The sequence below is a fragment of the Scyliorhinus canicula genome, chromosome 9, assembly GCF_902713615.1.
Source record: "Scyliorhinus canicula chromosome 9, sScyCan1.1, whole genome shotgun sequence".
NCBI lineage: Eukaryota > Metazoa > Chordata > Chondrichthyes > Carcharhiniformes > Scyliorhinidae > Scyliorhinus > Scyliorhinus canicula.
The window spans coordinates 182433128-182941916 of record NC_052154.1 but is presented as its reverse complement, the minus strand read 5'-3'; the positions used below and the strand labels follow the sequence as shown (position 1 = coordinate 182941916).

Here is a 508789-nt window from a genome sequence, read left to right as displayed (position 1 = left end):
CACCAACCCAAACACTGACATCACCAACAACACCAACCCAAACACCAACAACACCAACATGACCAACAACAATCCAACACCAACATCACCAACAACAACCCTAACATTGATTTCACCATCAACAACCACCTTCACAGCTCCAGGGTCCCAGGTTCGATTCCCGGCTGGGTCACTGTCTGTGTGGAGTCTGCACGTCCTCCCCGTGTGTGCGTGGGTTTCCTCCGGGTGCTCCGGTTTCCTCCCACAGTCCAAAGATGTGCAGGTTAGGTGGATTGGCCATGCTAAATTGCCCGTAGTGTAAGGTTAATGGGGGGATTGTTGGGTTACGGGTATACGGGTTACGTGGGTTTAAGTAGGGTGATCATTGCTCGGCACAACATCGAGGGCCGAAGGGCCTGTTCTGTGCTGTACTGTTCTATCTTCTATCTATATCACCAACGACAACACGAACGCCAACATTACTAACATCAAAATCACCAACAACAATCCAAACACCAACATCACCAACAACAACCCAAACACCAACATCACCAACACCAACCCAACATCACCAACACCAACCAAAACACCAACAACGACCCAACATAACCAACACCAACCCAAACACCAACATTACCAATAACATCCCAACATCACCAACAACAACCCTGACACCGACATCACCAACAACAACCCAAACACCAACATCACCAACCCAAACACCAACATCACCAACCCAAACACCAACATCACCAACCCAAACACCAACATCACCAACAACAACCCAAACACCAACATCACCAACAACAACCCAAACACCAACATCACCAACAACAACCCAAACACCAACACCAACCCAAACACCAACATCACCAACAACAATCCAAACACCAACACCAATCCAAACACCAACAACACCAACCCAAACACCAACAACACCAACCCAGACACCGACATCACCAACAACAACCCAAACACCAACAACCCAAACACCAATATCACCAACAACCCTAACACCAACAACAACCCAAACACCAACATTACCAACAACACCAACCCAAACACCAACAACAACCCAAACACCAACATCACCAACAACCCAAACACCAACACCAACCCAAACACCAACACCAACCCAAACACCAACACCAATCCAAACACTAACAACACCAACCCTAACACCAACAACAACCCAGCACCAACCCAGACACCGACATCATCAACAACAACCCAAACACCAACATCACCAACAACAACCCAAACACCAACACCAATCCAAACACTAACAACACCAACCCTAACACCAACAACAACCCAGCACCAACCCAGACACCGACATCACCAACAACAACCCAAACACCAACATCACCAACAACAACCCAACATCACCAACCCAAACACCAACATCACCAACAACAACCAACATCACCAACCCAAACACCAACATCACCAACCCAACCACACCAACATCACCAACCCAAACACCAACATCACCAACAACAACCCAAACACCAATCCAAACACCAACCCTAACACCAACCCTAACAACAACCCAACACCAACCCAAACACTGACATCACCAACAACACCAACCCAAACACCAACAACACCAACATGACCAACAACAATCCAACACCAACATCACCAACAACAACCCTAACATTGATTTCACCATCAACAACCACCTTCACAGCTCCAGGGTCCCAGGTTCGATTCCCGGCTGGGTCACTGTCTGTGTGGAGTCTGCACGTCCTCCCCGTGTGTGCGTGGGTTTCCTCCGGGTGCTCCGGTTTCCTCCCACAGTCCAAAGATGTGCAGGTTAGGTGGATTGGCCATGCTAAATTGCCCGTAGTGTAAGGTTAATGGGGGGATTGTTGGGTTACGGGTATACGGGTTACGTGGGTTTAAGTAGGGTGATCATTGCTCGGCACAACATCGAGGGCCGAAGGGCCTGTTCTGTGCTGTACTGTTCTATCTTCTATCTATATCACCAACGACAACACGAACGCCAACATTACTAACATCAAAATCACCAACAACAATCCAAACACCAACATCACCAACAACAACCCAAACACCAACATCACCAACACCAACCCAACATCACCAACACCAACCAAAACACCAACAACGACCCAACATAACCAACACCAACCCAAACACCAACATTACCAATAACATCCCAACATCACCAACAACAACCCTGACACCGACATCACCAACAACAACCCAAACACCAACATCACCAACCCAACACCAACATCACCAACCCAAACACCAACATCACCAACCCAAACACCAACATCACCAACAACAACCCAAACACCAACATCACCAACAACAACCCAAACACCAACATCACCAACAACAACCCAAACACCAACACCAACCCAAACACCAACATCACCAACAACAATCCAAACACCAACACCAATCCAAACACCAACAACACCAACCCAAACACCAACAACACCAACCCAGACACCGACATCACCAACAACAACCCAAACACCAACAACCCAAACACCAATATCACCAACAACCCTAACACCAACAACAACCCAAACACCAACATTACCAACAACACCAACCCAAACACCAACAACAACCCAAACACCAACATCACCAACAACCCAAACACCAACACCAACCCAAACACCAACACCAACAACAACCCAACACCAACCCAGACACCGACATCACCAACAACAACCCCATCACCAACAACAACCCAAACACCAACACCAATCCAAACACTAACAACACCAACCCTAACACCAACAACAACCCAGCACCAACCCAGACACCGACATCATCAACAACAACCCAAACACCAACATCACCAACAACAACCCAAACACCAACACCAATCCAAACACTAACAACACCAACCCTAACACCAACAACAACCCAGCACCAACCCAGACACCGACATCACCAACAACAACCCAAACACCAACATCACCAACAACAACCCTAACATTGATATCACCATCTACAACCCTACCAACATCACCAACGACAACACGAACGCCAACATTACTAACACCAAAATCACCAACAACAACCCAAACACCAACATCACCAACAACAACCCAAACACCAACACCACCAACACCAACCCAAACACCAACATCACCAACACCAACCAAAACACCAACAACAACCCAACATCGCCAACACCAACCCAAACACCAACATGACCAATAACACCCCAACATCACCAACAACAACCCTGACACCGACATCACCAACAACAACCCAAACACCAACATCACCAACAACAACCCAAACACCAACATCACCAACTCCAACCCAAACACCAACATCACCAATAACAACCCTAACACCCCAACATCACCAACAACAACCCTGACACTGACATCACCAACAACCCAAACACCAACATCACCAACAACAACCCAAACACCAACATCACCAATAACACCAACCCAAACACCAACAACAACCCAAACACCAACATCACCAACACCAACCCAAACACCAACATCACCAACAACAACCCAAACACCAACATCACCAATAACAACCCAAACACCAACATCACCAACACCAACCCAAACACCAACATCACCAATAACAACCCAAACACCAACAATAGCAACAACAACTCTAAATTTATTTAAAAAAAAGAAAAGATTGTATCCGCCTCCACCACTGCCTCTGGCAGCTCATGCTAGATGCTCACCACCCTCTCTGTTAAAAAATTTCCCTTTGGTCTCTTTTGTATCTCTCCCCTCTCACCTTAAACCTATACCCTCTAGTTCTAGACTCCTTTACCTTCGGGAAAATATGTTGTCTATCTATCTTATCTATGCTCCTCATTATTTTATAGACCTCAATAAGATCACCCCTAAGCCTCCTACGCTGCAGGGAAAAAAGTCCCGACCTATCCAGCTTCTCCTTATGGCTCAGACCATCAAGTCCTGTAGCATCCTCGTAAATCTCTTCTGCACTCTTTCTAGTTTAGCAATATCCTTCCTATAATACGGTGGCCAGAACTGAACACAGTATTCCTGTACGATCTTACCAATGTCTTGTACAACTCCAACAAGACGTCCCAACTCCTGTATTCAATATTCTGACCAATAAAACCTAGCATGCTGAATGCCTTCTTCACCACCCTGTCCACCTGCCACTCCACCTTCAAGGAGCTATGAACCTGTATCCCTAGATCTCTTTGTTCTGTAACTCTCCACAACTCCCTACCATTAACTGAGTAGCTCCTGCACTTATTTAAGCTACCAAAATGCATCACCTCACATTCATCCAAATTAAACTCCATCTGCCATTCATCGGCCCACTGGCCCAATTGGTCAAGATCCTGTTGCAATCTTATATAACCTTCTTCACTATCCATTGTGCCGCCAATCTTAAATATAACAAGTAACAGTGTACCCAGCACAAGTGCACATCTAAATACTCCTTAAATGTTATGAGGGTCTCTGCCTCCACCACCCTTTCGGACAGTGAGTCCCAGACTCCCAACACCCTCTGGGCGAAAATATTTTTCCTCACATCCCCTCTAAACCTCCTGCCCCTTACCTTAAATCTATGCCCCATGGTCATTCACCCTCTACCAAGGGGAAACGTTTCTGGGGGAAAGATTTTTTCATCCAGAGGATGGTGTTTATCTAGAATTCACTGCCTAAGTTGATGAGCGAGGCTGAAATGTTCAACTTATTTAAAAGGTACCTGGATCTGCATCTGAAGTGCTGCAACATGCAAGACGATGGACCAGGTGCTGGAAATGGGATTGAGATGAGTGATGACAGTGATTTGATAAGATAAGTGACCATTAAATAATGTGATTGCCAGGTTCTTACTTCTAACAAATGGCAAGCTGTCAAGAAAAGAACAGCATTATGAAAGTGGAAATGTCTTCAGATGCATCAGAGTAGATCATCTATTGAACAGCATGATATCCTGCATTGTACAACATTGAGAGACGAGCCTATTTTGAAATCCAGATCTCATTGTGTGAAAGGTTCCCATTACTTTCATTTTTCTTGATGTTCAACTCAGCCATCTGTTTGGCTGTTTCACTTTGACAGATTTCTGAGCTTTCATGGATTCATTAACGGATTCAACAGGCTTTGTTTACACAGTTGTTCAGGGGAAATGTGAGTTGGTTTATTTGGTCAGATTCATCAGATTCTAAGAGGATAATCATTCTTAAGTGGTATTTCAGGTTAGGTGTGTTTATTTTCACATATTTCTGAGCTTTCAAAGACTTCCAAATGATACAGGGCTCATGAGTTCTGTTTATAGTAGATACTGGGTGAGTGCATTGAGGTGGAGTAAAGGAGGTGAGTAAGGGTTTGGCCAGGGTGAGGGTTGGGGAGACCTCCTAACGCCCTGGGTTTTGACCAGAGCTTTCTGCGAATGGACGCTGACCTATTAACCTCACTGCCACAGCATCAGCTTGCCTCCATCTCCGGAGGCAGCAGGCCCAGCTACAGGCTGTTCCTGCATACGTAAGATGGAAAACCCCACACTCCCAGGATGATGGCAGGATCCTGACTGTGGAGCCCCCCTCCCCGACTCTAGGTATTGGCTCCATAACAGAAATCCAGCTAAGATTCTATGATGACTTTCACAAATGAGATAAACATGGGCCGGTATTCACCCCTACCCGGCGGGGCGGGGGGTCCCGGCGTGATGGGGTGGCGTGAACCACTCCGGCGTCGGGCCGCCCCAAAGGTGCGGAAATCTCCACACCTTTAGGGGCCAAGCCCTCGCATTGAGGGGCTAGGCCCACGCCGGAGTGGTTGGCGCTCCGCCGGCTGGCGTGGACGGCCTTTGGCGCCACTGACGTCATCCCCGCGCATGCTCAGGGGAGGGGGTCACTTCCGCCTCCGCCATGGTGAAGACCATGGCGAAGGCGGAAGGAAAAGATTGCCCCCACGGCACAGGCCCGCCCGCTGATCAGTGGGCCCTGATCGCGGGCCAGGCCACCGTGGGGGCACCCCCTGGGGCCAGATCGCCCCGCCCGCGCCGCCTGCGCCCGCCGGTCAGGTAGGTGGTTTGATTCCCGCCGGCGGGAGAGGCTTGACAGCGGCGGGACTTCGGCCCATCGCGGGCCGGAGAATTGCCGGGGGGGGGGCCTGCCGACCGGCGCGATTCCCGCCCCCGCCGAATTTTGTGGTGGCGGAGAATTCGGGACACGGTGGGGGCGGGATTGACGCTGGCCCACGGCAATTCTCCGACCCGGCCCGGGGGGGGGGGGGGGGGGGGGGGGGTGGTGGTCGGAGAATCCCGCCCATGGTATCCAAAAATATCTTGTGCAGTATTTATTTTAACAACATTGGTAGATGACTCTTGTGTGAGTGTGGTACTGTTATAATTTAAAATGAAATAGGGTTGAATGCTGTAATGCAGTGGCAGTAACATTGAACATCAAAATGCCAGTAATGACAGAAGTTTGAAGTCTCAGAAGGTTTTCCATATGAATGTCAAGTGCTACGCAGTGGGAGGAATTGTAGAGTCTCCATTGCCATTATTTTATGCATCGAAAAGTGATGGCTCACAGCAACATTCGTTCAAGCCCACAAGCGGGTTGAAGCGGATAAAATCCTTGAATGCAGTAGAGTTCCCGCTGTGAATTGAGCGCAGCAGACCTCCCCTGGTAAGATACTGTGAAGTTTCCACAGCTGCAGTTGTGCGAAAATACTAAAATGAACAAGGGACAACACAACAAGAACTTTGATAAGCTACAAGGAAGTTGCCATAACAGCCAAGGTCTGCCGGTCTGGATGTTTGGATGGAGTAACTGAATATTATAATTCATAGAATCCCTACAGTGCAGAAGGAGGCCATTCGGCCCATCGAGTCTGCACTGATCCCTCTGACAGAGTACCCTACCTAGGCCCAATCTCCCACCCTATCCCTGCAACCCCAACTAACATACACATCTTTGGACACTAAGGGGCAATTTACCATGGCCAATCCACCTAGCCTGCACCTAATCTTTGGACTGTGGGAGGAAACCGGAGCGCCCGTAGAAAATCCACGCAGACATAGGGGAGAATGTGCAAACTCCACACAGACAGTGACCCAAGGCCAGGATTGAACCCCAGTCCTTAGTTTTCTGAGGCAGCAGTGCTAACCACTGTGCCGCCGTGCCGCCCTTTTTCTCTCTGACCTCTTACGAATGGAGTTGCCTCGAAGTCCCTGCCCACCCGGCCTGCCAGTCAATAGGAAGCGCTGACAGCACCAAGGCGACGGCAGGCAGTGGCGGGCGGCCGATGCTCAGGTCTCTGGCTGGCTCACACTGCCTTCGCCCCACTGTTCTGCTCCTCACCCTCATTGAAGCTGCTAATCAGACAAGGGTTTCGAGGTTTTATCTGGCTAAATTCACCTGACATAAAATAAATAATTAGAACCATTGGCTGCAATGTCATATCAGAACAGAGTGTCTTTAAGAAAGAGATAAATAAGTTCTTGATTAAGAAGAAGATCAAGGGTTACAGGGTGAAGGCAGGAGAATGGGGATGAGAAGCATAGCAACCATGATCGAATGGTGCAACAGACCTGATGTGCTGAATGGCCTAATTCTGCTCCTTTATCTTTTGGTCTTATTGTCTTAAATTAATACTTGTGAATGGTAAATGCAAATTACTTGTAAGATAACCAACGGCATAATTACTGTTGCAATGTATCGCTCAGGGAATGCGTACAAATAAACTGTAAAAGAAAGAATCATTTCTGCATCTGGTCTCTTGCATTGAGGAACCAACCGATGTTGCTGGATAGCTGGTAGTTCCCCTTAACACAGATCAACTTCCCACTCTCTGAGTAAGTTATATATTGCCCAAGGAGGCTGGGATGCCAAGGAAAAGTAAAAATAAACAGAAAGTTATGAATAACAAATGGACATTTGCATTTCAAGAAGGCATACAGCATGCTTGCCTTCATCGGACGGGGTATTGAGTCCAAGAGTCGGCAGGTCATGTTACAGTTGTATAGGACTTTGGTTAGGCCACATTTGGAATACTGCGTGCAGTTCTGGTCGCCACATTACCAGAAGGATGTGGATGCTTTAGAGAGGGTGCAGAGGAGGTTCACCAGGATGTTGCCTGGTATGGAGGGTGCTAGCTATGAAGAAAGGTTGAGTAGATTAGGATTGTTTTCGTTGGAAAGTTGCAGGTTGAGGGGGGACCTGATCGAGGTCTACAAAATTATGAGAGGTATGGACAGGGTGGATAGCAACAAGCTTTTTCCAAGAGTGGGGGTGTCAATTACAAGGGGTCACGATTTCAAGGTGAGAGGGGGAAAGTTTAAGGGAGGTGTGCATGGAAATTCTTTTACGCAGAGGGTGGTGGATACCTGGAACGCTTTGCCAGCGGAGGTGGTAGAGGCGGGCACGATAGCATCATTTAAGATGCACCTGGACAGATATATGAACGGGCGGGAACAGAGAGAAGTAGATCCTTGGAAAACAGGCAACAAGTTTAGATAAAGGATCTGGATTGGCGCAAGCTGGGAGGGCCGAAGGGCCTGTTCCTGTGCTGTAATATTCTTTGTTCTTTGTTCCAATGTTCCTTATACTGCAGTGACATTTCTGAATGCCAAAGGATAGTTGTCATTCTGGTACTCATGAGAGTGGGCGTCACTGAGAATACAGTGGAGATTCCCGGCTAGAAATTGGGCTGTGGCTTGCTGCATAGTTTGTTGTAACACATTGCATAATTTTCTTGCAGAAGACTGTGCAGCACTAATGTGTTGTTATTGTTTCTCTTCCTGCATCTGATTCTTGAGCAATGTTTTTCCTGGAAATGGTCACTAGTATGTTGCCATGGCTTATAGTCTAAGGAGAGCCAAATGACATCATAGATGAAGCATAGCTGACCAGGAGTCTCTCCTGTTCTTACCGATAGACGTTCGTGTGTGAAGGATTTACAGGTTTCCCCACTCAACCTGTTTGACTGCTTTATGAACTATCATATGAACCAGCAAATATGGCCACCAAGTCCTGGGGTGGGACATGAACGTGGAGCTTCTGGCTCAGAGATAGGAATGCTACCCACTGTGCACTATTGAGTTATTCCTAATTTCAGCAAACACTGGCTCAGGCACATAAGAATCCAAAGTCAGTATCTCAACACGAATGTCGAAGTATCATTTGCAGCTGACAAGTGCGAGGCAATGACCATCTTCAGCAAATGTCATGTGAGTGTCCCTTTAAGAAAGGTTTTGTTTGACCACATGACTTATAGCTGGGCTTCACTGATGTCATTTGTGGGTGGAGCTGGGCTGTGGCTGTCAGGTAAGAGGGGGTTTGATGTTTTGGTTTCCTTTTCAGTTTGTTGGATTGGACTGCAGAAGAGCAGCAGTGTTTCCCTGTTTTTATTTTAAAGCTGTTCCAGTGAACTGAAAGCACATTGGGTGTGACAAACTGCCGTGGTAACTTTCAAGATAGAGTTGCTTTCTGGAAGGAGTTTTGAATCTGCTGGTTGGAGGCTGATCTCAGGGAACGGACCAGTCCCATTCAAGTGAGATTACAGTGTGCTGGGCCACGCCCTTGAAAGGGGTTTTGGTTTATTGGAGTTTGTATTGAATTGGAACAGCTACTAAGGGTGATTCATTCAGAGTTATATACAGAGATTACTGTAGCTATTTTGTTTTCTTCAGTTTGTAATTGATACCAAATTCTTGTTTTATATATGTTAACTACATTCTTATAATAAACTTTGTTTCGATAAAAGCGCCGAGGAAGTCTGGTGAATCACACCTGAAGGGAAGGCTCTTGTGCTCATCCTAGCCAAATTCAATATGAAAGTTATAGGTCAGGTGAGCTTCATGATACACTTTGGAGTTTCTAAGCCCTGGCCCATGACACAAACGAGAATATAACCATTGCCCTTTGACATTCAATGGCCTTACCACTGCTGAATCTCCCACTATCCTATCCTGGGGGTTACCATTGATCATGTCCTGGGGGTTACCATTGATCACAAACTGAACTGGATGAGCTATTTAAACATTTTGGCTACAAGAGCAGGTCAGATGCTAGGAGTCCTATGGCGAGTAACTCACATCCAGACTCCCCAAAACCTGTCCACCATCTACAAAGCACAGACCAGGAGAAGGATGGAATACTCTCCACTTGCCTGGATGAGTGTAGCTCCAACACCACTCAAGAAGCCAACACCATCCAGGACAAAGTGACCTGCTTGATTGGTGCCACATCCACCAACATTCACTCCCTCCATCACTGATGCACAGTAGCAGCCTCGTGTGCCATCTACACGATGCCCTGCAGGAACTCACCAAGACTCCTTAGACAGCAGGTCCATGACCGCTACCATCTAGAAGGACAACGGCAGCAGGCACATGGGAAGACGACCATCCGGAGGACCTCCTCCAAGTCACTCACCATTCTGACTAGGGAATGTGTCACTGTTCCTTCACTGTCACTGGATTAAAATCCTGGAATTCCCTTTCCAAAAGCACCTACACCACATGTGTGTACCTAACCCACATGGACTGAAGCAGTTCAAGAAGGTAGGTCACCACCACCTTCTCCAGGGCAATTCGGGATGGCTGATTAATGTCCACCTGACCAGTGATGCCCACATCTCATTTGCAGGGCTTTCCCACACAGGCCCACAGCAAAAACAGAGGGGCAAAATTAAATAGACCCCAAAAACAGGTGCAGGAAATTGTAATACACTATTTTCTCACGCCCATTCATTGCAATGCAGGCTCCAGGGCAACATTGTGCTGCCTGCTGGTTTGATTTATTTCAGCTTCCAGCCAGCACAAATCACCCTGTTCAATGACAAGATGGATCAGCAGGTAACCAGTATTGTGAGTGGCTAGTACCACTTAGAGCTAGCCAGCACTACATAAAGCTATCCAAACCTTTTAAAAGAGGGGTGCATTATGGCATTAAGAGTAGGTGCTGGCAGCCGTGTAGTAAATGAATCTGACTAGGGAAATACTGTATTGAAGAATGGCGCAATATGGGAGGGAACAGGCTCCACGCATTTTGGATGCAGCTCTGGAGGTGTTGATGGAAGAGGTAGAAAGGAGGAGAAATGTTCTTTTTAAAAAATAAATTTTAAGAGTACCCAATTATTTTCTTTTCCAATTAAGGGGCAATTTAGCGTGGCCAATGCACCTAACCTGCACATCTTTGGGTTGTGGGGGCGAAACGCACGCGGAAATGGGGAGAATGTGCAAACTCCACACGGACGGTGACCCAGTGCCGGTATAGAACCTCGGTGCCGTAGGCAGCAGTGCTAACGACTGTGCCACTGTGCCACCCCAGGAGGAGAGATATTGGGGGCGATTCTCCAAGCCCCGCGCCAGGCCGGAGAATCGCCACAACCGCGCCACGATGCCCCGGCGCTGGCGTGTGATTCTCCGAAGTGCGGAGAATCGACACCATTTGTGCCGGTGCGGTGCTGGCTGTGGGCCGCTGGAATCGGTGGGGCCGCCGATTCTCCAGTCCAGATGGGCCGAGCGGATACGACAGAGTCCCGCCGGCGCCGTTTACCCCTGGTCGCTGCCGGCAGGACCTCTGCGCGAACGGTCGGGTTGCGGCCTGTGGAGGCGGGGGAGGGGGGCTCCGTCCGTGGGGGTCCTCCAATGGGGTCTGGCCCGCGATCAGGGCTCACCGATCGGCGGGCCGGCCTCCCCCCCCCCCTCCCCCGGCCTACTTTCCTGCGCGGCCGGCCTCTGAACAACGACGCCATGTTGAGTTGGGGCCGGCAGGCATAAGAAGTCCCCCAGGCATGCGCAGGTTAGCACGGCTCAACAGCACATGCGTGGGTTGGCGCAGCGCCCATTTGGTGCCGGGAAGGGAGGCTGGAGCGGCATGAACCGCTCCAGCGCCGTGCTGGCCCCCTTTGGGGGCCAGAATCGGTCGTCCCCTTGCCTGTTTCGGGCTGTCGTGAAATGCGCCGTCGTTCACGACGGCGCAACCACTTGGGCCCCACTTGGGAGAATCGCCCCCATTCTGTGTCCACAATGGCCAAGAGATCCTCCAGTCACATACACAGAAGGAAGTGGGAGCAGATAGACCATGGAGGTCAACACCAGGAGTGAAGCCCCAAGGAGCTGGATGTAGAGAGGCAAGATGTTCAGTGATGTCACAGGTGTGGTTAAGGTCAGTGAATGCATCATCGAATGCCTTGTCCTACCAACTGTATAATTAGCCTCAGAGATTGCTCAATTCTCCACATCCGTAATACTCACCTACCAAGAATCTCTATTAATTATACCGAATATACTAACCTAACGTTGTCATGCTCCACCTCGGGCATGTAGCACTGCTTGCAAACCTTGCACACGTTGCCAGCTATTTAAACATAACAACATCAGCTGAACAGATTGCATAATATTTACTGATGGTTTGATCTCTCCTTGTACCGTGAGCAGTAATGTAAACAACACCTTATGAAGGATAAGTTGGCCTCAAAGAGAACGCAGCAAAGCTCTATGTTAACCAGAGTTGGAACTTAGTAGGTTAAGAGGTGATTTGATAAAATTTTCAAGCTTTTAATGAGGAACGTATAGGGTTGACAAAGAGAAATTCTTTCTTCTGGTTCAGGAGTCTAGGATTAGGAGGCAGAGCCTAAAATTTAGAGCCAGACCTTTCCGAAGTAAAATTAGGAAAGACTTCTCACACCAAGGAGGCACTAGTTTGAAATTCTCTTTCATAAATGGCAAATGAAGCTAGTTCAAATGTTTTTAGTCAACCCTGGGATGTGGGTGTCACCGGCTAGTCCAGCATTTATTGCCCATCCCTAATTGCCATTGGGAATGGGCCGTTGTCAACGGGATTTCCCGTTGACTGTACCCCTCGTCGCTGAGAAACCTGTGCACCTGAGATTCAAAGAGATTGCCTCTCATTCTTCTAAACGCCAGAGAATATCAGCCCAATTTGCACAACCTGACATCATAGGACAACCCAGTCATCCCAGGGACCGACATAGTGAAACGTTCACTGTGCCATCACCGTTCCTAAATGTGGAGACGAAAACTGCAAATGGTATTCCGGATGCAATTTCACCAAACCCTGTACAATTGTAGCCCTGCTTTTTTGTTCTTCTACTCGAATCTCCTTGCAATAAAGCCCAACATGTCATTTGCCTTCCTAACTGCTTGCTGCACCTGCATGCTAGCTTTCTGCTTTCTGTGTCCCAGCACATCCAAGTGTCTTCGAACATCAACACTTACCAGTTTCTCACCTTTTAAACGTTGACGACACAGATGCAAAATCCCACGACAGTCAGAAAATGAGAATCTAGTTGGCAGCATCTCGTTTTGTGATTTTCCACGACTCTCGCCAGTGACGTAATAAGGTTCCCACCCAAGAATGTTTGCAGCCTCATTTCCATACATTTAAATATAATTAGCGGGTTTTATTGGCATATTGTTCCCCCACATTAGAGGTTACGCTGGCGAAGTTCAACAGGAAGATTTCAAAGACCGGGACCAGACGGTAGGAACCCGGCAGCACACAGGTCAGTAGAGCCACTGGGGCGGGGGGGGGGGGGGGGGGGGGGGGGGGACACACAACATGCCCTGGCATTACCCTGGCAATGCCTCTTCCACAGTATCTGGCAACCTGGTACCCTGGCTCTGCCCTGGCACCCTAGCACTGCCCCCAGTGGGGCCCTGGCACTGTCTTCTAGCACCCTGTTACTGCCCCATGGCATCATGGCACTACCCCCTGGCACTGCTCCAGACACTGCCCCCTGGCATCCTGGCACTGCCCACTGGCATTGCCTCATGCACAGTCCCTGGCACCCCGCACTTGAGATTAACAGCATTGCCGGATTTCTCTGGCCCCACACCGCCAACATGCCAGCCTGAGCAGATTTGCACCAATTGTTGGGTTATCCGGCGAGAAATGCCGGCTGTGCCTCCTGCGAGCTGAACGCAAGTTTTCCCGCCCCAGCCAAAAATGAGAAATGCCAGCCCTCTGTTTTTTTAATCTCACGACCAAAGTGAATAAGATCACATTCTCCAACATTACACTCCACCTGCCATCTTGCTGCCTACTCACCAAATCTGCCTACGTCTATTTGCAGCTTCTCTCTGTCCTCCCCACAGCTTACATTTCCACCTAGCTTGGTATCATCAGCAAACTTAAATACATTACTCTCTGTCTCTTCATCTAAGTCATCCACATAAATTGTAAATAGCTGAAGTCCCAACACTGAAAGATATGGCACTCCATTCCCCACTGCCTGCCAAATTCTAAAAGAATTGTCCAAGGCTGGAATTGAACCCGGGACCCTGGAGCTGTGAGGCAGCAGTGCTAACCATTGTGCTACCTTGCCGCCCCACAGGGACACACCCATTTATTCTTTCTTCACAGCGCCAGGGTCTCAGGTTCGATTCCCACTTGTGTCACTGTGCGGAGTCTGCACGTTCTCCCCGTGCCTGCGTGGGTTTCCTGCGGGTGCTCCAGTTTCCTCCCACAATTCCCGGAAGACGTGCTTGTTAGGTAATTTGGACATTCTGACTTCTCCCTCTGTGTACCCGAACAGGCACCGGAATGTGGCGACTAAGGGCTTTTCACAGTAACGTCATTGCAGTGTTAATGTAAGCCTACTTGTAACACTAATAAAGATGATTATTATTATTTGAACTTTGTGCCCTTGAAAAGAGCTGTTCTTAACACCATTGCCTCTGGTAGAAAATCTTCACTCAGAACACGAAAATCTATAAGCAATGAAATCTATGTGTATGAATAAGAACATTGGTTAAAATTTATAAGTGGCTCCTGAGGCTCCATTATATGCATTGTGCACCTCACAAAGACACACAAGGTTGCTCAGTACACTCTTCTAAAGTTGGGGCTGAGAAACAGACTTAGAAACTGGATCCAACTGTGTAACAATAAACCATTGCGAAAACAAAAGAGGCACAACTGCGAACTTATTTTGTTATGATGTCGTTTTTCTAAAATGAAAATCACGTTTGCAAAAAAAATAATCTATTGAAGTTTAACGTGCAAAAATGTGGAACACTTACTTGCTGTTCTCATCAATTGAAAACACAGCATCTCTGGCATTTATACAGTCGCATAATGATCTATTATATAATTATTGGAATTTGCCAGTGTGAAAATGCTGAGACTTTGATCTAGCCCACACGAGCAATGCTTTGGGAGACAATAGACTTTCTGCATGAGGTGTACTAACCCCTGAACAATCCAAAAGCTCTGATCAAATAAATCCCCTGCATTATAGAAGGCCTGGCTCAGCTAAAAAATACTGCAAAGATTTGGGCGATATTTTAATTGCATTAGGCTTTACTATTGACGGTAACCAATAGCTTAAAGTTAAATAAACAAACATAAGGATAAAAATGTGCACATTTAAATGGGAAATGAATGACATCCGGCATACAGCTAGTCCAATTATCCAACCTGTGCCTCACCTGAAAACTACCCATGACCTAAGATCAATCTCCATCCTGCTTTCTCCACCTAAAAATAAACAGTTGTGGGACCAAAACTGAATCAATTAATAATACTCTTTATTAGTGTCACAAGTAGGCTTACATTAACACTGCAATGAAGTTACTGTGAAAAGCCCCTAGTCGCCACATTCCGGCGCCTGTTCGGGTTCACAGAGGGAGAATTTAGAATGTCCAATTCACCTAACAAGCACGTCGTTCGGGACTTGTGGGAGGAAACCGGAGCACCCGGAGGAAAACCATGCAGGCACGGGGAGAACGTGCAGACTCCACACAGACAGTGACCCAAGCTATGAAGCAACATTGCTCACCACCGTACTACTGTACCGCCCCAATTTGATGGAAAGGGAAATCAGGTAGTCTATTTAATAGGCAGTCGATCCGTCACCACCAGTTTTCTGCCCAATGGCCAAGGGCCAAATCCATCCCATTAGTTTGCCATTGGTTTTCTGACATCTCGAATTATGTGTTAGAATTTGAATTTGTGGTCAGCACGGTGGCCTAGTGGTTAGCACAACCGCCTCACAGCGCTGAGGTCCCAGGTGCGATCCCGGCTCTGGGTCACTGTCCGTGTGGAGTTTGCACATTCTCCCCGTGTCTGCGTGGGTTTCGCCCCCACAACCCAAAAACAAAATGTGCAGAGTAGGTGGATTGGCCATGCTAAATTGCCCCTTAATTGGAAAAAATAATTGGGTAATCTAAATTTATAAAAAAAAAGAATTTGAATTTGTTGCAATGTAGGAAGAGGCAAGTTTTTGTTTCTTCATTTACAGAATGTGGGCTCACTGGTTCGGTTAACTTTCACTGCCCATTTCTAATTACCCTTCGGAAGGTGGTGGTGTGCTGCCTTCTCAGAGCACTGCAGTCCACGTGGTGTAGGTAAACCCACAGTGCTGTTAGGGAGGGAGTTCCAGGGTTCTGACCCAGCAACAGTGAAGGAATGGCGATAAATTTCCAAGTCAGGATGGTGAATGAACTTGGAGGGGATCTTCCAGATGGTTGTCTTCCCATGTATCTACAGCCGCTGTCCTTCTGGAAGGTAGTGGTCATGGAGTTTGAAGGCGCTGTCTAACGGGTCATCATGGTTCCTTCAGCGCATTTTGTAGATGGTACACACTGCTGCTCCTGTGTGTTGGTGGTGGAGGGAGTGAATCTTTGTGGATGGGGTGCTTATCAAGTGGGCTGTTTTGTTCCAGATGTTGTCAAGCCTCTTTTGTGTGTTGTTGGAGATGCACTCATTCAGGCAAGGGGAGAATATTCCATCACACTCTTGACTTAAGTCTCGTGGATCATAGACAGCCTTTGGGGAGTCAGGGGGCTGGATTCTCAATCCCGCCGTGCCAGATTCTAGATTTCTGGTTCAGCACGCTGGCGGGATGCTCTGTTTTGCCGGCTGGTCAATGGGGTTTTCCCATTGTGGGGCAGCCCGACGCCATCAGGAAACCCCCGGCCTGTCGGCAAAACGCAGCATCCCACCGGCGGAGAATCCAGCCCGTGAGGTGAGTTACTCGCCACAGGATTCCTAGACTCTGACCTGCTTTTGTAGCCATGGTATTTATATGGCTAATCCAATTCAGTTACTGGTTGATGGTTGCAACCAGGATGTTGACACTGGGGTATTCGGTGATGGTAATGCCATTGAATGTCAAGCAGCCTCATTAATAAATGCCCAACATAAATCAAGAACATATTTAAGGCACCATTTCAATTTATATCTGGGTTGCTTCCATGAGTTCTTCAACATTGTCACAAAGGATGGATGCTGCTAATTAGGGGACGGCCATTTTCTGTGGTATTTTAAAGTAATCTTCACCTGCTTTCAGCTAAAAAGCCGCAAAGGTTTGGAGAGATATTTTGTTTGCTCTATATGGCATTCAGATTCTGACTATTTCTAAGCACTTATGGGGCACAATTCAGCAGCCTCGTCACTGCCTGACTTGGCGTTAGGGCATGGCCATTAAATCTCGCAAGAGGCCTCTCATGAGATTCGCGACACTCAAAACGACGCGAACGGACCTTGCCCTCATTGGGCGTGATCCAGATCTGCATAGTTGAGTGAGTTGTGCGGCTCACTTAAATTTCCGTTTACTGGATTCACCCGGCGCCTGGGACTCAACGGCCGGCCATGCTTGGGTGACCTCGCCAGGGGGTCATTTAGTATTGGTTCACACAAACATGGACCAGTCGTAATGGCATCTGGTTGGGGGGGGGGGTCTCCCAATTGGAGACCCCTGGGTGGTCAGCGACAGAGCAGGGTGGCATTCTGGCTCTCCCTCTGGCACCCATTCACCTTGGCACTGCCAGCCTGGCACCATAATAGTGCCATCCTGGCACTGCCAGGGTGTTTGGTTGGTACTGCCAGGCTGGCAAAGGCACTGCCGGGGTATTGGCTGGCAGTGCCAGATTGGCATCTCTATAGATCGGCTCCAGGGAGAGCTTACGAGGTGAGGGAGGCCCTGGGGGCCTCACCAAGATTGGCTGGGGTGAGGGGGGGTGATGACCATCAATTCAGTTGAGACAGTTTGTACCAAAGAACAGTGGCTTCAATCAACTAGTTTTTTTTTTCCACAATAGACGGTGCTCTGAAACCTGATCGTCTTGAACTCGACCCACAGGCAGCTGAAGCTACGGCTATCTTCGAACATTGGCTCAGTTGCTTTGAGGCCTACCTCGATTCCTCAGCCGCCGTGGTCTCCACGTTACTCTATTCAGTCGAGACAATTTGTACCAACTAGATGTGTGCCAACCTGTAGCTTCATCCGCACTGAGAGCCTGTCTCAGATCGGCCGGTTATATACCTCCTCAGAGGGGCGGAGCCACAGAGGGAGCCAACAGCAGCATCAACACAACAATTCAACAACAACAGTAACAGCAACAACAGTAAGTATATACAATAGTGGATGTCGATGACAATAGTAATAATAGAACAACAGTCAGTATATACAATAGCCATACGTGGCTCACCACAGGGGGGAAAGGTCAGAAAATGGGGGGGGGGGGGCTGAAAAGTGGGGGGGGGGGGGGGAAGAGTTCGGACCTGCCTTCCAAAATGGCACCCCGATCTGCGAAGAGCCTCTAAGTGTGACCTCGGTTGAGAGAACCTCCCCGCAACAAAAAAATGGCAAAGTGCTATTGAATGGCTGGATGTACATGGCGCTGCAGATACCGAGAAACACCCCACCAGGACTCAGTGTGAAGTCTTCTGAATCAGGCCCACAGTATTTAAACATTGCTCTGAACTCTTATAGGGCTTCTGTTACCTCAATTTTATTTTTAATGGGAATCCTTATGGTATTTGATAAGAAGGAAGATCAGAAACAGGAGGAAGTAGAAACCAGGGATAGCATAGCCTGAACCATGATTGCTGAAGCTTTAGCCTGAGAAAAGAATGTATAGGCCTAAGCTAACTATAATATCCTTCGGAGCAGCACATGAGGAGGTTGTCATTGCCTGTTGCAGTCAAGGTCACTATAAATCTTTAGCGCCTTACAAAGTGCCACAAAGATTATCAGTAATATCAATCAATCTACAATGGTTCCAGTAAGCAGGTGGTTTGATGCCATTACTTTCATGTATTCATTCACAGGATGTGGGTGTCATTGACAAGGCCATTCCTGCTTTTCTATGATGTGATGGTGGAGAATCGGGTCATTGCTGAGCCAAGGTTGTGTGCGGAGTGAAGGTATTCCCGCCGTACTGTTCGGTGTGCGTTTTTTTTGTGTTGGGTTTGTGAGTGGGTGGGGCATTTGGAAGGTTTGGGTAGAGTGATGGGTGTTGGTTTTGTTTCTGGGTGGGGAATGTGGCTCTGGCAGGGCCACCTTACCAGCAAGCATAGGTTGGGTGGGGTGGGGTGGGGGGAGGCTCCACGGTCATTGGGTCCTGTATGGGCAGGTTTCAATGGGCCTGGGAGATGTGAATGGTGGGGGGATGAGGGTGATGCTGGGTGAGATGTTTTTGAGAGAAAGTGGTTGGTGGGATGCTGGAAAGGGGAGGAGGGGGAAGGGTTTTGATGGTGACTACGGTTAGGGCTGGGTTCCGTCTGCTGGGCATGCCTGGAGTAGTGGGTATGGTGGATAGGTGAAGCGGGGGGGGGGGGGGGGGGGGGGGGGAGTGAGAAACCCCTGATCAGGGTGATGACGTGGAACATGCGAGGGCTTGGGGGCCGGTGAAGAGAGCAAGAGTTTTCTTGCACTAGAAGAGTTTGAAAGCCGATGTGGGGTTGTTGCAGGAGACCCATCTGAGGGTGAAGGACCAGATGAGGCTGAGGAAGGGCTGGGTGAGCCAGGTGTTTCACTCACTCGGGCTTTGCCAGCAGAGCCTCGGGGGGAGGGGGGGGGGGGGGGGGGGGAGGGGGATTCTGGTGGGCAAGAGGCTGGGGTTCCAGATGGAGAAGTAGGTGAAAGATCAGAGGGGTAAGGTATATGATAGTAATGGATGCGTTAGAGGGGAGGTTGGTGGTGCTGGTTAGCGTTTCTGCCCAAATTGCTGTATACCCACGAGTTGGTACTGGGGGACGACTGAAACACAGTGTTGGCGCTGAAGTTGCACCAGCCCCAGCCACATTCACTGACCCCATTGTGAGAGGCGAAAGTGTTGGCTGGGTTTATCAGAGGGATAGGAGGGGTGGACCCCTGGAGGTTCTTGCATCTGCGGGACAGGAAATACACTTTTTTTCCCCCTGCGCACAAGCTGTACTCGAGGACCCACTTTTTTGAAATGGGAAAGGTGCTGTTAGCTGAGGTGAGGAAGGCAGAATATTCGGCGATTGTGATCTCGGACCCTGCTCCACTTTGGATGGATGTGGTCCTGGAGAAGGGGGTCAGTCCAGAGGCCGGCGTGGAGTTTGGATGTGGGACTGTTGGCGGACCCAGATTTTTGTACTAAAATTGGGAAGCTAATCGAAGATTATGTCGGGTTTAATCATAATGGGGTTGTTTCACTGTCTGTGGTATGGGAAAATTGAAGGCGGTAGTGAGGGGTGAGGTTATTTTGTTTAAGGCGTAGGAGGATAGTGAGGTGAGGGAGAAACGGCAAAGGTTGATAGAGTTCGGCAGCTGAGAAGGGTGAGGGGGTTTGTTTATAAGCGTGGGGAGAAGGCCAGATGCATGTTGGCGGGTCAGTTCCACAGGCAAGCAGCGGAAAGGGAGATAGTTCAGGTCAGAGACGGAATGGGTGGGCTGGTGGTAACAGGTGAACAAGGTTTTTGACATTTTTATAGGGTCCTGTATAAGTCAGAGTCGCCGGAAGATGCCTCGGACTTGAGGGAGTTTTTGAGTCGGTTGGAGTGTCCTGAGGTAGGAGAGAGGGTGGGATTGGAGGAGCAAGTGATGGTGGTGGAAGAAGTGCAGGTAGCGATCAAGAAGATTCAGACGGGTAAGGCACCGGGGCCAGATGGTTTTCCCGTGGAATTTTATACAATGTTTACGGATGAGTTGGCGCCGCTGTTGGTAGAAATGGTTAGCGGGGCTTTGCCAGAAACAATGAGTCAGGCATCCACTTTGTTGTTGCTTAAAAAGGGTAAGGATCCTATGGCGTGTGGGGCATATCTCCGTTGAATGTGGATGCCAAGTACTGGCAAAGGTGTTGGCGTTGAGGTTGGAAGAGTGCCTCCGAAGGTGATTGGGGAGGATCAGACAGGCTTCATTAAGGGTAGGGAGTTCTCGTTGAATGTGTGGCATCCGTTGAATGTGGTGCTTTCTCCAGCAGAAGGGAGTTGGAGGTGGTGGCGGCGTTTGGATGCGGAGAAGGCGTTGAATCGGGTGGAGTGGAGCTATCTGTTTTCAATGTTGGAGATGTTTGGGATTGGGTCTAGGTTTGTGGCATGGGTGAAATTGTTGTTTAAGGATCTGATGGCACGTGTGTGAACGAGTTATATGAATTCAGGGTACTTTCCACTGCATCTGTTTGTGCTGCCGATAGATCCCTTGGCCATTGTGCTGAGGTGCTCGGATTTATCGCCGGGGATAGTGGGGGCAGGTGGTGGTGGAGCACAGGGTGTCTCAGTAGGCGGATTATCTGCTGTTATATATTTCAGACCAGATCTGTTTGGTGGGGGACATAATGGGTCTGCTTAAGAGATTTGGGGTATTTTCAGGATATAAGTTGAACTTGGGGAAAAGGGAGTATTTTGTGGTGTCTTCTCTAGGGGTGGGGGTTGGAGTGGAGGGGTTGGCGTTTCAGGTGTCGACAACCCATTTCAGGTATATGGGGATGCAGGTGGCCCAGGATTGGGCGCTTCTTTGTAAGCTGAACTTTAGGAGTTGGTTGGGAGGGTGAAAGAGGATTTGAGGTGGGACAGTCTTCCCCTGTTGCTGGCAGGTCGGGTGCAGGCAGTTAAGATGAACATTTTGTCCCGGCTTTTATTCTTATTTCAGTTGGCATAGAAACAATGTTCAATGTTTCCAATATGTCACCCAGAGAACCCGAGTGATTTGGCTTTAAGCTGGTCATCGGAGTCAGAGATGGTGACGTGACATCATACTGCTGTACTTTTTGCTGAAGTCGTTTTTTTAAGGGGGGGTTGACAGGTTGGTTTTGTCATTTGTTTGGGCAGGGAAGATAAGGAAGAAGGCACCAGAAGATTCCACCACTGGCCAACCGTGGGCTGCCTCCTGACGTCGAGAAACATGCCAAGGGAAGGCCAGAGAATCGTGCCCTCTGTTTCCTAATAGCCAAACTTCTATCCATGCTAATATATCGCCTGCCAATACCATGAGCTCTTATCTTGTGCTGTGACGCTTTACATGGCATCTCATTGAAGGGCTTTTGGATATTCAAATACATTACATCTACTGGTCGACCCTCCTGTTTACATCCTCAATTTCCCTTTCACAAAACCATGTTGGCTCTGTCTGATTGTATTATGATTGGCTAAATATCCTTCAATGACTTCCTTAATAGTTTTTCCCAATGTCTAGATGTTAATTATATAATAAGCTTTATTATTGTTACAAGTAGGCTTACATTAACTCTGCAATGAAGTCATTGTGTAAAGCCCCTCGTCGCCACATTCCGGCGCCTGTTTGGGTACACAGAGGGAGAATTCAGAATGTCCAATTCACCTAAGAAACACGTCTTTCGGGACTTGATGGAGGAAACCGGAGCAGCCGGAGGAAACCCACAGAGACACGGGGAGAATTTGCTTATAGTTTCCTGCTTTACATCACCCTCCTTCCTGGAATAGAGGTGTTGCATATGCGGTTTCAAAACTGCTGGAACCTCTCCAAAATACAGCGAATATTGGAAGATTGCAGCCAAATGCATACATTGACTGCGATTCTTCAGCCCCCTCCCACCCCGTGGCGGGTGTTCCTGCACTGGATGGGACAAGCCACTGGCTACCGGTGGGTTCTCCTGGAGCTCACCAAAGTTTTTATTTAAAAATAATTTTTATTGAGATTTTTAAAAAAATACCAAAAATAGAAAATAACAACAAGAAAACAGTATTAACAACAAAAAAAGAGAAAAAACACAATAACCCCCGAAACCACCCCCCCCCCCCCCCCCCCCCCAGCAACTACAAAAGAATGGGTAAGCACCCGGCATATTCAATAAACACACGTACACATTTCTCCCCTCCCCCGAAACCAACCCCCCCCCCCCCCCACCCCGGGTTGCTGCTGCTGCCGGCCTCTTTTCCTACCGTTCTGCCAGGAAGTCAAGGAAAGGCTGCCACCGCCTAAAGAACCCCTGTACTGATTCCCTCAAGGCAAATTTCACCCTCCCCAATTTGATGAACCCCGCCATATCATTGATCCAGGCCTCCACGCTTGGGGGCCTCGCATCCTTCCATTGAAGCAAAATCCTCAGCCGGGCTACTAGGGACGCAAAGGCCAGAACACCGGCCTCTTTCGCCTCCTGCACTCCCGGCTCCACTGCAACCCCAAAAATTGCGAGTCCGCAGCCTGGCTTGACCCTGGATCCTACCACCCTCGACACAGTCCTTGCTACCCCCTTCCAAAATTCCCCCAGCGGTGGGCATGCCCAGAACATATGGGCATGGTTTGCTGGGCTCCCCGAGCACCTGACACACCTGTCTTCGCCCCCGAAAAACCTACTCATCCTCGTCCCGGTCATGTGGGCCCTATGTAGCACCTTGAACTGTCTGAGGCTAAGCCTCGCACAGGAAGAGGAGGAATTCACTCTCTCCAGGGCATCCGCCCACATCCCCTCCTCAATCTCCTCACCCAGCTCCTCTTCCCATTTACCCTTCAGCTCCTCCACCGAGGCCTCATCCACCTCCTGTATGATGTGGTACACGTCCGAAATCCTCCCTCCTCCAACCCACACCCCCGAGAGCGCCCTGTCCCGTACCCCACGTGGGGGCAACAGAGAGAACCCCTCCACCTGCCGCCTGGCAAATGCCCTAACCTGCATGTACCTAAACATGTTCCCCGGGGGGAGCCCAAACGTCCCCTCTAACTCACCAGGCTCGCAAACTCCCATCCACAAACAGGTCCCTCAACCTCCTAATACCTACCCTGTGCCAGCCAAGAAACCCGCCATCGATGCTCCCTGATACAAACCAGTGTATCGCGGACTCCATCGAGCCCTCCACGCTCTCTCCATTGCCCCCAGATTTTGAGGGTAGCCGCCACCACCGGGCTCGTGGTATACCTCGTTGGAGGGAGCAGCAACTGCACCGTTACCAGCGCCTCCAGGCTCGTGTCCACACAGGACGCCATCTCCATCCTCTTCCATGCTGCCCCTGCCCCGTCCATTACCCACTTTCGCACCATCGCTGCGTTGGCAGCCCAATAGTACCCACAGAGGTTGGGCAACGCCAGCCCCACCCTATCCCTGCCCCGCTCCAAAAACACCCTTCTCACCCTCGGAGTCCCATGCGCCCATACAAATCCTGTAATACTCCTGTTGACCCTCCTAAAAAAAGCCTTCGGGATAAGGATGGGGAGGCACTGGAACAGGAACAAAAACCTCGGGAGCACCGTCATCTTAACGGACTGCACCCTGCCCGCCAGCAACAGCGGCAACATGTCCCATCTTTTGAACTCCTCCTTCATTTGCTCCACCAGCCTAGTGAGGTTAAGTTTGTGTAGGGCCCCCCAGCTCCTAGCCACCTGGACTCCCAGGTACCTAAAGCTCCTCCCTGCCCTTTTCAGTGGGAGCCTACCAATCCCCTCCTCTTGATCCCCCGGGTGCACGACGAACAGCTCACTCTTACCCAGGTTGAACTTGTACCCTGAAAAGCCCCCAAATTCCCTAAGAATCTTCATCACCTCCGGCATTCCCCCCACTGGGTCCGCCACATATAGCAACAAGTCATCTGCGAAGAGTGACACTCGGTGCTCCTCCCCACCCCGCACCAGACCCCTCCAATTCCTCGACTCCCTCAACGCCATGGCCAGGGGCTCAATTGCCAACGCAAAGAGCAAGGGGGACAGGGGACACCCCTGTCTCGTCCCCCGCTACAACCAAAAAGACTCCGATCTCCTCCTATTCGTGGCTACGCTCAGCATCGGGGCCTCATATAACAGCCTCACCCAACTGACAAACCCCTCCCCGAACCCAAACCTTTCCAGCACCTCCCACAAGTACCCCCACTCAACCCTATCAAAGGTCACCTCCGCGTCTAATGCTACCACTATCTCCGCCTCCCCTTCTACCGCCGGCATCATTATAACATTCAGAAGCCTACGTATATTGGTGTTCAGCTGCCTTCCCTTCACAAACCCCGTCTGGGGAGCTCACCAAAGTTGATGGGCTTTTAACATGGTTCACCCGCCTCGCTGCGGTGGGGGTTCGACTTTGGCGCGACTGGAAGACTCTGCTGTAAAAACCCAACCATTGTCTCTGCAGCCACGTCTCTCAAGAACATAGGATGCAGCCCATCAAGTCTAGGGAACCTGTCAGCTTTTAGTCCTCCGAGTTTTCTGAGTACTTTATCCCTACTGATTGTAAAACAGTAATTTTAAGCTCCATGCGCCCTTTGATCTCTCGATTTTCTACTATTCTTTGGATGCCTTTTGTGTCTTCCAATGTGAACACATATATGCTTGATCAAAGTCTCTGCCATTTTCTTGTTTCTCTTAACTCCCCAGTTTCACCCTCTAAGGGACCAACATTCACAATAGCAGCTCTCTGCCTTTCTATATTCTTGTGGAAGCTTTTAATACACAGTGCTCCAGGTGGGGTCTGACCAAGGCTGTGTACAGGGGGAGTGTCACATCCTCCCCTTTATATTCCAGTAACCCGGGATAAAGGCTGACATCCCATTAGCCTTTATGTTTGGGTTGTTGGCTGACGGAATGCTGGAGTGGCTGAAGCAGAGAAAACTGCTTAAATTAGAGGAGCACAGTATCATAGGGAGAGAGAACAGTGAAAAGTTGGCATAGAAACAATGTTCAATGTTTCCAGAACGTCACCCAGAGAACCTGAGTGATCTGGCTTTAAGCGGAGCCAGAGATGGTGACGTGACATCATGCCACAGGGTTACATGCTTCCAATTTTAGAAAATGTTGTGCGATGAAGTATGATTGTGGACTTGTTATTAAACGCAGCATCCATAGTAACACACAGCAGCTAGGAATACATCCAGAACAAGAGGATTCTGGAGTAACTCAACAGGTCTGACCCAAAGGGGATATCTAAAATGGCCTAAATTAGACTCAGAGCAATGTAAGCGGGCAATTTGCCTTTTTCATTTCTTTCTATGAATAAGCAATTGTGTTCTGAAAGTTATTGTTTTTTGCGTAGCAAGAAAGAATTAACAATAATTGCTGGTGCAACATGAAGTATAATGCCAGAAGTGTTGATAATTGGAAAAAAAAAGGTTTCCCCTTGTGGGCAACTAAGTATATGAATACTCTCTCTTTGGGTTGGGCATAAATCTTGGAGATAGTTTGAATATCACTGGAGCTCTTGAGGCTGATGGTGTAGGGAGCTACTTGGTGATAAAATTACTGATTAATTCTGTAAGACTTATCCTGCGATAGAAAAAAATGTTGCATCAAACACATTTTCCTTGGGCGTGGACCGAACCAAATTGGAACACCCCACCAAACTTGTGCAGGACACCCCTGGGCCGGAAGCCCGCTCAGGGAAAAATGCCTGCCTGGCACCCTGGCAGTGCCTATGCCACCTGGACAGTGCCAGGATGGCACCAAGGTGGCACTGCCAAGGTGCCGGTCTGGTAGTGCCACAGTGCCCGGGTGGCAGCAGCAGTGCCAGGGCTCCACCCTGCCCAGAGGGCAAACACTTGGGGGCCTCCGATCCATTGGGAGACCCCCACAAGTGCCTTTCCATCTAGTGCCCGCTTGTGGAGACCAGTGCTGAATGGCACATGCCCAAGGTCTCTGAGGTGAAGAGGTTAGATCCCAACAACTCGGGTAGATTCGGGGAGTGCATATTAGTGACAATAGCTGTCTCACTCTAAAATGCAGATTTGCAAAATTCAGATCCTGCCCACAATGGGCAGGATTTAGATCGTGGTGTCTCGCGAGATTCCATTAGGTATCGCGAGGTGTGGTAAGCCGGGTAGATTCCAGAAGAGGGATCTCCCGGCATCTACCGGCCGCGCTGCCTTTCAAGGACAACATGGTCGTAGATCGTGCCCTTTTTAAAGTATCTGTTGATATAGGTATCAAGAGTTCGGATTGAGTGTTAATGGCCGGGGGGAGGGGGGGGGGGGGGGGGGGGGGGGGGGGGGGGGGGGGGGGGGGGGGGGGCGCAAAACACAGCAACCTCCAAGAACTGAGTTCAAATCAATAGAATTAAAGTTTCTCTATTGAACCTTAAATGAAAATATTTGGGGACAGTGTCACCACAGTTCCTTGTGGGCAATAATCCGCAGTACAAAACTGTCTACATGCAGAATCACAATAGACAATCTAATTTAGGAAGTCATGATTTGGATAGTTTAAGAAATCAAAATAACGGGGCACATATCGGAGGTTTGATTTGAAGCACATTGTCAGAGACAAAATTAGCTTTATGCTGCATCTTATTGATCATGGAATGTTTTACGTGGCCATGGGAGGCAAACAAATAGAAATTTTCCAAGATGGCCATTCTTCCATTCCTCCTCCAGGTACCAGGCCCGAAGAGGACGTTGGCAACCATGGACTCTTATTAGAGGGTTCATAACTATCCTTGGCAAAATACCGCAGTAGTTTCTGTTGGTTCTGCAGTATGGTTGACCAGGAAACCCTTGCACATTCCATGGCCATCAAGTCCAGAAGTGGGACTTGAACCTAGTGCCTCCGGCTCAGAGGTAAGAACGTGGCCACGGCACCACAAGACATTCCACTCTACCATTCAGAAGTTCAGCAAATTACCCAATAATATAAGCACTTGGTGTTCATGGCTACTCATTTATGAAGGCACAGGAAGTAATTGAGGCCGAAACATTGTATGTTTCCCAGAAGCAGTTAGATACAGCACTTAGGGACAAGGGGATCGAAGGATATGGGGGGAAAGCGGGATTCGGCTATTGAGTTAGATGATCAGCCATGATCATAGTCAATGGCGGAGCAAACTCGACGGGCCGAATAGCCTCCACCTGCTACTATTTTCTATTTCAATGTTTCTATGCTTTATTTCATTTTAATTGATTTGCTGCCCCCCCCCCCCCCCCCCCCCCCCCCCCACACCCAACAAGACAACAGTGTAATTGAGTTAGATAGCATTTCCATTTGACCCATGGGTCTATGCTGGTGCTTATGCTCCATATGAACTTCCACCTCACTCCATCTCACCCGTTCGACATATAGAAACAAGATTAACAGAGGTGTTAAAATTAGGATGGGTTATAAAGATTGGTGTATTTAGTTTTTTTTGTAAAGTGTATCTTCGCACCCACAGTTTTTTTTAACCATTGGGGCATAGGGGGGAATTGCTGGAAGGATTATCAACCCCGGTGATTCACCCCTTTCATGGCCAACAAGTCCTGGTGTTGGTGTCAGACCCAAAGTTTCTGGTCCAGAGATAGGGACCTGACCCCTGTGCCCACAAGGTCTCCTTGGTGTATTTAGTAAAAGTTAGGAAAAACTGGAATAAAGACAGGCAGATTTAAAGGAATACTAAATAAATAATTATGTGGAGTTCACAGTTTCAAACATTACACAAATAAGGCAAAGTTTAAAAAACATTCAATTTTAATAATCAATTCATTTTATGTACACACAGATATATAGTTCACACTAAACAATTGTTCTGTAAACACTTCCTATCTGAGCAAAGTTAGCAGTTTCAAGACTGTCTTAAACATTACAGGTTTTAATTTGGGATAATTACAAAGACCCACATTAGTTATGCAGCCTCTCATCAGTAATATATTATAACACAATTGGACGACAAGTGCATAACTCATCTCCAAAATGTAATATGTACGTTTCAGTCTACTTATTCTGCTTTCCCTTCTATTGGATGTAAAATAATATTCAAAACCATTTAAAATCCTTTATGTTTTTATAGTATTTTCTAAATTGATAACGTAGAATACAAGATATTCCTGTGAGTGCAACGGAAGTACCTAGCTTTCTCCACAAAGAAAATAATGCTGTGCTTAGTTAAAACTCTAGGTAATATGTATCATAAAGCCAGTTGTTATCTTTTAAAATCAAATATCTATACTTAATAATCAGTTAATTACCTAGGATTGTGCGATTTATTATCCTAAACTGACCAAATTACCAACTATTGCCACAGTTAGTTCACTACCTGAGTATTTTAACCCATTGAGTACAGAAATTACCTAGTACAGTCTCCCCCTGATAATTTGAAGTCATTTATGCGTTAAATAATTGATGAAAATGACTCAAATTAAGCAATGTAAGTAACACAGCAAATTTGGACCTGATTGCCAAAAAAAACCAGAAGCAGATAATTCGTATTAAGTAACTCTGGATTAAGAGTAAACTTCACACCACACAACAAAACCTTTGTGTTGCTACTGAACAATCTTGAGTCCACAAAGTTCGAAAGTTGAATACTACTAAAGAGGAAGGTGATATACAGCAGAAACAATAATCAAATAAATCTTAAAATATTTTTCATAAACAGTAAAAAAAACCCTCCCATATTGAAATACTATAAAATAATAATAGTGCTCAAAGGGTTAAAAGGCCTGGTGCATTATTTCCTCACAAGGTTAATTGTGTTCATTATACTGGTATTCTGGTCACTGATAATGATAAAAAGGAATATGATAAGCTTTTGAGTCGCTCTTTACTTAACCATGAATAAAATCTAAACCATTTTCAGGTGCATCACAATTTATGTTTTTTTTTACAATTCTGGAGCTTTATCACATATTTACATATTTAAAATCTGTTGTCATAATTACCATAGAAAGTAGCTTTGTTTGATTAATAATCCAGTTATTATATTTAAAAAATGCAAGTTTAAATGTGCAGACAATAACAAACAGTGGCCCTAAGTTGTGGTCTGGTTAAAATAGCACCGTGTCAGACTTTGAGGTTTAAGCAGCAGGCACTCACAAGGTTAAACATTAGTCATTTGGTCAAAAGAAATACATTTCTAAGCAAATAATCCAAACTGTGTGATTTGCAACAAAACACCCTCAAGTCTTGGCTCTATTTCCAGCATTGGCCACTTGTTGGCAAAAAAACTGATCCAATATAATTAGGAAGGAAAGAGAACGAGCAGGAATTATGTCAACAGCAAAGTGTTCCATTACCTGGTGGAAATGGTAAATCTGGCAGTAACTCAATTTCTCATTCAACTTAGTTACTCCAATTGACCATGTACAATGTCCCTTCCTTTTTTGATACTAAGCAACACTGTAAAAGCAGCAATCAAAACAAGAATGCAAACAGCATACAAATGAAGCAGTTGACCTTTCAACGTTTGTTACAAAGACAATGTAACAATGTTAGTGGAATAGAGATGAAAATGTTGTGGAATAGTAATTAATTGTCGGATGTGGTGCTCTTAAAAGTGCCAAGGGAATTAGAGGGGGAAAAATGAATAGCTGAAATGCTGAGGTATAGACGAAATTTGAAGTAAATGGAAACTCTCTCCATTTCAGTTTCTTTATGAAGCCGAGATTCTTCACTGATAAATAAGTCATTATTATCCAAATGCTCAGAAAATAATTACATGGTCATGAAGCTATAATCTATTGATTGGAAAAAAGCACTTTACTTAGGGAGACTGATTTCATGTTGTACGTGTGCAGTTGGATTGGGAATGCCACTCAATTGTCCTTGCTGGAAGTTTAAGGAAGGAAAGATTTTTCTCCTCTTTTATTCAAAGTAACAATAATTTGTAACATGGGTCAAGACACAGCAGACAATTAGACAGCAGCAAAATGCTCAGTGGAAGTTAGATGGTTCCAACGTCCCATTGTCTATTTCACTGCTGTTAACTGAGTTAAGGCCCGTGAAATTTTACCTCCTAACTTTCTGCAAAGTTGTACAAGTGATCACCTGAAGGTGCCCCGGGGCAATCTCACTTTGCAGCGACTAACAGCATTCTACCCTACACTTAAAAGAGGCAAAGATTACAAGGAACTCTGCCAGTGAAAAATATGCCACCGCTATTTTCACAAAACAAATGTAGAACATGTCTCCTACCTTGCAGAATACAGCTTTGATTTAGTGGACTGTTACACTCTGATGTCTCGGCTGACACACATGATGTTGTACATTTAGGGGATTCCAAGTTGGTCGCTAAACCATTTAATAAAGATTATGATTATTATTTTGAATTACTGACTTCTGTGCAAGTCAATGGATATTCTGGATAAATATAAAGTCACCCTTGTGACGCATATCATTGAAGGGACCTTGTGTAAAGAGCACACTTGACATAGGCAATTCTTCACTGGGTGAGGTTGGGTGGGGGGAATTAGTCACTAATGATAACTCCTTTGAGATTGATTCTTAAATTAAATAACTTTTTTGGGGAATACTCTGTACTTGTACTCCGCTTAGCAATTCCTCCCCCTTCAAAGTCTAAATTCAGTTGCTGAGCATCAAGACTAAATGTAGTAGAAAAGGTAGTAAAATCTCACCTGTGATTAGAACTGAACATGCCTAATTCAGTTGTTTTTGTTTGATACTTCAACTTTTAAAAGGTGATTTGTTTTTCATCCCCCCCACCCCATACCCCCACCCCTTGGTATACTGACCCGAGTTCTTGCCACTCAAGCTCAATGTAAATTCAAATTAGCGACCTCTCACATCAGTCATTTATAATAATGTGGCCTGCTCCCCATTGGTAACTTCACTCCCACTCACCACAAATTGCTGTACGTTGCCACGTCGTAACATAAGATAACACTATCGTACGTCGTCAGGTCTGATACGAAGTGTTGAATTCCGGCCCACAATTGCAACCAAGACATTTGTTTGTATGTTAGATGGTCTTTACTATGATTATAAGTTATTTAATGTAATTAGCTTGCTCAGGCCTAATACCTGGTCTCTTCATCTATAATGTGCATAGTGGTTACAAGCAGGGCTAAGTCTTGTTAATAATCAATGATGGCAGCAACTCAAAGTACAAAATTAGAATCTCAATCATAAATCAGTGCTGAGACAGATAATTAGAGGGCGAATGCAGCTTGCTCTGTAGAATTGTTTGCCAATTTCTTTTAACCCCCATCCCAAGCAACAGGAAAATACAGTGAATCAGGTCACATTTACCACTTCCACTGTGTCTGAATGTCAAAGTGGGGATGAACGGGTGAATTAAAATGTGTCCTTTCAATATTCTCCCTTCTGTACAGAAGTCTTACCTGAGACTACAAGGGGTTTCAGACGGTTCCTTAAGAGAACAAGGTACGAGAGGACTGCGGAGAGCGTGTAAAGTCTTTTCCAGAAAGATTACTTTGCTTCATGTACAGAATTACATCCATCTAAACAGCAGAATCCTTTACAGTAGAAAAGTAAGGCAAAACATGCTGCAGATAACCATCTGTACATTCATGCTTCAACCAAACATATACTTAATGTAAATCTATCTGAGAACAAAAATTGTTAAAATTGTGTATCAGACATTTTGAAAACACTTAAGAGAGTATGATCCCTTGGCTTCTATCCAGTCTTGTTATGCACTGTGTTTTCCAGAGTAACTGGTGACAGCCTGTAGTACCACTCAATTCCCAGTCGAGTTGCGATTGTGTTGATTCTTTTTTTCAAAATAGGAATCTGAACACCCCCCCCCCCCCCCCCCCCCCCCCCCCCCCCTCCCCACACTGTCTGGAGCGTGCCCAGTCACTGTCCGAGGTTGCCGTGGGAACATATTTTAAATAGAACACAGGAGAAAGAAGAAAAGAAGGAAGCTATTTCCGATCAAACCTCACTCTCGGTTGAAGGTTTGCGACTGTGTTTCCAGCCGGTGTCAGGCAAGGGGAGGCCACTTCTCTCCTGCACGCGCGCGTTCACATTGCTGCACTCCGACAGTGGCTCATCCTGCAGCAGCTGTTCTGTCTCTGTGTCACCAAGTGAGTCTGTGCTGCCCTGGATGGACAGGGTCCCTGCCTTCATGCAAGCGTGATCTCGAAGGATTCCTCCTCGCGTGACCTTAATCTGTTTCAAGTCGTCCCAGTACATGTCATCATTCGACAGCAAGCAGATGCCTTCGACAATCTTTATCTTTCCTTTGGTGTAACTATTATCTGTAGCTGTCTGTGAAAAGGAAAGGCAATCAGTTTGAATCGATAGCTGATAGCCTTCTATCCAAAGAATGCATCACAAGCTGGCCACAGCACATTTTAATTCCATGTAAAGCCCCCCCCCCACACACATTTCTACTTACCTTTCACACGTGTATATTATAGTTTCCATTCTAACAAAATAGTCTTTGTGGGGTTCCCCTGGGAGATATACATATTTCACCTCACGTGGCCCAAGCTTCCAGTCGCTTGATATTTTAATTCCCCGTCTCTCTGACCATTCGTAATAATAATAATCGCTTATTGTCACAAGTAGGCTTCAATGAAGTTACTGTGTAAATCCCCTAGTCGCCACATTCCGGCGCCTGTTCGGGGAGGCCGGTACGGGAATTGAACCGTGTTGCTGGCCTGCTTTAAAAGCCAGCGATTTAGCCCAGTGTGCTAAACCAGCCCCTATTCTACCCTCAGCCTCCTACAAGGTTCCATCAAAGCTCCAAATATGCTTGAGGAAGAGCACCATACTTTTAGATTAGGCACTTTACAACCTATCAGACACAACACTGATTTCCAAAACTTTGGATAGGCACTGCCGTTCCCATGTTTCCAGGCAGCTGGTGCTGGTAATGGTTCCGCTGTGGCCATTTGCAGGTCCTCTAGATCCATTGCCGCTCCCTTTTGCCTGACACCATTATCCCCTTCATCATTTAATTAATGCTTTCCCTTTTGTCCTTTGCTCCCCCCTCTCTTCCCTCTTCTCCTGCTCATAAACTGTTTACATCTAAGTTGACTTTGTTTCCAGAGATTTTGCCTGACCTGCTGAGTATTTCTTGCACTTACTAATTTATTTCCCAGCATCTGGAGAATTTTGTTATTGTTGTGGTGCATGTATGTATGTAAATATTTTTGAAACATGATGTCCTGACTTGTTTGTAATTGCTTCCATCTATATTTTGTAACCGCCACCCACCAACTGCATCAGCTGACCTACAACCTTGGATATCAGCTGTGAACCACCATCAAAAATAGAAATCGGGGAAAGTCACCACATCACTGAACTGTGGCAAATCAGCTGGGCCAAGCGACAGGCTAGCAGAAGCACTCAATGCGGATAGTAACACTTCAGTGGATATGTCCTATGGACTCCTGAGGAAAGTATGGGAGAAGGAGAGGGTACCATCAGATTGGAAGGAAGGTTATGTGGTGAAGCGATAATGTTGCTCTCTGTGTCGGGGAAAGTACTGTACCACATCATAGTGGACAGAATTAAAGATATTTTCATTCTTCCCTTAAGAAGACAGCTTAATGGGCAGCACGGTGGCGCAGTGGGTTAGCACTGCTGCCTCACGGCGCCGAGGTCCCAGGTTCGATCCCGGCTCTGGGTCACTGTCCGTGTAGAGTTTGCACATTCTCCCCGTGTCTGCGTGGGTTTCACCCCCACAGCCCAAAGATGTGCAGAGTAGGTGGATTGGACACACTAAATTGCCCTTTAAAAAAAAAAGAAGACAGCTTAAGGGATAACCAGGCAGGATTTTGCCAGGGAATATCTTGTGTGGATCAGTTAGCAGCCCTATGGATTGTAATCGAACAATCATTAGAATGGAACTCTTGATCGACTTCAATTTTATAGGCTACAAGAGGCGTTTGACAGCATTGACCAAATCACTCTGTGGAAGTTGATGAAAATAATTTCCCTGGTGAAGAATACCTGTGATGGAATGAGCTGTCGAGTCTTAAATAAAGGAAGCCTCTCTAGTAAATTCAACACACAAATAGATGTTGGACAAGGCAATTTGACGTCACCATTCCTAGTTTTGCTTACGATTGACTGAATTTTGAGGCAAACAATGGCATACAATAGACCCTCATTGACCAGTTTAGTCTTTGCCGATGACACAACCACAGACAGATGCAAGATCAAGCCCATCACCTGACGCAAATGTTGGATAAAGTTGCCTTTAACATCAATGCAGAGAAAACAAAGATATTGCGAATGAACACGAGGAATAACAACTCCTTTAAGATAAGGAACATCGATCTGGATGAAGCTGGGAGGGAATCTCCGTCCCGCCAGCCTTGTTCTCCGGCTTGGCACGCCACCGCCAGCAATGGGATCCTCCGTTCCAGCAGCGAACCAATGGGATTTCCCATTGTGGCCATCCCACGCCATCGGGAAACTTGCAAGCGTGGGTGCACTGCCGGTGAAGCGGAGGATCCCGTCGATGGTGAATCCCGCTGAACATCTTTTATCTATCTGGGTAGTGTTGTAAGTGCTACCGGTGGGACAGACAAGGATGTAAAGGTCAGAGTTGGGAAGGCTAGAACGGCGTTTGCCACTCTCTCCGACATCTAGAAATCAAATGAGATGTCTAAGGCTACAAAGCTAAAAATTTTCAACTCCAACATAAAGTCTGTTCTCCTAATGGCTCTGAAACCTGGAGGACCATCAAAACAATGTTGACAACAATCCAATCCTTTATCAACAGATGCCTGATAAGGATCCTTAGGAAACACTGGACAAATATCATCAATAATGGCCAGGATTCTGCAATCCTAGTTTGTCCTGCCGCCGATACCAGTGACAATGGAGAATGTGATGCTCAGGTAAAACTCCATTCACTTTTTCTTTATAAACCCAATTCATTTTTTCCAATTAAGGGACAATTTAGCGTGGCCAATCCACCTACCCTGCACATCTTTGGGTTGTGGGGGCGAAACTCACGCAAACACAGGAAGAATGTGCAACAGTGACCCACAGCCAGGATTGAACCTGGGACCTCGGCGCCGTGAGGCAGCAGGGCTAACCCACTGCGCCACCGTGCTGCCCTAAAATCCTATTCGCTGCAGCCGGATCTTAGAATCCCAGCTGCGGACAAGGTCAGAGAATTATGGCCAATATTCGGCTGTGGGAGGAGACAGTACAAGACAAAATGGTCCTCCAAATCAAAAGGCGAAAATGGAATTGGATAGGCTGTACTTTGAGGAGGCTGGGAAGAACATTACATGGCAAGCTCTCACATAGAACCCCCAAGGAAAGAGAAAGCAAGGCAGGCCAAGAAACACATGAAGGTGGGATACTGGAGACAAGAGCTGAGGGCTATATGTGGCAACAACTGGAGAGTTTTGCCCAAGGCAGGATTTGATGGAGAGACTTTGTCAGCGAAAAGGCCAAGAAGATATTTTGCAAAACATTATTTGTGTACAGCGACACTAAATTTCTAAAATATAAAAATGGGTGTGTTTGCTGCCAATGCCGTGCATGGACCATTAAATGCTGATTGGCCCAGATAAACACCGGCCATCTTTGTAGGGGGAACTTGTGCATCAGAGTGTATACACAGTCGCCATATTTATAAGGGGCAATGTGTGACATGAACCCAGCTTAATCTGCAAGAACTATGTACCATGCATCAAAATAAAGTGGCTGTCAGTCCTTTGCAAAATTGTTTTTGGTTCTACAACATCAAGAAGCACAAACCCTGCACATTTCTGTGCACACCTAGCCTTTATGAAAATCCCCCCCCCCCCCCCCCCCCCCCCCCCCCCCCCCCCCCCCCCCAGTGTTCTATAACAGGCTTTGGATCCAGGTGAACATTTAAATAAAGTTCCCACCTAAAACAGTGGGGAGAGCGAGACAGCTATTCAAGGCCCATATTAAGATGACCACTTAGATGGCAGCATGGTAGCATTGTGGATAGCACAATCGCTTCACAGCTCCAGGGTCCCAGGTTCGATTCCGGCTTGGGTCACTGTCTGTGCGGAGTCTGCACATCCTCCCCCGTGTGTGCGTGGGTTTCCTCCGGGTGCTCCGTTTTCCTCCCACAGTCCAAAGGTGTGCAGGTTAGGTGGATTGGCCATGATAAATTGCCCTTAGTGTCCAAAATTGCCCCTAGTGTTGGGTGGGGTTGCTGGGTCATGGGGATAGGGTGGAGGTGTTAACCTTGGGTAGGGTGCTCTTTCCAGGAGCCGATGCAGACTCGATGGGCCGAATGGCCTCCTTCTGCACTGTAAATTCTATGTAACTGAGGGTCCCTCGCAGGGTTTCATTTCCCTCATAAGTTTCCTAACTTTAAGTTTCCTATGGATGTTGCTCGGGAACAGACTCCTGCTGCCAAGAAGGCAGATGTGACCCTTTAGGTTCTTCCAACACCACTGGACAGAGCGGTTCTGAAACAGAGTGGCTTAATTGGGAATTTGGAGACAAGGGGGGAAAGGACCAAGAATATAAAATCAATATGTATCACAGAATCATACATTGCAGAAGAGGCCCTTCGGCCCATCAAGTCAGCACCGACACATGAAAGACACCTGACCCGCCTACCCAATCCCATTTGCCAGCATATGGCCCATAGCCTTGAGTGTTATGACATTCCAAGTGCACATCCAGGTTACTGTTTAAAGGATGTGAGGCAACCCCCCTCAGTGCATTCCAGACCGGCAGGGTGGCACCATGGCACCACTCGGACACTGCCAGACTGGGTAGCAGCCAAGGGTAAGATCTTTGGAGGGACTTGCAGTAATAGTTGACTATGTCAAAAGATGCAGAGAAGACGAGAACAACAAGGAGAGATCACGCATCATTATCACAGTCATCGAGTATGTTTTTTATACCTAAGTTTTTAAAAAAATTGTTTTTATTAAAGCTTTTTTCAACCAAAATTTTTACATGGCAAATAATTTTTTTTTTAACAAAACAAGGTAGCTGCTATCATTATACAAAACGAAAATACACATTATTTTAAACAACAGTTCCCCCCACCTCTCAAACCCCAGCAAGGACCCTCTCAAGGCAAACTTTATCCGCTCTAGGCTGAGAAACCCAGCCATGTCACCAACCCAGGTCTCCACGCTCAGGGGTTTCGAGTCCCTCCACATTAACAAGATCTCTCTCCGGGCTACCAGGGAGGCAAAGGCCAACACTACTCTTTCGCTTCCTGCACTCCCGGATCCTCCGACACCCCAAAGATCGCTATTGTTGGACTCGGCTTCACCCGTGTGTCCAAAATCCTTGACATAGCCCTCGCAAAGCCCTGCCAGAATTCTTTAAGCACCGGGCATGCCCAAAACATATGGACATGGTTCATTGGACTCCCTGCATATCTCGTGCACCTGTCCTCCACCCCAAAAAACTTGCTCATTCTCGCCGTCGGCATGTGAGCCCGGTGCACCACCTTAAACTGAATTAAACTGAGCTTGGCACATGATGCGGACGAATTCACCCTGCCCAGGGCATCAGCCACAGGCCCTCCTCGAGCATCTCGCCTAGCTCCTCCTCTCACACTCTCAGGCCGAACGTCTCCTCCAGGGCCTGCACGCTGGGGAAAGTCCCATCTATAAACAGGTCCCCCACCCTTCTAATGCCTGCCCTATACCAGCCTTGAAACCAGCCGTCTATCCTGCCCGGAGCAAATCTATGGTTGTTCCTTATCGGGGTCCAAACTGAGGCCCTCTCCTCCTTCCTGTGCCTTCTCCACTGACCCCATACTATAATCAAATGTATTATAATCAAATGTTTCCTGTTTAGTAAATGTTTTTTTTCTTGTTGCTAAAACTAGTTAGTGGTCCTGTGACTCTGTTGCTCCACATTTTATAAACAAAGAGTAAAAGTTGCGGTCTTTTGAGCTAGGGTTCCATTCTGGGAATCTTCCTATCCAGGGAAAACATCAACTGGGATAGTAACAATGTCCAAAGATCTCTAAAGGAGGCAGGATAGGTGGATAAGGTGGCTGAAGAAGGCATATGGGACATTTGTTAGCTGAAGCATAGACTATAAGAGCAGGAGGTTATGATGGAACTATATAAAACATTAGGCCACAGCTCGAGTATTGTGCGCAGTTCTGGTCATCACACCACAGGAAGGATGTGATTGCACTAAAAAGGCTGCAGAGGAGATTCACCAGGATATTGACTGGGCTGGAATGTTTCAGCTATGAAGAGAGGCTGGATGGGCTGGGGTTGTTTTCTTTAGAGCAGAGACGGCTGAGGGGGGACATGACTGAGGTGTACAACATTATGTGGGACATGATGTGAAGATGCCGGCGTTGGACTGGGGTGGGCACAGTAAAAAGTCTTACAGGCTAAAGTCCAACAGGTTTGTTTGGAATCACTAGCTTTCGGAGCACAGCTCCATCATCAAGCGAGTTATGTGGTACGTGGATAGGGTAGATAGGAAGGAACTTTCCCCCTTAGTAGAGGGGTCAATAAATGGGGGCTGGGGGCATAATTTTAAGGTAATGGGCACGAGACTTAATGGGGATTTGAGGGAAACCTTTTTCACTCAGAGGGTGGTGGGAATCTGGAACTGACTGGCCGAAAGGGTGGTAGAGGCGGGAACTCTCACAACATTTAGGAAGGATTTAGATGAGTGCTTGAAATGCCACCGGATAAAAGGCCACAGATCAAGTGCTGGAAAATGGGATTAAAATAGATAGGTGCTTAATGGCTGACACAGACACGATGGGCTGGAGGGCCTATTGCTGTGCTGTAAAGCTCGATGACCCTATAATAATTCCTTTTGCAAGTTTCTGTTCAGGAATATTCCCTTAACGGAAACGCAAAAATCAAATCCTAGACATGAGGAAAAATAAACACGGAGCCCAGTGCAAACCCGACCTGGTTAATTACAGATTGAAAATCTCGCATACTTAAATGTAGCCTTGGTAACTTAAAATTTTATGGCTACGTATTACTAATTATAGGAGAACGGTTCAAAAATATGGGTTACAGAAGCATGAAAAAGAACTGATATGAAAACCTTTGCACCTCCAATATTAGTAATCTATTCAACAAACCTCCAGTTACTGAACCAATGTCTGTCCTGTCAGATGCTTTTGTCACAGTTTCACCTCAGGCATGAGGCTATGAAAAGAATACTATTATTTGGGATACGCCAGCAGCTGTCAATAAATGAGCCTTTTTTATATCTTCTCAAACATTGGTCCACGTTGATGTATGTGTCGTAAAACCCGAAGACAGTCTGGATGTTTCCATTCCATTTTAATCTTAGGCCTGATCCTCTTGTTTTCTGCTCCACCGTGCTGTTTATATCCCAAGACAAGGATAACTGTTACCAATTACCACTTTCAGTAGCCACACTGACTGGCTCCTCTATGTCTCTTTTAATTTGCTTCTCAAACCTCTGGGGAGGCAGTAGCATCGTGCTATTGTCACTGGACCAGTAATCTCAGGGTAATGTTCAAGGCTCAAATCCCACCACGGCAGAATTCGATTTGAAAAAATCTGCAATTCAAAGTCTAACGATACATGGGAACAGCTACTGGACTCCTCAACGACTCCCCCTCGGACTGATCTGTTCCCTGCAAGAACACTATTCACGACGCCCTATGCTGCTCCCGCTCATGTATTTGCTTTGTTTGGCCCCTTGTTCCGCACTGTAACCAATCACTGTTTGTCGATGTACCATTTGTCAATGTTCTCTGTCGGTTATCCTTTTTTTGTCTACGGCTCAACCTGACCCGATTGGTGGAGCAATTGGAAGGGGGCTTTAAAAGTTGGGACATGCTCCCGCTGTCACTGGCAGGGAGGGTGCAGACCGTGAAAATGACTGTCCTCCTCAGATTTTTGTTTGTCTTTCAGTGCCCCCCGTCATCATCCCTAAGGCCTTTTAAAGTGGGTGAATAGGATCATTACGGGCTTTGTGTGGGCGATTAAGACCCCCATGAGTAAGGAGATCGTTGTTGGAGCGCAGTCGGGGGGGGGGGGGGGGGGGGGGGGGAGGTGGCGTTGCCGGACTTTCGTGACTACTACTGGGCGGCCAATATAGCTATGATTAGGAAGCGGGCGATGGTGGGGGGGGGGGGGGGGGGGGGGGGTCGGTCGGGTCGTGGGAACAGCTGGAGGCGGCGTCATGTAAAGGTACTAGTCTGGGAGCTTTGATAACGGCTCCTTTGCCGTTCTCGCCAACCCGTTACTCCACAAGTCCGGTGGTGGTGGTGACACTGCAGATCTGGGGACAGTGGAGGAGGTACAAGAAGGTGGGGGGAGCGTCAGTCTGTCACCCAATAATCACCAACCGCAGGTTTGTCCCGGGTAGGATGGATGGTGGGTTCCAGAGCTGGCAGAGGGCAGGCGTCAGAAGGATGGGAGATCTGTTCCCAGACGGAAGTTGATAGCGCTAGAGGACAAATTTAATCTGCCGCCAGGAAACGCCTTTAAATATCTGCAAGTACGAGCCTTCCTGAAAAAACAGGTAATGGCCTTTCCGACGCTGCCGCCACTGAAGATACAGGACTGGGTGGTCTCCGGCACCTGGGTGGGGGAGGGGAAGGTATCGGATATCAACCAGGAACTACAGGAGGCGGAGGAAACACTGGTGGTTGAGCTCAAGGGCAAGTGGGAGGAGGAGCTAGGTGAGGAGTTGGAAGCGGATCTGTTGGCAGAGGTCCTGGGCAGGGTTAATTCCTCCTCATCATGTACCAGGCTCAGTTTCATTCAATTTAAGGTGGTCCACCGGGCACACATGACGGCAGCGAGAATGAGGAAGTTTTTTGGGGTAGAAGACAGTTGTATGAGGTGCAAGGGCTGCCCTGCAAACCATATCCACATGTTTTGGGCATGCCCAGAGCTTAGAGACTTCTGGCAAGCATTCGCGAGGGCAATGTCCAAGGTGCTTAACACACGGGTGGTGCCATTTCCAGAGATAGCGATCTTTGGAGTGTCAGAGCACCCGGGAGTTCAGGGGGCGAAAGAGGCTGACGTCTTGGCCTTTGCCTCCCTAGTATTTTATTAATGCGGAGGGACTCGAAGCCCCCGAGTGTAGAGACTTGGGTTACCGACATGGCTGGGTTTCTCAGCCTCGAGAAAATAAAGTTTGCCTTAAGGGGGTCTACGCTAGGGTTCTCTCGGAAGTGGCAGCCGTTCGTTGACTTTCTCGGGGAAAATGAAAATGTCAGCAGCACCCTCAAATGTAGAGGGTGGGGGAGGAGAGTGAGTGCTTCATTGGGATGGTGTGGGAAGACTGGGACCCGTGGGATAATGTCTATTTAATTGTTATTGTATATTCTCTTTTTACACTATGTTAATATTCACTTTAGTTTGTTTTTTTATTATTGTTACTACTATTTTATTGTGAAATATTCTGCAAAACCTTAATAAAAATACAAAAAAACTTTTTTTTTGTCTACTATGTACGTACTGCGTACGTTCCCTTGGCTTCAGAAAAATACTTTGCACTGTACTTCCTTAAATGTGACAATAAATCAAATCAAATCAAATCGAAACCATTGTTGTTAAAAACCCATCTAGCTCACTCACTACAGCTCTTTTGGGGAGGGAATCTGCCATCCTTACCCGGTCTGGCCTACATGTGACTTCAGACCTACATCAAGCCACTCAGTTTAAGGGCAATTAGGAATGGGCAATCAATGCTCCAGCAATGCCCACGTCCCATTGATTAAAAAATGTTTGTATTTTGTTTCCCCAATTCTGTCATTTACTTCCTAACTCTGTCTACCTCAATTTATAATTCTGCCACAGCAGATAACATAACTGGAACTTTGTTTTATTAAAACCTAATTATGTGCTTTGAAAGTTTGCAGACACCTTCCTGTTTGATGCTGATAAAAAGCAATGCAAACTGTATTAACAGCCATGTGAAAATGTTCGTTCAAACTCCCTCTTAAATAAATCGATTTGAATTGAAGCAGAATATCAAAGTTTCTCTGGGTCTCTGTGCTGGCCAGCGACTTCACTAACTGGACATGTTTAAATCTTTGGGAACTCCCTGTTCCTATAATGGGGGGACTGTCCACAGTCCTGAATGTAGCAGATAGAACGATGGCGTTGCAGCACAGTGGTTAGCACTGCTTCCACAGCGCCGGAGACCCGGCTTCAGTTCCGACCTCAGGTTACTGTCTCTGTGGTGTTTGCACCTTTCCTTTGTGTCTGTGTGGGTTTCCTCTGGGTGCTCCGGTTTCCCCTCCACAGTCCAAAGATGTGCAGGTTAGGTGGGGTTATGGGGGATAGGGCGTGGGAGTGGGCCTAGGTAGGGTGTTCTTTCAGAGGGTCAGTGCTGACTCGATGGGCCAAATAGCCTCCTTATCCGAGTGACCTGTAAAGGCAGTTCTCTTGTAATTCCACGATAGATGTGTGAGGATAGGTGTGTGTATATGTTATCCCTGTATAGCTGTGTGCGTGATTCCTGGCTAGGTGTGTGCGTCATTCCTGGCTAGGTGTGTCCATATCTCTGAACGTTATCTGAATGGTAATGGCCGGTGATGTAAGTCAGCCGCACCCCTCAAGTCTTTCACCTTTTGTTCTTTCCCTCCAAAAAGGCACGGAAATAGGCACAATATTTGCAATAATCATAGTAGCAATCAAAAATATACCTCCTTTTTTTTCTTTAAAAGAAAATAAAATTAGAGTACATAATTCTTTTTCCCCTCCCAATAAATGGCCAATCCAATCCACCTACCCTGCACATCTTTAGGTGGTGGGGGTGAGAGCCAGGCAGACACGGGGAGAATGTGCAAACTCCTCACGGACAGTGACCCGGGGCCGGGACCAAACCCTTGTCCTCGGCGCCGTGAGGCAGCACTGCGCCACCGTGTCACCTTATATTTTTCCCTTTAACGAGCCACTTGTTGGGTCGCATGTCCCTGACCTTTGCCGTTCCCTTCCACTTTTCCCTATTTGTACTTTTCCTTCTTTCCGCTATCACTGGGTGTGTGTTTCTCCAATTTCTCATGTTAATAATAACCAATTTTAACATGAGGTCAGGTAGACCGTTCGCTAATATTAGGCTGCAGAGGCAGTTACCTTTTAGCTAGTTGCCCATATCTATCCCTTCACTTGCATTCTGCACATTCTGCTACTCCTACCCAATCTCTGCTTATCTTCCCCTCCTCCGCACAAGTCTATTCATTGAGAACAATAAGCAGTGCATCCCCGCACACACATTACACAACTCTCCGTCTTTTATTTCAGCTGGAATCTAGAGTTGGCACCATTTTCCAGGTTTATTTGACATTCTCAAAAGTAATCCTTTTTCTATTGAGGGCAAGGCCAATTTCTTCAAACTACTCCCCTCAGGGCTTTATGAGGCCTTCTAAGTTAAGCTTCGGAGCATTCAATCGGTATCGTAAAACAGGTACAGCGAAATACACACCCAGTCTAACTTGTTAAGATTAAGTTAGCTATTCAAATCCAAATGTAATTTGCAGTAGAACAAGGCCAGCTAGTGAGCACTTTGATCAAATACTGGCACAGATTTTCATATTTATTGGCAGGAAGGAGCAGAGGTGGGAAACTTTGGCACAATCCCTCGTTCTTACTTCAATTACTCTCGGCTGAAGAACAATCAGGCAGTAAGGTTAATTACATTAAGTTGTTCGCAACAGATTGTCCATTCTAGAACTTAATAATACTTAAGGCTGAGGGGATAAAGATGAAAATACACCTGCTATTTTATTGACAAAACAATGTGACAATACCAAGGAAGTTAACTAATTACTTCTGCTGGTGAATAAAGAAGATATACTAATGTCACCTGTTTACTGTGTACACATATATATTGTTTTCTATATATATTACTGGATGTGTAACAAAATTATGATTCTGTTCTGCAAATAATTTGAACGAGCTTAGGAGAAAATAAACGATAATAGTATAAAACTGCATGCAGAATTTGCCAGGGTTTCATGCCGCAACAAGCAGTTATCCTGTTGTTAAAAAGAGCAAAGAGCAGATTTAAAAGGCCACGAGTTTCAAATTGTTTTGTTACGGAAGCATTCGCATTTTGCAAACTGTAAAAAGGTTGAGCTAATAAAAAATGGATTGGCTATATTCTGGGCCCTCTGAAACTTCCAAAATGTTGTCGACATTATCGAGTGTTTTCCAGGTTGCAGTGTGTCGTGGGCAAAACAGAGAAAACGTGTGCATTCTTATGTGAAGAAACATCATAGCTTTACAAACCTTAGCTTGTAACATTTAATAGCTGTTTGCTAACATTTGAGGACAGAACTAATGCCGGGGAGCAAGCAGGCCATACAAAATATGCACACATTTAGAATTCTCCACTCGATTGCACAGCACCAAGTTTGCCTTCTCCTTTGTTAATATTTCATTAGATCTGTTAAATAGGTCGATTTAAAAAAAAAGACTGTTATTGTCACAGAAAATGTAGCCACCCTTTCCAGATTTGCAAAATACCACAATGCGTTGCGCCAGCCCATGTTAAGTGGATGGACGTTGCTGGGTTATGGGTCTCACACACGCATGCTGACGTGTACCTGAGGTGATGTTTGAAGTAGAAGTCAGAAAATGAAAGGTGAAAGGCTATCAGATGGACCAGAAAGCTGCAGTGGAGTAAAAAGATTTTCAAAATACAACACATCAGTGATTCTGAATCTTCTCTTTAGTAATTGTTAAGTAGTTTTGTGCTTCTGTTATACAATCCCGTACCAGCCTCCCCGAACAGGCGCCGGAATGTGGCGACTAGGGGCTTTTCGCAGTAACTTCATTTGAAGCCTACTTCTGACAACCAATTTTAATTTCATTCATTTCATTCAATATGTTGTTATTTTATATTTACATATATATATATGATATATGTTTCTATATATATATCTATATAAATAAATAAAACAGGACAATTTTTTAGGTACGCTGTTGTAGGATTAGCAAGCCTGTCCCTACCAATATCATAGCGGAATCCCCAAGTCATATCATCTTTACCAAATGGGGGATTTTAACACAAGGCTGTGCATGGGCCATGTGATATGGCAATCCTGCCTCTGACATCATGGCCTTCGAAATGAAACCGGACAGAGACTACTTGAGCTTTGCTGCTACCACAATCTTTGTGTAACTGACGCCTTCTTTCAGAACGCACCTGCCACAGGGTGTCCTGGAGACAGCCCAGTTCAGAATGTTGACACCAACTGGATCTGATCATCAGCAGAAATGACTCTCCAAACAACATTCTCAACACACACAGTTGCCACAGTGCTGACTGGGTGTCATGGGAGTGCCCCTTTAAGAAATGTTTTTGTCTTATCACGTGGCTTCAGTGATGTCATGGTGTGGGTGGAGCTGGGCTGTGGCTCTGTGAGCTTTTACTTTCGCTTTGGCTTTGGACTGGATGAACTGCGCAGGTTGAAAGAAGTGTTTTTCTATCTTAATTTTAAAAGCTGTTTTCAGACTACTTGATAACTTAAAAGAGACAATTGCTTTCTGGAAGGAATTCAAAGCTGCTGTTTGGAAAGGGGAACAGAGTATCAATAACAAGTCTTAAACCAGTAAGAATGCCGTGTGCTGGGCCACACCTTTGAAAAGGGGTTTCTGGTTTAACTTGGATTTTGTTATTGAATTGGAACAGTTAAGAGGAAATTCATTAAGGGGTATACATAGATTACTGTAGCTGTGTGGGTTATTTATGTTTGTAGTTGATAATAATTCTTACTGTGTGTGTTTATACAAATGTTAATTAAATTCTTAGAATAAAGCTTGTTTTTTTAAAAATTAAAAGCGCCTAAGAACTCTGTAGAATAACACCTGAAAAGCAGGCTCTTGTGCTCATTGTTACCAAAATCAATAAACAGTTAGAGGTCAGATGAACTCCATAATACACTTTGGAGTTTTCTAAACCCTGGCCCATAACACTGGGATCACTCCCTGGTGTACACCACACACACAGTTACCACAGTGCTGACTGTGACACACATCACTCCCTGTGTACACCAACACACACAGTTACCACAGTGCTGACTGTGACACACATCACTCCCTGTGTACACCAACACACACAGCTACCACAGTGCTGACTGTGACACACATCACTCCATGGTGTACACCAATACACACAGTTACCACAGTGCTGACTGTGACACACATCACTCCCTGTTATACCCCAACACACACAGTTACCACAGTGCTGACTGTGACACACATCACTCCCTGTGTACACCAACACACACAGTTACCACAGTGCTGACTGTGACACACATCACTCCCTGTGTACACCAACACACACAGTTACCACAGTGCTGACTGTGACACACATCACTCCCTGTGTACACCAACACACACAGTTACCACAGTGCTGACTGGCATACACATCACTCCCTGTGTACACCAACACACACAGTTACCACAGTGCTGACTGTGACACACATCACTCCCTGTGTACACCAACACACACAGTTACCACAGTGCTGACTGGGATACACATCACTCCCTGTTATACCCCAACACACACAGTTACCACAGTGCTGACTGGGATACACATCACCCTGTGTACACCAACACACACTGTTACCACAGTGCTGACTGTGACACACATCACTCCATGGTGTACACCAACACACACAGTTACCACAGTGCTGACTGTGACACACATCACACCCTGTGTACACCAACACACAGTTACCACAGTGCTGACTGTGACACACATCACTCCCTGTTATATACCCCAACACACACTGTTATCACAGTGCTGACTGTGACACACATCACTCCCTGTGTACACCAACACACACAGTTACCACAGCGCTGACTGTGACACACATCACTCCCTGTTATACCCCAACACACACAGTTACCACAGTGCTGACTGTGACACACATCACTCCCTGTGTACACCAACACACACAGTTATCACAGTGCTGACTGTGATACACATCACTCCCTGTGTACACCAACACACACAGTTACCACAGTGCTGACTGTGACACACATCACTCCCTGTTATATACCCCAACACACACAGTTACCACAGTGCTGACTGTGACACACATCACTCCCTGTTATACCCCAACACACACAGCTACCACAGTGCTGACTGTGACACACATCACTCCCTGTGTACACCAATACACACAGTTACCACAGTGCTGACTGGCATACACATCACTCCCTGTTATACCCCAACACACACAGTTACCACAGTGCTGACTGTGACACACATCACTCCCTGTTATATACCCCAACACACACTGTTACCACAGTGCTGACTGGCATACACATCACTCCCTGATGTTTACCATGTGCAACCCTTGACGTTTTTTCATTTAAATTCAAATGTTGCCCTCGTATCAATGGCAGCTATACTGTCACCAAGATAAATAAAACAACTGTTCTGAGGCCCGATTGACACACGATTGCCCGATTGAGCGTGCTCTCCAGCATTCCCACATAGAGTGCAGAAGCGAAACAGAACATACTTCAAGGCATCAACTACAAGGCCGCACACTAAGGTATGGGAAGCAGGTGCAGTAAAATATTGTCTGTTTTGAGGCTAACATCACTGTGGTGGAACCTGTCACTGAAGGAAAGTGATCCACTCTCATTAATTACAAGAGAGATGTGAGCTAGAAAACGCTGAATGGGTTAAGAATCACTCAAAATAAGGTCCAACAGACCTCGAGGAAACACGTCAAAGAGTGGCTACAACTCTGCCGGAATATTCCGATCTCCTTTCACACAACACAAAATTCTCTCTCTCTCTGCTGGAGGGAGGGGACAGTATCCCCAGATTTGTGTAATGCAAAGATTGTGATTCTGTACAAATACATGGATGACTGGAGGGACTGGAGCAACTATCAAGGCATCTTCATGCTAAAGACTGTGGGAAAAGTATTTGCCCCTGATGCCCTTGTCAGACTGCAGATCCTGGTGTTATGAGCCAGGGTTCAGAGAACCCCAAAGCGTGTCATGGAGTTCACCTGCCCCACAACTTTTAATAGATTCTGGTTATCATAGAATTTACGGTGCAGAAGGAGGCCATTCGGCCCATCCAGTCTGCACTGGCTCTTGGAAAGAGCACACTACCCAAGGTCAGCACCTCCACCCTATCCCCATAACCCAGTAACCCCACCCAACACTAATGGCAATTTTGGACACTAAGGGCAATTTATCATGGCCAATCCACCTAACCTGCACATCTTTCGACTGTGGGAGGAAACCGGAGCACCCGGAGGAAACCAACGCACACACGGGGAGGATGTGCAGACTCCACACAGACAGTGACCCAAGCCGGAATCGAACCTGGGACCCTGGAGCTGTGAAGCAATTGTGCTAACCACAATGCTACCGTGCTGCGTTATGCATTCTAAACTGGTCTCAAACAACCCCCCCTTTCAGGCATATTGCAATTAATCCAAGGTAAAACCCTATTCCATCTGTTCAAACTGTAATTTTTTTTTAAATTTAGAGTACCCAATTCATTTTTTCCAATTAAGGGGCAATTTAGTGTGGCCAATCCAGCGACCCTGCACATCTTTGAGTTGTAGGGGTGAGACACATGCAGAAACGGGGAGAATGTGCAAACTCCATAAGGTCAGTGACCTGGGGCCGGGGTCAAACCCGGGTCCTCGGCGCCGTGAGGCTGCAGTGCTAACCACTGTGCCACCCTGACGAATGCCATTCTATTCTAGTCCCCACAAGCGGGGACCAGACGGAGTGACACTTGTGGGATCTCCCAGGCCTCGAAGTGCTTGCCCCCTGGCCAGGCTGGCACTGCCGAGGTGCCCAGGTGGTACTAGCTGGTGGGCTGGGAACTGATAGGGTGCCAGGCTGATGATGCCAAGCTGGCATTTTTCACGTGGCGGTGATTGGACTGGGGATGCCCCACGTGGGTGTTAGGAGGTGCGGGAGGGCCTGGGAACCCGCTCATGGTGAATTGGGGCTTGGGAGGTGGTCGGGGGTCGCGGCGGGGGCTCGTGATGCCAGATCGCTCGCTACACTGAGGAGCTCCGGCGGGCAGACCTCTGCAGTGCACAAAATGGGGCGATGCGTGGCCTTGGCCTCGCGTTCCCTGCTGTGGTTCCCTATCTAACCGGGGGTGCGGTAAATAGTGGGGTGTTTCACAGCGCTGTGAGTGCCGGGAAACAAGGAGCTGAACGCGCTCGCTGTGAGACTTTGTTCCCAGTCAGTTAAATCGTGCCCGATTTGTTTCTTCTCTCCTTTGACTCTGCGTCAGTCATTGACTTCTTTGGACTTTCCTTCTCACCACATTCTACCAATGTCCAGTTTGCTTGGGTATATTTTCATCTAATGATGGATGTTACCAAATAGTCCATTTTGATAAGGGGTCATGTTGACAAATTGCTCACAGAGACAGCAGAGGGACAGTTACTTATTTCTTTGTTGTCCCAATCTTTACTATCACATTCTTTCTGCTTATTCTGTACATCCTGTTCTGCCTCTGCCTATAATATTGCCCCCTCACAATGGGCGATGCATTCACACATGCTCACTCTGTGAGCCCAAAGTTGCCAGCGGATCAACTTACTCAAGAGCGAGGCTGGGAACTACCCCAACTGTGAGGAGGGATCACATGCTCGCTAACCATCAGCAAACATGATAACAGTTAGCATTTCGGGAGGTCACACAAGGCCGCTTGCCCCTTGAAGTATCATTCCAATCCAAATACTGGGCGTGATCTACCGGCTGCGTTGTGCCGGAATGGGGGTGCGACGTGGCCAGTGAATGCCGGAAGAGCCTCCCCCCCCCACCCCTTCCGAGTTTCCCGACGGCCGTTGCACCTTGTGAGATCTAATCAGATCTCGCGTGAGGACGCTGGTTCAAAACCGGTTCCTGACTTCTACCAGCCTCCCCACGGAAAGTCCAGCAATGTGTCATTTAGTACTGGTCCACGCAAATGTGGATCAGGTGGAACGCAAGGAGGGGGTCTTCCGGGAAATTGGAGTCCCCTCGGTGGTCAGGGACAGGGCAGGGTAGTTCCCTGGCTCTCCCTGTGGTACCCGGACACCTTGGCACTGCCACACTGGCACATTGGCACTGCCAGAATGGCACTGCCAAGATGCCTGGTTGGCACTGCCAAGGTGCCAGAATGGCACTGCCAAGGTGCCAGAATAGCACTGTCAAGGTGTCAGAATGGTAATGTCAACGTGCCTGGCTGGCAATGCCAAGGTGCCTGGTTGGCACTGCCAGGCTGGCACACTGCCAGGGCAACAGTGCCAGGGTGCCAGAGCCAAGGGACAGGGCCTGAGCGGGCCATGCCCACAAAAGGAGGGATGAGGGAGGGGATGTGGATTGAGGGGTGGGGGTGGGAGATGAAGGGCAGTATGAAGACGCCTGCAGAAGGTTGGGGTTTGAAAGGTGGGCATCCAGGAAAGGGCGGGCCCGAAACGGGGCGTCGGAAGGTCTGAAAAGTGGGAGGGGGGGGGGGGGGGTGTGAAGCCCTCCGCAACCCCATCGTGCGGTCTCCTCACTTCGGGGGGGGTGTGGGGTAATGGCCATCTGTGCGGGGTGACATTGCCCATGGGTGGGAGGAACCCTCAAGCTCGCTTAGAGATCGGGGCATCCTTTCAAGAAAGTAGGAGGAGCTGACCTGGCCAGTGAATCCAGCTCACCAGTGATGAAAATAATTGCAAATGTGGACTGGGACAGAGAGAAACTCCCCAGGGCCCAAAAAAGTGACTAATTGTGGTTAGAGCTGGGGAGAAAACTCCCATCCAAACCCGCAAGAAATGGCACCTTAGAAACGTTAACGATAGATCGCGCCCAACGTTCCAAATGGAAGAAATTCTAATCACGGCACAATTGGACTAGAATTCCAATGAGGTCAGAAAAGACAGTGAGATGTGCGCGGATGAACTGTGAAGGCTGGAGTCAAAAACGAAGCAGTTTTGCGCTGGGATGGAGAGTAAACTTTGACCCCGGGATCTTTGAGCCTGATTGTCAAATATGCGGCTGTTTTCCCCTTTTTTCTTTTACATTTAAAAAATGATCATTTATGAAATATTAAAGTGCTAATAATTAATCAGTGCTCTCCGCCATTTGTGTAAAAATTCATAATCTTCCAGCCAAGCACAATCTGGACCCAGCTAAAAATAAGCTACTAGTTTTGAGGCGTCCGTATTTGCATTTTATCCCCCAGCCTTTTATGCAAATTGTTTTCCTTCCAACTCGATAGAAGGAACGTTGGATACGCCTGTTACATAAGTCAAAAACCAGTCTAATTATTTGAGTCCATAAGTCATTGATTTATGATCTGGAGTGTTATCGAGGTGTCGGCTTTCTGGAGGCTGCACTGTGCGGTTTAGAAACTGTTGCTAGGATGCTGCCGAGTTTGCTAAATTGGCACGGATGAGAGAATCACAAGAACACTAATCTGCATTGCAAATCAGGCAGAGTTATACACCCAGACAGGAATATGTGTGTGAGAGGGAACAAATGTTGCCGTGCTAGAGTTTAAAATACATCAACTGTATTTGCTGTAGTTGACATAATGCTCTCATAATTGGTAATTATAGCTGGAATTCTCTGGCTGTTTGCTGTTGATGCGATTCTCTGGTCAAGCCAGCAGCGCACCCCCATTTCCTGGTTTCCCGGCATGGCGGGGCTGATTTAATGGGAATTCCCGGGCGGGATTATCCCCTACCCTGGCGTGAATCACTCCGGCGTCGGGCCGCCCCAAAGGTGCGGACTCCTCCGCACCTTCAGGGGCTAGGCCCTCCCGGAGTGGTTTGTGACATGCCAACCGGTGCTGAAGGGGCTCCACCGTCCGGCGTGTGTTGGCACCTGCGCGGGGCGCAAGCGAATGCTGGCGTCATCCCCGCGCATTCGCAGAGGGATTCGCTTCCGCACTGGGAATGGCGGACCGTACAGCCTCTGGTGTGGAAGGACGGAGTGCCCCCTAGGCACAGGCCCGTCTGCGGATCGGTGGGCCCCGATCGCGGGCCAGGACACCATGAAGGCACCTCCCGGGGTCAGATCCCCCCGCGCCCCCCATGAACCCTGGAGACCGCCCACGCCGCCAGGTCCCGCCGGAAAGGGACCTACTCCAATTTACGCCGGCGGGACTGGTAAAAAACGGGCGGGACTTCGGCCCAAGGCGGGCCGGAGAATTCGGGCAGCCCCGGGGCCCATTGATTCGCGCTGGTCCCCACCATTCTCCGAGACAGGCGGCGCGACTCATGCCAGGCTGATTTTTGGGGAGCGGGTGAATTTGGAGGACGGAGGGACAGGATTCACGCCGACCCCCGGTGATTCACCCACCTGGCAGGGGGTCGGAGAATCCCGCCCCCCATTGTACGCGGCTGGGAGGCCGAAGAATCCCACCCTACATGTTCCATACAACTCAATGATAGTTCCCTCCAACTTCAACACGTCACCAAAGCCGACCCTAAAAGTGACGTGGGGGAGGTTATTTCCGATAGTTGGCAGCAAACAACACGTTCCTGCTCATCTCAGCAGCCCTCCAGCTACTTAATACTTACTGTCACCTAAATCACTACATTGAGGACTTGTGGCGCAGTGGATAGCACGCCACAGCTCTGGGTCATAAGTTCAGGGTCCGAATCCCACCCCAGGACATGATGGTCAATGAAGGTGCGTTCGCAATGTGGCCAATCAGGTTGAGTATCAACGTGCAAAATCCTTCCAACGCACGCTAACGGCAAGCGGTAAGAGTGGGAGAGATTCCTGGTTGCCATGTGTTGGGAGGAATTGGAGCCTCCACCATCAATATCATAGCTCCCCACTACAACACGTATATAAAAGTGCCTGTTGCCACAGCAACTCAGAATCATGACTTCCTGATTCACTTTCCCTTTTTCCTCTTCCCAGCTGCCGTGCCCTGAACAACACACTGGCCATTGACTTTCAATATATATCCGTTAAAAGTTTGATCATGAAATGGCAATTCTCCCCCCCCCCCCTCTTGTTGTGTAGTTTACCTCTTTCTTATATCGAAGCTGATTGTATATAGCTGGTTTCTGAACAGTTTCAATTTTCACTTCCTGTGTCGATGTGCGATACGATGGATTGCTGTAGGTTAGGTTGCTCACAACAGGGTCATTAAACTTTGACTTTTTATGCCTGCAAATGAAAAAAGGAAAGTTATTTGCACAGTGCATCAAAATATTCCATCTTTACATCTAAAAGTAGCCATCTCCAAGACGAAACTCGGAGAAGGTGAAGGGCTTTCATGGCCACTGGGGGCTGGTGAGTAATTTTTCTCCGCCAACCAGCAGGTTGGTACCATTCTCCTGAAGGCTGAATTGGGGCAGAGTGGCTACCCACAAGCGGCGGACATCCCACTGAGGTGATATGAAGGCAGATTAAAGCCAATTATTGGATGCCGACTGGAATTTTCCAATCAGGCTGTTGAGCCACCATGTTGCCAGGAGGCCGGTGGTTGCCTGGGGAGTGTCATCCCAGTCACAGATGTGTGGTCCAGCATTCTGGGCAGTCCACCTCTCTTACCATATCCCCTGCAACCCCCCCCCCCCCCCCCCCCCAAACTCCCCTCATCGCAGCCAATCTGGTTACAGTTGAGGCCAGAGTGATTTTCCCTCCACAATGTTGGCCCACCAGTTTGGCCATTTTCCAACACAAAAGGTTTAAAAGTTGCTGAGAGTGGGGGGGAGGGGCTCAAGATGGAGGTTGCAGCTCATTCCATATCAACCCCCCCCCCTCCCCCCCCCCCCAGTGAAAGAGTTGGATGAACCATCACACTTTGCAAAAGGAAGAGCTGCTTGAGGTTATGTTAGTGGCTGCAAACATTTGGCAATTTGAGGGTTAATAGCCTGGGTTAGTGTGTTTAACTGCAGTAATCATGTTTTTAAAAGAATCTTGTTTTGCATGACCAGAAAGCTTTTAGGAGCCAGAGGTGAAACTGACCAGAGTAAAAAGCCTGTGCGAATACACTGACTCGGGAGAGTCCCTGGGGAGCTGTGTTTTCAGACCGGGGGGGGGTTAATTTGTTTTCAGCGTGGGGAGATGATGTCATTGGTGGGTGGGACTAAGGCATTCAGGCATTTTGTGAAAGTTTTGGATGCGAGTTCTGATCTGGCTAACACTGAGTTCACAAGTGAAACATTTTACTCTCACAATAGGAGAGTTAGAACAGATTAATCACATTGAAAGCAGTGCAGACTTGTCAGAGGACAAGTGGGAAGCTGAAACAAACCAGTTGAAACAGCTTTTTGAAGATATCCGGCCAGAGTCTGGACGGGATCTAACAGGCACCAAATCTGTTCTGGAAAACAAGTATTACTCTGTGTCATTGGGATGCAATATGGATTGAGAGCCATGGGGGGGGGGGGGGGGGGGGGGGGGGGGGGGGGGGGGGGAGGGAGGGAGGGGGGGGGGGGAGGCAAAGCCCAAGAATCAACGCCCTCAATCAAATCGTGATTGTGCCAGGTTTTAATACGGGTTTGCACCTCACGTCACCTCTCCCAAATGCAGACCACCCATGTGCAGAGTGCGTCAATGCACTGTTCTGACAATGGAGGGGCTGTGGGTGTTTCAGATGAAATCATGCTTCTTCAGTATGTGGACTACACTATCACCATGAGGTCTACTGTGGTTCAAGAAGGTTTGCCAGTTGCCCGTTTCAGAATGAGTAGTAATGCCAGTATGGACATCATCAGCTGAGTACTTACAAGGGATTGAAATTGGTTATCGCTCCGGCCTACACCAGATAATATATTTACCTACTGAACCGCAGTCAGTGAGAAGTGGGAAGCATGGAGCTCATTCTTTGCTGGACCTATGGTCCACACGCTGTCTGCAGAATTTGGGGAATTCTAGGATCTTTCAAAGGATAAGCCAGAAATACCTGTAAATAATGACTGCAGCTATGAGAATCAGGATCGCCAGTATTGACAGGATGGCTCCAATGATGTAACTGATGTGTAATCCTTCACCTGCAAGTTAGAATTCAGGCAGAATGAAATGAAAGACAGTTCTTAACCCTCATTGAAATGTGCTTCTTGCTTTGCTGCAGAATAATACATGAAAATCAAATCAGAAGGTTGAAAATATTGTCCAATTGTGTTTTAAAGATGAAACAAATTCACGGCAGGTAACAGAGAACGAGCTCTGAATCAAAACAAACTTGCTCCTTCCTGATTAACATCGATTCACAGATACGAACGACAACACTTTGCATAGTATTAATGTATACAGAAATTCAGCTGGGCAATCCACGGGACAGGCCCGACATCAGTACAATGTAAACCCCAGACACCGGTCAATAGTTAATGCAACCCGCCAGCCAAAACTCTGTAAAGCATCACAACACATGTTTGTTACTCTGCACGTTCTCAGGAGGGCGGATGCTGGGGTCAGGTAAGTCAGGAGGGAGCGGGCAGCCTAGGGCGGCGGAGGTGCGGGGGGTGTTGGTTTTGGAGACCAGGTGGGAAGGAACAACGGGGGCTAAATCTTTTGTGGGTGTGGGTGTGTGTGTCTGGGGGTGGGGGGAGGGGAGGGGGTATGTGCCCTTGAAGCGCACAAGGGCATCCCCCCCCAAAGAATGTGTTCCTTCCTGTTTTCTTGAGCACTTGTGTTTAAAGATGGCCTGCCCACGCCAACTTTTGCTGTGGCCTGGGCAGCTTATTAGCCGCGCCGACTGACCTGGTAACTGTGTTATGGGGGGCAGTTTGGGGTGGGCGTGAAGCCGATGGGCTTTCCAACCCTTGTATTTCACCTGCCCCCCCCCCCCCCCCCCCCCCCCCCTCCCCCCCACCCCGCCCCCTCTCCCCGCCGTCCACTGCTGAAAACATGCTCGTGGTGGGGCTGGACAATCCAGCCCAAGAAAGCAGTTTCTGTATCGGAATGATGCAAAGTGAGTGTTACTGCAGACGGGCCATTGTTTGTCATCGATGGCAGAACTTCGTAGAATTTACAGTGCAGAAGGAGGCCATTCGGCCCATCGAGTCTGCACCGACCCTTGGAAACACCCCACACCTCCACCCTATCCCCGTAACCCAATAACCCCACCTAACCTTTTTGGGCACTAAGGGGCAATTTATCATGGCCAATCCATCTCACCCGCACATCTTTGGACTGTGGGAGGAAACCGGAGCACCCGGAGGAAACCCCATGCAGACACGGGAAGAACTGAAAGACTCCGCACAGACAGTGACCCAGCGGGGAATCGAACCTGGGACCCTGGCGCTGTGAAGCAACTGTGCTAACCACTGTGCCCCAGAGCTGCCCGAAGCAACTTCAGCTGTTGTAATGACAGCTTTTTAAACTTTAAAGTGAAAAGTTTACAGTGCGGCAGGGCGAGCTGCTGGACTGCCTTTCACGTTGATTGGCAGAGAGTTGCTGGAGTAATTGGCTGCCGAACATTTAGAATTTTCTCAGGCTCTGTCCACAGCTCGAGGCCGGCTCTCAGTGTGTTTGTACGAAGCTCCGCCATTCTCGGCAGAAAGCCAAACAGGCTCCTCGGAACTGGGGCAGTCCAGTCACACAGATATGAGAGGACTGCTGGCGGGACAGGAGGGTGGATTTATGTGGCCAAAGATTGTTGTTACAAGTGAGATCCATCAAATCAGCTCACAGATTGAAACTGAAATCAATCAACTGACACCATTATTACTCCCGGGGAAATTCCTTTTCATTCTCCGGGTGGTAGAGTGCTCCATCTAGTGGCCGGGTTGAGATTAGAATTTGCAAGGGCCTGAGAACATTGCTTTTTATTAAAGCTCCTTCAACCTTGGGTACGCAACGTTTGGACAGGCCACCAGCCAGTTTTAGTGGCATTCTCCTCGCCCAATTGGGAGATGGGAGGAGAGGGAAGGCAGAGAGATCGAGTGCTGCTTTAGGTTATTTTGAAACCCATTGACAATTTGTCAAACGGTAACAAAAGCAGGCTGAGGGACGAATGTGACCTGCTGCCAATGAAATACAGAAATTATGAAGGGAATGCCTGGGACTAAAACCCGCGCCACCTTTCCTTGATTTCTTCTAAATTCGAGATTGTGGATTTTAAATGGTGATAGTCTAAAGTAAAACTCATGTAACAGCTTAAAAATCCACTCCTGATGTACATCCAAGCCATTGGGCTAATCTAAATATGCACAGCCCATTTCAGGTCGGATTCTCCTGGGTCTGCGTGTGTTTCCTCCAGGTGCTCCGGTTTCCTCCCACAGTCCAAAGATGTGCAGGTTAGGTGGATTGGCCGTGATCAATTGCCACTTAGTGTCAAAAGGTTAGGTGGGGCTATGGGGATAGGCAGGGCTGTGGGCCTGGATAGGGTGCTCTTTCAGAGGGCCGGTGCAGACTCGATGGGTCAAGTGGCCCCTTCTGCACTGTCGAGATTCTATGAATCTATGCATCGCCCCACCAAACTTGTCTAAAAAGACAATGAGCCATTTTCTGGATGAATGCCAGCCAGGATGTTTCCCCTGGCTGGTGAGTATGGATCCAGGGGACATTTGTCAGAATAAGGGGAAGGTCATTTAGGACTGAGTTGAGAAAGAATTCTTCACTCAGAAGGTGGTGTATCTTTGGAAACCTCACAGCGCCAGAGCCGTGTGGAGACCCAGTCATTGAGTATATTCAAGTCAGAAATCAATACATTTCTGGAGCCTAATGACATCAAGCGATTTGGAAACTGTGCGGGCAAGTGGTGTTGAGGTAGCTGATCTGCCACAATCTCATTGAATAGCGGAGCAGGCTTGATGGGCTGAATGGCCTACTCCTGCTCCTCTATGGCTCAGTGTCAAATTTTAATGCTTGTGTGAGGGGCCTTGGGGCATTTTTTGAAGTCAAGGTGTTCTGTAAATGAAATGAAATGAAATGAAATGAAAATCGCTTATTGTCACGAGTAGGCTTCAATGAAGTTACTGTGAAAAGCCCCTAGTCGCCACATTCCGGCGCCTGTCCGGGGAGGCTGGTACGGGAATCGAACCGTGCTGCTGGCCTGCTTGGTCTGCTTTAAAAGCCAGCGATTTAGCCTTGTGAGCTAAACCAGCCCTGTTGTTCCTTCCTCTTGTTGTGTAAAAATCCTGGAACTTCCTTCACCACCTGGACTACAGCAGTTCAATAAATTAACATAAAATACGTGGGAAGTAACCACTGTATAGCACAGTTAATGAGTTTGAGCCTCATTTCAATGTGCAGGGAACATACCGTTTATCGCAGGCAACACCTGGTTTACATTCTGGCTGCAGAGACCTTGGCTTGCATCTTCCTGAGAACATCTGGAGATAAGACAATGTATTTACACGAAAATGAGAAGTTTATATTCATCAACATAAATGATGGCTGATCAATAATTATGAATGGCGCCAAAGAAAGTTCCAGATGAACGTTGTTGATTGAAATGCTTAAATGGGTGATCAATGGTTCATCTATGGTTGTTACACATGCTTTTCAAATATTAAAGTAACATTTTAATAAACTGGCAACGATGGGACACGTACCTTGCGTTGCCCATGTGCTGCCGTGCTAAAATAGTAACAGGCGGGAATTTCTCTCTGGTGAATGTTTCCCCTTCCACTCCTTATTAAAGGTGTTGGACTTTTTCTTGAGAGATTACACAGCTAGCGAACAGTCCACGTGTCTCACTCAAGTTTGAGCCTGGGCTGCAAGAATCAGCAAGCCATCGGACAATTACAGGTCTTACCACTGACGTAAGTGCGTAAGAAAGGACCAGGCCATTCAGCCCCTCCAGCCTGTTCCGCACCATTCATTCAATAAGTTCATGACTGACCTAATTGTGGCCTGAACTCTACTTCCTGTGTCCCACAACCTTTCACTCCCCGACAATCAAAAAATCTGTCTAACTCAGGCTTGAATCGTCTCAATTCCGAGCCTCCACTGCTTGCTGTGAATGCCTCTAATGAAAATGAAAAAATGACAATCGCTTATTGTCACAAGTAGGCTTCAATGAAGTTACTGTGAAAAGCCCCTAGTCGCCACATTCCGGCGCCTGTTCGGGGAGGCTGGTACGGGAATTGAACCGTGCTGCTGGCCTGCCTTGGTCTGCTTTCAAAGCCAGCGATTTAGCTGTGTGCTAACTCAGAAGAAGACATTTCTCCGCATCTCCGTCTTAAATGGGAGACCCCTTTTTAAAAAAAATACGGTGGCCCCGAGTTGTAGATTCCCTGGAGAGGAAACATCTATCCTGTCCAGTCCCCTCAGAACTTTCTGTTCAGTAAGACCACCTCTTGTTCTTCCAAACTCCAATGAGTAAAGGCCCAACCTTTCCTCATAAGGCAGCCCCTTCATCCCAGGAGTCACCTTCGTGAACCTTCTCTGAACTTCCAATAGGAGTATATCCCTCCACGGTAGCACAGTGGTTATCACTGTTGCTTCACAGCGCCAGGGTCCCAGGTTCGATTCCCGGCCTGGGTCACTGTGCGGAGTTTGCACGTTCTCCCCGTGTCTGCGTGGGTTTCCTCCAGGTGCTCCGGTTTCCTCCCACAAGTCCTGAAAGACGTGCTTGTTAGGTGAATTGGACATTCTGAATTCCCCCTCCGTGTACCCGAACAGGCGCCGGAATGTGGCGACTAGGGGCTCTTCACAGTAACTTCATCGCAGCGTTAATGTAAGCCTCCTTGTGACAATAATGAAGATTATTGTCATTATGAAATAAGGTGATCCAACTTGCACACAGCACCCCAGGTGCTGGCTTGCCAACCCTGCATAGTTGGAGCAACATTTCCCTATATTTGCTCTCAATGGCTGCTGGGCAAATATACATAAATGATAATATACATATTCATTGCGTCGTGCACACTCCATTGTGCTGCCAAACACAACTCATATCCAATGGCAAATAAGTTATGATTTGTGTTGACAGCAGGACCAACATTAGCTGGGGTAGTGATACAAAGTACACAGACTGCAATAAGATTTGTAATATCTCTTGTCCATCAGAGGCACATCTCGGCCTCCGGCATCATGAAAACCAACATTGTGCCTGTTTTCAACAGATTGCAGAGTCGCTGTAATAATTCCACCGACAAAAATCACAGTGCTAGAGCTGAAGTGAATTTTCACCGTGTTACATTAAAGTGAATATCTGGAGCTCAATCACAGACGCAAGCCCAACGTGACACCTGATTCTTATTTCCAAATGGCATTTGTTGGAATTTATTTCAAGAGGTCGCAATATCGTATGAAGCGAGTCCGCACGGTGTTCCACAGGCTCAAAAAAAGTTTAGGAATCGAGACAATCGTATTCCCAGAATCCTTTGCAGAGTACGTGCTTGCCCGCTAAGGGGGCGGGGGAAGCTTAATCACTTCTGTACATAAAGCCAGCCCATCGGGGACTGGCCGAGCGCTCACCGTTGTGGGCATCACCGGGAGCCTCGTACCAAAAACTCTTGGAAATGAACCTTTCGTCTTCTGCTCAACTTGGTGCGGACTCCCCTTGTATGTACAAAACTAGCGACCAGGGTCATTTCACAATCTGCGCACTTACTTCTCAATGGTGTTCTCCACAGAATCCGTGGGCTTTGCAGGGAACGAATCAAAGTTCTTGCGCGATCCAACTGTGTCACCTTTCTCATCGGAGCTGGTGGTTTCTGGAAACGGAGGCATATATCCGGGAACTGCAAAGAACCGTGTTTATTGATTAGTCCTAATGTTGAAATACTGTTCCACCACCTTTAACTCTAGGCGCATTTACAAAGTCTGCAAATGATGCTATGTCAGAATGATCAGCACCTTTCACTCCTACGTAACTAACTCTTGGTCAGGGCCAATCTATTTGTGGGAGGTGCTATGTAAAAGAGGAGATTTTGCCAAAGGATGGAGAAAAATATTGGGGGAAAAAGCACTCCATCCCAGCGCACACACACCCACTTGAAACTTACCCAAGGAGAATGGGAAGAAGAATATTAATGGGCACGGGAGTGAATAGGAGAGTGGGAAAGGATTATGTAAAGCATACTAGCAAACTGGAGTCAATGGGAATCAGGGAAAAACTCTCCAAAGGTTGGAGTCATACCGAACACAAATAAAGATGGTTGTGGTTGTTGGAGGTCACTCAGCTTAGTCCCAGGACATTGCTGCAGGAGTCCCTCAGGGTAGTGTCCTATGCCCAAAAATCTTCAGCTGCTTCATCTTAAGGCCAGAAATGGGGATGGTCGTTGATGATTGTACATCTGCGGCTTGGTTAGCACAGTGGGCTAAGCAGCTGGCTTGTAATGCAGAACAAGGCCAGCAGCGCGGGATAGAATTCCCGTACCGGCCTCCCCGAACAGGCGACGAGGGGGCTTTTCACAGTAACTTCATTGAAGTCTACTTGTGACAATAAGCGATTATTATTATTAATGGCCAGCACCATTCGCGACTACTCAGACACTGAAGTAGTCCATGCTCAAATGCAGGAAGACCCTGGACAATATCCAGGCTTTGGCTGAAACGTGGCAAGGACCATTCATGCCTCAAAAGTGTCATCATCTCCAACAAGAGAGACTCTAATCATCTCCCCTTCCCTTGACATTCAATGGCATTAACATCGCTGAAAGTCCCACTCTGAACATCCTGGGAGTTACCATTGAGCAGAAACTGAACTGGAGTAGCAAAATAAATACTGTGGCTCCTACAGCAGGTCAGAGGGTGGGAATTCTGAGGCGGGAAGCTCACCTCCTGACTCCTGAAAGCCTCTTTCTTCTCCATCTACAAGTTGCAAGTCAGGAGTGTGATGGAATTATCTCCATTTGTTTGCAAAGTTCAGCTCCAACGACGCTCAAGAAGTGCGGGACCCAACTAGTCACCATCTTCCACTCCGAAATCCCTCCCATTTGTTCCCACTCTCCACACCAACCAGGCTGTTTGATTGGCCCCCTATTTACCACCTTAAAAGTTCGCTCCCTCACCACTGACGAACTGTGGCATCGGTGCGGATCATCTGCAACACCTTCAACAGCATCTTCCAAAGCTCTACCATCGAGTAGAACAACAGCAGCAGACACACATGGGAACATCACCACCTGCAAGTTTCCCTCTAAGCCTTACACCGTCCTGACTGAGAATTACATCGCCGTTCCTTCACTGTCGCTGGGTCAAAATCCTGGCACTCCCTCCCTAACAGCACAGTGGGTGTACCTGCACCACATGGCCTGCAATGGTTCAAGAAGGCAGAATACTACCATATTCTCATGGGCAATTAGGGATGGGCAGTTAAAATGCAGGCTTTGCCAGCGAAACCCATGTCCTGTGAAAGAAGAGTTGATGGGACGAATGATCTGTTACTATGCTCCCCCGTGCTCTGAATCCATGAGCAATAAACGGACAAATTAACTATCAAAGAGGCAGCGTTTTCCTCCACTGCATTAGCATGCAGGAACTGGTGAGGTGTCAGAAGCAGGTGCGGTACGGCGATAAGGTGTGGGAGCAGAAGTAGGCCATTCGGCCCATCGAGCCTGCTCTGCCATTCAATAAAAGCATGGCTGATCTGACGCGATGGCCCTCAACTCCACATTCCCGCCTTATCCCCATAACCCTCACTGATTAAAAATCTGTTTATCTCAGCCTTGAACATACTTAACGACCCAGCCTCACAGATTCACTGCCCTCTGAGAGATGAAATTCCTTCTCATGTCCGCATTAAATGGGTGACCCTTTACTCTGAGATTATTCCCTCTGGTCCTAGACTCTCCCTCAAGAGGAAACATCCTGAAATGAAATGAAATGAAAATCGCTTATTGTCACAAGTGGGCTTCAAATGAAGTTACTGTGAAAAGCCCCTAGTCGCCACATTCCGGCGCCTGTTCGGGGAGGCCGGTACGGGAATTGAACCCGCGCTGCTGGCCTGCCTTGGTCTGTGTTAAAAGCCAGCTATTTAGCTCTGTGCTAAACCAGCCCCTAGCATCCTCTCAGCCTCTCCCCTGTCAAGCCCCCTGAGAATCCTGTATGTTTCAATAAGGTAGCCTCTCATTCTTCGAGCTTGCTCCGCCATTCATCATGATCATGGCTGATCATTAAGTTCTATACCCTGATCCCGCCTTCCCCCCATATCCCTTGATCCTTTAGCCCCAAGAGCCATATCTCTTTCCTTCTTGAAACTGCACAAAGTTTTGGCCTCAACTACTTCCTGTGGTACTGAGTGCTGCAGATTCTCACTCTGTGGGTGAAGAAAGTTCTCCTCACCTCAGTCCTAAATGGTTTACCCCTTATCCTCAAACTATGACCCCTAGTTCTGGACTCCTCCAACATTGGGAATATTCTTTCTGAAGAGAGGAAGGATTTGACAGAACACCCTCATTATAGACGGGTAGGAAAATTAATTGAAAATGAAAATTGCTTATTGTCACGCGTAGGCTTCAATGAAGTTACTGTGAAAAGCCCCTAGTCGCCACATTCCGGCGCATGTTCGGGGAAGCTGGTACGGGAATTGAACCGTGCTGCTGGCCTGCCTTGGTCTGCTTTAAAAGCCAGCGATTTAGCCCAGTGTGCTAAACCACGCATGGAAATTCTGGACTGGAAATTTTAGTCCTGAAACGGGACCAAACAGAGTCAGGTTTGATGCCAAAACAGAAATCCCGCCTCAATTTCCATCTCCAGCCATTTTCATTGGCACAGAAGAGTGGGCAGGTTGGGAACCAAACATGCATCATTTTAGAAGTGGCCATTTCAGGAAGAGTGTGACAGGTGAATAGAAATGGTGTTGCATCCTTTATAGTTCAACATGAAATACTTTAACCTGAGCTATGTGGGTGTTTACTAAAGTGAGTGATGACAGTGCAGGGATTGGAAAAGGGTTGGCGATTATGGATTTATGGGGAAGGTGCAGTGAAGGGAGATTGGGGAAGGAAATGAGGAGGTGGGGGAGAAAGGATGGGGGTGTGATAAGAGGTTGAGGAGAGTAAAGAGGTGTAGAGGGTGAAGTTGGGGAATAAGGAGTTGTGGGTGTACGGGCTCAAACCCAGGTTTAACCTTAGTTGGAGCAGCCACTGTTGGTGATGAAGAACTGAGCTGATGTTTGGCATTGGAAAGTGGCCCCTTAACTTGACTTTGGCAATGGCCCACCCCCATCTCTGCTTCCAGGAGATCCCACCCTCCAGGAAGTTAAAATCCAGCCCGCAGGCGCTGCCGGTACAGAGGCAGGATCACTATGTTGGGATTAATCCCAACGTCCACTCTCCAACCGGAAAATTCCAGCCCATGTTTCCAAATAGGAAAATGGATGAACAATTTGTAAATTAAATATTTTGGTTACACGGCCATCAGATGATCAAGAAAAGACACGTGTCTGGCCAACTATGGGAGCCAAGTACAAACAAAGCCAGAGGGAAAATATTAAAAGAAACATTTATCCCATTCCAACTGCTAACAAGAGAAAGGCAGCAATACATGGTCAAGACTGAAGTCTTTATGACTATTAACTGATGCAGTACATGAATGCGAAATTGTGCAATAGCTGAGCAGAATTGGAAAGAATCAGAGTGTTTGTGTAACAAGTAAGAAGTCTTACAACACCAGGTTAAAGTCCAACAGGTTTGTTTCAAACACGAGCTTTCGGAGCACGGCTCCTTCTTCAGGTGAATGGAAAGGCTTGTTCCAGAAATGTTTATATAGACACAGTCAGAGATGCCCCGGAATGCGAGCACCTGCAGGCAATCAAATCATCAAAGATGCAGAGAGAGAGGTAACTCCAGGTTAAAGAGGTGTGAATTGTCCCAAGCCAGTTCAGTCGGTAGGCCTCTGCAAGTCCAGGCTTGTTGGTGGGGGCCGAATGTAATGCGACATGAATCCCAGATCCCGGTTGAGTCCGCATTCATGCGTGCGGAACTTAGCTATAAGTTTTTGCTCAGCAATTTTGCGTTGTCGCGTCTCCTGAAGGCCTCCTTGTAGAATGCTGACCCGGAGATCAGAGGCTGAATGTCCTTGACTGCTGAAGTGTTCCCCAACTGGAAGGGAACAGTCCTGCCTGTTGATAGTCGCACGATGCCCGTTTATTCGTTGTCGCAGTGTCTGCATGGTCTCGCCAATGTACCACGCTTCGGGACATCCTTTCCTGCAGCGTATGAGGTAGACTACATTGGTCGAGTCGCACGAGTATGCGCCGCGTACCTGGTGGGTGGTGTTTCCACGTGTAATGGTGGTGTCCATGTCGATGATCTGGCATGTCTTGCAGAGATTACCCTGGCAGGGTTTTGTGGTGTTGTGGTTGCTGTTCTGAAGGCTGGGTAATTTGCTGCAAACAATGGTTTGTTTGAGGTTGCGCGGTTGTTTGAAGGCCAGTAGTGGGGGTGTGGGGATGACCTTGGCAAGATGTCCATCCTCGCTGATGATGTGTTGGAGGCTGCGAAGAAGATGTCGTAGTTTCTCCGCCCCAGGAAAGTACTGGACGACGAAGGGTACTCTGTCAGTGGTGTCCCGTGTTTGTCTTCTGAGGAGGTCGGTGCGGTTTTTTGCTGTGGCGCGGTGGAACTGTCGATCAATGAGTCGAGCGCCATATCCCGTTCGTACGAGGGCATCTTTCAGCATCTGTAGGTGTCTGTTGCGCTCCTCCTTGTCTGAGCAGATCCTGTGTATACGGAGGGCTTGTCCATAGGGGATGGCTTCTTTAATGTGTTTCGGGTGAAAGCTGGAGAAGTGGAGCATCGTGAGATTATCTGTGGGCTTGCGGTAAAGCGAGGTGCTGAGGTGACCGTCCTTGATGGAGACGAGTGTGTCCAAGAATGGAACTGAATTTGGAGAATAGTCCATGGTGAGTTTGATGGTGGGATGGAACTTATTGATGTCATCGTGTAGTCGTTTCAGTGATGTCTCGCCGTGGGTCCAAAGGAAAAAAATGTCATCTATGTATCTGGTGTATAGCATCGGTTGAAAGTCCTGTGTGGTGAGGAAGTCCTGTTCAAACTTGTGCATGAAGATGTTGGCATATTGAGGTGCAAATTTGGTCCCCATGGCTGTTCCGTGCGTCTGGATGAAGAATTTGTTGTCGAAGGTGAAGACGTTGTGGTCTAGAATGAAACGGATGAGTTGCAGAATTGCGTCTGGAGATTGGCAGTTGTCGGTGTTGAGGACTGAGGCTGTTGCAGCAATGCCGTCGTCATGGGGGATGCTGGTGTAGAGTGCCGAGACATCCATTGTGACGAGGAATGTTCCTGGTTCAACTGGTCCATGGGTGCTGAGTTTCTGTAGGAAGTCCGTCGTGTCGCGACAGAAGCTGGGTGTACCTTGTACGATGGGTTTCAAGATGCCCTCGATGTGGCCAGAGGTTTTGTGTAACAAAACATGATAACATTTAAAAATAATAATGCCTGAATTGGCACAAGATTGAGATACTTATTTTGTTTCAAACTCAGTCCTTTAAATAAATATATTAAAAAGAGTTCCAGGATGCATCTTTCTTGTGCCTTAAAAGTTCCACATTTGATTCTGGAAACCTTTTTTCACAGATGTCTACTCCTGCCAAGTGTTTGCTGCCTTTAAGCTGTTAAAATACGGACAAACCGTTTGGGAGTTACGTTCGCGGTTTGCGGCCTTAAGGTTATTACTCACCTACTGAGCATAGTCTCCCATCAGGCTCGTCAGGACACGCGCACACAAAGTCTGCTGCCCTGGCAAAGCAAAGATGTGTGCATCCTCCATTATTGACACCGCATGAGTTGGTACCTGAAACAGATTCAATCATTGACAGTAATGTTTGCATTACAGGTTTGCACAGTCGGGTGCTGACTGCAACATCTTCCAGGGGATGGAATGGAAGATGCACCAACAGCCAGAAAATTAATGATCGCTGTTCTACTAGACTTGCCGGTAGAATTTCTATACCTTAGAGAGGAAAAACCCTGTAGTTATAGAATGTAGTCGTGATGAACATGAAAGGAATTTCATACAAGTGTTAATTTTTGCAATGTATTGTTTTTTAATGTATATTAAACCATCAGTTTCACGCTAACAAAGCGACCGAAGTGTGTTACCCAATAATAACATTCTTCAAACCAAGACTTCCACTTCAGATCTGGCTTTTGCGCAAAAACCTGGTAACGTCAACACTGCTAGACGTTTCCCTGATGAATAAATGGGCCCTAAATGACTGCCAAAATAATGGTGCGGCTAATGGTGATTGTTATTTATGTGCAATCCATCCGGCAATATCAGAAAGGGGCAGGTGTATGGTTCAAGCATGAATATCCAAAGCTTGCTGCCCAATGGGACAAAGTCACCCCATTGAAATGCAGTGAGCGGACTGAAGTTCCCCTATTGGCCAGGTGGATGTGAACTAAACCCACCACAGAAATGTCGATCTTTTCCATTTTCAATCTGGGCACCTTTTTAGCAAGGCGACAATTCATTAAGGCCAGTCAACCTCTCGAGCACTGAAACCGATCGAATTCAAGTCCGGAGTCTTGAATCCTTCAGGTTTTAAATGTTGTTTGAGATTTAGAAGAAAAATGCAATCTTAATTTTATTTCTCCTGTTTTTTTTCCCCCCACTCTCTCCTTTTGCCCAATCTTTCTTTCCCTCGCATTATTTCTCTTTCTGTACCTCGTATGATGTGGAGTTCACTAACTCTAATCGGCACTTTCTTCTCAACCTTTCTGTTGTGAACTTCCCAGTCGTTCAGCCTGGGATGCACAGTGGCTGTCCTGTGCTCTCAGGTCCCAGATACCCATTATTAATGGCCCGTCACAGCAAATTGCTACCCAATACCGCCCGTTCTTTCCCTGTCTATACCTGTTTGTCTTTGTGGGGAGACCACAATGATGTCCATCAGTCCCTCTACATTAGCGAGGATGGTTTCCTTGTTCCGACCCGTGTACTTGTCCACACGCTGCACTGACTTGGTCTGCCAGTCTGTCCAGTAAATCCAGCGGTCATGCTAATTGTGAAAATAACAATTTTAGTCTTCAAAGGGAGAATTGCACGTAACACAAGGGTCATACAATTTAAGTTTATATTGGGAAATAAGCATCATCAACAAAAAGCCCTCTTATAATTCAGCACTTCCAGGATTTCATACCTAAGGCAGAGCTGATCCAGTCTCAATTCTACTGGCACCAACTCGGCCTACACACCACACCCCCGACACTGGCACTCAATCTGTATTGTAAATATTCACACAAAGGGCTGGATTCTTCCGCCCTGCCCGCCGCGGGAACGCCACGGGCGAGACACTGACGATGGAAAAATCCATTGACCTCGGGCGGGATTCTCTCGTCGCCGGGCGAACCAGCCCAAAGTCTTTGTGAAATCGTCAAGTTATAATTTGCAACGGAAATATTTTTATCCTCTCTAATTTATCCACTGAAGCATTTTCTCTACTCTGACCAGAACACTCCCAGATCCACCCATGACATCGACTGAAATGTTGACCTGGATTTGAGTTAAACTGCAGCTTAAGAGAACGGGAAGGACGGCCGCACAGTGGCTAGCACTGTTGCTTCACAGCTTCAGGGTCCCAGGTTCAATTCCTGGCTTGGGTCACTGTCTGTGCGGAGTCTGCACCTTCTCCCCGTGTCTGGGCAACAGATGCATGAGGAGGAAGTACTTCTCGCAGAGGGTAGTGAATTTGTGGAACTCGCTGCCCCGTAGTGCGGTGGAATCTAAGCCATTAAATGGTTTCAAGGAGGAGATAGATATATTTCTAATACAAAACCAGGTTAAAGGGGCATGGGGATTAGGTGGGGAGGTGGATTTGAGACCAGGAAGAGATCAGCCATGATCTGATTGAATGGTGAAGCAGGCTCAAAAGGCTGAATTGCCTACTTCTGCTCCTAATTCCTATGTTTCTATCGACACCTCCATGATTCCCCCCCGAGCCGTACACCATCTTGGCTTGGAACTATATCGCTGTTGCTTCACTATTGGGGGATAAAAATCCTGGAACTCCCTCCGCAGCAACCCTGAGCATGTACCTCACCAGATGCACTGCAGCGGCTCGAAGGCAGCTCACCACCACCTACTCAAGGTCTCTCAAGGGCAAATGGACATAGGCTGTAGATTCTGGCCTTGCCCGCAACATTGACCTTCCATGAAAGAAGTCAAATAATAGTCAGTTCCTTCATCCAAGTTGTTAATGTAGATCGTGTATCATTGAGGCCACAGCACTAATCCTTGTTGCACTTCACTAATCGCAGTTTGCCAACCTAAATTGACCCATTTATCTCAACTCTGTTCCCTTTTAGTTAGTCAATCCTTTATCCATGCAAACACATCATCCCCAATACCATGGGCTCTTATTTTGTGCAGTGACATTTTTCTTGGCACCTTATCAAACGCCTTTTGGAAAACAAAATATACCACATTTACTGGTTTCCCTTTATCCACCTTGCTAGTTACATCCTCAAAGAACGCTAATAAATTTGTCATACACGATTTTCCTTTCACAAAACCATGTTGACTTTCTGACTGTATTCTGATTTTCTAAACCTCCTACTACTATTTCCTTAATAACGCTGTCATGTTCCAGGATGTTATGAACATAAAACTATACTTTTAAAATTTGGACGCAAGTCGTCTATTAAAATGGCCACTGCAAATCATGTGATCCGTGGCATTTTGAGCTCCAGACATTCCTGAGTCTTTAGCAAATACCGAGGCCAGAATTGTATGGCCCTGCCATCGGTGGACGCAGGGGCCATTTAAATTACTGTTTACTTCAGCGGGACCTTAATATTCCACTGTAAAATCCAGGCCATAATTAAGTGTGGACATTCACATCCAGATGGGGAATTTACACATTTCTTTGTTTGAGGATGGATTGTTAACAAAGTGTCAAACAACCACACAGGGCGTGCAACACCTTGCTTTGGGCATAGGATTTTTGAATTTGTAGAAGTCACATGATGAACAAAGCCATGTTTTCCATCTGCTTTAAAAACAGCAAAATCTGCTGGCAGAGAGTTCCACCATATTCCACAAGAGAAGCAAATGAACCAACTGAAAGTCAATTTCACAGGCAAGGTAATATGGGAGAAGGCCTCTCGCCAACCTATTCCGATTAAAGTTCACCCGAGAACCAGCATCCTGGGAATTCAACTACAGGAAGCTTCGCAAATTACTGAAAATCCTCTGCATACAAGACTTACACTTCAACAAAACTATTAACTCATCTAAGAAACTACATGCCTGCCATGAAAGAGAGACTGAAACAATTATACTTTGCAATTATATTGCCTTTTCTTCATTGGTATCTGATCATTGTGTGAACGATCATGTGGATGAGGCGGGTGAGTGAGACGTCACTTTTTTTAAACCATCAGAGAAAGCATGGGATATTAAATAGCTTTCTTTATTTTGAAATTCACAACAATGGTTGCTGCTGGAATAATGTAAATTGGGACAATCAGTCTGAGGGCAAGGTGTAATGAACTCCAATTGGCTTTATTGGTTGGCCAATTGGAGTATGAGCTCCCTCAATGATAGCTCATTGAGGGGGCCCATATAATCACCTGTGTAGGCTTTGTGAGCCAGTCTTAAGTTGACTGGACTGCTAGCAGCACTGCTTGTAGCTCCTCCTGTAATATCGTTATTGTAAATAAATATTGGTGTGGTGACGGAACTCCTGCCTCCCGTGGATTACTACAGTGGCGACGAAGTAAACTACAAATTTTGCGGAGACCAGCTGCCGCACTCGGAGGGTAAGCCTTGCCATTTTAAAAATGCCGTTTTCTGGGAGGTTAGAGGCATTCGACCAGGCTATTGAGGACTGGTCCCAATATGTGGAGACAATGTGTTACTTCTTCCGGGCAAATGATATACTGACGGATGAAAGGAGACGGCTTATCCTGCTGTCGGCGTGCGGACCCTCCGCTTTCGCCATTATACGTAGTCTGACTTATCCCGATGCGCCGGACACGAAAACTTTCCAAGAAGTAACGGAATTGGTGAAAGAGCACTACAACCCAAAACCACTCCTCATTTTGCGTAGGTACAGATTCGACACAGCGAAGCGGGAAGACAGGGAGTCAGTCACAAATTTCTTGACCCGCCTGAGAAGGCTGGCGGAAAAATGTGAGTTCGGCCCGATGCTAAATGAAATGCTTCGGGACCGGTTAGTGTGTGGTATAAACGACCTCCCAATACAGAAACGCCTGTTGGCGGAAACGGAGCTAGACTGCAGGCAGGCGTTACAGCTCGCATTGTCCCTAGAAAAGGCAGCAAGTGGGGCGCAGGAACTACAGGGCACGCCAATGGAGGTAGATACCTGTGAGAGGGACTACCGCAACGGGTCCTGCTACCAGATAGCCGCTCTCAGGAAAAACCTGAGGAATAGAGGGAAAAAGGAAAACCCCAGAACTGCCCCCAAGTCTGCCAGGACTAACTGGAGACAGAGGGAAGTACCGGCTGAGGCTCCCCCAACAGAGAAGGACCGTTTCTGGCACCAGACAGAGTGGGGTAACAACGACAGAAACCCTAGAAGGAGGTGGCAAAAGAGGAATAGCAGGTGGGGACGCAGGGAAGTACACAACCTTGACGCCCCATCCTCCTCCGAAGGGGAACAATTATATAATATTACAACGAAGAAAGCAGAACCCATTAGGATTACCCCACAGGTGAACGGGCGGCCGACAATAATGGAAATAGACACGGGTGCGGCCGTATCAGTAATGGGAGTGGCAGCATTTAGAAAAATCAAAGATGGACTCCAGCCACTAACCCTAACAAAAACTTAAAACCTACACGGGGGAACCCCTGGAAGTTCTAGGCACGACTCATGTACCTGTGGAATATGAGAAACAATAGCTCAGATTACCGTTGACGATAGTAGAGGGCTCCAGACCGAGCTTAATTGGACGGAACTGGCTGAAAGACCTAAAATTAGATTGGATGAAAATTTTCCAGAGTTGAAGCGGGCAGTTGAGTGGAATACTCCAAAAATACCCGGAGGTCTTCCAGGAAGGTTTGGGGGAAATCATAGGCGCCAAAGCAACTTTGCACGTAGACCCAGAAGCCCTTCCGAAATTTTGTAAGACCAGGCCGGTACCTTTTGCATTAAGAAAGAAAGTAGATGATGAAATAGAAAGGTTACGGCGCGACGGCATTATCAAACCAGTACAATTCTCGGAATGAGCAGCGCCGGTGGTACCAATTTTGAAGCCAGACGGCTCGATACGTCTCTGTGGAGATTTCAAACAGACAGTAAACAAATACGCACTGCTGGACAAATACCCAATCCCGAAAATAGACAACCTATATGCCAAATTGGCAGGTGGGCTTTTTTTCACGAAACTAGACATGAGCCACGCCTACCTGCAGTTCAAACTGGACAAGGGCTCCCAGAAGTTCGCTACGATCAACACCCTGAAGGGCCTTTTTCGTTATACTAGGCTACCTTTTGGAGTGTCATCAGCCTGTGCTATATTCCAGCGTACGATGGAAAATATTCTGCAGGGACTAACCGCAGGTGGCGATTTATTTGGACGATGTCTTAATCACGGGTAGGACAAACAGGGAACACTTAAGGAACCTGGAGGAAGTGCTCAGGTGTTTCTCAAAGGCAGGCGTACGGCTAAAAAGGGAAAAATGTGTTTTTCTGGCCCCACAAGTGACGTACCTGGGATATAAAGTAGACGAGTCAGGCTTACATCCATTAGAAGACAGATTAAGGGCAATAAAAGAAGCCCCAGCTCCTACCACGGTCCAGGAGTTACGATTATTTCTAGGGTTGGTAACCTATTATGGAAAATTTATTGAAAATAGGGCGTCCATCCTAGAACCCCTCCACCAGCTACTAAAAAAGGGGCAAGAATGGAAATGGTCCACCCGCCAAAACCGAGCATTTAGGGACATTAAGGAACAGCTGTCATCCGAAAATGTCCTAGAGCATTATGACCCAAGGAAGGAGTTGGTGGTCACTTGTGATGCATCCCCCTACGGGGTAGGAGCCGTCTTAGCCCATAGAGGAAGGAATGGGGAAGAATGGCCAATAGCCTATGCTTCGAGGACCTTGGCGATGGCTGAGAGGAAGTACGCCCAAATCGAGAAGGAAGGACTGGCGGTGATATTAGCAGTAAAAAAATTTCACCAGTATCTGTACGGTCGGAAATTCACCATAGTGACGGACCATAAGCCGTTATTAGGGTTATTAAAAGAAGACAAGTCAATACCCCCGATTGCATCAGCTAGAATCCAATGCTGGGCGTTGCTACTGGCGGCATATAGATACGTTCTGGAGCACAGACCGGGAACGCGAGTAGCACATGCAGATGCTTTGAGCAGACTTCCCCTCCCGGACACTCCGCCGCAAATACCAAAAGTAGAGGAGACAGTAATGACTCTAAATTTTGTGGACACCCTACCAGTACTCGCACAACATATTCGGTTGTGGACGCAAAAAGACCTAGTTTTAGCCAAGATGAAGCATTTACTGCTAACAGGGGAACTGGAAAGACCAGTGGAGCCCAAGATGCACCCATATTGGAGCAGAAGGGACCAAATAACCGTATCCTAGACGGTATCCTATTATGTGGAGCCCGGGTAATCGTCCCAGCTCAGGGCCGTCAGACAATCTTAACTGAGTTACATCACGGACACCCAGGGGTGTCTAAAATGAACATGCTAGCTCAAAGCTACGTTTGGTGGCCAGTTTTGGACACAGACATAGCAGCCTTGGTACGTCGGTGCCAGGAGTGCCAACAGGGGCAAAGAGTGCCACCAGCGGCGCCATTGCACCCGTGGGAATGGCCAGGCAGACCGTGGACCCGCCTGCATATTGACCATGCCGGCCCTTTCATGGGCTCAATATTTTTGGTGATAGTGGACCCCCACTCCAAATGGTTGGACGTCCACTGGGTAAACACGGCAAGCACAGCATCGACAATTGAAAAGCTCACGGCCTCGTTTGCAACACATGGACTTCCGGAGGTATTGGTGTCGGACAACGGAATGGCATTCACAAGTGGGGAATTTGGAAAATTCTTGAAGGAAAACGGAATACGTCACATCAAAACGGCCCCTTACCATCCAGTGACCAACGGCCTGGCAGAGAGAGCAGTCCAGACACTTAAAGTGGGACTCAAGAAGCAGCCGGTAGCGTCAATAGACACAAAGCTCTCCCGCTGGCTGTTTGATTACAGGACCACACCGCATTCCACAACGGGCATACCGCCAGCTGAACTCTTAATGGGAAGGTGGCTGCGAACGAGGCTGAGTCTCCTTTTCCCAAATTTAACGGGGAAAGTGGAGAAACAACAGGAGGCCCAACGCAGGGGGCATGATAATAGTCGGCAGCAGAGACATTTCCAGGTGGGGGCACCGGTTTGGGTCAGGAATTATGGGAATGGACCAACGTGGGTCAAAGGCACGGTACAGTCCCAAACAGGGCCCATATCCTATGAGGTTTCAATAGGAGGTAAGGTGCTGAAGAAACACCTAGACCAAATGAGGGCAGCGGAACCACACCTGGAGGCAGGCGAAGAGGACCGCCTCAAGCTGGGATAGCCCAGATGGAAAGGATACCCACACCCCAGCCCCGAGCAATTTCTCCAGACCCCGTCATCCAGTCATCAGAGTCGGAGATGGACACAGTCGACGAGGCCGCCGCGACACCTCTCCCCGAGGAGGAGGAAGAACAACTTCCAAGGAGGTCGTCAAGGAAAAGACGGGCACCTATAAGGTACACCCGCCCACTTCGGAGAACGACCCAGCGGACGACACAGAGGTGACAGACCCAGACATGAGGAGCAGGAAGAAGCTCAGAGGAATGCCAGCTGTCAGGAATTCCTCGGACCTTGGGGGGGAGGGGGGGGGGGGGTGTAATGAACTCCAATTGGCTTTATTGGTTTACCAATTGGAGTGTGAGCTCCCTCAATGATAGCTCATTGAGGGGGCCCATATAATCACCTGTGTAGGCTTTGTGAGCCAGTCTTAAGTTGACTGGACTGCTAGCAGCACTGTTTGTAGCTGCTCCTGTAATATCGTTATTGTAAATAAATATTGGTGTGGTGACGGAACTCCTGTCTCCCGTGGATTACTACACAAGGAAATACACACACCTCACATACAAAGCACACTGATCAGGGACAGTAAGGAAAGACTATCCGTGACACTGGGTTCTAGCATTTTCCCAATGACAGATGTCTGATTACTTGGCCTTTAATGATGGGATCCAGATGACATCAGGAAAAATTAAAGCGAAGTTTAAGTGTATTACAAATATAATCTATCATTGACTGGGTAATAGTTATTGTATTGAGCTATTCCCTGTTTCTCCATGGGGTGGCACTGTTTCACCCAAAGTCACATTAAAGTTACAGAGCCCACTCTGCGACAATTGAAATTAAATGAAATGAAATGAAAATGAAATGAATGAAGAATAACTCCCCGGTAGTTTTGTTTGCTACAGAGATAGTGCATACGCTCTGTCAAAATCTGTTACAATAAACACAGCTAAAATGACAACGACCTTTTGCGGAAAGCACATGACAAAGAAAGCGATATTTTCTTAATCTAAAAAGAAGTTACAGAAGTAGAATTTTCACAGGTTTTCTTGATCACGTTCTATAAGAGATGGGAACAGTGTGCCCAGCTGTTTGCGAGGGCTTCTTCTGAGTTATGTTGGGAGATCAGGAGATACCCATGTGAATTTTGCTCCCATACCATTTACTTTGATTAACCATGACCCTATGGCGGACTAGTGGTAGTATCACTGGACTAGTAATCAGACTCTGACTCTAGGAGTCATATTGGACTCAAAATGTTAACTCCGTTCTCTCTTGGCAGCAGGGTGGCGCAGTGGGTTAGCCCTGCAGCCTCACGGCGCCGAGGTCCCAGGTTCGATCCCGGCTCTGGGCCACTGTCCGTGTGGAGTTTGCACATTCTCCCCGTGTTTGCGTGGGTTTCGCCCCCACAACCCAAAAATGTGCAGAGTAGGTGGATTGAACATGCTAAATTGCCTCTTAATTAGGAAAAAAAAATGAATTGGGTACTCTAAATTTACAAAAAAAAACTCTGTTCTCTCTCTCCATTGATGCTGCCAGACCTGCTGAGTTTTTCCAACCTTCCCAGTTTTTATTTTCGTAAACCAGCGGCCCGGGCTAATTCTCCAGCGACACGGGTTCAAATCCCACCATGGCGGCCGGAATATGAAGCGCTCTAACTCATGGTGACCACGGCAACTATCACCATTATTGCGAAAACCCATCTGGGGTTCACTAATGCCCTTTAGGGAAGGAAATCGGCCGTCCTTACCTGGCCTGGCCGACAGGTGACTCCAGACCCGCAGCCACGTGGCTGATTTAACTGAACCCTCCGAAATGTGCAACAGCCCATTTAGCGAATATGCACTGCTGGCAGAAATCCGGGATTTGGAGGAAAGTTCCTAGATCCCCATTCATTCACGATAAATCATTAGGTGCACCCATGTTCAAGTACTACTTACTTCCAGAAAAGTCAACCAATGCGAGCAATGAGAATAATAAGCTATCAATAACTGTCCAAGTCAGTTTTACTTTGTTTTATATCACTGGTGAGGGGAAAGAAACTACATTTTTAAAAGTTATATTATTCATAGGACATGGGCGCCACTGACTGGACCAGCATTTATTGCCCATCCCTAATTGCCCTTGAGGAGGTGGTGGTGAGTTGCCTTCTTGAACCGCTGCAGCCCCGGTGCTGTGGGGACACCCACTGTGCTGTTAGGGAGAGAGTTCCAGCATTTCAACCTTGAAGAAAAATGCATCTGAGCTACTGTACTGCCTCAATTTCAAGTATCTGAACAACCATCAGTTAAGACTCAGTTCCTCACCGTTTCAATTTATTCTGAGGATGCTTTCTCACATCTTTATTTCTTGTCTGCACACCCTGGATCTATGTCTAATTGTTACATGGCTCTATGGTGTAGCTGGAACTGACAAAACAGTTTTGAGAATATGTCAGCACCACATTGCATTGGCTCAATTAGAAAAGGCGCCAGATTCCGTGCTTTCCAGTACAGATGCGTGGGGGCAGGGGGGTGGGGGGGCTGGAAGGGCAACCTGGAAAGAGAGAGGTTGGGGTGGGAGAAGGTGAAACCAAAGAGGAGGCCCTCTATGGGGCAAGGGGGCCTTGAAGGAGGTCCCTCCCCCACCCACCACCAGCCGTGCAGGGAAGCCTGGCAGGCTGGGCACTTGACCCCCTCCTCCAGGCCTTTAGATGCGCGTTAATTGTTCACTTAAAGGGCCTCAATTTGCCACTGGTGGTCAAGATGCCCTTCGCCACCCCTGCTGTGGCTTTCATTGAGGTGAGCCCACAGGCACATGGGTGGGCAACGGGCCAGACCATCACTGGATTTAACAAGTACCCTTCCTTCGAATTCATTGGAGGACAAGCCTTAAATCTGCTGTCCATACTGTTCTTTAATGTTGCTGCATTGCGTGTTTGTAATTTCCATCACTTTTGACATTGTATCGAATCGCTGAATATACAGATATTGACCGATTGTCAACAGGACACTCCTTACCTGAGTTAAGGCAAAGGGATGTGTAACTTGGCTGACCAGAACTTGACGTAGTTTCCCATTCAGATCACAACTTTCTATTCTGTCCAAGTGGGCATCCACCCAGTAGATCCTGTCAGGAAAGAGTATTGTTGATTAAAATTAAATTTCAGTTTGGTTGTTATGGTATATCATAGGAGTGTGGAGAAAATTTTATACTTTAATATTTCTGGGGACTACTGTGATATTCTGTAAAGTGGAAGTGGGATCTTGGGGCCTGTGTGTGAGTGTGTGTCAGTTTATGACTAACTTACTTAAGCTGCAGACTGAGTGTCAATGGGATTGAGACCATCAAAGTGGTTAGGTGTGAAAGCCAGGCTTTTGAAATGAATAGAGCCAAGTAACATGTTCTACAAGTGAACGCATGTGTAGAAATTTGCATTAGGAGCTAATTGAGGATTTTGATTTTTAGCTGTTGAATTTCAAAGGCAAGTAAGAAGCTGTTTGCAAATCATAAATAAATAGGGCAAGTTATAAAATTTTACCCACAAGTGGTGTCCAAGGAGAACATAAAAGATTTTTATATCCTGGAAAAGATAAATTTCAAAGGAGGATAAGGATAATGGGAAAAGACGAAAGAGAAAAATCAATTCAGGATCGATTGGGAGATGCATTGAGGCAGTGGCCATGTAAGATCTCACAAACAGACTATCTGTTCTGGGACAGAACTGTGAAGAAGTGAAGTGAGCAGCCTTCAGCCACCCCAGAGATTTTACTGGAGAGAGGGGAGACAGGGAGAGACAGACAGACAAAGAGAGACATGGAGAGACACAAAGAGAGAGAGAGAAGGTAGAAGAGAGAGAGGGAGAGAGAGAGTGAGAGAGAGAGAGAGAGAGACAGAGAGAGAGAGAGAGAGGAAGAGAGAGAGAAAGATACAGAGACAGAGATAGAGAGAGAGAGAGACAGAGAGAGACAAAGAGAAACAGAAAGAGAGAGACAGACAGAGGCAAAGAGAGAAGCCTTGTGAACTAATGCACCACGGCAACAGGGGGTTGTGCCGTGTGATAATATGGCTGGAATCATATAGCTTAAATATCTGTAAGGACTGTTGCCAAAAGGGATGTTTATTTATGAGTCTAACTAAGTAAAAATCTTTTGGGGAAATGTGTAAGACTAATATTTAAAAAAAATTTTTAAAAATAAATTTAGAGTACCCAATTCATTTTTTCCTATTAAGGGGCAATTTAGCATGGCCAATCCACCTAGCCTGCACATCTTTGGGTTGTGGGGGTGAAACGCACGCAAACACAGGGAGAATGTGTCAACTCCAGACAGACAGTGACCCAGAGCCAGGATCGAACCTGGGACCTCGGTGCCGTGAGACAGCAGGGCTAACCCACTGCGCCACCGTGCTGCCCTGTGTAAGACTAATATTAACCGTGTAAATCTAATATTTTGTGCTTAAGTTTTCTTTTGTTAAGACATATTTTAATTTTAATATTTAAAATCTCCAAACGTGTTGCTGAAATACGTGACATGGACTTCAGGAGATATAGGCCGGGATTCTCCAATAATGGGGCTATGTCCCCACGCCCGGCAAAAAATGGGCGCGAATCGCTCCAGAATTTTTCCTCAAAAGTCCGGGGTGATTCTCCGTTTTCCAGGTGGCTAGCAGCCCAGCGTGCGCCCCGCAGCTTTGGCAGCAGCAAGTACGTCCGCGCATGCACGCCGCGGCCCACTTTGGCGCGGGCGCTGCCAACATGGCGGAGCCACACAGCGGACCCGCGTGGAGTAAGGTAGGTCCCCCCCAGATCGCGATGTCCCGCCAATCAGCGGCCCCCAATTGTGGGCCTGACCACCGCTGAGGCCCCCCAGAGTCAGATTCCCCCCACCAGGACCCCCATCGCGGCCAAGGATCCGAGCTCCCGCCGGGTGGTAGCAGATGTAAACCACGCCGGCGGAGGTTCGGCCGGTCCTCATCAACCACGCACGCACAACAGGAGGGTCTGTGGAGAATCGCTGAAGCACCCTCGCGCTGGATTTCCGGTGTGAATGGCTATTCTCCGTCCCCACGCCGGGCGTGATTCCGGTGCGGAGGGTCGGAGAATCCCGCCCATAGTTATTTTATGGGAAAATGCAAATCCCAAACAGTTGTGATCCCCTGTCAACTTTCCCTATTTGGGATTTTGGCTTGCACGATTCCGGGGGGGGGGGGGAATAAGAGAGAGCACTCTACTTAGGCCCACTTCTCCTATCCATCTAACATGATAATAATAATAACCTTTATTAGTGTCACAAGTAGGATTACATTAACACTGCAATGAAGTTACTTTGAAAACCCCCTAGTCGCCACATTTCGGCACCTGTTCGGGTACATAGAGGGAGACTTCAGAATGTCCAAATTATCTAACAGCGCATCTTTTGGGACTTGTGGGAGGAAACCGGAGCACTCGGAGGAAACCCACGCAGACCCGGGGAGAACGCGCAGATTCTGCATAGAGAGTGACCCAAGCCGGGAATCGAACCTGGGACCTTGGAGTTGCGAAGCAACACTGCTAACCACTGTGCGACCATGCCGCCCATATCCTTACATCTTGCCTATCTTTATAGACTAAGGGGCAATTTAGCATGGCCAATCCACTTAACCGACACATCTTTGGACTGTGGGAGCAAACCAGATCACCCGGAGGAAACCCACACACACATGGAGAGAACATGCAGACTCCACACAATCACCCAAGGTCGTAATCAAACCTGGGTCCCTGGCGCTGTGAGGCAGCAGTGCTACCCACTGCGCCACCCCCCAGAAAGTGCGAGAGCGAGACAGACTGTTCATAATCCCCAATTTAACATTGGTGGAAAGCTATCGCCCGACTGTAACACACTGACATCGTAGTTGTGTAATTTCAGTAAGAACCTCAGCACGATTAGGAATTATTTTCTCTGCCCGACAAAACCACGTTCAAAGGCAATCAGAGTATTACTTTTGTGCAACACTGAATGGCTCTGATTAACCTGAGGATGTTACTGGCCAGGAGTCAGGATAGAATATAAAGTTTTCCATCTCATCTCTGTTGCTTAATTAAATTTCTAGTCGCTCGTGCCCCTGATTAACTCATGGCCATTTTTCATATCTTTGTTTTTTTCTCAGCTCACCTTCTTGTATCGTAATCCAAGGTCAGCCCGTTTGGCCAACCCAAATCAGTATTAATAAGAACCTTCCGATCTGTGCCGTCCAACTGTGCTCGCTCAATTTTGGCAAGGTTTCCCCAGTCTGTCCAGAAGAGATACCTAGCAGAATATAAGGATATTTAAATGGCTTGCTTTGCAGGAAAATGCAATTTCATAGCTAAAGTTTAATAGAAACAACTGTGTTAACACGTGAGACATCACTTTCTCATTTGATCATGCTCCAGGTCATGGCCCATGATCTACAATGTGGTGATATACATAGAGAATGTCGAGAGGTGGGAGTGTGTTCATCTTATTCAGTGGGCAGCACGGTTGCACAAGTGGATAGCACTGTGGCTTCACAGCGCCAGGGTCCCAGGTTCGATTCCCCGCTGCGTCACTGTCTGTACAGAGTCTGCATGTTCTCCCCGTGTCTGCGTGGGTTTCCTCCGGGTGTTCTGGTTTCCTCCCACAGTCCAAAGATGTGCAGGTTAGGTGGATTGGCCATGCTAAATTGCCCTTAGTGACCAAAAAGGTTCGGAGGGGTTATTGGGATAGGGTGGAAGTGAGGGCTTAAGTGGGTTGGTGCAGACTCGATGGGCCAAATGGCCTCCTTCTGCACTGTATGTTCTATGTATTATTCTGTTAACCTGGATCATGGAGTGAAGGTTGATTTTTCATCTTTGTTCTTATTGCGACTATAAGAAACCTAATACAGAGGCCTGTAGAGGAAGCTGACCACTAAGCGGCTGAAGGAAAATCAACACTTGCATCTCAAACTTTAAGTGGGTTGTAGAACGATACGATAAAGTCACACCCAGCATTGATAAACATTGGACTTGTTCCCTATTTCTAATGACATTGGCGGTTTTTCATTGGGTGTGGCCGTCGCTGGCAGGGTCACCATTTGTTGCCCATCCCGAATTGCCCTTGAAACTGATTGGCCATTTCAGAGGGGGAATTGAGAGTCAATCACGTTTTGTTTTGGGTCTGGAGTCACATGTCGGCCAAACCAGGTAAGGACGGCAGATTTCCTTCCTTAAAGGACATTAGTGACCCAGATGGGTTTTTACGACAATTGATATTTTGGTCACCGTTACTGAGACAAGCTTGATACGCCAGGTTTATTAATTTAATTGAAATGCCACAAGATGCCATGGTGAGATTTGAACTTACGGCCCCAGAGCCTGGGCCTGTGGATTGCCAGTCCAATCATATGACCATTATGATGGTGGGCAGCAGGGTAACATAATGTGGTTAGCACAATTGCTTCACAGCTCCGGGGTCCAGGGTTCGATTCCCGGCATGAGTAACTGTGTGGAGTCTGCATGTTCTCCCCGTGTCTGCGTGGGTTTCCTTCCGGGTGCTCCAGTTTCCTCCCACAGTCCAAAGATGTGCAGGTTAGGTGGATTGGCCATGCTAAATTGCCCTTAGTGTCCAAAACTGCCCTTAGTCTTGTGTTGGGTTACTGGGTTATGGGGACAGGGCGGAGGAGTGGGCTTGGGTAGGGTGCTCTTTCCAAGAGCCAATGCAGACTCGATGGGCCGAATGGCCTCCTTCTGCACTGTAAATTCTATGTAAATTCTATGATTAAGTCACCACCTCGCCCTAAGAATTATTCCATTTCAGTAAGTAGGTGGATGTTGCTTTGATGCAGTTATATGGAATATAACAAAGCTACACAAAATATCAACCTCCCACTGAACAGGACCCTGGTCCTCCAAAGAAGCTTTGCTTACCCTTTTCTAGGAAATACAGCAATTGCCCTAGGTTCATCAAGGCTGTTGTTGATTAGCACCTTCCGGCAGTTTCCATCAAGCCAGGACACTTCAATAGTATTCCTGCCAGTGTCTGTCCAGTAGAGATTTCTTGCGACCCAGTCAATGGCCAAACCATCAGTTGTTTTTAAACCTTGGCCAATGACTGTCAGCATACCACTGCCATTGAGGTTGGCACTTCTGATGGGACAAAAAGCACAGTTAACTTCACCGCATAGTTTACAAAGGATAGAAGCTGTGGGGAAACAAAGGGATTCAGGTGTCCCATCTCAGTTTAGATTCTGTGAGGAAAAGGCAGTTGGGAGAATCTTACCTTGAGGAATAACTTGAATACTAAGGAGAACTATAGTGAATTCCATAGGGCTGTGGCATGCTTTAGGGCACACCCCCCATTCCAAACCTGTCGCCCAAAATCTTATCTTATAGATTTGCTTTCCCCTTGGCTTATCAAAGAATTTTAAACTTAACAGGTTTACAGCAGCGAGTGCCGCAAAAAGCGGTTTGGCTCATTAATCGGTCATTGAGCTACCCTCGACTGTAGGCCCAGGGGGTAAACTCCACTGCTCAAATCTTGTCTAGTATAAGTCAGAAGGTCAGGCAAGATAGGAGTACCTGGATTTCAAGGTTAAAAAGCCTTGAACGGAGTGGCAATCCAACTCAATTGCTATTTCACCAGAAGTTACAGCCCAATATCTATCATTAAGGTAATTTTCTACTTGGCTTTGATTTTTCCCAGGGTCCCTTGAAACGGAGAACTCTGTGCTGCCATACAGTACCACTGTGACTGGCACCTATGGGTGAATACCTCATCAAACTGACCATGTCCCATGAAAAAGCTTCAGCATCCACCTCACTATAAGGGAGTGGGACACCACTACATCTGGGCTCGCCCGACATCCACAAAGGAGGCCATTCTGCCCATTGCATCAGTGTCAGTTAAACTGGGGCCCCAGCTATTTAAAATCAATGTTAATGACTCGAACAAAGAGATATTCACTTTGTTTGTAAGAACAGAAAGCAGAATATTTTTTAAAAGGCATGAAAACTGTAAATGTTGATGTTTCAGATACTTGATTGTATTTGCAAGGAACTCAAGAGTTAGCAAGCAGGTAGCGCAAGCAATTGGGAAGGTAAATGGTGTGTGTTGGCCATTACTGCTACAGCTGTACACGGCTTTGGTGAAACCACAGTTGGAACACTATGCAATTTTCGTTGCCATATTTAAGGAAGGATACACTTGCATTGCAGGCAGTACCATTAAGGTTCACTAGACTGGTCGCTGGGTTATCCTGTGATCAGGCTGAGTAACTTGGGCCTATCTTCTTTGAAGTTTAGAAGAATGAGAGGTGATCGCAATGAAACATCCAAGATTGTGAATGGACTTGGCAGTGTAGCCAGCCACGAGACAGTGTAGACACAAGAGTGGTACAGTGGCACAGTGGTTAGCAATGCTGCCTCACAGCACCAGGAACCCAAGTTCAATTTGAGCCTCTGGTAACTGTCTGTGTGGAGTCTGCACATTCTCCCCATGTCTGCATGGGTTTCCTCAGGGATCTTTGGTTGCCTCCCACAGAACAAAAATGTGGATTGGCCATGCTAAATTGCCCATTAGTGTCTAAAGATTAGGCGGGGTTGTGGGTATAGGGCGGGGGATTGGGCCAAGGTAGGGTGCTCTTTCAGAGGGTAGGTGCAGATTTGATGGGCTGAATGGCCTCCTTTTGCACTGTAGAGGTTCTATGATTCGATTCAGCTGGCTGGAGAATCAAGAACACAGGGCATGGTCTCGGTATAAGGGGCCAGGTCAGTAGCGGGCAGATCTTAGTTCAATTTAGTTCTCTGGAAGCTGGAGGCCGAAAAGCAGCTTCTGCAGAAAGCTGTCAAGAGATTTAGCATTAATCTGACAGGATCTCTCTCTTCAAACAGTCTCTCAAAAGATCTCTATCCAAAGATGGTCAAGTAATACTGTGTTTGTTAACTCTATTTAAAAGTGGTTTTTGACCTGTGATGGGTTTTGCTTGATTGGATATAAAGAAGGTATCAGTTAGAAATTAAAGTTCTTTCTTTTATTGTTAAGCATTATGGGGGCGATTCTCCGAGCCCTGCGCCGGGCCGGAGAATCGCTTCAACCGCGCAATGACGCCGGCGCGCGATTCTCCGAGCTGCGGAGAATCGGCGCCATTTGCGCCGGCGTGGATGGCGTGGCGCCGGCCGCTGGAACTCCACCCGGATGGGCCAAGCGGCCTCGCGGATACGACAGAGTCCCGCCGGCACCATTCACCCCTGGTCGCTGCCAGTGGGAACTCTGCGCGAAAAGTTGGGGGGGGGGGGGGGCGGCCTGTGGGGGTGGGGCTTTGTCTCCGGGGGGGCCTCCGATGGGGTCTAGCCCGTAGTCAGGGCCCACCGATCGGCGGGCCGGCCTCTCCTCCCCCGGGCCTACTTTCCTCTGCGGCCGGCCCCTGAACACCGACGCCATGTTGAGTCGGGGCCGGCGCGCAGAAGAAGTCCCCTGCGCATGCGCAGGTTGGCGCGGCCCAACTGGTACATGCGTGGGTTAGCGCGGCACCCATTTGGCACCGGGAAGGGAGGCTGGAGCGGCGTGAACTGCTCCAGCGCTGTGCTGACCCCCTGTGGGGGGTCAGAATCGGTCGTCCCCATGCCCGTTTTGTGTCGTCGTGAAACGCGACGGCGTTCACAACGGCGCGAACACTTGGGCTCCATTTGGGAGAATCGCCCTCTATGTATCTGGTAATTGTGAGCTATATGGTGCCAAGACAGTTTAATACTGTGTTAATAATAATAAAGGTTGTTTTAATATACCATCCCCCTACTTTGCGTGGAATCACTCCTGGAGGGAAGTATACTCTCCTCACAGTTTTACAAATGAAATAAAAAGATTGGGGTTTGTATCCGGTACCCGAGCAAATTTTGGGGTCTGGGCCGGTGTGCCTGACACCAAAAAAACTCTCCTCACTGCTTCCAATGGAAATCTCCCAGCGTACCTCATCTCTCGCCTTAACTAAATGTCAACAGGAGTCACCAGATAGTGGGCGGAACTTTTTTCCCCTTCTTTTTTTTTCTTCTTTTTTAAAATAAATTTAGATTACCCAATTATTTTTTCCAATTAAGGGGCAATTTAGCGTGGCCAATCCACCTACACTGCACATTTTTGGGTTGTGGGGGCGAAACCCACGCAGACACGGGGAGAATGTGCAAACTCCACACAGACAGTGACCCAGAGCCGGGATCGAACCTGGGACCTCAGCGCCGTGAGGCGGTTGTGCTAACCACTAGGCCACCGTGCTGCCCTTTTTCCCCTTCTTTAATCAGAGACACCGTAGTCAATTATTTCCTTCAACTAATAAAACCGAGACAAGGAAGGTCAGTTTGGCTCAAGGATTAGCCCCTTAAAGAACATCAGGTATCAAATATTAAAAATCAGCGGAATGACATTGTGCAGTTTTATTTATAACTCGGAAAGCTTTAGTGTTTGCTTATTGCATTTTTTTTGCCTTTCTGAGGGACTGTCCCAGATAAGAGTGAAAAAATATTAACTAAATTTTTATTTAGTTGTTTATATCCCAAAACACCAAATCCTGGTGAATTTAACAAGATGGCCGCACTCTGATTGGTCACTAAGAAAACTGCCCAATAGGTGTACGTGTAACAGAATCAGGGCTCAACATCCAGCTGTTTCCCGTTGAGGGAACAACTTCTCACCTTCATTGGGTACATTTCTCAGCAGAACGGACAGGTCAGTGTGTGAGAAATGGAGTCAGAGAAGGCGAAGGAGGGAAGGGTGGAACAGATGAACCGCGTGAAGGTAAGGGAAGGGTAGAAATTGGAAGAAAAGTCGACGGAACTTTCCAATTGAGGGTCAGAGCCAGTAACAGCATCAATGCAGTCACTGGTTGGTTTCGTAGGGTTATAAAGACATTGAATTGTGACTCACTGGCAATGCTACGTTCGTACCTGATCACATCCAGGTAGACATCTGTGTAATAAACCTTCATCTCCACACTGTCATAATCCAGAGAAATGACATTATGTAACTCAGGAACTGGAACATACACATCTGTGTAATCGGCTGTGTCCAAAGAGATGCGACGGATGCTGCTCCGGCTGGAGAACAGGAGGTAAGTCTCCGGAGCATTGTCACAGGTTCTCCCATCGCTCTTCATCTGGATTCCTGTCGGACAGGCGCAGGTGATGCCACTGGGGCGTGGAAGGCAGAGGTGGCTGCAGCCCCCATTCCTGACACTACACTTGTTAAAACCTGTACAGGAGCAAATCAAAACTTCTTTCAGTAAAGTGCAAAAGCACTAATGTGAAATCTGTTAAACTGGATTCTGAGAATGATCAATGAACTCTAAGACAGGAAGCAGAGGACCGAGAATTCAACCGATTTCTATATAGTTTCTCTAGTTAAATCACAGAATCTCTACAGTGCACAAGGAGGCCATTCGGCCCATTGAGTCTGCGCCGACCCTCCGAAAAGCCCAATCCTCCGCCCTACCCATGTAACCCCACTTAATCTTTGGAGAAATTTAGCATGGCCAATCCACCTAACCTGCACATCGTTGGACTGTGGGAGGAAACTGGAGCACCCGGAGGAAACCCACGCAAACACAGGGAGAACGTGCAGACTCCGCACAGAGTCAGCCAAGGCTGGAATCGAACTTGCATCCTTCATGCTGTGAGGCAGCAGTGCTAACCACTGTGCCACCAAGACCAAAGTCATTCAATTTGAATTATTGCACAAAACAAATTGAATAGCTTATTGAAACTTTTTTTGGGAAAATATTTTTATTGAGTTTTCATATTTTGTCTCCAACAATTTACAAAATGTTGCTAAACCTACACATATATTCACCACAGAGGAACATGCCATCAATAACTGTGACTGTGAGCACCCTCTAACAGGCACACTTTGCTTACATATTAGGGCAGCATGGTAGCACAGTGGTTAAGCACTGTGGTTTCACAGCACCAGGGGCCCAGGTTCGATTCCCGGCTTGGGTCACTGTCTGTGCGGAGTCTGCACGTTCTCCCTGTGTCTGCGTGGGTGTCCTCTGGGTGCTCTGGTTTCCTCCCAGAGTCCAAAGACATGCAGTTAGGTGGATTGGCCATGATTAATTGCCCTTAGTGACCAAAAAGATTAGGAGGGGCTATTGGGTTACGGGGATAGGGCGGAAGTGAGGGTTTAAGTGGGTCGGTGCAGACTCGATGGGCCGAATGGCCTCCTTCTGCACTGTATGTTCTATGTTCTATAATGAAATGAAATGAAAATGAAATGAAAATCGCTTATTGTCACAAATAGGCTTCAAATGAAGTTATTGTGAAAAGCCCCTAGTCGCCACATTCCGGTGTCTGTTTGGGGAGGATGGTACGGGAATTAAACCCACGCTGCTGGCCCGCCTTGGTCTGCTTTCAAAGCCAGCGATTTAGCCCTGTGCTAAACCCTATTTGACATTCTCCAACATGGCCAAGACACCCTTTAAAAAATATTCCAATTAAGGGGCAATTTAGCGCGGCCAATCCACCTACTCTTCACATCTTTGGGTTGTGGGGGTGATACCTACGCAGACATGGGGAGAATGTGCAAACTCCACACAGACAGTGACCCGGGGCCAGGATCCATCCAGGTCCACCCAAGACATGTATTTACAGACCCTTATGTAGAGTTTGGTTTGGGCCTTGGCTTGCCCACGAGCCAGTCATCTGCTGCTTTTGTCCTTCCTATCTGCCCCTCACGTTCCACTTGTGTGTTTTTGCCGCTCCCTCTTTTCCTCCCCACCCCCGGCCCTCCCCCCACCCTTTCTTTCTCCTCTCTGTTGCGTGGCTAGTCCCGTGTCTCCCCCCATCCGCCCGCCTCCCTATTGTAACTTTTTAATCCAATGGTTTGATTTCAATTTCTGAAGAATTCCAATTAATTTCAGTGAAAAATGATTGAATTGTCAACATATTTGCCACTTCCCATATAAAATGTGATAACACCGTGCACTAGGGAGTTTTTAAGAGTGTGCACATTGATTCGGCAGCGGCTAGAACGATTCCACTGTGTGGCTGATGGCACCCAGCGAGAGTCAACTGCCTGCAGCCGAGCTGGAAGTAGGTACTTATAGTGGAGAGGACGGGGGAAAGCAATCTGGTGTGGGGCCACAGAGGGTCTGATAATTGGTTGGTAGATAGTTTTGGGCCCAGGAAGAACACACATCCAATTCTCAGCCCAAAAAACAAAATCAGTAGTCCAGCGATTTTCTTGTTTTTTTTGGAGTAATGTGCAGCAGTTCCTTTAAGGACCGGCCAGTCGATGTCCAATCCCATTGAGCAGAGCAGATGAGAAGGACGTAATTTAAATATCTCAACAAGATCCCACCATGTTAATGAGGAACCACCTCGGGCTGTAAGGTGGCAATCGGGCCACCATTTTCAAATTGTCCATTGCCCATTACTGTGAACACGGTGGGAAAAAGACCAAAATCACCACTAGGGTTGGTTAGACCAGTGACAACTGGCATTTTCCACCCTTCCAGCTTTCTGATCAATTCCACACTGACTTGGTGATGCCGCATTTTCGTATTTACATGCAGGCATACAAATTGTCCAGAAAAAACAGCAGATCTGTGGATTGGGAGCAGTTTAGAATTCAGAAAAGGAGGAGAAAGGGATTGATTAAGAAGTGGAAAATAGAGTACCAGAGTAAGCTTCCGGGGCACTTAAAAACTGACCATAAAAACTTCAATGGGTATGTGAAAAAGATTGGTGAAGTTAAATGTAGGCCCCTTACAGTCAGAAACAGGAGAATTTATAATGAGGAATAAAGAAATGGTTGACCATCTAAATACATACTTTGGTTCTGTCTTCGCAAAGGAGGACACAAATAATGCACCAGAAATGTTGGGGAGCACAAGGTTTAGTGAGAGTGAGGAACTGAAGGAAATCAGTAATAGCAGGGAAATGGCGTTGGGGAAAGTGATGGAATTGAAGGCTGATAAATCGCCAGGGCCTGCAGTACTTCAGAAAGTGGCCCTAGAAATAGTGGATGCAGTGGTGGTCATCTTCCAGGATTCTATAGACTCCAGACCAGTTCCAACAGATTGGAGGGTAGCTAATGTAACCCCACTACTTAAAAAGGGAGGTAGAGAGAAAACAGGAAATTATAGACTAGTCAGCCTAACAGCGGTAGTGGGGGAAAATGCTAGATTCCATCCAAGAATTAATAGCAGAGCACTTGGAAAACAGTGACAGCATCGGACAGTCAGCATGGATTGATGAAGGGGAAATCATGCTTGACAAATCTACTGGAATTGTTTGAGGATGTAACCAGTACAGTTGACAAGGGGAAGCCTGTGGATGTGGTTTATTTAGACTTTCAGACGGCTTTCGACAAGGTCCCATATAAGAGATCAGCGTGTAAAAACAAGGCGCAAGGAACTGGGGTAATGTATTGAGATGGATAGAAAACTGGCTGGTATACAGGGAATAAAGAGTAGGAATAAATGGGTCTTTTTCCAAGTTATAGACAGTGACTAGTGGAGTACACAGAGATTGGTGCTGGGACTCCAGCTATTTACAATGATGAACTAAATGAAATATCTCCAAATTTGCAGATGACACAAAACTGGGTAGGAGAGTGAGCTGTGAGGAGGATGCAGAGATGCTTCAGTGTGATCTGGACAAACTGAGTGAGTGGGAAAATGAACAGCAGACGCAGTAAATGTGGATAAATGGGAGGCTATGCACTTGGGTAGCAAAAACAGGAAGATAGATCAAAGGGCCGAATGGTCCACTCCTGCTCCTATATTCTGGGCGGAATTCTCCGCTCCCCACATGGCGTGGGAGAATCGCGGGAGGGCCTCCTGACATTTTTTACACCCCACTGGCGCCCCCAGCGATTCCCCCCCCCGGCTCGGAAAAATCGCCGCTCGCTGTTTTTCACGGCAACCGGCGATTCACCGAGCCCGATGGGCCGACTCTTCACGCCCATTTCACCACGGCAGCAACCATACTTGGTCGCTGCATTCATGAAACGGGCGTCAGATGCCCGTTTGGGGCATCTAGAGGCCCGATTGGCACGGGAGCACCACGACTGTGCTCGGGAGGGGACAGGCCCGCGATCGGTGCCCAATGATCGTCGGGTCAGCGTCCAAAACAGACGCACTCTTTCCCCTCCGCCGCCCGGCAGAGGCGAAAGACGGCCACCACTCAAGCGCGGTTCGCGCCGTCTGCGCGATGCTGTAAGGAAAACAACCTCACCCTCGCCAATCTCTCTACAAGGCTGAAGTGCTCCAGCCCAGGCACCGTCCTGGTGAATCTCCTCTGCACCCTCTCTCGTGCAAACACATCCTTCCTATAGTGTGGCGACCAGAACGTGCACACAGTACTCTGAGCTGTGGCCTTAGCAGCGTTTTGTGCAACTCCACCATAACCTCCCTGCTCTTAGATTCTATGCCTCAAAGGGGCTTTCCACAGCAACTTCATTGCAGTGTTAATGTCATAGATTATCATAGAATTTACAGTGCAAAAGGAGGCCATTCGGCCCATCGAGTCTGCACCGGCTCTTGGAAAGAGCACTCTACCCAAGGTCAACACCTCCACCCTATCCCCATAACCCAGTAACCCCACCCAACACAAATTGCAATTTTGGACTCAAAGGGCAATTTATCATGGCCAATCCACCTAACCTGCACACCTTTGGACTGTGGGAGGGAACCGGAGCACCCGGAGGAAACCCACGCACACATGGGGAGGACGTGCAGACTCCGCACAGACAGTGACCAAAGCCGGAATCGAACCTGGGACCCTGGAGCTGTGAAGCAATTGTGCTATCCACAATGCTACCGTGCTGCCCTACTGTCAGCCTACTTGTGAAAATAAAGGTTAATATTATATATGATATCTCAAGGCAAGTATCCCACTACCTTCTCTACCTGCCCTGCTACCTTCAGGAATCTATGGACATACACCTCAAGGTCCCTCTGATCCTCTGTACTTGCTGGCGCCTGACCGTTCATTGTGTATTCCTTGCCTTGCTAGTCTACCCAAATTGCATCACCTCACACTTTTCAGGGTTAAAATCCACTTGCCACTCTTTTGCTCACCTGACCAGCCCATCAATATGAGAGACTCTGATCCTCCACATGTTGAACAGAGACTAACTAGCAAGCAACCCACGACAACGTTGAATATGACATACCCACAGGTCGAACTCTGTCAATGGCTTGAATGTCCATCAGCCCTGGCAGGTTGCCTCGCACGGTGATTATGTCACCACCTGTGTTCTTGTCAGCTCGCTGGATGCTTCGAGTTTGCCAGTCTGTCCAGTAAATGTGAGGGTCGAGCAGCGTCAGGCCGTAAGGGTGCTGGACTGGTGTGACTAGGGTACGGCGGTCAGCGCCATTCAGGTCGGCAGCTTCAATACGCTGCGCACAAAATAGATAAATACCATGAACTGCACCAACTTTCTTCTCAGGGACAGTTCTTCAAACAAGCCAAACAAAGGATAACAAAGCAAAGTACAGGAAATAACAGCACTGACTTCCATTCACAGCTGTGCTCCAGGTTGAATACAGATTATAACGAGGGCAATTAGGAACGGGCAATAAAAGTGACCCAGCCAATGGTGCCCACATCCCATGAACAAGTACATTGAGAAAAACACAATGGCTGGGATTTTCCCTTCCCGAATAGGTCAGGCGGGTTCAGCGATGGGAGAGGGAAATCTTGTGAGAGCAACTAAATCGCCCCTCACGTCAACGTGAACGATTGACGCGATTGTGGCCGCGCCCCATCAGTGACAGGGCCCGTTTCCTGACGTTGAATATCGGTGACATCACTTAAATTAATTAGCATTTCATTATCAAGACGTCTCTGCCTGAATCATTCCACCACCCCCTTCGGAAAAAGCGTCCACTTCAGCGTGAGGGGGGGCCGGCGTGAAACTGGACTACCCTCATGAGGTGTGCACCTGGTGAGCAGTGCATCGCTTAGGGGGAGACAGCCATGCCCGGGCACAGCCTGGGGGGGGGGGGGGGGGGGGGGGGGGTGGGGTGGGGGGTGCGGGCACAGCCAGAGGGAGGGTGCAGGGGCAGGGAGTTCCAGAGTAAACTCCTCAACACTGAGATGGTCTTTCAAAAGGGTGCCCCGATCCTCAAGGGACTAAGTTCCCTCTCGGGCGAGTGAATCAGAGGCCACTCTGTCAGTGACACCTCATGGGACCCACCCCTTGATTTTATTTGTTTCTAAGCGTGGGACGATACGGCGGAGAAAGTGGCCGTCAATGCCAACTTTCCCACCCGCTATCAGCCTTTACCGATTTCCAAGAAAATTCAACCCAATGTTCTTGCAGGGCTTTGGGAGTGATATCATACTGGAGGACAAGAGAACATCCATTTAAACACGCTTGGGGAAATACTGAAAGTAGCACTTTGCTGTCACATATACACACACACAAACATATCTACATTACACATATAAAATATATAACTATTTACTGTATTGATACTGGCACTGAAAGACTCTCTGTACCTCCGTGTGTGCATCAGCCCACAGGAGCCGGGAACCCACTTTGTCAATGGCCAGCCCATTGGGCCAGCCAAGGTTACTATTGATAAGAACCACTCTGTCTGACCCATCCATTGCAGCCCGTTCCAGTTTGGCGTGTTCCCCCCAGTCTGTCCAGTACATGTACCTAGCAATACACAATAGAAATATATCAACACTCTGCATCATAACTATGAAATATTAGATAACAGCCTCTTCTTTCTGAAGGGACAAATTTTGAATGGCTGGCTAGCAGCAAGGTTATTGCCTATCGGAGAATGGGGAGATTTATGTTCTTAAAATAAACGCGTTAACAACTGTGTTAAAATAGCAACAATTTACTGCAATTAGTCAATGTGTTAAAATGGCAGAGGGAAACATGAAAGATTTGGATTTATATCGTATTTTTCACATCCTGAGGATGTATCAAAGTATTTCACAGCCAATTACTTTGGTTTTTGAGCTGGAGGTACTGCTGCTGTCCTTAATTCAGTGGTGACACTCTTGGCTCTGAATTGAAGGGTATGGGTTCAAATCTTAGACCAGATCTGAAGAGCACAATCTAGGCCAGGGGTTCCCGAATTGGGGTCCGTGAGGGGTGTCCAGGGGCTCCGTGAAGCTGGCGGTTGTCATGTGACTGGTAAATGCCGGTTTCAAAGTGCCAAAAGACTCAAGAGAATTCAAATGGGTGAATCAGGGCTCGACCTCTTGCAGCAATATTCAGTGCTCCGAGAACACTCTCCCTGATTGGCCCATTCGATTTATTCCATCTCACTTTTTGCTGGAATAACCTGAGGTAAGGCAGGATCTGGCAGGAGACGAATTAGCCAGAAGCTGGGTGACGGTGGCGAGGGGAGGTTGGACATGGCCTATAGGTGGCAGCAGGGCCTCTGGTCTGATTCAGGCCTTGGGGAAGGAGCAGCTGCGGTTTCAGGAGGGGGTGCAGTTCGGGATTTGGGAAATAAGCGGGTGGAGTTCTGGCCCCAGGAAAGGAATGGGTGGGGTTCGGGTATTGAGCGGGTGGGATTCAGGCCTCGGGGTAGGAGTGGGTGGGGTTTTGGCCTTGGGAAAGGAGCGGGTGCGGTTCAGGAAAGGAGTGAGGGGGTAGGCTTCGGGCCTCAGGAAAGGAAGGGGGAAGAGGGAGATTTGGGCCTCGGCGGGAGGTGTGTAAGTGTGTTTGTGAGGATTGTGAGGGTGAGTGCGTGTATCTGAGGATGTGCGGACGAGTGTGTTTGTGTGTGTGTGAGGGTGAGTGTGTTTGTGTGTGTCAGGGAGAGTGTGTGTGAGATGTGAGTTTGCGTGTTTGGAGTGAGAGAGGTGCATGTTTCCTTATTAGAATTAGCTGTCCAGCGTCCCAGCATCATTCCTCCGCTTAAAAAATAAATATTTTTAAACAGGGAACTTTACAAATATTATAATTTAAAAAAAAATTTAGAGTACCCAATTATATTTTTCCAATTAAGGGGCTATTTAGTGCGACCAATCCACCTACCCTGCATATCTTTGGGTTGTGGGGGCGAAACCCACGCAGACACGGGGAGAATGTGCAAACTCCACACGGACAGTGACCCGGGGTCAGGGTCAACCCTGGGTCCTCAGCGCCATGAGGCAGCAGTGCTAACCTCTGCGCCACCCTGCCGCCCTAATTATTACCATGATACAGCGCGAAAATACTTGTTTATATTTGATTTCAGTGTTCGCTCCGACTATGAAGTAAAATAAAGGAGCATTGACATTATGAGAATGCTTGAGGCTCTCCAATTCTCTTGGGAGATCACTAGGGATTCCATGGCTCAAAAGGTCTGGGAAACCCTGATCACGGGTGATGCCTTAAGTGCAATGCCATGGCAGTGCCACATTGTCAGAGGTGCCATTTCCCAGGTGTGCTGGCAAGGAGAGGTCTGTGCGCCATTTAAGCTGATAGGTTGTGAAAAGTGCTATTAAATGGCATTAAATCATTTCTGTTTTAAATGGGCGACCCCTTTACTCTGAGATTATGCCCTCTGGTCCTAGACCCTCCCACAAGAGGCAAAATCCTCTCGGCATCTACCCTATCAAGCCCCTGGAGAATCCTATATGTCTCAATAAGGTCGCCTTACTGTGATTTATTTCTGTAGGCAAATGTGGCAACTAATCTACACACTGCGGCAGCTCACAATAGTAAATGAGATAACTGAACTGTTGCCAGTGTTGGTGGTAGTTTGAATATTTGCCAGATCCTTGAAAGAATTCTGGGCTGTCAATTCTATGCAGAGTTGTTCAATTTAACTTCCTCCTCCTCTTCAAATAGTGCCAAGGTGTTGTTGAAATCCACCCGAAAGAATAGACAGGGACTCAGTTTAAAATCTCATCAGATAGATGGCATCTCTGACAACAAAGCACCTCCTCATTATAGCACTGAAGTGTCTTCCAGACCGTGTCCTCTAGAACCGGAGAACAGCTTGAACCTTCTGCCCCAGAGGCAACGCTGCTACTGGCTCAGGCAAGTTGACACCTCAGACAGGCATCACTAACAATCGAAACACATTCGCGGGATTTTAAATATTTAGGGCAGATTTCTTCACATTATTCAGCTCGCAGTATGTCACTCAATACAGGAAGGCACAGAGCAATAAAACAAATCCACTTAATAATGGAGTTAATCTTTGATACCTTTTCTCAACAAAATTATTTTTTATAGATTTAGGTTGTATGAATAAGTAAGATTACAATAACCAAATAAATAATTTACCACTCATTTGAACAGTATACCAACAGGTTATTAGGACCTGCCTACGCACCCTTTCTCATGATGAAGAGCAATCGCTCGAGGGCTGTCCAAATTCTGCCAGATTAGAACTTTCCTCATTGTTCCGTCCAAATTAGCAACTTCAATCCTGTTCGTCCCCGTGTCAGTCCAGTATATTTTGCGTCCGGTTGCATCCACTGCCAACCCATCAGTGGTCATTAACCCTGAGGAAACACCATCTGTAAAATGTACCGTTCCAACAGTAGCTTATTTTGGAATAATTATCGCATTTCCAGCAGCAGATTTATTCTGAGCAAACATTTCTCATTCCGTCAAGAAAACCAAGCTATTATATCTTGTTACAATAGCTTGCTTGCCACAGAGAGGAGAATCAATCTGGTGCCATATCATTGTGCTAGTCCAAGCAGCTTGTGCAAACCCAAACGAAGCTCAGGAGCACAAATAATGGCTGATTTGTGAACAGAATAAACTTGCTATGGCCTGCTACTAGTAGAGAAGCTAGATACCTAATAAATATTGCTCACTACAAAATGCAGCCCCACGGACATTGGGCGCCATTTAACGGTGTTCTCTGCTGCCAGCGGGTATGCTGCCAAGACCTTTGCATCACCTCTTTTTGTTGAATTCAAATGCTACCCTCTGCCATGGTGGGAATCAAACAGAGCATTACCCTGGGTCTCTGGATTACTAGTCCAGCGACGATACCGCTACGCCATGACCTCCCCGTGTCACCTCTTTCTGGGAAGGCCCACTGAATGAACAATCAGTCTGAAACTTGACAGGCCGGCAGAGGGTTCTTCCCCAGGATCCAGGAAAGTCCCGCCAGCCAATCAGAGGCTGACATCTGTTGTTGCTCAGCAGCGCCACTGGGAAGGTTGTGGCCATTATTGATACTACACCTCTCTGAGGCCTTGGATTGTCAATGGGCTCAAGTCACAGGAATTGGTGGGGGTATTCTGCAACAATGGTAAGCGTGACTCAACAGAGGTCCCCACCCATCCCATTCCCAATATCAGATCCCTCGATCCTGCGGGCAATGGATACCCCCCCCCCCCCCCCCCCCCCCCCCCACCACCGGCCCGCCCAATGAGAGCCCACAAACATTCCAATATGGTTTGCTTGCTGGGGATAACTGCAATGACGAGTCCCATGTCTGAATCGGCAGGGGCCAGAAAGGCGATACACAGACCTTCCCGTCACGGACATAAACAGGGCAGGGCCCTCCACTCGTCAGTCCACTTAATGCTCCCTAGCCACCACAGCCATCAGAGCAGTTTTATTTTCCTTGAAGGTTCTATTGAATCTTACAGCACAAAGGTATGAGATGCGCGGACTGGCTCTGACCCCTCTCCCTCACCTGTTGTTACGATGTCTTCCTGTTGCGATCCATTCAGGTTGGCTCTGCTGATTTTATTCAGTGTGCTGTCTGACCAATACACTTTCCCTAAAACAGAAAGACAATTCTTCAGTTCCGCCGGTGAGAGGGTCAATTTGTGAAGAGTTCCACGACCTGCTTGTTTGTTTATGTGTGTGCGCTTTATTCGCAGAAAGACAAAAAGTGCTGAGACTGGCAAAACCATAAAAATAAGACAGTCAGCAAAAAACAATTTTGTTCAAGTGGGAATGAAATCACAGGTCACAGCTAACTCATTCTGATGTATTTAGCAACATAAGCTTTTGTTTTGAAACAGTTTGATAATGTGACTTGTCGCATTACAAACCTGAGATTTCTAATAACAGAGCTGTTCTCGACAGATTGATTCAAGTTGCGCTGAATGACTGCCAAATGTGAAGGTGCCGAGGCATTTTAGTTAAATCTAATATAATAATAGGTTTTGTCTGACTGGACTGTTTGGATTGGGCGCCATATGCGGCTGCCTATGGTTTGTTGTGCTGCTGGCTGAGTGGCCTGGGGGGGGGGGGGGCGCGAGGGTCGGTACAGAGCTGAAAAGATTGGGGTAAATCTTTCGGTCCTGCCCATTGCAAGAATCATCGCCGGGGGGGTGGGGAGCGGACAGGCAATTCGATGGACCATTTAAAGGTTTGTCGACCTTGGACGGGAATTTCCGGTCCAGGGATGGTCTCAACCGGAAAATCCCATCCAGTGAAACAGAAGGGAATCCAAAAAACAAAGTTACCCTGGCCGGAGAAATTGTTTCCACGAGGGAGCGGATAGGATTGGTGGGAGGGATGGAAGGGACGGGATGGCTGAACCGGTTAAGTGTGGAAAAAAAAGGGTGGGGATAATTATTTGATGCAACTTATTATTCAAAAACTACTCTTTGGGGCTGGTTTAGCTCACTGGGCTAAATCGCTGGCTTTTAAAGCAAACCAAGCAGGCCAGCAGCACGGTTCAATTCCCGTACCAGCCTCCCCGGACAGGCGCCGGAATGTGGCGACTAGGGGCTTTTCACAGTAACTTCATTGAAGCCTACTTGTGACAATAAGCAATTTTCATTTCATTTCATTTCATTGAACTAAGAATGAAGATTCGATAGATTTGAATGAAAAGGTGTTCGAAAAGCAAATTTAACAAATACTCTATACTCTTCATTCTGTGGACAAGACGACAACAACATACCTTACAGAGTTTCCACACAGTCTAACGCCAATGTGCAAACCACCACACAAACTCAAGCTTGCCAAAAAAAATAGCTATAAAGTTGTAACAAAACATGAACCCCAAACAAGGACTTTTTCATAGAACAAGATTGGCAAGTTTGGAAGCTCTCTAATTCGATGATAGATACCGAAATTATAAGAGGCCCCAAATTTCAAGGAAATAGATTGTTTGGTCCTTGAATATTATTGAGCCCATCAGCTGTAAATCTGCCTTTTCAACTTGGGAGAAAACACTTACCAATTAGATTTTCATTATCTTTTCACAATCTGAGCCCGTGAGCCATTTAGCACTCCTTTATGTCCCTTGGGGAAGGACATCTGTCGTCCTTACCTGGTCTGGCCTACATGTGACTCCAGTGCACAGAAATGTTGTCGACTCTTAAATGCCCTCAGGAATGGGCAATAAATGTCAGCCCAGCCAGCGACGCCCACATCCCATGAACGAATAAAATAAAAGTCACAAGGCTAGACTATTGATAAAGTTTATATTTATAGGGGTAATTATGCCAGTGGGAATTGTCATGGGTGGGACGGTAAATGTGACGGACCATTGAAAGGTCCCAAGACCTCAGGCGGGAACTTCCAATCTCGGGGTGGGTGCAACCAGAAACCCCCACCCCACAGTCCTAGGCCTGGTTTTGTGCGTGGACAGCATTGTGCAGCTTTAATCAGGGTGAGAAGCTCTGATTTTCTTCCAAGACTTTGGTGAAAAATATAACTGGAATCCTGTACGTAAACAATTCCAGAGGTTTTGTGTGTCTCTGCCAGCATTCATTCGCATTTTCAAGTATTAGATCGATAGAGTTTTGGATACTAATGGAATCAAGGGATATGGAGATCGTGTGAGAAGGTGTTGCTGTGATAGGTGACCAGGCACAAACTTATTGATTGGTAAAGCATCCCACAGCGTCCGAGGGGACTAATTCTACCCCCACATTAGTAAATCTCAACAATCAAACAAAATACAATTCTAGCTTAGATTCAGCAATGGGAAAGCGATGAATAAATAAATGATTCAATGATGTTCAGTCATTTATTTCTCCAAAAAAAAAATGTCAGCACAAAGCTTTGGAACAAATTAAAATTCACCTTCTTTGGGATCAACGCCAATTGCAATTGTATTTTTCATTGATCCATTGACAGGCACCACCACATCAGCAAAGTAAGGAATATCGAGTGACACCATTCGGATATCTGTTCTCCGTGCAAATATGAGGAAACTGGTCATTCCTGAAATATGGGAGAAAACGGATTTAAAATGAAAGAATCACGCAGTTAGATTAAATGAAATTCTTAAACTGCTAAATGATGTTTCCAGTCACTAAACTTCACTGAAAACACAATGCTAACCTTTCAGGAGCAGGCTATTTCCTAGCTTTCTGAAGTGTTTATTCTAGACACGTGACAGTTCCCAATGTCAGAGCAAATTCCAAAGCTTGGTTGTAAAGCAGGCACGGAAACTCGAATGCTTTAGTAGTGTGTTTATTGCTATCGTGTGCAGTCTTGGTCTCCGAGTTTGAGGAAGGATATTCTTGCTCGTGAGGGTGTCCAGCGAAGGTTCACCAGCCTAATTCCCGGGATGGCAGGGCTGACATATGGAGAAAGGCTGGATCGACTGGGCTTGCACTCACAGGAGTTTAGAAGAATGAGGGGGGATCTCATAGAAACATATAAACTCCTAATGGGACTGGACAGGCTAGATGCTGGAAGAACGTTCCTGATGTTGGGGTTCTCCAGGACTAGGGATAAGCCATTCAGGGCTGAGGTGAGGAAGAATGTCTTCTCTCAGAGAGTTGTGAACTTGTTGAATTCTCTACCACCTAAAACTGTTGGGGCCAGTTTGTTGGGTATATTCAAGAGGGAGCTGTGCGTGGCCCTTGCGGCTAAAGGGATCAAGGGGCACGGAGAGAAAGCAGGAGTGGGATACTGAATTTGCGTGAGTAGCCATGATCATATTGAATGGTGGTGCAGGCTCAAAGGGCCGAATGGCCTACTCCTGCATCCATTTTCTACATTTCTATCTCATTTCCCACTTTAACACAACCTCTCCCCAGTGCTGCCACAGATTATATCCACACCTGAGTATAATTAACGAATCAATGCCCAATACCTGTTCACTTTATAACCTTAAGCGGCACAGTGTTTAACACCCATCAACAGAACCTATTAGATACTAACACCAAAGGGCCCATGTGCTGTGACAAAAGCAAACAAGGAAAGCCATGTTCACACCGAGCAACTCAAGTCAATCTGATGGTCAACGATAACGACGTAATTCAGCTACAAATACCCACTGAAGTTCAAATACAGTTCAGCTTACGACTCAGAAGAATTTTTCAAATGGAAATTTTGAATGTCAGCACGTCACTGCGCGGAGACACCCAGCGAGGAGGAAGTTTCCGCACAATCATTATCCACCTTTTCCAGAAAATTATTCGGTTCACCCTCGTAACGCCCTGGGTCGGTAACAGGTTTTGTCAATTCAAATGGCTTCATGCCGCCAACCGAAAGGGGAGTTCGGGCTTACCAGGTGTGCAGGTTTTTCCGTCTGAAAGGAGGTTGATGCCAGTGGGGCACGCACAGCTGTACGCCTTGGGCAATGGGGCAAGGAGGCACAGGTGACTGCAGCCACCATTGTTTATTTTACACACGGTTGCCACTGTAAGTAAATAAATCAGGCATAAATCTTTCAGAATGTAATACTGTCAGGATAAAAGGTTTCTTCAATCCAGTCAAATAAATAGCAGGTTACTTCAAAGCTTGTCTCGCCCAGGGGCTGATCATTCTTTCGTTACCTGGTGTTCTGTGCCGATGGAACATGTGGATGTCCATGAGGTTTTCCAGGTTCTCTCGCAGCATCAGTCGGCCCAGGCCATCGTTTTTATCTGCACTCTGAATGCTCTTTGACTGCCAGTCTGTCCAATAAATCTTATCTTCATGTAGAGTCAATCCGAAAGGGTGAGGCAACTGATTGCCAATCAGCACCTGGAAGAGAATTGGAAGGGGGGGCGGGGGCCGGGACACAAGACAGTTTAGACCATGTTGAATCGTTGTTGATTTAAGCACATGGATTTGCAATGTAACCTCAAAAGTACAAAGCTTGAGACAACGCAAATATATTTGCCCTCATACAAATTTCAAAAAAACGATCCATCTGTTGGAGCTGGATAAGACATGATTATTCTTTGCCTTTAAGAACCTATTATGTTTTGTCCTGAATGAGTAACTAAATTCAATTAATATTCTGCATGACTATTTTTTTAATTATTCGTTCACGGGATGTGGGTGTCGCTGGCTGGGCCAGCATTTATTGCCCATCCCGGAGGGCAGTTAAGAGACAGCCACATTGCTGTGGATGTGGAGTCACATGTAGGCCAGGCCAGGTAAGGACGGCAGATTTCCTTCCCCAAAGGACGTTAGTGAACCAGATGGGCTTTTACAACAATCGACAATGGCTTTCATGGTCATTATTAGACTTTGAATTCCAGGTTTTTATTGAATTCAAACTTATATTTAAACTCCAGTAACTTAATCAAAGGGATTCATATTTTTGTGAAGAAAAATAAGTAGCTGTAAGTGTTCACTGAATTTTGCTGATCAAAAATTATATTTTTTCTCCCCCTGCTATGGTTTTAATAATCTTTATTGCCACAAGTAGGCTTACATTAACACTGCAGCGAAGTTACTGTGAAAGCCCATGGTGGGATTCGGACTCATTGCCCGGGATTCTCCGACCCTGCGGCGAGAATCGCGCCACGCTGTCCCGACGCCTGCCCGCCGACTCGGGTGCCCGCGGAATCGCCGCCCTGCCAGTCGGGGCCGTTGAAGGCCCCCCCCCCCCGCCGCGGGCTGAGTCCTGCCGGCTTGGGTTACGTATGGACCCACCCAGCGGGACCTCGGAGTTCTGGTTGCAGGGGCTGTCCTGGCTGGGGGGTGGGGTGGGGGGATCTGACCCCGGGGGGCTTCCATGATGGTCTTGCCTACGATCGGGGCCTACCAATCGGTGGGTGGGCTACTTCCGTGGGGGGCCTATATTCCTCCACCCCGGTCCCCTGTAGGTCACATTGCCCGGAGACAGGAACCCAAGCGCATGTGCGAACTCGCGGCGGTCGTGGCGCGCATGCGCGGACTCACGCCGGCTGTGGTGCGCCGACTTTCGGATGCTGGAGCTGCGGACACCGCTCCGGCGTCGTACTAGCCCCCTGGGAAGGAGTGAATACCTGCCACTCGAGGCCTGTTGATGGCGGAGTGGCTCGCGCCGCTTTTCACACCAGCGTCAGAACTTGGCCGCGGGATTGGAGCATCCCGGCCATTAAATATTTATTACATTTAACCTATTACATATAAGCACCGGCTACAGATGGACTAAAACAAAATTTAATGTTTCAACGTCGAGCAAATTTAACGTAGCAATGAAGATAATTAGAATCAATATTGTCTATATCCTTTTTTCTTCCATTTTCAGAATGAAACAATTGATGATTCTGTTCTCATACCGTCCTATCAGTCCCATTGAGATTGGAATACTCAATTGTCTTCATTCCTGCATCAGCCCAATACAATCTCTCGGTCTCATAGTCCACGGCTAAACCATTGGGCCAAGTGAGATTGGAGGAGATGATGACAATCCGCTCAGAGGCATCCAGCCCTGCACGTTCTATTTTTGGATTGGCTCCCCAGTCTGTCCAGTACATGTACCTGCAAAGAAAGAAAGAATGAAAAAGACCAAGAGCTAACTGGAATTCTGGGATCATAAGCATTGAAATCCCGTCCCACACAGCTGGCCGCAATTCAATGGCCTCGTCCCGCCCGACTTGGTGTCGGGACAGGACTGTTAAACTTTGTGAGAGGCCTCTCGTGAGACTTGCGATGCTCGAAACGTCTAGCAAGATTCAACGGAACCTCGTGAGCTGCCGCGATCTGGATCTCACTCTCGCTAGGCGAGAGCCAGATATGCAAATGGCTCATTTAACTATGCATTCGGCAGATTCTCATGTGGCTTGGGATTCACCCGACACACCAGAGAGACCTCGCCAAGGCACTGTGTAGTACTGGGCAAACACAAACGTGGACCAGCTGTAACAGCACCTGGAGGGGCAGGGGGTGTCACAGGTCATTGAATCATAGAACGTGCAGTCTAAAGATGTGCTGGTTAGGTGGATTGGCCATGCTAAATTGCCCGTAGTGTCCTAATAAAAGTAAGGTTATGGGGGGGGGGGGGGGGGGGGGGGGGTTGTTGGGTTACGGGTATAGGGTGGATACGTGGGTTTGAGTAGGGTGATCATGGCTCGGCACAACATTGAGGGCCGAAGGGCCTGTTCTGTGCTGTACTGTTCTATGTTCTATCTATGAATACCCCCGGGTGGTTGGGCATTGGACGAGATGGCACCCTGGTACTCCCCCAAGCACCTTGGTACTGCCAGGTTGGCACTGCCAAGGTCTGGGCCTCAGGGGGGCCATGTCCATGAAAAGGGGGGGGGGTATGAAGAGTGTTGGGGTGAAGGGGGCTATGAAGGGGCCTCATAAAGGTTGTGGGGGGGGGGGTTAAGGGGAGATCCTGAAAAGGAGGGAAGAGGGGCCTGGAAAGGAGGAGGCCCCCACTGACCCCATAGCGTGGTATCCTCTCTTGGGCGGAGTGGGCGGGGGGTAATGCCCATGTCTGCGGAGTGCCCTTCGGTGGGGGTGTGGGGGACGCTCAAGCGCACTTGGAGATCGGGGCACCCTTTCAAAATGGTGGCCCGATCACTGAGGAGCTGGTCTTGCCGGCGGGTTCAACTCCCCACCTCTGAAAACATTTCTACTGTGGGCTAGACCAGGGGGAAACTCCCCAAGGCCCAGGAAAGTGACCGTGGGCGTGGTATACTGCCCAAATTGCACCCGAAAGGCAATGCTGCGGGGCCGGTAGATGCCGGGTGATCCCTCTTCCAGGATCCACCCGGCTCACGAGAGTGGAGCTTCTCAGTGCAGGAAATGGGACTAAGTGTGGCCTCGTTGGGAAACACCCAATGGCGCTAAACGTGCTCGTTACGGGGCTCTGTTACCATCCGGTTAGAACGCGCTCTAACAGTGTGAGTGAACACTGATGTGGATCTCACCTAAAAGCCCGGCAGGAAACACTCTCCAAACCCGCCCAAAATGATACATAAAAATCGTTTGCTTGAATTGCACCCATCAGCTTCAATGTTTGCACCTAATTTCGGAGACATTTCCTGTTGAGACCAGTAAAATGGCACTACTTAAATCTAATCACCAAATTAGTTTGGGGTCAGATAACTCTGATTAACAGGAAACAACCCAAAGATTAAAAAAATTGCCTTCATTTGAATGAATCATCACATAAATGGAATATGAAATTATCATTTTACCAATAAATAAGTGAAATTCTTCTGGACGTGTAATGAATGCTGTGAAATAACAATAGCTGAATTATTAAACTACGTAGCAATGACAACTGAACAAACCCTCCAAGTGGATCCACTACAATGTCCCTGGGCCTGTCCAGGTTCTCCCAGATAAGGACTGTGCGCATGCTGCCATCTAAATTCGAGGCCTCGATTCGGTCAGTACCTAAATCAAGGAGATGAAGGATTAAAATTCAATGTTTACTTTGTCAAACACGATGGGTTGGATTCTCCGCCCTGCTGCGCCATATTTCTGCTTCGACCCGCCAGCGGGTTTCTCCGTTACTCCAGCCGGTCAATGGGGTTTCCCGTTGTGGGGCAGCCCCATGCCGTCGGGAAACCCCCCCGGGTGCCGGCATAACAGAGAATACCCCCCCCCCCCCCACCCTGTATTTAATGAATATGTTGGATAGTGACAAAAGACTCCTGAAACAACTGCGCCACTCTGAACTGCCACAGCAGGAGACTCCCAGGAGGAAACGCGGGAATGGGTTAGCAATGTCCTCGAAGCATCCCCCCAGACTCATGGGAGATCCTGGCTTGTGACCGACCAAAATGGAGAAGGTTCACTCTGGAACCTTCCGGAGACTTCATTGGGGACATGCAGAGGTGAGGTCAAGACATCGGAGGGAGAACAGAATAGTCCCAACAACCCACCTACCCAACCCTTCACATCGGGTTGGTTAGACATCTCAGAACCCATCGAGCTGGAGTGGAAGCATGTCACCCACGAGCCCAAGAGACTGCCTCAGGGAGAGGACTAGGATTCATTGTGCCATGTGACGGAGTTACACGGAATACATGGCACAGGCACAGGGCATCCATCCAATTCACTCTGTTACAGAGACAAATAAAATCTCCGACTGAAAACTAAACCCTGCTGCAGCAGAGAATCCTCATCACCGAGGCTCGAGGTTCTCTGGGTTTAAAACTGCAGGATCTAATTCAGCAAAAGCTCGGCCAGAACCATTCCTTGGGGATAGGTGCCCGAGGAGCCCATCCACTCCTGCGCCAGGAGATTGGGCGAAATTCTGCGGCCCCCGTTGTGGCAATGGCAGGGCCGGAAACGTCCACCTGACTTCATCGGGATCGGGAGATTCCATCAGTGGGAGGGGCTGTAAAAGTTTACCCATAATTCCACCAGCACGTCTCTCGCTGATCGTAAACACTATAAAAGCTTCGAAAATGAAATTATCATTGATTGCTTTCTCTTATGGTGACTTTAAATTCAGCGTCGCTGTATTTGATAGGCAGTAACAGATATGCTGAATATCACTTAATTTGGCTGGGTTACCTGCATCTGTCCAGTATAGTTTGTTTGTCAACCAGTCAACAGCTAGTCCTGCAGGACTTTCCAGACTTGTGTCTACCACTGCCTGAAAAATAAGGATTGATTAGAAACATTATCAGATGCAGAATGATAAAATATTCCTTCATAAAGCGTCTAAGATTTTAAAAATGCATTTAAAATAAATCCTCCAGTTGACAAATCAATGGAACATGACCTCTGATATATTACACAGTCTTTATAACTTCCCTACTATTAAATTGATCACATAAAAATATTCTGTCTATAAAACTCATTTTACTGAAACACATATATGGTCCCCACAATACCAGTGAACTGTACAGAACTCATGGTGTCGAAGACAATATATCAACTGGGTCTTGTCCAGAATCTTAATCTGTCTGTACAACATCTGAAATTAAATGGTACGTTTTCTCCCCATCATCCAAGTTTTTACCAGCCTCAATTAATTTTCTGTATTTGTTTTCCTCGTACTAGAAGTATCAACACTTAATTGGGATAAAACTTCATGGGAAGAACGTGCTTGGCATAATATTGAATTATTGATTGCAAATTGTCTTTGTTCGTGAAAATAATCTCCTGGGACTCTTTCATTTCCTTTGTGTTATCGCACTGCACGCATACCAGATTTCGGCCTGCTAATCCATTCAGATACGTGTACATACCTCCTGTTTTGTTCCATCCCATTTAGCCCTGTTGATGGTATCCGTAGTGACGTCTGTCCAATAAATGTACTCCCCTTTGGCGTCCCAGTCAAGGGCAACAGCACTGCGCACATCGGCCAGTGGAATGACATCGTCAGACTTGTCTTCGGTGTCAAAGCTGATGCGACGGATGTCCGTCCTTCGAGCAAAAAGCAGGAACTTGTCAAGACCTGATAAGGCCGAAAGGTCTCTTGTCACTTCTAAGTTCAAAAAAATCATGTACAACTTCTTCTAAATGTAACATTTTGCAAACAGTAATGCGGTAAACATTGAATATACGACTTCCATTTCCCACTGGCTGCCAGAATCCAGCAACGCTGGTTGGGTCGGAGGTTACAATAATCCACTTAATGCATAAATGCTGCCGGGTGCTGTGGAACCTTTCGTATTGTCCTGAGTTTATTCCGCACTTTGCAGTTTTATTCGACATGCCAGGAGTGACTGCATTACAGTGAAGCACATTTTAGATGGTTTTGTGGCGCAGTGGGTCGCGTGCCTGCCTCTGAGCCAGCAGCTCCGGGTTTGAGCCCCACCCCAGGTCAAACACCGACGGCAGGCGGTAAGCGTAGGAGGGATTCTTGGCCAGCCACATGATGGGGAGAGCATTGGAGGCCGTCACTGTCTTGGCTCCAGACTACAACGTGCATGTGACGGGACTCGGCGAGTGAACTATAACAGACCGCCACCACATCTTAAAACCCACTAGGTAAAAACGTGCACTGGACTGGACTGCCCACTTAGCTAATCTGTTCTTATTTGATCTTTATTTTTCAGACTGTTAAATAAATCATAACCTTATCTCATAAAGATAGACCAATTACGGTTTAAAAAAATGAGTGATTAAGAGTCTCAAGTGCAAAAACCAGCTGGTATTACAATCAACAATCCCCTCACTGGCTTTTTATACATATAGAAGTTACAGTGCAGAAGGAGGCCATTCGGCCCATCGAGTCTGCACCGGCTCTTGGAAAGAGCACCCTACCCCCTACCCAAGGTCAACACCTCCACCCTATCCCCATAACCCAGTAACCCCACCCAACACTAAGGGCAATTTTGGACACTAAGGGCAATTTATCATGGCCAATCCACCTAACCTGCACATCTTTGGACTGTGGGAGGAAACCGGAGCACCCGGAGGAAACCCACGCACACACGGGGAGGATGTGCAGACTCCGCACAGACAGTGACCCAAGCCGGAATCGAACCTGGGACCCTGGAGCTGTGAAGCGATTGTGCTATCCACAATGCTACCGTGCTGCCTCCGCATGTTCCTATTTAAAATTTTAATTCTACAGGTGCCAATAAAAGTCGATAATATTGTTGAATATAAAAGCAACACATCACATGCGGTAGAGGGGCGACAGGATAAGGTGGTGTCGTAAACGGGTGTGGGGGAGGGGGAAATATCAGAGATTTATAAGGAGCTGATGGAGTGGGAGGGAGCCTCGATAGGGGAGGTGAAGCGAAAGTGGGAGGAAGATTTGGGTGGGGAGTTGGGAGGCTGGGTTATGGGAGGACGTCCTGAGGTGAGTCAGTGTGTCCTTGTTGTGTGCCAGGTTTAGCCGGACAATTTAAGGTGGTCCACAGGGCGCATATGACTGTGGCCCGGATGGGCAGGGTGGAGGGTAGGTGTGGGCGCTATGCGGGTGGGCCTGCGAATCATGTCCATATGTTTTGGGCATGTCCGAGGCTAAGGAGATTTTGGCAGGGGTTTGCTGAAGGCAAGGGTGGTTCCGAATCCCGTGGTGGCGATTTTTGGTCTGTCAGAAGACCCGGGAGTCCAGGGGGCGAGAGAGGCTGTTGTCTTGGCCTCTGCCTTCCTGGTAGCCCGGAGACGGATTTTATTGTCATGGAGGGACCCGGAGCCTGCGAAGTCAGGGGGGTGTGGGTCAGTGGCATGCTGGGGATTCTCCAGCTCGAGAAGATTAAGTTCGCTCTGAGAGGATCAATGCTCGGGTTTGCCCGGAGGTGTTAGTTTTTATCGACTCCTTTGGGAAAAATCAAGCTGTCAGCAGTGGGTGGGAGGGGGTGGGGTTAAAAAGGGGAGGCATGGGGGGGTTGGGAAAGGTTAGTGGGAAATTGGGATGGGGAGTTGTTTATGTAAGCCATGTTGGCTGGGTTTTGTTGTTGGTTGGGTATGTGTTGTTCACCTTGCTCTTTTAATATTTTGTTGTTTAAATTGTTAAAATTATAAAGGCCTTAATAAAGATGGGCAATAAAAGGCCATCTTGAAATTCTGCTACATTAAGCTCAATATTCAGGAAGATAGTGCCACAATTGCAGCACATACCTCAAGCTGGTATGAATCATAGAATCCCTACAGTGCAGAAGGAGTCTGCACCAACCCTCTGAAAGAGCAGCCTACCTAGGCCCACTTTCCTGCAACCCTACCTAACTTTTGGGCACTAAGGGCAATTTATCATGGCCAATCCACCTAACCTGCACATCTTTGGACTGTGGGAGGAAAGCGGAGAACCCGGAGGAAACCCATCCAGACACGGGGAGAGTGTGCAAACTCCACACAGCCAGTCACCCAGGGTCAGAATTGAACTCGGGTCCCTGGCTCTGATAGTCAGCAGTTCTAACTACTGTACCACCCATGAATGATCTACAAGTTCCGAGATCTGGCTGCTAAGCATCTACCAAACAAAGCCAATCACCTATCTGCCTCATCTGGCTTTTAATGCAATATTGGGTGGCCATATGGCTGTGTCTAGGATCAAGCATTTTTTCCATCAGTGCACCCACAAAAACCAAGAACTAGATGTTATCCCTACATTCATCTTTCCTTCACCCATTCATCTTCCAATCCTTAACAGCTGATTGTCTGCTTTGATCAAAATTCGAGTTGTACATTCAGCAACCTGACCCAGTGGTGTAGTCACTGGACTAGCATTCCAGAGACCCAGGGCAATTCCCTGGAGACCCAGGTTCAAATCCCACCTCGGCAGGAGGTGAAATCTGAACTGAAGAAAAATCTAGTGATGACCATGAAGCCATTGTCAATTATCACAAAAACCCATCTGGTTCACTAATGTTCTTTAGGGAAGGAAATCTGCTGCCCTTACCTGGTCTGGCCTACATGTGTTCCAAATTGGTTGAATTGTAAATGCCTCAAAGGCAATTAGGTATGGGCAATAAATGCCTGCCCAGCCTGCGTTGCCTGCACCCCATGAGAGAATTTTTAAAAACCTGATAACTGTGTCCAAAATAAGTTGGTACTCAATTTCATTTTATGTTATAGTCTATGTTGTCTTGTTCTATTGGCTTTAGAAAACTCGAGGAAGTCCATTTATATCAACATTCTCCTATTTTAAACACCACTTATAAAATCCCACACTAATACTAATACACACAGTTCTAATGAAAGCCCCAGATCGTTGCACCTTTCTTTGTACTTTTGTTTCCACTTATTTATTATTATAGGAAGGATTGGAAAGGGTGCAAAGGAGATTTACCAGGATGTTGCCTGGTTTGCAGGATAGGTCTTATGAGGAAAGGTTGAGGGAGCTAGGGCTTTTCTCTTTGGAGCGGAGGAGGATGAGAAGCGACTTAATAGAGGTTTATAAGATGATGAGGGGGATAGACAGAGTGGACGTTCGGAGACTATTTCCTCGGGTGGATGTAGCTGGTACAAGGGGGCATAACTATAAGATTCAGGGTGGGAGATATAGGAGGGATGTCCGAGGTAGGTTCTTTACTCAGAGAGTGGTTAGGGTGTGGAATAGACTGCCTGCTGTGATAGTGGAGTCGGACACTTTAGGAACTTTCAAGCGGTTATTGGATAGGCACATGGAGCACACCAGAATGACAGGGAGTGGGTTAGCTTGATCTTGGTTTCGGACAATGCTCGGCACAACATCGAGGGCCGAAGGGCCTGTTCTGTGCTGTACTGTTCTATGTTATATACAGTATCCTAGTGAACCTGTGCTACAGCCTCTGTTGCCTCAACATCTTTCATACATTGCGGAACCCAAAACTGCTTAAAGTGCTTGATGTTTTTACATAGACTGAACCTTTCACATCCCTTGTCATAGTGAGTAATTCATAGCTCTCTCACACAGATTGAAAGTTGAATAGGTGCCTCAAAATCTATTGGATCACTCTACGGGGGTTAACTACAGCAAACAATCCTGCCAATTTTTACTTACTTCCAGCGCAGCTGTAGGCATCTACTTTTTTGAAGCCAGTCGGACAGGCACACGTGTAGTTGGTGCCACTGGGCAAGCAAAGGTGGCTACATCCTCCGTTGTTGGTGCCACAGTGATTTCTCCCTGCTCAAATAGCAGAAAGAACAATACACAATATAAATATCATCAACATACACGAGTGTTTCCAAAATGATTTCTTCTGTTTCTGCAGTTCCCTGTTCAAGGGCAATGTCATTGCCTCCACCATAGGTAAGGCAAGGAGGCAGGACCCGAACCCACCCCACCTCAGCCGGAATGAGGATCGGACCCCATGCTGTTGGTATCAACCTGATTCCATCGACTGTTCTGCCGTTGAACCAACCGGCAACATTCGCAACAGGTCTGAGTAGCTGTGGTAACGCACACATATCGAAGTAAGTTAGTAAAGTCACGATAGTCCCAGATGACCATAGGTTGCTTGCCCCTTTGAGGGGGGAGAGCTGACTGGTGGTGATTTAACCTGAGGGTCACCACACCTCAGGCAAGGGGCAGGGTTGAGAAGGCGGGGCCTTCATGAATAACCTCAGCAGGCGCGGGAACTGAACCCGCGCTGCTGACCTCGCTCTGCATCCCAAACCAGCTGTCCAGCCAACTGAGCTAAACTGACCCGCTACTACACCGACGTAGTAATCTGGAGTTATGGATAGTGATGGGAGAAGCTACGATTTCTTTCCATCACACAGCTGACCAGCAATTGCGCCTACTCTTACCGCCTGTATTGGAAGGATTTGTAAGTTGATACTCAACCTGTTTGACAATGTTATGAACACTGCTCCCTTGGCCATCAAGTCCTGGACTTGAACCCAGAGCTTCTGGTTTAGAGGCAGGGAACTACTACCCACTGTGCCACAGGACCGCCAAAATAATCTAACGTCAATAGTAAGGAGGAGCAATGGTATCCATAGTAATAGTATCCATAGTAATAGTGTCCATAGTAATAGTATCCATAGTAATAGTGTCCATAGTAATAGTATCCATAGTAATAGTGTCCATAGTAATAGTATCCATAGTAATAGTGTCCATAGTGATAGTATCCATAGTAATAGTGTCCATAGTAATAGTGTCCATAGTAATGGTATCCATAGTAATAGTATCCATAGTCACTTGTTGCTTTCAATCAGCAACAATCAGGCTGATTCCTGATAACTCAAGGTTGTAATCATTTTTTATATTAAAAATAATTAATTATCTCGCACCTGAAGTGTTGGCTAGTGTAGACTTGAGAGATGAACAGACACTTCCAACACTGATGAAGGTTCAACTCAATTTTATTAACTAACTTCTAACTAACTAACACACGATGACTGTGGGTCTAAATGATGCTAACTTAAACTAGAGACCTAAGCCTTGTCCGAACCAGTTGATTCTCTCAGCACGTGGTGTGAGTCTGTGCCGGGCTGGATGAGTTCTTGTTACACTCAGAGGCAGCACCCAGAATGAGCTGGAACCGTGGTGCCCTCTGCCTTTATAGTGTGTGTATTCTAACTGGTGATTGGCTGCGGTGTTTGTACATGTTGATTGGTCCCTGTGTGTGTCCATCATGGTGCAGTGTGTGTCTGGTATAATATACTGGTGTATATTATGACAGCACCCCCAATACATACAATATATAAAAGGAAATCAGTGCTGAGAAAGTTAAGTTATCTGATAATTAAAATTAATCAACCTTGAAATAAGTGGACTTGGAGCCAGTATATTCTTTAGCCCATGGTACCATATACACCGATGAAATAAACCATTATTCCAGGGAAGAAGCTGCAGGCAATTACAGCATAAATAATTTATGGTAGTTTGCAATGCTACACTAGAATTTCCTGGGATGGTTTAAATGGGACATCCCATTGACAACCGGCGGGAGGATAGGATCCTGCCTCCAGCGAACGGCACGCCGGCGAGAAGCACGTGGCTGGGGAAGCGGAGAATCCCACTCGTTAACCCTGTTGCCTCTCCCGACAGACGCTGCGCGACCTGCTGAGTTTATCCAGAATCTGTTCTTGTTTCCGATTTGAGCATCCGCAGTATTTCGCTTATTTTGGAGAAAAATGAGGATTGGCATCGTCAATTATATCCTGGTCTTCATTCCTGGGCTACGCCATTTGGAAAAACAAAACTAAAAATAAATGTACTAATCAGAAACGACCCCTGCGACCTGTAGATACATAAGTACCTTTTCTTAAGGAAATTAAACCGAGGGGTATGATTTTTTTCGAAAAAAGGAAGGGAATGGAATTATCTCCGAGATTTTTCTCAATCCAATGTATCCAATGCTTCTGTTTGTCTTTAAATTGCAGAAGTAAGGGTTAAAGTTTTTGTCCAAGTTTATGCTTCATGTTCTCCTTACCTGCTGGTTGCCTCTGTGGATGGAGTGTGTGGATGTCCATTGGGAAATGGAGCTTATTGCGGATAATCTCCTGGTTTTTCCCAGTAAACTTGTTGGCGCTATTGATGCTTTTGGTGTGCCAGTCGGTCCAGTATAGGCTGTCTTCAAACACTGTGATAGCAAAAGGATGGGGGAGGCCTGAAACAACACAGTTAACATGATAAATTGTTGACCGGAGCCTTGCAGTGGTCAAATGCCACACGTCATCCAATGGATATGTAACATCTGAAACAGCAGCCGCGCACCGGATGTTTATCAAGCCGGGACGACTCGGGAGCTGTATAGCAATGGCGAATGGGGCCAGATTCTGGCATAGCCACCACCCCCTCTCCCCTTACAGTTTCAGATAAGAATAAGGATACAGGTGGCCCACCTGTGGCAGCACTCCCACACTTGCCATCTCCGTTGTGAGACTGGGAAGTTCTAATCCCCGCCCTGCCATTGCCATAAAAGTCGGTAATCGCCCGTCAGTAAGGGTGATTCACAGACTGTCCGAGGAGTCGTGAGCCATGATGGAACCTCAGTCCCCACTGGAAAACTGCCGCAAGCTTCCCGCCGCTTGGCCCAGCGAGGCTATTCAACATTAATTGGTCCACTTAACCAGGCCTCACGGGCTTCTCGCCGCAAATGAAGGCTCGCCAGCTGATTCGCCGGCACTGTGCTCGCCAGCCCCTCGCTAACAAGGTCGAGCAGCACTTTCTCAGCCAAACCCCAGCCAGCTCGCAACAACGGTGCCCAGAACACTGGGAGATTCCAGAATAGCCTCTCCTGCTGTTCATTGGGAATAGCGGGATCAGCGCTCAGCACAATGCGGCCAGAAAGCTGCGCCCACGCTTTACCTTAAAGTCAATATGGTTTTTCAGTTTCAATTGACACCATTGTTTACATTTCCAAGACTTGGTCATTACACTGGGTCCATTATAAATGCTTGGCAGAATGTCAAATGCAAAGGATCACTTATTGCAGCAGGGGGTTGTGTTCACATTTTGTGTGACTTTTTAAAGAGATTATTAACAGATTATCTGTCTTTGATGTGGTTGAAGAAGTAGATGTTCGTTTTTACAACAGGCAGATGGGCTACTCGAGGGGGTGTTTTGTTGAATGTGTTTCATGAAGGAGAGATTATTTCAGTATGAAATGTGTTTGGGTGAGAGATCTATTGGATTGCGAGAAAGTTAACGTTTTTCATCTCAATTTCAAAGACATGGGGCAGGATTGGTTTTCCTTCCCCACCAGACCCGTTTCCTGGTGCGGTGAGCCCCCGCGGCAGCGGAACCCTCCGCCCCAGCAGCTGGACAGTGGGGTTTCCCATTGTGGGCACCCCCACGCCATCGGGAAATCTGCGGATGTGAGTGCGTTTCCAGCGAAGCGGAGGATCCCGCTAACTGAGAATCCCGCCCATAGTTCCTGAGCTCTGACCAAGTAGATACTGGGGAGTGGCTACGGAGGTATGAGCATATGAGGGAGTATGGAAGGGACATTAGGGGTATGAGGGGAGGATGGGAATATGAGGAGGCATGTTGTTATGTGGGGGCATATGAGGAGTGGTTGTGGACTCCGGGTCAGTTCTCGATGGGGTTTAGAATGATGAGGGGGGGGGGGATCTCATTGAGAGGCCTAGATAGAGTGGACGTGGAGAAGATGTTTCCACTGGTAGGAAAGAGTAGAACCTGAGGGCACAGCCTCGGCCTGAAGATGAGGAGGAATTCTTCAACTAGTGGGTAGTGAATCTGTGAAACTCAGTTCCACAGAAGGCTAAGGAGCCCAAGGAGTGTCTTTAATACAGAGATTAATAAGGGGATCAGGGGCACAGAGAAAAGGCAGGAGAATGGGGATCAGAAACATATCAGCCATGATCGAATGGAGGAGCAGACTCAGTGGGTCAAATGGCCTAATTGTGCCCATATATTTTATGGTCTTGTGGCATGGGAATATGAGAGGGCATGATTGGGGGGGGGGGGGGGGGGGGGGGGGGGCATGTAGGGGCAGGGGAACTTTGAGGGAAGAGGCAAGTGGGGTGTGTGACAGGATGAGAGTTTGAGGGCTTGACCGTCAACTTTAAAACTGGGCCAATGTCCCAATAAATAGAGGCAGGTGTTTTAGTCTGCCGGGCTGGTCATCTCCCCGCCCAGAGGCAGCGGGACCAACTCCATCCTGCTCCCGTCTATCGACACAGAAATGTGGCGGGTGTGGTCTTTGTAAAGGAGACGGGTGAGCTGGATCCTGGAGTTTGCTGACTCAACCTTCCCGTCTCCTCAACAAAACCTGTTATTAATCACCAAGTTCAATGGCTTTTGCCAACTGCTCAAAGGGAGGAGGAACTTAAAAGCGCTACAAATGTAAAAATGTCATTACACAGCCGAAGAGACAGGATCAGATAACATGCGCTGAAGACCACATTGAAGCATGTTTTCCCGAGTGGCGGCTACCTAATCATGTTCCGTTACTTTGAGTACCCTCATTGTTTTCCCCTTTAGTCACTGAGACATCCTCTGCTATCACAAATATAAACTTCAAACATATGAACACACTGGCAAGTCTAGGTTTCTATTTGCACATTCCCACCATTAACTAATTTCTTTCTTCCTCCCTCTGAATTTGTATACATCCTGACCATCCGTGTTGCACATCAGTCCCTGACTGGTATCCAATGTACAATGGCAGCAGAATGAGTCATTTAATTAAAAGTTGACCTATTCAAACCCAGCAAGGTGAACGGTGGGGTGAAGCCGGTTTATTTAGGGTCACGATAAGCCTGCCAATGGCAGTAAACACGCCCACAGGGTAAAGTCCCATTGGGACAACCAACGTGTCAGTCCCTCTCCGGGTCGGCCTTGGTACTAGATTGTTATGAGACCCAGCTGGGTGGGCCTCTGCCCATTAGAGGGCAAGCTCATATTCCACGAGTGCCATGGGGAGATCAATCACGATATCCCTGGGGGCCTCGTAGGGGTCATTACAGGACCCAAACCTAGATTTTGTCTGACTAGCAATAAAGAGCAGCAGTAATGGAAAACAGCATTTGGCCATTGTCAACTTGAAAGACTAAAGCTCACCAGACCTGTTCAATAACTGTAGCATAGGGACCTGCACGATGGTGGCTCAGATGGTCATTTTTTATTTGATTTTATTTATTATTTTGGCACTGTTAAAAGTCACAGGCCTTGAATGGTTAATGGTAAAAGTCCGATGCACTCCTGGCCAGCCTATCACATTTTGTCATTTGCATAGAATTTACGGTGCAGAAGGAGGCCATTCGGCCCATCGAGTCTGCACCGGCCCTTGGAAAGAGCATCCAACTCAAGCCCACGCCTCCAGCCTATCCCCCTAACCCCAGTAACCCAACCTAACCTTTTGCATGCTAAGGGGCAATTTAGCATGGCCAATCCAACTGTAGCACGACTTGCCAGTTTTTATACTTGATGCCCTGTCCAATGAAGGCAAGCACTCCGTATGCTTTCTTGCCTACTTTGTCCACTCAAATGTTGAATCTGATGCTGGAAGGACGCAAATGGAATTACAGGCACAATATCGTGTACACAACTCAAAAGACTACCCCTTATGCGGCTGCCTTCATTTCTCATGTTTGTTTGAAGGTCAACCAAAACAGAGCTGAAACACTAGCCAAGTACCCAGAGTGCTTCACTGTGCTTGCCGAAGTAATCAATCTTACCTCTAACCCCTTTACCTGACAGATTGTAGGTTTGGATGAGAGCTACGCTTTCATATGGACACATTGAGAAAATATAGCTGCCAGCATTTATTTGGGAAATGTATTCTTTGTTGGAAGGCTGTATTTGGACGGCTATTGTCTCCGCAGCTTTTCCATGCTGGTTTTTTGAGCAGTGGCATTCATTATTTTTTTTTTTTTTAAATGGATGGCAGATAACGACTGATGCAGGTGTGTGCCGGCTCAAACAAAAGAGGCAAGATAAATGAGTGCAGTCATGGTCCTTTACCTCACTGACCATTTTGCACGTTTCCACATCAAACATGATCTGGAAACGATCCAAGTAAGCATTACAAAGAGCGGCGCACAAATACAGCAAGTTACTGTTAACCCGTTAACACAAAAAGCCGGAGAATCTGCGTGAAATTTTTAAGAATGAAGTGGTGTAAAACGATCCGTTTATCTGTGCTTAGCTGGAGGTCACGCTGGGGTTTGATTTCCACTGCTTTACATTTTAAAGTTCCTCACATAATGGCTCAAATGCTCTAAAAGATAAAAAAAATCTCCATTCGCCGAGAGCGACAGACAGAGAGCGTCTCGATTAACCTGCCTGTTATTCTCCAGGTCAAAAGCAATTTGAAGATGGGCTTTTAGGCTGATAGAACTTTGGCTTCGTGTTTCCATCTTATGAAATTTCAGCGTACATGTTCCTGAGATAGTTAGTTTGAACTCTTATAGAATGCTGGGTCTATCACTATTGTTCACAAAGAAAATTGAATGCGTCCCATTAAACTCCCAGGATGGTTACATACGTACCTCCGCTGAAATTGTTTGGAAACATTGCACAATCAATGAAATAATTTTGTTCACAAGCCTCAAATTTCTTATTCTCTTTCTGTAGCAGCCTGCCATACAAGGAAAGGGCAAAGGGCAAAGTCGCCATAGTCTCAGGCTGCTTTCCCCTTTGAGGGGGGGAGAGCTGAGTGGTGGTGATTTAACCTGAGGTGATTTAACCACGCCTCAGGCGAGGGGCAAGGTTGAGAAGGCGGGACCTTCGTGAATAACCTCAGCCGTTACGGGAATTGAACGCCGCGCTGCTGGCCTCGCTCTGCATCACGAACCAACGGAACAAAACCAGCCCCCACGGGCAGACAAGGTCGTGACCAAATGTCAGGAGTTCCACCAATGTGCAAAAATGCTACAGACTTCCAAAGTTACATCCGGAAGATCCAGAACGTAGCTTTGCAAATTCATTTGAATTGAGCAGGAATAGGCCCAGATTTTCACCCCTCTGTCCGTGTCGGAACAGAGCGGAGCGGGATTTCAAAATGACGGGCAGGACCCCATTAAGGGGTTCCCACCCATTCCAGTTGTGTGAGATTTTTACGGTGTCGGAATAAGGGGTGGGTAACAAACCTTCGCACAGCAATCCTGCCCTTGTCCACTCAATCGAGGGTCTCAACATTTTAGAGCCCCCACTATTTCCAAGGAGTCAGGCCTATTTCAGTAGGAGACTTGCTTCAGGGCAGCTCGGTGGAGTCGGGAACCATTGAGAAAGCTTGTCGTGGACTCGGGAACAACTGTGGCCAAACTGTGGACTGCTTCAGTGGTCGAACAGTTGGCTGGCGTGTGATTCATAGAAGTCAGCCCTCTGTTGAGCCAGATGGCCCCCTGTTCAGCCTGCTTCACCAGCATCAATGTATTCACTCTGGAGCCTTTCCTTGTATTGCTATGAGATGGAATACCATTTCTGAATGCTTGTCTGAGATCCAAACACCACCAATAGATTCCACTTCATGTCGGTTGTTTACACAGTTGTTAATGGAACTGTGCGCTTTGCTTAATTAACAGTTTTGTGAGCTGTTGAGAGGATTGTGTTCCTTCGAAGTGGTTTTTGAATGGATGTTTGTTTATTTTGACAGTTTCATGAGCACTTCAAAGGCTTCTTAGTGTTATCAGAGGGCTCAGATTTCTGTCCAAAGTGGACAGTAGTTGGGTGGGTAGGGAGGACCCATTGGGGGCGTGAATGGGGCATGGAGGATTCATGAGAGATATGGGGGTCCAGGAAAGGATCCAAAATCCCCCAATAAGGGGGCACAGAGAGGGTTAGAGTGGCTAATATTCACTTAAATAACTGGGCCGAGATCCCAGTGAACAGAGATGCCTTCGAAGCTGCCCACCTCCATTCCTGGCTTAGGCTTGCTTCCACAGGTCAGCAGCCCTGACTCCAGCCTGCTCCCACTGCTGTACGATTAAAGCACCATGGGCAGATACTGCTGGGCAGGAGGCAGGGCCACGAGGTCAGGAAATGGCCCCGACTCACAATTCTTTCTGTGAGGATGTAATTTAGGGGTATGGTTTGCTTCAGAGCTCACGAGGGCCTCCTCAACTAAAATATTGAATGAACAAGATCTTACTGGAACAAATTAATCTTAAAAAAAAAACGCAGCACAGCAGAATGTTCAAAATGACTAAAACCACAGAATATGGGTCTCATTTGTCTTTTCAATCATTTGGATTTAATAATCAGCTCTTTTATTTCAGTGCAGTGGTGAAATGCTGATGGATAGAATAATCTGCAGATATTGGAAAATGAGTATTAGTCGGTTGTCAGCGATTGAATAAAAATGATAATACATCGGGGCATATCATTCAGGGTCACTCGATAGATCATAGTTAATGAAAGGTGACCTACTTAAGCACAGCTGGTAATATAACATTTTAACTGCCCTGCACAATACAGGCTGGATTATTAACCCTTAATGGGAATGAAAATGGAGCAGACGAGCATGAAATTTCACACTGTTGACTGAGTGAAGTGAAAGTCGCCACAGTCCCAGAGGACCATAGGCTGCTCCCCACTTTGGGAGAGAACTACCTGGTGGTGATTTACCCTGAGGGCCACCACAGCTCAGGTGGCAGGAAGGTTGAGAAGGCGGGGCCCTTCATGGGGAACCTCAGCCGGCACAGGAATTAAACCCACGCTGTTGGCATCTCGCCGCAGTCTAACCAACCGACCAGTTTGTCAACACCGTCCACCCACTGGGACATTATCCTGGTGGCATGATAAGGGTTGGCAGAGCTCCCTACACACGGGTGGGACAGGTCGTCAAGCAATGATCTTTATAGGCCGTTGAAATCTTATTGTCAGAGGGCGGAAACCGTTGGCTTATCAAAACCCCCCCCCCCCCCCCCCCCCACCATCCCTCCACCAATCAACAAACCCTTTGATTCCGTTGTCCCTAATGTAGTTATCCAGCTTCCCCTTCAATGCATTATTGCCACTCACCTAGACCACCACTCTGACAGTGAGTTCCACACTCTCTCTGATTTTGCATTCACAATGGCATCGGAGCGAGGCGCCTCTCTGCAAGCTCTCCCCAACAGATCCACTTTTAACTTAACTTATTCTCGTTCTAATCTTTTAAAAATTAATTCTAAAGCTAACATTATTACTAACCTCTCTCTTTTACGTTGTATATCGTGTGTTGCCCTATTATGTATTTTCTTTAATTCCCTTTTCTTCCATGTACTGAATGATCTGTTGAGCTGCTCGCAGAAAAATACTTTTCACTGTACCTCGGTACACGTGACAATAAACAAATCCAAATAGAATCATTGAATTTACAGTGAGGAAGGAGGCTATTCAGCCCATCGAGTCTACACCGGCCCCTGAAAGAGCACCCTACCTAAGCCCACACCTCCTCCCTATCCTTGTAACCCAACAACCCCACCTAACGTTTGGACACTACAGGCAATTTAGCGTGACCAATCCATCCAACCCGCGCATCGCTGAATAAAAATGCTGCATATATTTTAGTATCTGTTGTATATCGGAAAAACATTATTGGCACAGACTAATCATTATTTATACCGCTGAGGCATGTGCCTTGAATCATCAGCATGCAAACTCTGAATGCGTTTGTACAAAATCCCTGTCCTGCTATGTTGGTCTGGTCTGATCCCAGTATTCGTGACCAACAGGCTAATAATCTAAGACGGTTGATTGAGCCATTAGGGAATGGAAGCTGCAGTCCTTAGATCCGACAGTTGACTTCCATCTCTGCTTGAGAATGGTCCAGAAAGCCACTTCTTTTTCTATTAAACTGCTTGATAACCCATCAGTACTTTCTCAGGGTAATCTGAGATGATCATCAAGTGGTGGCCTTGCCAATGGCATCCAGGCATCAAGAATGAAAAAGAAAGTGAGACAAAAATGCATCTCCTTCAAATGGTTGCTCCTTGCCACAAAGCCGAGAAACTTCATATGCTAATAGTCCCACAAGAGCTCACTTTCAAGACAAGATCGACATATCTGTCAGTTATTGCCTCTCACCTGACGTTTTGTTTCTAATTTTTGACACCAGCATCTTGAAATTTGTTTGGTCCAAATTGAATGACAGGACTGAATCTTTACTTGACTGGTTTGTTCTGAATGGGTGGGTGACAAGGTCACTGGGGAACCCGGCAGCGTTGTTTTTGGGGGGGGGGGGGCAAACACTGGTGGAGCCCACTCAGGTCAAGTAGACTGACAGGAATGGGGGTGATCGAGAATCCATCAGGTAGGCAGCCTGGATTCAGGAGAAAGGTCTATAGGCACTCACCTCCCGGACCCAAGCAAGCCCACGCCTGGATGTAGCTGACGGTTTCCCCAAAGTTTGGAAAACTTGGGCGACAAGATTTAAATTCAAAATGCTGAATGATAAATTATCGGATTTTGGTTACCCGTCTGCCTCCTTGGGAGTGGGCTGACCGCTCGCTCAACTCCCTACCGCAAGAGATGGGCATGTTAAGGGCAGCACGGTGGCGCAGTGGGTTAGCCCTGCTGCCTCACGGCGCCGAGGTCCCAGGTTCGATCCCGGCTCTGGGTCGCTGTCCGTCTGGAGTTTGCACATTCTCCCCGTGTTTGCGTGGGTTTCGCCCCCACAACCCAAAAGATGTGCAGGGTAGGTGGATTGGCCACGCTAAAATTGCCCCTTAATTGGAAAAAAAAATGAACTGGATACTCTAAATTTAGAAAAAAAAAGAGAGATGGGCATGTTGGAGGCCGGCTTGGGTCAGTAATCGTATTGTTAAGATTTCAAACTCCCATCCGACCCAAGACTCCCCATTTCTGGGTTAAAATCCTCCAGAAGGGAAGTAAATGAGCCTCCTTAAAGATCACTGCAGAATAATGTACAATGTTGTACTTCAAAGTACAACATTTAAAGAAAAATACAAAGGAAAATGATTCCGAAGACTCACTGCTTTTCTGGCTGCCAGTGGATAAAGTACATTAAATACATAAACCTCACCACTCCCCAGTCCGCCTCCAGATCATCACATCGGCAATCTGTTCAGGTACCCAGTTACTCTGCCACTAATACCTCAATACCACAGAACAAAAATAAGTACATAAACATCTTACTGCCAATAGCACAAGTAAAGATGTCAGTATTTTCCGTTCTTCGAACAGACCAATACAATTACATCACCCTCCTTTAATTATAATTTGTCTGTTGGACGAGCTAAATTAAACTGCAGATTTCCTTAAAAGGTATCTTGTGGTAACCTTCCTTAAAGTAGCCTTCATGTCATACAGAATATGTGTCAGATTATTAGGACAACATCTCTTTGAATCATATGATCACTTCAATGCTGATAAGACGTAGGACTATAAATCTTTTGACCCGTTAGAGATAAGTTGCAAAATTGTAATATTTCATAGACATCTGACATTTGTGTTATGTAATTTAAATATATATGAAAGTTACAGTGCATAAATCCTACCACATAAGCCTTGGCTGTAATGGGAATCCTTGCAATAAAACACTTATCACTCTCTTCAATGAACGTGCAATCGGCTTAGTTTCAACGGCATTGCCGATAATCACTGTGACTATAATCTCAATTAGGCTTCCATGTATTCCATTATATTCCATGTAGGTGTCACTGGGAAGGGCACCATCCCTAATTGCCCTCGAGAGGATGGTGGTACTGAACTACCCATTTCAACTTTTCTGTAGCGGTTTGATACTAATGAGTGGCTTGCTCGGAAATTTCAGATGGTAGGTCAGAGTTAACCACATTGCTGTGGGTCTGGAGTCACATGTCGGCCAGACTGGGTAAGGATGGCACATCTCCTTCCCTAAAGGGAGTGAACCTTGAAGTGAACCAGTTGACAATCAATGATAATTTCACGGGTACTTCACTAAAACGGGCTCTCAATTCCAGATTTATTAACTAATTGAATTTCAATTCCACCAGCTGCCGTGGTGGGATTTGAACCCTTACCTGCTGAGCATTATCCTGAAACTCTGGATTACCAGCCCGGTGACATTACCATTCTGCCACTGCCTCCCCATGGGTGAAGAGCACGACAGGGCACAAGCGATCAAAATTATCCCCCAATGTGGTGTGATTTCTACAATCCGCCAATGTGGTGTGATTTCTACAATCCGAATCAGCAAAAATAGGCACCTCAAAAAACAGAGTAATTTTGAAATTGGGGAGGCATGTTGGTTAGCACTGCTGCCTCACAACCGCAAGAACCCGGGTTCGATTCTGACCTCAGGTAACAGTCTCTGTGGAGTTTGCATATTCTCCCTGTGTCTGCGTGGGTTCCCTCCGGGTGCTCCGGTTTCCTCCCACAATCCAAGGATGTGCAGGTTAGGCGGATTGGCCATGCTAAATTGCCCATTAGTGTCCAAAGGTTAGGTGGGGTTATGGGGATAGGGCGAGAAATTGGGCCTAGTTAGGGTGCTCTTTTAGAGGGTCTGTGCAGGCTCGATGGGCCAAAAGGCCTCCTTCTGCACTGTAGGGATTCTATTCCATTAATTATTTGATCTTAAAAATGTTCATCAGATGAGAACAATTCAATGGCAGGTATTTTCTGATGGTACATCAACACCGCCTTCTCAAGGGTGCAAAGTGCAAGTCAACATATGCTGGTCTTGCCACATTCAAGAAACACATTTTTAAAAATTCATGTTGACGCCGGCCACGATTTCCTATTCATGGTAGATTTGGTGGCCCTTTTGGCAGGACTGGAAGAGTTTGATGTTGCTGTTGAGGAGGCTGGGTAAAGGTAAGCTTCAATGAAATGTAAGAGTTGAAGCAGATCTCACCACTACCTGGAATATTTTCCCACGTACCTATGTGCACATTATGGGCGCGATATAGTTTCGTCAAGCCCGACTCGGGACGCGAAGACCATCTCTCGCGAGAAATATGACGCTCATTATGCCTCGCGAGTTCTTTTTTAAAATAAATTTAGAGTACCCAATTCATTTTTTCCAATTAAGGGGCAATTTAGCGTGGCCAATCCACCTACCCTGCACATCTTTGGGTTGTGGGGGTGAAACCCATGCAAACACGGGGAGAATGTGCAAACTCCACACGGACAGTGACCCAGAGCCGGGATCGAACCTGGGACCTCGGTGTCATGAGGCAGCGGGGCTAACCCACTGCACTATGTGCGAAACCTCGCCAAAAAAAGCATGTGACAGACCTTTGACCTATGCAATGTTCAACTGTACTCTTCACTAAGTCTGTTTGTCATTGTATTTGAAAACTGTGCTGATTTTTCGTGTCAATGTGTATTTTCACAGTTCTGGAACTATAAGTTTGATATGGTGGGACAACAGAAATTCTGCATCACAGCAGGACATTGCAAAATGTACACCAATATGTCCCTTAGAGTTTAATATTTAAATAGTGCACAATGGCAGTTTAATAAAATATTTTCCTGCATCTTTATACATAAAAGGAATACATAATGCAATATATGCTTGTACATAGCAACCGCCAACATCTGCCAAATCAACGTAGCTTTATGCTTCGCAATAGATCATCATTCCAATAGCAAAATGGTAACGTGCATACCTTGGCTGATCACTGCTTTTCTGTTCTGACCATCAAGGTCCGCTCGTTCGATCACATGATGCTTGGCATCTACCCAGTACATCCTTTGGCCTGCATAGTCAATGGTGAGCCCATTGGGCCAGAAGAGATGGGTATCTGCAATTATTTTGCGGTTAGACCCATCCATGGCTGCGTATTCTATCCGAGGAGTGTTACCCCAGTCCGTCCAATAGATGGTTCTGTGAAATGCATCAGATAGACCGACTCAGTACATTGGGTCATGTGAGGACAAATGAAAGCAATTTTCACTCAGGAAACAGAATTACCATGATTTTCTGATAATTAAAGCTACACAGGCAAAATAAAACAGAGCAGAAAAAAAACATTCAACCGCAACAAGATTAAAGTTTATAACGACATCCTAAAATTACCACTTGATATTCAATTGCTGAAATCATCATTTGAGAGCAAACCACAGACGGTTATTCTGTACTGTAATGAATTTACATCATCAAACATCAAATCACACAAAGCGACGGGCAAAAACATTTCCAACCGTTCCTGACGGCGGGATCTTTTGGACCCGCTGTGGAGTCCCCGGCAGCGGAGGTTGCAAACAATGGGAAACCCGATGACAGTGGCAGCTCGTGAAGCTCTCGCCACTGGCCCGTGGTGGCCGCCTACTCCATCGCTAAACACACTGGTCGTGATTCAGCGACCCTGTTGCACCCGACAGGGCCAGGTGGCACGCTGGCACTCCCCTGGCAACCTGGCACTGCCAGGATGCTAGGGGCACTGCCAGGGTGCCAGGTTGGCACTGCAAGGGGTCCGTCCCGGGGAGGGCCTTGCCAGGTAGAGGGAGATGAGGGGAATTCCCAAGATTGGGTGAGGGGGGAGGTGATCAAAAGAGTGCAGGGGGTCAGAAAGGGCGGGTGGAAAGATTGGGGCAGCCTTCCAAAATGGCACCACGATGTGCGAGGAGCATTGCTCACCAGCTTGAAATCCCTCGAGGTGAGGTCTCAGCAGGCAGAAACTCCTTGAGGCCAAAATAAAAGGCAAAGAACGGTTGGATAGCGGGGTGTTGTTTGGCACTGTAGCTGCTGAGAAACGCCCTGCTACGTGTCATTCAGCACACATTAACCGTGCCCACTTCTAAATGTCTTCAGCACAGCATTGTTATCAAGTCTTTTTTTTTTTAAATTTAGATTACCCAATTACATTTTTCCAATTAAGGGGCAATTCAGCATGGCCAATCCACCTAACCTGCACATCTTTGGGTTGTGCGGGCGAAACCCACGCAAACACGGGGAGAATGGGCAAACTCCACACGGACAGTGACCCAGAGCCGGGACCGAAACTGGGACCTCGGCGCCGTGAGGCAGCAGGGCTAACCCTCTGCGCCACCCTGCTGCCCATTGTTATCAAGTCTAATTGAAAACGAAAATGTTCTCACTTTAGTTACAACATGCTGCCACAGCACACTGCAACAGTGCAACATTTTGGAAGTGAGTTATTGAAGTTTGAAGCTATAACATGGAAGTCATAAAGCCAAATAGAATAATAAACAACTTGCTAAATGCAGTGTGGAACTCTGCTCGGGGAATTTAATTAAATACATAAGAAAACATTACAGTTTGAGTTTTTTGAAAAACATGTCTTAAAAAGGTTTGCGTTCCCCAAGTTAAAAAAAAAACAATGGGAATGATTAATGGATCCTCCTTTGGAGAATTAATTCCGTAGCATTACCATAAAATATAATGTGTACCTGCAAATACCAAAAGGATATTCTCGCAACACACTCCAGAACATTATAGCATTCTTTGCGATCACACACGTCGCAATTCATCCAAAAGGGTCCGGCCGCAATTGATTTTCCACAAAAAGGGAAGCAAGTCTGGAGCATTCCCAATTAATCAAAGTGACAGGGTCACGATTGCAGAATGAGGGGTCAGCCGTTTCAAACTGAAACGTGGAGCAATGTCTTCATTCAGGGTTTTAGATCTTTGGAATTCTTTATCCCAGAGAGCAGCGGCTGCTCGGTCATTGATCCCAGGCGAAGGTCGACAGATTTTCGGGTACGCAGGGCAGGAAAGGATTTGGGAATTATGCGAGTAGGCATGGCCGAGCCAAAATCTGAACCATGGCCTGAATGAATGCTGGAGCAGGGCAGAAGGCCTAATTGGCTCCTATTCCCTGTGTCCTTATTCAATTAAGTCTTGATGGAAACAAATTAAAAATCCTATAGTGTAGCCACATGCATATTTTGGCAGCAAAAATAATTCCTGTGCTTTAGACAACTGAAGATCGCTTTCAATCACCCGTGTTGTTTAAGTGGTCCTGTTTCGCTGACAGTAACATTTGTGCAGTTGGGTCTGAACTTGGGACTTATAAATACTTATAAATGTAACCTATTGTCCTCGCTCTGAAATTACACTGAGGGGGATATTAGCTTACAAATCTCAACTCGTTCATCTGAAATTGCTCTCTGTCATTCTAACAGATGCGTTAACACATTTGTTTTAAATAATAATGAACAAAGATAGCAGAGAGATACTTCAGAGAGACAGCGTGATGATATTCATGCATTAGTAGCTCGTAACAACTTGATCGGTATTTTGTCCGAAATGGAAGGTTGCAGAGAGCGGAGAAATGTATTTGTGACAACCTTCGCCCGGCTCACGAAGACGCGACATCCTTGAAGATAGGTGAACGGATAGATCCGAACGTGTGGTGCACTTAATCAACAACTGGACTGGGATAAATGCGAACCCGGGCAACAGAATGATGACCACAATTGGGACAGGCTGAACACAAAACCAATCCCAGAGAAGGAAACCACAATGTCAGGACTGCAGGAGCTGTTTAAAAATAGAAAGCCCACATTATAGAGTCAGTAAAAGAGACAGCTGAAACAGCAACAGCGGGAGGGTAAAAAAAAAAATCAAAAAAACCTGCCAAGTTTGGAGAACAAATTAAAAGTAATAAGAGACCAGTTAAGAATCCATTCCAAGCCAAGTGCATTCATTCCACTACGATAAGCAATGTCCCATCACTCAGATGCATTTGTGGATTTGCCTGGGGCTCTGAGACACCACAACTAATATAACATCAAAGAATGAGGTTAATTTACTGTGTATGAAGCGACGTCTTTAGGCAGCCCCCAGTGACAGGGTGTACCATGTCAGAATGGCCTCTGGGAATGCGGAATGCTAAAACCGAAATTCTGAATCATCAAAAACAAATGCTACAAATGATAATTGATGTTGAGGTTAGAATCTGTTGCTAAATGCAGTGATTGAAAAACAAATGTAATTTTACTTGATACGCATGTGAGTCGAAACAGGCGGTATCGGTTGTTAATGCTGCAGGTGATTGAAATAGAAACCGGAGCAATGTCTATGGCCTTGCCTTACCCCTCCATTGGATGTAGTGCAATGGCTCGGGGCTTCTCCAGGTTTTGCCAGAGGAGTACTTTCCTCTGTGTTCCATCAAGATTTGAGACCTCAATTCGCGACGTCCCAGAGTCCGTCCAGTACAACTTGTCGTGGATCCAATCGATGGCCAGCCCACCTGACAGAGATGAAATTTTTTGGGAGACATTACGCAAGCTGATGTCAGCATCTCCCCGATTTTGGCTGCTCAAGAATCGCAAAGCAGCACCTAAAAAGTCTTTATAGAGATATAGAGATAGAGCAGCAGCATTTCCCTGACTCACATCGGAGTGACTCACACTGCCAGAAGAAAATAATTGACAGAATATAAAACCTTCCTTCCGCTGTGCAGTTTCAACCATTTTATAATTAGCTCGCTGTCATTTCCTTACCAGACTCCACTGAAAATAAACATTTTAATCCCCCAAAATACTGCGTAGATATGGATCAGAAACAAATACAGTTCAAAATTGTCTACAATTGTGTTTGCTGGGCGAGTCAGAAATACCAACAAACTGAACATAAAGCTTAAAGTCTGCAGGCATATTTAGAATTTAGAAAATAACCGATTTTAAACAAGGAACACCCATCTTCCTGGACCCGATTGGCCGAAGGTTTCAACCGATTTTGATCAAGTTCCAACCACAGCAAATCATGTCCTGGACTCCGGGGGGAACTAAATCCATGGCCATTTTTAAAAGCTCATGGTATTAATAGACAATACATGTTTCCGAACACGCAAAAGCAAACTGAAGGGCAAGAATCAGATGTGTCGGTATTGGATGTGTATCTGGAGAAAATTCAGCTTTCTGTGGAGCACACGGGAGAGTATTGATTACATTGCAAATGTTGTGTCAATGGTTGGTGTTTGCAGTTCGGCTGATTTTGCAGCCTCCGCATGTATCTGTTTAGAGAGGGGAGCAATGCAGAGGTTCATCATGTTAATATCACGTTAGTTACGTTTTTAAGGTTTGCTAATGTCAATTACATTGTTGTGATTAAGAGAAACCGGTGATGGGTATTAATTGTCTTTGAGCACATATAAATAGGAGACAGCTGGGACACTGGGTTGAGTGGCAGGAGAGCTGTGAAACTGAACAAGTCAATAAGCCCTCTCAATAAACATCATCACATGGAGATAATATTATGCGTTGCTTGCAAATGGGCATTTTGAATCTGTGCAAAATTTGAACAGTGATGGTCAGGCGTCCAAAGGTGATAGCTCATTTTATGATACATTGCTTAATGTCACCCAAGCAACGATCGTTTCAAATGCTCATGTGATTCAAACCGATCTATACCTGGACTCTCGAGACCTGTGGACACCACTTCCTCCACGTTACTCCCATTCAGATTCGCTTTCATAATGCGGTCTAAGGTCACATCCGACCAGAAAACCAGCTCCTTGCTGTGGTGGAAGTCCAGGGCGATAGCATTCTCCAGATTGTTGAGTAGGAGCGTGTATTCCGATCGGCGGGGCAGGACCTGGCGAATATCAATGCGATTTGCAAAGAGCAGCACTGGTTCTGGTCCTTAAGATAATAAAAATGTCATTTATAGACAAAGCTAACGGGTGTATTTCAGTCAACAAACTTTCAAGTGTCCCTGAGATTAATAACGAACACACCATCAACAAATTTGGCTTCAATGTCACTGGGGGGGGGGCAGGAGGAATTTTCCGGAAGATCTTGCCAGTGGGATCTTCTGGTTCCGCCGATGACGAACCCCCGCTACAGATTTCCCAACGCCGGGGGGTGGATTCAATAGCAAATCCCATTGGCAGGAGCAGGAGATCCCACCATGGGCCAATGGCAAGCTGTCTTTCACTGTCAAGAAACATGTCGCAGGGGCACGTGAAAAATCCCCCCCCCCCCTAACTATTTCAATGTTGTGACATTTCACAGACATGAAGATGGACACAGCAGTTTGAATCAATCCATCTTTGCACCCAGGTAAATGGGGGTAATTATAACTGCGGGGAAACATGCATAGAAAATAGAAGCAGGAGGAGGCCATTCAGCCCTTCGAGCCTGGCTCCTCCATTCATTATGATCATGGCTGAGCATCAGGTTCAATACCCTGATCCCGCCATCCCCTCATATCCCTCAATCCCTTTAGCCCCAAGCGCTATATCCAATTCCTTCTTGAAATTACACAATGTTTTGGCCACTTTCTGTGGCAGCGAATGCCACAGGTTCACCAATCTCTGGGTGGAGAGGTTTTTCATCACCTCAGTCCTAAAAGGTTTACCCTTTATTCTCAAACTTTGACCCCTCGCACTGGACTCCCCCACCATCGGGAACATTCTTTTTGAATCTACCCTGTCTAACCCTGTTAGAATTTTATAAGTTTCTATGAGATCCGCTCTCACTCTTCTCAACTCTAATGAATATAATCCTAACCGACTGAGTCCCTCCTCACATGGCAGTCCCACCATCCCAGGAATCAGCCCGATAAACCTTTGCCGCACTCCATCCATAGCAAGATCATCCTTCCTCAGATAAGGCCACCAAAACTGCACTGAATGGTGATGGTGACATTGTGGTAATGTCACTGGACTCGTAATGATCTGGATACATGGTTTCAAATGGGCGGCACGGTAGCACAGTGGTTAGCACGGTCGCGTCACAGCTCCAGGGTCCCAGGTTCGATTCCTGGCTTGGGTCACTGTGTCTGCGGAATCTGCACGTTCTTCCCGTGTCTGCGTGGGTTTCTTCCGGGCGCTCCGGTTTCCTCCCACAAGTTCCGAAAGATGTGCTTGTTGGGTGAATTGGACATTCTGAATTCTCCCTCAGTGTACCCGAACAGGGGCCGGAATGTGGCGACTAGGGGCTTTTCACAGTAGCTTCATTGCAGTGTTAATGCAAGCCTACTTGTGACAATAATAGAGATTATTATTACTAAATCCCTCCAAGGCAGCTGGAGAAATTGAAATTCAATTGACAGACTAAAATCAAAATGTGGAATTGGAAACTGGTAACTCAGCAATGGTGACCGTGCAGCTATCATTAAATCCATCTGGTTGACTAGTACCCCTGTCGGGACGGAAATCTGCCGTCCTTACCCGGTCTGGCCTAAATGTGACTCTAGACCCACAGCAAAATGTGGTTGACTCTTAACTGTCCCTCTGAAGTGGCCTCACAGGGCACTCAGTTCGAGGGCAATTAGAGATGGGCAACAAGTGCTGGCCTTGCCAGTGAAGGCCACATCCCATGAAATATTTTACAACTTACACCGTATGTAACAACTTTGCCGGAGCAGACTCTTCCAAAGAAAACGGGTGAGGTGCACGAATGCAGAAGCCGAACGAGAACTCGGAGAATCGGGACTATAAAAGATTTGTTTCCCCACGGTTATACGTTGCAACATTTGAAGCAATTCCACAAGAGGTAATTTGGAAAGAACGCTCACCAAGGGCTTTGCAGCCTCGTTTATCAGATCGTAGTTCATAGCCCTGGACACACCAGCACTGGAATCCTCCCTCTACGTTGGTACAGCCTTGACTGCAGTATCCATCCTCAGCACACTCATCTACATCTGTAAATTCAGCACGGTGGTTACCACAACGCTGGCATTGTACCTCTGTGACACTCGCACATTAAAATAATACTTTTGATGTCGAAAGGCGCTTAAAAATAAGGGATCTCCCATTTAAAATGGACATGAGGAGAATTGTTTTCTCCCAGGGTGTTAGAAATCTTTGGAACTCTCTTGCCCAGAGAGCGGTGGAGGCAGGGTCATCGAATATCTTTAAGGCCGAGGTAGATAGATTCTTGATTAACAAGGGAGACAAAGGTTATCGGAGGTAGATAGAATGTGGAGTTGGGGCCACAATCAGATCAGTCATGATCTTAGTGAATAGCAGAGCAGGCTCGATGGGCCAAATGGCCTACTCCTGCTCCTAATTCCTACATCGATATGAATGCTTCCCTCCCACTTCCACCTTCTGGTTAGAAAACATCTCAAAACCACTTGGGAGAGAGTCTCCAGCGAGCTGCACTGATAAGCTGAGATTACAACTTACGCACACGGTTTATATGGCCTCACACAAGATTACCAAGGCAGAGATTGGTTGGTGGGACAAAAACAGATGCACTGGTTCCTGCAGAGCACCTTTTCATTTTCCAAGCAAACAGGATATCGGTATTATGAGCGGGATGGAAAGATAAAATGCCTGAAACGATTTAAAACTGGTCCAGACATCTGTAATGTCAAAACGTTCTCGGAAAGTGTTAATACTTAATAGTTAGGAACAGGGTTTGTCATATCGAAACAATTAGCAGCTTGTTGATGTCAGAAAAACACAACTCTGGTTGAAATACTGTTCAAATGAACTCACCGGGGCTCAGAGCAGATGACCTTCCAGTAAGGTCCATTTCATCAGCCTCCATATTGGCATTGATAAGCTGAATGGAATACTGCACAGTACAGTAATATTTGGTATGTCTCAATACTGGACAACAAAAAATGTTCAGGTTGAGGAATGTTAGCAAGACATTCAACCCGTTTGCCATTTCAGCTATTGAATAAGAACTCTATACTCAGTAATGACATGCTACATCTGGAGCTCAACTCCCGCTACTCTGTCCAAAAATGTACTTTGCCACAATCCCAAAAGAGCATCCAACTGCACCATCTGTAATAAATAGTATTCAAGCCACCCTTTTAACTGTGGGTGAAGCCGACAGTGCCAAATTCGGGCAGTCTTATGCCGGGGGCCAAACCAATTGGCACTGGGTTGACATTGCACAATTTTGTTTTGTGTCGGGCTATTACATGCTGCAGGCAAAGCAATATGTTGAAGCCAGCCAGATTTTATTGCATCACTGAGCTAGTCCCACTGGAAAAGAACAGAAGTATTGGTGTCTCCAGAACAAACTATCTGGGAAACTAACAAATAGCTCACCACACCTTTGTTAAAGCTGAGGAAACGTCATGCAGGGGTACAGGGAATAGGCAGGGGAACGGCGCTAAGCCACGATGCTCATTTGGAGAGCCAATGTAGACATGATGGGCCAAATGGCCTCCTTCTACACCGTAACGATTCAGTTGAACTGCTTGGAAGTGTGGTGGAGGCAGGTTAAAACGGGGAATTCATGAAGGCATTGGATGATTACATGAAAGAGGCTGACAACTGAAAAAGTGCCCCGAGTGTGTGATTTATGACAGGCAGTTACACTGATAGCAAAGTGGGACATGAGGAGACTGTAACTCAAGTTGTGGATATACCAATCATTTGACCACTTTCAATGCCGTAGAAAAATCGACAAGTGCAAAAAGTGGTGAATGTAGAAATGACTGGTTGTACAGATCTGCAGGATCCGAATAGTGAACACTTATCAAGCCCAGCAAAGAGTAAAAATAAACGTCTTTTCTTCAACGGAATGCTGAACTGGTCGTCACCTTGTGGAGCAACATCACTTTTCAGGGCACATCAATTAACTTCCCATTAATCAAAGACTGCTAACTGAACTTTAACCGGAGGAAATGAATCTTACAGGGAGGTGTTGGATGAAAAGTTTACCGGAAAGCAGCCGTGATTAAGTGCCCCCTGTGTCAGGATGGCTAGCCTTTGTGTTGCCTTTTAGGTTGTCGATACAAATTCATTCTAGTTAACGATGGACAATTTGGTATTCCCGCTCACTCTTCCTGTTCCACAGAGACCTTGTGGCCCAGGGACCTCCGCAGAACCTGATGCTCTCTTAGGTAGAAAAGTTACAATTTTCTGGGTCGTACCTTGGCACAATTTTCCATTCTGCATTAATCGATAGCCTGTGTGGCAGGTACACTGCACAATGCCTCGAACCTGCTGACACTTGTGGGCACATCCTCCATTGCTCACATTGCAGTTCTCCTCTTCCGATCGTTCACCTGATTTTCAAATCACATAGTGAGTTCCTACGTATCTTAACCGCAGTGGATAGTCCAAGTCCAAGTTTGCAGACGACACTAAGATGAGCGGTAAAGCAAAAAGTGCAGGGGATACCGGAAGTCTGCAGAGGGATTTGGATAGTTTAAGTGAATGGGCTAAGGTCTGGCAGATGTTGTCAAATGTGAGGTTATCCATTTTGATAGGAATAACAGCAAAAGGGATTATTATTTAAATGATAAAATAATAATAATAATAATAATCGCTCATTGTCGCAAGTAGGCTTCAATGAGGTTACTGTGAAAAGCCCCTAGTCGCAACAGTCCGGCGTCTGTTCGGGGAGGCTGGTATGGGAATTGAACCCGCAGGAATTGAACCCGTGCTGCTGGAATTGCTCTGTAGTACAAGCCAGCTATTTAACCCATGTGCTAAACCAGCCCAATTAAAATGTGCTGCTGTGCAGAGGGACCTGGATGTCCGAGTGCATGAGTCTCAAAAAGTTGGTTTACAGATGCAACAGGTGATTAAGAAGGCAAAAGGAATTTTGTCCTTCATTGCCAGAGGGAAGGAGTTTGAGACTAGGGAGGTTATGCTGCAACTATACAAGGTGTTAGTGAGGCCACACCTGGAGTATTGTGTTCAGTTTTGGTCTCCTTACTTGAGAAAGGACGTACTGGCACTGGAGGGTGTGCAGAGGAGATTCACAAGGTTAATCCCAGAGCTGAAGGGGTTGGATTATGAGGAGAGGTTGAGTAAACTGGGCCTGGACTCGTTGGAATTTAGAAGGATGGGGAGGAATCTTATAGAAACATGTAAAATTATGAAGGGAATAGATAGGATAGATGCGGGCAGATTGTTTCCACTGGTGGGTGAAAGCAGAACTAGGGGGCATAGCCTCAAAATAAGGGGAAGTAGGTTTAGGACTGAGTTTAGGAGGAACTTCTTCACCCAAAGGGCTGACAATCTATGGAATTCCTTGCCCAGTTAAGCAGTTGAGGCTCCTTCATTAAATGTTTTCAAGATAAAGATAGATAGTATTTTGAAGAATAAAGGTATTAAGGGTTATGGTGTTTGGGCCGGAAAGTGGAGCTGAGTCCACAAAAGATCAGCTATGATCTAATTGAATGGCGGAGCAGGCTCGAAAGGCCAGATGGCCTACTCCTGCTCCTAGTTCTTATGTTCAGCCAGGAAACCATTTAGATACACCGTGTGCTGTGATACATTGACCGTGATTCAACAGAGATGATGCCCACCAGGCGGAATGCTGGGAGCGAGCAAACCTCCAGCCACCCTGGGAAACCACAAGTGAATTTGACATTGTTCAACCAATTAATCGCCCTTAATCACCTTGGGATTTGTGTTCCCCCCTCCACCACCCCCATCCCAGTGGCAGAATGTCCCGCCTCCATGAGCTACCAGCCAATCAGAGGGCTAGCAGCTCTTCAGCCCAAGCAGCGCGACTGGAGACCCAGTGAGGGGGAGGTGAGGGGTCAATCTCAATGCCCATGGGCTGCCTGCCAAGCTGTGACGGTGATCTTTATCGCCCGGGTTGCCAATCCTGGCCGGGCGTATTCCGGAAGTGACGTCAGCGGAACTGACGTCAGGGAATGCCGATGGCATGGAGTAAATGGGTTCTAAAGGAACTAGACAGAGGAAAACAGAGCGAGGCCTCGATGAGGCGCACTGCAAAAGCCCACTTCATACAAACCAAAACTTTCTGTGTAAATTCGCACAAATGCGCACATTCGTTCCACTGCATCGGGATAAGTTTCAACTTCTTGCTCCCAGTAGGCTTATGTAATTCCCCTGGCGGCAGCACTCGCTCTTTTTACCTCCTTGAATCACTCATTGGTTCAAAATAGGTGACCCACTGGGATGGGGGTGGTGGAGGGGGGGGACACAAAGCCCAAGGTGATTAAGGGCGATTAATTGGGTGAACAATGTCAAATTCACTTGTGGCTTCCCAGGGTGGCTGGAGGTTTGCTCGCTCCCAGCATTCCGCCTAGTGGGCATCATCTTTGTCGAATCACGGTAAATACTGTTGGCTCCGGTTAACATTTATGCCATCGCGCAGCTAAGTATGTAATTGTTTTACAATGACCGAGCAGCTTATGTGCACAACATTCATTTGTTTGCTTAAAATATCATTAAAAAAGTTCCCAGATTTCAACAGCCATTCTGACCACTCCGGGACAGTTGGCAACTTGTCACCGAAGGGGTTTTTGGGGAGCTGGGAACCCCCCATGGACTACAGAGTGACCAATCAGGAGGGACTGCTCCCAGCCCCCCCCCCCCTCCCCCCCCCCCCCCCCCCCCCCCCCCCCCCCACGCCAAGTGGTTTGGAAGCCGCTGTCAATGGAGACTTGGCATGTTGCCGCAGTATCCATTGTAGGGAACACACTGCTGCTGTGCTTGCATTGCCCTAAGGGCAACGGGAGATGAGCGAATGGGCTCCCCAAAATGTGCTCCCCAGTCTCAGCTTAACTTTCCTGGTCGCAAAGCTCCTGGCAGCTGCTCGTAGCCAAGGAACAGGCCTCTTGGCCCCATCCTCCTGTTCGGAGCTTAGTGTGAGGCCGAATTGAAAAGGGTAGCAACCCATGAAAAAGAAACAGTAACTCAAACACTTAGCTTAACAAAACAGACCTGATCTCGGTTGTTTTTTGTTGATAACTGAATCCCACCATGAACACAGAAGATAAAGGGAATCGATGTGATGGAGGATAAGACACCGGGTGGGACTTTTCGGGCCGTGATCGTCCGGCCTTGCCAGAAGTCAATGGGCTTTTGGCTGGTCTGTTGATCCTCCCGCAGTGGGTCCCACCACAATGGGGCCAGAAAATCCCAACCATCGACTCTATACAAAGAATAATCTCAAAGGTTTCAGAAATACACCATCAGATCAAACTTACGGCAGTTCTGGTGTGGGATTTCATCACTGCCATCTTGACAATCCTTCGCACCGTTACAGACTTTCCGTTGACCAATGCAACGTCCAGTACCACACGTGAACTGATCTGGAGCACAGTGTGGCAGCTCTGCTGAATAAACAAGGAGAGTTAACAGCTTTGGAGCAACTTTTCCGATTTTACACGTGGACTGGGAGGTTTATCCAATGCTGATGTAAATCATCCATGAGAAAACACAGGGCATCATTTTCTACTCTTGAAAATGGTTGAAATGGGGAGATGGCAGCGTAGTGTAACGTCACTGGACTAGTAATCCAGAGGCCCAGGCTAATTTTCTAGGGACACGGGTTCAAATCCCAACACAGCAGCTGGTGAAATTTTAATTCAATGAATAAAATCTGGAATTGAAAGCTCGTCTCAATAATGATGATCATGAAATTATCATCGATTGTTGTAAAAACCCACCTGGTTCACTAAAAACCCTCAGGAAAGGAAATCAGCCGTTCTTACCTGGTCTGGTCTCCATTTGACTCCAGACCTACAGCAATGTGATTGGCTCTTAATTGCCCTCTGAAATGGCCCAGCAACTCACTGGCAATTAGGAATGGGCTACAGACACTGGCCTTGCCAGCGTCGCCCACATCACATTGAAAAGTAAACATGCACATCACTTTGCCAAATCTGTGCTGCCAAAATATGTAACGTCCATTGGATTGGGTGACGTGTGAACGAACACTTATGTTCAACCATGTTATGGTGTACAGTGTGTGATATTGTAGTATTGGGGTGAACAACATTGCGGCACGGTGGCACAGTGATTAGCACTGCTGCCTCACATCACCAGGGACCCAGGTTCAATTCTGGCCTTGGGTGACTGTGTGGAGTTTGTACGTTCTCCCCGTGTCTGCGTGGGTTTCCTCCGGGTGCTCTGGTTTCCTCCCACAGTCCAAAGATGTGCAGGTTAGGTGGATTGGCCATGCTAAATTCCCCCTTAGTGTCCAGGGATGTACAGGTTAGGTTATGGGGTTACGGGTGTAGGGAGGGCTGGTCGGATGAGTGGATCTGGGTAGGGTGCTCGTTCGAAGGGTCGGTGCAGACTCGATGGGCCGAATGGCCGCCTTCGCCAATGTAGGGATTCTACGAACCTGCTTGCAAACAAGCTCAATTGACCCTTAATTATTTAGCTCCTAACCACCACCCCCATATAATGGGGACAGCTCGGGGGTGGGCCAGTCTCCCATTGTATTTTGTGTACCTTCTCCATCAAAAACACCAGGGACCCAGGGGAAGTAGGTGGAAAAATCCAGCCTAACATTTCAAATCGATGACCCTTCACAACTGAGGAAAGCTAGAAATGGAATAGGTCGTTGATGAAGCAAGTGGAGGGAGGAGGAATAAAAGAGAAAGTCTGCGTTCTTTATGTGAGGGTCTAAGACCTCACGCTGTATAATGTTTTAAAATATATATAGATATGCTCATTGCTAGTTTTAAAATTGTACCTTTGAAATGGCTGAACCTCTGTCTGTCTGTGACACACGAACAAAAGAAGCTACTTGCCAGTTTCAGGAAAACTCGCACCTCATTATCTCGGAGGAGCCGCCAATGGGCACATGTAGACTGCACAGCCAAAATTCAAATAAAGCTATACAAAGGCCATCAGCATTTAATAACCTCAGCTGACCAGAGGGAGATGCTAAGACCAAGGTCCCACAACTGTTCTTTCAATTTCCAATGGCAGAGGGCAGCACGGTGGCGCAGTGGGTTAGCATTGCGGCCTCACGGCGCCGAGGTCCCAGGTTCGATCCCGGCTCTGGGTCACTGTCCGTGTGGAGTTTGCACATTCTCCCCGTGTCTGCGTGGGTTTCATCCCCACAACCCAAAGGATGTGCAGGGTAGGTGGATTGGCCACGCTAAATTGCCCGGTTATTTGGAAAAAGAATTAATTGGGTATTCTAAATTTAAAAAACAAATAAAAATTTCCAATGGCTGAGACATCTAACAATCTCCTGGAATTCAGATGATGGATGCAGGCCCTTTATCAAAGATGGCGGAGAGGTTAGAGTCTTATGACAGGGGCTTATGGAGCAAGTAATATTGCCTTGCTGAACTGAAAAGTCAGGCTGCAGTTTACCATCTAACTAACAGCTTTCTAAGGAGAGCTCTACCCTGGTTGAATACCTGGCTCCTATCTATATTTCCCCTGCAGGAAATTAAGTGCCATTGCCGACAAGACCGATTTGATCACTGCGTGCTTATGTGAACTCAACACAACTGGAAATGTAAATTATCCAGCATTGGGTTTCAGCCCAACCCCTAGAACCCATGTGAAAATAATATTCCTTTTCTCTGTGGTCTCTGTACTGTGAACCCTTCTTTTGTCCATACCTCTCATTACTGTCTTGAGGCCACATTGCCACCCTCCTTTTGCCTGTTAAATGTGTGCAATTAAACTAATCTTTTATTAGTTCATCCCACCACTCTGGGGTTGTTAATGGAAAATTGGATCACACAAAATCCGATTTGTTGGGAAACACATGGCGGGGAACAAATCGAAATATCTGTCTGTTTAGGGATGGGTAGAGAGAGGAGAAACTAGTGCTGATTAAATGACCCCCCCCCCCCCCCCCCCCCCCCCCTGCACCCAAACCAATTGCCCAAACCAATTGGGACACTGTAATCAGCCACAGGCTTGGGTCGCTATTACTGCTTCGGGTCGCAAACTCATCAGCAATGCTATCTGATAATCCCTATTGTCACCTGTTTTTTCACAGTCTTCTTCATCACTGTTGTCGGAGCAATCGTCCTCTCCGTCACATCGCCACGACAACCGGATACAGCGGCCTGATTTGCAGCGGAACTGGTCGGTAGTGCATTGCGAGGCACCTACACAAGAATCAAACACAGCGTTTTTATACCTTCCCTCTGATTACCCAGCAATTGAAACTGTGATGTTTCTGGTCACTCATGTCAATCGGTTCCCAGAATATTTGTGATTTTTTTCCTCCCCCTTTTAAAGTGATTTAAGACAAAACTCACTGCAGTTTTTCTCATCTGACTGATCGTCACAGTCAAAATCGCCGTCACATCTCCAGCCGGCATTGATGCAGAGTCCACTGTTGCAGAGAAACTCACCCGACCGACATGGGTGATGGGATGCTGCGGGGTTGGATCACCGAGAAAACTACATTAGTACGTGGGCAAAGGCAATTTAAACCGATAATGGGCTTACGAACAATCCTGTGGCGGAATTTTATTTGAATCCCTTCCAACAACAATAACGTTTTTTTTAAAAAAAGTAATAACTTTATTAAACTTTTTTGGGAGATTAGAAACTGATAATCTGTTAAATCAAAAACAATCAAAAGTCTCTCCTGCCGTCCATTTCCAATTTCAAGTCGAGAAAAATATCGCTGGCGTAGAAAGTAACATTTTTGAAATATCTAGCTGGTACATGCTGCTGCCTTTCTGCTCGTCCGCCATTAGAGGCTCACAGTGAGCTACGTTCAACAGTTGAAATTGTTCTAAGTCACACAAAGTAATGTTCCGGTATTTAAACTCGCTGCACAGGGCACATCTGTTTGAACATATGTACTCTCAGAAGGTTGTGACTAAACAAAGGCTGGTATTAAAAGTTCTTCTCACCCAGGCATATGAACAAAATATATTTATTCACATTTGAAATTGTATGGATTGTGAAAGTGTTCGCACTGAACCTCAGGAGAATAGGACTGAGGAACAGGTGTCGGTCATTCTGCCCTTAGAGCCTGCTCTACCAGTCAATAAGATCTGACCGTCGCCTCAACTTCAATCCCCTGTCTGCCTTCGACTCCCTTGTCTATGAAAAATCTGTCCAACTCAGACTTCAATAAATTCACTGCCCCCTGGCTTTGGCCTCCTACGAGGGCAAACATCCTCCCCTGCATCCACCCTTTCAAATCCCCTCAGGGTCTTGCATGTTTCAATAAAATCACCTCTCATTCTTCTGAACTCCAACGGGTAGTCAGGCCCAACATGTCCAACCTTTCTTCATAAGATAACCCTCATCCCAGGAAATGAGTTGAGTGAACCAAAACTGAACTGTTTCTATCACAATTAAATCCTTTTTCAAAGAAAGGGAACAAAAGGTTACGCAGAATTCAAGAAAAATCTGGAATTAAAAGTCTAGTGACGACCATTAAAACATTGTCGTAAAACCCATCTGGTTCACTAATGTCCTCGAGGGAAGGAAATCTGCCATCCTTACCTGGTCTGGCCTACATGTTACTCCAGAGCCACAGCGATGTGGTTAATTCTTAACTGCATCCTCAAGGGCAATTAGGGATGGACAGTAAATGCTGGCACAGCCTGCGATGCCCACGTCCCATAAACGAAAAATAAAAAAACGTATTTCAGATGTGCTCTCTCAATGGCCCTAGACAGCTTCCCTACTTTTATACTCCATTCCCCTTGTAATAAATGCCAAAGTCCCACGCACCTTCCTAATCACTTGCCGTACCTGCGTAGAAACATTTTGTGATTCATGTACCAGGCAACCAGATCCCTCTGTACCATCATGTTCTGCAATCTCTCTCCATTTATATAGTATACTGCATTTCTATTCTTCCTGACAAAGTGAACAAGTCCACATTTTCCACATTATATTCCATCTGCTCAATTTTTGGACCGTCACTTAACCTGTCTCTATCCCTTTGCAGACTATCCTCCTCCTCTTGGCATCTGACTTTCCTACCTATCCTGGTGCCGTCAACAAATGTAGCTACCGTATTTCATCCTTTCTTCAAATTAATTGATGTAGGTTTTTACAGATAATTATATCAACTTCCGTAGGAATCCTGGGATCGAAAAGGTCCTTGAGAAATAAAGTTGTCAGATTTAGGATCTCTAAGATGATAACCAATAGCAGTTTGGTTCTTCATCAGCATCAAGGTACGCAATGGCGTCTTTTAAAAAAACTTCATTCTAGTCATCTCCACAAAGTATCAACACTCTGGAGACGTACAATTCCATTCTCTTTGTCCTTCCATAATACAAAACTTTACAAACATCCTACTTCAAATTCTATCGCTAGGTGATTCCTGCACTTGTTTCCATGTCAGGACATCTCCAGAAATCTTTTCTTCCACTCCTATCAGGTCACCTCTGTAGCAGAAGGTTTCTTGGCCCAATGGGGGCATCCTCTGCCTCTGAGCCAGATGGTTCAAGTCCCACCCAAGACTTGTTGGCCACAGGAAAGTCCATGACATGGTTCAGGCTGTTAATCCGGCGAACACGTCTGCAGTAGTCCCTGAAGGGCAAAAGGTGAGGATAGTGATCGATCCCAGGATCCATCACTATCCTCATTTACATCCTGTCCTGCTGTGGCATTATTTACAGAGACATGTTCAGAAGTAAATCAGAACATTAATGCTGTCTGGGCAAAATCCAGTTTCACCTCCATTACTGTCTGCAATTCCATGATTCCCTCTGTCCTGTCAGACTGTCTATCTGCAATCTGGACATCTGCAGAATCTATTCTAATTGAACATCGAGAAAACTAAATCTAGTTTACTCTGCTTCATTCAAAGCTACTGTGCCCTTTCCTGTGACTGCATTAATCTATTTGCTAAGGCTGCACAATATGTTTGCAATCTGAGTGAAGTCTTCAGTCCCGAATAAAACCTCTAATCCCCTATCCATCAGTCCCACCACTTTCTCCTGTCTCTACGTTCTTTGTCCTTCCCGATCTTACCCCACTGCCACCAAAATCCTGACGCACACTTTGACCACCACAAGGAAGCAAGCTCAGCAACTCGGTCAGACTCTCGAACAGCACGCCGCACACATTCTACCTGCTCAAATCCCTGTCATTCATCTCATTAAACATCCCTGTTCCCACCAATCTCCACAACTCACTCGCTCTTACCATATCAAATTTAAAATCTTTGTCCTCGCCTGCAAATGCTTCCAAGTCTCCAACTTACCACTCCAATTTGCCCTAGCCCTGTACCCCAGCCCCCTGTGTATCCATTTCCCTGTCTATTCTCCCCAGTGGCGCCAACCTTGTTTATACTTTCTCCATCATTCTTTCCACTTCCTATTTCCTTCTATGCCTTTAAGAGCATCCTCAAAGCCTATCTTAATAACCGCTCATATATCAATTTTCTTGAATTCTTCTGAAAGCACTCAGTCCATTGCTCTTCAGTGTGTGGGTTCTTAATTAGAGGCTCTCAAAGTTGCACTTTTTTTCCTGTTACGGCACTCAAATCATTTAGTCAAAGCACCCATAGCATCTCGTCCGCCTCCATGTTTATTGCTGGATGGCTCTGTTCACCCCTCTATCTATCAAAGAAGATGTCCAAGGCAGAAGGCACAGCATAAAATGGCTAGATGTTTCTGAAAATGGTGAGCCATTTCCTCTGGAAATTCCCAGCACCACAGATAAACATGCAGACTCTTTAGACACTATAATTAAGGTGACCAATTTTGGGAGAAGAAATATAATTTGTCACATATGAATTAGGAACAGTAGACCATTTGGTTCCTCGAGCCTTCTTTGCCATTTGATAAGATCTTTTTCCAAAGCAAAATTCCAATGAAGGGACAATTTAGCGTGGCCAATCCACCTACCCTGCACATCTTTGGGTTGCGGGGGTGAGACCCACGCAGACACGGGGAGAATGTGCAAGCTCCACGCGGACAGTGACCCGGGGCCGGGATTGAACCCGAGTCCTCGACGGCGTGAGCCAGCGGTGCTAACCACTGCGCCACCGTGCCGCCCCATTTGAAAAGATCATGTCTGAACTGATTGTGGCCTCAACTCTACTGTCCTGTATTCCCCCAATAACCTTTGACTCCCTTCGTCAAGAATCTATCTAACTCAGCCTTAAGTATATTCAATGATCCAGCCTGCTCTGATCTCTGGGCCTGAGAATTCCAGACTAATGATCCTCTGAGAGAGACATTTCCTCCTAATCTCTGACTTAAATGGGAGACCCCTTATTCTTAAATTATGTCTCCTAGTTTCAGTGTTTCCCCGAACACCCTCTCAGTGCCCACCCTATCAATTCCCCTCAGAATGTTATTTGTTTCAATAAGATCACCTCTCCTTCTTCAATGGGTACAGGCCCAAACTGTCCACCCTTCCCCGAAAAGATGACCCCTTCATCCCAGGAATGTCAACATCTGAATTATGTTACTTTCCTACTTTGAAAATTACAGAAGGCAGGATGGATATTACCCAAGTAAGAATGGTCTGTGGTGTTTGCCAAAATATTTGAGGGTGGTATAGGTCACTGGGTTGGAGAAGATGGGACTGTTTTCCTTGGAGAGGAGAAGGTTGGGAGGAAATTTGATAGAAGTATTCAGAATCGTAGAATTCCTACATAGAACATTACAGCACAGTACAGGCCCTCGATGTTGCGCCGACCTGTGAAACCCCTCTAAAGCCCATCTACACTATTCCCTTATCATCCATATGTCTATCCAATGACCATTTGAATGCGTTTAGTGTTGGCGAGTCCACTACTGTTGCAGCCAGGGCATTCCACGCCCTTACTACTCTCTGAGTAAAGAACCTACCTCTGACATCTTTCCTATATCTATCTCCCCTCAATTTAAAGCTATGTCCCCTCGTGCTAGATATCTCCACCCGAGGAAAAAGGCTCTCACTGTCCACCCTATCTAATCCTCTGATCATCTTGTATGCTTCAATTAAGTCACCTCTTAACCTTCTTCTCTCTAGCAAAATCAGCCTCAAGTCCCTCAGCCTTCCTTCATAAGATCTTCCCTCCATACCAAGTATCATCCTGGTAAATCTCCTCTGCACCCTTTCCAATGCTTCCACATCCTTCCTATAATGCGGCGACCAGAATTGCACGCAATACTCCAAATACGGCCGTACCAGAGTCCCCATGGCTCCGAAACTCAATCCCTCTACCAATAAAAGCTAACACATCCGTACGCCTTCTTAACAATCCTCTCGACCTGGGTGGCAACTTTCGGGATCAATGTACATGGACACCGAGATCTCTCTGCTCATCCACACTACCAAGAATCTTACCATTCGTCCAGTACTCTGTCTTCCTGTTATTCCTTCCGAAATAAATCACCTCACACTTTTCTGCATTAAACTCCATTTGCCACCTCTCAGCCCAGCTCTGCAGCTTATCTATGTCCCTCTGTAACTTGTAACATCCTTCTGCACTGTTTACTCACCCATCCTTCTACGCCCTCCTCCAGGCCCTCCTCGTGTCATTTATAAAAATGACAAACAGCAGTGGCCCCAAAACAGATCCTTGTGGTACACCACTAGTAACTGGACTCCAGTCTGAACATTTCCCATCAACCACCACCCTTTGTCTTCTTCCAGCTAGCCAATTTCTTATCCAAACTGCTAAATCACCCTAAATCCCCTGCCTCCATATGTTCTGCAATAGCCTATCGTGGGGAACCTTATCAAACGCTACAGTGCAGAAGGAGGCCATGCACCCCATTGACCTTCAGCCAACCCTCTGAAAGTTCACTCTACCTCGGCCCAATCCCCTGCCCTATCCCGCACATCTTTGGACACTAAAGGGCAATTTTAAGATGGCCAATCCACCCAACCTGCACATCTTTGTGGGTAGTGGGAGGAAACCAGAGGTTAACACAGCTGCCTCACAGCACCAGGGACCCAGGTTCGATTCCAGCCTTGGGTGACTGCGTGGAGCTTGCACATTCCCCACGTGTCTGCGTGGGTTTCCTCCGGGTGCTCCGGTTTCCTCCCGCAGTCCAAAGATGCGCAGGCAATGTGGGAGTACCATTGGCGGACAGATCGGGAAACAGGGGATATAGATTCAAAGCAATTTGCAAAAGAAGCAATGGCTTCTTTACGCAGCAAGTGGTTCGGATCTGGATCGCGCTCCTGGAGTGTGTGCTGGAGGCTGGTTCAATTGAGGCATTCAAGAGGGATATGGGTTATTATCTGAAAAGGAAGAACTTGCAGGTTTACGTGGAGAAGGCGTGGGAGTGGCACTCGGTGAATTGCTCAATGGGAGGGCCAGGGCAGACACAATCCTTCAGTGCTATAACCATTCTGTGGTTTATTTTACATGCTGAAATGTGACTCCCTCACTCTGGCAATGTTTGTCCCTGTCACATTCCTCTTTTTGCGAATTTATTACCCCCTGTTTAATTATAGTCCCGAACAATTAAGCCTTTAGGTACGGAAATGCTTCCAGCATCTGAGAAATAAAGATGTTTCCCGTCACCAGCCTTCAAAACAGTCTCCAGCTGGGGAATAAAACTGAACAAAATCTCTCGCTACTTTTATTTATAGCGAGGAATAGAGATCAATGGGGCGAAATGCTGGAGGGGTTCAAATCTCTTGAGAACAAAGATCAAGGCGATATAAACCAAATCGAAATTCTGAGGTAGTGCTCACAACATAATCCGTATCGTCCTCTGATTCTTGATACATAAACAACGTTGCTTACTTTTATATTCTGTAATAAAATAAACGGATATCAGAGTCTTAATGTTTGTGCTCGTATCTTAAGTTTCCACTGCGAAATATTCAGCTACTGCTGCCAAATATCATTCAGGTCTATTACTTGTGGGACGGATGTGAAACATGTGACACAGAGAGGGAACTTTTACTGGGAGCAAAATATGTGCTTTCCTCAGATGACAGGAAGGAACAGTTTTCCTTTTAAAAATAGCACTCTTGCTTCATCAGGGAGTTACTGTGCAGTGTACTAGATGGGCAGATTCATTCAACAGACCATAATAGGGAACGTGGTTGCTGCTCTACGATTATAACTGCAGAACTGTGGGCATCTCGGTCGTGAGCACCTGGGCAACATGGCTGGTGCGCAAGGCCGAAGAGTGAGCTTTGATTCCTTTGTGACGAGACGTGGAAAAGTGCGGCGCCACATTTGCACGGGTTGTTCAAAGGGAAACAACAAAGAAAATACCTTCAAGAATATACCCGAAACTATCTGGCATTTGAATCTGCACCGTAGAATCATAGAACCCCTACAGTTCAGAAGAAAGACATTCAGCCGACTGACCCTCCGAAAGAGCACCCACCCCCACCCTATCTATGCAACCCAACCCAACCTTTTTGGACACTAAGTGGCAATTTAGCATGGCCAATCCATCTAACCTGCACATCTTTGGACTGAGGGAGGAAACTGGAGCACCCGGTGGAAACCCACGCACACACGGGGAGAACGTGCAGACTCCGCACAGTCACCCAAGGTCGGAATCGAACCTGGGACCCTGGCGCTGTGAGGCAGTAGTGCTAACCACTGTCACACCGTGCCGCAGAGTATATGGAGGGCTTTGTACTACCTAAATCCCAGTGCACTCTAAAGGAATGTGTAATATCATGACGGGCGGCAATCGATGAAATTACATCATTGGACAGAAAGAAAATCACAGTGTTCTGAGTGAGCAACATGTTTTGAAAGTGAATTCACACCATTTTAGAGAGAGAGAGAGATGCCATGGTGGCTTGCAAAGGTTGCGAGGTGTGTATACACTGCACAGGAACAAATGAAATGAAAAATGAAAATTGCTTATTGTCACAAGTAGGCTTCAAATGAAGTTGCTGTGAAAAGCCCCTAGTCGTCACTTTCCGGCGCCTGTTCAGGGAGGCTGGTACGGGAATCAAACCGTGCTGCTGGCCTGCCTGGGTCTGCTTTCAAAGCCAGCGATTTAGCCCTGTGCTAAACAGCCCCTACAATACAATGTGGATAAAAGCAAATGACTGCGGATGCTGGAATCCGAAACGGAAAGTACTGGACAATCTCAGCATTCGTGGAGAAACTTGAATCATTAGCTCCCTTCGCTCTCCGTGGATGCTGATAGACTTGCTGAGATTATCCAGTGTTTTCCGTTTTTGAATAAAATGTGGAACTTGTTTTAACAATGGATTTCACGCTGGGGGATTAAACCATCACCTCCGTTTGTGAGCCACATGCAGAAGGCAGTTTTGATTACTTCACAGTTGCCTAAAAATATCTAGGCAGGGGTTTCAAATTACTTGGATCCCTCTTGTTACTGTGACGGACGCAGCTTAGAAAACACGACGGCAGGATTATGTTACTAACCACAGTATCCCACTGAAATAGCTCCAACAAAACTACTCCATTCAAAACTTCAAATTTAAACAGCTACTGAATGTTTCAGTTTGCTGCAACCTACATGGAAGCATTAAGTGACTGCCTTTAGCCAGATATAAATCACGGCAAGTGGAATAAGCCGTCACTTCTCAGATCTCAAACTGAATCATAAAATGCAAACGGTATCATTTGCCATTTCACTCAGCAATTTTACTGACTCATTCTACAGCCGGAAGTGTGTCCCGGACACAGAGGATAACTAATTGAATGTTCCTGTGTATTTATCTGTCCCACACTCATTCATCAGAATTTGTTGATTAATTCCCTGATCTGAATGTCTATTCCTCCAGCATCTCTTCACCAGGAACATGCAAAACAGGAATATGACCCATTGTCTCTTGGTTTAACGGGATAGCTCACTGGTTTAGCTCACTGGGCTAAATCGCTGGCTTTTAAAGCAGACCAAGCAGGCCAGCAGCACGGTTCGATTCCCGTACCAGCCTCACCGAACAGGCGCCGGAATGTGGCGACTAGGGGCTTTTCACAGTAACTTCATTGAAGCCTACTCGTGACAATAAGCGATTTTCATTTCATTTAATATCCTCAAAGCAGAGCGAAGGTGGCACGGTAGCACAGTGGTTGGCACTGTTGCTTCACATCACCAGGGTCCCAGGTTCGATTCCCGGCTTGGGTCACTGTCTGTCTGCACGTTCTCCCCGCGTCTGCGTGGATTTCCTCCGGGTGCTCCGGTTTCATCCCACAAGTCCCAAAAGACGTGCTGGTTGGGCGAATTGGACATTCTGAATTCTCCCTCCGTGTACCCGAACAGGCGCTGGCATGTGGCGACGAGGGGCTTTTCACAGTAACTTCATTGCAGCGTTAATGTCAGCCTACTTGTGACAATAAAGATTATTATTATTACAGCCGAGTTCGGGGGTCATGTTGAGAGATCGATTTCTCCCTGCACTTCCGGCGAGCAGAGCTCCTCAATGCAGGAAATGGGAAGAAGTGAGGCCTGGACTGGGTGTTGCCCGCTCAGGTCCCAGATCACAACAAAGTCCTGATAGATAGCGTGGTGTTTCTCGGTGCTGTGCGTGCTGGGAAATACCCAACTAAGCGCTCGTTGCAAGTCTTTGTCGCAATTTGGTTACATCACGCCCAGAGTTAAACACTCTAACCCCGATTCTCTATTGTGGGAGCACAGCATGGCAGTACAACCACTGTTTGTTATGCTGTAACAACTGAGATAGTCTCTCTGTCTGAAATAATTTGAATTCACTTCCACAACATGCCACTCACACACAGAATCCAATTTTCTTCCTTTTGAATGCTATAATTTACTCTCTCTTTCTCCTCCAAAGTTCTACCCCTGCATTCAGGTCTACCTTCCACTCTCTTTGATCAGAAGGGTAAGACAATGGAAACACAGAACATTTTCCCAATTCCCGGCAAGATGCTCCTCTATTTGCTCTCACTGGCCAACCGGCAGTCCCAGTCCCACAGTGCAGACAGGGGGAGAGTTAAAGGTACACAGGTTATTGAACCAGAGAGGAAGAGTATTTGATGATCAGAACTATCCTGAAGAAATCTGAACCTCGAAGAATTTTGTTGAAGGTTAAGAAGGTCATGAACAATGAGAATGACCCCTCATCTCAGTATTACTGCTTAGTTGTGTTTAGGGACAAAGTTACAACTCGTTTGTGTCCGTCTCTGTAAGAAATTTTAACAGGAGGTTGACATACGGATTAGGAATGTACTCAGGATGGCTCTCGCTAACTGATTATTTAATGTATCGGAATAGCATTTAATGCTATTAAAGTTGGACACCTCTATCTCAACGCCCCATATCCTTTGACACCTTTCGAGTCTAGAAATCTATTTATTTCCTTCTGAAATAAATGGGCAATATAATTATGGGCAACATGGTAGCATTGTGGATAGCACAATGGCTTCACAGCTTCAGGGTCCCAGGTTCGATTCCGGCTTGGGTCACTGTCTGTGCGGAGTCTGCACATCCTCCCCGTGATAAATTGCCCTTAGTGTCCAAAATTGCCCTCAGTGTTGGGTGGGGTTACTGGGTTATTGGGATAGGGGGAGGTGTTGACCTTGGGTAGGGTGCTCTTTCCAAGAGCTGGTGCAGACTTGATGGGCTGAATGGCCTCCTTCTGCACTGTAAATTCTATGAAATATATTCAGTAATTTGACCTTCATAGCCTTCTGTGGCGAAGAATTCCACAGGTTCTTCATCCTCTGAGTGAAGAAAGTGCCCCTCACCTCAGTCCTAAATGGCCTACCCCATATCCTGAGACGGTGTCCCCTTGTTTTAGACACCCCCGCACCCCTAGTTAGAGGAAATAACATCCCTGCATCTGGTCTGTCCAGATCTGTCAGAATTTACATATGTTTCAATGAGATCCCTGCTCGTTCTTCTAAATTCCAATGAATATAAACTCAGTCGACCCACTTTTTCCTCAAACAACAATCCTGCCACCCAGGAATCAGTCTGGTGAACCATCCCGGCACTCACTCAATGCAAATATATCCTTTCTTAGGTAAGGAGACCAAAACTGCACACAACACTTCAGGTGTGGTCTCACCAAGGCCCTGTACAGCTGCAGTAAGACATCTCTGCTCCTGTATTAAAGTCCTCTTGCAGTAAAGGCCAACCATTTACCTTTTTAGCTGCTGCTGTACCTGCATGTTTGCTTTAAGTGACTGGTGCACAAGGACACCCAGGTTGCTGTGTACATCAACATTTCCCAATCTATCACCATTTAAATAATACTCTGCCATTCTGTTTCTCCACCTGATCATAGAATTTACAGTGCAGATGGAGGCCATTCGGCCCATCGGGAATGCGCCAGCTCTTGGAAAGAGCACCCAACCCAAGCCCACACCTCGACCCGATCCCCATAACCCAGTAACCCCACCCAACACTGAGGGCAATTTTGGACACTAAGGACAATTTATCACGGCCAATCCATCTAACCTGCGCATCTTTGGACTGTGGGAGGAAACCGGAGCACCCGGAGGAAACCCACGCACACACGGGGGGAACGTGCAGACTCTGCGCGGACAGTGACCCAAGTCGGTAATCGAACCTGCGACCCTGGAGCTGTGAAGCAATTGTGCCAACCACTATGCTACCGTGCTGAAGTGGATACATTCACAGTAATCTGCATTACACTGCATCTGCCATGTATTTGCCCACTCACTCAACTTGTCCAAATCACCTTGAAGTCTCTTCACATCCTCCTCACCACTCACCTTCCCACCAAGTTTCATGTCATCAGCAAACTTAGAAATATTACTTTTGGTTCCCTCATTCAAATCATTGATGCTTCTTGTGAATATCTTGTTTTAAATTAAATTTAGAGTACGCAATTCATTTTTTCCAATGAAGGGGCAATTTAGCATGGCCAATCCACCTACCCTGTACATCTTTGGGTTGTGGGGGTGAAACCCACGCAAACACGGGGAGAATGTGCAAACTCCACACGGACAGCGACCCAGAGCCGGGATGAAACCTGGGACCTTGGCGCCGTGAGGCAACCGTGCTAACCACTGCGCCACCGTGCTGCCCTCATATTGTGAATATCTGGGGCCCAAGTACTAATCCCTGCAGGACCCCACTAATCACTGCCTTTGAAACTGACCCATTGATACCTACTCCATGTTTCCTGTCTGCTAACCAATTCTCAATCCATGCATCGATATATTACCCCATTCCCATGCGCTTTCATTTTTCACACTAACCTCTTGAGCTGGATTCTCCCGCCCCGCCCGCCACAACAATGCTACGGACGAGCCACGTAGAATGGAGAACTCCATTGACCTCGGGCAGGATTCGCCGGTCGCCGGGTGGAAGTGGCCAGAAAATCCCGCCCCTTATGTGGGACTTTATCAACAGCTTTCTGAAAACCCAAATACACCGCATCCACTGGTTCACCCTGATCTATTCTACTAGTTACATCCTCAAAAAACTCCAGCAGGTTTGTCAAACATGATTTCCTTTACATAAATGAATGTGAACTTTGTCTAATCGCGTAGATATTTCCTGCATGTCCTGTTATTGCATTATTTATAATAGATTCTAGCATTTTCCCTACTACGAATGTTAAGCTTACTGGTCTCCCTTGCTCCTTTTTTCAATAGTGAGGCTATATTTTCCACCCTCCAATCTATCAAAACTGTTCTAGAATCTACAGAATTTTGGAAGGTGACAACCAAAACATCCCCTATTTCCATTGTCGTATCCTTTATTATCGGGGATGTGGATTATCAGGCCCTGGGGCTTTGTCACCTTTCAGTCCCATTAATTCCTCCAATACCATTTTTCTTGTAATATTAAATCCATCTTCTCACTAGACCCTTTGATACCTTAACATTTCTGGGAAGTTATGTGTACTTTCCTCCAGCTGACCAGACAACAAAGCTAACCAGGCAATATAGTTAACCACATAACACAGTTCACCGGTCAACATAATTAACCAGCTAACCAGACAACACAGTTAACCAACTGACCAGACAGCGCAGCCTACCAGACAACAGTTAACAAGCTGATCAGAAAACCTAGCTAACCAGACAACAGTTTACCAGCTGACCAAACAGTTAACCAGCTAACCAGACAACACAACTGACCAGACAACAGTTAACCAGCTGACCAGACAACACAGCTGACCAGACAACACAGTTAACCAGATCACAACACAGTTAACCAGCTAACCAGACAACACAGTTAGCCAGCTAACCAGACAACACAACTGATCAGACAACAGTTAGCCAGCTGACCAGACAATAAAACTGACCAGACAACAAAGCTGACCAGTTAACTAGACAACACAGCAAACCAAACACCAGTTAACGAGCTGACCAGCCAAGTCAGCTGACCAGACAACAAGTAACCAGACAACGTGGCTCAACATCTAACCAGACAACAGTTAACCAGCTGACCAGACAATTTAGTTGACCAGACAATAAAGTTAATCAAACAGTTAACCATCTAACCAGTCAACGGCTAACCAGATAGTATAGTTAACTAGCTGACCAGACTACACAGCAAACCAGACAACACAGATGACTAGACAACACTGTTAACCAGCTGACACAGCAGTACAGTGAACCAGACAGCACAGTTAACTAGACAGCACAGCTGGCCAGAGAGCACAGTTAACCAGACAACACAATGAACCAGACAACATAGTTAACCAGACAGCACAGTTAACCAGGCAACACAGCTGGCCAGAGAGTGCAGTTAACCAGACAACAGTTAACTAGACAGCACAGTAAACCAGACAACATAGTTAACCAGTCAGCACAGTTAACCAGACAGCACAGTTAACTAGACAACACAGCTGGCCAGAAAGCACAGTTAACCAGACAACACAGTTAAGCAGACAACACAGTTAACCAGACAGCACAGTTAACAAGACAGCACAGTTAACCAGACAACACAGTTAACCAGACAACACAGCTGGCCAGACAGCACAGAGGACCAGACAGCACAGTTAACCAGACAACACAGTTAACTAGACAGCACAGTTAACTAGACAGCACAGTTAACCAGACAACACAGTTTACCAGACAGCACAGCTGGCCAGACAGCACAGTTAACTAGACAGCACAGTTAACTAGACAGCACAGCTAACCAGACAGCACAGCTGACCAGACAACACAGTTAACTAGACAGCACAGCTGGCCAGACAGCACAGTTAACTAGACAGCACAATTAACCAGACAGCACAGTTAACCAGACAGCACAGTGAACCAGACAGCAGAGTTAACTAGACAGCACAGCTAACCAGACAGCACAGCTGACCAGACAACACAGTTAACTAGACAGCACAATTAACCAGACAGCACAGTTAACCAGACAGCACAGTGAACCAGACAGCAGAGTTAACTAGACAGCACAGCTAACCAGACAGCAAAGCTGGCCAGACAGAACATTTAACTAGACAGCACAGTTAACCAGAGAGCACAGTTAACTAGACAACAGTTAACTAGACAGCACAGTTAACTAGACAACACAGTTAACCAGGCAGCACAGTAAACCGGACAGCACAGTTAACTAGACAGCACAGTTAACCAGACAGCACAGTTAACCAGACAGCAGAGTTAACCAGATAGCACAGCTGGCCAGACAGCACAGTTAACTAGACAGCATAGTTAACCAGACAGCACAGTTAACCAGACAGCAGAGTTAACCAGATAGCACAGCTGGCCAGACAGTACAGTTAACTAGACAGCACAGTTAACCAGACAGCAGAGTTAACCAGATAGCACAGTTAACCAGACAGCACAGCTGACCAGACAGCACAGTTAACCAGACAGCAGAGTTAACCAAATAGCACAGTTAACCAGACAGCACAGTTAACCAGACAGCACAGTTAACTAGACAACACAGCTGGCCAGAAAGCACAGTTAACCAGACAACACAGTTAACCAGACAGCACAGTTAACCAGACAGCACAGTTAACTAGACAACACAGCTGGCCAGAAAGCACAGTTAACCAGACAACACAGTTAACCAGACAGCACAGTTAACCAGACAGCACAGTTAACCAGACAGCACAGTTAACCAGACAACACAGTTAACCAGACAACACAGCTGGCCAGACAGCACAGAGGACCAGACAGCACAGTTAATCAGACAACACAGTTAACTAGACAGCACAGTTAACTAGACAGCACAGTTAACCAGACAACACAGCTAACCAGACAGCACAGTTAACCAGACAGCACAGCTAACCAGACAACACAGTTTACCAGACAGCACAGCTGGCCAGACAGCAGAGTTAACCAAATAGCACAGTTAACCAGACAGCACAGTTAACTAGACAACACAGCTGGCCAGACAGCACAGCTAACCAGACAGCACAGCTAACCAGACAGCACAATTAACTAGACAACACAGTTAACCAGACAGCACAGAGAACCAGACAGCACAGTTAACTAGACAGCACAGTAAACCAGACAGCACAGTTAACCAGACAGCAGAGTTAACCAGATAGCACAGTTAACCAGACAGCACAATTAACTAGACAACACAGTTAACCAGACAGCACAGTTAACCAGACAGCACAGTTAACCAGACAGCACAGTTAACTAGACAACACAGCTGGCCAGAAAGCACAGTTAACCAGACAACACAGTTAAGCAGACAACACAGTTAACCAGACAGCACAGTTAACAAGACAGCACAGTTAACCAGACAACACAGTTAACCAGACAACACAGCTAACCAGACAGCACAGTTAACCAGACAGCACAGCTGGCCAGACAGCAGAGTTAACCAAATAGCACAGTTAACCAGACAGCACAGTTAACTAGACAACACAGCTGGCCAGACAGCACAGTTAACCAGACAGCAGAGTTAACCAGATAGCACAGTTAACCAGACAGCACAATTAACTAGACAACACAGTTAACCAGACAGCACAGTTAACCAGACAGCAAAGCTGGCCAGACAGCACAGAGAACCAGACAGCACAGTTAACTAGACAGCACAGTAAACCAGACAGCACAGTTAACCAGACAGCACAGTTAACCAGACAGCACAGAGAACCAGACAGCACAGTTAACTAGACAGCACAGTAAACCAGACAGCACAGTTAACCAGACAGCACAGTAAACCAGACAGCACAGTTAACCAGACAGCACAGTTAACTAGACAGCACAGTAAACCAGGCAGCACAGTTAACCAGACAGCACAGCTAACCAGACAGCACAGTAAACCAGACAGCACAATTAACCAGACAGCACAGTTAACCAGGCAGCACAGTTAACCAGACAGCACAGCTAACCAGACAGCACAGTTAACCAGACAGCACAATTAACTAGACAACACAGTTAACCAGACAGCACAGTTAACCAGACAGCACAGCTAACCAGACAGCACAGTTAACCAGACAGCACAATTAACTAGACAACACAGTTAACCAGACAGCACAGTTAACCAGACAGCAAAGCTGGCCAAACAGAACATTTAACTAGACAGCATAGTTAACCAGCCAGCACAGTTAACTAGACAACAGTTAACTAGACATCACAGTTAACTAGACAACACAGTTAACCAGGCAGCACAGTAAACAAGACAGCACAGTTAACTAGACAGCACAGTTAACCAGGCAGCACAGTTAACCAGACAGCACAGTTAACTAGACAGCACAATTAACTAGACAACACAGTTAACCAGACAGCACAGTTAACCAGGCAGCACAGTTAACCAGACAGCAAAGCTGGACAAAAAGAACATTTAACTAGACAGCATAGTTAACCAGCCAGCACAGTTAACTAGACAACAGTTAACTAGACATCACAGTTAACTAGACAACACAGTTAACCAGGCAGCACAGTAAATCAGACAGCACAGTTAACTAGACAGCACAGTTAACAAGACAGCACAGTTAACAAGACAGCACAGTTAACCAACAGCACAGTTAACTAGACAGCACAGTTGACCAGACAGCACAGTTGACCAGACAGCACAGCTGACCAGCCAACACAGTTAACTAGACAGCACAGTAAACCAGACAGCACAGTTAACTAGACAGCACAGCTAACTAGACAGCACAGTTAACCAGACAACACAGTTAACCAGACAGCACAGTTAACTAGACAGCACAGTGAACCAGACAACACAGTTTACCAGACAGCACAGCTGGCCAGACAGCACAGTTAACTAGACAGCACAGCTAACCAGACAGCACAGCTGACCAGACAACACAGTTAACCAGACAACAGTTAACTAGACAGCACAATTAACCAGACAGCACAGTTAACTAGACAGCATAGTTAACCAGACAGCACAGCTGACCAGACAGCACAGTTAACCAGACAGCAGAGTTAACCAGATAGCACAGCTGGCCAGACAGCACAGTTAACTAGACAGCACAATTAACCAGACAACACAGTTAACCAGGCAGCACAGTAAACCAGACAGCACAGTGAACCAGACAGCAGAGTTAACCAGACAGCACAGTTAACCAGAGAGCACAGTTAACCAGACAGCACAGTTAACCAGACAGCACAGCTAACCAGACAGCACAGTTAACTAGACAGCACAGCTGACCAGACAGCACAGTGAACCAGACAATACAGTTAACCAGACAACACAGCTAACCGGACAACACAGCTAACCAGACAGCACAGTTAACCAGACAATACAGTTAACCAGACAACACAGCTAACCGGACAACACAGGTAACCAGACAACAGTTCACCAGCTGACCAGACAACATAGTTAAACAGACAACACAGTTAACCAGACAGCACAGTTAACCAGACAATACAGTTAACCAGACAACACAGCTAACCGGACAACACAGCTAACCAGACAGCACAGTTAACCAGACAATACAGTTAACCAGGCAACACAGCTAACCGGACAACACAGCTAACCAGACAACATAGTTAAACAGACAACATAGTTAAACAGACAACACAGTTAACCAGACAACACAGTAAACCAGCTGACCAGACAACACAGTTAACCGTACAACACAGCTGACCAGACAACGCAGTTAACCAGACAACAGTCAACTAGCGACCAGACAACACAAAGTATTTGGAAGTACTTTAAAAATCACTCAAAATTATTTTCATTGTGACATGAAGTTTTGCGGAGCTTCATTCACAATCCGAAACATTTAAACGTCCATGCCCCGATACGTCACAAAATCCTCATTCTTTTGATGTTGGAATTATAGTTCACAGAACGTTTCATCCAGTCTGTAACCTTGAAACTGTGAGGAAGCAACTTGCAATATTTGAGTAATGAGTTGTTTGTGGACAAAATGCAGGAATGAGAAGTGTTACAAAGGGGATTTAAATGGACAATGATGTGCCAAACACTCAGCATTTGAGCAAGGGAAAATGTAATCTGGCAGCAGAGGGGTTATGAAGCCTGCGGTGTTCATTTCAGGCTGATTTACAGGCACACCAGACAGACAACCATTATCCAGAAATATCTCATAATCTGCACCAGGAAACCATACACCGCAGTGCTTACCAGGTGGGAACAAAGCCAAAATAATACCCCATTCTACACCACACCCACTAAACTCTCTGTGTGCAAACTGGAAATTGCACTGTGTAAACTGTCCTGCAGTTACTGTGTCCGAGGAGTCTCTCACATATCGTCAGGTTCCAGGTCATCGGGTCACCATTGCCCTTCCGACTGATTTTAACCTCCCGGTAATTTGAATTTAGAAATAGTAATAATAGCATAAAAGTCACTAACCACAGTCTGATTCATCAGACCAGTCTCCGCAATCATCATCACCGTCACAGTGGTATATGTCGAGAATACAACGACCATAAGCACATTGAAACTCCTCCACACTGCAGTTGGTAATCGGTACATCAGCAGCTGAACGAAAATAAAAAAAAAAACGATCAAAATCGGTATTAACGAGGCACAAAATATTATCTGGGAAAATTACTGCACCGCTCAATCTGAAAACCCGGTCGTGTTTTTCGTTACATTCTAGAATTTTAAGACCGTTTTTAAAAATTCTTTCATGGGATGTGAGCGTCGCTGATTAGGTCATCAATTTATTGTCGATCCCTAATTGCCCCTAGGAAGGAGGTGGCGAGATGTCATCTTGAGCTATCGCAGTCCCTATAGTGTAGGTACACCCACAGTGCTGTTAGGGAGGGAGTTGCCGGATTTTTCCCCAGCGACAGTGAAGGAACGGCCGATATAATTCCAAGCCAGGGCAGTCCATCCAGTTAGTCTGATTGCCCCATCCCTCATCAACTCAGAGGGGGCTCTACAGGGATCACGCTACATGGAAGCGGAGCTAACTGTAAGGCAAGGTGAAGTCGTCTTAGTCCCAAATGACCATCGGCTGCTTTCTCCTTTGAGGGGGGAGAGCTGACTGGTGGTGATTTAACCTGAGGGTCACCACACCTCAAGCGAGGAGCAGGGTTGAGAAGGCGGGGCCTTCATGAATAACCTCAGCCGGTACGGGAATTGAACCTGTGCTGCTGGCCTCGCTCGGCATCACGAACCAGCTGTCTAGCTAAGTGAGTTAAACCGGCCCCCAAGCTAACTGGATCTCTACTTTGGTTTATATAACTCGTTCTGGCAATGCTCCCCCTGCACTGGCTCCCGAATGGTTAACCAGTCCTAATTTGGGCCTTAAGTTCTTAACGGAGGATTCGTAAATAAGTGAATTTCACAAATTTAAATTCAATTGTACCTCTGCCTAGGTAAGAACTGGTGAGGTAATAACTGAGATGAAGTAATTTCAGCCACACTACCCAGGAACCAGCTCTTCTCCTTGGTGACAAGACATGTCGTAGAATTCAACAATGAACTGGCATAAGTGGATGGTTCTCTTTTGATATTTAACTGCCTCAGCGAGAGCTGGAAACTTGTTTACATTGCACAGTTATCATTTTCCTACGTTAATGCCGATCAGTTCACGAGACAGTCGTTTCTGTGGCAATTTAAGACACCCTACTGACAAACTCCTCAACACTTCAACTCAAAACAGACACCGGGGCCTCAGAGCCGAACAGATTTTCAGGAAACATTCGGACTCATCCATTTGGCTTCTGGGCATTGTGGGGCTGAACGCTCCTCGCTTCCTGTCAAATTGCAAATGCAGGTCTGATGAAATGAATAGTAAATTAAGTTAATGGCGATGTAACACAGCACACGATGTAATCAAACCTCTTAATGCTGGCTGCAGTATCAAACAATCCCTAATGTTCCCCCAATGATAAAAGCTCTTTCGGTTAATGGGACACTCGTTTATTGGTTAATGAAATGCAGATTGAAATGTAGGTGAAGTTTGATCTGTATCTAAATGAACAAACTAACGATGGCAGGTGAATCTCTTCCTTCTTTTATATTTACCATCAGTCAGGCTAAGAAAACTGAGGAAAAAAAACCTGCACCAACAACACAGCTTAATGTCGATGCTGGGACGCCCAGAATTCCACTGCAGGCGCATTTCCTATATCTATACATCCAAAAGCTTAACATGTCCAAAAACAAAAGGCTTTGCTTCTTGAATGGACCCTGACATGAGCCAAGACCGAAGCTCACCCCCCCCCCCCTCCTCGCATCTGTGACCCGAGCCGGCGAAATAAAACGTAAAAAAAAAAGACATAAACTTATGAAGCCAGTGCCGATGAGGCAGATGAAGCTGGAAGAACCATCCCAGAAGGCCAGCCAGCCGAGTGTATCGACACTCTGAATCGATGGCGGGCAGCCTGCGGCACGGGGGGGGGGGGGGCACACACGGCCCATCTGGGTTTCGATTGCGGTGCACTAGACGTTTGTTGACCCCGCGGTGCCCACGCGCGGGGTCGCCACGTTCCTCTGACTTCCACCTGTGCGTTTTTTTTCCGACCGGTATGACTGAAGTGATTCGCGTGTGAAGCGAGGGTGAGGGAAGGGAGGTGCGTGCTGATTCCCGACAACATTGAGTGCGAGAGCCGTGTGCTCCCTCGGCGTCCAAAGTGTAAATATTTATTTTGTTTTCCCCATTTGAAGTTGATGACAGCTCTATTTATATATAAATGGTTCAGCATTTTCTATAACTCGTTCTGAAGTATTCAGTTTGTATTAAATGTGTTTGACCTTATTCAAGGGTAATAATCCTGATTTTAATCTTGCTGCCCACTGAGATGAAGGAGGGCCACTCATTCGGCCCACTTACTAGCCCAGTTTGCCCATCACTGCTCTAAACCCAATTGGTCTATCACACCAGAATACCCCAAAATACTGAATACCAAATCACAATCGGCCCCAATGGCTTCAGATAAAGGATCTCCGATTTGTTGTTTCACTTTCCATCACACTAATATTTTTTAAAAATACACTTTCCAGGATATTCTACCTCTTCTTACTTCTCATATATTCAGAGAATGAATCGTTGAATTACCAGCACGGTAGCACAGTGGATAGCACTGCTGCATCACAGTGCCAGGGACCCGGGTTCAATTCCGACCTCGCGTGACCTGGGAGTTTGCGCGTTCTCCCTGTGTCTGCGTGAGTTTCCTCTGGTTTCCTCCCACAGTCCAGGCGTGTGGATTGGCCATACAAAAAAATCGCCCCTTAGTGTCCAAAATTGTGCAGATTAGGTGGGATTACAGGGATAGGGTGGGGAGTGGGCCTAGGTAGGGTGTTCTTTCAGAGGATCAGTGCAGATTCGATTGGTCGAATGGCCTCCTTCTGCACTGTAGGGATTCTAGGGATTCTATTTATTGATAATTTATTTCTAAATGGGTTCTATTTATGTCACAGAGTATAACCTGGACGTTACCATTGATCACCGACTGGATTGAACTAGCCATATAAATATTGTGGCTCCAACAGCATGTGAGAGACTGGGAACCTGCAGCGAGTAATTCACCTCCTGACTCCCCAAAGCCATCGACAAGGTACAAGTCAGGAGTGTGAAGCAATACACTCCACTTGCCTGGATGAGTGCAGCTCCAACAACACTCAAGAAGCTCAACATCATCCAGGAGAAAGCAGCCCCCTTGCTTGGCACCCCTTCCACAAACATTCACTCCCTTGACCACTGATGCACAGTAGCAGCTGTGTGTAGCATCTACGAGATCACTGCAGGAACTCACCAAGGCTCCTTAGGCAGCTGCTTCCAAACCCATGACGACTACCATCTAGAAGGACAAGAGCAGCAGATACATAGGACCCCCGCCACCTGGAGGTTCTCCTCCAAGTCACTCGCCATCCTGACTTGGAAATATATCGCCGCTCCTTTACGGTCAAAATCCTGGAACTCCCTCCCTAACAGCACTGTACAACACATGGATGCGGCGGTTCAATAGGCGCGTCACCATCTTCTCACAGGCAATTAAGGATGGATAATAAACGCTGACCAAGCCTGTGATGCCCGTAAAAAATGAACTAAAAAATTACCCATCCGGAAGAAATTACTTGTTTCCACATTAACCATCAAAAACCGCTGGTGTTTTTTAATGATTAATGTACTGTGTGATAGAAAGTGACAGTGGTGAGTCCTTTACTTAATATTGAAGTGTAGAATTACGAAAACGGTCTGATTAAATAACCATGTGGAATCTGTCAATTGAAAGTGGCTGACTGTATTTGTATTATAACCTGATCCCAGGAACAAGTTAATTAAGACGCCGTCCAGGATTCTGGCAGGCAGCAGTTATGATTTTATTATTGTGCGTATCTGCTAGACTGTCGATTAATCCAGAGTTAAATGACGTCCCAAGATTGGAGGTAGACTGAAAAAAAATTGTAAATAAGATAAGATAATGGTTCTTCATGTGTATGGTCTTTACTTTCATTTGTTCATCCAGTTTCAAACTGGGGTTATATTTTAAGTGTGGTTTGGGTGGGTAGGAATGTAATATAGTGTCCAACCCACCATCTTCCCGCGTGTCAATTCGACTTGCTACCCAGCTAATCGACCTTGATAATATGTGACCCACGTCATAAAATAACTGGCATAGGCATTCGAGTGGGAGGGGGGCAGCCCCCCCCCCCCAAAAATCTTCAAAGCAAGGGAAGGATTTAGGGGATCTCTACCGCTGATGTTGCACTTTGTGAATGGCGCCGGGGGGGGGGGGGGGGGGGGGGGTGCGCAACCTCCCTAAGATAGAACCCTTCCCTTTCTTCCTATCCACTTGTCGCCTTAAACCCACCTCACTTAGCAGCTCCCCCCCCCCACCCCTCCCCCGGCTCCCCCAAACATGGCCTGCCCAAGACCCCGCAATTACCTGTTTCCAGGGATCCAATGGGCCTCCTCTAGCTTCCTTCTTGCAATCCCGGCAGCAGCCACTGATGTATTTGTGACGCTGCTGGGACTGATGGGAGCTGCTGGCATCTCCCAAGGGTGGAGCTACTACCCCAGTGACGGGCGCAAGTCCCACTCTGCCCCCGTTTAGCCCACCCACAGGGCTTTACGGTTACAGGATGGGCTGGCATCAAGCAGGTCTGCGGGGGAAGGGGGGCACATGAATATTTGCCCCCCCCCCAGTCAATAACCCCTTGAAAACAGTTTTAAAATGTTTCCCACGCAATGTTTCTGCTGCAGACTTCAATGGCACGGTAGTTAACAATGATCGGAGTCTTAAGAAATATGCCGTACTTGTTGATCCTAAGTTTGAATAACTTGTGGGTGTTGGTTTCTATTTAAGCCCACAATTACGCGATTTACTGACAGCAGCTGATGGATGCCAAATATTTCTTGCCACATGTCAAGTGACTCACAAATAACCCACCCCAGCTCCAGGCCCGCATTAAATTAAACACTAATAAAACCTCAACAGATAAAACCTTACCGATGGCATGCGAATGGGCTTACAAACTCTCAAACAGTAGCTTGAATCTTGTTGGGCTACAAAGGAAAGGGAGCGATCTCCATCGCACCGAATCCTCCCGTTTCCAGCACAAGAAACTGATCGATACGGCTCAGAACCAATAATTCGAGTTACATTCTTGTGCTGTTTCTGTCCCTCACCATTACCGATTGCTCCTGTAGGCAGATTTGACAGATGCCCAGAAGTGAGAACCAGTGCAGCGAGAATTCTTTGAAGTTTAAAGAAAATGCTCCCCTATGGACCAGTTTCAATCACTGCCACAATTGACAGCTGCATTGTATCAAAAGGAATGCTTAAAATGCAGCTCTCATGAAAACAGTTATCGACCTGCACAATTCCAAGATGTGGGCTCTTACGCATACCACCTGCATGCTATAAAAGGTCTCGTGTGTTCTCCTTTGATTCGAGGGCTTTGAACTTATTGCTTGTCTGGTGTCAACTATTCCACTGACTTCTGTTTAGCTATTCGTGAAAGCTGTGCACAGATGCTGAACCGGTTTCAGCAATTAATTTTTCTTAAAGGCACCACGTTCCTTTACTCCCTCCTGCCCAAAGCAGTGAACAAAAAGGTATCCAAAGAAAATGCTGCCTATACGCAAGGTCCAGCAGGTCCAGCAAAAGCCAGGTCCAGCAAAAGCCAGGTCCAGCAAAAGCCAGGTCCAGCAAAAGGGCCCAGGGCGGAAACAGCTACATTTTAAACACCCATTTTACTACAGAAAAATCATTCTCATCAGCCCCATCTCACCTACCCACTGCACGGTGACCCCTACAACCCACCTGCTGCCCCCCTTCCACCTCTGTTCCCCATATGGGGCACCCGTCCTGAGGAAGATTGCTGGTAGATTCATTGGATCCATTGAATCCCGATGCAGAAGGAGGCCACTCGCCCCATCGAGTTTGCACTGATCCTCCGAAATAGCATGCTACTTGGGCCCAACCTCTACCCTATCCCCGTACCCTCGTGCATTGATCACGGCCAATCCACCCAACCTAATCTGCACGTCTTTGGACACCGAGGGGCAATTTAGCATGGCCCAATCCACCACACTGCACATCTTTGGACTGTGGGAGGAAACCGGAGCACCCGGAGGAAACCCACGCAAACATGGGGAGAACGTGCAGACTTCGCACAGACACTGACCCAAGGCTAGAATTGAACCCGGGTCCCTGGCACTGTGAGGCCTGTCATCAGGTTAAGGAATGGTAGATCGCCAACAAATACCTTATGACAAGGGGAACAGCACCGTTGCCATCCCATCAGATTTGACATGGTCCTCCACCTCCTCCTGCTTTTCCCCATCCTGTTGCAGGATCCCTGTGAAATCCCGGACATCGTTGATGCAGTTGCTCAGAGTCACCAATTTTCTTTGGTTGCTAAGACACAAAGTCGTATCTCGGGGCAGATACACTTTCAGTCGGTTACCAACCAGAAACTACCCGGGTGAAGTGGTACACACGGGGAAAGGTGTGGAACAATAGCAGATTATACAACAATCAGCCGCAAAGAAAAAAGCAAAAGCAAACACGGGGAGCCTTTTGCATCAGTGCTGATATTTCAATGATTAACAAGAATTAATGATCCCAGCAGCTATATTCGAGCGGTTCCAATTGCAGGAGCCTGTGCCAGGTCAATGAGCAGCTCCTTGCATGTGCTTTAATGTCACAAGAGCAGGCTGTGATAATGAGCTTCTACTCACTCTGCTATGGAAATAGGGCCACAGATTAATGGAACGCACCAATTGATCTTCAATTCTATGCGTGGTTTACACCATGCTTATAGGGCACAATATCGCCCTTTGTCACAGTGACGTGATTGTCCCCCCCTCCATTATCCTCTTCTGTCTTTCCTTTTTCTTCTTGCTGTCTGTCATCTTTTTCTTTCACAATGTTTTTTTCTTCCCCTTCTCTTCCCATGCTCCACCCAGCTGCAGCTGTGAGTGCCACTAACTTGGTGGTTTGTTATTTTTTTAGAGAGAGTAAGAAACAGCGAGAGAATATGTGGGGGGTGGATGGGTGTGCGTGTGGACCGAGGGGATTTCCCAGGTGACAGTCCTCTATTATCGCATCACCCTCTGTAATTCCAATGGAGGGCCTTCGCTACCGTTTTGAATTCCAGCATTGTGCCCACCCCTCCTTGCGCTCCGCGGTATTCCGCTGCTTCCCGTCATTCCACAACCGGACAAAGCAGCAGGAATTGGTGGCCGGAATCTTCCGCCCTCTCCTGCTGCCTGTATGTTCCGGCCCCAACCGGAGTCAATGGAAGTGTGATTGGTTCACTGCTTCCGCCTGTGGCGGGTTTGGCGACGGCCGGACCCGGTAAATCTGGCGGCAGCCAAAAAGGTCACTGTCGCAAATTCAAGTGGCAATTCTCCCGACGGTGGGGTCAGTCCTCCTGCTGGCTGGTGGCGTGAACGCCTTTGGCATTCAGTTGGATCTCATGAATGCTCAATAGAACAGCTGCCTGCCGACGTCTTGTCCGGCTTCCCGATCCTGTGTCACCGCAATGGGAAATTACGTTGGTCTAAAACCCGATTAGTAATGAGTGCCGTGCGAAAGGCAGCCCTCACTTCTCCAGAGACGTTAAGGCTAGTGGAACAAAGCCTTTAGGCCATGGTGCTTCGGTGCTCCTGATGCGCTGTTCACCACTCTGCCGGGGCTTCGCTGGCGCTGTTCACTACTCTGCCGGGGCTTCGCTGGCGCTGTTCACCACTCTGCCGGGGCTTCGCTGGCGCTGTTCACTACTCTGCCGGGGCTTCGCTGGCGCTGTTCACTATTCTGCCGGGGCTTCGCTGGCGCTGTTCACTATTCTGCCGGGGCTTCGCTGGCGCTGTTCACCACTCTGCCGGGGCTTCGCTGGCGCTGTTCACCACTCTGCCGGGGCTTCGCTGGCGCTGTTCACCACTCTGCCGGGGCTTCGCTGGCGCTGTTCACCACTCTGCCGGGGCTTCGCTGGCGCTGTTCACCACTCTGCCGGGGCTTCACTGGCGCTGTTCACTATTCTGCCGGGGCTTCGCTGGCGCTGTTCACCACTCTGCCGGGGCTTCGCTGGCGCTGTTCACCACTCTGCCGGGGCTTCGCTGGCGCTGTTCACCACTCTGCCGGGGCTTCGCTGGCGCTGTTCACCACTCTGCCGGGGCTTCGCTGGCACTGTTCACTATTCTGCCGGGGCTTCGCTGGCGCTGTTCACCACTCTGCCGGGGCTTCGCTGGCGCTGTTCACTATTCTGCCGGGGCTTCGCTGGCGCTGTTCACCACTCTGCCGGGGCTTCGCTGGCGCTGTTCACTATTCTGCCGGGGCTTCACTGGCGCTGTTCACTATTCTGCCGGGGCTTCGCTGGCACTGTTCACCACTCTGCCGGGGCTTCGCTGGCGCTGTTCACCACTCTGCCGGGGCTTCGCTGGCGCTGTTCACTATTCTGCCGGGGCTTCGCTGGCGCTGTTCACCACTCTGCCGGGGCTTCGCTGGCGCTGTTCACCACTCTGCCGGGGCTTCGCTGGCACTGTTCACTATTCTGCCGGGGCTTCGCTGGCGTTGTTCACTATTCTGCCGGGGCTTCGCTGGCGCTGTTCACCACTCTGCCGGGGCTTCGCTGGCGCTGTTCACTATTCTGCCGGGGCTTCGCTGGCGTTGTTCACTATTCTGCCGGGGCTTCGCTGGCACTGTTCACTACTCTGCCGGGGCTTCGCTGGCGCTGTTCACCACTCTGCCGGGGCTTCGCTGGCGCTGTTCACCACTCTGCCGGGGCTTCGCTGGCGCTGTTCACTATTCTGCCGGGGCTTCGCTGGCGCTGTTCACTACTCTGCCGGGGCTTCGCTGGCGCTGTTCACTATTCTGCCGGGGCTTCGCTGGCGCTGTTCACCACTCTGCCGAGGCTTCGCTGGCGCTGTTCACTATTCTGCCGGGGCTTCGCTGGCGCTGTTCACTATTCTGCCGGGGCTTCGCTGGCGCTGTTCACCACTCTGCCGGGGCTTCGCTGGCGCTGTTCACTATTCTGCCGGGGCTTCGCTGGCGCTGTTCACTATTCTGCCGGGGCTTCGCTGGCGCTGTTCACTATTCTGCCGGGGCTTCGCTGGCGCTGTTCACTATTCTGCCGGGGCTTCGCTGGCGCTGTTCACCACTCTGCCGGGGCTTCGCTGGCGCTGTTCACTACTCTGCCGGGGCTTCGCTGGCGCTGTTCACTATTCTGCCGGGGCTTCGCTGGCACTGTTCACCACTCTGCCGGGGCTTCGCTGGCGCTGTTCACCACTCTGCCGGGGCTTCGCTGGCGCTGTTCACTATTCTGCCGGGGCTTCGCTGGCGCTGTTCACCACTCTGCCGGGGCTTCGCTGGCGCTGTTCACCACTCTGCCGGGGCTTCGCTGGCGCTGTTCACCACTCTGCCGGGGCTTCGCTGGCACTGTTCACTATTCTGCCGGGGCTTCGCTGGCGCTGTTCACTACTCTGCCGGGGCTTCGCTGGCACTGTTCACTATTCTGCCGGGGCTTCGCTGGCACTGTTCACTATTCTGCCGGGGCTTCGCTGGCGCTGTTCACCACTCTGCCGGGGCTTCGCTGGCGCTGTTCACCACTCTGCCGGGGCTTCGCTGGCGCTGTTCACCACTCTGCCGGGGCTTCGCTGGCGCTGTTCACCACTCTGCCGGGGCTTCGCTGGCGCTGTTCACCACTCTGCTGGGGCTTCGCTGCCGCTGTTCACCACTCTGCCGGGGCTTCGCTGGCACTGTTCACTACTCTGCCGGGGCTTCGCTGGCGCTGTTCACTACTCTGCCGGGGCTTCGCTGGCGCTGTTCACTATTCTGCCGGGGCTTCGCTGGCGCTGTTCACTACTCTGCCGGGGCTTCGCTGGCGCTGTTCACTATTCTGCCGGGGCTTCGCTGGCGCTGTTCACCACTCTGCCGGGGCTTCGCTGGCACTGTTCACTATTCTGCCGGGGCTTCGCTGGCGCTGTTCACTACTCTGCCGGGGCTTCGCTGGCGCTGTTCACTACTCTGCCGGGGCTTCGCTGGCGCTGTTCACTATTCTGCCGGGGCTTCGCTGGCGCTGTTCACTATTCTGCCGGGGCTTCGCTGGCACTGTTCACTATTCTGCCGGGGCAGACCTTCCTCTAGCGTCGACCGTGTCTTCATGGACGGCACCGTGCTGCTGGATCCGTGGACCCTCCTGTTAACCGAGTCGGATCAGTACAGCGCCTGGGGTTGGAGAGTTCAGGGGTCTGCTGGCCCCTGGTGTCACACAGCTGTGTTTATCTGGACAGCATTGTGCTGCGGGACTCAGGCTGCCACCGGAACACCGGCCTGAAATTCGACCAGGAGCGGTCTGCGAGGTGGGTCGGGTGGGGGGTTGGAGAGGTTTGGCCTAATGGAGACAAGGGGGGGGTCAATGTGGAAGGAGGGCTGTGCGAGATTGGGGGTGGGTGGGGAGGATCCACAATGCCAGGCGAAGGGCAAGGAGGCGGATGAGGAAGATAAACAATGGAAGGCAGAGGGAGGGCCGAAGGGAGGAAGCTACACCCTGACTAGCCCTCATGAAAAGCTCACAAACATGGGGGTCATAGAGATAGTACATTGTTTACTGGAAGGGAACCCATGATATCGCCAGACGTGGTCGTAGAGATCAGAGTGGGACATGGGCGCCTCACAGCTGAATGGCTCGGGGGGGAGTTGAATTGAGGAACAGACTTTTTCCTGCGGCTGATGGCCTTTTCCCTCCGGGTTGCTGGCATCCTGGGTTGCTGGTGAAGACAGGTGGGCTGGCGACAGTGATATGAGTGTGCTGGGCTAGTGTTTAAATATAATGGCAGGATGTACAAAACCGCCAGCTGTGGGCAGGCGGATGAATCAGCTGCTGGCCCACCTAGAGCGTTGGAGGGGAGCTCGTTTGTGGATAATTAATTTGATTCCAGGCACAGAATCTGGCGAGGGATCCCACTGTTCTGGTTGGACAGTAGGCACCGCCGGAGCCACCCGCTTACGCACTTTGTCTCAAAATGGGAGGGTTCCCCCTGGTGGGTGGGGTTTTCTGGCCCCGTCCATCGCTGGGATTGGCTGAACCCGCAGAAATTCAAACGGATTTTGGCTGGGCTGCCACATCTTCTGTTGGAGGAGTTTGATTCGGACACTAAGAGAAAAGCCCATGCTCCTCGAATCACTCTAATTGCCTGGGAGAACAAACGGAAACTCGGGTGATGGGCCCGATCTTCCCAAAAGGAACAAAGTCCCCGAGCGAACACGTTCAGCCGTATGTTTCCCGGCTCTCACAGTGCCGAGAGACACGTGGCTATTCAACGCGTCTCGCTTTGAATAAAGGGCCTAAATGGGGAACGCCCAGCCAAGACAACGCGTAGTCCCGTTTTTTATAATGGGATGTCTGCTCACCTGAACTCCCCGTTGTAGTGAGAAATCGGGACGCCATTGGATCTCCGAGGCCCTCAAAAAATTTCCTGATGCCCCCCCCCCCCCCCCCCCGGCACCCCCACCAGGCAACCCGGCCTAATTGCGGACGTTCAAAAAATGCCAGCTTAGCAGCACCAACCTGGCACCTTGGAAGTGCTCCTGCCAGCTGGAAGTGCCACCTAGGCACTTTGGCAGTGCCAAAATAGCACCCAGGTGCCCCTGCCAGGGTGGAAGGCTGGGAGTGCCAGGGTTACTCTGCCAGGGTACACAGGTGTCACCAACAGGGCCAGGGCACCACCTTGCCCAAAGGGCATGTAGCTGGGGGCCTCCGATCCCTTGGAGACCCCCACGAGTGCCGTTCTGTTTGGTCCCTGTTTGAGGGGACCAGTATCAAACAGCGTTCACCCGAGGTTCCCCAGGCAAAGGGATTGAATCCCTTACTGCCCTGCTCTAATATGCAGATTTGGGGAAAACTGATCCCGCCCATTGTGGGCAGGATTCTCCTTGCAATGTCTAGCGAGATTGCATTGGATCTAGTGAGATGTTGCGGGCCGGGTGGATCCCGGGAGCGGGGTCTCCCGGCCTTCACTGGCAACGCTGCGCCGTGATGAACTGCCTTTCCGGCGCAGCACGGCCAGAAGATCGCGGCAAACGTGCAAACATCTCTGAAGCTTTTTGTTCTTATTTTTGTCACTGGCTGGGCCAGCATGTCAGCCCATCCCTGAGGGCGTTTAAGGGGGTCAACCATATCGCTGAGGTTCTGGAGTCACGCAGAGTCCCTACAGTACATAACAAGGCCATTCAGCCCATCGGGTCTGCACCAACCCTCTGAAAGAACAAACAAACTAGCCCCAATCCCCATGCCCGTCACTCCACCTAACCTTTGGACACTGGGAAACAATTTAGCACGGCCAAGCCACCTAACCTGCACATCTTTGGACTGTGAGAGGAAACCGGAGCACCCGGAGGAAACCCACGCAGACACGGGGAGTAAGTGCAGACTCCACACAGACAGTCACCCGAGGTCGGAATTGAACCCGAGTCCCTGGTGTTGTGAGGCAGCAGTGCTAACCATTAACATGTAGTCAGACCAGGTATTTCCTTCCCTAAAGGACATTGGTGAACCAGGTGGGTTTTACAAATATCGACAATGGTTTCATGGTCAACATTTGACTTTTAATTCCAGATGAATTCAATTTTTACCATCTGTCATGGTGGGATTTGAACCTGGGGCCCCAGGACAATACCCAGGGTCTCTGGATCACTAGTCCAGTGACAATACCACTACACCACAGCCTCCTCTTTGCCTGAACCCACGAAGTGAGAGTGCCACCACCGAGCCAAGGCTAATGTTTACATATGGGCAGCAAACTGTTTGAAAACACAGGTCTGTCTCCTTTTATGATGGGTGCAATGTGATGTTGGACCGTTGGCCAAGCCGGGACATTCATGAATCAGTTGGGTTTTTACAACAATTGAAAGCTCCACAGTTCTCGGCGGCCTTTATTGCCAAACATTGAACAAAATCAGCAAATTATATATGGTTCGGAGGGAGCCAGAACCAAATAATTAGCAGCAAGTGATTATTATCTTCACGCAAAATTGTATGTCGTGTTTAGCCGACATACAAAAAGTCATGACAGACCCGTGCATTGGTGGGCTTTGGGTTAACGTCCCACACCCAAGTCACCGTGAGTCACTGGAGCTGAATAACTGATCAACTACGCACTGTTGCCACCTCTTCCTCCAGTTCCAAACTTGCTGAACCTCATTGTGCCAGCTAACTATGGATGGCAGCATCTGAGTTTTCGCTTCCTAATGGATAAAACTGAGCAGAAAGGACGGCTGTGCCAAACTGAAGTTAAAGAACAGTTTGGCAAGAGGCTGCCAACTGAGCGCCTGTGCTGACACCAGACACTATTGTCAATTTGCCAACGTGAGGTTTGGCTAGATCTTGTCTCAGATTGTATCAGAACCAGCAAGGAACAGATGCAGGTTCTGTTACGGATTATCTTCAATTTGCCCTAAATCTTGTTGATTGAATGATTGAAAAGATGCAGTCTCTCTGCCAACTGAGGAACAGGGGCAGCACAGAGGTTAGCACTGCTGCCTCACAGCGCCAAGGGCCCGGGTTCAATTCTGGCCTTGGGTTACTGTGTGGAGTTTGCATGTTCTCCCCGTGTCTGCGTGGCTTTCCTCCGGGTGCTCCGGTTTCTTCCCACAGTCCAAAGATGTGCAAGTTAGGTGGACTGGCCATGCCAAAATGCCCTTAGTGTCCAAAGGCGTGATTAGATGGGTTCATGGGATCAGGAAGTGGGGAGTGGGGGGGGGGGGGTGTGGGAGCGAGTAGAGGCGCCATCGTGTAACGGCTCCTCTGCCGTTCTCGTCGGCCCGGTACTCCACAAGACCGGTGTTAGTGGTGGCCCTGAAAGTCTGGGGACAGTGAAGGAAGCATACAAGAGTGCAGGGAGCATTGGTCTGGGCTCCAATTTGTGATAATCACCGGTTTGTTCCGGGGAGGCTGGATGAGGGGTTTCAGAGATGGCAGAGAGCCGGGATTGAGAGGATGGGAGATTTATTTATTGATGGGAGCTTTCCCTGCTTGGGGGATTGGAGGAGAATTTCGAATTGCCGGGAGGGAATGGGTTTCCATATCTGCAGGTAAGGGATTATGCGCAAAGGCAGGTTTCGACCCTTCCGCTTCTACCGCCACAGGGGATACAGGACAGGGTAATTTTTAGAACCGGGGTGGGGGAGGGGGAAGGTTTTGGATCTCTACAAAGCGTTTATGGAGTGGGAGGAAGCCCAGATTGATGAGCTGGGGGAGAGGTAGAGAGGCTGGTCTGTGGGAGGATGCTTTGGGCAGAGTCAACACGTCCTCATCATGTGCCAGGCTCAGCCTGATTCAATTCAAGGTAGTTCACCGGACACACATGACGGTGGCCCGGATGAGCAAGTTTTTCGGGATAGAGAACAAATGTGTGAGGTGTGCGGGAGGGCCAGCAAACCATGTCCATATGTTCTGGGCATGCCCGTAGCTTAGGGGATACTGGGCAGGGATTTGCGGATTTACTTAAAACAAGGGTGGCGTCGAGTCCAGAGGTGGCGATCTTTGGCGTGTCGGAAGACCCGGGAGTCCAGGGGGGCGAGAGAGGCTGACGTTTTGGCCTTTGCCTCCTTGGTAGCCTGGAGATGGATATTGTTAGTGTGACAGGACTCGAAGCCCCTGAAATCAGAGGTTTGGGTTAGCGATATGGCCGGGCTTCTCCGACTGGAGAAAATTCAGTTCGCCCTGAGAGAATCAATGTTAGGGTTCGTCCAGAGGTGGCAGCTGTTTATAGACTTCTTTGGGGAAAGCTAAACTGTCAGCAGAGGCAATAAAAGGGAGGGGGGGGAGGGGAGTTATGCTACTTTGTATTCATGGTAGGCGGGATTAGTGAGAAATGTTTTTTGCACTATGTTTATATTTGTACTGTTTATTGTTATAAAATTATAAATGCCTTAATAAAATGTTTTTAAAACAAAAAGAAAAAAAAAGATGGGCTCATGGGGATAGGTGTGGGCCTAGATAGGGTGCTATGTCAGAGGGTTAGAGCAGACTCGATGGGCTGAATGGCCTCCTTCTGCACTGTAGGGATTCTATGTGAAAGGTAGGACTCCCTTACCTCTCTCCAACTGAGTGATCCCTTATTCAACTTCTTTGATAGAACCAGCAGAAACCATGGCCTACACGGATTGTGATGCCTGTTCCCATGGGGGTATGTTGCCCCTTGGCAAAATGCTCCCCTTTATTGTTTCTTCTGTCACGGCTCCATCTGAATGGATGGCTACTGGCTCTGCTCAACAGAGTGAGGTCCCAAACTGCACAGAGATTCCACCCACAAAAAACCTTCAGAACTCACACATAAACAGAGGTGAGTGGACTGTATCAGGTCTCTGCTAGTTCCAGGATCCAACTGGTTCTAATCCGATGAGCAGAACGTCTATCCCTTGCACCGATGGCCCAGAGAGTGGAACAAGGATTGAGGATTCCCAAAGTCGCAGATTTTGATCCTGAGGGTAACTCAGGTCCTGATACATCACCGATACATCTCCAAAGATGGAGAGGGGTCTTCCAAGTGGAGCCTACACTTGCAACGTTGCCTGAAGACGAGTGGGGCTGAAACGGCCAATAGCATGTGATTGGCCAGCCTCATGCTGGAATGGCATAGACAGGAAACCAAATTGCAAAAGGACAGATGGGTACTGTCAAGGGGGTAAGTTTTAGAGAGGGCTTCACCATAGGTAAGATGGAGAGGAGGTGGTTTAGGGAGGAAATCCCAAAGTCCTGCATTAACCTAAGTTATACCACAGGTTGTACTCATTCAGGCTCTTTACCTCCATGTACACATACATTTGTGTCTCTGATGTTCATTTGTTTCTGTGCCTGCAGGTGAATTCTCAGACGTGAGAATTTTATGGGTCAGTTTTAGCTATTTAATGGATTGTTTATTTTAACCACAGTTCGGAATTCAAGATAAGCCTCCGCCCCGACAGAAAAAGAAAGATTGGGATTTGCTTCATGGTCTCAGCATATTCCTGAAGCACTTTAAACCCAATGGCGTAATTTTGAAGCCTCGTCACAGTTGGAATGCACTGTAACCACACCGAGAAGATAAAGTATTACGCCCAGATTTCCATGAAGTCAGGCCGTCAGATGTGTTAACTGCAAAACAGGTTCATTCGGATCCCCAGGATTGAATGCATTGGGCATCTGACAGGTAGTGTAAAATGGCCGCTGACACAGTGGTTAGCACTGTTTCTTCACAGCTCCAGGGTCCCAGGTTCGATTCTCAGCTTGGGTCACTGTCTGTGTAGAGTCTGCACGTTCTCCCCGTGTCTGCGTGGGTTTCCTCCCGGTGCTCCAGTTTCCCCCCACAAGTCCCGAAAGACGTGCTGTTAGGTGAATTGGACATTCTGAATTCTCCCTCAGTGTAACAGTGTAACTCTGGTGCGGCCACACCTGGAGTACTGCGTGCAGTTCTGGTCACCACATTATAGGAAGGATGTGGAAGCTTTGGAAAGGGTTCAGAGGAGATTTACTAGGATGTTGCCTGGTATGGAGGGAAGGTCTTACGAGGAAAGGCTCAGGGAATTGAGGTTGTTTTCGTTAGAGAGGAGAAGGCTGAGAGGTGACTTAATAGAAACATATAAGATAGTCAGAGGGTTAGATAGGGTGGACAGTGAGAGTCTTTTTCCTCGGATGGTGATGACCAACACGAGGGGACATAGCTTTAAATTGAGGGGTGATAGATATTGGACAGATGTCAGAGGCAGTTTCTTTACTCAGAGAGTAGTAGGGGTGTGGAACGCCCTGCCTGCAACAGTAGTAGACTCGCCAACTTTAAGGGCATTTAAGTGGTCACTGGATAGACATAGGGATGAAAATGGAATAGTGTAGGTCAGATAGGCTTCAGATGGTTTCACAGGTCGGCGCAACATGGAGGGCCGAAGGGCCCGTACTGCGCTGTAGTGTTCTATGTTCTATGTACCCGAACAGGCGCCGGAATGTGGCGACTAGGGGCTTTTCACAGTAACTTCATTGCAGTGTTAATGTAAGCCTACTTGTGACAATAAAGATTATAATTATTAATTACCCATTTGTATTTTCTTTCATCCGCTAACTGCTAAAAACTGCACGTTTGGATTTTCAATTAAATCAAGTGAAATTAGTTGAATTGTGGAAGGCCATCTCCAATATTTATGGACCGCAAGGGGTTCGAGAAGACAGCTCACCACCACCTTGTCAATGGCAATTCGGGATGGGCAATAAACGCTGGCCGAGCCGGTGACGTCCACGTTCCATAAAAGGATTAAGAAATACTTTGCTTCATACATTTCCTTCTCCAGGATTGGTTCATGGTTGCAGATTTGGTCGAGATAAATTCGATTTTCGGCTGACTGTTATAAATAGCCAACCTTCAAATCAATCTGACGAGGGTATTGTTCCCGCTTGTTACATGACTGCTGATTGTCTCTGAAACTGTGTCTTTATCTTCTTAGATCAAAGAAGTGCGTGATTTAGATGAAAGCCGTAGACGCAATGGGCTCAGTTTTCTACTTCTTACATGTCCTCATTAGCGTAAATCACTTATAGACAGTTGCGCGCATCTAATAGAGTCTGTGTCTGCTCTGTGCAGAAGTCTGAAACAATGATCATGACTCCTACCCAACTTCTAGGCTTTAGTTTAATCACACATGGGGGGGAAATAATGCTTTTTAAAAATGTCTTTTTGTCTAAATGTGCTTTTATTGAAAAGGGAGCGCCTTTGATATTCTTGGTGTAATGTAAATGTTGCCTTTAATAAGGTGAAACTAAATGAATTAACACAGTGGGCTATATTGCCACTCCTTGCCCACTTACAAATTTCTCCCAGGGTGTGGTTGTCGGAGAGGACAGACCTCAGCATGGGAGGGGGTTCAGACCGAGGCGGGGGAGCCTGGCGGGGGGTGGGGAGGGGGGGAGAGGTCGGACCTTGGGGATGGGGGGGAAGTAGTCAGAGGTCGGAGGCGTTGTGGGTTTGGGTCGAGGGGTTGGGTTGGGCCTCGGGGCTAGGTATGCTGGATTGGGGGGGGGGGGTCAGGTCATGAGGAGGGGTTGAGGTGTCAAACGCAGGTCGCGGGCGAGGGGATTTCATGGGGAATCAGGGGTTGAAGAATACCGTATGGTGATGTCATTAGTCAGGGAGATAGGCGTATCCGCTAGGGGATCAGGATAAGGCGGGGGGAGGTGGCGGAGGGGGGTAGAGTCCAGTGGGAGAGTGGCGATTGATGGTGGGCAGTCAGGAACTTTAAATATTTACCCAGAAGTTAGAAGAGGTTTTTATTCTTCTAACTTTTTCTGAGTAACAATTGGTTTCACCCTGGCAGAACCATCCAAGGATTGTGATTTAAATCACAGCACTGGGCAATTGCCCAGAGGAAGTTGGTACTTCTGGGAAATTGCTGAAAATCCTGAGAGAGATTCCCCAGTGCAGATCCTTTGGGGTAACCTTCCCCTCCCGCACAGTCCGACGCTGGGGAGGTCAGAGGTTATGGCCCAAAATATTACTACTTGCTACCTTGAAGGGAAAACTAAACATGACCTAAAGCAGAAAAGAGAATTACAGTTCAGGTTGAGTCTATCGATGGGGCAGTGTGGCGACACAGTGGTTAGCACTGCTGTCTCACAGCGCCAGGGACCCGGGTCCAATGCCAACCTCGGGTTACTGTCTATGTGGATATAGTGTGGGTTTCCTCTGGGTGCTCCGGTTTCCTCCCACAGTTCAAAGATGTGCGGGTTAGGTGGATTGGCCACACTACATGAAAATGGCTTATTGTCACAAGTAGGCTTCAAATTAAGTTACTGTGAAAAGCCCCTAGTCGCCACTTTCATGCGCCTGTTTGGGGAGGCAGGTACGGGAATTGAACCGTGCTGCTGGCCTGCTTTAAAAACCAGTGATTTAGCCCAGTGTGCTAAACCAGCCCCTTAGCGTCAAAAGGTTCGGTGGGCTTACAGGGATATTGTGGGGTGGGGGATTGAGCCAAGGTAGGGAGGTCTTCCGAAGGGTCGCTGCAGACTTGATGGGCCAAATGGTCCTTCCACTCTGTAGTGATTCTTTTATCATATCTGAACTGCCAGTGCCAGAAATATTACAACGCCCAGTTTTTAAAGGTCCTACCAAATTTCCATCAGATGCAAATTGTGGAAAAGAACCTGATGATGAATGATCTCTTTCTGAGAAACTGCAGTGTGTTCTCTTGCCCTGATTCTTTCAATACTTATACATCGTTGAAGGGAGTCGATGATCAGAGAAATCCCGATTATTTTACGACATGCAGACGAGGATCCTGCGATCTGTCTCATATGTCTCAATTTCAAAACAAGGATATTGACAGCTTGCGCTAAAACTAACTTCATCTTCTCTTGGGAACTAATGCATCACTATGAGTTTTCTTGTCCATCGACTGCTTACTTACTAAAAATGGTTCAGAAAATTTTTCACAATCCCACAAGAAATAGGAAAGAAATAAAGCCCTTTCGAAAAGCATGTTGCTCTTCTGTTGACACCACTTTGGTACATAATTTGGTGGCGTGATATTTTGCCATTTAGTTTAAAGCAGCATTATAGCATCTCCTTCTTTTCAGACAGTCCTTCGGGATCGAGAACGACTTGCTCCCACTCCGGTCCAACGGGTTCTAAGACGGCTGATGGGTTCAATGTGAGATATGCAGCCACATGATGTAGAGAGCACCAAGTAACCGATGCACCAACATAATGGATTTAAAAATAGGTGCCACAGTTCCAGGCAGTTGCTTTTTAAACTCAGATTAATACTTACGACAGCCTTCTTCGTCAGAGCCATCTTTGCAGTCCGTGTCTCCATCGCAATACCAATGCTCTGCAATGCAACTGCCGTCGTTACAGCGAAATTCTTTGTCAGAACATTTTCTCATGTCTGCAACAGAATAGCAAAAGACAGCAAAAATAAAACGCCTCTCCTGGGGAAAGACCAATGCTGACCCAGCAAACTGGACACGAAGAATAGAACATCAGGTCACCTATTTAATTAGCCAAAGGGTCCATCAGGACCTGCTTGTGATTTTTTTTTAATAACAAATATTTTATTAAGGCATTTATGGTTTTATAACAACAAAAGATACAACTACAAATGTAAACATAATTCAGTGCTTAGCACACCCCTCCATCTCTCATTGTTCCCACTTGAGCTAGACAAAATTAACCTAACACCCTCTATCTCCCTTACTCCCTCACCCCCCATATTCTATCTGCTAACAGTATAGTTTTCCCCGAAGAAGTCTATGAACAGCTGCCACCTCTGGACGAACCCTAGCAGGGTAGCATGGTGGTTAGCATAAATGCTTCACAGCTCCAGGGTCCCAGGTTCGATTCCCGGCTGGGTCACTGTCTGTGTGGAGTCTGCACGTCCTCCCCCTGTGTGCGTGGGTTTCCTCCGGGTGCTCCGGTTTCCTCCCACAGTCCAAAGATGTGCGGTTAGGTGGATTGGCCATGCTAAATTGCCCGTAGTGTCCTAATAAAAGTAAGGTTAGGGGGGGTTGTTGGGTTACGGGTATAGGGTGGTTACGTGGGTTTGAGTAGGGTGATCATGGCTCGGCACAACATTGAGGGCCGAAGGGCCTGTTCTGTGCTGTACTGTTCTATGTTCTATTGATCCTCTCAGGGCGAATTTGATTATCTCAAGCCTGAGAAACCCAGCCATGTCGCTAACCCTGATTTCGGGGGCTTCGAGTCCCTCCAGCCAGTAAGATCCGTCTCCGGGCTACCAAGGAGGCAAAGGCCAAAACATCGGCCTCTCGTCCCCTGGACTCCCAGGTCTTCCGACACTACAAAGATCGCCACCTCTGGACTCGGCGCCACCCTTGTTTTTAGTACCGTGGACATGACATCCGCAAATCGCTGCCAGAATCCCCAGAGCTATGGGCATGTCCAAAACACGTGGACATGTTTGCAGGCCCTCCTGCATGCCTCACGCACCTGTCCTCCACCCCAAAAAACCTGCTCATTTGGGCCACCGCCATGTGTGCCCGGTGGGTCTACTCATCCGGGCCACCGCCATGTGTGCCTGGTGGGCCACCTTGAACTGTACCAGGCTGAGCCTGGCACATGATGAGATCGCGTTGACTCTGCTCGGAGCATCCTCCCACAGACCCTCCTCTAACTCCTTTCGCAACTAATCTCATTTACGCTTTAGCTCATCTTTCTGGGTTTCCTAAGTTCCGATACCTTCCCCTCCCCCACTCCCGTTCTAGAGGCTACCCTGTCCTGTATCCCCTGTGGCGGTAGAAACGGAAAGGTCGAAACCTGCCTTTGCGCAAAATCCCTCACCTGCAGGTAACGAATCCCATTCTCTCCCAGCAATTCAAACTCCTCTTCCAGATCCTCCAAACAGGGAAAGCTCCCATCAATAAACAGATCCCTCAGCCTCTCAATCCCTGCTCCCTACCACCTACGAAATCCCCCCCCCCCCCCCCCCCCCCCATCCAGCCTCCCCAGTACAAACCGGTGATTACCACAAATTGGAGCCCACACCGACGCTCCCTCCACTCCCATATGCTTCCTCCACTGCCCCCAAACTCTCAGGGCCTCCACTACCACTGTGCCTGAACAGCAGAGGAGCCGTTACCAATGCCCCCAACCTTGGGCCCTGACATGAGGCTGCGTCCACCCGTTCCCACATCGACCCCTCCCCCACTACCCTAATGATGGCTATGTTTGCCGCCCAGTAATAGCTCCTAAAGTCTGGCAGTGCCAACCCTCCCTGCCCCCCCTCGACTCCGCTCCAGCAGCACTTTCTTAACTCGTGGGGTTTTACCCTGCCCACACAAACCCAGAGATCACCGCATTCACCCGCTGAAAAAAAGGCCTTTGGGATAAAAATAGGGAGGCACTGGAAAACAAACAAAAAATCTCGGGAGAGCCGTCATCTTTACGGTCTGTACCCTCCCTGCCAGTGACAACGGGAACATGTCCCACCTCCGGAAGTCCTCCTGACCTGCTTGTGATTTTTAAAGTGATGCTTTTTGCATAGGAAACTTATCATGGCGCTTCTTCACAAAGGCCAGTTGACCACAAGTAGAGTCGCACTCACCACACTGTTCATCACTGTCGTCCCCACAATCATTGTCCCCATCGCAGTGCCACAGGCTCCGGATACAATAACCATTCTGACAGTGGAACTCATCCTCCTCACACTCGCGAGGCGCTGAAATGCAGAAGCAGAATTAAATAACCTTTGGCTGCGTCTGGTGGTCAGTTTATTTGCAGAATGAACCATTTCACTTGAGGTTATTTCATTCCTTTCACACCTCAATGATATTTCAGCCTCGTTGGCTGCGCTGGGCCATTAAATCCACGTGCACCTCGGTACAAATCCCTCACCTACCTCTCTATAACTTGATGCCTGGTGTTACACTTTCATCACTCTTTTAGTGTCAAAATTGTAATTGTTGTCTCCAATTTTTAAAATTTGTTTACGGGACATGGGCGGGACGGTGCGTGGCTTGGAGTGGAACTTTCAGGTGATGGTGTTCCCATGAATCTGCTGCCCTGGTCTGGCTGGATGTCAGTGGTCATGGATTTGGAAGGTGCTGTTTAAGGGAGAGCTGGGTGAGTTTTTGCAGTGCACCTTAGATAGAAGAATAGAACGATACAGCGCAGTACAGGCCCTTCGGCCCTCGATGTTGCACCGACATGGAAAAAATCTAAAGGCCATCTAACCTACACTATGCCATTATCATCCATATGCTTATCCAATAAATTTTTAAATGCCCTCAATGTTGGCGTGTTCACTACTGTTGCAGGTAGGGCATTCCACGGCCTCACCACTCTTTGCGTAAAAAACCCACCTCTGACCTCTGTCCTATATCTATTACCCCTCAATTTAAGGCTATGTCCCCTCGTGCTAGCCACCTCCATCCGCGGGAGAAGGCTCTCGCTGTCCACCCTATCTAACCCTCTGATCATTTTGTATGCCTCTATTAAGTCACCTCTTAACCTTCTTCTCTCTAACGAAAACAACCTCAAGTCCATCAGCCTTTCCTCATAAGATTTTCCCTCCATACCAGGCAACATCCTGGTAAATCTCCTCTGCACCCGTTCCAAAGCTTCCACGTCCTTCCTATAATGAGGCGACCAGAACTGTACGCAATACTCCAAATGCGGCCGTACTAGAGTTTTGTACAACTGCAACATGACCTCATGGCTCCGGAACTCAATCCCTCTACCAATAAAGGCCAACACACCGTAGGCCTTCTTCACAACCCTATCAACCTGGGTGGCAACTTTCAGGGATCTATGTACATGGACACCGAGATCCCTCTGCTCATCCACACTACCAAGAATTTTACCATTAGCCAAATATTCCGCATTTCTGTTATTCTTTCCAAAGTGAATCACCTCACACTTCTCCACATTAAACTCCATTTGCCACCTCTCAGCCCAGCTCTGCAGCTTATCTATGTCCCTCTGTAACCTGCAACATCCTTCCGCACTGTCTACAACTCCACCGACTTTAGTGTCGTCTGCAAATTTACTCACCCATCCTTCTGCGCCCTCCTCTAGGTCATTTATAAAAATGACAAACAGCAACGGCCCCAGAACAGATCCTTGTGGTACGCCACTCGTAACTGAGTTTAAGGCTCAATTTAAGGCTTGTAGAAGGTTAGCACTGTTGCCACTGTACGATGGTGGAGGAGGGAGTGAATGTTTGTGGAAGGGGGAGCAATCAAGGGGGACACGTTGCCCTGTATGGTGTTGGACTTCTCCAGTGTTGTTGGAGCTGCACTCCTCCAGGCAAGCAGCCAGTATTCCATTACACACCTGTAATTTTGTAGGTGGTGGAAAGGCTTTGGAGAGTCAGGAGATGAGTTGGTGGTTGCAGGACTGCCAGCGTCTGATTGTATATACCTGGCTAGGCCAATTCAGTTTCTGGTACATGGTAACTCCCAAGGTGTTTATCATGGGGGGCTTCAGCAACATAAATGCAACCCAATAGCTTTTAAAATGGGATTTCTTTAAATAAAAGACTATTCTGATCATACATCGGGGAAACTCATCAGGACTGATGCTAGAATGCCAAATTTCAAAGGGAACAACCAATACTGCACAATAAAAAGGTGTCGGTTGGATGGCGTTTTTTTTTTTGTTCCCTTTGAAATTTGGTGTTCTTGTATTTGTCCCATTGAGGGCAAGATGAAAAGCTTCGACAGTATTTCTCTCATTTCGCCAATCCTCAAATTCTGTCCGACCAAGCATCCGTTGAGTTGTCTTTTTCGAGTCTTTTAATTCCTCAGAGAAATGTTTTTACTCGAAGATCTCTACCTCTCTGGAAAAAAAAGGCTGTTCTGGCCTTGATATTCCTTCTCACATCTGTGAGTGATGCTGGAGATGAATTTGGATTGTACGGTCTGAGCATGTGCAGTGTACCTGAATTCCCAGGGTGCATCAAACCACCCGCACTAATGGAATGTTTGCCTGTGGCATCTAACAATTTCCTGCTCAAAAAACGTTTTTCAGAATAATTTGAAGAACAGCTGGAGGGCAAATTTGAAAATCTTTACTGAGGTAAAATTTAAGTGGGCCAATTTTCTTTCAAGCAGAGAGAGGGGCTGTGAATGTGAATGAGAGAATAATTGCAGCTTACTGTTTGCTCGTAGGGTTTTTCTCCCCCTCATGTTCCATAAAGGACTGAGGATGGAAACATTATAATTGTTAACAGCTGACAGGCACTGAGACCACAAAAAATGGGTCATAAAGTATTTTTCCTCATTTAATTTGTTATTCAAACAAAAGGCAATTGCGCTAAATTTCAAAAGCTCCAGTCGGCATCTATATTTTTGGAGCTGACAGATTAAGATGGGGTTGGAATCTCATCACCCCGCCCCCCCCTCTCGCGCTGACCCTCTTGGCCAGAGGGTCAGTTGTATTTAATTGGGTGAGAGGCTGTTGAGTGGGAACCCATCACCTTCCTGACTCCAGCCCAATTAATCCAGAGTGAGGGAAAGGCCCATGGGCAATCTTCTGGCCTCACTGTCCATTTAAGGGACTCATTCTGCTGTCGCTGGTATTAACTGAGCTGTGGACCTGACATGCAGGGTGCGCGACAAGCAAACCCATGTGGTGTTGCCAGCGCTTTCCCGGAAAGAGACAACATGGGGCTGTCGTCAGCCGGGGCCCCCATCACCTCCACAAGATTCCCCACAGAGAGAGAAATGCACAGGGGGGATATGCATTCAGACATCGATAGAACATGCCGCGTTTAATATTACCGCGATCCCTTAGAAAGTCACAAACCTGTGGCTCTACAAGGTACCCTTTCAAACTGTACTGTTGTGCCCATGATTGTCTCCTGCTCTCACTGGTGACAGAGATGAGGAACACACTGGGAACTAAACCGTACATTCACCACCCAGTTGTGCCAAACCTCAGGCCCACCATCCACACTTCCACTTCAGGCTCCTACTCCATAGGGACGTTTTATCAAAGGATTCTCTGTTGACAAACGGCAGAAATCCCATCAAACCCGAGGACTTCCACCCATTTCCTGGTGTTACAAATTATCAGTAGCATCTCCCAGTGCTACAACGGTAGCACAGTGGTTAGCACAGTTGCTTCACAGCTTCAGGGTCCCAGGTTCGATTCCCGGCTTGGGTAACTGTCTGTGCGGAGTCTGCACGTTCTCCCCGTGTCTGCGTGGGTTTCCTCCGGGTGCTCCGGTTTCCTCCCACATTCCAAAGACGTGAAGGTTAGGTGGATTGGCCGTGCTAAATTGTCCTTAGTGTCCAAAAGAAAAGGTTGGGTGGGGTTACTGTGCTACAGGGATAGGGTGGGGGTGTGAGCTTGGGTAGAGTGCTCTTTCCAAGGGCCGGTGCAGACTCGATGGGCCGAATGGCGTCCTTCTGCACTGTAAATTCTATGTCTATAACCGCGGAGACTGCCCCCCAGTATTGCTAAACCCATTTCCATTCCCCAATACACCAGCTATCTACCTCCCAATTGATGCATCTTGCGAAACCTGTAATTTTTCTCAGTCTTTGCAGTTTTGAATTAGAAGTAAGTAGTAGAATTATTTGTATAAACAACTAAAATTCCTTCATTTGCAATTTGTACCAAATGATGGGCAGAGTTGTGAAATCCAATCCCCAAAAGCACCAGCAAAATTCACAGCACGGATTTTAATAAAAAATAGAATTTAGCTCCCTCAGTGACTGTAAATCAGTGATCCCAATGCTAACCCCTTACATAGTCGAATCAACACAATTATTGTAAAACAGCAAATCCTCCGATCCTGCCCATATGTGACAGCATGGGTGGTCTACTAACTTTAAAAAAAATAATTTGCAGGATGTGGCAAGGCCAGCATTTATTGGCCATCTTTAACTTCCCTCGAGAAGGTGGTGGTGTTCCCATGTGACTGCTGCACTTTTCCTTTGTGCCTTTGGGAGGTGCTGTCGAAGAAGCCGAGATGAGTTGCTGCAGTGCAACTGATCGACGGTGCGTCCTGCAGTCCAGTGGTGAATGGAGTGAATATTTTAAGGTGATGGATGGGACATTAACCAAATGGACTGCTTTGCCACGGGTTTAGGTGGTGTTGTCTTGAGTGTTGTTGGAGCCGCAATCATCCAGGCAGGAGGAGAGTATTCCATCGCACCCCTGACATCTGCCTTTTTAGATGGCGAGCAAGGGTTTGGGGAGTCAGGAGGTGAGTTACTCTCCACAGAATTCCCAACCTCTGACCTGCTCTTGTGGCCACAGTATTTACACAGCTGGTCCAGTTCACATTTTTCTCAATGAGAACCCGCAGGATTCTGACAGTGGGGGATTCAGCATTGGTAATGCTGCTGAGTGACTAGAGGAGATGGTTAAATTTGGTCATCTTGGGCATGGCCCTTGTCTGGTACGTATGTGGTATGAATCCTACTTGCCATAAAGTTGCCCAAGCTAATTGTTATCCAGGTCTTGCTGCATATGGGCATTATCTGAGAGGTGTAAATGGAAGTGAATACTGTGCAATCATTCATGAACACTTCTGACTACATTGCAGGGAAGGTCACGCGTGAAGCAGCTGAAGACGGTTGGGCTAGGACACTACTGTGAGCAACGCTGATGGCAATGTCCTGGGACTGAGGTGACTGACCTCTAACAATCACCTCCCTTTGTGGATGGGAACCCCACCATCTGGAAGCTCTCTTCCAAGCCTCACCCCATCCTAACTTGGAAATATATCATCGTTTCTTCACTGTCGCAGGATCATAACCCTGGGGCGGGATTCTTCCTTTTGGGGACCAAGTCCCCACCCCCCGCTGGAAAATGGGCTAGAATCATTCCAGACTTTTTCCTAGAAAGTCCTGGGTGATTCTCCGATCTCCATGGGGCTAGCACAGCCCTGGCGTGTGTCCCGCAGCTCTGGCTGCCGGCGGGGCCTGCTGTCCAGGCTGAGCATGCGCGTGGCTTCCGCAAGCGGGTCTGTGCAACGTGCGCGGCTTCCCACTTAGACGCGGGAAACGCTGACATGGCGGATGGAGACGGTGGGCCGTGCGGAGAAAGGTAGGTCCTCCTCCAATTGTGATGGCTCGCCCATCGGTGGCCCCCGATCGCGGGCCTGCCCACTGCTGAGGCCTCCCCCAGAGACCGGTTCCCCCCCCCCCCCCCCCCCCCACCCCCCGGACCGCCACCATGGATTCGAGTCCGAGCTCCCGCCAGGTGGTATCAGATTAGAACCACGCCGGTGGGACTCGTCGGAGTTCGGCCCATCGAGCGCCGGAGAATCGCTGCTGGGGGCTTTTTCAGCTGCCCCCGACCGGCGCCGCGTGGACCGCGCCGCACGGCTGGCGGGCGATTCTCCGGTCCGTGGAGAATCGTGTCCCGACATTGGAGCGGCGTGGCGGGATTCTTGCGCCGCCCCGCCGATTCTCCGACCCGGCGCGGGCGCGGAGAATCCCGGCACTGGAACGCCCTGCCTAACAGAACGATACCTACACCACATGGACTGCAGTGGTTCAACAAGGCAGCTCACCAGTACCTTCTCAAGGGCAATTAGGGATGGGCAATAAATGCTGGCCTAGCCAGTGAAACCCACACCCCATGAAAGAATCGAAGAAAAGGATGAATCCAACGAGTGGAGAGTTCCCTCTCTGGTTCCCGTTGACTTCAATTTTGCTCGGGCTCCTGGATGGATGGTCAAAAGCTGTCTTGATGTTGAGAACATTCACTCCCGCCTCACCTCTGGATTTCAGCCCCTTTGCCCATGTTTGGATCTTGGTGGTAATGAGCTCTGCAGCTGAGTGACCCTGGTGGAACCCAAATTGAGCATTGGTGAATTACTGCTGGACAGCACTGTCAACAGCACGTTGCTAAAGATGGGGAGGTGATTAGCTTGACTGGATTGGCTGTTTTATTTTTGAACACAGGCCGTACCTGGTCAAGTGTACACTTTTGTTGGGTCGATGCCAATATTGCAGCTGTGTTGGAACAGCTTAGCTAGAAGCATAGTTAAATCCTGCAATATTAACAATCTGGCATCTTTGTGCTCTTGGCAACTTTTGCCATGAACAATTCCCATTGCTGTTTGAACAATAGAAACTGCTGATATGGATTTGTCAAACTGTACGTACACCCTCCTAATCTGTTGCAATGTCAATACCGCAATGTAACTGCGGCATGATAATTTACATTATGAATATGGACAGACCAGGCCTGGAACCTTTAGTAGAAACAAATGAAATGGATAACAGAGCATTTGAATTCGGCAGCAGCCTGCCTTAGGTTTGTAAGTGCCCACGCGATCATTCCTCTGCTTCAAGCCTCATTCACCCTGAAGACTACACTTGGGTCTTGGCTCCCGACATGCAATGTCGTCGGAGATGAGACACTTAAACCATGAAATATCTTAGGTCTGTCCACACCCTGCTGCTAACCTCCTCCATTATATATTCCATGTCCACATGCATAAAGCAGACTGCCAACGTAAACATATCGTGCGTTAATTATAATCCTCTGTCACTGGTGGGTGAGTCAAATTATAGCGTGATAAATTTATGAAGGCAGTTCACAGTATAAATGCGGACATAGAAATTCATTTAAAAAGGTTGGTGGGGGGGGTGGGGATTGAAGTTTATCTGTAAGCCCTGCACTAATTCTTTCTCCGCTTCTAATCCCACGTTATCTTCAGACACACTGGACGGGATTCACCACGTGCAACAGCCAAAGGACATCGACAACCGTATAATAGGAAAAGCAGGAAATTTTATCTTCATTCCTGAGTTGGAATTATCATTAGAAGAACAATTGTTTGTGTTGTCCGACATTTACCTTTGGACTGGGAAACCAGGCTCTCCAGGGGGTATGCTGGGTTATGCTTCTATACAAAGCCCTATTTGGTATTAATTGCACAGGATGAGGTGACTAGGGGCGCGATCATACGGCCTCGTCGTGCCCGGCTCGGTGACGCAAAGAGATTTTTTTCACGACACTCTGGATTTCGACTTCAGAGGATGTCCCTGCCCTGTCCCCAGCCACCTGGAGTCCTAGTGGCCTGGAAGCCCCCCCAGCATGGCCATCACAACTGGTCACCATTTCTGGAGACCAGTACTAAATCGCACCGGCATGAGGCTTGGTCAATCGGGCCAGTGAATACCGGGAGCCGGCAAACTGCTGTCTCAAATAGGCGACGCATATTTCAATGAGCCCAATGGCTCATTTAAATATACTGATCTGGATCATGGCCCAGCGAGGGCTGTGATCTAGATTGTATCGAGCATAGCTGATGTGCATAGAAGTTTACACCATTCTCCAGCAATAAAAGACATGCACAGGGAGATCGACCTGTTCCTTTCGACTGTTTATGCTGTTCCTTCAGTTCTTTTTGCAAAATCGTCATTAATCTACACATATCATTCATCTACTTGCCAGGTTCAGACACCCTTGTCTCGAGTTATTCTCTCTTCAGGTTTTACTTGCCATAGTTTTTAGATTGCTCAAAATCTGTTCTGCTTTTTTGAAGTAAACTATATTTATGATCTGTGGCATCAACCTACCACGCAGGCACACCAGCGCGAGTCAAGCTGGTGTCAAGAGAAACTTGTTTGAGGCGGTTATATCAAGGAGGCGCACACGCTTGGGCATGTGGAAGCAAGTGTTTGGCAAAAGAGACAACGCAAGGCAAAATACCTGGAGAACCTGCGTAAGGAAGGCCCAAAACGGCACAGAGGGACAAAGTCGGAAAAAAGCAAATTACTGCGGATGCTGGAATCTGAAACGAAAGAGAAAATGCTGGAAAATCTCAGCAAGTCTGGCAGCATCTGTAGGGAGAGAAAAGCGCTAACGTTTCGAGTCCGATGATTCTTTGTCAAAGCTAACAGTCAGAGCACGTGGGGAATATTTATACTGTGGAGTGAGAGAATGAAAGGTGAGTCATAGCCACAGAAAACTAGGGAAACGGGGTGCCAATAGCCACAGAAACCAAGGGGAAAGAGTCCTAATGGCAGTCCCCAGAGAGAACAAAAGGTGTGAGAGGTCAAACAGCAGAGAAACTAACATCAGAGGCTAAACTGTGACAGATGGAGATGTGGGGGGAGGGGAAGGGGGAAGCAAAGGGGAGAAGGGGAAAGGAAAGGTGGATAAGTTTGGGGGAGGGGTTAAATATATATTAAGAAAGAAAGAAGTGGTAAGAGACAGTGGAAATGAAATGGGATGAAAACAAATAGGTCGAGGTGAGGTTGAGCTAATCATCTGAAGTTGTTGAATTCGATGTTGAGGCCGGAAGGCTGTAGCGTGCCTAACCGGAAGATGAGTTGTTGTTCCTCCAGTTTGCGTTGAGCTTCACTGGAACATTGCAGCAGGCCAAGGACAGACATGGGGGCAGGGGAGCAGGGTCTTGTGTTAAAATGGCAACAGGAAGGTCAGGGTCCTGAATGCGCACAGACCGAAGATGCTCAGCAAAGCGATCACCCAGTCTGCGTTTGGTCTCTCCGATATAGAGGAGACCACATTGGGAGCAGCGAATGCAGTAGACCAAATTGGAAGAGATGCAAGCGAAATGCTACTTAACCTGGAATGAGTGTTTTGGGCCTGGGATGTTAAGCATGGAAGAGGTAAAGGGGCAGGTGTTACACCTTCTGCAATTGCATGGGAAGGTGCCATGGGTGATGGGAGAGGTACTGGGTATGGTGGAGGAGTTGGCTAGATTATCTCGGAGGGAATGATCTCTGCAGAATGCTGAAAGAGGGAGTGAAGGGTAGACGTGTTTGGTGGTGGCATCACGCTGAAGTTGGTGAAAATGGCGGAGGATACGGAGGCTGGTGGAATGAAATGTGAGGACGAGAGGGACTCTATCCTTGTTCTGGGAGGGAGGGGAGGGGGCGAGGGTAGTGCCACTGGAGATAAACTGCACACTGTCGAGGGCCCTGCCAACAAAAAAAGTCAGAAGGTGGTCGGGCCTCTCTCTGTGGGACAGGCAGTGAGAGCAGTGGAGAATAGATATTAGTGGGGAAAGATTGTTCCCAGTGCAGCCAGCCCTCGTAACAGGGATGGAAGAAAGACAAGACATCCATCCCATTTTGAGTCAAAGTGGCAGATATTTAAAACAAGAATATGCACCACACGAATTGGATGGAGTTCAGTCTGGCTCTGCAGTTGGAACTTTAACAATTGCAGAGAAGCGTTCAATCATCCGCAATCTAATGGTTGCTTGGTCATGAAAACCTATTCCAACAAGGTATTGCCTCCCATGGTTTGCTAGTTGCTAGGTAGCAGGGTTGAGAAGGGAGATAAATAATGGCTGATGACTGCGAGCCGGTGATAGATGCTCCCTACAATCAGAGAGGGGAATGCGTATCCTTGAGGCACTCAGCACTGACAGCCATCAGGGGACTTCCAATTTATGATCACAAAGATACAGACAGCTTTTAAGTGCATTTACACATAAGGATCAATACACTTCTCTGAGAGATGGTCAAATATAACAGGTTTCATTTTCGAATCAAAAATAGTGTGCTGCAGTTCAGAGGGTCTAAACTGTGATTAAGGTTTGCGACTTGTGTGTGCTACAGTAGAGCTGTTTACACGCAAGAGATGAATCAATGAGAAACCCCTCCAAGGAAAAGGGCAAGATTCTCCGCAAATGCGGAGAATCGTAAAGGCTGCCGTGGGACAGGCCGTGACCCACGGCAGCCTTCACGGCCACTTCCGGGGCCGATTCTCCCCCCCCCCGGGCGGGGATAGGAGCACGGCCCCGTGCGTCGCGGTGGCGTGGCCTTGACAACGGTCGTCAAGGCCGCACGTCAAGCATCACGGACAACGCCAACCCGCGCATGCGCAGTTGCCGTCTTTCTCCTCAGCCGCCTGGCAAGACGTGGCGGCTTGATCTTGCCGGGCGGCGGAGGGGAAAGAGTGCATCTGTTTTGGACGCTGGCCCGACGATCGTTGGGCACCGATCGCGGGCCTGTCCCCTCCCGAGCACAGTCGTGGTGCTCCCGTGCCAATCGGGCTTCTAGATGCCCCAAACGGGCATCTGGCGCCCGTTTCACAATGGCAGCGAGCAGGTGTGTTTGCTGCCATGGTGAAATGGCCGTGAAGGCCCGGCCGCTCGGCCTCAGAGAATCGGCGCTCGCCGTAAAAACCGGCAAGCGGCGATTTGTGCCGTGGTTCGGGCGTGGGGGAGAGAATAGCGGGAGGGCGTGAAAAATGTCAGGAGACCCTCCCGCTAGTCTCCCACCCAGCGTGGGGGGGCGGAGAATCGCGCCCAAAAGGTTTCCATAAAAATGGTCTGAACCAAAGGTTAACCAGAATGATCATAAGATCACAAAAACACAAGAAATAGGAGCAGGTGTTGGCCATTCGGCCCCTCGAGCCTGTCTCGGCCGTTCAATAAGATTGTAGATGATCTGATCGTGACCTTAGCTCCACTTTCTGACCTGCTCCCCCCTCCCTCCCCACAAGCGTCGACTCCTTTATCGATCAAAAATCTGTCGAACTCGGCCTTAAACGTATTCAATAGCCCAGCCTCTACGGCTCCCTAGGGAAGAGAATTCCAAAGACGTAACAAACCCTCTGGGAGAAGAAATTCCTCCTAATCTCAGTATTAAATGGGAGACCCATTATTTTTAAACTGTGCCCCCTAAGTTTTAGATTCCCTTAAGGGGGGTGGGGTGGGGGAAACCTCCTCTCAGCATCCGCCCCTGCCAAGCCCCCTCAGAATCTTAAGTGGCTTCAGAATTTGTAATAATTCTGATTCAGTATATATTACGCAGAAAGGACCGTTCTTCATTTCAGCTCTGTTAGGATCCCAGACCAGGCCCCAGCAGTTGCTAGGATACTGGACAGAAACCCCAATATTTAATTTCATTTGTAAGACTGTGAGGAAAGGATACATCGTTCCAGGAGTGATTCCACGCACAGAAAGGGAAATGGTATATTAAAACAAACTTTATCACTAACAAAGCATTAAATTACATGAACATCATACCAGGCATTAGTTTACAATTGCCAGTTAAACAATGGTGAACAATAAAACTAGCTGCTATCCTTTCATCCCCAATCAAGCAACCCCATCTCAGAACAAAACTCACTTTTAAATACAGTTAGCAAACCCAAGAATACTTGCTGTACAGAGGCGTCTTGGGTAAACCGTTTTCAGAGAGAGAGATCCTTCAGGAAACAGCTTGCAGATTCTTGCAGGTGTCATTACTGTTTAACGCCCCAGCATTTGGCAAAACATTCCTGTTCTGTTCACAGGCACATCAAAACTCACTGGTCTTCAGAAGCAGCTGTTCTGTTCACAGACAGATCTAAAATAAACTCAACACCTGACTGTTTCAACCCTGAGCTCCTCACATTAACCACGTCATTTCTATCCCACTAACTGGGTCATGACCATCTGACTCAGGCTAAACAAAAAGGGCGCAATTAAACAGAAATAAAACAGAGTCCTCCGTCAGGCACGTTTAGCTCCACTCGCCAGTGCAGGCAGAGTTCGGGGCGCTATTTTAAAAATGGTGCCCCAATCTCGAGAACCCCCCCCCCCACCAACGCTACGACTTACCTATAAGGGGGTCCTGGAGCCCCCCTGCACACCACTTCACAAGGGCAGGGCACCCAGAGGCCCAATCCCCGGTGCAAGCATACTGCAACCTAGGCACCTTGCCAGCTTGGCAGTGCCAACTGGGCACATCAAACTATAAAGGATATCAACATCAAATACACACCCTTAAAATTGCGTGCAGCCAGCACTCAAGCAGGATTTCCCTCCATGGTGAAGCTAAGTAAAGGGTAGGATTTTCCCCTCCCCCCCATGGCACGATTTGCGGTGGCAGAGGCCGCCTGCCATTTGCTAGCGGCAGGATCATCCTGTCCTGCCGCTTTCAACACGGCTTCCTGGTGTTCACAGCCTCCGCTGCAGGCGGAATCTGCCAGAAAATCCCGCCCCACGTTTCTGTGAGGTTATTTGGCACTGACCTCTGTCTTTGGTGTGCCGTGCTAGAGAAACTTTGAGACGTGCACGTACCCCGCAAGGTAACCATAAAGGTAATCTATTCACAGCATTCAACCAACTAAAAATGACACGACTTGAAATTTGACCCTTTATTCCCAAATCCTTTGGAGATGATTCTGGGCAAAATCGGTTTGCCACCCAAAGTCGAAAACACATTAATATAATCAGGAAATCAAGTGGGAACTATTGCTGAATGCAAAAATAAAAGTTGTGCCAAATCCCATGCATCGGCTCGTTTAGAATCAGTAGTCAATAGAATAGATGTGCCACTTGTCTGTAAGGCCACGCTATTGTTCGAATGCATACCATGTTGCTTACTAATATCAACCTTTATCACAATCATTCTGCATAATGCAGATAAAGGTGTAAGTACTTTGAATTAACACTGAGGGTTATAGTACATTTCTTCTTGAATAATAAAAATCTATCCAGAGAATATTGTGGACCGAGGGAGGTCAGCATTTCAGCACATTTCCCTAATTATACTTCATATTTGAACAGGAAATAGACATAAAGGTTCAATATTTTATACGTGCCTAGGAGACATTCAACATTTAAAAGGCTGTGAAAATACCCGTGAATAAATGGAACTACACTGTAACTATGGAACTCCCCAAGGCGGCCGCTGTGCGTTTTGAGGTAGCATCATCAATACAAAATGTAATCCTGTATCCAAGGCATTGGAAACTGGACCTGTTTTGACTGTTCCTCTCAATTTCTATGATCACGGTCAGATTTCCCTCTGTTCCGTACCCACATGCAGAGCAGAGTGAACAGGGGGTTCGAACCAGTTCGACAGTCCCTGCCTCGATTCTGATCAACATCTTTGTACACAAGAGTTTCAGCGTTCCTTGACATTTAGACGCACCACTCGCAAGTTGCGGACGGTCTTGCCCATAATCACGAAATGGAAAGTTAGACCGAGCCGCGAGCTGATTTTTACAGATCAACCATGCGCAAGTTCCACTGCGGCTTCACTCGTCAGATTGAAAACACAGCAATGGTGGGAGAAAAGGGGGCCGGGGGACATTACACGAGAGATAAAACAAAAAGGTCCAAAAAACTGAATCTGAGTATTTTTATGTTCCAATTGAAAATGGACATCTTCAAATTAAACCAAGAAACCGTGAGTTAAATTGAAAAAATATTGGCATCTCGCCTAAAACGTGAAATTACTGATTATACACATTCACACGTTAATCTAGGTGCAATCCGTACCATAATAGCTAACTGAAATCAGATTGGCCTGTGACCAAAAGCATAAATGTATGAATGAGACTTTGTGTGTGTTTAATAAATCATTGACTAACCTGAAATTCGGGCGGAGAGTTTTCAGGCAGGCTATTGAACTGTCACCAGCTCAAATGACCAGCAGAATGTGGGGAAACGATCGGTCATTGTCATTTCCCCTAAACTGGCCAATTAGAGACTAGATGGCAGGTCTCCAATTGAGGACGGCCATCAGCCGCTTGCAGCTGGATGGCCAATAGGAAGAGGCTTTCCGGAGACTGAAAGCTGCAGGAGAATGCCACGGCACATAAGCGAGATAGAAGGCCACCCAAAATGGAGGCGCACTCTCTTTAACTTTTTCCACATTTACAATGTTTAAAATGGCCTCTGCGGTCGGGTCATCCTTGAGGAGAGGCGGAAACCCTCCACTCGACAACCCTGTGGCTGCTGCTGCCCCCGGGCAGGTAGGGAGGTCCTCTAAGCCTGTTTGAGCACTGGTCCCTCAACCTGCCACCAGGGGGCCATTACACTCACCCCTGTCGCCTCCGGGAACCCAGGGGCTGATTGAAAATCACAGGTCAGCCCCCATCAATAGGCCTGAATTGATTTAATGGGCTTCCTGCTCCATGCGTGTGGGTCAGCCGCCACCATCTCTGGGGTTGGCATGGAGCTGGGGAACTGGTACGCAGGCTGGTGGAGCAATTCTTAGTGCCCCCTGCCTCAGATTCTGGCCCCAGAAGTGACGACAATTCATCCCCTTTGTTTGTTTGGTAAATCATTTACTAACCTGAACGTCTTATCTCTTGCAAACAATTGTTAACGGACATTTCAAATCTGGGTTTTCATGCTGTATTGATTCACATTTTAAATATGTGTTTCCTATTCTTCTTTAATCACTTGCAGCTGTCAAAATGGGCAAACGAGCCAGAGGCGGCTCCATCTTGTGTGGCTGGCCAAAAGGGAGGCTAGGCATATGAAGCTGGGTTTTGACCAGACTTACACTTACAGAAGGAGGGGGTGAATTACTTTTGAAGCCATATGCGCAGTTTTGTTTTTAAGTCCCTTGATTCGCAATTCGTTTTGCCCTTTATTGAACTTTTCTCTCCGCTTCCCTCAGCTTTCCACGCTTGGTCGGGTTGGCAGGCAACATGCCCCCGAGGAACTGCCAATGAGCCCCAGAACCACAAGGACACACACAGGATTTGCACATTGATCTCTGAATTGTGGGCAGCATTTGGACTCCGCCCTGTCCTTTCTGAGATTACCACAAGTTGGGCATTTACCAAACGATGGAGTTAAGAGTGTGAACCGTTGCTTTAAGGCACATTTTGTTGGCATACTAGAGTGCTGGATCAGCACTCACATCAGATGATTTTCAGTGGACTATTTTAGAGAGAACATTGTTTGAAGTAAAGTGCTTCTGTGCAGACTAACTGTAACAATGAGTTGCTACGCTTCTGTTCCAGCTCTAGGGTACACGCCCCATGAGATTTATATGGTGATATTGTTCAGGTGGTTAGTGTTGTATCTTTGGACTAACAATTCAAAAGGAATAGATTGCCGAAGCAGGTGGGTTTAATGCAAGATCAGCAGGGGTTTATTGAATGGGTCTTCGCTGTACAAGGTTTGGCACTGAACTCCCCAAAAACCTGTGATGTAGCTGATGGCGTCGCGCATGTCACGTGACTCGGTTCTTAAAGAAATATGCACACAACTACAGTAACCCACGTATACATAAAATATGAGCCAGTTACATATAAACAGGAGTAGACTATTCGGCTTGCAAGCATTCTGGATATGGGGAGACGGTGACGTAGTGGTGTTGTCGCTGGACTGGTAAACCAGAGACCCAGGTGTCATGTTGGGCACGTTGAGATAACATGGGCTGCAACTGGATGCAGCTACAACTCAAGTAGACTCCAGCCCTTGACGTTAGTTCAACTTCGTTTACTGAACCTGTCACACAGTTAGCACAGTTCTCCGTGCGTTCGACTCTCTGCTAATCTAGATGTGATTTCTCTATCTAGACTGAACCAGACTAGCTCTTCTCCACGTGCTGTATGTGTTACGTGATATGTACACTGGACTCACTATGTAGATGTCCCTAGTAGAAAGAGGCAGCGTGTGAGTGCCTCGTGCCTTTTATAGTGGGAAACCACCTCCCAAGTGTTCTGCCTGCTGATTGGTTATGTCCTGTTCCCCATGCTCATTAGCTGCCTGTCTGTATCTAATTAAGTGCCTGTCTGCATGTCATGACACCAGGGTACTACTCTGGGGACCCGGGTTCAAATCCCGCCACCGCAGATGGTGAAATTTCAGTTCAATAAAAGAAATCTGGAATTAAAAAAGTCTAATGATGACAATGAAACTATTGCCGCTTGTCGTAAAATCCCATCTGGTTCACTAATGTCATTTAGGGAAGGAAATCTGTCACCCTTACCTGGTCTGGCCTACATGTGACTCCAGACCCACAGCAATGTGGTTGATTCTTAACTGCCCCCTCAAGGGCAATTAGGGATGGGCAATGGGTCATGAACGAATTAAAACAAAAATTCTGCTGCCCCATGACTGATCCCCTCCTCATCTCAGTTTCCCTACTGTTTCCCCAAGTCCTTTGATGCCCCTACCTAACAAAAGCCTATCTTGGGCGAGATAATTTCATTTTCACATTTCATGTAAAGATTACATCCATTTATTTGGACCACCCCCCTCGCACCATCAGAAGAAAACGTTTATCTCCGCCCATCTATTCAAATCCCTTAATCGCATTAACTACCTTGATTAGATCACCCCTCAAACTTCGAAAGAATATAACAATATATTTATAACTTAAAATACAGTATCATTCTGGTGAATATGTCTATTCACTTTGATTAGCACAGGTTCGTGGGGGCAGCACGGTGGCGCAGTGGGTTAGCACTGCTGCCTCACAGGGCCGAGGTCCGAAGGTTCGATCCCGGCTCTGGGTCACTGACCGTGTGGAGTTTGCACATTCTCCCCGTGTTCGCGTGGGTTTCGCGCCCACAGCTCAAAGGTGTGCAGGCTAGGTGGATTGGCCATGCTAAATTGCCCCTTAATTGGAAATAATTATTTGGGTACTCTAAATTAATTTTTTTTAAATTAGCACAGGTTTGCAACACAGCACCATCCAAAATTCTGCACACAGCTGGTCATCTTCTCACAGGATGGCTGAGCAATCCCTTGGGTGGGATTCTCGGATAATGGGGCTCTGTCCCCCACGCTGGTGTGAAAACCGACGTCAACAACCCCCGAAAGTGAGGAATTCTCACCTTTCTAGGGGGCTAGGTTGCCGCCGGAGTGGTCCCCCCCCCGCAGCTCTAGCCGGCGGGGAACGGCCCGTGCGTGTCCACGCAAGCGCGGAACGGCTGGCGTATCTCCGCATATGCGTGGTACGGCCGGCGTATTTCCGCGTATGCGTGGTACGGCCGGCGTATTTCCGCGTATGCGTGGTACGGCCGGCGTATTTCCGCGTATGCGTGGTACGGCCGGCGTATTTCCACCCATGCGCGGGGGTTCCCTCCTCCGCGCCGGCACCCGGGCAATACGGCGGAGCCCTACAGGGGCCCGGCGCGGAGTACAGTAGGCCCCCACGGAACCAGCCCGCTCGCCGATCGGTAGGCCCCGTTCGCAGGCCAGGCGACCGTGCCCCCCCCCCCCCGGGGTCGGATCCCCCCCCCCCCCCCCCCCCCCCCCCCCGGGGTCGGATCTCCCCGCCCCCCCCCTCCAGGACGGCCTCCCGCACACTCACCGTCCAGGTCCTGCCGTGAGGGAGGTGAGTAATCCATGGCAGCGGGACTCGGCCAAATTCACCGGCCACTCGGCCCATCGGCGCCCGGAGAATTGCCGGGGGGGGGGGCGCCTACCAAAGGACCCCGACCAGCATGGCGGCGAAAAATAACGCCGGAGAACGGAAAAGCCGGCGCCGGGTCAGAGAATCCCGCCCACTGTTCTCGAGGTTTCGGGGTGGGCCACCAATGTACTTTTGGTCCATTGTAGAAATGAATTGCATGTCCACCCCATCAAAATGACAGATGCTGCTACTTATACCAGGACTGTGCTAATTTATTCGGGTTGGTTGTTAAGCTCCGATGAAAACTATATAAGACCTAAGAAGCAAGTTTTGATTTCTTCGACTCCAAGCTTGTGTTTAGCAATCATTTCTCCAACAACAAAACAGAGCAATCTGTATCCCTTTCATATATTGGTGCAAACTAATAAACAATTAAAACCGCAGTTCAAACATAGGTTCTTGGGAATGTGAACTCTTTCCTAATATTGGTGAATGATAAGTGACCATTCCTTTACTAACGCCACACTTCTCACACCTATCAAACAGCGAATGAATTGGGCCAGGTTCTCCGACCTCCCGCCGGGTCGGAGAATCGCCGCTGCTCCAGGGACGGTGGAGGTGGGGAGGGGAGGAGTCCGAGGTGGCGCAGGGTTCCGGCACCCCACTGCAGGGGGAACCGGAACAGGCCCCAGCACCTCCTCCTCCCTCGGGGAGCCCGGTGGCCCCCGGGGCTCTGCATGGGATGGGGGTGCGAGCAGATCCTGTTGTTGTTTGTGATATACGTAAATGATCTGGGCGAAGGTATAGGTGGTCCGATTAGCAAGTTTGCAGATGATACTAAGATTGGTGGAGTTGCAGATGGTGAGGAGGACTGTCAGAGAATACAGCAAAATATAGATAGATTGGAGAGTTGGGCAGAGAAATGGCAGATGGAGTTCAATCCAGGCAAATGCGAGGTGATGCATTTTGGAAGATCCATTTCAAGAGAGGACTATATGGTCAATGGAAGAGTCTTGGGGAAAATTGATGTACAGAGAGATCTGTGAGTTCAAGTCCATTGTACCCTGAAGGTGGCAACGCAGGTTGATAGAGTGGTCAAGAAGGCATACAGCATGCTTGCCTTCATCGGACGGGGTATTGAGTACAAGAGTCGGCAGGTCATGTTACAGTTGTATAGGACTTTGGTTAGGCCACATTTGGAATACTGCGTGCAGTTCTGGTCGACACATTACCAGAAGGATGTGGATGCTTTAGAGAGGGTGCAGAGGAGGTTCACCAGGATGTTGCCTGGTATGGAGGGTGCTAGCTATGAAGAAAGGTTGAGTCGATTAGGATTGTTTTCGTTGGAAAGACGGAGGTTGAGGGGGGACCTGATTGAAGTCTACAAAATTATGAGAGGTATGGACAGGGTGGATAGCAACAAGCTTTTTCCAAGAGTGGGGGTGTCAATTACAAGGGGTTCACGATTTCAAGGTGAGAGGGGGAAAGTTTAAGGGAGATGTGCGTGGAAAGTTTTTTACCCAGAGGGTGGTATGTGCCTGGAACGCTTTGCCAGCGGAGGTGGTAGAGGCGGGCACGATAGCATCATTTAAGATGCACCTGGACAGATATATGAATGGGCGGGGAACAGAGAGAAGTAGGTCCTTGGAAAATAGGCGACAGGTTTAGATAAAGGATCTGGATCGGCACAGGCTGGGAGGGCCGAAGGGCCTGTTCCTGTGCTGTAATTTTCTTTATTCTTTTCTTTGTTCTTTGATCCTGCGCCCAGGGCACCACCATCACCCGGCGCTGCCAGTCCTGGAGGCCGGCGCTGGTATTGACCAGGGTCTGGGTGTTCGCAGCCATGGAGCTCAGGGAGTTCGCCATCCCTGTCTGGCTCTGTACAACGCCATCCATCACTCGGGCAATGGCGCTGATGCTCTCAGCGATGGCCTGCTGAGACCGGGCCAGGTTGTTCAGCGCCTCTGCGATGTTTAGCTGGCTCTGGCTCATGGCTGCCTGTGAGAGGGCAGCCCTGCCCTGGGCCGCGGAGGCCTCGTGCACAGATAGCCCCAGGCCCTGCAAACTCAGCCCTATGCCCGACACCGTCGCCACCATTGGCTCGACCGCAGGCGCTACCCGTGCGGTGCTGGCCTGTGTGGCACTCATAACCGGCACCATTTCCTGCTCCTGGACACGGATGCACTCCTGCACTTGCGTCTGCAGGTGTTGGAAACCGGCCGTCACACTATCCCTCCCCTGGGTCTCTGACTGCAGCAGGTCTATGGAAGTCCAGGAACCCGGGGCCCACCTGAGCGACAGGTGTTTGCCGGGGCTGGGCTGCCCTCCGACCGTCCGGCCCCTCGGCTGCTCCTACCTCCACCTGCTGTACCGGAGCGGCTGTGTGGTGCGCACCAGTCAGTGTCCCAGAAGCCTCACAACTAAAATGGCCAACCGAGGTTAGAGTATCTGCGGTGGCGGAGGCTGCAGGGGAACAGCTGTGACGCAACCTCGGTGTCTTCATCGGACCTGCGGTCGGGGGTACCCTGGGGTGCCATGTCATATATGTCCATCCCCTCCGTGGTGGTGTCGTGTTGTGTTCTTTCATGTCTGTCTGTGCCCTGTGTGCTAGTGTCCTGTGTCGACGTGTCGTGCCTGTCTGTCCCCTGTGTGCCTGTGTCGACGTGTTGTGCCTGTCTGTCCCCTGTGTCCTGTGTCGATGTGTCGTGCCTGTCTGTCCCCTGTGTGCCTGGGTCGATGTGTCGTGCCTGTCTGTCCCCTGTGTGCCTGGGTCGATGTGTCGTGCCTGTCTGTCCCCTGTGTGCCTGGGTCGATGTGTCGTGCCTGTCTGTCCCCTGTGTGCCTGGGTCGATGTGTCGTGCCTGTCTGTCCCCTGTGTGCCTGTGTCGATGTGTCGTGCCTGTCTGTCCCCTGTGTCCTGTGTCGACGTGTCGTGCCTGTCTGTCCCCTGTGTACTGGTGGCCTGGGTTGTCGTGTTGATACTGGACTGGGCCTGAGGGCTGTTGTTGGAGCTGCCCTCCCCATCGCTGCTGAAGTCCCTGTGGGCTGGTCGTCCAGGCGCTGGCCGGGGGATTGTGTCAGCTTAATGCGCTTGGTTGGTCTGCGTTGACTGGCCATCCAGACGCTGGATGCGGCCGGTGTCTGCCAGGTGCCCCGGGTCAGTCACCGTGTGGCCCTGCAGCACACTGTACACCATCATGGTTAGGCATGTGGAGGGGGGTGTGGGTCACAGTACGGGGTGACGGGGGAGTGCTGAGGGGAGAGTGCTGAGGGGGGAGGGCTGGGGGGAAGAGGGCTGAGGGGAGAGGGCTGTGGGGAGAGGGCTGAGGGGGGAGGGCTGAGGGGGAGGGCTGAGGGGGAGGGCTGGGGGGGAGAGGGCAGGGGGAAGAGGGCTGAGGGGAGAGGGCTGAGGGGGGAGGGCTGAGGGGGAGGGCTGGGGGGGAGAGGGCAGGGGGGAAGAGGGCTGAGGGGAGAGGGCTGAGGGGGAGGGCTGGGGGGGAAGAGGGCTGAGGGGAGAGGGCTGTGGGGAGAGGGCTGGGGGGAGAGGGACGAGGGGGGAGGGCTGGGGGGAGAGGGACGAGGGGGGAGGGCTGAGGGGAGAGGGCTGAGGGGACAGGGCTGAGGGGGAATGGCTGAGGGGGAAGGGCTGAGGGGGAGGGCTGAGGGGAGAGGGCCGAGGGGAGAGGGCTGAGGGGAGAGGGCTGAGGGGGAAGGGCTGAGGGGGAAGGGCTGAGGGGAGAGAGGGCTGAGGGGAGAGGGCCGAGGGGAGAGGGCTGAGGGGGGAGGGCTGAGGGGAGAGGGCTGAGGGGAGATGGCTGAGGGGAGAGGGCTGAGGGGGAAGGGCTGAGGGGAGAGAGGGCTGAGGGGAGAGGGCCGAGGGGAGAGGGCTGAGGGGGGAGGGCTGAGGGGAGAGGGCTGAGGGGAGATGGCTGAGGGGAGAGGGCTGAGGGGAGAGGGCTGAGGGGAGAGGGCTGAGGGGGGAGGGCTGAGGGGGAGAGGGCTGAGGGGAGAGGGCTGAGGGGGAGAGGGCTGAGGGGAGAGGGCTGAGGGGAGATGGCTGTGGGGAGAGGGCTGAGGGGAGTGGGCTGAGGGGGAGAGGGCTGAGGGGGGAGGGCTGACGGAAAGGGCTGAGGGGAGAGGGCTGAGGGGAGAGGGCTGGGGGGAGTGGGCTGAGGGGAGAGGGCTGAGGGGGGAGGGCTGACGGAAGGGCTGAGGGGAGAGGGCTGAGGGGAGAGGGCCTGAGGGGAGAGGGCTGGGGGGAGTGGGCTGAGGGGAGAGGGCTGAGGGGGGAGGGCTGACGGAAAGGGCTGAAGGGAGAGGGCTGAGGGGAGAGGGCTGAGGGGAGAGGGCTGAGGGGGGAGGGCTGAGGGCTGAGGGGAGAGGGCTGAGGGGGGAGGGCTGAGGGCTGAGGGGAGAGGGCTGAGGGGGGGAGGGCTGAGGGCTGAGGGGAGAGGGCTGAGGGCTGAGGGGAGAGGGCTGAGGGGAGAGGGCTGACGGAAAGGGCTGAGGGGATAGGGCTGAGGGGGGAGGGCTGAGGGCTGAGGGGAGAGGGCTGTCGGAAAGGGCTGAGGGGAAAGGGCTGAGGGGGGAGGGCTAAGGGGAGAGGGCTGAGGGGAGAGGGCTGACGGAAAGGGCTGAGGGGATAGGGCTGAGGGGAGAGGGCTGAGGGGAGAGGGCTGAGGGGGGAGGGCTGAGGGGATAGGGCTGAGGGGGGAGGGCTAAGGGGAGAGGGCTGAGGGGAGAGGGCTGAGGGGAGAGGGCTGAGGGGAGAGGGCTGAGGGGGGAGGGCTGAGGGGATAGGGCTGAGGGGAGAGGGCTGAGGGGAGAGGGCTGAGGGGAGAGGGCTGACGGAAAGGGCTGAGGGGATAGGGCTGAGGGGAGAGGGCTGAGGGGATAGGGCTGAGGGGAGAGGGCTGAGGGGAGAGGGCTGAGGGGAGAGGGCTGAGGGGGGAGGGCTGAGGGGAGAGGGCTGAGGGGGGAGGGCTGAGGGCTAAGGGGAGAGGGCTGAGGGGAGAGGGCTGAGGGGGGAGGGCTGAGGGCTAAGGGGAGAGTGCTGAGGGGGGAGGGTTGAGGGGAGAGGGCTGAGGGCTGAGGGGAGAGGGCTGAGGGGAGAGGGCTGAGGGGAGAGTGCTGAGGGGAGAGGGCTGAGGGGAGAGGGCTGAGGGGAGAGGGCTGAGGGGGGAGGGCTGAGGGGAGAGGGCTGAGGGGGGAGGGCTGAGGGGAGAGGGCTGAGGGGAGAGGGCTGAGGGGAGAGGGCTGAGGGGAGAGGGCTGAGGGGGGAGGGCTGAGGGGAGAGGGCTGGGGGGAGATGGCTGAGGGGAAAGGGGCCAACCAGGGGGGGATCTCACTTGGTGGTGCGCCCCCGATCTCGGCATGGGAAACCTCCCGGTCCTCGGGTGAACCAGCTATGTCCAGTGCCCTCTGCTCGTGCACGGTGAGCTGGCGCAAGTCAGGTTCACCCCCTCTGGTTCGGGCACGCTCTCTTTGATTATGGGCGCTCTTCTCCTGGGTGGGTAGGGATAACAGCATTGTTAGGCGGTCCGATGCATGCGGTTGGATCTATGTTGGCATGGGTGCACAGGGCACACGGCCAACGCGGCTTGATTGGGTGGCTGCAGCCATGCGGATCACGGCTGTGGTTGTACCGTCCCCCTGGGGAGAGGATGGGTGGGGGGGGTTGGTGCCATGGGCACATTGCTGGCTACTCACCCTGGCTGCCCTCAGTAGGTCGATGAGTTTTTTGCGACACTACTCGCCAGTCCTGGGTGTCACCGCGGTGGCACTGACGGCCGCGCCCACCTCCCTCCACAACCGCCGGGTCACATTGGGTGGGACCCTCTGGCCGAGTCCAGGGTACAGACTCTTCTCCTCGAGGGCGTCCAGGAGCGTCTCCAGGTTGTGGTCGGTGAACTGGGGCACTGCTCGGCTTGGCGTCATGTTGCTCCATCGGCGGCCTGTGCGCTCGTGTCGCCTTCAGTGCGAGGGTGGCGCTGCGTCGATTGCGTGGCGCCACGTAGAGACGCTGCTCTGAAGCCGCAGACCCGGAACGGGCGCCAACTGCGGAATGAAACATTCCCGTTTTGGCGCCGGCGCCGACACTCTACCGTTGGAGCAGAGAACTGCGCCCGAGGAGTCTAATTAGTACCAACAGAAAATTCCGGAAACCTCACTGCGCACAGCGTGTACCGCAAATCCATGATGACCCAAAAACATTAACCACAGTTAACAACTAATTAGCCATGAGCAAAGTTTCACGACGGAAATTCTTTAAACAGCCAATTCCAATTCCTTTTACACATACTCAGCACATCAAAGGGAACAAGGAAGCAATTTGATTTATTGCTTGTACAATGTGGGGCTACCAAAAATCAAAGCACATTATTTTTCGAGCAAAGGTGCAGGGGAAAGCAACATTGTCTTTTTATTTTATCTTGGCAATACAAAATAAATGCTACAATTTTGAAGTAGGCGCAGCAATAGAGAGACAGAGCGGATGGGCACGAGGGAGTACCAATGAGAAAGCTGTTAAAAAGACATGCACTTTCACAGCGCCAGGGTCCCAGGTTCGATTCCAACTTGGGTCACTGCCTGTGTGGAGTCTGCACGTTCTCCCCGTGTCTGCGTGGCTTTTCTCCGGGCGCTCCGGTTTTCTCCCACAAGTCCCGAAAGACGTGCTTGTTAGGTGAATCAAGGAGCCCCAGCTAAACTGAAGTCAATGGGAATCAGGGAAACTCTCCGCTGGTCGGAGTCATACCCGGCACAAAGGGAGATGGTTGTGCTGGTTGAAGGTCAATTATCTCAGTCCCGGAATATCGCTGAAGGAGTTCCTCAGGGTAGTGTCCTCGGCCCAACCACCTTCAGCTGCTTCATGGACTACCTTTCCTTCATCAAAAGGCCAGAAGTGGGGATGTTCGCAGATGATTGTTCAGCACCGTTCGTAATTCCTCAGATAGTGAAGCAGTCCATGTCCGAATGCAGCAAGACCTGGACAATATCCAGGCTTGGGCTGACAAGTGGCAAGTAACATTCGCGCCACACAAGTGCCAGGCAATGACCATCTCCAACAAAAAATAATCTAACCATCTCTCTTTGACAATCCATGGCATTATCATCGCTGAATCCCTCACTATCAACATTCTGGGGATTACTGTTGACCAGAATCTGAACTAGACTATCCATATAAATACTGTAGCTGCCAGAATTCTGCGCTGATTAGCTCACCACCTGACTCCCTAAAGCCTGTCCACCATCTGAAAAGCACAAGTCAGGAGTGTGATGGAATACTCTCCATTTACCTGAATCAGTCCAGCTCCAAAAGCACTCAAGAAGTGCGACACCATCCAGGAAAGAGCTGGACACTTGCTGACGACCTCATCTGCCACCTTCAACATTCACTGCCCCCACCACCAATACACTGTGACAGCAATGTGTACCTTCTACATGGTGCACTGCAGAAACTCACTGCCTTGGAAACCTGTGACCGCCCAGAAGGACCAGGGGAGCAGATGCATGGAGACAACACAAACTACAAGTTCACCTCAAAGTCGGGCACCATCTTGACTTGGAGATATATCGTCATTCCTTCACTGTCGCTGGGCCCGAATCCTGGAACTCCCTCTCTACCCTCACTTTGGTTTACCTACACCACATGGACTGCAGCGGTTCAAGAAGGCAGCTCTTCACCAGCTTCTCAATGTCAATTAGGGATGGGCAATGAATGCTAGCCTAGCCAGCGATGCCTACAGCCCGTGAAAGAATATTTAAAAAGCCCTGTTCTGCCGTTCAATAAGATTCCTGATCATCCTTCTCCTCAACTCAGCTTCCCTGTTCTATCACATAGTTTTCGACTCTCTTTGTGTCCAAGAGTCTATTGTTATTAGTCCCAATGACTGAGGGGGATGGGCTGAGGGGAGAGGGCTGAGGGGAGAGGGCTGAGGGGAGAGGGTTGAGGGGGAGAGGGCTGAGGGGAGAGGGTTGAGGGGGAGAGGGCTGAGGGGCGAGGGCTGAGGGGAGAGGGACGAGGGGGGGGGCTGAGGGGGGAGAGGGCTGAGGGGAGAGGGCTGAGGGGGAAGGGCTGAGGGGAGAGGGTTGAGGGGGCAGAGGGCTGAAGGGAGAGGGCTGAGGGAGAGGGGAGAGGGCTGAGGGGGGAGGGCTGAGGGGAGAGGGCTGAAGGGGGAGGGCTGAGGGGAGAGGGCTGAGGGGGGAGGGCTGAGGGGAGATAGGGCTGAGGGGGGAGGGCTGAGGGGGGAGGGCTGAGGGGGGAGGGCTGAGGGGAGAGGGCTGAGGGCGAGGGGGGAGGGCTGAGGGGGAAGGGCTGAGGGGGGAGGGCTGTGGGGGGAGGGCTGAGGGGAGAGGGCTGAGGGCCGAGGGGGGAGGGCTGAGGGGGAAGGGCTGAGGGGGGAGGGCTGAGGGAGAGAGGGCTGAGGGGAGAGGGCTGAGGGGAGAGAGGGCTGAGGGGGGAGGGCTGTGGGGAGAGGGCTGAGGGGAGAGGGCTGAGGGGAGAGGGCTGAGGGGAGAGGGCTGAGGGGAGAGGGCTGAGGGGAGAGGGCTGACGGAAAGGGCTGAGGGGAGAGGGCTGAGGGGAGAGGGCTGAGGGGAGAGGGCTGAGGGGGGAGGGCTGAGGGGAGAGGGCTGAGGGGAGAGGGCTGACGGAAAGGGCTGAGGGGAGAGGGCTGAGGGGAGAGGGCTGAGGGGAGAGGGCTGAGGGGAGAGGGCTGAGGGGGGAGGGCTGAGGGCTAAGGGGAGAGGGCTGAGGGGGGAGGGCTGAGGGGGGAGGGCTGAGGGCTAAGGGGAGAGGGCTGAGGGGGGAGGGCTGAGGGCTAAGGGGAGAGTGCTGAGGGGAGAGGGCTGAGGGGAGAGGGCTGAGGGAGAGGGCTGAGGGGAGAGGGCTGAGGGGAGAGGGCTGAGGGGAGAGGGCTGAGGGGAGAGAGGGCTGAGGGGAGAGAGGGCTGAGGGGAGAGGGCTGAGGGGAGAGGGCTGAGGGGAGAGAGGGCTGAGGGGAGAGGGCTGAGGGGAAAGGGCTGAGGGGGGAGGGCTAAGGGGAGAGGGCTGAGGGGAGAGGGCTGAGGGGAGAGTGCTGAGGGGGGAGGGCTGAGGGCTAAGGGGAGAGGGCTGAGGGGAGAGGGCTGAGGGGGGAGGGCTGAGGGGGGAGGGCTGAGGGGAGAGGGCTGAGGGGGGAGGGCTGAGGGGGGAGGGCTGAGGGCTGAGGGGAGAGGGCTGAGGGGAGAGGGCTGAGGGGGGAGGGCTGAGGGGGGAGGGCTGAGGGGAGAGGGCTGAGGGGGAAGGGCTGAGGGTGGAGGGCTGAGGGGGGAGGGCTGAGGGGAGAGGGCTGAGGGGGGAGGGCTGAGGGCTAAGGGGAGAGTGCTGAGGGGAGAGGGCTGAGGGCCGAGGGGGGAGGGCTGAGGGGGAAGGGCTGAGGGGAGAGGGCTGAGGGGGGACGGCTGAGGGGGGAGGGCTGAGGGGAGAGGGCTGAGGGGGGAGGGCTGAGGGGAGAGGGCTGAGGGGGAGGGCTGAGGGGGGAGGGCTGAGGGGAGAGAGGGCTGAGGGGAGAGGGCGAGGGGAGAGGGCTGAGGGGAGAGGGCTGAGGGGGGAGGGCTGAGGGGAGAGGGCTGAGGGGGGAGGGCTGAGGGGAGAGGGCTGAGGGGAGAGGGCTGAGGGGAGAGGGCTGAGGGGAGAGGGCTGAGGGGGAGGGCTGAGGGGAGAGGGCTGGGGGGAGATGGCTGAGGGGAAAGGGGCCAACCAGGGGGGGATCTCACTTGGTGGTGCGCCCCCGATCTCGGCATGGGAAACCTCCCGGTCCTCGGGTGCACCAGCTATGTCCAGTGCCCTCTGCTCGTGCACGGTGAGCTGGCGCAAGTCAGGTTCACCCCCTCTGGTTCGGGCACGCTCTCTTTGATTATGGGCGCTCTTCTCCTGGGTGGGTGGGGATAACAGCATTGTTAGGCGGTCCGATGCATGCGGTTGGATCTATGTTGGCATGGGTGCACAGGGCACACGGCCAACGCGGCTTGATTGGGTGGCTGCAGCCATGCGGATCACGGCTGTGGTTGTACCGTCCCCCTGGGGAGAGGATGGGTGGGGGGGGTTGGTGCCATGGGCACATTGCTGGCTACTCACCCTGGCTGCCCTCAGTAGGTCGATGAGTTTTTTTGCGACACTACTCGCCAGTCCTGGGTGTCACCGCGGTGGCACTGACGGCCGCGCCCACCTCCCTCCACAACCGCCGGGTCACATTGGGTGGGACCCTCTGGCCGAGTCCAGGGTACAGACTCTTCTCCTCGAGGGCGTCCAGGAGCGTCTCCAGGTTGTGGTCGGTGAACTGGGGCACTGCTCGGCTTGGCGTCATGTTGCTCCATCGGCGGCCTGTGCGCTCGTGTCGCCTTCAGTGCGAGGTGGCGCTGCGTCGATTGCGTGGCGCCACGTAGAGACGCTGCTCTGAAGCCGCAGACCCGGAACGGGCGCCAACTGCGGAATGAAACATTCCCGTTTTGGCGCCGGCGCCGACACTCTACCGTTGGAGCAGAGAACTGCGCCCGAGGAGTCTAATTAGTACCAACAGAAAATTCCGGAAACCTCACTGCGCACAGCGTGTACCGCAAATCCATGATGACCCAAAAACATTAACCACAGTTAACAACTAATTAGCCATGAGCAAAGTTTCACGACGGAAATTCTTTAAACAGCCAATTCCAATTCCTTTTACACATACTCAGCACATCAAAGGGAACAAGGAAGCAATTTGATTTATTGCTTGTACAATGTGGGGCTACCAAAAATCAAAGCACATTATTTTTCGAGCAAAGGTGCAGGGGAAAGCAACATTGTCTTTTTATTTTATCTTGGCAATACAAAATAAATGCTACAATTTGAAGTAGGCGCAGCAATAGAGAGACAGAGCGGATGGGCACGAGGGAGTACCAATGAGAAAGCTGTTAAAAAGACATGCACTTTCACAGCGCCAGGGTCCCAGGTTCGATTCCAACTTGGGTCACTGCCTGTGTGGAGTCTGCACGTTCTCCCCGTGTCTGCGTGGCTTTTCTCCGGGCGCTCCGGTTTTCTCCCACAAGTCCCGAAAGACGTGCTTGTTAGGTGAATCAAGGAGCCCCAGCTAAACTGAAGTCAATGGGAATCAGGGAAACTCTCCGCTGTTCGGAGTCATACCCGGCACAAAGGGAGATGGTTGTGCTGGTTGAAGGTCAATTATCTCAGTCCCGGAATATCGCTGAAGGAGTTCCTCAGGGTAGTGTCCTCGGCCCAACCACCTTCAGCTGCTTCATGGACTACCTTTCCTTCATCAAAAGGCCAGAAGTGGGGATGTTCGCAGATGATTGTTCAGCACCGTTTGTAATTCCTCAGGTACTGAAGCAGTCCATGTCCGAATGCAGCAAGACCTGGACAATATCCAGGCTTGGGCTGACAAGTGGCAAGTTACATTCGCGCCACACAAGTGCCAGGCAATGACCATCTCCAACAAAAAATAATCTAACCATCTCTCTTTGACAATCCATGGCATTATCATCGCTGAATCCCTCACTATCAACATTCTGGGGATTACTGTTGACCAGAATCTGAACTAGACTATCCATATAAATACTGTAGCTGCCAGAATTCTGCGCTGATTAGCTCACCACCTGACTCCCTAAAGCCTGTCCACCATCTGAAAAGCACAAGTCAGGAGTGTGATGGAATACTCTCCATTTACCTGAATCAGTCCAGCTCCAAAAGCACTCAAGAAGTGCGACACCATCCAGGAAAGAGCTGGACACTTGCTGACGACCTCATCTGCCACCTTCAACATTCACTGCCCCCACCACCAATACACTGTGACAGCAATGTGTACCTTCTACATGGTGCACTGCAGAAACTCACTGCCTTGGAAACCTGTGACCGCCCAGAAGGACCAGGGGAGCAGATGCATGGAAACAACACAAACTACAAGTTCACCTCAAAGTCGGGCACCATCTTGACTTGGAAATATATCGTCATTCCTTCACTGTCGCTGGGCCCGAATCCTGGAACTCCCTCTCTACCCTCACTTTGGTTTACCTACACCACATGGACTGCAGCGGTTCAAGAAGGCAGCTCTTCACCAGCTTCTCAATGTCAATTAGGGATGGGCAATGAAAGCTGGCCTAGCCAGCTTTGGCCAGCTACAGCCCGTGAAAGAATATTTAAAAAGCCCTGTTCTGCCGTTCAATAAGATTCCTGATCATCCTTCTCCTCAACTCAACTTCCCTGTTCTATCACATAGTTTTCGACTCTCTTTGTGTCCAAGAGTCTATTGTTATCAGTCCCAATGACTGAATATCCACAGCTCTCTGGGTAGAGAAAGTCAAGAATTAAAACCCTCAGTGAAAACATTCCTCCTCATCTAAGTGCTAAAAGGCTTATCCTGAAACTATGGTCCTTTGCTTTACAGGAAACCAGTTCCTCAACATCCACCCTGTCAAGCCCTTCCAGAATCATACATGTATAAATGAGATCACCTTTTATTCATCTAAACACCAGTGATTATAGGCTCATTCTTTACATCTCACAGCTCAAAACACTCATCTTAGGAATCAACCCAATGAACATTCATTGCAGTCCTTCAAATCCTTTCTTACAGAGATCAAACCTTTTTACAATACTCTAGGTTTGGAACAGAAGAGATATGCAAGGCTTCCTCATTCTTACAAACATCAGCCTCCTGTCTTCCCTCTTGTAGTCTCGGTAAACATTGTATTTGCCGTCCTTGCTATAGCCACATGTTATCTTACCCGTGTACAAGGACACACTGATTCCTCTTACTAGTTTCAGATGCTTTGAAGCTTTCTATAAAATATTAGCCCAGTTCGATTTTCGAGCTGGATTTTTCATTGAGTCGATATGACTTGGGAGCCCTTTAAAAAAAAGGCATGCTGGATCCCAATTCTGGGATTGTCAATCCCTTTCTTGGCGTTCCTATATTTGGGAGTGTGTCTTTTCAGGGTGCAGGATGGTTTGAATCACAGGTCCTGTTCCCTGTGCTCTCAATCTGGCCAACTCCATTGCAGGGAAAAGCATTTTTAAAATTCTTTCAGGAGATGTGCATGTTGCTGGCTAGGGCAGTATTTTTATTTTGCCCGTCGATGGTCGCCGCTTTAGAAGGTGGTGGTGAGCCATGTTTGTGAACCGTTGCAGTCCATGGGGTGCAGGAACATCCAGTGTGCTGTTAGGGAGAGAGTTCCAGGATTCTGGCCCAGCGACAGTGAAGGAACGGTGATATAGTTGCAAGTAAGGATGGTGTGTGGGTTGGTGGCGTTCCCATGTGTCTGCTACCCTTTTTCTTCTAGGTGGTAAATGAGATTGGAAGGTGCTGTCAAAGGAGCCATGGTGAGTTGTCACAGTGAACATAAAACATACAGTGCAGAAGGAGGCTATTCGGCCCATCGAGTCCACACTGACCTACTTAAGCGCTCACTTCCACCCTATCCCGTAACCCAATAACCCCTCCTAACCTTTTTGGTCACGAAGGGCAATTTAACACGGCCAAACCACCTAACCTGCACATCTTTGGACACTAAGGGACAATTTAACACTGCCAATCCACCTAACCTGTACATCTTTGGGCACTAAGGGACAATTTAACATGGCCAAACCACCTAACCTGCACATCTTTGGACTGTGGGAGGAAACCGGAGCACCCGGAGGAACCCCACCCAGACAAGGGGAGGAGGTGCAGACTCCGCACAGACAGTCACCCAGCGGGGAATCAAACATGGGTCCCTGGCGCTGAGAAGCCACAGTGCTATCCACTTGTGCTACCATGCTGCCCTTGTAGACTGCTTCTTGTAGACTGTACAGACTGCTGCTATGTGTGTCATTGGTGGAGAAAGTAGATGTTGAAGATGGTGAATGGGGTGCCAGACAAACGGCTGCTTTACCCTGGGCGATGTCAAGCGTCTTGAGTGTTGTTGGAGCTGCACTGATCCAAGCAAGTGAAAAATATTCCATCACACAGATTGTGCCCCGTTGATCAGTTTTTTTCAAACTTTTTTTCCCGGGACCTACATTTGCCAACAGGCCAACCTTCAGGATCCACGCTGGCCGACCTTCGCATCCCATGTTTGCCGAACTTCGCGACACACGCCGGCCCGCCTCCGTAACACACATCATGTTCGCTTACCTTTAATGCGAAAGGGGAGTCTGCTTGGTCCTCATGATCTCACTTGAAACAGGTTCAAAGGAGGAAAGGGCAATGCGCATATCAGGTGCAGACCTCAGCCAGTCCCATTGTGCCATCTTCAGCTTTGTGAGAACAGAAAATCCAACCTCGCACATGTTGGTCGTCGTGAAGGGCAATAGCAACAAAATGCTTGTTTTGCTCAGCACTGGATATACCTAGGAGATGCTACTTTAGAATGCTGACAGCCTCATCCACAGGTTTTTGTTGTGGTGTTACAGGTCAGGTACAGCAGCATATTCTTTTCATTATGAATCAGCTGTAAGTTAATAACTGACTCAACCTCAAAAGGAATTTTCCACCCACCACTTCTCTTTCAAAATCTGAAACTTCTCCTCTCATTGACCTGTACATCTCTGCATATACCACACATGGGCTTTGCATCTTTATTTGTATTGACACAATTGACAAAACCATATTTCAAGAAATAATCTTTGTACTGCTTTGTTCCAGAGTTATGTTTCTTCGTAGGCTGTTCACCAGAGGCCCTAGAGCTCTGTGCAGAGCTAACACTGGCACTGCTCTGTTCTTTCCTGGACTCTCCTGTGCAGCTCTCTCCAGCAGATTCAGTTCAGAGTTCCTAGCCAGTAGGTACACTGCCTACTTGTGTCTCTTACTTGGAATAAAATGATTCATCTTCACAGTCCTCTTGCCTTGCTTGCTCGCTCACAGCTAGAAAATGGAAGAATATCTCCGTGATTTGGTGCCAAAACCACACAGTGGCCATTTGCTCGGCGATCCTTCCCCCCCCCCCCCCTGTGGCTTGACCTGAACTTTGAAAACCCCGTTGTAGATGGCAGACAGGGAGTCAGGAGGTGTGTTATTCTCCACAGAATTCCCAGTCTTTGAGCGGCTCTTCCAGCCACACTATTTATATGGTTGGTCCAGTGCAAGTTCTGCTCAATGGTCACCTCCAGTACCTATGATAGTGGGGGTTCCAGTGATACATGTTCCAGTTCTCTGTAATCTTCATGGAGTTCAGCCAGTGTTGTTCACGGCACCTCCGAGTTGCTAAGAGCCACAGTGTCTATGAGGCCACCTTCTTAACGGCAAGTTCAAAGGTCCTCCTCGTGCCCTCCAGGCCAAGTTATGCTCCCAATAACAAACCATTATGTGCCAAGGCGAGGTATCTCAAATGGCGAGCCACAGGTTACAGCAAGGTGTTTCATGCTGCGGAGGTGAGTGATGTAAAGGATGTTGCTGTCAATCTGCCTACTGCGCAATTGAGACACAATATCCATAAATTTCAGTGCTGGTGCAATGTCAGGTATATAGGTTGTACGTTCCAATGACTGGTTGATCAAATCAAACAACATGTTCCTCTGGTTATTTAAAATATAGTGCAGACTGTATTCAATCAGCTCACAATTGTAAAACTACAATAAAATGTCCACTGTTAAGATGTGATTCTGTAATTGGGCAGAATTTGCTGAACAATCCTGAGAGTGTTAGTAGCTACACTAACAAGTAATTTAAGATAATCAGCCGAGCTCTTAACATGGCCCATTTATGCTTGCTGGAAGGAACATACATTCAAGCGCTGGAAGCTGTTCTCCACAAACAAAAGCAACATGCTCAAGCCTTGATAAAAGCAAATTACTGGAATCTGAAGGAAAAGCAGAAAATACTGGACAATCGCAACAGATCTGACCGCCTCTGTGGAAAGAGGAGGGAGCCAGCATTTCGAGTCTGTGTCAAAGCTGGAGAGAACTCGAAATAGAGTCAAATTATACTGTTGCGGGGTAGGGGGGCGTGGAGCATTCGGGCTGGATAGGGGGCTAGCGATAGGGGGAGAATGACAAAGATGTCAAGCACCTTTTTTGAATTACCCAGAAATTTGGAGAGACAATAGTTCCCCTTTACTGTCGTCATGGCAATGCCTCAGCCAACCTCTTTTTTCACGCGGTACAAATTGCCGTGATTATTTGAAACTTACAATTCTTGTATTTGTCCTGATGAGTGCAATATGAAAAGCTTCAGTAACATGTTTCTCTTTTCAGCAATGATCATGTTCTTGTTCCGGCCTTCCAACACCCGGTCATTTGACCTTGAGGTCATCTGAACCAGCCAGATACAGAGAAGACAAACCATCATGAAGACATCACCAGGTGGCAGGGTCGTTTGTGAAGCAATGAAATAAGCAAGTGAAATGTAACGAAGCACATGTAACAATACATTCAGACCGGCCAGACACAGCCAGAAACACTTACGACAATCCTGCTCATCCGAATCATCCCCACAATCGTTGTCACCATCACAGACCCAGGAACGCCGGATGCACTTGCCATTATCACAATGGAATTCAAGTGGGGAACAGGTTGGCAGCACTGGAAAGGCAGAAGGAAAGGTGGGTGAATTAAGAGCACTGCTGTATTTGCAATTCTTTCTGAAAGGCAGAACTATCTTTTAAAATTGCCCTCCCTTCATCCCAGACTTTGCAGGTGCTTAAACAAAACGACAGGAAGATGTCGCGTAATTTATGCAACAGAGATCAGAGCCAGAAGCTCCAACTCCCAATATCAAGATACACACTGGGTTCAGCAAGGAGATGTTAAACACTCATGTTTCCAATCTGGCCTCTTGGATTGGATGCCAATCATGGAATTCCCTCCCCCACAGGGCCTTTGAGTGCACTGACACCTCCGGGACGGCAGTGGTTCAAGCAAGCAGCTCACCACCACCTTCTGGCGGGCAACTAGGGATGGCCGATAAATGCTGGGCCGACCCAGCGAGGCCCAAATCCTGTAAATTAATTTTTAAAATATATTTTTTTTACCTTCTGGAACTAAAAATATCCGGTGCTCATTCCACTGGAGCTTTTTATTTCAAGAGTGCTTTTTATTCAACATGTTCCTGCTTCCTGAGGGTGTTATATTTCCCCCAGTCAGCGAGAGGGAAGATCATGGTATTATTTGCAATTTGAGCGCAAATGCCTCTCTGGAATGTCATAAACAGCTCACTGTAGCACGCTGTTACCCGTGGCCTTTCCAGATCGCCTTGCGTGATGTAATGGGGTAGAAATTCTCGCTTTGATCGCTATCTGCGATCTGGATGCAAATTGCAATGGTTTTCCCAAACCTAAAATCATGATTCAATATCTGCTCAAAATCATTTCCACAATCACAAACACACTTTCCTGTAATACTTCACAATGGGGGGTGACTTGGTGGGTGGCATTTCACAATGCAATTATATTTTCCTTTTGTTTTCAGTGGAAATATACCATTACATACTTAAGAGCGGTAAACAAGTGGCTTTTATTTGCAGGGCTGGAAATAATAATAATAATAATCGTTATCAGTGTCACAAGTAGGCTTACATTAACGCGGCAGAAGTGTTCTAGTAATCTCATCCGGTGTCGATGAGTAATCCAATATTTAATAACTTTAAATAACTGGGGGTACCATTAATAATTCATTGGGTATACTTTTTATTAAGTTACATTTTAGCAAAGGAAGTAAAACTTTTAAATAATGTCTACTAATGTTTTAGTGCCCAAATAATACCAGTTTAATTTGAAGAGCTTCATCAAAGGATGAAATTAACAGAAATTTATTAATTCAATCTCAGGGCATGGCAGGCTTCCATAATGATTTTTGTTCCATAAATCACTGCAGAAACAGCTTCAATAACACTCAAGAAGCTCAACATCATCCAGGATAACGTTTCCCTTTCGATTTGCAATACATCCCCCACCTTAAAGAGTCTCTCACCACCCCCCCCCCCCCCCCCCCCCCACCACCGATGCACAGTAGCAGCAGTGTGTACCATCTAAAAGCTGTACCACAGCAACACACTAAGGCCCCTTTGACAGCACCTTCCAAACCTGTGACCTCCACCATCTAGAAGGACAAAGGGCAGCAGGTATGGGGAAACACAACCACCTACAAGTTCAGCAAGTCGGACACCATCTCGACTTGGAAATATATTGCCCTTCCTTCACAGTCGCAGGGTCCAAATCCTGGAACTCCCCTCCCTAACAGCAGTATGTTTAGGTGTGCCTAGATCACATGGACTGCAACAGTTCCAGAAGGCAGCTGACCAGCTCCTTCTCAAGGGCAATTAGGGATGAGTAACAAACGCTGGCCGAGACAGCAACTTTCACATTCCATGAAGGAACAACATTTTTTAATTCATGAAAACGCGATCTGCACAAGACTTAACATGTGCTTGGAATTTCTCAATATGTCAGTTTAGCCTATGTTGGGAAACTTCTCCTTTTAAAACAAACATCTATTTTCTCAATTTCATTGATGCAACATGTGGTTTGCGCGCACGGGTGGCAGCAATTCTACGTCAGGGAATAGCCCAGGTGAATTACTTTTAAATCTTTGAAGCATTAAATAACTCAGAAAAATTAAGGCATACCTGTTCGACACAGAATAAACTCTGTACCTCTGTGTGACTACAATTAGTTTTGAACAACAGTTTTACCATTTACTAAAAACACATATATCAAGTATTGCTGAAGTCACCTTGCCATCTACTTTCAGAAGTTATAATGAGTTTTTATTTGTTCCCATAGCTTTAGAACATAGAACAGTACATCACAGAACAGGCCCTTCGGCCCTCGATGTTGTGCCGAGCAATGATCACCCTACTCAAACCCACGTATCCACCCTATACCCGTAACCCAACAACCCCCCCCCTTAACCTTACTTTTTGTAAGGACACTACGGGCAATTTAGCATGGCCAATCCACCTAACCCGCACATCTTTGGACTGTGGGAGGAAACCGGAGCACCCGGAGGAAACCCACGCACACACGGGGAGGACATGCAGACTCCGCACAGACAGTGACCCAGCCGGGAATCGAACCTGGGACCCTGGAGCTGTGAAGCATTTATGCTAACCACCATGCTACCGTGCTGCCTTCCCAAAACATTTGTTTACCATCCCAAAACATAACCTTCCAGCTCCTCAAATTAAATTATTTAAATATTATAGCGTGAAACTTCATGCTCCCAGTTAACAGGCAGTGAACACTTGATCTGGGCACAGGAAGTAGCTCTCAGGGTTAATGAATACCTCATTGAGTTAATTCAACTGTTTCATTCAAGGGAATTGAGTAGCATGATGAGGGAATCCAGGTTTAAATAGAAGACTACACAATTTCCATCGTAACAGGAGTACGGGGCCTGAAGGGATATTACTTAGTTTCCATCTGCGCACTCAATCATGAATAGCCCATAGCAGATAAAGAAGACATTTTTTTTTAAAAAGGCAGCTTCCACCCTGAACTGTGACAGATACAGATCTGAAAATCTTCAAAACTCAATCGGGGCCTGTGGCATTGAACATCAATCGAACTTTATCAGCTTGATGGCTTTGTGGCTTCCACAATGACCTTTTCTCACTGGTTACATTAGCAGCGGGAAGAATGAAACAATCCTTTATTACCAGTGACGTCCAGACGCCAGCTCTCTGTTGAAAGCTCCAGGTGGGGGGGGGGGGGGGGTTTCAAACAGCTACTGGAAGCATTATTTGCATTGGAACTGATAGTGCAAGAAACTAACACACTTGATTCAGATCAGAAAAAGTAACAAATCTCAAAGGTAGTCTGAATATTCGTCCCATTTTAGCACATCACCAACCTCTCTCCTGGGACGTGGCAAAGGCGATGAAGGTGTGCTGTAACCAGTGATAATGCCACACATATTTCTTTACATGGTTTGAAGCAGGATTAGGATATCAACTGATCAGGATGACATTCTCCCCCCCCCCCCTCCCCCACTGAGTTTGGAGCTCTGGAGAGCTGGTCAAACATGGTGGGCGCGATTCTCCGGCCTAACTCGGCAGTGCGCCATCGCCAGCAGCGGGATTCTCCGGTTCCCGCCTCCTGCCATTTTGGATTTCCCATTTTGACCACCCCAGGTGCCGGGAAAACCGCTGGCATAACGACGAATCCCGCCGGTGGAGAATCTCGATGGGTGTCTTTTTGGCGGAATAATGTAGTAAGGACACAACTGCGTTGTATAATAATGACCTGGGAATTCTGAGATCGGATCTCACTTTCATCCCGAACCAACAAATTCCCTCTCCCAACAGTGGCCAATTTATTAATAAGTGTCATAGACTGGAAGTACTGAGGCATTAATAATGGACAAGGCACACACAATCTCTCACACACCAGTCTGACAAATTAGGTACAGTGTCAGCAGATCCATCAAAGTCTAATGTCGTGTACACATTTGTCTGACAAACTGTCACTATATTTTTTTTGATTTTTTCCCCCAATGTCACATTATAATTACACATATGTACGTATGGACACCAGGTGACAACCGAATGTCGATAGTATATATTCAACAGCGTACTTTTGAACCAGGCAATAATATTAACAACTGTGAGTACGTAATTTATTGTCGCAAAATCTTTACACCTTAACAGCACCATTTAAAACTGCTCCCAATGTTTACTGGCACCGTGTCGGTGTTTGCAGGAGGTTTATTTTCCACCTGAAGTGCAAGGTGGTTTTGTGGCATTGTCACTGGATCCGTAATTCTGAGACCAAGGGTGGCACAGTGGCACAATGGTTAGCACTGCTACCTATCAGCGCCTGGGACCCGGGTTCGATTCCAACCTCGGGTGACTGTCCGTGTGGAGTTTGCACTTTCTCCCCGTGTCTGCATGGGTTTCCTCCGGGTGCTCCGGTTTCCTCCCACAACCCAAAAACGTGCAGGTTAGGTGGATCGGCCATGATAAATTGCCCCTCAGGGTGGGGTTGCGGGAATAGGATGGGGGATTGGGCCTGGGTACAGTGGTCTTTCAAAGGGTCGGTGCAGACTCGATGGGCCGAATGGCCTCCTTCGGCACAGTAGGAATTCTCTGGGTTCGAATCCCACCATGGCAAGTGATGGAATGAAAACTCTAATGATGATCATGAAACGATTTTCACAAAAACCCATCTGGTCCACTGATGTCCATTGGGGGCGGAAATCTGCTGTCTTCAGCTGCTCTGGCCTACCTGTAGCCCCAGATCCCCCTGCAGAACCAGATCAATGTGGCTCACTCTGAAATGGTCCAGGAAGCCACACAATTCAATGGCAATTAGAGATGCTAAAGACATATGCGTCCTATAAACAAAATAAAATCAAGTTACACCTTTCACAGGACTCCTCAGACATGTCAAATGTGTTGTAAACATTCCAGTCAGGAGGCGTCGAGCTGCCTTCCTGAATCATTAGACGCCATGTGGTGTAGGTACACCTCAGACATCCTAAAGCATAGAACACAGAACATACAGTGCAGAAGGAAGCCATTCGGCCCATCGAGTCTGCACCCACCCACTTGAGCCCTCACTTTCACCCTATCCCCGTAACCCAATAACCCCTCCTAACCTTTTTGGTCACTAAGGGCAATTTATCATGGCCAATCCACCTAACCTGCACATCTTTGGACTGTGGGAGGTAACCGGAGCATCCGGAGGGAACGCACACAGACAGGGGGAGAACGTGCAGACTCCGCACAGACAGTGACCCAAGCTGGGAATCGAACCTGGGACCCTGGTGCTGTGAAGCAACAGTGCTAACCACCATGCTACCATGCCGCCCTGGCATGTGGGCAGGAGGTGATGTCTCCCTAGCAGTGACTCGTGTGACAGGTTCAGATGACCTGTGACGTCGGCGAGATTAGCCACATCCAAAACCCAGCTTTCATCTTCTAATTCTGGGTGTATTTGAGATTTCTGTGCGAGAAACTGCTGGGATTCTGGGAGAAGAGCCAAGAAGAGGTCCAGTACTTTACCATGGCTTGACCGGCGCACTTCAGCGTGCGTGAGAAGGTCTCCATATTCTGTTTGATCCACAAGTCCCAGGAACCGACGGCGAGGCAGGGAGCGAGCACACGTGACGTCAACAATCTGTACCACTTTCAGTCTGTCTCCTCTATCATGTTTAGCCTATTGTTAATACACAGCAAATCTGTCAGGTACACAAGCTGTCGACAGAGCTACAAATCCACGGTGTATTCCTGTCGTGAGGGGCACCCGTCTGTTGTAACTGATACCATTTTCTCCAAAGGTAACTTATGTTCTTTAAAATAGTTACTAAATGCTTCAAAACATACTGAGCTCTATGCTCGCCCATGTATTCCCAAGAGCTCTAAAGATTCTTCCGTCACTTTCAGATCATTGTCAATACAACAATACATTTGCAGAGCTGAGCAATATCGTTAATATATTTGCACTCATCCGGTGCCACACTGACAGCCTCACTGCCTCACAGCGTCACGGATCCGGTTCCCATCCGGTGCCACACTGACAGCCCCACTGCCTCACAGCGTCACGGATCCGGTTCCCATCCGGTGCCACACTGACAGCCTCGCTGCCTCACAGCGTCACGGATCCGGTTCCCATCCGGTGCCACACTGACAGCCTCACTGTCTCACAGCGTCACGGATCCGGTTCCCATCCGGTGCCACACTGACAGCCTCGCTGCCTCACTGCGTCACGGATCCGGTTCCCATCCGGTGCCACACTGACAGCCTCACTGCCTCACAGCGTCACGGATCCGGTTCCCATCCGGTGCCACACTGACAGCCTCACAGCGTCACGGATCCGGTTCCCATCCGGTGCCACACTGACAGCCTCGCTGCCTCACAGCGTCACGGATCCGGTTCCCATCCGGTGCCACACTGACAGCCTCACTGCCTCACAGCATCACGGATCCGGTTCCCATCCGGTGCCACACTGACAGCCTCGCTGCCTCACAGCGTCACGGATCCGGTTCCCATCCGGTGCCACACTGACAGCCTCACTGCCTCACAGCGTCACGGATCCGGTTCCCATCCGGTGCCACACTGACAGCCTCGCTGCCTCACAGCGTCACGGATCCGGTTCCCATCCGGTGCCACACTGACAGCCTCGCTGCCTCACAGCGTCACGGATCCGGTTCCCATCCCGACCTCGGATGACTGCCTGTGTAGAGTTTGCACATTCTTCCCGTGTCTGCATGGGTTTCTTCCGGGTGCTCCCTCAGTCCAATGACGTGCAGGTTAGGTGGATTGGCCATGCTAAATTGCCCCTTAGTGTCCAAAGGTTAGGTGGGGTTGCGGGGATAGGGTGGGGGACTGGGCCTAGGTGGGATGCTCTTTCGGAGGGTGGGTGCAGACATGATGGCCCGAATGGCCTCCTCATGCACTGGAGGGATTCTACGATTTGTACGTACAGACGTGAACAGTGGCGTCGCTAGAACGGACGCAATTTCTTGCATTCTGCGACAGACAAAGCTCCTGCTCAGTTGCAGATATTTGACACGCTTGACAATTTCCTCTCAGTTTTTAACCCCAGCAAATAAAATATCTGCAGATTTGATTATACATTCTGTCACAAATTTACCATCTGAGAATGACTTTCCATTTTTTGCCAGTAACCAAGCAATGCGCTAGCCAACGTGACCGAGTCGATGCGTCACTGTGTATCAGTGCGTCACTGTGTATCAGTGCGTCACTGTGTATCAGTGCGTCACTGTGTATCAGTGTCACTGTGTATCAGTGTCACTGTGTATCAGTGCGTCACTGTGTATCAGTGCGTCACTGTGTATCAGTGCGTCACTGTGTATCAGTGCGTCACTGTGTATCAGTGTCACTGTGTATCAGTGTCACTGTGTATCAGTGTCACTGTGTATCAGTGCCACTGTGTATCAGTGCGTCACTGTGTATCAGTGCGTCACTGTGTATCAGTGTCACTGTGTATCAGTGCGTCACTGTGTATCAGTGTCACTGTGTATCAGTGCGTCACTGTGTATCAGTGACACTGTGTATCAGTGTGTCACTGTGTATCAGTGTCTCTGTGTATCAGTGCGTCACTGTGTATCAGTGTCACTGTGTATCAGTGTCACTGTGTATCAGTGCGTCACTGTGTATCAGTGCCACTGTGTATCAGTGTGTCACTGTGTATCAGTGGGTCACTGTGTATCAGTGTCACTGTGTATCAGTGCGTCACTGTGTATCAGTGCGTCACTGTGTATCAGTGTCACTGTGTATCAGTGTCACTGTGTATCAGTGCGTCACTGTGTATCAGTGACACTGTGTATCAGTGTGTCACTGTGTATCAGTGCGTCACTGTGTATCAGTGCGTCACTGTGTATCAGTGACACTGTGTATCAGTGTGTCACTGTGTATCAGTGCGTCACTGTGTATCAGTGACACTGTGTATCAGTGTGTCACTGTGTATCAGTGCGTCACTGTGTATCAGTGTCACTGTGTATCAGTGTCACTGTGTATCAGTGCGTCACTGTGTATCAGTGACACTGTGTATCAGTGTGTCACTGTGTATCAGTGCATCACTGGGTATCAGTGCGTCACTGTGTATCAGTGCGTCACTGTGTATCAGTGCGTCACTGTGTATCAGTGTCACTGTGTATCAGTGTCACTGTGTATCAGTGCGTCACTGTGTATCAGTGCGTCACTGTGTATCAGTGTCACTGTGTATCAGTGCGTCACTGTGTATCAGTGTCACTGTGTATCAGTGCGTCGCTGTGTATCAGTGCGTCACTGTGTATCAGTGCGTCACTGTGTATCAGTGTCACTGTGTATCAGTGTCACTGTGTATCAGTGCGTCACTGTGTATCAGTGTCACTGTGTATCAGTGTCACTGTGTATCAGTGCGTCACTGTGTATCAGTGTCACTGTGTATCAGTGTCTCTGTGTATCAGTGCGTCACTGTGTATCAGTGTCTCTGTGTATCAGTGTCACTGTGTATCAGTGCGTCACTGTGTATCAGTGTCACTGGGTATCAGTGTGTCACTGGGTATCAGTGTGTCACTGGGTATCAGTGTGTCACTGTGTATCAGTGCGTCACTGTGTATCAGTGTCACTGTGTATCAGTGTCACTGTGTATCAGTGGGTCACTGTGTATCAGTGTCACTGTGTATCAGTGTGTCACTGTGTATCAGTGCATCACTGGGTATCAGTGCGTCACTGTGTATCAGTGTCACTGTGTATCAGTGTCACTGTGTATCAGTGTCACTGTGTATCAGTGTGTCACTGTGTATCAGTGCCACTGTGTATCAGTGCGTCGCTGTGTATCAGTGCGTCACTGTGTATCAGTGTCACTGTGTATCAGTGTCACTGTGTATCAGTGTCACTGTGTATCAGTGTGTCACTGTGTATCAGTGTCACTGTGTATCAGTGCGTCACTGTGTATCAGTGCGTCGCTGTGTATCAGTGTCACTGTGTATCAGTGCGTCACTGTGTATCAGTGTCACTGTGTATCAGTGCGTCACTGTGTATCAGTGTGTCACTGTGTATCAGTGTCACTGTGTATCAGTGCGTCACTGTGTATCAGTGTGTCACTGTGTATCAGTGTCACTGTGTATCAGTGTCACTGTGTATCAGTGCCTCACTGTGTATCAGTGCGTCACTGGGTATCAGCGCGTCACTGTGTATCGGTGCGTCACTGTGTATCAGTGCATCACTGGGTATCAGTGCATCACTGTGTATCAGTGTCACTGTGTATCAGTGTCACTGTGTATCAGTGCGTCACTGGGTATCAGTGCATCACTGTGTATCAGTGTCACTGTGTATCAGTGTCACTGTGTATCAGTGCATCACTGGGTATCAGTGCATCACTGTGTATCAGTGCGTCACTGTGTATCAGTGTCACTGTGTATCAGTGCATCACTGGGTATCAGTGCGTCACTGTGTATCAGTGCATCACTGGGTATCAGTGTCACTGTGTATCAGTGCATCACTGTGTATCAGTGTCACTGTGTATCAGTGTGTCACTGTGTATCAGTGCATCACTGGGTATCAGTGCGTCACTGTGTATCAGTGCGTCACTGTGTATCAGTGCGTCGCTGTGTATCAGTGTCACTGTGTATCAGTGCGTCACTGTGTATCAGTGTCACTGTGTATCAGTGTGTCACTGTGTATCAGTGTCACTGTGTATCAGTGCGTCACTGTGTATCAGTGTGTCACTGTGTATCAGTGTCACTGTGTATCAGTGTCACTGTGTATCAGTGCGTCACTGTGTATCAGTGTCACTGTGTATCAGTGTCACTGGGTATCAGTGCGTCACTGTGTATCAGTGCGTCACTGTGTATCAGTGCGTCACTGTGTATCAGTGCGTCACTGTGTATCAGTGTCACTGTGTATCAGTGCGTCACTGTGTATCAGTGACACTGTGTATCAGTGTGTCACTGTGTATCAGTGTCACTGTGTATCAGTGCGTCACTGTGTATCAGTGTCACTGTGTATCAGTGTCACTGGGTATCAGTGCGTCACTGTGTATCAGTGCGTCACTGTGTATCAGTGCGTCGCTGTGTATCAGTGTCACTGTGTATCAGTGCGTCACTGTGTATCAGTGTCACTGTGTATCAGTGTGTCACTGTGTATCAGTGTCACTGTGTATCAGTGCGTCACTGTGTATCAGTGTGTCACTGTGTATCAGTGTCACTGTGTATCAGTGTGTCACTGTGTATCAGTGCGTCGCTGTGTATCAGTGCGTCGCTGTGTATCAGTGTCGCTGTGTATCAGTGTCACTGTGTATCAGTGTCACTGTGTATCAGTGTGTCACTGTGTATCAGTGCGTCGCTGTGTATCAGTGTCACTGTGTATCAGTGTCACTGTGTATCAGCGCGTCACTGCAATTAATGCTTGTCTTGAGTATTCTATGATCTGCCTCTGTGTTTTCATGGCTTCCAACAGATTTGGACAGAATCCACCGGAAATCTTGTCCTGTCAGAGGGATGGGATGTTTCATCCTGTCTGTTAACATTGTATCTTTTGGAATTACTATCACCTCGTAAATTAAGCACAATGGACTCCCTTTCTGTTGAGTAACAACAATCCAGCTCCCAACCCTCTTTGACCATTTTGCCGTCATCACCAATCTTTCTCTTTTTTGCTACTTCTTCCTCTGCAGTTTTTCATTTAGTGTTTGATTCTCCTTCCGCACCTCACCACTTCACACAAAATGACCCATTAGGCAGGATCAAAGTGGATGACCATCAAATCAAGAGCAAGAAGTGGAACCTCCCACACGTGCACTGGCACCAAACACGGCGGGGTGTCCCTGTGATTGCGGACCCAGAATGCGCAGGAGACAGCATCGCAATCCTGGCATCAACTGTAGCAGCACATCCCCTCATCAACTTGTAGCACCGTGTCCTGCATCAACTCATAGCAGCATGTCCTCGTGACAACTCATAGCAGCATGTCCTCGTGACAACTCATAGCAGCATGTCCTCGTGTCAACTCATAGCAGCATGTCCTAATGTCAACTCACAGCAGCATGTCCTCGTGTCAACTCATAGCAGCATGTCCTAATGTCAACTCACAGCAGCATGTCCTCGTGACAACTCATAGCAGCATGTCCTCGTGTCAACTCATAGCAGCATGTCCTAATGTCAACTCACAGCAGCATGTCCTCGTGTCAACTCATAGCAGCATGTCCTCGTGTCAACTCATAGCAGCATGTCCTAATGTCAACTCACAGCAGCATGTCCTCGTGTCAACTCATAGCAGCATGTCCTCGTGTCAACTCATAGCAGCATGTCCTCGTGTCAACTCATAGAAGCATGTCCTCGTGACAACTCATAGAAGCATGTCCTCGTGTCAACTCATAGCAGCATGTCCTCGTGTCAACTCATAGCAGCATGTCCTCGTGACAACTCATAGCAGCATGTCCTCGTGTCAACTCATAGCAGCATGTCCTTGTGTCAACTCATAGCAGCATGTCCTCGTGTCAACTCATAGCAGCATGTCCTTGTGTCAACTCATAGCAGCTCGATCCTGGCATCAATTCGTAGCAGCACGTCTTTCTGTCAACTTGTAGCAGCTCCATCCTGGAGGGAGCAGTAACAATGCTTCCTAGTGTCAACTCATAGCTGCCCATCCTGACATTAACTCATTAGGGGGCCTCACGGTAGCATGGTGGTTAGCATCAATGCTTCACAGCTCCAGGGTCCCAGGTTCGATTCCCGGCTGGGTCACTGTCTGTGTGGAGTCTGCACTTCCTCCCCGTGTGTGCGTGGGTTTCCTCCGGGTGCTCCGGTTTCCTCCCACAGTCCAAAGATGTGCGGGTTAGGTGGATTGGCCATGCTAAATTGCCCGTAGTGTAGGGTTAGTTGGGTTACGGGTATACGGGTTACGTGGGTTTAAGTGGGGTGATCATTGCTCGGCACAACATCGAGGGCCGAAGGGCCTGTTCTGTGCTGTACTGTTCTATGTTCTATGTTCTAACTCATAGCTGCCCATCCTGACATTAACTCATAGCTGCCCATCCTGACATTAACTCATAGCTGCCCATCCTGACATTAACTCATAGCTGCCCGTCCTGGCGTCAATTCGTAGCAGTGCAATGCTGGCGGGAACTGTAACAGCACGCTCTGGTGTCAACATGTAGGAGTACGGTCCCGGACCCGGAATGAACCATAACAATGCGACTCCTCTGCACCATGGACAATAGTCAACAGGCTGCACTCAGAGAATAAATGGGCCGCAGGTTGCTCATCACTGCTTTGGGGAGTCAGGAGGTGAGGCACTCGCTGTTCCAGGATTCTCAGTCTCTGACCTGCTCTTGTAGCCAGAGGATTTATATGGCTAGCCCAGTTAGGTTTCTGCTCAATGACGATCCCCAGGATGTTGATTTTACAAAGAGGAAACTGACAAAAGAAACCGCTTTTTCCACAGCCCACCATAAACACGCCAGCAATAAATATAACTTCCAGGCCGACTTCGCTATGGGCAGCTACTTCACAGAGAGCGTCCGACCAACTGGGAGAAATCACACATCTGGCTATACTGATGCTCGGTAATGGGCAAAACTGCAGGAGAAATACAAACATTGTCTGACTATAAATAGCTAGATTGAGGATAGACTCAAAACGCATCAGTTGAGTAACTGTTGCTAATTTGCAAAATAAGTTACATTTTTCTCATGAGGTTTGACGTTAGTCTGTCAAATAGGTCTAAATGTTTATCAATGGCAAAAAACATTGTCAGAATCAATGGAACTACAGCTGTCCAAAAATAAAATTCAAAATAAGCTGAAAATGGAACCGCGCTTCAGATTTCAGTTTCATTCAATTCCCCTGCTCATTTCAGTCAGGTGCTTGGAATTATAAATAACCCAATTGTTGTCTAAACTGGTCTCAAACAACCCCCCCTTTCAGGCATATTGCAATTAATCCAAGGTAAAACCCTATTCCTTTTGTTCAAACTAATTTTTTTTTAAATTTAGAGCACCCAATTCATTTTTTCCAACTAAGGGGCAATTTAGTGTGGCCAATCCACCTAGCCCACACATCTATTGGGTTTGTTATGGGAGAGGTGTTTTCAGAACCCCAAAATGTATCATGGGGTTCAAACAACCTCTCCCTTTAATGGATTGTTGCTTTTGAAGCACACGGCTTGGTCTCCAGGTGTGGTATTACAATTATGGGCACGTGGGTTTTTAAACACAACACAATGTTTATTCCATGAATTCAACTTAACCTTTTTAAATAAACATTGGATCCCTTAACGCCCCTTACTTGAAAGATAACCCAAAAAAAATAACACTAAATAATCTCTCAAAATGTTCCTACAAACCTCCAAAAGACTTAACACCTTTAAACAGAAACACTTCAGGTTAAAGACATTACTATTATGAGTTTAAATCACCCAAATGATTCAGAGATAATCTTTCCTGACAGAGATCACAGCAGATCCAGCTCACTGCAAACACAGACACACCCAAAGCTCCAGGCAGCTCTCAGCAAACTAGCCAGGCACTTTTCAGCTGCTCTCTCAAACTGAACCTGAAAGCAGAAGTGAGATCAACTCAGCTACCCCCACCTTCTGACATCACTTCAGCAATATAAGCTGCTCCATTACTTAAAGGTATCTTGCTTAAACATCCATTTCTTAAATGTTCCCTCACATGACAGGTTGTGGGGGTGAAACCCACGCAAACACGGGGGGAATGTGCAAACTCCACACGGACAGTGACCGAGAGCCGGGATCGAACCTGGGACCTCGGCACTGTGATGCAACAGGGCTAACCCACTACGCCACCGTGCTGCCCAACTGCAAACATTTTTGACATTATTTTATTGCATATGGAGATTATCTAATAGAACTGCTGGAACCTATTCGAATGAACTGAATAAAGGGTCAATATATGCTTTATATCCAAAATTGTGAGACTACAGGTCTCGCTCACACACCAGAAAACAGGGTTAACATTTCAGGTCGATGACCTCTTGCCCCAGAGCCCAGATAAAAGGGCATCGAACCAAAACCTTAACTCGGTTTCTATCACCATAGCTGCTGCCTATCCTGCTGAGGATCGGTCAGATGGAATAGAATGTGGGAAAGTGTCATGTTGGTCCCTTTAGCAGGAAGAATAAAAAAGCAGAGCATTGCTTAAATGGAGAATGACCGCAGAATTTCGAGGTGCAGAGGGATCTGGGTGTTCTTGTGCATGAATCACAAAAATATACAGGTGCGGCAAGTAATCAAGAAGGCTAACGGAATACTACCCTTTAATATGTGAGGAATTGAATATGAAAGTAAGGATGTTATACTTCTGTTATACAGGGCATTGGTGAGACCATGGCCGGGATTCTCCCCTACCCGGCGGCACGGGGGGTCCCGGCGTAGCGGAGTGGCGCCAACCACTCCGGCGTCGGGCCGCCCCAAAGGTGCGGAATTCTCCGCACCTTTAGGGGCTAGGCCCGTGCCGGAGTGGTTTCCGCTCCGCTGATGGCACGAAAACCAGCGCCTTTGGCTGCAATGAAAACGGCCTTTGGCGCTACGCCACCCGGCGTCGGGGCTGGCCGAAAGGCCTTCGCCGGTCCGCGCATGCACCGGTGCGTCAGCGGCCACTGACGTCACCACCGGCACATGCGCGGTGGGGGGGGGTCTCTTCCGCCTCCGCCATGGTGGAGGCCGTGGTGGCGGCGGAAGAAGAAGAGTGGCCCCACAGCACTGGCCCGCCCGCCGATCGTTGGGCCCCGATCGCGGGCCAGGTCACCGTGGGGGCACCCCCTGGGGTCCGATCGCCCCGCGCATGCCCCCCCCCCCCCCACCCTCCTCCCAGGACCCCGGGGGCCCACTCATGCTGCCAATCCCGCCGGCACCAGAGGTGGTTTAAACCACGTCGGCGGGATTGGCCTGTCAGCGACGGGACTTCGGCCCATCGTGGGCCGGAGAATTGCCGCGGGGGGCACGCCGATCGGCGGGGCGTGATTTCCTCTCCCGCCGATCCCCAGGTGGCGGAGAATACCGGTCATGGCGGGGGCGGGATTTACGTCGGCCCCAGATTCCCCGACCCTGCGCGGGGTCGGAGAATTCCGCCCCATATCTTGAATACTACGTGCAGTTTTGGAGTATGTTAGGGAGGGATGTAAATGCAATGGAGGTGGTTCTGTGGAAGTTTACTGCGTTGATACCTGGAATGAGTGGGTTCGAGAACCATAGAATCCTGACAGTGTAGAAGGAGGCCAATCGACCCATCGGGTCGACACTGACCCTCCGAAAGAGCACTCCATCCAGGCCCACCGCCCCGCCGCATCTCCATAACCCCACCTAACCTTTTGGACTCTAAGGGGCATTTTGGAATGACCAACCCACTAACTAGTACACCGTTGGTCTGCGGGAGGACAGTAGGGCACCCGGAGGAAACCCAGGCAGACACGGGGGAGAACTTGCAAACTCCACACAATCACCAAAGGTGGGAACCAAACCTGGGTCCCTGTCCCTGTGAGGCAGCAGTGCTAACCATTGTGCTACCTTGTCATAATACGATAGATTGGACATACTGGGCTTGTTTCCACTGGAGTTTAGAAGAGTAGAGGGTGATTTGATTGAAGTATACAAGATCCTGAATGGTCTTGAGAAGGCGGACTTGGAAAGGATGTTTCCCCTTGTGGGCGAGTCCAGAATTAGTGAGTACTGTTTTAAAACTAGGGTCGTCCGTCTAAGGCAGAGGCGAGAATTGTTTTCCCTCCGATGGTTATTCAGCTTTGGAACTCTCTGCCTCAGGAGACGGTGGTGGGCGGTCGTTGAATATTTATAAGGTGGAGGTCGTTAACAATCATGTGAGGCAAGGGAATCAAACATTATCGGCTGTGGGATGGGAATGTGGAACCCAACACAAACAGATCAGCCCTGATCGTATTGAATGGCAGAGCAGGCTCGAGGGGCCGAATGGCCTACTTCCGCTTCTATTTTCTGCGTTCGTGTGTTCTGGAATTTTCTGTTATTATTTCAGATATCCAGCATCCCGTCTTCTACTAATTGCTCAGCTGTGTGCACTAACAATAATGCGCAGGTAATAGTGATGCTCACACAGTACCAGGTGCGTTAAGACTGTTTGTACTGACTGGTTCAGAAACATGTTGAATCTCACAAGTGCAACGAAGAAGGTCTGAAGGCCAGGCAAATGGGAGGGTCCTCTTTTCTGTTGGTTGTCAGGATCTTAGATAAGGTGAATTTAAGTAATAGGATCTGTCCACATCACAAAACACAGCTACATTCAGCGCAATTTGGCATTACTCTCCACCGTAATATGACTAAGCCCATTGATAGGGATAGAGGCAGTGCAATGACAGCGAAGCATCATAGATGATGCTTTGAATCCCAGGTGGTTCCCCAGCCTGAGATAACTATAGGGCAGAAGCAGCATCTGGATTGAGATGGCCTTGTACACCAAAGGGAAAATCTAGAGCCTGAGTCAATCCTAGGGTACACGCATGGAAGGCAAGGCAGCCGGTTTAGCTCAGTTGGCTGGTCAGCTGGTTCATGGTGCCGAGCGATGGCAACAATGCAGGTTCAATTCCCGAAGGTCCCGCCTTCTCGGCCTTGCCCCTCGCCTGAGGTGTGGTGACCCTCAGGTTAAATCACCACCAGTCAGCTCTCCCCCCCTCAAAGGGGAAAGCAGCCTATGGTCATCTGGGACGATGGCGACTTTCCTCGCATGGAGAACAAGGAATTTGCCTCCACATCATCTCAGTTACAGACACTATGCAAGTATTTAAACCATATACCTTATGCCGTCGGAATGAACGGGCCGCTAGGAGGGGTTCACGCCGCTCCAGCCTCCCATTCCGGCGCAAACTGTGCGCCTCGGGATCCCCGCATGCGCAGTGGCGCCGGCACCAACCCACGCACGCGCGGTGGCCTCCCTCAATGCACCAGCCCCGTCGCAACATGGCGCGGGAGTTCAGGGGCCGGCGTGTAAGAAAATAGGCCCGGGAAGCGAGAGGCCGACCCGCTGATCGGTGGGCCCCAATCGCGGGCCAGACCCCATTGGAGATTCTCCGCTCCGTGGAAAATCACGTGCCGGTGTCGGGGCAGCGCGGCGCGGTTGCGGGGATTCTCCGGCCTGGCGCGGGGCTGGGAGAACCCCACCCCGTGTCTTAGTAATATGACTGAGAGTTTGGAAAAGCTATATCCTTCACAGAGATTATTGTACGATTCAATTCCAGCAATCAGACAAAGGATTGAGGTTTAATCCCAAATCGAGATTTTGCTGTATCATATAATAAGTGAGTACAAAGTTTAATATGTGAAGTCTTTGAATACAAAGACATTCAGTTTTGGAAAGTAAGGATTTGAAGCATGCTTACGACAGACACCTATTTCAGAGTTTAAAAATCCTGGTCAACCTCCAGCAGAGAGAGTTTTTAATCTTCATTCCATACACAGCTGGTGTTAGTTTGATGTAACAGGGTTAATGAGATTTGATAAAGCACGAAAAGAAAACTGTGGCACATCCTCTTAGTGTGTAATGAGATTCTTTAAAACAATATCAGATGAAGGGCTGAAAATCGTGAACATTAGTAACTTATTTCTATTTTATATTATGTATGCTGAAAGAAGTTCCAATGAAAAAAAATTACTTTAGCTCATTGCCTGACGGCCTTTCTAATCAAACTCAATATTCCACCAGTGGGTCGACAAGCCTCAGGTGGGTTGTGACGTGAACAAACAATCTCAATGGGTGGATCTTGTTGTGGCATCGAGGATCTTCGCTTGCCAGCTGGAGAGCCAGGGAGAGACCAACTCTGCCTCTTTCGGGAAGGCCCACCAAACCACGCACTAATCAGGCAGCGGTGAGGCCACCTTTGAGCCTTCCCCAGGATTCAAGACATCAGGGGTGCAAGTCCCGCCTAGCGAGACCAGCAACTGTTGTGCTCATAGAGCCACTGAAGATTATGTGGATGGCATGGTAGCATAGTGGTTAGCACAGTTGCTTCATAGCGCTAGGGATCCGGGTTCCATTTCTGGCTTGGGTCACTGTCTGTGCGGAGTCTGCACGTTCTCCCCGTGTCTGCGTGGGTTTCGTCTGGGTGCTCCGGTTTCCTCCCACAAGTCCAAAGATGTGCAGGTTAGGCGAATTGGCCATGATAAATTGCCCCGTAGTGTCTGAACGTTATGTTGGGGTTGCTGGGCTATGTTATGGGGATAGGGTGGAGGTTTTTGGCTTAGGTAGGGTGTTCTTTCAGGGGCTGGTGTGGACAGCGCCGGCCCTAGGGTTGCTGGCGCCCCGGGCAAGCTGAACCTCAGCGCCCTTGGGGGGGGGGGGGGGGGGGGGGGGGGGGCGGGGGCCGTAGGGGGGGCCGAAACGGGGCCGAGGCGGGAGGCGGGCGGGGCCGGGGCCGAGGCACGCGGGGGCGGGGCCCAGGCGGGGGGGCCCAGGCGCGGGGGGGGGGGGCAGACGGAGGGGAGGACAATGGGGGGGGGGGGGGGGCGGCCGGAGGGGGGCGCCCTGCGGGAGGGCGGCAACCGCGCATGCGCTGGTTGGCACCGGCCCAACTGCGCATGCGCGGGACCCGAGTCTGGCGCCCCCTAGCACATGGCGCCCCGGGCGACTGCCCGAGTTGCCGGTATCTTGGGCCGGCCCTGGGTGTGGACTCGATGGGCCAAATGGCCTCCTTCTGCACTGCGAATTCTGCTGGACGGACAAGCCTCCCAGGATTGCAGTGCACCCCGGCCACAGGTAAGTAATTGGGGTCGCAAAAATGTCCAGTCTCAGTCAGGCACTGAGTGGCTCCCCCCCCCCGACCCCCAACACCCTGGTGACAGGTTCACCTGTTGTGCTGGCTGCTTGGACACAGTCCTGCCTACAGCTGGGTTCACTGTAGCAGCAGTGGGAAGAGGTCCTTAAGTGGAGGCGGAGCAGGAAGGTGGATCCTGGGCATTCCTGCCCAGAATCTAAATTGAACAGAGACTGAAAGACGGCAGTGTTTAGATATACTACCACCACCACCCAGCCCAAATAATTGCTCTGCCTACTCAGAAATCCTTTTCCCGCCAACAGTGGGTCTGCACTCTGTGTAACTTTTTAAGAAATAATATTTTTATTAAAGGTTTACAATTTTATATTTTACCACAAGACACAACAAATCCCCAAAGTCTAGTACAATACACAGGGTAATCATTATTCCACATTTACAAATAGAGAGGAGTGGGATACGCTCCTGCAAATGGTTCAAATTGTCAATGTAGTCGGTGCCTCCTTTCATACAAATAATGAAAGGATACCAGAAGGAATGAGGGATCTCAGGAGAATAGGATAACAGGATCAGGCCATGAACACATGGCACCATAGTGCACAACCTTCTCCACAGGGAAACAAAAGCAGAGCTACACAATGTACGGGATCCCATATGGGGTAAAAATAACAACGAACCGAGACCTAACACAGCATCTCAGGACCTCCCAACAATGAATGGATACTCCAGAAAAAGGGGCATAACAGGATACCATCAGCTCAAGACTTAGGGCGCGATTCTCCGCTCCCCACACCGGGTGGGAAAATCGCGGGAGGGCCGGGCGACTCACGACATGCCGCCCTGGCACCCCCCACAATTCTCCCACCTCCCGCTCGGAAGAATTGGCGCTCGCCGCTTTTCACGGCGACCGGTGATTCTCCGACCCGGATGGGCCGAGTGGCCTGCCGTTCGCGACCGGTTCACGATGGCGGCAACCACACCTGGTCGCTGCCGTCGTGAACATGGCGCCAAAAGCTGGTTTGAAGCTTGTGGGGGGCGGAGAGGGGAGTGAGCGCCACGGCCGTGTTCGGGAGGGGACTGGCCCGCGATCGGTGCCCACCGATCGTCGGGCCGGCATCTCAAAACGACGCATTCTTTTCCCTCCGCCGCCCCGCAAGATCAAGCTGCTACGTCTTGCGGGGCAGCGGAGGGGAAGGCGGCAACCGCGCATGCGGACTGACGTCACTTAGGCGCGCCGGCCGCGTCATTCTTGGTGCGCCACGGCCCAACGGCCGAGAGTTACGGAGGGCCGCTGCTAGCCCCCCTGGGTGGGGGTGAATAAGGTGAGAGGAGCGGCCTCCGGGGCCGTCGTGAACTCGGCTGAGTTCACGACGGCCTTCCCGATTTTTTGCGGGAGCGGAGAATTCCGCCCTTAGCTTGGCAACGCACACTCTCGCACCCAGGAGCCAGTAAGCCAAGGATTCTTACACCGTGTCAAGACTCGCAACACAATAGACCTCACTCCTCTTCAGCCGAATCAAAGGCACCGTTCAGGCCCGGCGAACACCGGAAAATATAAACTATTTTGTACCGAGGAAACCTCAACGTCAAGGTGAAGAAGTATCGTCAAGACACCCATCAATGGGATATCTCGGGGAGAGACACAATTCTCCTCCTGGCAAAGTAAAGGAAAACCTCCAGAATTAAATATAACACATCAGAGTTTGTATCAGCATCTCATCTACCCGGATAAAGAAAGGCCATCCTAAAGAGAGAGATAGCGAGGAACAGGATTAGCCAATAAACACCAGACTTGGTCAAGCGATGTACTTTTGCACAAAGGATACCAGGAACAGAATAGTACATCTTCATACGAAACAGGATACTTCCTTCCCCCAAGCAGCCCAAGCCTCAAGAAGAAGGACCGTCTGGAAGACCCTATATAAGACCAAGAGCTCTTGGAGGAGGGCGACCTACTCCTCCATCCAGCCTTCCCTCCAACCTTAGAAAGACTAACAATGCAGATCCGCACTCAGACCTCACAGCCAACAGGATACTACATCCCCAGGGCAACCAAATCTCAAGAAGGAGAGCAGTCTAGAAGCCCCCAAAAGAGGACGTCGCAGGTGACTCACCTCCGCCCGACCAGGAAAACAGTTATACTGCCCTGACCTACTTAACCAAGCGAAACTAGGACGAAACATTGAACATAGCAAACTACCCTTATCTCTAGGCACCCCAGAGACGTCACCAAGACCCCGCTATCAACGAGGTTCCACCCATTTCCCCTCATCAATGAAACCCTAATAACACGATGATAAACCCCACTGTACATTCCATGAGCCATGTAAACAGGTAATCACTGTCACTACCTGCGCAGGCAAGTAAATGTAGAGAACCAACACAAGAACGACTCGATATCTAAGCATTAACCGACCACATCCGGGCTTGCATCAGAACCTATCTCCCCCACTCCAACAACACCAGAGGCACCATCGACAGAAAAAACAGTCACTTCCAGGATACGTGATCTGTCCATATCTCTGTAGGAGACATGCGATGATTCCTTAATCCCAAAATAACCAAAGTACAAAAGAAAAATGTGACACCCATAGTTCCAACCAGGGTTTTCCTCACCCACAATGAGGACTTATAAGACCATAACAACTATCTCTATACCAAACCACCTACCCACCACCCCACTGTGGTGCTATTTATCTTATCTATAAATAAAGTGAAGGGCACCAAAAATGTGCTCCCTGAGTGTAAAAGTACGGATTACAGCACATTTTTTAAAAATCAGGTAAATACTGCACAAACCTCATTTGTTTCGCAAAACAGGATAACAGGCGTCAAAAGTCTCTGCGCTCATATATCACGCACCCATGTCAAGATAAAAGACACAACATCAGGAGTATAATCACAAGAGAACAAGTTCAGTGTCAATGATGTACTGCAGGGTAATATAACCATCCATAGAACTTGAAAAGGCAAAGCCATGAGAGGACTATTGGACAACATCCAGGATCCATCCAGCGTTTCATCAAAGCCTTTGCTCCTCCACCGTGTCATCGCCTTGGAGCCCCAGTGAAGAGAAACCTAGGCCCCGGTGTGTGGCGAAGACCCGTCGTGTCTGACCGCTGCCAGTCTGTCTCGACGAACCCAGAGGACAAGACAATATAAGGTCAGTGATTGGTGTCTTTAACCCACCATAGGCCTTGAAAACCAGATACAAATCGCTCCATCGAACTCTAAACTACCTCAGATCGAGATTGTGAAAGCAGGGCAGCCAGTTCTCAAAGTCAGCCAGGAAATCGTCCCCAGCTCCCCTCAGGCGACCAAGCACACCGGTAACCCTTCTTAGACCCCCATCTCCCCGAATCAACCAGGATGTTTGACATACCATTCAGCAGGATTCCCAAGGACTGAAGGTGAGTCTTCACTGAGGAAACTGCCCTCTCGACTGGCAGGACCCTCTCTCCGGCTTCATCCATTCCCTTCAGAATATCTCACAGTTTCATCAGTGTGAGCATCAATAATCTGTGCTGGGGAGCCAAGACCATCGTCCACAACGTCGCTCAAAATGGCAGCCATTATCTCAACACCGACGGCACCTCTGAATCGTAGGCCCACTCACCAGCGAAACCGCCGCTGCGGACTGGGCCCCACCCCGGAAGTCTCCGACCGCCACAATCAAACAAGAATTTTCTTGACGGTAGGTTCTTTAGTCAGAGAGTAGTGAGGGCGTGGAATGTCCTGCCTGCAACAGTAGTGGACTCGCCAACATTAAAGGCGTTTAAATGGTCATTGGATAGACATATGGACGATAAGGGAATAGTGTAGATGGGCTTTAGAGTGGTATCACAGGTCGGCGTAACATCGAGGGACGAAGGGCCTGTACTGCGCTGTAATGTTCCATGTTCCATGTTTTTAACTCGGTTCCCCTTCACCAAAATTAAGCCAGGATCTTCCAGGAACCTAGCACAGATCATACACATCAGGGTCAGATAATTGTGGGTTGTGCATCAGGATTAAAAAAAGGATTAAAAGATGAGCAGCACCAGAACTCGTGGAAACACAGCCGTCCCCACGCTTATATCATGTGCCCCCACCCCACCCCCATGAATTGTGTATCTTGTCGTAAGGGTTTATTGGTTTTGCTGGAAGTTATTCAGACAAGAGCTTGGCAGAGCACCAATAGGCGAGCCTATCAGTCTTTACGCTTATTATCAGCAATGTTCTCTGAGCAGGAAGTTATCCCTGTGAGCTGTATGACACACACTTCAAACAACACCGTCAAAACAAATTCACTGCGAATTAACCTCATTTGCTGCTTGTGGGGATCTGCTACTGGGTGCCACGTGTATTTATTTTACACCGATAATTGTAAGTCGATCTTTTGACCAAAAGCCAAAATGGACCAACACTAATATCGACAGAACATCTATATCAGGGTAACGGCTGGAATCTCTGCCTCAATTCCTGATGCTGAAAAGACTCTTTGTAAACTGGAAGGCTGAAGTAGAGATCATGTAATCGTTAAAAGCATTTTGTTTTGACCGGGGTTCTCTGGTCAGGTTAATACTATAACGACAGAGCAATGGATGGCATAATTGGATGAATAGGCTATGTGAAGAACATAATTTACCAGAGTTTCATTAATCTAAGTGTTAATCTGCAGAATCGATTAGAAAAAGCATCGCTGCTTTCAATCAAAAAGCAAAACCACCCCAACTACTGTCTTTGAGTTCCATTGTCCAAACCACATTTACATGCATGCTCATTCCGAAACTGAGATGTGCAGGTTAGGTGGATTGGCAATGCTAAAATTGCCTAAAAGTGTCCAAAAAAAGCCTAGGTTGAGTTACGGGGATAGGGTGGAGATGTGGGATTGAGTAGGGTGCTCTTTTCAAGGGCCGGTGCAGACTCGGCGGGCCGAATGGCCTCCTTCTGCACTGTGAATTCTAAATCCTATAATTCTAAGAACAAATTCCAGGCATAGGAGAGACAGCCAATGAGTCTTTGGAGTTTGGATGATTCATACAGCATCATCAGCGCAGAGGAACTCTCTGATCAGGGTGAGATTCACCACAGAAATGCAAAGAGGGATACCAAGATGGTGGTTTCTAAGGCCTGTCTGTGTCCTCCGCATCTTGTTGGATGGCTGTGTGACAGGGACAACTTACAGCTACCAGGAAAAGAGGCTCAACCATTAGCACGTTCACTGGGATGCATTGTGGGTAATTGGCTCAGGACGATCGGCAGGATGGAAGACTATCGCGCCTGGGAGTCACTCGCTGACGATAGAGGGAATTGGCGACACTCGTACGCCACAATGACCAGTAGCTCCAGTGGCTTGGCAACAGGCATCAATGCCGGAAACAACAACCGTGCATCACCCTCGGCATCTTCCTGTGCGCCGCCTGCGACAGAAGCTGCCTCTCAAGGACTGTCCTCTTCAGCCATCAATAAAAGGTGCTCCAAACGAAGATCGCCCCATGCAAAATGGTTTGTTCACTGCACGTTCATCTCCTCTCGTGGATAAAAGGCGACGATAGTGAGATATAACTGTGAGGGCAACAGAATCTGTGATGGGGGGCCCCATAATTTGAATTCATGTCTTCAGACAATACAACTCCTTCACAGGGGACATAAACTTGCTGCTGCAGTGTCAAAGGTGCACACTTCAACACTAAAACAGAGGAAATGATGAGGAAATGTGCAGTTATGACCCCGGTGTTGGAAATTACACAAGACAGAAGCACTAAAGTTTAACGGCGTTGCCCACACTGAGCCCCCTTCACAATGAAAGAATTACTCATTCATTTTTGGACCTTTTGCAATGCAAAAAGGTCAATATTATTGGCCTGGTGGCGACAATGGACAGCATGGGTAGATCTTTGAACATTTTTGAACAAAATTAATTATTCTGCCGTTCTTCTGCATTTTTACCACATGTCGGCATGATTTTCAGACGGAACTGCAGGGGCTACGAGTCCAGTTTTGAAAAGGTTGTCATTTTTTTAAACCTTAGTTTTGTTACACCTCTTCATGTTGTTATCTCCTACAATCCAGTATCTAAAATCATATCAAATATGAATAATGCCCATTTGTTTGCCTGCAGCACGGCAGCATTGTGGTTAGTATAGTTGCTTCACAGCTCCAGGGTCCCAGGTTCGATTCCGGCTTGGCTCACTGTCTGTGCGGAGTCTGCACATCCTCCCCGTGTGTGCGTGGGTTTCCTCCGGGTGCTCCGGTTTCCTCCCACAGTCCAAAGATGTGCAGGTTAGGTGGATTGGCCATGCTAAATTGCCCTTAGTGTCCAAAATTGCCCTTAGTGTTGGGTGGGGTTACTGGGTTATGGGGATAGGGTGGAGGTGTTGACCTTGGGTAGGGTGCTCTTTCCAGGAGCTGGTGCAGACGCGATGGGCCGAATGGCCTCCTTCTGCACTGTAAATTCTATGATTAACAAATGCAATTGCATCTGTGTCAGATAAACACAAAAAGGGAATGTAATGGTCCACTCAAAATTACAGCATGTTAATTGGGATGGAGCTGGAAGCAGACAGGCGGAACAAAAACCCTTCCCATATTCCCGAAGGGAATGGCCGTGTTCGCTAAATGTGCCAAACTTCTGTTTATTTAATTTACACGTGAGCCTCATTTTCACTTCGAATGTATGCCCACGCAATGTATCCCTGGAACAAGATACGTGTGCATGTGATACACCTAAACGGAAAGGATTAATTTACTGCAAACATGCTCCTGGCACAAATTCTCACCCCTGGGAGCTGACACCAGCAAGTGCAGCGTGCTCTCCATGTTTATCCACCTCTTCATTTTAATGAACAGAAGATTGTGGGAAACATGCATCCAAATCCCCCTTGCTGCAACCTGCTAAAAACAAATTCCCCACTTTTTTGCGAAGCACGTTTCGGAAAGCAGATTTTCTGATCATGATCATCCCATTCCGAAGATGGTGGGCTGCGTGTGTTGCCATTTCCAATCTGTGTTCTCGAGGCAGCAACTGTTATTATTGGTGCTGGTATAACTTTTTTTAATATTACGTACGTTAACAGCTCGTGCCTTCCTGAAATTGCTGAAGGATTTTTTTTCTGAAGCCTTTGTGGAAGAAGAAAAGGTCATCAATAATCTCCCAATTAACAAGATGCTGCACCCACAGATAAATGTCAGGGTAGAAGAACCAGATCTGAATTTCTGACAAGGTGTCAGATTGAATAGACACTCTGGGCTGGATTTCCTCACCCACCGGTTGGAGAACCAGTGGGGAAACCCCATCAGTTCCATTCGGGTATTGTAGTCAATAAGGATTCCCGAAAAGGACCGTCATCTCCGACTCACGCGAGGAAATACAGCAGCAAAGTCACAGTCCAAACCCCAGCCGGGACCATCCCGAGATGCCGGCTCCTTCCTGGGCCAGCTTTTATTTTGGGGAATTAAGGAGCCCCTCAGCAAGGGAGCCCGTGCTCCATGAGCCCCGAGGGGAGAATTAATTGGGTTGTCCTCGGGGGACTTGTGGGGGTTATAACGGGGTGAGGGGGGGGGGGGGGGGGGGGGACCAGATGGAATAAAGTGGCCATCAGGCACTGAAGTGGCCACCGTTGGGCCCCACCCGCGATGAGGTTCCCGCCTACCGAGAGCCACCAGCCAATCAGAGGCCGGAAGCTACTCATCTCCAGGATTGTTGTGAGACCCAGACCAAAACTGAGTGAAGGGATGGGGGGGGGGGGGGGGGGGGGGGGGGAGGAGAGAGAGACGACGGGGGGAGGGGGGGAGAGACAGTGTCGCAGACATGCAGGGGGATTGGAGGAAAGGGTGGAAGTGTGGCTTTCAGCGGCTTCTTCTATTTCTGATGCTGGGTCCCTTGATTGGTCACAATGTGCCTGATAACCAGCTCTCCACCCCTCCCCCCAACCGCCCTCTCCCCCCCCCCCCCCCCCACCACCGACCCCCACCCTTCCCACCGACCCTCTCCTACCGACCCCCTCCGCACCTGGAAGCAACTGGAAAACGTGACAGGATTTATTGGCCTTCCAAAGGCATGGGAAAGCCGTGGACTTCCCGCTAAATTCCTGATCTACCAATGGATTGCAGTGGGCTCACGGATAATGGGTGTCAATTGGCTCATTAATGAACCCAACTGACATTCTGTCAGTGCCACCGGGGAATCCCGGGCTAGTCCTAAGGGGGCAACTCCCACGATTATGTAGGCACAGCCGCCATGTGTCCTGCTGTGACAGGCTGCATTAAACCCCATCCTTGCAGGTGATCTCAGCACTGGCCCATCTGCACCTCCTTAGCTGGAGGGGCGGATAGAGCTTCATCCGTGTGGCACTGCAGCTTGCTGCCTTGTCAAACTGACTGATGCTTTGCCAACTTCACGTTAGCGTGGGCGCAGTTTAATTAACCTGAGGCCTCTGCCAAATGCGTCCTGTCATACCAGTTCCCCTTTGGCAACAACGTCAACTTAGTTACCTGCTGACATGTAACAATTCGTCATCACTACCAAGACTCATACTTGGGGATCCACTTCCTCGTGCATGCCTTGCCAAAATTAATTCAGTGACAAAATACATCCCATAAAAAATACACTCTTTACGGTCCTTATGCCTCCTCCATGGGTTGGTTTTAAACCCCCCCCCAGTCCCAGCTGCTTAATGTCATTAAACCACCTCTGCCATTATTCTTACTGTGGCAGGTGAAGGCGGAGGCAAGGTGGGCAGGACATCTCCTTTTGCCCATTGGTGGCACCTAAAGCATCCCCCCACCCACCCCCGCAAATATCATCCCTCCCTTTAATCATGTAACCAACTACCTCTAAAACGTGGCACAATACACCCTCCAACACCATCCATTATTCAAAATCTGCTGGAAATGATGCTTTACAACACGGTCAAGGCCAAACCCTCCCATGGCCCTGCATTCTTTCTTGGTGGGGAGTTCAGTGGGGACACTGCTCCCCACAGCAGTAGCTTAACCTGGTGTTTGGGTATGCCTTGATGATGCACGAGACTATAACAATACAGTGGGTCAAATTGTTGAAGAGACAAAATGTCTGCCTTGACCCTATCATCTGCAACAACGCTCGATTCCACACCCCACTCTCCCCAGACAGAGGTGGATTGTTTATAGAGGAGACATACCCTGGAAAACATTCGGCTGGCTCAGGGAAGAGCACTGACCAGCAGAAGTGACGTTTGGGTGCTATTCTGATGTTGAATCCACCCGCATATGTTACATGAGTCACAAAAGACCATGGGCCTGGGAGCAGAAGTAGACCATTCAGCCCATCGAGTCTGCTCCATCACTCAATCAGATCATGACTGATCTGATGTGATAATCCTCAACTCCTGTTTCCCGCCCTATCCCCATAACCCTTGAGTCCCTCGCTGATTAACAGTCTGTCTATCTTAGCCTTGAGCATACATTTTTTAAATTTTTAATTAAACATTAACCCGAAGTTCCTCCAATTTTACTTTAAATTGCCCCTTAATTGGAAAGTAATTTTTTACCTGTAATATTTTGAAGATGCGGCAAAGATTCACAAATAATACCATAGGGCTAACTTGCCAACTCCCCGTCTCCGTGGGAGCAGGCATTTGGGTGCACATTCCCAATGATTTTCCGACTGATTGAATTTTGCTCCACAGCTACACCATTAATTTAGGAGATCATTATCCGTGCGGTATTCCCACTTTGCTGAATAGCTGGGAATTGCCTGAACTCTTCAAAACAGGCGAGCTGAGGCTGAGTCACGTGACCAGGCCGGTGCAAAAGGATGAACAAGTAAACCGACAAAGTCGCTTTCAGATCGCTCGCTTTTCTCCCGAAATGAGTCTTTTGTCTTAATTGGCAGGATAATGCACTCCAGTCTTCTGATGAGAAAAAGCTTGGCTTGTTAGATTCAATTTGCTGGCAGGAGCTGAAGCCAAAGAAAATGCCACCACAATATGGAATTCCACAGCACATCATTGCACCTGCTCTCTCTCATGTTTATGGTACTGGCATGGATTCCACATTGATTTCCACCTTGCACACTGCATGGAGACAAATATGCCACCCTTGGCTTCGCACAACTTAATCTGGTATTCATTTGATGTGTATTAATTTATCATATTATCTCACGGTGTCGAAGACCCGGGTTCGATCCCAGCCCCGGGTCAATGTCTGTGTGGAGTCTGCACATTCTCCCCGCTTTTGCTTGGGTCTCACCCCTACAACCCAAAGATGTGCAGGGTAGGTAGATTGACCACGCTGAATTGCCCCTTCATAATAACATTAATAATAATCTTTATTGTCACAAGTAGGCTGACATTAACACTGCAATGACGTTACTGTGAAAAGGCCCTTGTCGCCACACTCCGGCGCCCTTTCGGGTACACTGAGGGAGAATTCAGAGTGTCCAAATTATCTAAGAGCACGTCTTTCAGGACTTGTGGGAGGAAACCGGAGCACCCGGAGGAAACCCACGCGGGAGAACGTGCAGACTCCGCACAGACAGTGACCCAAGCCGGGAATCGAAGATGGGACCCTGGAGCTGTGAAGCAACAGTGCTAACCACTGTGCTACTGTGCTGCAAGAATTGGGGACTCTAAATTTATTTCTTTTAAAGTTATCATATTATCAGAGCTCGGTAGCAAGGTTGATTGATATATTTGCCGGAGTTTTCTTTGTTGAAAGTGGATGAACAGGGGATATCGATGGTCAAAAACAAAGGGGTTTAAAACGCAGCAACCTCAATAGTAATCCTGAGATCATCAAATAACAGACTTTTCTACTTTAACGCATCTGCCACAACATTAACTGTATTGAAAAGACTTTGAGAAAAAAAACCCGGCTCAGAATTTTCAACACCAGTTTCGAAATTTCTATTGATCCAGTTCAGCACTGCACAGGGAGAGCTAATGTATGCCCGTATTGTTACATGGCGATTCATTAAGGCAAAAGTGGTGGTTGAAAAGGACACGAGAAACGTACAACAGTGACATGCTAAAATTTCTACTTCACATTTTAAGGGAGCCGTTGCTTTGCAATGTATGCTGCAAACTGATCATCTAAACTCCCAGCAATGCGGATTCTGAACCAAAGTGAAAAAAAAGTTTATCGCCGTAAACTCTACATTTCTGGGAAATGCTCGATTCTGCAGCTGACAATTTTGCAGGATGTTCCACAGTTATTGCCCACCAGGAGCCTTAGCCTATGAGCTACATCTCCAAGATAACACATCTAGTCTTGTTGATGCCTTGGGTGAGGGCACAGGACTGAATACAACAACTGTTTCTCGTTTCCATCCATTCTGAGCGCCTATTTGAATTGGATGCTTTCAATTGTGCTGTCCATGGTATGTAACAACTCAACAAGGATTACAAAGATCTGTGTCTGGGTTTGCTAGAGCATGCTTTGCTAACAATAATACAGCTTATAAAAGTCTCAAAATAAAGTAATTGACCAGAATCAGATTCTCCCGACTGAGAGTCTTCCCATCCTGCAATTGCACAGGACAGTAACATACTGTTCTCCAAAGGGCACACACTACTTTCAGCTAATGCCTTTCTTCATGGGAGACCCAGTGTGAGTCTTTAGCGGTCTCGTTGCAACAGCAGGCAGCCCCCCTTCCACAAGCACCATTACAAATCACCAAGGATTTCATGAAAAACTGATTAGGCTGGAGAAATCCTGCTAGATCTAATTTAATTTTACATTGAGTCTGCACTAAAAGCAAACACAATAGCACAATGACGAGAATTTCAATGATGCTTGGAACATAGATGTCACAATAACGTCCCCATTTTCTCCCTTTTAGAAAAATATTTTTTATTCTCCTCCTTTTTCACATTTTCTCCCAAATTTACACCCACCAACAACAAACAATAATCAGTAACAAATATGTCAATCCCCACATCAATAACAACGATCCCATCCTCCCACCAAACCCCAAACATTAGCCCGCATGTTCACACAAACAAATGACAAAAAGGAATGAGGGATCACCCATAATCTTCATTAACGCACACAGCCCCCCCTCCCCCCAACCCTCCCACCCACCCGCCCCAACGAATGTTCGATGTTATCCAGTTCTTGAAAGTGCATGATGAATAATGCCCATGAATTGTAGAACCCCTCCATCCTTCCACTCAGTTCAAATTTGACATTTTCAAGTGTCAAGAATTCCAACAGGTCCCCCCGCCATGCCAGGACACAGGGTGGAGAGGTAGCTCTCCATCCCATCAGGATCCGCCTTCGGGCGATCAACGAGGCGAAGGCTACAACATCTGCCTCCGCATCCGTTTCCAACCCCGGCTGGTCCGACACCCTGAATATGGCCTCCCGGGGGCCCGGGTCCAGTTTCACGTGCACCACTTTAGAAATTACCCTAAAAACCTCCTTCCAGTAATCCTCTAGCTTTGGACAGGACCAAAACATATGAACATGATTAGCGGGCCCCCCTCCCACAACATTCACACACATCTTCTACTCCCTCAAAGAATCGGTTCATCCTCGCCCTCGAGACATGCGCTCTGTATACCATCTTCAGCTGTATCAGCCCCAACCTCGCGCACGAGGTGGAGGCATTCACTCTGCGGAGTACCTCACACCAGAACCCTTCCTCCATATCCTCTCCCAGCTCTTCCTCCCACTTTGCTTTGATCCCTTCCAGTGTTGTCTTCTCCTCTTCCAAAATAGCTCCATAAACCGCTGACACTACCCCTTCCTCCAGTCCCCCTGTCGTCAGCACCTCCTCCAGCAGGAAGCTCTGTATCTCCTTTCTGGCAAAATCTCGAACCTGCATGTATCTAAATATTTCCCCCTGCTCCAGCCCATACTTCGCTTCCAGCTCCTTCAATACTGCAAACCGACCCCGAAGAAACAAATCTTTTAGTGTCTTACTCTCCTTCTCCTCCCATTTCCGAAAATTCCCATCCCACCTCCCTGGCTCAAATCTGTGGTTCCCCTGAATTGACATTTCCTTGACCCTGCCTCCATCCCGAAGTGTTGGCGAAACTGTCTCCAAATTCTCAATGAAGCTATTATTACCGGACTCCCTAAGTATTTCCCCGGGGCTATCGGGGTTGCTCGTGCTTTCAATCCCGACCCCCTGCACAAACTCTACTCCATTCTGACCCACTGGGAATCAACCCCTCTGACCCAGCTCCGCACCTTCTCCACATTCGCCGCCCAGTAGTAATACATCAGGTTCGGGAGACCCAAACCCCCTGCCTGCCTTCCCCTCTGTCGCAGCACCTTTCTAACTCTGGCCACCTTCCCTCCCCATCCGGTTTCCTCCCACAGTCCAAAGATGTGCAGGTTAGGTGGATTGGCCATGATAAATTGCCCTAAGTGACCAAAAAGGTTAGGAGGGGTTATTGGGTTACGGGGATAGGGTGGAAGTGAAGGCTTAAGTGGGTCAGTGTGGACTCGATGGGCCAAATGGCCTCCTTCTGCACTGTGTGTTCTATGTTCTATATGAACAAAGTAATCCTTCCCTCAATCTCTCTGAAAAAAGCCTTTGGCAGGAAAATCGGCATGCATTGAAAAATAAACAGAAATAGTGGCAACACGTTCATTTTAACCGCCTGTACCCGACCCGCCAGTGACAGAGGGAGACCATCCAACCTTGCCAGATCAGCTTTCACTCTCCCCACCAAACTAGAAATGTTGTACCTGCGAAGCCTCCCCCACTCCCAGGCAACCTGCACCCCCACAGGTACCTAAAGTGAGTCCCTGCCGTACGGAATGGCAGCCCCCCCCACCCCTGCCCTCACCCCCGGCCGAGACACCACAAAATACTCACTCTTGTCTAGATTCAGTTTGTACCCCGAGAAAGACCCAAACACTCGAAGCAGCTCCAATACTCCCCCTATTGACACACTCGGTTCCGACACGTATAACAGCAAGTCATCGGCATATAAGGACACCCTATGCTCTATCCCCCCCGCACTTTTCCTTTCCATACCCCCAAACTTCTTAATGCGATGGCCACCGGCTCAATCGCGAGTGCAAACAGCAGGGGGGACATAGGACATCCCTGCCTAGTCCTACAGTGGAGAGAAAAGTATCTCGAGCTGATGTTGTTTATGCGGACACTCACCCTCGGCTCCTTATATAGTAGCTTTACCCAGTTCACAAATCTTGGTCCAATCCCAAACCGCTCCAGAACTGCCATCAAGTACCCCCATTCTAACCGGTCAAACGCCTTCCCAGTGTCCAGTGCCACAACCTCTGCCCTCTGTTGGTGCCATAACGATGTTCAATGCCCTTCTAGCGTTTGAAAAGAGCTGCCTCCCTTCTCACGAACCCTGTCTGATCTTCACCTATCACCTTCAGGAGGCACTCCTCCAGCCTACCCACCAGTACCTTCGCCAATACTTTTGCCTCCACATTCAGAAGCGATATGGGCCTATACAACCCACACTCCGTCGGATCCTTATCTTTCTTTCGCAACAGGGAAATCGATGCCTGCCCGAAAGTTTGTGGCAACACTCCCTTCCCTATCGCCTCTTCAAATATCCCCACCATCAGGGGTGCCAGCTTATCCTCGAATTTTTCATAATATTCCACCGGAAACCCATCCGGCCCCGCCACCTTCCCCGACTGCATCCTCCCAATCACATCCTTTATCTCCTGCTCTTTCTAATGTAGCCCTGTCCCACTCCCCTAACCTCGGGTACTCCAACCCATCTAGAAATTCCTGCATCTCCTGGTCTCCCCCAGGTGGCTCTGACCTGTACAACCTCTCATAAAATTCCTCAAAAACATTGTTAATCGGAGCCACCACCAACTTCCCTGCCCTATCCGTCACCTGAACAATTTCCCTTACCACTGCCTCCCTTCCGGAGCTGCCATTTTCTCCTTCTAAATATTCCTTAATAAATAACTTGGAATGGGCTATGATTAATTATGTGCACCAAATTTCTTGTCGCAGGCAACTGTTAGTCACCATTATTTAGGACCTTGCTCACAAACAACATGCTGCAAAGATTTTCAGGAACCTCGGATGTTGCCTCTCTGTTTCTCCGTGTTGCAATCTTATCCCATCCTTACATCGGCAAGTGTGTTGGAATCGAGGCACATTGCACTGTCCGCGACCTCAGGTGTTTTAAAATCATTTTCTGTGTCCGAATCCCTGCAAATACTGACGCAATCCTGGGTTCGCAGACCGCGATTTATTCCCAGGGACTCCCTATTCCAGGTCCAATTGTAAACTCTGTTTAAGTGAATGGGCTTCGAGTTAGTTCAAATGGGCGGCACGGTAGCACAGTGGTGAGCACTGTTGCTTCACAGCGGCAAGGACCTAGGTTCGAGTCCTGCTTGGGTCACTGTCCGTGCGGAGTCTGCACGTTCTCCCCGTGTCTGCGTGGATTTCCTGCGGGTGCTCCGGTTTCCTCCCACAAGTCCGGAAAGGCGTGCTTGTTAGGTGAATTGGACATTCATACTGGGGCTGGTTTAGCACACTGGGCTAAATCGCTGGCTTTTAAAGCAGACCCAGGCAGGCCAGCAGCACGGTTCAATTCCCGTACCAGCCTCCCCGAACAGGCGTGGGATTGTGGCGACTAGGGGCTTTTCACGGTAACTTCATTGAAGCCTACTTGTGACAATAAGCGATTTTCATTTTCATTTCATTCTGAATTTTCCCGCAGTTTACCCGAACAGGCACCGGAATGTGGTGACTAGGGGCTTTTTGCAGTAACTTCATTGCAGTGTTAATGTAAGCCTACTTGTAACAATAACAAAGATTATTATTAGTATTAAATTGGGGCTGCATTATCGTAGCAAATAATCTGACTTGTTGGCGTATAAAATAAAAGGCCGGCGGGGGGAAGAGGATTAAAATGGGGAAGGCGGGCATGGATGGGGGGCGGTGTCAGGGGTCTGGAGGTTTGGGGTTGTTTGTTGGGTTGATGTGATGTTCTTTGGTTGTTCTTTTCACATTTTGTACATTTAGATTTTTGTTGAAAAGCCTTGAGTAAAAATATTATTGGAAAAAAACTAGGTGGAGGAAAGTGAAGATTTCTGCCAATTTGTCCCTGCCACCTGATGTCATCACTCGAAGCAAATTCTTCTTTTCCCCTCTCCCTCATGTACTCCCTTCGGTTTTGCCAGGGGCCTGGGTTCGATTCCCGGCTGGGACACTGTGCAGAGTCTGCACGTTCTCCCCATGTCTGCGTGGGTTTCCCGGTAGCATTGTGAACCTCACCATGAACAAATCTGCCACAGCTTGTCAGGGGGTGAGATGTGGTCTTGCAATAGCTGTTTCAATAACCGTCAAGTTAAATAAAGGCAACCGTGTGATTCATAGAGTGAGAAAACGCGGCCAATGCCAGAAGAACTGCCCAGCACTCAAAGCCAGGGAAAAGACACACTTCATTTTAAAACGTTCATTCAATCAGAGGCAAGTGCCAAAGGACTTACAAAAGTAGCCTTCACTGGGGTCTTAAAACGAACACTGTGCAATAATTGCATACGAATGCTTCGCTCATCTGAAATCTCTTCAGCAGCAGAATTCAACTCTTTTATTTAACTTGTACAGTTTGCGCGTTAACTAAGATACTGGGGGAAAACATGCAAATGTGCAAAGTGTTGACAAAGTGTTACACAGAGGGTAGTGGGTGTCTGGAACTCGCTGCCGGGGGAGGTGGTGGAAGCAGGGACGATAGTAACTTTTAAGGGGATACAGACCCCGAAAGTGTGGAAGATTTTAGTTTGGTTGGGCGGCATGGTCGGCACAGGCTTGGAGGGCCGAAGGGCCTGTTCTTGTGCTGTACTTTTCTTTGTTCTTTGTTGAAATATTAAGATCGCAAAACATGACTTCAAGGGCTGGACCTCTGACTCCGTCCAACGCAGGAATTCCACGGGTGAGACGCTGGTTGCCGGGCGCACGGGGCCGGAGAATCCCGCCCCAAGAGTCCAGGAAAATAACATTTAGTAGATCTACTTTGAAGTTGTCCCTGAATTCTATAAGATGCACACTGGACTTGAAAATCAGGCCCAGTTCAACCATTAGCGGCCAGGGCTCGCAGTAAAACCTAGTTGCACTCGGATTTGGGCTCGGCTTTCCGTTGGAGCCTTGAACAGGAGTAGGCCATTCAGCCCATCAAGCCTGCTCCACGTTCAAGACAGCCATGGCTGATCATGGACTAGACCTCCAGCCCACTCCCCCCCCCCTCTTGATTGCCTGAGGGACCAAAGATCTGTCTAATCCAGCATTTCATGTCTTAAACAATGGATCATCTACAATTACTCTGACGCAGAGAATTCTGAAGATTCACAACGCTTTGAGCAGAGTAATTCTCTCTCGTCTCAGCGCTAAATGATCGGTCCTTTATCCTGAGGTCCCGCCCCTGTTTTTCAGATTCTTTGACCAGTGGAATGGAATCAAGTTCCCAATAGAAGATGAAGGAACCTTACCGTGTAACCTAACAGCAGAAAACCTATTTTCTTCCCAACACTGGGCGGTTCACCATTTAACTCGGAAATCCCTTCCAGTCAGCAGCGGGTCTGCACTCTGATTGTGCATCTTATCGAAAGGGTTTATTAGTTGTGCTAGACGTTATTCGGTCAAGGGTTTGGCAAAGCACCAATAGGCGTGCCTATCAGTCTTTACGCTTATTATCAGTAATGTTCTCTGAGCAGGAAGTTATCCCTGTTTGGCACAGACTTCAAACAACACCGCCAAAACATATTCACTGCTCATTAACCTCATTTGCTGCTTGTGGGAATCTACTACTAGATGCCACGTGTATTTATATTAATCAACCTCAATAACAATATGGCGGGTGGGATCTTCCCAAAAGGGAACAAAGCTCCCCCCCCACCCACCCCCGCCAGCGCTTTTAGCCGCGTGTTTCGTGGCACTCACAGTGCCGAGAACCACACGGCTATTCAACGTGACTCGCTTTCAATAAAGGGCCTGAATGGGGAACGTACAGCCGAGGCCGCATATAGCCCCGTTTGTTTGCAATGGTGTCCCGATCACCGAGGCTCCGAAAAGAATCCCCGACCTCCCCCCCCCCCTCCCGGCAACCCCAGCCCGATCGCACGGGCACAAAAAATGCCAACTTGGCACCTTGGTAGTGACAACGTGGCACATTGGCAACACCCCTGCCAGCTGGTTATGCCACCTGAGTACCTTGGCAGTGAAAGACTGGCACCCAGGTGGCACTGCCAGAGGGCACCAGCAGTGCCAGGGCACCACCCTTCCCAAAGGGCATGCTGTTGGGGGCATCCCATTCCCTTGGGCACCCCGACGAGTGCCGTTCCGTCTGGTCCCCGTTTGTGGGGGCCAGTACCAAACACCGCTCGCCCGAGATCCCCCAGGCAGAGGGATTGAATCCCAGAGCCTCAGGTAGCTCGGGAATCTGCACATTAGAGTGAGGCTAGCTGCCTCGCTCTAATATGCAGATTGGCTAGAAAGTGATCTCGCCCATTGTGGGCGGGATTCCCCTTGCAACATCTCACGAGATTGTGTTGAATCTCACGAGGGGTTGCGAGCCAGGTAGATCGTGGGGAGCGGAGTCTCCCGGCTTTCACCAGCCACGCTGTGGCACGGCGAGCTGCTTTTTCGGTGCAGCGTGGCCGGAGGATTGTGCCCAAGATCTAGATCAGGATAAAGGATGGCATCACTGCCTCAATTCTTGATGCCGAAAAGGCTCTTCATAAACTGGAAGTAGAGATCATGTAATCAATGAATGCATTTTGCTTTGACCAAGGTTTTCTGGTAGGGTTTGTCATAATATACACCAGTATATCATGGTGCAGACACACACACTGATTGACACACAGCAAGACCAATCAACACACACAACACCGCAGCCAATCACCAGTTAGAGCACGCTCACTATAAAGACAGAGGGCATCAGTTTTCCCGCTCATTCGTGATGCAGCCTCTCAGAAGGACAGAGCTCACAGCTTGCAGCACAGATCTTCACCATGTGCTGAGTGCGTAGACTGGTTAGGATAGGCATAGGTCTTTAGTTTAATCTAACATAGTGTCGACCCACAGCGAAAGTATGTTCAACAGTATCTAGTTTAATAAAACAGTGTTGTACTATTTCAAGTGTTGGTAGTCTGTACGTGTTACTGCTGAGATCCGCGGATCCAGAGTACCCAACACATCAGGATTAATACTATAACTAAAACAATGGACCATCTGGTTCTGAACAAATATAAATATTGGAAACTAGCTGCACATCTGCACGTTACACTCTGCCACTTAGAATTTTGGGGGAATTCATTAAAAATAAAATCAACCATCAAACCTTTGTGAGGGCCGCGGGAAATCCAGCACATGTCTGTAGAGTCAAACAGAAAGTAACTCTATTTACAACAATATGTACAAAGTACCAACAGTTCACTACTGGTTCTCTCTCTAGCCGGCATCACACTGTCCAGCCCTATTTATACAGCTGCAGTGCTAATGATTGCTGCCTTCCCCCCCCCCCCCCCCCCCCCCATCCCCCCCATTGGGGGGCTCATATTCCTCAAGGAACATGAGGTGAGCAATTGTCCCCAGCTGATAGGATCTGGGCAGGTTACAACACAACCTGTTCCTCCCTTTCACTCAGGCATAGCCAATGATCTTCAATGACTTTCTACAAATAGCTCCTTTGCGCTCGTGAGCATATTTTGCAAGTTATTCTATTAAGACACCATCACAGGTAAAATTTTGATTCAACCCTCACCTAATGAGGACAGACAGAGGCCTATCTGTACAGTTCAAAGAGGCAGCTGGCCATTAAAACATCATCTGTCTCCACTGAAGTGGGTTTTTCCTAAGTCAGGAGTGTGAAACACGAAATGAGCAGATTAGGCTCGGTCTGAACTTTGTGGATGAATTTGTAGAGCCTGTTTGGATCTGGTCCGGGACATCTTTTGGGAGGTCAGGAGCCCTTTCGAATTGTTAAATGAAGCCATCTATGTGCATTAGAAATGCAGAAACTCATTACTGTCAAACGCACCGGAACTGTCAGCAGGCTTGTCAAAAGTAACTGTCAGAACTGTCAAGAGAAGCTGTTAAAAGTAATTGCCAAAGGGGGCTGTCAAGGCATTTAAAAGACTTGACCTTTAAAGTTTCAAATAAAATGCCTGGAGTGTTGACATTCTTGCTGTGGATACATGGGCACAGGTTGGCATGGAGGGTATAGGAGACAAGGGGGTGGAACTCAACAATATTTATGCTGTGGCACCATTAGTAGAAATATGATTTGATTAGGATTGAAAATACATCAAAGTGCACACCCAAGATGACAGAATGTGAATTTTCACAGATAACGACTATGGAGATGTGTGTTTCTTACATTTTCCGGTTCTCTTTCAGATTTCCAGAATTAGCAGATTTTCAGCCGGCGTTAGCAGTCAGCGGGAACGGCGGCTCGGCGGGAAACCCCGTGAGAATCGGAAAACGTGATTCTCGCCGGCAAGATCGCGTTTCACGACTTTGCACGTCCCTCGCCCTGGGATAGTGCCTGCCCCTTGCCAGTGCCAAGCTATCAGGGGACAATGCCGGGGCGGATACTCCGAGAACCCCATTGGGGTAGACTCATGTTTTGGTTGGGGGGGGGGGGGGGGGGCAGATGTTGAGGGTGGTGCTGGTGAGTGGCACCGGTGCTGAGGGTGGTGCAGGGGGGATGGGGAGGTGGAATGAGAGCTCTTGATGCTTTTTTTTGGGGGGGGGGGGACATCTCCATTTGGGGGGGCGGGCGGGGTTTTCTTTTGTTTCTGTGTTGATAGGGCACCATTTTACACCGGCTCTATCGGGCCCTGCCCCATCAGGGAGCCGGAGTAAACCACGCTCCCTGAAATCTTATTTTCAGAAAGGCTCAAAATCGGGACTAAAACCTGCCTGTGCAGCTTCCGAGCGACACCCCGGGATTCATTCAGAGCCTGAGGCTGAAAAAATATGGGAACATTCCGACCTTCCTCTTTTTTTATTGCACCAATTTGGCATCTGTGACATGTGAATATGTGACCTCTCAATAAAAAGATGCAGATATAAAAATGAGCAAATTACTGTTGAAGGTAGTCGGTAAAAACCGGCTCAAAACCTTGAGGCCATTACTGCACCCTAGAATTGGCACTGTCCAAGATTTTGAGACAAGTGTTTTGGCGTAAAAGCAAACGCCATGTATGGGGTCTGTCTGCCTCTCGATCGACATGAAGGGTAGCAGATGCTTGATCGACCCAACTATGTGTAGATACAGAACACTTGACAGAAAGGTTGACCATAGCAACGGACGACACTTCATCCCAGCTGAAGCAGCTGATTTAAACTATCTTCACTTTTCTCCCACAATGAGATTCCTTTTAAAGCGAGTTTCTCAGTGACATGCACCCAGGTTCTGTAATTCGACAATGGGGACCAAACATATTCTTATTACTAACGGCCATTACTGACGACCGGTGTGAATTGAGACAAAAATGTTTTTGTAATTTTGAAAGCAGGAGACCCCTAACCAGCGAGCTCTAAGGAGATATGGCTATTCATTTTCATTCAGGCACAACCATCAGCCGTTAACATTTTTTAAAAGCAGCTAAAAAGCGTAATGGTCCCCTAGGCAAGACTCTGGAGCAAAAACAAATTTATTGTGAAATGAGAATCAATACTGCACAGCACGACACGAGGATTAGCATTTCACACTGAGAAAATTGCTTCCAACGTTTATTCGATTTGGCATGCCGTGTACGTACGGACCGCTACATTGGGCTGAACGGGTCGTTCAAGCGTAAGATTCTCACCCACTCTAGCAATATACATTTCCCACTTGCACAGTCGAACATGAATCGCAATGCACAACCTGGAGCGTTTGGGGAGTTTTCAGATGCACACTTGGCATTCCATAAAACAAAACAAAAAAATTGTCTCCAAAGTGATGCTGATAAACAGGTTCCGAATCGACCCGTCTCGATACAGTGTCACCGGAGCTCCAGCTGACAGCATCTGGATTAATCAAGCTAACTGGGTGAAACTCCAACTTTACCCTCATCGGCTCGCCCACAAAGTTGAATGCACAGATTTGCATGAACGGTTTATTTCCATGAAGCATTTTGAGACTTATTGCTGTGTATTTCCCTGTATATTCACAGTGTTTTAATTAGTGTCTCATGTACCGAGCTGAGAACTGAGCCAACCTGAGTTTTGTTGGGTAAAACTTTTGAGAAACATCGGGGACAAATTTGAGAGGAGAAACACTTGCACTGATATAGCGCCCTTAACGACCACTGGATATCCCAAAGTGCTTCACAGCCAACGAAATGTCGTCAACTCTTGTTATTTAGGAAATGCAGCAGCTAGTTGGTGCACAGAAAGCTCCCACAAACAGCAATGTGATAACGACCAGACTGTAATCTGTCATGTTAATCGAGGGATAAACACTGGCTACAACATCAGGGGATAACTCGCCTGCTCTTCTTTGACATAGTTCCATGGGATTTGTTTTACATCCACCCGATCAGGCGGATGAGGCCAAGGTTCAATTCCCCATCCACAAAAGTGCACCCCTGACAGTATCGTCCTCCCTTGTGCTGGTGTGTCAGCCTTGATTTGTGTGCTCAAGACCAGGAAGTGAGAATTTAACCCTGAACCTTGGTATTCAGAGGCAAGCTTGCTGATCCCCCCCCCCCCCCCCCCCCCCCCCCCCCCACACCCCCACCACCCCAACCCACAGTGGGAACACTGGAAAGAAGCCCAGTTCACTTCTCTGGGATCCAAAAACTGAACCTCAGGGTCTAGAAATCTATCTAGGCTAATTTTCATGTTCAGACTTGACAATGTGCAGGTAACGTATACCCAAAATAAATCCTCAAATTAGGCTGCAGGAAGGTCCAAAGATAGTTCTCGCATTTGTGTGGGTGGGGCTCAGGGTTTGCGCCAATGACCGTTCCTGGGCTGGCGGCTGTTGTGTTGACTGTGGAGTGGGCCTTGGTTTGCTTGACCCCACCAGAAGGTTGCCTGTTCGGTTCACCACAGTCAGATTTCTGAGGGTAGACCCAAACAGATGTTGGGCTCCTCCTTGACATCTTGCAGTGACCCAACCTGTTGTCGGCAGCCAGCGGTGCCTGGAAAATGGTGATCCCAACCTCAGGTGTCCTTAGGGCCCAGTACGCAACTCCTGTACTTGTTGCCAACTGTTCCAAGTTTTCCTCCAGGCCTTGCCAAAACCCGCTCATCGTTCCAACTTAATCACGAAGCACCTCACTACTTGCGGTGGGAAAAACAAACTGAAGTGCGCGGCGAAGAAATGCAGCAGGGTTGTTTTATGTTGGTTTTGAAGTATTGCCAAATGGGATATCGTGGTTTAAATGCACTTCAGCGCCAATTGGGAAAAATCAGTGTACGTATACTCAAGAGTCCTGCAATAGACTGATAAAAGATACCATCAACGGATCTGAGATCCTTACTTATTGTATTGCAGCAACCCAGGATTTGGAAAATTGGAAACTGAGCACAGTGCCTGAATAACTGATTGATTTTCACAGAAATCTGCTACGTGAGGGCAACTGTGTCATAAATTTAATTCTTACTTCTGAGACGAAAAACAACAAAAATGCGACCAATAAATCACAGTACAAGGTTGCTTTGCCAATCTACCCAGTGCGCAGAACAAAAGAGCCTTTGAATTAGTAAATATCCCAGCCCTAGCATTTCCTTTAAAGGTCAAACAGACAATTAAAAAGAGTCCAAAACTCCAGCAGAGGTTTTGTCAGCCACACCTTACAGGAGAGTCAGGTGTGGCACTGGGTAGGGAAAGGAAGTTGTGAATTCAAAACTGTAAACAAATCCTTTTGCTTCATGTATTATTGATCAATAAAAGTTGCCTCCAAAGAAAGCGTTTAACTATTCTGAATGTTATACCATGGTAATATTCCGAGTATCCTCAAATTTACCCGGCTCTCTATCAGAAAGTCAGGCAGTGAAGGATAGAACTGGAGCCAACATTTACACACTGTGAGGGCCCTTCCTGTTTTTTCTTGTCGATTCCCTCTTTATTCCCTTATTTCCCCCTTCCTTTTGTTTCCAATAATAATAATCTTTATTAATGTCACAAGTAGGCTGTCATTAACACTGCAATGAAGTCACTGTGAAAATCCCCTAGTCGCCACACTCCGGCGCATGTTCGAGTACACGGAGGGAGAATTCAGGATGTCCAATTCACTAACAGCTCGTCTTTCAAGACTTGTGGGAGGAATCCGGAGCACCCGGAGAAAATCCACACAGACACGAGGAGAACATGCACAGACAGTAACCCAAGTCGGGAATCGAAACTGGGGCCCTTGCACTGTGAAGCAACAGTGCTAACCACTGTTATAATTTTGATCCATGGATGATTCATGGACATGAGTCTTTAAGGAAAGTGGCCTGTGCCTTTAATTCAAGCAGAGGCCTGTGCTGGTTTGGACTGACTGGCACCAATGGCAGAATACAGCCAAGTCTCAGCTTGATTGATTTGGCTGAGGGCCAATGAATGGGCCTAAAAGGTGGTGATCTTCCCAGTAACAGGTGGTGATTGGATATTATCCTTCTGGAATGTTTCTCAGAGCCGCGCGGTTCCATTTTTGTTTCACTTTTGATTCTGTCGTCTGGCTGGAGGATTTGAACTAATTCGTTCCCAAAAGACCCAGCTAAACTCTCTTCATGAGGTCACTGTGAGGGCTAGTTCTCTATCCAGTAAGTCTGGGTGCTATTCTCTCGAGACTGCAAAGACTTGAACCAGGGTTTGATGCGAGGCAAAGTGTCTCAAGAAAGAAATAGGCCTGTGAACCTCCAATTTGAAGGCCCAGATTGATAAGAACTATGATAATAATCATTTTATTTTCGCAAGTAGGCTTACATTAACATTGCAATGAAGTTACTGTGAAAAGACCCTAGTCACCACATTCCAGCCCCTGTTCGGGTACACGGAGGGAGAATTCAGAATTCTCAGCTGGTACGGGAATTGAACCCGCGCTGCTGGCCTTGTTCTGCATCACAAACCAGCTGTCTCGCCCACTGAGCTAAAGTGACTCTCCAAAAGTACTGCTGCCTATAAGTACCGTGCTGAATGAATGACTCTGCCAAGAACATCACCAGCGGTAAACCAGAGACTTTGATCGACCAGCATGCCAGGCGGAAAGCCAGCTGCAAAGACCTCATCATCTGAAGCAAGGACTCTTATCTTTTGACCTTAATCCTTATTATTCTTACCCCTTTCCACCCCTCTGTGTTTGTCTGTCATGTGTGTGTGGGCAGAAGGTGGGAGAGTTAAAGGGCTCAGTAGGTTATCCAGCTGCAAATACGGCATATTTCATCTTTATTCCTGTTATAAATAAACAGTAATTGTGTTACAACTTACAAACCTGGTGACTGTAATTATTGGACAGCCAAGGGCCAAAGTGTTCAGTATTTTCTGAAGAAGAATTATTGGTTGATTCACTTGCATTGTGTCTCCTTGGCCTGTGGGTCTGGAACTGACTGTACTCTAGCCCAAGGTGTCGTAACAACACGATCAATAGAATTTATTTACTGGGATACATGGTACAAATTTGCACCTCATAACCCACCTACCACAGACCCCGTGTGTTCTTATTTACAGAAGCAAAACTGAATCCTCAGTTAATGTTGACCATCTGCATATAATTAAACACAATTAACAGTAGGTTAAATTGAAACCATAAGAGAGGCACACAAGCTGTTCAGATTTGAAGTGCAACGAAACAGGAACATTTTAATGTTAACTTCAGATGAATTGAGGTTAGATTTATAATTTAATTTCCAGTTGCCCAAAGCCGTGATTTGCGAGTTGGTGGTCGTTGATGTGAAAGAATCTGCCTTCAGACAAGGAGGTTATGCAAAGGACTAAACATTCAGCGACACGTACCAAAGCAGCAATCTCATTTTTCTAAACAAATAAGCCACGTTAAAGGCCTTCTTGACAACACCAGCTGAAGATCGACAGCACCCAAAAGTGCCACGTTTTTCTGGGACCGACGCCGGCGCACGAATCTCTGAGGTGTGAAAAATCAGCGGCATTTGCGCCGGCGCGTTTGGCGCGGCGCCGGTCATGGGCCGCTGTCCGCGGCCGGGCCGCCAATTCTCCGGCCCGGATGGGCCGAGCGGAAACGGCAGAGTCCCGCCGGCGCTGTTCACCCCTGGTCGCTGCCGGCGGGAACTCTGCGCGAAGGGTCGGGGGGGCGGCCATGTTGCGTCTGGGCCGGAGCGTTCCGTGAGTCTACCGCGCATGCATCAGTTGGCACTTCGCCACTACGCATGCGCGGGTTGGCGTCGCCCCCAGTCCGTGACAGGATGTAAGGCTACAGCAGCGTGAACCGCTCCAGCGCCGTGCTACTGCCCGCGCCCGTTTCCCGTCGTCGTGCAACGCGACGGCGTTCACAACGGCGCGGGCACTTAGTCCCGCGATCGGTGAATCGCGCTCCAGGTTTAAATTGGGAGTGAAGACAGAATCAGGTTCAGCCTCGCTGCCTTCCGTAATTCAAAAACTAGTTGGCAACTGCAATCACATTCATAGTCAATGACCACCAGGGTGAGGTACCCAAGATGCCGAGCGGATTCGGAGATCAGAAATCTCTAAGTTACATTAAAGGATGTCCTCATGGCCACTCGGCCCACATCAATCAGGATCCCCTCCCCCCCACTCCCAGCGGACAAGAGAAATACCCCAAGTCCCCAGCATACCATACAAGCATTGGGGTGACCCACCCCGCTGGTATCAGGGCACTCCCCCACCCTCCATGACTGACACCGCTCCCCGCCCCCCCCCCCCCCCCCCCCCCCCCCCCCCCATCTCTGGAACCATGCCCAACCTCCTCAATGATCTCCAACACCCCCACTTCAATGCATGCACAACCCCTCCCCCAGCAACGACCCCCCCGCCACACACACACACATAAGGGGAACCGCTCCCCCCTCAGAACGGCCCCCTGCACCACCAACCTGACAGTGCCAGGTTGGTACTGTCAGCCATGTCGCTCTTCAACCAGGGGCTGTACTCACCTCCGCGCCCCCAGCATGGTCATCGTGACTGGCTTCCGATTTTGAAAAGCAGTAGTGATTCACGCCAGCGTAACCTCACACCAACTGGGTGGCAGGATAAAGCGAGGACAGACGTCACAGCATCAATGTATATGTAAATATATTTAAAATGATGGAAAGGGTGGGAACCTGATCACGGCAATGGCGGGAGGCAGGAAAGATCTGAAGCTGAGATCTCGCCGACGCAATCCCGTTATGGCCTCCATGTGAGATTTAATGGTCTCAATGGGATTTGCGCCCGCAGCGAACAGCCCCACTAAATCCCGACCAAAGCGTTTAATTGCACTGAACTCACACCAGTGCTGTCGGCCAGCCAGCCTGCATTCTATAACCAAACTGTTGGGAACACCTGTGACCGGCAAGAATGGAACTAGTAACTTTACATTTGACTTGCAACCTACCTCACCTAACCGAAAGATTATTTTCTACTCTGTTCTCTCAATCTTTTCTTTTTGTATTTTAATATTTTACTCAGAATGGTTGACTGTAATATTTACCTCAATCTGGCTCTTGGCCATGACAGAAGTTGCTTTTTAAATAAATAAATTGATAACAGGCACAACAGATCTTTACTTCAGCCCCTTTGTCCAAACTACCCGGGGCCCTGCTTCCAGGACCCTGCGCAAACTCCCCATTCGTGCGATCACGTGCAATTGGCCTGAGCCTGTCACATGGTCATAGAGTCATAGAATTTACAGTGTAGAAGTTGGCCATTCAGTCTATCGAGTCTGCACCAGCCCTTGGAAAGAGGATCCTACTTAAGCCCACACCTCCACCTTATTCCCATAACCCAGCACCCCACCGAACCTTTTTTGGACACTAAGGGCAATGTATCATGGCCAATCCACCTAACCTGCACCTCTTTGGACTGTGGGAGGAAACTGGTGCACCCGGAGGAAACGCACACAGACACGGGGAGAACGTGCAGACTCCGCACAGACAGTGACCCAAACCGGGAATCGAATCTGGGACCCTGGAGCTGTGAAGCAACAGTGCTAACCACTGTGCTGCCCTCTATGAATCCCACCCCCTTAAAGGGGCTATGCTACCACAATATTCCTTTTGTTTTCAGACATATGAATGTATGTCCCTTCTAGCCAGGCAATCAGACCCTGTCTCCTATAGTATAAATTGTTGTGATTGTTTGAAATTTGGCATTCTTGCAGTTTCCCAAGTAGTGCAAGACTAACAGCTTTGGCAGCGTGTCTCTGCTTAAAGCAATAATGAGTGAGTTGATTATCGAAGGTAGCCTATCTTATCTCCCTCCATAGTGATTGTATCTGAGTCAGTCTGCAGTGTGAGGTATCAGATCAGACAGAATGTGTAACTGCTATCTGATCAGCCCCCCCCCCCAGCTTTTAAAATAGCCGTAGTAATAAGCATAAAGCTGGAGAATTCTTACCGACCTCCGCAAGTGTTCAGCTGACCAATGGCTGCAGGGCCTGCAACGCTGTCCTTCTGTCACCAGAAAGGGACACAAGCAATTTTGGGCTCCACATCTTTAAAACATTTCGGTTCTTTGTGGGGTGTTTTTTTTTGGTAATGCAAAAACTTGCAAATATTTCTACTCAACGTTTTTTTTCACAGCGCCTTTGGGGCATTTAAAAACTATCAAACAAGCTCTTTGAGGACGATGGGAACATATCTGTATCAAATCAAAAAAAAACAGAACAAGGTCACTTGCATGACTTCACAGTACGTCCTCCCACTTTTTAGTGTGTCTTTAAAAAAATCTGCACCACTTCTGGGCGTGATCTGCTACCCATTTGTCTGCAAGGTTTCAGAGTGACTGACGCACTGTCAAGTGCGCGAGAGCGGTTCAGGTGAGGCCCATTTTTAGCTCCACCTTGTCCTTTGACGGCCTCCTGTTGTTTTGAAGCTGAGATCAGGAACTTGGTAGAAGATTGCGCTCGCAAACCAGCGAAGGAGTCACCCATTCTTTGTCTCTAAACTTTGATGGGGCAACACGGTAGCACAGTGGTTAGCTTAGTTGCTTCACAACTCCGGGTCCTAGGTTCGATTCCCGGCTTGGGTCACTGTCTGTGTGGAGTCTGCACGTCCTCCCCGTGTGTGTGTGGGTTTCCTCCGGGTGCTCCGGTTTCCTCCCACAGTCCAAAGATGTGCAGGTTAGGTGGATTGGCCATGCTAAATTGCCCTAAGTGTATAAAAAGATTATGTGGGGTTACTGGGTTACGGGATAGGTTGGATTTAAGTAGGGTGCTCTTTCCAAGCGCTGGTGCAGACTCGATGGGCCGAATGGCCTCCTTCGCCATGCAAATTCTGTGACTCAAAAAAAATCACAATCTAAGATGAATAAGACTTCACTGAATTAAAATAAAGATTCCTTTACATATTCAACAACACTGGTTTATGGGGCCCCTCCTCTGCCGATGTTACGGGAAGAGAGGGGAAAAAATGCACCTCCATAAAAAAGACGAAATGAAAAATGAAAATCGCTTATTGTCACGAGTAGGCTTCAATGAAGTTACTCTGAAAAGCCCCTAGTCGCCACATTCCGGCGCCTGTCCGGGGAGGCTGGTACGGGAATTGAACCGTGCTGCTGGCCTGCCTGGTCTGCTTTAAAAGCCAGCGATTTAGCCCAGTGTGCTAAACCAGCCCCTAAGATGCAGTGGCCTTGGACGACAAATTGGTGAAATGCGAGGAAGCAGAAGCCACCTCTTCAGCAAAAATTGCTCAAATTAAAAGTCATCTAATTTTGCCACCTCCTGATGAAAAAGATTGCAGCTGCTATAATCCAAAGGGTTTAAACAGGGGTAGGCAAACGCCTTCTGGGATGATAGTGCACTTCATCAAAGATTAACAGGACACTGCATGATTGGATCAAAACCAATAAATTCTGGCTCATGACCAATGCTAATAGACATCAAATAGATCAGTCAAGCACACTCGGAGCAGGTTAGGTCAGTCGCATTCATCAAAGCAAGGTATTAAATAATCACTTGCCTACCTCTCCATAGTAGTAAAAACTATGCTAGGACAAGCACAAATGCAATATGTCAGAATCTGGGTGAGGCGCATATCTCAAACCAATTGTCAGCATTTCATTTCAAACCAGGTTGCTCATTTGCTCTGATTGCACGGAAGTCTTGACCCAAACTTAATGTTTCAACCTCGAGAAGGCAAAGGAAATTCCAACAGCTGATCTTCCATCTCACAGAATTGCTACGGTGCTGAAGGAGGCCATTTGGCCCATTGTCACTGCGCCGGCTCTCCAAATGAGCCACTCACCTAGTGAGGCTACAGCTGGAGGACTGTGTGCAGGTGAACATAGAACATACAGTGCAGAAGGAGGCCATTCGGCCCATCAAGTCTGCACCGACCCACTTAAGCCCTCACTATCCCCGTAACCCAATAACCCCTCCTAACCTTTTTTAGTCACTAAGGGCAATTTATCATGGCCAATCCTCCTAACCTGCACATCTTCGGACTGTGGGAGGAAACCGGAGCACCTGGAGGAAACCCACGCAGACACGGGGAGAACGTGCAGACTCCGCACAGACAGTGGATTCCCAGCTTGGGTCACTGTGCGGATTCTGCACGTTCTCCCCGTGTCTGCGTTTGTTTCCTCCCACAGTCCAAAGATGTGCAGGTAAGATGAAGGATGTGATTGCACTGGAGAGGGTGCAGAGGCGATTCACCGGGATGTTGCTGCGGATGGAACATTTAAGTTATGAGGAGAGAGGTTGGATGGGCTTGGGTTGTTTTCGCTGGAGCAGAGAAGATTGAGGGGAGACCTGGTCAAGGTGTACAAGTTTATGAGGCAGATTGTTTTGATGCAGAGGGTAGTGGGAGTCTGGAATTCGCTGCCCGAGTTGGTGGTGGGGGCAGAGACCCAAAACTGTTTAAAAAGTACCTGGATCTGCACCTTAAGACACTGGGTTATGAACCAGGTGCAGGAAGGTAGGATTAGAGTGTCCGTGGGCTGGCACAGACAAGATGGGGTGAATGGCACCCTTCTGTGCTGCAACCTTTCTATGATTCTATGATTATGAGGGGCATGGACAGGGTGGATAGGGAGCAGCTGTTCCCCTTAGTTTGGTTACAAGGGGACACAAGTTCAAGGCGACGGGCGGGATTTGAGGAAAAACCATTTTACCCAGAGGGTGGTGACAGTCTGGAATGCACGGCCTGGGAGGGGTGGTAGATGCGGGATACCTCACATCCTTTACAAAATACCTGGGTGAGCACTTTGCAGGTCATAACATTCAAGGCTCTGGGCCAAGTGTTGGCAAATGGGATATGGTAGGCAGGTCAGGTGTTTTTCATGCGTCGATGCAGACACGATGGGCCGAAGGGCCTCTTCTGTGCTGTATTATTCTGTGATTAATGTCATCTTTTGCCTCGTACCTAAAATCTGTGCCTTCTTGTTCTGGATCCTTTCTCGAGTGGGAACAGTTTTCTCCCGATCTACTCTACCCAGGCTCCGTGTAGTTTTGAATACATTCGAACAAATCTCCTCCCAGCCTTCTTTTTTCCAATCTATTCTTCAGAACAAGTTCCTCATCCCTGCAACCCTTCTGGTGAATCTTCCCCGCACCCTCTGTGGGTGGCATGATAGCGCAGTGGTTAGCACTGCTGCATCACAGAACCAGGGTCCCAGGTTCGATTCCCACTTGCGAAGTCTGCACGAATTGGACATTCTGAATTCTCCTTCAGCGTGTCGCGTCTTTTCGTCCAACGTCACTTCGTCCAACGACACTTCGTCCACGTCTTTTGGTCCAACGTCTTTTTGTCCGCCCGTCTTTTGGTCCAACGTCACTTCGTCCAATTATCCAATTACAAATTAACTCCGTATAAAACCATTTAATTGATAAAATGCAAGTACAATACAGCAAGTGAATTTAATTGCTAAAATGCAAGTAATTGATAAAATGCAAGTAAAATGCAAGTTGAAAAATGCAGTTAAAAAGTTAAAAAATCTAAAAATGCAGTTATAAAATCTAAAAGTTTACTAATTACTTAAAATTCCCGAAATTACTTAAAATTGATGTAAATTGTAAATTCCCGAAATTCCCTAAAAGTTAGATTTCCAGAACTGTACCCGAGAGAGAATAATGGGGAGAGGACAAGATGATTTGATATTCTACAATTCCGACAGACACAGATATAAGTGGGAGTCTAATTGGATTTAGACAATGAGTGCAGTTCTGAAAGAAGCAGGTTTAAAACTCCATTTTCGTCGAGTGATTAAAACCTCTGGTTGACAGTGGTTCTGACATTACAGGTCTGAAATGATCAAATATTCCATCAGATACAATGGCTCTCATCACGCTGGAGCATACATGGGTGAATATCCTGCAGCTTATCTTAATAATGTCTGGAGATCAAGCAGCACAAATGCAGAACTCAACTTCAAGAGGCGAAATAGGTGGAGAGGATCCTTGAGCAGTAACATTGAAAAACTAAATTAAACTATTTGTAATTGGATAATTGGACGAAGTGACGTTGGACCAAAAGACGGGCGGACAAAAGACGTTGGACCAAAAGACGTGGACGAAGTGTCGTTGGACGAAATGACGTTGGACGAAAAGACATAGCACCCTCCTTCAGAATACCCAACGGAGTGTGGCGAATAGGGGCTTTTCACAGAAACTTCATTGCAGTGTTAATGTAAGTCTATTTATGACAATAATAAAGATTATTATTAGAAATGCCTTTGACAGCTTTCTCACTCCAATACATGACTTCTCAGTGTAAGAAAGCTTACTTCGTTGCTTGCTTTGGCTGATGGAGCAAGAATTCCGATCAGAATGGGTACAGAAAAATCCAAATAGGTTGTAACTTCACACTGCTGTATCATAGAATTTACAGTGCAGAAGGAGGCCATTCGGCCCATCGAGTCTGCACCGGCTCTTGGAAAGAGCGCCCTACTCACGCCCACACCTCCACCCTATCCCCATAACCCAGTAGCCCCACCTAACACTAAGGGCAATTTTGGACACTAAGGGCAATTTATCATGGCCAAGCCACCTAACCTGCACATCTTTGGACTGTGGGAGGAAACCGGAGCACCCGGAGGAAACCCACGCACACACGGGGAGAAAGTGCAGACTCTGCACAGACAGTGACCCAAGCCGGGAATCGAACCTGGGACCCTGGCGCTGTGAAGCAATTGTGCTATCCACAATGCTACCGTGCTGCCCTAACTGTATAAAACAAAACGGTTCCTGAATCAGAACTTAGGTGTTGTCCATTTGTAGCTGAAGCCAATCAGTTCTGTAATGTTTCAGACAGCCGACGCAAAGAATTTCTTTTTAGAAAATATTTTATTGTTGCATTTATCATTTTAACATTTTTACATTCTAAGCAAGAGCGGTCCAGGAAAACGCAAAAACCCCACATTAACATACCCAACTTCCTCCGCCCTAACTCCCAGCTACCCATACATTAGATTCCCTGTCCTTATTCTTCATTTCCCTGCTGCACCTTTCCCCCCTCCCCCCATTCTTCCCTTCCCCCATTTCCCCCTCCCCCCATCCCATCCCCCCCCCCCCCCCATCCTGCTGACAGTCAGTTTTCCTTAAAGAAGTCGATGAAAGGTTGCCACCTCCGAGCAAGCCGCTGTCATGAACCCCTTGAGGCGAACTTAATCTTCTCTAGCCTAAGACACCCTGCCATGTCACTGACCCACACCCCCAACTTCGGAGGCACCGAGTCCCTCCATCCCAGCAAAATCCGTCTCCGGGCCACCAGGGAGGCAAAAGCCAAAACGTCAACCTCTCTCTCTCTCTCTCTCTCTCTTCCCCCCCCCCCCCCCCCCCCCCCCCCCCCCCCCCGCTGGGCTCCCAGATCTTCCAACACTCCAAATATTGCCACCTCTGGACTCGGAGTCACCCTCCCTTCCAGGACCTCTGACATGACACTAGCGACACAAAGAAGACAGAGAAGAAGCCGGGACCCTGGATTGTAACTCACTGATCCAACAAAGCTGCTCACTCAGAAAACAACAGTGCACAGAATGATTTCAGCTGCACCTGGGGAAATGCAATAGAATGTTTTGGTCTTTGTGTTTCTGCTGTAGGTGTAGTTGTCATGTTTAAGCCAATTATGATGAATATACAGCTAGATTGTCGAGACATGCTCTTCTTGGCTCGCGATCTCAACCCAACGCAGATGGAACAATCTGCCAATCTTCTCACATCTCCACCAGTACACGCTGAACCGGGAAACTCGCCAAAGCTGCCAGGCGGTTTCGGTAACCCGGCGCTGCTCTGAAAAAGCTGGCAACCTCAATCAAGCAAACAACCCAAAATTAATCCTGAATGTGTTACACATCATTAAGTTACGTTCAGTTTTTGTTACGTTGAGGTCCGAGGGAGAGGTCTTCCGGCCGATAAGGTTGGTGGGACCTTCCAGGCCTGCTGACGCCACAACCCCAATGCGGGTTCCCAAGCCACGTGGGGTGGGAAATTGACAACGGTGGGATCAGACGATCCAGCCGCTGGTAGGCCAGAGAATCCCGCCCCAAGATTTATTTGCCAAATGTTTTTAGTGTCAAGTATTTTGAGGGTCACGTTTGACAATTTGGCCCATTTCTTTCACGGAAATTGAAGCTCGCAGACCTGGTGAGTAACATGTGGAAACAAGTAATTATCTGGATTGTGTGCTGGGACGTAAACTGGTCGTAACTTAAGCTGTAGGTATGCCAAATATATCCTTCGCTTGCAGTGCAAGAGAGCCTAAAATGGCAGGAATTTGCATCTATATTGCGCAGTTATGCGAAATGTCACTAGTTGCTCCATAGGAACATAAATGGACACCAAATTGGCCTGAGTCAGAGAACTAGATATCAGCACAGGCGACTAAAGCTTGGCTGTCGATGTACGTTGTAAGGAAGGTCCTTTCGGATGAGAAATAAAGGGGGAGGGACGCTTACGGAAGGAATTCCAGTGCTTAGGACCTTAACAGCTGGAAGCACAGCTGTCACTGCTGGGAGGAGGAAGTGGGGATACACTGGAGGCCATTGTTGAAGAACACGGAGTTCCTGCAGGGTCGTAGGGCTAAATCAGATTACAGCGATAAGGAGGAGTGATGCCATGGAGGGCTTTGGACATGAGGATGAGAATTTTAAAATCAAGGCATTGATCAACGAAGAGCCAATGTACCTCAGCAAACACAAAGGTCGTAGGTGAGCGACAGTTTGCATGGTTTAGGACACAGACAGTAGTATTTACGAGGCACCTAACTTTATGAAGGTTGGTCAGGAAATCTTGGAATAGTTGAGGCCAGAGATATCAAAATCCTGGATGGTGGTTCTACAGCACGTAAACCTGATTGATTCAACAATGCGGAAATGGTGATGCAGCTCCTATCTATTTCCAGGAGGTATGATTGGAAGATATTGCTCCACAAGAAAACTTCAATATTTTTAATTACATAGAACATCCAGTGCAGAAAGAGGCCATTCGACCCATCGAGTCTGCACCGACCCACTTAAGCCCTCACTCCCACCCTATCCCCGTAACCCAATAACCCCTCCTAACGTTTTTGGACACTAAGGGCAATTTAGCACGGCCAATCCACCTAACCTGCATGTCTTTGGACTGTGGGAGGAAACCGGAGCATCCGGAGGAAACCCACGCACACACGGGGAGGACGTGCAGACTCTGCACAGACAGTGACCCAAGCCGGGAATCGAACCTGGGACCCTGGCGCTGTGAAGCCACAGTGATATCCACATGTGGTACCGTGCTGCCACGCTGTTTCCTTGGATTTTTCAGCATTTTGAAGTCAAAATTAATTTATTCCAGGAAGATTAGAAGTATTTCAGACATTAAAATAAGAGTAGTTGATATAAGTCACAATTGGCTCCTGTTTCGTGAAGGTTAGGTACAGGGCGCAATTCTCCGGAAAGAGTTGTAGCGAGTGGGAATTGCCGCTAACAAGGTCGAGCAGCACTTAAGCTTCACTTGCTCAGCCAACCCCAGCCAAGAGACCAGCCCCAAGATTCAGGGGCGCTGACCTGGGGAGGCTCCGAGACCCAGTGGAGGGCAGGAAGGCCCCAGAGAGTCAGCCACAAGGCAGCCTGTGCTGCCTGGGGTGTGTTGGCTGCAGCTGTCAGCTCGGGGAAGGTGACCAGGAGGACTGGCCTCCAGTGCAGGGAGAAGGTCAACGATCTACACCGGGCAGCACGAGTGAGTAGACACTGACTCTGAGTAGAACACCTCAGAGGAGAGCTCCAGGGATGTGGCTGTTATAGACGAGGCACAGCTACCATCCCCGCCCTCCACCAGCTCAGACACATGCCCCACGGTGGGACATGTTAGTGGACAGGCTTCGGGGGCACAATCCGATGAGCACCACACCTGGAGAAACTGTTCCTACTTGTAAAATGATTGCGAACGAGAGTGCATAGATTTCATGTAATTTGCAAAGGAAGCAACTGTGGGGCGCGATTCAACAGACAAATGTCAAAAGTCTGCTTTAGGGCGCGTTTGGCAGGGTTTTTTGTAAAGATTTGTTCATGTGACATGGGCATCGCAGGCTGTGCCACCATTTATTACCCATCTCTAATTGGCCTTGAGAGGGCAGTTAAGAGTCAACCAGAATTGCTGTGGGTCTGGTGTCACATAGAGGCCAGACCAGGTAAGGGCGGCAGCTTTCCTTCCCTAAAGGACACTCGTGAACCAAAATGGGTTTTTTCAACAATGTCATCATTCGACTTTTAATGCCAGATTTTTTTTTAATTCAAATGCCACAATCTGCAGTGGCGGGATTTGAAACTGGGTCCGCAGAGTACTCTGGATGTCTGGATTACTAGTCCAGTGACATTACCACTGCACCACTGCCTCCTCTTCTCGGTAGCCACAACCCCCCCCCGTGACCACTTTCAGACCCCTCTGCTTTATTCACCCTTGTCCCTTTACCCCCAACCTTGCCGAGATCCCTGGAACCCCACCCCTCAAATCCCTTCCAATGGGCCCAGCGGCCCGGGCCCAACCCTTGGCAGTGCCAACCTGTCACCCATGCAACCTGGCACTACCAGCCTGGCACCCTGGTAGTGCCCTTGGCACCATGGCACTGCCAAGGTATCTTGGCAGTGCTATGGTGGCACAGCCAAGGTGGCCAGGTGGCAGTCAAGGTGCCCAGGTGCCAGGGGCATGGTCATGCTGCTTCCCTGCCCTGTCCCTGACCACCTAGGGGTCTCTAGGACATTTGTGTAGACCAGTACTAAACGGCACCCTGGCAAGGCCGCGCAGGCGTGTCCGCTGACTCCTGGGCGCCGGGTGAATGCAGCATCCGGGTTTTTAATTGATCATAATGGTTTATTTAAATATGCAGATCTGGATCCCGCCCAGTGAGGAGCGAAATCCAGATTACGCCGGGTGGAGCGAGTTGGGTGACACGCGATAGGCCCGGCGCCCAACACGGAGCCCAATTTGGGGCTCTCGCGCGATTCTCCTGTTGCTGAATCGCGCCCGCGATGTGAGAAACATCTTGTCCACTCAGTAGGTTGTTCAGGTCTGGAATGCACTAGGAATGCACCTAGAAATGTGGTGGATGCAGGTTCAATCGAGGCATTCCAGGTGGCATTAGATAGCTATTTGAATAGGAACAATGCGCAGGAGTACGGGAAAAGACAGCGGAATGGCACTAAGTCATGATGCTCGCTTGGAGAGGCAGTGCACACATGATGGGCCGAATGGCCTTCTTCTGCAGCATGAATGACAATCCTGTGATTGTGTAAAGGTTGAATGGGATGGCTGATGGAGTGAAAATGTGCCTCATTACTCTTTGAGGAGACACAGGCTCCATTTGTCTCTTGATTTATCTTTGAAGAATATGAAGCTGGAGAATTCTTCCCTCTCAGAGGGAGGCGAATCTTTGGACAGTAGAGGCAGATTCATTGGATATTTTTAAGATAGAGTTTTGACTAATCCGGTTGTTTACGTTTATTGGAAGTAAGCAGGATGGGGAGTTAAAGCTACACTCAGATCAGCCATGACCTTACTGAATGGTAGAGCAGGCACATTCCTGCTCCCAATTTATATGTTCCTATGTAATACTCATCGGAAACAAAATCCAAGACTTTGCTATGTATTCTCAGCTTTGCAGGTTCTTTGAGATGCTTAAAGTTCAGTCTTATTAAAATCAATGAAAGCAATATGTGACTTTCTCAGAGTTTCATAATGGTCTGCAATATTATACAAAAATATAATCCGTTCTATGCATTCCCCCTCAGTGAAAAAGCAGCCTTTCTCAGGCTGATAACTCTGAAGAACTTGATATGGACATTATTTTACAATGCCAAAGAATTGCCGATGTCCAGTTCTCTGGGATTTCCCTTCGGAATGGGTACAAACTCCAAGTATTCTTTGGAACACTCCCCGTCTCAAACAGAATCCTCTTCACCAGGTTCAGCATAGGCAGCTCCAAAACAGTTAAGTAGCTATTGGCTTTCCTAGATCTTCACCATTCACCCGTTGCTTGTGGCACGAATTAAACAGGGACTGAATATATGTTAATAATAATCTTTATTATTGTCACAAGTAGGCTTACATTAACAGTGCAATAAAGTTACTGTGAGAATTGTACTACCATTGTTAATCCGATCCCAATCCAGTTGAAGTGTGAAACTAGACATTAACACTTTTCTTGATAATAATTTAAAAATCGCTTATTGTCACGAGTAGGCTTCAATTAAGTTACTGTGAAAAGCCCCTCGTCGCCACATTCCGTTTACAGAAAGCAGAATTACATGTCTGCTTCCTATCTACTAGCCATTGCGTATCAGCAGTCTCTCTTTATAAGTGCTCTAGGTAAATTAATTAAACTTTAATCTTCACCTGTATATCTTAGCAATAAAATTAACAAACCACCATCTTCATTCCATATTTCACATCACTCTCTTCTGTGTACTTTACAACCTACGATCTCCCCTTGATACACTTGACATAATTTCGTTTTTCGCTGCTGAAAAAATAAATGTGCTGGAAAAACATTTTGTCTTGCACTCACCAGGACACATTAGCAAGAATACCAAATGTCAAAGGGAACAAAAAGGGAACGGGCCCACAGTGTGGTTCTCTTATGCGTGCGAGAAGCTACATATATTCATACATAGGCCCTGTCCTTTAAAAAACATGGGGGAGAACCATTCACTGGTGCCATTCCCTAGTTCATTCCCTGTGGCAATGCAATCAAAGTCAACTTGCCAGATTTGAATTTTAACAAAAGCTTGGCAATTAACTGTTCACTGGTGCATTCTCCATTGTGACACCTCGATCAATCAGAGCTCACTTCCCAACCACCCTTCTCTCGTGCAGTATAAATTGTTGTTCCCTTTGAGATTTAATATTGTTGTAATTCTGTCCCGATGAGTGCAAGATGAAAAGCTTCGACAGTATGTCTCTTTTTTCAGTCATACTCAAGTTCTGTCCTACCAAGCGACTATCTTTTTTCAATAAAAGTTACGTGATTAGTCTCTGCAGTATGACAGCTGGTGATCTTTACAACAGGTGATGCACAGTGAGAAGTGCCTGACTGTGCCAACACGTTACTATGGCAATGAGCCCTTCCTCTGGAACCTCACCAACTTCAGAATGAAGATAGCATCCAGCTTCAAAGTATATTGTTCAACTGATCTTTGCTTTTGAACTTTTACATCCAGGGTGTGATGAATTTAAGTCAAAAGTAACTGGACTCCACCCAGACTGTTCAACAGAGTTTTACTGCCCAGGTTTGTCTAAAATGCTGTGAGCCGGTGGCACCTTTCTCAAATTCATAGAATTTACAGTGCAGAAGGAGGCCATTCGGCCCATCGAGTCTGCACCGGCCCCCCGGAAAGAGCACTCCACTGAAGCCCACACCTCCACCCTATCCCCGTAACCTCACCTAACCTTTTTGGAAACTGAGGGCAATTTAGAATGTCCAATCCACCTAACCGGCACATCTTCGGACTGTGGGAGGAAACCGGAGCACCCGGAAGAAACCCACGCAAACACGGGGAGAACATGCGGACTCCGCACAGACAGTGACCCAAGCCAGGAATCGAACCCAGGTCCCTGGCGCTGTAAAGCAACAGAGCTAACCACTCTGCTACCGTGCCGCCCCGTTTGCAGCAAAATATTACAAAAATCATTTACACAAAAATCTTCAACATGGGAGTTTTCTATGAAATGTCATTTGTACAGAAGGAGCACGGTAGAGAAATGTTGATTTTGCTTTTCCAACCTGTATTCTATATAACAAGAGTGAATTCGAATGGATTAATCCTTTGTCATTTAGTCATTACTCATGTACATGTTTACCCAGAATCGATTTAATTTTCAACGTGAATAGAAAATGCAGATGAAGGCGTTCTGCTGTTATTGGCGTGTTATTAAAAAGAGGGTACAATGAATATCATAGAATTCCTACAGTGCAGAAGGAGGCCGTTCAGCCCATCGAGTCTGCACCGACCCTCTGAAGGAGCACCCTACCGAGACCCATTCCCCCACCCTATCCCCATGACTCCAACTAACCTGCACATCTCTGGATACGAAGCGGCAATTTGCACGGCCAATCCGCCTAACTTGTACATCTTTGGAATGTGGGAGAAAACCAGAGCATCCGGAGGAAACCCGGGCAAAGAGAACATGCAGACTCCACACTGACAGTCACCCAAGGGCAGAATTGAACTTGGGTCCCTGGTGCTGTGAGGCAGCAGTGTTAACCACCAGCAGTGACAAAGGATTGACTGTTACACCTGTAGCTAAATAATTTGTTTCATACTAATGTTCCAACCAGGTTTTGGCAGCAGGGTAACTTGCAAATAATACAAAGGCAAGTATGAAATAAAACAACTATTCCAATGGTCAATTTATAATCTGTATTTCTTGTTTTTGTTTCAAAATTTACTTAAATTTCCCCCCCATCACCTGCAAAGGGAAATATTCTAAATCTTCAGGCTATTAATTTAACTTCCAATCGCTCAGTTGTACAGGGCTCGAATATTGCTGAACAGAGACATGCTACTCAAGTTTTTCACCTTGCACACAGCCGGACAAATGCAAGAAAGCCAAATTTCAAATGGTCACAAAAATGTATTCAACAGGAAGCGTTGACAAATCGATCCTCATTGGCCAAGGTGTTGCAGGTCATTCATAAAAAGGCAGAAAGCTTGAACATATTCCCTTTGTTTGCAGAGAACTGGTCCCTGTGGATAACCGTGGGCAATTTAACTTTGCAGTGCACAAACCAAATCAGCTGAATCCAACGGACGATATATACCATGGATTAAAACAACAGCAGAGCCGCAGAACATGATCAACTGTCTTTACCTTCGTGACTTTTAATAGGTCTTTCAAACCTACACATCTAGCTACACTTTCAATCATAGAGAAACCAGTGGCTATGTCATGTTCATACTGTTACATCAGCTCACTTGTACAGCCAACAGAATTGTACGCTTTGGAGAAATGGCTCTACAGTCCGGGTGCTGGATGAAAGAGCAGGAGTTTGCCGTGCAAACAGAGGGAGTTGGCACATGAAGCTAGTTTCAAGAGATTCAAACGAGGCAATTAGAAGATTTCTTTAACAATAACAGATGACATCATTAGTAGTTCTTAGAATAAAAGACCGCATTAGTAATTTAAGCCAGGGAAAAAGTGGCAAAACACCAACTATAAACAACACTCAAGTGGCCCTGTGTCTCTCAAGTGAGGATTAAATGTTGAACTGGGAATGTTTGACTAACACTTAACTAATTGGAATCTACATTGAGGAAGTAATGATATTAATAATAATAATCTTTATTAGTGTCCCAAGTAGGCTTACATTAACACTGCAATGAAGTTACTGTGAAAATCCCCTAGTCGCCACATTCCGGCGCCTGTCCGGGTACACAGAGGGAGAATTCAGAATGTCCAATTTACCTAACAAGCACGTCTTTTGGGACTTGTGGGATGTATAGGGCAGCACGGTAGCATGGTGGTTAGCATAAATGCTTCACAGCTCCAGGGTCCCAGGTTCTGGGTCACTGTCTGTGCGGAGTCTGCACGTCCTCCCCGTGTGTGCGTGGGTTTCCTCCGGGTGCTCCGGTTTCCTCCCACAGTCCAAAGATGTGCGGGTTAGGTGGATTGGCCATTCTAAATTGCCCGTAGTGTCCTAAAAAGTAAGGTTAAGGGGGGGTTGTTGGGTTACGGGTATAGGGTGGATACGTGGGTTTGAGTAGGGTGATCATTGCTCGGCACAACATCGAGGGCCGAAGGGCCTGTTCTGTGCTGTACTGTTCTATGTTCTATGTTCTAAACCGGAGCACCCGGAGGAAACCCACGCAGGCACGGGGAGAACGTGCAGCCGCCGCACAGACAGTGGCCCAAGAGGAATCGAAGCTGGGACCCTGGGAAGCTGTGAAGCAACAGTGATAGGACACATGTTTGAGTCCATGTAGAACAGATCCTGTTGACTCAATTGTGAAAAATGAACATACAAACTTCTCCCAGAGAAATCAGCATTATGATGAAAGAGAGGTGGCAGAAATATGAAAGAATTGTTTTGCTTCGGTATTTAACGAGGGAGATACAATGGTATACGTGACATTGCATGATGGGATAGATAGTAAGTGGAAAAAGATGTGTTGACTAAACTAAACAAACTCAAAGAGAATAAATTCAGATGGATTGGATCAATTTACCGCGCAAATTTAATGATTCATTTGAAAAGGGGTAATACCAGGGGCGGCACCGTAGCGCAAAGGTTAGCACTGATGCCTCATGCTGCTGAGGACCTGGGTTCAATCCTGGCCCCGGGTCACGGTCCGTGTGGAGTTTGCACATTCTCCCCGTGTCTGTGTGGGTCTCACCCCCGCAACCCAAAAATGTGAAGGATAGATGGATTGGCCACACTAAATTGCCCCTTAATCAAAAAAGAAAAGAAAAGGTATAATATTAGAGGACTGGCTAATGTAATTCCCTTATTTAAGCACGATGACAGAACATGTCCACACGGTGTTATATAACATCAGTGGTGGGAAAAATAATGGAATCCATACTAAAGGAGGGAATAGAAGTACATCTAGAAATGAGGGGCGCGATTCTCCGCACCCCACGCCGGATGGGCGAATCACGCCACGCTGCATTGGCACCTCCCGCCATTCTCCCACCCCCCCAAAAATGGCGTGTCGCGTTTTTCGACAGGCCGGATGGGCCGAGCGGCCTGCCGAACCCGACCGGTTCACGCCGGCACCAACCACACCTGGTCGCTGCCGGCGTGAACAGCGCGCGACCGGTGAGTGTGGGGCCTGTGGGGGGGGGCGGAGGGAGGATCGAGCACCACGGGCGTGCTCAGCAGATGTCTGACCCGCGATCGGTGCCCACCGATCGTCGGGCCGGCGTCTCTAAAAGACGCACTATTTTCCCTGCAAGATCAAGCCGCCATGTCTTGCGGGGCAGCGGAGGGGAAGCATCTGTGCTTCCTTGGTGTTCAACATGGAGATGTACTGATTCATCAGCTGAGGGTTTGACCTGGAGTCCAGATGTTGAGGACTCGCAGGGCAACTCCCTCTCGACTGTATACCAGTGTGCTGGGATGGTGACGGTGGTCTCTGGGACATTATCGGCTTGGTATGATTCCGCGGATATGACTAGTCTGTCAGGCAGCTCTCCCAAATTTGGCACATTTTGGCCTCCAGCTGCTAGTAAGGACTTTGCAGGGTGGGTGGAGCTGGGTTTGCTGTTGTTGTTCCCAGTGTCTAGGTCAGGGGTGGGCAAACTTTTCCGTGCAAGGGCCACATTCAGAAATTCACAATTTTAAAGGGCCGCATACTATATTAAGTAAAATAATTACTTCACCCGGTTATGATTCTGGGTGCCTCATATAGAACAGTACAGCACAGAACAGGCCCTTCGGCCCTCAACGTTGTGCCGAGCAATGATCACCCTACTCAAGTCAACGTATCCACCCTATACCAGTAAGTAACCCAACATCCCCCACATTAACCTTAAAAAAAAATTTTTAAATTACATTTTTTTTTTTTTTAAATGACTTGGTGGGCCGCATAAAGACCTTTGGCAGGCCGCATGCGGCCCGCGGGCCGTAGTTTGCCCACCCCTGGTCTAGGTTGATGCTGAGTATTCTGTCCGGTTTCTTTCCGCTGTATTGACTTTGTAGCGCTTTAGCGAACGAGCTGGGTTTTTTATGTCATGAACCACAAGACTTATTAATTCCAGATGTTTATTGGATTCAATTTTTTCCATCTACCAAGGTGGGATTCGAACCCAGGGTCCCCAGAGTATTCTCCTAGGTCACTGGATCACCAGTCCAGTGACAATACCACTATGCCACTGTCTCCCCTGAGGATATTCTTCGAGTATATCTTTTAACCATTGTTCTGTTTTCATTCTAAGCACCTTTTTCATTCACGGTGATCTAGTAGAGGTGTTTAAAATGGTGAAAGGTTTTGACAGTGTGGATAGAGAGAGAACGTTTTCCCTCGTGGGCCTCGAGGCCACCGATATAAGGTGGTCACCAAGAAATTCAATTGGAAATTCAGGAGAAACCTCTGCAGCCAGTGGGAATGTGGAACTCACTCCCACAGGGACTGGTGGAAGTGCGTTGCACAAATACAGTTCAAGAGAAGTTAAACATGCAAACAAGGCAGAAGGAAAGAGAGGATTGCGATGACAGATTTAGGTGAGGGAAAAATGGGACGCTGGCGTGACGCATAAACACCAACGTGAACGGTTTCTGTGCCTCTCTATGTAAATATATATTGGATGTAAAACTTTTTTGACTTTTGAGGTAGTTTGTGAACATATTTGAAAAGTTGGCGAGTGTTATCTTGTTTCTTCAGCTTTGGAGCAGGAGGTTAGAATCTGCCCGATGCAAGCAAGCATCTACTAGCTGCTGTTGGGTGCGCGAACACAACTTTTTTATGTTGCTCTTGTGGAGAGATAAGCTGTGTCTGGCTGTTGATTTTTTAATGTCGGACTGAGTGCCAAGTTTCTTCAGAAGCTAGCTGACTGTCTGCCAAGTTTTTAGAACTGATGGGCAGATTAGCATTTTTCTTTTTCTGGGGAAACAGACCTAATCTCGTGTTTCCAGAGAGAAAAGCAAAGCTGGGAGAGAGAGAGTGAGAAAGTGAGCAAGACACAGAGAGAGAGAGAGAGAGGGAGGGAGAGAGAGACAGCCAAAATAGCCAGGAAGGGTGAGATGGACTTTTCCCTAAGACGAGTAAAATAGCAAGACTGGGAATCGTAGACAGACTGAGGATGAGGTCATAACTACTTCAAACGCACCCACCATAGGCGGCACGGTGGTTAGCACTGCTGCCTCACAGCACCGGGTACCACGGGTACGATTTCGACTTCGGGTGGCAGTATGTGTGGAGTCTGCACGTTCTCCCCGTGTGTGAGTGGGTTTCCTCCAGATGCTCCGGTTTCTTCCCACAGTCCAAAGATGCGCAGCTTTGGTCGATTGGCCGTGATAAAAATTGCCTCGAGGGTGGAGTGCAGGAGTAGGGTGGGGTTTGGGCCTAGGTAGGGTGGGCTTTCGAAAGGTCGGTGCAGACTCGATGGGCCGATTGACCTCCTTCTGCACTGTAGGGATTCTATAATTCTGTGAACACAGAGTTAAAATCAGGCCTGGAGTATCAGTGTTGCTAATAATAATAATATATTATTATTATAAATCCTGTCTGGAATATCAGAGTGTTGCCTATAGAGAAGCCACAGCATTTTGCTATCATTGTGCTCATCAATTAATGTTTTTGAGCAAAGGAAATCCGCCGTCCTTACCCGGTCTGGCCTACATGTGACTCCAGATCCACAGCAATATGGTTGACTCTTAACTGACCACTGAAATGAGCTTTAGTCAGTTCTCGGGCAATTAGAGATGGGCAATAAAGGCTTGCCCTACTAGTGATGCCATATCCCAAGATAAATCCATTTTAATCTGTATCTTCTGTTTTAGCACAATTGAAACACGGACTATAATAGTATCTCCTCACTCTAAACAAGATTTCCATTGACCGATATTCTAACTGGGTTGTAATGCGATATCGATATTAGATTGTGTCATTGCTAAAATGTTCACTAATGGCCTGAAACCAGAATTAATTTTTGTTACTTTCAGATAAAAATTGAATGTAAAGAGGAGAAGCCACTATCAGTTTGGAGGTTGCTTGAGTGACTCCAACAGAAAAGAGACAGAGGATAGGCCTTGCAACTTGGTAGGGACTGATGTAGATCGTTCGCCTGACTGTTACGGCATAATGACGTTCTCAGGGAATGGGCACAGCTCAGACACCATTTGCCGAGATGGTATTGATGTTAGCAGCACTGCTACTCCACTTGATTTGCATCCCACTCACCAACTTAAACATTCAATCCCTCCCCCATCGATGCACAGCGGCAGAAGTGCGCACCATCTATAAGATGCACTGTAGCCACGGTTCATTCACCGGCACCTTCCAAACCGGTAACCTCTACCAGCTGATAGGACAAGAGCAGCAGATGTGTGGGAATACCACCACCTGGCCACTCACCATCCTGACTTGGAATTACATCATCGTTCCTTCACTGTTGCTGGGGTTGAAGTCCTGGAATTCCCTCCCTAACTGCGCCGTGGGTGCACCTACATATGCTTCAAGAAGGCAGCTCACCACCACTTTGTGAAGGGTAACTAGGGATGGGCAACAAATGCTGGCCCAGCCAGCGACACCCACATCCCAATAAAGAATATGGAAAACCAAAATGCCAGGAGGCTGACAGTCTGGTGATCCGCTTCATTTCATGGGCATTGCCTTCTGGCCATTATCCACCACTTCCCTGTTGCATCATGTGACTGTCGATGTTGCTGGGGCCATGGCTCCTCCTCACTGCTCCAACCCAACTCTGAGTAGGCAGCCCTCATCAGAGACCGAGTCAGGCACTAGGACCTCAGTTGCCGAACTTCTCTTGCACCTTTATGATAGAGGCATTCTCCAAGGCCCTCCCTCTCTGTCACCAATCCTAATCGGACAGCTCGGCAGTTCAGTGGCTGGCAGTGCTTCAGCTGGACAATTCCTCATTTTTGACAAGGTTTTTAAACAGCTGATGCTTTTAGTCAAGGATTTCTTGATGTGCAGTTGCCTCTGGGGCTGACAGCAGCTTGGGATCTGTGCACCTCCAGTAAAATCTCAATACCCAGTCAAATGGCCTCTCAACGGCCTCTTTAAAGAGCTTAACCACCTGACATCATTGTGTGGCTCAATTGTTCTAGGATTGATTATATAAGGCTGTTTACTATTGATAGTCACTGTGCTTGATTGGGTAAGCCTGGGTGCAGACTCAGAGGCAAGTAAACAAAGTTGTAGAAAGAGCTAGAAGTCATACCAGAGCATGCAGCAGGCATTTTAAAACAGTGAATAAAACCTGCTACACACAGAGAAATTAGTGTCACCTCTGCATAGATCGGAGATACAAAATATACAACGGGCGAATGACCATCCTCCCCGGGAAGCCGTTATCGGAACAACCACATGGAGGTGGCAAGCCGACTACAATGAGAATTTGCTGGCTGCCCTCTAACCTGTCTCTGCCACCCTGTCAGGTGCCAGCTCAACATCCTTAACCACCTTTCACTCACACAGGGGGACCTCAAAACGTGATGTCAACTGATGGGCCCTCTGCCGTACCATCCATTTTGCTAACAGCAATACATTGAGGATCAATGTACAACCAATCACAACCAACAGGTCAGCTTATTGCTTCCGCTGTAGAACCCTAACATGCACATGAAGTAATAATAATCATTTATTGTTACGAGTAGGCTTCAATGAAGTTACTGTGAAAAGCCCCTAGTCGCCACATTCCGGCACCTGTTCGGGGAGGCCGGTACGGGAATTGAAACCGTGCTGCTGGCCTTGTTCTGCATCACAAGTTAGCGGTCTGAGCACTTGTACTGATCTAGGGCGGGATTCTCCCAGCCCCGCGCCAGGCCGGAGAATCCCTGCAATCGCGCCACACCACCCCGGCGCCATTATGCGATTCTCCGCGGAGCGGAATATCGGCGCTGGCGCGTTTGGCATGGCGCCGTTCGCAGGCCGATCTACGCAGCCGGGCTGCCGATTCTCCGGCCCAGATAGGCCGAGCGGCCGCTCTAAAAAGGCAGAGACCCACCGCCGCCGTCCACACCTGGTCGCAGGCGGCGGGAACACTGCGCGCAGGGTTGGGGGCTGCCTGTGGGGGGGGGGGGCTCCGACCCTGGGGGGGCCTCCGATGGGGCCTGGCCCGCTCCCCGGGCCTATTTTCGTACGCGCCGGCCCCTGAACTCCCGCGCGTTCAGGGAGACCACCGCGCATGCAAGGCGCTATTGCGCGTTCACGAATCCCGCGGTGCACAGTTTGCGCCGGGATGGGAGGCTGGAGCGGCGTGAACCGCTCCAGCGCTGCTGGCCTCCTGTCAGAATCGGTACTCCCAGTGGCCCGTTCACGCCGTCATGAAACGCGACTGCCGCCGAATGGGAGAATCCCATCCGTAGTCTCCATCAGTTGAAAAGCCGACCACTTGTCTTTTGCCCATGCCATTCACTTCTCATTGATGATGGCGGAACTGCAAGCAAAGTCCTCATGGATGAGCCATGTTAACACTAAGTGAGCATTGAAGAAGTTACATTCCATAATGTGACGGATAACTGGTTGCTGCCTTCATCCGTAACATCACCTCTATGCTGATCCTGAGAGACAAAGCTGCACGCTGGCCATTAAAGTGGCGAAGGGGAGGGAGACAAAGATTTTTTTAAAACAAAGTTTGGACCATTTTTTTTTTAACCAGTGTTGCTTGTAAATGGGCGTAATCAATTGGAAAAACGATAGTAATCGTTTTTGAAACAAATCTGATGTGGACAAAGAGCAATCAGCTTTAGTGTCCCACTTTGGAAGTGGAATACATGATTATTCGAGCAGTTCCTGACAGAGCTCCTGCAAAAGAATTCTGTTGAGAGATTCCCAACAATTATTTTCATGAAGCCGTTCTAAGTTATTGAGGTGACAAGTTGCTCGCTGACTGACTGGCTGACAGGCAAACAGTCTGACAGAGCTACAACACAGAGCCCCCTCCATCCCAGCAGCACAAGGGGATTAAATTGAGAATGCTGCAACATTCAGTCGTCAATGACACACATCCCTCTGCTTTCTGACAAAAGAAAGGAAGTCTATTTGAGATACACTCGTTAACGATTGGCTTCCTTTTGTGCCGTCAGTACATACAGAAAAAGAAGTCAGCTCCAGAAGGAATTGAACAACGATGAGGACAGAACTTCCTTGCTTCTGCCAGCCCCTTTGTTCCACACTTATTAGCTTGCACAAGAGTTGTCCGCACAAAGGGGTTTCAGCTCTTTAAAATTCATTGATAAATCTTTTCCATGCTCCAGCTTGATCTATGTCCATTGTGAAAGGAGGGATAGTAAAAAGGAAGTGACTTCATTGCTAATTAAACACATTGGTACGGTTGTAGTGTAAAGAAAGGGATATTGCATGAAGTACGGACGCCAGATTGTGTTTTTTAAAACTGGTTGCATCGTTTTCTTTATCTCATTTGCTAATTAAGCACAAACTTGGTTTGGCTGCAGCTTGAAGGAGGGCGAAAGGGTAGGATTTGAATTTATGTGCCACCTTTCATGACCCCAGCAAGTCCACGAGTGCTTTGCAGCTAATTAAGACCTTTCAAGGAAGTATAACTCCTCTTATGATGTAAGAAATCCAGCAGCCAATTTGCACAAGCAGGGTTCTATAAATCTCAGGAGTCAGACCAAGTCCCCAGGTGCTTAAGACTCAGGGAAGGGCAGCACGGTGGCGCAATGGGTTAGCCCTGTTGTCTCACGGCGCCGAGATCCCAGGTTCGATCCCGGCTCTGGGTCACTGGCCGTGTGGAGTTTGCACATTCTCCCCCGTGTTTGCGTGGGTTTCGCCCCCACAACCCAAAGATGTCCAAGATAGGTGGATTGGACACGCTAAATTGGCCCTTAATTGGAAAAAAATTAATTGGGTACTCTAAATTTATTATTTAAAAAAAGACTCAGGGATGAGAGCAGCTACCATTAAACCAGAAGTGACAGCATGGAATACTGTGGTGAATGACGGGTTGGATTGGTTGGAATATTGAGATTGAATGACTTGTTGGGTTGGTAGGAATACTGACAATAATCAAGAAGCTCGACACCATCCAGCACAAAACAGCGCCCCATCTACCACCTCAAACATTCACTCCATCCACTATCAATGCACAATGTCAGCAGTGCGAAACATCAACAAGATGCACTACAGCAACTCACCAAGGCTCTTGAGGCAGCATCTTCCAAACCTGTGAGCTCTACCACCTGGAAGGACAATAGCAGCAGATACCCGGGAACACCACAACCACAGTTCTCCTCCAAGTCACTCGCCATCCTGACTTGGAACAATATTGCCGTTCCTTCACTGTCACGGAGCCAAAATCCTATAATTCCTTCCCTAACAGCACTGTTGGTGTACCTACACCACAGGGACCTCAGCGGATCAAGAAGGCAGCTGACCACCACCTTCTGAAGAGCGACGAGGTATGGACAATAAATGCTGGCCTAACCAGTGATGCCCACAGTCCGTAAATGGGTAAACAAAAAGAAATTTAACTCCTTGGCAGCAACCTCTGCCTATGCTTGGTGGCACAAATTCTTGCCCTGGTGCTTAAACCAGAGCAGAATTTCTTTGCCCACATCTACTATGTCACCATAACCAAAGGCGAGATTTACAGACGACCCCGCTGCGTGTTTTGCGGCCGGGATTACGGTCCCCCAACGAGATCAACCAGTCCTGCCGTTGTCAATGGGATTTCCCATTAACAGCATCACACGCCGCCAGGAAATCGGTGCGCTGGCGTGGGTCTGGAATTTCCCGCCGGTGTGAACAGCCGATAAATCCCATCCAAAATATCCGGGCTCTGTAATATCAAACAGCCCTGTCTCAAATATCACAGCCATGTCTCTAATATCACACTCCTAACTTTAATATCGCATATCCTGTCTCTAATATCAAACAGTCCTGTTTCTAATATCATACAGTCCTGTCTCTAATATCAAACACTCCTGTTTCTAATATCACAGCCATGTCTCTAATATCACAGCCCTGTCTCTAATATCACACATTCCTGTCTCTAATATCACACAGCCATGTCTCTAATTTCACAGTCCTGTCTCTAATATCACACAGCCCTGTCTCTAATATCACACAGCCCTGTCTCTAATATCACACAGCCCTGTCTCTAATATCACACAGCCCTGTCTCTAATATCACACAGCCCTGTCTGTAATATCACACAGCCCTGTCTCTAATATCACACAGCCCTGTCTCTAATATCACACAGCCCTGTCTCTAATATCACACAGTCCTGTCTCTAATATCACACAGTCCTGTCTCTAATATCACACAGTCCTGTCTCTAATATCACACAGTCCTGTCTCTAATATCACAGCCATGTCTCTAATTTCACACAGCCCTGTCTCTAATATCACACAGCCCTGTCTCTAATATCACACAGTCCTATCTCTAATATCACAGCCCTGTCTCTAATATCACACAGTCCTGTCTCTAATATCACAGCCATGTCTCTAATATCACAGCCCTGTCTCTAATATCACACAGCCCTGTCTCTAATATCACACAGCCCTGTCTCTAATATCACACAGCCCTGTCTCTAATATCACACAGCCCTGTCTCTAATATCACACAGTCCTGTCTCTAATATCACAGCCATGTCTCTAATTTCACAGTCCTGTCTCTAATATCACAGCCCTGTCTCTAATATCACACAGCCCTGTCTCTAATATCACACAGCCCTGTCTCTAATATCACACAGCCCTGTCTCAAATATCACAGCCCTGTCTCTAATATCACAGCCCTGTCTCTAATATCACACAGTCCTGTCTTTAATATCACACAGTCCTGTCTCTAATATCACACAGTCCTGTCTTTAATATCACACAGTCCTGTCTGTAATATCACACAGTCCTGTTGCTAATATCACACAGCCATGTCTCTAATATCACAGCCCTGTCTCTAATATCACAGCCATGTCTCTAATATCACAGCCCTGTCTCTAATATCACAGCCCTGTCTCTAATACCACACAGTCCTGTCTCTAATATCACACAGCCATGTCTCTAATATCACACAGCCCTGTCTCTAATATCACACAGTCCTGTCTCTAATATCACACAGTCCTGTCTCTAATATCACACAGCCATGTCTCTAATATCACACAGCCCTGTCTCTAATATCACACAGTCCTGTCTCTAATATCACACAGTCCTGTCTCTAATATCACACAGCCATGTCTCTAATATCACACAGTCCTGTCTCTAATATCACACAGCCCTGTCTCTAATATCACACAGTCCTGTCTCTAATATCACACAGCCCTGTCTCTAATATCACACAGCCCTGTCTCTAATATCACAGCCATGTCTCTAATATCACACAACCCTGTCTCTAATATCACACAGTCCTGTCTCTAATATCACAGCCCTGTCTCTAATATCACACAGCCCTGTCTCTAATATCACACAGTCCTGTCTCTAATATCACAGCCCTGTCTCTAATATCACACAGCCCTGTCTCTAATATCACACAGTCCTGTCTCTAATATCACACAGTCCTGTCTCTAATATCACAGCCATGTCTCTAATATCACACAGCCCTGTCTCTAATATCACACAGCGCTGTCTCTAATATCACAGCCATGTCTCTAATATCACAGCCCTGTCTCTAATATCACACAGCCCTGTCTCTAATATCACAGCCATGTCTCTAATATCACACAGCCCTGTCTCTAATATCACACAGTCCTGTCTCTAATATCACACAGTCCTGTCTCTAATATCACAGCCCTGTCTCTAATATCACACAGCCATGTTTCTAATATCACAGCCCTGTCTCTAATATCACACAGTCCTGTCTCTAATATCACACCACCCTGTCTCTAATATCACACAGCCCTGTCTCTAATATTACACAGTCCTGTCTCTAATATCACAGCCCTGTCTCTAATATCACAGCCCTGTCTCTAATATCACACAGCCCTGTCTCTAATATCACACAGCCCTGTCTCTAATATCACACAGCCCTGTCTCTAATATCACACAGCCCTGTCTCTAATATCACACAGCCCTGTCTCTAATATCGCACAGCCCTGTCTCTAATATCACACAGCCCTGTCTCTAATATCACACAGTCCTGTCTCTAATATCACACAGTCCTGCCTCTAATATCACAGCCCTGTCTCTAATATCACACAGCCATGTTTCTAATATCACAGCCCTGTCTCTAATATCACACAGCCCTGTCTCTAATATCACACAGCCCTGTCTCTAATATCACACAGCCCTGTCTCAAATATCACACAGCCCTGTCTCTAATATCACACAGCCCTGTCTCTAATATCACACAGCCCTGTCTCTAATATCACACAGCCCTGTCTCAAATATCACACAGTCCTGTCTCTAATATCACAGCCTGTCTCTAATATCACACAGTCCTGTCTTTAATATCACACAACGCTGTCTCTAATATCACATAGCCCTGTCTCTAATATCACAGCCATGTCTAAAATATCACAGTCCTGTCGCTAATATCACACCCTGTCTGTAATATCACACAGTCCTGTTGCTAATATCACACAGCCATGTCTTTAATATCACACATTCCTGTCTCTAATATCACAGTCCTGTCTCTAATATCACTCAGCCCTGTCTCTAATATCACACAGTCCTGTCTCTAATATCACACAGCCCTGTCTCTAATATCACACAGCCCTGTCTCTAATATCACACAGCCCTGTCTCTAATATCACAGCCCTGTCTCTAATATCACAGCCCTGTCTCTAATATCACAGCCATGTCTCTAATATCACAGCCCTGTCTCTAATATCACAGCCCTGTCTCTAATATCACAGCCCTGTCTATAATATCACACAGCCCTGTCTCTAATATCACACAGTCCTGTCTCTAATATCACACATTCCTGTCTCTAATATCACACAATCCAGTCTCTAATATCACACAGTCCTGTCTCTAATATCACACAGTCCTGTCTCTAATATCACACAGCCATGTCTCTAATATCACACAGCCCTGTCTCTAATATCACACAGTCCTGTCTCTAATATCACACAGTCCTGTCTCTAATATCACACAGCCATGTCTCTAATATCACACAGCCCTGTCTCTAATATCACACAGCCCTGTCTCTAATATCACACAGTCCTGTCTCTAATATCACACAGCCCTGTCTCTAATATCACACAGTCCTGTCTCAAATATCACACAGTCCTGTCTCTAATATCACACAGCCCTGTCTCTAATATCACAGCCATGTCTCTAATATCACACAACCCTGTCTCTAATATCACACAGTCCTGTCTCTAATATCACAGCCCTGTCTCTAATATCACATAGCCCTGTCTCTAATATCACACAGCCATGTCTCTAATATCACACAGTCCTGTCTCTAATATCACACAGTCCTGTCTCTAATATCACACAGCCCTGTCTCTAATATCACACAGTCCTGTCTCTAATATCACAGCCCTGTCTCTAATATCACACAGCCCTGTCTCTAATATCACACAGTCCTGTCTCTAATATCACACAGTCCTGTCTCTAATATCACAGCCATGTCTCTAATATCACACAGCCCTGTCTCTAATATCACACAGCGCTGTCTCTAATATCACAGCCATGTCTCTAATATCACAGCCCTGTCTCTAATATCACACAGTCCTGTCCCTAATATCACACAGCCCTGTCTCTAATATCGCACAATCCTGTCTCTAATATCACACAGCCCTGTCTCTAATATCACACAGCCCCATCTCTAATATCACACAGCCCCGTCTCTAATATCACAGAGCCCAGTCTCTAATATCACACAGCCCTGTCTCTAATATCACGTAGTCCAGGTTAATGTTCTCGGTGCATGGGTTTGAGCTGGTGGAATTTAAATTCAATTAATCAGATATGGAATTAAGAGCCATTCTCAGTAATGGTGACAGTGAGAACTATCATCGATTGTCATAAAAACACATTTTCTTCACTGCCTTTAAGGGAAGGAAATCTGCCGTCCTTACCAGATCTGACTTGCATGTGACTCCAGACCCACAGAAACTGCTCTGTGGGGGGGCCTAGAAAGCCACTCAGTTCGAGGGCAATTAGGGTTGGGCAACAAATGCTAGCCTTATACAGTTAGTTAAATCACCTGCCCTTTAAATTTGAAAAAACAGCCTCCCTATGTCTGACTTGGAAACATTCCGTCCTTGCATTTTTAATCAGTGTCTGTTGACGTAAGCCTAAGTGCTAGCATTATTGCTGCTTGACTGCTTCCACAATCCATCATTGTTAGTTGGGGAGGTGGGAGCTGTAAGTTGACAGTTTGATGGACAGCTCCAAGAGGTTATTAAAGGATTAGATAAATTTGATGGAGATTTATCAATCCAAATGTTTTTTTCATAAAGGATTAAGTACTCAAATGTAATTAACAGGATTTTATGAATTAGATTTTTCTATACAGTAAAGTCTGTAATAGACTCTTAAAAACATTATTTCCTTTCATCTCAGCATAGCTCTTGAGGTCTGTCCATAGTGGATATTGGACAAATTGGTATGAGGGCATAAGGGCAAAGGGTAGTGGATGGGTTGGCATAATGGGGTGGCATGATTTAGCACTAAATTGACATTGGGCAAAGGGGATGAGTGGAGGCTGGGGTTGGCATGAGTTTGGCAGATGGGCTATAAGGGACCATGGGTATGGATTGGCATGAAGGATATAAGGGGCCATTGGGGGTGAGTGAAGTGGCATGAGTTGGCATGGAGGGGTCATGGTTGGGGGGACAGTAGTAAGGTTTGGGAACCAGAGCGCCTAATATTTAACAACACAACTGGGGCAAAGTCCCAGAAAACCAAGGCAGTCGGCCTTGGCACCTGGCAGCGCCCATGACAATCTCCAATCTGTGTCCTGTTCACTACGCACCCCACCACTGGAACAAAGGTCCCGTCAGTCATGGCACCTTTTCCTCCCTGGATGGGTGAGGCGTGCCGTGAAATTTCCCGACTCTGCCCACCCGCCTCGGGCGTGAAGATCCAGGCTACAGCCTTCAGGAGGCGAGAGAGTGCCACCGACCTGCCAAAGCGTGGAAGCTCAACAAAAGCCTGCCTATCTGCGAACACCACCTGTGCGCATAAACCCTGCTTCCGCTTCGTCCCTGGCAAGGCGAGTCAGGGAGACAAGGAGCAGCTCTGAGAAATGTGCTGGCCAAGGTGCACAAGTCTTGCTTTAGCTTCTGAATCAGGGGGAATTTACCATGAGCTACGCCAAGACAACACCTGTCATGTTAGAAACCAAAGTGATTGCCAACATCTTGAATGAAGTTCATTGTTCAAAGCAAACAGGAGTCTAATCCTTGGGTTTGTGACAACGTTTGTCAGGGGAGCTATCCTGTAACTTTTTTTTCGAAGCATCCTCATCAAAGATCTGAGAATATATGTTGCGTTGCGCTGCAGGAATGGAAGAAATAGTCGAGCCAAAAGGTCAAAACACAAACGAAGTGTTCACTGTGGGTTTATTACATGCTTCAAAGTAGAAGGTACATCACTTTTGTGGTTAAGACACTCACCATATCAATTTCAGAGGCTTACATGGATAATTACAGCACAGCTCAATGCCTGAGGTGCTTTGAAAAAGATTGATTTCACCTCTCTGGGGAACGTTTTCAGATCCGTTATGGGCAGTAACACTCGGTACAAAGAAGCAATGGAAATCAAATTGGATCGACATGGCCTGGGTCTGTAACATCTCCACGTGGGTCACCCCCAGACATGTACAGGAACAAAAAACATATTTCTAATATACCTTTCATGATCAAAGGACATCCAAAAGTCCCTTATAGCCAATGAAGCACTTTTGAAGCATAGTCATCGTTGCAACGTTGAGAAGGGTGACCGCCAACCTATGGCCATCATCTTCTTTCACTGTTGCTGGGTCGAATGCCTGGAACACCCTCTCTAACAGCAGTCTGGGTGTACCTACACCCCATGGACTGCAGCGGTTCATGGAAGTAGCTCACCACTACCTTTTCGAGGACAATTAAGGCAATTAAGCCAGCAACGCCCACATCCTATGAATAATTTTTAAAAATGTGCATCACAAACAATAATCCGACCATGACCAGATTTCGTGAAGTTTCTGAGTGAGAGCTATTGTCCAGAACACCAGGAGAATTCCCCTGCACTTCTTTTGATATTGGCATGGAATATTTTGTGTTCACCTGAGGGGACAGGTGGGGCTTTGGTGCAATGAGAGAGGCCAAAGGAGTCATCTCCCAAAGGTGGTTCTCTCCCCCAATATTGCCTTGAAGTGTAAATCCTGATTTTTGTGCTCAGAGATCAGGAGCATGACTTGAACCTAGAATCTTCTTATTTTTCATAGAATCATAGATTGCCTACAGTGCAGAAGGAGGCCATTCAGCCCTTCGAGTCTTCACCGACTCTCTGAAAGAGCACCCTACCTAGGCCCACGCATCTACTCCATCCCTGTAACCCAATAACCCCACCTAACCTTTTGGACACTAAGGGGTAATTTAGCATGGCCAATCCGCCTAAGCTGCACATCTTTGGACTGTAGGAGGAAACCGGAGACCCGGTGGAAACCCACGCAGACACAGGAAGAAAGTGCAAACTACACACAGACAATCACACAAAGCTGCAATTGAACCCGGGACCTTGGAGCTGTGAGGCAGCCACTGTGCTGGCGTGCCCTACTTTGAGCTGGGAGTGCTACCCCTGTTCCCTGTGCATCTTCAGGGTGGTGTCCACCGCCCCCCCCCCCCCCCCCCCCCCCCACCCCCCCAAAACCCTCCCCAACCCCAACCAGTCACACAGCCCTGGAACCCGTACGTTACAGCCCATATTCTGAGAGTTAAACCAGTTTCTTAAAGTTTTCCAATGCTCCAGTTGAGTAAATGTATTGCACAGTGTGGTAATGACACATTCACAAGAGGTGCCTGTGTGCGTTAAATTAGACAATCTCAATGATGCCTCAGTATCCACAGAGTTATGGAGGGTGAAGAAAAACTACATCAAGTTGCTTCATTTTAATTATTGCCGACGAATGCAGTTTCAGAGTTGATGATTTTCTGGCTCCCGTTTCACCTCCTTGTAATGTCATTAATGCATCCAAATGGGTCATAAATATAAAGCTTCTCAGCAATAGGGCTCAAACAACTGGAAGGTATCTGGGCTGTTTGTATATATTTTACAGGGGTCAGCTTAGGCGACTGAACATTTTAAAACCTGTATGCCAGGCGTGGAGAATAATAAAAAATGAAGTATTTCCCTTTAGAAATCAATTTGAAATTTCACTCCCTCAATATTCAGAATCATGGGCCGGGATTCTCCCCTACTCGGCAGGGCGGGAGGTCCCGGCGTAGCGGAGTGGCGCCAACCACTCCGGCGTCAGGCCTCCCCAAAGGTGTGGAATTCTCTGCAGCTTTGGGGGCTAGGCCCGCGCCGGAGTGTTTGCCGGCAGTCCGGTGCCAACGGCCTTTGACGCCCGCCGGCCGGCGTCAGGGCTGGCCGAAAGGCCTTCGCCGGTTCGCGCATGCGCTGGTGCATCAGCTGCCGCTGACGTCACCACTGGCGCATGCGCGGTAGGGGGGTTCTCTTACGCCTCCGCCATGGTGGAGGCCGTGACGGCGGCGGAAGAAAAAGAGTGGCCCCACGGCACTGGCCCGCCGGCCGATCGGTGGGCCCCAATCACGGTAGCATTGTGGATAGCACAATCGCTTCACAGCTCCAGGGTCCCAGGTTCGGTTCCCGGTTTGGGTCACTGTCTGTGCGGAGTCTGCACATCCTCCCCGTGTGTGCGTGGGTTTCCTCCGGGTGCTCTGGTTTCCTCCCACAGTCCAAAGATGTGCAGGTTAGGTGGATTAGCCATGATAAATTGCCCTTAGTGTCCAAAATTACCCTTAGTGTTGGGTGGGGTTTCTGGGTTATGGGGATAGGGTGGAGGTGTTGATCTTGGGCAGGGTGCTCTTTCCAGGAGCCGGTGCAGACTCGATGGGCCAAATGGCCTCCTTCTGCACTGTAAATTCTATGAATAAACAATCACGGGCCTGGCCACTGTGGGGACACCCCCCGGGGTCCGATCGCCCCGTGCCCCCCCCCACCAGGACCCCGCTCACGCCACCAATCCTGCCGCCACCAGAGGTGGTTGAAACCACGGCGGCGGGAGAGGCCTCTCAGCGGCGGGACTTCGGCCCATCACGGGTCGGAGAGTCGCCGCATGGGGCTCGCCGATCGGCGCGATTCCCGCCCCCGCCAATTTCCGGGTGGCGGAGAATTCCGGCCACGGCGGGGGAAGGATTTTTGCCGGTCCCGGGCGATTCTCCGACCCTGCGGGGGGGTCGGATCATTTCGCCCATGGTTTTTGTTTATTATCTTTGTGCAGTTATGGACCTGAACATCTGTCTATATGTAGCATCACACATCAAATGTGTAAGTTCACACTCTATTGTTCTTTTCTAAGCAGGAACTTTGCACTTAGACAATACCAAACAGTCCAAAGACATGTTATCATTGACATGGGGGGCCTGACGTTGGGAGGAAAAGTGTGTCGCTGGCACACACGAATGGGCGAACAGCAGGGCTTCCACTTGAGGTTTATGGGCAGCGACCAATCAAGTGACAGCTGTTAAGAGATGTTGTCCTACACAGTGCAGCAAGCTGACCCCAGAAGGTGCCAATCCACTCAGAGGCTCAACACCACCACCAGCAACGGAAGCCACTACTGAGGCAGGCAGGCCTGAAGCCGACAATAAACAGGACGAAAAATAAGTAAGGGCCCCGTGTGCTGGAGATACCGCTCCCCGGAGATGTTGCTGGGGCTGGGCCACTGCTACCCTAGCCCAGGCCCCCTCCATTTAGCTGGTGGCAATGGGTTTGGAAGGTGCTGACCAAGAGGCCTGGTGAGTTCCTGCAGTGCATCTTGTAGATGGCATACGCTGCTGCTGCTGTGCATCGGGGGTGGAGGCAATAACCTCACCAGACACGTTGAGTAGCATCCTGCAAATCCTTCCAACACCTGTGGTAGGCAGTATTAGCAGGAATGATTACCACCATCATTATTGATAGCTCCAGAGTACAACAGGCTTGTAAAAGGTTCCTGTTGCCACAGCAACTCAGCATACTGTAACCCAGCGACGCAATGGTATTGGCACTGGACTCGTAAACAAGAGACCCAGGGTAATGTTTAGGGGATCTGGGTTTGAATCATAGCAGATGGTGAAACTTGAATCGAAATAAAAATATGGACAACCGGGGAAATCAACCACTGCTGCAAAAAAAAAATGTATCCATCTGGTTCATTAATGTCCTTTAACGGGAAGGAAATCTGCCACCCTTACCTGGTCTGGCCTACATGTGACTCCGGACCCACAACAACGTGGTTGACACTTCAATGCCATTCAGTTCAGGGCATTTAAGGATGGGTAAAAAATGCTGGCCTAGCCAGTGACGTCCACATCCGCTGAATGAATAAAAAACAACTATTGGCATTTGGGCACACGGTAGCACAGTGGTTAGCACTGCTGCTTCACAGCGCCGGGGTCCCAGCTTCGATAAAGATTATTATTATTATTATAAATATCTGAGCCTTTTTTGCCAGCAAAGCAACTAGCCATACAGCTTACAAACTGCCCAACAATGTCCAAATCCACTTACAATAAGAATATAATAATCTTCATTGTCACAAGTAGGCTTACATTACACTGCAATGAAGTTACTGTGAAACGCCCCCAGTCGCCACGTTCGGGCGCCTGTTCGGGTACAAGGAGGGAGAATCCAGAATGTCCAAATTACATAACAGCACGTCTTTCGGGACTTGTGGGAGGAAACCGGAGCACCCGGAGGAAACCCACATCCAAAGATGTGCGGGTTAGGTGGATTGGCCATGCTAAATTGCCCGTAGTGTCCTAATAAAAGTAGGGTTAAGGGGGAGGTTGTTGGGTTACGGGTATAGGGTGGATACGTGGGTTTGAGTAGGGTGATCATGGCTCGGCACAACATTGAGGGCCGAAGGGTCTGTTCTGTGCTGTACTGTTCTATGTTCTATGTAGGCAGAATGTGCAGACTCTGCACAGACAGTGACCCAAGCCGGATAGCGAACCTGGGACCCTGGAGCTGTGAAGCAGCAGTGCTATCAGGGTCTCAGCACTGACTACAGGGGTTCCACAGCCACCCTCTACCAGAGTGATATTTCGAACACAATACGCAGCTCAGAAGTACCGACTGCTGGGCACATGGGACAAAAATACATATAGAAGCCTCTTAAGTCTTGTATTTCGGCCATTTTGGTTCAGTTCACAGTATATATACAGTGGAGCTGTCATTACTATTTGTAACCAGAATAACAGGGGCAACAGTCTGATGATAGATTACTTATCTAGTGACATGCCCTTTGCTGGTTCATAAAGGAAACAAACCTTTTGAGACCATTTGTTTTAATTAAATGCTAGCATCTTCCCACAAAATTCAGACCCTGAATATTTCATAAGCCTCTTGGTGTAACCTGCCCACGACCGTAAAATTACCAACTTTGTCCTAATCCAATTCCTTGAGAAGGCCTCAAATGACAAACTGTCAAGATTTACAGGCACAGCTTAGAATTAGGTCAGCTTATTTATTAAATAATTTAGCACCATGTTCAAAACTACCTTGCATCTAAAGAATGCTTCTGCATTATTCAAAATTTCCGAATGGGCTTTCACTGCAATGTACTGCAGAGCAGCAGGCTGAAGCACAGGAGTGTTCATTAATGCTTCACGTGTAGAATGTATAATATATATGTACACATGATATGGGAAAAGACACACAGCTGTTCCACAGGAATTAAGTTGTTGGTAATTGCATTTTTTACGATGACGAATGAAAGACTGAAAAATGTTGGCATTAATTGAATTAAAAGCTGAGTAACAGACCAAATAAAATGAAGATATTATTTGTCTGTGGCACAGATATTTCTTATTTGTCAGAAGAAGTGCCCCAGCTGGCTTTTTGAGGAAAAGCATCAGAGTAGTACTGAGTAATTGAGTGGAAGCTCAACCTTGGCCCTGGAACCCCTGAGAAGAGAGGGTTTAATATTCTGCTGCTGGGCCTTGGGCCTGAAAATCAGATTGCAATTTGAAATTTGAAAATTCCTGGCCGCTGATGACCAAGCAGAGGCCCAATGCCAATTCTTCACAGGCGTCCAATGACAGAGCAAAATGGTGAGGAAGACTGGAGTGGCCTCGTCCCCTCATTAACCCCCACAGCTGGTTTTAAGACCATAAGACCATAAGACCATAAGACATAGGAGCGGAAGTAAGGCCATTCGGCCCATCGAGTCCACTCCACCATTCAATCATGGTTGATTTCAACTCCATTTACCCGCTCTCTCCCCATAGCCCTTAATTCCTCGAGAAATCAAGAATTTATCAATTTCTGTCTTAAAGACACTCAATGTCCCGGCCTCCACCGCCCTCTGTGGCAATGAATTCCACAGACCTACCACTCTCTGGCTGAAGAAATTTCTCCTCATCTCTGTTCTAAAGTGACTCCCTTTTATTCTAAGGCTGTGCCCCCGCGTCCTAGTCTCCCCTGCTAATGGAAACAACTTCCCTACGTCCATCCTATCCAAGCCATTCATTATCTTGTAAGTTTCTATTAGATCTCCCCTCAACCTCCTAAACTCCAATGAATATAATCCCACGATCCTCAGACGTTCATCGTATGTTAGGCCTACCATTCCTGGGATCATCCGTGTGAATCTCCGCTGGATCCGCTCCAGTGCCAGTATGTCCTTCCTGAGGTGTGGGGCCCAAAATTGCTCACAGTATTCTAAATGGGGCCTAACTAGTGCTTTATAAAGCCTCAGAAGTACATCCCTGCTTTTATATTCCAAGCCTCTTGAGATAAATGACAACATTACATTTGCTTTCTTAATTACGGACTCAACCTGCAAGTTTACCTTTAGAGAATCCTGGACTAGGACTCCCAAGTCCCTTTGCACTTTAGCATTATGAATTTTGTCACCGTTTAGAAAATAGTCCATGCCTCTATTCTTTTTTCCAAAGTGCAAGACCTCGCACTTGCCCACGTTGAATTTCATCAGCCACTTCTTGGACCATTCTCCTAAACTGTCTAGATCTTTCTGCAGCCTCCCCACCTCCTCAATACTACCTGCCCCTCCACCTATCTTTGTATCATCGGCAAACTTGGCCAGAATGCCCCCAGTCCCGTCATCTAGATCGTTAATATATAAAGAGAACAGCTGTGGCCCCAACACTGAACCCTGCGGGACACCACTTGTCACCGGTTGCCATTCCGAAAAAGAACCTTTTATCCCAACTCTCTGCCTTCTGTCTGACAGCCAATCGTCAATCCATGTTAGTACCTTGCCTCGAATACCATGGGCCCTTATTTTACTCAGCAGTCTCCCGTGAGGCACCTTGTCAAAGGCCTTTTGGAAGTCAAGATAGATAACATCCATTGGCTCTCCTTGGTCTAACCTATTTGTTATCTCTTCAAAGAACTCTAACAGGTTTGTCAGGCACGACCTCCTCTTACTAAATCCATGCTGACTTGTCCTAATCCGACCCTGCACTTCCAAGAATTTAGAAATCTTATCCTTAACGATGGATTCTAGAATTTTGCCAACAAGACTGGGCCTGTTCAAAGAGATGAGGCCAAAGGAAGTTTCTGAAGTCCGATGGGGGCCCACGCTCAGACAGATTGGTCCTCCGCCATTCTCCTTGCACCTATGGTGGTTTAATTCCCCAGTGCTGAGCAGAGTCTATTCCCCCTTTATATATTATTTTATATTATAGATTATTTAATTCGTATGGAGCAGAAAATCCGAGGGTTCAATTCTTAAATCAGTGGGGATCTTAACTGGTAGAAATATAATGAACAGAGGAGAAGAGGATGAAAGCTAAATACTGTCCATGCTGGAAATCTGAAATAAGAAAGGAAAATGCTGGAAACATTCAGCAGTCCAGGCAGCATCCATGGAACGAGAAACGGAGTTCGAACTTCAGGCCAATGGCCTTCTTCAGAACTGGAAACGGTTAAGAGATGTAACAGTTTTAATTAAACCAATGGAGATTGGGAGGAGGTGAGCAAACTGTTATGAAATGAAAATTGCTTATTGTCACGAGTAGGCTTCAATGAAGTTACTGTGAAAAGCCCCTAGTCGCCACATTCTGGCGCCTGTCCGGGGAGGCTGGTACGGGAATGGAACCGTGCTGCTGGCCTGCTTGGTCTGCTTTAAAAGCCAACGATTTAGCCCAGTGAGCTAAACCAGCCCCTTATACGCTGGAGGGATGATAAAATAACCTCATTCCAGTTGTGTCCAAGTCAGCAAGAGAATCAATGTCTCCGTTACCCCTTGCCCATCCTGTTCAAACCTATCCAAGTGTTCACATGATAAAGGGTCACCTGGATGAACATAGAATTCCTATCATGCAGAAGTAGGCCATCTAACCCACGAGGTCTGCACCAACCCTCCGAAGGAGCACCCCCGCCTCGGCCCACTCCCCCCGCCCTATCCCCGTAACCCCACCTAGCCAGCACATCTGCAGTCACTAAGGAGCAATTTATCATGGCCAGTCCACCGAACCTGCACATCTTTGGACTGTGGGAGGAAACCGGAGCACCCGGAGGAAACCCACGCACACACGGGGAGAACGTGTACACACCGCGCAGTCACCCAAGGCTGGAATTAAACCTGGATCCCGGGTGCTGTGAGGCAGCAGTGCTAACCACTGTGCCACCATGCTGCTCAGTGGAAGTGGGAAGGGTTTTACTGGCGCATTTCTTGCAAGAGTTTGTTTTTTAAAATATTTATTTGTGGGATCTGGGCATCACTGGCAAAAGGGCAGCACGTTGGTGCAGTGGGTTAGCACTGCGGCCTCACGGCGCCGAGGTCCCTGGTTCAATCCCGGCTCTGGAGACCGTGTGGAGTTTGCACATTCTCCCCGTGTCTGCGTGGGTTTCGCCCCCACAACCCAAAAATGTGCAGGATAGGTGGATTGGCCACCCTAAATTGCCTCTTAATTGGAGAAAATGGATTGGGTACTCGAAAAAATGAAATCAATCACTGGCAAGCCCACCAGGTGTTGCCCAACCGTAATTAGCCTGGAGAGCAATGAAGAGGTAATCACATAGCAATGGATCTGGAGTAGGCCAGACCAGGTAAGGACAGCAGATTTCCCTGCCTAAAGGACATTAATGAACCAGATGGGTTTTTACAACAACCAAAGATAGTTTCTCAGTCACCATTACGGAGATCAATTTATATTCCAGGTTACTTTATTATTTGAAATTAAATTTCCCTAGCTGCGGTAGTGGGAGTTGAACCCCCATCCAGAGAATTAGCCTGGGCCTCTGGATTACTAGCCCAGCAGCATTGACACTACACCACTGTCTCCCCCTTTATGTGCGGGGCACAGGAAATTGAAAAGCCCGCCCAGAAATCTGTTCAAGTACACCATGTTTAACGGTTACCTGTCTTGATTCAGTGATGCAGCATGTTGGTGTAGGAGGTGTAGTTCCAAACTGCTTTCCTAATAAATTCACAATCTGAGATGAGTCATTTGGGGTAACTCTGAGCACAAATCAATGGCCAGAAGGGTGAAGAAGATATACGTGAATTTTCCAAAAAAAACTCTCAAAACAATTCTGCCGAACTCAGTTTGAAGCCGAGTAACTTTGGCCTATTTAGCTTTCTCTCAAGGTGAAAACCTTCTGCTTCTTCAGGTTTTGCTCCTACATCCATGCGTTGTCAGATTCTCAAGTCAAGACATGGCTCTTCAACAGCAAAGGAAGCAAAAGTATCTTCCCCTGATTCAGTAGCCAGAACCAAATGCACATCATTGTTAGAACCTTATATTTCATCCCTGATCATTGTCTGCGTCCTGGAATGGATAACCTTCCTCCTTGGGAATTTGATTGTTTTGAACGCTTTTTGCCCATTCTTCACCTCACACAAAAGTCTGAATTGTCTTGATCATCTTCTCTAATGGAGGACGTGACTACAGCTTTCAGATTCCGAGGCAGTAACCAATGGAAACATTTACTATCCTGCGCTCATGTCAACTCCCATCACCATGAGCAGTCTTCAAGGTTTTCAACTCTTCCCAATTGCCTTCTTAGCTTTGCAGAATTTCTTCTCATGGAGTGAAGTGCCCTCAGCTATCCTAAGTTCTTCTTTGCAATCTGGGGCAATCTTTTCAATATGCTTCCGAGGTTCCTTGTGTCTTTCCAGTGCCGTCTGACACTCTTTCCTGCGGGATTTGCGAAGCTCATTTCTCTTTCTTATTTTATATTGATCATCTTGCCAATCCATTCGAGGTCACCGTTTTTTGAGGCTACTTTTGCTGGTCGTTGTTTAATGCCTGCCTTTTACCCCTTTCAAGGAATTTCAGAATCATCAATGGGTTTGATATAGTTTCTTCCTCATAACTTAATATTCGGCTTTTTTTTTTAAATTGCGCACCTGGGTGTTGGGTCCCCCACAGTGTTGAATCCCAAATCATACAAAACATAATCATGTCACAAGTCATGATAACAAAGAGCTACTTAGCTGTCCATTTTGTGCGCCACTTACCATCTCTGAGTCTACTCCCTTTATGGCATTCTTGGTGTATTGGATATAATGCAATTACAAATTTAAATTCCAAAGCGTTTGATTATTTTTGATGATATACAGCACGCTGTCATCAACATTCACAGGAGAATAGCTATCAAAAGAGTACATTACCAAAATAATAATTGAAGACTGAAAAGGAGAAAGAGAGAGAGAGAAATCAACTGCGGCAATAACTTTCCCAAAACCACGGCAACAAGTTAACTCAACAGCAAGATTTAACCCAAATGAGGTCTGAATGTTACTTACTGCAGCCATCTTCATCACTGTGGTCTCCACAGTCATTGTCCCCGTCACATTGCCACTGGGCAGGTATACAGGTGCACTCTCCAAAGGCACTCACTGTGCATGTGAAATGATTCCTGCCGCATGCGCATTCAGTACTTCCCGATCCTATCACACCTGCACAGACACAAAAAATAATCCTTGTGAATACAATGGAAGGGGGAGGCAGTGGCCGTGTTGGATAGTTGCTCGACTAGTAAATCCAGAGACCCCCGAGCAATGCTCTGGGGTCCCCCAACCCGAATCCCACCGCGGCAGGCGGTGAAGTTTGAATTCAGTAAACGCCTGGGAATTAAAAGTCTCGGCTGGTTCACTAATGTCCTTTCGGGAAGGAAATCTATCATCCTTACCTGGCCTATATGTGACTCCAGATCCACAGCACTGGGGTTGCTGGACAACACATGCTGACCCAGCCTGCGATGCCCTCAACCCATGAACACATTTTGAAAAAGATAAAAGGTCAAATACCAGAATTGCTCAGCGATACATTTATTAGCCGGGTCTTCAGTGTACAGGATTAGAATTACAGCTTGGGTGGAGGATAAATGCCAAAACAGACCAGTTGATTTTAACAGTCTGTTTCCATTTTGTAATCTCTATGAGATTCCAGGTGAGAATCAGATGCCAGTTAAACCTTCTCATTTTCAAAGAACAAGTATCAGAAACCGCCAGTAACAGCAAGCTTCAATAAACAAAACATGTAGGTTTATGCTCACATAATAAACCGCTTTGTAGGAAAGTTCAAAGAGGTGGCGTCCACTAATGCTCATTACAGTCATTTGAATCTCACATTATGGTTTTATTACAGTTTTATTACTTGTACAGAAGAGGTAACAAAAATATGGGTTGGGTTTAAACGAGACGTACTGCCGTCTAACTCTAGTATACCAGTCTGACGCCACCTTAAATTTATTTCAGCGCCTTGAAATAAGTTATAGGCCATTGCTCTGGAAGTTGGACATTTTAACTTTTAGAAATATAATCCACGCGGCTGGAGCTGGGGGTGAGTTTTGCTGCTCTTATTACCTGGCCTGAGTGAGGAAGATTGGGCGAGTCAAGGGCTTTGCAATCGCAGCGAACTTAAGTTCCCACGGAGTGGTAATTCGCCAGCGATTACCAGTCTGAGGAAGCTACGGAGGTTGAGGGGGGACCTGATTGAGGTCTACAAAATTATGGGAGGTATGGACAGGGTGGATAGGAACAAGCTTTTTCCAAGAGTGGGGGTGTCAATTACAAGGGGACACGATTTCAAGGTGAGAGGGGGAAAGTTTAAGGGAGATGTGCCTGGAAAGTATTTGAGGCAGAGGGTGGTGGGTGCCTGGAACGCTTTACCAGCGGAGGTGGTAGAGGCGGGCATGATAGCATCATTTAAGATGCATCTGGACAGATATATGAACGGGCGGGAAACAGAGGGAAGTAGATCCTTGGAAAATAGACGACAGGTTTAGATAAAGGGTCTGGATCGGCGCAGGCTGGGAGGGCTGAAGGGCCTGTTCCTGTGCTGTAATTTTCTTTGTTCTTTGTTACAGGCCAATGTTTTGAGTCCAATGTGACTCTCCTTCGGACTCAAAATGTTAACTTGGTTTCTCTCTCCACAGATGCTGCCAGACTTGCTGAGGTTTCTCAACAGAACCTTCTGTTTTTATGCCCGATAGCGCCCACCCTTGCAAAATATTATGACAGAAAGTTGACATTTCAAGCAATTGCAAATTGAATTGTAGAAAGTAGTCGCAATGATAGCACAGAACCTTCATTGTAAAAGAAGAGGATTCTATACAGTAAATGCGCTCCAGATTTCTTTAAAGCTGTCCATTACTTTGAATCTGCTACCATTTAGAAAGAGTTTTCCACAGGAAATGAAATGGATATGGTCTTTAATCTCAAAAACAATCTTCTACAAATTGTGCTTTCACTGTGGGCAGTTACAGCTTTTAGAAAAAAGACAAAGATTTAACTTTTTTCCGTTCACAAATTCTGTGAGTTTCTGCCACTGCATCTCAGTTCGGTCCAAGTAGTCAACAGTAAAATTGAAAGACAGACACCAAAGGCACAACTTGATATTCTATTGGAGTAAATTTGCCAAACGGTGAAGAAAGATAAACATGGCCTGTTCCTGCTGTCAGCTGCGCTGTGTTTACACAAATTCAACATGTCAGGATGAACTCTTTATAATTCAGTTTACACAGCTCTTACCGATCTCATTGTACTCAGGATAGTAAGAGGTATTTATGAACAAGATGCTGCAATTGGTTAAAATATTGCACCAGCTGATTCTAGGGGCTGGAATATGACATATGGATGAATTCAGAGTCTCAAACCCGGCACCTAGAAACGTTCCGGGTCCCAAACCCACGTCTAAATTGCTTCAATTTGCAAAGTGATCTCTCGGTGCTATTGTCCAGTTGGACGGAGACGAGTACAGTTCCCAATGAGTGGCGACGAGCGCCTGCAGGTACTAGGAGTAGCAACAGCAGGCGGCAGCCATGTTGGGGCCTGTCACTATCTTGCTGGTTGGAGCAGGAAGCTCCTCGGTATTCTGGGAGGTCAAACATGGCAGGAAGGAGCCATGGAGGGCAAATAAAGGTGCAGCACTTGTCCCATTGCTAGCTGGCCCCTTGAATTTGATTATGAAACAAATGCAAACAAACTTAGCCGGGCCCACAGTAAATGCTCCAACTGTGCACTAGTATGTGCAAGACAGTACTGGCTCTCCAGGGTGTGATGTTCTTTGTGGTGCTAATCCGAGGATGTTTGGCATCGTGTTCACAAAGACCACAGCTAGCTTTTATATTAAACAAAGCTAAAGATATATTTACTCTACTTAATTGGATTCAACACTTACTCCTATGTAATAAACAGTTGATAATAAACATACAATCTACACTCATCTACTACTAATCTCTACATTAATACAATAATATGATCTGCTCTCACTCACACTGGACGCGATTCTCCGATATTGAGGCCAAGTGTTCGCGTTTCACGACGGCGTGGAACAGGGCCCGGGCACGACATATTCTGGCCTCCACAGGGGGCCAGCACGGCGCTGGAGCGGTTCACGCCGCTCCAGCCTCTGGCGCCGCGCTAACCCGCGCATGCGCAGTTGGGCCGCGCCATCCTGTGCATGCGCGCGGAACTTCTTACGCGCCAGCCCCGACTCAACATGGGGTCGGTGTTTAGGGGCCAGCCGCACCAGGAAGTGGGTGAGAGGCCGGCCCGCCGATTGGTGGGCCCCGATCACGGGCCAGACCCCAACCCCATCGGAGCCTTCCCCGCCCCCCCCAACCCGGGTGAAAGATCCACCTCCCCCCCACCCCCACAGGCCGCCCCCCGAGCGTTCCCGCAGAGTTTCCACTGGCAGCGACCAGGGGTGAACGGCGCCGGCGAGACTCTGTCCTGTCGGAGCCGGGCCGGAGAATCGGTGGCCCTGCCGATTCCAGCGGCCCGCAGCCAGGGCCGCGCCAAACGCGCCGGCGTAAATGGCGCCGATTCCTCGCACCTCAGAGAATCGTGCACCGGCGTCGGGGAGCGGTTGCAGCGATTCTCCTGCACGGCACGGGTCTCGGACAATCGCGCCCCTATCTTTCCGACAGTCTGTCTTCTAGCCTTCTCCTCAACACTCTCTCCCAGAAGGCTTAGCATCGATGCTTCATATAGTTCTGCATCTAGCTCCGTCTAGTAGTTGATTTGGACATAACATTAACCCTTACAGTTCTGTACATTTATCATAATCAGAGGATTCATAATGTCACACAGGGGGTAAAATGGGCAACAAATACTGCCCTGCCCTTGTCAGTGACACCCACATAACACAAATAAGGGTTTTTTAAAGCCTAGCTGACGTAAATACAAATGAGTTACATCTAGCCTTCTGTGAAGCTGGGTAATCTGGTGGCAACCAATGCCATATAGACGCCTGAAACTTGTCTGATTGTCGCCTCCCTGCTCCCCAAGCCATTTGTGTAGCCAAATGTATCATTAGCCCTTCACCAACAATTGTCATGATTGTAGAAAGCCGAGGAATATAAGAACATATCGGAGCAGGAGCCAGAGTGAGCCATACAGTCCCTCGAGCCTCCTCCACCGTTCAATAAGTTTATGGCCGAACGCATACATCATCTCCAATTTTCTGCCTTATCCCCAAGTGCCTTGATTCACTTGGCGCCCAGTAATCAATCAATCTCGGTCTTCTAACTTAGCAACCAGGTGTCCACGACACTCTGGGGGCAGAGAATCCTAAAGATTCGCAACCTGCGAGTGAAGAGATTGCTCAATCTTAAATGGAGGAACAGCTTCCTGGCGAGTAAGTTAGTGTTTCTCCACACTGACCAGATAAATAAAAATAAATGCTGAGAAAAAAAAATCACAATTAAATGGGCTCTGGAATGGATAAGGAGGGAACACATTGAGAAGAATAGAATCCCCTTTGTTGTCCCAACTGAAACTTACTAGTCAGTCAGTAGAGTCCAGGCTACTCTGTCTATATACTTCAGTGCCACTGCATTCCCCGTATTCTATTCCTGTTTAATTTTCAGTTTTGAGGAAAGATCTATATCTATGATGCTAACTTGTCTCTTCGCTCCACAATTGATGCATCGACTATGCAGAACTCACACCATTTTCTGCTCATGTACCACTGTGAAAAGGATTTTGCTGTGTCTAAAGACATCGGCCTTCCTCCTCTCCATGAGTTCCGGCTTCTCTTAAACCTCAAATATCGCCACCAAAGGGTCCGGGTCCACTCCCTCCTCCACTATCCTGGCTAAGACCGCGAACACTCCCGCCCAGAATCTTCCCAATTTTTCATAACCCCAAAACATGTGCGAGTGATTCGCTGGCCCCCGCCCACACCTCTCACACATCATCTGCTACCCCCTGAAAGAACCCACTCATTCTCACCCGAGTCATATGCATCCTGTGCACCACCTTAAACTGTATCAGGCTCATCCTTGCACAAGAGGAGGTCCCGTTTACCCTTCGCAGTGCCTCGCTCCATACTCCCCAATTGATCTCCCCTCCCAACTCCGCTTCCCATTTCTCCTTGATCTTTTTAAGAAGTCTTACAACACCAGGTAAAAATCCAACAGGTTTGTTTCGAACACTAGCATTCGGAGCACTGCCCCTTCCTCAGGTGAAATAATGCCTACAGTCTTTAGTCTAATTCGTCTGCATGGTACGTTCAGCATGAGGAATCATAGCTTAGGTGAGATTCAGAATTATCAGCATAGATCTGCAGGATTTATTTGAAATCAACATCTCCAAAATATAAAAATCTTTCATGATTTCCGATTACCTCCTCTTTCAGGTGAAATAAAATTTAATAACCTTGTTTATAAAAGTCCCTTACGCTGCTTTGAAATTTAATAGCCAAGTCCTTACCTATTTCCTAATGCAAATTTCTAAACCCAACTTATTTATTTATAAATCCACTTCAGCATGGTCTCTTATTACAAATGCACGCACTTAACACCTTTACCCCTTTTGTCTCTCAACCTTCCCTGACAACTTTCCTCTATTAACCTATCCCCAGCTCAATTAAATCATTTATATACACACACGCTTCTTTGCAGAACACAATATTCCTCAAAAATGTGTATTTTAAAAAACATCTATGCTCGCAATATGCTCCCATGTTTTAAATTCCCCAACCAGCAGAAACTATCTTTCAGCGTTGGCCCTATCAGCCCCCTCCTAAATTTCTATGTTTCAATGAGAAGCGGCACGGTGGCACAAGGGGGCGGTACGTGGCTTAGCACTGCTGCCTCACAGCTCCAAGGACCTAAGTTCAATTCCGCCTTGGGTGACTGTGTGGAGTTTGCACTTTCTCCCCGTGTCTGTGTGTGTTTCCTCCAGGTGCTCTGGTTTCCTCCCACAGTCCAAAGATGTGCAGGTTAGGTGGATTGGCCATGATAAATTGCCCCTTAGTGTCCAAAAGGTTAGGTCGGGTTACTGGGGGTGGGGGCGTGGGCTTAAGTAGGGTGCCATTTCCAAGGGCCAGTGCAGACTCGATGGGCCGAATAGCCTCCTTCTGCACTGTAAATTCTATGAAATCACTACTCATTCTTCTAAGCTCCAGAGAAGATCTGCCCAATTTACTCAGCCTCTCATCATAGGCCAACCCCTCTCATCCCAGGGACCAACTTAATGAACCTTCACTGCACTCCCTCCAATGCAAGTATACCCGTTAAGTGTGGAGACCAAAACTGCCACAGTACTCCAGATGTGATCTCCATCAAAAGCCTGTGCAATCGTAGCAAGACCTCTTCATGCCTGCACCAATACCTCTGTAATAAATGCCAACATGATGTTTGCCTTCCTAATTGCTTATTGTAATTAAGACTACAAGATATTGTACCTTGCTCGCCAATAGGAGAGAGCGCGCTGACACAATCGGCAGTCAGAACATCAAGAAAAACGCTGCTGAAAATCTGCAAAAGCATAATAGACCGGTGGTGTATTTTCAGCTCTTTAAATGTTGTTTCCACGGGTGGAATTTTACGGGATCATCTGCTGCTGACAAATAAAATGGAGTCTTGACCGGCTCCCAGCCCCCCCCCCCCCACACACACACACACATCCCTCTCTGCTTGCAATGCAGCTGTAAAAGTCCGCCCCATATTATCATCCAGTTCATCCATTCTTTAACACATTGCTTTTTGATTAAAGTCAAGTTTGATAAGACCATATTGTTAAAGGCCGCTCTGCAGTTAAAGGTCATTACAGTCGTCACATGAATCCAAAGTAACATTTTCCAATCTACCTGTTTGGCAGGAAATGAACTTGTTAAAACATTTCAGATGGTTTTTACAACCTGAGAGCTCTCAACCACTTACATCAGTGAATTACAGTAATAACCAAGGGTGCATCGTGGCCATTTGTAGCAAGAAAGTGTGGCAGGGTGTGAGCTCGTGGACCCTTTAACTTCTCACATTGTCTTTCCATTTCACTTTGGGGTGACGAAACCAAATGACATATTTCTCTTTGACCACTTTCAGTGTTGCCCATAAACAACTCACTCTTCATTTCCATTAACGACATCCCTTTCTCTTCCCGATTTCCCATCCCGGGAGATGGAATGCTCTAACATATTGTAACTCATCTGCAGAAGGGCAAGCCACATCCAAGACGGCAATAAAAATAACATTCAAACCCAAACATTGCATGGAACTCCAACATTTCAACTCCAAACCCCAACATGGAGCCCACATGGGAACAGTGTTGAAAAGCAAACTTAATTTTGGTTGGAAAAGCTGCAATCCAAATGTAGTTACACTTAAACTTATATCTGTCCTTTTTGTTTATGAATGGAATTTGTATTCTTGACCCTTTTTTGTTTAGTTCAATGCATCTGAAAACTTCAGAAACTGGAATATCAGCAAAAACACCCTTCAGGGAGAACTTCAAAATGACCACAATTTGAAGCTTACAGAGGCTTCAGCAAGACTTCTCAGTGAAGGGCGAACAGAACTTTATAGGTTAAAGTCCGCAGAAGAAATGAACAATGAAGACCGCAATGCGGTGGTTAAATTCTATTAAAAGTCGACAATGCGTGAAGCAGGTTCCTGCAGTTTCCAGCTACACTGGAGCAAAAATGAACACAACGGGATAATTACGGGAGCTAGCTGCAGCGTTAACATTTCAATTGAGTATTACAGGAATAATCATTTGTTACAAAAATAACGCTATTGTACATTTTCTTCGCTGTTCTTTTACTTTTTCAAACCATCATGTTGCATTTAATTTACTGTTGACTTACTTCAGTTTTAGGGTTAGAAGAGATGGCAAAGGCTAATAGAGTTTCAGGCAGTCAACAGTCTACCCGTAACAAAGAACTGGCAGCTACTGAGTAAGCAACTATTCCTCTAAAGAAGTGTTTACAATGATATTAAGGAGCTCCCCCAATGTTTTTTGTGTAATATGAAGCCATTCAATGGGAAGGTCCACTGATTGATCATCCCATCTGTATTAACTTATCAAGCTAACTGGTGCTGTAGCGACTGGGACCTTCCAATTGGCTGAAAAAGAAAACAATTGTCTGAAAAGACAGCAGAAACACTTTAGGGGAGTGTTTTTCAAACTGGGGGGACCCATTTTTACCAACGGGCCAAACTTCAGGATGCACGCCAGCCAACCTTCGCTAACCCACGCCGGTCGACCTTCATGGCCCACGCCGGCCGAGCTTTGCGACCCACGCCGGCCACCCTTCGTGGCCCATGCCGGCTGACCTTCGCGACCCACCATTTTCTCTTACCATGTTTCCTGCTGACAAAATGGAGGAAATGATTTTGGGTCCCTTTGAAATGAATAGACTTCAAATGAAGTTACTATGAAAAGCCCCTAGTCGCCACATTCCGGCGCCTGTTCGGGAAGGCTGGCACAGGAATTGAACCGTGCTGCTGGCCTGCCTTGGTCTTCTTTAAAAGCCAGCGATTTAGCCCTGTGCTAAACCAGCCCCTTTGGCCCTCATACACGCTCCTCCTGTTGGAACCTATTGGATAAAGGGGAAGCCTTCCGGTGTCGGAAAGTATGGAGTCTCCATCTGTCCAAAGTTAAGCTCCACAGCACAATTGTGGCACAGAACTTGCGGAAATAAGCCTCTGTCAGCGAGACTCTGTTTCCCAATCTTAAACGCGGCACCCAGATCCTGACCATTCTTGGAGTAAGTGACTTCCACTTCATCAGCATCAAAGTTCAGAAAGCAACCGATCACATCATTCTCCCCAAACTTTTTGCAGCCGGCTTTTAACAATTCCGACTGCGAGCGGCCTTCAAAAAGGCTGTGACTATATTTTTAAAAAATGCGGCCGCACTGCTCATGCGTGCCCGCTCATCGGTGTGCAGGCGCAAAACTCTGCTCATGCAAACCGATGAGCGGACACGCATGCGCAGTGCAGCAGCATTTTTTTTCATATAGTCACAGCCTTTTTGAAGGCCGCAGTAGCCGGCATTGTTAAAAGCCGGCTGCTGCGGCTGTTGCGCGCAAATTTGCGCAATCGGGAGCGCCACGACAAGACGGTTCCACGACCCTCCCGACATCCGCCCGCGACCCACCTGCGGGTCGCGCCCCCGACTTTGAAAATGCCTGCTTTGGTGGACGACTTCAAAGGATCCCAAGAGGTCAAAGGTCCCCACAAACCCACGGGCGTCCCTGAGTTGTGACTTGATTAAAATGGAGAAGATTCATTTGGGAAGGCAAAGAATATGTACAAATTGACTTCACCAGGAACATGGAGAGGCGAAGTTGAGATGTCGGAGGGAGTGCGCAAACCTCCACCAACCCAACCCGTTGAGCACCACTTGGCCCTGCATGTGGCAGACTCTGGAGATCACACATTGGGCTTATCAGACTTCTCAGAGCCCATCGACCCAGAGTGCAATCACGTCATCCTTGATCCCGAGGGGCTTCCCAAGAAGAAGGCTTGCAGCACACTGTTGGACCAATCCAGGCACTTTCTCCGTTACTTGCACAAGGCACCGCTGTGCACAATGAATGGATCTTGTTTCACTGGTATTTAATTGATGCTCTAGGTAACACTATCAGTACCATCGGCCAGTGACTACACAGGACAGCCTGAATACTTTCTCCTGAAAACTACTCAGGCACTTGCTGGCCTCAAACAAAACAAAATAACCCGGGGAACGGAAGATAGTTTCCATTGTAAAGTTCTGCTGGTTGCAAATATGCTGAGAAATCGACAGAGTGGAACGTGTTTCCTCCTGACACAGGTGCAGGTCTTGATCAAAAGGTATGAACACGTGGTTATAATTAATGGTTGTCTGAACCTTAAGGAGCCCTTCCACTGTACAATTATGGGGGTCTGTTACATTACTGCCACGGGAAGTGATGAAATCATTGACTGTACAGAACAACGCATCATTGAGACTGTTTCAGACTTTTTTTCCTGCCTGACAGATGCTGCCAGTGTCAACCTGATCCCGTGCCAGAGAATTGTGAGCATAATGGCCACTGGCAGAGTAGCCTGCCTGTGGTGGTGAGGAGGCTGCCTGTGGTGAGGAGGCTGCCTGTGGTGAGGAGGCTGCCTGTGGTGAGGAGGCTGCCTGTGGTGAGGAGGCTGCCTGTGGTGGTGTTGGTGAGTAGGCCGCCTGTGGTGGTGGTGGCGAGGAGGCTGCCTGTGGTGAGGAGGCTGCCTGTGGCGAGGAGGCTGCCTGTGGTGAGGAGGCTGCCTGTGGTGGTGGTAGGGAGGAGGCTGCCTGTGGTGAGGAGGCCGCCTGTGGTGGTGGTAGGGAGGAGGCTGCCTGTGGTGGTGGTAGTGAGGAGGCCGTCTGTGGTGGTGATGGTGAGGAGGCTGCCTGTGGTGAGGAGGCCGTCTGTGGTGGTGGTAGGGAGGAGGCTGCCTGTGGTGGTGGTGCAGAGGCTGCCTGTGGTGATGGTGAGTAGGCTGCCTGTGGTGAGGCAGTGGTGAGGAGGCCGTCTGTGGTGGTGGTGCAGAGGCTGCCTGTGGTGATGGTGAGTAGGCTGCCTGTGGTGAGGCAGTGGTGAGGAGGCCGTCTGTGGTGGTGGTAGTGAGGAGGCTGCCTGTGGTGAGGAGGCTGCCTGTGGTGTTGGTAGTGAGGAGGCTGCCTGTGGTGTTGGTAGTGAGGAGGCTGCCTGTGGTGGTGGTAGGGAAGAGGCTGCCTGTGGTGGTGGTAGGGAGGAGGCTGCCTGTGGTGGTGGTAGGGAGGAGGCTGCCTGTGGTGGTGGTAGGGAGGAGGCTGCCTGTGGTGGTGGTGGTGAGGAGGCTGCCTGTGGTGGTGGTGGTGAGGAGGCTGCCTGTGGTGAGGAGGCTGCCTGTGGTAGTGGTAGGGAGGAGGCTGTCTGTGGTGGTGTTGGTGAGTAGGCCGCCTGTGGTGGTGGTGGCGAGGAGGCTGCCTGTGGTGAGTAGGCCGCCTGTGGTGGTGGTAGGGAGGAGGCTGCCTGTGGTGATGGTAGTGAGGAGGCTGCCTGTGGTGGTGGTAGGGAGGAGGCTGCCTGTGGTGGTGGTGGTGAGGAGGCCTCCTGTGGTGAGGCAGTAGTGAGGAGGCTGCCTGTGGTGGTGGTGGTGAGGAGGCCTCCTGTGGTGAGGCAGTAGTGAGGAGGCTGCCTGTGGTGAGGTGATGAGCTATCCTGACTGCACGTGATGTAACTCTGTGATCTGAAAATCACAGCTTCCGCAGGCACTGCTCCTTAGTTGGAAACAGTAGGTGGGATAACCCTCAAGCCGGGTGTAATAACGTCCAGTGCAGTCTTCACGGGTAAGGCAGCTGCTGTTGCTGCTCTTCCAAGAAACAAAGGTTGCCAGAAATTTCCAATGTGAAAAGCATGATGCCTCCTCTCGAGGGGAAGGTGGGATTAAAAATGTGTATATTTTCCTTTGTTCCTGCCGCCTGCATTCACTCAGCAACATAAAAGAAGATACAAAAGAACATCAATTTTTCAAGACTGACATGTCTGAGAGAGTTTGCCAAACCTTCTGCTATCCTAGAAGCTTTTGTTCCATGTCCCAGTCAGGCACAGTGTTGGAATGAAGTAATTCCCTGCATTACCCTTAGCTGCTGCTGATACAGTGTTGGTGATTTATTTGAAGGGAAAGCAGAAGATTATTAATATGCTACTTTCTGAGAACACAGCCAACACAATATTGGATTTCGGTGCCAGTGAGCAGATCTCTGATCTCCAGCGGTCATGGTGATATTGCACAGTGCCCTGGTCAAATCCTACCTGATCTATTGCTGGCAGTTCTGGATACCTCAACATAAAAGACAATACAAATAAAAGCATTGGAGTTGATATCTTGTCTCACAGCAATGGCGATGAGGTAGGCTAGGGACTTTGAGACTCAAGAAGAAATGCCTGGGAGATCTGACAGATGGAGTTATACAAGATAATTAAGAGGATAAAGTAAGTTGATACTTTCAGCAATGCAAGAGCAGAAAGACAAGGGGCAGAAAGTTGTGCCCTTTCCCTATGATGGGTTTGGTTGTGGGGGTGACATTTAATGAGATTGGAGGACTTAATCTGTTTGGGGCCACATGGCCTTCCCGTGTCCATCCCAATTAAGTCCATGGCGCAAAGGCCTGTGGATGGTCATCCTGTCCTCCTCCCAATTGAGGCCCTTCAGTCAGCCATTAATGCTCACTGAAGGACCTCATTCTGCCACCACTGGTATTAACCGAGCAGTAGGTGGAGACTCGCCAAGCAAGGAGCATGACAAGCTACGCCACGCGTTGATTGCCGGCTCCCTGGGATAGGGGAGATCCCTCATTCAAAAGCCTGATCGAGGTAACTAGGGGTGGGCTCCCAGACAGCCACCCTCAAGCCCTTGCCACTGATCCCCTGCACAGCCTTGCCCTGCAAACCCCCTCCCACCATCGCTCACTTCTGACCTTGGATCCAGCGATGATCATCATCCTCGGGTGGGTGTCAAACTGGCAACAGCCACTGCCTTCCCGATGGCACTGTTGCTGCCGGCCTCCGATTGGCAGGCAGCTCTCAGCCGGCAGGATTTACACCCCGGGTCTCCGTGATCCCAGGGAAGCCCTTTTGCTGTCCAGTTACGTGCCTGAGTCGTATTGAATTTGCTGAACCATCCCTAACAGAGACGATGCGGGGCTCCACCCCCGTCAACTCCCTTCAGTGCCACCCAAGGGAGCAGAGGTTCAAGTTTGTGAGGCGGTTCGGAAAATTTAGGGCACGTGTCATAAAACACAGTGAAAAATCACCAGCTGAAGCAGGCTGTCAGCAAGTGTAGTTCAAGCTAGGTCACTGAACTCAATTAAGAAATAAATAAATCTAAGGGCTTGAGATCAACTGGATTTAAAATTCTCCTTTACCTACCTCATCCTGAGAGAAAACGCTTTTCAGCAAAAATTAAAGTGCCCTCGCTTTTCCGCGTTTTTGTATTGTGCCACGGCAAGCTGAATGCTGCACAGTATTTGATGTTCAAAAGGAATCCTGTATTCTGATCAAAAACATCAGAAACAACTTGTGAAATTTGGTTCAAACCAGGTTTGAAAGTTACCCAAGTGTCTCAATAATGTTGAACCAATTAGCATTTCTCGTTGAGGTTTAAATTCTACCTTTTCATTCTTTGACAATTAAAAACCTTAAGAACAGGGTGGCACGTGGCGCAGTGGTTAGCACTGGGACAGCGGCGCTGAGGACGCGGGTTCGATCCCGGCTCCGGGTCACTGTCCGTGTGGAGTTTGCACATTCTACCCGTGTCTGTGTGGGTTTCACCCCCACAACCCAAAGATGTGCAGGTTAGGTGGATTGGCCATGCTAAATTGCCCCTTAATTGGGGAAAAATAATAATTGGGTACTCTAAAAAAAAATTTAAAACCTTAAGAACAAATATATTTGGAAAAGTAGCAGATTTGTAATCTTTTCTTTTTTTATCGCCCCCTTCAACTAAATCGGCAATATTACGTTACTGATTATGGATTAGGCTGAGAATGCTTTCCTGTCACGCTGCATTCTTTACTGGAACCCGTACAAAAGAATCGGAGATAGCAGGAGTTTTGGCAGGTCCTCTTAAACATGTCAAGCTTTTCAAATTTATGGTCAGTTTTTGCCTTTTCGCTTCACGTTTCCTTATGAATACTGCCAGCGACGACAAAAGAAACTATATACTTTCTCATTTCACCTCGCTGCTGAAGGTTCCATTACAAGCCAACAACTCATCATTAACCACACGTATCCCGAGCTCTGGCCCGCTTATTTAACCAGTTTCCATTCAGCGGGCGAGAAAGAGGATTAGAGCTGGCAGCCAGAATCAGAGACCGCTTGTGAATAAGGGTATCTGCCGAGCACCCGTAAAATTGGGGCTGCACTGGTAACATGATCAAATGGATCGCCTTTGAAGAAACGGGTGTCCTTCCAACATTTGGCAATGTGATGAGAGAATAGTTAAGGGGCCCATTGGAAGCCTTGTTGCTACTTAATGACCTTGGGTTCAGTTCAAGGCCAGAAGCTCACAAAGCATTTATGAAATAAACAGAAAAAACTGAAGTCAGCTTGTGAAAAATTCGTCCGCGCCTATGAGATTTAATTTAAATTATTTGAGTGCAAATAGGTACACAAGTTTTTCTGACACAATACGGCCTATTTCTTATCAGGCTCATTTAGACAGCTGCATTTAGGTCCTGAATTAGGATAAGGAAAGTAGTGTAAATAAATCATTGATTTTTAAATTAAACAGTTTTAGGGCTCGATTCAAATAAATGAGCCAAAGTTCCACAGTGAGCATGTTTAGCTGCGTGTTTCCAGGCGCTCACAGCGCCGAGAAACACATGGCTATACAACGCAACCCGCGTTGTATAAAGGGTCCTCAGTGAGGACCGTGCGGCCGAGGCTTTACATAGCCCCGTGTTGTACACTGAGGAGCTCCTCTCGCCAAAACTCCCCAGTGTAGCTAGAGATTGGGACGCCACTTTTAAATAGTGTCCCGATCTCTGAGGCCCTCCAAAGTGACCCCTGAACCCCCCCAAATGCACTATGGGAGGGACCCCAGCTCCCGCCCCCCCCCCCCCCTTCCCCCTCCCCCCCCCAAACACCATGCAAGGTGTGAACACAAATGTGCACAAACACAAACACCCCGGCCTGGACACAAATGTGCAAAAAAATGCCAGCTTGGCACTTTTTCAGTGGCAACCTGGCAAGCTAGGAGTGCCCATGGCAGGTGGCAATGCCACCTGGGCACTGCCAAGAGGGCTTAGGGCTTTTCGGGCGCAGTGTGGCCGTTCGATCACATCCTTAGAGTGACATTAGAAAGAATCGTGCATATTTAGGAAGGTTGGCTACATTGTACAATTGAAGCCAGATTTTTTTAAAGGGTCTAATTAAACGTAGACAGCAGTTATGGACATGTAGATGAATGCACGGCAACAGGTCCAGGAGCTTCGCTGAGGTTGAATTACTGGATTTGGAAAGACCCTATCGCTGTAATCTTGCACCCGCATTCGTCACGAGTGCAAACGGCGATATGGGCATGTCCATCGAGGGTTGGGGCGGCGTTCCTTTATTTCAATACAGAGATTGGGGCACCCTTCAATCTCAGGATTCCCGGCTGCCAGCTTCTTCCGGTGCCACCCATCAGCATGGCAGCACAGGCCACGCCTCCATATTCTTTTCCTGCACAAAGTGGTGGAATCTCTGCAGTGGAAAACCAGATGGGCAGCCTACGAGCTGAATGGAAAACTCCGCCCATCATCCAAAATCATTGTTATAACCTGCACGAGGCCTACGGGCCCGGAGCAATTAGTCCCCCTAGTGAGACTCATTGAGTGCGACCTGTCCCGCTGGTGGGGGCAGGGTAATAGATTTTAATATAAAAGTCCACCAGACTTGGAGACTCTTCCTGGCTGGGATCTGAAGAGTATTGTGCATTTTATTACTTTGCAACAAAACTAGTTTCTCTCTATCCACTCGCCTCGGACTCGAACGTGGTTACCCAAAATCATGATGAGATTTTGGTATCATGGGTGCTGTGGAAAAATGGAATGATCTGAAGTAAGCACTTTCGAGTTGGAAGAGATATGGATTCGATGTGCACTGTGTGAGCTTCTAGAAACACTGAGTCAACGTCCTTTGAATTATGTTTTGAACGGCGGTTTCCCATGCTCATTCCAGCGGATGATCAAAGCTCTACTTCAGAAAATACCGAGACGAAGCATAATCAGAGTTCCTTAACCAATATTTCAAAGGAACATTGTTCCTCATTATCTAAATTGCCAAGACAACAAAAGAAATGAGATGCCTCCTCTGACTGGATTATTCATTCAAAAATGTCGGCATCCAATCTACCCATATTCAGTAAATAATTCCATATGGAAACTTATAGAAGTGAGCTTGTTATTTAAAAACATCCATATCATATTGTCGACCATGTGCAGGCACTTGTCTGAGGGGAATAATGGAGAGTGCTTTTTTGGCAAGGTGCAAGGTAAAATATTACACTAAAGGAATCTTTCGATCACAAGTTGCTGCAAAAATGTCTAATTTCAAGATTCGGATGTCTTGGAGTATAGCTTTTAGGCTGGAGGGTTGAAGTTTGTTTACTGGAGAGAAACAAAAAGGCCGGGTGAGAATCTGTTAAACAAACCTGGTTCAGAGGGTAGGCTACATTTATTTAATGAGGGTCAGAATTGGAAGTCGGAAAACACTAAAGAATGACTGAAGCTCTTTCTGAGTCTTGGTGAAGACAAGGGGGTAACTACAGCGATGCTGGGAGTTAAATCATTCTTACGGACCACAGAATCAAAGAGGTGTTTTGAAGGTAAAATTACTTGGTTTGGATCTCTGTGAAACATCCCAAGTACGCCATGCTGGGAGGTAGCTTTTTGTTTTGGGTTTATCCATATCCCCTCACCCCCTCCCAAGAAACTATTAGCTTAAGAGTAGCTTTGAAACAGGCAGTTTGATGTCTGAAGCTTGGAAACAGGCAGAGAGAATCCGTCAGAAATGGCAAGGGAGTCAGGGACTAGTGGCAGACGTCTATCTGAAATCAGAGGTATTTCTGAGGTGGGGTCACTGAGACAAATTCAGGGAGACGGGGGGTCCACAATCATGAAGGTTTAAGGGGAGTCAAAGGGTCACTTAGCTGCTCATGGAAGGACCCCAAGAAATCCTATACCTCGGAGAATAGCAAAAACACTGAGGAGTATCAAAGAGAATTCCTGAAAGCTGTGGCAAACCTTGGTTTGGTCCCAGGAGAGATGAAGGAACCCTCAATAAGGGTGCTTTTGGGCGGAATTAAAAGTAGAATAGGAAGTGTTGTTTTGAGATTTCCAAGTGTAAAATACAAGTGTTTACAAAATACAGCATAAACTTGGTAGTTAACTCTTTTACAGTCCAGGTTTTTTGTTTAACACATGAAACCTTGTTGCATGCGCTTTTCAGATACTAACTGGAGTTCCCATTTCTTTTTAAAAGCTACAGGTCTCCATCAAGGTCAAAACAAAGTTCAATTGCGTTGAATCTCCGTCGGGTCCTTTCCGCCCATTTAACTCTTCTCCAAAATCCATCAATTTCCACTGGGATATAATTCCAGAGACACCAAACGCCTCAATTTAACGCGCAAAAGTGGTTATTCGTCACGTTAATCCTGAGCAGTATATGGCCTCGATTCTCCGTTGCGTTGTGAGTCCGCCCCGCTAACTCTGCTAGCGAGAATTTGGCTGCGTTGTTTGCTGGCGGCACGATTCTCTACCCCCGCCCCCCCGCCAGCTAATCCCACCATCAATGAATGGCTGGAGAATTTCAGCCTCTGTCAGCAAGCTATTCAACCGTGCAGAGGATCATAGGCCAACAAAAAACATTTAACACACACGTTCGCCAGCAAAAGTCATTGGATAGTGATAAAGAGCAGTAATCCTAACTGATTGTTCCCACTCTAATTTAGGAATAAGGCTAAATGTCTCTTGTTATTTTGCCCATTCGCCTTCCATTCCTTTGCTCAAGATCTATTACAACTTCTAGCTTTTCCCAGTTCTGATGAAAGGTCACAAATCTAAAAGGTTCACTCTGTTTCCCTCTTTGCCTGCCCTGCTGAGTATTTCCAGCGTTTTTCTGCTGTTATTTCGGGTCCCCAGCATTGAGGGCGATCTGCTTTTGAAACATTGTCGCTGGACCCGTGCATCGGGAGAAAACTAACGGGCGGCAGGCCGGAAATCGATTTTGGGGTGGTACAGCTCAGGCTTTATTGACCAAGCCCTTGGGGAACATTCACACTTCAGCAATAAACTGGTGAATGTATTTATCACTTTCTCTAGTACTGCTCCCGCATTGATGCAATTGCCTCAAATGGGGATAGCATTGAAGCTTAAAACAGAACTTTAAAACTAGTGACTGACAGCAAGGCACCAAAATAGTGTCCTTTTCAGTAGATCCTGGGATTTGGGCAACATTGGTAAGATTATATCTATTGCCATCGCCAGGTGCCCTGAGAGCAGTAAGATTCAATCAACTCCCCCCCACCGCCACGAACAAATTGGGTTTTTACATCAATCAATGGTCATTTTTAAAGTCAATTTCAAATTTCAACTCCCGGCTCATAGGTCACTATTTCAGTCGCATAACCATTAGTTTTGTATACTCCAAACGAACTGCAATTGTGGTGTAATTCTGCATTGCACAATTAACTTGTATCAATAGGCAGGTTCCATGGTCCAGAACACGGCCCCCTCCTGACCAAAATGTAAATATGAACAATCTTGATAACGCTGTTGCATTCCCAACAGCAAACCCAACTTTCGGAAATCTGAAACTTTAATCAGTCCCTTGCGTAAATGTCACCCATTCTCATTCATCATCATATTCGCCCTTTCCTCTTCGGATTTGCCTCCCAATTCCATTCCCATCTTTCCCATAATTTTCTACAACAATGTTTGAATCCCTCCAATCAGGTTTCCGCTTTGACACAGTACAACAGCTGCTCTTACCAAAGGGACAAATGGCCTCCTATGTGACTATGACTAAGGTCACCTTTCCCTCCTTATCCTGCCCTCTCATCGTTTCTGATATGGTTGACATGGTTCCTCCTCCTCCAGGTCCCCTCCATTGTCTTCCAGTTGGGTGGGACTGCTCTCACCGGGTTCCATTCTTATCTACCTCACGGTATTCCATTCTACCTCACGGTAGCATGGTGGTTAGCATCAATGCTTCACAGCTCCAGGGTCCCAGGTTCGATTCCCGGCTGGGTCACTGTCTGTGTGGAGTCTGCACATCCTCCCTGTGTGTGCGTGGGTTTCCGCCGGGTGCTCCGGTTTCCTCCCACAGTCCAAAGATGTGCGGGTTAGGTGGATTGGCCATGCTAAATTGCCCGTAGTGTAAGGTTAATGGGGGGATTGTTGGGTTAGGGGTATACGGGTTACGTGGGTTTAAAATAGGGTGATCATTGCTCGGCACAACATCGAGGGCCGAAGGGCCTGTTCTGTGCTGTACTGTTCTATTCTATTCTATTCTATTTCATCATAGCCAGAGGATTGCGTACAATGGCATCTCTTCCTACCCCAGCACCATTACCTTTGGGGTCCCCCAAGGATCTATACTTGGGCTCTCCTATTTCTCATCTACATGCAGCCCCTCGGTGACATTATCCAAAGCCACCGCATTCATTTTCACATACATGCCAATGACACCCAGCTTCACCTCACCACCACCTCTCACGAGTCCTCCACTGTTGCTAAATTATCATCTACCATCCAGTACTGGATGAGCAGAAATTCTCTCCAATTAAATGCCATTGTTTTTGGTCCCCATTCCAAACTCTGTTCTCTAGCCATCGACTCCACCCCTCCCACTGGTAGCAGTCTGAAATTAAGCCAGTTTGTTCACAACTTTGGTGTCACATTTGACCCAGAGACCATTTTCCGATCTGATATCTGTGCCTTTGCTAAGACCGCCTATTTCCACCATTATAACATTGCTCGACTATTCCCATCTCATCTCCAGCTGAAGTCCTCATTCATGTCTTCATTAGCTCTAAACTCAACTGTTCCAAAACACTCCCAGCTGGTCTCTCATATTGTGCTCTCTGTAAACTTGTGGTAATCTAAAATTCTGTTGCCCACGTCTGAACTCACAGTATGTCCAGTTCCCCTTTCACCCCTGTGCTCGTTGACCGACATTTCCAATTCCCCCATGGTGTTGTCCCCCTACCTATCTCCAGAATTTCTACCAGGCTCAAAGCCCTCCCAGTTATCTGCACTCCTCTAATTCTGGCCTCTTTTGCACCCCAATTTTAATTGCTGGTGGCCATGACTTCAGTTTCCCCGGTCCCGAGCTCTGGAATAGCCTCAGTCTGCTTCTCTACCGCACTTTCCTCCCTCAGAACACACCTCAAAAGTGACCTTTTACACCAGTTTTTAGTCATCTGAACTGATACCTCCTAATGTGGCTCGGTGACGTACTCTGTTTTATAGTACTCCTGTGAAGCATCTTGGGACATTTCATTATATTAAAGGTGCGACATAAATCGAAGTTCTAAAATCTTGTGATGCTGATTAAATCTAAACCCAGGGCCACAGGCTCTTGCAGATATATTTCTGAATTCAATATGCTCACTTATATGTCGAACACTGAAGAAAGACCCTCGGCAGTTCCCTTTGTAATGTATAAGGTGGATAATTCTTCAAATAGCAACTCAGCCATGAGTGGTCAAGTGCCCTGAAGTGAGCCAGTTTCATGTTACAGAGATAAACTTTCCAAATGCGGCATGAATTATCATTTGTTACTTTCCCAAACATGCAACAAAGGAAAGCAGTGCTAAATTCCTCCTGTCAATAATTGACTCAGAAATCCTGTTTTGTACCCAGTTGTGACGCCACTGCTAAAATTATTTACCACAATGAATTTCAGCCTCTGTGCCAGATGGCTTCAGTGAGCCAGTCAATCAATGTGCTGGTATACTGCCGGCTCCTGTAGCTGACACATACCTCAGCTTTCTACAAACATCACTTTCCCCAAATCTCTGCAATTGCTCGCATTTAATGAATAATAATCTTGTGTAAATTGAGCTTTTGCCCACTACAATTCTGTTCAAGATTTCAACAGGCAAGATGATGTCAACTGTTCTTGACCAATCTCTGCTATCGGGATCTTCACTAACATAATTCCCCTTGTGTGTTAATGGTGACTATGGGTGATGCCTTTTTTGTCATTTGTTTATGTTACCATGCAGGCCATTGTTTGGCGGGAGGATGGGATCGTTGTTATTGATATGGGGATTGACATTACATCCGTTACTGATTATTGTTTATTGCTGGGAGTAAATTTGGGAGAAAATGTGAAAAAGGAAGAGAATAAAAAAAATTTCAAAAAACATATATAATACCCCTTCAGGAAGCAGAGGTTTTCAAGCCTTCTATGTTCAATGAGCTACAAGGCGAAGATATAATTAATTGTGAGGGGTGGGACGGGAGAAAAACTTCACACCTACTGTCCGAAAAGGCTGACAACACCCTGGGACACAACTGAGACATTATGAGAAATGTACAGAACTGTAAGGGTTAATGTTATGTCCGAATCAACCATTAGAGGGAGCTAGATGCTGAACTATATAAGGCATTGATGCTAAGCCTTCTGGGAGAGAGTTGAGGAGAAGGCTAGAGACTGTAAGAAAGATAGTGTGAGTGAGAGCAGATCATAGTTAGATGAGAGTGGATTGTATGATTATTGTCAATTGTTTATTATAGAGAAGTAAGAGTCGAATTCAATTAAGTGGTGTATATAAATCATTAGCTTTGTTTAATATAAAAGCTGGATTGTGGGGCGGGATTTTCTAAAAATGGGGCTATGTCCCCACGCCGGCATGAAAACCGGTGCCAACGACTCCAGCGACAACGGTCCCCAAAAGGGAGAAATTCTCATGCGTGGAACGGCCGGCGTGATATCACGCATGCGCAGACCAGCCGGCGCATTTCTGCGCATGCACAGAATGGCCGGCTATGGTCGGTGCAGAGTCGGGGAATCCCGGCCGTGGTCTTTGTGAACGGTGGCACAGTGGTTAGCACTGGTGTCTCAGAGCACCAGAGACCCAGGTTCGATTCCGACTTCGGGTGATAACGGTCTGTGTGGAGTTTGCACTTTCTCCCCGTGTCAGCGTGGGTTTCCTCCGGATGCTCCGGTTTCCTCCCACAGTCCAAAAATGTGCAGTTTAGGTGAATTGGCCATGCTAAGTTGCCCCTTAGTGTCTAAAAGGTTCATTGGGGTTATGGGGATAGGGAAGGGCCTGGGTACGGTGCTCTTTCAGAGAGCCAGTAGAGATCTCTTGGGCCGAATGGCCTCCTTCTGCACTGTAGAGATTCTATGATTTTGGTCCAGAAGTAGGGACAAGAAGCACTGTGCCACAATACCTCATCCTGAATACAGAACCATCATCAGGCGGATTTGCCTCATGAGCCATCATAAAACTAGGAACAGCATTATTGCTTCTCATTATTATGTCAGGTTATTGACACTTTTCAAACATTTAAAATGTGGCTTATTTTACATTCCGTCTGTGGTACTTGATCATCGATGTATTCCACAGGTAGCCAGATTTGAAACATTAGAACTGATGAATGAATGCTGGAGTCTGATAATGAGATCAGACAATGTACGGTGATGAGGTAATTTATTCACAGCACACTCAGTAAGTTCCTCAGTGCTTGCTGAAGGCAATAACGAATGAATAAAGAATGCTTCTAGAAAGGATGCTGAGGGGATGTTTCCCGTTGTGAAAGAGACTCGAGCTGGGCGGGGGGGGAGGGGGCCACAGTTTAAAAAAATAAAGGGTCTTCCATTTAAGGCAGACATTAGAAGAAATGATTTCTCTCAGAGGGTCATGAATCTTTGAAACTGTCTTTCCCCGGAGAGTAGTGGAGACTCACAAGGGAGTCAAAGGTTATAGCGGGTAAACGGAATGTGGAGTTGAGGCCACCACCAGATCTGTCATGGCCTTAGTGAATTGTGGGGCAGACCTGAGGGGCTGAATGGCCTTTGCTCCTAATTCATATGTTCTAATGCTTTATTTCTTACCAATGATTCACAGAACACACAATCTGCAACATCGTGTCTCCGCGCTGGTTTAAGTCTTAATATTGTGTGGAGACTTCACCTTAGAGCCGGCATTGAATCATTATTCCTGGCTGTCCATCCTCTGTCCACTAATTACCGTAATCGGTCATCACAGAAAGGCTCCCCAGTTAGCGTCATAAATGTGTGTACAGAACAGGTCAATCAACAGCCGAGCACAGAATTCTCAATTTTCCTTTTTTTCTTAAACAAAATGGTGCAACTACGATTGAAGATTAACTGTTTAAGTGTGCCCTTTGGAAATCCATCAGCAGTCTGGAAATTAACATGATTCCACATGTAGGTTCCATAAAAAATAAAAAACACATTCAAAGTTACATCGGGGTCACTCGGTGGGCCGTCCGTCACAACACAGGCAAGGACCCATTTGCCCAACATTTGTCTCTTATGTTGGCGGAATGTCTGGTGCTTGAAACCTCTCGAGGCCCAGGTCACCTGCCTTTGCTCCCACGTTACGTAATTTCCAGTTTTTTCAAGGGCAATGATTGAACCGTTTAATTGTTGTGCAGACATCTGGATAGGCAACAGAAGCGATCAATGCAGTGCCAAAGGTAAAAGGAAGCCAGATAGTTGTGGTTTTTTTTTAACTCTCCTCTCTTGTCTGCCATCTCCCCCAAAGAAAAATCTCTCTCTCTTTCGAATTCGCCATCTGCTATTCACTGCAAAGATGTAAGTTGATCAAACATTCATGGCCGAAGGTTTCAGGAACCCTGCTGTGCCCCCAGAAAGCCAGCAGGCCAAGCCTAGCTGGTAATTAGGAAACAGCATTGAGCACGTCCCCTACCAACAAGTAGAACTTGTATTTATATAGCGACTTCACCATGGCAAAAGCAACCCAAGTAACCTCACAAGGGTGTTATCAAACAAGACTAGGCACCAAGTAACAAGGAGATATTAGAACAGACTTGAAAAAGAGTCTTAAAGGAGAGAGGTGGAGAGCTCTAGAGAGGGAATTTCCTGAGTGTAGGGCCCAGACAGCCAACATCGGTGGGAGTGATTATAATCAGGGGTGTGGAAGTGATCAGAATTCGAGGCTTTTGGGGCAGCACGGTGGCGCAGTGGTTAGCATTGCTGTCTCACAGCGCTGAGGACCCGGGTTCGATCAGAGTTTGCACACTCCCCCCATGTCTGCCTGGGTCTCACCCCCAGAAGCCAAAAAGATGTGCAGGGCAGATCAATTGGCCACGCTAAATTGCCCCTTAATTGGAAAGAAAGAATTGGGTACTCTAAATTTATAAAAAGTTTTTAAAAAATAAAGAAATCTAGGCTTTTGGGCTTGGAAGATCATAGAATCATAGAATTTACAGTGCAGAAGGAGGCCGTTTGACCCATCGAGTCTGCACCAGCCCTTGGAAAGAACACCCTACCCAAGCCCACACCTCCACCCTATCCCTGTAACCCCACCCCACCTTTTGTTTTGGACACTAAGGGCATTTTAGCATGGCCAATCCACCTAACCTGCACATCTTTGGACTGTGGGAGGAAACCGGAGCACCCGGAGGAAACCTACGCAGACACGGGGAGAACATGCAGACTCTGCACAGACAGTGGCCCAGCCGGGAATCAAACCTGGGACCCTGGAGCTGTGAAGCAACTGTGCTAACCACTATGCAACCTTGCTGCCCCGAAAGCCTAGAATTCTGATCACTTCCACATCCCTGACTCTGAAGGAGGTCAGAGAGATAGGGAGGGATGGGACCATGGAGGGAATTGATAACAAGGGTGAGAATTTTAAAAATGGAGGCATCACTGGACTGGGAGCCAATGCAGAGACACAGCCTGGGAACCTGTTCCAAAGAAGGGTCATAAAGTCTGTCATTCTAATGAAATGGTTAATGGGGAAAAACTCACAATGCCCCTAAATCTCTTTACAGCGATTATAGACTATGATTCTCCATTATTTCACACCAGCCATGTAGTGATATCATGGCTGTGTTGTAAGTCACCGACTAGGAGTCTCATTCGTATATAAGTGAATGTTAGAGTCAGTTGACCTCAGACTGACTGGAGAGCTGGGAGAGAGAGGTTGCTTGTGCACGTTCATACTGTTATTCATTTGTTGTTTTGTATACATTTGACCCACAGTTAAATGTTAATAAATTGTTTATAGCTGCAGCGACAAGTGTTCTTGTAATATAAATCAGGCCATCCGACAAGAACATTATAGGCAGGATACTCAGCTCCCGCAGCAGTGAATGAAGGTATGGCTGAGCACCAAATTCTCCATCCTCGCTGGCAGAGGTAGCGAGGCGGGCTCGCAACGGAGAATCCCGTCCAAAATGTCAGTCCCCTGTATAAAATGAATGTAAAAATAAAAGTCAGAATCTGAAACAAAAACAGAGAATACTGGACAATCTGAGCAGGTCTGACAGCATCTGTGGAGAGAGAAGGGAGCTAACGTTTCAAGTCTGGATGATTCTTTTGTCAAGATTAACGCGGTTAGCGTTATGTATACGCGTTAGATTCAAAACTTAATTATTCCTCATTCTCTCCGTGTTTGCGTGGGGTTCGCCACCAACAACCCAAAAAGATGTGCCGCGTAGGGTGGATTAGCCGCGCTAAATTGCCCCTTAATTGGAAAAATGAATTGGGCACTCTAAATTTCTTAAAAACAAAATTATTCCTCAGAGGTTATCTTAAAAAAGGACTGGAAACATATCACTAATTATATCAACTATTAATGCGCATAAATGATAGCTAAAGGTGGAAATGTCAAGACACACATCCTGGCAGGCGAACATTAATTATGGTTTAAATGAGACAGTTACTGATAAAAAATTAATTTTACAGCACAAGGCACTGTGAAAAACTGTTCATCATTGGGATAATTGTTTTCAAAATAGAACTGAAACTTAAATTTTAAAAAAATACTTTTATCTAAAACTAACAAGATATGCTACTGATAATTATTGTCTCATGTTAATCATTTGAAAACTGATACATTTACATCTAAGACTTAAAGGAATCTCTTATATTCCATGAAGGTTCATTGTATGTTCCTCCAGCTGAAAATTTGTGCTATTGATTCATCTTAAATGTTCTCTTTTGGTGTAATTTCTGCTCAGCATTTAGGAATAATTGAATATTTAAGTAAAAGACTGAGGGTGGTGATGAATTGGAATTGTTAGGGCACAGAGGTGGCCATTCAGCCCATCGTTTCCGGACCAGCTCTCTTGAGTGAGCAAGATCTCTCGTGTTATTCCCCTGTCTCCTTTCCGTAACCCTGCACATCCTTCCTTTTCTTCTAATAATCCAATTCCTCCTCTGATGCCTGGATCAAACCTGCCTCCAGCACACTCTCGGGCACCGTTATCCTAAAAACTAAGCATTTTCCTGATGGTGGTGTAAACATGGGAAGAGAGTTTAGCAACCTATAGAGCTGCCTCGGCCAACATTGGGACAGCAGACATTGGATAGAGACAAGATACGATCAACACCTAGGAGGGGAGGATGATTCAAAAGTAGTTAAAAAAAATACATTGAGTACCCAATTACTTTTTTTCCAATTAAGAGGCAATTTAGCATGGCCAATCCACCTACCGTGCATCTTTTTGGGTTGTGGACGAGAATGTGCAAACTCCACATGGATAGTGACCTAAGGCCGGGATTAAACCCGGGTCCTCAGCACCGTAGGCAGCTGTGCTAACCACTGCGCCATCCAGATTTTTTTCGTCGTAATGCCGTCCTTTTCTTAACCAAAGGTTAGCTTTCTCGTAATAACTATTGGCTCATTAATTTTCTGACCATTCCTGAGTAGGTAGTCCCACAACGCACACACACACACAGGCAAATTCAGATACATGTTGGTTTTTCAGTTTCCATTGATCCAGTCTAAAGATGTGCAGGTTAGGTGGATTGGCCATGCTAAATTGCCCCTTAGTGTCCAAAAGGTTAGGTGGGTTATGGAGACAGGGTGGGGGCGTGGGCCTAGGTAGGGTGCCCTTTCCAAAGGCCAGTGCAGGCTCGATGGGCCAAATGGCCTCCTTCTGCATTGTAGAGATTCTATGACTCATTTTACTCAAAAGCTGCTAAAGTTTTTTAAAGTATTTTTATTATACTTTTTAGCATTTTAACATTTTACAAAGCAAAACAAAAACATTACACCTCCGAATACAATAAATCCTGCACCAAACCCCCCCCCCCCCCCCACACACACACACAACAGCTGACGGTAACTAGCTCTCCGAAATGCAAAATAAACAAACCCCCATCTCTTGTGGAATTCCTCATTTGCCCCATGAGGGCAAATTTCACCTTCCCAAAATGTGAGAACTCCATTAGATCCCGCCCTCCACCCCAACAGAAGACGCCTGCGAGTGATCAAGGAGGCAAAGGCTAAAGCATCTGCCCCTGCTACCTTCTGCAATGCCAGCAGATCCGACAGCCCGAGTATGGCCCCCAGGGGAGCCGGCTCCAAATCCACATGCACAATCACCGACACGGTGCAGAAAAACGACCCCCAAAATTTCTCCAACTTCGGGCAGGACCAGAACGTGTGCCACACGATTAGCGGGGCCCCTCCCACATCGTTCGCAAGTACCCTCGACCCCCTCAAACAGCCGGCTCATCCTTGACTTCGTCAAACGTGCCCTGTGCACCACCTTCAACTGTATCAACCCTAGCCTCGCGCATGAAGTTTGAGACATTCACCCTGCGGGGGTCTTTGCTGCTAAATTAACAAACTCCCTGTACGGTTGTACCAGTTAAAGGGCTTCTTCGATGCTTGTAAAAAATTCTGATCAATAGACAGCTACAATATTTACGGCTAACAACACTATCATCAGAAAGTACACATTTCAAAGCTGCATCCACAATGGCATGCCATCAATTATAATGAAAAATAGGCATTTGGCTCATTTTCAATAAAGATTTCAGTCATTAATTGTTCACATTCTTCTGGAAAGAATTTGGCATGAGAAGATTAATGCCTTTGGTTAGTTGATTGCTCAACTTGACAATACATATGGACTTGAAAGTCAACCGCATCCACATGTAGCGATCAAATATCAGGGACAAAAATCTTTTAAAATTCTTTCATGGGTTGTGGGTACCATTGACATTCCCAATTTCCCTTGAACTGAGTGCCCCGCTGGGCCATTGAGAGCCAACCACATTGCAGTTGGTCTGAAGTACCATGTGGGCCAGACCGGCTAAGGGTGGCAGATTGCCTTCCCTAAAGAACACTGGTGAGCCAGCTGCATTTTTAGTCACAATTTATGATCCATGGTTGGCAGTTCATGGTCATCAATTCAAGAAGGCGGCTCACCACCACCTTCGCACGGGCAATTAGGAATGGGCAATAAATGCTGGCCTCACCAGTGATGCCCATGGCCCAAGAATTAATTATTTTTAAAAACCAAAACTGAGACCAGCTTTATATTGGTAATTAAATTAACGTGACTTCTACAAACCTCCCTGGTGGGATTTGAACCCACGCTCCCAGAACTTTAGCCGAGACCATTGCCACTGACCCGCCAACTGTCAGAGATGTAGCAACATGGATTGCTGTGCGTTTTCGGACATGTTACTCAGGGCATTAAAATATTGTGCACACTCAATAAAAACATGGACGGAGAAACCAGCTCGATTTATTTTCCCCATTCCGAGGTCGGAACCACTGAATAAATTGAACACTTGTACCACCGTTCAGTCCAATGGTGCAAGCAAGGATGAGTGGCTTCCTTGCCCGAGTGTCACTTCGTTTAAACAATTCGGAGAATCTGATTCTAAAAGCATTGACGAAACATCAATGACGTGTAAAGGCGTTAAACACCCGAGTTCACATCACAGTGGACACCGTGGAGCCACGGGTGACATAAGGTGGTGACTCCGATGAGCTCAGGTATTTCTATTCCATTTCTCTACATAACAGAACGGGCAGCACGGTAGCATGGTGGTTAGCATAAATGCTTCACAGCTCCAGGGTCCCAGGTTCGATTCCCAGCTGGGTCACTGTCTGTGCGGAGTCTGCACGCCCTCCCCGTGTGTGCGTGGGATTCCTCCGGGTGCTCCGGTTTCCTCCCACAGTCCAAAGATGTGCGGGTTAGGTGGATTGGCCATGCTAAATTGCCCGTAGTATCCTAAAAGTAAGGTTAAGGGTGTTGGGTTACGGGTATAGGGTGGATAAGTGGGTTTGAGTAGGGTGATCATTGCTCGGCACAACATCGAGGGCCGAAGGGCCTGTTCTGTGCTGTACTGTTCTATCTATGTAGAACTTGCTCAAACTAATGGGCAGCCAGTCTGAACTTGATTTACTGCACCCCATCCTCCTTTTTATTACCCCCCCCCCCACGATGTTTTGCTTTGAAAATATAAGTTATTGCTTTTTTCCCCCTCACGCCTATATGTAAAAGCAGAGAAGACATTGCCATGTGGATCAGACCACATTAGGAACAAGGTGGTCTTTATGTCTGCCCTTTCAAATATTTTATGGTGTCGACTGTGTTCAAACTTGCCAGCGAGACAAAAGGCCGCAAAGCGAGGTCGCGCAGTGTCTATTTCCGCCAATACAGGTGGTACTTTGGTTCCAACATGATGCCCATGGCCAGCTGCACTGAACACCAACTTGGGTAGGAGATTACTAACATGGCAGCAGGCAGCTTGTAGGGGTAATGTGCAGAGCAGACAGGTCGTGACATTGATTAATGCAGGCTTTAGGAAGGATGGGAAGGCTTCAGAGCGGGCGCAGAAAAGATTTACGAGAATGGTTCCAGAGACGAGGGGCTCCAGTCACGTGGATGGATTGGAGGGGCTGGGTTTTCTCCCTTGAGGGGAAAAGGAAAGAAGTTGAAAAAGGTGTTTAAAAGCAAGAGGGATCTGAGCAGAGTAGAGAGAGAGTAAGTTATCCCATTGACCTACAGATGGAGAACGAGAGGGCACCGATTTAAGGTGAATGGTAAAGGAACCGAAAGAGATGAGAAAATAGTTTTACACAGCGAGTGATTAGAACTTGGAGTGTGCTGCCAGTGTGTTGGACGCAGATTTAATCATGGCATTCAAAAGAGAATTGAATAATTATCTGAGTGAACAGCGATAAGAGGCTCGAGGACAGAGCAATAGAGGAGCAGTGGCAGACATTCATGTGGAAATATCTGAATACTCAGAATATGTATATTCCTACGGTAAAGAAACATTCTCGGGGGGGGGGGGGGGGGGGGGGGGGGATCCGCCATCCACGTTTAACTAAAGATGAAAGTGTAAAACTTAAAGAAAAAGCATAAAACTGTGCAAAGTTGCTTGGTAGGTCAGATGATTGGTCAGAATCTAAAGAACAACAGAGAATGACTCAACGGTTAATGAGGAGGAAGAAATTAAGAGTAGGAGAGGTAGCTAACTAGAAATGTAAAACTGGACAGCAAAAGTTTCTACAGGTACTTAAAAAGGGAATGAGTCAGTTAAGTGATTGTTGGTCCTCCAGAGAGTGAGAATGGGCAATTAATGGTGCATAATAAGGAAATGGCAAATGAAATGAACAAATATCTGCTTCTGTCTTCCCTAGAGAGGAGAAAAAACATTCCAGTAATAGCAGTAAGTCAAGAGGTAGAAGGAAGGAACTTGGTGGAATTGAAATTACTCAGGAAGCTTGACTGAGCAAACTGACATAGAGTTGGGATGGAATCCCTATAGAGTAGAGGGACGCCGTTCGGCCCATCGAGTCTGCGCCGACCCTCCAGAAGAACACTCTCCCCAGGCCCAACCCTGCCCACCCTGCCCTATTCCCGTAACCTAACCTGCACGTTCCTGGACATCAAAGGGCAATTTAGCGTGGCCAATCCACCTAACCTGCACATCTTTGGGCTGTGGGAGGGAGGAAACCAGAGCACCCGGAGGAAACCCACGCAGACACGGGAGAAAGCGCAAACTTCACCCGAGGCTGGAATCGAACTGGGGTCCCTGGAGCTGGGATACAACAGTGCTAACCACTGTGCTGCCCTTGTTACGAAAAACAGTTCAAATTCAAATTATTAGATTGACGGAGCTGTGGCTGACACAGTCTTTGGGCCATGATGGACTTCATTCAAGGGTCTTAATAATAATAATCTTTATTGTCACAAGTAGGCTTACATTAACACTGCAATGAAGTTACTGTGAAAAGCCCATAGTTGCCACATTCCAGCGCCTGTTCGGGTACACTGAGGGAGAATTCAGAATATTCAAATTACCCAACATCACGACTTTTGGGACTTGTGGGAGGAAACCGCAGGAAAATTGGAGGATACCCACGCAGACACGGGGAGAAGGTACAGACTCCGCACGTGACCCAAGCCGGGAATCGAACGTGGGACCCTGCAGCTATGAAGCAACAGCGCTAACTACTGTGCTACTGTGCCTGCCCATGAGGTTAAAATAGGTGGCTAGTAAGATTTTAGATGCATTGGTATTAATTTTCCAAAATTTGCTAGATTCTGGAAAGGCTCCATCAGACTGGAAAGTAGCAAATGTAACCTCTCTATTCCAGAAGAGAGGGATACAGAAAATAGGAAACTGCAGACCAAGTTATCTTGATAACTGTTATGGGAACGGTGTTATCATTAATCATTAAGGAGGTTATGGCTGGGCACTTAGAGAAACTCAAGGCAATCATGGTTTTGTGAAAGGGAAATCATGTTTAACCAATTTAATGGAATTCTTTGACTAAGTAAATGTGCTGTGGATAAAGGAGAACCTGTAGATGTAATGTACTTAGATTTCCAGAAGACATTTGATAAGGTGCCGCATTGAAGTTTATTGTGGAGAATAAATGTTCGTGGTGTTGGGGGTAATCTATTAGCATGGATAAAAGATTGGCTATCTGACAGAAAACAGGGAGTATGCATAAATGGGTATTTATCTGATTGGCAGGATGTGACGAATGGGAATCCTGCAGGGATCCGTGTTGGGGCCTCAAATCTTTACAACTTATATTCACATATTAGATGAGGGAAGCACGGCAGATAAATTCACAGATAACATAAAGATAGGTAGGAAAGTATGTTGTGATGTGGACATAAAGGGGATGGATACAGATAGGTTGAGTGAATGGGGGGAAAGATGTAGGGGGCGATTCTCCAAAATGGAGCCCAAGTGTTCACGCCGTCGCGTTTCAGGACGGCGCGAATCGGGCCCGGGTACGACCGATTCTGAGCGGTTCACGCCGCCCAGCCTCCTTTTGCGGCACCAAATGGGCGCCGAGCCAACCCACGCAGGCGCGGGGAACGTCTTTAGCGCGCTGGCCCCAACTCAACATGGGGTCGGTGTTCAGGGGCCGGCCATGCCAGAAAGTAAGCCAGGGGGGGGGGGGGGGGGGGGGGGGGGGAGGGGAGGCCGGCCCGTCAATTGGTGAGCCCCGGTCGTGGGTCAGACCCCATCGGAGGCTCCCCCTCCCCAGGTGGAGGAGCCCCTCCCCACCCTACAGGCCGCCCCCGACCGTTCACGCAGAGTTCCCGCCGGCAGCGAATGGTCTTGACAAGGTGGACTTGGAAAGGGTGTCCCGCTTGTGGGCGAGCCCAGAACCAGTGGGCGAGCCCAGGACCAGTGGGCGAGCCCAGGACCAGTGCGCACTGGTTTAAAATTAGGGGTTGCCCTTTAGGGCAGAGATGAGGAGATTTTTTTCTGTCAGAGGGTTGCGCAACTTTGGAACTCGCTGCCTCATTCAATATTTTAAAGGCCAAGGTCAAAAGGTTATCGGTGTTAGATGGGAATGTAGAACTTGGAAGACAAAAGATCCGCCATGTTCTTATCAAATGATGGAGCAGGCTAGAGGGGCCGAATGGCCTATTTCTGCTCCTATTTTGTACATTAGTAGAATAAGATACACTATGGGGAAGGTTGAGCTCAATTGCTCTTGCAGACAACCAGTACAAAGACGATGGGCCCAATGGCCTCCAACCGCTCCACGGTTCTAAGAATAGATTCTTGGAATAAATTGCCTTCTGCAGTTACAAGATGTTCTCAGAACACAGCATTCTGCCATAAAGCAGTGCCCTCTGGCCAGCCAGTTAAGTTGTTAGGATTTTAATAACTATGTTTATTTGAGCTTCAAGTAACGCACAGGCAAGGCGAGCCACTAGAGCGTATTCATGTTCCTGTGTGCTGGGACAACAGCTGAATGGGCACAGCTTATACTGCACCAGTTTATTTTGGGACGGCAAGATCACACGTTGTTTTATTCTGAACAAGTTGAAGCGCTTGTACCTGTTTGCTGCATGGGCATTGCTAAAGATCCAAATTTAACTCAAAAGTATTCATATAAACACGTACTGTAATTCAGCAGAATGTGTGCCAGATTTGCTCTTTATTCTGCATTTGCCCATTTGAAGCAAACAAAATTCTAGTTGAAAAGGCACTGTGCGATTGTCTGCTTTTTGATAGGCATTCTATACATTCTGGAATTTCTGTAAAAATATTAAACTTTGTGGCGGTCTCGGTGTGTGCCAGCTACAAGATGCACATCGACAACTCACCAAGGCCCGCACAACAGCATCTCCCAAACCCATGACCTCTACCACCAAAAAGGACAAGGGCAGAAACCCAGGAACATGACCACCTGCAAATTCCCCTCCAGGCCACACACCATCCTGACTTGGAATTATGGCTTGAAACTTCCCTGAAGAAGAGCTGTACGGACTTGAAACGTCAGCTGTGTTTCCCTCTCCACAGATCCTGCCGCACCTGCTGAGTATTCTGAGCATTTTCTGTTTATACACCTTCCCCTATGCTCCCTCCAGCAAGCAGCTTCCCCCAGTCCTAAGGAGGTATCCACAAATAAACTCTTGCTATTCATGTAATAAACACTTTGCATGGAAAACAAAACAATAAACCAGGGGGCCTGTGTTGGGCAAGTCCTATTACCTCTTGCTTGGTCAGGTTATTCACGGTTTAATTTTTTTCCCAACCCATAGTTATCCTCTGACTGTCGGTGTTTAAAGTACATTATGGTGGATCTGTCAGTCTCTCCTGCCTTCCAAGTCTGCTTTCCCTCATCTGTGCATTTCTACTTTGCTCTTCCACTTTCCCATTGCCCATTTTGGTTGATTGGCCTGTAATTTAATTTGATGTGCTGCATTGGGCCTTCCCTTTCTTCCGTGGCTTCACAACGTGCGCAGTGGGGGGATGAGAACTGGAACAGGGCATCGGGAGCTAGCACTGTGAGTTAGAGTATAGAAAACAAAACACAAGAGGAAGACAAAAGTCGACAGTCAGATCAATTGGACCCATCAGCAGGGAGTAAAGGACACGAGAGGCCACACTTTTCCCATGGGTTTGAACACCTCTGCCCTCAAGCAAGAGTCAGGCGTCCGTTCCCACTCCGCACAAAGGAAAAACTGCACATTCTCTATCCAGCCACATGGCACCAGGACCGCAGAGAGGGAGAGAGGAAAATCAGGACAAACACAGCTTTGAAGATTTCCCTTTGGGAAGACACTGAAATACTCAGAAATGTGAATTCAGATATAATCAGCCTGATTGCGCCGGGGCAAATGTCTTTTTATTGAGCAGGTTTATCTATGATATGGAACGTCGTGAAACCTGCCATTGAAGGCAACCCATTGTGCTGGACAATCGAACACAAGCGTTGGAGGAGGATGGTGCGGTTAACCCTGTCATAGGCTGCCAAATTCTCAAGAAGGATGTGAATGGATAATACGCCGCAGACAGTCATTGAGGACGTAATTGATGACTTTGATTAGGGCTATTTCAGTGCGCGGGCAAGGGGCTGGGGGAAAATGACTGATGAGAGAGAGTTTATAGATTTTACTGGGGACAAGGGCATCAAAGGTGGAGCAAAGGGTTTGATGGAGCAGGTCAACAGCTGGATTCAAGACGTTGTTTTAGCAATGGACTTTGTGCTTGTGTTCCACCAGAAGAACAACTTCCAATTTGCCCTTGCATGTGGCATTTCCCTCACTGCTAGAATAACTGAGAATCAGCCAGAGAAGGACAGCATCATAAAGGGGAATGTGCGACAAAAAATAAAGTATAAGCACAAGAGAAATGGAAAGGCGTTCGTGGGGTTGACTGCTTTGCAAATAAGAGTATTGAAGATAAGTCCTTTACAAGGTCAGGACTTCAAGAAATTATAGTTTTGATCGTCACTCCAAGCATTTTTTCCCAGACAACTAGGAACTGGCAGGGCTAATGCAGTAAAATCTTTGTTAATCCCACATTCCCAGGGAATGTGTAGTGCCAGTCAATCAAAAACACTGGTTAACGGGACGTCCATTACTATGGACCGTAAGTTACTGCTCTATCTTTGGAGGGAAGCAGCTGGGCAATTAAGCCATCAAGGGGGCACACACCATCCTCCCCTCCCCACCTCAAAACCCAACCCCTGCCCTCCCCTCCATCTCAGGACCCCCCCCCCCCCCTCCCCATCGCCTCTCCAACACAACCAACCCCGCCCATCCCCACATCTCCTTGTCCTTGCTGTGGTCTCGCCATTATGCCCGCCAAAATCGACCTTAAATTCGGGTCTCCCATCTTTTCTTGTTCTCTGGGACTGGCTGCAGTCCCAGCAGTGGCCACCATTGTCTTCTGGCACTGCTGAGACTACAGAGCTGCGGGCTAATCAGATTGTGCGGAGGCTCTCTGGGCGGGACAGTCAGGTTTCGCATTAAAGTGCCTACCAACTGTGAGGTGGGGGGGGGGGGGGGGTCCCTGTGAAATGCATCCACGTCTCGCTGACATTATACCAGATTTTCCATTTCTGTCACGAGCGGTCAGACGGAAGGCAATACATATTCAGATAATCTAATGTGACACAGAATCACCAGAGCTGAAAGCAGATGCTCAGCAGCTGGCACAGGGTTTTCAAACTGATTTGGGTGTTTTTACTGTGTGACTGGAGGCAAAGTCACTTTGTAAAAAATACTTGAATGCATATAGTGGGGGAAGTTTTCAAATTGGTTTCCAAGAGTTGTCTCCGGTGGGAAAAGCGGAGGGCTGGTTGCCTTGCCGGGTTTTCCCGCCATATTTCCAAGCAAATAAAGTTAAGCAATAGATGCCACAGCGTCAGAGTCCATCCCGGCAGGAACCTCCAGTGTGCCCCGATCGAAAAAAGGAATAAACTCCCCCCCCCCCCCCCCCCCCCCCCCCCGGGAAACCCAACCACCTACATACCTCCCCAATGGAAACTCCTCTGGAAGTTCCAGGGGGAAGCGAAAGGGGCAGTGCCATGGAGGCAGTGCCAGGGTACTGCCCGGGCATAAACCTCCCCCCACTGGGGGCTGCACTTAGCTGTGCCCCCCCCCCCCCCCCCCCCCCCGGCTGGAGACCCTTCACCAGGTCCCCATTTGTCGGGACTTGGAAACCATGCCAAGGTGACATCACGCCGGCACGGGCATTTTATGTTGCGGGAGGGGGAGGGTTAATAGAGCACGGAGGCTTTCTAATTACATTCAAATGTATGCTAATAGGGTTCCCTACCAATCATGACGGGCCTAGCGCAATGGGATGGGGGTTGGTTAGCTCCGTTGTCTGGACTGCTGGTTTGTGATGCGGAGTGACGCCAACAGCGCGGGTTCAAATCCCGCACCAGCTGAGGTTATTCATGAAGGTCCCACCTTCTCAACCCTTGCCCCTCGCCTGAGGTGTGGTGACCCTCAGGTTGAATCACCACCAGTCAGCTCTCCCCCCCTCAAAGGGACTCAATAGACAATCCCGCCGGCATAAATGCCATTTGGGGCCTCCCAAAGAGGGAGAGAGGGGGATTCTCCTACCCCTCCGGCTTTCCCGCCCTCCGAAAACAGGGGCGGACACCACCCCCCCCCCCACACACACACACACACACACACACACACACCACCCACCACCACATGGCCTCAGGTGCTCCCACATTCCGTTCTAGCCTGTGAAGCGGTCTCGAATTCTAATGGTTGTTGCAATGTGAGACATTTACATAATTTATAGCTGGCATTTTGTAGCAAATCAGCTGAAGTTGTTAAGAAATTTGCATCTACAGCACCGCGGTGTGAATAGGTTATTTTGGGCTGGTGCAATCAATGGCGATACCACTGAGCTTCAGCTGTCGCTATCCTGACTTTAACAGGAAGGTTTCCGTCGTCTCAAACAGAGAGAGTTGCACATTCGAGTCTGCAGAGAAATTCTGTTCAAAGTCACAGTAAATTGTCCATATTAGAACGGGGAAATCAGAAAAGCCACAAAATCCGATTAGGCCAGTTGGCAGAAAAGGTGTCAGGTAGAGTTGAACATGGAGAAGTCCGAGGTCATTCACAGATGTATCGCTGCAACAAAGCTGATGCCGGGACACGTCAAATGTTTTTTCCAAAAATCCAATCTACACACTGGAACCACACAGGACCACTTGTTCAAAATTTGTCCAAGGAATCTATAAAGACCAGCGCTTTAAAAAAAGCAATTTGGGAAAAGGAGCAAACGCCGCACTACAATAAATCACTCAAAAAAACAGTTGTCACATCATTCATCAAAACTACCAGGCCTCCCATACCGTTCTGCTGGAAAGTTTCAACTTCAAACATGTCGGCTCACTTCTAACCAGGCCCATATTTAGCCCAGTCACAGAATTCTTCAGAGGTGATTAAAAGAATCAATGAATTACAGACCCCAGAAACTAAGGAAAACAGAATTATGGATGAATTCATGTTAGGTACACCTGTAGCGAAATATTAAGATTCCCTGTACTGACACAATCATAGAAATTTACAGGACAGGAAATAGTCAACTCCTCATATATCCAGCCGAACCTCCCTTTCCAGCTCTTGATCCGAGCTTTGTACGTGGTGATAATTCAAGTGAGACCATCAGCTTCGTGACATTTCTGGAAACTGGCCGCTTGTTGTATATTTATCTCCTCACGGATTCCAAACATTTGTCTTCAACAATGCAGACGTCAAAATATGTTTCGGCCTGGATAAAAATGGAAACAACCTGTTGAAGAGTCTCCCGGCCTTTCTCCAGGACCCAGGGCTCCTATTGTGAGGACTCTGTGGCCTCTCCTGTGTCGCGAACGGCCAAGCACAATGGCAAGTGCCTCCTCCGTACATGAGGCTGCAGGGTTCTGATAACATGAGCATTGTTTTCAATTCTCCTTGCCTCAATGCCAAGGAAACAACAGCGACTTCAGAGCTGCTTCTGCATCCCTGGGATCAAATGTTGAACCAAAATAAACAAGAATTGCCCCCCCCCCCCCCCCCCCCACCCCCCGCCAACACCAACATGTTACAAGGCCACAGTCCCAACCCTCACTGAAAACACAGATCCACAGTCCCGACTGTTATGTAGTGTTTGTTCCGTCCAGCTTGCCGTACTTTGCATTGTGGGATTGCAGGGTCCAGGTCCGTATCGGTTTGACTGCAACACTAATAAAGGACAGTTGCAACATTAATCACCTCCTTGTTGTATATGGATTGATCTTGAAAAGGTCCAGGGCCAAAAGCATAACACCCACCCCCATTGAAATGATCAAATTCTCCATTTATTACATTGATATAAGCATCCACTGTTACATTGATTTCTTCCACACGACTATCCTACGAGGGATACAGCTGAGCCTCAACGAACCTTAAAGTCTAATGTTTACCAAGTGAAAAAACCAACTACCTCCCATCGGAGAGGAATGTCAGAATTTTAATTGAACCTAGTCAGACCAACTGTAAAAGTAGACTTTAATTATTTTTAATTATTCACAATCTCAGCACATCCCAGGACTCAAAGGGGAGGAGGCGATGGCGTAGTGTTATTATCACGAGACTAGTAATCCAGAGAATGTTCTGGCAACCAGGGTTCGAATCCCACCACGGCTGATGGTGAAATTTCCATTCAATGAAAATCTGGAATTAAAATGATGACCAGGGTCAGCACGGTGGCACAGTGGTTAGCATTGCTGCCTACGGCACTGAGGACCCGGGTTCGAACCCCGGCCGTGGCCCATGTGGAGTTTGCACATTCTCCCCGTGTCTGCGTGGGTTTCACCCCCACAACCCAAAAGAAGTGCAGGATAGGTGGATTGGCCAAGCTAAATTGCCCCTTAATTGGAAAAAAATAATTGGCTACTCTACATTTAAAAAAAAAAAAATTTTTTTTTAATAAATAAAAAATGATGACCATTAAACCATTATCGATTGCCATAAAAACCCATCTGGTTCACTACTATCCCTTTAGGGAAGGAAATCTGCCATCCTAACCTGGTCTGGTCTCCATGTGACTCCACAGCAAATGGGTTGATTCTTAAATGTCCTCTGAAATGGCCGAGGAAACTATTCAGTTCAGTTCGATGGCGATTCGGTCTGATCAATAAACACTGGCCGAGCCAACGCTGCCCACATTCCGTGAATAATGACAACTTTACAGCCAAAGATGTACGGCAGTATTCTCCTCCCCCCCCCCCCCCCCAGTGGGAGAATCGCTGGGGCGCCGCGCGAATTGCGCCACACCGCCTCGTGCCCCGCACGCGATTCTCCCACCCCTCCGAAGCCAGCACCGCGAGAATTGCGGCAGGCCGCTCAGAGAATCGCCACAAACGGCGAGCAGCGATTCTCCGGCCCGGATGGGCCAAGCGGTCGGCGAAAGAAATGACAGTCCCACCGGCGCCATCCTCACCTGTTCGCTGCCAGCGGGTACTCGTCGCAAAGGCTTGGGGGGCAGCCTGTGGGGGGGGGCTCCTTCACTGGGGGGGCCTCCGAAGGGATCTGGCCCACGATCGGGGCCACTGATTGGTGGGCCGGCCTCTCCCCCTCCCCGGGCCTACTTTCCGCCGCGGCCGGCCCCTGAACATCGACCCCATGTTGAGTCGGGGCCGGCGCGCGTTAGAAGTTCCCCGCGCATGCGCAGGATGGCGCAGCCCAACTGCGCATGCGCAGGATTGAGCTGGCCCAACTGCGCATGCGTGGGTTGGCGTGCTGGCACCCCCGGGTCCTGTTTGCGCCATCGTGAAAGGCGACAGTGTTCATGACAAAGCGAACACTTAGCCTCAATATCGGAGAATCGCCCCCGTACTTTTGAAATGGAGGCAGAGTTGCAATGTAAAAAACAGGGCAGTCAATTTGTACAATGGGTCCTCAAACGACAGTGGTGATATTGACCAGATGACCACTGATATTGGTTGACGGATAACATTGGACAGGACACCAGACAGAGCATTTGTTTTCCTCAGAATATCGTCAGGGGATCTGCTATGTTCACTCGAGAGGGGAGACATAGGTTGGTTTAATGTTTCGTTCACAGGGTAGGTCACAGAAACATTTGACGTAATTTTAGCAAAAGCTGAACAAGCCAAAGAACTACCAAAACATTCTTCTGTGTTTCATTACTTCTCTGGATATAATCGGTCTACTGTTGCTTCTCAACATTATTCTCTATATTTAACATTGGGCGAATTGGAAGTGGGTACAGGCCCTTGCCAAAAGTCCCTTGTTGCCAGTGCAGTGCTCTGCACCACCCCCATGTCGAGCGCAAACGATTCCTAATGAGGTATTGATGATCTGACAGTGGTTCGTGATTTGGACGGGCATGTCACATTTACCTCTGTAAATGTGGCCCACATTTAACATTTCCAATTCTGTTTCTTATAGATCAAGTATCTAAAGCAAATATCAAAAATGTCAATTTATATTATGTGATCCATACACTTTCCAGAGGAAATCAAAGCAAATGCTTACTTCAGGTTGACTGTACATCCAGATCCATCTGGACTGAGGCTACAGAACATCCAACTACTACAATCCAGTTTGATTCTACAAAGGGTTTCCTCCTATTCCACCCCCCGAAAGGCCCAGCAACTACAATGCTTGAGAATCAGTCTTCCAACTAGAAGATGAGTAACAGAGTTTATATCCCAATATTGGGAGTGAGAGTGGAGGCGGATGATAAGTAATGTCGAGCCGCCAGCAAAATGCCAGCATCATTGTTCCCCGAGTCATTTTTCCCAGAGATGGGATCGGGAAGTAAGGGCAGCAGTGGGTCACCGATTAAGGGAAGTTAAAGTCCAATACAGACCACTTGCCAGAGGCTGATGAGACCTTCCTCTACTCTGGGAACAGGTCAGCCACATGGAGACAGACTGAGGGGTCAGCGCGTCCTAGTTGACCTGGTCACAGCAGTGGTCAAGTAGAGGGTTCTTCCCTCCACAATGGAATCTGTGGTCATTTTTAAATTCAAAAGTTCAAAAGGTTGCTGAGGGAGGCCCCCCCCCCCCCCCCCCCCCCCGGTTTGAGGCACCCTCTCCCTCCTCCATCTGCAAATGCAGGCTGCAGTTCCTTCCGAGTGGTGGGCCTCGGATTGCCCCTGCTGGCTTCGAGAGCCTGGATTGGACAGCGAGCACATCCCCACACCACTAATCGACCAATTCAGTAAAAAAAAACAATGGCGGGCGACCGCTCCCGACATAAACCGTAGAAATCCTGCTTGCTATGCCGACTGCCACTAGGGAATTTAACATGAATAGGTACACTCAGCTGTGTTACTTTGAAATGAAAGGAAAACGACCAGTGAAAATACGTCCCCACTTAAATGTTCAACAGTGAGTGCCAGCCATTTAAACCGAGGTGCAGGACTTCTTATGGACTTGGATCATGAGGAACTTCCCTCATTAGGAAAGTTATATGGACGGTACAGAATCCCCTTAATAACAGTAATGATACACTTTACGGGAAAAAAAGGCCAGATTTTACAGGGGGAAAAAAAGCCAAGATGGGAAAGATTCCACGGAGTATCATAAAATCTACGTCTGACTCTGTCCAACAACCTGGCAGGAAACTGAAGAGTCAACCAGCTTGAGCATGAGTTACAAGCAGTGAACTGTGACTCAACCTTGCAACCTTATGGCAGGAAAGCAAGGACTGAAACCCAAACTCAACAAACTGCCATAAAATTCTAATAGGCTTCCTGGCACAAATCACACAGGATAAACTTGCTCTGTCTTTCAAAAAAACTTGTGAGATCATCGGCCTGGAAGCTGCACGAAATACGAAACAGACCCCATTTATTTTGCCCTCACCTTTCGCTGAAGGACATTGCTATTACTTTTGAAAAGATTTGTGACTTTGATAATTGTCGCAAATCAGCAGGAATATCGAAACATTTAAAGGTAGGTTTCATTCATCAGTTCATGGAGCTGGGGATTTGCAAGCGGGCCAAGAGGCTAATGTTTAAATTGGCAAATAGGGAGTTTGAGTTATGGTCCAGTACTGCATTGGCCCACGGGTATCGGTTATCAAACCGATAGTCAATGCACTCACACCACACTGTTTACCGTTCCAGAATTGTACAGCACTGAATGAGGTCAGCCACATTGCAGTGTTTGCAACGAATGTCTTTACTTTGGCTCATATTTTGACTTGACACCAGGGGACCAAATAAGGATCGGATGCTCTGCTGACCGTGTGTTCCACTGGGGTCCCTGTGCACTTATTCCCTGTCCACTTCCAAAGTTTAAACAAAACACAGTGGCCTGGATTCTCCGACAGGCGTTTGCCCCACCAGCGAGAACGGAGAATTTGGCACCAAAACTCGATTCACCGCAGCTGAACTGGAGAATTCGGCTGGCGTGAATAGATGGAGAATTGTTGCGATAAAAGTTTCTGGCCGTGATTCTCCGCCCCAATGCCAGCTCCCCCATTCTCCGGTGCCCATTTTCAGGTGCCCGCGGGATCGGCGCCACGCCGGTCGGGAACCGTTGACTGCGCGCCGCCGCCGCCGCCCCCCCCCCCCCCGGCTATTCTCTGGTGTGGGTCACGTATGGTCCCAGGATCTGGAAGGTGAATGTGCAGCGACCGTCCTGGAAGGCGGGTGGGGGGGATCCGACCCGAGGGGGGGGCCTGGCACGCGATCGGGGCCTTCCGATCGGCGGGCGGGCTGGTTCCGTTGGGGCCTACTTTACTCCGTGCCGGGCCCCTGTAGGGCTTCACCATATTGCCAACGGGCCGGCGCGGAGAAGAAAATATGCCGATGATTCCGTGTATGCACAGAAATACGGCAGCCGTTCTGCGCATGAGCTAACTCGTGCGGGCCGATCCGTGCCAGCTGGAGCTGCGGGGACCACGCCGGCGCCAACCTAGCCCCCGAGAAAGGGGAGAATTCCTCACTTTCACCACAAGTGTGATGTAGAAGAGTCATATAAGACTCGGAACGTTAACTCTGTTTCTCTCGCCACGGATGTTGCCAGAGCTGCTGAGTATTTCCAGCACTTTGGCCGCAATTTTCCAGCCCTTCACCCCCGGCCGCATCCTCCACTCCCACCGACAGGGACAAGAGATTTCAGTGGTTCACCAGCCCTGTGGGAGATTGGCCTTTGTTTTTATTTCAGATTTTCAGCATCTGCTCACCCTTTTAATTTTCATTTTCATGTTTAGCAACTCTTAACGAATGTCGCTGAAAACATTGAGTGCGATCCAATAGCCAAGCTGCGCCGGAAAAGCAGCTCGCCGTAGAGCGACGTGGCCGATAAAAGCCGGGAGACCCCACTCCCGGGATCTATCCGGCTCGCAGCGCCTCACAAGATCCAACGCAGTTTCGCGAGAGGTCACGATGTAAATCCCGCCCACATTTTGGCAAAGCTGCATATTTGAGTCAGACAGCTAGTCTCACACTAATATGCAGATTCCCAAGGTACCTGGGACGTTCGGATTCATCCCCTCCACCTCGGAGATCTCGGGTGAGCGTCATTCAGCAGTGGTCCCCACAAACGGACACTAGATGGAACAGCACTCGTGGGGGATCTTCCAGGGGATTGAAGGCCCCTAATTGTATTCCCTTTGGGCAGGATGGTGCCCTGACACAGCTGGTGCGGGGGCCCAGGAACCTTCCATAGTGCGTTCGAGCTGGGGAGAGGTCGGGGATCACTTTGGAGCCTTGGAGATCAAGATGCCATTTACAAATGGGGTCCCGATCTCTTGCTACACTGGGGAGTCCCCGCGAGCGGAGCTCCCCAGTGTGCAAAATAGGACTATGCGCAGCCTCAGCCGCACGCTCCCCATTGAGGTTCCTTATTCAACACATAGAATTTACAGTGCAGAAGGAAGACATTCGGCCCATCGAGTCTGCACCGGCTCTTGGAAAGACCACCCTACCCCCTACCCAAGGTCAACACCTCCACCCTATCCCCATAACTCAGTAACCCCACCCAACACTAAGGGCAATTTTGGACATTAAGGGCAATTTAGCATGGCCAATCCACCTAACCTGCACATCTTTGGACTGTGCGAGGAAACCGGAGCACCCGGAGGAAACCCACGCACACATGGGGAGGATGTGCAGACTCCGCACAGACAGTGACTCAAGCCGGAATCGAACCTGGGACCCTGGAGTTGTGAAGCGATTGTGCTATCCACGAGTCGCGTTGAAGAGCCATGTGTTTCTCGGCACTGCGTGTTTCTCAGCACTGCGCTTGCTCTGGGACTTTGTTCCCATTTGGTTGAATCGAGCCCCTTATAAAGATGTATGTGCTTAAAATTCCAGTCCCAAAACCAGTGAGCATCAACTGCGGAAATATCAAAGCGAAACACTGCAGATAATCCAAAGTAAAAAGGAGAAACTGTGGGAGATGCTCAGCAAGGCAGGTAGCATCCGTGGAGGGAAATATCCGCGACCTTCATCAGAATGGAATATGATGAGAATATCAAAATTGTTTATGAGTTTACAGGGCAGAAATTGGTCTCTGCTCCAGCCAATCACGAATAGAAACAGGCCCAAAAATGACCAATTTTGCAGGACAATGCCAAGTGTCCCAAGGGTGCCCGACAATGTTAAACATGGCATATTGCTCCGGTCATTTTTTAAGCAATTCCCTTGGAGAAGACGGGCTACTGAGGAAAGCAAACATCCTTAGATTTTCCTGGCATGGCTGCAGGCTAGGAACTGGACCCAACAAAGTTGTCCTGGATCCATGGCGTTCTGTCAGGGGCTGGTTTAGCACAGAGGGCTAAACAGCCAGCTTGTAATGCAGAACAATGCCAGCAGCGCGGGTTCAATTCCCGTACCGGCCTCCCCGAATAGGCGCCGGAATGTGGCGACTAGGGGCTTTTCACAGTAACTTCATTGAAGCCTACTTGTGACAATAAGCAATTATCTTTTTTTTATTCTTGGCAATTACAGGATTCAATTTCATCTCCTACCTGCCACCACCATCCCCCCCATCTCAAACCCTGACTGTTGCGGTTATCTGAATACTGTTGACAATAAGACAAGATGCCCAATGTTCACACATTGAAATGCGTGAGTTTCCCACGGAGGTTTGATGGGCTCCAGCAACACAGCTAAGTTATTGAATTGGGGCCCACATTCTGGCCCAGGTGAATTTCTACCCCAATACCTCAATTCCAAACATAGAAATATGCACTTTGATAAATGGATCACAGAGCGGCCCGATAGCACAGTGGTTAGCACTGTTGCTTCACAGCGCCGGGGCTCCAATTTTGATTCGTGGCTTGGGTCACTGTCTGTGCGGAGTCTGCACGTTCTCCCCGTGTCTGCGTGGGCTTCCTCCGGGCGTTCCGGTTTCCTCCCACAAGTCCCGAAAGATGTGCTGTTAGGTGAATTGGACATTCTGAATTCTCCCTCAGCGTACCCGAACAGGCGCCGGAATGTGGCGACTAGGGGCTTTTCACAGTAACTTCTTTGCAGTGTTAATGTAAGCCTACTTGTGACACGAATAAAGATTATTATTATAAAAAGCCAGGTGGCGAAGTGTGACACTGGAAGAAAGTAATTTTTTTGATAGTTTACTTACAGAATACAGCATTACATTTGCCCGTCTCCTACATACCAACAACCCAATGTCACACTTTAAAGCACCAATTAACTAACAAAAAAAATATACTTTTTAACCACTCCTTAAACTGTCACTAAAAAAAAATCAAAGAAAACTGAAATGACAATGTCATTCTGGAGAACGAGTCCGTCTTTATATATGCTGACGATACTTAATCAATAACCTCCACCTGTTTATCTTCAATTTAACAATATAATTAACATAACATTAACCTGCGTTCTATAATCTATATCCTATAAACTGCATTATTTTTAGTTAATCCCATACCCCTTAAACATCAAATAAATCTTTAAATTGCAGAATTTGTTACCAATAAATTTAAAGCGGACATTTGTACCCATAATAACTACTTAGCAAGTCTTTTTTACCTTTATTAAAGCACCAAAATTGGCAAGGGTCCCGTATTGAACTGTATTAGCATGATAAAAATCATCAGGGCAAATCTGAAGTATAAATTATTCAAAAACCATCATTAAAAATCTAAAACTCTTGGGTCTAAATGAATCATTCCATATGGCAGAATCTCACACATACTGTGAATAACGTGGTGACTGTGGGTTTTAGTAAAACTGCCAACTATTATTCAATTGAAAGGAAAGATTTCACCCATAATTCTTCTTTCAAATCATGGCATGAAGGCATTTGATGAAAGGAAGTTCTGTGCTCCGGTTTAATCACATACTGTGGCCATTGGTGTTATCAGACACTCTTGAGGATGACGCCAGTCTTTTCAATGAAGCGCTGTGTATATGTGTTTAGGAGATTGTGCAAGATTTTTCTTTAAATCTTGCATCTCGTCTGCATCCATCAACACTTCAAAGAAGTAACTGCATATTTAATACAAGTGAAAGGAATCATTAAGTAATCTCCTGCAGGTTTTCCTGCCTTTGATAACCTGATCGCTCTCCCAGGAATGAATCACTCAGTTGACGGCAGAGAAGGCGGAGGCCATTCCGCCCATCATTCTCCTGTTAGCTCGCTGACAGAGCTGCCCAATTTAGTTCCACACCCAGCTTTTCACCAAAAAACCTGGCAAAATAGTTCCCTTCAGATAAATATCCAATTGCCGTTTGAAACTTTCTATGGACTCTGCTTCTACCGTGCTCTCAAAGAGTGCATTCCAAATCTGCACAAGTATCCATGTGCAAAACGCTCTCTTCTTTCACCTCTAGTTTTTTTTTTCTTGCCAATTATTTCAAGTCTAGGGCCTCGGATTATCAATCCTCTTGTCAGGGAAGTAGTTTCTACCCAGCTGCTCTATCAAATCCCCTCATTATTTCCAATCTCTCCGTGAGTTCTCACAATAACCTCCTCTGCCACAAGGAGAACAATCCCAGCTACTCAAAATGTATCAACATAACCAAAGTCCCTTATCTCCGGTAACAGTGGTTAGCACAGTTACTTCACAGCTCCAGGGTCCCACGTTCGATTCCCGGCTTGGGTCACTGTCTGTGCGGAGTCTGCACGTTCTTCCCGTGTGTGCGTGGGTTTCCTCCGGGTGCTCTGGTTTCTTCCCACAGTCCAAAGATGTGCAGGTTAGGTGGATTGGCCATGATAAATTGCCCTTCATGTCCAAAAAAAAAAGGTTAGGTGGGGTTACTGGGATAGGGTGGGAGGTGTGGGCTTAAGTGGGGTGCTCTTTCCAAGGGCCGGTGCAGACCCGATGGACCGAATGGCCTCCTTCTGCACTGTAAATTCCATGATTCTATGACGAACCTCTTCTGAAGTGTGTGGAAGATCTTCGGCGGAATTCTCCAGTTGAGACTAAGTGCCGTGGTAGAGGCGAAAACGTGGAGTGTTCACCACTGTGGAGGCTGGCAGGCCGACCTCATTGATTATGCACCCAGGCGTTTCACACCGTATTCCATGGTGGGACAGGCCTGTCTTGTCCAGGCGCCATATTGGAAAGGCGTCCATTGACACTGACCCACCATTGAAGAAAGACGGTGAACCTCCTGAAGACAAAGATAGATCTCCAGGAGCATTCTGAGGCTAGAAGGTGGACCCCCACGCCCCCCTTCCAGGACAACTAATCTGGACGGTCCACCTGCAGATGTTCCCCTGACCCAGGGTCCAGAGATGTGGGTGCCCTCCATCCTGGATTCCGAAGTCAGCCTCAGGCATTGTTCAAATGAGTCCCGACATCTGCACACCACTTTGTTCCAAACATGTTCCAAGCCGGCGTGTTTTCTAGCCTGCACCATCGTGGCGGGTGAGGCCTTCGTCCGCATCCCATTAACGTAATGCGAATGAAGTTCACGTCCGCCTCCCATGGGTTTTCCGTACCGCCATTTACGGCGGAAGATGGCGCTGTGAACTCGCACCGTTGTGAATCACACCAATGGAGTTTGGAGAATCCCATGATATTATGCCTCAGTTGTGGCACCCAAAATATGCCTGCAATACCCAATCTGAGGCCTGACCATTCTTGGATCCTTTTTATATTTAATGCGCCCCTTTTTTTAACAAAGTCGAGTATCCCATGCACTGTCTGCCCGCCGATCAACTTTCTCTGCCATCTACAAAGATTTATTATGCACTCCCAGGTCTCTGAAAATCATGGCATTTAAATTATATTGCGTCGTGTTGTTTCTCCCAAAGTGTATCATCATTGGGGAAGACGGAGCTTAGTGGGAATTTTACTGGGCTCGGTACCAAAGGCCTAGGCTAACAGGCCCACAGATTCAAATTCCATCACAACTGCTTGTGGAATTTAAATTCAATGCGTAAAATTGGAATTATAAAACGAATCTCAGTAATGGTGATCACAAAACTAGTATTGATTGTCCGAAAGATCCATTTGGTTCGCTAATGTCCTGGAGGGAAGGAAATCCGCCATCCTTACCTGGCCTGGCCTACATGTGACTCCAGATCCACAACAATGCGGTTGATTCTGAACTGTCCTCTGAAATGGCTGAGTAAGCCTCGCAGGTCAAGGGCAATTAGGGGTGGGCAACAAATGTTGGCGTTGCCAACGAGCCCCTCTCCCATGAAAGAGTTTTTAAAAAGTTCCCGAACCAAGGTGCATCTGTCTTCTATCCATTGACCAATGACATTCCCACGGTGCCAGCATCACTTTATTACCTGTGCTTTTATTGTCACAAGAAGAATTTACACGATATTTGATCAAATGCATTTTGGAAAGTCCATTGACAAAAACGTTTGCTCATCAATTTTTTTAAGTACTCAGACAAAGAGTCAACCAGATTCGAAACATTAGCTCCGTTCTCTCTCCACAGATGCTGTCAGACTTGCTGAGATTTTCCAGCATTTTTTGTTTTTGTTTGAAAATGTTATAATACTCGTTCTGACGGTGAATGTGTCACAGCAGGGAGACAAAACCAGCAGCGAGGTGAACAAAAGGCAGCAGATAGCGACGAGCAAAGCAGAAGCCCGGGAAGCACTCAGCAGGTTAAAGTTAAGGCCACATCCATGGAGAGAACAGCTAGTGGTTCTGGGTACACAGCTTGCGTTTGGTCACAGGCTTGATCTCAGCTCTGAGTTCAGCCCATCACTAATCTCAGCTGTGGTACTGATCGATCACTCAATTCTCTTCAGTGAGAATGGACTTCCTGCGTATTGGACATTTTTACCCCTTGCATGCACACATGAACTGTAAGTGAAGACATGATTGAGCTTGACTGTCGCTCAACTTGGTCTTAGATCAGCTGCTGCTGAAACCCTCATCCACGCACCATCCGTACCTTTTGACTCAACGTGGTTCCTGCCTGATCTCCCACATTCCGCACTCCGTAAACCAGAACTCTGCTGCTCATGTCTGAACTCACACCAATTAAGTCCTTATCCCCGAACACTCCTTGCCTCACTGACCGACACGGGTGCCTGGTTAAGGAAGGTTGTGATGTTCAACTTCTCATCTGGTTTCCGATTTCCTCCACAGCCTTGCCCCTCCCCATGTCTGCAATCGTCTTCAGCCCCACCATCCTCTGTGATATCAGCACTCCTTTAATTCTGGCCTCCTGTACATTTCCATTTCTAATTGCTCCAATATTGGTGGGCGTGCTTTCGGGTGTCTACACCCCAAAGCTCTGGAGCGCTCTCCCTGAGCAACTCCATCTTTCTACCCTGCTTTCCACCTCTTAGAATTTACATGTTTGACCAACTTTTGGTTATCTGACCGAATATCTCCTTTGTGGCTTGGTTGGTTTCATATTTTGTTTTATAATGTTCCAGTGAGGCGCCTTGGGCCCCTTCATTAAGTTAAAGACGCCATATAAATATAAGCTATATATTGTTGTGTAGCCTGCCCATAATTATAGTCAGGTCTCACACAGCGAGGCGGTGGGGGGAGTTGTCCCCTCATTCCCAGCACCCCGTCCACTCTGCACATATCCAGTAGAGAATTCAGGAAAAGCCTCTTCGCCCGCAGTGCTCAGAAGCGCAAGTTGCGAGCACAAGGTGTAGCCGAGGCGAATAGCGTTGGCACATTTAAAAGGAGTTTGCAGAAGCGCGTGAGGGAGAATGGAATAGAAGGACACACTGAAACAATTAAGTGAATTTGGGTAGGAGGAGGCTTGTGTGGAGCAGCTGTCTAACTGTGCCGTAAATACTTTGTTACTTTATAAACTTGGACAATGGTCTGACCGGGGGGGGGGGGGGGGGGGGGGGGGGGGGGGGCACCTCTCAGGGGTCCAATGTCCAATACTGTTATTCATGACAACGTATGTATCCAACGTTTCATGTAAAAATCTCAACGAAAGCGCAAATTTGTCGCAGTAACGCAGAAAATAAACACGGTGATCACCGTGATATCTGTAGGTAATTTATATCCAGTTTGAGTTATAAATGTTGTGAGTGGATGCCCCACCGGTGGTGATGGTGATGTTGCAGTAAGGTAGCAACGTCATCGGCCTTGAACTCCAGAAGTCCAAGAATAATACCTGAGCAACATAAGAACATAAGAACTAGGAGCAGGAGTAGGCCATCTGGCCCCTCGAGCCTGCTCCGCCATTCAATGAGATCATGGCTGATCTTTTGTGGACTCAGCTCCACTTTCCGGCCCCGAACACCATAACCCTTAATCCCTTTTTTCTTCAAAAAACTTTCTATCTTTACCTTAAAAACATTTAATGAAGGAGCCTCAACTGCTTCACTGGGCAAGGAATTCCATAGATTCACAACCCTTTGGGTGAAGAAGTTCCTCCTAAACTCAGTCCTAAATCTACTTCCCCTTATTTTGAGGCTATGTCCCCTAGTTCTGCTTTCACCCGCCAGTGGAAACAACCTGCCCGCATCTATCCTATCTATTCCCTTCATAATTTTAAATGTTTCTATAAGATCCCCCCTCATCCTTCTAAATTCCAATGACTACAGTCCCAGTCTACTCAACCTCTCCTCGTAATCCAACCCCTTCAGCTCTGGGATTAACCTAGTGAATCTCCTCTGCACACACTCCAGTGCCAGTACGTCCTTACTCAAGTAAGGAGACCAAAACTGAACACAATACTCCAGGTGTGGCCTCACTAACACCTTATATCACACCATGGCAGCTGATTGAATCAATGAATGAATAAATCTGGAATTATAGAGTTAGTCTCAGTCGTGGTGACGGTGAAACTATCACTGAGTGTCATAACAACCATCTGGTTCAGCAATTCCTCCTTTCAGGAAGGAAATCTGCCGTCCTTACCCAGTCTGGCCTACATGTGACTCCAGATTTACAACAATATGATTGACTCGTAACTGCCCTCTAAAGTGGACTAGCAAGGTACTCAGTTCTAGGGTAATTAAGAGACAAAGACTCAACAATATCCAGCTTACTCCCCCCCTTGGCAAATATAGGCACAAACCTGTATTTCTCTTCCATTTTAGAGGTTTACCTTACCTCATTAGCTATGACTCGTTGTCCAGCTGGCCTCTCACTCATGTCTTTTACCTTCTCTAGTTAGCTCCTAGAATCGCTACAGTGCAGAAGGAGGCCACTTGGTCCTTCGACCCTGCACCGACCCTCCACAAGAGAACCCTACCTAGGCCCACCCCTCCGCCTTATCTGCGTAACGCCACCTAACCTTTGGACACGAAGGGGCAATTTAGCATGGGCCAATCCACCTAATCTTTGGAATGTGTGAGGAAACCGGAGCCCCCAGAGGAAACCCACGCAGGCACGGGAGAAAATGCAAACTCCACACAGACAGTCACCCGAGGCCGGGATCGAACCCGGGTCGTTGGCACTGCGAGGCAGCAGTGCTAACCACTGTGCCACCGTGCCACTGGCCTTGCCAGTGATGTCCACATCACATGACAGAATAAAGGGGAAAAAAGTAACAAGATGGCATGAAATGACACCTGGCCGAGTTTAGCTTGTGGCCTATCCAGGTGACATCACCAGGATCAATTGGCAGAGGGGTAGGTTTTGAGTGGGTCCCCGCGGTGCAGAGCAAGCCAAAAAGCAGGAGGCAAACTGCGCAATTTTAACTCTTCCAACAACCAGCTGGTGGGGTTAAATTCATCGCACGGATTTGTGTAAGGAGAGGAAACAAGGCAACGAGACGGTCACTTTGAGGTCTCATTATGAAAATAATTTACTATAATCGAAACCACGGGAGAAAAAGACTCAACAATATCCAGCTTACTCTCCCCCTTGGCAAATATAGGCGCAGATTTGTATTTATCCTCCATTCTAAAGGATTACCTTACCATATCTCATTAGCTCTGCTTCGTTGTCCAGCTGGCCTCTCACTTTTACCTTCCCCAGTTAGCTCTTTAACTTCCCTTTCAGGTTACATTACACAAATCTTCCCAAGTCCGTTTTGCTATATATCTGCTTTAATCGTTCTGGAGTAGAAGCATTTCTGTAGGAAAATGCGCAAAGAACAAGGCCACACAACTTGCACTCTAATTAAATTTGCTAAGGACACTGCAATCCAAATAAACTGCTATTAAAAAAAAAGTACCCTGCGCTGGCCTCCCGATGAACCGCAGTCAGTGGTCAGAAAAAACCTGGCAATAAAAATTCCAGTCATTGTACTACTTGAAAGTACGGCATTCCCAGATAGATCAAACAGGCAAAACTGTCCCTGGTGGGGGAACAAAGGGAAAGAGTTGAAACAGTCAATGTCAAAATGCGAATCAGGGTGGGTCACACTGGTCTTGTTTATGTTCCCAAACGCAATCGCTCCCTCCCCCCACATCTCTCCAAACACATACACACACATATACGCAAACTGACTGCAAAACCCATACACGGTCAACACGGGACTGTGACTCACCATATTTATCTGCCAATCCTCTGTTACCATCAACACAATTGACCACTTCAATCTCCCCTGGTAGACCATGTCTGTGTCATCATAGTTCCACTCTGGCCAGCCTCAAAACAGGCATAACAACAACAACAGCAACCTACATTTACACGGCGCCTTTAATGGAACGAAACATCGCACTGTCCTTTACAGGAGCATCACAAAACAAAATATGACACTGAGCCAGGTATGGAAATGTTGGATCGGATGACCAAAAGTTTGGTTGAAGCGGTATGTTTTAAGGAGTGTCTTAATGGAGAAAAATGGGGGGGACGGGTGGAGGAGTTAACTTCGCTGCACCCAATGGCTTATTTTCTCCGACTCACATCTTCACTGTATTCAGGAACCCACTGCTGTTCTTTTCCAAAAAAAGAGAATCCAACCAAAAAGAGACAATCTAACCAGTTAGCACTGCTGCCTCACAGAGCCAGGGTCTCGGGTTCAAATCTGGCTTGGGTGACTGTCTGTGTGGAGTTTGCACGCTCTCCCCCAGGGTCTGCGTGGGGATGCTTCGGGTTCTCCAGTTTCCTCCCACCTTGAGCAACACCAATCCACCGAACCTGCACATCTTTGGGCTGTGGGAGGAAACCGGAGCATCCGGAGGGAATGCACACAGACACGGGGGGGAGAACGTGCAGACTCTGTACAGACAGTGACCCAGAGGGGAATCAAACCTGGGACCCTGGAGCTGTGAAGCAACAGTGCTACCCACTGTGCTACCGTGGTTTTCTCCAGTATTGAGATAAGACACTTTGATTCAAGAAGCTCTGGTGATTGAACATTCCAGTTGAGCTGATCTTGCTGTTTACTTGATGTGAGATATTTATTGTAAAGTAGAGAGGTAATGCTTAAGTTAGACGCCGCATTAGTGAGACCACAGGACTGTGTATAGTATTGATCTCCTTATTTCAGGAAGTATGTAAATGCACTGGAAGCAGTTCAGAGGAGGTTCACTAGATTAATACCTGGAATGGGAGCATTGTCTTATCAGGAAAGTTTGCACAGGCTAGGCTTGTATCTGCTGGAGATTAGAAGAGTAAGGAGCGACTTAATTGAAACGTATGAGATCCTGATGGGTTTTGACAGGGTGGATAAAGAGAGGGGATGGGATTCTCCAACCCCGGGCCAGTCAGAGAACTGGTGGGGTGGGGGGGGGAGGGGGGGGGGGGGTGTGCAATTCACGCAACGCCACTCCAATGCCGCTCCGACGTCGATCCAACCGGAGAATCAGCGCCATTGGCACCGGTACGGTTGGCGCGGCACCGATTCACCGATTGGGGGGGAGGAGTTCCACCCTGGGGGGGGGGGGGGGGGGGGGGGGGCCTCCACCGTGGCCTGGCCCACGATTCTGATCTACCGATCGGCGGGCCAGCTTGTCCTGGTGGGGGATTATGTTCCTCCACGCCGGGCCCCTGTAGCTCTCCGGCCATGCTGCGTTGGGGCTGGCCCGGAGAAGGAAACTAGCGCGCATGCGCGGGTTCACGCCGGCTGTAGCGCACATGTGCAGACCCACGCGCCCACTTGGCACCAGTATCGGCAGCTGGAGCTGCGTGGGTCGCTCCAGTGCCGTGCTGGCTCCCTGAGGGGGCTGGATCGCTGCTCCTAGGGGCCTGTTGACGCCATTGTAAAATCCGACGCCATTTACGATGGCGTTAACACTTCGCCCCAGGATCCGAGAAACCTGCCCAGGATGTTTCCTCTTGTGGGAGAATCTAGAACTAGGGGTCACTGTTAAAAAATAAGGGGTCACCCATTTAAGCCATGGATGAGAAGATTGATATTCTCTCAGAGTGTTGAGTGGCTTTGGAATTCTCTTCCTCAAATCGCAGTAGAAGCAGAGTTGTTGAATATTTGTAAGACAGATAGATCAATCATTGGTAAGAAAAAGGTGGGGGGGGGGGGGGAAAGGTTATCAAGGTTTGGTGGGGATGTGGAGTTGAGGGGCGGGATTCTCCGATATCCGGCAGGCAGTACCGGCGCCAAAGAGTGGTGTGAACCACTCCGGTGTCAGGCCGCCCGGAAGGTGCGGAATCCTTCACATCATCAGGGGCTAGGCCGGCTCTGGAGTGATTGGCCCCGCGCAAACCGGCACCGAACGGCCTGCGCCGGCCGGCGCAAGTTGGCGCATACGCAGGAGCGCCAGCGTGTTCCCAGAACCGCTGCCGTGTTTCCTGCGCATGCGCAGGGGGTTTCTTCACGCCGGCAATGGCGGAGCTTTACACAGGCCGGCGCGGAGGGCAAAGGTGCCCCCACGGCACAGGCCCGCCCGCAGATCGGTGGGCCCCGATCGCGGGCCAGGCCACTGTGCCCCCCCCCCCCCGGGGGCCGGATACTCTCGCGCCCCCTTGAGGACTCCGCAGGCCGCCCTCAGAGCCAGGTCCTGCCGGTACGAACCTAGTTTAATCCACACCGGCGGGGCTGGCCGAAAACGGGCGGCCGCTCGGCCCATCGGGGACCAGAGAATTGCCGGGGGGGGGGGGGGGGGGGCAATGGCCAATGGCCCCCCGACTGGCGCAGCACAATTCCATCCCACTGCCAAAAAACCGGCGCCGTAGAATTCGGCATCGGAGTGGCGGTGCGGGATTCACGCCCCCCCCCCCCCCCCCCCCCCCGGGCGATTCTCCAACCCGGCGGGGTATCGGAGAATCCTCCTTTCTCACTACTCAGATGATGCTGTTTGGTGGGCTTTCACCCCTGAGTGGTTTGACTTCTTTCTGGCCACTTGCATTTACTGTCAAACAGGCAGACTCCCCGGCCCCCCCCCCCCCCGCCCGCCTCACCCCCCCCCCCTCACCACCCCCCCCCCCCCCCCCCCCCCCCCCCCGCAACCCCCACTCCCCACCCCAGGAAGAGCCTGATCAATCCTCATTGTTTGTTCTGATCTTACAAAGAGTCATTTGTTATCTTTGAACTTGTCTGTCTGCTCATTCATTCCGGTGAAGCACCGTTTGCAGCGGAGTGTCTGCACAAGGGGATCAGCCAGTTGCAACATTGATGAGTTCCAGGTCACTGAAAAGTCTGCTTTGGTGCCGCTGGCTTGTGATGACGCCGACATGCCACAAGAGATGCCGTATGGGACACTGTAATACAGCGATGGCTTAGTTTGACTGTACTGTGCATTCAGAAAGAGAGACTTATCTGTATGGCCAAAGCTTTGTAACCAGCTGGAAAGAACCCTTCCTCACCTGCCCAGCAGGATACTGGATAATGGCGTGTGAACATTTCTTTCCTTCTTGGTTTTAGTGTAAAACATGAACAATGGTCCCTGCCAACTCAGTCCGCTGCACAATACGTCTCCTTGAGGCTATCCCTGTCTGCTGCGTTACAAGAAACAAAAATTCACAATTTTGTGCAAAGAAATACTGAACATTCTTTTTGTTCACAGAACCTCCATTTTGTAAAAGTAGGAAGGTGAAGCCAAGGACATCTCAATTCATTTGGAATCCCTTACTGAAAGCAATACATTCCCATGCTAAAGCTTTGCAGTTGCCATTCAAAAATTTGATAGCACTTTAATAAGGTACGCATGTCCACAGTGAGTTTGAGTTAAGACATTTATTGCAACAGCAGTATATACACGAGACCCGGTTAAATCTCAGTGGGTGGTCTCTCTTTTCTCGTCGGTTCCACACTGGCTGACGTTTTTTACAGGTACAGACGGATAAGCTACCCCGCCCTGAGCAGGGTCGCCCACAAACTCCGCCAGGAGCACTAGAAAACAATCGTCCCCACACCTTGGGTGGGATTCTCTGAAAATGGGGCTATGTCCCCCACACCGGTGGGAAAACCGGCACCAACGGCTCCGGTGTCAACAGCTCCCCAAGGTGAGGAATTCTCACCTTTCTAGGCGGCTAGGTTGCCGCCAGAGTCGTCCCCGCTGCTCCAGCCGGCGTGATCTCGCGCATGCGTGGACCGGTCGGCGTATTTCCGCGCATGCGCAGACGGCCGGCGTATTTCCGCGCATGCGCGGGGGTTCTTTTCTCTGCGCTGCCCCCCGGGCAATATGGCGGAGGCCTACAGGGGCCCAGCGCGGAGGAAAGAAGTCCCTCCACGGAACCAGCCCGCCTGCAGATCGGTAGACCCCGATCGCGGGCCAGGCCACCGTGGGGGGCCCCCCCCCGGGGTCGGATCCCCCCAGGGCCGCCCCCCCCGCAAACTTACCTGCCATGTCCCCCAGTGTGCGAGGTTAATAATTCCCACCGGCGGGACTGGCCAAAACTGGATGGCCGCTCGGCCCATCGGGCCCGCTGTCATTACCCATCGAGCGGGGAATCCCGCCGCCGCTCGATAAACGGTGCCGGAGAATAGGGCAGCCGGCGTGGGGGGATTCGCGCCTCCCCCCCCCGGGGATTCTTCGACCCGGTGGGGCGTCGGAGAATCCCGGCCCTTATGTCCCCTGCTGGTTAAAACAAGGACACTGATTCATCCCGATACAAAAACAACATGTTTATTTCGCAGCAAAACAAAAGTGAGAATAAGTAACGAGAATCTCTAGACTCACTAAGCAAGAAGGCATCACCAGATCCAAACCATGCAATTGAATTTAACTCAGCGAAAAGCGATTGGCGTTGGATGGCAATCTGCAGCGGCTAACTGCACTATTTAGTTCCCAACATTTTAGTCCAAAGTTGTTAAAACAGGGGCGCGAATCTCCAACCGGGTTGGGTCATAAACCTACTTGTGATCTAACTGCACGGGATTCACTAGCCTCGCTCGATTCTTCGGCCTCCCCGGGGAGGCTGCAGCCGGGCTCCAATCAATGCTGGTCCACACAAATCTGCCTGTGCACTGTAATATTATGGATGGAAAATTACCTTACTGTAAATTTTCATTCGCAATTTGCAGGCAGAAACACTGGCTACACATGTTCTTTAACATGATACAGGTATCATGTTAGCGTGATACCATGCATGCTCTCTTGTGTGTCTTTTTCCTGTGCCCTCTTGGTTTCATCTGCATGCGGCAGGTTAGCAAATCCTGCCAACACCATGGATCTGAATACCATTGTCTTCGGGATTGCTGGGGCAGCCTCTTACTGAGAAAGCAGGCGGCTCCTGCGTATGCTGCAATGGAAGCCGGGTCATCAGCCACCAGATGTAGCATAATTCCTGGGTCGGCAAGTTCTGTCAGGGATCTTGCACCGTGACGTCTAATTGTAGCTGCCCGTACGATGGGACTGTGGTGAATAGAGCAGTGTGAGAGAGGTGGGTGATGGGTAGGGGATGTGAAGATACATTCACTGACCTTGGCCACCCACGTGAGGTCACAGACTTTTTCCAACACTGCAGCCAGGTTCCCCCAGGGCCCGGACCCGGGAAGTAGACATCCCTGTGGATCTGCTCCCATTTCCTTCTCAGGGTTTGCCTTCAGAGCCTCCTGACCCCCAATGGAAACAAGGCGCCTCTGCTCCTTCCAGCCACCATCAAGAAGGTCTCCAGCGTAAACCCTACCAAATGTGAGCCCTCTCCGTGGCGGATCTCTTCAGTTCCTCCCTCCAATGAAGACTCCTAGACGCTGCTGCAGCAATGGCAGTAGCATGGGTGCAACGTTAAGAGGGGAAGGTTGCCTTTAAGAGGGGCATACTGGCTGTGTGCCACACACCTGGAGCCCCCCATTGGGCGTGCAGCCAGTCAGCATCATGTCCTGCATTGGGAGGCACACTACAATTGTATTGATGAAAAGGCGTTACCTACCTCTTCGGAACCAGACATGGGCTAACTGTGCTTTGTGATTGTCGCACCTGAATGTTTCCCCCTTGGTCTTAAAGGTTAATTGATACTCTGCCATCTTTTGCGAAGCAATCACAGGATACCGCATGGGGAGCGATTCACCATCTGATTAAATGTCTCCTTTCACCCAGCTTCCCGTTAACCAGGTGAACCATTCACCTCCAAACCTAATTCACCGTGACAGTAACTGATGCCCGACTGCTTGCTGGTAATAATTAACTTCTGTGCTTGTCCCAAACTATTTCGCCAGCACAAATCCACCATTCACTCACGGGACATTGGCCATGGAGTGAAAACAGACTGCCATGATCAATATTTAAGAACAAAACTATTTACCGCGAGGCTGTTTTTGTTTTATCCGCCAACCATTAATGACCCAATGAGAAAAAAACTTCAACACATCTGAAATGTGAAACTATCCCATATTGCGTGATGGACGTCTGTTTTCAGAAATAAAATAAATGTCACCGTTGGAAGAGTATTTTACTGAGAAAATTTGAATTATTAAAATGATGGATGATGCACTGCACTGCCAAGTTAATGCTCTCAAATTTGCAATATCTTAGGGCACTTGATACCATTCTGCATCGCCATCAATCATTCCTGAAAATGATTATTTATTACTTTTTAACATAATAAAGTTTCCATCGGCTTTACACGTACATGATGCCAATTATATTTAAAAGTTTACATTGCTTTTGTTTCAAGTTGGTTTGTCACAGTCCAAGACAAGTTATATTGGACAATTACAGTGACTCAGTTAAAGCTGTCTATGCCGGAATGTTTTAGTGGATATAATTAGCAAAGTGAAAATCAATTAAAGGAGCTTCACTTCCCTTCCTCATCTTAAAGTGGCATTAAGTTAAAATAATATCATGGGGGTTTAGGAGCAATTTTATTTTTTAGAAATAATTCCGTTGAAAATATACCCTGGGAAGGGGCTGTTTGTTACCACCAGCCTCTGTTCCTGTTATCTCCATACAAGCACTTGTTCTCATTCCTAGTGTCCACCCCATTTCCCCTTTACCCCTACATTTCAATCACTTCACCAAGCTGTTCTTAAATGTTGGCATGGAGCGGAATATAATGCCCTTCCCCCGCAGCAAGAATGGTGATGGTGGAGTCTTTAATCATAGAACCATTGAATAGAACCATTAAATTCCTCCCGTGCAGATGGAGCCTTTCGGTCCATGGGGTCTGCGCCGACCTTCTGAAAGAGCACCCGACCAAGGCTCACTCCCCTGCCCTACTCCCGTAACTCCACCTGATCTGCACATCTTTGGGCACTAAGAGGCACTTTGGCATGGCCGATCCACCTAAACCTCACACAGTCACCCAAAGCTGGAATTGAACTCAGGTTCCCCGATGCTGTGAGGCACCTCAGGAGGGAGGTGGGTGAGCAGTGACCCCACCACCTTCCCGGCCTCCACTCTAATTAACAATGAATTCCTGCAACGGTCTCACCCCACCACCTTTGGTATTAACACCAGCAGTGGACAAGATGGGGAGCACAATAAGTTGCTTACAGGCTCACCGGAGGGGGCATCGTTCAAGGGCATTCAATGCCTGATGGAGGGACCTGGAGTAGGGAGTGGCCCAGTGAGAGCCACCTCCCTGACCTTACTGCCCACTCACCTTGTCCAAGACCTTCAACCATGATGGCCACCCCTGCATCGCTCACCTGTGGCCTGGGCCCCACAGATGATACTGGGCTTTGGGTGGATGTCGTACAGCAGCAACCACCGCCTTCACTGTGGACGGAATTCTGCCCCTGGTGTCCTTGATCCCCGGGGAAGGTTCACTGCTACTCAGTTAAGTGCCTGGGTGGCACTCAATACAGCAGGTCTTCCTGATAGGAGGCGACATGGAGGGCTGCCAGTTAGCACGTGGGGCCATTCTCTCCACCAGCAAATACCATCCATCATCTCATCAAACACTAACACTGGTACATTCCACAGCATCGCAACTCTTTGTGTAAATGCTTTCTCCTGCTTTCTATCCTTTACATCAACAATAATTTACATCTATCACCTTTGACAAAGCAAAATATGCAAAGAAGCTTTAAAGGAGCTTCATCAGTCAATACTGTCATTGAGTCAAAGAAGGAGACAGGATTGGTGACCGACAGCTTGCTCATATTGGTAGGTTTTAAGGGCCATTTATACAAGGAGAGCGCGGTCGAATGGCACAGCGGTGCCAAGGAAGAGAATTCCAGAGATAAAAGAGTAACTGGTTGAAGGTACACCTGTTAATGATGGGCTGAAAGAAACGAGAATTGCACAAGAGGCCAGAACTGCAAGAATGCCGAGCTTTCAGGGTGTTGGCGGCTGGGGGAGGGGAGATTTTAAAATGGCGTCCCGATCTCCCGAACCCCAACACAATCCCTGAACCTCCTCCAAGCCCCAACTCACATATAAGGGGGTCCTCAGCCGTGTCCCCGTGGGCAGGGGTCTACGCACCCGTCCACTCCCGCACAGGGCACCCCCGGGGCCCAATCCCGTCACTCAGAAAATGCCAGCTCGGCACATTGGTACTGCCAAGCTGACTCCCTGGCAGTGCCCCTGCCAGCTTGCAGTGCCACATGGGCATTGCCAGGGCACCAAGCTGGCAGTGCCAGGGTGCCCAGGTGGCACCAGCAGTACCAGGGAATGCACCTAGGGGGCTCCCAATCCCCCCCCCCGCCCGAGTGCTGTTCTGTCTGGTCCCTGTTTGTGGAGACCAGCCCTGAACAGCTCCACAGCGAGGGGGTTTAGATCCTACACCATGCTTAGATCTGGGGGAAGGCATATTACAATGAGACTAGCTGTCTCGCTCTAATATGCAGATTTGATAGAAAGTGATCACGGCCACAATGGGCAGCGTTCACATCGCGAAATCTCGCAAGATCGCTTTAGACTCCGAAGTGGGGTCCCCCAGCATCTACCCTGCGCTGCTTTGCGAGCCGCTAGATCCCACCCGCTGTATATGCTTTCAAATCAACTAAAACTAGTTACTGTCATGCCGTTCGATGACTTGCATTTTCCGAAACTTATTGAAACAGGATCCACCTTTCTTCAAGTTATTTCCGACGTCAAATTGCAAAAGATGTTACGTCTTTAAAGTGTTGATTAGAAAGCAGGGCCCACATCTTCAACCATACTGGCGAAGGAGATAAGCACACGCACAGGCGTTGGCGACTCACTTGGAAAAGAAACCTCAGTCTGAATGGGAAACGGGACAAAACTGGGCAAAGGCAGTTCGAGAACAAAATTATCTCGGTCTTTTGAGTATTTGGAAGGAAAACTCAGGTTGTGTGGTCATTTGTCGAGCACACCAGGGAGCCCACATCGGCCTGAAAGAAAGCCCCAAAGTCTGAAACCCTGTTGTATTTAGTGTGACAGCTGCTTCCTTGGGGGACATTGTGCATTCGGAACACACTGGGCAGCAAACAAACACCAGAGAAAAACTCCACAACACGTTCACGTTCCCACAGTAATTCACCTGTCAAAATAAAAACTTTTGTTCAGCTCCACAGAAAGAAGAGGAAAAAAATAATTTTGACCCCCCCCCCCCCCCTCCCCCGGAATGCTGCAATTCCCTATTGAGGGAGCCGTATTCCCCTGTGTCAACAGCCAAAACAAATTTGTGTTTTAAGCCTACTGTTGTGAACCTCGGTCACTCGAGGTTTTATAAAGTGGAATCTTGCGATATAAGTAGGTCAGGGCAAACAAGCTACATGTCGACAGAGCTACATCGGTTAGAGCTGGAGGTTTCACTCTATTTACCAGCTGCATTATACACAATAGCGGCAGCTAATCTCGTGCACTGCTGCAGCGTCAACTGATACATTGCAGCCAAGGTAATCAATTGAACATTGAGAATAGGGGGGCAGCTACAACCTGTCAGGTATAATAATAATAATCGCTTATTGTCACAAGTAGGCTTCAATGAAGTTACTGAGAAAAGCCCCTCGTTGCCACATTCCGGTGCCTGTTCGGGGAGGCTGGAACGGGAATTGAACTCGTGCTGCTGGTCTTGTTCTGCATTACAAGCCAGCTGTCTTAGCCCACTGTGCTAAACCCACTGAATGCCAGTATCCAGTATCTTCACTCTGTGCCCGGATCAAGGGACCTGACATCAGGATGGCGGGAGTCGCTGAAGGCCAAACCCCACCCCATCGGCCCGCAGCCTCCACACCATGACCCCCATCCTGCCCTCGCCCCCCCTCTGGCCTGCTGTTCCTCAATCATCCTGGGCCTCTGGTGGATGCAATGCCAGCTGCAACAGCCATTCCTGGCGACACTGAGGGCAATCAGGATGGCCGACCTCCGACTGGCTGGCAGCTCTCAAGTGGGTAGGAAATCCACCGGTGGGAGTGGTGGTGGTTGGGGGGGGGGGGGGGGGGGGGGGGGGGGGGGCTGATAGTGGCCACTTAAGTGAAGGAAACTTAATATCGTTGGGTCGTCCCAATGAATACATGGGGGGGTGCGGATAACGTTCCGCGCCTGTTCCTTGACTGGTGGGTGAAACCCCCATTGGCCGATGAAAACCCGCCCCCATGTGTTTACACAAAGATATTGGCCTGAAATTTAACCATCACTGTTCCAACCATCCCTATTGGCTTTGGGTCGCCAGAGAGCGTAAATTGCGATGTTTTGTATACTTCAGTCAGATGTAAAGGTGTAAAGAAAGAAAGCCACAGAGACAGGGTTTGAGGTTTGGCCTGACATGCCCTATACACAGAGTTGACAACCAACCTGGGGCGAGTGTCTGATGGAGTGGACCCAGAACTCCCACCCTACCTGGCCAGCCCTCCTGGTGTGCCGTGTGGTCAGGTTAATGACCGGCCATATAAATAAAAGCCTGGTTGTGGAAACAGCTCAGAGCACATTTTCCTGGATGCAAAGCAGTCGAAGAAACTGTGCCTCGAGTGTCATGAAGTAAAAAGAGGAGAAGCCACTCCCGTAATGGCTGGTCATTGAAAGCTAGTTAAGAATACTTTTCGTCACCCCAATACTTGACATGCTGACATCCGTCTGGTAGACGCATCACCGCAGCTGAGCAAACACAACAGATTTGGGGCTATTAATTCATTTTAGATAAAATAAAGTATGATTGGAAAATCATATAAAAATTCATTGAAGAGGAGGCAATGTCGCAGTTGTATTGTCAATGGACAAGCAATTTAGAGACCGCGGGTCATGCGCTAGGGACCCGGGTTCGAACCCCACCACGGCAGATGCTGAAATTTGAGTTCAATAAAAATCTGAAATTAGAAGTCAGGAGGTGACCCTGAAATCATTGTAAAAACCCACCTGGTTCACTAATGGCCTTTGGGGAAGGAAATCTGCCACCTTTACCCGGTCTGGCCTACATGTGACTCCAGATCCACAGCAATGTGGTTGACTCTTAACTGCCCCCTCACGGGCAATTAGGGATGGGCAATAAATGTTAGCCCAATCAGCGACATCCATGTCACATGAACAAATTAAAAAAACTAACATACTTTTTCCAAAGAAAGGGAATCAAATATTCAACTGTTTCCCCTGAACATCATGTGTGACTCGCACAACGCTTTATCCTGTGAGGTGATTATTTTAAACAAGATAGTTGTGTGTTTGGATAGCAACGATTAAACATTTGTCGGGGACATTTTGTTGCTGTACTTAATAAACCTGTCACCAAAAATAACTCTACCTCATTAAGTTAATAATTGAATTGAAAGTTGCCATGCTCCGAGTGATTTAACAAAAGAGACTCCAGAGGCAGCACTCCAAACACAATTTCCAGATTAAAACAGCATATCACTCACTGATTGAGGGTTATAATAGTCATTATCTCTGTTTGACATGCCGCAATGGCAAGTTATTGGAAGATGGATTGAGCTGCACATGAAGGTGTCTCTGGGCGAGGGATGAAACAAGCTCTGCCAAGTATTTCACGTTAACCATTCCGGCGGAGATGCTGCAGTTTGAACTCCCAAGATCAAAACAGGCTGAAAGAGAGTCATCTTAAAAATCCAATGTTTTTGTTTTCTGTACAGCTCCTATAATTTCTTGATAAATTGGGTTGGTTTTTGTTGTCAATTAAGGAAGATGTGAATATAAGGTACGGTAAAATTTGGGGCAGCACGGTAGCATGGTGGTTAGCATAAATGCTTCACAGCTCCAGGGTCCCAGGTTCGATTCCCGGCTGGGTTACTGTCTGTGTGGAGTCTGCACGTCCTCCCCCTGTGTGCGTGGGTTTCCTCCGGGTGCTCCGGTTTCCTCCCACAGTCCAAAGATGTGCGGGTTAGGTGGATTGGCCATGCTAAATTGCCCGTAGTGTCCTAATAAAAGTAAGGTTAAGGGGGGTGTTGTTGGGTTATGGGTATAGGGTGGATACGTGGGTTTGAGTAGGGTGATCATGGCTCGGCACAACATTGAGGGCCGAAGGGCCTGTTCTGTGCTGTACTGTTCTATGTTCTAAAATCGCCATAGTCCCAGATAACCATTGTCCTTGTTTTCCCCTTTTGAGGGGGAGAGCTGACTGGTGGTGGTTTAACCTGACGAATATTGAGTGTATCTTCTGTGATTCTTCACCCACAACACCAGACAACCAAAATCTTATTGACGGACATTGTAAGGGAGACAACAAAAACAATACTATGTTCTTCCAGAACAGTTTCTTTCAGCTTGTCTGCTTTCGCGTCCAATCCCTGATTTCACCCTTTCAACAATGCAATAATTCAGCTGTAGGAAAACGCATCAAGATAATTGTAGACAGATTGTGCCAAAACTATAAACCGCACCATGATTTGGTTCAGTATGTTCTTCTGATTTGAAGCAATTGGTTCTGCATTGAACGCTATTGCCTTGGCATGATAATAGCAGAGTGTTCTGTACATAAAACAGCACATGAGAATGTGTGTGCTAAATGTTTAATGCGCTGGAAAGAAAACCCAAGAGCTCTGATGAATTACAAAGGATTCAACCTTCGTACTCATGGCGTATGTCAAGAAAACTCCTCCGTGATGTTACTGGCTCCCATCTGACTCATAGATGATTACTATCCCACGGAAAGTAAAATTACTCAAGACTGTTAACTCTTATTTCCATCCAGTCTCTCTACATGCTGGAGGGGGTAGGTGGTGGTCATGTCATCTGACTATAATCTAGAGGTCCAGGCTTCTACTCAGGAGGATGTGGGTTCCAATCCCACCAGGGTGGAATTTAGACTTAACCAGTAGAATCTGGAGTCGAAAATTAGTCTTGGTAATGGTGGCCATGCAACTATCATCGATTGTAATTTAAAAAACTACTTCACTAATGTCCTTGAGGGAAGGAATCCTGCTGCCTGGCTTACATACTTTATTTCTTTATGATGGGTCCCTCATTTGGGCACTAAGAGCTTTTGAAAAAGGGACTCTCCGCCCCTAAGAGCTTTTGAAAAAGGGACTCTCCGCCCCAGCCCAGCATGGTAGCATTGTGGATAGCATAATTGCTTCACAGCTCCAGGGTCCCAGGTTCGATTCCCGGCTTGGGTCACTGTCTGTGCGGAGTCTGCACATCCTCCCCGTGTGTGCGTGGGTTTCCTCCGGGTGCTCCGGTTTCCTCCCACAGTCCAAAGATGTGCAGGTTAGGTGGATTGGCCGTGCTAAATTCCCCTTAGTGTCCAAAATTGCCCTTAGTGTTGGGTGGGGTTATGGGGATAGGGTAGATGTTGACCTTGGGTAGGGTGCTCTTTCCAAGAGCTGGTGCAGACTCGATGGGCCGAATGGCCTCCTTCTGTACTGTAAATTCTATAATACTCCAGGAGGCCGCTGTTGGCCCCCGCAGGGGACAGGGGTTGATGGATGACCTTTTGGAGACACATGAAACCCACGATTTTGGAGAATCCTTGAACCACCACTCAATCCAATGACCTTTACGTGGCTCCATAACGAGTCCAAATGGCCAGCAGGCAAATCCCAAGCTCCTGTTTCAATCTGCTAGTTCTGACTGCTGCACATTGGGGAAACAGATTCCAAGCTGAGTGCCACATTTATCAATCACGAGCTATTGTACACCCCCCCCCCCCCCCCCTTTACAGGTGGAGCCGTTTGAGAAATTTCAAACGCTACTTGTGCTCTCTGGTCAGGCACATCACTGTCCTGCAGCTTTGCTCCCCGATTCAAAATGCAGGAGTCTCTGAGCACATAATCTACGCCCACACTGCCGTGCAGCAGATTGCCCCTCAGGTAAAGGTAAACCATCCCATGGAGCTATTCAACAAGGGAGAGGGGAGCTCTCCCAGTACTTTGGCCAATAGTTATTTCTCAATCAACATCAATCAACATCCTGGGGGTTACCATTGATCAGCAACTGAACTGGACTAGTCATATTAATATTGTGACTACCAGGGCAGGAAAGGTTAGAAATCCTATGGCGAGTAACTCACCTCCTGACATCCCCAGAGCCTGTCCACCATCTACAGGGCACAAGTCAGAAGTGTGATGGAATACTCCCCACTTGCCTGGATGAGTGCAGCTCCAACAACATTCAAGAAGCTCGACACCATCCAGGACAAAGCAGCCCCGCTTGATTGCTCCCCCTTATACAAACATTCAAACCCTCCACCACAGACAAACATTGGGCCTGTGAGCACCATCTACACGATGCACTGCAGTAACTCACCAACGTTCCTTAGACAGCACCTTCCAAACCCACGGCCACTACCGTCGAGACGGACAAGAGCAGCAGACACCTGGGAACCCCACCACCTGTAGGTTTCTCTCCAAGTCACTCACCACCCTGACTTGGAAATGTATCACCGTTCCTTCACTGTCGCTGGGACAAAATCCTGGAACGTCCCTCCCTAAGTGTGTGTACCTACATCTCATGGACTGCAGTAGTTCAAAAAGGCAGCTCACCACCACCTTCTGAAGGACAATTAGATTCCATAAGATCACGCAAGGCGTTGCGAGCTGGATAGATCCTGGGAGCGCAGTTTCCCGGCTTCTGTTGGCCATGTTGCGCCGTGGCGAGCTGCTTTTCGGTGGCTGCGTGGCCATTCAATCGCGCCCGTTATGAGCTTAAAAACTCATTATTCAACGCATAATGCAACTTTTGGGTTGTAAAATGGAATACCTCAAACCATTGTTCTTCAAAGTCGGGGCGCGACCCGCGGGTGGGTCATGGGTGGGTGTCGGGAGGGTCGCGGAGCCGTTGTCCGCTGCACTCCCGATTGCGCAAATCCCCGCGCAGCAGCCGGCTTTTCATAACGCCGGCTGCACGCAGCCGCGAACATGTTAAAAAAAAAGTCGCCCACATTGCGCATGCGCGCACGATGATCGGCGTACATGCACATTCTGCGAACATGTTAAAAAAATTTGGCCGCATTGCACATGCGCGCCGATCATCGTGCGCGCATGCGCAATGCGGCTGATTTTTTTAAAAACATGTTCGCAGAATGCGAATGCGCGCCGATAATCGGGCACGCATGCGCAGCACGGCCGCTATTTTTTTTAAACGGTTGCAACTTTTTGGTTTACAAGTTCTGTAGTGGTATTATTCATTTATTTTATTCATTTAATTTTTATTTTTTTCATTTATTTCATTCATTTTATTTCGTTTTACAAGTTCGGAGGGGGTTTTATTCATTTTTTTCATTTATTTTACTCATTTTATTTATTTATTTTTTTACAAGTTCGGTGGGGAGGGTTAATTTGATAAAAATTTACAGGAAAATATGCAGAACTTTGGACCAATGGGGACTCCATGCTTTCCGACACCGAAAGGCTTCACCTTCATCCAACAGGTTCCAGTGGAGGAGCCTGTACGAGGGCCAAAGGGACCCAAAACCATTTCCACCATTTTTGTCAGCAGCAAACAAGGTAAGAGAAAATGGTGGGTCGCACAGGTCGGCCGGCGTGGGTCGCACAGGTCGGCCGGCGTGGGTCACGAAGGTCGGCCAGGTTGGGTCCCAAAGGTTAGCCGGGTTGGTAAAAGTGGGTCCCCGGAAAAAAAGTTTGAAAAACACTGCCTCAAACAACATCATTTTGAACAGTGATAATGCCACAAAATAACCATATATGATCAGTTGAACAGAAAATGTTTGTTAACACTATAAGCGGATGAATGTGGTGAGGCAGGGTTGGAGCACAGAATTCAAGCATAGAATCCAGAGTTCCTACAGTGCAGAAAGAGGCCATTCGGCCCATCGAGTTTGCACTGACCCTCCAAAATAGCAAAGGGGGCCCGCTCCCCCGCCATATCCCTGTAACCTTACCCAACCTCTCGGACACCAAGGGGCAATTTATCATGACCAATCCACCTAACATGCACATCGTTGGACTGTGGGAGGAAACCGGAGCACCCGGAGGAAACCCACACAGACACAGGGAGAATGTGCAGACTCCGCACAGACAGTGACCCAAACCGGGAATCAAACCTGGGACCCCGGAGCTGTGAAGCAACAGTGCTAACCACTGTGCTACCGTACTGCCCATCTATGCTCTGGACACAGCAGCAATGCTTGCTAGTGCAACTCCCCAATCCCACTCCTACACTACCCCATTCAAATAAAGCTTAATGGAAACACGAGGATGAACAGTAAAACACCAAAATAAACACCAGGAGTCCTTAATACTGACTTTAATGACTTCAGATCTTCACTATATTCCTGTGCTCTCTTTATCGGGGAGTGTAGTTATACTGGAAAATCCAGGAATTGGGTTGGGGAGAAGAGAGTGGTTTGGAACGTGATTTCGGTATTCCCCCTGTCATAACACCATGATGACAAGATGGTTGCCCAACCCTAATTGCCCTTGAGAGAGTGCTGGTGAGACACTCTCTTGAACCACTGCAGTCCATGTGGTGTCGCTACATCTCCAGTGCTGTTAGGATGGGAATTATGACCCAGCTGCAGTGATTGGTTGACAAAGAAGCGGACATAGTTTTCCTTGACCAAGTGCCTCATCCATTAAAGCTCGCTCTGATTTACTGGGTGACCTTCAGGAGGCGCAGGAAATCCATCCCCTTAAGTTGTTCACATGCGTTTCAAAATGGACTGAAGTTAATTAATAACGAAAATTAAATGTCATCCCCATTGGGTAGTTTTATACTCCTGACCCAGGCAATAATCTGAAGGTGCAGATCATCAACACCTTGATGAAATCAAATGGTTTCCACTCCATTAAAAACAATGAAACAGAAATCAGGCAGGTTTTATAAGAAGGCAATCAACTCCATCAAAGCACTGCCCAGCAGTGAAGACGAAAACCAACCCCTATTACTTTGAACTCATTTCTGGCCTTCTACTTTCAGCTCAAAGTAATAAATTTAAAAAAGCTCGGATTTCAAAATGAGTTGTATTTGTACATGAAAGCAGTATATCTCTTTTAAGGAATAAAATGAAACCATTTATCATGTATCCATGTCTTTCCAGAGAGCAATCTGGGTACTACTGTGCATAATGACCAAACTGCATCGTCATCTATCATTAGGCTCTTATCTCTTCTGAAGTGAAGGATTGATGGATGCTTTAAAATACCAAAATTATACACGGGACAAAAAACTCCAACAATGTTGCGATGTATCTCAGAGAGTGAGAAAATCCTTTGGTTCAGTAAGTTTGTTTTACAGTATTATATACAGTGTTCCTCTCCCACCAAACACTTTCTATCTGATGAAAACGAATGATCTCCAGATGCTTCATCAATGACCTTCCCTCCATCATAAGATCAGAAGTGGGCATGTTTGCTGATGACTGCACAATGTTCAGCACCATTCGCAACTCCTCAGATGCTGAAGCAGTCTGTGTCCAAATCAAACATGATCTGGACAATATGCAGACTCGATAAGTGGCAAGTAACATTTGCGCATCACAAGTGCCAGGCAGTGCCCACTTCCGACATGAGAATATCTAAGCATTTCCCTTTGACATTCAATGGCATTATCATTGCGGAATCCCCCATTGACAATATCCTGGTTGGGGGGCGGGGGGGGGGGGGGGGGGGGGGGGGGGGGGGGGGGGGGTTACAAGTGACCAGAAACTTAACTGATACAGCCATATAAATACTGTGGCTACCAAAGCAAGTCAGATGTTGGGAATTCTGCAGCGAGTTACCCACTTCCTGATCTCCAAAGCCTGTCCACCCTCTACAAAGCGCAAATCAGGAATGTGATGAATACTCTCCACGCCTAGAACAATCCGTCTATTTGCCAAACACCCCATCCACCACCTTAAACATTGACTCCCTGCACCACCGATCCTCAATGGCAGCCATGCGTACCGTCTACAAGATACACTGCGGCAACTCATCAAGGCTCCTTTGACAGCACCTTCCAAACAAACAATCTGTACCGCCTGCAAGGCCGGAACAAATAGTTGCCTGGGAACTCCACCAAGTCGCTCACATAAATATATCACTGTCGCTGGGTCAAAATCCTGGAACTCCCTCCCGAAGAGCACTGTGGGTGTACCGATACCACGTGGGCTGCAGTGGCTCAACAAGTGGCCAACCACCACCTTCTCAAGGCCAATTAGGAATGGGAAATAAATGCTGGCCGAGCCTGCGATGCCCACAACCTGTGAAATAATTTTTAAAAACATTTTAAATAATTATAATGATGAGGTCCTAAGCCACAAATGGGCCTCCTTTTTTTTAAATTTAGAGTGCCCAAATATTTTTTCCAAATAAGGGGCAATTTAGCGTGGCCAATCCACCTACCCTGCACATCTTTGGGTTGTGGGGGTGAAACCCACGCAGACACGGGGAGAATGTGCAAACTCCACACGGACAGTGACCCAGGGCCGGGATTCGAACCCGGGTCCTCAGCGCCGTAGGCAGCAATGCTAACCACTGTGCCACCGTGCTGCCCTACAAATGGGCCTCCTTGAATGTCATTACCCATCAGGATAGGGAGTTTGTACAACTTTAATAGCTGCTGAAACAAAGGGACGAAGAAGTCACCAAGAACAGATGTGACTCAGGCAGCGGCATGGATAGGTCTGTGTGCAGAGAGTAAATGAGGACTGACTTGTACTCCAGCAGATTGGGTCCAGCTATGCCAAGGAGGTTGCTCAAACAATATGACGAGGTGGCAGGCTGAAATCCACAAGGCCTTGGAGCAGCTTGCAGGAGGCCTTTGGTGGGAATTGTATGATTTATTGTTCAGCCGATCAGTGGTCATCGTGAATTCAGGTGGAAGGATAGACACTTCTGGGATTGGGAAAGGTTGTGTGGAGTCTTGCCTCCATCTCTTCTGTTTGACGGCAACTAGTTACCTACCCGTTTCTCCAATTTTACTCATTATGATCACTCCATGATCAACAAGGACATTTAGGTCCTCCGTTGAACTGATCGTTACCTGTTTCACTTCCTGACTTGTTTGCTCCTGATACGTTATGGTTCAGATGAAAGGTGATTAACTAAAACATTAATCTCGCCTTCCTCTCTCCACAACATGATTAGCCTGTTGAGTGTGTCCGCCATTTTCTGTTGGTCCCTTATACTTTTTTTCCCCATGCAAATCCTATCGAGGGATATTCAACAAATCAACAGCTGATAGCCATTATTTCAATATGGAAACATTACACTGAATAAAACTCAACCACACTATTTCTCCATTAGAAAGGGACAATCACAATTATAACTTCCATATGGTCTTCGCCTCCAGCACATGGCTGAAAACAAGCACTATAAAGTTGGGTATGTAATTAGAGAAGCAGTTTTAGGGAACGCATTTCCAAAATATTGCCTCATTATGACCAATTTGGATTCGAAAACTTAACTTTGCACTCCTTCCAATTTCCTTCCTTCACACAAAGATGTGGACTCATGCCTGGCTAGTGAGTACCCACAGCTCAGTCATGAGGGGCATCGTGCACAGACCAATTTTGAACTTTCCCTTTCTCTGGGCTCACTTTGAGATGTGGGAAGCGGAACCCTGGCCAATATTTCACCCTCATAGGCCTGAAATGGGTGGACCAACCACAGCTCCTCCATTGTTCCAAGGTGAACTAAAACAGTCTGCTTTTGTTGCCAAAGGAAATGAAACACAAAGTATTGGAAATGCTCAGGTCAGGCAGGAATTATGGAGAGAACAGAAAAGATGGTTCAGATATGCAAGGTATTACAAAACGGACGGCATTCAAAAAGGAACAAGAGAAGGGAAGATCCTTGAAATGTAAAGTATGCGCACAGCAAAACAAATGATTTTAAGTGCTCAAGAGGCTGAAAATCAGTTGTAATAATAGCACATTAACTAATAAAGAATACAGGACGCGATTGTCCGCTCCCCACGCCGGGTGGGAGAATCGCAGGAGGGCGAATCACGACACACCACCCTGGCACCCCCCGCGATTCTCCCACCCCCACACACCCCCCTCCCCCCAAAATGGCATGTCGCGGAATCGGCGCTCGCCGTTTTTCACGGCGACCGGCGATTCTCCGGCCCAGATGGGCCGAGCGGCCTGACATTCCCAACCTGTTCACGCCGGCGGCAACCACACCTGGTCGCTGCCGGCGTGAACATAGCGCGAAAGGTAAGTTTGGGGTCTGTGGGGGGCGGAGAGGGGATTAAGCACCACTGCCGTGCTCGGGAGAGGACTGGCCCGCGATCGGTGCCCACCGATTGTCGGGCCGGCGTCTCCACCACTCCACTCCCCCCTCCGCCACCCCGCAAGATCAAGCCGCCACGTCTTGCGGGGCAGCGGAGGGGAAGACGGCAACCGCGCAAGCGCGGGTTGGAGCCGGCCAACCTGCGCATGCGCGGCTGACGTCACTTAGGCGCCGTCGTCGCGTCATTCTCGGCGCGCCGCTTTGACGCAAGCGTCAAGGCCCGGTGGCCGAGTTTCTCAGAATGCCGCTCCTAGCCCCCTGGGGGGGGGGGGGTGAATAGGGTGCGAGGAGCGGCCTCCGACGCCGTCGTGAAACTCGGGCGAGTTCACGACGGCCTTCCTGTGAGAATCACGCCCACAGAGTGAGGCCAAAAGACCAAGAAAATTCTTTAATAATATCAAAAGACAGCGAATGGACTTCTTCAGACATGTTCACCATGCAGAAGGGCCGGAGTGCCTAATCACTACCAGAAAGGATCAGTGCTGCCTGGTAAATGATGACCTTAGTCTCAGGCTTGAGATTTTGGTCCTCAAATACTCTCTTCCTCAGTTGACTGAGATGGCACATTGGAGACGCATAGAGTTATATAGGTCTACAGCACAGACAAGGCCCTTCTGCCCATCGCATCAGCGCCTGTCAAAAACAATCACCTAAGTATGCAGATTCCATTTTCCAGCACTTGGCCCAAATTCCTATGTGCCTTGGCATCGCAAGTGCACATCTAAATACTTACCAAATGTTATGTAGATCTCTGCCTCCACCACCCTTTCAATCAGCGAGTTCCAGACTCCCTCTGGGTGAAATAAAGACTTTCCTCACATCCCCTATAAACCTCCTGTCCCTTACCTTAAATCTATGGCTCCTGGTCATTGGCCCCTCCACCAAGGGAAAAAGTTTCTCCCTGTTTACTCTATCTATGCCCCTCATAATTGTATACATCTCATCACCTTTAGTCTTCTCTGCTCCAAGGAAAACAACCCCAGTCTATCCAGTCTCTCTTCATAACTAAATTTCTCCAGCCCAGGCAGCCTCCTGGTAAATCTCCTCTGCACCCTTTCCAGTGCTGTCACATCCCTCCTATAATGTGGATTCCAGAACTGCACACAATACTCTAGCTGTGGCCTAATCAACGTTTTATACCTTCCTACTCCCTAACCACTGTATTCACCTGCTCTGCTGCCTTAAGGGACTGCTGTACATGCACACAAAGGGCCCTCTGATCCTCGGTGCTTCCCAGGGACCTGCCATTCATCATGTATCCCCTTGCATTGTTTGTCCTGCTCAAGTGCATCACCTCACGCTTATTCGGATTGAATTCCATGTGCCACTTATCGGCCCATCTGACCAGCCCGTCTATATCGTCCTGTACTCAAAGGCTATCCTCCTCACTATTTACCACTCCACCAATTTCCATATCATCTGCAAACTTACTGATCAACCTTCCTATATTCAAGTCTAAATCTTTTATATAAACCGCAAACAACAAGGGCACCAACACTGATCCCTGCAGGACCTCACTGGACACAGGCTTCCAGTCAGAAAAAGACCTCTTGACCATCATCCTCTGCTCCCGCCATTCGGCCAATCCTGGATCCAATTTGGCAAATTTCATGGACTCTTCCCTTTGCTATCAGTCCCGCATGTGGGGCCTTACCAAAAACCTTGCTGAAGTCCAAGTAGACTATGTCAAATGCATTGTCTTCACCTACACTGGGTTGGTTGTGCTAAGAAAGCTGGCTTGTAATGCAGAATAAGACTAGCAGGGCGGGTTCAATTCCCGTTCCAGCCTTCCCGAATAAGGGGCCAGAATATGGCAACTAGGGGCATTTCACAGTAACTTCATTGAAGCCTACTTGTGACAATAAGCATTGAACATAGAACATTACAGTGCAGTACAGGCCCTTCGGCCCTCGATGTTGCGCCGACCTGTAAAACTACTCTAAAGCCCATCTACACTATCCCCTTATCATCCATATGTTTATCCAATGAACATTTAAATGCCCTTAATGTTGGCAAGTCCACTACTGTTGCAGGCAGGTTATTCCACGCCCTGAGTAATTATTATTATATTACATCAACAGGATGAAGGATCCTTAAACTTTCTCCCTGATTTCTATATCCACACCATCTCTCTCACTAGTGATCACCGACACAAGTATTCATTGAGAAACTTACCTACACCTTCTGGCTCCACACACAAATGACCACTGTGGTCCTTAATGGGCCCCACTCTTTCCCTAGTTATCCTTTTACCCTTAATGTACTTGGAAGCAATTTAGGATTTCCCTTTACTTTACCTGACAGTGTCCTTTCATGCCCCTTTTTAGCTCTTCTAATTTCCTTTTTAAATTCCCACTTGCACATTCTAAACGCCTCAAGGGCTTTTACTGTTGGCCCGCGATATCTGCCAATAGCCTCCCTTTTCTCTATCCAATGCTGTCTGTCCCTCAATAACCAGGGTTCACTGGGTTTGTTGGTCCCATCCTTTTTCTTTATTGGAACATGTTGGCCCTGTACTCTCCCTATTTCCTTCCCGAATACGTCCCGTTGTTCTGTCATAGATGTACCTCAAGGTGTCTGTTCCCAGTCCATTCTGGCAAGAGGAGGATCCCAAGGCATGGAAAATCCCCATTTTCCAGGAGCTCTGCTGATTTTGATTGATTGTGGGTGGGGTGGGTGGGGGAGGGGGGGGGGGGGGGGGCTTTGGGGCGCTGGCTGCACAGGACTTAGGTTTTCTGGCTGTTTAGTGAAGGACCCATTTTCCCATATACTTCCCAGAAGGAATCAGCAATAACCTGGAGCTTAGCCTCTGATAGAGAAGCGCGCAAGGGGCCATCTGCGTACGGCAGCTCAAAGGCTGAACGTGGAGCGGTTTTGGTACTGAATGGAAAGCAGCGTAGGTTAAACAGTTTCCCGCCTGAGAAACTGCTGTAAATTATTTCCACGGCCATGGGTGATTTACCAGAAGCGAGATGCGGTATAGCAGCGAGGAAGGAGCAGGGTTGTGCGATTTCACCAAGACGTTACACAAAGCTATCAGAGAACTTTATTCCCCCCCCCCCCCCAAGATCCTCAGAGCCACTCAACCTCCTTTGTCTAATTGTGGAAATCATCATTCTTAAAACAAGTAAAATGGAGTCTCCTTAGTTGAAATGAAAATCACTTATTGTCACAAGTAGACTTCAAATGAAGTTACTCTGAAAAGCCCCTAGTCGCCACATTCCAGCACCTGTTCGGGGAGGCTGGTACGGGAATTGAACCGTGCTGCTGGCCTGCCTTGGTCTGCTTTCAAAGCCAGCGATTTAGCCCTGTGCTAAACAGCCCCTAGTTTCCCACAGTTGCAGATTATATTGGATATTGCCATTCTGAAGTAGGCCACTGGTAGCTGAAAGAAATTCAATAATGTTTGCAACGTTTGGGGGAGATCATTGCATATTGGTAATGCTACTGAACTCTTAATCCAGAGACGGACGGCTCTGGGAACAAGGGTTCAATTCCCACCAGCAGATGGTAACATTTGAATCCAATTCGTAAATCTGCAATATAAAGCCAGCCTCAGTAATCGTGGCTGAGAAACTAGCATTGATTGTTGTAGAAAAAAACATCTAACTCACTAATGCCCTTCACGGAAGGAAATCTGCCATCCTTACTTGGTCTGGCTGACATGTGACTCCAGACCCACAGCAATGTGATTGACTCTGAAATGGCCAAGCAAACCACTCTGTTCAAGGGCAACTAGGAATGGGCAAGTTTTCCAAATACCAGCCATGAGAAACTGAACGTATGGGCAAGTAATAAGATTTGGAGCTGCTTTCAGAACAGTGGCAATAGCAGCTGCCAATGTGCAGGTTAGGTGGATTGGCCATGTGAATTTTCACCCTTAGTGTCCAACGATTTGGTGGGCTTCTGGGGTTACAATGATAGAGAGGATGAGCAGGTAGGGTGCTCTTTCGGAGGGTCAGTGAACACTTGCTTGGCAATACTACAAGGATTCTGTGACATTACAGCAATGCCCATAACACGGAAGTAAAAAACACAGGCGGCACAGTGGTTAGCACTGCTGCCTCACAGCTCCCAGGACCCCGGTTCAATTCTACCTCGGGTGACTGTCTGTGGGGAGTTTGCACTCCCCATGTCTGCGTGGATTTCCTCCGGGTGCTCCGGTTTACTCCCACAGTCCAAAGATGTGCAGGAGAGGTGGATTGGCCATGCTAAATTGCCCTTAGTGTCCAAAAGGTTAGGTGGGTTTACTGGGTTACGGGGGTAGGGTGGAGGCGTGGGCTTAGGTCGGGTGCTCTTTCCAAGGGCCGGTGCAGACTCGATGGGCCGAATAGCACTGTAAATTCTGTAATTACTTATTGAAATTTGAATGAAGAATAAGTCCTTTTAGTTATTAAATATGTAAATGATTATTTCATTGCAATTGTTACCACATTGAGTTTTTCATGAAACATGTAAAATTGATGATAATAAGGTTGTCAACTAAACCAATGCTTCTAACATTAACAGGTTTCCAGTGTTAATTTACTCCTTATAAATATTTAATATCTGCACATAGGATTTTTGAACTATACTTACGTAACATTGGTTCAATGCTGGTGTTATTCAGCCAGGAATATATAAATATTAAGTGGATGCCCTTTGCAATTAGAACAAAGAGTGAACAGGTAACCCAAATAATATCATCAAGGGATGAATAGATTCATTTGTTTCAGCACAGTTTGCCTGAAGGCTGACTTGACAGTGTGTGTGCTTATGTGGTATGGAGAAAAAAATGTCTCACATGGAAAATATAATTCAATAGCAATCCCGCAAAAATCAATTCAGTGCAAAAGTCCAATCTGCTATGGTTTGTAAAGCTGATACACAACTTGAAATGTTGATGTTCTGGTAATCTTCCACATGTTGGACGCAATTTCACATGAAAGTAATTTCCTTTAGCCTAGCGACCTAGGCCAGTGAGTGAGCCGCATGAATGGTCTTCATCTCAGTGGACCACAAGATTGAAATCAAGCTTGTTCACCAACCGTGGCCCCGTGAATAAATTAAATACATTTAATACCCGCTGAACATTTCATAACGGGTTAGAGAAAGTGCTTAATCACTTATAAATTAATAGAAGTATCAACTTTAGATGGTAAAAACAAAATCAATATTTACACGGCTCTCACAGTCGATGTTGTGTGATTCAGCACACATCTCTCTTCACTCACTGTTTCTTTACGCGTGTGTCACATCAGTCATACCAGCAGGGGAATAAACCACGCGGGCAGGAATCAGCAGAACGTGGCAACCCTGCCTCTGGGCACCGGTCAATAAAACGACTCATGGGCCACACTCAGAACCCAGGTGGGCTGCATGGGGCCCACCCGGGCCATGGACTACCCACCACTGGTTCAGCCTGCATTCCATAGAACCCTTTTGCTGGTTTAGGACTCCTGTTTGTTCAATATTTCGGCTTCTCATCATTGCTTGTCAACAGCTTGGCAATTGAAAATATAAACACATTCCACCTTTCGGACTCTGCGCCTCAAGCATTGTTTCATTTTCGGTCCAATGTCATTGCCACAATACGTGGGCACAGGAATGAGAGTCGGGCAATGCTGAACCGCTTGCCATTGGCAACTGCCATTCACATCAGAAGTTTATTCACCCCTGTTTTCTTCATTATGTAAATACGCCCTGAAATACCATTGGAGAAAAAGCCATTTCTTCACACTCCCCAACTTAACTTTGAGATTAACTTTTAAACGGGAGATTTTCAGAGGAAAAGGAAGAAAGATATAACTTGTATCTCCAAAACTGATCGGGCTGTAGAGGAGGGCTGATCCCAATTCTGCTTGATTCTGTCCTGCATTCCCGACTAAAGGAAATTGATGGTAAATTTATGTCCCTCCAACCGACTCTCTGGGAGTTCAGAGTAGAAGTTAGCTACTTGTTAGTCCCTTCCTGGGTTTCCTGTCCTGTGCCGGACTGGCTTGGCACTGCCACCATGTTTCCACCTCAAGTACGCAAATGACCCTCAACCCTGTGGTTTTATGACAAGGTCAGGGTTTTTAAACTTGAGGAGATTTACCGCCTGGTTCTCCGCACTCCTGCTGTTGGAGCCAACCCATCATAAACTCTCGAAATGCAGAAACTGTCACAAGCTAATTTGGAATTCCAGTTTGTCAGGCACTGATTGTTTCGGACGCCAGACCAGATCCCAACATTGGCTAAGACACTGGACCAGAACCGCCATGTTTTTTAAGACTGTGTGGAAGGACTGATTCGCTCCAGGAATGATTGCTGAGAAATAGCGCTTGGTTCTTTTTACAAACAAAATCTCAGTAGAACAAAAGAAAAACAATATTTAAACATTTAAACTTGAAATCTAACAAGAACAGCTTACATGTTTGTCTTTATCCCAACACACAACTTCCCATTTATCAGCATGTAAAATTGACATACAGCACTCAATTCTACTTACACAGCAAGGCAAAAATGATACCTATATTTAATACCTATAATAAAGCCTGTCTCTGTGACAGTTTTTTCATGGCTTCTCCCGTTCTCCAAATCCTTCTGCTCCCACCTGTTCGAACAGGATTCTTTTATCTCTCTGAGCTCCGCTCAGCTACTCAAAGATGGTTCTGTCCAGATGTATCCAGGACTTGAACCCATTATCGCTATCTGGACTTTTGTTTTTATAAATTTAGAGTACCCAATTAATTTTTTCCAATTAAGGGGCAATTTAGCGTAGCCAAACCACCTAGCCTGCACATCTTTGGGTTGTGGGGGCGAAACCCACACAAACACGGGGAGAATGTGCAAACTCCACATGGACAGTGACCCAGAGCCGGGATCGAACTTGGGACCTCAGCGCCATGAGGGTGCAGGGCTAACCCACTGCGCCACCATGCTGCCCTGGCTGTCTGGACTTTTGATCATCCACTTCCGTTTACACAAAAGAACAGGGCCATGCTATGAATATGCAACTAACCTCCAATTTACGAACAAAAGAGGTCATAGACTCTGCAATGGGTTAATGGCTGGCGAAACAAGAATGTCCCAGAGGACAATGGATTTTGAGTGAATCACCCCGGCTGAACAGGGGTATCCTGTTTATTCCCAGTAACGAGTTTAAGTCTGAATGGAATGATGTAACTCAGTCCAGGTGTGGGCGTATACCTCAGACTCAATGCTAGCAGCTTTACTCTCAGGCTGTTAACCCCTAAATTGCCATGTGCATCTTTGATCCAATTTCCTAACAATTCCAATTTCCCAGTCGTCACATTTATACACTTTAGAGAGAAGAATCTTTGCCTTTTGTATCAGAAACATGTGTACAGTTGTACTGTTCCACCCAGGTCAAAGACTCATTGTATGCTGCATAATGTTTCATGCAGCACTCAGAGAATGTCTGCATTATCCATATTGGTGTATGTTCAGCCAGAAACCAGCGCTAGAATGGTGCAATATTACGCTACAAAGCTATCTATACACACAAACCAGCTTATTAAACCCATGGCATTTTGTCCAGTGGTGCAATTTGACAAACTGTTCAGGAATAGCACTTTCTAGTTTTTATTCTTTCATGGGATATTGAGCACCACATGTAAGGTCAGCATTTATTCAAGGGTAAATGCCCTTGAATAGAGTGGCTTGCTCGGCCATTTCAGAAGGCAGTTCAGGGTCAACCACATTGCTGTGGGTCCAGGCAGAAGATGCCCTTCCCTTTTTTTTTTAAAATAATTTTTATTGAAAAATTTTGAATTTATACAACAATAACGCACCATGGTAAAATACCAAAAATAACAATAATATTAACAATCATAAACATTCGCTCCACCCCCATGCACAACACAGCATTTTAATAACAACGCAAATTAACACAATATAAAGTTACAGAATAGAAACTACAATAAGGAACACCCCCCCCCCCCCCCGCCCCCGCCCCCGCCCCGGGTTGCTGCTGCTATTGACCAAGATACCTATATTTGCGCCAGGAAGTCCAGAAAAGGCTGCCATCGTTTATAGAACCCTTGTATTGATCCTCTCAGGGCAAATTTGACCCTTTCCAGTTTTATAAATCCCGCCATGTCACTGATCCAGGTCTCCACACTTGGGGGCCTTGCATCCTTCCACTGTAGCAAGATCCTTCGTCGGGCTACTAGGGACGCAAAGGCCACGACACCGGCCTCTTTCGCCTCCTGCACTCCCGGCTCTACCGCAACTCCAAAAATCGCGAGTCCCCACGAAGATGCCCTTCACTAAAGGACATTGGAGAACCAGATGGGTTTTTATGACAAACAATGATAGTTGGCATGGTCACCATTACTAAGCTATATATTCCAGATTTTGCTAATTAATTTAATTTCCACCAGCTGCTACAGAGCATTAGCCTGAGCTTCCATAATGTTTTGCTTCAATTCATCACCTTTCAAGTCCAAAATTTCTAACCAGGCTTGATAAGAAAGATACTTGACAGAATAGATCAGCCTCCTTTTCGCTGAATTGCTCTCAGGCCCTGAATTCTTTAACTTTGGAGCTGAGGGACAAGAACACTCCACAACTTTAGCAGGACATCCTCAGAACTCACTTGTACCGTTTTTAAATCCAATTATGGGATAAAGACATCACTGGCTAGGTCAGCATTTATCGCCCATTCCTAATTGCTCTCGAGAAGATGGTGGTGAGCCGCCTTCTTGAACCGCTACAGTCCATGGGTAGGTACACCCACAGTGCTGTTAGGATTTGTTAATTACTGCTCTGCAGAGCCTGCATGTGATCAATGCAAAGTCTCTCACTCCCAAATCTTACCGTCTCAGCTCACCCGAACAGGCGCCGGAATGTGGCGACTAGGTACTTTTCACAGTAACTTCATACTCGTGACAATAAAAAGTTATTATTATTAACTCTTTCAATCAATCCCTAGTTAGTTCATTACTATTCACTACATTCTCTTGTTTTTGTCCCAATGGGTGAGACTTCACACTTAATCACACCGGGGGTAGGGAGAGAGCCAACAATTGGCGGAGACGATTGTTGGGAGGCGGAAGCAACGGAGAAAATATTTGGTGGACATAAAGGGCTAGATGTGACCCTCTGTGGAATGTGTACGGGCAGCACAGGTGGAGATTGTTGGCAGTCAAACTGCTGGGTAGAAGGTGATACCAAAGAACAAACATCGAATCTATGCTGAATTTCAGCTCTCACAGACTCTGCTTTTTGTTGATGATATGCTGCTGTTGCAGGACAGGGGGAAGGGGTGCTCTTTCTCTCTTCCAGCGTGCTCTGCTTCGGTGTGACTTTCCAGCGTGATTTCCCACCGTTAAGTGTTTACTGCTCGGAGCTGCGGGATGGGGAGAGAAAGGCGGCTTGATCCGAATGAACAACTTGGTGAAGCTGTTGGAGAAATTCTTTTGCAGATTGCTGGTGACTTTATTGTGCTGTTGACAGTTTATTTGGTTTTCATTGTAGAAATGAAATGTTGCAGTTGTGTGTTTGAACCAATATTCTGCAGCAAACAGGTACCTGTGTGTATATGGCACGGTGCATTTTCCTTGTTGGTTAATGGTTATTATGCTATATGAACTGTTAAATAGTTTGTTTTCATCTTTTTGTATAAAGGTATTGTTGACCGTTTAATAAATAAGGGGTTGAGCTGGTGGATGCCAGTGGATTCTGAGGAATAAGCATGAAGATCGAGTGTGGGGAGGATGCGAGGTGTCAGTCAGTGATTAATGCGGTGGTGGGGTGGTATGGTTTGGGAATTCGAGGGGTGGCAGTTGGACCTGATGCCAGGGGAGAGGTGGGAACTTACCCTTGCAGCTCGGTAGAGGCTGTTGGTCTTCTTCCTACGTTGTATGTTGGTCCTCCCGGTCATACTACCCGAATGTCAGCCACTTCCACCGCCTTCCAGGCGGTATTGGCGACCCTGCTGCTGGTCCTCTGACCCCCTCAGGGGAACAGGATACCCCGACTAGCATCAACGACGCCGAGAAGCCTGGCCGGGCCGGCACTGCCAAAGTGAGGAGGCGGTCAGCGGGCTGCCGTGTTTGTGTGTTGACTGGGAGTGAGTGGCGAGGGTGGGTTTAACAGTCGCTTCCTCTTGTTAGCGGCGCGATGTTGAGACGCGCGCCTGACAAATCAGATGGCGCGACAGCCAGCAACAGCGAGAAGCTTGTGGGGCTCATTTCCGGCTCTACGTTCTGTTAAATACGGGAAGCGAGTGCAGTACGCTGGCACAGTGGTTGTGCACAGTTCCAGCTTGCCATGTTGTGCACAGTTCCAGCTTGCCATGTTGTGCACAGTTCCAGTTTCCAATGTTGTGTACAGTTCCAGTTTCCAATGTTGTGCACAGTTCCAGTTTCCAATGTTGTGCACAGTTCCAGTTTCCAATGTTGTGCACAGTTCCAGTTTCCAATGTTGTGCACAGTTCTAGTTTCCAATGTTGTGCACAGTTCCAGTTTCCAATGTTGTGTACAGATCTAGTTTCCAATGTTGTGCACAGATCTAGTTTCCAATGTTGTGCACAGTTCCAGTTTCCAATGTTGTGCACAGATCTAGTTTCCAATGTTTTAAAATTTAGATTACCCAATTAATTTTTTCCAATTAAGGGGCAATTTAGCGTGTTCAATCCACCTACCCTGCACATCTTTGGGTTGTGGGGGCGAAACCCACGCAGACACGGGGATAATGTGCAAACTCCACACGGACAGTGACCCAGAGCCGGGATCGAACCTGGGACCTCGGCTCCGTGAGGCAGCAGCGCTAACCCACTGCGCCACCGTGCTGCCGTCTAGTTTCTAACGTTGTGCAGTTCGGTTTCCAATGTTGTGCCCAGTTCTAGTTTCCAAAAGATGAACAAAAAACAGGAACTCTGTAGAAAGTAATACAGTTATAAGTTATAATTTACAAACAGGCTGCACCGGATCTTTTGAGGCGAGAATATTTCCATTTGCGGGAAAATCCAAACCAAGGGACCATGAATAATTGGAGCATAGTTCCTAATAATTCCAGCAGGGAAATTCGGAATTTCTTTGCTCGGGAGAGTGGTTAGATTGTGCAACTCGCTGCCACAGCAAGTGGTTGAGGCAAATAGCTCAGATACTTTTGAATGGGAACGAGATCATAGGAAAAGGAATAGGAAGATTACAGATTGCTGAAAGGCTGCGATGAGGCAGATAGAATTAGAAGAGATTTGTGCGACTTGTGAACAATAAGTTGTGCTGAATGGTTTCTTTCTATGTAGTATACTCTATGTCACTTAATATTTGCTATCTACACGGTAGCACAGTGGTTAGCACCCACGTTCGTTTCCCGACTGGGGTCACCGTAGTGTGACAACACGGGGATTTTCACAGTAACTTCATTGCAGTGTTAATGTAAGCCTACTTGTGACACTAATAAAGATTCTTATTATTACACATCTGCCCAACGCGCACATTAGCAAATTAATCAAGAGAAATTAAACCGGACAATGATTGCAGAGGGGTCCACAACCCTGCTGTATTTAGCAAGTGCCAAGGATACCATAGAATTCCTAAAGTGCAAGCAGAGGTCATTCAGCCCATCAAGTCTGCACCGGCCCTCCGAAAGAGCACCCAACCTCGTCCCAATCCCTCCCACATTTCCCGTAATCCCAACCAACCTTTGGACACTAAGGGTCAATTCAGCACGGCCAATCCTCCTAAACTGCACATCATTGGGCTGTGGGAGGAAACTGGAGCTCCCGAAGGAATCCCAGGTAGACACGGGAGAATGTGCAAACTCTACACAGTCACCCAAAGTCGGAATTGAACCTGGGTCCCTGGAGCTGTGAGGCAGCAGTGCTAACCACTATGCCGCCCGATACCACAAGAGTATATTGAAAACACACTATTGAAATGAAATTATTTGACAGTCATTAAGGAATTGGTAAAAATATTTTTGCACACTTAAATATATATATCATTGCAAAGAGTTGGCTATTAATTTCCTAATGTTGAAAAGAGTTTTCATTCTTTATTGCCCACTGAATATGTCTCCCCCTGTTCTGGGAATTATGCCACACAATACCAATAATTATACCAGTGTTTGAAGAGATGATCACAGGGAACTCTTTAAAAAAAAACTTGTTTTATTAAAAACACTCAGCATTTTGAATTCAAAGTAACATATGCTGGAAAAGAACAAAAATACATGAAAGCCACATGAAAGACCAGTTGACAGGGTGCGTCAGAACAGCAAGCTATTTTTGTGCAACTTCAACAACCATTATTATAAGCTTCATTGTCCTGATTTCAAAAAGAAAATTAACACAACATAAAATCTAAAGAGTATTGTGATTGCATTGTATTTATATATTACTGGCGCAGCTAATTTTTTAAAATCTTTAATTACAATCGAACTGAAGAAAAAGGAGCCACAAAGGCATTGGGCGCGATCTCACGGCCGTGTCCCACCGGAATCAGGAGGGGACCTGGCCGGAAGATCCCGGGAGGGGCACCTTCTGGGATTCCTGACGGTCGTTACGCCGTGCGAGATTTAACGAGATCTCACGAGACGTTGCAATCTGGACCCCGTCTGCAATGGGCGGGACCTGGACTTGCAGCGTTATTGAGTTTAAAAGCTCGTTTAACTCTGCCGACGCACATTGAACTGGCTCCCGGGATCGTCCGGCTTTGCTGAGGAGACCCCAGTGCAAATGGGGACCAGGTGGAACGGCACTTGTGGAGGGGCGGGGCGGGGGGGGGGGGTCTCCCAGGTGATCAGAGGCCTCCGGGCGGCTGGTATCTGGGCAGGGTGGCACCCTGGCACTCCTGATGCCACCCAGGCACCTTGGCACTGCCAGCCTAGCACCCTGGCAGTATCACCTGGGCACACTGGGCACTGCCAAGGTGCCAGGCTGGCATTTTGCCTGCGCCAGGATTGGGCCCGAGAGTGTTCTGACCTTGTGAGGTGGGGTGCAGGATGCTCGAGTACCCCTGATAGGTGAGTTGTGAGGTGAGAGCAAGAAATGAGACTGAGTGTGGTCGCCCTGTTGAGGCCCAGGAAAACAAACAGCACCGTTAGATTAGGGGTCAGTTGTTTTTGGACAGGGAGGCCTTGGCGAGGGAAGGGAGGATGGGCGAGGGCAAGGAAGGGATCTTCACATGCGGGCAGCCCACACCTCCAGCAGATCTCTCCTGAACCCAAGTAGAAGGGACCCTGCCCTCCCCTTCCTCACCAAAACACAGGCCATTCGGGCAGGATGCCTCAGCATTGGGGCCTCTGCCTGCAACTGGTTACAGAACATTGGTGGCAGGACGCCTTAGTGGCTACTAAGATGGAGGGATTTTCTTATGAGGAGAGGGTGAGTAGGTTGGGCCTGGGCTCATTGGAGTTTAGAAGGATGAGAGGCGACCTTATTGAGACATATCGGATTCTCGGGGGCCCGACAGGATAGATACTGAGAGGATACTTGTGGGAGAGTCGAGGACCAGAGGAAATATCAAAGAGTAAGGGTTGCCCATTTAAGACAGAGATGAGGAGGAATTTCTTTTCCAGGGGGTAGTGAAACTGTGGAATTTTTTACCGCAGAGAGCTGTAAAGGCTGGGTCGTTAAGTATGTTCAAGGCCGGGAGAGACAGATTTTTAATCAGTAAGGGAATCAAGGATTGTGGGGAAAAGGCGGGAAAGTAGAGTAGAGGATTATATCAGATCAGCAATGATCTCGTTGAATGGCGGAGCAGACTCGATGGGCCGAGTGGCCTACTTCTGCTTCTACATCTTATGATCTTACCTATAGGCCCCAATTGGTCTGTGAACAGGAAGGTTCAAGTCTTCATGCTCTTGACTAAATTAGATGGAGGTGGGAAGGCCCAAACACATCCCTTTCCTCGCACCCCACTCCCACCTGTGAACCCACCTCCTGCTTGGGGGTGGTTTGCATTGCATCCTGCTCATTCTTTTATTAACGCAGGCTTCAAATCTAATGTGACATTTTTGAAGCCTTTAAACGTGGATTTAAACTGATGGACCAATGCTGCTTATCTGACCATCCAACCAGTGTGAATGGCGAGAGTCCGAGTTCCATCAATATTTCATTGCTCCCGATGTTAAAAATAGACCAGATAGTGAAGATCAATCAGAAAGACATGGGCGTGTAATTTTGAATGTCAATAAGGATTTTAAAACAAAACTTAATTACAGGTGCCTTCCTCAGCCATTTTATTAATGTGGAGATGCCAACGTTGGACTGGGGTGAGCACAGTAATAAGTCTTACAACACCAGGTTAAAGTCCAACAGGTTTGTTTCAAATCACTAGCTTTCGGAGCACTGCTCCTTCCTCACCTGAAGGAAGGAGCAGCGCTCCGAAAGCTAGTGTTTGAAACAAACCTGTTGGACTTTAACCTGGTGTTGTAAGACTTCTTACCATATTATTAAATGAAATGAAATGAAATGAGAAGAGAATTGCTGATTGTCACAAGTAGGCTTCAAATGAAGTTACTGTGAAAAGCCCCTAGTCGCCACATTCCGGCACCTGTTCAGGGAGGCTGGTAATGGTCACTAGGATGCTAAAGAATTTTATGTGGGGCTATTACATCCGCTCAAACGTGAATCCTGCTACACCTTGAGCAGATCTTTATAGAGCACCAGCGGACTGGAAAACAGGCGGGTGAACCCATAAATCAAGGTGCCGTTCCATTGGCAGCATGTTCACCACCAGCCTGCCCACTGAGGCCCTTAATTGGGCAACTCACAACCACACCAATATAACAGGTGGCAGGAGGTCTACGTCCAATGTTTAGCCGGCAGGTTTACCGCTCCAGCCTGTTGGTCAGTGAATTAGGGGTTAGGGGTGCTGTGCCGCCTTCCTGGGCCCCCTGTTTTCCAATTGGAGACAACTCCCACTGTTTTGCACCCCTGCGTTCACCCATCCCCCTGCCCTCTCCAACATGCCCCCCTCTCAACTCCCTTGGCATAGCAGTCCCATCAAATTTAAATGCACAAACAAATTCATCATGAATTCAGGATTCATTCTGCGATCTCTACCCGCCCTTTGGATAACACAATATATTGCACTGTGTATTTTTACACACAAACAGGATTTTTCAACTTGTGGGTTGGCCCAGGTTTACAAGAATGACTCCAAGGATGAGAGAGTTCAGTGATGAGGATAGATTGGGGAGGGTGGGACTGTTCCCAATGTAGAGATAAAGACTAAGAGGAGATTTGACAGAGATGCTGAAAATCATCAGGGGGCTGGACAGAGTAGACAGGGAGAAACTGCTCCCAAACGATAGGGCACAGGTTTAAAGTGATTGGCAAAAGAACAAATGTGACGTGAGTAAAAAAAAGCCTCTTTACAGAATGAGTGGTTGGGGTTTGGAATGCGCTGTCTGGAAGTGTGGTGGAGGCAGGTTCAATCGAGGCATCCAAAAGGACATGAGGTGATTATTTGAATAGAAGCAATGGGCATGGATACAGGGAAAAGGCAAGGGGAATGGCACTAAGTCATAATGCTCGTCCAGGGAGCCAGTGCAGAAACGATGGGCCGAATGGCCGCCTTCTGCGTCATAACAATTCTGTGATTCTGATTGCAGTTTAGCACCATCTCTATTGATCTAGTAATCGGTTCAGAAGGTATTTAATTATATAATGATAGACCCATTCAAGTCAGAATTTGAGGCAATTTATTATTTCATTACAAGATGCAGAACAGCTGGTGTTTGATAACAACACTTAATGGATTGAAGAATCAACTCTTTGAGCCAAAGCCACAATCGGCCTCAGCTTCCTGTGTGGTTGTGGTGAAGTACTTGAAGCCCAGTTCACTACGAGTTCCTCTGGAGACTGGTAATTTTCACTAAGCCCAATGTCTAATTGTTTCATTGTGTGACCTCTGCCAGTCTGAAACCCTGCGGACTGCAGAATTCCGTCACGACTTCAAGCATCCTTGAACACTACCTGATGCACAATTTCACATGGGATTGTTTTTTTGTTTTTCAGAAATTAACTCCAATGCTTGATGATAATGATCTGTAGAGTGTTGCTCAAAAGAAACAGGTTGCCAAAACATTTCATCTTGCACACATCAGGACAAACTCAGGAATGCCAAATTTTAAATGATCGCAATTTATACAACACTCGACTGATAGTGTAGCCAACAAATAAACAACAAAAAAACAACAAATTTGATCAACTGAGCTCCTAGCACGGCTCATTTACGTTGGTTAGAAGTGACATAGGTTCATACGCAGGGACCTGTCACCTTCAAACAAGCAAAGAAAGGTAAAGTTGTCATCGTCCTATTTATCCTAACAAAATATGAGTGAAACTCTTTACGTTCAAAATAAAGTTAATTCTCAAGAGAAAAAAAACACTTGATAAAGAGCTTTAGTTTGTTAATATCTGCCATTTAGCCTGTTGACTGCACTTTCCTGTCGAGATTAACAGCAACAGTTTTGATCCTAGGGGTCGAGGCAAAGGGAAGATGGAAAAGGTCTGATGATAGATGATGCACCGACAGAAATCGGGCAGGAGAAGAGAGTCCGTAAATAGGATAATCTCTGGAAAGAAGACGAAAATAAATGGCCAGTTTCTTTCTGAGCGATTCTATGCCATTGCAAATGTTAGTGGGCCCATCAAATCAGTTATCTGCTTAACCATCGTTAGATTCACTGCAGAATTTTATAGCTCGGGTGCTGTTATTCATCTGAGTTCTAATGGATGGCTGCGTTTGTGATCTGTATAATCTAAGTGGATAAGAGGAGATCACACTTCCCATTTTGAAAGTCCATTCAATTCTAAAGATATGTGGTACAACATCCGCATTCGACAATAAATTGTTCCTTTTTCAATGACTGGGATTAAGGACAATTATTACACTCAGGGAAGCACATACAATAGACAATTCAATCCAATTCATTGACCTTTATGTTGACTGCGGGCCAAAGAACAATAACAAAGCAAAATACTGCGAATGCTGGAATTCTGTAATAAAGGCTGGAATTTTCCAGCCGTTTGCGGACCACGGGTTTCCCTCATCCTGCCATCAGCGCAACCCCCGCCCGCGGAGTTCCCGGCGGGATGGGCTGGCTTCAATGGGAATTCCTATTGACAGCAGTGGGAGCAGGAAATCCCGCCACCGGCGAACGGCGTACCGCCTCCCCCCCCCCCCCCCCCCCCCCCCCCCGCCAAGAAGTACGGCGCGAGGTGGCGAGAGAAGCAGAGTTAACGGCCGGGGTATTCCGCCTCTGCCTCTTCCCCCGCCCCATCCCAGGCTCCCTCCCGCAGCGAATTCTCCAGCGGCGGAGACGGCTCGCCATTGGCTGTCTGCAGAATCTTCCAGTCCCCCCCCCCCCCCCCCCCCCGGCGTCCGTGGCATTTTGTACGCCTCGCCCTCCTGGAAAATCCTGCCAAACGTTTTGAATTTCCATGAATTTTCTTCCCCCTGGAGGAAGAATGATGCGGATTCCAAACATTATCCCTGTGTCTCTCTCTCTCTCTTCTCAGATGCTTCCAGACCTGCCGAGCCTTTCCAGCATTTTCTGTTTTTATTTACAATAATAATGGATTCGGATCAAACAGTGAAAATATTCATAGAAATATCTAGCTGGCAATAATTTCAAATTCATGCCGAGGCACAATTTTTATACATTGTAAAAACTGTGTGCAACGCTAGAGAATGCTACAGAAAGGGACAGCTCAGCATCAGTTGATTTATACCCTTTTCTCTGTGTCCATGGCATTTATATTCTGTTATATTTTCTCCTGCTTTCGTGCTGGACCCAATGCTGTAGAACATAGAACATAGAACATTACAGCGCTGTACAGGCCCTTCAGCCCTCGATGTTGCGCCGTCCTGTGAAACCCCTCTGAAGTCACTCTACACTATTCCCTTATCGTCCATATGCCTATCCAATGACCATTTGAATGCGTTTAGTGTTGGCGAGTCCACTACTGTTGCAGGCAGGGCATTCCACGCCCTTACTACTCTCTGAGTAAAGAACCTACCTCTGACATCTGTCCTATATATCTATCTCCCCTCAATTTAAAGCTATGTTCCCTCGTGCTGGACGTCACCATCCGAGGAAAAAGGCTCTCGATGTCCACCCTATCTAATCCTCTGATCATCTTGTGTGCCTCAATTAAGTCACCCCTTAACCTTCTTCTCTCTAACAAAAACAGCCTCAAGTCCTTCAGCCTTTCCTCACATGATCTTCCCTCCATACTAGGCAACATTCTTGTAAATCTCCTCTGTACCCTTTCCAATGCTTCCACATCCTTCCTATAATGTGGCGACCAGAACTGCACACAATACTCCAAATGCGGCCGCACCAGAGTTTTGTACAACTACAACATGACCTCATGGCTCCGAAACTCAATTCCTCTACCAATAAAAGCTAACACACCGTACACCTTCTTAACAACCCTCTCAACCTGGGTGGCAACTTTCAGGGATCTAGCATTATGTTTCATTCCAGTTTGGCACAACTGCGCAGGGTAAAATTGGGAAGCTGCTTTGCTACTATGTATAATAAAGTTCAGCGCTACATTTTAACATTAGTTATTTTTAAATAAGTCGACTGTGAAATGAGGACCACTTGAAAATATTCACAGCAACAATTTCCCTTTGTGCAGTCCTTTCAAGTCGTAAAACATCCCAAACTTAGAACAACCGAACCCAATCAATAGGCTCCCTGAGTGTTGCGGCAAATTGAAAGTTTTCTTTTGTCAAAGCTTTCCTCCTTGCACTTATCAGGATCTTTTGCAAGAATACAAATCCCAGGGAGGCAATGAATTCATATTATGTATGGGAAGACCGTGCTGATTGGTTGGAAGCCACATGCCAACCAATCAGCACGCTCTGCTTGTACAGTATCATTAAAACAGTAAAGGATGAGGTTTCTATTTGGACATTATTGAGCGATACCTCAAGGAGCACGAGCTGATTTCAAAGGTAGAGCAAAAAATAACTCTTATTGTACAGCTTAAAGCTTTAGTTCTGGCCGGTACTCTGAACACCTTGGGCTAAAATGTTGCACATCCACACCACAAACATTGTAAAGATTTATAGTTAAACTCTTTTCCACAACCGTTGATGTTTATTGAACAGCCACATGAAGTGATAGGATAGGGCAAGGGGTGGTGTTAAATTTTGTTTCAAGACTGACCCTACAGTGTTGCATTTATTACCTTCCAGAGAAGGTGAGAAGACATCCACGCAGTACCCATTAGACTATCCATCATAACTACGGGTTAATTGCGTGACACACTACCCTACTTCGGGTTGGTGGTATCATGGTACTGTTAGCAGACTAATAGTCCACAGGCCCAGAATATAGCTCTGGAAACAAGAGTTCAAATCCAACCCTGGCGGCTGGGGAATTTAAATTCAATTGATAAATCTGGAAGAAAAACGTAATCTCGTGCAGAATGATTATCAAGCGGCTGGATTGTCAACCACCTCTCCCCCCCCCCCCCCCCCCCCCCCCCCGTTTCATTAAGCAACCCCAATCACCTCTCACTCTCTCCTCCTTCAGGGAAGGGAGTCTGCTGTCCTTAATCAGTCTGGGCTACATGTGACCCCAGACCCCACACCTATGTGAAATAGCGTTGGTGTGCCACCCATTCCCAGACAACTCACCACTACCTGCTCTAGGGATGGGTAATACGTTCTGGTCTCGTCAGCGACTCACACACCTCAAGAATAAAGATCTCACAACATAACAAGGCAGCACGGCAGCATAGTGGTTAGCACAATTGCTTCACAGCTCCAGGGTCCCAGGTTCGATTCCCAGCTTGGGTCACTGTCTGTGCGGAGTCTGCACGTTCTCCCCGTGTCTGCGTGGGTTTCCTCCGGGTGCTCCGGTTTCCTCCCACAGTCCAAAGATGTGCAGGTTAGGTGGATTGGCCATGCTAAATTGTCCTTAGTGTCCAAAATTGCCCTTAGTATTGAGTGGGGTAACTGGGTTATGGGGATAGGGTGGAGGTGTGGGCGTGGGTAGGGCGCTCTTTCCAAGAGCCGGTGCAGACTTGATGGGCCGAATGGCCTCCTTCTGCACTGTACATTCTATGATAAGTAAGGATAGTGATTGTTGGTTATGGAGGGGGAAAAACTGACTTCACTGGCATAAATTAATTTTTGCAGCAAATTGAATACAGGCATAGGGGGAATAGTGACCCAAATGATTTGAGTGCAAACCACCTTTCAGAGCCATGTATTTTGGAGCAGCACGGTGGCGCAGTGGTTAGCACTGGTGCCTCACGGCGCTGAGGTCCCAAGCTCGATCCCAGCTCTGGGTCACTGTCCGTGTGGAGTTTGCACATTCTCCCACGTGTTTGAGTGTGTTTCACCCCCACAACCCAAAGAGGTGCAGGGTAGGTGGATTGGCCACGCTAAATTGCCCCTTCGTTGGAAAAAATGAATTGGGTACTCTAAATGTTTTTTAAAAAGAGCCATGTATTTTGCATTTTTTTCCTTTCACAAACACAGAACTTGGTGGAGTTGCTGCGAGGCAACAATTGAATGCTGTCTTTTAATCACAATTCTCTTCATTTATGCAAATCTGTCTTCCACGCTATCCATGAGCTTGGTATAGTTCGGCATGCTTGGACTCTTTTCACAGAATCGACTTGGTAAATTCCAAGGCAAACGGCCAAACTGACGCTAAGCATGCCCGTTCGCTCACTGGAAGGTTTTCTTCCACCAGCCACATCACGGTTCAATTAATCGTGAGAACTCGCCAGCCCAAGGAGGGGTATTTGGGTTTGCCTAAAAATAGGCCGATGGGTCAGAAAATTGACACATGCACACACACAAAATAGGAACATGTGTAGGCCACTCAGAGCCTTGGGCCTACTGTGCATTCAATAAGATCATGGCCGATCTGTTTGTGTTTCAAATTTCACATTCCCATCAACCCCGATAAACTTTGATTCCCTTGTCCAATATGAAACTATCTGCCACCACCTTAAAAATATTCCATGACCCTCGTCTCTCCGCCTCCTGAGGCAGAGAGTTCCAAAGTTGCACAATCCTCGGACAGAAAAAGTTCTCCTCACCTCTGCCCTATAAGGGCGACCCCTAATTTTATACAGTGCCCTTTAGTTCTGAGCTCATCAGCAAGAGGAAACATCCTTTCAAAATCCTTGCCAAGACCATTAAGGATCGTATACACTTCAATCTAGTCACCCCTCACTCTTAGAAACTCCAGTGGAAACAAGCCCAGTCTGACCAACTCATCCTCATAAGATAACCCTCTCATCCCAGGCATCAATCTCGTAAACTTCCTCTGAAGCACCTCTAGCGCATTTACGTCCTTCCTTAAATAGGAAGACCAAAAACTGAACACAGTATTAGAGATGTGGGGCGGGATTCTCCCCTACCCGGCCGGGCGCTGCGTCCTGGCGTGTTGGGAGTGGCGTGAACCACTCCGCACCTTTAGGGGCCAAGCCCTAACATTGAGGAGCTAGGCCCGTGCTGGAGTGGTTGGCGCTCCGTCGGCTGGCGTGGAAGGCCTTTGGCGCCACGCCAGCCGGGGCTGAAGGGACTTCGCCGGCCGCCGAAAGTCCGTGCATGTGCCGGAGCGTCAGCGGTTGCTGATGTCATCCCCGTGCATGCACAGGGGAGGAGGTCACTTCCGCCTCCGCCATGGTGAAGACTATGGCGAAGGCGGAAGGAAAAGAGTGCCCCCATGGCACAGGCCCACCCGCTGATCGGTGGGCCCTGATCACGGGCCAGGCCACCGTGGGGGCACCCCGCGGGGCCAGATCGCCCCCCGCCCCCCCCCCCCAGGACCCTGGAGCCCGCCCGTGCCGCCTGTTCCCGCCGGTAAGGTAGGTGGTTTGATCCACGCCGGCGGGAGAGACATGACAGCGGCGGGACTTCAGCCCATCGCAGGCCGGAGAATCGTCGGGGGGGGGGGGGGGGGGGGGGGGGGGGGGAGGGCCCGCCGACCGCCGCGATTCGCGCCCCCGTCTAATCTCTGGTGGCGGAGACTTCGGGACAAGGCGGGGGCGGGACTGACGCCGGCCCCCGGCAATTCTCCAACCCGGCGGGGGGGGAGGGGAGAATCCCGCCCGTGGTCTCACCAATGTCTTGCATAACTGAAGCATAACATCCCGACTCTTCGGTGAAATTCCTCTTCCAGTAAAGGATAGCATTCCATTAGCCTTCTTGATTACTTGTTGTATCTGCACTGTCATGTTTTGTGATTCGTACAGTAGGACACCTAGATCCCTCGGCACCTCCGATTTCTGCAGTCATTCTCTTTTTAACTGTAAACTGTTTTTTTACTCTTCCTGCAACAGTGAACAACTTCACATTTTCCCAACATTTCACTCCATCTGCCAGATTTTGTGCCCACTCACTCAGCCTATCCATATCCATCTGCAACCTCTTTATGTCCTCAACACTATTAAGTCAGGATTTAATTGAGTCAGCAATCAGAAGGCCTATGAAGCTAGACTAGAAATGGTACCCACCTAATCAGAATTACAAGTTTAATGTCAGGTACAAAAGCCACAATTGATCGTACAACACCCCAGTTGACACAAATGTTAGTTTCTGATATTGTGCAGTTTCTCCACCTTCCTTTCCTGGTTCTGAAAACACTCTTCGAAAATGAAATCTAAATGACTTGCCCATACAGCAACAGAACACATCCGCCGTGGTGCTTTGCAAGGAGTTGCATGAACCCGATACAGTTCAGAGTGCTTGGATTGTCCCTCTGGTTTGTACCAAGCATTTATTCTCCATATGGCCGTTGAGTTGGACAACTCACCACAGGGTGCTTGAACTTTTTAACTGATCTAGCATCAGGTCACACCGCATGACAATTCTGCTCCAAACGAGTTAATTGTCAGTTTGTTTCTGGTCAAAGCTCAAGATCTAACTGGATACGTGTTGCACCTGGCAGGATGCCTCTGATGCTCTTCCCTCCCTCTCTCTCTTTCGAAAGCAGTATTGCAAAGTGAGATGGACCACAACATGAGATGTTGAACCGTAGCCACCGCACAGTTCGGGCTGAGGAAGCTCTCCCGCTCTTGCCGCCTGCCCCTGGCAGTCCGGATGGATTTGGCCAACCACAAAAGCACCTTCCCTTGGTCATCAAGTCCTGGGGTGGGCCTCGAATCCAGAGCTTTTGGCTCAGAGGCAGGGACAACTCCCAGTGCCGTCAAAAGACCTTCTACTTGATGCTATTTGAACTTTTCACAAGCTTTGCTTCTGTTAAGTAATTTCACAACACCATTACATGGCTTCTGCAAACAGCTATGAAAGGTAAATCCTGAAGGCTGAAGAGCTCCACCTTATTCTCCGATTCACAGGCTACTAATTATGTCCCAAACCTGATACATTGTGTGATCATGCAACGGTGAGTTCCTGGTTAATGGAACTTCTAACGAAAGGTCCATTTTTTTTTTTGTTGGAAGGTGCCAAGTCTCTGAACAAAATTTACTTCATAGTTTTTCTTAAAGACTCATTTTTGCCTGGTGTACTTCTAAGATAGCTTTTTTGCTTCAGGACAAAACTACCGTGGCCAAAGTTATAGTACACAATTCATCTCTCTGCTATTCAATCTGTTTATTGTGAAGAGATTAATGCCTGCAATAAAATCACAGCAAAGAAGGCTTCAGTACAGTAGGGCGCTCTTGAACAATAATATCTCTCAGTTATTTCCACCCTTAGGTTATTAATAACACTGAGAAATAAAAGAGATTGGCAAGTGGATTAGACGGCCCCATAAAAATTCCACTCATTTATTGTTCTTTAAATTAGATACTGTTTGTATTGACAAAACAATCTGTTTGACTGGGGACAGGAAAGCTTTCCATCTGCTATAACTTTGGCCCTGTCACTGAGCGCAAATTGCCAGCGCTATCATAGGGTTTTTCATTAATGAGTTGACAGCTATCCACTAGGCATGGGTGAGGGGGCGTTCCATCATGTTTGCAAGAATTCAGTACATCTCATTAGTTCCAGCAGTTCTTCTCTATCTTCAGGTAAGTGTGGGCCTACCAGTGCTCGCAATGAATAGACTCTGAGGAAGATAAACTCAGACATATCGTATTAAAGAACCGCAGTCATGTCACATTTGTGTCTCGAGCGCGAGGTTACCAAATTCAAAGAGTGAAACCCAATCAAATATGTGCCCTTGACACAAAAGAAGCACAATGCACGCAATCTTTCTGGCAACAACTGTGTGAAATGAAAATGAAAAATGAAATGAAAATGGCTTATTGTCACGAGTAGGCTTCAATGAAATTACTGTGAAAAGCCCCTAGTCGCCACATTCCGGCGCCTGTTCGGGGAGGCTGGTATGGTAATTGAAACCATGCTGCTGGCCTGCTTGGTTTGCTTTAAAAGCCAGCGATTTAGCCCAGTGTGCTAAACCAGCCCCTAGCGTTTTAAAGCAGCAGAATACATGACACCCCACAGAAAACAACACGTTTTGATTGGAATAAAGTACTTTTTACAGGCTCAGTGTTCTCTTTCATTTCATCCATTTCTACAGGAGTTGAACATTCAAAGAACAAAACCAGGACCGAAAAAAATACTTTACTATTTGGATGGATGGAAGAGTGCACTGTTCCATGCAGGATTATTAGAATATTATTTAGGGATTGTTGTTTCGAAAACTGCACATCAAGCCTTGTTTCAAAGTCTAAAATAAAACAGATGACTGACAAATATTCAAACTGAGTGCCTGCATATTTTTGGTTGAGTTAAGTTCACATCTAACCATTGTTAGTCCAAAACTAATTCTTGTGATAACATATTCATTCTGACTCTTCAGTATATTTGACACGGTGCAGTAGTTAAGGGCGTGCAAACACTTCAGGCAGAATTCTATAATCTCCGTTTCGCATTATTTATGAATACCGTCATCTCGCTTCACAAAGTCTGCCCCGAATTCTAGCAGAAATCATATGTAACCACCTTTGCCTGAGGCGGGAGACAGAGCTGTTGGACAGCACTACATCACCAGGAAGTACTGAAAGGCACGGGAGGTGAATTACAATCGTAGTAAATCCGATTTTACTTCCTATAATCCGCGCACTGGAAATTAAACTCAAATTACATTCAATTTAATTGAAAAATGCACATTTGGGATTTGCAACGGGTGTGATTCCAGGCTTGTGGACAATGAATCAAGAAATGGGGTCAGGTGTTTGACTAGTTTTGAATCTCCCAAATAAACTATGCACCAAAATGTGCCCCGTCTCATATAATCCTATTGATTTCAGTGTAAAATCCGTACCATTGTTCAAATGAAATAGGTGAAAAAGAAACACTATTATTTCCATTTGCTCCCCCAATACCGTCCCACTACAAAGCAAACTTCCAGCATTTCCATCTACTGCCATATCACTCCCAATGTCCTTCTGAAACAATCTCTATCACTAAGTTCCCTTCCCCCGCGCCCCCCACACAAATATTATACTTGCAACTGACTGGAAATGAGTCCAACATTGTCAGGGTACGATACATCAGTTTACTACAGACAAAAGAAAACTATTATCAGACAAGAAATAACAGTGACCTTACCTGACCTTCCTAATCATGTCCCCCTTGATCTGCATTTATAAAACTGTACAAAACACCAAAGTGATCCAGGTTGATTTCTCAAAATAACTGAAATATTTGCTTCATGTTCCCTCTTTAACCTCCTATGAAGAATATTTCCATCTTTTTTTGTCTATCTTTATAGCTCACAGAATCTAGTTCCTCTTTCCTGGCCTTCCTCTATTCATGGGCAACCTATAATCATAGGACCCCAACAGTGCAGAAGGAGGACATTCGGCCCATCGGGTCAGCACTGATCCTCCGAAAGGGGCCCACACCCGGCCCTACGCCCGTAACATCCCTATGCACGGATGCACAGTGATTAGCACTGTTGCTTCACAGCTCCAGGGTCTCAGGTTCGATTCCCGGCTTGGGTCACTGTCTGTGCGGAGTCTGCACGTTCTCCCCGTGTCTGCGTGGGTTTCCTCTGGGTGCTCCGGTTTCCTCCCACAAGTCCCGAAAGACGTGCTGTTAGGTCATTTGGACATTCTGAATTCTCCCTCTGTGTACCCGAACAGGCGCCGGAATGTGGCGACTCGGGGATTTTCACAGTAATTTCATGGCAGTGTTAATATCAGCCTATTTGTGACAATAAAGATTATTATTATAACCCCACCTAACCTGCACATCTTTGGACTGCGGGAGGAAACCATAGTGCCTGGTCTAGTGAGTGGGCCGCATGAGAGGCCATCCTTCACCTCAGTGGGCCTCAAATTTAAATCAGGCATGTTCATTGACTATGACCCTTGAATAAGATAGAATACATTCAATACACGCTGAATATTTCATGAAGGCCCCGCCTTCTCAACCTTGCCCCTCGCCTGAGGTGTGGTGACCCTCAAGTTGAATCACCACCAGTCAGTTCTCCCCCCTCAAAGGGGAAAGCAGCCGATGGTCATCTGGGACAATGGCAACTTTACTATATTTCATAACCAGCTGTAGAAATCGCTTAATCATAGAATTATAGAAATTACAGTGCAGAAGGAGGCCATTCAGCCCATCAAGTCTGCACCTGCCCTTGGAACGAACACCCCACTTAAGCCCTCCACACTATCCCCGTAACCCAATAACCCCACACAACCTTTTGGGACATTTAGCATGGCCAATCCACCTAACCTGCGCATCTTTGGACTGCGGGAGGAAACCGGAGCACCCGGAGGAAACCCAATGCACGACACTGGGGGAACGTGCAGACTCCGCACAGACAGTGAGTGACCCAAGCCAGAATCAAACCTGGGACCCTGGAGCTATGAAACAACTGTGCTAACCACTGGGCTACCACGCTGCTCATTCATATATTAACAGAACAGTCATCGACTTCAAGTGGCAAAAACAAAATAAATATTTACGCTTGATTGGACAGAACTGGAGGGCATGGCTCTCACATTCAATGTTGTGTGCAATCAGCATGCATCAATCTTCGCTTGCCCTTGTTTTATGTGCAGATCGCCTCAGTTACACCAGTAGGAAAAACACTACGCGGATGGAAATCACCGGAATGTGGCAACTCTGTACATAGGCGCTGGTCAAACTAACATCATGTGGGCAGCACGCTGTGCCTGGGCCGCAGGGTGACCACTACACTGATGTACAGTGATGCGCTGTTAAAACTGATCCTTTTATATCCGCAAAGTTCCCCGCAAGATTTAAAAAAAAACACATTTCTCTCAGTCTTCAATGGACACTTGAGTAACCGAATGAGACGCTCGCGCGGCAACAAACATGATTACATTACTGGATCTGCACGTCTAACATTCACATATAAATGTTACTCTCAATACTGTGTGACTGCAGGAAACGCAACAGGTTAAATAAGAATCGGCATCTAAATGAGAAGCATCTTTAGTATAAATGTTTCTCTTGGGAAGGAAACACAAATTCAACGTTTGAAATGTACCATAAATATCATGCTACAATTAAGATTTATAAATCACTCTGCCACAAGTTGAAATGTGAAGTGACCTATTATGACTTTTTAAAATATATATCCCCTGCCTGTATTTGATAAACTGGGCATCACAAATGCTAAACATTTTAAAGTGGCATTTATACCAAGCTACATAAACAAGCAAGAGTTACGGCAGAGCCTCTAAAATAGACAACACAAAACGCAAGGGATAATAGCCGGGAATAAAAGGTTCCGAGCACAGCCACGGCCACGAGGCAACTGAGCAAACCGGCACCCTCCTTATTACTGTGGATTTCAGGAGTCCTTTAATCGGTGTTTTGAGCTCACAATCTGCAATTCGGTCCATTCCCCTGCCAAAACCGAAACCAAACTATTTCATGGTTGACTCAAGATGAAAAGGAGGCTGGTGTTGGATGTGTCTGGGGCAACCCAATGCTGCACGGGGAAACTCAAAGAGGCTTTATTAGGCCCTTTATTTCTACCTGCTAAGGGCTTACTGCCTGTTTCAGCTGCGTATTGTTCTGCCCACATCAACATGGTGTGTGGCATAAATCCGACTCGTAACGCGAATACACTGCCTGTCCACCATATAGGAGGCTTAGATGTCTGTCTGGGGCCTGAAAACAAGACGCAGACCGACAGAAATTCTGAATCTGTGTCTAACATTTAATTGTGTGGAAAGCCCAGAGTACGGCCTGGTGGCACAATGATTAGCACTATCCCTCACAGCAGCAGGGTCTTAGGTTCAATTTCGGCCTTGGATGACTGTCCGTTTGGAGCTTGCACTTTGTCCCCGTGTCTGCGTGCGTTTCCTCCGGGTGTTCTGGTTTCCGCCCAAATATGCGCAGGTTAGGCAGGGTTACAGGTCTAGGGAAGGCGAGTGGGCCTGGGTAGGGTGCTCTTTCAGAGGGTGGGTGCAGACTCGATGGGCCGAATGGCCTCCTTCTGCACTGTAAGAATTCTCTGGTTCGCACTGCTACCTCACAGCGCTGGGGACTTGAGTTTGATTCTGGCGTTGGGTGACTGTGTGGAGTTTGAACTTTCTCCCAATCTCTGCATGGGTTTTGTCCGGGTGCTCCGCTTTCCTCCACAATCCAAAGATGTGCAGGTTAGGTGGCTTTAAGGGGATGTGGCGGGGGAGTGGGCCTAGAAAGGGTGCTTTTTCAGAGGGTGGGTGCAGACTTGATAGTTCTGGGGCTGGTGGAGCTCGCACAGCAAATCTGTTTTGGGTGACGCTTTTGTGTGAGGGGGGGGTTAAGAAAGAAATATGTAAAGCAAGACCTTTTAAACAGAAATAACCTTTGGTTGTCAACAAAACGTTGCCTCCAATTTGTGCATTATTTTCTCCTGCGAAACGCCCATCCATTTAGAATTTGTTGTTGTAAGAATGGGTGGATGCCAACCAAATCACTGCCAATGCACCCTGTGGTCAATGCCTTGGAGAAACGAGAAGCCACTAAATTCAACACTTCACACTTCCCCTGCCTTTTTCACATTTATCATGACCAATCCACCGAACCTGCACATCTTTGGACTATGAGAGGAAAGCGGAGCACCCAGAGGAAACCCACCCAGAAACAGGGAGAAAGTGCAAACTCCACACAGACGGTCAAGGCTGGAATCGAACCTGGGTCCCTGGCGCGGTGAGGCAGCAACGCTAACCACCGTGCGGCTGTTCATCCCTCACTTTCCAGCTCTGCATTCGTTTTCCAATCTCAAGACCCGACTGGCATTGTTCTTTTAAATATCAACATCTACTTGGACAGACTCAGGTTTTTTTTTGCAATCTAAGCATTTCCCGGGCTGACCGTCAGCTTAGTGCAAAAGCAATGGATTCCCATGACAGCGGCGCATTAGTAACCAAAATGTCCTAATTCTTCATTTCTTTTTTTAAACCATAAAGTATTGTTAATATCTCAGTGGGGAGTGTTCAATGGGGGTTTAGCGCCTGGAATAATTCTAAATAGCTCTCTCCAAAAGTCCTGCGAGCCAGGATGGCACCACATCAAGCAGAGAGGAAAGTTTAACAATATGCGTTTTCAATGCTTCCCTTAAGCTCGGTATGACTAAATACTGAATCAGCAAAGGATTAACAATGCAATACAGTGTCACACCCAAGTTAGCGCTATTGATTGGATCATTCTTCTCATCGTAATGCCATTTTTTAGTAAAAACTGAGCAAGACCGAGCCGATTCCTCGGACACCGGACAGACCCAATTTGGGTAACTACAATCGCCAAAAAGCCTCATCCTACCACCAAGGAGGCGAGACAGAAGTTAGGCAAAGCTACAGTTCTTCTTGAATAGAAGACCAGTAAAAAGAAACGCGAGTCATTCTTTAGCAGTGTCACTGCGCAATTTGCAGTTTTAAATGCTCCGTCTTTGAACGCTATTTCTAAGCAAAAAAAAAAACTTGTTCACTTCCCTCCATTTTATATGCCTCAAGAACACAAATGGCCATTTACTAACCCCAGGGAGCAGTTTCATAAAAAAAAAACTCTGCTGCTTTAGACTGGCTTTGTTATCACAACACAGCAGTCAACTTCATTTCCATCTGCTGAAAGTAAATCAAAAATAAGTGAAGCCTTCTCGCCTGAAAACAAACCACAGCACAAGAGGAATAATAGCTTCTCTCAGCTTCTCTCTCCCAACATCCACTTAACAAGTCACATCCCTGCGCCATTCATTATCTGTTTTAAAATATTCCCACTGATATTCTGCTCTACCAGACGGAGGCCCTGGGGTTTCAGTTTGTGAAGACTCCATTGATTTGTCACCAATGATGAGTGTTTTTTTTCTCATAAAAGTTCCCACAATCCCTCCAGAGGGAGGATTCTCCCACAATGCCCTGCAGGGGTGAAGACTGAACAAAGAGACAAATTCAGGGACAAAATCCGCTTTATTCTGAACTCGGAGAAGATTAAACAGTACAAAGCTGCTTGCAAATTAAAAAGAACTAAATATTTTTTTTTCCCCTCCATAGCTCGAGTGAGGTGAAATTTTGGTTTAACTGTTTTCTGTACCCCATTCTCATTGTGAAAATTCTCTTTCTCACAGTTGCCAATGTCATACCGATCCCAGACACGAGGCTCTGGGTAACTGGTCAACTACTCAACAGGACACCTTGGGTCACAGTTGGATGATTGAAAAAGGTAATAGATCCAGCACATGCCCACAGAAGCTGACAAGTGATCAAAATGTACTCTCCATTATCCCCGTCTCTTTTTTGTCTCATGAGATGGGGGCATCGTTGGCAATGCCTCCATTTGTTGCCCCTCTCTAATTGTATTCTGAGGTCAGTCAAGAGTCAACTACATTGCCGGCCAGACCAGGTAAGGATGGTTGATTACCTTCTCTAAAGCACATTAGTGACCAGATGGGGTTTTTATGACTCTTACAGCGCAGAAGGAGGCCATTCTGCCCATCAAATCTGCACTGGCTCTTCGACTGACATTTGACCTTGTGCCATTCTCTTGCCTTCTTTTAGTAGCCCTGCAAATTGCTTCTCGTTAAATAATCATCTCATTCCCTCTTGAGGACCTCGATTGAACCTGCAGTCTCAAGAAATGCATTCCAGACCCTAACCACTCGCTGTGTGAAAACACATTCCAGGCTAGTTGCTTTTGCTTCTTTTGCCAAGTACTTTAATCTGCGCCCTCTCATTCTCAATACGTTCGCCAGTAGGGACAGATTCTCCCCATTTACTGTCTCCAGACCCCTCACCATTTTGAGCATCTCTGTCAAATCCCTCTCATCATTCTCTCCTCCAAGGAAAAGGTTTGAGAAGTTGGGACTTCATCTTCAGAACTGAAGTTCCTCATGCCAAGAACCATTCTTGTAAACCTCTTCTGAGCTCTTTCCAATGCGTTCACATTCTTCCTGAGATGCTGCCCCCAGAACTGAACGCAATGCTTCAGCTGAAGTTCTTATTCAATCAATGGTGGTTTCTTTGTCATCGCTTGTGAAACCAAGGGCTGGATTCAGCCAAATGGGGAAGTCCCATGGCGAGCCGTGTTTAGCCGAGTGTTTCCCCCTGCTCGCAGTGCCGAGAAACACATGGTTATTCAACGCAACTCAAGTTGTATAAGGGGCCTCAGCGGGGAACATGCGGGCGAGGCTGCACATAGCCCCGTTCTGTATTCCCCTGGGAGAGCCCCATGAGTGCCGTCCCATCTGGTCCCAGTTATAGGGAACAGTGCTGAACGGCGCTCGCCTGAGGTCTGAGTTGAAGGGGATGAATTCCAAAGCCTCAGATACTTCGGGAAACTGCATATTAGAGTGAGGCTAGCTGTCTCGCTTAAATATGCAGATTTGCCAAAAAAGTGATCCCACCCATTGTGGGCAGGATTTACATAGCGACGTCTCGAGGGGTCACATTGGATCTCATGAGGCACGCTGGGTAGATCCCGCGAGCAGGGTTTCGCGGCTTTTATCGGCCAAACTGTGCCACAGCGATCTGCTTTTCCGACGCTGCGTAGTCATTGGATGGCGCCTTGAGCTTTCACCTACAGATTTTGTTGAATCAATTGGTTGAATTGATAATCCAGCTGCTGCGGAGTAATTTGAAGCCACAGCATTAGCCTCAGGATTACCAGTATGCCACCATCTTCCTCGTTTGTCTCCCCACCACTCTTGTATCGTTTCTCTTTTCACCAAGAAACTTATTGATTCAAAAAGTCAGAATTTCACATTGGCTGGTAAGCTCACAGCTGAACCCACTGAGTTACACAAAGGTAAAATCCAGACCACAGAAACTAGAGGTACATGATATCATTTGACTGGGACTACACCTCAATTAAGTCACCCCTCAGCCTTCTTTGTTCAAAAGGAAAATAACCCCAAACTATCCAATCTCTCCTCGTAGCTACAGTTTTCTAACCCTGGCAACATTCTTGTAAACCTCCTCTGCTCTCTCTCCAGAGCAATAACGCCCTTCCTGTAATGTGGTGACCAGAGCTGCAGGCAATACTCCAGTTGTGGCCTCATCAGTGTTTTATACAATTCTAACATTATATCCTTACTTTTATATTCTATACCTCTGTCAATGAAGGAGTGTAAATTGTTTTCAAAAAAAATAAATTTAGAGTACCCAATTTATTTTTTCCAATTAAGGGGCAATTTAGCGTGGCCAATCCACCTTTCCTGCACATCTTTGGGTTGTGGGGGCAAAACCCACGCAGACACGGGGAGAATGTGCAAACTCCACACAGACAGTGACCCAGGGCCGGGATTCGAACCTGGGACCCTAGAGCTGTGAAGCAACAGTGCTACCCACTGGGTTACCATGCTGCCCGATTGAAGCCTTCCAGATATTAACAGGGAAAGACAGGGTAGATAAAGATAAACTAATTCCATTGGTTGGAGATTCCAAAACTAGGGGACATGGTCTAATAATTAGGGCTAGACCATTCAGGAGAGATGTTGGGAAGAACGTCTTCACTCAAAGGGTGGTAGAGGTTTGGAACTCTCTCACACAACTGCAGTAGAAGCTGGAACAGTTGTTAAATTTTAAATCTGAAAGATAGATAGATTTTAGTTAAGCAAGGATATTAAGCAATGTCGGCCAATGGCAGGTATATGGAGTTAGGTCACAGATCAGCGGTTATCTCATTGAATGGCAGGACAGGTTTGAGGGGCTGAATGGCCTGCTCCTGTACCTATGAAGTTGATGATGGTCTCCAACAGAGTTTAGGGATACTTCCAGATGGGATAAAGGATTGCTGTAGTTTTACCATTGCTGACTTCAAGGAAATTCCAAATCATTAAAATTTCTTAATATTGATCCATCAAATAGTTGCAGAGGATGGCAACAGGGGTGGAATCAAAGATTGAGGCAGAGGGGTAAAGCTTCTGTCAAAAGCAGGGCCCATGGTCCCTAGTAGCCCGGCGAAGGATCTTGCTACAATGGAAGGATGCGAGGCCCCCAAGCGTGGAGACCTGGATCAATGACATGGCGGGTTTCATTAAGCTAGAGAAGGTCAAATTCGCCCTGAGAGGGTCGGTGCAAGGGTTCTTTAGGCGGTGGCAACCTTTTCTCGACTTTCTGGCTCAACGATAGGGTACAGGGACAGTAGCAGCAGCAACCCCGGGGGGGGGGGGGGGGGAGGGGGGGGGGAAAAGGGGGGGGGGGGGGCGGAGAATGACTATGTTTGTTTATTTAATTTTAATATATTTTTAAGTTCTTTTGTTGTTCATTGGGGTTGGGGGGGGGGGGTGGGGGGATGTGATACATGCGTCGATACGGTCTGGGGGTGTCACAGTTATTATGGGTTATTTTGTTGCATTTCATTGTTTGTCGTTATGTTTTACATTTTCTGTAAAAAATTCCAATAAAAATTATATTTTAAAAAAAAGCAGGCCCCATGGGTTTGGATGATGTGGTAGACTAAGAATGGTTCACTGGGGTCATCAGAGGTGGCCATACGGGTAACCAAGAGGAAGCTTTTGGAGAGGTAACGGTAGCAATCGATAAGATTTGAATCACAGGAGAGCAGTACCATTGCGACGAACATTGATGGAAATTATGATCCTCTTTCCACACCCGCCATTCTTAATGTTGAAATCAAACCTCAAGACCTATCTCAACTCTCCGGCCCTCAAATCCATTTTTCTTTCTCCTCCAATTCAGAAGAAGGCCTCGATTTTCTGAGTTATCTTTCTCAACACAGACATTATGCCATACTGTGGATTTCGATGCTTCACCCTGCTTTCACAAGACTAATAAAATGGCTATTGTAGCCAACTTATATTTGTTGCAAACATCCGGGCAGGAATTTTGGCCATGGTCTGACGTCGGGATTATTTCCAGGTCCCAACTCCTCCTGATGTAAGCGCGATGGGCCCGGCGTGATTTCTCTTGAATTGGCCATTAATGGCCAGAGGGCGCACTCAGCGTCCATACAAGGCAAGCAGATTGGCTCCCACCATTGGAAGGTCAATAGGTGGCCCTCCAGCAGTGAGCAAGCTTCAACTTGAGTTGCAGGTTCAAGAAGGGAGCTCAGAAAAACTTGTGAGAACACAAATTGGCGCACATGCCATATCAATTTTGGGGAGGATGAAGCCCTTCACAGGATGGCCTACAGCCCCAGCTCTGACTGTTTTCTCATCAGCACTGGGGGAGGGGGGGGGGGGGGGGGGGGGGGGGGGAAGGGAGGAGGGGGGGGAGGGGGGGGGGGCGGCTCCACCCCCACCAAACTTTGCTGCTGGGATGCTGCCTCCCTTTGCTGGTCGTGCTTTGGCCACTGAAGGGGGACTGCCAGCTGACTGGAGAGGGAGCCTATTGGTTTTGTGGCGGGTAGCTGTCTCGCTACAGACCCGGCCCCCTTAGAAAAGGCCTAGGAGCCAGGGCCGTGTCAACTAGCGGCAGGAAATTCCAGGCCCGGCCTCCTCCTTTCGACTTCCAGATTTCTTTCTTCCCACTAAATTTGTTAATGGAGAAAATGTGCTTCATTACAGAAAGCCAGCTGAACTGTTCCTGCCTCTGATTCAAGGGTGGAGTCCCAGCAAGGTGCTGACGTCCAGATTGTGAGGTTTACCCGAAAAGGCTGCATATTTTGCTGAAAAGCTCGCACTGCTGGAAGTGAACTGGAATTAATCCTTGTGAAGTGTGATTAATTGATTGAGTGAATATACAAACAATGATACAGTGTGCAATTACATGTTTCTATTGATCTAAATAACACACTCTGCTGCTCAGTCACTGGAAGAGTGAGGTTTACATTTTCTCCAAGCGCTTCAATATAACAGCAAATCAATCGATTCAGACATTAAGGGTGTGATTTAGCCAATAAGTGTGGTAGCGAGTGGGAGCTGCCGCGACCTTCCCGACGCTCTGCCCGGCGAGGCCGTGATCGCCATAAAACGTCAATTGGTCCACTTAATGAGGCATAACGGGCTTGACGCCACAAATGGGGGTCCCACCGGCTGATTCGTGAGGCTGCGCTCACCGCTTAACAAGGGAGGGCAGCACCTAAACCGCTCCTGAGCAGTCAACCCCACTCAGCTTGCAGCCATGCCTACGAGAAGACCAGACCCCTGATTCGGGGATGCCAACCTGGGCAGATTAGTGGGTGCGGTCGAGGCCAGATAGGATGCCCTGTTCTGCCGAGGGTCTCTGCCACATTGCAGCCAGTGCCGCCTGGGAGGATGTGGCAGCGGCCGTCAGCTCAGGAAGCGTGACCAGGAGGGCCGGCATCCAGAGCCGCAAGAAGATCAACGATCTTCACCGGACCACACGGAAGCTGTGTGCCAAGCGCAAGTGCCCCACTCAGCCATGCCCCCTGTTGTGGGGCCACCTAATTGAATGATGCAGCGATGTTTGACTGGGCTGGGCCTCCACCCACCTGGATCTGCAGTGCAAACTGTGTGGCCATCGGCAAAATTCCAAACTGACCCTTAACAAGGTGACAATGAGCACACTTGACAAGGTGAATTAAGCCCTTTTTCCAAATCAGGACTCGCCTTCCCCAGTCCTGAGGCAGGACCGGTGACAGATCAGTTGTTGTTGTGCCTCTTCTCCCACCTCACGCTGCACAGGACAGACCTTCATCCATTCCCATACTGAGGTTTTTTTCCCTGGAACAGGTTGCTAGCCTGTCGGCAGTGGCTTATAGCTTGAGGAACACCACTCTGCATCAAACATAAGCCTCTCCACCTCCTACTGCTAGCCAATGGCGTGTTTGGAAGGATTTGCGGCTTGACACTCGACCTATTGTGACCGCGTTACGGACCCACATTCCTTGGCTGTCAAGTCCTGGAATGGGACTCGAACCCAGAGCTTCCAGCTCAGAGGTAATTGAGTAAATTAAGATTGTTTAGAATATTTCCTTGAGATCCGTCTGATTAGCTTGTGTATCTTTTGCTTCTATTTGTGTTATTCAGCATTATACCCCTGGCTTTGTAACCCCTCAGTCCAGTGATAGGAGTCTTGAATTTAAACCCCACGACAGAGACTTGAGCACTGGGCTATTTCTCCAGTGTATTACTGAGGAGGTACCACATTTTCGGAGATTGTGAATGAGACGTCGAACCCGGGCCCTGTCTATTTTCTCAGGTGGATGAAAGTAATTCACTGGCTGTCAAGCGCTTTGGGATGTCCGGGCATCGGGAAAGGCGCTACAGAAATGCAAAAGCTCTTCCTTCAGCAGACAGACTTGCTGCCACAGCAGGAATGAGCCTAATCCTTATTCAGCAGGGTCGCTTGTTTCGAGGACCACATCTTGGGATGGGAAAAGATCTGACATAAACTGTTTGAAGCGACGACAAGCAAACCTTTGTTACGATGGAGCAACATTAGAGGCTGGTGTCACCCACACAGATATTAGTGATGTGAACCAAACAGCCTTTCAAAAAAAGAGGGAAAAAAACAAAGTGCAGAACCCAAGGAGCCCCCAAGGTGAAAATACAGCTTAAAAATTGTAAGAATGTACAGAAAACCCTTGCCTGTCTGAGAGCAGCAGGGGTAAGTAGTCTTTGTGTTTTTATCCACGCTCAAGAACAGAGCTCTTCTGTCAGAGAAGAATTTGTATGCACTGATATTTTTTTTCTTGATAAACCCTCCTGGGCACGATTTACCGGCCAGGTCCCAGCGGAAGCGGAATGGGGCACGGCCGGTAGATCCCGGGAAAGGCCGCTCCCGGGATTCCCGACGGCCGTTGCGCCTCTGACGAGATCTCGCGAAATATCGTAATCTGGATCCCACCCATAATGGGCGGCACCCAGACTTGCAGAGTTAAGTGAGCTGACTCTGCCGACGCCAGAGATCTACCGGCCCCGGCGAGGAGATCCCAGCCGGGCGCTGTTCAGCGCCGGTCCCACAAGCAGAGACCAGGCAGATCGGACCCTGGGGGGGGGGGGGGGGGGGGGCAGGCGATCAGAGGCCTCAAAATGGCTGATACCTGGGCAGCATGGCACCCTGGCATTGCTAATGACAGCTGGGCACCGTGGCACTGCCAGCCTGGTACACTGACCATGACACGGTGCCCAGATAGTATTTTGCCAGCACCGGGGATTGTGCCTGGGGGTGCATTGCCCATATGGGGTACGGTTTGGGGGGGGGGGGGCTTGAGGACTCCCCAATAGGTGAGTTGTGGCAATGGGGGGGGGGGGGGGAGGGTTGTCAGAGGGCTGCGTTGGGAGGATTGAGAGATCAAGGTGGCATTTAAAAATGGCGTCCAGATCTCTTCATGCTCTGAGCACGCTCGTCAGAGCTTCTCAGTGCAGGAGATGCGACTGAGAGCGGCATCGGCAGTGCGTTCCTCAGTGAGGACCAAAAAACAAAACAGAGGGCCGTCAGATGGCGTAGCGGCGGGAATGACCCCTCTAACCCCGCCCGGGATGGACTTTTTTATTTGGTTCGATCACGCCCAATGTGAATGTTCTATCAGATTTGTCAAAGATTTGTCACTGGATTTGAAAACCTTTTTAAATAGGCTAAAGAACCTCAGTAATGTACCACAGATGCACTGACATTGTGTGCATGACATGGAAAAGCCCTTTTCAAATGTAACCACGCTCTACGCAAGTGTGTATCTGAGCTATCGTGTTAATGGGGAAGACGATTACAAGATTGTTAATGCACCATGAAGTAATCGTGTTTGGTGCAATCCAGATTGCCAATCACACTCGTAAAACTATGTTTTGTATTCCCACAATGGGTGCCCTATCCGGATATTTCATTCCATATTACAGCACTCTGTGACGTAATTTTATTTGTTCTTTGCTCTATTTCTAATTTACTTCCCAACTTCACCCCAATTCATACAGCATCAATTTTTATATTTCAGAAAATATTAGGGCACGTGTATGTATAATTTCAATCTCCGAGAAACTCCTATTTTATACTTTATAAAATCAAACAAAGGAAGTAGTGTCCAAGCTGGCTTGGCAGAGTCCGAACAGGAAGAGGTCTATCTGCAGAGCCAATCTGAATCGCTGCAGGTGTTCCCATTCCACTGAGATTCCTGGTACCCTCTGTCTACAATTCTTGATTTTCTTTTTAATGAATTATTTCCACCATTCCAAAAATACAGTTTGCTTATCACAAGCACTAAATATGCGCAGAACCTTCTACACCAGTCCAGTACCATGTCTACCCATAAGCCAGATATTTGGCAGCGTGATTTCCCAAATAAAAAAGGGCTCCCTCGATCGTGTGGACTCTTATCTTGGGACAGTGTCCCAAGATAAAAGAGGAACAATCAGATGGCGTGTAACGCCATTATATTTACCCAACTTTCTGTGTATTACATTCCCCCATCGGGCATAGCACGTAAAACAGGATGGGTACACACTGGTTAACCAGCCACCTTCACACTCACCGCCACCACACCCACCCCCCACCCGCCCCAAGTTCACCCCCATAAAACAAGGGGTGGGCAGGCGTTGATATCATCAGTCCGCCCGCCATATTTAAATAGACAGTCAAGGGCCAATTAAGCTTGTCACCAAGCCAATTGATCCTGGTATCAAAAACTGAAAATGCTGGAATGCATAGGCGGCACAGTGGTTAGCACTGCTGCCTCATAGCACCAGGGTCCCAGGTTCGAGTAAGGCCTTGGGTGACTGTGTGCAATTTGCACTTCCTCCCCGTGTCTGCGTGCGTTTCCTCCGGGTGCTCCGGTTTCCTCCCACAGTCCAAAGATGTGCAGTTTAGGTGGACTGGCCATGCTAAATTGCCCCTCAGTGTCATCCAAAGATGTGCAGGTTTGGTTACGGGGATGGGGTGGGGTAGGCAGTGGAGTGAACCTGTGTAGAGTGTTCTTTCAGAGCATTGATGCAGATTCAATTGGCCGGATGGCCTCCTTCTACAAGTAGGGCTTTCTAGTATTTTTCTATGAAAATCAGCAGGTCTGACAGCATCTGTGGAGAGAGAAACAGAATTAGTGTTTCGACTCCGGATGACTCTTCTTCCGGCCTGGGCTGTGAGAATCCCGCCCCCAATGTGGTGATCACGTGGATTGATGGATAAGGGGCTGGATTCTCCCAAAATGGCACTATGCCCCCAAGCCGGCGGACAAACGCTGGAGCTTTACTCCAGAGGTTCCTGTAAACATATACAGCTAATTCAATGCCCTGCAGGGGGCTAGCAGGGCCCCGGAGTGATTCTCGCAGCTTTAGCTGCAGGTACGGGCCCCACAATTCCGGTTTGGAGTCCGCGCATGAGCATGGCGGCGGCCTCCAGCGGCCGCGCCGAGCGCCGTGGCGGACTCGAACAGTGGAGCCAGACTCAAAAATTAGCTCCCCCCCCCCCAATAAGCCATGCACAAGCACTCCCCAGCCACCTATAAGGCCCCCCCCCCCCCCCCCCCCCCCACCCCGGTGTCCGATCCCCCCTTCTCCAACCTGGGCAACCGCAGACTGAGTCCGCAGCCGCTACACCAGCATTTCAACCGGCAATAAGTGGTTGGTTCCACGCTGTCGGGAGCTCGGCCGGTCGGGAGCAGGGGATCGCTGGGCTGGCCTCTGTCAATGGGCCCCCAACGTGATCACGCGGCATACTGCGCGATCACGCCGATTCTCGGGTCCCAGAGAACCGCAGGTCCGGCGCCGGGTCCGATTTCGACATGAAAGTGGATTCTCCGCCCTCGTGCCGAACACGATTTCGGCGTGGGGCAGCGGAGAATCCAGCCCAAGGTGTCTGACTTTGGTGATTATAAATGCATTGCCCAAACAACTTTAACCTTTCATCTCTTAGCTCTCACAGACAACCAGTCTCTAGTAACCTCCACTGTTTAATCAACTCTGACACAAACACCACTTTCTTTACCTCCACAAATTACCAACATAATCGCCCAAAAGGGTTTTAAAAAATCTCTCATCTTAAGTACACCAGTAGTGCTGTTAGGAAGGGAGTTCCAGGAGTTTGACCCAGTGACAGTGAAGGAATGGCAATGTAGTTCCAAGTCAGGATGGTGCGTGACTTGGAGGGGAACTTGCAATTGGTGGTGCTCCCATGCATTGGCTACCCTTACCCTTTTAGGTGGTAGACGTCATGGGTTTCGAAGGTGCTGTCAAAGGAGCATTTGTGAGTTGATGCAGTGCCGTGGTGCCATTGTGGATGGTGCACACTGCTGCCACTGTGCATCGATGGTGGAGGGAGTTGATGTTTAAGGGGCGGTGAATGTGGTAACAATCAAGCGGGCTGCTTTGTCCTGGGTGGTGTGGAGCTTCTAAACTATTAATAATTCCTTATGTGGTTCAGTGTCAAATTTCTCTTGAAATATTCACTGCAAGCATATTCTATTTGTAATAGTATGTAGATGTAAGAGGATTGAAGATCAGTCAACTCAAAGACATTGAAGAGGATTCTAGGAGAGGCAAGAAAGAAAACTCAAATAGTGCTAGTTTTCTCGAGAGAAATAGTTTGCTGCCAATAATTATGCAGTCCACTGCAATGAAAACAAAACATTGCAAGAATATATATGCATCCTTTCTTTAAAGGGAAAAGATTATATTTTAAAATCATCGTGAAATGTGGGCACAGTGGTTAGCGCTGCTGCCTCACAGCCCCAGGGACCCGGGTTCAATTCCAAGGCTCGGCTCACTATCTGTGTGGAGTCTGCACGTTCTCCCAGTGTCTGCATGGGTTTCCTCCGGGTGCTCCGGTTTCTTCCCACAGTCCAAAGATGTTCAGGTTAGGTGGGATTGTGGGGACTGGGCGGGGGAGTGGGTCTAGGTACGGTGCTCTTTTGGTGGGTTGGGGCAGACTTGATGGGCTGAATGGCCTCTTTTCGCACTGCAGGGATTCTGCAACCCATGATCTATGATCCTGGAGAAACTGATGGGCTATTGTTAAAGATACCATCCACTTCAAAACAAATTTGGGCAGCAAATTCTGGCCTTGGCAGCAACGACAAAGCCCATACATTCTTTAACTCTGGTTTAATTGCCGCTATCTGGTGTTGGGTTAACTTATCTCAGTTCAGGTATTTACCGGGACATGGAAGGGGGGAAATTAATCCAAGAATTTTAACTGCTCGACAGCTCCTGCTGCCACTTGCCCCTCGATAATTGTTGTACAGTGATGGGATCGGACCCATTGGCGAATTCTTCAAACTATCCTGCCAGCTCTGTGCAATAACACTGATCACCGGATCAAATTTACGCTGGAGTGCTACAAGCACCACTGGGAATAAACTCCTCTCAGAGTCAGCAGAACGCGGGCGAAGAGGGAAACTGAGAGCAACAACATTGAAGAAAAGGAATCTCCTTCCCACATAACCTTTCAAACTCTTGACAAAAGCTCAAAACATCCATGGCCGTGGCACATTTTGCTCAGCTAAGCAATTTGCTGCGCAGTAAACATTGATAGCAGCAGATTTCCCACCGATGTTGGGGAGGACACATTGCCAATATTGTTCTGTAGCTGTGTGAGGAGCTTGTTTGGTGTCAGCAGCTCGTAAACAGCAAGTTATTCTTTCACCACTTTCTTTTCGTCGACGGCCTCAGTCGCTGCGAAGGACAGAATCTGCTGCCCATTCCAAATTGCCCTTGAACTGGGTGGCTTGCTCGGCCATTCAGAGGGCATCTGAAAGTCAACCACAGACCACATTGGTCTGGAGTCACATGTAGGCCAGACCAGGTGATGATGACAGATTTCCTTCCCTAAAGGGATATTAGTGAACCAGATGGTTTTTTTTTTAACAACAATGTCATGCGTATGACTAGCTTTATATTCCAGATTTTATTTTTTTAAATATTTTTATTGAAATATTTGTAAAACTTTATAATAAAAACACAGGTTAAAAAAAAACAATAAACATTGACATGGTGCACAAATAGATATTTCCCCAAACGGCTCTGTCTTCACAGACCACCTAAAATAACATAAAAACAACAACACTATATTCCAGATTTTATTAATTGAATTTAAATTCCCCCAGCTGCTGTAGTGGGATTTGAACCCATGTCCCCAGGTTATTAGCCTAGGCCTCTGGATTATTGGCTCAGTGAAATTACCATTGTGCCACCCTCTCCAGGTCACCTTATCCAAAGATAAAAAAAAAGTGGGGAGTGGAGATAAGAAACCTTCATGGAGATCAGACGAGGCCAGCGCATAAAAGCTGTAAAAGGTAATCACTGTGTACACATTGCCGAATACCCTGGGAACTTCATGTGCAAACTAGTTCAGAGTGGATCAGTAAAAGGTGATTAGAGTAGAACCCAAGGTACCCCAGTCCGGACAAAATGATGAAAGATCCTTCAGAAGAAATGTAAAACTGAAGTCCCGTCTACTTTGGACATGGCGCGGTCTGAAAAACATTTAGGATGCTCTCAAATCTGTGGCAACGTTCTTCAATTAATCGTCATAAGCAACATCACAATTAACTCATTGTTTGTTCTGAAGATTTGCTGTAAGCAAACACTGTGCTTGAAACATTGAGACACCACATTAAAACAGGGGAAACATCAAGGCATTTCTGTTAGATGTGAGAATGTCCCGTGCAAGCATGTGTCTTTTTTGTTTGTGAAATCCAATAATACCGCACCGTGGGCTGGATTTTTCGGCCACGTCCAACGCACGGTCGCCACGGACGGGACGCGGACCATGGAAAGGTCCATTGACCTCGGGCGGGAATTTCCAGTCGCCAAATGGGCGCAGCCGAAGAATCCCACCTCACGTATTTCTGATCGTAGCCATGATGTGTAGATGCCGGTGTTGGACTGGGGTGAGCACAGTAAGAAGTCTTACAACACCAGGTTAAAGTCCAACAGGTTTGTTTCAAACACGAGCTTTCGGAGCACTGCTCCCTCCTCGGGTGAATGTGGAAGGAGCCGTGCTCCGAAAGCTCGTGTTTGAAACAAACCTGTTGGACTTTAACCTGGTGTTGTAAGACTTCTTCCTGTATTTTTGATCGGGATGCCAGGTTAACCGGGCTCTCTGGAAACAATGTCGGAGGCAGAAATCAGACCGCGTTAACCGTATGGCAATATCGGGTAATTGTTCTGAGCAGTAGCCTGAGTTTTAAGAAGTGTTGAGGTCTGACATGAGTTAGAATACAATGACAAAGCAGCACAGCTGGACGAGAGTATTATGAAACAGCTGTATCCTATCTGAAATGACCTCCGACCCTTTCCACTCAGCAGGCTGCACAGTGGGTAAGCAGGCAATCTTCAAACAGGGCTATTAATAAGACAGATCCGTGCATCGCAGAGTTGAGCACGTGGTGCACACGGGTTTTGTGGGGGTGGGGAGCTATGAAGCAGGAGTTTAAAAATCCTGATTGGCTCTGAAAATTAATCCTTCATCCCTTACAAAATTACTCTTGGTAACAGCAATTGTACAGCCTCCAGGAGCAGCAACTGTGAGTCTGATTTACTATAATTAATCTGCTCTTTCACAAGAACGCACTATTTGAGTGAGCGTTGTATAATTGAAGTGAGTTTAAACACAGGCAAGGACTCATAGCCCGTCTGATGTGCTGCCAGTAAACTCAGATACTGTGTCAGTGTTAGGATTATGTGGAACAACACATGAGATGGGTTTTTTTTTCCAAAAGCCGCACATCTTTTGACACTGTTGCAGTGCTGGAAGGTAACTGCCCCCTCTCCTCCACACAACAGAGCGCTTGACAGCTCTTACACTCTAATTGAGACATCACGTTGGTGCCTGTCCAAGCTCAGAGACATACCACCGGAAGGTGGCAGGAGGATGTCAAATCGTCTTCAATTCATATTTCGTGGAACTGAATCCAGATTTAATCCCAAGTGCAAATAACACCCGGAGCTACTACTTAGGACTTGATAGGTACCATGCATGATTGAATAATCACCTATCAGGTTCAGACATTTGTCAAAATCTATTTTTTTCTGAAAGGCACGCGATTGCATAGTTGAGCCAAAATTATCTTTTCAAAACAGCCAGGTTCGAGTTAGCTTTTTCCTGTCCCGTCCTTTGCGAGGATGGTTAAGTTTTCCCAGGTTAATTGAAAGAAGCGCACAGCTTCTGTGCTCAATCATACTGCTGGGCCCAGCTCGTTAACCTTGGATATTAGCCAGTCACAGAGATAGGATCCATTGATAAAAAGCCATGTCAACAGTGTCAGCACACAAAACAGGCCAGACTGATTTAGACTTTCGTCCAGCAAAAATTCCAAATACCTTCAGAATGGATGGGACTTGAAAGAAAGCATTTTAATAGCCATGATCATTTATTACTATCTATGTATTCACCACTTAAATATGTTTGAAGGTTTCTTGTACCTGCACCACTCTTTGATTAAATAAGACTCCATGATTCACTCGCAGCTGAATTCTAAGCCTTTTCCATTTGAGAGGTATCAGAATGGTGGGCCCAATGCCCTGTTACTGTTGATGGGAAAGCAGTAACAAAGCAGAAAGCGATAACTCTGAGCTGACAAGGAACACTCATTGACGTGACGTTCCTTCAACTTCAACTCCACACATGACTGTACACAGCTAAAGAAATAAAACTTTTAACCTAATCTTTCGGAGCAGAGAACTTTAAACAGTCCTGGGGACCTTCAAATTTGCATGGAATCCTACTAATAATTCTCTAATTTTCCATTACACAACTGTCCCAAAATCATTTAATTCAGTTCTGGGTGAAAGCACCCAGAACTATAATAGATAGTTTGTGACAATAACACCCACACACAGACATAGACACACACACAGACAGACACACACACACATGGACACACCGACAGACACAGACAAACACACACACAGACACACGCACAGACATACACACAGACATACCCACACATAGACACACTGACAGTCAGACAAACACACACAGACATACACACACACACATGGACACACCGACAGACACAGACAAACACACACACAGACACACGCACAGACATACACACAGACATACCCACACATAGACACACCGACAGTCAGACAAACACACAGACATACACACACACACACACACAGACACACCGACAGACACGGACAAACACACACATAGACACACGCACAGACATACACACAGACATACCCACACATAGACACACTGACAGTCAGACAAACACACATAGACATACACACACACGTACACACACTGACAAGACAAACACACACACACAGACATAGACACACACAGTCAGACAGACACACATAGACAGACACACACACACATACAGATACACACAGACACACATAGACACACAGATACACATGGGCACACACACATAGACACACACACATGTGCGTACACACACAAGTGTAATGTGATGTTAAGATGTTAGATGTAATTATACGGACTCTGCCTGCCATATGAAAACAAATTGCAGATAACCCTTAACACTGCCTCCTCGATATGAAGCTGGATGTTTAAAAAAAAAATTATCCTTTTTGAATCTGTGATCATTACCACAATGTATCATTTATAAATTTCAGCTTTTGGGGTCCAGGATACAGAATGCCAATTTGGAACATTATATCATGAATTATGGATGTATAATTACAGCCTCACTAATAATATTTTCAGTGAAATATGATTCAAATAAAATCTTTTGAACAGAATAGGTTTATGACAGAATTGTCATTGTTGCAGTGTTTCAAAGGAACAGCAGTGCAGCATCATCCATCTCCAGGGGCTGTGATGACATTGGTTACACTGCCTGTCAGTGTTTGAACTCGTGAACACCTCGGCAATCTTGAAACCATAACAAAACACTCCTGTTTTGCGACATTGTGCGCTGCAAACAACAACGTTTCATTCCGATGTTTTCTCAGCCATTGTGTCACTGCTAATTCTTTCAACAAAGTGTAAATCAAACAGAACTGTGCACTAATGTGTACTTGAGTAAACAGGGATAGAGCACAGAAGTCACTTACGCTGACACAATAGCTGCAAAGGTCAGAATTCTCAGTTGAGCCAATTGTATCAGCTTCATTGCACTATTTGCTCGGGAGCTCATGATCCAGCACAAATCATTTTGATTCTTTCGCTCTTAGAAACAGTCTGAGCTTTCCCAAGGATTGGAGCCCTTCACAAATGGGCTGGTAAGACGATGCATAGGGCTGGCGTCAAAATTAATGCCTGACCCAGCATCACATAACAAGGCAGAATTGTGCAGCACACTTCCACCACAAATTTGATCACCTTTCATTTCATTGCATGATGGTAACAGGTTTGAACCACGTTTCGAGCATTTCAAGGTTGCAGATCGGATTGCAAGCACTTTTTTTCATATCCCTAAACCTGAATCTTGCATTTAAAAGGGCTGGTTTAGCTCAGTGGGCTAGACAGCTGGTTTGTGCTGCAGAACAAAAGCCAGCAGCGCGGGTTCAATTCCCAAACCAGTTTACCTGAACAGGCGCCGGAATGTAGCTTTTCACAGTAACCTCATACTTGTGACAATAAAAGATTATTATTATTATTTAAAGATGCATATGCAGTTGCTGACCATTGTACCATCTTATCTTAAATGAGCAACTTGGCAAGAACGACCCGATTCCAAATAGATTGACAGTTAATTGGATTGAGGAATATCTCTGTAGTTGATTTCTGGCATATAAATGGTGTTCACCTGCCAGCTATACAGTAAACCCTGCTGGAAACATTTGGTTGGAGACCTAAAACTTCCAAGCAAAATGTTATGTATTATAGAGAAAATAAGTGGTAGGTAGGAAATAGTTGAAGTACAAGTACAGATGTAAACTGGACTCTATGTGTCATTACCTTGTACTTCCACCTCCAGCTCAGTACAAACGAAGAAATGCTCCCATTCAGTGCAATGCTGGAGGCATGGGGCATATTGTTACTGTCCACATTTCTACAGGAGTCTCAAGCCAATCTGGATTCTTCAGGTTTAACAGCTCAAAATCGTTTCAGCTCATGATGGTCTCAGAGCTGTTTAATTTGGGGTTTTTTGCACCTTGACCCAATCTGCAAAAAACACTGCTAACATTTGGTCAACTGTCCTGAATCCTAAAGTGCCGCACAATCTGCAGGGTCAGTCATAAAGGTCAACAACAGAATGAAACCAATTGTTAACCATCGCCCCGAATGGAGGTGATCGATTGGACAGGCAACGCCATTGTGGTCGACAGACACTGCCCAGTGTTTTTGTCAGCAAAACAAACATGTTGAATAAACCAGGAAAAATTCTGTTTCCATTTCACAATAAAACAATAAATGTACATTTAATGGTCTCAAGGAACAAGAAGAGTTGTGTTCCCCTTAGAGGAACATCAATGAGTTCAGTTTCTTTTGTGAGGTGATGGTGATAATGATTTTTTTAAAAACCTTCTGGCCTCGAGCAGCCTCTCCCGTGACTTTTTGAACACTGTGTTTTTCCGATATGAATCACAAAGCCCACTTAAAGAAATATCCATCCTCACCCTGGTCCAAACCTCTGCAGAGCTGCAAACAAACAGAAGAGAGTGCCTTTGATTTCCACAACAAAGCACTCGGTGGTATTAATTATTCTTGAAGTAAAGAGTCTGTGGTCTGATTTGGAAATGGATACAGGTGTCTCAGAGCTGGGTTTCAGACCACTTGAAAGCAGCAAGCAGTCCTTGTTAAACACCTGTACATCAACTTCTTTAAATATTAGATAAACGAGGAAAAGACACAGCGACCTTTCTTCAGGATATGCGGTGCACATTAAAAAGACTTCAAAATAGAAAATGTACGCTTCAAAGGATTTCCTGGGCAACTGATCAGATCAGAATGTCACAGATTCTTCCTAGGATAATAAGATTAATTTTGCCTTCAAATAAAATCAGACATTTTATCTTTTTTCTGTTCTATTATCAATCCATCTCTCGCCGCCACTCCACTGAAACTCCTTCTCATTCTCTTGAAACTCCAAGTACATAATATTTTGTATTAAAATTAAAATAGCGCGTCTCCACAAAGATGAGTTGAAGACCACAAATATTAGCATTAAAAAGGCAACCCTTTGATGATCTTTGACCTGAATATTTATCACCTGCGGTGAGTTCCATTATCTAGCCGGAGAGCCTAGACTATGTATTATTCAAACTCAGGCCAATGTACTTTTTCTTTCATACAAATGATGACAGGATTCGGTCTTGAGGAGTCAGATGAACTTGCATTATAAAAAGAAATAGAAAGTTTGCCTTGCTGTGTAATATTGTATCGGGCTCTTGAAGTAACATTTAGAAAAGAAGGTCTAAAGACCACAGGATTGACATTGCAAAATACAAAACGTGACAGGGAAATTACTGCCTTGCTCCTTTTTAATTCCTCTCTATTGAAATGTACGGAAATGATTTCCTATGAATTACTCTTTGAGCAATGGACAATCATCTCACTGAGAAATTTTCTCAAACCACCACACAGACAATAGAAAAAGCAGATTTGGGAGCAATGTGATTCATCAGTGATATTCAAGTAATATCCACACATTATTTATCCATACGCTAGTATGTGAAATCTGGAGGTTGAATCTTAGCCTTATTGTTTACTGACAGCCATCCGTACTTCTGTATTGATTTTTCTGTTTCTAATTGTGCATATTTTTAATAATATTCCTATGGAAAAGACAGAAAGGGAATATGTATTTATGAGCAGCACCTTCTTAATACTCCCGTTATAAATCATTTGCCTAATGGTTTCCTAAGGATTAATCTGAGGGATCTGTACACCCCCATCACTTAAGTGAATTGGACATTCTGAATTCTCCCTCTGTGTACCCGAACAGGCACCCGGAATTTGGCGACTAGGGGCTTTACACAGTAACTTCATTGCAGTGTCAATGTAAGCCTACTTGTGACACTAATAAAGATTATTCTAATATTATTATTATTATTATTATTGCACTCAGTTCAGAACTTAGGATGCTGCATAAATCCCAATTGTCAGAACTTCCATCGGCAAAAAGTAATTCTTTGCAGGACGTAAGTAACAATAATAATAATTGCTTATTGTCACAAGTAGGCTTCAGCGAAGTTACTGTGAACAGCCCCTTGTCGCCACATTCCGGCACCTGTTCGGGGAGGCCGGTCCGGGGATTGAACCTGCGCTGCTGGCCTTGTTCTGTACTACAAGCCAGCTGTTTAGCCCACTGTGCTAAACCAGCCCCTAGAATGTCAATTAAAATAAAAAAGGTTTTACACCACACGGTTTGCACTTTTACTAACAGCTCACTATTAGCCATACTTACTGACAGAAAATCACTTCACATTATGGGTAACATTGGGCTCTGAATGACATGGCCGGGGGGGGGGGGGGGGGGGGGCAGAGAAAGGAGCTGTTTGGAAGAGAGAATTGGAATGGCCTGCCAAAGACGGCGCTCCAGTAAAGATGTTCAAAAGCACGGAGTTCCAGAGGACGGGAATGCCGTCAAACGGCAGCCAGAAACAGTGGAGCAAATACAGGCTGGGAGAACAATTAGTTATCAGCATCACAGGAGGGTCAGGTCAATGCAGGCACACCAGGCTGCCGGAGATCATTACCATGGGGTGGTGTGGGGCCAGGGAAGGATTAGAAAGCCAGGACATAAATCTTTAGGTCAGGTTACCACAGAAAGGAGTGCCTGGAAAGGCTGTGGGACTTTGTTCAGATATATGGCACAGTGTTTGGAAGGAGTTTTCCATTTGCGGAGAGAATGAACAGAGAGGCAGGCGAGGAAGACTTTGGGACAATCAAAGGGATTGACAAGGGATTCTGTGACAAACAGTGGTTGGGCACAAAGTCCAGTTTAGCTCAGTTGGCTCAACAGCTGGTTTGTGATGCAGAGCAAGTCCAAGAGTGTGGGTTCAATTCCCGTGCCGGCTGAGGTTATTCATAGAGACTGTGTCTCCTCAAACTTGTCCCTCACCTGAGGTATGGTGATCCTCAGGTTAAATCACCACTGGTCAGCTATTCCCCCTTGATGGTCATCTGGGGCTATGGCAACTTCACTTTTATTTGCGTACATACAAAGAGACACTAACACAAGAGTGAGTGGAGTCAGGAGATATATATACCTGTATGATTTTGTTCTGAGAATAAATTACCCCAAGTAAAGACTGGCTTTGGATTCTTCCTTCACCAACTGGCTATCAATATTTCAGAGATAAACAATAGTGCAGTTTTTGTACCAGGTAAGGGATGGAGACAGTTTGGGATTAAATGAGATTTTCCACAATATGGCCATTTACCCAATATGGCCATTTCGCAACTACCCAGTAGGAGAGCAGTGAATTTCATAGGCAAAGGAAATGTAGCAATATATTCCTTTGACAATAACAAAACATTGCTATTAAACTGTGAACAATGTTCTGCCTGCGTGTAATATTATGAGTCATATAGCGGGAGTAAATGACTTTTATTTAAATGAGAATTATTTACTTTTATCTTTACAATGTGAATTGTAGCTAATTGGGACACAATGGTTATGACAGATATAACTGTAAATATACCTAGTATTGAGGCGCTAATTACTCAAACCCAGCTCCGCTGGGCGGGCCATGTTCCCTGGGCCTGCGCCAGACTCCCAAAGCAACTGCTCTACTCGAAACTCCGTCGGAGCAGGAGATTCCCAGGTAAACGGCGGAAATGGTTCAGGGATCTGCACAAGGCATCCCTGCAGAGGTCAAACATCCCCAGTGACTCATGGGAGACAGTGGCATGTGGCTGACCAAAATGGAGAAGGTTCATTTGGGAAGGCGCCGGACAAAGCGAGAGGCTGAGTCAGGAACGTGCAGAGGTGAAGTCAGGGTGTCGGAGGGAGAGCCCAACATCCCCCCAACCCTTGGTGGACTGGACTTCTGCACTGGACTGATCAGATATCTCCAAGCCCATCGAACCAAAATGGGAGAAAATCAACCTCGATCCACTGCATTAGGAGGAGATAAAACCATGGCTTGAGGGGGGCGTGTAACAAAGGAGATTGAGAAATCAGTTGGTGACATTTTAAGCTGCAACACCCTCATGTTGATTAATAGCTGTAGGTTAGAGGTAAGGATGACTACCTATTAAAAGCCATCTGTTGTGAAAATATTCAAGTTAATCTATCCGCCAGTTCCTGGAATGTGTTGTTTGCGCACTTAAACACGCTACCAGCACCCACGCATCCATCTGCCAATCGGAATGAAAATCTAGGGACAGTGCCAGGATATTTACTTCGACAAACTAAGCACACTCGTTATCAACTCCAACAACTAGAATATCTTCATACCGGATGACATTGGATAGCACTCTGCTGTGCCTTACTATGGTTTGGTAAAGTTAAGTCCTTACTGCAAACCCTCAAAGCTTTGATTCTTGGCCCCATGTCAGAGCTTCACAAACGCAAGGTGGTGAGTAGATATCCCAGGCTGCCTGCAATAGCCTCTAGTTTGGCTAATGTGTTAAATGTGTGCCTGCATTCCACCTTTCTGCTTTTCCATCCTGGTGATTTAAGACCAGAAGACATAGGAGCAGAATTAGGCCACTCGGCCCATCGAGTCTGCTCCGCCATTCAATCATGGCTGATGTTTTTCTCATCCCCATTTTCCTGCCTTCTCCCTATAACCCCTGATCCCCTTATTAATCAAGAACCTATCTATCTCTGTCTTAAGGCACTCAGTGATTTAGCCTCCACAGTTCTATACCTTCAGTCCCTAACCGGTTTTGTTCAGAATTATGCTCGGTTGCCCCCCTATTCTGCACAGGACCACTTTGTTACATGTTAATTGCCAGAAGGAGACTTATTATGCTGCTTTCACAGCCCGGTACCAATTTAAGTGGTTGAACCGCAGGGTAATTTTCCCTTCCAGACAGCTTGCAGCTCCGTATTATGTGTTTAAGACGGACCAGTGGAGACATGTTTCCCGCTGAAAGGAAGCTGATCACATTTTGATTCAACAACAGGGATAATTATCACTGCAAACAAGTCTGTACCATTTTTACTGCTTCGTGTTTAGTATTTTAGCAAAAGTACAAATAGAAACTTTGCCCAGCAAATGAACCCCCAGCTCTCCTGCAGCTCACAGTTAGCACATAAACAAGTACCACTTTCGGCATCTCACAATCTCCTTTCGACTCGATACGAGAACATCGTGTCAATATCTTATTAATTGCCTTGTTGAGGTTCAATGGCAATTGCATCGTTAAACCGGTGATGGGTATTTGTAAACCTAAAAATGGGGATAGTTGGGACACTGGTGGGATAGAGTGGGGGGGTGGCTGCGAACAAAGTTAATAAACTCTCTCCAGCAAAGAACGCTGCTGACTTAGTTTTAGCTTGGCTAGTCGGCATGGATCCAGCTAACACCTCACTCCGAGACTTGCTTTTGGAGAAGAATTAAGTTAATTGGGTTATGCACACCCACACTCCTTATTAAATATTATGCCTGTGCCATTGCAAGATTGTACAATGGATTTGTGGAAAATGCAGGGGGGGGGGGGGGGGGGGGGGCAAGACCAGGAGTGGAGTGGGAAAGGAGAGGATATTTCTACAGATCGGGATAGATTTTGAATGTGCCATCTGGGCATAAAGCTGCCACTCGTAGAAACCATCCAATTTCATATCTATTAAAACAACCAGAATCCATAGGAATTGCGAAAGAAAGAGAAACCCAGGACCTCTGGATCAACTTCTACCATCAGAGTAGTCCTGTGGCACAAAGATAATTGAGGAGACGCATTCCTGCAATCAATTTCCATCCATCTATGGCAGATCGAATGACGTGCGGTGCGGTAAACTTCAATGATGGCGAGCTTTGGGAGCCATGGGGTATGTTCCTCCCAGGCATGCTGCATTTACCACAAGTCATGAATTGTAATTATTCGCATTCTGTACCCTGCAATGTTATTATTTGCTGGAGGAAACCAGCATTTCTTGAGTGAATCAATACTAACTGCCTCCTCCATCTGCTGAGGGAGACCAGACACTCACTCAGTGAAATATCGGGTCACATTCAGTGTCAACGATGTGAATCGTGCAGACTGGTTGGAGAAACAGTGGGAGCATCCTGTTGCGCCCGCATGGGAATCCCGCGCTACTCCGAGGTAATCAGGCACTTACTCGGCCAGCACCGGGCCCTCCCACTGAATTAATGCCCCAGTAGGAAAGGAAGCCCCACCCCCGAGAGCTGTCAGCCAATCAGAAATGGCCAAGTGGGTGCGATGGGGTTCCCGGGGAGGTGGTTTCCTGCAGACCCCTCCCCAATATCGATCCTGACTAACACAATCAGGCATGGAGTGTCTTTGAATGAGCTATGCCTCCCCAGAACAATGCCGACAGGGTTTTCTGAGTGGTCGCCCAACGCGATCTTGTGGGGCGCGGCGAGCCGGGTAGACCCCGGGAGTGTGGTCTCCCGGCTTTCATGGTGCGCCGCGGCGAGCTGCTTTTCCAGTGCAACGTGGCCGTTGGATCGCGCCTGTTGACTCTTGTTTTTTTCTCTCTCTGCCCACAGACGCTGTCAGACCTGTTGAGTATTTCCAGCATTTGCTGTCTTCATTTCATTTTTCCAGCACCGGTAGCATTTTGCTTTTATTTCACTGGCCAAACATTTTATTTATTTATTTTTTTTAAGGGGCACTTTAGCGTGGCGAATCCACCTACTCTGCACATTTTTGGGTTGTGGGGGTGAAACCTACGCAGACACGGGGAGAATGTGCAAACTCCACACGGACAGTGACCCAGACTCGGGATCGAACCTGGGACCTCAGCGCCGTGAGGCAGCTGTGCTAACCACTAGGCCACCGTGCTGCCCTTCACTGGCCAAACATGAGGGGTTAGCAAGTATTTGTGACTGACGGTGACAGAAATTCAATAAAGCACAGTAATACATGATTGCGTCGCCTGCTTAACACTGAAGCCCCATGCCTCATTCAAAATAGGGAATTGGATGCCCCGGGGCTCTAAAGTTAACTTCCAAGAAACAGGCAAGAAAATAATTAGCAGGAGCTTCTACCAGCTGCAGCTTCACCAACACTGGCTCTGAATTTGAAAGACTGCTGGTACGTTACTAGGGACAGCATACATTTGGCAATGGAACAAGGGTTACGTAGTATAGTTATAAAAACGGATGTAACTCTTAAATCCTGGGATGTGAATACATTATTGTAACCAATCACTGTCTCCTGACTTTGAAAATTAATTTGTAGTGAGAATCTTTTTTTTTCTTTTAACAATGTATCAATTTGTCATTTGTTACATTTTCATGGATCTTAATGCTTTGGCTCCGTGGTGGCATTCTTTCCTCTGACTCAGCAGGTTAAGTCCCAATCCAGAGACTTGTGCACTTAGTGTAAACGGACACTTCGGCGCAGCACTCCCAAATGTAGCATCATTGGGATGAGGCTTGAGGCCAGAGGCTCGTCCACCCTCTCAGATGGACACCAAATTTCTCACGGGAAGAAGAGCAAAGAGCTATCCCCCCCCGATCTCCTTGCCAATATTTATTCCCCACCCAGCATCATTAAATCAAATTACCTGATAATTATTGCATTTCCGCTTGTGGGGGCTTGCTGTGCGTAAATTGGCTGCTATATGTTGGACATTGTGATGGTGACTACACTTCAGAGGTACTTCATTGCCTGTAAGGTGCTTTGGGGTATTTCTGTAGCTGTGAAGGACACTATATATGCACAGTGGGCTACACAGCTGGCTTGTAATGCAGAACAATGCCAGCAGCGCAGGTTCAATTCCCGTACCAGCCTCCCCGAACAGGTGCCGGAATGTGGCGACTAGGGGCTTTTTTGACAGTAACTTCATTTGAAGCCTAATTGTGACAATAAGCGATTATTTATTTATTTATTATATCAACCCGAGCGCTTCCTTTACCATACTTTTATCATTGATTATCAATCCCTTGCTACGCTTCATTCTGATCGTTTGCAAGATCATTTGAGAGGGCACTAAGTCCAGGAACTGCAAAGATGGGATGCTAAATTGCCTGCACTGAAGGTACACGAGAGAACCAGTTGGATTTTAGAGCAATCTGCAGCTTTCCTGATTGTTTGGTTTTCTGATGCTAACCCACAGATCACTAGACATATTAAATCCAATTTGCCGAGTGGGATTATGAAATCGATGAGGGTCATTTTCACGGTTTGTGTAAAAAGGCCACAAGTGCCCGACTGCTGTAGCCTCAGATCGGATTGATCTTTACGATTGGCACACATTTCTATATTATTGACGTACTGCTCACACGTTTCAAGCAGCTCACCTACTGAAGGAGAAGAGAATTCTGGCTTTTTCCGTGCGGGGGGGCCATGGGGGCAAACAATCAAGCCTGGATGTCTAGACTCGAAACGTTAGCTTCGCTCTCTCTCCATAGATGCTGTCAAACCTGCGGAGATTGTCCAGCATTTCCTGTTTTTGTTGAGGATAGGTGTTTGATAGCCAGCGCAGACAAGATGGATTAAAGGGCCTCTTCCTGTGCTGTAAAACTCTTGACGCTGTAACTTGTCACGGTACAGGTGTAAACAACATCATATTAATGCATGGCCCACATCAACAGACCACCAACTAATGAAGCAATAGCAAGCAAAAATAGTTTTCCTCACCCTGATCTAAGAGCTTTAAAAGTGATGAGGGCTGACCACAAAATCAAAGACAAGCTGAAAGAATTGACTTACATCTTGAATAACTTCGGCAAAAACAGAGTGAAACTTCCAAATGTTTAGGCCGCGATTCTCCGCAACCACGATGGGTGGGAGAATAGCGGGTGATCCGCTCCCGGACCTCCCGCTATTCTCCCACCCCCCCCCCAAAATGGCGTGTCTGGGGCGAAATTCTCCCCCCCCCACGACGGGTGGGAGAATAGCGGGAGGGCCTTCCCGACTTTTTTGACGCCCTCCCGCTATTCTCCCCCCCCCCCGCCGAAATCCCGACACGAATCGCTGCCGCCGTTTTTTTACGGCCGGCAGCGATTCACAGCTGTTAGAAGGGCCGAAGTCCCAGCCCTTTACGACCTTTTTACGAACGGCAAACACACCTGGTCCTGCCATTCGTAAAAACGTCGTGACCACCTGGAAAAAAATAACCATGGCACCGATTGGCACGGCAGTACCACGGCCGTGCCAAGGGTGCCATGGGCCCGCGATCGGTGCCCACCGATCGCGGGCAGCGGGCCCGATGCCCGCGCACTATTTGTCCTTCCGCCGCCCCGCAGTATCAATACGCGGGGCGGCTGAGGGGCAACCCGGACCGCGCATGCGCGGGTTTCGCGAAAAAACGCGATGACGTCACCCGCGCATGCGCGGGTGGCGTCTTCCCACCTGCGCATGCGCGGCTGACGTCATATGACGCGTCAGCCGGCGCTAAGTCCGACAAGCGGGCTTAACGATTTTCGTTAAGCCCGACTTGTCGGGGCCTCCGACGTCGGGCTGCTAGCCCCGACGGGGGACCAGAATCGGTCCCCCGTCGGGAAGGGGCGCGATGCCGTAAAACCCGCCCGGGTTTTACGGCAGTTTGACGATTTCTCCCGTTTTGGGAGAATTTCGCCCCTGGTTTTCCGACACGCCGCTCGGAGAATTGCGGGCCGCCATTTTCACGGTGGCCCACGATTCTCCGGCCCGGATGGGCCGAGCGGCCTGCCGTTCCCGACCTGTTCACGACAGCGGCAACCACACCTGGTCGCTGCCGTCGTGAACATGGCGTGCCAGGTAAGTGTGGGGCCTAGGGGGGGGGGGGGCGGATGGGGGATCGTGCACCACGACCGTGCTCGGGAGGGGACGGGCCCGCGATCGGTGCCCACCGATCGTCGGGCCGGCGTCTCAAGGGGACGCACTCTTTCCCCTCCGCCGCCCCGCAAGATCAAGCTGCCACGTCTTGTGGGGCGGCTGAGGGGAAAGACGGCAACCGCGCATTAGCGGGTTTGAGCTGACCAACCCGCGCATGCGCGGCTGACGTCATTAGGCGCCACCGCGGTGTCATTCTTGGCGCGTCAGGCCTTGAAGCCAGGGACAAGCCCCGGCCGCCGAGTTTCCCGGTACGGCCCTCCTATCCCCCCCGGGTAGGGGAGAATAGGGGGCCGGGAGAGGCTTCTGGCGCCGTCGTGAACCTCTCCAGGTTTCACGACAGCGTCGGGCCTTGCGGAGAATTTCGCCCTTAATGTGAACAATCCAGTGAGGTTTTTAAACCAGGCTCAACTATTCTTCTGCAAAATCACGGTACTCGCCGTCAGAATAATTATTAACTCCCCGTCTAAGGGAATACTTAGACACGATAAAATAATTGGTCAACTTATTGGGGCTGCTTTTATCAGATTTGAAATTCTTAAAATATTTGGAATACCAATCATTGAAAAGGAAACCTAAAGTTTCTTCAGTGATCTTGCAGAGGTACAGGTTTTCCCAGTGTAGCACATTTTTTTAAATTAAGGGGCAATGTAGTGTGACCAATCCACCTCTCCGGCACGTTGTGGGGGTGAGACCCACACAGACAAGGGGAGAATGTGCAAACGCCACACGGACAGTGACCCAGGGCCGGGATCGAATCCGGGTCCTTGGCGCCGTGAGGCAGCAGTGCTAACCATTGCGCCACCGTGCCACTCCAGCCAGTAAACCAAGCAGAGCAGGAGGTTTGAAGTTCGATTTCTAGCGATGTGTTGACCTCAGCTTAGAGAAGCAGTTGGGATTGGCTTCAGAGCCCCTGCATTAGATAAGGAAAAACAACAAAGTCAAGGTCCTTGCCTTGAGCATACATGGGCAGCATTCAAAAGTGGAGTGGGGGAAGGGGTTGCAAAGCAGATGACTGGTTATGGGAGGCAGAATTGCATGCAGGAAGTTTGAGATAGGAGATCACGTACGGTAATACAGTAAATGAACAAATTTCAAGCGGAGTCGTTAAATCAAAGCTCTGTAAAGTTGACTATAGCCGTCAGTGCAGCCAACAACTATGATGGCTTAATATAGATTATTAATAAACATGAATCCATGTCCTCACAGACTCCATACACTCTTTCCCACGCTGGGTGGAAATTTTATCCAATGCAACAAGAATAACCCGAAATATTTCACTCCATTGGAATTCCATCAGATACTTAACTCCTGTCAGTAAACATTGCTCAGTCTTCAGGTCTTTTAACATGCACAGAAAACGAGCTGCTGGGCCGTCAATATAGCTGTATCAGCGTTACGTTCAAAACTATTTTTCTTTTCTAAAAGCTATTTGCCGCAGCTACCTCACACCGACGCAAAATAACAGGTGACGTCAAGTCAGGTACTAATCTAATGTGGCTCAGTATCTGGACTTGCTGATCTCTTTTCATTATACAATACAACTGGATGCCGCATGGAAAGAATTAAAAGCCAAAAGAAAGGCCTTTGAAGTTTTGTCAGGCTAACTATTTTTCCTTTATCTTCTCCTCCATACAGGCACAATCTGGCATAATTCTCACTGCATTCCTCGGTTCATTAATACACAGGTGGCGTTGTTATTACAGCTGTGTACACTGCATGTGGGCTGTAGTGAGTGAGGACACAATAGCAGTACATGCTACAAGAAGGATTTGTACTTCAGACACATCTATTTATTTGAACCTTTTCAACAGCCACCGTAATTCTGTAATATAAATGCAATCATGGCATAACATTGAGAGCTTTACAGCATTCCAATTGAAAATAATGGGACTGCGGATAGCTCAGTAAGTCACTATACCATCTGATGTTGAAACCTGTGCTCGCAACTTCTTTGATGTAGCTACGATGGAATAGCTTCACGCATAATAATGCCAGAAATGTATGTGATTATTAATCTTTTATCATAATTCATTATAGTATTTTAGCTTTTTGTTTGCAGATATAATGAGAATTTTAGAGTTTCCCGATTCTTTCTTTGTGCACATTGAGTAACAGCAATAGGATATACTTTCTAAAAATAAATTTAGAGTACCCAATTATTTTTTCCAATTAAGGGGCAATTTAGCATGGCCAATCTACCTACCCTGCACATCCTTGGGTTGTGGGGGTGAAACCCACGCAGACACGGGGAGAATGTGCAAATTCCACACGGACAGTGACCCAGGGCCAGGATTCGAACCCGGGTCCTCAGCGCCGTAGGCAGCAATGCTAACCACTGTGCCACCGTGCTGCCCAGCAATAGGGTATACTTAATGCACCAACTGACATATCCTTATGGTCAAATAAAGTTATCAGTGACAGAAATGAAATGTGTATTTTTATGTTTTACACATGCTGTGCTGACATAAAAAAACATATTGATTACCTTTCCACCTATTGAACACAAGCTGGAATGTTTTTGTTTGAAAATGCTCCTGCTTCTCTCTCTGGCCCAAAATGTTTGTGAGCGCTTTTTTAGAGTGCTTATACTTACGAAATAAAGTAACGATTATTTTTTTTGAACATCTGTGCTTTGTAAGATAAATAGTCAACATTGTAATAAATAACCTGTTGCACTCATAGTTGACAAATAATTCACAAAATAGAAACAAGTGGTTCAGTTTCTAACTAGTCAAAGCCTGCGCTTCAGATAAATCTCCCAATTCCCTTTTCCCTCAAATATTTCTTTTGATTCTCTTTTAATGTGTTTATGCTATCCACCTCAATCCCCCATGTGGTAGTTAGTTCCACATTCTGACTACCCTCTGAGTAAACTACTTCTCCTGAATTCCTTTTTTCCCCCCATAAATTGATTTTCCCAAATTAAGGGGCAATTTAATGTGGCCAATCCACCTACCCTGTTTTTTGTTACATGTGTGGTCGGTAATATATGCTACTCAAACCTTGATTAGTGATGAGGTATTCCGAATCTCGATAAAGCAGATTCGAACTCGTCCAGTAGTAAGAAAAGGTTTATTGAGTAACTACAATAATATTTACATGAGTTCTTTACTTTAACTTTGATACTAATGATAAGGTTAACAAGATCTAACTATGGTAACTACACGTAACTTCACTGACCATCTAAACTAGTCTGCTGTTACTTTTATCACCGTTCCCCCAAGAGAGAGAGAGAGACGCAATGTAGCTGCCTTTTATACCCCTGTTGGTCCAGCCCTCTAGTGATTATGTGGTGCTACTGATTACACATTACCCCCTTGTGTACATGCACACATAGAGATCATTACGCCCTGCACAACTTTATGGGTTGTGGGGGCTGAGACCCGCGCAAACACGGGAAGAATGTTCAAACTTCACATGGACAGTGACCTGTGGCCGGGATCGAATCCGGGTCCTTGGCGCTCTGGGGCACCAGGGCTAACCACGCGCCACCCTGCCGCCCTCTCCTGAATTCCTTACTGGATTTTTTTTTATTGACTACCTTTTACATTCATGGCACCTAGTTGGACCCTTGCACCCCCCCCCCCCCCCCCTCCCCCCACACATTACAATGTAAAATATTCCGAGAACAGGTCCGGTGTGATTTACATAACTACTTACTTATTAATTAAGTGTTGGACGATAATTAGAATTATTTATTAATTAGTATAAATCAAGCCCAGGGCAAAATGGATATAACTATAGTTGTTTATGTGCACCAGTGAATGACAAGCACCAAATGGCTAACTTCTGCAATAGCTATCCTGAAATGTGCACCGGCCAACAAGGTACAACATCTGTTCATGATAAGCTAAACAAGAAGACACCACTGCTTATCCGATCATTCCCAATAAAGAATGTAACAGAAGCAGCGTGGGAAATCCCAATAGGCACCGTGTTGTTCCATAATATCCTGAAAATATTCCAGCAATTCCAGCCAGGGGCTGCAATCAAGTGGCTGGCAAGGTTAAAAACAGCGCCCATCGAATTGCATGCAATCAGCGTAACCCCAGCACATGCGACAGACCGATTAGTTTAGTTGCAATAATGCAATTAAATTTATAAAGAATGCTAGAAATCAAATAAGAATATTAATCCATATGTCCAGTAGATTTCTGTGATTCTGTAGTATTCTATTGGAACAAACGTTAAATTTAGTGTTCATTTTTTTAAAGAAAAAGTTCCAGTTAAATAAATAAACTTTATTTGTCATGTTCTAAAGGCAACAAGGCATAGAACAAGCCTGAGTTCTCCCTTCCCCACACAAGCACCATCAATGCCTGAGTTTGTAACATAAATCCTGTGTTACACCAGCAGCAAAACCAAACCCACCGACCGAGTTTCAGCTCAGAGAAGCAGAGACACCGGTGTGTAGTGATCTGTGGTCTTTCTCTGAGGGAGACTTTCCCCTTTGATCTGCAAAATTGAGCTGCAGGCAAGGGAAGATCCAGGGAATTTGATGCAACAGCATCAATTCACATCTGCACAGCTGGATTAAAACAATTTGATGTCTGTAGACATCTGGGACAGTACCCGCATGAGCTTATACAGCAGGAATTAATGTAAACAGGAGACCAGACGAGGCGAACACAGGGTTTATTGAAAGACTTTAGCCCTCCTGGCCTATGGATCGGTGTAATGTGATTGTGTGCAGCAGTAATATTTAACCACCTGTAGATAAACTTGACTCTAAGTGCCTGACTGTGAAAACAATGAGGAAAAATAGATTTCAGTAAAGACGCTCAGTGGCTTATTAATTCGAGAGGTTTAAAATAAACAACAAGTAATGTTAAATATTAAGAATGTAGCTTGATTGATGGGCAGAATGAGCCAGACAGCTTGTGGAACGAGGTCAGACATTTTGAAATATAAAATGTATAGCAAGGATATATATACATGCCCAGGAATGTGCACATAAAAAGCTGATCTTAAAAAGCATGCAATACAAAATCAAATGATACTGGTTGCCTGCAGTGTTGGGCTTGACCTTTCCCATTGCGCTCTATCCATCACACACTGGAAGGTCAAGAGCGAAACAAAAGCTAGCCTCAGCTCCCTTTCACAGCTCCAGAAAATAGACACCCACGGCATCCCTTTGAACTCTGCAAATTGAAGGTTGGCAGATTGAACAAAGGGGCACATCTATTTGTCCAGAGCTGTGCAACCAGAATAGTTGACACCGACACCACAGGAAGAAGGTGCAACCAATCTGACTGAAAGTAGCAGCAGGAGGCCGGGATCACTAGGAGACGGCGCAATGGGAGTCGGAGGGAAGATGAAAACTGGATCTACGCTTTCTGCACATCATGCATTTTTAATAAAATCATGGCAGGATAAACCTCATTACCGAGAGTTTCAGCAACGCACAAAAGAATGCTGGGAATCCAGCGAACGCAGCGGAGCTCCCATCAGATCCCCCCCCCCAACCCCCATCCACAAGATGGGGAGTTTATCTCCAATTCCTTTCATTCTGCATTGTATCAAACCAGCACTCCTGACCACTGGATGGAACGGGGCTTCATCATTTCTTTCCACGTTCCGTCTGATAACACGACTTATTTTGCTTTCACAAAATCACGGACCTGAATATTCAGTCACTTAAATGGCTTGTCATCTGTAACAATAATAATCGCTTATTGTCACAAGTAGGCTTCAATTGAGATACTGTGAAAAGCCCCTAGTCGCCACATTCCGGCGCCTGATCGGGGAGGCCGGTACGGGAATTGAACCCGCGCTGCTGGCATTGTTCTGCATTACAAGCCAGCTGTGTAGCCCACTGTGCTAAACCAGCCCCAGTTGTGTTTCAACATTTTTGCTTTTGAACATTTTACCATTTGTGAAACTATCTGGCTATTTCTTACTTCACCCCTGTTCCTGCCAATCGGTTTCAATGCACACAGCTCAGTTCGTCAACTGTTTTTTTCGCCACAGCAGCCAAGTAGCACTGGAAAAGAAAGTGCGCCTCCATCTACAAGCAGGTAACGAAACAGAAAGAAAAGATGGAAACATTCAGCAGGGCAAGCAGCAGCTGTGGAGAAACACAAGTTCACATTTCAGATGGATGGCCCAAAAGTCGCTGCGCTGAAACGTTGGTTTGGATTTTGGTGGAGTAGCCTTCGGGGATCATCCAAGACAACGGGGTATTACCAGGGACAGGATATAGAACATAGAACATACCAGTGCAGAAAGAGGTCATTCGGCCCATCGAGTCTGCACCAACCCATTCAACAGATGCCATTGTCACCAGGATTGGGCGTCTGAGTCCCACATGTGAGGATCCCAAGGTCAGCAGGGCCGTTTGAACTCAGTGCTAAGCCCAAAGAGGCCCCACTTTTGATGGAGCAAGAGCCTTAACACACAGCACGGGAGTTATGAATCTTTAGAAAGGTCATAAATGCTCTTGAAGGGCGGATAATGTTTGTAGAACAGTCAAGCTGCAATGTTATTTAAATGACCAGCCCTTAAAAATAAACTGGGGGTGGGGGTGGGGGGGAGACGACTGCCTGCCTGTGCCTGTGAGAGTTGAAAAAAAATGTTTTAGCAGTTTCAATAGCTGCTTGACATCGTGGCGATAATGGACCATGGGGATGGGTGGGGAGGGTAACCATGAGTTCGCACTAAGTTGGCCCAGGACCTATAAGGGTTCATAGGGGTAGGAGGTGGGGGAGCTGGGCTGGCATGGAGGGGGGAGCTGGGCTGGCATGGAGGGGGGAGCTGGGCTGGCATGGAGGGGGGAGCTGGGCTGGCATGGAGGGGGGAGCTGGGCTGGTATGGAGGGGGGAGCTGGGCTGGCATGGAGGGGGGAGCTGGGCTGGCATGGAGGGGGGGAGCTGGGCTGGCATGGAGGTGTGAGTGGCATGTGGAGTGGGTTGTCGGTGATGGAATGTGAGCAGTGACAGCTGGGGGATCTAATGTTTTAGAGAACCCAGGCAGGCCTTATAACCCTCTGACCTCCTCCAATCTGTGTACGCAGAGGGAGTGCCTGACTCCAGGTAGCTACACGTCAAATATCCCACTGCGTTATTTTGCAGAAGAGCAGGAAAGGTGGCCTGGAAAACATTAATCATTCAAACGAAGCCATTAAAAAAATATTATCTGGTTATTATCTCAATCCGGCGTTTGAAGCCCTTCTGTGCGTGATTTGGTTCCTGTATTTTCAAACATATCAGCAATGACTCAACATCAAAAGTACTTCAATGGCTGCAATGCACTTTGAGACATTGAGGACATGAAAGACAGTATATGAAGGCAACTCCTTTTGAAGTTATAGAAAGAGTTACCTTCCTTCTGAAAACAAACCATTTTAAGTTAGCCATGCAGAACAAGGTGAATAACCCTCCCTTTACTACTCCCTGAAGTTCACCATTTGCTTTCTGATGACATATGGGCCAGTATGTTTGCAGAATTATTGAAATGTTTTGACAGAAGTACAATAAATACTCAAAGAGTTTCGCCAGCGAAGACAACTGCGAGCTTTTAGATTCCACCCCCCCCCCCCCCCTTCCCCACCCGCCCACTCCCCTTCCTGACATGTCAAAAACAGAACTGCACACTGATTTAACTAGCTGTCCTTTGCCTCTAGGACATAGGTTCAAATCCAGAACAGGCCGTTGAATGAAAGTCACCCCTCTCTGCAAGAATCAAATGTTTTTTCAAGCAAATCCCTTGTGGCTGTTTGGAACATCTCCCATTATGGAAAACGAGAGATGCAGTTCCTTTCACGCAAAGGAGGGGAAGAAAAGTTGTTTCAGCCGTCCAGATTACTTACGTTTCAAACAAGCACACAATGTGTGGGTAATAAGATACAACTTGTAATCCTGCTATTAGCAAAGCTCAAGTGCTCTCTCTGCTTTCTGTCTTATTAGTTAATCAGAAGAACCTCTTTTAAGCATCCTCTTTCATTTCGGCAAATGAAAGGTAAAAGCAGATTCTCCGAGTGACTTAAAGGCTATTTTCCTCTCCCACAGATGATTGTGGTAATATTTTGCTAATTCTGCCTGTGTCATGGAAACTGAGCCATGATTTAAGACTGCGACACAAGACTTCTATTTTAGGCCTTTGGAATGCCGAGAACACAATGTCCTGAGTATTTAATCTCACGTTGACTGGAATGGACAGGGTCCCATTCAACACAGTTCCATTTTAAACTTCCATGCAGAAGTGATAGGCCTGATAATGACTATGCAGGGCGTCTTTACAAAGACGTGATACTCAGATGACATATTAGAAAGGGAAAAATAAACCTGGATTGGGACTTCTTGAGGTGCTTCACAGTCAATAACTTACTTTGGAAGTGGTGAGCACTGCTGTTTCGGTAGTCCGGCAGCATTAAACAATGCTGCATTTACCCTTCTACCTACCTATTAACTGATAACAATAAGATTTGTTTTTTTAAACAGAACAAATCAATTCCTATTGTGCCAATAATCACAACTATGACAGTTGCTGGCCGGGATTCTCCCTTCCGTGTGCGGGTCGCCCCCCCCAGGATTCTCCGTCGCGCCAGCCGCCTAATGGGGAATCCCATTGTGGGCAGGCCCACGCTGTCGGGAAATCCCGGGCTGCCGGAGCAACGGAGAATCCCGGCAGCGGAGTATCCAGCCCACTGTCTTTCAGAAAGTAACATCTTGGCGTGGAGTATTTCATTCATCTGAGGAATGACGTGTGGCACGTCTAGCGTACTTTAACAAAATCCATCCCAAACCACTCAACAACTGAGGCTTTGTTTGCACCATGTCTGGTTCTGTTGTAGGCTGATCAAGGTTAGTTGCTGTGATTAGTCAACCGCTCCATTATTATTGTCATACGGCTACCAGAATGGTAGAACGTGACAACGTCCTTCAACAGCGCCTTCCAAATCCGCCCCCTCTACTCACCTGGAAGGACAAGGGCAGCAGACACCTGGGAACACTGCCACCTGGAAGTTCCCCTCCAAGCCACTCAACATCATCAGGAAATATGTCACCAATCCTTCACTGTCAAAATCCTCGAACTCCCTCCCTAACAGCACTGTGGGTGTACCGATGAACCGTGTAGCGGTTCAAGAAGGCGGCTCATCACCTCCTTCTCAAGGGCAATTAGGGATGGGCAATAAATGCTGCCCGAGCCAGTGATACCCACATCCCTCGAACACATTTTTAAAAATCTAGGTGGACCTTAATTTTATCTTCACCAGCGATTCCCATATTCCCATTTTGGAGAGTTATTTTCTTAAAATAGATAGGAAAATATGTGAATCATGGGCGGTGAGCAACAAGGGAAATAGGAGGGCAGACAATATACACAGTATATTTAAGAAGGAAGAAATGGGATGAGCTGGATCAACAATTTTACATTTGTTTATCATTATTTCCCAAAATGAGCTCTCTCATCTCTCTGGGAGTCACAAAACCCTGGTTTGTCAATGCAATCACAGAGCTATTGAACCAAGTCTCTTGGCCACCATATTCAACTGGTAAACAGCCACATGGCTTGAATCGCTGGTAAAAATGCAAATTTGTCCTTGAAAGCTTCACTGATAAGATTTACTTTGTCAGCAAAGGCATCATTATTATTATTCTGCCCTGCCAAAAGAGCCAACCATGGTTCCCATCTATCTTCTCGATATTGCATTGACATCCGTAATTTGCATGTCATAACTCATTTGAAGCTTCAAGATGGAAGAAATGAATTTCGGCAGCAATCCATGTAATGAGAGAGAGAGAGAAGCCTTTCCTGTCCACCACCGACCCCCCACCCCCTCAAATACCCACCACCCAACATCAGTCATTACCAATTCAGCGGCTTCAAGCAATCCAGACAGAGTGAGTTCCACTGAATACAAAGACGAGCAAGCGCTGCCGCTCTGCCATTCCTATTTAAAAGAACATTTCCTGACGACAATTTTCTGCTTCCTGCCTCATTCTACATTATGAGGATATAGAATTGCTTAACATTCTGAACACAATCCCTTTTCTTTCCTCCTAAAAATTTTGAACGTTTTCACCCAAGACAGAGATCTAGAAATTCATTTAAGGCCACAGACGTATTTGTTCAACGTTTGCCGTCTAATAGGAAGTTGCTCTTGATTAAGCAGATTAAGGCAGTGAATGACTGAGCTATCCATGTATGTGGATTAATGCAGGTTTCATCCTTAATTTCTGGCAAGTTAACATGTCTCTGCCAGGGAGGGAGTGAGGGAGCTGTAATTAGCCTCAGATCCCTATGGTTAATGAGGGGGATGGGTCTAACCACCTGCCAAGAATTAGGGTGAGCAATTGGGCGCGGCTAACATCCATTTTTCATTTCTGGGAGTGCCCTATGTAGTGGGAAAGGAGGACTGTGGCTGATGCGCGCACACCTGCCAAAAAGTGATCTTGAGTGATCTTGTTGGATCTCGTGAGACATGGCGAGCTGGGTAGATCCTGGGAGCAGGGTCTCCCTGTTTTACATCGATACATAGAAGATAGGAGCAGGAGGAGGCCATTTGGCCCTTCGAGCCTGCTCCGCCATTTATCACGATCATGGCTGATCATCCAACTCAATAGCCTAATCCTGCTTTCTCCCCATAACCTTCGATCCCATTCGCCCCAAGTGCTATATCTAGCCTCCTCTTGAATATATTCAATGTTTTATCATCAACTACTTCCTGTGGTAATGAATTCCACAGGCCCACCACTCTTTGGGTGAAGAAAGGTCTCCTCATCTCTGTCCGAAATGGTTTACCCTGAATCCTCAGACTGTGACCCCTGGTTCTGGACACACCCACGATTGGTAACATCTTCCCTGCATCTTACCCTGTCTAGTCCTGTTAGAATTTTATAAGTCTCTATGAGATTCCCCCTCATTCTTCTGAACTCCAGCGAGAACAATCCCAACCAAGACAATCTCTCCTCATATGACAGTCCCGCCATCCCTGGAATCAGTCTGGTAAACCTTCGATGCACTCCCTCGAGAGCAAGAACACACTTCCTCAGAAAAGGAGATCAAAACTGCACACAATATTCCAGGTAGGGCCTCACCAAGGCCCTGTATAAATGCAACATCGGCCACGCTGCACCACGGTGAGCTACTTTTCCGTCGCAGCGATGCCATTGGATCACGTCCCATGTTTACACAGAGTGTTCCAGAGAGCAGTTCTCCTGAACATCAGTGAGGGATAGTGTGTGTGAGGTCCACCCTTCATTCAGCACATCCTGAACTGAAAGCTGCAGCAGCCACAAATGCAACCTCAGAGCGAAGCATGAACCACATTGTTAGTGGTGGTGAAGGTGAGTGTGGTGATGAACTATTAAGTATCTGGCTCCCTTCCAGGCTAGGGTTGGAGATATTTGTAGGAAGGTTACTGGGGCTGTCTATTTAAAGAGAGCTAACTATATTGCATTCTCTCACGTCAGGGACAAACAGACAGAGCGAGCGCCTGGCTTCACTATGATTCTGGGTTTTGCCATTGTGTCGGATGTCATTGACATCACGCATGTCAACTCTGCGCTATAGCAGAAGGAAAATGGATTCCACTTCCCCCAACTTCCAACTGGGTGTGTGACCACAGGCTGAGACTCAGGGGGAGTCAATGCCGGGCTTCCTGGTGACAGCCATAATACCTTTCTGTGCCAGCAAGTATTCAAACCACCATGGCAAACCAGGGGGACAATAAGGGGCGGAATTCTCCGCAAGGCCCGACGCCGTCGTGAAACCCGGAGAGGTTCACGACGGCGTCGGAAGCCTCTCCCGGCCCCCTATTCTCCCCTCCCCAGGGGGATAGGAGGGCCGTACCGGGCAACTCGGCCGCCGGGCCTTGTCCCTGGCTTCAAGGCCCGGCGCGCCAAGAATGACGCCGCGGCGGTGCCTAATGACGTCAGCCGCGCATGCGCGGGTTGGACAGCTCAAACCCGCGCATGCGCGGTTACCGTCTTTCCCCCTCAGCCGCCCCGCAAGATGTGGCGGCTTGATCTTGCGGGGCAGCGGAGGGGAAAGAGTGCGTCCCCTTGAGACGCCGGCCCGACGATCGGTGGGCACCTTGCGACCAACTGTACAGCGAGTCGCAAAGGAACGGGTGCAGGAACATGAAGAGCTGGGAACTCTTTTGCGTGAGCTACCAGTAACTGTAACCCTAATGCCTTTTTATTACAATCAATTGGTGCAGGTTTTTCGACCATCATGACCCCTGCGGCTGATGTTTTAAAAAAATATTCCATCAGGGTGTGTGGGCCTCACTGGCTAGGCCAGCCTTTATTGCCCATTCCTAATCGCCCCTGAGAAGGTGTTACTGTGTGCTCTCTGCAATTTATTCCCCCCACTGCTTAGCTTCATTTCGGGAAGTCAATCAGCCAGCCGTGGTTGGCACCAGACAATTGGTTTGTGCCCGTATGGTTGTGCATTTACTCATACTCCAGAAGAAGTGGGACAGGAGGGAATTGGGGGGGGGGGGGGGGGGGGGGGGGGCATCGAGGGGCAGCACAGAAACCTGGAAGAAAAGGAAACCCCCAAAAAAGTACCGAAAATCGGATTGCAAAGAGCAAGTAAAAATGTTAACAAACAACTGCACTGCAAAGTGACACTGTTCATAAAAGAGAGGGGACTGCTAAGGCTTGTTTATTCATTTGTGCAAAGTATCAGTTCACTTTTATCGAAACTGCCTGCAACAGCAGTGGACTCGCCAACACGAAGGGCATTCAAATGGTCATTGGATAAACATATGGATGATAAGGGGATAGTGTAGATGGGCTTGAGAGTGGTTTCACAGGTCGGTGCAACATCGAGGGCCGAAGGGCCTGTACTGCGCTGTAATGTTCTATGTTCTATGACACGGTGAAAATTATTCAAAGGGTAGAGAATTTTAAAAAGTAACATTACAATACATTACAATATTGTGGCGTATGATTTTCTTTTCATTGAACCGAAGCCCAAAGATATCTACTTCACCACGACGAGAAGTTGCAGGAAGGTTTCCTCTGTACATGAGGAATATACAAATACATTTTGATTCATAATTTGCCTATACACAGCAACGAGGAAATCATCATCATAGTTTCTAACGCCGCGGATAAGATACGAACAAGCAGTGGGCCATTCAGCCCCTCGAGCCTGCTCCGCCATTTAATAAGATCGTGACTGATCTGATATAACCTCAAATCTGCACCCTGCCTACTCTCGATCATAGAATCATAGAATTTACAGTGCAGAAGGAGGCCATTCAGCCCATCGAGTCTGCACCGGCTCTTGGAAAGAGCACCCTACCCAAGGTCAACAACTCCACCCTATCCCCATAACCCAGTAACCCCACCCAACACTAAGAGCAATTTTGGACACTAAGGGCAATTTATCATGGCCAATCCACCTAACCTGCACATCTTTGGACTGTGGGAGGAAACCGGAGCACCCGGAGGAAACCCACGCACACACGGGGAGGATGTGCAGACTCCGCACAGACAATGACCTAAGCCGGAATCGAACCTGGGACCCTGGAGCTGTGAAGCGATTGTGCTATCCACAATGCTACCGTGCTGCCCTAACTCTAACCAAATTGCTTACCAAGTATCTATTCTTCTCTGCCTTAAAAATATTCAAAGGCTCTGCTCCCATCACCAAGAGAGTTCCAAAGACTCACAACGCTCTTGAGTGAAAAGATTTCACCTCATCTCCGTTTTAAATGGGCGACCCCGGATTTTTAAACAGTGACCCCTCCCCTGTTTCTGGATTCTCCCACAAGACGAAACATCATCTCCACGTTCACCCTCTCAATGCTCCTCAGGATCTTAAAGGATTCAGTCACCTCGCCTCTTGTTATTCTACATTCCAGTGGATGCAAGCTGAGCTTGTCCAAGCTTTCCTCATAAGACAACCCACCCATGCCAGCTGTCTGTCTGGTAAACGTTCACTCAACTCCTTCCAATACGTTTACATCTTTCCTTAAATAAGGAGACCATAAGACCCAGAGGGTGCATCTTCTAACTTTGTCATGCAGAAAATTATTCCACGCAGTTGGAAAGAAAACCGGGTAGGTATATTCAGGATGTTCGATCCGCTATTATTAGCTTAACACTGCTGAATTTGACATTTGCACCTCATGGGCCAGATTTTCATGAGTGCTCGGGAAACTTGAAGTGCGCACTTTTGTTTCCAAAATGCACCTTCAACCCATGTGTGACTTTGCCGAGGATTATTATCTTTCCAAACAGAGGTGGGGTCCTCGATGCATTTTGAAAGCCACAGTGGCATCCACGAGGAATGTGAGGGCAGAGGTGACAAACCGCCTCAGGTGTTCTCCAGCACAGCACCTCAGTTCCAATTATCATTTAACAGCGCCCTAAACCTCAAACCTCAGACTGCCCATGGCACCTCCATGCCCTCTTAGCCCACTCACATGCCACCTCAGATTGCCCATGCCACCTCCATGCCCCCTCATCCCCACCCACATGCCACCTCAGAGTGCCCATGCCCCTTCACCCCCCCACCCACATTCCATCCCGTGCCCCATCAACCCCCATCAAGTGCCACCTCAGACTGCCCATGCCACTCGAATGGCCCATCATTCCCCCACTCACAAGCTCCCTCCATGGCCCTCAATTTTCCTCCATCACCTCTCACCCAGTACCCACAGCTCTCAGGAGGCGTGAAATAGCAATGGGAATTATTTTAAAATCATCGGGGGGAAAATACCTCCAGCAATCTAAGAATACCCTGAATTCAAATAACTATCATTGATACTCCAGTGTAAAACAAATTTTTACTCTTTAAGTGTCTACCAGGTTTGTAAACACGCAAGACACTACATCAAAAGCAAATTCAATTCTTCTGGCCACCTAAAATCTCAGTTATTCTTCGGTCAATAGACTATCTCGCCCCACAACGCAAAGGTGTGCAGGGAAGGTGGATCGGCCATGCTAAAATTTCCTCTTAAAAAAAATTATTAAAACATTTTTTAAATGTTTAAAAGATCCATAGACCAACCTCGAGCTGAAGCAATGAAATACTTTTGATACCCAGGCAGGCATTCATAATGGCTACAGTGTTTATAAAACAGCTTCCTAACAGAACAAAATGGTGTCCCATTTCTATTTCAATGCAAAGCACTTGTCAATCAATGGAGGGGAGCAGGTGCAGAGATTTTTTTCAACTATCAGAAGCAGGGTTTTTTTTTAAAACAGCCAGAACTGGCAGTCGATTTAAATCACAGTCCAAAACTTTGCAGCAGAGTCTGACAGGACCTTTATCTTATACTTTCAAAGTATTATGATACTTTCTCCATGGAAAATATAATATAATTATAATGCATGGCAACATTAACACAATGATTAATGGTCCTTATGATTAATCATTGCATCAGGTAAGCCAATGTATTATTTTCCCTTTTAATGTACAATCACTTTTTAACTACGTAACTGTTTCCTTATTTCAGTTATATTAATCAATGTAGACCGGTTGTGGTGTGTGTGTGTGTGTGTGTGTGTGTGTGTGATACATCTGCCTCATGGCGGTAACACGGAACATCGAGATAAAGATATGAAGATTGAAAATATGTAAACATAACTGAACTGCATTGTGGGCTCAAGATGCAAAGCATGATGGCCAATGTAGTCAAGTCAACGCTTGCTTTGCAACAAAGTACTGCAAAAAGACTTGAACTGTAGAAGGACTGGCACCAGGGAAAATAAGCAGACGGAGCTTTACTAAGCGTAGTGAACGTGCTGCTTTACCCCAGCTTCGAGATTGATAACCGTGTTTGAGATAACAAAGCAGAGTCCAACTGACTTCAAGTGTGGCCTTCGGATGGGGTTGACCGGGGACATGTGCAAAGGCAGGAAAATGAGCACTGATGTCATAGGAAAACAATTAAATGGACTAGAAACCCTTTGAGCAGATAAAAAGTCGAACAATTAAAAACTCATTTGTAAAACTGCACCTAATGGTGACATTTGCCGGTGTCACAAAATTTTGCACTCATCTTTCAAAGTGTTTCCGACTCCTTCGCAGGGCTGCTCCCAGTGGCCACAAACTCTCTCACAACAGGTTTTAGGGCTTCCAAAATCCACACCAGCACACAAAAATAGCGGGTCGGAGGGAATACAAATTTTCCCCGATTCTCACAGTGTGGGCCCCAACCTCGGATGAGGTAGGTGTGCATTCTGCGCTCGAGGTCGTCCTGGCCCACATGAACATGGCGTGGGGGTCAGGAAAAGCAGAGAGAAAAGAAACTTCAGTTCAGCGTTTGGTGATCCGATTTGCACCTGCGTTAAGAGATGAAAATCCGGCCGACTAACTTTGATATTAAACTTACTAACAATCACATGTAGGGACCATGCTCAACCCACTCGTGTTGGCTCCCTTCTGTTGACAATTTACTCCACTTCAGCCAACCGACACCACCTGGTTTCTACAGCATTTCTAAGCATTGCAACAGTTTTCTCTTTCCCTTGTTCGAATTGTCATCAAACGTGTTCCATTTTAGAGCAGTATGAACCATGGAACATTTGTTCCATTCACAACTTGGAGTATTGCTAAAAATGAATAATGCAACTCAACAATTACATTGCCTAATAAAGCCTACAACTGACATTATAATAATCCTGTGTTAAAACCACAAACATCAAACACCTGGACTGTGGCACAATTAAGTAATAATGATTGATGTCTTCAGCACACTGACGTCTTTTCATAAACCCAGGAACAGGGAAGCCAAACCAGCAGTTCAGCTGCAAGGTCTCGGAGCTAAAATAACATCAATTCTTTTAGAATACCTCACTCAGGATTATTAAAGATCAAATCCTGGATCATTTACCTTCCCAGTATTCCCGACGCATCAGGCAGTGACTGCAGAGCCCGGAATCTATTCTATGCTCCTGACTTGTTTACTACTCAGTTTCTGGACTCCGAGACCTTACACTAGCACTGCTAAAACCCCGGAGCATTCTCCCAGCGTTTCCAATCCAAGGACCTCTTCAAAAAGTATTGCTTCCCAGCCCCATTTTTGTAATCCCTCCAGACTCACGATACTATAGATACTAGTTACTAAATTCCCGATGTTGTCATTTCAAAAAACAATGTAATACTACAAGCCAGTCATCTTCCCAAGCCAGCATTTCTATTTCAGCCACCAAAGACCTAAAAACTGTCCGGCCATTCACCTCTGCGGTTATTTGTCAGCCTTTACTGTTCGAAGACAACAAAAGTTCATCACAAGTTGAAAAATAAAATAATTCACTTTGTGAAGTGTTTTGAGACAAATATTGATGAGAAAGTGCTAAATAGATGCTTGGAACGTTATTTTTTTAAATAAATTTAGAGTGCCCAACTCATTTTTTCCAATTAAGGGACAATTTAGCATGGCCAATCCACCTAACCTGCACATCTTTGGGTTGTGGGGGTGAAACCTGTTGTGTTAATCACCCTGGGCTAACATGGACTGCAACTGGATGCAGTTGTACTTGAAAGTAGATTCCAAACTGTGATGTTGGTTCAATACGCTTTATTGAACTTGTTAAGCAGTGCACACAGTTCACTGTGGGTTGACACTCTACTAATCTAAGCGAGTGAACTATAACTAACTAGACCAGACTAGCTCTGAGCTACGTGTAGAAGGTGCTAACTGATATATACACCCTGACTGTCACTACAGTTGTCAGCAGTGGAAAGAGGCAGAGTGTTGATGCCTTGTGTGTTTTATAGTGGGAGACCACCTTCTAGTGTTCTGCCTGGTAATTGGTTGTGTTCTGTCCTGTGTGTTGATTGGCTGTACTGGGTGTCTGTCACTGCCTATCTGTATCTCATTATGTGCATGGGTGCATATCATGACAAAACCCACAAAAACATGGGGAGAATGTGTAAACTCCACACGGACAGTGACCCAGAGCCGGAATCGAACCTGGGACCTCAGTGCCGTGCGACAGCAGTGCTACCCACTGCGCCACCGTGCTGCCCCGCTTGATGCATTATTAAGGGTATCTTAAGGTCACCTGGGGGCCCTTTTCCCTCGCATTTTCTGTTTTTATTTCTAGATTTCCAGCATCCACAGTATTTTGCTTTTATATTAACGCAAGCCAACGGCCTAGGTGAATAACCCAGGACAACATGAGTTCAATTCCCACGGAAACTGTTTTTTGCAAAGCTGAATTCGGAGTTTGAAAAAAAAATCAGGACAATCAGTTTAAGTGACAATATTACCAGAGTGCGGTGTTACCACAACTTCCAGTATTACCACTGTGCTTCAGGCATGAAAGCTGTTGGACTTATGTCTGTCAGGCCTCAATGTGATTTCATTGCACCACTGTTGATTCTTAGCACCCATTGGAAGTGGTCGAGCCAGCCAGTGATGCCTTGTAAAAACTCAAGGAAACAGACCACCTTCACAGGACAGCTAGGGGATTTTCACAGTAACTTCATTGCAGTGTTAATGTAAGCCTACTTGTGACCCTAATAAAGATTATAATACTGCCCTTGCCTTTGTAACACACACGTCTCTGAAGACAAGCAAAAATTATTTATCTATTTTTTTCCCCTACAAATCAAAGCAATTATCAGGATGCACTCCAATAGGATTTTTGACAGTGACAAAGTTGGAGATTTAATTAAACAAGACAAGATATCACAGGTCAGATGGGCGGAAAGGAATGTAATCTTCTTGATAATTAGTTTTTACATTTTCTTCATCTCATGAAGTTCCTGTTTAAATCTCCCTGGTGTGAATTTTGACTGTGGTTGTTGCCACTAAAAATCACACTCAATCCCTTTGGATTGTGAGCACTAATGTACAGGCAGCCATACATTCATTGGCACAAAGACATTTTTGCTGCAAGCACGCATAGCATGGCAATGTCACGTTTTCTGCACCATCATCCACATTCATACGCCTGCCTCTCCAAGCTGCAATCAAAGGCAGCCCAAAGCGGCAGGCTCTATTAAACAAACAATATCAGCTCACTCACTCCAAGAGCCAAACAGGCTTTTCAAACATCGGATAGAATGGCAAACATTGTCTGCGAATGGTTGCTAATGAAGTCAGCTAGTAGAAACACTTCATTGGAACATCCTTTCAGAGTGGCCTCTGTGGCTTCCCCGTCAAAACAGCTTGGCCTGTGCTGTTTGGGGATTCGAAATGGTAGCTGTTGATTTTTTTTTTTAACCATTAGTGCAGCGTGACAGAGGGAGACAGAGCGTTCCTTGGCAGACACCTACCTCCTAGGCTGGCCCCTGATTACGAAGGAGCAGTTATGCAACTCCTGAGGAATTTTCTGAAGGACCACCCATAAAACAAAGCAAACACATTGTGAGGCAATCCTCAAACGCGGCTGGTTGCTCTTATGAGAGCCATTCATTTAGGAACTTTATCTCGAGTCAGATAAATGTGATTACATCTAACAGATAATTGCACGCTACCCACTTCAGTATAGTGGGCTAACATCTCACTTCCAGATGTGAGGGCAGAGTCAGCACTCATAAAAGCTCTGTGTTGTCAGGATTTCTTTTGCTCCAGGCAAGAAACTGCTATTTACAAGGAGTCAGTGGAACCAGACATTCCTTCTGTGACAGAGCAGAGGTCAAATAAAAGCTCCCATCTATCCCTGGTCTTCTATTTTGCTCCACCTGCTCCACCCCCTCTTCAACAGTGTAAAACCCACCACGTTTCTGCCTCTTTTCAGCTCCGGAGGAGAGTCACATGGGCTCAGAACAATAACTCTGGCCGGAATTCTCCGGCCATTCAAGCTCACGGGATCTTACGGCCCCACTGATGGCGCACCCCCGCAATAGGTGTTCCATCAGTGAGGGATGAGAAACCCTGTCGACAACAGCAGGACCAGAAGGTGGCACAGTGGTTAGCACTGCTGCCTCACAGCGCCAGGGACCCGGGTTCAATTCCGACCTTGGGTGACTGTGCGGAGTTTGCAAGCTCTCCCCTGTGTCTGTGTGCATTTTCTCCGGGTGCTCCGGTTTCCTCCGACAGTTCAAAGATATGCAGGTGGATTGGCCATGTTAAATTGCTTCTTGGTGTCCAAAGGTGTCCAGGTTGGGTGGAGTGACAGAGATAGGCTGGGGTTGTGGCCCAAGATGGGGTACTCTTTTGGAGGGCTGGTGCAGACTCAATGGGTCGAATGGCCTCCTGCTGCACTGTAGGGATTCTATGGTCCTGGCGCCGCTCTGGGGTTGCACAGAAAATCCCGCCCTCTGTTTCTCTCTCCACAGATTATGCCAAACCTGCTGAGATTTTCCAGCTTTACCTGTTTCTATTTCATATTAAATATAAACAGTAACTTGAGTTATTGGAGCAGCAAATACTTGTAAATTGGAATCCTCCTTGGCCTCGCTCCTCCCTACCTCTGCCACTTTCCTCAGCCCGACAGCCTTCTGAGGACACTACCTTCCTGCCTTCCTGCAAGTGTCTTTTTGTGCATTCCCCACTTGCTTTACCCAATCGCTGGAAGCTGTTGTCTCTTCAGGTCCTATAGTCTGGAATTTTGTCCCGAAGTCTCTCTATGTATGCACCTTTCTCTCCTCTGTTACGAAGCTTCTTAAAGTTTATCCCTTAGACTGAGCTTTTAGACACTAATCCTAATATCTAATTGCTGGGTTTGGTGTCAATTTCTATCTCATTATGTTTCTATGAAGCTTCTTGGGGCAGTTTGCTACATTAAATGTTACGATATATTGCTGTACAATGAAAGGGGCTGTTTAGCACAGGGCTAAATCGCTGGCTTTGAAAGCAAACCAAGCAGGCCAGCAGCACGGTTCAATTCCCGTATCAGCCTCCCCGAACAGGCGCCGGAATGTGGCGACTAGGGGCTTTTCAGAGTAACTTCATTGAAGCCTACTCGTGACAATAAGCGATTTTCATTTCATTTCAAGTTGTTGTGCTGGATACTAAAATTGGCGATCTTGTATGTATTTTAATGATGATCTAATCTGCAGGCTTAGAACCGATTTAACATTCATTGGGATCTTCTGAGTGTGTGTAAGACATTATCTACCTCCAAGTTTGTTTGATCTTACTTCATGTTGGGGGCAGGGGTCTACAGAAACCAGGCACTGTCTCCAAGAGAAAAGTGTAAAAGAAAATCAGTTTGATGTGACTTCACGGTTTGGTTCTTACTGTCACTATTAGTTCCTTCTCTAGTCTTTAACACTACCATTAACATTGTCTCGTGCCCCTGACATCTCAGCCAACTCTCTCCTTAGCTCTCTGACCTTCCATTTTGCTCCACCTGCTCCAGCCCCTCTCTTCAACAGTAAAAAACCCATCAGGTTTCTACCTCTCTTCAGTTCTGAAGAAGAGTCACATGGACTCAAAACATTAACTCTGTTTCTCTCACCACCGATGCTCTATTCCAGTATTTCCGTTAGTCTTTCAGTTCTGCTGTGGGATTCTCCATCGGCGGGATCTTCCGCTTCGCCGACGACGTGGGCTGGCCACAATGGGAAACCCCCATTGGCTGGCTGCGGGAATGGGGGCTCCCGCTGCTGGTGGGGACGCGTCACGCCGGAAAATGGGACTGGCGGAACGGAGAACCCGGCCCCTGGTGTTTGCAAATCTTTAGTGACTGACTGGCTCAAAAGAATAATTTGAGGTGAGCTTAAACAAGTGACTAATTGGCTCTCTTAACTTCATGCAACCTGGAATTCCAAAAAGACATTGAATTGAAACCAAGTGGACGGGTAATAAATTATCCTTCAGTTCTGCATGCTCCCGTACCAGCCTCCCCAGACAGGCGCCGGAATGTGGCGACTAGGGGCTTTTCACAGTAACTTCATTGAAACCTACTCGTGACAATAAGTGATTTTCATTTTTCATTTCATTTTTCCTTAAATTCAAATTCATAGGACTTAATATTAACAATTTATAGAAAGCTTTTTTTTGCATTATTCTGAATATTTTGAAATCAGACTCCATCCATTATAAAAGAGCAGCATATACTTAACTTTCAATGGATTCTAAATCAACTAACTGCTGTTAGCAGTTCATTAACAATTAAGCTAATATTGCTCACATTTTACAAACAGCAGGCGGAATCGAGATAAAAGTTTAGAGAGCACACTGATGCTACATGATGGATGAGCAATAACAAAAACAGCATTACACAACGTTAGGAAAACATGAAATAGAAAGTGCCCCAGTCGTAGTTAATAGGGCGAAGTTGTGCCGCACAGCACTTTTTCAAAATAAACATCAGCAGAGTTTCCAGGCCTCTCCATTCTCTATTACTGCTTGTACATATAAGGCTATCCACCTCGAATGCAAACCTTCAGGAAAAAAGAGATTTTTAAGAGCCTCAAAGTAGCCTACAACCCCATCACAGTTTTAAGACGCGATTCATGCAATGTTCAGATTGTTGGGAAGTAACTTCATCATCAGAAATTAGACAACATTATGTTTAAAATATTTTTTATATATATATATATATATATATATGCTTTTTCAAATAAATTCCTATATTATCTTTCTGTTATAAACAATCAATTGACAATTAAGCTAATCTTGCTGGCACATTATTACATTTTAATAGATGGTTTAATAAAATTCCTTTATGGTTACATGCATTTTAAAAGATAATTGGTGAAATTTCTTCAGTTTAACAAACAAATAATGGAAGGTTTCTGCCCATCCGCCAGGTCTACACTCTTGGAACCATGCCAGCTTGGGGACGCGGCAACTACATGTTCCCACACCCTTGCAGCCTGACCCTATTTCCCTTACAGCAACGCGTTATAATGATGAAAATGACAGGTCCCTTATCCCATCTCCCAATCAAGGGTGACCCAAAATTGATGCAGGAATGGCCAAACTGAGAACATCCAACCTGAAACGTTTCACAGTTAATTAGCTTTCCTTTCAAACATTACGTTTCAAACCACATTAGTTTGTAAGAGAAATAAAATTTCACGGGGCTCAATGACGCCATAGAGAGCCAAATTTAAAAATGTAGATTTCTTCTCACTATGTGGGTGATGAGCTGCCAGGGCAATACTGATTTATCACCCTTAGTTTCCCTGAGGGGAGGACGAGTCATCCACACTCTGGGACTGAAGTCATGAACAGGCCAAACCGGGTCACAGTGGCAACCAACCTCCTTGTCTTGAAGAATATTAATGAGTCAGTTGACTTTTTACAACAATCCATCAACTTTCCTGATGACTAAGAAAATGTGAAAAAGGAGGAGAATAAAAAAATATTTTTTTTTTAAACTTTCCTGATGACTTCCTGGTGTTAGTCCACAGATTACCAGAGTGCGTTAAATTAAATTTTGTAACTTTCCGTTGTGGTGTTTGAACTCTCAGCTACAGATTTGATAACTGCAGCAATAACCACTGAACTACCACAGTCATTTAACCTGATACTTTCTGTTATCGATTATTGAACATCTTGCAGATTTAAGATCGTATGAAGTGGAATACTGAGCGAACTCTTGAAAGTTAACCACAGTCAAATCAGACCACAACTGGTCCACGTAAATCACATGATCAAACACACCTCTCGGTTGGGTGCTGCTTTTAATCTATTGATATACCATCAATTGGACTCGAGTCATGAAGAAGTTCCAAATATCAGGCTTTAATGAACTAGTTATGTGCCCGGCAGTCGACTTACAGAGAAAGGCCGACTGCCGGCTGCTGCGGGTTCTTATACCCCACCTCTGAGGAGGGGCTACTGGCCTCTCGGCCAATCGGCGAGCAGTCACATGACTGACCTCAGCCAATTGGCAGAGAGACACAGGACCTGCCTGAGCCAATGGGCAGTGAGTCCTCTGCACTAATGGCAGCGCTACTCTGAGGTACCGTAAGCCTCCTAGTCATACCACCACACCTATTATGACGTGTTTCCCTTGCACCCATCTGTTAATTCTCCGCCCATGTATTTTAGGCATTCCGCCCTACCCCTACTCCAGCGGTTCCCAAACTGTGGGTCACACCCCTAACTGGGGTCACAAAAACAGGTGATTGGGGTCACATTAATCTCCTGCCCTCTCGTATTGTCTCAGCACTGAGAAGTGACCAATCACAAGATGAACTCCCAGCACTGGACACTTTGATTGGCTGCGGCAGTTCTGATCAGGTGTGCCGTGACCTAAACTATGAGTTGACTTAAATTCTTGGATACTATAAAGTCGGTTTGCACCACTCTCTCGGACAAGGCGCTCCAAATCACAGCAACACGCGATGTAAAAACAAATTACCTCATCTCACCTCTGGTTCCCAACCCTTCTGCCTTACTTTCCTCTCCAAGGCCTGAAAACCCCATTCTAATGTGAGGGGCCCACAATTGGACACAATACTCCAGAATTCCAGATGATTCCTAACCCATGTTTTTGAACGGTTTAGCACAGTCTCCTTGCTCTTGTACACAACCCTGTATTAATAAAGCCAAATAATCCCATGGGCCTTTGTAAACAGCCCTCTCAACCTGTCCAATCACCGTCAAACGTCTGTACACACCACTGGCGGTAGTCTCTGAAAATGGGGCCGTGTCCCCACGCCAGCGGGTAAACCGGCATCAACGACTCCGCCGTCAGCAGCCCCCAAACTGAGGAATTCTCACCTTTCTAGGGGGCTAGGTTGCTGCCGAGTCGTCCCCGCTGCTCCAGCCGGCACCGAAGGGCCGGCGCGAGTTCACGCAAGCGCGGAACAGCTGGCGTGATCTCACGCATGCGCGGGCCGGCCGCCGTATTTTTGCGCATCCGCAGACCGGCCGGAGTATTTCCGCGCATGCGCATATCGGCGCCGGCCCCCGGGCAATATGGCGGAGCCCAACAGGGGCCCAGCACAGAGGAAAGAAGGCCCCCACGGAAATAGCCCGCCCGCAGGATCGGTAGGCCCCGATTGCAGGCCAGGCCCCGGGGCCTCCCCCGGGGTCGCATCCCACCGCACGTCCCCCCCAGGACCGCCCCCCGCACACTTACCTGCCAGGTTCCGCCGTGCGTGAGGTGAGTAATTCATGCCGGCGGGACTGGCCAAAACTGGACGGCCACTCGGCCCATCGGGGCTTGGTGAATCGCCGGGGGGGGAGCCGCTGTCAACAGCCCCCGACCGGCGTGGCAGGAATGCCGCCGGGCCCCGGAAAACAGAATAGGGCAGCCGACGTCGGGGCTGCGGGACGGGATTCGCACCTCCTCCACCCCCGGGGATTCTCCGGCCCGGCGCCGGGATGGAGAATCCAGGCATTGCAGTCTTGCCGTTCCCGCACCTGCTTCTTCATTTCTGTATCCCCAAGATTCGCACAGATTGTCTGCGCATGTCTCTGGAGAGGGGCTGAAATTCCAAATCAATGTTACAACTGAACGTCGCCAGTGAGTCCAAACCTTTCCAGCTTTGTGTCTCAACAGTCACAATGCTAAAGGATTAGTTAATACATAAATTGAAAACGCAGATATAAAAAAGAGAAAGGACTGGAAATACTCCCTGCATCCGGCAGCATCCCTGGACAGAACTTTATTTCAGAATTCCAGCTTCCGCAGTCTTCTGATTTTAATTTTAAAACTCTACCTTTCCAAACAGTAATAAGAGTAAATCTACCTTTGTGCTACCAGCCTGCAATTCTCAAATTACGGGCGGAAACTAACGGCTGTCCCCAAACCGGGGCGCGCGACGCAGCCGGTAAATCGCGCGAGAGGCCTGTCGTGGGATTTACCCAGCCCGTCACGCCTCGGGAGATATAACGGAATCTGCCAGGCTGCCATGTGGCACATGCCCGGGTGTCATTTTGCCCTCACCGGTGATCGGGCCTGGCAGTGCCCTGCCCTTCTTGGGTGCGGTGTGGCCTTATGGGGTGAGTTGGGGATTTGCCGGGGCCCGGGAGTCGCATTGAAGGGGGGGGGGGTGTCTCAAGATAGCGCCCCAATGGCTTCCTGCACTGGCGATCACACCCTGTCAGTGCAGGAAGAAGTGAGACCTCAGCGGGATGTTCCCCGCTGAGACCCCGAAATGAAACACAGTCCCATAAGATAGCTGGGTCTTTCTCGGCGCTGCGGGCACCGGGAAACACCTGGCGCAACCCACTCGACGTGGGACTGGCATTCAATTCCATTGAATCGCGCCCGATGGATCTCATACTACCAGCACACTATATAAAGCAATATTCAGATGTTGAATCATTTTCTGGAAACAGAAATGTGCCTGAGGCAGTCATTAAAATCTGTTCCAAAATATGATCAAATGTCAGTGAAATATCATCAGTGTAGTAGTTATGGTAATTCATAGTAGAATCAGCACTTGTTATTAGCCGAGATAGAGTTTCTCCCAAACAAAAATAAGCCCTTTGCTCATGTTAACCTCACACCCGTCATTTTGCAGCTGACATGTTTTACTTCTTTGCAGTTGCATGGGCGAACAAATAAATAATGTTCTTTCTTTAGGCTCTTGTGCCTGGAGAAAATAAAACTGATGAAAACATTTGCAATTTTTTTTCGTTCAGCCTTAAACACATACAGCACGTGTCAGCACTTGAAATAAGTGGTGTAAGTTATTACTTTGCGATGTGACGAACAGGCTCAGTAAACAAACAGCGGCAACTGCCCTTTCACTGTGCCAAGTTAAGTCTTGTTGGGATTTAAAGCTGTGCAGTGTTCTGAGCGATGGGGAGACAAGTGCGCAACAACATGCATTTAGAAAGCGTGTTTGACAGAGAAAAACATCCCCTTCACAAAAAACTAATGCCAAAAATTGACACCAAAAAGAAGAAATGATTAAAAGCTTGTATAGAACTCACAACACAAAACTGCTCATTTGGCCCAACAGATGTTTATAAAGAGAGTCTTAAAGGAGGACGGAAAGATGGAGAGACTGAGGGGGGAAGAGAGGTGAGCAAGTAAGTTATGACTTTGGGACAAAACGGGGTCCCATTGCTGGCCCACAGACCCGCCTCCGGGCCTGTTAAGGAACAGTGGGCGACTGCTCCATGCTGCCAGGGCCAGCAGTGCCACTGAGAGCGATCGACCTGGCTGAGGCAATGAACGTAATGAGAGACGCCTTCGCAGGATGAACGAGGCTCTTCAATTTCTTGCCAGAGCCAAGCATCCAGCTCTGAAGCCCTGAGCCCCAATCCCCACCTCCATGCTGTTGGTGGCCTCCCTTTATGTTGGGGGGGGGGATCGCTTGGTCACTGTAAAAGGTCTGGGAAGAATGGCACACATTGCTGAAGAATGGTCACCAATGGCTAAGGACAGAACCAAGTGAGGGCAGTCCCACACAAGGACAATGGTGGAGAGCCATTGGAATGGGGGGGGGGGGGGGGGGGGGGGGGTTCTGCTTGCTCAAGTCAAAGGTTGCAGCGAAGCTGAGAAAGACGAAAAACGATGGGGCGCCATTGATGAGGTCAGTTTCAGTTCAGTAGTTGGGGCAGAAAACTGGCTGGTGAGGTTCCAACATGGAGCTGCGGAAAGGACGAGCGCAAGTATGGGAGGAACAGAGACGTGCAAGGGTTTTGGAGAGAATCGGGATGTTGGAGATCCAGTGACAGATTGTAAGGAATGGAATGGAGGGAAGCAGAGCTGACGAGAGGGAACCATTCACAATATTAACTATTGAGGATGCGAGGGAGCAAGTTGGGCATTTGGTAGGTTTGTGGGAATTGCGTCAAGATATCAGGATGTGCACCTTATGGAAAAAATGGACTCAGAGAAGCTACAGAAACAGGTGAGTTCAGGACTGGGTCAGTGGGGGAACTTGGAAGGAATATTTGGCTTGAGAAGCAAAGAGAAGTGGAGCATTCAGGGCAGATAGCTGAAAAGGTCTCAAATACTGTCCATTCTCACTTCATAGCAACACTTTGGAAATAGTTTGACATGTGCATCATTTCCTGTTCCACTGATGCAATGTGAAATATTTTCAGTCCAGGAAAGCAATAACATCCCTTTCCCATCCAATAAATGGACAGAATGTATCAAGATTTCCAAAAAACAGCCATGGCAACTGCCCAGTTGATAACACATTTGTCTCTGTGTCATAAGGCTCTTGGTTCAGCTCCTGCTCCAGGGCCAGATCACAAAAATCAAGACCAACACTTCAGTGCAGTACTGAGGGGGCACTGCACTGTCAGAGGCGTTGTCTTTCGGAGTAGATGTTAAACCGAGGCCCTGCTTGGATGGAGGTAAACGATCCAGTGGCACTATTTCCAGGAAGAGCAGGGGAATTCTCCCCAATGTCTTGACCAATACTTATCTCCTGAGGGGCAGCACAGTGGTTAGCACTGCTGCCTCATTCTGACAGGGACCTGAGTTCAATACCGGTCTTGGGCCTGTGTAGTGTTTGTGCGACCTCTCCGTGTCTGCATGGGTTTCCTCTGGGTGCTCGAGTTTCCTCCCGCAGTCCAAAGATGTGAAGGTTAGGTGGATTGGCCATGCTAAAGGGCATGCTTAGGGCAGCACGCTAACATAGTGGTTTGCACAATTGCTTCACAGCTCCAGGCTCCCAGGTTCGATTCCCGGCTTGGGTCACTGTCTGTGCGGAGTCTGCACGTTCTCCCCGTGTCTGTGTGGGTTTCCTCCGGGTGCTCCGGTTTCCTCCCACAGTCCAAAGATGTGCAGGTTGGGTGGATTGGCCATGCTAAATTTCCCTTAGTGTCCAAAATTGTCCTTAGTATTGGGTGGGGTTACTGGCTTATGGGGATAGGGTGGAGGTGTGAGTTTGGATAGTGTGCCCTTTCCAAGAGCCGGTGCAGCCCCGTTGAGCCGAATGACCTCCTGCTGCTCTGTAAATTCTATGAAATCTATGAAAAAATAAAGAATTGCTCCTGGGTTTACGGAGGGGGGGGGGGGGGGGGGGGTGGGGGGGGGGCTGGGTAGGGTGCGCTTTCAGAGGGTCGGTGCAGACTTGATGGGCTAAATGGCATCCTTCTGCACTGCAGGGATTCTCAATTAACATCATACAAAGGGACATAGGGCGACACGGTAGCACAGTGATTAGCACTGTTGCTTCACAGTTCCAGGGTCCCAGGTTCGATTCCTGGCTTGGGTCACTGTCTGTGCAGAGTCTGAACGTTCTCCTCGTGTCTGCGTGGGTTTCCTCCGGGTGCTCCGGTTTCCTCCCAGTCTAAAGATGTGCAGGTTAGGTGGATTGGCCATGATAAATTGCCCTTTTGTGTCCAAAAAGGTTAGGTATGGTTGCTGGGTTACAGTGATAGGGTGGAGGCGTAGGCTTAAGTAGGGTTCTCTTTCCAAGGGCTGGTGCATACTCGATGGGCCAAATGGCCTCCTTCTGCACTGTAAATTCGATGATCTATATCAACAAAGTGTCTTTCATTATTCTTTGTGGGAGTGTGCCAAGGACTAACAAGCTGCCATGTTTCCTCCATTACAACAGTGACCACGCTTCAGAAAGTATTTCACTGGCTGGAAAGCACTTTGAGATGTCCAGTGGTTATGAAAGGTGCTATATAAATGCAAGTCCTTTTTTGTCAAAATGTTGAACTTCCCAAATCCCCTATCAAAGGGGCTTTGATGGTGCTCTTCGACATTCAGTTGTTAGGAAACTCCTTTCTGAATTTTACCCCAGATGCACCTGTTCAATTGATACTTTTATACAGCCCAGCCATTGAATTCACCTGTCATCCCATAATAACGGCCTTTCCCAATCAACATGTGTCATACCTGTACAAGGCAACACCAGCAGCTTGAAGGACAAGAGCAACACTTGGTGAAAATCACCTGAATAGTTATACGAAGCACCGACGGAAATGCTTCCTGAATGTTTCAGAATATAACAGCCCCCCACCCCTAGCTGCAAAGTACACATCTGAGCAACGGTAACAGCTCACTGAGATATTGAGCAAAGTTGTCTTATATAAAACTGCCTGCTGAACTTGATCCCCGAAGGGATCGAAAGATTATTTTTCCCATTGCACACCCATTATCCCTCTCTAAATTAATAGCCCTCTGTTGTGAACTTCAATGAATTAAAAATAATGCAGAATGAATGATGTTTTCTTCATTCAGGCAAGGTTTATCAGAGTGTCTAGATTTTGGCAATAATGAACATATTATTGCCTGAAGACATCACATTATCAGTACTTTGGGTGGTCTTTCTTGCAATAATAGCACTGTCTAATGAAAGCCAGCATGTATATAATAGATCACTTACTTGTTCTGTGGTTTTTAACCAAAGCAACGCTCTAACTGCTATTTCTTCATTAAAGATTATAATCAATCAAGGCAGTTTCTAAAACAATCCTCTCGCTTGAATGGACAGTTTCCCAGGTCAGTGCCTTTAACTCTTGTCATGCCAGCGACCTGAATTTCCCATTTTATTAGTCAAGAAAATCGCTTAAAAGTACCAGAGATCCCTGCAAGACAACACTGGCAATGACTGCAGTTATGACACTACAACAAAGGATACAACAATTTGCGAGTCAGCAATTCTAGACATGACTTTGTGACTGCGCCTGCAGAAGTAGGCCATTTAGCCCATCAAATCTGCACCCACCCTCTAAAGGAGCACTACACCCAAGTCCCCACCGTATCAATGACCCCTTAACCTAACCTACACATCCTTTTTTGGGACACTAAGGGGCAATTTAACATGGCCAATCTACCTAACCTGCACATCTTTAAACTGTGGGAGGAAAGCGGAGCACCCGGAGGAAAGCTTCGCAGACACGGGGAGAATGTGCAGACTCCGCAGACAGTGACCCAAGGCCGGAATTGAACCCGGCTCCCTGGCGCTGTGAGGCAGCATTGGCCCGGTCTTTCTGGAATCAGAAAACGTTTTTGAAGTTTCTTGCCACTGGCGGGAGCTGATGTCACTCGCGGAACTTCCAGCCACCAGCCATTTTATAACTGGAGTTGTTTGGGCACCCAAAGCAAACACTGTAGCAATCTCTCAATGCCTCCTTTGTAACAAAAACATGGCCTCCAAATTTTCAAGAGATCATGCCATTCAATGATTTTTACAGTAACTTCATTGCAGTGTTAATGTAAGTTTACTTGTGACAGTGATAAAGATTATTATTATTCATCCTGGCCTTTACTCTTAGGCAGGTCCCATAGCCGTTGATAGGGAGACACGCAAACACCCGCTTACAGCAATGTCCACTTGGACAATCCCTATCCTCAGTGAGCCACAAAAGGATAGAGCCGGATCCTGCCCAGCTTCCAGCTGTCTGGCAGTGTCCCATCAACGTAATGGTGAAATGAACACGAAAATGGATATGGATCTTGCAGGCTGAAACGTTTACATGAGTTAATTGGCAGAAGTTAAAGTTGGATATGTTTCAATGGACGTTTGAATATTTTGTTCAATGTTTGTCAAGTTGAAAGGGTAAGGATGTGCATTAAATATTTTACCACTACTGACATCACTTACATTACTCCCTGATGCAGCTAAAATATAACTCGTCCCAGTACCAACAGGACTCGCTGCATCAGCTGGTCCCAGTTACCAACAGGACTCGCTGCACCAGCTGGTCCCAGTTACCAACAGGACTCGCTGCACCAACTGGTCCCAGTTCCCAACAGGACTCGCTGCACCAGCTGGTCCCAGTTACCAACAGGACTCGCTGCACCCGCTGGTCCCAGTTACCAACAGGACTCGCTGCACCCGCTGGTCCCAGTTACCAACAGGACTCGCTGCACCAGCTGGTCCCAGTTACCAACAGGACTCGCTGCACCAACTGGTCCCAGTTACCAACAGGACTCGCTGCACCAACTGGTCCCAGTTACCAACAGGACTCGCTGCACCAACTGGTCCCAGTTACCAACAGGACTCGCTGCACCAACTGGTCCCAGTTACCAACAGGACTCGCTGCACCAACTGGTCCCAGTTACCAACAGGACTCGCTGTACCAGCTGGTCCCAGTTACCAACAGGACTCGCTGCACCAGCTGGTCCCAGTTACCAACAGGACTCGCTGCACCAGCTGGTCCCAGTTACCAACAGGACTCGCTGTACCACCTGGTCCCAGTTACCAACAGGACTCGCTGCACCAACTGGTCCCAGTTACCAACAGGACTCGCTGCACCAGCTGGTCTCAGTTACCAACAGGACTTGCTGCACCAACTGGTCTCAGTGGCCAGCAGGGCTCGCTGCACCAGCTGGTCTCAGTGACCAGCAGGGCTCGCTGCATCAGTTGGTCCCAGTTACCAACAGGATTCGCTGCATCAGCTGGTCCCAGTTACCAACAGGATTCGCTGCATCAGCTGGTCCCAGTTACCAACAGGATTCGCTGCACCAGCTGGTCCCAGTTACCAACAGGATTCGCTGTACCAGCTGGTCCCAGTGACCAGCAGGACTCGCTGTACCAGCTGGTCTCAGTGACCAGCAGGGCTCGCTGCACCAGCTGGTCTCAGTGACCAGCAGGATTCGCTGTACCAGCTGGTCCCAGTGACCAGCAGGACTCGCTGCACCAACTGATCCCAGTTACCAACAGGACTCGCTGCATCAGCTGGTCCCAGTTACCAGCAGGGCTCGCTGTACCACCTGGTCCCAGTGACCAGCAGGACAAGCTGCACCAACTGTTCCCAGGACTTCTCTTCTTCCTCTTCTGGGTCTATTCCTTGCATGCAGCTCTCCACAGTCACAAGTGCAGCCGTCAACATACTTCCAGAGCCCGCCTTTGCACTTTTAGCGTCAAACAGTGAGAGATGCAAAAGAGCAGATACGATTAGCCTTCCTCCTGACGATACCTTCCATTTCTCCCAGTGGCGGGATCAAAACCAGGAGTCTGATATGTGTAGAACCCCGAGTACAAATGCACCTTCTACACTTGGCATCACAGCATAATTACACTAGACCCCTCACTAATTCAGAGAGCTAGCAGCTCATATTCTTAGATGATGATATATTTTAAAAAGTAGAATATGTTTTGGATAGTGAGAGACTGGGAAATGTTTACATTCAGAGAGAGCTGGTTGACCTTGTACATGGTTCACAGAAAATCAAAATCCAGACTTCTCCAGCAAGCAATTAGGAAAGAAAATGTCATAATATCGTTTGTTACAAAGGGACTGAAATATAAAAGAGTAAAGAAGCCTTACTGAAATTAACAAAGTCCACTTGTGAGGCTACCCCATGAGTACTATCTGCAATTTTGGTCTTGTTATCGTGGAAGGACATAGGTTCATATATTGGTGCCTGGGACGAGGGCATTGTCCTCTGTGAAGTGATTAAGTAGAGTAAAGCTATCATCCCTGGTGTTTAAAAGAATGAGAAGTGATCTAATAGAAAAACATAAAATTCTGAAGCAGCTTGACAAGAGTAGAAATAGAGAAAATGTTTCCCCCTAACTGGGCAACCTGGAACACAGACCTCAGAATAAGGATCTGGCCATTTAAGGTTGACAAGAAGAGACATTTCTTCAAGTGAAGGGTCATTAACCTTTTGAATCTTCTGCTCCAGAGAGGTATCGATGCTCAGTCACTGAGTATATTCGGGGCGTAGGTGATAAATTTTGGGGTACTAATGGAATCAAGGAATCCGGGACAGAAAGGGGAGGCGGAGATCAGCCATGATCTTATTGAGCGATGCAAGCAAGCTCGACGTGTCTACTCCCACTCCCATTCCGACAAGATTGTCCACAATGCTGAAAACATACTGACATCCTTAATTTTGTAACAACAAAGATTCAGTCAGGATGGAAATCATGGAATCTAGTCACAGAGCAATTTAGCAAAAATGATAATGTGATGACTCCAAGGCCCCCAAGCTAACTCAAGTAAACCATAGCGGCAGCAGCTGTTGCGTTAATTTAATCAGACAGGGAAAATTTTACAGAGTAAAAGAGCTGAACTATATAAATCTGCTTTAGCATGGTGCTCACATTTTCTCTCCCATTTTCCCCTCATGTTTGCTCTCCTGGGAGCTGTGTCTCAGTCATCCATTTCCATGGCTGGTATTGGCTCTTTCCGACCTCAATCAAGTGGCCAATTTCCAAGTGGGCACCAGGACGGTGTCGACAGGGGCAGTGAATCAACAGTTAACGCAGAGCATGGCAAACCATATTCTACCCTCATTCGGCCTGCTCTCCACCTGGGTACGTTCGTCACAGGCGTGACTGAATATTCAAATCAGAGCCAAGCATGGACTTTCCCTAGTATATTATCAGTGGTGCCCATTCTAATGTTTCTACTGACACCTAGGCGGAGATCGTTTCAGTCATTAGAAATATTGTTGCTTAATTTGGGCGGCATGGTTGCACAGTGGTTAGAACTGCTGCACCACAGCGTCAGGGACCCGGGTTCAACTCCAGCCTTGGCTGACTGCATCTGTCTGTACGCTCTCCCTGTGTCTGCGTGGGTTTCCTCCGGGTGCTCCAGTTTCCTCCCACAGTCCAAAGATGTGCAGGTTAGGTGGATTGGCCATGCTAAATTGCTCCTTAGTGTCCAAGAAAGTTATGTGGGTTTATTGGGTTACAGAGATAGAGTGGGGGTGTGGGCCTAGGTAGGGTGCTCTTTCAGAGGGTCGTGCAGACTCGATAGGCCGAATGGCCTCCTTCTGCACTATAGGGATTCTATGACAATTCCATCCACTCTTCGCCCTTGAAACCTGCTTGTCGGCAGAACATGTGGAAAACATTTTTTATGGGCTCCAGCAAATTCTGTGGTGAATAGTATTTCTCTAAATATTTCCATCACTCATTCTGATGTATGATTTGATCCACTCATACTAATGTTTCTGAATTGAATGCAAGAATCCATGGACTCCTTCCCTGTCCAGGGTCACTGCATAGCTGTTGGGTGGTGTTGTCACTCACCTGGTCAGACTCAGTGAACCATCAGAAAGAAGCCCTGTTATCATCTGTTTCATGAAGTTAAGACAAGAGGTGCAACAACAAACACTTCTGCAGACTGCACCGCCTGTTCTCCAAGGGCGACCTGACTAGGGGTGACAAAAAAAGGCGAATTCCGCAGGGTCCTAACACCCACCGGTCACATACTCCAATCCCACAAATTAAGCTGCCTCCTGTATAAACGACAGGATCTACACTGAACCCCGAGGTATGGGCACCCCCCGCGACCTGACACTTCTGATGATCTGGGGGCAATTAGCCAGAACTTTAATAGAACATAGAACATAGAACAGAACAGGCCCTACGGCCCTCGATGTTGTGCCGAGCCATGATCACCCTACTCAAACCCACGTATCCACCCTATACCCGTAACCCAACAACCCCCCCCCCCCCCCCTTAACCTTACTTTTTAGGACATTACGGGCAATTTAGCATGGCCAATCCACCTAACCCGCACATCTTTGGACTGTGGGAGGAAACCGGAGCACCCGGAGGAAACCCACGCACACACGGGGAGGACGTGCAGACTCCGCACAGACAGTGACCCAGCCGGGAATTGAACCTGGGACCCTGGAGCTGTGAAGCATTTATGCTAACCACCATGCTACCGTGCTGTGACATGTGACATTTAAACCTCCTGTGAAACTTCTGCGAAATGTGCCATGTGAAAATGAAATGAAAATCTCTTATTGTCACAAATAGGCTTCAAATGAAGTTACTGTGAAAAGCCCCTAGTCGCCACATTCCAGCGCCTGTTCCGGGACTCTGGTACGGGAATTGAACCATGCCTGCCTTGGTCTGCTTTCAAAGGCAGCGATTTAGCCCTGTGCTAAACCAGGTCACGTAAACGAATTATATATGTGTGCGTACATTACAGGCATATCTCTTATACACAATCTCAAAATCTGTAACATGTATGCACACACACACATATATGGATTTTAACACATACATGGATTTTATACACACATATACAGACAGGGACTTTACACACACATATATGGAGAGATATCTAGAATCCTACATTGATTTATTATAGATCACACAATCTAATATCTCACTGATATCAGACCTGTAGCTTCTGACTGGGTGATAGGACCGGGAATATGCGTTTGCTTCCCGGGATAGACGGTGTTTCAAAGTGAGTTAGTGGAACACAACAGCTGGAGGCTTTACTGGGGGAGGTTGGGAAATCGCAGAGCAGGAATGCTGTACTCATATACAGGACGGAGTGGTGCCCACCTCAGAGAGGAAGAAGGTTCACCACACCACCGCCCCCCCCCCCCCCCCCCCCCCAGGAAAAAACCCTGTTCGCCAGACACGATCTCTTTTAAGATCACTCTCCTCAGTGAAGACGGGTTTTGTGTCGGAGACGTTACCATGGAACAGCGTTAAGGCAACAGCGCTCACTCAACAGTGGGTGGGGAGAGAATCAAGAATTGCTGCGGTGAATCAGAAGGTCGACATGAAGTTGGGGAACAAGCCGCATGAAAGGCGGATGGGAATTCCGGGAAGGTTGTGTGTGTATCGCGGAGCTCACGCTGGGAATATTTAACGGCAAGAAACCCTATGTTAAGCCCTGCTCGCAGCGAGCTGAGTTGAGTTTGATGAGCCCCGTGCAGCCCCAAACGAGGGTGGGTTTGTTCTGAAGTTTCCATTCAGCAAAGCACCCCCCTTGTTTTCAGTTCTGCCCCCCTCCCGGGATGTCTTCGGGAGACGTGACATTTGCTCCCAGAAGCTGGTCTCAGAGGCAGCAGATTGGGAGGGGGGGGGGGGGGGCATGCAGCGGTGGCATTCCTTTCCCCCCCCCCCCCCCCCCTCTAGCTGGGCGGTGTTTACAGATGAAATTTACAAATAGATCCATGTGTCCGCTGAAATCGACCTTGTCATGTCAAAATAAACAAAAACACCCACACACGTTTCACAGGATTGTTACAACACCCAAGGCGGGCCACTCGGCCCATCCTGTCTGCACTGACAATGTGATTGCTGCACATTCCTGAACGAAAGGAGGAATTTCTCATCATCTTTGAGGAGTAGGGCGCTACTCTGATCGAGACCCCCCCCCCTTTCCCCAGTGGAATTATAAAACTAAAGAAGCTGATAGGACATCGACAAGGTGCAGCAGGTAAACTGCTGTCCTGGATTTTTTTTTTTAAATCTTAACCTCCGAGATTGACTTTTCTGACAGCCGATATTAAAAATTGGAACAGTTTCCAACAAGCTGCAGTTTCGCGCGTGGGCTGGGCGGGAGGGAGGGAGAGTTTGTTTTTTGAAAAAGGGCAAATAAATGTTTCTAAAAGGAAAATAAGCATCTGCTTTCCAGAGCCCGCTGGTTGCAAAGTGGCACGGGCACTCTTTTATTTCTTGAAATTGCAAGTTTCGGCTGCCAAAGTGCGTTTCCCTTTGTCAATGTAGCCACTTTGCAGCAAACATCTCAACTGAGTTCTGCCTCCTTAAAACATGTTTCCAGAGGAGCGCGTTCTGTCTTTTGCAAGAGAGTGTGTTTTGGTAATTATAGTCAGAAGACTGATAATTATAGACTCCAGCGGAAATGATCGAGGTCTAATTTCCAACACCCCCCTCCCTCCCCTCTCCACTCAGACAAAGCAAAGGAATCCAGGAGAAGTTTTCAATGGGAAAAACACAATCCTTTCCCGCATGGCTATTTGTTCTACCTAGAAATACCGATGGTATGCCAGATAAAACCTTTCTAAAGCCGTCTCTCTCTCTCTCTCCACCCCCCCCCCCCCCCCCCCCCCCCCCCCCACCCCTCGTCCTCTGGTGTTAAGTAAGAGCTGCTATAATTCTTTGTCTATCCGTAGATAAAGACTGAACTGGCGCCTGCATATTTTAATCGCTCTTTGCAAACCCCCATAGGAGGCAGAAACGCTCCAAGTCTGCCCGCTGCCCCTGGAGAGAGTTTATGGTCTATCTCCCCTCCCCTCTGATCCACCCAACCTCCAGCCGCCTGTAGTCATCCCCAACATATTTCCACAGGCACACTTCGCAGAAAGGAGTAACGTTTTCCCAAAAGGGGAGCCGAGCAGCGATCCGCCCCAGCTGTCAAGTTGATTTTTTGCTGGCTGGCGCTTTTGTTGTTGTTGATCTGACCAGTTCTCCAAGTCGGGCAGCGCGGTAGGACAAGTGGCTAGCACTGTGGCTTCACAGCTCTAGGGTCCCAGGTTCGATTCCCCACTGTGTCACTGTCTGTGCGGAGTCTGCACGTTCTCCCCATGTCTGCGTGAGTTTCCTCCCGGTGCTCCGGTTTCCTCCCACAGTCCAAAGATGTGCATTGGCCATGATAAATTTCCCTTAGTGACCAAAAAGGTTAAGAGGGGTTATTGGGTTACGGGGATAGAGTGGAAGAGAGGGTTTAAGGGGGTCGGTGCAGACTCGATGGGCCGAATGGCCTCCTCCTGCACAGTATGTTCTATGTCCGCAGTAAGAGACACCTTTCGCACACACACAAAAAGGGAGATGGAGGAACCGGCTCTCCACTTGCGCCTGCTCCAGCCTGGGGCTGAACTGGTTTTTAAATGAAGTACATCAAAACTCTGTTGCAGTGTTGGAACTGGACACATGGTCCCTGCGGGGTAGCAGTTTCCCATTTCAGACTTTACAATGTGTTAAAAGTATCCATTTATTCATTATATCAACTGATATTCCCTTCCCTCCTGCACTTGTAGCATTGTAGCAAAAATTGTTCATTTGATCTGAGCGTGTGTGTTTATATGGGGTGTATATTGCAGGGCGACCCTTCTTTAAAATGCCCCCCTCCACAACCCCCCAATTTTGTTCAGTGAAAGCTGTTTTGCCAGTTTGGCAAGAGAGATCCGTCCTGGTGATCACAAACTCTTCTCATTCCCGACGCATACCAGCCCCTGGTCGCGGCTGCTGTTGCAACATGTAAGGTGTTGAAAAGCTACCGACGGAAGGGACTTTGCTGCCTCGCTGCTTTGGTGGAGAGTGTCTGAATGTACAGCGGCTCCTATCAGACAGGCACCCCCCCAACCCCCTCTCTGCACAGCTCACTGAAAACCAAGCCTTATTTCTAACAACAACCGCCCCAGACTCGAAAAGAAGCCTGCTTGCTTCTTTCTCTTGTTGATGTTGCGATTTCGAGAAAACAAAGAAATCGACAAAGCGTTTGAAAACTTATCTCGAGTCCCCCTTTTTTTTGCAGTGCAAAGAATGTTGCACTGGCGAATATCAGAGCAACCTTCACCCCCCCCCCCCCCCCCCCTTCCTCCCCCCTTGTGCCTGCCGTTTTCTGTAATGACTCTTGCAAAGTTGAAATCGAAAAAAGTGTTACAAGTGACACTGAGATATTCAGCTTCCCCCAAAACCACACACACCGCCTGCCTTTACCGGCCAGTGAGGGAGACATCACGCCGGCCCTCGTTCCGTCCAGACATCTCATTCATTGTTGTACATCCACTTTGCAAACTCCCCGATCTCTCCCACTCCACCATAAACACAAACTCTGCAAGGAGAAACACTGCCGAGCGCCGAGACGGCATCTCCCTTACCTGCGTTGTAGAGCAGCACGTTGGCAAACATAAAGCACATCAGCAGCGCAACAGGCTGCATTCTGAGTTCGTCTCCCTCCCGAAGATTTGGGTTTTAACCAAAACTTTTTTTCGATTTTTTTTTTTAAAAAGGAACAATTTTTTTTTAAAAAACGAAAGGTTCAGGGGTGAGCAGACAGGGGAGATGGTCAGATCATGGTTGTCAGCGCCGGGCTGCTGTGACTTCAGCCTTCCTTCACTGAGTTTTGTTTCTCATGAAAGGTAAAAGTTGAGAGGAGAATCCCAGCAGCAGCGTGTCTGCCCGCTCCCGGCTTTGCCAGGATTGCTCCCATGGACCTGATCAAAAGAAACATGGAGTGCACCACTCCAGCCAGGAGGGGGGGAGGAGAGTTAACACACTGTCAGAAAATGGAGCAAGCAGCGGGCGTTACCAGCTCCGAGGAAAAGTCAGCTCGATCTCCTGGGGGCCAGAATGGCAAACCCCTCAATTCGCACTCCAATTCATATTCTATGGCGCTTGCAATTCGGCGACAAATTGCACCCCGCCCCCCTCCCCTCAAACACTTTTGCTGAATGTCAGAACCTTTCCAATCCTAACCTTGCTTCAGCCCAGTAGCTGAGTACTACAGGAGCAAGCGATGGTCACAAACCTGAGACATCTGACACTCACTCAAAGTCTTCTTTCAATACCTGCAAGTTACATCTGAAAACTGCTCCATGCATTCATGCACAGCGGAATGTTTTTGGGTTCTTCAGGGAACCTGGGCGTCACTGGCAATGTCAATTTTGAAATGAATGAAAATGAAAGTGGCTTATTGTCAAAGTAGGCTTCAAATTAAGTTACTGTGAAAAGCCCCTCGTCGCCACATTCCGGCGCCTGTTTGGAGAGGTTGGTACGGGAATTGAACCGGGCTGCAGGCCTGCCTTGGTCTGCTTTAAAAGCCTGCTATTTAGCCCTGTGCTAAACCAACCCCCTCAATTTGTTGCCCATCCATAGGTTGGCACGGTGGCGCAGTGTTTTGGCGCTGCTGCCTCACGGCGCCAAGGACCCAATTTCGATCCCGGCCCCGCGTCACTGTCCGTGTGGAGTTTGCACATTCTCCTCGTGTCTGCGTGGGTCTCACCCCCACAACCCAAAGATGTTTAGTTTGCACTCTGCTTCACAGGGCCAGGGTCCCAGGTTCGATTCCCGGTTTGGGTCACTGTGCCGAGTCTGCAAGTTCTCCCCGTGTCTGCTTGGTTTTCCTCCGGTTGCTCCGATTTCCTTCCTCAAGTCCCGAAAGACGTACCGTTAGGTAATTTGGACATTCTGAATTTTCCCTCTGTGTACCCGAACTGGTGCCAGAATGTGGCGACTAGGGGCTTTTCATGGTAACTTCATTGCAGTGTTAATGTAAGCCTACTTGTGACAATAAAGATTATTATTATGTGCAGGGCCGGTGGAATGGCCACCTAAAGTGCCCCTTAATTGGAAGTTTAAAAAAAACATTTGTTGCACATCCCGAATCGCCCTTGAACTGTGTGGTTTGTGAGGCCATTTCAGAGGGCAGTTCAATGTCAACTACGTCTGGAGACACCTGGAAGCCAGACCAGGTAAGGTTAGCCGATTTCCTTCCCGAAAGGGCATTAGCAAACCGGATGGTTTTTTACAACAATTTGACAATGGTTTCATGGTCACTCTGTCACTCAATTATTAGTTGAATTAAATTCCACAGGCGCCTTGGTGGGATTTGAACCGGCATCCCCAGAACATTTAGCGTGGGCCTCTGCATTGCTAGTCCAGTGGCATTACCGCTACAACACCATCTATATCATGAGTTAGCCAGTAATAACATAAAACACAAATTACAATCAATGACCTATATTATCTATTATGGAGTGCAACATTCCTAATCCACAATTGCACAATCAAACACTGATTGACATTGAATCACGGAAGAATAAAAGAATACTGATCCTTAGGCGTCCGAAGGAGGTGATCACTGATTGGATACAATGTTGGATCTCCATACCAATGTCACCCTTATAAGACAGGTGGCTCCCCGGTGAGGGAAATGTTCTACATTTAAGATGGTTTCTCCATTGACCTTGATGGAAGGAGAGACTGGATCTTGCCCCGGGGAAGGTGGGTAAAGTGCTTACCGGTAAGTCTTCTTGAGGTTGAGGCTGAGACTGATTCTTTAGTACGTTTCCACAAAGATGTCAAGCATGGCTTGGGGATTCTCTTCTGAGAGAGTGGAGATGGCGATATCAGTGCCGTTTTCTTCTTGGATTTCAATCGTTTGAGGTTGAGAAGGTTTCCGTCCATCCTGTAGATGATGTCCACTCCACTGACAAACTTGTCAAGGTTAACGAGACAGATCCTCGCAGCAGCTGTGTGGACAGGCGTACTAACATCAGTGTCCTCGAAAGAGCCAAGAGCACCACCGTCGAGGTCATGGCCACCCGAAAACAACTCCGCTGGCCTGGCCTTGTGCTTAGGATGTCAGAGTCCCGACTGCCAAACCAAATCTTCCTGCAAAGAAAGGCTTTGAAGAAGAGGAGGACAAAGGAAGCACTGCAAAGACACCCTGAAGGCTTACCTCCAGAAATGCTACATTGACATCATTTCCTGGGAGACTCTTGCCCAGAAGAGACCCAATTGGAGAACATAGGTGGACAATCGTACTCGTTAGTGAGTGGTCACCGAAGAAGAAGAACAGAAGGAGACATAAGGACAAATGACCAAAGGTTTGGTCATAAAGGCAGGTTTTAAGAAGGGTCTTTACAAAAGAGAGAGGTGGAGAGTTTTATGAGTGACTGTCCAGAGATTAGGGCCGAGGCAGTTGAGGCACAGCAGCCAAGGGTGGAGTGAGAAATCAGAGGTCCACAAGGGGTCAGCATTGAAGGAGTGAAGGGATTGTGGAATGTTGTGGACTGGAACAGATGACACAGATGGGGAATAAGGTTTGTGATGGGGACCAAGCATAGCGACTCTGGCCTTCCCACTATGCACTGTGAGGCGATTATTGTTCATCCAATACTTGAGACCATCCAAGCCAGGGGAGCTGGTGGCATTGTGGCGATATCACTGAACTAGGCATCGAGAGACCCAGGGTATTTCCCTGGGGGACCCTGGATCCAAACCCACCGTAGCAGATGGTGAAATTTGAATTAAGTAGAAGTTAGGGCAGCACGGTAGCATTGTGGATCGCACAATCGCTTCACAGCTCCAGGGTCCCAGGTTCGATTGCGGCTTGGGTCACTGTCTGTGCGGAGTCTGCACATCCTCCCCGTGTGTGCGTGGGTTTCCTCCGGATGCTCTGGTTTCCTCCCACAGTCAAAGATGTGCGGGTTAGGTGGATTCGCCATGACAAATTGCCCTTTGTGTCCAAAATTGCCCTTAGTGTTGGGTGGGGTTACTGAGTTATGGGCATAGGGTGGAGGTGTTGACCTTGGGTAGGGGGTGAGATGCTCTTTCCAAGAGCCGGTGCAGACCCGATGGGCCGAATGGCCTCCTTCTGCACTGTAAATTCTATATGTAAGTCTGGAAGTAAAGTCTGATGAAACCATTATGAAATGAAAAAAAAATGAAAATCACTTATTGTCACAAGTAGGCTTCAAATGAAGTTACTGTGAAAAGCCCCCGGTTGCCACACTCGGGGAGAATGGTACAGGACTTGAACCATGCTGCTGGCCTGCCTTGGTCTGCTTTCAAAGCCAGCAATTTAGCCCTGTGCTAAACCAGCCCCTTGTTAATGTCCTTTACGGGAGGAAATCTGCTGTTCTTACCCGATCTGGCCGACATAAGACTCCAGACCCACAGCAATGTGGTTGACTCTTAAAATGCCCTCTGAAATAACCTAGCAAGCCACTCAGTTCAAGGGGCAATTCGGGATGGACAATAAGTGCTGCCTCAGCCAATGACACCCACATCCCACAAATGAATTTTTAAAAGTTTGACAAATTAGAGGCAGTGGAGATGGGAGATGTGCTAAGAGTGAGTTCAATGCCGTCAATGTACATGTGGAACCTGACATTGTTCCTTTCCACAACAAAGCCCAAAGGAGGAGGCAAATCAACCCATGAGCCTCCTGCTCTTTCACACTTATTTTCGTATTTAAGTATATGTTTAATCTCACCTTGAAAGTTTTTATTCTACGTCAGGTAGAGTTTTCGAATCAAGTTCTAGTCTTGGCTGTTCCAATAGAAGCATGGGCGACCCAAGTTAGTTCCTTCCTATCAGATCTGGAAAAATGAAGTGAATCAATCAGCAGATAGAAATATAGAAAATGGGAGCAGGAGAAGACCATTTGCCCTTCCGTGCCTGCTCTGCCATTCAACATGGTTAAGCTGATCCTCTATCTCAACACTATACTCCCACACTCTCCCTATATCCCTTGCTGCCCTTAGAGTCTAGCAATCTATTTCCTTCTTAAATATATTCAGTGATTTAGTCCAGTCTGTCCGGCCCTGTCAGAATTTTGTATGTTTCAATAAGATCCCCTCTCATTCTTCCAGATCCTAGTGAATACAGGCCCAGGCGACCCAATCTCTCCTCTTACGACAATCCCACCACCCCAGGAATCAGCCTGGTGAATCTTCGCTGCACTCCCTCTATGGCACTCATATCTCTTCTTAGGTAAGGAGACCATAACAGCGCACAATACTCCAGGTGCAGTCTCACCAAGGCCCTGTACAGCTGCAAAGATGCATCAAGTGACTTGAGCCCTCCGTGTCTTCGCCATGAAGGCCAATATACCATTTGCCTTCCTAACTGTTCACTGTTCCTGCATGCTTGCTTTCAGTGACTGGCGCACTAGAACATCCAGGTCCCTTTGTACATCAACATTTCCCAATCCATTAAATAATACTCTGCCATTCTGTTTCTCCATCCAAAGTTGATCAACATTTTACTACATCTGCTATGTTTTTGCTCACTCACTCAACTTGTCTAAATTTCCTTGCAGCCTCTCTTAACATCCTCCTCGCCACGCCTATTCCCACCAAGTTCTGTTTTTTCAGCAAACTGGGAAATTTTATTTTTGGTTCCCTCATCCAAATCATTGATGTATATTGTGAATAGCTGGCCCCAAGCACTGATCCCTGCGGGACCTCACTAGCCACCACCTGCCATTTTTAAAAAGACCCATTTATTCCTACTCCATGTTTCCTGTCTGTTAATCAATTCTCATTCCATGCCAAGATATTATTCCCAATCCCATGTGCTTTAATTTTTCACACTGGCCTCTTATATGCAACTTTATCAAAAGATTTCTGAAAATCCAAATACAGCACATCCACTGGTTCACCCATATCTATTCTACTCGATATGTCTCAACAAGCTCCAATTGGTTTGTCAAACACAATTTGCCTTTCATAAATTCATGTTGGCTTTGTCTAATCCTATTGATATTTTCTAAGTGTCCTGTTGTCACATTCTTTATAATAGATTCTAGCTATTTCTCAATTACTGATATTCGGCTAACCGACCTGTAACTCCCTGTTTCTCCCTCCCTCCTTTTTTAAATAATGTGGTTACGTTTGCCACCCTCAAATCTGCTGGACCTGTTCCAGAATCGAGAGAATTTTGGAAGATGACAACCAAAGCATCCACTATTTCTATGGCCACTGCCTTTAGCACCCTGGGATGTAGGCTATTAGGCCATTGGAATCAATCAGCTTTCAGTCCCATTACTTTAGAACATAGAAACATAGAACATTACAGCGCAGTACAGGCCCTTCGGCCCTCGATGTTGCGCCGACCTGTGAAACCACTCTAAAGCCCATCTACATTATTCCCTTATCATCCATATGTTTATCCAATTACCATTTAAGTGCCCTTAATGTTGGCAAGTCCACTACTGTTGCAGGCAGGGCATTCCACACCCTTACTACTCTCTGAGTAAAGAATCTACCTCTGACATCTGTCCTATATCTATCTCCCCTCAATTTAAAGTTGTGTCCACTTGTGTTAGACATCACCATCCAAGGAAAAAGACTCTCACTGTCCACCCTATCTAATCCTCCGATCATCTTGTATGCCTCAATTAAGTCACCTCTTAACCTTCTTCTCTCTAACGAAAACAGCCTCAAGTCCCTCAGCCTTCCCTCATAAGATCTTCCCTTTATACCAGGCAACATCCTGGTAAATCTCCTCTGCACCCTTTCCAATGCTTCCACATCCTTCCTATAATGCGGCGACCAGAACTGCACACAATACTCAAAATGCAGCCGCACCAGAGTTTTGTACAGCTGCAACATGATCTCATGGCTCCGAAACACAATCCCTCTACCAATAAAAGCTAACACACCGTACGCCTTCTTAACAACCCTATCAACCTGGGTGGCAACTTTCAGGGATCTATGTACATGGACACCGAGATCTCTCTGCTCATCCACACTACCAAGAATCTTACCATTCGCCCTGTACTCTGTCTTCCTGTTATTCCTTACAAAATGAATCACCTCACACTTTTCTGCATTAAACTCGATTTGCCACCTCTCAGCCCAGCTCTGCAGCTTATCTATGTCCCTCTGTAACTTGCAACATCCTTCCGCACTGTCCACAACTCCACCGACTTTAGTGTCATCTGCAAATTTACTCACCCATCCTTCTACACCCTCCTCCAGGTCATTTATAAAAATGACAAACAGCAGTGGCCCCAAAACAGATCCTAGTTACACCACTAGTAACTGAACTCCAGACTGAACATTTCCCATCAACCACCACCCTTTGTCTTCTTCCAGCTAGTCAATTTCTGATCCAAACTGCTAAATCACCCTGAATCCCATGCCTCCGTATTTTCTGCAATAGCCTACCATGGGGAAAGATATCAAATGCTTTACTGAAATCCATATACACCACATCAACTGCTTTACCCTCGTCCACCTGTTTGGTCACCTTCAAGGGGACAACATTTGCTATCCTCCAGTCTTCTGGCACTATTCCTGTAGACAATGACGACATAAAGATCAAAGCCAAAGGCTCAGCAATCTCTTCCCTAGCTTCCCAGAGAATCCTAGGATAAATCCCATCCGGGCCAGGTGACTTACCTATTTTCATACTTTCCAGTATTGCTAACACCTCCTCCTTATGAACCTCAAGCCCTTCTAGTCTAGTAGCCTGTATCTCAGTATTCTCCTCGACAACATTGTCTTTTTCCTGTGTGAATACTGACGAAATATATTCATTTAGCACCTCTTATATCTCCTCGGACTCCACGCACAACTTCCCACTACTGTCCTTGACTGGCCCTACTCTTACCCTAGTCATTCTTTTATTCCTGACATACCTATAGAAAGCTTTAGGGTAATCCTTGATCCTTCTTGCCAAAGACTTCTCATGTCCCCTCCTGGCTCTTCTTAGCTCTCTCTTTAGGTCCTTCCTAGCTAACTTGTAACTCTCGAGCGCCTTAACTGAACCTTCACGTCTCATCTTTACATAAGCCTCCTTCTTCCTCTTAACAAGTGATTCAACTACTTTAGTAAACCACGGTTTCCTTGCTTGACCACTTCCTCCCTGCATGACAGGTACATACTTATCAAGGACATGCAGTAGCTGTTCCTTGAACAAGCACCACATTTCAATTGTGCCCATCCCCTGCAGTTTCCCTCCCCATCCTGTGCATCCTAAGTCTTGCCTCATTGCATCATAATTGCCTTTCCCCCAGCAATAACTCTTTCCCTGCGGTATATACCTATCCCTTTCCATCGCTAAAGTAAATGTAACCAAATTGTGGTCACTATCACCAAAGTGCTCCCCTACCTCCAAATCTAACATCTGTCCTGGTTCATTACCCAGTACCAAATCCAAAGTGACCTCGCCTCTCGTTGGCCTATCTACATAATGTGTCAGGAAACCCTCCTGCACACATTGGACAAAAACGGACCCATCTAAAAAACTCGAACTATAGCGTTTCCAGTCAATAGTTGGAAAGTTAAAGTTCCCCATAACAACTACCCTGTTACTTTCGCTCCTATCCAGAATCATCTTTGCAATCCTTTCCTCTACATCTCTGGAACTTTTCGGAGGCCTATAGAAAACTCCCAACAGGGTGACCTCTCCTTTCCTGTTCGAACCTCAGCCCATACTACCTCAGTAGACGAGTCCTCATCAAACGTCCTTTCTGCCACCGTAATACTGTCCTTGACTAACAATGCCACCCCTCCCCCTCTTTTACCGCCTTCCCTGAGCTTACTGAAATATCTAAACTCTGGAACCTGCAACAACCATTCCTGTCCCTGCTCTATCCATGTCTCCGAAATGGCCACAACACCGAAGTCCCAGGTACCAACCCATGCTGCAGGTTCACCCACCTTATTCAAGATGCTCCTGGTGTTGAAGTAGACACACTTTAAACCATCTTCCTGTCTGCCGGTACACTCCTGCAACTTTGAAACATTACTCATGACCTCGCTGCTCTCAACCTCCTGTATACTGGAGCTACAATTCAGATTCCCAACCCACTGCTGAATTAGTTTAAACCCTCCCGAAGAGCATTAGCAAATATCGCCCCCCCCCCCCCCCCCCCCCCCAGGATATTGGTACCCCTCTGGTCCAGGTGTAGACCATCCCGTTTGTAGAGGTCTCACCTACCCCAGAATGAGCTCCAATTATCCAGGTATCTGAAACCCTCCCTCCTGCACCATCCCTGTAGCCACGTGTTCAACTGCTCTCTCTCCCTATTCCTCGTCTCACTAGCACGTGGCATGGGTAACAACCCAGAGATAATAACTCTGTTTGTTCTAGATCTAAGTTTCCACCCTAGCTCCCTGAATTCCTGCCTAACATCCCTATCCCTTTACCTACCTATGTCGTTGGTGCCTATGTGGATCACGACCTGGGGCTGCTCCCCCTTAAGGATCCCGAAAACACTATCCGAGACATCGCGGACCCTGGCACCTGGGAGGCAACACACCAACCACACCAACCAACACTACTTTTCTAGTAAAACTAATTTGCTTCAATTGCCTTCTCACTAAATCCTTGATTCCTTATCAATTCTGGGAAGTTATCTGTGAAGACAGAACTAAAGTAGTTGTTGAATTCGCTGCCATTTCCTTGTTCTCTATTATAAATTCTCCTGTTTAAGACTGTAAGGGCCCTACATTTGTCTTCACTATTTTTTTTAGTTTGACATACTTATTGAAGCTTTTAAGTCTGCTTTTATGTTACTTCCAAGTTTACCCTCATACACTATTTTCCCTTCTTAATCTATTTGTTCTTCTTTGCTGAATTCCAAACTGGTCCCAACCCTCAGGCTTTCTAACTTTTTAGCAATGTTATCCAAATCCTCTTTGGATCCAATACTAGCCTTAATTTATTTTGTCAGCCTCAGTTGAGCTACTTTTCGTGTTGTGTTTTTGCACCAGAAAGGAATATATAACTGTTGCAACGCATACATCCTGTTCCTTAAATATTAGCATTGCCTATCCACCCTCATGCCTTGTAATGATATTCCCTGATCTATCTTAGTAGTAAGGGTCCTTCATGTTTATTCCCTTATTTACCCTTTCTTTTATTTTGCTGTTATTATTTTTGGTCCATGGATGATTAATGGACATGTATTTTTAAGACAAGCAGCAGCATTCAGAAGTTACAGGAGAGAATAGTAGTTCCTGCTGGTTTGAACAGGAGGCTCCAGACCAGTCAACACCAGGGAGAGAGATGGGCTGGGACTTGGTTTGACTGATTGGCTTGGGGCCAATGAATTGGCCCAAAAAGGCTGTACTCTGCCTGGTAACAGGTAGTGATTTGATCCTACCCCAGTGGGATGGTTCTCAGAGACCTGCGATTTTCAGTTTCACCACTAGCAGCTTAGAGGCAAGATCCTACTCTCTTCCCTCCATGTTTCTCCAGAAAGGCTGTATGCCTGGGGCTGCAGAGAACCTGAATGAGTGAATCGACAGGAAAACTATTACACCTGCAGAAAAAGGTAAGACTCTCTCTCTCACTCTGTCTCACCAGAAAGGCTGCTGATGTTGTTTTTCTAAAACTACAGAGACTGGAATCAACCTGTGGTTCATAACCTCAAATTGAAATCAAGGTTTGAAGGGAAGCCGAGTAAAAACGCATCTGAAAGAAATACTCTTTTTCTCTTTTACTTACTTTTCTAACCCCTTCCTTCCCCTCTGTGTTTGTCAGTATTATGTGTGTAGAGGGTGGGGGAGGGGAGTTAAAGTGGGAAGTTCGGAATTAGTTAATAGCTGACCAGTTGTATTTTCTGCATATTTCATTATAGTTCTTGGTATAAATAAAGAGTAATTGAGTTTACATTTACAAACCTGGTGACTGTAATTATTGGGCAGCCAAGGGCCAAAGTCTTTGGATATTTTTCTAAACACCATTGGTTAATTGATTTGTGTTGTGACATGCTTCATAGTTTCCTTTGTTGAGATTTAAGAGCCCATTTTTTCGATTGGACCTCTTGACTTCCCATCCTGATGAAGAATTCCACCAGGTTAATAATAATAATTGCTTATTGTCACAAGTAGGGTTCAATGAAGTTACGGTGAAAAGGCCCCAGTAGCCACATTCTGGCACCTGTTCGGGGAGGCTGGTACAGGAATTGAACCCGCGCTGCTGGCCTTCTTCTGCACTACAAGCCAGCTGATTAGCCCACTGTGCTAAACCAGCTCCGGACCTGTTATGGTCACGATTCCCGCACAGATTATTAACTGACCCCTCTCATTGCATAATACCAAATATTGGATAGCATGTTCCCGAGTCGATTCCTCAGCTGGTCTAAAAATGTATCTTGTACAAAATCAAGGAACTCATCTGCCTCAACACTGTTGCTTATTTGATTTGCCCCATCCATATGTTGATTAAAGTTACCACTGATCACTGTAGCATCCTTGTTATCTGTTTTATGCCATCCCTTACCTTACCACAACTGTTTGGAAGCTTGTAGGCATCCCTCACTAATATTTTGCACACCTTGTTCCATCGTAGCTCCAACCAGACTGATTCTATATCTACGTTTTCTGAGCCAATGTCCTCTCTCACTAGTGCACTGATTTCATGCTTAACTAAAAACGCCACTGAACTAATTAAAATTAAAGTCACAATTAATCAACTGCTAAATACCCCCCTTTCCAGACGATAATGATTAATGCTGGTCACTCAGTTTCAGTGCTAATGCACAACGCAAATGTTCATTGCTCATCTAGGGGCTCTATATGAAAGGGCTGTAAACGCTGATCGACTTGTTAACAGTGTTGCCATTTATTATCCTGCCGGCTCCTGAACATGGCAACAATATTCCATTACTGACAGGACATTGATAACAACATACCATTACTGACAGGACATTGATAACAATATACCATTACTGACAGGACATCAACAACACTATACCATTACTGACAGGACATAGATAACAATATACCATTACTGACAGGACATTGATAACAATATACCATTACTGACAGGACATTGATAACAACATACCATTACTGACAGGACATTGATAACAATATACCATTACTGACAGGACATTGATAACAATATACCATTACTGACAGGACATTGATAACAATATACCATTACGGACAGGACATTGATAACAATATACCATTACTGACAGGACATCAGCAACAATATACCATTACTGACAGGACATTGATAACAACATACCATTACTGACAGGACATTGATAACAATATACCATTACCGACAAGACATTGAAAACAATATACCATTACTGACAGGACATTGATAACAATATACCATTTCTGACAGGACATTGATAACAATATACCATTTCTGACAGGACATTGACAACAATATACCATTACTGACAGGACATCAACAACAATATACCATTACTGACAGGGCATTGATAACAATATACCATTACTGACAGGACATTGATAACAATATACCATTACTGACAGGACATTGATAACAATATACCATTACTGACAGGACAATGATAACAATATACCATTACTGACAGGATATTAGTAACAATATACCATTATCGACAGGACATCAGCAACAATATATTATTACTTACAGGACATCAGCAACAATATACCATTATTGACAGGACATCAGCAACAATATACCATTACTGACAGGACATCAGCAACAATATACCATTACTGACAGGACATCAGCAACAATATACCATTACTGACAGGACATCAGCAACAATATACCATTACTGATAGGACATTGATAACAACATACCATTACTGACAGGACATTGATAACAATATACCATTACTGACAGGACACAAACAACAATATACCATTACTGACAGGACATTGATAACAATATACCATTACTGACAGGACATTGATAACAATATACCATTACTGACAGGACATTGATAACAATATACCATTACTGACAGGACATCAACAACAATATACCATTACTGACAGGACATTGATAACAGTATACCATTACTGACAGGACATTGATAACAATATACCATTACTGACAGGACATTAATAACAATATACCATTACTGACAGGACATTCTTAACAATATACCATTACTGACAGGACATTGATAACAATATACAATTACTGACAGGATACTAGTAACAATATACCATTATCGACAGGACATCAGCAACAATGTATTATTACTTACAGGACATCAGCAACAATATACCATTACTGACAGGACATCAGCAACAATATACCATTACTGACAGGACATCAGCAACAATATACCATAACTGACAGGACATCAGCAACAATATACCATTACTGACAGGACATCAGCAACAATATACCATTACTGACAGGACATCAGCAACAATATACCATTACTGACAGGACATTGATAACAATATACCATTATGGACAGGACATAGGCAACAATATATAATTATTGAAGGACATTGATAAAAATATACCATGACTGACAAGACATAAGCAACAATATACCATTACTGACAGGACATCAGCAACAATATACCGTTTCTCACCGGACATTGATAACAATATACCATTACTGACAGGTCATTAATAACAATATACCATTACTGACAGGACATCAGCAACAATATACCATTACTGACAGGACATCAGCAACAATATACCATTACTGACAGGACATTGATAACAACATACCAATACTGACAGGACATTGATAACAATATACCATTACTGACAGGACATTGATAACAATATACCATTACTGACAGGACATTGATAACAATATACCATTTCTGACAGGACATTGATAACAATATACCATTACTGACAGGACATTGATAACAATATACCATTACTGACAGGACATCAGCAACAATATACCATTATTGACAGGACATCAGCAACAATATACCATTACTGACAGGACATCAGCAACAATATACCATTACTGACAGGACATCAGCAACAATATACCATTACTGACAAGACATCAGCAACAATATACCATTACTGATAGGACATTGATAACAACATACCATTACTGACAGGTCATTGATAACAATATACCATTACTGACAGGACACAAACAACAATATACCATTACTGACAGGACATTGAGAACAATATACCATTACTGACAGGACATTGATAACAATATACCATTACTGACAGGACATTGATAACAATATACCATTACTGACAGGACATCAACAACAATATACCATTACTGACAGGACATTGATAACAGTATACCATTACTGACAGGACATTGATAACAATATACCATTACTGACAGGACATCGGCAAACAATATACCACTACTGACAGAACATTGATAACAATATACCATTACTGACAGGACATTGATAACAATATACCATTACTGACAGGACATCAACAACAATATACTATTACTGACAGGGCATTGATAACAATATACCATTACTGACAGGACATTGATAACAATATACCATTACTGACAGGACATTGATAACAATATACCATTACTGACAGGACATTGATAACAATATACCATTACTGACAGGATATTAGTAACAATATACCATTATCGACAGGACATCAGCAACAATATATTATTACTTACAGGACATCAGCAACAATATACCATTATTGACAGGACATCAGCAACAATATACCATTACTGACAGGACATCAGCAACAATATACCATTACTGACAGGACATCAGCAACAATATACCATTACTGACAGGACATCAGCAACAATATACCATTACTGATAGGACATTGATAACAACATACCATTACTGACAGGACATTGATAACAATATACCATTACTGACAGGACACAAACAACAATATACCATTACTGACAGGACATTGATAACAATATACCATTACTGACAGGACATTGATAACAATATACCATTACTGACAGGACATTGATAACAATATACCATTACTGACAGGACATCAACAACAATATACCATTACTGACAGGACATTGATAACAGTATACCATTACTGACAGGACATTGATAACAATATACCATTACTGACAGGACATTAATAACAATATACCATTACTGACAGGACATTCTTAACAATATACCATTACTGACAGGACATTGATAACAATATACAATTACTGACAGGATACTAGTAACAATATACCATTATCGACAGGACATCAGCAACAATGTATTATTACTTACAGGACATCAGCAACAATATACCATTACTGACAGGACATCAGCAAAAATATACCATTACTGACAGGACATCAGCAACAATATACCATAACTGACAGGACATCAGCAACAATATACCATTACTGACAGGACATCAGCAACAATATACCATTACTGACAGGACATCAGCAACAATATACCATTACTGACAGGACATTGATAACAATATACCATTATGGACAGGACATAGGCAACAATATATAATTATTGAAGGACATTGATAAAATATACCATGACTGACAAGACATAAGCAACAATATACCATTACTGACAGGACATCAGCAACAATATACCGTTTCTCACCGGACATTGATAACAATATACCATTACTGACAGGTCATTAATAACAATATACCATTACTGACAGGACATCAGCAACAATATACCATTACTGACAGGACATCAGCAACAATATACCATTACTGACAGGACATTGATAACAACATACCATTACTGACAGGACATTGATAACAATATACCATTACTGACAGGACATTGATAACAATATACCATTACTGACAGGACATTGATAACAATATACCATTTCTGACAGGACATTGATAACAATATACCATTACTGACAGGACATTGATAACAATATACCATTACTGACAGGACATCAGCAACAATATACCATTATTGACAGGACATCAGCAACAATATACCATTACTGACAGGACATCAGCAACAATATACCATTACTGACAGGACATCAGCAACAATATACCATTACTGACAAGACATCAGCAACAATATACCATTACTGATAGGACATTGATAACAACATACCATTACTGACAGGTCATTGATAACAATATACCATTACTGACAGGACACAAACAACAATATACCATTACTGACAGGACATTGAGAACAATATACCATTACTGACAGGACATTGATAACAATATACCATTACTGACAGGACATTGATAACAATATACCATTACTGACAGGACATCAACAACAATATACCATTACTGACAGGACATTGATAACAGTATACCATTACTGACAGGACATTGATAACAATATACCATTACTGACAGGACATTAATAACAATATACCATTACTGACAGGACATTCTTAACAATATACCATTACTGACAGGACATTGATAACAATATACCATTACTGACAGGATATTAGTAACAATATACCATTATCGACAGGACATCAGCAACAATGTATTATTACTTACAGGACATCAGCAACAATATACCATTACTGACAGGACATCAGCAACAATATACCATTACTGACAGGACATCAGCAACAATATACCATTACTGACAGGACATCAGCAACAATATACCATTACTGACAGGACATCAGCAACAATATACCATTACTGACAGAACATCAGCAACAATATACCATTACTGACAGGACATTGATAACAATATACCATTATGGACAGGACATAGGCAACAATATATAATTATTGAAGGACATTGATAAAAATATACCATGACTGACAAGACATAAGCAACAATATACCATTACTGACAGGATATTGATATCAATATACCGTTTCTCACCGGACATTGATAACAATATACCATTACTGACAGGTCATTAATAACAATATACCATTACTGACAGGACATCAGCAACAATATACCATTACTGACAGGACATCAGCAACAATATACCATTACTGACGGGACATTGATAACAATATACCATTACTGACAGGACATTGATAACAATATACCATTACTGACAGGACGTTGATAACAATATACCATTACTGACAGGCCATCAGCAACAATATACCATTACTGACAGGACATCAGCAACAATATACCATTACTGACAGAAAATTGATAACAATGTATCATTACTGACAGGACATTGATAACAAAATATCATTACTGAAAGAATATTGATAACAATATACCATTACTGACAGAAAATTGATAACAATGTATCATTACTGACAGGACCTTGATAACAATATACCATTACTGACAGGACATCAACAACAATATACCATTACTGACAGGACATCAATAACAATATACCATTACTGTCAGGACATCGGCAACAATATACCATTACTGACAGGACATAGGCAACAATATACCATTACTGACAGGACATCAGCAACAATATACCATTACTGACAGGACAAAGGCAACAATATACCATTACTGACAGGACATCGGCAACAATATACCATTACTGACAGGACATAGGCAACAATATACCATTACTGACAGGAAATCAACAACAATATACCATTACTGACAGGACATCAACAACAATATACCATTACTGACAGGACATTGATAACAATATACCATTACTGACAGGACATCGGCATCAATATACCATTACTGACATGGCAGGGACTGCAATATACTAATACTGACAGGACATTAATAACAATATACCATTACTGACAGGACATCGGCAACAATATATAATTATTGAAGGACATTGATAAAAATATACCATGACTGACAAGACATAAGCAACAATATACCATTACTGACAGGACATCAGCAACAATATGCCATTACTGACAGGACATCAGCAACAATATACCATTTCTGACAGGACATCAGCAACAATATACCATTACTGACAGGACATCAGCAACAATATACCATTTCTGACAGGACATCAGCAACAATATACCATTACTGACAGGACATCAGCAACAATATACCATTTCTGACAGGATATCAGCAACAATATACCATTACTGACAGGACATCAACAACAATATACCATTACTGACAGGACATTGATATCAATATACCGTTATTCACCGGACATTGATAACAATATACCATTACTGACAGGACATCAACCACAATATACCATTACTGACAGGACATTGATAACAATATACCATAACTGACAGGACATTGATAACAATATACCATTACTGACACGACACGGACTGCAATATACTAATACTGACAGGACATTGATAACGATATACCATTACTGACACGACACGGACTGCAATATACTAATACTGACAGGACATTGATAACAATATACCGTTACTGACGGGACATTGGCAACAATATACCATTACTGACAGGACATCAGGAACAATATATTATTACTAAAAGGATATTAGTAACAATATACCATTACTGACAGGACATCAGCAACAATATACCATTACTGACAGGACATAAGCAACAATATACCATTACTGACAGGACATCAACAACAATATACCATTACTGACAGGACATAGGCAACAATATACCATTACTGACAGGACATAGCCAACAATATACCATTACTGACAGGACATTGATAACAATATACCATTACTGACAGGACATCAGCAACAATATACCATTACTGACAGGACATTGATAACAATATACCATTACTGACAGGACATCAGGAACAATATACCATTACTGACAGGACATAAGCAACAATATACCATTACTGACAGGACATAAGCAACAATATACCATTACTGACAGGACATAGCCAACAATATACCATTACTGACAGGACATTGATAACAATATACCATTACTGACAGGACATCAGCAACAATATACCATTACTGACAGGACATTGATAACAATATACCATTACTGACAGGACATCAGGAACAATATACCATTACTGACAGGACATAGGCAACAATATACCTTTACTGACAGGACATTGATAACAATATACCATTACTGAAAGGACATCGATAACAATATACCATTACTGACAGGACATCAGCAACAATATACCATTACTGACAGGACATAGGCAACAATATACCTTTACTGACAGGACATTGATAACAATATACCATTACTGACAGGACATCGATAACAATATACCATTACTGACAGGACATCAACAACAATTTACCATTGCTGACAGGACATCAGCAACAATATACCATTACTGACAGGACATCAGCAACAATATACCATTACTGACAGGACATCAGCAACAATATACCATTACTGACAGGACATCGGAACAATATACCATTACTGACAGGACATCAGCAACAATATACCATTACTGACAGGACATAGGCAACAATATACCATTACTGATAGGACATCAACAACAATATACCATTACTTACAGGACATTGATAACAATATACCATTACTGACAGGACATCGGCAACAATATACCACTACTGACAGAACATTGATAACAATATACCATTACTGACAGGACATTGATAAAAATATACCATTACTGACAGGACATCAGCAACAATATACCATTACTGACAGGACATTGATAACAATATACCATTACTGACAGGACATCGGCAATAATATACCATTACTGACAGGATATTGATAACAATATACCATTACTGACACGAGTGGGACTGCAATATACTAATACTGACAGGAGATTAATAACAATATACCATTACTGACAGGAGATCGGCAACAATATACCATTACTGACAGGACATCAACAACAATATACCATTACTGACAGGACATTGATAACAATATACCATAACTGACAGGACATTGATAACAATATACCATTACTGACACGACACGGACTGCAATATACTAATACTGACAGGACATTGATAACAATATACCATTACTGACACGACACGGACTGCAATATACTAATACTGACAGGACATTGATAACAATATACCGTTACTGACGGGACATTGGCAACAATATACCATTACTGACAGGACATCAGGAACAATATATTATTACTAAAAGGATATTAGTAACAATATACCATTACTGACAGGACATCAGCAACAATATACCATTACTGACAGGACATAAGCAACAATATACCATTACTGACAGGACATCAACAACAATATACCATTACTGACAGGACATAGGCAACAATATACCATTACTGACAGGACATAGCCAACAATATACCATTACTGACAGGACATTGATAACAATATACCATTACTGACAGGACATCAGCAACAATATACTATTACTGACAGGACATTGATAACAATATACCATTACTGACAGGACATCAGGAACAATATACCATTACTGACAGGACATAGGCAACAATATACCTTTACTGACAGGACATTGATAACAATATACCATTACTGACAGGACATCGATAACAATATACCATTACTGACAGGACATCAACAACAATTTACCATTGCTGACAGGACATCAGCAACAATATACCATTGCTGACTGGACATCAGCAACAATATACCATTATTGACATGACATAAACAACAATATACCATTACTGACAGGATATTAGTAACAATATACCATTACTGACAGGACATTGATAACAATATACCATTACTGACAGGACATCAGCAACAATATACCATTACTGACAGGACATTGATAACAGTATACCATTACTGACAGGACATTGATAACAATATTCCATTACTGACAGGACATCGGAACAATATACCATTACTGACAGGACATCAGCAACAATATACCATTACTGACAGGACATAGGCAACAATATACCATTACTGATAGGACATCAACAACAATATACCATTACTGACAGGACATTGATAACAATATACCATTACTGACAGGACATCGGCAAACAATATACCACTACTGACAGAACATTGATAACAATATACCATTACTGACAGGACATTGATAACAATATACCATTACTGACAGGACATCAGCAACAATATACCATTACTGACAGGACATTGATAACAATATACCATTACTGACAGGACATCGGCAATAATATACCATTACTGACAGGATATTGATAACAATATACCATTACTGACACGAGAGGGACTGCAATATACTAATACTGACAGGAGATTAATAACAATATACCATTACTGACAGGAGATCGGCAACAATATACCATTACTGACAGGACATTGATAACAATATACCATTTCTGACAGGACATTGATAACAATATACCATTACTGACAGGACATCAACAACAATATACCATTACTGACAGGACATTGATAACAATATACCATTACTGACAGTACATTGATAACAATATACCATTACTGACAGGACATTGATAACAATATACCATTACCGACAGGACATTGATAACAATATACCATTACTGACAGGATATTAGTAACAATATACCATTATCGACAGGACATCAGCAACAATATATTATTACTTACAGGACATCAGCAACAATATACCATTATTGACAGGACATCAGCAACAATATACCATTACTGACAGGACATCAGCAACAATATACCATTACTGACAGGACATCAGCAACAATATACCATTACTGACAAGACATCAGCAACAATATACCATTACTGATAGGACATTGATAACAACATACCATTACTGACAGGTCATTGATAACAATATACCATTACTGACAGGACACAAACAACAATATACCATTACTGACAGGACATTGAGAACAATATACCATTACTGACAGGACATTGATAACAATATACCATTACTGACAGGACATTGATAACAATATACCATTACTGACAGGACATCAACAACAATATACCATTACTGACAGGACATTGATAACAGTATACCATTACTGACAGGACATTAATAACAATATACCATTACTGACAGGACATTCTTAACAATATACCATTACTGACAGGACATTGATAACAATATACCATTACTGACAGGATATTAGTAACAATATACCATTATCGACAGGACATCAGCAACAATGTATTATTACTTACAGGACATCAGCAACAATATACCATTACTGACAGGACATCAGCAACAATATACCATTACTGACAGGACATCAGCAACAATATACCATTACTGACTTGACATCAGCAACAATATACCATTACTGACAGGACATCAGCAACAATATACCATTACTGACAGGACATCAGCAACAATATACCATTACTGACAGGACATTGATAACAATATACCATTATGGACAGGACATAGGCAACAATATATAATTATTGAAGGACATTGATAAAAATATACCATGACTGACAAGACATAAGCAACAATATACCATTACTGACAGGATATTGATATCAATATACCGTTTCTCACCGGACATTGATAACAATATACCATTACTGACAGGTCATTAATAACAATATACCATTACTGACAGGACATCAGCAACAATATACCATTACTGACAGGACATCAGCAACAATATACCATTACTGACGGGACATTGATAACAATATACCATTACTGACAGGACATTGATAACAATATACCATTACTGACAGGACATTGATAACAATATACCATTACTGACAGGCCATCAGCAACAATATACCATTACTGACAGGACATCAGCAACAATATACCATTACTGACAGAAAATTGATAACAATGTATCATTACTGACAGGACATTGATAACAAAATATCATTACTGAAAGAATATTGATAACAATATACCATTACTGACAGAAAATTGATAACAATGTATCATTACTGACAGGACCTTGATAACAATATACCATTACTGACAGGACATCAACAACAATATACCATTACTGACAGGACATCAATAACAATATACCATTACTGTCAGGACATCGGCAACAATATACCATTACTGACAGGACGTAGGCAACAATATACCATTACTGACAGGACATCAGCAACAATATACCATTACTGACAGGACAAAGGCAACAATATACCATTACTGACAGGGCATCGGCAACAATATACCATTGCTGACAGGACATCAACAACAATATACCATTACTGACAGGACATCAACAACAATATACCATTACTGACAGGACATCAACAACAATATACCATTACTGACAGGACATTGATAACAATATACCATTACTGACAGGACATCGGCAACAATATACCATTACTGACATGGCAGGGACTGCAATATACTAATACTGACAGGACATTAATAACAATATACCATTACTGACAGGACATCGGCAACAATATATAATTATTGAAGGACATTGATAAAAATATACCATGACTGACAAGACATAAGCAACAATATACCATTACTGACAGGACATCAGCAACAATATGCCATTACTGACAGGACATCGATAACAATATACCATTACTGACAGGACATCAACAACAATTTACCATTGCTGACAGGACATCAGCAACAATATACCATTTCTGACAGGACATCAGCAACAATATACCATTACTGACAGGACATCAGCAACAATATACCATTTCTGACAGGACATCAGCAATAATATACCATTACTGACAGGACATCAACAACAATATACCATTACTGACAGGACATTGATATCAATATACCGTTATTCACCGGACATTGATAACAATATACCATTACTGACAGGACATCAACAACAATATACCATTACTGACAGGACATTGATAACAATATACCATAACTGACAGGACATTGATAACAATATACCATTACTGACACGACACGGACTGCAATATACTAATACTGACAGGACATTGATAACAATATACCATTACTGACACGACACGGACTGCAATATACTAATACTGACAGGACATTGATAACAATATACCGTTACTGACGGGACATTGGCAACAATATACCATTACTCACAGGACATCAGGAACAATATATTATTACTAAAAGGATATTAGTAACAATATACCATTACTGACAGGACATCAGCAACAATATACCATTACTGACAGGACATAAGCAACAATATACCATTACTGACAGGACATCAACAACAATATACCATTACTGACAGGACATAGGCAACAATATACCATTACTGACAGGACATAGCCAACAATATACCATTACTGACAGGACATTGATAACAATATACCATTACTGACAGGACATCAGGAACAATATACCATTACTGACAGGACATAGGCAACAATATACCTTTACTGACAGGACATTGATAACAATATACCATTTCTGACAGGACATCAGCAACAATATACCATTACTGACAGGACATCAGCAACAATAAACCATTTCTGACAGGACATCAGCAACAATATACCATTACTGACAGGACATCAGCAACAATATACCATTTCTGACAGGACATCAGCAACAATATACCATTACTGACAGGACATCAACAACAATATACCATTACTGACAGGACATTGATATCAATATACCGTTATTCACCGGACATTGATAACAATATACCATTACTGACAGGACATCAACAACAATATACCATTACTGACAGGACATTGATAACAATATACCATAACTGACAGGACATTGATAACAATATACCATTATTGACACGACACGGACTGCAATATACTAATACTGACAGGACATTGATAACAATATACCATTACTGACACGACACGGACTGCAATATACTAATACTGACAGGACATTGATAACAATATACCGTTACTGACGGGACATTGGCAACAATATACCATTACTGACAGGACATCAGGAACAATATATTATTACTAAAAGGATATTAGTAACAATATACCATTACTGACAGGACATCAGCAACAATATACCATTACTGACAGGACATAAGCAACAATATACCATTACTGACAGGACATCAACAACAATATACCATTACTGACAGGACATAGGCAACAATATACCATTACTGACAGGACATAGCCAACAATATACCATTACTGACAGGACATTGATAACAATATACCATTACTGACAGGACATCAGGAACAATATACCATTACTGACAGGACATAGGCAACAATATACCTTTACTGACAGGACATTGATAACAATATACCATTACTGACAGGACATCGATAACAATATACCATTACTGACAGGACATCAACAACAATTTACCATTGCTGACAGGACATCAGCAACAATATACCATTATTGACATGACATAAACAACAATATACCATCACTGACAGGATATTAGTAACAATATACCATTACTGACAGGACATTGATAACAATATACCATTACTGACAGGACATCAGCAACAATATACCATTACTGACAGGACAAAGGCAACAATATACCATTACTGATAGGACATCAACAACAATATACCATTACTGACAGGACATTGATAACAATATACCATTACTGATAGGACATCGGCAACAATATACCACTACTGACAGAACATTGATAACAATATACCATTACTGACAGGACATCAGCAACAATATACCATTACTGACAGGACAAAGGCAACAATATACCATTACTGATAGGACATCAACAACAATATACCATTACTGACAGGACAAAGGCAACAATATACCATTACTGATAGGACATCAACAACAATATACCATTACTGACAGGACAAAGGCAACAATATACCATTACTGACAGGACATCGGCAACAATATACCACTACTGACAGAACATTGATAACAATATACCATTACTGACAGGACATTGATAACAATATACCATTACTGACAGGACATCAGCAACAATATACCATTACTGACAGGACATTGATAACAATATACCATTACTGACAGGACATTGATAACAATATACCATTACTGACAGGACATCAGCAACAATATACCATTACTGACAGGACATTGATAACAATATACCATTACTGACAGGACATCGGCAATAATATACCATTACTGACAGGATATTGATAACAATATACCATTACTGACACGAGAGGGACTGCAATATACTAATACTGACAGGAGATTAATAACAATATACCATTACTGACAGGAGATCAGCAACAATATACCATTACTGACAGGACATCGGCAACAATATACCATTACTGACAGGACATCAGCAACAATATACCATTACTGACAGGATATCGGAACAATATACCATTACTGACAGGACATTGATAACAATATACCATTACTGACAGGACATTAACAACAATATACCATTACTGACAGGACATTGATAACAATATACCATTACTGACAGGACATCGGAACAATATAGCATTACTGACAGGACATCAGCAACAATATACCATTACTGACAGGACATCGGAACAATATACCATTACTGACAGGACATTGATAACAATATACCATTCCTGACAGGACATCGGAACAATATAGCATTACTGACAGGACATCAGCAACAATATACCATTACTGACAGGACATCAGCAACAATATACCATTACTGACAGGACATTGATAACAATATACCATTACTGACAGGACATCAGGAACAATATACCATTACTGACAGGACATCGGAACAATATACCATTACTGACAGGACATTGATAACAATATACCATTACTGACAGGACATCAGCAACAATATACCATTACTGACAGGACATTGATAACAATATACTATTACTGACAGGACATTAACAACAATATACCATTACTGACAGGATATTGATAACAATATACCATTACTGACAGGACATTGATAACAATATACCATTACTGACAGGCCAACAATATACCATTACTGACAGGACATTGATAACAATATACCATTACTGACAGGACATCAGCAACAATATACCATTACTGACAGGACATCAGCAACAATATACCATTACTGACAGGACATCGGCAACAATATACCATTACTGACAGGACATTAACAACAATATACAATTACATCCAGGACACTGTGGCATTGCAGACGTCGTTCATTGGTATCTCGGTATGGGAGGCCAATTAAGCAGAATGCCTTGTCCTGTATGGTGACCTGCTTTTTATTAGTTTTAACATTCACTGCGCAACAATAACTTTAAAGAGTGACTTGGTAGCACAGTGGGTAGCACTGTTGCTTCACAGCGGCAGTGCCCCGGGTTCAAGACCCAGCCTTGGTTGCTGTCTGTGTAGAGCCTGCACATTCTCCCCGTGGCTGCGTGGGTTTCCTCCGGGTGCCCCGGTTTTCTTCCACAAGACCCGAAAGTTATGCTTGGCAGCAGATTATGGGCAATCTGAATCTTCCCTCAGTGTACCCGAACAGGCGCCAGAATGTGGCGACTCGGGGATTTTCACGGTAACGTCATTGCAGTGTTAATGTAAGCCTACTTGTGACAACAATAAAGAATATTATTATTAGATTATTATTATCAATGCAAAATAGGTATAGTCTAAAACAATATTTACTGCAAATATAAAACCAAAATCAAAATTATTCCAATAATTTAAACAAAACAATGAAGAAGCAGATAATGTATACTCTATCCCTAACTGCTGATGGTGTCTAGATCTTTGAAAAAGGAGATAAACGGTTGTCATTTGAGGTAGAATCTCTCAACAGAACCCCGATGATAAATATAATTTTCTCCAAATGCAAAAAAGGACATTAAGTCCCCCTCATCAGCCAGAGGTATGAGGTGGAGCGGGAGGCCTCCAGCAAGCAGCATCCGCCTCAATGAGGCAAAGGCGATAACGTCCTCCTCTAACCCTGGGTGAAATGCCGGACAATTTGAAACCTCAAATATGGCCACCTGCGGTGTAAATATAATTGGAAAATATTAGACATAGGGCGCGATCTGGCGGAAATAAAGCAGAGTCCGTTTTGGGTGGGATTAGCGGGGTCGTTCCCGGCGCTACGACCCTGCTTTCGAACGGGACTCTGTTTTATTTTCCGACCTCAGTGGGTACGCCCCATCGCGGCCGCACTCAGTCACATTTCCTGCATTGAGGAGCTCCGCTCGCCAGTACAGGAAGAGATCGGAGTGCCAATTTTAAATGGTGCCCCTATCTCTCAAACACCCCCCACCAACACCCCAACTCACCTGTTGTGGGGTCCTCGAGGCCCCCTGAACCCCATCTCATACGGGCAGGGCATACCCGGGTCCGAAACCAGTTTGGGAAAAATGGCACCGAGGCACCTTGGTGCTCCCATGTTGCCACCCTGCCAGTGCCCCTGTCAGGCAGGCAGTGCCCCCAGGGCACGCTAGCAGTGCCACAGTGCCCAGCTGGCATGAGCAGTGCCAGGGTACCACCCTGCCTAGATTCCAACAACCTGTGCACCATTTGTGGGGACCAGTGCTAAAAGCGTCCGGCTGGGGCCTCCTCGTCAAGGCTGACAGATCCCGGGGGCCGGTTGGATCTGGCCGAGGCATAGTTAAGTGAAGAGTTAAGCTCCCTGAACTATGCAAGTCTGGATCCAGCTCATTGTTGGCAGAATACAGATTGCGACGCCTTGCGAGATTACGTTAGATCACTGGAGGTATAACGAGCATCGGGAATTCCTCGTGTGGGATTTACCGGTCTGTCCCGTGCATCAACTATTCATCTAAATGTCTTACTACCATCTGCAACCTCCTGCTGATGGCCAGATGTATCTCCACTTATATGGGAGTCCCTGGTCACATGTCCACGGTCTTGAGACAGCATGGTGTGTCTGCACCACCACCTGCTGATTGAAAGTCGCACACCATCCAACTATTGCTTACAGGCATATCACCGCACGAGAGTCTGAAATAGGGTGGGGACTCTGGAGCGAAGAACAGTACAGGGTCAAATCCAGCGCCACATGCGCAAGGCTAAGCCTAATGCAGCTGAAAGTGGTACACAAGGCTCACTTAACCAGAACCCAAATGAGCCATGTCCGAGAGTGGTGGTCTTCGGGGTATCAGAATAGCCAAATCTCTTTTTGGGGAGGGGCCGATTGCCTTGTTTTTGCCTCCCTAATCACCCACCAGGGAATCCTACTTGGCTGGCGATTAGCAACAGCACCCAAAGCTGCAGACTGGCTGGCCAACCTTTCAGAATTAAAATTAAATTCATCATTCGGGGGTTGGAAAAGAGCATCCACAGAGCCGGGGAGCCATTCACCCAATTGTTCCAAGACCTATTTGTATCCAACAGCCAATAAACCAGAAGAAGGGAGCGTTGAAGCCATGGTACAACACCAAATACTATCGAAAGTCAGGGGGGATGGTGGTGAGGAAGGGGAGGGGGAGAGGCGCGGGTCCATGTATCCGCGCCACGTCCGGCCCACGGGCAACATGACGGAGCCCTACAGGGGCCCAGCGAGGAGGAACATAGGCCCCCTCCCGGAATTAGCGCGCACAATCGCCGCGGGAGCCGCTTTCAACGGCCCCCGACCACCGCTGCCACAGTGACTGCGCAGGCGCGATTGCCACCGATTTTCCAGTCGTCAGAGAATCGGCAGCCCGGCGTCGGAGCTGCGTGGCGGGATTCGCTCCCCCCGCCGATACTAACAGTCGAGTCCAGCTCTGAAGGTAATAAAAGATGGTTGCTGCAGATACTGGCCAGTGAAGGTGTTCAGCTTCTTGAGTGTTGTTGGAGCTGCACTCTTCCAGGCAAGTGGAGAGTATTCCATCACACTCCTGACTGTAGATTCTGGACAGACGCTGGGGAGTCAGGAGGTGAATTACTTGCTTCAGGATTCCCAGCTTCTGACCTGCTCTAGCGGCCACAGTATTTATACTGCTAGTCCAGTTCAGTTTCTGTCAATGGGAAAACTCAGAATGTTGATAGTGAGAGATTTAGAATAAAAATAATCTTTATTAGTTTCACAAGTAGGCTAACATTATCACTGCAATGAAGTTACTGTGAAAAACCCCTAGTCACCGCACTACAGCGCCTGTTTGGGGAGGGAGAATTTAGTTACACTGAGGGAGAATTTAGCATGTCCAATTCACCTTGTGGAAGGAAACAAATGCAGACACGGGGAGAACATGCAGACTCCGCACAGATAGTGACCCAAGCCGGGAATCAAACCCTGGTCCCTGATGCTGTGAAGCAACAGTACTAACCACTGTACAAGGTCAAATGCTGCCTTGATGTCAAGGGCAACCACTCTCTACTCACCTTTGTCCATGTTTGAAGCAAGGCTGTATTGATGTAGGGAGCTAAATGGTCCTGGTGGAACCCAAACTGAGCACCAGTGAACTGGTTATTGCTAAGCAAGTGCCACTTGGTTGCACTGTTGACGACCCCTTCCACCAGTGTATTGATGATTGTGAGTAGACTGATGGGACGGTAATTGTCTGGGTTGGATTTCTCCTTCTTTTTCTGTGGAGGACCATACTTGGGCAATGCTCCACATTGCCAATGTTGTAGCTATACTGGAACAACTAGGCTAGGTGCACAGCAGGTTCTGGAGCACAAGTCTTCAGGATTATTGGTGGAATATTGTCAGGGTCCATAGCCCTTGCAGCATCCAGTGCCTTCAGTTGTTTCTTGATATCACGTGGAGTGAATGAAATTGGTTGAAGACTGACACCTGCGATGCTGGGGTTCCCCAGAGGAGACCGAGATGGATCAACCTCTCACCACTTCTGGCTGAAGATTGTTGTGAATGCTTCACACTTATCTTTTGCACAGATATGCTGGTTTCCTCCTTCATTGAAGATGGGGATATTTGTGGAGCCGCCTCCTCCAGTGAGTTGTTGAATTGTCCACCACCATTCATGACTAGATGAGCATTCAGGACTGCAGAACTAAGATCTGATGGGATGGCTGGGGAATCGCTTAGTTCTGTCCACCCCTTGCTGCTGCTGATGGCACGCAAGTAGCCCTGTGCCGTAGCATGTAACGTGAGGGATATGCCGGGCCATGAGGTTACAGATTATAGTTGAGTACAATCCTGGTGCTCCTGATAGTCCACAACATCTCATGGATGCCCAGCCTTGAATTGCTAGGTCTGTAAGGGCGGCACAGTACCACAGTGGTTAGCACTGTTGTTTACCTCACAGTGTCAGGGACCCAGGTTTGATTCCCGCTCGGGTTACTGTCTGTGTGGAGTCTGTGCATTCTTCCCGTGTCTGCATGGGTTTCCTCCGGGTGCTCCGGTTTCCTCCCACACGTCCCGAAAGACGTGCTTGTTAGGTGAATTGGACATTCTGAATTCTCCCTCAGTGTACCCGAACAGGCGCAAGTGTGGTGACTGGGGGATTTTCACAGTAACTTCACAAATAATAAAGGTTACTATTATTATGTTTGAAATCTATCCCATTTGGTACGGTGACAGTGCCACACTACCATTATGGCAGGACTTTGTCTCCAAGGACTGTGCAATAATCATTCCTCCCAATACTGTCATGGACAGATGCATCTGCAGCAGGCAGACTGGTGAGGAGGAGGTCAAGTATGTGTTCCCCTTGTTGGCTCCTTCACCATCTTCCCCAGACTCAGTCTAACAGTTATGCCCTTCAGGTCTCTGCCAGCTCAGTCCATCCTGGTGATACTGAGCCACTCCTGGTGAACAGTAAGAAGTCTTACAACACCAGGTTAAAGTCCAACAGGTTTGATTCAAACACGAGCTTTCGGAGCGCAGCTCCTTCCTCAGGAAGGAGCTGTGCTCCGAAAGCTCGTGTTTGAATCAAACCTGTTGGACTTTAACCTGGTGTTGTAAGACTTCTTACTGTGCTCCCCCCAGTCCAACGCCGGCATCTCCACATCATGACTCCTGGTGAAGTCATCGACCCAGAGTACATTCCGTGCCCTTGCTAACCTCCATGCTCCCTCCAGGTAGTGTTCATCATGGAGGAGTACTGATTCTTCAACTGAGGACAGCCCTTGATAATAAGCATGAGGTTTCCTTGCCCATGTTTGGTCTGATGCCAGGAGGCTTCATGGGGTCCAGAGCCAATGTTGAGGACTCCCAGGCAAATCCCTCCAGACTATGCACCACCAGCTGATACAAACAAGAGGGGCTGAATGGACTCTTTCTGTACTGTAACCATGATTCTATTGGCTGCTTCTTGCAGTGGGGTGGGCAGGGAGTGGGCGATGGTGCTGGCACAGAATAGCCGGGAATATTGTTTTATTCTTTCATGAGATATGGGGCATTATTGACAAGACCAACATTTGTTGCCCATCCCTAATTGCCCTTGAACTGAGTAGCTTGCTAGTTCATTTAAGAGAAAACCACATTGTGTAGTTCTGGAGGATCTGGAGGCATATATAGGCTGGGTAAGGATGGCAGAATTCCTAAAGGGCACGAGTGAACAAGGTTAGTTTTGATGGCCTCCGATGGTAGCTTAGTGGGCACCATTACTGTGACACCCAATTCCAGATTCGAATCCCACCAGCTGCTGTCGTGGGATTTGAACCTGTGTCTCCAGTCATTATCCAGAGCCTCTGGATTACTACTCCAGAGACATTACCACCACACCACCATCTCACCTAGATCTTGCTTGAATGACCATTGAAGCTGCCTCAGCAGCAGTAACTATAGTAACAGTCGGGTTCGGGCAACACAGAGCTGTGGAAACAGTAATTGGTCCATTTCCCCAAGTCTGTTGGAGCTCAGGAAGAGAAAGCTCTCACTTTGCCCCCCCCCCCCCGCGTTTCACCAAGCGCAAGATGTAATTGACTGCACTAATGTTGCACTGTGATACGGGAATGGCTTCCACTTCCTGTATGTTCAGCTGGTCTTTGACCACGAACAGCGCATATTACATGTTTGTGCCTGTCATCCCGACAATAGTCATGACATCGCCATACAGCATCAGTCACCCATCTCCCGTTTTGGCAGAGATATATAAAGATTTGCTCAACGCTACACAGTTGTGCCATGCAGGGCTGGCAGGGAGATGGCAAGCTAGTGGCCACAGAAAGCCGAAGTGCAGAAATGAGGAGAAAAAGGGATGCGGAAAACCAAGATCAAACCATACTACCTTCTGACAGAGCTGTCCAGCAACAAATTATAGAGGAACAAGTTCGCTCGGCAAACTCTCCTCCATGCAGCCCGTTCCATCCAAATTTCTCCAAACGGCCCCAACACTACTACCTCTTGAGCATTCCTCTCTTATAACTAATAATGTAAAAGAAAGCCTTGAGTTCAGGCCCTTGACTGCTGTTCAGTCTCAATGTGGGCCATGAGGGGCTGGCTCAGCTGGGTGTGTGAAACTTACAAAGGCACTGCTTGAGAAGCAAGTGGGGAAGGCATGTGTACTGATACTATGAGAGGACAAACATGAGACCCTTCTCACTGTCATGGAGCTGCACTTCTGCAGGAGAACAGAGTGAGGAATAATTAGGGACCCTGATAAATATTCCTTTATAACTCAGCCCATATGGTATATGCTCTCTGCACATTACCCAGACTGAACCTGAAAATGGACCCACAGGGGTTTTTACCCTAAACTGTTTTACATCTATATTCAGTTATGTTTTGGGCTAAAACTTACGAGTTTAATTCTTGCCTCAAAACAAAAATCCACTTCCTCTGAACCTGAACGTGACCTTATAACTGAAGTAATTGGTAGCGTACCCTTTGAAAGAACAATAAACCGTGTTGTTGTGGAGGTATGCACAGGAAATATGCACAGGCTGCCACCCTGAAGTCCGGATCCACACATTAATTGCCCGCAGTTCACGTGGACAGGCAGACATGTTCTGTCTGTTCACTGCTAAAACTAAGTAGGGTTAAAGAATTCCCATAGCGGATCTGTCCGTGCACCTCAGCAAGTGTCTGCATTTAAATAGTTGGTACTGCGCAGACTGCCTGAGCATAAACCATATATTTAAAAAAATATATAAATTTAGAGTACACAATAAATTTTTTCCAATTAAGGGGAAATTTAACATGGTCAATCCACCTAGCCTGCATATCCTTGGGTTGTGGGGGCAATACCCACACAAACACAGGGATAAATTGCATACTCCACATGGACAGTGATCCAGAGCTGGGATCGAACCTGGGACTTTGGTGCCATGAGGCTGCAGGGCTAACCCACTGTGCCACCGTGCTGCCCAAGCATAGACCATACTGTATACAGTATTCAGGATTATAAATGAGTAAGGGCCTCTAATTATTGAAAGGTTGATCCTAAGAAGGGGTTGTGGTCATGAATATCAGGTATCCTGATGCAGTTTAAAGGCATCTTGCACCTCAGGAAGGAAGGTGCATCTTGGTGGAAGGAAGAGACTTCTGGCAAATAGAATACTCCTGTCACAGCTCTTGCAATTAATGGTGGCCTGGGTATTTTAAGCAAATGGCACAGAGCTGGAGTGGAGGCAAAGTGAGCTGTCGAAACTCCGAGGCAGTGAACCATCCTCAAGGCAATGGGGAGCTCCATTGGAATACAGAACCATCTGACCAGATTGAACCAACCCAGCAAAGGGAAATTACAGGTAGAAGCCAATTACATGGTTTGAATGCCAAAGCATTGAGAGAAGGGGGATGCAGCATGTCATGCTTGGAGAACGCAGAGTGGCTTTGTTGTCACACCCGAGGCAACCTCCTGAGTTACCAAACGCCATCCGGTTAAAGATTTCAACTGAGGTGAAATTTATCCACAGCAACAACAAAGTGGCTCGGCAGGTTTGACTGTATTGCTGTTAACATCTTCATTACTCGCCAAACTGAATAATTGCATTCATTCAAATCCATATTTTAAATTAATTTTTAATTGTCTGATCTTGGGAAGGGCAGAACTTGCAATACTTAATGCACAGGAGCAGGAGGCAAATCTATTTCCATTGTCTAAGCTCGTAGCTGTTTCAAGTGCCATTTATTATGTAAAGATATTCTTGTCTGCATAAATCAAGGACCTGGTATATATTGATTAAAACTACTTTGAAGTGTTGAATAGAATATTGATTGAAATGCTGTATGTTAATTGTTTCACCAAAAGTGGCTGTTATTCAGGTTAAGAACTATGTTCCATGACTTTAATTACTCTTCGGTAAATTAAGTAACTGTAATTTCAAATAAATCTTTGCAGCGCCATCCGTTCTAAATATATTAAGGCTTTTGTGTGGGGGAAGCCATCTTCAGTCCCTCAAAGTCTATCATATTTGTTCCCCTCTCATTTCTGTGTTGCTGTCAATCTAGGAGGGGGAGTTTTGCAGTAACTCCACATTGCTGACATTGACTTCTGATGTGGCACATGGAATGCCTTCACGGTGGACCTTTGAAGAAAGGGAATGTCAGGGTGCCACAGTGGCGCAGTGGTTAGCACTGCTGCCTCATGGTGCTGAGGACCTGTGTTCAATCCTGGCCCAGGGTCACTGTCCGTGTGGAGTTTTCACATTCTCCCTGTGTCTGCATGGGCCTCACCACCAAAACGATGGGCAGGGTATGTGAATTGGCCACGCTAAATTGCCCCTTAATTGGAAAAAAAAAATGAATTGGGTACTCTAAATTTATTTTAAAAAAGAAAGCAAATGTCCCAGTGGTTTCTGCCAGCACACCATCAAAACATAAGCAACCTCGCTTCGCCATTACCATACCCCAGATTCCCAGCATCAGTTCATACAAGTTTGAGAAATCTAGAATGAATTCATGGTCTCTGAGATGCAGTAGTGTGTATTTATTTAGTCTTTTACTTCCAAGTAAATAAAGCACAACAAATATGTTAATAAAGTATCACTTTTATTTATTTTACATCAAATAAATATTCAGGCATGAGCCTTGTGTGAAAGCTTTTTTTTTTCAGTTTTGGTTGGAGCTCCGTCTTTGACCTTATGGTGGATGTCTCCTTATGTGATTGCACTAATGTCCTTGGGGGTGATTCTCCGATATGGAGTCCAAGTGTTCGCGCCGTTGAGAGCGCCGTTGCGTTTCACGACGGCGTGAACAGGGCCCGGGCACGACCTATTCTGCACGGCGCTGGAGCGGTTCATGCCACTCCAGCCTCCGTACTCGGCGCCAAATGGGCACCGCGCCAACCCGCGTATGCGCAGTTGGCCAGCTCGATCCTGCACATGCGCAGTTGGGCCGCCCCATCCTGCGCATGCGCCGGGAACTTCTTACGCGCGCCGGCCTCGACCCAACATGGGGGCGGTGTTCAGGGGCCGGTTGCGGCGGAATGTAGGCCCGGGGGGTGGGGGGGGGAGAGGCCAGCCCGCCAATTGGTGAGCCCCGATCGCGGGTCAGACCCCTTTGGAAGCCCCCCACGGTGAAGGAGTCCCCCCCACACCATAGGCTACCCCCGCGAGCGTTTCCGCAGAGTTCCCGCTGGCAGCGACCAGGGGTGGACGGCGCCGGCGGGACTCTGTCGTGTCGGAGTGGCCGCTCGGCCCGCCCGGGCCGGAGAATTGGCGGCCCCGCCGATTCCAGCGGCCCATGGCCGGCGCCGGCGGGACTCTGTCATGTCGGAGTGGCCGCTCGGCCCGCCCGGGCCGGAGAATTGGCGGCCCCGCCGATTCCAGCGGCCCATGGCCGGCGCCGGCGGGACTCTGTCGTGTCGGAGTGGCCGCTCGGCCCGCCCGGGCCGGAGAATTGGCGGCCCCGCCGATTCCAGCGGCCCATGGCCGGTGCTGTGCCAAACGCACCGGTGCCAGTGGCACCGATTTCCCAAACCTCGGATAATCGCGCACTGGCGTCGGGGCGTCGTGGCGCGGTTCCTCCGATTCTCCGGCCCGGCGCGGGGCTCAGAGAAAGGCCACTGCTTATTTCTGCAAATCTTATTGCATTGAAGAATTCTTAAGGTTTGGGTTTAAGAAAAAGACAGGACGATGCTGGGGATGAGATGCACTTTAATTTTTATACAGTCACATTGAGATTTCCCCAAGCAGACTTTACACTATGATATCTGACACGGAGTGTTGTTTGTGAACACATACTGTTACTTCACAGCTCCAGGGTCCCAGGTTCGATTCCCGGCTTGGGTCACTGTCTGTGCGGAGTCTGCACGCTCGTCCCGTGTCTGTGTGGGTTTCCTCCGGGTGCTCCGATTTCCTCCCACAGTCCAAAGGTGTGCATGTTAGGTGGATTAGCCATGATAAATTGCGCTTGGTGTCCAAAAAAGTTAGGTGGGGTTACTGGGATATGGTGGGCTTAAGTAGGGTGCTCTTTCTAAGGGCCGGTGCAGACTCAAGGGGCCGAATGGCCTCCTTCTACACTGTAAATTCTATGATTCTGCAACTTTGAAAGCCACGTTTTGTTTGTTTATATGCTTGTGATGGGCATCCATTTTTTTGAATGCAGTAAGCAATGAGCGAGCCCGCACGACTTGTGTCAGAGAGATCAAGATCCACAGGGACTTGAAGTCAAAGCATAAATGATCACTAAAGGTGTTGACAAATTGCAAGTTTCTTTCTGGAGACAGCTTGGTTTAACTCAACCCCTCCTTCCCTGCAAGTTGCATTCTCATCCATTGTCTTTTTTTATTCTGTGTGATGATTTTTTTTCTCCCAATAATTAAAAAATCATATTTGCTCTCGGCAGTCAGAGGAAAAGCAGTTTGCAGGTTTTCAAAAACAATGTTTGAATACAAAGCAGATTGATCTAACAGAGTAAAAGTAAGTTAATGGACTGGTGCGATTGTTTGTCATGATTTATTTGGAGGTGATAATACTGTTGGTATTGATTCGCTCTCACTCATCTAGGGTCCATTTAAGAGTGTTTCTTTTAAAAAAGCAGCCATACCAGCAAATTCTCAGTCCAGCCAATCCTATTCACAGTTGAGCTGCAATCAGATCCAGCACAGGAGCAAATTAAATGTACTGCCCATCGGTTTAATCGTTATTCCTTGTTGTAATGAATTTGAGTTTACAACTCATCAAGGCATTATACAGCATATATTTTGCAATGGAAGGAGGTGGACTCTGTGCAGATCTGTCAATCAGTACAGCCGCAAGATATAACTGCAGGAGATCCTCAGGGGAGCGCTCTAGGCTCAACCATCATCAGCTGCTTCATCAAAGACCTTCTGTTCATCATGAAGTCAAAGGTAGGGGAGGTGGTGGCACTGTGGTATTGTTGCTCGGGTATAGTAATCTGGGGACACAGAGTAATTCTCTGAGGACCCGGGTTCCAATCATGGCAGATGGTGGAATTTAAACTCAATTTTTAAAAAAAGTCTGGAATTAAATGATGAAACCATTGTCAACGGCTGTAAAAACCCAACTGGTTCACTCATGTCCTTCAGGGAAGGAAAGTTGGGCAGGGGTGTCCCCTGTCCCCCTTGCTCTTTGCGTTGGCAATTGAGCCCCTGGCCATGGCGTTGAGGGAGTCGAGGAATTGGAGGGGTCTGGTGCGGGGTGGGGAGGAGCACCGAGTGTCATTATACGCAGATGACTTGTTGCTTTATGTGGCGGACCCAGTGGGGGGGAATGCCGGAGGTGATGTAGATCCCTAGGGAATTTGGGGGCTTTTCTGGGTACAAGCTGAACCTGGGTAAGAGTGAGCTGTTCGCCGTGCACCCGGGGGATCAAGAGGAGGGGATTGGTAGGCTCCCGCTGAAAAGGGCGGGGAGGAGCTTTCGGTACCTGGGAGTCCAGGTGGCTAGGAGCTGGGGGGGGGCCCTTCACAAGCTTAACCTCACTAGGCTGGTGGAGCAAATGAAGGAGGAGTTCAAAAGATGGGACATGTTGCCGCTGTCGCTGGCGGGCAGGGTGCAGTCTGTCAAGATGACGGTGCTCCCGAGGTTTTTGTTCCTGTTCCAGTGCCTCCCCATCCTTATCCCGAAGGCCGTTTTTAGGAGGGTCATCAGGAGTATTACGGGATTTGTGTGGGCGCATGGGACTCCAAGGGTGAGAAGGGTGTTTTTGGAGCGGGGCAGGGATAGGGGGGGGCTGGCGTTGTCCAACCTCTGTGGGCACTATTGGGCTGCCAATGCAGCGATGGTGCGTAAGTGGGTAATGGACGGGGAAGGGGCAGAATGGAAGAGGATGGAGATGGCGTCCTGCGTGGACACGAGCCTGGAGGCGCTGGTAACGGCGCAGTTGCCACTCTCTCCAACGCGGTATACCACGAGCCCGGTGGTGGCGGCTACCCTCAAAATTTGGGGGCAATGGAGACAGCATAGGGGGGAGGTGGGTGGCTCGATGGAGTCCCCAATACGGGGGAACCACCAGTTTGTTCCAGGGAGCATCGATGGCGGGTTTCTGGGCTGACACAGGGTAGGTATTAGGAGGTTGAGGGACCTGTTTGTGGATGGGAGGTTTGCGAGCCTGGGTGAGTTAGAGGGGAAGTTTGGGCTCCCCCCGGGGAACATGTTTAGGTACATGCAGGTTAGGGCGTTTGCCAGGCGGCAGGTGGAGGGGTTCCCTCTGCTGCCCCCACGTGGGGTACGGGACAGGGTGCTCTCGGGGGTGTGGGTTGGAGGGGGCAGGATTTTGGACGTGTACCACGTCATGCAGGAGGTGGATGAGGCCTCGGTGGAGGAGCTGAAGGGTAAATGGGAAGAGGAGCTGGGTGAGGAGATTGAGGAGGGGACGTGGGCGGATGCCCTGGAAAGAGTGAATTCCTCCTTTTCCTGTGCGAGGCTTAGCCTCATACAGTTCAAGGTGCTGCACAGGGCCCACATGACTGGGACGAGGATGAGTAGGTTCTTTGGGGGTGAAGACAGGTGTGTCAGGTGCTCGGGGAGTCCAGCGAACCATGCCCTTATGTTCTGGGCATGCCCAGCGCTTTGGGAGTTTTGGAAGGGGGTAGCAAGGACGGTGTCGAGGGTGGTAGGATCCAGGGTCAAGCCAGGCTGGGGACTCGCAATTTTTGGGGTTGCAGTGGAGCCGGGAGTGCAGGAGGCGAAAGAGGCCGGTGTTCTGGCCTTTGCGTCCCTAGTAGCCCGGCGAAG

General features: G+C 47.4%; 1 protein-coding gene across 5 annotated transcripts; it reads right to left on the bottom strand.

Annotated features, from left to right (window-relative positions):
• Nucleotides 1-32621: 32621 nt before the first annotated feature.
• Nucleotides 32622-470228, bottom strand: lrp4 (low density lipoprotein receptor-related protein 4). Of its 5 annotated transcripts, XM_038808288.1 has the most exons (39): nt 469796-470228; nt 300646-300798; nt 214955-215071; nt 181102-181215; nt 178813-178929; nt 158972-159100; nt 140681-140800; nt 140402-140527; nt 137648-137776; nt 134606-134740; nt 132281-132406; nt 130171-130401; nt 128852-129008; nt 125460-125677; nt 113888-114064; nt 111508-111633; nt 107318-107526; nt 106638-106719; nt 105404-105509; nt 103439-103640; nt 101738-101927; nt 101470-101601; nt 100032-100172; nt 97678-97764; nt 96352-96523; nt 93557-93719; nt 92226-92451; nt 86999-87302; nt 82991-83209; nt 81237-81371; nt 78105-78213; nt 68399-68543; nt 67220-67333; nt 61185-61314; nt 58886-58956; nt 55584-55671; nt 53698-53839; nt 45286-45351; nt 32948-33053 (listed from the first exon to the last, which is right to left on the bottom strand). In XM_038808288.1, exons 1-38 carry the CDS (start codon nt 469854-469856, stop codon nt 45310-45312), a joined length of 5445 nt encoding a protein of 1814 aa, XP_038664216.1. In that variant the 5' UTR covers nt 469857-470228; the 3' UTR covers nt 32948-33053; nt 45286-45309. The 5 variants fall into 5 exon arrangements, with proteins under 5 accessions (XP_038664212.1, XP_038664214.1, XP_038664213.1 ...); XM_038808284.1 differs by lacking the exon at nt 45286-45351 and having other exon boundaries at nt 32622-33053; nt 469796-470227; XM_038808286.1 differs by lacking the exon at nt 45286-45351 and having other exon boundaries at nt 32622-33053; nt 111508-111630; nt 469796-470227.
• Between the last annotated feature and the right edge of the window lie 38561 nt (nt 470229-508789).

Coding starts and splice junctions, on each gene's coding strand:
- lrp4 (XM_038808284.1), bottom strand. CDS start 469,856: ATGCAGCCTGTTGCGCTGCTGATGTGCTTTATGTTTGCCAACGTGCTG. Junction 114,065..125,459: donor AAAAGCAGTGATCAGCCAAG/GTATGCACGTTA, acceptor GTGTTGTTTCAG/GCCTCCCCCATCCTTTTGCT. Junction 33,054..53,697: donor AGCTTCGATATAAGAAAGAG/GTAAACTACACA, acceptor TCCTTTTCACAG/ACAGCTACAGATAATAGTTA.